General features: G+C 42.7%; 1 protein-coding gene and 2 non-coding genes across 5 annotated transcripts; 2 read left to right on the top strand and 1 right to left on the bottom strand.

The window, feature by feature from the left end:
• The first annotated feature begins 129,825 nt into the window (after positions 1 to 129,825).
• NELL2 (neural EGFL like 2) lies at positions 129,826 to 575,449 on the top strand. Of its 3 annotated transcripts, none has more exons than XM_038740515.1 (20): positions 129,826 to 130,010; positions 130,639 to 130,767; positions 203,641 to 203,791; positions 261,189 to 261,365; positions 261,465 to 261,561; positions 263,731 to 263,803; positions 263,974 to 264,056; positions 265,837 to 265,965; positions 267,104 to 267,206; positions 319,221 to 319,312; positions 326,978 to 327,077; positions 360,107 to 360,235; positions 387,337 to 387,462; positions 466,183 to 466,305; positions 473,549 to 473,644; positions 537,880 to 538,020; positions 561,225 to 561,418; positions 562,746 to 562,922; positions 565,945 to 566,169; positions 574,714 to 575,449. In XM_038740515.1, exons 1-20 carry the CDS (start codon positions 129,953 to 129,955, stop codon positions 574,762 to 574,764), a joined length of 2,454 nt encoding a protein of 817 aa, XP_038596443.1. In that variant the 5' UTR covers positions 129,826 to 129,952; the 3' UTR covers positions 574,765 to 575,449. The 3 variants fall into 3 exon arrangements, with proteins under 3 accessions (XP_038596443.1, XP_038596453.1, XP_038596434.1); XM_038740525.1 differs by having other exon boundaries at positions 261,186 to 261,365; positions 565,948 to 566,169; XM_038740506.1 differs by having other exon boundaries at positions 129,827 to 130,010; positions 261,186 to 261,365.
• On the top strand, positions 214,794 to 214,931 carry LOC119924876. The gene has a single exon (XR_005449556.1). It is a non-coding gene; the product is annotated as a small nucleolar RNA SNORA7 (small nucleolar RNA).
• LOC119924352 lies at positions 433,556 to 433,693 on the bottom strand. The gene has a single exon (XR_005449111.1). It is a non-coding gene; the product is annotated as a small nucleolar RNA SNORA7 (small nucleolar RNA).
• Positions 575,450 to 576,716: the final 1,267 nt, after the last annotated feature.

Raw genomic sequence — 576,716 nt, 5'->3', positions numbered from 1 at the left:
TTATTGCTCCACATCCCTCCTGCCATTCCTCTCCAAACTCCTTGAGTGAGTTGTCTACACCTGCACTCTCAAAGTCCTCTCCACCAATTCTCTCCTTGACCCCTTCCAATCTGGCTTCTGTTCCCTTCACTCCACCGAAACAGCCCTCGCCGAAACGAGTCACCAATGATCTCCTTCTTGCCAAATCTAATAGCCTCAACTCCATTCTAATCCTCCTTCACCTCTCAGCTGCCTTCGACACTGTCGACCACCCCCTTCTCCTGGAACCATTATCCAACCTCAGCTTTACTGACACTGTCCTCTCCTGGTTCTCCTCTTATCTCTCTGGCCACTCATACTCAATCTCTTTTGTGGGCTCTTCCTCTGCCTCCCACCCCCTAACTGTTGATGACCCTCAAGATTCTTCTAGTCTTCTACACTGTGAGCCCACTGTTGGGTAGGGACCATCTCTATGTGTTGCCAACTTGTACTTCCCAAGCACTTAATACAGTGCTTTGCACACAGTAAGCGCTCAATAAATACAATTGATTGATTGATTGATTGATTGATTGATTCAGTTCTGGGTCCCCTTCTATTAACCATTGACACCCACTCCGTTGGAGAACTCATTTATTCCCCATTGCTTCAACTCCCACTTCTATGTGGATGATATCCAGATCTACATCAACAGCCCTCTTCTCTCTCCCTCTCTGCAGCCTCGTATTTTCTCCTGCCTTCAGGACATCTCTACTTGGATGTCTTGGATGCTGGGAAGCAGCATGGCTAAGTGGAAAGAGCCTGGGCTTTGGAATCAGAGGTCATGGGTTCAAATCCCAGCTCCACCAATTATCAGCTGTGTAACTTTGGGCAAGTCACTTAACTTCTCTTTGACTCAGTTACCTAATCTGTAAAATGGGGATTAAGACTGTGAGCCCTCCGTGGGATAGCCTGATCACCTTGTTACCTCCCCAGTGCTTAGAACTGTGCTTTGCACATAGTAAGTGCTTACTAAATGCCATTATTATTATTATTATTATTATTATGTCCTCCCATCACCTAAAGCTTAACGTATCCAAAACGGAACTCCTTATTTTCCCACCCAAACTCTAACCTCTCCCTCACTTTCCCATCACTGTAGATGATACCTCCATTCTTCCTGGCTCACAAGCCTGTAACCTAGGCTCCTCTCCCCAGCATTGAGAACAGTGCTTTGCACATAGCAAGCACTTAATGAATGCCATCATTACTATTATTATTATTCAACCCACGTATTCAATCCATCACTAAATCCTACTGGTTTCATCTTCTCAACGTCACTATGATCCACTCTTTCCTTTCCATCCAAACTGCTATCATGTTAATACAATCACTTCTTCTATCCCACCTTGATTATTGTATCAGCTTCCTTGCCGACCTCCCAGCCTTCTGTCTCTCCCCATTTCAGTCCACACTTCACTTTGCTGCCCGAATCACTTTTCTACAAAAGGTCAGGATGTGTTTCCCCACTCCTCAAGAAACTCCAGTGGTTGCCCATCCATCTCTGCATTAGACAGAAGCTCCTCACCACTGGTTTCAAAGCACTTAATCATCTTGCCCCGTCCTACCACACCTTACTATTCTCCTACTACAACCCAGCCTCTACACACCACTCCTCTAACGCTAGTTCCTCGATCTCATCTGTCTTGCCACCGACTCCTTGCCCATGTCCTGCTTCTGGCCTGGAATTCCTGCCCTCCTCAAATCTGAAAGACAATTACTCTGCCCACCTTCAAAGCCTTATTAAAGGCATATCTCCTCCAAGAGGCCTTTCCTAAGTCCTCCTTTCCTCTTCTCCCACTCCCTTCTGCATCACCCTGACTTGCTCCCTTTATTCATCCCCCTTCCCAGCCCCACAGCACTTATACACATACAGTGCTTAGTGCGTCATACAGTGCCTGGCACATAGTAAGTGCTTAACTAATACCATAATTATTATATCTGCAATTTATTTATATTAATGTCTGTCTTCCCCTCTAGACTGTAAGCTCATTGTGGGTAGGGAATGTGTCTACTTGTTGTTATAGTGTACTCTCCCAAGTGCTTAGTATAGTGCTGTGCACACAGTAAGTGCTCAATAAATCTAATTTAGTGAATGAGTGGTCTGGAAACCTACCTTCTTCCTGTCCCTCACCTGGGAATATATGAAGAGAACCTATAAGCACCTGCTTTAGGGTGAACTGAAAAAGGAGCATGCAAGTCAGGAAGCCAGATTAACCTTCTAAACCTCCCATCAATCCATCAAAAAGTGGTATTCATTGAGCACTTACTATGTGCAGAGCCCTGTACTAAACACTTGGGAAAGTACAATCAATTTATTGAGCACTTACTGTACTCTCCCAAGTACATTTGGGAGATTACAATATAGCAAAGACTACATGTCCTCTGCCACTTGTCTGCCATCTGATCTTGGGCAAGTTAAATCACTTCTCCGTGCCTCAGTTTCCTTATCTGTAAAATGGGGATTAATACTCTGAGTCCCTCTTGGGATGTGGACTGTGTCCAACCTGATTAACTTGTTTCTACCCCAGTGCTTAGTACAGTGCCTGGCACATAGTAAGCACTTGAGTACCAGAAAACAAACAAACAAAAAGCCAAGATTGATGTTCATGATTTGCTCGTTTCAATCACATTTGCAGACATATCTTACAGAGAGTAGCATTATCTTCAAAGATGAAGGGCAGATAGTTGCAAATGACAGTATATAAGCTGCCCAGTCCATTTTGAACCCCAAACATAAGACCCAGGACACAGTACAGTCTCTGGCACATAGTGAACGCTTAACAAATACCATTAAAAAAAGTTTAAAAAGACCTCTCAGGAAAACCCTGGATAAACACTCGGTAAGTGAAAGATTCAAGCCTCTGGCCCATCTCCAACCACAATTGGACAATCCTCTCTTCTAGGAAGAGGCTTGGGTGATGCTAGAAAGGAAATTCATAAAACAACATTCAGCCCCTTTAGAAGTACAGTTCTCTAGATAACAATAATAATAATAATAATATTAATTATGGCATTTGTTAAGTGCTTACTGTATTCCAGACACTGTACTAAGCGCTGGAGAGGATACAAGCAAAGGGGGTTGGACACAGTCCTTATCGATCAATCGTATTTATTGAGTGCTTACTGTGTGCAGAGCATTGTACTAAGCACTTGGGAAGTACAAGTTGGCTAATGATGGCATTTATTAAGCACTTACTATCTGCAGAGCACTGTTCTAAGTGCTGGGAAATTTACAAGGTGATCAGGTTGTCTGTACCATGTGTGGGGCTCACAGTCTTCATCCCCATTTTACAGATGAGGTAACTGAGGCCCAGAGGGCTCACAGTTTCAATTCCCATTTTACAGATGAGGTATCTGAGGCACAGAGAAGTGAAGTGATTTGCCCAAGGTCACATAGCACACTAGTGGCAAAGTTGAGATTAGATCCCATGACCTTCTAACTACCAAACCTGTGAGTTATCCATTACACCATACTGCTTCTCCAGACTGTAAAGTCATTGTGGGCAGGGAATATGTCTACCAAATCTGTCATATTGTACTGTCCCAAGAACTTTTCACAGTGCTCTGCACGCAGTAAGCCTTCAGTAAATATCACTGGTCGCTCAATGGATTGGTAGTCATTTTTGGTTGGATACAACGTTCATCTGGTTTGGCACGATGTATATCTGGTTCACTGCTGCAGCTGGTTCTGGGCTCGGGTGAGTTGGCGCAAGTTTAGTTCAGGGTAAAGTTGAGAATCAACTGGGGCAGGCTGTGAGAGGCTGGTCTAAGATAAGAATTTGGGGCGCATGGAAGATGTACATCTCTGTAATTTATTTATTTATACTAATGTCTGTCTCCCCCTCATGACTGTTAGCTCACTGTGGGCAGGGAATGTGTCTGTTGTATTCTTATATTATTAAGACCGTGAGCCCCATGAGGGACAGGGACTGTGTCCAACCTGGTTTGCTTATATCCATCCCAGTGGATGGATATAGTAAGTGCTTAACAAATACCATCTCTCAAGTGCTTAGTAGAGTGCACTGCATACAGTAAATGCTCAATAAATACGATTGACTGATTGACTTGGCCACCTGGTGCTTGGTACTGCTCAATGTCTGAAATGTTCCTCTGGCAAAGAATCTAAGATAGATAGGCAGAGCCAAGTTCACTAAAAGAAACCTGAAATTATGGTTACATTACATACAAGAGGATTTTTGTAAAATTCCAATGTATTCTTAGCTGTTTGAGCAAATATGCATGATTCACTTTTTTAGGCTGGGGTCCTGGGAACAGAGAGAAAAATGTGATGCCACATTAATGTTATTAAAGTCCTCACATGCAACCCAGATGTTGACCATTTAATCCAAGAAGGTGTTGGCTTATTATACAAATGTGGTGCACATCACAAAATTGGCATTGTTTAATTTATGACTCACCCATGAACGATTGTTTTTGTGATGTAGTTATTTTATGTGATTCATAAAGTAAACAACACCAATTTTTGACATGTACCACATTGTGTAATGAGGAAATACCTTCTGGCACTACATGCTCACCATCTGGGATCCATGTGAGGACTTCTCTTAAAGTTGAAATAATGGCAAGTATTAATAAGAATACTGTGGCCTCCATTTTCATATATTTTCATAGCCCTCAACATACTGGTGTTCAAAGGTACTGTTATGCTGTACTCCAGTTCCTTAGTTGCCTTTTTAGGATAAAACTGTGGTGCGAATGTACATTAGTAGGAACGTTCAATTCTGTTTCAAAAACAATTCCCCTCAAAAAAAAACCCTCCCTCCAAAAAAAACCAACAAACAAAACAAAGCTTATATCGACACTTTTCTGATGGTGGCAAGAGAGAGTAGACATTATTCAAGGTGCAAGTCCACGGAGGGAGACAAATAACATTTTCATAGACTATTTCTGGTGTATTTCCTTTCTAGAAAATAAAAGTGATGATTCCCTTTCCCTTATGAAACAAGAGTAGAGTCTGGGAATCAGAGGACCTAGGTTCTAACCCTGTTCTGCCACTTGTCTTCTCTGTGACCTTGGCAAGTCACAACTTCTCTGTGGCTCAGTTTCCTCAACTGTAAAATAGGGATTCAGTACCTGTTCTCCCTACTATTAGATTGTGAGCCCCATGCAGGACAGGGGCTGTTTGACCTAATTAACTTACACCTACCCAAGTGCTTAGACACATATTAAACCTTAACAAATGCCATAAAATGCCATCCCGCCTCTGCCAGTTGTTAGCTGTGCGGCTTTGGGCAAGTCACTTAACTTCTCTGTGCCTCAGTTACCTCATCTGGAAAATTGGGATTGACTGTGAGCCCCCCGTGGGACAACCTGATCACCTTGTAACCCCCCCAGCGCTTGAGACAGAGCTTGGCACATAGTAAGCACTTAATAAATGCCATCATTTTAATTATTATTATTATAAAAGACCCACATGACTCTTGTTCCTTCACCACTGATGTAAACACACCTACCTTTTTATTTTCACTATGAATGCTTTCTACATTTACTTTGTTATTTATTTATTTGTTCATTTGCTCATTTGTCCATAGGTACTTATAATGTCTGTCCAGGACACCATTACCTTTCTTAAATTGTAAACTTCTAATCTGTCAGAGAAACTGATAGATTATCTTCCCACTCAAACCCTGTCCTCCCCCTGACTTTCCCATCACTGTAGACAGCACTACCATCCTTCCTGTCTCACAAGCCCATAATCTTGGACTTATCCTTGACTCCTCTCTCTCATTCTACCCACATATTCAATCCATCACTAAATCCTATCGATCCTTCCTTCACAACATCGCTAAAATCTGCCCTTTCCTTTCCATCCAAACTGCTACTACACTAATATAATCACTCATCTTATCTCTCCTGGATTACTGTATTAGCCTCCAGGCTGACCTCCCTGCCTCCTGTCTCTCCCCACTCCATTCCATACTACACTCTGCTACCTGGATCATTTTTCTTCAGAAACATTTAGGACACGTTGCCCCACTTCTCAAAAAACTCCAGTGGTTGTCCATCCACCATTGCATCAAACAAAAACTCCTCACTATTGACTTTAAAGCAGTCATTCACCTTGCCCCCTCCTACCTCACCTCGCTAGTCTCCTCCTGCAACCCAGCTCACACACTTTGCTCCTCTAATGATAACTTCACTGTTCCTCAATCTCATCTATCTCACTGCCATCCCTTCTCATCATCATCATCATCATCATCAATCGTATTTATTGAGCGCTTACTGTGTGTAGAGCACTGTACTAAGCGCTTGGGAAGTACAAGTTGGCAACATATAGAGACAGTCCCTACCCAACAGTGGGCTCACAGTCTAAAAGGGGGAGACAGAGAACAAAACCAAATATACTAACAAAATAAAATAAATAGAATAGATATGGACAAGTAAAATAAATAGAGTAACAAATATGTACAAACATATATACATATAAACAGGTGTTGTGGGGAAGGGAAGGAGGTAAGATGGGGGGATGGAGAGGGGGATGAGGGGGAGAGGAAGGAAGGGGCTAAGTCTGGGAAGGCCTCCTGGAGTAGGTGAGCTCTCAGTAGGGCCTTGAAGGGAGGAAGAGAGCTAGCTAGGCAGATGGGCAGAGGGAGGGCGTTCCAGGCCCGGGGGAGGACGTGGGCCGGGCGTCGATGGCGGGACAGGCGAGAACAAGGCACGGTGAGGAGATTAGCGGCAGAGGAGCGGAGGGTGCGGGGTGGGCTGTAGAAGGAGAGAAGGGAGGTGAGGTAGGAGGGGGCGAGGTGATGGACAGCCTTGAAGCCCAGGGTGAGGAGTTTCTGCCTGATGCACAGATTGATTGGTAGCCACTGGAGATTTTTGAGGAGGGGAGTAATATGTCCAGAGCGTTTCTGGACAAAGACAATCCGGGCAGCAGCATGAAGTATGGATTAAAGTGGGGAGAGACACGAGGATGGGAGATCAGAGAGAAGGCTGATGCAGTAGTCCAGACAGGATAGGATGGGAGCTTGAACGAGAAGGGGAGCAGTGTGGATGGAGAGGAAAGGATGGATCTTGGCAATGTTGCGGAGCTGAGACCGGCAGGTTTTGGTGACGGCTTGGATGTGAGGGGTGAACGAGAGAATGGAGTCGAGGATGACACCAAGTTTGCGGGCTTGTGAGACGGGAAGGATGGTAGTGCCGTCAACAGAGATGGGAAAGTCAGGGAGAGGGCAGGGTTTGGGAGGGAAGACAAGGCTCTCTCACATCCTGATCTGGACTGGAATGCCCTCCCTCTTCAATTCTAACAGACAATTACTCACCCTAGCCTTATTGAAGGCACATCTCCTCTGAGGCCTTCCCTTTCCTCTTCTCCCACTCCCTTCTGCATCACCCTGCCTTCCTCCCTTTGTTCTTCCCCCCTGTCAGTCCCACAACAACACTTATGTATATATCTGTGATTAATTAATTTATATTATTTATATATTTACATTAATATTATTATAAACCTGCCTCCCCTCTCTAGACTGTAAACTCATTGTGAGCAGGGAATGTGTTGGTTTATCATTGTATTGTACTAACCCAAGTACCTAATTAGGTGCTCTGCACACAGTAAACAATAAATACATTTGAATGAATGAATCTGTCTGTACTTGTTTTGTGTAGGACTGTCCCACAGTCTCACAGATCCATATGATATCCAATAATTGATTTTAATAATAATGATGATAATGATTTTAATCTCAGTATATAAATCCCCAAAAGGGGAATTTTAACATTAGGATTATTGATATTCTTACCTGCAAAGGCCAAAATCACTTACTAAATTTATGCTTCATCGCTTTTAGGAAAATGGAAGTATTCTGTTAAAGTTCATATGTAGTTATGAATTTTGAGGTGATTTAATATTTTGCTCAAATGAAAGCATCATCAATCAATTTTTAAGAAAATGCATCATAAAATTATATTTATTTACATATACACCTCATTTATTGACTTTTATCTCTCCAGAGAAGCAGAGTGGCTCAGAGGAAAGAGCATGGGCTTTGAAGTCAGTGGTCATGGGTTCAAATCCTGGCTCTGCCAATTGTCAGCTGTTTGACTTTGGGTAAGTCACTAACTACTCTGGGCCTCAGTTCCCTCATCTGTAAAATGGGGACTAAGACTGTGAGCCCCACGTGGGACAACCTGATCACCTTGTGGATCCCCAGTGCTTAGAACAGTTCTTTGCACATAGCAAGCGCTTAACAAATACCATTATTATTATTATTATCTCTCACTGAGTCATGATTGGACTATAATAGAGAAAGTAGAGGGGAAGTCTCCTAGGAAATTATCAACTGATTATGTTCCAAAAATGGAATGAACCAAACTGATAGTATTTTAATTTCAAACAATCGAACTAGAGTATCACATCTAATTGGTTCAAGTGGTTGTAAATTTATAGAAACCAAGAACATATTTTTTAAAAAATATTCTCTTTTCTAAATCTATGGGTGTTTTGAAATAAAATTTAGTACTGATGTTTCTGATTCACTGACAAATGTGTCAAGATGCTTGTGCAGTTAAAGCTTTTTGATGCTAGAGAAGCTTGGTAAGTGTTTAAAAAAATAAGCCTCTAAAGGATCATTTTTCTTAAAAGTAGGAGGTCATACTTTTACGATGAACAAATGTATCAGCAAGAGTTCAAACCTTTTGCAAATGTCAAAAGGTAGGATGTCATCATTCTTATGTCCACTGGCCTTGATTGTGTACAAATATTTGGGGAGTGTTTTATGAGATTGCTAAACAGATCTTCATACTATTTTGTTGCCAATAAAGATTAGGACATAAGCCTATTTAAAATAGTCACGAAGAGCCTTAGGAACTGCTTAAAGTGCTTAGGTAAGCTAATATGTTTAAACATTCATACAAATCTTACTAAATTGTAATTCAACAATTTTCTGTCTGTAAGTCACTGGAATAAGAGACAGGAGGGAAAAGAGAAAACAGTGCTAGGTTCTGCAAACATGAAAAGTAACACAAAACTAAGGACAGCCTTTTTTTGGGTGCTAGTTTTGGATAGGGAACATGCCAGCTAATTCTGTTGTACTGTAGTTTCCCAAGCCCTAAGTACAGTGCTCTGCACATAGTAAGGGTAAGTAAATACAATTGATGATGACGATGATGAGAATGATGATGTATAACTGTGACTGGGCCTGTGGGTTCTGCATTGGTCTTTTCAGTCACGCATGCACTCAGAGATGAATTTCACTACCAGTGATGTCTGCTTCAAATATGAAGAACAATTATATATGTTTTATATATATACATATATATATATATATATAATATATATATATTCAAACATATGTATATGTTCACACACACATATATGATGAATATCAGTTTTGTGAAAATTTTGATAATTTAATATATTCTCTACTTTACTAAGAAAATAAGAATACCTGTGGACAAAGAAAAATGGAACAAAGGGAAATTATTCAATTTTCTGGTTGATAAAATTCCTCAAATGTAAATACTGAATCAGCTATGTGAAATAATAACAATAATAGCTCCCTCCTTCCTCTCCCCCTCCTCCCCCTCTCCATCCCCCCACCTTACCTCCTTCCCCTCCCCACAGCACCTGTATATATGTATATATGTTTGTACATATTTATTACTCTATTTATTTTTTTATTTTATTTGTACATATTTATTCTATTTATTTTATTTTGTTAATATGTTTTGTTTTGTTCTCTATCGCCCCCTTCTAGACTGTGAGCCCACTGTTGGGTAGGGACTGTCTCTATATGTTGCCAACTTGTACTTCCCAAGCACTTAGCACAGTGCTCTGCACACAGTAAGTGCTCAATAAATATGATTGAATGAATGAATGAATAATAATAATAATAATAATGGTATTTCTTAAGTGCTCACTATGTACTAGGCACTGTAATAAGGGCTGGGGTGGATACAAGCAAATAGGGTTGGACAAAGTCTCTGTCCCATTTGGGGCACCCAGTATTAATCCCTTTTCTACTGGTAACTGAGACACAAAGAAGTGAAGTGACTTGTCCAAGGCCACACAGCAAACAGTGGCAGAGCTGGGGTTAGAACCCATGACTTTCTGACTCTCAGACTTGTACTCTATCCAATAGGTCATGCTCTTCTCAGAGTGGGGGAGTGGGAAGGGCATTTCCAGGACTGGGGGACAACTTGTTCAAAATCTGATCTGATGACCATCCTGCCCAAAATTTTAAAAAAATCAATCTAGCCTAATAGTAATTATAATTATGGTAATTATTAAATCTCCTCTCAGGGTCACACCTGGAGGGTTTCCAGTACTCTACCAGTCTCGGTTATGGGCGGGAAAGTCAAGAAGAGGCCTACCCATTCCATTCCTAGTTTGGCCAGTGGTTAGTGAATCTGCTACAAGTTAAAACTCACCTGTGCTGGACAGCAGCAGCATGAGAGAGAGTCAAGGCCAGAGACTCAGGTTTACTGTGAGGAAGGCAGAAATGGTAAACCACTTCTGTATTTTTACCAAGAAAATTCTATGGATATATTACCAGAACGATTGCAGATAAAGAGCGGGACATTCTGGGAGAGATGTGTCCGTGGTGTCGCTATGGTTCGGAAATGACTCAGTGGCATACAAGACAATTATTAAGTGATTACTATATACCAAGCACTGTGCTAAGCACTGGAATAGGTACAAGATAATTTAAGATAGCCTCTTCCTCAATTGATAAAGAGAAAGGCTTCCCTCTTTTCCTTTTACCTTTTCGTGTGGCGGTTTCCATTACTCTTTGATTTAGTTACTCTGGTCTGAATTTCTCAATGAGAGTTAGTAAACATAGATTTCTGTGGGACTGAGGGAGGGTGAATAAAGGGTGAAATCCAAGTGCAAGGGTGAAGAAGAAGGGAGTGGGAGAAGAGGAAATGAGGGCTTAGTCGAGGAAGATCTCATAGAGGAGATGTGCCTTCAATAAGGCTTTGAACGTGGGGAGAGTAATTTCTGTCCGATATGAAGAGGGAAAGAAATCCAGGCCAGAGGAAGGACTTGGAAGAAAGGTCGGCAGTGAGATAGATGGCCTTGAGGTGCAGTGAGTAGGCATTAGAAGAGCGAAGTGTGTAGGCTGGATTATAGTAGAAAATCAGAGAAGTAAGGTAGGAAGGGAAAGGGGATTGATTCCTTTAAAGCCGATGGTAAGGAATTTCTGTTTGATGTGGAGGTGGATGGGCAACCATTGGAGGTTCTTGAGAATTGGGAAAACATGGACTGAACGTTTTTGTAGAAAAAGGATCCCAGCAACAAATGAAGTGTGGACGGGAGTAGGGAGAGACAGGAGGTAGAGGGGTTGTTAAAGAGGATGATGCAGTAATCAAGACCGGTTAGGATAAGTGCTTAGATGCACGTGGTTTGCAGTTTGAATGGAAAGGAAAGGGTGCGTTTTGGAGATGTTGTGAAGATTCAACAAACTGGATTTAGTGACAGGTTGAACTGACAGGATTTAATGACAGATTGAATATGTGGATTGAATGAGAGAGATGAGTCGAGAATAATAATAATAATGATAACAATTACCATATTTGTTAAGCTCTTACTCTATGCCAGGCACTGTACTGAGTGCTGAGGTGGATACAAGTAAAATAACACCAAGGTTGCGAGCTTATGAGATGGGAAGGATGGTGGTGATATCTAAGGTGACAGGAAAGGCAGGTGTCAGAACTGGGATCAGAAATTAAGGAAAGGTTAAACAGAACCAAGTGTCTCAGGTTGGGGTGGACTCTTGCAAACCCTTAGAAACTTAACTAAATCCTTACCTAAGTTGTTTATTCGACCTGATTTTAACCACACACACTGATTAAAATCCCACCCTCCTTGCTGATCTTTCCTTGACAGTGTGGCACACTTTGCACTACAACACATTAATCAGTTTTAATCCTTCAAGATGATCCGTGAAACTAGCAGTTTATATCAGCTCATGGTCCGTCATCTTCATAGCTTAAACTTTGAAGGCCCCGGTTGTTTCAACTGGAGGGTGGTGCCAGGTAAGAGGGAGAAGTGACTTTCTGGGATGATAAGAGGGAAGGGATGCTGGCTGACTGAATTTGGGGTGGTGGCTAGAGCATGGGACTGGGAGTCAGGATGTCATGGATTCTAATCCTGGCTCCACCACTTGCCTGCTGTGTGACCTTGGGCAAGTTACTGCACTTCTCTGGGCCTCAGTTCCCTCATCTGTAAAATGGGAATGGAGACTGTGAACCACATGTGGGACAGGAACTGTGTCCAACCAGATTTGCTTGTATCCACCCTAACGTTTAGTAAAGTGTCTGACACATAGTAAGCACTTAACAAATACCATTATTATTATTATTATTATTATTAGCTGTGTGGATGGAGGTGGCCCTATAGTGAATTGAATGTGGGGTGGATGGAGAAAGGGAAAGCAGGGAAGGATTTAATAACAATAATAATAATGGTATTTGTTATGTGCTTACTAAGTGCCAAGCACTGTTCTAAGAGCTGGGGGAGATACAAGGCAATCAGGTTGTCCCACGTGGGGCTCACAGTCTTCATCCCCATTTTAAAGGTGAGGGAACTGAGGCCCAGAGAAGTGAAGTGATTTGCCCAAAGTCACACAGCTGACAAGTGGCAAAGCCAGGATTAGAACCCATGACCTCTGACTCCCAAACCTGGGCTCTTTCCACTGAGCCACGCTGCAATGCTTGAGTTTTGCTCCTCTCCCATTTTCAATTATTTAGGAATACTATAATTAGAAGCCGTCCTTGTTTTGATGAGGTTTTCATATCCCAATCAATTAATCATATCTATCAAGCACTTACTGAGTTACTGTGTGCAGAGCACTGTGCCAAGTACTTAGGTGAGTACAATGTAACAGAGATCTTACAGTCTAGAGGGGGAAGTAGACATTAATATAAACTAATAAATAATGGATATGTACATATGTGTTATGGAGCTGAGGGTGGGGTGAAAATAGGGTGCAAATCCAAATGCAAAGCAATCCTGAGTCCCTTCCTCTGGAGCTGGTGCCTGTGTTGGGGGTAATAATAATAATGATAATAATAATGATGATGGCATTTGTTAAGTACTTACTATGTACCGAGCACTGTTCTAAGTGCTGAGATCCCCCCCGCCTTACCTCCTTCCCCTCCCCACAGCACCTGTATGTATGTATATATGTTTGTACGTATTTATTACTCCCCAATTATTTATTTTATTTGTACATATTCATTTGATTTATTTTATTTTGTTAATATATTTTGTTTTGTTCTCTGTCTCCCCCGTCTAGACTGTGAGCCCACTGTTGGTAGGGACTGTCTCTATATGTTGCCAAGCTTGTACTTCCCAAGCGCTTAGTACAGTGCTGTGCACACAGTAAACGCTCAATAAATACGATTGAATGAATGAATGAAATTCTGAGGGAGATACAAGGTAATCAGGTTGTTCCATGTGGGGCTCAATGTCTTCATCCCCATTTTACAGATGAGGGAACTGAGGCACAGAGAAGTTAAGTGACTTGCCCAAAGTTACACAGCTGATAAGAGTCAGAGCCGGGATTAGAACCCACCACCTCTGACTCCCAAGCCCAGGCGCTTTCAGGGAGTCACTGGTGGTCAGAAGGATGCTTAGGGGGCAGGCTCCAGGTCGGTGTCAGAGTGTAGATGTCAACTAGAGGGGATGTAGAACCATGTTGGGTCATAGCTCAATCCCTCCTATTAAGAATTGGTAGATTTCATTCATTCAATTGTATTTATTGAGCACTCGCTGTGTGCAGAGCACTGTAATAAGCACTTGGGAGAGTACAACAGCACACAGACACATTCCCTGCCCACAATGAGCTTACAGTCTAGAGATGAGATTTGATAGGTTACCCAACACAATCATAAGCCAATCTAATGCACCTTGTGCAAATCGCACCCGCAGCATGGACCCGTGCTTATATTTATGGTCAAGTTAAGACCAAAGACTTTGAGGGGCCAAATAACATGATGTGAGCCTTCTGCCTAGAATATATTGGTTTTAGGAAGAGATTGAGAAAACTGTAGTGGAAAGAAGAGGATCTCACCCTAAACGTGAACTAGAAACTGGAGAGAAGGTGCTAACCTGAAGTAGCAATATCCAGCTGTGACTCTGATCTCTGGGGGAGGAATTCCTATGTCTGTGAGTTTGATAGGGTGAGATTCTGCAGTGCTGAAGTGGGGCTTCCTGAGGGACCTGTGATACTATTCATTCATTCATTCAATCATTTATTGAGCACTTACTGTGTGCAGAGCACTGTACTAAGCGCTTGGGAAGTACAAGTTGGCAACATATAGAGATGGTCCCTACCCAACAGTGGGCATTACTTCAGAGATCGGTGGAAGGAATGAGGACTGATGCTTCTGGCCAAGGGTGACATCTTCTTCCAGGTCAGTGATCCAGCCTGCCGAACCATCAATGGTTGCAGAGTAATTCTGGGTCTTGAACAGAGACTTGGAGGCTACTGAAGGTCTGTTGTGGTTTAATAATGGTCTGGAATGCTGGAGCAGATCCATAAGCCACCCTAAAATTCAATGATCTGTCATTATCATTATTGTTATTAATAATATCATAATTGTTATTACTAATAACAATAATAATGATGATGATGGTATTTGTTAAGCACTTACTCTGTCCCAAGAACTGTTCAGGTAATCAGTTTGTCCAACATGGGGTTCACAGTTCTTAATCCTCATTTTACAGATGAGGTAACTGAGGCACAGAAATAATAATAATAATAATAATGATGGCATTTGTTAAGCACTTACTATGTGTGAAGCACTGTTCTAAATGCTGGGGGCGGGGATACAAGGTGATCAGGTTGTCACACGTGGGGCTCACAGTCTTAATCCCCATTTTACAGATGAGGTAACTGAGGCTCAGAGAAGTTAAGTGACTTGCCCAAGGTCACACAGCAGACTTGTAGCGGAGCCGGAATTAGAACCCATGACCTCTGACTCCCAATCCCATGCTCTTTCCACTGAGCCATGCTGCTTCTCAGGTGTTTGCAAGCTTGTGAATATGCCCACTGTAGCCAACCCAGTTGGCTTAGTCATGGTTCTGCCCCGTACAGCAATTCAGTTATTAATTGATGTGAATTCCTCTTTAAAAAAAATCCACACACACTGGGCATTTTAATAATGGTACTTGTTAAATGCTTATTATGTGCCAAATGAATACAATCAGATCAGACAGTCCCTGTCACACATGGAGCTTGTAGTCTAAGGGGGAGAGAGGTCAAGTATTTGTATATCCGTAATTTCTTTTCTATATCTGAAACTTTATTTATTTGTATTGATGTCTGTCTCCTTGCCCTCTAGACTGTGAGCTCATTGTGGGCAGGGATTGTCACTGTTCATTGTTGTATTGTTTTTTCTCAGGTGCTTAGAACAGTAAATGCTTAATAAATGAGGTTGAATCAAGGAATGAAGTATTTAATTCCCATTTTGCAGATGAAGAAACTGAAACACAGAGAAGTTAAATAACTCGCTCAAGGTCACTCAGTAAGTAAATTACAGAGCCAGGATTAGAACAAGTTCCTCTTACTCCCAGGCCCAAGCTCTTTCCAGTAGGCCAAGCTATAAATCCAAGTCTCACAGTCATATACATATGAATACATACACATAGACTGTTTGGTCTTTTTCCTCCTTGTTTCATCTTTGTGTCTCTATCTGGACTAATTAGAAGATTTAAGTGCTAGTTTGGGGGGAGTTACTGTTGACAGTAATGACAAAAAGAGAAAGAAATGGAGGAAACTAGATCTCACCACCCAGTGATTGGGAGGGAAAAATGTATGACCTTTAGCTTTGGCTAAAGGCTGATCTGAAGTTCCAAGCACTTTCTGCAATGATGTGGCTAGAGGTGGAGACACACTGTCATTCAGAATCATCTGATTCCTAATAAAGCAAAACAGCTGGAAGACAGCATCCGATCCGTGGAAAGCCTTCTTTTAGGGCTGCTCTTCAGAGTTTATAATAGTATAGGGCCACAAATGAGGAAATATTGAGGAGGAAGGAAGGAAATCATTTTTTTATTTCTCCCCCATAGACAATATCATTTCATTTTGTTTAAAACTTCTCAAACTAATGTCTATAGAATCTCCATTTCATTCTAGTTATAAAAAAAATCACCAATGTTTTGTAGTTTTTAACTATGGAAAAATTTTACAAGTGAGTCCCTGAAGGAAACATTTCCTGGGGAAATTACCAGATGGCAACATTCAATAGCTAAAGTGAAGAATAAAGTCATTTGTTGGTCAAATGAAAGTAATAATTTCCACTAACAATCGAGACGGATGTTCTAACAGGAACGGGAGGAAAATTTTGAATTTCTCCTTCTATCTGTTGGGTCTATGGAATAAATATCTCAATGAAATTATTTCTTCCCATCTGCTACCACATGGAAGTCATCACTGTTATGAGAAAACAGGTTATATTATGCTTTCAATTTCAAAGTGTGGAGCTATTGCTTCTTATATCTTTAGCATGTTCTCTGCTAATTGTAGTCCACCTAACTGTTGGGGCCAGATGTCGTTTGGTATGTAAAGCCAGACTGGCACAATAATATTTTATAGCAAAAATTTCTTGGCCCAGCCTTAGTCCCTTCTTCTGTAGCAGGGGCATGGGAGAAATATTAAGATATAGGTTTTCTATATTTTGTAGCACTTGGAAATTGTATACTTAATGATTTCTTTATATGAATTTTTCTCATTCCAACAGATATTACCAAAATCGTATTTTTACAAAATATTATTTCTTGTTAAAGGTTACAAGAATAAGTTGGTTACACAGTTTGAAGCTCTTAACAGGGAACTATTATAATTCTTTGAACATTCATTGCTTAGTTGCCTAATTGCTACAACTTGGAACTTTAAGCAGGGTTTACCTTGTACCTTAAATGTGTTGGAAGTCTTAAAGACACATTTTCCTACAAAATATATAGTAGAAGTATGGTTGTGGATTGTGGAAATTTCCATATAACTTGGAAGGTGCTTGCCTGAAAATACAGGTGATCACTTTTCTGTTCATCATTATGCCGGAGTTTAACTTGTAACTTAAATGTGTTGGAATTCTTAAAGACACATTTTCCTACAAAATATATAGTAGAAGTATGGTTGTGGATTGTGGATAGTTCCATATAACTTGGAAGGTGCTTGCCTGAAAATACAGGTGATCACTTTTCTGTTCATCATTATGCCGGAGTTTAACTTGTAACTTAAATGTGTTGGAATTCTTAAAGACACATTTTCCTACAAAATATATAGTAGAAGTATGGTTGTGGATTGTGGATAGTTCCATATAATCTGAATGGCGCTTGCCTGAAAATGTGATCACTTTTCTGTTCACCAATATGCCAATTAAATAGTTTCCATAGCTAATTAGTAACATTAACAATTCCTCCCTACAGACTGTAAGTTCCTTGTGGGCAGGGTTCACCTCTTCCAGCTCTATATATTGTACTTTCCCAAATACTTAGTACAGTGCTTTGCACACAGTAAGTGTTCAGTAAGTACTATTGATTGATTTTCTGAGCACCCACTGTATGCAATTCATTGTACTAAGCACTTAGGAAGTACTACATGTCAAGTGACATATTCCCTGTCCACCAATAGCTTATACATTAATTACTGAGAAAGACATAAAATCATATGCAGACTAGTCAAAATGGATAGTGCAAGTAAAGTGGATACATAGAAGAGAAAGATGAGTACATACATAGAAGGGGAAGATGGATAAAAGAAGTTACACAAAGGCTAAAGATACGTGATAATAATGATAATAATAATCATGGCATTTATTAAGCACTTACTATGTGCAAATCACTGTTCTAAGCGCTGGGGAGGTTACAGGGTGATCAGGTTGTCCCACGGGGGGCTCGCAGTCTTAATCCCCTTTTTACAGATGAAGTAACTGAGGCCCAGAGAAGTTAAGTGACTTGCTCAAAGTCACACAGCTGACAATTGGGGGAGGCGGGGTTTGAACACATGACCTCTGACTCCAAAGCCTGTGCTCTTTCCACTGAGCCATGCTGCTGCTGGGAATTAATTAGAGAAGATATGGAGGACTTCATATACAGGTAAGACTATGGTCCTACAGAAGGAAGGGAGTTCCAAGCTGGGAGAGGTTTGTGAGAGGATCAGTCAATCGATCATATTTATTGAGCACTTACTGTGTGCAAAGCTCTGTAGTAAGCACTTGGGGAAGTACAATGTAACAGAGTTGGTAGACACGTCACCTGCCCGCAAAGAGTTTACGGTCTGGAGAGGGAGACAGATTTTAAAATAAATAAATCAATTATGGATATGGACACAAGTACACTGGGGCTGGGGAATGTGTGACAAAGGGGAGCAAATCCAAGTGGAGAGTCTAGAGGCAAGAACAATTAGGAGGTTGGCTTGGTAGAAATCAAGAGATTGGGTTTGCGTGAGACAGAAGTAGCATGGTGTAGTGGATACAGCACAGGCCTGGGAGTATGAAGGCCATGGGTTCTAATCCTGACTCTATCACTTGTCTGCTGGGTGACCTTGAGCAGGCCACTTCACTTCTCTGGGCCTCGGTTACCTCATCTGTAAAGTGGGGATTAAGACTATGAGCCCCATGTGGGACAGGGACTATGTCCAACCCAATTTACTTGTATCCACTCCAGTGCTTAGTACATTGTCTGGCATATCGTAAAGAATTAACAATATTGATGGTATGTGCTAAGCACTTACTATGTGCCAAACACTGTTCTAAGTGCTGGGGGAGATACAGGGTAATCAGGTTGTCCTACGTGGGGCTCACAGTCTTAACCCCCATTTTACAGATGAGGGAACTGAGGCACAGAGAAGTTAAGTGACTTGCCCAAAGTCACACAGCTGACAGGTGGCGGAGCTGGATTAGAACCCTAGACCTCTGACCCCCAATCCCATGCTCTTTCCATTAAGCCACCCTTCTTAACAAATACCATTATTATCATTATTATTATTACAGCAGATTTATAAGTGGGGTGCGGTGAGTTTGTAGGGAGCCTCCGAATCAACTGCGAGGAGTTTTTGTTTGACACAGATGGACACGGGGAGCCAGGAGAATTAGCAATCTCTGATCTCAAAGAGCTTACAGACTATGAAGGAGAACCAAAAGTTAAGCTTATAAAATTATATGTGAAAATGAAAGCCTTTGTAAACTGCAAAGCTCTAACAGAAAAATATTAGGACACACTTTCCTCCCCATTAAGCTTTCCTTGGTTCTGCAGGGACAGGAATGGAGCTAGAGGCGAGTGAGCAGAGACAGGAGTCATAGACTATGCTGTATTCCTTGCTTAGACCAGAAATAAAAAATGTTGAATCTGGAGGAATCAATAAAGATAACTTTGCCTTACCAATAATAGGAATTTTTCAGGGTGGAAATTATCTAGATGGCTCTATCAACTTTCCATTTTGTGTAATCTTTCATGGATTCAGGGAAAGCATTACGTTATTGGTCTGATTAAACTTTTGAAAAACAAGCACATGGTATAAATTATAATTTGGTGTGAGAGGGAGTCCTTTAGAGCAACTGCATATTCATGTTTATTTTATCCCCTTCCCTTCACTTCAAAATGTATAAATTCTTGAACTATTTATCATTTTAGCTATTAACTCTCTTGCTCTGTTGGAATAGTGCACTTATTGTGATAGATAGAAAATTAAAGGTAATAATTGCTTTCAAAAGATGTTCTATAAATGAAAAGGTGATATTTGTGGTAAGGTGTATGCATAAAACACATTAAAAAGCAAGCAATTTCTGCTCTTCCAAATATTGGTCCCATCTGCAAGAGGCAAACATAATGGTAGGTTGGAGGAATTTTATGCCCTTCCTCTGCCCTTTAAAGTCACCTTTTCCAAAAATATGAATCTTGTCTGACAATATTCAGTGTGTGCTCAGTGTCTAGATTCGTCTATGAAAATTGAAGCTCCAAATGGATGGTTTTTAAATCTAACACTTGTCTTCCGAAGACCCTGTTTCTGTGAAATGACTGTCAAAGAAGTCTAAAGGGAGCATACAACAAATTGTGTTGTTTTATGCTGTTACTTTTTTTGAAAAATTCTCAGTTGTTGATATCAACACACTAGGGGTACATCTCTAAACTCAATGCAGATCAAATCCCGAAGTTCTAACTTGCAGCCAGAAAATAATTACTGGAGAGAGGAGTCTTTTTATAAAGAGCTGTTCTGAATCTGTCCCACTGGGAGCTTTTACTCTCCTTAATCCTTTGATAAATTAGTAATTATGGTACTGGGTGCTCAGTCATGAGTTCTAATCCCGACTCCACCACGTCAGCTGTGTGACCTTGGGCAAGTTACTTAACTTCTCTGAGCCTCAGTTACCTCATCTGTAAAATGGGGATGAAGACTGTGAGCCCCACGTGGGACAACCTGATCACCTTGACTCCCTCCCCCCCAGTGCTTAGAACAGTGCTTTTCACATGGTAAGTGCTTAACAAATGCTATTATTATTATTATTATTATTATTATTATTATTATTATGGATACAGTACAGTCCTGGTAGTTGGAAGGACCTGGGTTCTAATCTTGACTTCTCCACTTGTCTGCAGTGTGACCGTAGGCAAATCACTTCACTTGTTTGGGGCTCAGTTAACTCATCTGTAAAATGGGGAATAAGACTCTGAGCCTTATGTGGGACATGGACTACCCCCTCCTACCTCACCTCCCTTCTCTCTTTCTCCAGCACAGATCACACCCTCCACTTTTCTGCTGCCCCTAACTTCCTCAATGTGCCTCGTTCTCGCCAGTCCCGCTGTCGACCCCCAGCCCATGTCCTTCCTCTGGCCTGTACGTATTTATTACTCTATTTATTTTACTTGTACATATCTATTCTATTTATTTTATTTTGTTAATATGTTTGGTTTTGTTCTTTGTCTCCCCCTTCTAAACTGTGAGCCCACTGTTGGGTAGGGACTGTCTCTATATGTTGCCAACTTGTACTTCCCAAGCACTCCGTACAGTGCTCTGCACACAGTAAGTGCTCAATACGATTGATTGATTGATTGAATGCCCTCCCTCCACACATCCGCCAAGCTAGCTCTCTTCCTCCCTTCAAAGCCCGAGAGCTCACCTCTTCCAGGAGGCCTTCCCAGACTGCCCCCCTTTTCTTCTCCTCCTTCCCATTGCCCCCCCACCCTACCTCCTTCTCCTCCCCACAGCACTTGTATATATTTGTACACATGTTTTACTCTATTCATTTTACTTGTACATATTTACTACTCTATTTATTTTATTAATGATGTGCATATAGCTATAATTCTATTTATTCTGACGGTTTTGACACCTGTCTACATGTTCCGTTTTGTTGTCTGTCTCCCTCTTCTAGACTGTGAACCCGTTTTTGGGTAGGGACCGTATCTATATGTTGCCGACTTGTACTTCCCAAGCACTTAGTACAGTGCTCTGCACACAGTAAGCTCTCAATAAATACAACTGAATGAGTGAATGAATAGACTATGTCCAATTTGATTACCTTGTGTCTACCCCAGCACTTAGAACAGTGCCTGACACATACTAAGTCCTTACTAAATGTCGTTAAAAAAAAAGCTACTACTCTAAACACTGAGGTTCACAAAAGATAACCACTTAAGAAAAAATGTCCATCCCACATAGGGTTCAAAATCTAAAAAGTGGGGAAGCAGTGTGGCCTAGTGGAAAGAGCATATGGCCCTGGGAGTCAGGAGACCTGGGTTCTAATCTCAGCTCTGCCATTCGTCAGCTGTGTGACAGTGGGCAAGTCCCTGAATTTCTCTGGGCCTCACTTACTCTGTCTGTAAAATGGGGATTAAATCTTCCTCCATCCTACTTAGACAGTGAGCCCCACGTGGGACAGGGCCTGTGCCCCAACTGATTATCTTGTATCTACCCTGGTGCTTAGTACAATATACAGTGCAGTATAATAATAATAATAATAAGAATAATAATAATCAATAATAATAATGATGGCATTTGTTAAGCGCTTACTGTGTGCAATGCACTGTACTAAGTGCTGGGGGAGATTCAAAGTGATCAGGTTGTCCCACGTGGAGCTCACAGTCTTAATCCCCATTTTACAGATGAGGTAACTGAGGCTCAGAGAATAATAATAGTGATAATAATAATGGTATTTGTTAAGCACTTACTATGTTCAAAGCACTGTTCTAAGCTCTGGGGAAATACAGGGTGATCAGGTTGTCCCACATGGGGCTCACACTCTTAATCCCTATTTTACAGATGAGGGAACTGAGGCCCAGAGAAGTTAAGTGACTTGCCCAAAGTCACACGGCTGACAATTGGCAGAGCTGGGATTTGAACCCATGACCTCTGACTCCACAGCCCGTGCTCTTTCCACTGAGCCATGCTGCTTTTCTAAGAGAAGTTAAGTGACTTACCCAAGGTCACACAGCAGACGTATGGCGGAGCCAGTATTAGAACCCATAACCTCTGACTCCCAAACCCATGCTCTTTCCACTGAGTCACGCTGCTTCTTAAGTGTAATACCAAGGTTATGGGCTTGTGAGCCAGAAAGGATTGTGGTTCTCCCTAGAGTGATGGGAAAGCTAAGGGGACAACAGGGTTTGGGTGGGAAATGAGTTGTTTTCTGGACATGTTAAGTTGGAGGTTTTGGCAGGACATCCCAGGAGATTGAATGTTCTCTGGGACAGAGAGCTGCCTAAGGACACTGAGATCTGCCCCAGCCGACCCAGACCATTAAACATCACCCAGGACAGAGTGCTGCCCATCAACACTGAGATCTCTCTCTGCCGAGAAGCCTCAGCCAGCCCAAACCATTGAACGTGGACGCACATTGCCTACCTTCCGTCCCCCAGGACACCTAGATTTCACTCCTGAACTGCTGCAGCCAAGAAGCTGCCATTCCTTCACCTTCCCTTTCCCTGCAGCCTGGCCTGAATCCACAGTGGAGAACACAGAACAGGTGTGGCTGTCTGACACCCTAGTGACAATCACCTGGATTTTTACATATCAACAGCCGCCTGCCTTTCCACTGCCATGCTCTGTGGAAAGAGCACGGGCTTTGGAGTCAGAGGTCATAGGTTCAAATCCCAACTCTGCTAGTTGTCAGCTGTATGACTCTGGACAAGTCACTTAACTTCTCTGTGCCTCAGTTAACTCTCCTGTAAAATGGGGATTAAAACTGTGAGCCCCCCGTGGGACAACTTGATCACCTTATAACCTCCCCAGTGCTTAGAACAGTTCTTGCGCATAGTAAGTGCTTAATAAATGCCATTATTATTATTATTATCATATCAAACTCTGTTTACCCCTAAACACTAATCTCTTCACATTCAAGGACCCAAGGACCTGCTTTCAATCCATCAATTTAATCAGGAACCACTGGATTAAGCAATTCTTGCTGTTGACCACCTCACCTATAGCCCTTACACTTCTCTAGCCTGACCAAGTCTTCTCAGTCCCCTCCCTCAGCTCATTCCATCTCCTCCCTTCATCCAACCCCTCTCCACCCCTTGCGCCTCCCCCCACTCCACCCTTGTTATCCCATCCCAGCACTGACCCTCATCTGTCTTGGTGGGTGCCAGCCCCCCATCAGCTCACTCCCATCCAACACCTCCTTGACACCCTCAGCCAAGTGCGGTCTATGGAACCCCCACTCTAGTCTGGGAAAGCTTCCCTTCATTATTGACCTCTTCCTGACCAGTCACTGCTCTTCCTTGCCATCACTGAAACCTGGCTCTCCTCAGATGACACGGTCTCTGCTGCTGCTCTCTCTAGAGGGGGCCTCACCTTCTCCCACTCCCCCAGAGTCACTGGGAAAGGGTGAGGAGCTGGCTCCTTCTCACTCCCCATTGCCTCTTTCACAGCATTGCATCTCCCCCATCCGCACATCTGCCAAGCTAGCTCCCTTCAAAGCCCTACTGAGAGCTCACCTCTTCCAGGAGGCCTTCCCAGACTGAGCCCCCTTTTTCCTCTCCTCCTCCCCATCCCCCTAGCTCTGCCTCCTTCCCCTCCCCACAGCACTTGTATATATGTTTATACAGAATTATTACTCTATTTTACATGTACGTATTTACTATTCTATTTATTTTGTTAATGATGTGCATCTAGCTTTATTTCTATTTATTCTGATCACTTGACACCTGTCCACATGTTTTGTTTTGTTGTTTGTCTCCCCCTTCTAGACTGTGAGCCCATTGTTAGGTAGGGACCGTCTCTATATGTTGCCAATTTGTACTTCCCAAGCGCTTAGTACAGTGCTCTGCACACAGTAAGCACTCAATAAATACAATTGAATGAATGAATGAAATCCCTCTCTTTACCTTCCTTTATATCATCTGCATTTACCGCTCACTCCAGATACTAGTCACAGTTTTCTACCACCAGCCATGCCCCAAGGTCAACATTTGGAACCATTTTAATCCCTTCCTGACATCCCTTCTCTCTTTCTCCAGCTATAATAATAATAATAATAATAATTGTATTTAAGTTCTTACTGTTTACCAGGCACTGTACTAAGCACTGGGGTGGATACAAACAAATCAGGTTGGACACAGCCCCTGACTGGCATGGGGCTCCCAATCTTAATCCCCTTTCTACAGGTGAGGTAACTGAGGCTCAGAGAAGAGAAGTGAGTTGCCCAAAATCACACACGGGACAAGCGGCAGAACCGGCATTAGAACCCACTACCTTTTGATTTCCAGGCCCATGCTTTATCCACTTCGCCATCCCTACATTGATCCTTGGGGACTTCAATATCCATGTGGGCATTCCTGATGACTCTTCCGCTGCCTGCTTTATATTACTCCTCAACTCCACTGACCTTCTGCTTTTCCCCCACCTCATCCACTCCTCAACTGGTACACATGCTCCATCTCATCATCTCTAGTCACTGAACAATCTCTACACTCACCAAACAGCACTCACATACATATTTTTAAAATATACATTATAAATTACTTATTCATTCATATTAATGTCTGTCTCCCCCTCTAGACTGTAAGCTAGTTATGGGCAGGGAAAGTTTCTACTAATTCTGTTATATTGTACTCTGCTAAATTCTTAGTACCCTGCTCTGCACATAGTACCCAATAAATATGACTGATTGATTGACTCCCATGCTCATTGCGCTCACCAGTTGTTCCAGATGTTTAACTTCTTCCTCAAACCTGCTGTGCCCCTCCTCCTGGCCTCACCCATCTCTTGCACATAATGACCCAACTCCATCTTTAATTCAGAAAATTGAAAGCATCAGGTGTGATCTCCCTAAAATCTCCCCTGCTTCTCTCCAGTTTCTCCCTCCTCCTGCCCCTTCTTAAACTCTCCCTTCTTTCCCAGTGCTAGCTCAAGAGGACATCTCCTGCCTCCTTTCAAAACCCATCACTTTCACCTGCGCCTCTGACCCCATCCCATCACATCTGATTGAAGTGCTTGCCCCTTCCCTAACTGCCATCTTCAACTGTTCATTCTCCAATGGCTTCTTCCCCACTGCTTTTAAACATTCTCATGTCTCTCCTATCCTAAAACAGAAACAACCCTCCCTTGATCCTATTGCTCCCTCCAGTTACCACCCCAACTCACTCCTACTATTCCTTTCCAAACTTCTTGACTGAGTTGTCTACACCTACTGTCTCCACTTCCTCTCCTTCAATTCTCTCCTTGGCCCCCTCCAATCTGGCTTCAGCCCCTTCATTCGGCAGAAAGTGCTCTCTCAAAGTTCACCAGTGATCCCTTTCTTGCCAAATCCAATGGCCTCTTCTCCATCCTAATCCTCCTTTACCTCTCAGCCTTTGACACCGTCGACCTCCCACTTCTCCGGGAAACATTACCCAACTTGACTTCACTCATGCTTTCTTCTCCTTATTCTCCTCTATTTCTCTGGCCATTCAGTCTCTTTCCTGGGCATCTACTCTGCCTCCCTGCTTCTATCTGTGGGAGTCCCTCCAGGCTCAGTTTTGAGCCCCCTTCTAGTCTCCATCTATGCCCACTCCCTTGTACCATATCTATGCAGGTGACTCCCAAATCTCCAGTCCTGATCTCTCTCCTTCTTTACAGTCTTGGCTTTCCTCCTTCCTTCAGTACATCTCTAATTATCCTGCCGACACCTCAAAATTAACATGCCTAAAACTGAACCAAACAAAACACTGTCCTCCCCATGATTTTCCTGTCACTGTAGATAGTACCACCATCCTCCCTCTCACAAGCCCTTGGCATTATCCTTGACTCATATTTTTCATTCGACCCACATATTCAGTCTGTCACCAAATCCTCGTTGGTTCAACCTCCGCAACTTTGCTAAAATCCTCCCTTTCCTCTCCATCCAAACTGCTACCATGTGAAATCAAGCACTTCGTCTATCTCGCCTTATTCCATCAGCCTCCTTTCTGACCTCCCTACCTCCTGTCTCTCCTCACTCCAGTCCATACTTCACTCTGCTGCCCAGATAGGTTTTCTACAAAACTGTTCTGTTCACATTTCCCTACTTCTCAAGAACCTCCAGTGGTTGCCCACCCACCTCCACATCTAACAGAAACTCCTTACTGTCGGCTTTCGAGCACTCAATTACCTTGCTCCCTCCTACCTTAGCTTCCTGCTATCCAACTATAACCCAATCAGCAGAGTTTACTCCTCTAATGCCAAACTACTCACTGTATCTCTCTCTCACCTATCTCACCACCAACCTCTTGCCCACATCCTGCCTCTGGCCTCTTGCCCTCTACCCTCCCTCTTCATCTTCGACATTCTATCACTCTCCCCACCTTCAAAGCCCTTTGAGAAACAAATCTCCCTGAAGAGGCCTTCCCTCACTAAGCCTTCATTCCCTCTTCTCCTGCTCCCTTGTGTATCACCGTCACCCTTGGATTTGCCTCCTTCATTCACCACTCTCTAATACCATTCACCACCAATTGAATCTCTAGCTATTTGTGTCTGTGTGTCTCCCTCATTAGACTAAAAGCTCTTCAAGGGTGGAACATATGTTTTTACTCTTACTATATGCTCCTCAAGAGCCTTGTACAGGTATGGGCCCCTAGTCATTCAATAAACGTTGTTGAAAACATAGCTACTAGTAGTAAAGGTACTAATTGAGCACCCATCGGATGCCATTCACTGTACTAAACATTAGAAAAGTGCACAGAAGCATGAAATATGTTCCTTAACTTTAAGAAGCTTACACTACACCAGGGAACACAGCCCTAAAACATTTTATAAATGGGGACATCAGAATAAGTGAACAGATGGCACAATTAATCAAACATAAGTACTGATGGAGATTTAAAAAATAGGTAAATGCTGAATGTATCTAATGGGTTGATGTGACGGATTTTGAGGGTTAATCAGGGAAGTCTTCTTGGAGGAGGTGAGATTTTTAGGACCATTTCAAAGGCGGTAAGATGATTTGATTGACATCTTTTTCCAGTGGTAAAAACGAATGCCTGTGAAAATTTTCTTCTTGTAAAATGTCTTCCAAGCATTTAAAAAGGATAAAGACATTTGCAGGCAAAACAAAATATAACTTCTGTCAAATGTTCTACTTGCTAAAAGTTTCTGTATACCCTTCCTTCAATCATTTGTAAAATGAACATGCAGTAGTTAGTTATTTTTGGCAAGAGAAATAATTTCATTTATGCACACAAATTTAACTTCCCAACTTTTCACAAAGCACAGTTATCTCCAATTCCTTGGAGTGGAACGGTATTTGAAAACTAAGCAATAATTGAGTTGCTTGAAATCATTTTGGCTGTGCATTCAACAGTAACTATTACATGTGACACTTCCTAGTTTTCCCCACAACCACTCTTCAAGATTACTTAGGGAGAGTGATAACTGAAGTAAAATTCCAAGTTGATTTCCAGGTCTGAATTTGACTGACAGTTTTGGGAAATAGCAGTGGCAGGAGACTCTTCAAAAAATTCCCCTCCCTTCACTTTTCTTGTCCTTTGCTGGCTATTTTCTGTTCAACTACCATCTGTTGTTGAATTTTGACCTTTATTCAAACTTTGCTCCACCTCTAGGGGTTCTGGAATTCCATTCCAGGGCATTCCTATAGAAAAATATCCTTGCTCCTTATTGAATTCCTATTTTAAAAATCTAGATTTGGGGTGACATTTATATTAACCTGCACTTGTCCTGGAAGAGGACTTGGTAGTGACTGGGTGAAAATTCCACCCCGGGTTGTTCCATAATAATAATAATAATAATAATAATAATAATTATTATTATTATTATTATTATTATTAAGCAGAAGCAGCATGGTGCAGTGGATAGACCTAGGGCCTGGGGTCAGAAGGCCATGGGTTCTAATCCCAGCTCTGCCACTGTCTATTATGTGACCTTGGACAAGTCACTTTACTTCTCTGTGGTTCAGATACCTCATCTCTAAAATGGGGATTGAGACTGTGAACCCCACATGGGACAGGGACTTTTTCCAACCCCATTTGCTTGCATCCACCCTAGCACTTAGTACAGTGCTTGACACATAATAAGTGCTTAACAAATACCACAATTGTTATTATTACTATTGTTATTATTATTATTATTATTACAGTAAGTCAAGCACAGTTCTACATTCTCTGGACTTTAAGTCCCTTGTGGGCAGGGAGTATGTCTACCAACTCTATTATATTATAATCCTCCAAGCACTTAGTACATTTCTCTTCACACAATAAGTACTCAATAAATGCAATTGATTGCTGGGTTAGATTCAGGTTAATTAGGTCCCTTGCCTATAGTGATTTTATTGAAAGCCTCTCTCAGTTGCTCAGTTTCCACATCTGTAAAATGGGGATTAAGACAGTGAACCCCATGCGGGACAGGAACTGTGTCCAAGCTGATTATCTTGTATCTACCCCAGCACTTTGTACAGTACTTGGAACATAGTAAGCACTTAATTACCAAAATTACTACTATTACCCTTTAAAAACTTGATATTTACCCCAACCTCAGCTCCACAGCACTTTTATAAATATCTGCAATTTATTTTAATCTCCCTCACTTAAAAACAAAAGTTCCTTGTGGGCAGGGAACATGTCTATCGTCCCTGTTATATTGTACCCTCCCAAGAACTTACTACAGTGCAAAATAATAATAATAATAATAATAATAACTATGATGTTGAATACTTAATAAGCACCAAGCACTGTACTAACTGCTGGAGTAGATACAAGATAATTGGGTCTCACCTGGAGTTCATAGTCTTAAATAGGCTGGAGAACAGTTATTGAATCCCCATTTTGCAGATGAGGGAACTGAGGCACAGAGAAGCCAAGCAACTTGCCCAAGGTTACACAGCAGGCAAGTGGCGGAGCCAGGATTAGAACCCAGTCCTCTGACATCCAGGCCTGTGCTCCAGTTTGCTGTAGGCAGGGAATGTATCTATGAATTCTGTGCTTAGCACAGTGCTCTGTGCAAAGTAAGTGCTCAATAAATGTAATTGGCTGATTGATTAAATTACAGGTTTGAATAAGATTGAACTGAGGCTGCCTCTATACATTCCTAACGGTGTCTAAATTGTCCAAATGGCCCAGTAGTCATAATTGTAAATATTCAACTTTGAGTCCATTTGTTCCAGATGAATGCCATTGAAAGCATTAGCAATAGATAGTTTTTCAAATGTGAAGTGAAGGTCATCTGGGCATTGTTGTAAGATGAAACAATAACTAGTAGCAGAAAACAGAATCAAGGGGGCCAGTACATCTTGTTAGAGGTGGGTATAAAGAATTTGGTAACAAGCTTCTTACCATGTTGAAGGTCTGTAAAGCTATTGTGTTCAGCTTTCGGTATAACTGTTAAGCAGAGCTTACTACAGCGGACACATACAGCTTCTTGAGAAGTTTTGCCAGCATTGCCAAACAACCAGACTCAATATTCCATGGTAAAATAAGATTATCAACAACAAGGTCCTGAAATGTAATCTGTTCACCAGCATGGAGGTGAGGCTCACAGCAAGATCGCTTTATTGGACAGAACCTGTGAAGAGAAGCAGCATGGCCTAGTTGAAAAAACACAGGCCTGGGAGTTAGAGAACCTGGGTTTTAATTTTGGCTCTGCCACCTGTCTGCTGTGTGACCTTGGGCAAGTCACTTAACTTCTCCGTGCCTCAGTTTACCTCATCTGTAAAATGGGGATTACGACTGCAGGCTCCATATAGGACATATACTGTATCCAAACTGATCAGCTTGTATCTACCCCAGAGCTTAACACAGTGTCTGACACATAGTGAGCCCTTAACAAGTACCACAAAAAATAATTGGTTGAAGGCAGGATACCCATGCAGCTGTTGAGTGATGAACTTTGAAAGAGGTTCAGAGAAGCTGGCAGGCCTATTGAAAAAACTTAGTTAACAGTTTTAAACATGTATAATATAGCAAAGGACAATAGGGAAGATTTTCAATTAATCAATCAATTGTATTTATTGAGTGCTTACTGTGTGCAGAGTGCTTGGGAGAGTTCAATGTAGCTGAGTTGGCAGATATGTTTTCTGCCCACAAGGAGCTAGCAGTCTAGAGGGACGTGTTCTCAGCAAGTAGACAATTCTCAAGATAATAATAATAATGATAGCATTTATTAAGCACTTATAATAACAATAATAATAATAATAATAATGGCATTTATTAAGCACTTACTATGTGCAAAGCACTGTTCTAAGCACAGGGGAGGTTACAAGGTGATCATGCTGTCCCACAGGGGCTCACAGTCTTAATCCCCATTTTACAGATGAGGTAACAGGCACAGAGAAGTTAACAATATGCAGGTGGCTTGCTCTCCTTTAGGGGAGGATTAGTGAAAATGAGGATGTCAGGGTCAGTCTCTTATAATGTGTCTGTTTATTGTTATAATGTACTCTCTCAAACAGTGCAGTGCTCCGCACAGAGTAAGCATTCAATAAATATGATTGCATGAATTGGATGGATATAGTCAGATCCAAAATGGAGAAAATGTACCAGGTTGACAAATGGTGAAATGCTAGATACGGTGTTATGTGGATAAAATTCAAATCAAGGGCTTGTATACATCTCTGAATAGTGTAAATGGACCTTGATAGTAGTATTGGAATGACATTTATTGCATGGCCCACTGGGTACAATAGATCCCACTTGGTCCCACCTTACCCAACATTCCCCAACTCGTCTTTGTTTTCCTCAAGCCAATTTTCTAGCTATGCTTGGTGCTCTTCCATCGCCATATCCTCAGTCACAATGTCCCCCCATTTTGGAGCTCCAACCCCTTCCATTCATCCAACATACCACGAGCTTTCCCCACTTTCGAAGCCCTCCTAACGGTCTACCTCCAAAGGTTTTCCCAGATTCATTTCCCAGAATCCTGATCCATACCATCCCTTTCAGTCATCTCTACCACTTATGAACTTCTTTACCCTAGTCTCCGCACCCATGTATACATATATATATATACCTGTCAAGCTCACTGTGGGCAGGAAATGTGTCTATTCATTCATTCATTCCTTCAATCGTATTTATTGAATGCTTACGCTGTGCAGAGCACTCTACTAAGCACTTGGGAAGTACAAGTTGGCAACATATAACATATATAACATATTGTTATATAGTACTCACCCAAGCACTAAGTGCAGTGTTTTGCATATAGTAAGTGCTCAATAAATTCATTTGAATGAATGAATGAATTCAGGAACAGGGTTATACTCTTTGAGCAGAAGCTTTGGGAAGATTGGGATACCGAGAAACTGTCTCCTATGATGATGGTTGCTGCAAGATATAAATCCAAACTTGTTGTGGGTAGGGAATAAGTCTGTTATATTATGCTATTGTTATATTATCTCTCAAGTGCTTAGTGCAGTGCTTTGTGCACAGTAAGCTCTCAATAAATATGATTGACTGAGAAGCAGCGAGGCTTAGTGGAAAGAGCATGGGCTTGGGAGTCAGAGGTCATGAGTTCTAATCCTGGCTCCACCATTTGTCAGCCGTGTGACTTTGGGCAAGTCACTTAACTTGTCTGTGCCTCAGTTACCTCATCTGTAAAATGGAGATTAAAACTGTGAGCCCCATGTGGGACAACCTGATTACCTTGTATCTACCCCAGTGCTTAGCACAGTGCTTGGAACAGAGTAAGTGCTTAACAAATACGATCATCATCATCAACAGCCCAGCTAGGAACAATTTTTATATGCTCACGGGGCACTATAGGGCATAGGATGGAAAGATGCTCATTTAACAGTAATAGCATCTTTGAAAATCAAATACAGACAGATGGATAATTTCCAAAAGCAAATTTGTTTTTCATTAGTTAGGACTGAACCACTTGCTTATTGGGTGACCTTGGGTAAATCACTTAACTTTTCTGTATCAATGTCCTCATCTGTAAAATGGAGGTTCAATGACTTATTCTTTAGACTCTGAGCCCCACAGGGCATAAGGACTGATTGATCAACTTGGGTCTATTCCAGCCCTTAGTACAGTACTAGACACATAGTAAAAGCTTAACACCATTATTGTTACAATTAATTTTAGCATGAGTTGGGGTATAGTTGAAGTTATATTCACCCGAATTAGATAAACACTTTTTATATGTTTAAAATAATTGTCTTTACGATTACTTGATAAAAAGAAAATGCTAATGGGTTTTTCCTGCTTCTTTCTCTGAAAAAAAAAATTAGGCAGCTCCAGGTTTGCTTCACTCTTTACAAGGAAATGTATTTTCTCAATCTCTTGGAAGTGCTATCTCAAACCTCCCATGGAAATATTCAGGAGAAACATTATTCAAGTGAAATGCCTCAGAATGTCTTTTCTTTATAGCTTATTAGCTGATCTGCTGACAATCTAACTAACAATTTTTGTGCACATACTTCACATGGGCTCTGTTCCCAGGACTGCAAATAAGATATATTTATTTTCTGTCTATGGTTTTTCTAGGGGATGAAAAGTAAGCTGATGTTTCTTTGTGATGTTTCTTTGATGTTTCTCTTTCGAAGAGAAGCAGCGTGGTTCAGTGGAAAGAGTCTGGGCTTTGGAGTCAGAGGTCATGGGTTCAAATCCCGGCTCCGCCAATTGTCAGCTGTGTGACTTTGGGCAAGTCACTTAATCATCTGTAAAATGGAGATTAAGACTGTGAGCCCCCCGTGGGACAACCTGATCACCTTGTAACCTCCCCAGGGACTGTCTTTATATGTTGCCAACTTGTATTTCCCAAGCGCTTAGTACAGTGCTCTGCACACAGTAAGTGCTCAATAATTATGATTGAATGAATGAATGTTTTGCACATAGTAAGTGCTTAATAAATACCATCATTATTATTATTATCATTTGTGGGCAGGGAACGTGTCTACCAATTTTGTTGTATTGTACTCTACCAACCACATTGCTTTGCACACAGTAAGCACTCAATAAATATCTTTAATTGATTGAATGATTTGGTGAGGGTCCTGACCATTATTCTTCTCTGGACTGTAAGCTCCCTATAGGCAGGGAACTTGTCTACCAACTGTTATATTGTCCCCTCCCAAGTGCTTAATTAACACTTTGCTCTGCACACAGTAAGCACTCAATAAATACAAATGATGGATTGATATTCTTCTCATGGTCTGCCCAGAGAAGTTCTGATTGGATTGGTGCCTCATTTTCTGGAGCTGGCTGTGTCTCAGGATCCCATTATTGATAACATTATCTTGCCACTGATGTTGGGCATAGCTCCTTGGCAATTATAATGAAACACACTGAACAATCCCCTGTGCCTTGTGGGGCTTAAGCCATAGAAAATTGGACCCCACCGTAACTTTATAGATCTTCAATTTGAATAGCAGCTTACTTATCAGGCTCTGCCAATCTCCAAACCTACTCTTTATATTCAATGGCTTGGGCAGGGAATGCATCTGTTATATTGTTATATTACAGTCAAAAGGGGGATACAGGCATTAATATAAGCAAATAAATGATGGATAAAGTGTTGTGAGGCTGACAATGGGGTGAATGTCAAATGCCCAAAGAGCATAGATCCAAGTGCATAGATAATACAGAAGGAAGAGGGAGTAGTGGAAAAGAAGCCTAAATCAGAGAAGGCTTCTTGGAGGAGGAGTAATTTTAATAAGTCTTTGAGGGTTGTGGGGTGGTGGTCTGCCTTATATGGAGGAGGAGGGAAATCAAGGTCGGAGCCAGAACCTAAGGTTATTGAGGGCAGGGAACATGTCTATCAACATTGTACTCTCCCGAGTGTGTAATACAGTGCTCTGCACATAGTAGGAACTCAGTGAATACAATTGATAGACATGGGTGAGGAGTCGGTGGTGAAATAGACAGATCGAGGTAAATAAGTTAGCATTAGAAAGTGAAGCATGGGGCTGGGTTGTAGTGGGAAATCAGCAAGATGAGATAATGCAGGTGAGCTGAATGAATGTTTTAAAGCTGAAGGTAAAGAGCTACAGTGCCACACTTTGTTCAGTGCCAGGCACATAGTAAGTACTTACAAATACCATAATCATTATTATTATTCTGTTTTATGTATAGGCAGATAAGCAGCCATTGGAGGTTCTTGAGGAGCGGGGAAATGTGGACTGACTAAACCTATATTTTTTTTAGAAAGATGATTGGACAGCAGAATGAAGCACCGACTGGAGTGGGAAGAGACAGGTGAGAAAGCTGAAGCAGTAGTCAAGGCAGGATATGATAAGTTCTTGGATCAGTACAGCAGTTTAAATGGAGAGGAAAGGATGGATTTAGCAGATGTTCTGAAGGTTGAACTGACAGGATTTGGTGACAGATGGAATATGTGGGTTGAGTGAGAGAGATTGAGTCGAGAATAATGACAAGGTTACAGGCTTGCAAGAGAGGGAGGATAGTGGTGTTGTTTACAGTGGCACGAAAAACAGGGGAAAACAGGATTTGCATGGAAAGATGAATTCTGTTTTGGCACATGGTTATTTTGAGGTGTTGGTAGGACATCCAGGTAAAGATATCCTGAAGGCAAGAGGAAATGAAAGACGGATGGGAAGGAGAAAGCTCAGGACTGGGGAGATTAATTTGGGAATAATAATAAAAACAGCATTTATTAAGTGCTTAATATGTGCAAAGCACTGTTCTAAGCGCTGGGGAGGTTAACAAGGTGATCAGGTTGTCCCATGGGGGACTCACAGTCTTCATCCCCATTTTACAGATGAGGTAACTGAGGCTCAGAGAAGTGAAGTGACTTGCCCAAAGTCACACAGCTGATAGGCGGTAGAGCCGGGATTTGAACCCATGACCTCTGACTCCAAATCCCGGGTTCTTTCCACTGAGCCATGCTGCTTCTCATTAGCATAAAGACAGGACCTTTGCCTTAATACACAGACCTGTACTAAGCCCTTGGGAAAATGCAATATGATAGTTGATAGACATGATCCCTGCCCACCAGGAGCTTATAGTCTAGGTGGGTAGACAGAAATTAAAAGTAAATTACAGATATATACATAGGTGCTGTGCGGGTTGAGGGCGGGGTGAAGAGTACAGATCCAAGTGTATGGGTGACACAGAGGGGAGAAGAAGGGAAATGAGGGCTTAATTGGGGAAAGACTCTTGGAGAAGACAATTAGTCTCTCCACCTTCAAAGCCTTATTGAAGGTACATCTCCTCCAAGAGGCCTCTCTGACTAAAATCTCATTTCCCTTTTTTCCACTCCCTTTTACATCACCCTGATTTTCTCCCTTTATTCACCCCTCCATCAGCCCCACAGAACTTATTTACACATCCATAATCTATTTATTCATATTAAAGTCTGTCTCCCCCTCTAGACTGTGAGCTTCTTGTGGGAAGGGAATGTGTCTATCAACTGCATTACATTGTATTCTCCCAAGCACTGAGTACAGTGATCTGCACAAGAAAGTGCTCAGTAATTATGATTGATCGATTGATTGAAAGACTGATGGCCTGTGCACATGAAGGGGGAGGGAGTTCCAGACCAGAGAGAGGACATGGACAATGTGTTGGCTGTGCAATAAGATGTTTGCACAGATTTATTACTCTATTTACTTTACTTGTACATATTTACTATTCTACTTATTTTGTTAATGATGCGCATTTAACTTTAGTTCTATTTGTTCTGAGACTTGACACCTGTCCACATGTTTTGTTTTCTGTCTCCCCCTTCTAGACTGTGAGCCCGTTGTTGGGTAGCGACCGTCTTCATATGTTGCCAATTTGTACTTCCCAAGTGCTTAGTACAGTGCTCTGCACATAGTAAGCGCTCAATAAATACGATTGATGATGATGATGATGATGATGTTGCCAACTTGTACTTCCCAAGCATTTAGTAAGTGCTCAATAAATACGATTGAATGGATGAATGAATAAGATCAAGATAGAGAGATGAGAAGCAGTGTGGCCTAGTGGAAAGAATATGGGCCTGGGTCCTAATCCCACTCTGCCATTTGTCTGCTGTGTGACTTTGGGCAAGTCGCTTAACTTCTCTCTACCTCGGTTTCCTCATCTGTAAAATGGGTATTAAATCCTACTCCCTCCCCCCCAAGAGGAACAGGGACTGTGACTGACCTAATAACCTTATATCAGCACATAGAAGAGTGATTGGAACATTCATTCATTCAATCATATTTATTGAGCACTTACTGTGTGCAGAGCACTGTACTAAGCGCTTGGAAAGTACAAGTTGGCAACGTATAGAGACGGTCCCTACCCAACAGTGGGCTCACAGTCTAGAAGGCCTCCAGGAGGCCTTCCCAGACTGAGCCCCTTCCTTCCTCTCCCCCTCGTTCCCCTCTCCATCTCTCTCCATCCCCCACATCTTACCTCCTTCCCTTCCCCACAGCACCTGTATATATGTATATATGGTTGTACATATTTATTACTCTATTTATTTATTTATTTATTTTACTTGTACATATCTATCCTATTTATTTTATTTTGTTAGTATGTTTGGTTTTGTTCTCTGTCTCCCCCTTTTAGACTGTGAGCCCACTGTTGGGTAGGGACTGTCTCTATATGTTGCCAACTTGTACTTCCCAAGCGCTTAGTACAGTGCTCTGCACATAGTAAGCGCTCAATAAATACAATTGATGATGATGATGATAGAAAGGGGAGACAGAACAAAACAAAACATATTACAAAACAAAACATATTAAGCACTTAAATATAATAATAAAATATAATCAAGGTACAGTGAGGAGATTAGAGTCGGAAGAATGAAGTGTGGAGGCTGGGTTGTAGTATGAGATTAGTGAGGTCAAGTAAGAGGAGGAGAGCAAATCCCTAAAGGAACCAGAAACTCCTTACCATTGACTTTAAGGCACTGAATCATCTCTCTCCCTCCTACAGCCCCTCACTGATATCCTACACCACAGTACAATGCATTGCATTCAAGTTCTCAAGTACTCAGCAATATTACTAATACTTTCTCCTCTAAATCTCCTTATTTAACACCTCCTTCTGAATTCCCCTTTGTCTCTATCTTTCCCTGGAATTAGAATTAGCTGACCCCAGATGATGTCACCCCTTGAGCCAGGCCAATCTAAGAGTGCTGGGACATGTAAAACAAATTGCTGTGACCTTATTGGATGATCTGTTTATTCCATACGTCCTGCGGCAAGCTTTTCCTGATTAATTTCCCAGTTCCTAGAAAAAGTACAGGCCCGGGAGTTGGACGATCTGGGTTCCAACCATGGCTTCACCATTTGCCTGGGGCGGGACTTTGGACAAGTTGCTTAATTTCTCTCTGCCTTAGTTTCCTTATCCATAAAATGGGGACTCAATGCCTGTTCTCCCCCACTACCCCTTAGATTGTGATCCTCATGTGGGAAAGGAACTGTGTCCAACCTGATTATCTTGTATCTACCTTCTCACTTAGTACTGTGTTTGGCCTATAGCCAAACTTAACCACCACTTGAGAAGCAGTGTAGCCTAGTGAACATAGCATGGGCCTGAGAGTATGAAGGACCTGGGTTCTAATCATGGCTCTGCCACTTGTCTGCTCTGTGTCCTAGGGCAATTCACTTCACTTCTAAATGCCTCAGTTACCTCATCTGTATAATGGGGATAAAGACTGTGAGCCCCATATAGGGCATGGACTGAGTCCAATCTGATTAGCTTGCATCTACCCCAGCACTTAGGACAGTGCCTGGCACATAGTAACTGCTTAAGAAATACCATAAAAAACAAAAAAAAACCCCACATTTTTATAACATTCCTTCAGCCTGCTCTAGCAGTTATGAGCTTATTTCTAAACCCAGCTCCGCCACTTGTCTGCTGTGTGATCTTGGGCACTTTACTTCTCTGTGCCTCAGTTACCTTCTTTGTAATAATAATAATAATAATGATGGCATTTATTAAGCGCTTACTATATGCAAAGCACTGTTCTAAGCACTGGGGAAGTTACAAGGTGATCAGGTTGTACCACAGGGGGCTCACAGTCTTAATCCCCATTTTACAGATGAGGTAACTGAGGCCCAGAGAAGTGAAGTGACTTGCCCAAAGTCACACAGCTGACAAGTGGCAGAGCTGGGATTTGAACCCATGACCTCTGACTCCAAAGCCTGTGCCCTTTCAACTGAGTCATGCTGCTTCTCTATGATTGTAAAATGAGGATTGAGACTGTGAGTCCTACAGGAGAGGGGGACAGTGTCCAACCCTATTTGCTTATATATGGGAAGCAGCATGGTGTAGTGGATAGAGCATGGGCCTGGGAATCAGAAGGTCATGGGTTCTAATCCCCGCTCTGCCATTTGTCTGCTCTGTGGCCTTGGGCAAGTCACTTCACTTCTCTGTGCCTCACTTACCTCATCTGTAAAATGGGGATTAAGACTGTGAGCCCTACACAGGACAGGGCTTTGTCCAATGTGATATGCTTATATCCACCCCAGCCCTTAGTACATAGTAAGCTTTTAATGAATATCATAATTATTAGTATTGCATGTATGCTCAGTTATTTATTTTGACCACTCCAGTTGAAGATATTTTTATGTTTTTCTCTCCTGTTAGAGTTCGAGTTCGATGAGGTAAGGAAATGTGCCACTTTATTTTATACTTCTCAAATACCTAATACAGTTGTAGTAGTAAGAGAAGAGTAAGAGAAGTAGTGTGGCTCAGTGGAAAGAGCCCGGGCTTGAGAGTCAGAGGTCTTGGGTTCTAATCCTAACTCCACCACTTGCCAACTGTGTGACTTTGGGCAAGTCATTTCACTTCTCTGGGCCTCAGTTCCCTCACCTGTAAAATGGGGATTAAGACTGTGAGCCCCCCGTGGGACAACCTGAACAACCTGATCACCTTGTATCCTCCCCAGCGCTTAGAACAGTGCTTTGCAAATAGTAAGTACTTAACAAATACCATCATTATTATTAGGGAAGCAGCGTGGCTCAGTGGAAAAAGCATGGGCTTTGGAGTCAGAGGTCATGGGTTCTAATCCCAGCTCTGCCAATTGTCAGCTGTGTGACTTTGGGCAAGTAACCTCTCTGTGCCTCAGTTACCTCGTCTGTAAAATGGGGATTAAGACTGTGAGCCCCCTGTGGGGCAGCCTGATTACCTTGTAACTTCCCCAGCACTTAGAACAGTGTTTTGCACATAGTAAGTACTTAATAAATGCCATTATTAGTATTAGTAATAGTAGTGATAGTAATAGTAGCAGTAAGAGTATTTATTAAATGCTTACTGTGTTTGGAGCATTGTACTAGAGAAGCAGGGTAGCTTAGTAGATAAAGCACAGCCCTAGGAGTCAGAGGACCTGGGTTCTCAACCCGGCTCCACAATTTACCTGCTGTGTTTCCTTGGGCAAGTCACTTAACTTCTCCATGCCTCAGTCACCTCATTGGTAAAATGGAGATTGAGACTGTGGGCCCTATGTGGACATGGATTGTGTCGATCTGATTATTTTGTATGTACACCAGTGCATAGCATAGTGCCTGACACATAGTAAGCACTTAAATACCACAAGAACCCTGCCCGCCGCCCCCCAAAAATACAAATCTACTAGGAGAGAATACACAGATGGAAATTAGTCATAGTTCCTGACCTTCAGGGGGCTTTACTACATTTTGGGATCCTTTTTCAGAGGAATCTGTTTAGAATCTTGTCCGCAATGAGAAGCAGTGAGATATTCCAACAGTTTCCACGGTCAGTTTTCTGAATGGTTCAGAGTGAGAGACTTATGAGATGGAAAGAGAAGTGCTAGTAATTGTTGTTTTGTGAACATATATCTTTTGCCAGTGAACACGGCTTGCCAAGATGAAGGATCTAGGATTACCAGACCACTCTGCAGATAGAACATTGTAATTTCCCCAGCTCAGTGCTTTTCTTGTCATGCAGTGAAGAATGTAATAGGTCACCTCCCTTCTTTTATTCAAAATCTTGTTCTCTGCAAATTGGTAAATCAGCTTCTGAATTTTTATTTCGTGGTTTGTGGTGTGAATAGCCAACCCCTCATCGGTACTTTCTGCCTTACGGATCAATATGCTCTTTCTTAGCAGGGAACGTGTCTACCAACTCTCCTGAGCACTTAGTACAGTGCTCTGCACACACTAAATGCTCAATAAATGATTGACTAATTGTTGATTAAGGATCCTATGCAGAATTTTGAGCTAATGATTACCTGAATGTCTGAAATATCTAAGGAAATTTGGCTTATGGCAGTACAAAACAATGAAGAATCAGGTTTTACATTTTGTGCTCTGGATACAGTAGCGATAGTAACTATTTCATTGGGTTTTATTTATTGTAGTGGTGATGCTGCCTCTCAAGACATACAATTTTTTTTATTTTTTATTGCTTTTTTTGTAGTCTTTTCTACTGCCTCACTTGTTACTAAAGTAGTGCACGGAATTAATATATATTCCTGGTGACTATTCCTGAAATGCTTTGTCACTGAGTCTCACAGACGAATAACAGCAGTACCTTGAAATGCCACTACATAATAAACCCCTGAGGACAGTGATCGTGTCTACCAACTCTACTGGACTCCCAAGCTCTTAGTACAGTGCCCCACTCATAGTAAGTGTTCAATAAACACTACTGATTGATTCACTAAGTCATATTTATTGAGCACTTACTGTGTGCAGAGCATTGTACTAAGCACTTGGAAAGTACAATTCGGCAACAGATAGAGATAATCCCTACCCAACAATGGGCTCAGAGTCTGGAAAGGGGAGACAGACAGCAAAACAAGTAGACAGGCATCAATGCCATCAAAATAGAATTATAGTTATATACACATCATTAATAAAATAGAATAATAAATATGTACAAATATAGACAAGTGTTGTGGGGCAGGGAGGGGGTAGAACAGAGGGAGGGAGTAGGGGTGATGAGGAGCAGAAGAAAATAAGGGTTCAGTCTGGGAAGGCCTCCTGGAGGCAGTGAGCTCTAAGTCGGGCTTTGAAGGGAGGGAAAAGAGAGCTAGTTTGGCAGATGTGAGGAGGGAGGGCATTCCAGGCCAGAGATAGGATGTGGGCCAGGGGTCGATGGTGGGACAGGGGAGAACGAGGCACAGTGAGAAGGTTAGTAGCAGAGGAGCGGAGGGTGTGGGCTGGGCTGGAGAAGGAGAGAAGGGAGGTGAGGTAGGAGGGGCCAAGGTGATGGAGCGCTCTGAAGCCAATAGTGAGGAGTTTTTGCATCATATGAAGGTTGATAGGCAACCACTGGAGATTTGATGGGGGTGGCGGGGGGGGCGGTGGTGACATGCCCAGAGTGTTTCTGATTAAATTGACTGATCAAAGATATCCTTTATTTTTCCATAGCAATGAACACATTCATTCTCTTCACAACTCTATGAGGTAAGAAGCAGATAAAGTTATTTATTCTTAGTTTCACCGAAGAAGCAGCATGGCCTAGTTGATAGAGCATGGGTCTAGGAATCAGAAGGACTTGGGTTCTAACCCCAGCTCCACCATTTGTCGGCTACGTGACCTTGGGCAAGTCACTTAACTTCTCTCAATCATATTTATTGAGCACTTACTGTGTGCAGAGCACTGTACTAAGTGCTTGGGAGAGTAAACTATAACAGTGCTTTGCACACAGTATGGGCTCAATAAATATGATTGAATGAATATAACAGACACAGACCCTGCTCAAAATAAGCTGACAGTCTAGGGGGAGACGCATACATTAAAACAATGTAAGAGAAGCAGCATGGCTCAATGGAAAGAGAGCGGGCTTGGGAGTCAGAGGTCATGGGTTCGAATCCCTTCTCCGCTGACAAGGTCAGCTGTGTTACCTTGGGCAAGTCACTTAACTTCTCTGGGCCTCAGTTACCTCATCTGTAAAATGGGGCTGAAGACTGTGAGCCCCATGTGGGACAACCTGATCAACTTTTATCCCTCCAATGCTTAGAACAGTGCTTCGCACATAGTAAGCTCTTAACAAATACCAACATTTTAAGAGGAGCAGAGTGGCTCAGTGGACAGAACATGGGCTTGGGAGTCAGAGGTCATGGATTCTAATCCTGACTCCGCCACTTGTCACACTGTGTCAAAGTCAAAGCTGTGTGACTTTGGGCAAGTAACTTCTCTGTGCCTCAGTTACCTCGTCTGTAAAATGGGAATTAAGACTGTGAGCCCCCTGTAGGACAACCTGATCACCTTGTATCCACCCCAGTGCTTCACACATAGTAAGCGCTTGACAAATACCATCATCATTATTATTAAAACAAGTAAATAAAATTACAGATATGTGCATAAATGCTATGGGGTTGGGAAAGGGGATGAACAAAGACAGCAAGTCAAGGTGATGCAGAAGGGAGTTGAAGAAGAGGAAAGGAGAGCTTATTAAGGGAAGGCCTCTTGGAGGAGATATGCCTTCAGTAAGATTTTGAAGCAGGGGAAGGTAATTGTCTGATATGAAGAGGGAGAGCATTCCAAGCCAGAGGCAGGACATAGGCAAGGGGCTGATGGAAAGATAGATGAGATTGTGGTACAGTGAGAAATTTAACATTAAAGGAGTGAAATGTGCAGTTTGGGTTGTAGCAGGAGAGTTGTGAGGTGAGGAAGGAGGGGATTAAAACTGTGAGCCCTATGTGGGAAAGTGCAAAGCCTGCATTTCTCCAATTCTGATCCATTTAAATAGTGTAAATAGCCTGCAGTTGTTGGGGAATGGCTATATTTCCACATGCAGATTTTGTGGCTGAGCTCAGCAGGATGTGGTTGAAGAATCCCTGTGGTTGCAGGCAGGGATTGTCTCTATTGCTGAATTGTACTTTTCAAGCAGTTGAATTCATTCAATCATATTCATTGAGCACTTACTGTGTGCAGAGCACTGTACTAAGCGCTTGAGAAGTACAAGTCGGCAACATATAGAGACTTTCCCTACGCAACAATGGGCACACAGTCTAGAAGGGGGAGACAGACAACAAAACATGTAGACAAGTGTCAAAGTCGTCAGAACAAATAGAATTAAAGCTAAACGCACATCATTAATAAAATTGAATAGTAAATATGTAGAAGTAAAATAAATAGAGTAATAAATCTGTACAAGTATATACACAAGTGCCATGGGGAGGGGAAGGAGGTAGGGTCGGGGGGATGGGGAGGAGGAGAGGAAAAAGGGGGCTCAGTCTAGGAAGGCCTCTTGGAGGAAGTGAGCTTTCAGTAGGGCTTTGAAGGGAGGAAGAGAGCTAGCTTGGCGGATGTGTGGAGGGAGGGCATTCCAGGCCAGGGGAAGGACGTGGGCCCGGGGTCGACGGGGGGACATGCGAGAACGAGGTACAGTGAATCCCAGCCTTATGGAGAGTCACCATTATCGACTCTTGACTCTTTTGAGTTGCCCATGGCTATGCCCTCAGATTCCATGCTTAGTTCCTACACTGATGCCAGTCAGAGCATACGGGGGGGTGGGGGGGTGTTCAGGCTCAACTCAAGGCCCCAATTCCAAGAAGAGGAATTTTCTGGGCTGGAAACCCCTCAGAGGAAGAAAGGGGGACATAGTCAATCAATTACATTTGTTGAGCCTTTCTATCTGCTGAGCACTGTACTAAGTGCTTGGGAGAGTGTAACGTAACAGAGTTGGCAGACACGTTCAAACCCATAATGAGCTTACGGTGTACAGGACATACGTGGCTTTCCTGAACTGGGGGAGACTCAGTGACACGTCATAGAGTAAAACCACACCACCAAGGTTATTGTGGAAAGTTTTTTACTTAGTTTTTACTAACGTGCAAGGGAGTGACATAAATACATTTACTCACTCCACTCCACCAAGGGTCCAATACCAGTCTGTGGTCAAAGGAGGACATTCTCCTTTGCAAATGCTTTTTCTTTCTGCTTCCAAACGCTGCTGCCTTCTGTGGCTTTCCTCAATGCTTGCTTTCTTGCATGCTTCTTCTTACTTCTCCTCTGGGTGGTTCTCCCTCCTGCTTCTGCTCCAGCTGCTTTCTTGCAACTCCAAAAGACCGCCTTTTATCTGCCTTAGGCATTGCAGCCGTGGCTTATCGAGCAGTTATTGATTGGCAGTTATTGATTGATTGCTTCTTCTAGACTGTGAGCCCACTGTTGGGTAGGGACCGTCTCTATATGTTGCCAGCTTGTACTTCCCAAGCGATTAGTACAGTGCTCTGCACACAGTAAGCACTCAATAAATACGATTGAATGAATGAATGAATGGTCCAGGCCCATTACCCTCCATGCTCCGCTCCCACAGGGTAACAATTATCTGTCTCAGGTAGAGTGATCAGTGACTTCTCCAGTCACTAATAAGGCAGCTTGCTGTGGGCTCACCACACTCTGAGGCTTAGGATCCACCACTGAATGGTGCATGAAACATAATGACATGGGATATATTTGTAAATAAATCAAAACACCTTATTTCTTTTTTAGAGAAGCAGCGTGGCTCAGTGGAAAGAGCATGGGCTTTGGAGTCAGAGGCCATCGGTTCAAATCTCGGCTCTGCCACTTGTCAGCTGCTTGACTTTGGGCATGTCACTTAACTTCTCTGTGCCTCTGTTGCCTCATCTATAAAATGGGGATGAAGACTGTGAGCCCCACGTAGGACAACCTGATCACCTTGTAACTGCCCCAGCGCTTAGAACAGTGCTTTGCATATAGTAAGTGCTTAATAAAATAAATGAAATAAATAAAATAAATGCCATTATTATTATCATTATTATTATTATAAGAAGAAAATATGATGTGAGCCTGAAATCTCCCTTGATAAATATGATTATCCTTATTATTATTAATAATAATAATAGCATTTATTAAGTGCTTACTATGTGCAAAACATTGGTCTAAGCACTGGGGAGGTTACAAGGTGATCAGGTTGTCCCTTGTGGGACTCACAGTCTTCATCCCCATATTACAGATGAGGTAACTGAGGCACAGAGAAGTTGTGATTTACCCAAAGTCACACAGCTGACAATTGGCGGAGCCAGGATTTAAACCCATGACCTCTGACTCCAAAGCCAGTGCTTTTCCCACTGAGCCATGCTGCTTCTCCTTGATTTATGAATAATCTGAAATAGATGCCTGTGCATTATCCAGCTAAAAAAATTAATGCCATACCTCTAGGTAAGAGATAGAGTCCAACTGATTGTTTAATAAATTGTATTTATGGAGCACTGATTGTATGCAGGGCACTGTACTAAGAACTTAGTTGTGCACATTCAAGTTGGTAAACATAATCCCTGCCCTCCAGGAGTTTACAGAAGGTGACTGTCACAACTGTGAGAAGTGTCATGGGCTAATGGATAGAGCATGGGCGTGGGAAACAGAAGGACCTGGGTTCTAGTCCTGGCTCCGCCATTTGTGTGCTATGAGACCTTGGGCAAGTCACTTCATTTCACTGCTTACCAGTATGATAAAAACAAAAACAAAACTTACTATCAAGGCTCTGCACGGCCATGGGAGGCTCCTTTAGAATGTTAGATCGTCGGTGTCTAGGATAGTTAATCTAGGATATAAAAATATTATGAATAGGCAATCTTGGCATTAGCCTTAATTCATCTCTCCCATTCAACCAGAGCATCTAAACTTTCATAATAATAATAATAATAATTGTGTTAGTCATTAAGCACTTACTATGTTCCAGGCACTGTACTAAGTGCTGGGATGTACTTCCCAAGCACTTAGTACAGTGTTCTGCACACAGTAAGCATTCAATATATATGATTGAATGAATGAATGAAGCAAATCAGATTGGTCACAGTCCCTGTCCCACCTAGGACTCACAGCCTCAATCCCCATTTTGTAGATGAGGTAACTGAGGCCCAGAGAAGTGAAGTGACTTACCCAGGGTCACAGAGCAGATAGGTGGCAGAGCAGGGATTAGAACCCATGACTATCCACTATGCCAGGCTGCTTCTGAAATCCTGTATTCAGGAAATATAAAATCAATCAATCAATCAATCGTATTTATTGAGCGCTTACTATGTGCAGAGCACTGTACTAAGCGCTTGGGAAGTACAAATTGGCATCACATAGAGACAGTCCCTACCCAACAGTGGGCTCACAGTCTAAAAGGGGGAGACAGAGAACAGAACCAAACATACCAACAAAATAAAATAAGTAGGATAGAAATGTACAAGTAAAATAAATAAATAAATAAATAAATAGAGTAATAAATATGTACAACCATATATACATATATACAGGTGCTGTGGGGAAGGGAAGGAGGTAAGACGGGGGGATGGAGAGGGGGACGAGGGGAGAGGAAAGAAGGGGCTCAGTCTGGGAAGGCCTCCTGGAGGAGGTGAGCTCTCAGCAGGGCCTTGAAGGGAGGAAGAGAGCTGGCTTGGCGGATGGGCAGAGGGAGGGCATTCCAGGCCCGGGGGATGACGTGGGCCGGGGGTCGATGGCGGGACAGGCGAGAGCGAGGTACAGTGAGGAGATTAGTGGTGGAGGAGCGGAGGGTGCGGGCTGGGCTGGAGAAGGAGAGAAGGGAGGTGAGGTAGGAGGGGGCGAGGTGATGGAGAGCCTTGAAGCCCAGGTAAAAGAATTCCAGTTGCTCTCTTAAAAAGAACAAAATATATTACTCCAATGTGAATGCATTATCCTGCATCCCATGGGATTTCTGTTCCAGGATCAGTGCTTACTAAGCACCTATTGGGTGCAGAACTATCAGGTGCTTGGGAGCTTAAGATGAAAGTAGCATGTGTCTGCACATTATATCAAGAATCTGCGCTTTTCTCTCCAGCTAAATTGCCACCATGCTGACTCAAGCACTTATCATATCCTGCCTTGACTACTGCATCAGCCTCCTCACTGATCTCCCTGCCTTCTGTTTCTTCCCTCTCCAGGTCATACTTCTCTCACGCAGTGCCGATACTTTTCCTGCCAAACTTTCAGTTCCAGATCTCCCCACCCCTGAGCAACCTCCAGTGGTTTCCCATCCACTTCTATATCAAACAGAAACTCCTTCTTGTCTGCTTTAAGGTTCTCAATCAGCTCTCTCCCTCCTACCTTACCTCCCTGATTTCCTGCTACAACTCAGTCCACACAATAAACACCTCTAACGCCTACTTTCTTTCCGTACCTGAGCTCCTCTATCCTGCAGCCAACCTCCTGGCCACGTTGTCCCTCGGACTTGGAGACCCCCTTCGTACCTGAAAGACCACCATTCTCCCCACCTTAAAAGCCTTACGTCCTTCCCCTCCCCACAGCACCTTTATATATGTATATATGTTTGTACGTATTTATTACTCTATTTATTTTATTTGTACATATTTATTCTATTTATTTTATTCTGTTAGTATGTTTTGTTTTATTCTCTGTCTCCCTCTTCTAGACTGTGAGCCCACTGTTGGGTAGGGCCAGTCTCTATATGTTGCCAACTTGTACTTCCCAAGCGCTTAGTACAGTGCTCTGCACACAGTAAGCGCTCAATAAATACGATTGAATGAATGAATGAACAATAATAATAATAATTGTGGAATTTAAGCGCTTACTATGTGCCAGGCACTGTACTAAGTGCTGGGGGCGGGGGGGGGGGGGGGGCGAATGCAAGCAAATCAAGTTGGACACAGTCCCTGTTCCACATTCATTCAATCATATTTATTGAGTGCTTACAGTGTGCGGAGCACCGTACTAAGCGCTTAGAAAGAACAATTTGGCAAAAAATGGAAACAATCTCTACCCAACAACGGGAGGCACAGAGAAGTGAAGTGATTTGACCAAGGTCACACAGCAGACAAGTGGTAGAGCCGGGAATACAACCAACGTCCGCTGATTCCCAAGCCCGTGCTCTATCCATTAGGCATGCTGCTCTCTTCAAATCATGTCTCTTGCAAAAGGCCTTCCGTGACTAAGCCTCATTTCTCCTATCCATCATCCCCTTTCAGCGTGGCTCAGCGGAAACACCACGGGCTTTGGAGTCAGAGGTCATGAGTTCAAATCCCGGCTCCACCAATTGTCAGCTGTGTGACTTTGGGCAAGTCACTTAACTTCTCTGTGCCTCAGTTCCCTCATCTGTAAAATAGGGATTAAGACTGCGAGCCCCACGTGGGACAACCTGATCACCCTGTTTCCTCCCAGCGCTTAAAACAGTGCTTTGCACATAGTAAGCGCTTAACAAATACCATTTTCATTATTATTATTATTATCGACTATCCTTGGCTGTGTACCCTTTATACACTTTGGTACTCACTCCAGTCCCACAACATTTACGTTCATAGCCTTATACTCTATTTCCCCATCCATAATTTATTTCACTATCTGTCTCCCCCTGTAAGCTCCTTGTGGACAGGGATTGCATTCTATTTATTTATTTATTCTGATGGTATTGACACCTGTCTACTTGTTTTGTTTTGTTGTCTGTCTCTCCCTTCTAGACTATGAGCCCGTTGTTGGGTAGGGACCATCTCTATATGTTGCCGATTTGTACTTCCCAAACACTTAGTACAATGCTCGGCATACAGTAAGCGCTCAATAAATACAATTGACTGAATTATTGTTGTATTGTACTTTTCCAATCACTTAGTACAGTGCTCTGCACACAGTAAGCGCTCAATAAATACAACTGAATGAATAACTCTACAATCATATTATTTTTTGACAAGTGTTTGGTATGGTTCTTTGAAAAGAAGCGCTCAATAAATACCGTTGATTATTGATTGTTTGATCTGTGAATACTGCCGATTGATTGATTCATTCAATCATATTTATTGAGCACTTACTGTGTGCAGAACACTGTACTAAGCACTTGGAAAGTACAATTCAGCAATAAAAAGAGACAATCCCTGCCCACATCAGGCTTACAGTCCAGATTGATTTTCTGAATACCTTGGAGGCCTTTTGAAGAAATGTTTGCCAAATTTTTGAAGCCTTTCGGAAGAAACATAGCAATGACAAACAATATTTACCTGCCTGAAATGAAACGAAGGTATTATTTACCAGAGTATCTTTATAAAGCGGAGTTGCTCAGTGGAAAGAGAAGGGGCTTGGGAGTCAGAAATCGTGGGTTCTAATTCCGGCTCTGCCTCTTATCAGCTGTGTGATTTTGGGCAAGTCACTTGAGAAGCAGCGTGGCTCAATGGAAAGAGCCCGGGCTTGGGAGTCAGAGGTTGTGGGTTCAAATCCCAGCTCCGCCACCTGTCAGCTATGTGACTTTGGGCAAGTCACTTGACTTCTCTGGGCCTCAGTTACCTCATCTGTAAAATGGGGATTAAGACTGTGAGCCCCATGTGGGACAACCTGATCACCTTGTATCCTCCCCAGCGCTTAAAACAGTACTTTGCACATAGTAAGCGCTTAACAAATACCAACATTATTATTATTATTATTATTCTCTGCACCTCAGTTTGCTCATCTGTAAAACGGGGATTAAGACTGTGAGCCCCATGTGGGACAACCTGATCACCTTGTATCAGGTGATACATCTTGATCACCTTGATCACCTCTCTTCCTCGTCCCCCTCGCCATCCCCCCCCATCTTACCTCCTTCCCTTCCCCACAGCACCTGTATATATGTCTGTACATATTTATTACTCCATTTATTTATTTATTTATTTTACTTGTACATTTCTATTCTATTTATTTCATTTTGCTGGTATGTTTGGTTTTGTTCTCTGTCTCCCCCTTTTAGACTGTGAGCCCACTGTTGGGTAGGGACTGTCTCTATATGTTGCCAACTTGTACTTCCCAAGCGCTTAGTACAGTGCTCTGCACACAGTAAGCGCTCAATAAATACGATTGATTGATTGATTGATTGTATCCTCCCCAGTGCTTAGAACAGTGCTTTGCACGTAGTAAGCACTTAACAAATACCAGCATTATTATTATTATTCTCTGCGCCTCAGTTATCTCATCTGTAAAATGGGGATTAAGACTGTGAGCCCCATGTGGGACAACCTGATTACCTTGTACCCCCCCCCAGCGGTTAGAACAATGCTTGGCACATAGTAAATGCTTAACAAATACCACCACTATTATTACTATTATTATTATTATTATTATTATTATTATTATTATTATTATTAATCATAATATTATAAAGAGCCTGAAATTCTTGAGGGAATAGAAAATTATAAATCTGCTGGTTAGCAGGAATTTGTGTCACTGCTAGCCACAGGATGGCACTGCACTCCTTCAGATTCTTAAAACAACAGGGCGCTGTAGATCCGCTTTCAAAACTCACAAGGGGAACTTTGAAGATTAGCTTCTTCCCACAAAGACTCAAATTTTTAAAGCCATTTTTAGAGTGAGACACAATGCCGAAAGAAAGATTAAAGTACTGTTACACAAATGTATTGAACTGACCTGTGAGGCGCGGGATACAGCAGTTTTTTGAAGCTGGCTTTCAGAGCGGTTCCTTCTCAAGAAGAAATGAAAATTGCTAAATAATCTATCCCACTATAACTAACTGTAGAAAGTGCAGGATGAAGATTAGTTACTTAATTCAAAAAGCTATTATTGATCTAAAAATGTTGGGTAATTTGGCTCTCTATGAGCTAATCAGAGAGCGGTGATAATTCACGTAGAACTCCAGTAAAATCAAGGTCCTTTTCTAGAAATATAAAAGGATACCAGTTGCTCTCTTGAAAAGAGCAAAATATATTACTCTAATAATAATGACATTTATTAAGCGCTTACTATGTGCAAAGCACTGTTCTAAGTGCTGGGGAGGTTACAAGATGATCAGGTTGTCCCACAGGGGGCTCACAGTCTTCATCCCCATTTTACAGATGAGGTAACTGAGACCCAGAGAAGTGAAGTGACTTGCCCAAAGTCACACAGCTGACACTTGGTGGAGCCGGGATTTGAACCTGTGACCTCTGACTCCAAAGCCCGGGCTCTTTCCCACTGAGCCATGCTGCTTCTCTCTAATGTGAATGCATTATCCTGTGTGTGATGCACATGATTTTGGAGGTCCTGTCTCAGTATTAACCACTCCTACGTAGTAGGTACCTACATATTCATTCATTCATTCAATCAATTTATTGAGCGCTTACAGTGTGCAGAGCACTGTAATAAGCGCTTGGGAAGAACAAGTCGGCAACATAGAGAGACGGTCCCTACCCAACAATGGGCTCACAGTCTAGAAGGGGGACAATATGAGAAACAGCATGGCATAGTTGATAGAGCACAGCCCTGCGAGTCAGGAGGTCGTGGGTTCTAATTCCGGCTCTATCACTTGCCTTCTGTGTGACCTTGGGCAAGTAACTTCACTTCTCTGGGCCTCAATTACCTCATCTGTAAAATGGGGATTGAGCCTGTGAGCCCCATGTGGGACAGGGACTGTGACCAACCCAATTTGCACTTATCCACCCCAGCGCTTTGTACAGTGCTTGGCACATAGTAAGAGCTTAACAAATACCATAATTATTATTACCAAACAAGTGCTTAGTAATCTTACAATTAAAATGACATACTGTGGTCCCCTTTCTCTAGGACTTTTTCAATCAGTCAATCAATGGTATTCGTTAAGTGCAAGCAGCGTGGCTCAGTGGAAAGAGTCTGGGCTTTGGAGTCAGAGGTCATGGGTTCAAATTCCAGGTCTGCCAATTGTCAGCTGTGTGACTTTGGGCAAGGCACTTAACTTCTCTGGACCTCAGTTACCTCATCTGTAAAATGGGGATTAAGATTGTGAGCTCCCCTGTGGGACAACCTGATCACCTTGTAACCTCCTCAGCACTTAGAACAGTGCTTTGCAAAAAGTAAGTGCTTAATAAGTGCCATTATTATTATTATTACTGTGTGCAGAACAGTGTACTAAGCATTTGGGAGAGTACAATAGAGTTGATAGGCATGATCCTTGCCCTCAAGGAGTTTACAGTCTACAGTCTTCCCTGGGAGATAGACTTTAAAATAAAAGACAGATTAAGGAAATGGTATAATACAAGGAAATGTACATGAATGCTGTGGAGCTGACGATGGGGTGAGTAACAAATTTCTTAAGAGGTGCAGACCCAAGTTCAGAGGCATGAAAAAGTCGAGGTAAATAGGAAAGGGAAATTCATTCATTCATTCATTTAATCGTATTTATTGAGGGCTTACTGTGTGCAGAGCACAGTACTAAGCGCTTGGGAAGTACAAGTCGGCAACATATAGAGACGGTTCCTACCCAACAAGGGGCTCACAGTCTAGAAGGGGGAGACAGACAACAAAACAGAACATGTGGACCGGTGTCAAAATCATCAGAACAAATAGAATTAAAGGAGTTAGTCCTCCCTTGAGGGCAGGGATCATGTTTACCAACTCTGTTCATTCATTCATTCATTCACTCGTATTTATTGAGCGCTTACTGTGTGCAGAACACTGTACTAAGCGCTTGGGAAGTACAAATTGGCAACATGTAGAGATGGTCCCTACCCAACAATGGGCTCACAGTCTAGAAGGGGGAGACAGATGACAAAACAAAACAAATTAACAAAATAAAATAATTAGAATAGTAAATATGTACAAGTAAAATATAGTGATAAATCTGTACAAACATATATACAGGTGCTGTGGGGAGGAGAAGGAGGTAGAGCGGGAGGGATGGGGAGGGTGAGAGGAAAGAGGGTTCTCTCCCAAGTGCTTAGTACAGTGCTCTGCATATAGTAAGTGCTTGCTAAACATGATTGAATTGTACCTTCTCAGGCCCTTAGTACAGTGCTCTGCACACAGTAAGCATTCAATAAGTAGAACTGTTTCATTGATTGGAAGGCTTTTTGTAGGAGATGGGATTTTAATGGGACTTTGAAAGTGTAGAGGGTGGTGGCTTGTTGGTTCTGAACTCTAGACCGTGAGCTCCTCTCTTGACTGTGAGCTTATTGTGGGCAGGAATGTGTCTGTCTGTTGTTATATTGTACTCTCCCAAGCACTTAGTACAGTTCTTTGCCCACAGTTAGTGCTCAATAAATATGGTTGGGTGAATGAATGCGAACTAGGGAGTTTCAGATCAGAGGGAGGGTGTGGGCAAGGGTCAGAGATAAGATAAAAGAAGATCAAGTAACTTCGAGAAGGTTGGTGTTAGAGGAGTGAAATATACCGTTCGGGTTGTAGTAGGAGTTTAGCAAGGTTAAGAGGAAGAACTCTGAATGCCTTAAAGCTGATGAAAAGGAGTATCCGTTTGATGGAGAGGTGAACGGGTACCTACTAGGGTTTTTGAGGGTTGGGTAGACATGGGCTGAATCTTTTTTTGGAAAAGTGACCTCGGCAGCAGAGTGAAATGTGGACTGGAGAGGAGAGAGACAGGAGGCAAGGTGGTCAGTGAGGAGGCTGATGTAGTAATCGAGGCAGCATATGATAAGAACTTGGATCAGCGTGGTAGCAGTTTGGATGGAGAAGAAAGGGTGCAATCCAGAAATGCTGAGGATAAGAACTTGGATGAGTGTGGTAGCAGATGGGATGGAGTGGGAAGGGTGAATTCCACAGATACTGTGAGAGTCCACAAAGGGGTATGTGATTTGCATGAGAAGCATTTAGTTGATTTACAAAGTTTTCTGGGTGTTCTAGCAATCCACCAATCCTGAGGTGAAGGGGTCAAACTACGGCCCAACACGGTGCGCCTTTTCCCTCCCATCATATGACACAATCTGGCACCAGCCTGGTGACTGCCGCATCCACCCTCCCCATCCTGACTGCTCTCATGGCTCTGTCTCCCCTAGCCAGTCGTGTGACACAATCTGCTGTGTGGCCCCCCGGGGATTCATTTTTCCTTTATTTTTAAATGAAAAGAAAATGAACATGAGGATTCTTGCAGGTGCGTTCCTGCTTTTTCCACTCCAGCCTGACAAGCAGGGAGACAGACCTTGGATTTCTGTAGACTATAAATTCGTTGTGAGCAAAAAACATGTCTTCTAACTCTGTTACACTGTACTTCCTCAAGTGCTCTTAGTACACCTAGTAAGTGCTCGATTGATTGATTAATTGATGAATTGATTTTGGGCAGCATGAATCCTCCTGAAGAGCTCTTAGAGAGCTGCTTTGGTTTGTTCTGCTTTCCTGCTTGGAGGGGAGAGAAAAGGCATCCTCTCCCCCCTGCCCCCCCAACCTATACAGAAGTCTCCATTCACTCACATAGGTTATAGAGCACAGGCCTGAGAATCGGATCTGGGTTCTAATCCTGGTTCTGCCACTTGTCTGCTGTGTGACCTGGGGCAAGAAGCTTCACTTCTCTATGTCTCAGTCTTTAAAATGGGGATTGAGACTGTGAATCCCATGTGGGACAAGGACTGTGTCCAACACATAGTAAACTCTTAACAAATACCACAATTGTTATTATTATTATTACTATTATGTGGGGCAGGGACTGATGTTCAACCCAATTTGTGTGTATCCACCCCAGAGCTTAGTACAGTGATTGACACATAGTAAGTGCTTAACAAATATCATAATTATTATTATTATTATTCTAAGCCTGGCAGTGGTGGTAACACTGGGCACTCTCTGTGCGGTCCGGCTCCTTCCTTTTGCCAGTGCCTTCCATGCTCCTGGCTGAAGATTAGACTGTGAACCCGCTGTTGGGTAGGGACTGTCTCTATGTGTTGCCGACTTGTACTTCCCAAGCGCTTAGTACAGTGCTCTGCACACAATAAGCGCTCAATAAATGCAATTGATTGATTGATTGATTGAAGAGCAGGGCTGGGAGAGCCCTGGATGCTATGGCAAGTCATTTCAATGATCTATACCTCAGTATCCTCATCTGAAAAATGGGGATTCAGTAGCTGTTCTCCCTCCTACTTAGATTGTGAGCCCCACATGGGACCCATCTTGTATCTACCCCAGGATTTACTATGTGCTTAGATACCACAATAATCCTCTAGAAAGTAAGCTCACTGTGGGCAGGGAACGTGTCTACCAAATCTTTTGCACTGTACTCTCCCAAGCGCTTAGTTCAGTTCTGCAACCCAGCCCACACACTTCACTCCTCTAGTGCTAACAATAAATACCGCAATTATTATTATTATCAATCAATCAATCAATCAATCGTATTTATTGAGCGCTTACTATGTGCAGAGCACTGTACTAAGTGCTTGGGAAGTACAAATTGGCATCACATAGAGACAGTCCCTACCCAACAGTGGGCTCACAGTCTAAAAGGGGGAGACAGAGAACAGAACCAAACATACCAACAAAATAGAAATGTACAAGTAAATTAAATAAATAAATAAATAAATAAATAAATAAATAAATAGAGTAATAAATATGTACAACCATATATACATATATACAGGTGCTGTGGGGAAGGGAAGGAGGTAAGATGGGGGGATGGAGAGGGGGACGAGGGGGAGAGGAAAGAAGGGGCTCAGTCTGGGAAGGCCTCCTATCATTATTATTATTATTAATAATAATAATATTATTATTATGTTGAGTCTTGTTCAACCCAATTTACATGTATCCACCCCAGAGCTTAGTACAGTGATTGACACATAGTAAGTGCTTAACAAATATCATAATAATAATTATTATTATTATTCTAAGCCTGGCAGTGGTGGTGACACTGGAAACTCTCTGTGAGGTCCAACTCCTTCCTTTTTCCCAGTGCCTTCCATGCTCCTGGATGAAGAGCAGAGCTGGGAGAGCCCTGGATGCTATGGCAAGTCATTTCAATGATCTTTCCCTCAGTTTCCTCATCTGAAAAATGGGGATTCAGTAGCTGTTCTCCCTCCTACTTAGATTGTGAGCCCCACGTGTGACCCATCTTGTATCTACCCCAGGATTGACTATATGCTTATATACCACAATAATCCTCTAGAAAGTAAGCTCACTGTGGGTAGGGAACGTGTCTACCAACTTCTAGACTGTGAGCCCACTGTTGGGTAGGGACCGTCTCTATATGTTGCCAACTTGTACTTCCCAAGCCCTTAGTACAGTGCTCTGCACGCAGAAAGCGCTCAATAAATACGATTGAATGAATGAATGAACCCTGTTGTATTATACTCTCCCAAGCCCTTAGTACAGTGCTCTGCACGCAGAAAGCGCTCAATAAATACGATTGAATGAATGAATGAACCCTGTTGTATTATACTCTCCCAAGCGCTTAGTTCAGTTCTGCAACCCAGCCCACACACTTCACTCCTGTAGTGCTAACTTTCTCAGTGGGCCTTGATCTCGCCTGTCTCACCCCGACCCCTAGCCCACACCTTGCCTCTGGCCTGGAACACCCTCCCTCCTCAAATCTGACAATCACTCTCCCCTCCCTCAAAGTTTTACTGAAGGCAGATATCCTCCAAGAAGCCTTCCCAGACTAAGCCCCGTCTTTCCGCGTCTCCCATTCCCTTCTCCATCGGCTTGACTTGCTCCCTTTGCTCTTTCCCCTTCCCAGCCTCACATATCCTCTGCTTAGAACAGTGCTTGACACATAGTAAGCACTTAACAAATACCATCATTATTATTATATCTGTAATTTTTTTTTTTGTATTCTTGTCTGTCTTCCCCACTCTAGACTGTAAGCTCATTGTGGGCAGGGAATTTGTTTATTGTTGTATTGTACTTCCCCAAGCGCTTAGTACAGTGCTCTGCACACAGTAAGCACTCAATAGATATGACAGAATGCATGAATCAAAGCTAGGACCTGGGTTTTAATCCCGGCTCAGCCACTTGTCTGCTGTGTGACCTTGAGCAAGTCACTTACCTTAGCTTTTCCCTCATCTGCATAATGGAGATGTCATTCATCCATTCATTCAATTGTATTTATTGAGCGCTTACTGTGTGCAGAGCACTGTACTAAGCACTTGGGAAGTACAAGTTGGCAACATATCGAGACGTTCCCTACCCAACAACAGGCTCACAGTCTAGAAGCGGAGGCGGGGTTTGAACCCATGACCTCTGACTCCCAAGCCTGTGCTCTTTCCACTAGGCCACGCTGCTTCAGTCTTACCCCTCCTTGCCTCATTGCCAAGCTCCTTGCCCCTTTTCTCCCCACTCCAGTCCATACTTGACTCTGCTGCCCAAATCAATTGTCTACAAAAACGTTCAGTTCACATTTCCCCACTCCTCAGACCCAGACTGCACACTTATTTCCAAGAGGCCTTCCCCAAGTCCTTTTTTTTTTCTTTTGTCACTCCCTTCTGCGGCATCCTGACTTTCTCCCTTTATTCATCCCCTCTCCCAACTCCACAGCACTTACATACATCTCTGCAATTTATTCATTTATATTAGTATCTATCTCCCCCTCTAGACTGTAATAATAATGATGGTATTTATTAAGCACTTACTATAGATATTATTGTTACTATAAGCTCATTGTGGGAGGGGAATGTGTCTGTTAAATTGTTATATTCTCCCAAGCGCTATGAACAGTGCTCTGCACACAGTAAGCACTCAATAAATATGATTGATTGCCCACATCCCGCCTCTGGACTGGAATGCCCTCCCTCTTTCATATCCAACAGACAATTACTCTCCCTAAACTCAAAGTCTTATTGAAGATACATCTCCAAGAGGCTTTCCCCAACTAAGCCCTCTTTTTTTTTCTTTTTCCATTCCATTCTGCGTAGCCCTGACTTGCTCCCTTTATTCATCCCCTCTCCCAACTCCACAGCACTTATGTACACAGAGAAGCAGCGTGGCTCAGGGGAAAGAGCACGGGCTTTGGAGTCAGAGATCATGGGTTCAAATCCCGGCTCTGCCAATTGTCAGCTGTGTGTCTTTGGGCAAGTCACTTAACTTCTCTGTGCCTCAGTTACCTCATCTGTAAAATGGGGATTAAGACTGTGAGCCCCCCTGTGGGACAACCTCATCAACTTGTAACCTCCCCAGTGCTTAGAACAGTGCTCTGCACATAGTAAGCGCTTAATAAATGCCATTATTATTATTATTATTATTATTGTTCATTTATATTAGTGTCTACCTCCCCCTCTAACCTGTAATAATAATGATGGTATTTGTTAAGCACTTACTATTAATATTACTGTTACTGTAAGCTCACTGTGGGAGGGGAATGTGTCTGCTAAATTGTTATATTCTCCCAAGTGCTATGAACAGTGCTCTGCACACAGTAAACACTCAATAAATATGATTGATTGATTGATGAAAGGGGAGGATGGAGGGAGGATGTGGGCAACAGCCAGGCAATGAGATAGATGAGATGGAGGTACAGTGAGTAAGTTGGCAGGAGAGGAGACAAGTGTGTGGGCTGGGTTGTAAAAGATCAGCAATGTAAGGGGGAAGGGGGAGAGTTGTTTCATTGAAAATGAATGCATCAATCCTTAACCGTAAAATGTTAATTGTTGGGGGAAGAGAGCATGATGTCTTTTTGGGCATCTTGCAATAATGCATTGATTGCACGGCCGAAGTTGAATGTGGTGCTCATTGGATCACAGCTCCTGGGAAAGCTGTACAGCTGACCCATCAACATCTGCACCATCTATTTCTAAATAAAGCTGCCTCTCCTGTTCAAAATATCTATTGATCTACTCAAAGCTTTCTTCAGCTCCTTGAAAATCTGAGACCCTATGGGCAGAGTTTCCTCCATTCCCCGTCAATTATGTAGTGCTTAATCACAGCACAAATGGGGAAAAGCAGAACAAGATTTACTTAACTGTACTTAATTTACTTAACTGTGACTCTTGGCCTGAAATCAAAGTGATCGGGCTTTGGCCTGGAGTAAGGCTGTATCTTTGGGGTGGTTGTGTTTGGGTGCTCTGCACACAGTGAGCTCTCATAAATATGATTGATTAATTGATTGGTCAAACCTGGGCTAAAATGTCACCCAGAAAGGACTGTATCTGTGGGTGGGGTAGCTATAACCTGGGGTATGACTGCACATATGTCTGTCAGTCAGTCAGTTAAGTTTATTGAGTGCTTACTGTGTGCTTGAGAGAGTACTATATAACAATATAACAGAAACATTCCCTGCCCACAACAAGCTTCCATGTAGATATGAGGGTTTGACCTCTGGTGCTCTATGTTTTTCTGCCTAAGTGAATCTGACCTGGTTATAATAACAATGGCATTTATTAAGTGCTTACTATGTGCAAAGCACTGTTTTAAACACTGAGCACTGTTTTAAGCACTGAGCACTGTTCTAAGCACTGAGCACTGTTCTAAGCGCTGATATCTTGTATCTACCCCAGTGCTTGACTCAGCGCCTGGTACGTAATTAAACATGGCCTAGTGGAAAGAGCCCAGGTCTAGAAGTCAGAGGTCATGAGTTCTAATTCCAGCTCTGGCACCTGTCTGTTATGTGACCTTGGGCAAGTCCGCCAAGCTAGCTCTCTTCCTCCCTTCAAGGCCCTACTGAGAGCTCACCTCCTCCAGGAGGCCTTCCCAGACTGAGCCCCTTCCTTCCTCTCCCCCTCGCCCCCCTCTCCATCCCCCCCATCTTACCTCCTTCCCTTCCCCACAGCACCTGTATATATGTATATATGTTTGTACATATTTATTACTCTATTTTTTTATTTATTTATTTATTTTACTTGTACATATCTATTCTATTTATTTTATTTTGTTAGTATGTTTGGTTTTGTTCTCTGTCTCCCCCTTTTAGACTGTGAGCCCACTGTTGCGTAGGGATTGTCTCTATATGTTGCCAACTTGTACTTCCCAACCACTTAGTACAATGCTCTGCACACAGTAAGCGCTCAATAAATATGATTTATTGATTGATTGATATTTATTACTCTATTTATTTATTTTACTTGTACATATCTATTCTATTTATTTTATTTTGTTAATATTTTTGGTTTTGTTCTCTGTCTCCCCCTTCTAGACTGTGAGCCCACTGTTGGGTGGGGACTGTCTCTATATGTTGCCAATGTGTACTTCCCAAGCACATAGTACAGTGCTCTGCATACAGTAAGCGCTCAATAAATACGATTGATTGATTGATTGATTGATTGATTTAACTTCTCTGGGACTCAGTTTTTTCATCTGAGAAGCAGATGACTCAGTGAGAAGAGCCCAGGCTGGGGAGCCAGAGGTTGTGGGCTCTAATCTCAGCTCTGCCACTTGTCATCTGTGTGACCGTGGGCAAGTCACTTAACCTCTCTGGGCCTCAGTTCCCTCATCTGTAAAATGGGGATGAAGACTGTAAACCCCACATGGGATAACCTGATTACCTTGTATCTACCCCAGCGCTTAGAACAGTGCTTGGTACATGGTAGTGCTTAACAAATGCCAACACTATTATTATTACTATCTCTAAATTGGGGACTAAATATCTGTTCTCCTTCTTACTTAGACTGCAAGCCCTATAAGGGATAGAGACTGTGTCTGACCTGATTATCTTGTATCTACCCTAGTGCTTAGTACAGTGGTTGACATATAGTAAGCACTCAAGGAAAACTATTATTATTGTCATCATTATTATTATCATAATAATTATATTATTAATAATAATAATGCATGCCATTGCATTGTTTTCGCACAGAAAACATTATTATTATTACTATTATTATGTCTTAAACCCTCCCCCATCTGAAATTTGTTTTTTAAAAAATATTCTAAAGGTGTTTTGGTTTCCTTTTTCATTTATTATTTATGCCGCTCAGAACTTATATATTTCTTCATTCATTCAATCGTATTTATTGAGCGCTTACTGTGTGCAGAACACTGTATATATATCTACCCAAAATTTATTTTAATGTCTGACTCCCCTCTCCAGATTGTAAACTCCTTGTAGGCAGGGAATATTTCTACTATCTCTGTTATTTTGTACTCTCCAAAGAGCTTAGTATAGTACTCTGCTTACAGTAAGTGCTCAATAAGTACCACTGATCAATTGATTAATTAATTAATTAATGATGGCATTTATTAAGCGCTTACTATGTGCAAAGCACTGTCCTAAGCACTGGGGAGGTTACAAGGTGATCAGGTTGTCCCACAGGGGGCCCACAGTCTTAATCCCCATTTTACAGATGAGGTAACTGAGGCACAGAGAAGTTAAGTGACTTGACCAAAGTCACACAGCTGACAATTGGCAGAGCGGGATTTGAACTCATGACCTCTGACTCCAAAGCCCGGGCTCTTTCCACTGAGCCATGCTGATCATTTACTGTGTACGCTAACAAGTCCATCCAATCCAGCCCTCTGACTCCAGCAGAAGCAACCAGATGTTTGCAGGAACAGACTAATTTTGCCTTTATTCCAATCACGTCAACTTTTAACCTATGTAGATCTACTGCGCTGGGTCATATGGCTCAGTGGAAAGAGCACGGGCTTTGGAGTCAGAGGTCATGGGTTCGAATCCCGACTCTCCCACATGTCTCTGTAAAATCTGTAAAATGGGGATTAAGATTATGAGCCCCCCGTGGGACAATCTGATCACCTTGTAACCTCCCCCAGTGCTTAGAACAGTGCGTTGCACATAGTAAGCACTTAACAAATGCCATTATTATTATTATATTAATGGAGAGAGCTACTATCTGGATGCCTCTCAGGAACACTGCATTAACTACTGGGGAATGAAATACTACTTTGTATGCTGGAGTGGCTATTTAAACTACCAGGAAAAATAATAATAATACTTATGGTATTTGTTAAGCACTTACTACATGCCAAACACTGTTCTAACCACCGGGGTAGAGACAAGGTAATCAGGTTGTCCCGCGCAGGGCTCACAGTCTTAATACTCATTTTACAGATGAGGTAACTGAGGCTCAGGGAGGTTAAGTGATTTGCCCAAGGCCACGCCCCAGACTTATTTTCTCAAGTAGTCCATTAAAGGTAGTATATTAAAGGTATCACTAAGTGTCCAATTACTCTTCTGCCACAATCTGGAAGTTACTGAATGCAAAATTTGTGACTCCAAGAAATATTACAGTGAAGTAATTAGTGTGCACGATTCTTAATTTTGAATACTCACAGGAGCCATGGTGCTAATTTACATTCATTAACTCAACGAAGCTACACATGGCTAAGGTGACAGTTGGTAATTATGACCTGTACATTTGTAAAGGGTGAACGAGTGAATGTTGTTATTTAAAAGCTCTCAAGAAAGGAATGCACATTTTTTAGTTATGTACATTTTTTTTCTTTTTGGGATTCCATGTAGCCGACTGTTGAAAAGTCAAATGTTTGAATGAATTAATTAATCCATCAACAGTATTTATTGAGCTTTTAACTGATAATTGCTTGAGAGAGTACAATTGGAAGCAAAATTGAAAGGAAGCTAATATATGTGTACTGGTTTTACTTGGCTAAAAGGAAAATAATTTCATTCCATTAAATAATCTGCATCATTTAGGTCAATATCACGTTACCTTCAGTATATTTTATCAATTGAAATTGCCTCAATACCAATTACTGTGGGTGATATCCAACAAGATTTGTTTCCGATCCAGCTGTTCTGATTTCATTTATGGGTGCTTGTAACCTGTATCAGTTTTATGGTGAAAGTAAAACCTTGATATCATTGGAGAAAACACTTTTCAAAGCAAATATTTGCCAAATCAAAAACAGACTCCCATCATCATTCCTACACAGAGCGTGAGTGCCGTGTGGGATAGGGACAGTGTCTGACCTGATCAGCTTGCACCTACTCCATTGCTTAGAATAGTGCATGACACATAGTAAGAGCTTAACAAAGGCCATAATTCTTTATTATTATTATCGTTTTTGAAAGCATTAAACTGTTGGCAGTTTTGAGGTGAAGACTTCTAATCCCAGTCTTATCACTCTTAAATAATACTATAGTAAAATGGGATTCATTTCTCTCTCTCTCTCTCTCTCTCTCTCTCTCTCTCTCTCTCTCTCACACACACACACACACACACACACACACACACTGCTTGAAGAGGGGTGAGAGATTTTTCATGAGGCTGTGAAGTCATCCTGCTGCTTTCTGGGAGTCAATTTATGTCACTGAATAAACCAACTCATTTCCTTACTTCACCAGCTGAAATGATGCATAAACCATTCCACATATTTTTTTTTATCTCTCATGTCAAGGACACCCATAGCCTTCCACTGGGCAGACCTAATGGGACAAGTCAGCCTGTGTCTCCTCTGAATATTTCTGTTCAGGCTAAATTGGTTACAATGAACCTCAAGGGTAGTTGCAGCTTGTAGAGAAAGTAGGGATAGCAACTACTTATCAGTTAAAGTATGCTTAATTCTCATATAATGTGTGTGGGTGGGTGTGTGCAGTAGTTCTAACTTTAAGATGACGTCGCTGACAGAGATTGCTGCCAAGGGACAATCTCCTACACACCGTGCCTAAAAAATATGATAGGGAACCTCCACTGCCCCTATGACATTCAGGGCGGTTATCACAGCCCCAAGTAAGGCTGTTCAGACACCAACAGTGCTGTTGAGTGATACTGATGTCTGTCAGTAAGAGAGTAGACTGAGCTTGGTTGGATTCCGGGAGGAAGTGAACCTTCAGCTATTTATTCTGATTCCACTATTAGTAAATATTTGTTTGCCTGCCTTCCCCTTCAAGAGTGTAGATGGGAAATACATCTAATCCTTGTTTTACTTTCGCTTAGTACAGGGCCTTGCACTCAGGTAATGCTCGATAAAATACCATTACTACTAACCAATCAATCAATCAGTAGTGTTTATTGAGCTCCAATATATACCATTACAACCAATGTATTGATAGTATTTATTGGGCATTTTCTCTGTGCAGAATACAGTACCAAGATCTTGATACAATACAATTAGCAGACATTATCTCTACCCTCAAAGAGCTTACTAACTAGAGATAAACACTAAAATTAGGAAGCAATAAAGTATACAAATATGAACATAAGTTCATTACATTACCCAAGTGTCTGGGTAATGTGGAAGAATTGAACTAAAATTTGAGGGGTTTATAAGAGGGGGGACCTGAGAAATTAATCAGGGAATTGGTAATTTCAAAATGGTTTTGAAGATGGAGAGAGCAGTAGATTGCAGATGTTAAGGAGGAGGGGGTTCTTGGCAGAAGGAAGAGAATGAGCAGGGGAATAGGAGCTAGAGAGACAAGAATAAGGCATAAAAGGTAGGTTGGCTTGAGAGGAATGAAGTGGGTATGCTGGGCTATAGTCTCAGAGGAGCAAGGATGAGGGGGAGAGCTGACAGTGCCTTAAAGTCAAAGTCAGAAGTTTCTGCTTGATGCAAGTGCTGTGGGCAAGTGACATAACCGTGACACTCTAGGTGTATCGTATTGTGTTAAATCATGTGTAATAATAATAATAATGGCATTTATAAAGCACTTACTATGTGCAAAGTACTGTTCTAAGCACTGGGGAGGTTACAAGGTAATCAGGTTGTCCCACAGGGGGCTCACAGTCTTAATAATAATAATTATAATAATAATGGCATTTGTTAAGCGCTTACTATGTGCAGAGCACTGTTCTAAGCACTGGGGGTGGATACAAGGTGATTACGTTGTCCCACGTGGGGCTCACAGTCTTAATCCCCATTTTACAGACGAGGTAACTGAGGCTCAGAGAACTGAAGTGACTTGCCCAAGGTCACACAGCAGACATGTGGTGGAGCTGGGATTCAAACCCATGACCTCTGACTCCAAAGCCTGTGCTCTTTCCACTGAGCCACGCTGCTTCTCTAATCCTCATTTTACAGATGAGGTAACTGAGGTGCAGAGAAGTTAAGTGACTTGCCCAAAGTCACACAGCTGACAATTGGCGGAGACAGGATTTGAACCCCTGACCTCTGACTCCAAAGCCCGTACTCTTTCAAATGAGCCATGCTGCTTCTCATCTGTATCACGCTGTATCATGTGAGGGGTGGCACCTTAAATTCAATCGATCGATCAATTTATTGAGCACTTACTGTGTGCAGAACACTACAAAGCACTCAGAAGCACTTCTTCCAAGTGCTTAGAGTATGATATAACAATATAACAGAGTTATATAACAATATAAATTCATTTCAAAGCATTTGACTACTAAAGATAGACTGCTTTTTCCCATCTTTCCTCTGTGCCTCCATCCCCTTTTCCTTCACCCACTTTCTTTCACCCTTTTTCCCTCTCTCTTCCTCTCCTCCCTTTCCTCCTTTTCCTTTCTTTTTCCTCTTTTCCTTCTCCATGCGTCTTCTCCTTCACCCTGGATCGCTCTCTCTTTATCCTCCCCCTTCAATCCCTATGCCTTGGTGGAGGCAACCCCCAGTCAGTTTTCATTTTCCACTTACCAAGCTACCCGTTCCTTTGCTCTGCTCACTCCTACCCTATCATTCTCATCGCCACCTGGACCAACCCCTCTCACCTAGTAATGGGAGTGGAGGAAGGATTTTAGTTTATGCTTCACTGACAAGATGTCTGATGGTGAAGCAAACAAGGTCATCTCTAGCCCAGAGATACTTCAACATTCATCAGGATGCCTACAGTGTAACTACCTCTTGATGCTAAATAGGGACCTGTCTCAAAGCGACACCTTTACTGCACAAACACTAGCATTGTTAATTCACTTGGTTTAGAGTCAAAAACTAGGTTAAAAGTGATCCAGATTGTTAAACCTCAACCCAGCAAAGCCAGTATTACTTCAAGTCCTCAAAAATCCACAATTACGTGAATCAAATATATTAGATATTCTTATTCCCTAAGCAGAAGTGCCTATTTCTTCCTGTTTCAGAAATAAATGAATGTCAAAAGAAATTGATGGCATAGGGATCATGGAAATGCACCCTGACATTTTTGTACAGACGAAGTGTAGACTGTTGACATATTTTTGCTATAAAGTGACATTTTTAGTGCACATTGTTCTCACATTGGCTAAGCAGGAAAGAACAAAGGGAAAAGAACATATATGATTCTCCACACCCTTGAAATTAACCTTTCAGGCTACAAGAGGGCACACTTACTCCGTGCCTCAGGTAAAATAATTAAATTGGGGCTCTTTGTCACTAATATATTATTCAGGCAATGTAGTTGCATCTACACAAGGCAAACACAATTTCTTGAACGACAAATATTAGAAATTCTCAACTCCACAGGCGTTTTCTGAGTCTTCATGCTCAAAAAAGTCTTCGTATATTGTTTTAAATGCCCTGGGCAATCCTGGTCTACCTGTTACAAACAGGGAGGTAGAAAAGGCTAATTACCAGAGTACTGGCCAGCAGACTTTACAGTGCAGGATCTGGTCTTGTGCCTGATGTTCCTATGAACTAGTAATAATAATAATAATAATAATGGAATTTATTAAGCACTTAAAATGTACAAAGCACTGTTCTAAGCTCTGGGGAGGTTACAAGGAGATCAGGTTGTCCCACGGGGGGCTCACAGTCTTAGTCCCCATTTTACAGATGAGGTAACTGATGCCCAGAGAAGTTAAGTGACTTACCTAAAGTCACACAACTGACAACTGGCGGAGCCGGGATTTGAACCCCTGACCTCTGACTCCAAAGCCCAGGCTCTATCCACTAAGCCACGCTGATTCTCCAAGTTCTTCACAGTTTAGTACCCTAAACTGTGAGCCCCACACAAGAACTTTTCATCAATCACTGAATTATATTTATTGAATGCTTACTGTGTGCAGAACACTGTACTAAGTGCTTGGGAGAGTACAATATAAAAATATAACATTCACAGCCCACACTCAGTATTAGTGCCCAGTCCGGGGCTGATGGGGCAGGCATTCATATACATAAATAAATTTTGGATATATACATAAATGCTGTGGATCTGAGGGAGGGGTGAATAAAGGGTGCAAATCAAGATGAAGCAGAAGGAAGTGGGGGAAAAGGTAATGAGGGATTGGTTAGGGAAGGCCTCTTAAAGGAGATGTGGCTTCAGGGAGGCTTTGAAGTTGGGGAGAGTAATTGTCGAATATAAAGAGGGAGGTTGTTCCAGACCAAAGGCAGGATGTGACCGAGAGGTCAGCAGTGAGATAGACAAGATAGAGGTACAGTGAACAGATTGTTTTTAGAGGATCGAATTGTGCTGTGTGGGTTTTTATAGGAGAGTAACAAAGTGAGGTAGGAGGGGGAAAAGTGAATGAGTGCTTAGGTTAATGTGGTAGCAGTTTGAATGGAAAGGAAAGGGTAAGTTTTAGAGATGTTGTAAAGGTTGAGCCAACAGGATTTAGAGATAGTTTGATTACATGGGTTGAATAGAGACAGGAGTCAAGGATAACACCAAGGTTACGGACTGTGTATGATTTGATCATCTTGTATCTACCTCACCACTTAATATGATTCTTGGCACATTATGATTGTTGTTTTGGCATTCTGTTTTTTCTCCAAGATATATTTCTGAGTATTTTAAATTAATTTTTTTCTTTTATTTTTCTTTATTTGTGCACTCAGATATTTGGGGCTATGCGTATGCTTTTAATAAACCTAAAAATAAATAAAGAAAAAGTGTTACTAAATCTTATCATAGTTATTAACTTATTAAGCATTTGGGTTTTCTAAACATAAATCTATACATTTTTACGACAGAGTTATTTGCTGCATAAAGATTGCAATCAAGTTTCCATAATTATTGCAATATAACACTACTTTTACTGAGTATTTTTGACATGAAATTTCAAATAAATGAAAAGATCTTGAAAAGGATATCAAATAGGCAGATGCAACGATTAATCATTCTTTTAAATATTCTTGAAGGTGTTTTACTCCTCTTCGCAGTATGTTCTACCCAATGCTGGCATGCATTTAAATGTAATAATCCTTTTTTCATCTCCCACCCTATTTTTCCCACCAATTGCCACTCTGGCACTTTTTCATTACCTAAGCAATTGGGTTACACCTACAGCTCCCTGTTTACTGCTGTAGTTAATGGACATATCTTTACATTTTATTTTAGTGTGTGTTTCTGTTGCTTGGGAGTAACCTCTTTGAGGGCAGAGATCATGTCTGCACACTCTATGGTTCTCTCCCAATTTCTTGGCTCAGTGCTCTGCAGCACAGTAAGTGCTCAATACACACTAACTCAATATTTCAGAAATGAAATGTACACTTCCTCCAGAATTATCCACTACCCCAAATACCATGGATGAACTAATGCCTTGAGACATCCTTTTGGAGAAGTCAGGGAGAGAAGTTAGTGAACAGAAAGGAGAAGGGAAAATAGTGAAGGGGGAGAAAAGAATGGAAAAGGGAGGGGAAGGAGGAAGGATATTAGCCCACAGGTACCTCACTGCTTCCAGTCATTCATTCAATTGTGTGTGTGTGTGTGTGTGTGTGTGTGTGTGTGTGTGTGAACCACTCTGCTCTCCACCCTCTCCTCTACTTTCCCATCCTTCCCAGCAGTATCTTCAGATGAGATCTCCTCCCTCCTCTCAAGTGTTACTCCATCCACCTGTGCTTCAGACCCCATTCCCTCTCATCTTATGAAATCCCTCGCCCCATCCCTCCTCCCCTCCTTAACTTCATCTTCAACCGCTCATACGCCACTGGTTCCTTCCCCTCTGCCTTCAGACATGCCCACATCTCCCTGATTCTAAAGAAACTCTCTCTTGACCCCACTGCCCCTTCTAGTTATCACCCTTCTCCCTCCTACCATTCCTTTCCAAACTCCTAGAATGAGACATCTACACTGACTGCCTCGAATTCCTCAACTCCAACTCTCTCCTAGACCCCTTCCAATCTGGCTTCCATCCCCAACACTCCACCCAAACTGCCCTCTCAAAGGTCACCAGTGACCTCCTTCTTGCCAAATCCAAGGGCTCCTACTCTATCCTAATGCTCCTCAACCCCTCAGCTGCCTTCAACACTGTAGACCACCCCCTTCTCCTCAGTACACTATCCAACCATGGCTTCACAGACTCTGTCCTCTCCTGGCTCTCCTCTTATCTCTCTGGCTGTTCATTCTCAGTCTCTTTTGCGGGCTCCTCCTCCCCCTCCCATCCCCTTACTGTAGGGTTTCCTCAAGGGCCAGTTCTTGGTCCCCTTCTGTTCTCTATCTACGCTCACTCCCTCGGTGAACTCATTTGCTCCCATAGCTTCAACTATCATCTCTACGCTGATGACACCCGAATCCACATCTCTGCCCCTGCGCTCTCTCTCTCCCTTCAGGCTCATGTGTCCTCCTGCCTTCAAGACAACTCCATCTGGATGTCTGCCTGCCATCTAAAACTCAGTATGTCCAAGAATGAACTCCTTATCTTCCCTCCCAAACCCTGCCCTCTCCCTGACTTTCCCATCACTTTTGACAGCACTACCATCCTTCCCATCTCACAAGCCCGCAACCTTGGTGTCATCTTCGACTCTGCTCTCTCGTTCATCCCTCACATCCAATCCGTCACCAAAACCTGCCGGTCTCACCTCCGCAACATTGCCAAGATCCGCCCTTTCCTCTCCATCCAAACCACTACCCTGCTCGTTCAGTCTCTCATCCTAACCCGACTGGATTACTGCATCAGCCTCCTCTCTGATCTCCCATCCTCCTGTCTCTCCCTCTTCAGTCTATACTTCATGCTGCTGCCCGGATCATCTTTGTGCAGAAATGCTCTGGGCATGTTACTCCCCTCCTCAAAAATCTCCAGTGGCTACCAATCAACCTACGCATCAGGCAAAAACTTCTCACTCTCAGCTTCAAGGCTCTCCATTAACTCCCTCCCTCCTACATCATCTCCCTTCTTTCCTTCTACAGCCCAGCCTGCACCCTCCGCTCCTCTGCCGCTAACCTCCTCACCGTGCCTCATTCTCACCTGTCCTGCCATCGACCCCCAGCCCACATCCTCCCCCGGGCCTGGAATGCCTTCCTACCACACATCCGCCAAGCTAGCTCTCTTCCTCCCTTCAAAGCCCTACTGAGAGCTCACCTCCTCCAGGAGGCCTTCCCAGACTGAGCCCCCTCCTTCCTCTCCCCCTCTCCATTCCCCCCACCCCACCTCCTTCCCCTCCCCACAACACCTGTATATATGTTTGTTCAGATTTATTACTCTCTTTTACTTGTACATATTTACTATTCTATTTATTTTATTTTGTTAATATGTTTTGTTTTGTTGTCTGTCTATCCCTTCTAGACTGTGAGCCTGCTGTTGGGTAGGGACCGTCTCTATATGTTGCCGACTTGTACTTCCCAAGCGCTTAGTACAGTGCTTTGCACATATTAAGCGCTCAATAAATACAACTGAATGAATGAATCTCAAACTCAACGTGTCCAAGACCGAGCTCCTTATCTTCCCTCCCAAACTCTGTCCTCTCACTGACTTTCCCATCACTGTGCATGGCACTACCATCCTTCCCGTCTCACAAGCCCGCAACCTTGGTGTCATCCTGGACTCTGCTCGCTCATTCACCCCACATCCAATCCATCACCAAAACCTGCTGGTCTCCCTCCACAACATCGCCAAGATCCGCCCTTTCCTCTCCATACAAACCGCTACCTTGGTGGTTCAATCTCTCATCCTATCCCGACTGGATTAATGCATTGGCCTCCTTTCTGATCTCCCATCCACCTGTCTCTCACTGCTTTGGTCTATACTTCACTCTGCTGCCCAGACTATCTTTATACAGAAATGCTCTGGGCATGTCACTGAATTCTTCAAAAATTTCCAGTGGTTGCCTATCAACCTTTGCATGAAGCATAAACTCTTCACTATTGGCTTCAAAGCTCTCTGTCCCTCACCCCCTCCTACCTCAACTCCCTTCTCTCCTTCTACAGCCCAGCCCACACACTCTGCTCCTCTGCTACTAACCTCCTAACTGTGCCTCATTCTCTCCTGTCCCGCCGTCGACCCCTGGCCCATGTCCTACCTCTGGCTTGGAATGCTCTCCCTCCACACATCTACCAAACTAGCTCTCTTCCTCCCTTCAAAGTCCTACTGAGAGCTCACCTCCTCCAAGAGGCCTTCCTAAACTGAGCCCCCCCTTATCCTCTCCTCCTCCTTCCCTCCCCATCACCCCCACTTCCACCCTCTGCCCTACCTCCCTCCCCTCCTCACAGCATTTGTGTATATTTGTTCATTTTTATCACTGATTGATGATGTGTATTTATCTATAATTCTATTTATTTTGATGGTATTGACACTTGTCTACCTGTTCTGTTTTGCTGTTTGTCTCCCGCTTCTAGACTGTGAGCCCACTGTTGGGTAGGGACTGTCTCTATATTCATTCATTCATTCAATTGTATTTATTGAGCACTTACTGTGTGCAGAGCACTGTACTTAGCACTTGGGAAGTACAAGTTGGCAACATATAGAGATGGTCCCTACCCAACAGTGGGCTCACAGTCTAGAATGTTGCCAAATTGTACTTTCCAAGCGCTTAGTACAGTGTTCTGCACACAGTAAGCTCTCAATAAATACAATTGAATGAATGAATGAATGAATGAAAAGTTATGTAGGAAATTCTGTGGGTAGGTATTTGTGATTACCAACCGAGTGACCTAAGATGAATAGGTGAGCTAGGGATGATATGGATGATGATAATTCAGAAGTCAAATATAAGTTTTATGGGCTTTGTCAATTTTGAAAATCCTAGTCATCCAAGTGGGTATGCATTTCACACTCAACTCACATGAAAATAGCTCTATCCTCTTAGATGTAGGTGGCTTATGATACCTGTATTAAATAGCAAAGCCCAGGAAGGACAATCCTCTGGCCCTACCCTACTTCCTGTAGAATCGTGTGAACACCCTCGGAGAAGACTTGTTCCTCTACCAATAGTGAGAGAGTCCTATCCATTCCCCTGGGAGTGAGGACAAGTTCTCCTGAAGATAAACCACAAGGAAAGCAAACAATTGGAGTTTCTTGGCTGTGCTGTATATTCCCCCCTCGCTTTCTAAAATCCATTAGAAGAAGGGTTTCATGTGGTAATAATATTTCTCTTGATTGAAGCTACATACCTAATTAATCAATTAATGATGGCATTTGTTAAGTGCTTATTATGTGCCATGCACTGTTCTAAGTGTTGGGGGGATACAAGGTAATCAGGTTGTCTCACATGAGGCTCACAGTCTTAATCCCCATTTTACAGATGAGGTAACTGAGGCACAGAGAAGTTAAGTGACTTGCCCAAAGTCACACAGCTGACAAGCGGCGGAGTGGGATTCGAACTCATAACCTCTGACTCCCAAGCCCATGCTCGTTCCACTGAGTCACACTGCTTCTCTTCTGAGGTAAAAGTGAAGTTATGGTGAGTTGACTGAGCCCCCTCCTTCCTCTCCCACTCCTCCCCTTCCCCACCCCCCCCGCCTTACCTCCTTCCCCTCCCCACGGCACCTGTATATATGTATATATGTTTGTACGTTTTTATTACTCTATTTTATTTGTACATATTTATTCTATTTATTTTATTTTGTTAATATGTTTCGTTTTGTTCTCTGTCTCCCCCTTCTAGACTGTGAGCCCACTGTTGGGTAGGGACCGTCTCTATATGTTGCCAACTTGTACTTCCCAAGCGCTTAGTACAGTGCTCTGCACACAGTAAGCGCTCAATAAATACGATTGAATGAATGAATGAGTTAAATTAGGAGTTGTCTCAGACGAAAGCTTGTTTCCAGGCACTTTTGCAATGAAGTTCTCAGTCACTTAACTTCTGGGCAAAAATGATGATACAGCAGAGTTGGCAGATATACCACTTGCTCAGTTGGGTCTCAGTTGGTGGCTCATTGGAAAGAGCACGGGCTTTGGAGTCAGAGGTTATGGGTTCAAATCCTGCTCCTCCAATTGTCAGCTGTGTGACTTTGGGCAAGTTACTTCAATTCTCTGGGCCTCAGTTACCTTCATCTGTAAAATGGGGATTAAGACTGTGAACCCCAAGTGGGACAACCTGATCACCTTGTATCCTCCCCAGAGCTTAGAACAGTGCTTTGCACATAGTAAGCGCTAAACAAATGCCATCATTATTATTACTTGCTCACAACAACCTTACAGTCTAGAGGGGGAGACAGTCAGTCAATCGTATTTGTTGAGCATTTGCTTGGGAGAGTACAATATAACAATATGACAGACTCATTCTCTGCCCACAATGATCTAACAATATAGAGGACTAGCTTACAGCCTTGAGACAGACATTAATGTAAATACATAACATACAGTTGTGACTTCAACTTCTGTATTTTGTGCTGGATTGCTCCCATTGCTTGCAACTTTGTTAGACTGGGCACTACAACACTAAATCTTTGGTGGAAGCAGTGTGATCTCTGAACATCAAATCAGACCTCAGATTAGGTGTTCAAGTGAACTGAAAAGAGAGGCAGGTGAAACTACATCTCCCAATAAACAAAGGGGTAAAATTGCCTACACATCCCAGCAGGCTAGTGGGGCTTTTTGGAAAGGAGTTTGCCTTCACTGCCTGACACTGAGCTTACACGCAGCTGTGTCACAAAGCCAAGGCGGGGGAGATCAAGTCCAAGAGGCCTCCTGGGACCTAGCTGTGAGACTTGTATTCTGCTTTTGTGCTCATCCAACCTGGCCTTCCTTGTGGTGAGCTGCCACTTAACGTAATCTGATCTTGTTGGACAGCTAAGCAAGTTATCAATTAATCAGTTAATATTTGAGTGCCTACGGTGTACAGAACATTGTATTAAGTGCTTGGGGGACTACAATACGTTAGAGTCAGTAGACATGTTCCCTGCCCACAGGGAGCTTGTAGTTGAGGGGGAGACAGAAATGAACACGAATAAATTACAGACATTTACAGAGTTACTATGGGGGGAATGCCAAGTTAGTAAGGGTTTGTGTCAAAGTCAGTTGAGGGGGTTGCGGAGGATTAGGATGGAGTAGCGGCTGTTGGATTTGGCAATAAGCAGATCATCTGTGACCTTAGCGGGAGGTTCTGTGAAGTGAAGGATCTGGCAACCAGATTGCAGAGGGTTGAAGAGAGGAACTGGAGACTGTGGGTGTAATAATAATAATAATAATGGCATTTATTAAGCACTTACTATGTGCAAAGCACTGTTCTGAGTGCTGGGGAGGTTACAAGGTGACCAGGTTGTCCCACAGGGGGCTCACAGTTTTAACCCCCATTTTACAGATGAGGTAACTGAGGCCCAGAGAAGTTAAGTGATTTGTCCAAAGTCACACAGCTGACAATTGGCGGAGCCGGGATTTAAACCCATGACCTTTGACTCCAAAGCCCGTGCTCTTTCCACTGAGCCATGCTGCTTCTCAGCTTGCTCAAGGAACTAGGAGAGGAGTGATAGGAGGGAGTTGGAACAAAAACTGGAGGGAGCCATTGGGTCAAGGCGGGGCTTTTTTTAGGCTAGGGGAGATGTGAGCATGTTTGAAAGGAGTGGGGAAAAAGTCATAGGAGAGTGAATACTTGAAGATGGCAGTCAAGGAGCAAAGAAGGGAGGGGACAAGTGCTTTGATAAGGTTTAGAGGGGATGGGGTTGGATACGAATACAATAGGGAGAGTACAGTACAACAGAGTTAGTAATAATGATGGTATTTAAGCACTTACTATGTGCAAAGCACTGTTCTAACTGGTGGAGAATACATTTTTAAAATTTATTTACTCTGTTCTTCCTATGCATCAGCTTCATTCATGGCTTCTCACAGACTAGGAGTTGGCTTCCTCTTAATTAGTTTTAGGGTTTTAGAGAATCAGAGGTACAATGAAGGCAGTACCTAGTTCTCTTTCTGTTTGTTGTGGCAAAAAAAGACTCTTTCTGGCATTAGCGAACAGTAGCAGGGAAGATCTTTCGCCTTCCTGGGTAAGAGGGCCAGTTCTCTTGATTCTTCTCCTGGCTTCCATCTGGTCTCATAATCCTTCAAAAAGAAGCACAGCTGGAAGCTGCCTGTTTTCCTCAGGCTCCAGCTTAAAAGTACTGAGCCCTTTCGAGTTACACTAACCTCTATTTTGGTACTCGAACACTTTGGCATTAAAGACAGGGTGGGTATTGTAAGTTGTTTCTGAAACAGTATAAAGTGACCCCAAATTTTTGGATCTAAGCAGTGTGGGTGATTCAGTAGTGTAGGGTGTAAAATGAAGGAAGGAAGGAAAAATAATAATAATGATGGCATTTGTTAAGGGTTTACTATGTGCAAAACACTGTTCTAAGCATTGGGGAGGATACAAGGTGATCAAGTTGTCCCACATGGGGCTCACAGTCTTAATCCCCAATTACAGTTTAGGTAACTGAGGCACAGAGAAGTTAAGTGACTTGCCCAAAGTCACACAGCTGACAATTGGCAGAGCTGGGATTTGAACCCATGACCCCTGACTCCAAAGCCCGTGCTCTTTCCACTGAGCCATGCTGCTTCTCAATAGCTGCTTCCCCATAGCAGACTAGAAAGCCATAGGTGTAATCTGCTGTTTAATTAGAAGAAACAGTAAAAGAGTAGTACTCTGTACACTGGGGTAGACACGAATTAATCAGGTTAAACACAGTCCATATTCCAAATGGGGCTCACAGTCTTAATCCCTATATGGGCAGGGAATGTGTCTGTTCATTCATTCAATCATATTTATTGAGCACTTGCTGTGTGCAGAGCACTGTACTAAGCACTTGGGAAGTATAAGTCGGCAACATATAGAGGCAGTCCCTACTCAATAATGGGCTCACAGTCTAGAAGGGGGAGACAGACAACAAAACAAAACATGGTGACAGGTGTCAAAATCATCAGAACCAATAGAATTAAAGCTATATGCCCATCATTAACAAAATAAATAGAATAATAAATATGTACAAGTAAAATAGAGAAATAAATTTGTACAAATATATATACAAGTACTGTGGGGAGGGGAAGGAGGTAGGGTTGGGGGGATGGGGAGGAGGAGAGGAAAAAGGGGCTCAGTCTTGGAAGGCCTCCTGGAGGAGATGAGCTCTCAGTAGGGCTTATTGTTGTATTGTACTCACCTAAGAGCTTAGTACAACGCTCTGCACACAGTAAGTGCTCAATAAATACATTGAATAAATTTACAGATGAGGTTACTGAGGCACAGAGACGTTCAATGACTTGTCCAAGGTCACACAGCGGACAAGTGGCAGAGTCGGGATCAGAATGTCAATCCTCAGACTCCCAGGCCGATACTCTATCCACTAGGCCATGCTGCTTCTTTTTTTTTTTTGATGGCATTTATTAAGCGCCTACTATGTGCAAAGCACTGTTCTAATCGTTGGGGAGGTTACAAGGCGATAAGGTTGCCCCACAGGGGGCTCACAGTCTTAATCCCTATTTTACAGATGAGGGAACTGAGGCAGAGAAGTGAAGTGACTTGCCCAAAGTCACACAGCTGGCAATTGGCGGAGCCAGGATTTGAACCCATGACCTCTGACTCCAAAGCCCGTGCTCTTTCCACTAAGCCATGACGCTTCTCTTCTAGTTGTAATAGTATGTGGTTAGCATTATTCTAAGTTCTGGAAAAAAATGCACAGGTGAAAATTAGATAAATTCCCTGGTCCTCAAGGGGCTCACTGATTCAGTGAATCGATAACATTTATTGAGCACTCACTGTGTAAAGAGCACTGTACTGTGTTTATGAATGTACAGTAGAGTTGGTAGGCATGATCCCTGTCCTCAAGGAGCTTACAATTCATTATGGAAACAGACATTAAAATCAATCACCAGGAGGGGAAGCAACAGAATATTAGGAAATTCATTCATTCATGTAATCATATTTATTGAGTGCTTACTGTGTGCAGACCATGGTACAAAGCTCCTGGGAAGTAAAATTCAGCAACAGAGACAATCCCTGCCCTCATGGGCTCACAGTCTAGAAGGGGAGAGACAGACATCAAAACAAGTAAACAAGCATCAGTAGCATTATTATAAATAAAAAGAATTATAGATATATACAATCATCAATTAATAGAATACTAAATACGTACATATATACACAAGTGTATTGGGGGGTGGGTGGAGCCAGGAAGGGAGCGAGTTGCGGTGATGGGGAGGGGAGTGGGAGCAGAGGGAATGGGGCACCTAGTCTGGGAAGGCCTCCTGGAGGAGGTGAGCGCTCAGTAGGGCTTTGAAGGGGAGAAGTGTGCTATTTGAGAAGGATTTGAGGAGGGAGGACGTTTCAGGCCAGAGGTAGATGGTGGACCAGGGGTTGACGGCGGGACAGGTAAGAATGAAGCACAGTGAGAAGGTTAGTGCCAAAGGAGCAGAGTGTGCTCATATGTACCTAAGGCCTGAAGGGGAGGTGGGCTCAGTCAGTCAGTTGTACTTATGGAGTGCTCACTGGGTGCAGATCACTGTACTAAGTGCTTGGGAGAGTGCAATATAACAGACATGTTTCCTGCCCACAACAAGCTTACTGAATAGAGGGGGAGACAGGCATTAATATAAGTAAAGAAAATTACAGATATGTACGTAAGTGCCGTGGAGTTGGTGATGCCATAGGGAGGGAAACAGGACAAGGAAGTGGTTGATAAGGGCTTCCTGAAGGAGATGTGATTTTAGAAAGTCTTTGAAGATGGGGGAGAGTGTCTCAGAATAAAGGGGAGGGAGGGCTGGTGACAGACACACATGGGTGGAACAATAGAAAAATAGTTTTAAGACAATAATCAGTATCACAGGAGTTAACATTTTATGCTTCTTGCCCCCTAGGCAGGCTCTTTTCCAAGAATGACAGTCAGAATGTACAATATTCTGTATGAATATTCTATATTCAGAATGTACAGCCCTCTGAGGGACCTCAATTCCACTGTTAGAAAATTTCAGGAAGCTTCTTACTTCCAAAGCCATCCCTCCCAATCACGGTGGAGAGAGCAGGATGGGGCCCGATAATGAGGAGAACGGTGGATACTGAGTGTTTCCATGTTTCCATTTTCTACTTCCCTTCCTCCATTTCATTTTGCCTCATTGATTCTCTTTCCTATCCCTTTTTCAAATATTTCTCAGTCCCTTCATTTTCTGACTTGAAAATCCTCTGGCAGTCATCACACTGCCAAAGGCAGCCGGTTGAGCCCTGAGTTAGCACTTCCGTCCTGGCTGTCAGGGTTGTATTTTAAATTATTCAGACTTTTCCAGGATTGGACCTTTCATCTTAATTAAAAATAGAGGCAATGTATTTTGGAGCTTAAAAATGCGAAATGATGATATATTGCACTTTGAAAATGGGTACTATGAATATGCATTACGGATGCTTCCAAAGCTTTTAAGTGAAAATGAAGGAAATCATCCTTCTCAGTGTTCATATGAGTTTTAAAGCAAGTTCCAGAGCCTAGAAGAAGTGGATTTATCCCTTTGCCAGGAATGGACATTAAGCTTTCTGCTTCCAGTTAGGTTATTAATTATACAGCATTTAATTATAAAGTTGTTTTATGAGTATATTTATTACATCATGAACTTTAAAAGTTGCACAACTCCTCTTTCCTTTCAGAAAAGGAATCAGTCGTAAGACAGCAGTGACCATAATCACTCACACTTCTCTTTAGCTAGTTTTTACGTTGAGGTATCAACCTTCTCTGGCTGCCATTCACTACTAAAATATAGAAAAAACAAAGAAAAGCACTGTTGCAGATGCACATCAGCAAGGTGGTGCAGTTATAAAAGAAACACTGGAGCATTATTCCCCTTGTGGAAATATGCTGATTTAGTTTGTAAAGCACAAATTGCAATGGAAAACACTATGTAGCCTTGGATTATTAACATAAAAGGGTTCATATGCTTACGTTTTGGTCTGAAAATTACTCTCTTCTCCCCACCCCTGGAAAAAATATACCTCCCACCAGTCTGGGGCCTATTGGAGAAGTCTCCCAGATGAGAGACCATTTAAAAAGTAAAATGGGTTTATGATCTCACCTGTTCAAGGAACACAAATTACCAAATCAGTCAGATGATTGTGGCTATTTTATAATTTCTTTTCTACTCTTTGCATCTGTTTGTTGATGAAGACAAATGCAGGAACTGGAGAGGACAGAGTCTGTGAAAGCATCGTCTGCATTCTAATGGCTGATTCTTTGTAAAATCTGGTCTGACCTTGAGCTCTGCATTCATTTTTTTAAAGAAGCTTCAGAATCGGTTACTAGAAAAATAGTTTATTGGAGGACTACTTCTAATCCCCATTTTTCCCCAGGTACTGTACATGGTTTTCAACTCCCATCTGTTCTCGCCACAGATACCTCTTCTATTAAATGGCTACAGAAGATGAATGGAAGTGCCGGAAAATCACCATAATTATGCTATGCATTGTTCAGTTCTTTATTAATGTTCTGTAGTGTTCTTTTTAAGAGAGTTCGAGAATTTGCAGAATGCAGTGGAAACCATGATCTTGATCTTTTGAGAATGTAAGCTTCCTGTAAAAATGGAAATAGCAAAATGCTCTTACAGAACAAATTTGGGAAATATTTCTTTGTCACGCAGAGGACAAATGATGGAGCTGGGATCAGAACCCGAGTCCTTCTGACTCCAGGCCCATGCTCTATCCATTAGACCTCGATACTTCTCTAGGTGGTTCTCTCCTACTGCCATGTCAATCTCTGTCCCCACATTAAAAAAAATGATATATAAGTGCTTACTATGTGTCAAACATTAGTGTAGACTGTAAGCTTGTCTCTAGTGTGTAAGCTAGTTGTGAGTGGGGAATGTGTCTGTTATACTGTTTTATCGTTCTCACCCAAGTGCTTAGTACAGTGCCGTACACACAGTAAGTGCTCAATAAATACAGTTGATTGAGTGTGTGATACCCCACAACCATATTCTCCCAATGCTTGGTTAATGGTTCCCATTTAGTGCTTACTCTGTGCAGAGTACTGTACTAAACACTCAGAAGAGAACAATACAATTAGGGTTGGTAGACGTAATCCTTGTGCTCCTAATTAGGAAGAAAGACCAAAGGAATTACAGATTGGGGAAGCAGCAGAATGTAAGGCTATGTACTGAAGTGCTGTGAAGCTAGGTTGCCTGTTCCTTCCTTCCCTCTTCTTCCTTTGAATAGCTAATCGTCCAACGGAGACTGGCGGGTGAGTAGCTGCAGTGATTGGTCTGTGGCTGGCAGAAATCACAGCCATCTGGCTACTCAGCCCTCTAAAATAGACCTTTTGGGCTTGGAATAATGGAATGATGGAACGTGGCTCAGTGGAAAAGAGCACGGGCTTTGGAGTCAGAGGTCATGGGTTCAAATCCCAGCTCCACCAATTATCAGCTGTGTACTTTGGGCAACTCACCTAACTTCTCTGTGCCTCATCTGTAAAATGGGGATTGACTGTGAGCCCCCCGAGGGACAACATGATCACCTTGTAACCTCCCCTGCGCTTAGAACAGTGCTTTGCACATAGTAAGCACTTAATAAATGCCATCATTATTATTATTATGATGATGGCTAGATAATATATTCAGCGACACTGGGTGCTACCTTTCCCCGGAGGAGTCTAATGTAGAAAACATGTAGAGAGCAGGTCACGCCAGTCCAAGAAGCTTCATTCCCACTCCCTCCCAGGAGGTCCTAGCATATGTCTGAGTGTCCAGGCGCTGAGCCTGTGTTGCCTTTTACAGTTTTGGGCCATTCACCTAAACACTCCTCCAGTCACACTGGTGCAAGTCCTCAATGGCCTTCCATTGGATGCTGGGCTGTCATTTATTCATTCAATCATATTTATTAAGTGCTTACTGTGTTCAGAGCACTGTACTAAGCGCTTGGGAAGTACAAATCGGCAACATATAGAGATGGTCCCTACCCAACAATGGGCTCGCAGTCTAGAAGGGGGAGACAGACAGAAAAACAAAAAAAAAAGTAGAGAGGTGTCAATACTATCAGAATAAATAGAGAAGCAGCATGGCTCAGTAGAAAGGGCATGGGCTTTGGAGTCAGAGGTCATGGGTTCAAATCCAGGCTCCGCCAACTGTCAGCTGTGTGACTTTGGGCTAGTCACTTAACTTCTCTGTGCCTCAGTTACCTCATCCGTAAAATGGGGATTAAAACTTGAGCCCCCCATGGGACAACCTGATCACCTTGTAACCGCCCCAGCGCTTAGAACCGTGCTTTGCACATAGTAAGCACTTAACAAATACCATTATCATTATTATTATTATATATACACATCATTAATAAAATAAAGTATGGTACAAATAAAATAGAGTATTAAATCTGTTCCAGTAACCAATCAATAGTAATAATAATGATTGTATTTGTTAAGTGCTTACTGTGTGCCAGGCACAGAACTAAGCAGTGGGGTGGATACAAGCAAATCTGGTTGGACACAGTCCCTGTCTCACATGGAGCTCACAATCTTAATCCCAGTATTGTGGTTGAGTTAACTGAGGCCCAGAGAAGTGAAGTGACTTGCCCAGGGTCATGCACAGACAAATGGTGGAGCCAGGGTTAGAACCCAGCCCCGTGCTCTAACCCCACGCTGTTTCTCTGGCTTCTGGTTCTGGTTTCTGGCTTCAGAGTCCAATCTTCTGGGTGTAGCACTCAGGGATCCACCATCCTGGCTTTCCTGCCACCACAAGGCCGGGATCCAGGGCTTCAGTGCTGGGTGGAGGCGAGGCGTCCGAGTAGGATCTCTGCCAGACTCTAGAGCTCAGGGGCTCGGAGTCCAGGTCCTTGCTGATAAGGAGATGGGAAGCCGGAAGGGAAGGAGGTACCCGAAAAGGGAGCGGCTCTATTCCAGAATGGACAGGGCAGGGATAAAGGGGCTGAAGGGGAGCGGGAACCAGAGGTCACCACTGACACAGAGGTCCTCTCCTGGTTCTCCCCCTCCTCTCTCAGTCTTGTTAATAATAATAGTAATAAAATATATATGGTATTTTTAAGCACTTACTATGCATCAAGCACTACTCTAAGCACAGGGGTAGATACGAGGTGATCAGGTTGGAAACAGTCCCTGTCCCACAGTCTGGCATAGTGGATAAAGCACAGGCATGGGAGTCAGAAGGTCATGGGTTCTAATCCCAGCTCCGCCGCTTGTTTGTGGTGTGGCCTTTGGCAAGTCACTTCACTTCTCTGTGCCTCAGTTACCTCATTTGTGAAATGGGGATTAAGCCCCATGTGGGACAGGGGCTGTAACCACCCCAGCTCTTAACACTGTGTCTGGCACATAGTAAGCACTTAAATACCACAATGATTATTATTGGGCTTCACAGTGTTAATCCCCATTTTACAGATGAGGTAACTGAGGCAGAGAGAAGCCAAGTCACTTACTTAAGGTCACACAGCCGGCAAGTAACAGAGCCAGGATTAGAACCCTATTGCAGACTCCTCCTCTGCTTCCCACCCTCTGACAGTTGGGAGGCCCTCAAGGTTCTGTTTGTTCTCCATGTACACTTATTCCCTTGAAGAAGTCTTTGACTTCCATAGTTTAACTACCATCTCTGTGCAGATGATTCCCAAATCTTCATCATCAGCCCTGACCTCTCTCCTTCTCTGCAGTCTTGCATTTCCTCCTGCTTTCAGGAAACCTCTACTTAGCTGTCCCACAGACACCTCAAACGTAACACTTCCAAAACAGAACTCTCCAATTTCCCACGCAAACATCGTCCTCCTCATGTCTTCCCCATTGCTGTAGACAATACCACTATCGTCCCTATTTCACAAGCCCGTAACCTTGGCTTCATCCTTGACTCATCTCTCTTATTTAGCCCATATAATAAATGTCACCAAATCCTGTTGGTTCTACCTTCATAACATTGCTAAAATCCAACTTTTCTTCTCCATCCAAATTGCTACTGTGCTGACATAAGCACTTACCCTATCCCACCTTCGCTACTGCATCTGCCTCCCTGCCTCCTGTCTCTTCCCACTCTAGTCCATACTTCACTCTACTCCCAGGATCATTTTTCTAAAAAACTGCTCAGTCCACATCTCCCCACTCCTCAGGAACCTCCTGTGGTTACTCATGCACCCCTATACCAAACAGAAACTGCTTACTACTGTCTACAAAGCGCTCAATCATCTTGCTCACTCATATTTTACCTCGCTGATTTCCTACAACATAGTAAGTTGACTTTGCTCCTCTAGTGCCAACTTACTCAGTGTACCTGATCTAATTTCTCTGCTGATCTCTCACCCATTTCCTGCCTCTGGCCTGGACCTCCCAATCCTTTCTTATTTGACAAATCATCCACCCCATTTTTTATGGCATTTAAGCACTCACTGTGAGCCAGGCACTCTACTAAGTGTGGCATAGATAAAAGATAATCACATTGGACACAATCCATGTCCCACATGGGACTCACCGTCTTAATCCTGATTTTACAGGTTAGGCAACTGACGCACAGAGAAGTTAAGTGGCTTGCCCAAGATCACATAGCAGGTAAGTAGTGAAGTTGGAATTAGAACCCAGGACCTTCTAGCTCCCAGGCCCGGGCTGTTCCCACTATGCCACATTGCTTCCTCTCTCCCCATCATCAAAGCATTAATAAAATCACATGTCTCCCAGGAGGTCTTCCCCAACTAAGTCCTCATTTTCCCGACTCCGTCTCCTTTCTACATTGTCTGTGCACTTTTGTTTGTACCCTTTGGGCACTTGATATTCACCCCATCCTCAGACCAAAGCCCTTAGTAGATATCAGTAACATATTTATTTATTTTAATGGTACCTCACCCTCTAGACTATAGCTCCTTTTGGCCAGGAACATGTCAACCACCTCTGTTGTATTGTACAATAATAATAATAATAATGGCATTTATTAAGCGCTTACTATGTGCAAAGCACTGTTCTAAGCACTGGGGAGGTTACAAGGTGATCAGGTTGTCCCACGGGGTGCTCAGTCTTCAGCCCCATTTTACAGATGAGGTAACTGAGGCCCAGAGAAGTGAAGTGACTTGCCCAAAGTCACAAAGCTGACAATTGGTGGAGCTGGGATTTGAACCCATGACCCCATGAACTTTTGAGAAGCAGTGTGGCTCAGTGGAAAGAGCCCTGGCTTAGGAGTCAGAGGACATGGGTTTAAATCCTGGTTCTGCCACCTGTCTGCTGTGTGACCTTGGACAAGCCACTTTACTTCTTTGTGCCTCAGTTAGCTCATCTGTAAAATGGGAATTAAGACAGTGAACACCATGTGGGATAACCTGATTACCTTGTATCTACCCCTGAGCTTAGAACAGTGTTTGGCACATAGTAAGCACTTAACAAATACCATAATTATTTTTACTCCCAAGTGCTTAGTACAGTGCTTTGCTCACAGTAAGTGATCAATAAATACCATTTATTGATTGATAGTGGTGGTGGCTTAGGCATCACAACCAGAAGAAAAAAGCTCATATGTTTCAGGCATTCAGTGGTAAGTGACAGGCTTATCCTTTCCTCTTAATAATAATAATAGCATTTGTTAAGTGCTCACTATGTGCCAAGCACTGTTCTAAGTGCTGGGGGTGGGGGGAATACAAGGCAATCAGGTTGGCCCACATGGGGCTCACAGTCTTCATCCCCATTTTACAGATGAGGTCACTGAGGCACAGAGAAGTGAAGTGATTTGCCCAAAGTCACAGAGCTGACAAGTAGCGGAGCTGGGATTAGAACCCATGTCCTCTGATTCCCAAGCCCGTGCTCTTTCCACTGAGCTATGCTGCTTCTCTTCTTCAGCAGTGCCCCCACCATCAACAACACCATTAGCCCCCTACAAACTGTCGCCCCTACCACACCCACTTTGGCCAAGGGATTTCACTGCCCCCACCATGGTCTTTTGATGAGTGACAGCCTATTGTCAGCTAGATTCTCAAATGCCTCAAAATGGTAAAACACACTCAGCCTTGAATAATCTTCTCAGACGATCAGACTTCTAGTTTGGAGATGTACCATTATCTACTTACAATAACAGACACATGGAACTTTTCATCTGTAAAAATCTTTCCAGTGAGCCTAGGAGGTACTTAACTGATAGCCACATTTTTATAGCAGTGCTCATTTTTCTCTGAAATGGAGACAGAGAGTGACTTCCCTGGGTTAGAAAGAAAGGCAGGATCAAAGCTCAGGTCTTTTTGTCTTTGGGCACAGGCCCAGTTCTGCTCCTCATAATGAAATAATAGGCATAGGCAGGCATTTTTTTCAGAACTAATTTGATTTTGGTGACATTTTTGTCTTCTGATCTACATTCCATAGTGGCATTAATGGAATATAGCCAAGTTAACTTTATTTTTAACAGACGTTACTTTTATTCTTTGATATCTTTACTTGCAGTTAAAGCTGCATCAGCATTTATATAGCAAATCTGACATTTGCTGTGGGGTATTTTTTTATAAATGGTTATTTGGGCGAAAATCAATAAACTGTGTAAGGTACTATGAATGATTTATCATCTTGAATATTTAGGGATTAAGGTTTAGAAAAAAAATTCCAGCTTACTAAAAGTTACACCTATGAATATCCTATCATGCATGCAAAGGATGAAATACATTAACACACTCTAACCATAAAATAGTACTCAAATACTCAACCGTCAAGTAGCACTTTACAGTATTTAGTTTTGTTTGGTTTTTAAGCATTTATATTTCAGTTCACTTGAACAATATTTGACTCTTTTTCCATTAACCACTTCTTGCTACCTTCTCTGTGACCACTATTGGAGGCATTCAGAATATTCAAAGCAACTTCTTCATTGGTCTCAATTACTATATTGAATACTTGTATTGGAGAGACCAGAAATGCTGTTTTCCTATTAATAAGCTGTAGCTTCTGGTTGGTAAAGCATGGGCTAACAAATCATCTTCCTATTTAGACTATATATAGTCAGTCATGCTTACTGAATGCTTACTGTGTGCAGAGTGCTGTACTTGGGAGAGTACAGTGTAATAAATTTGGTAGACACTTTTCTTGCCCACAGTGAGTTTACAGTCTAGAGGGGGAGACAGTCATTAGAATTAAATAAATTATGGATATGTAAATTAGTGATGTGGGGCTGAGGGAGGGGTGAATAAAGGATTGAAATCCAAGTGCAAGGGTGATGCAGAAGGAATAGGAGAAGAGGAAATGAGGGCTTAGTTAGGAAAGGTCTTTTGAAAGAGGAATGTTTTTAGTAAAGTTTTGAAGGTGGGGAGAGATATGAAGAGGGAGGGCAATCCATGCCAGCAGCAGGAGGTAGGCGAGAGGTTGGTGGCGAGATATATAATTCTATTTATCTATTTTGTTGATACTGACACCTGTCTACTTGTTTTGTTTCATTGTTTGTCTTCCCCTTCTAGACTGTGAGCCCATTGTTGGGTAAGGACTGCTTCTATCTGTTGTCGAATTGTACTTTCCAAGCACTTAGTACAGTGCTCTGCACACAGTAAGTGCTCAATAAATACAATTGAATTAATGAATGAGATAGTTGACACCAAGGTATAATGAGTAAGTTGGCATTAGAAGAGTTAAATGCATATGCTGTGTTGTAATAGGAAAGCATGGAGGTAAGCTAGGAGGAGGAAAGGTAATTGAGTGCTTTAAAGCCCATAGTAAGAAGTTTCTGTTTAATGTGGAGGTGGTTGAACAGCCACTGGAAGTTCTTGAGGAGTGGGGAAACATGGGCTGAATGTTTTTCTAGAAAAATGATGCGAGCAGCACAGTGAAGTCTGGACTGGACCGGGCAGAGACAGGAGGCAGGGAGGTCAGCGAGGGGGCTGATGAGGTAATCGAGCTGGAATAAGATTAATGTGGCTGCAGTTTGGATGAAGAGGATAGGATGTATTTTAGCAATGCTGTGAAGGTTGAACCAACAGGATTTGGTGGCAGATTGAATTTGTAACCCTAATCATTCAAGGATTCAAAATTTTCTGGGATTATTAAGATAAAGATATCTACACTTAGTTCTATAGTAGTTTCTTCTGATACCATGTTTCTGTTATACGGACAGATAGAACATTCTCTAACACTGGGGTAGATACGAGCGAATCAGGTTGCACACAGTCCTTGTCCAACATGGTGCTTACAGTAATGTTCCTCATTTTGAAGATGAGGTGACTGAGTCACAGGGAAGTTAAATGATTTGGCCAAGATCATTCAGCAGACATGTGGCAGAGCTGGAATTAGAACTCACATTCTTCTGAATTCCAGGCCTCTGCTCTATGCACTAGGCCAAGTTGCTTCTGGCAATATTTTGGCAGAATTGAGCTGGTATTCAAAGATGATGATGATGATGATGATGATGATGATAACTGGGGTAGTTGTGTGCTTGATGCTGCAGAGAGTAGGCATTGAGGTTGGGGTGTCCTATGGCTAGTGCGGGGTATTCAAACTTTATCAATGGGGAATACTTGGAGAAGGGGTTGGAGCTGGTAGTTCCTGGCAATAACACAAAAAAGCAGGTACCACGAGCCACAAAATAATTAATAGAACACAAAAGAAGGATAGGATCAGGGCAGTTACAATGGACAACAGAGGCTACAACAAAGAGTAAGTCATCCCATCACCACCGGGAAAGCTATACATATACAGCCAATAGAGTTGATAGACCCAAATCTATCTCCTCTCATATCTCCTTTTTGAAAAGTCCTTCATTGGTATAAACCAGGATTCTCTGCAAACGTCATATAAAGCAGTCAGGGCAGAAGGCACTATGATCTCAGGCCTGGGGATCAGAGGATCTGGGTTCCAATCCTGCTCCTTCATTTGCCCTTTGAGACCTCTCTGTGCTACACGTTCCTCATATTTAAATGTGTCCAACATGATTATTTTGTGTCCACCCCAGAGCTTAATGTGGTGGTTAGAACAAAGGGAACCTTTAACAAGTACCATAACAATTATAATTATTATCATTTCACCATATGTTTCTAGACAGGGTGTATATAAATAGAGACATGGAAAGGAGATGTGATAATGTGTATTCTGGATTCAGGAAACCTGAACTTTGTCTCACCCTCTTACAGTAAGATTTCATATCTCTGAGTTAGGTAAACTAGGATAATGGAAATGAAGCTAAAGTGATGGGTGAAATAAAACATTGAAGTTAATCACAGGTTTTTGATAGGGTTTTTTTTTTGGCCACGTAGAGAGACACCACTAGAAGAGAAGATAATGAATTAGGAAACATAGTTGGATTAGGTGAAGGTGCAGAATAATGTCTCTTTTACAGGGAGGCAAATTATGTCATTTTCCCCAAAGTATCAAGCTAAGCATCATTTTGATAGTTCATTCATTCATTCAATCATATTTATTGAGTGCTTACTGTGTGCAGAGCACTGTACTAAGCGCTTGGGAAGTACATGTTGGCAACATAGAGAGACGGTCTCTACCCAACAGCGGGCTCACAGTCTGGAAGGGGGAGACAGAGAACAAAACAAAACATATTAATAAAATAAATAGAGTAAATATGTACAAATAAAATAAATAAATAGAGTAATAAATACATACAAACGTGTATACCAACAGTGGGCTCACAGTATAGAAGGGGGAGACAGAGAACAAAACATATTAACAAAGTAAAATAAATAGAATAAATATGTACAAATAAAATAGAGTAATAAATACATACAAACATATATTCCAATAGTGGGCTCACAGTCTAGAAGAGGGAGACAGAACAAAACAAAACATGTTAACAAAATAAAATAAAAGAATAAATATGTACAAAGAAAATAGAGTAATAAATACATACAAACATATAAACCAACAGTGGGCTCACAGTCTAGAAGGGGGAGACAGAGAACAAAACATGTTAACAAAATAAAATAAATAGAATAAATATGTACAAATAAAATAGAGTAATAAATACATACAAACATATATACCAACAGTGGGCTCACAGTCTAGAAGGGGGAGACAGAGAACGAAACAAAACATATTAACAAAGTAAAATAAATATGTACAAATAAAATAAATGAATAAATAGAGTAATAAATACATACAAACATCTATACAGGTGCCGTGGGGAGGGGAAGGAAGTAAGGCGGTGGGGGGATGGAGAGAACACTGCCGCAGGTGCTGCGTTTGGCAGAATCCAACTCCCTAAGGAGGACTGGGACCCGCCCCCGACGGCTCAGCCTTTAATAATAACAATGATGGCATGTATTAATCAATCAATCAATCATATTTATTGAGCGTTTACTGTGTGCAGAGCACTGTACCAAGCGCTTGGGAAGTACAAGTTGGCAACATATAGAGACAGTTCCTACCCAACAGTGGGATCACAGTCTAAAAGAGTGGGCTCACAGTCTAAAAGAATTAAGCACTTACTATGTGCAAAGCACTGTTCTGAGCACTGGGGAGGTTACAAGGTGATCAGGTTGTCCCATGGGGGGCTCACGGGATAGTTCTCACCAGTGAGTAAAACATGGAAAGTTATATAAAAGGAAATATTAGATTTAGTTTCAAAACCTATCGTTTTTAAACCCAGGTCAGCTCTTTAGACTTTTAATGTATTTCTTAATTCAACACTTAAAATTTCCATCATCTCCATATAGTGAATACCTGCTATAGAAATAGGTTGACGTCACCAAATCCTGTGGGTCCCACCTTCATGACATAGCTAAAATCCACCCTTTCCTCTCCATCCAAACTGTTGCCACATGAATACTATCACTTATCCTGTTCTGCCTGGATTATTGCACCAGCCTCCTTGCTCACTTCCCAGCCTTCTGTTTCTCCTCACTCCAATCCATACTTCACTCTGCTGCCCGGATCATTTTTCTACAGAAACCTTCAGGACATTCATTCAATTGTATTTACTGAGTGCTTACTGTGTTCAGAGCACTGTACTAAGGATGTGTCACCCTGTTCCTCAAAAAAAAAAATCCAGTAGTTGCCCCCCCACCTCCTCATCAAACAAAAACTCCTCACCCTTGGCTTTAAGCACTCCACCACCTTGCCCGCTCCTACCTTGCCTCACTACTCTCCTATAACCCAGCCCACACACTTCACTTCTTTAGTGCTAACCTTCTCACTGTGCCTCAATCTAGCCATTCTTGCCGCTGATCCCTGGCCCACATCCTGCCTCTGGCCTGGAACATCCTCCGTCCTCAAATCTGACAGACAATTACTCTCTCTCCCTTCAAAATCTTATTGAAAGCACACCTCCTCCAGGAGGCCTTCCCAGACTAAACCCCCTTTCCTCTTCTCCCGCTCACTTCTGCATCACCCTGACTTGCTCACTTTGCTCTTCCCCACTCCCAGCCCCACAGCACTTTATGTACATATCTCTAATTTATTTATATTGATGCCTGCCTTTTCCCCCCCTAGATGGTAAGCTGCTTGTGGGCGGGGAATGTGTCTACTTATTGTATTGTACTTTCCCACAGTGCTCTGCTCACAGTAACTGCTCAATAAATACGACTGAATGAATAATAATAATAATAATAATGATGGCATTTATTAAGCACTTATTATGTGCAAAGCACTGTTCTAAGCGCTGGGGAGGTTACAAGGTGATCAGGTTGTCCCACGGGGGGCTCACAGTCTTAATCCCCATTTTACAGATGAGGTAACTGAGGCACAGAGAAGTTAAGTGACTTGCCCAAAATCACACAGCTGACAATTGGTGGAGCTGGGATTCGAACCCATGACCTCTGACTCCAAAGCCCATGCTCTTTCCACTGAGCCACACTGCTTCTCTACGTGATGAATGAATACATCCCTTTCTTGAAACACGGTAGTATTTATATACTGTGATCCAGTGAAAATAGAGATAGTGAAATTAGGATATTCATTCATTCAGTCGTATTTATTGAGCGCTTACTGTGTGCAGAGCACTGTACTAAGCGCTTGGGAAGTACAAGTTGGAATTAAAGGAGACAAGAAGTTCAATGGAATGGCTGATCTTATAGATAAACCACTTGAGCTTGTTTAAAAACCTTGTGTTCCATATCACAGTACATGCATCATATCATTAATCTCATCATCTTCATAATGCACAAGAAAATGAAGTTTCCATTAAAAAAGAAAAAAAAACAGGTGTGTAGGGGTGGGAGAAAAGTGAAAGCCAATTGCAAGTATAAAATCTTGAGAGTTAAGCAATTATACCCATTAGCCTAGGTATTACTTAAGCAATTCTCATTATAAGACAGGGTTCTATTAGGTTATGGAGAGGGCAAATGAAGAGGTTAAGAGTATTACAAAAGTGAATAATACAATGAAATAATTTGGTTATCTCAAAACATAATTTTGAAATGCTGTAGAGTTAGGTATTAACTCTTCATCTAGTAATCAAAATTAGAAAGAGTAATTACGCACTTCAGAACACTTATACTGGAAAAAAAATCATTTTGCTGTAAACATATTCAAATTACCAGGGTTCTATAATTGAGAGGAAACTAGAGTAGTAAAAATAATTAGAATGCGTGTTCAGAACAGAGTCAAAAAAGGAGGATTTTTCTTTCCAGAGAGTTGTAAATTTGTTCCTCTTTTACAGAATAAAAAAAGGAAAATGAAATGGCTGCCAAGTAGAGCCAGTTTCTTGCCATATGAATGGTTAATGTATGTGTACATAATTTTCTTCTGGAGAAAACCTGGCAAGAGCTCAACAGTAATGATAGTACTGACTGTAGTCAGCCACAAAATCTCCCTTATCTCTGGAAGAACCATATATCCTGGATCTGCTTCAGAGGTAAATACGATAGTTATCTGTGAGTTAAACCCTCACCGCTCCCATTGGCCACCAGTCAAAACATTCAGCAAAAGGGAGATGGATCATGTACCATCTGGCCAAATTTTTCAATGCCAGAATTGGTTTTGCAGTATGTTTCCCTTGAGGATCTTGCCCAAGATAAATCACCATGCTATGATGCAATTAATGAGAATTCAACCATTGTTCTCAAGTGGCTAAATATGACCAGGATGGTGTACTTTTGCATCCCCAGAACTACTCCATTTATTATTAGGTTTGAAAATCTAAGTGGTATTAATGATTATACTGGAAAGTCAGAGAAAAAAGAACCATGCTTTAACACTAGGATTAATAATCAATCAATCGTATTGAGCGCTTACTGTGTGCAGAGCACTGTACTAAGAGCTTAGACATCAGCAGGGTAGTGGGTAAATCAGCATGACATCGTCAAGGTTTGATCTCATCCCTTTCTCCCATTAGGATTCTTTCAAAAAGGAACCAGTAAAGCTAATTTATTTAAACTTTCTGTGAGAGGAGCACCAGGAGATAGAATTTACCTAGACCTAAGGCTTCTGATTTAAAACAAAACAAAAATCCTTCATACCAGTCTTTTAAGGAAACTAAGGATAACTGTAAGGTGAGTAAAATATGCTCACCACAGGGGTCAAGAGAGGAGGACATTCTATGTTCAAAAGGTTAATATTGGAGTTCCGGACGGTACTGCCATTTTCCCCATTAAATTAATTACCTTACATATAAGGAGGATGAACCAAGAATAGTAGAAAGAGAATGAATTTATAAAGAGCAAAGCCATTCAGACTATACTGGGCTTCATTTTTCCAAACCCAGGAAGAAAATGCCACACCAAAAAATGCTTGACATTAGAGTTATTTGGAGAAGATCACATCACCATGAAGGAAAAATAAAAACCAGTACCTTTGCACTGTGGATAGCAAATGAGACAGGAAGGGCAATAAGGGTCATTCTTTATTCCTTGTTCTGTGAAAGGGAATGTAGTCATACAACTGCCTTATACACACACACACACACACACACACACACACACACACACACAAATCTTACTGTCAGTAGCAAAGCCCAAAGGAATAACAGTATCAAAGGAAGAGAAGGTGAGGAGACAAGCTCTCTGAACTGAGCTTGGACCATGTACCATAAGAATTTATGACTCCACTTTATTTTTATTAACTAAAGAAACCACTGTTATGAGGATGATTCCCAAATCTACATCTCCAGCCCTGATCTTTTCCCTTCTTTGTAGTCTTATATTTCCTCCTGATTTTAGGACATCTGTTATTGGATGTTCCTGCAACAACTCAAGTTTAACATGTCTAAAATAGAACTCATCATCCCACCCATGACCTCCCCATGTCTTTCTCATTGCTGTAGACAACACTACCATCCTTTCTTTGTCACAAGCCTTGGTATCATTCTCAATTTATTTATCTCCTTCATCCCACATATTCATTCTGTCACCAAATCATCTTGGTTCTATCTTCACGACATCATTACAATCTGCCCTTTCATCTCCAGCAAAACTGCTACTATGGTGATCCAGGCACTTATCTTATCTTGCCTTCACTACTGCATCATCCTCCTTATTGACCTCCCTGCCTCCTGACTCTCTCCAATCCATATTTCACTCTGCTGCCTGTGTTTTTCTACCAAATCATTCAGTCCATATTTCCCCACTCCTCAAGAATCCTCCAGTGGTTGCCCATGCACTGCCACATCAAGTAGAAATTCTTTACCTTTGTCTTTAAAGGACTCACCTTGCCCTCTCTCATCCTACTTCCCTGATTTGCTGCTATAACCCATCCTGCATATTTGACTCCTCTAATGCCAACCTACTCACTGCAACTTGATCTTGCCTATCTCTCCACTGATCCCTCTCCCACATCCCACCTCTGGCCTGGAATTCCTTCCTCCTTCATATCCTACAAACCCTCACTCACCCCACCTTTGAAGCCTTATTAAAATCACATCTTCTCCAAGAGAGCTTTTCCAACTTAGTCCTCATTTCCCCTACTCCCTCTCCCTTTTGCAACACCCTTGCACTTGGTTTTGAACTTTTATACACCCCACCCTCTGCCCCTCAGCACTCATTATAATAGCAGTAGTAATAATTGTGGTATTTGTTAAGCACCAGGCATTGTACTAAGCACTGGGATTGATACAAACAAATCAGGTTGGACCCAGTGCCTGTCCCATGTGGGGCTCACGATCTCAATCCCCATTTTACAGATGAGGTAACTGAGGGAGAGCGAAGCAAAGTGACTGGCCCAAGGTCACACAGTAGACAAGTGGTGGAGCCGGGATTAGAACCATATTTCATTTTAATAATAATAATAATAATGTTGGTATTTGTTAAGTGCTTACTATGTGCAAAGCACTGTTCTAAGCATGGGGAGGTTACAGGGTGATCAGGTTGTCCCACAGGAGCCTCACAGTCTTCATCCCCATTTTGCAGATGAGGTAACTGAGGCACAGAGAAGTGAGGTGACTTGCCCAAAGTCACACAGCTGACAGCTGATGGAGCCGGGATTTGAACCCATGACCTTTGACTACAAAGCCCGGGCTCTTTCCATTGAGCCATGCTGCTTCTTTCTTTTAATGCCTGTCTCTCCCTCTACACTCTAATAAGCTCCTTGTAGCAGGAAACATGCCTACCAACTCTTCTATATTGTTCACTCGCACATAGTAAGTGCTTAATAAATGCCATCATTCATTCATTTATTCAATCATATTTATTGAGTGCTTACTGTGTGCAGAGCACTGTACTAAGTGCCTGGGAAGTACAAGTCAGCAACATGTAGAGACGGTCCCTACCCAGCAACAGGCTCACAGTCTAGTCATTATTATTATTATTCATTCCCATCTGCACACTGTATGCACTCAATAAATATGATTGATTAATTGACAGAGGACCTCTCACACACTGTGTCCATGAAAATAGCTGTGCATCTTTTTTTGCCATAAGAGTGAATCAATCAGTCACTCGTATTTATTGAATGATTATGTGTGTAGAGCATTATACTTAGTTCTCAGGAGAGTACAATGCAATAGAGTTGGTAGACTCATTCCCTGCCTTCAAGGAGCTTATTGTCTAGAGGGATGAACATTGCTCTGACACTATGGAGCTCTTAAATGACAGTCTCTCTGTGTCTCTGAGCCAGAGATCAGATGGGAAAGGTATTTCAAGAGGCATGTGGTTCAGGTGTTTTGGCAGTAGTAGTGACGATTTGGGCTGCACTAGTCACACTCTTCTGACTCCCATGCGCACACTGCTCAGTGGAAAGAGCACGGGCTTTGGAGACAGAGGTCATGGGTTCAAATCCCAGCTCTGCCAATTGTCAGCTGTGTGACTTTGGGCAAGTCACTTCACTTCTCTGTGCCTCAGTTACCTCATCTGTAAAATGGGAATTAAGACTGTGAGCCCCCTGTGGGACAACCTGACCACTTTGTAACCTCCCCAGCACTTAGAACAGTGCTTGGCACATAGTAAGTGCTTAATAAATGCCATTACTATTATTATTATTAAGAATGCTGACAGGGATGGAGAGTCTGGCCCATGGAATAGAGAATCACTGATGCATCAATAGTAGCAGATAGCATTTGGCCCAATATCAGAGAGACATGGCTCAGAAGGTGGAGGGGACTAAGGACATTTCTGCTTTCCTGCTTCCCAGGGGTCAGGTGATCCTTTTCTACAGTCCTCCTGGACTCACAGCTTATCTCCAAAGCTCACTGAATTAGCAATTGAAATCTATCCAGCAGGCTCTGTTTGTATGGGAGGATGACCCAGCTATTTGTTTCACTGTGCTTCTTGCAGAAAGTTTACTGCACCTTTCACAGAAACAATTCTCTGTGCCTGTTGCAGAAAGTCAAAATGTCCATGCACTTTGAAAATGCATGAATAACAACCTAAAGAAAAGTAATACAGTTCAAATCAGCATTGATTATTGAGGTTACCATCTCTTTTTATCATAACAAACGATGGTGTCAGCCTGAACTCTGAATTTTTCTTTCTCAATTGTTTCTTCATAAGTTAGCGTGACCACATCATTTCAGATCTGACACCATATACAGCTCTGGTCAGAGGTCACTGTCACGTATAAATTTGATTGCAACAAAGAAATAGGATTAACTAATAAAAATTCTCCCTTCCTCCAGAAAAAATAAATTGTATTGGGCAAATAATTACCTCCATCATTCAATCAATAGAATTTATTTAGCACCTACTTTGTGGAGCGTATTATATTAAGCACCTCTAAGAGTACAATCAAATTAAAAGGCCTTAAAGAGTTTACAATCTAGTCAAAAAGGCACACTGAAAATCACCAATCAAATCATTGGTATTTATTGAGCAGTTGCTCTGCACAGAGGACTGTATTTATTTATTTATTATTATTTGTTTTATTTTGTTAGTATGTTTGGTTTTGTTCTCTGTTACCCCCTTTTAGACTGTGAGCCCACTGTTGGGTAGGGACTGTCTCTATATGTTGCCAATTTGTACTTCCCAAGCGCTTAGTACAGTGCTCTGCACACAGTAAGTGCTCAATAAATACGATTGATGATGATGACTGTACTAAGCGCTTAGAGGAGTATGGTATAATAGAGTTGATAGACACATTCCCTGCCCATAAGGAGCTTACAGTCTCGATGGGGAGACAGACATAAATAAATAAATTATGTATATGTACAGAAGTGTTGTGGGGCATAAAGAGGAATGAATAAAATAATAATAATTGTGGTATTAATCATTTACTATGTGCCAGACACTACACTAAGCACTGGGGTAGATACAAGCTAATTGGGTTGGATATAGTCACTGTCCCATGAGGGGCTCACAGTCTTCATCCCCGTTTTACAGCTGAGGTAACTGAGGTACGGAGATGTGAAGTGACTTGCCCACAGTCACACATCAGACAAGTAGCGGAGTCAGAATTAGAACCCAGGTCCTTGTCATAATATTAATAATGATGATGGTATTTAAGTGCTTACTATGTGCCAAGTACTGTTCTAAGCACTTAAGCAGCATGGCTCAGTGGAAAGAGCATGGGCTTTGGAGTCAGAGGTCAGGAGTTCAAATCCTGACTTTGCCAATTGTCAGCTGTGTGACTTTGGGCAAGTCACTTAACTTCTCTGTGCCTCAGTTACCTCATCTGTAAAATGAGGATTAAGACTGTGAGCCTCCTGTGGGACAACCTGATCACCTTATAACCTCCCCAGTGTTTAGAACAGTGTGTTGCACATATTAAGCACTTAATAAATGCCATTATTATTATTATTATTATTACATTACTATTATTATAATTATAGTGACTCCCAAGCTCATATTCTATCCACTAGACCATGCTGCTTCTCAAGTTGATGATATTTACATGGGCCCTCTGGGAAGTTGAATTTGGGGGCTTAGGTGGTAGAAAAGTACTGATATGACTTTGGGGGGATATAAGGTGGAGAGATTCAAAATGAATCAGGGAATGCCTCCTGGAGGAGGGAGGCAATCTGTCGCACGTGAAAGGTGAGGAAGTTCCAGGGGGTGGGGATATGGCATAAGAAAAAAAGTGGTGGCAGGGGAGACAAGAACCAGGCACAGTGAGGAGGTGGTCTGAGGGAGACAAAAAGTGTGATCTAGGATGTTGTGGATGAGAGGGTAGATAAATAAGAGAGGCACTGATTGCCTTCAAACAATGGTAAAGAGTTTCTGTTTGAGGGGTTGAGGAACAGGCAATTGTTGGAGAATTTTTGAAGTATGGAGAGATGTGTGAAGAACCAAGTATTAGGAAAAAGGTGGTAGCAGCAGAGTGAAAGTATAGACCAGAAAGGGGGTAAGAGGTAGGAAGATAATGATAGTAATAATAATGACGCCATTTATTGAGTGCTTACTATGCACTGTTCTAAGCACGGGGGAGGTTACAAGGTGATGCGGTTGTCCCGCGGGGGGCTCACAGTCTTAATCCCCATTTTACAGATGAGATCACTGAGGCACGGAGAACTTAAGTGACTTGTCCAAAGTCACACAGCTGACAAATGGCGGAGCTGGGATTTGAACCCATGACCTCTGACTCCAAAGCCCGGGCTCTTTTCACTGAGCCACGCTGCTTCCAAGGGTTGATGTCAGCTGAGATGTGACCGCACACCTTACTCCTCTAATGCCAACCTACTCACTGCACCTCAAACTTGTCTGTCTTGCCTTGTCTTTCCACTGAGCAGTGTGGCTCAGTGGAAAGAGCACGGGCTTTGGAGTCAGAGGTCATGGGTTCAAATCCCGGCTCTGCCAATTGTCAGCTCTGTGACTTTGGGCAAGTCACTTCACTTCCCTGTGCTTCAGTTACCTCATCTGTAAAATGGGGATTAAGACTGTGAGCCCCCCGTGGGACAACCTGATCACCTTGTAACTTCCCCAGCACTTAGAACAGTGCTTTGCACATAGTACATGCTTAATAAATGCCATTATTATTATTATTATTGTTGCCACGGACCCCTTGGCTATGTTCTCCCTCGCACCTGTAACTCCTTCCTCCTCCATATCAGACCATCACTCTCCTCATCTTCAAACCCCTATTATCTACTCCATATATACTCCAAGAGGCCTTCTCAGATTAAGCCCTCATTTCTCTTACTCCTCCCTTTTGTGTTCTCTATTCACTCCGGTATGTATCCCTTTAGAGCTTGCTATTCATCCCACCCCCACCCCCAAGGCACTTATGTATTATCTTTATACTCTGCCATTTCTTCTATCTGTAATTTATTTTAATGTTTGCCTACCCGACTTCTGTAAGCTCCAGGGATCATGCCTACCAATTCTTTTGTATTTTTCAGTGCCCTGCACCCAGTAAACATCCAATAAACAATTAACTAGGTTAGTGTGATGGCTGTTGGGAAAGAGGAAGTGACACATTCTGGAAACGCTGTGGAGAAAGAATTTGGTGACAGACTACTGGGGAGTTGGGAGAGAGAGGGGAGTCAAGGATTATGTCAAAGCTTTGGGCTTTAGAAGCAGGGAGGGTTCTGTTATAACCTGTGATGGGAAAGTTAAGTGAAGGAGAGGATTTGGGAAAGATGATAAGGAGTTCAATTTTGGGAATGTTGAGTTTCACTTGCTTGTGGGGCACCTATGCAGAGATATCCTGGAGTCAGGAGGTGATTCAATGTTGCACAGGAGATAATTGTACTCTCCTAAGCACTTCATGCAGTTCTCTGCCCAGAGTAAGCACTCATTAAATATGACTGATTGAGAGTGGTTGGGGCTTGTAAGGCAGATTTGGGAGTCATTTACATAGAGGTACTAGTGTAGCTATCAGAGTGGAAGAGCTTCCCATGGGAGTGAATGAAGATTGGGAATAGTATAATAATAATAATAATGGCATTTGTTAAGTGCTTACTATGTGCTAAACACTGTTCTAAGCACTGGCGTAGAGGCAAGGTAATCAGGTTGGACATAGTCCCTGTCCCACATGAGGCTCACAGTATTGATCCCCATTTTACAAATGAGGTAACTGAGGCACAAAGAAGTTAACTTTTATTCTCAGTCTCTTTTGCAGGCTCCTCCTCCCCCTCCCATCCCCTTACTGTGGGGGTTCCTCAAGGTTCAGTTCTTGGTCCCCTTCTGTTCTCAATCTACACTCACTCCCTTGGTGACCTCATTCGCTCCCACAGCTACAACTATCATCTCTACGCTGATGACACCCAAATCTACATCTCTGCCCCTGCACCCTTCCCATCCCTCCAGGCTCGCATCTCCTCCTGCCTTCAGGACATCTCCATCTGGATGTCTGCCCGCCACCTAAAACTCAACATATCCAAGACTGAACTCCTTGTCTTCCCTCCCAAACCCTGCCCTCTCCCTGACTTTCCCATCACCGTTGACAGAACTACCATCCTTCCCATCTCACAAGCCCGCAACCTTGGTGTCATCCTCGACTCCCCTCTCTCGTTCACCCCTCACATCCAAGCTGTCACCAAAACCTGCCAGTCTCAGCTCCGCAACATTGCCAAGATCTGCCATTTCCTCTCCATCCAAACCGCTACCCTGATCGTTCAAGCTCTCATCCTATCCCGTCTGGACTACTGTATCAGCCTCCTCTCCGATCTCCCATCCTCTTGTCTCTCCATACTTCACGCCGCTGCCTGGATTGTCTTTGTCCAGAAATGCTCTGGGCATGTTACTCCCCCCCTCAAAAATCTCCATTGGCTACCAATCAATCTGCGCATTAGGCAGAAACTCCTCACCCTCGGCTTCAAGGCTGTCCATCACCTCGCCCCCTCCTACCTCACCTCCCTTCTCTCCTTCTCCAGCCCAGCCTGCACCCTCCACTCCTCTGCCGCTAATCTCCTCACTCTGCCTCTTTCTCGCTTGTCCTGCCGTTGACCTCCGGCCCACGTCCTCCCCCTGGCCTGCAATGCCCTCCCTCCCCACATCTGCCAAGCTAGCTCTCTTCCTCCCTTCAAGGCCCTACTGAGAGCTCACCTCCTCCAGGAGGCCTACCAGACTGAGCCCCCTCCTTCCTCTCCCCCTGCTCCCCCTCTCCATCCCCGCTGCCTTACCTCCTTCCCTTCCCCACAGCACCTGTATATATGTATATATGTTTGTATTTATTTATTACTCTATTTATTTATTTATTTTACTTGTACATATCTATTCTATTTATTTTATTTTGTTAATATGTTTTGTTTTGTTCTCTGTCTCCCCCTTCTAGACTGTGAGCCCACTGTTGGGTAAGGACTGTCTCTATATGTTGCCAACTTGTACTTCCCAAGCACTTAGTACAGTGCTTTGCACACAGTAAGCACTCAATAAATGTGATGGATTGATTAACTTGACTAGCACAAGTTGACTTGGGCACAGTGATTTGCCCAAGGTCACACACAGACCTGTGGGAGAGTCAGGATTAGAACCCAGATCCTCTGACTCCCAAGCTTGGGCTCTTTCCAGTAGGCCATTCTGCTTGACCCAGAACTAAGCCTTGATTATATCTGCAGTTAGGGGATGGGAGTCCCAAGAAGAGATTAATAGGGATTGATCAAAGAGGTAGGAGGAGAAACAGATTGGGATTGTGCCAGAAAACTCAAAGTTAGTGCTACCTGGAGAACAGAGGTCACGTTGTCAAAGGCAGTTGAGAGATCAAGGATGATTAAAACAGAGTAAAGTTGGTTAGATTTCATGAGAAGGAGATCATTTGAAGAGTGTGGTCTTAGTGGAGTGGAGAGGGTGAAAGCCAAACTGTAAAATCAGAGAAGCAGCATGGCTCAGTGGAAAGAGCCCGGGCTTGGGAGTCTGAGGTCATGGGTTCTAATCCCAGCTTGCCCACATGTCTGCTGCTGCTGTGTGACCTTGGGCAAGTCACTTAACTTCTCTGAGCCTGTTACCTCATCTGTAAAATGGGGATTAAGCCTGTGAGCCCCACGTGGGACAACGTGATCACCTTGTACCCCCCCCCCCAGTGCTTAGAACAGTGCTTTGCACATAGTAAGCACTTAACAAATGCCATTATTATTATTAGTAGTAGTAGTATTAAAAGGCTCAAGGAGGATGTTGGAGTAGAGGAAGTGGAGGCAGCAGATATAAAAACCCGCTTAAGGAATTTGGACAGGAACAGTAGGAAGAAGATGTGGTAAGAGTTTGATAGTGTGTTGTGATCAAGAAAGGGATTTTTTAAGATAGGGAAGATATGGATGTGATTAAAAGTAAATGGGAATGAGTTATCATAGAGTGAGTGGTTGAAGATGTTGGTCAGAGAGGGAAAAAGATAGGGAACAAATGTTTTATTGGGTCTGAATGGATGGAGCCCGAAGCACAGGTGGAGGGGTTGATTTTGAAAGCAGGCAGGAAAACGTCTTTGACAGCCAAGAAAGTCTTTGGGGGTTTTATCATTCATTTTTAAAAAATTCTAAACAGAAAGCAGGACTAACAAACTCTCGTTTAAACATTTTTGCTGGTTTATTCTAATTACTGCCTGGCTTTCATTTAAATAGAAATGACACTACCAAAGAGGAAAAGAGAATGCATTCAAAGGAGATGAAGGTAGGCAAAAATAAGGAGGAGCTGCTGAATATTTAAGATATTGGTGGCATAATAAAAATATTAATAGTGGTATAAGTGCTTACTCTTTGCCAAGGACTATACCAAGCGCTGGGGTAGATAGAAGAAAATCAGGTTGGACACAATTCTTGTTTCACATAGGGATCACTGTTTAAATGAGAGGGGGAACAGGAATTTAACCTCCATTTTAACCCAAATTTTAGAGATGTAGAAACTGAGGCACAGTGAAGTTAAGTGACTTGCCCAGAGTCATTCAGCAGGCAAGTGATAGAGCCAGGATTAGAACCCAAGTCCTCTGACTCCCAGGCTCACACTTACCACTAGGCAACATTGCTTCGTTTTCCAGTTTAGAATGTGGAGGTGATGATCTAGGAAAAATTTGTAATAATAATGATGGTATTTGTTAAGTGCTTACTATGTGCCAGGCTCTGTACTAAGCACTGCGGTGCATATAAGCAAATCAGGTTGGACACAGTCCCTGTCTCCCGTGGGGTTCACAGTCTTCATCCCCCTTTTACAGATGAGGTAAGTGAGGCCCAGAAAAGTGAAGTGACTTGCCCGAGGTCACACAGTAGACAAGTGATGGAGCCAGAATTAGAATCCATGACCTTCTGATGCCCAGGTCCTGGCTCTATCCACTACGCCACACTGCTTCTCTAACAAAGGCATGGTTGTGTATGAACATGTATGAACACGTGTGTATGAGCATGTAGGAACACAGCCATCTTGAGAGAGAATTCAAGTTACAAGAAAATTAATTTGCAAGAGGAGTACTAAGTATAGACTCAGGTTTTAGGGGTTCCTTGGTACCTGATAGGAGTTCCATAAATGTTGTCAGTGAGGAGAAGGAGGTTAGAGAGGATAATAATGATGGCATTTATTAAGCGCTTATTATGTGCAAAGCACTGTTCTTAGCACTGGAGAGGTTGCAAGGGGATCAGGTTGTCCCATGGAGGGCCCACAGTGTTAAACCCCATTTTACAGATGAGGGAACTGAGGCCCAGAGAAGTTAAATGACGTGCCCAAAGTCACACAGCTGACAACTGGTGGAGCTGGGATTTGAACTCCTGACCTCTGACTCCAAAGCCCGGGCTCTTTCCACTGAGCCATGCTGCTTCCCAGCATGAGGAGAAAACAAAAGGGGAAAGACTTGTTTCTCAGCTATGGTTACCTTGGATTAATTCATTCATTCGTATCTACTGAGCGCTTTCTGTGTGCAGAGCACTGTAGTAAGTGCTTGGGAGAGTACAATTGAAGTTGAAGTTGAGTTGAAGCAGCATGGCTCAGTGGAAAGAGCCCGGGCTTTGGAGCCAGAGGTCATGGGTTCGAATCCCTGCTCCGCCACATGTCTGCTGTGTGACCTTGGGCAAGTCACTTCACTTCTCTGAGCCTCAGTTACCTCATCTGTAAAAGGGGGATTAAGACTGTGAGCCCCACGTGGGACAACTTGATCACCTTGTATCCCCCCCCAGCACTTAGAACAGTGCTCTGCACATAGTAAGCGCTTAACAAATGCCATAATTAAGTATTAAGTATTACAATACAACAATAACACAGAAAATTACACTCCCTTCTGCCCCCTCCCTGCCTTCACAGCCTTATTGAAAGCACATCTCCTCTGAGGCCTTCTCTGACTAAGCCCCCCTTTCCTGTTCTCCCTCTTCCTCCTGCGTCACCCTGACTTGCTCCCCTTGCTGTTTGTGGACAAGGTCTTCATGGACGTGGAATCATCATCATCATCGATTGTATTTATTGAGCGCTTACTGTGTGCAGAGCACTGTACTAAGTGCTTGGGAAGTACAAGTTGGCAACATATAGAGACAGTCCCTACCCAACAGTGGGCTCACAGTCTAAAAGGGGGAGACAGAGAACAAAACCAAACATACTAACGAAATAAATAGAATAGATATGTACAAGTAAAATAAATAAATAGAGTAATAAATATGTACAAACATATATACATATATACAGGTGCTGTGGGGAAGGGAAGGAGGTAAGATGGGGGATGGAGAGGGGGACGAGGGGGAGAGGAAGGAAGGAAGGAATGTGTCTGTTTATTGTTATACAAGTGCTTAGTACAGTGCTCTGCACACAGTAAGTGCTCAATAAATATGATTGGATGAATGATTGAATGTCATGTGAGTAGCCCCTTGTAGCCACAGAGAAACACAGGCAAGCAGAGGCAGTGAGAGATGGTCAAACACAAAGCCTTACTGAAATGAGCAACAAACAAGCAGAGAGTAAAAGGGAGTGTATTAGAAAAAATAACTGTTTCATTGATTTCAGATAACTTTTTATTAGGAGTCTAAATTTTAAGACATGACCTCTTGTACTGGCCACCTATTGGCCCTAGAACAACCTTCTTTGAAACACACTGTGGCAGACATTTTTAACTATACGTGGTTTTAGAAGATAACATTACTGCCCATAAGATCCTACCCAGGCATGTGGGTGTGACTGTAAAGGTGTATGCACAACCATCAATTTCTCTCCCACTGTGCACCCACAAAAAATGCCTTTTGCCAAGCTGATGCGTTTGATTTTTGCAGTATCTGTGGCTTTCTTCTAACTCTCCTGAAAACCTGGAAATTGCAGGAGTTATTTTCCTCCTGACAACCGCCCATCAGGCTGGCCTAGCTTTATCTCTGAATAATCCACTGCTGTATTACATTGTTTGAGACTCAGATTTGCTAGGTTTTTTAAATGTTTATTCGCCTCCCCCCCCCGCCCCCCCCACAATTCGTGCCCCATTTCAGTTCACCACCTAACAACAGCTGCTGGAATATCTTACTATTATCTGTTCTTTTCTCATGTCCTGCTTAGTGAAGCTGTGCACAATATGAGCTTCGGTTGCCTGCTGATGGACTGAACTCGCTCCAGGATTTCATTATTGGTGATACTGTCTTTCCACTTTATAGTAGGATATGGACATGAGTCATACAGTGGGTAGCAACTTTTCACTTTGAGATAATGGCTGATTTGGGCTACGCTTCCCCTGGATTAAGGGCTCCTAGGAGTAAGATACTAGACTTAGAGAAGACAGCCAGAGACCAGAGAGAGAGAAAGAGAGAGAGATACAGGCAGAAGAGAATGACAGTAAGAAGTATGGCCTAGAGCACAGGGCTGGGAGTCAGAAGGACTTATGTTCTTATTCCGGCTCTGCCACTTGTCTGCTGTGTGACCTTGGGCAGGTTACTCAACTTCTCTGTTCCTTAGCTTCCTCATCTATGAAAAATGGGGATTAAGACTGTGAGCTCCACACCAGACAGGGAACCTGATCAGCTTCTATCCTCCACATCAAACAGAAACTCCTTACCATCAGCTTTAAAGCACTCAATCACTTCACTGCACCCTGACCTAACTTTGCTACTCTCGTACTACAACCCAGCCCTCACACTTCAGTCTTCTAATGCCTACTTTCTCACTGAACCTCAATCTTATCTATCTCACCGCCTACCTCTCACCCATATCCTGCCTCTGGCCTGGAACTCCCTCCCTCTCCTCCCCCCTAGCCTGGAATGCCCTCCCTCCATACTTCCGCCAAGCTAACTCTCTTCCTCACTTCAAAGCCCTACTGAGAGCTCACCTCCTCCAGGAGGCCTTCCCACACTGAACCCCCTTTTTCCTCTCCACCTCCCCATCCCCCCCACCCTACCTCATTCCCCTCCCCACAGCACCTGCATATATGTTTGTACAGATTTATTACTCTATTCATTTTACTTGTACATATTTACTATTCTACTTATTTTATTTTGTTAATATGTTTTATTTTGTTGTCTGTCTCCCCCTTCCAGACTGTGAGCCTGCTGTTGGGTAGGGACCGTCTCTATATGTTGCCAACTTGTACTTCCCAAGTGCTTAATCCAGTGTTCTGCACACAGTAAGCGCTCAGTAAATACGATTGAATGAATGAATCTCTGACAATTACTCTCCCTGCCTTCAAAGTCTTATTGAAGGCACATCTCCTCCAAGAGGCCTTCCCTGACTAAGCCCTCTTTTCCTTTTCTTCAACTCCCTTCTGCATCACCCTGGCTCCCACCCTTTCCTCAACCCCCCACCCAACTCCGCAGCAATTATGTACATATCTTTAATTTATTCATATTAATTTCTGATTCGCTCCCACGGCTTCAACTATCATCTCTACGCTGATGACACCCAGATCTACATCTCTGCCCCTGCTCTCTCCCCCTCCCTCCAGGCTCGCATCTCCTCCTGCCTTCAGGACATCTCCATCTGGATGTCCGCCCGCCACCTAAAGCTCAACATGTCGAAGACTGAGCTCCTTGTCTTCCCTCCCAAACCTTGTCCTCTCCCTGACTTTCCCATCTCTGTTGACGGCACTACCATCCTTCCCGTCTCACAAGCCCGCAACCTTGGTGTCATCCTCGACTCCGCTCTCTCATTCACCCCTCACATCCAAGCCGTCACCAAAACCTGCCGGTCTCAGCTGCGCAACATTGCCAAGATCCGCCCTTTCCTCTCCATCCAAACTGCTACCCTGCTCATTCATGCTCTCATCCTATCCCGTCTGGACTACTGCACCAGCCTTCTCTCTGATCTCCCATCCTCGTGTCTCTCTCCACTTCAATCCATACTTCATGCTGCTGCCCGGATTATCTTTGTCCAGAAACGCTCTGGACATATTACTCCCCTCCTCAAAAACCTCCAATGGCTACCGATCAATCTGCGCATCAGGCAGAAATTCCTCACCCTGGGCTTCAAGGCTGTCCATCACCTCGCCCCCTCCTACCTCACCTCCCTTCTCTCCTTCTACTGCCCAGCCCGCACCCTCCGCTCCTCCACCGCTAATCTCCTCACCGTACCTCGCTCTCGCCTGTCCTGCCATCGACCCCCGGCCCACGTCATCCCCCGGGCCTGGAATGCCCTCCCTCTGCCCATCCGCCAAGCTAGCTCTCTTCCTCCCTTCAAGGCCCTGCTGAGAGCTCACCTCCTCCAGGAGGCCTTCCCAGATTGAGCCCCTTCTTTCCTCTCCCCCTCGTCCCCCTCTCCATCCCTCCATCTTACCTCCTTCCCTTCCCCACAGCACCTGTATATATGTATATGTGGTTGTACATATTTATTGCTCTATTTATTTATTTATTTATTTATTTATTTTACTTGTACATTTCTATCCTACTTATTTTATTTTGTTGGTATGTTTGGTTCTGTTCTCTGTCTCCCCCTTTTAGACTATGAGCCCACTGTTGGGTAGGGACTGTCTCTATGTGATGCCAATTTGTACTTCCCAAGCCCTTAGTACAGTGCTCTGCACATAGTAAGCGCTCAATAAATACGATTGATTGATTGATTGATTGATTCTCCCTCTAGACTGTAAGATCGTTGTGGGCAGGGGATGTGTCTGTTATATTGCTATTTGGTCTCTCCCCACTCCAATCCATATTGCACTCTATCATATAAAAAGTTTAGTTCATTCATTCATCTTTTTGAGTGCTTATTGTGTGCAAAGCAATATACAAAGCACTTGGAAGAGTACGTTATAACAACAGGCACATTCCTGCCCACAATTAGCTCACCGTCTAAACGGGGAGACATGTCTTCCCACTCCTCAAGAACTTCCAATGGCTTCCCATCCACCTCCTCATCAAATAGAAACTCCTTACCATTGGTTTCAAGGCACTCAATCAGCTCACCCCATCCTACCTTGCCTCACTAATCTCCTACTACAGGCCAGCCCACACAATCCACTCCTCTGGGGCTCGCTTATTCACAGTGCCCAGATTTCATCTATCTCACCACTGACCCCTTTTTCACATCTTCCCCTTAGCCTGAAATTTCTTCCCCTTCCATATATGCGAGACCACCACTCTCTCCCCCTTCAAAGCCTTATTGAAGGCACATCTCCTCCAAGAGGCCTTCCACGATTAAGCCCTCTTTTCCCCAGTTCACTCTCCTTTCTGCGTCATCTATGCACCTCAATCTGTGACCTTTGGTCACGATATTCACCCCACCCCTTCCCCACAGCACTTATGTGCATATTTTTAAATTATATATTATAAATTACCTATTTATTCATATTAAGTTCTCCATCACCTTGCCCCCTCCTACTTCACCTCCCTTCTGTCCTAAAGCCCAGCCTGCACACTCCACAACTCTGCCGCTAAGCTCCTCACTGTACCTCATTCTCGCCTGTCCCACCGTTAACCCCCGGCCCACGTCCTACCTCTGGCCTGGAATGCCCTCCCTCCACACATCCACCAAACTAGCTCTCTTCCTCCCTTCAAAGCCCTACTGAGAGCTCACCTCCTCCAGGAGGCCTTCCCAGACTGAGCCTCCCCTTATCCTCTGCTCCTCCTCCCCTCCCCATCATCCCCCTTCCCTCCCTCTGCCCTATCCCCTTCCCCTCCCCTCAGCACTTGTGTATATTTGTACATATTTATCACTATATTGATTTTATTAATGATGTGTATATATCTATAATTCTATTTATTCTGATGGTATTGACACCTGTCTACTTGTTTTGCTGTCTGTCTCCCCCTTCTAGACTGTGAGCCTATTGTTGGGTAGGGACTGACTCTATATGTTGCCAATTTGTATTTTCTAAGTGCTTAGTACAGTGCTCTGCATGCAGTAAGCGCTCAATAAATACGACTGAATGAATGAATGTGAATGTTTGTCTCCCACTCTAGACTGTAAGTTTGTTATGGACAAGGAAAGTGTCTGCTAATTCTCTTGTATTGTACTCTCCCAAACAGCACTGTGCACTTGTAAGTGCTCAATAAATTCCACTGATTTATTGATACATTGTACCCTCCCAAGCACTTACTAGAGTAGTCTACCCACAGTTAGCACTCAAATATGATTGATTGAATGATTGACTAATATCCCAGCATTTGGTACAGTGTCTGGTACATAGTTGGCACTTAACAGATCCCATAAAAACAGAAGTCTAGAGTGTGTAACATGAGGAAAGAAAGCAGATAGGCAGGCAGAGTCCTAGAGAAGAAAAACAGCGACAAATATGGAGAGACAAAGACAGAGAGAGACAGACAGGGATCAGACAGGGATTTGACTTAGCTATGCTTCTTTTTGGGTTGAAAATAACTGGACTGAGCTGGAGTTGGGGTTAAGTTATACTTGAGACAATGCTGGCAGCTGGTCTGGCAGACATCTATGATAATGGTAATAATTATAAGAATAAATGTGATATTTACTAAGCTCTCACTATGTGCCAAGCACTGGGGTAGATACAATACAATCAGATCAGACAGTTTCTGTCCCACCTAGGAGAAGTCTAAGGGGAGGAAAATCAGACATCTTCCCTGATTTTACAGATGAGGAAAGTGAGACCCAGAATAGTTAAGTGATACGAGCAGGCAAGAGGAAAATCCATGACTGGAAGTCAGGTTTTCTGATTCCCAATCCTGTGCTATTTCCACTAGGGCATGGTGTTTCCTGCTCTGCCAGGGAAGAGAGGCAAGGTGACATAGCCCTTACCCCAGGACTACAGGGCCATGTGAAAAGCTCCCAGCCCCACACGCAGCCTTGATGATGATGATGATATTTATTTATGGAGTGCTTACTATAAGCCAAGCTCGGAGCTAAGCCCTGAGGTAGACACAAGATAATCAGATTGGCTTTGGTCCCCATTCCACATGGGACTAACAGTCTAAAATGAGAGGAGAACAGAAGTCTTATCCCCATTTTACAGATGAGGAAACTGAGGTACAGAACGTTTAAGTGACTTACCCAAGGTCACAAAGCAGGTAAGTGACAGAGTTGTTTTCCTGACTCTCAATCAATCCATCAGTTTTGTTTATGGAGTACTTACAATATGCAGAGCACTAAACTAAGTGCTTGGGAGAGTATAATACAACAGAATTAGCAGACAGGAAGCAGTGTGGCTCAATGGAAAGAGCACAGGCTTTGGAGTCAAAGGTCATGGGTTCAAATCCCAGCTCCACCACTTGCCAGCTGTGTGACTCTGGGCAAGTCACTTAACTTCTCTGTGCCTCAGTTACCTCATCTGTAAAATGGGGATTAAGATTGTGAGCCCCCTGTGGGACAACCTGACAATCTTGTAACCTCCCCAGTGCTTAGAACAGTGCTTTGCACATAGTAAGTGCTTAATAAATGCCATTACTATTATTATAATGAATTTACAATCTAGAGGAGAACTCTCAGTACCATGCTCTTTCCACTAAACCATCCTGCCTTCTTCATGCATAGTAAAATGTCTTCTTCCCATGGTAAGGGCAAAGAAGCTAACGAGCAAAGCATGGTTTTTAACCGGAGGGTTATAAAAACTTTAGATATAGGAGTTTGACGGAGAGAGAAGAGCTTGAGGGAAAGATGGAAATGAGTTCTTCTGTTTTGTCTTGTTTAAAGAATTTTGAGACAGCCCAAAAGGATAATGTAATCTGTACTTCAGTAGCTAAATCCTTGCCATTGTTAACATGTGTAAATAAAGTAGGTCAACTCCTCCTTGTCCCTTAATCAATCACTCCACCAATCAAAGGTATTTATTGAGCACTTGTTCACACAATTTATGTATTTATGTTATTATTTTTTATTTATTTATTTATTGAGCACGTTATACAATAAATAGATCCAACCTTTACGTACTTCACTCAGCAGGTGAGACAATCATCATAAGGAGCCTGGACTGAGCTCTATTGTAGGGATGGTACACTCATGTTAGAGATCAATAGAAAAGGATTCTACAAGGGGAAGTCTGAATGGATGGGATTGTAACACCTTGGTGAAGCAAGTGGCTTTTATTATTTTGGGTTCCTATCACCTCATCCTTCACTACCACAAATGAAATAATCATGAGGCGCATGAACAATTTGGAATGGAGCGCCTAGAATTCAGACTCCTGTTTAGTAGTCTTCTGAAATAGATGTCGTCCTTACTAAGGTCCTGAAGTTCTCTTCAAATATCATTCTAACAACCTTCTTTACCTAGTCTATGTATTTCCAGTACAGTGCATACCGAATATTGGCACTGATGTTGTTAAAAAAATCTGCAGAGCATTAAGTAGGTCAATGTTGAATCTCCGTACAATTCTTCAACATGGGTGGACATCTTATACTCACCGGTAGGCACACGGAGCTTACAGCAAATAAAATATTCATTTATACCTTTAAAAATAGAATCACTCTTTAGTAAGGGACACACACAGAGTAAGGTTGACATACTTTCAGGAAAATAACTTGCTTTTGATTAGTGCTTGCTTCTATTTTCCAAAGTGCTTTCACATCAATCATCTCATTTCATCTTTACATCTCTCTGTGAGGTAGAGAGAAGCAGGAATTATCCATATTTTATAGATGAGGGAGCTGGAGCACCGAGAAGTTACATGATTTGCCATGGTTGTAGAGCAGGCTAGTGGGACTAGTGAGGCTAGAATCCAGATCTCCTGATTCCCAGTCCAGTTATCTTTCCTGTAGTCCTTACCCTAGTATCTTGCCATCATCTCTCTCTCGTATAACATCCAAATCTGAGTTCCTGATCCTCTTGCACTAATAGCAGCTGTCATAATCCAACTATTGGAAGAATAACCTATATTTTGTAAGTCCTTGAGAGTTGCTTAAATGAATGACTGGAAATCAAGAACTCAGAGCTTTATTGCACAATTTCCATGTTTCCCTAAAAATCCACGATCCTAGGACCACATGCTGAATTTGGCCCCAGATTTCTGTTATGTTGAGATGCCCGGAAAAGGATGGAAAGATTGTGGGTTAATGTCATCATTACCATCATCACCATCATTAACAGCATTTATTGAGTGTGCATTCTATGCAGAACTCTGCACAGGATTGGGCACTTGGGAAAGGCAACATGAGTGAGAAGGGCTGGCACATAGTAAGTGCTCAGCGAATACCACAAAAGAAAAACAACAATAGAAGCATCGTGGCTCAGTGGAAAGAGCAGGGGTCTAGAGTCAGAGGAACTGGGGTCTAATTCTGGCTCTGCCACTTACCTGCTGTGTGACCTAGTGCAAGTCAAAACTTCTCTGTGCCTGTTATCTGTAAAATGGAGATTAAGATGGTGAGTCCTGTGTGGTACAGGGGCTATGTCCAAACTGATTATCTTTAATCTACCACGGCTTTGTACACTGACTGGCAAATAAAAAGTGATTAACAAATACCATAAAAAAGTGACAAAACATGGTTTGTACTCTTGAGAAGCTTGCAACCTCTATCTATGTGTCCCAGTTCCGGTTACCTCTGGAGACAGAAGTGGTAGTAAAACCATACTTAATGGAGGTTCAGAGGTTGGGACTGTATGACTAAGGAAATCTGTTGTTCCCACGGAGGGGTCGTACAGGAGCGATATGACCTTTCACCTTCAGTAATTCACAGCACATTTTTTTGGCTGACTCCTGTTTCAAATGTAAGATGCTGAGATCATCTTAACTCAGGTCTTGGGCCCAAGCCATGAAGACTAGATGGAACCTAGTCCTGGCAAAGCATCAAAGTTCTTGTGATCATTCTTTCTTGGAGAGGTCAGGATGACCTAGGCAGAATAGCTGCATTGATGCAACTGCAAAATCTCGTTGCTTAAAATCCCTCTGGGATCAAAACTGTAAGCTTGAGGACCATAGCTTGGGAATCTTGGCAATCATTTAATTCAAATGCCTGGTAAGGAGATTTCTTCCATACCAGGTGTCTAGCAGTACAAACCTGGGTGAGCGGTTTTGGGAGATTTTGTTGGCTAGATTTCCAACTTGTGATAAAAGATGCTAAGTGCCTGAGAGATCACCAGAGTGAATTTGTATCTGCACTTGGATCTGTGACCTTTGGACATTTGATTTTCACCCCACCCCCAACCCCACAGCTATTGCATAAGTATCTTTAAAGTATATTTTATAAATTATTCATTCAAATTAATGTCTGCTTCCCCTTCTAGACTGTATGCTCATTATGGGCCGGAAATATGTCTGCTAATTCTGTTATATTGTACTCTCCCAAGAGTTTAATACCCTGCTCTTTCATTCAGTCGTGTGAGCCCGTTGTTGGGTAAGGACCATCTCTATATGTTGCCGACTTGTACTTCCCAAGTGCTTAGTACAGTGTTCTGCACACAGTAAGTGCTCAATAAATACAATTGAATGAATGAATGAATTGAGAACTAACTGTGTGCCGAGCACTGTACTAAGTGCTTGGGAAGCTCTGCACATAAGTGCTCAATACATATGATTGATTGGAAAAAACATTTTTCTAAGCCCAGGAGTCGCAACCTTCTAAGTGGTCTGAATATCACGTAGGCAGCAGGGAAGATCTTTATCCCAGTGATGGTTGGCAGAGGTGGGAGGCCCTGACCTAAAGACCCAGTGGCTCTGGTGAATGAGGACCATCAAGCCATACAGATAAGAATTCAGATTAAGCATCAGCATAAGATTTCAGACTCCTGTGGTTTACTACTGACTGATTATTCAAAGAAAACACCACTGATGGTGAAATTCACCTATAAGTCTGTAGTGTCCAAAAAGGCCAGTGTACGACACACAGACTTTGGCCACTTTGGGCACACAAAAAGGAAGACATTGTTTTCTCTCTTACTTCATTCATTCCTTCAATCATATTTATTGAGCACCTACTATGCACAAAGCAGTTCAATAAGTATTTGGAAGTGTACACTATAACCACCATCAGACACATTCCTGCCCATAATGAGCTGCTTGTCGCTTGTTCTCTCAGAGGGTTCCTCTCAGAGCCTCTGCCTTTTTGTCAGCAGTGTGCCAGACTGCTCAGTCTTTAGTACTTGACTTTTTTTGCATCTGGGATGTAGTATTGTCTGAGGTTTTGTCTTACCATGTCTTTAAAACATTTCCTCTGCCCTTATTGCTTTTGGTTTCCCAATTTCAGCTTTCCATATAGCAGCTGTTTGTGTATCCTATTGTTGCTCATTCTTCTTACGTGGCCCACCCAGCATAGCAGTGTTAATAATAATAATAATAATAATAATAATAATAATAATAATAATGTGTGTTATTTGTTAGGTGCTGACTACGTGCCAGGCACTGTACTAAGCGCTGGGTTAGATACAAGCAAAACAGGTTGAGCCTAGTCCCTGTCCCACACGGGTCTCACACTATTAATCCCCATTTTACAGAAGGAACTGAGGCATAGAGAAATGAAGTGACTTGCCCAAGGTCACACAGCAAAAGGTGTCAGAGTTGGGATAAGAACCCAGGTCCTTCTGACTCCTAGGCCCATCTTCTATTCACTAGGCCATGCTGCTTCTCTAAGGTATGCCAACAAAGCTTCAATGCCAGGACACTGACTGACTTTATTTTGTCTTTCCATTCAATTTTGAGTATGGCCCATAAGTGGTACTGACAGCAGGCCACTAAACCTCTCTGTGCTTCAGTTTCCTCATCAGAAAAATGGAGATTCTCATCCTCCCGCTCCCTACCTCCTCCTTAGACCTTGAGCCTTGTGTGTGAGAGGGACTGTGTCCAATCTGATTATCTTATCCACTGGTTATAATAATAATGATAATGGCATTTATTAAGCACTTACTATGTGCAAAGCACTGTTCTAAGTACTGGGGAGGTTACAAGGTGATCAGGTTGTCCCATGGGGGCTCACAGTCTTAATCCCCATTTTACAGATGAGGTAACTGAGGCACAGAAAAATTAAGTGATTTGCCCAAAGTCACACAGCTGACAATTGGCAGAGCCGGGATTTGAACCCATGACCTCTGACTCCAAAGCCCGTGATCTTTCCACTGAGCCATGCTGCTTCTCTTAGCATAGTGCTAGGCTCATAATAGGTACCTAACAAATACCACAATTATAATGATTATTATCACTTTTTATTCATTCAATCGGATTTGAATACTTATTGTGTGCAAAGCACTGTGCTGAACACTTGGGAGAGTGCAATACAACAATAAACAGACACATTCCTTGCCCACAAGGAGCTTAGAGTCTAGAGGCCAGGAAACAGATATTAATATAAAAAATAAATTACAGATATGTACATAGGTGCTGTGAGGCTGGGAGGAGAGAAGAACAGAGGGAGCAAGTCAGGGTGATGCAGAAGGGAGTGGGAGAAGAGGAAAGGGGGGCTTAGTCAGGGAAGGCCTCCTGGAGGAGATGTGCCTTCAATAAGACTTTGAAGTGGGAGAGAGTAACTGTTGGACTTGAGGAGGGCGATGGCTTACAGGCCAAAGGCAGAACATGGACGAGGGGTCGGTGGGGAGGTAGGAGAGATTAAGACACAGTGAGAAGGTTAGCATTAGAGGAGTGAAGTTTGCGGGCTAGGTTGTAATAGGAGAGTAGCGAGGTGAGGTAAGACGGGACAAGGCGATGGAATGTTTTAAAGCCAGTGGTGAGGAGTTTTTGATTGATGCGGAGGTGTATGGGCAACTACTAGAGTTTTTTCAGGTGACAGGGCCTGAATGTTTTTGTAGAAAAATGATCCGGGCAATGGAGTGAAGTATGGACTAGAGTGGGGACAGACAGCAGGATGGAAGGTCAGCGGGGAGGCTGGTGCAGTAATCCAATAATGCTAATACAATCAACATTTTATTTTGTTGCAACTACTCAAGTGTCCAGATCTCACAGCCATAGAGAAGGTTGGACAATGTTACAGTTCTCTGACTTTCTCATACTTGTATAATTGGGCATTAGCCTGAACACAACTCCTTCCACGTTAGCTCACCTGTCAAGCGAACTTTACCATTTCACCCACTGCAACTGCCTTCATAGAATTTCCCACCCTCAAACCTCGCCAAACCATCCTTACCCTCCTTGAAAGTCCTAGAAATCCAACCCTTACAAGAGAAATTCTCCCACTCATCGCTCCACCATCCCAGTCATGCCATTCCAATTCACCTCAGTATCCAAGTATTTATCTATGTATTTATTATGGATTCACTTATTCTCTTGTGTTTAGTATGTCTATCTATTTTTGCCTGCCATCTCTTCTAATAGTTTGGAGCTCTTAGGAGACAGGGATCGCATATTTAATTTCTTTTGTGTGTATCCTATGTGCCCACTGCCATGCTCTGCATGCAATGGAAGCTCAGTAGATACAGCTGATAATGATAAAATAGGTTGCTCTAAATCTTCTCATATCTACAGATTAATTCTCCCCCTGTTTCCTGAAGACTTTCCATACTTCTTTCCCATATTCAACAGTCAACTGGTTTCTTCTTGCATGATTATAGTTCTCTGCATTGCAGCTGGTGTTTAGTAAATATTTTTGAGTGATTGATTTTGATCTCTAAAAGGGGCAAACAATGGCAAGAAAGACAGGACAGTGCTAATATAGTTTTCTAAAAATAGACCCTAAGGTGAAGCAGCAACTTGACCTTAGGTTGTGAAACAGAGAAGCGACGTGATCTAGTGGAAGGGCCTGAGTATCAGAGAACCTGTGTTCTAATCCCAGCTCTATTATATGCCTGCTGTCTTCTGTTGAACAAGTCACTTAACTTCCCTGTACATCAGTGTCCTTATCTGTAAAATGGGAGTTAAATACTTGTTCTTCATCCAGTTAGACTGTGAGCCCCATGTGTGACAGGGACTGAGTCCAACCTGATTATCTTATATCCATCTCAGCACTTAGTATGTTGCTTGGCACAGAGTATGAGCTTAACTAGTTCTACATATTATTATTATTAGTAATAGTAGTATTAGCAATATTATTATCATCATCATTCATTCAATCACATTTAATAAACACTTACTGTATGTAGAGCTCTGTGCTAAGCAATTGGAAGAGTACAATACAATAAACAGACACATTCTCTGCCTACAGTGAGCTTACAGTTTAGCCAGGGGTGGGTGAGGAGGAGACAGACATTAATATAAATAAATAAATTAGAGATCTGTACATAAGTGCTGTGGGGCTGAAAGGGAGGGGTGAAAAAAGGGAGTAAGTCAAGATGATGTAGAGGGGAGTGGGAGAAGATTAAAGAGAGGTTTAGTCAGTGAAGGCCTAGGAGGAAATATGTCTTCAATAAGGCTTTGAAATGGGGAGACTAATTGTATGTTGGATTTGAGCAGGGAGGGTACATCAGGCCAGAGGCAGGATGTGGGCAAGGGATCAGTGGTGAGATAGCTGAGAGTGAGGCACGATGAGAAGGTTAGCCTTAGAGGAGCAAAGTGTGCTGGTTGGGTTATAGTAGGAGAGTAGCAAGAGAGGTAGGAGAAGGCAAGGTGAATGAGTGCTTTATAGCCAATGGTGATGAGTTTTTGAGGAGTTTTGTTTGTTTTTTGATGGAGCTTTTTAAGGACTAGGGAAATGTCCTGAACATTTTTATAGAAAAATATGTGAAGAGTGAAGTATGGCACTGGAGGGCGGAGAGACAGGAAGCAGAGAGATCAGCAAGGAGGCTGATGTGGTAATCCAATGGAATAGGATGAGTGATTATATTAAAGTGGTAGCAGTTTGGATGGAGAGGAAAAGACAGATTTGTGTGACATTGTGAAGGTGGGACCGACAGGATTTAGTGATGGATTGAATATATGGGTTGAATGATAGAGAGGAGTCAAGGATAATGCCAAGGCTTGTGAGACAGGAAGGATGGTGTTGCCATCTAAAGTGATGGGAGAATCAGGGGGAGGACAGGGTTTGGGTGGGAAGATAAGTTCTATTTACCAACTTGTACTTCCCAAGTGCTTAGTACCGTGCTCTGCACACAGTAAGTGCTCAATCAGTATGAATGAATGTTATGAATGACGTTAAACTTGAGGTGTCAGGAGGACATTCAAGCAGAGATGTCTTAAAATCGGGAGGAAATGGGAGATTGTAGAGAGGGAAAGAGATAAGGGATGGAGATGTAAATTTAGGTATCATCCCCTTAGAGGTAGTAGTTGAAGCCATGGGAGTGAATGAGTTTTCCAAGGAACTGGGTGTTAATGGAGAAGAGAAGGGGACCCAGAACTGAACCTTGAGGGGATCCCACAGTTAGGAGGTCCAAGGCAGATGAGGAGCCCGAGAAGAAGACTGAGCATAAATGGCCAAAGAGGAGAGGAGAACCAGGAGAGGACAGTGTCAGTGAAGCCAAGGTTGGATAACATTTCCAGGACAAGGGGGTGGTTGACAGTATCAAAAGCAGCTGAAAGGTTGAGGAGGATTAGGATGCAGTAGAGGCCTTTGGATTTGGCAAGAAGATCACGGATGACCTTTGAGAGGGTGGTTTCTGTGTAGTGAAGGGGACGGAAGCCAGATTGGAGAAGGTCCAGGAGAGAATGGGAGGGGAGGAATTTGAGAAAGCAGATGTAGGCAACTCCCTCAAGGAGTTTGAAAGAGGAATAGTATGAGGGAAATGGGGCCATAGATAACTGGAAGGAGTTATGGTCCACCCTGAGGCTGTGGCAACTGTGGAAGTTGCCTTGAACACTTAATAGGAAGAGGTATTAGTCTGAAAATGAATAATTTGACTTTGAGCTCGAGAAGTGTTCATAAATATTTGAACTGTTTATTAATAATTATGTTAGTCATGGATTCTGTTTAGAGGAAAACACAGCATTGCAGATATGATTTTTGCAACAAGGTAAACACAAAAGCACAAGAAGTCATACCAATGCTTCCAAATGTATTTATAGATACTATTTTCTCAATCCCATAAAATAAAAATTGATACCATTGGTCAACCTGGGTTCTGTCAATTACTGTTTACTTGCCTCTAGACTCTGAACTCATTGTGGACAGGGATAGTCTGTACTTATTACTGTATTATACTTTTCCAAGTGCTTAGTACAGTGCTCTGCACACAGTAAGCATGCAATAAATATGACTGAATAAATGAACGAATGAAATCTGGGTATCCTGAGAAATTCACTGAGAACCTAAAGTGAACTGCAAATAGAGTCAGATAGTTACCTGAAGAGGAATGAATTTAAAGAAGTTGTATCGGTGAATTTCAGAGCTCTAGAAGTTACGGTTTTGATCCCTTTCCCACTTAGCTTCATAAATTTGGTTCCCCTCCCCTCTATCTTGTTTATGTCCTGGCCTGCCGTGCATTTTCCTTAGCTTTCAGCAGTTTGGGGAATTTCCCGTCTTCTTGAAATCCCAACCCCCCTTCTCCCCACACTTCCAGTCGCTCCCACCTCCCTCCACTCCATTTCCACTCCTGTGACTTCCATTTCCCTCTTCACAGCGGCCATGAGAAGGCTTCAGAGTTTATTCCCCGGGAAGCAGGGTGGCCTAATGGATAGAGCACAGGCCTGGGAGTTAGAAGGACCTGGGTTCTAATCCCAGCTCCACCACGTGTCGGCTTGGGCAAGTCACTTAACTTCTCTGTGTCTGTTACCTCATCTGTAAAATGGGGATTAAGACTGTGAGCCCCATGTCGAGCAGGGAGTGTGTACAACCTGATAAGCTAGTATCTAGCTGGTGCTTAGTACAGTACCTGGCAAGTAGTAAGCACTTAACAAATACCATAAAAAAAAAACAACATGATGAACCTCACCTCCACTTCAGGCTTCGCTAACTGGGTCTCCCCTGCAGCTGCCAAGTTGGTGGGCTGAGCCCAGATAGGACCGGCTAGGAGAGTGAGAAGCTAATGGAGGAGGAGAAACAGGTGGGGGAGAAAGCCCCAAACCCAAATTCCCCTGTCCTAATCTGCTACCGCTTCCTACTCTCTCCACCATTCCAGCCTTGGCCCCTGACCCAGAAACCCAAGGATACCAGACTCTCTACCCCAGTCTTTAAAGTAAAGCATAAAGTAAGCACTTAACAAATATGGTTGAAAAAATGATTGCCATCATCCAGCTTTGGAGGTTGAATATTAACCAGCTAGTCAAGCAGCTGCTGAATATTGAATTGAAATGGGACACAGGCACTTCTTCAACAATACAGTTCATCAAACTGTTAAGTGTTGCTGTCTGCTGGGGGGCCTGGCTTACTACCTAGGCCCAGGTGTTAGGTCTGCCACAGTTAAGAGATAAAAGCACCAGACTAGGCTGCTGTGAAAAAAATCAGGAAAAGCTTCAGGAAGATTGAGTCTAAACAGGGATAGATTCTGTAACTGTATGTATTCACTATGAAATGGAATGCTAGCCAAACATAGACCTTTTCAGTGGCAAATGGATAGTCACAAATGGAAAGACTTTCAATGTCATCACAGCTGAACAATGCGGTCGGGTTTCTCCCTCTTTTATCGTCTGTTTCTCTTCTGCTCTCTTTCCTCACTCCTGAAACATCTGCAAAAAACGGGTGTTCACACAATCAGGGTTGCGGGTGAGTGTACTGATTCAACTATCCCTTGGAAAAAGCCTGTCAAAGAGAAACCGGGGTATCACTGACAGTTAACTGGTTGAAGTTTGTTCCATTTTAGAGTGCTCTTTGAAAAGGCAATGCAGTTGGAAGCTAATGATTTCAGATTCACTGACGTTTTTGTTTGACCCACATTTCCTATTCCTGAAATTGTTGCACTGTTCTCTGAGAAGCTTTCTGAGTTTCCTTTCAAATGGAAGGCTGCAGAGGAACAGAGAGTAATAATAATGATAATAATAATAGCATTTATTAAGCGCTTGCTGTGTGCAAAGCACTGTTCTAAGCACTGGGGAGGTTACAAGGTGAGCAGGTTGTCCCACGGGGGGCTCACAGTCTTCATCCCCATTTTACAGATGAGGGAACTGAGGCGCAGAGAAGTAATGTGACTTGCCCAAAGTCACACAGCTGGCAATTGGCAGAGCCGGGATTTGAACCCATGCATGGGTGTGTGTGTGTGTGTGTAAGTGGCATTTTGTTATGGGAAGGCAGAGGGCTGACACAGATTATGTTTGCTAAAATCAAGTTCTCCCTCATCTCCCTTGCCCTCAAATCCCATTGTCTTCTGCCCCGTGGTTAACCTTGCTTGGCGTATCCCAGGATTCTTCTCTCCTATGTGCCTCATTTTATTATTATTATTATATTATTATTACTAATAATAATAATAATAATGGCATTTATTAAGCACTTACTATGTACAAAGCACTGTTCTAAGTGCTGGGGAGGTTACAAGGTGATCAGGTTTTCCCACCGGGGGCTCACAGTCTTAATCCCCATTTTACAGATGGGGTAACTGAGGCACAGAGAAGTGAAGTGACTTGCCCAAAGTCACACAGCTGACACTTGCTGGTGCCAGAATTTGAACCCATGAACTCTGACTCCAAAGTCCATGTTCTTTCCACTGAGCCATGCTGTTTCTCAAATTAATAAAGGGAAACAGCCTTGCTGGAACCCTACTGTCATTTTAAGAACCAGAGGCTGACATTGGCACTGGGCTTGGCTGTTCATTTTTAGTAATAATGATAGCATTTATTAAGCGCTTACTTTGTGCAAAGCACTGGGGAGGTTCCAAGGTGATCAGGTTGTCCCATGGGGGGCTCACAGTCTTAATCCCCATTTTACAGACGAGGTAAATGAGGCCCAGAGAAGTTAAGTGACTTGCCCAAAGTCACACAGCTGACAATTGGCAGTGCTGGGAGTTGAACCCATGACCTCTGACTCCAAAGCCCATGCTCTTTCCACTGAGCCATGCTGCTTTACCTTTCTTCTTGGTCATCAGTGCAAATCCCTTTAGAATGTAAACTCCTTGAAGGCAGTAAATATATTTCATGCTTCTCTTGCAGTTTCCCCAGTAGTAGTATTTAGTGAGTGCTCACTTGGTGCTCAAGAAGTAAAGAATAAAGAAGAGACACAGTATCTGCCCACAAGGAGCTTACACTCTAGAGGGCAAATCAGATGTAAAACTGTTAACAACCAATAATAATAATAATAATGACAATGATAATCATGGTATTTGTTAAGTGCTTACTATATGCCAGGCACTCTTCTAAGTGCTGGGGTGGATAATAATAATAATAATGATGACATTTGCTCAACAGTTACTATGTGCAGAGCACTGTTCTAAGTACTGGGGGGATACAAAGTAATCAGGTTGTCCCACATGGGGCTCAAAGTCTTAATCTCCATTTTACAGATGAGGGAACTGAGGCACAGAGAAGTTAAGTGACTTGCCCAAAATCACACATCTGACAAGTGGCGGAGCCGGGATTAGAACCTCTGACCTCTGACTCCCGAGCCCAGGCTCTTTCCACTGAGCCGTGACAAGCAAATTGTGTTGGACACAGTCCCTGTCCCATGAGAAGCTCACAGTAATCCCCAGAGGAGGAAACTGAAACACAGAGAAGTAAAGTGACTTGTCCAAGGTCACGCAGCAGGCAACTGGCAGCCCGGATTAGAACCTGGGACCTTCTGAATCCCAGGCCTCTGCTCTATCCACTACAAACTAGAGTGGTGAATATAAGCATATTCTATAAGCATAGAATATGTGTATAAGCATTGCTCAGTGCAGTGCATCACACCTTGTAACCTCCCCAGTGCTTAGAACAGTGCTTTGCACATAGTAAGCGCTTAATAAATACCATCATTATTATTATTATTATTCAATAACTACCTTTACTGTAACTATTAGAGCAATAGGGGGAAGGAGACACATTGTTACCATCTGTTCCCTAGCAGCAGGTTTGGGGGGCGGGGGCAATGATTATTCAGTGACCCGTCAGAAAGCATCTACCTTGCAACAACAATAATAGTAACAATAATAATAATAATAATGATAATTATGGTATTTGTTAAGCGCTTACTATGTGCAAAGCACTGTTCTAAGCGCTGAGGGAGATACAAGGTGATCAGATTGTCCCATGTGGGGCTCACATTCTTAATCCCCATTTTACAGATGTGGTGACTGAGGCACAGAGAAGTTAAGTGACTTGCCCAAAGTCACACAGCTGACAAGTGGCAGAGCCAGGATTAGAACCCGTGACCTCTGACTCCCAAGGCCATGCTCCTTCCACTGAGCCATGCTGCTTATTATAGCAACAACAACTATAATAATAGTGGTATTGGTTAAGCACTAACTATGTGCCAGGCACTGTATTAAGCACTAGTGTAGATACAAAGTAATTGGGTTGGACACACTCTCTGTCCCACAAAGGGCTCACAGTCTTAATCCCCATTTTAAAGATGAGGGAACTGAGGCCCAGAGAAGTGAAGTGACCTATAGTCTCCACCACCTCCTGGATCGCATGATCAGAGGTTTTACAAGAAGATGAATTCTGGGGAAGCAACATGGCTTGGTGGAAAGAGCACGGGCTTTGGAGCCATAGGTCAGGGGTTCAAATCCTGGCTCCGCCAATTGTCAGCTGTGTGACTTTGGGCAAGTCACTTAACTTCTCTGTGCCTCAGTTGCCTCATCTGTAAAATGGGGATTAAAACTGTGAGCCCCCTGTGGGAGAACTTGATCACCTTGTAACCTCCACAGTGCTTAGACCAGCCAAATCCAATGACTCCTACTCTATCCTAATCCTCCTCAACCTCTCAGCTGCCTTCGACACTGTGGACCATCCCCTTCTCCTCAACATGCTATCCAACCTTGGCTTCACAGACTCCATCCTCTCCTGGTTCTCCTCTTATTTCTCTGGCTGTTCATCCTCAGTCTCCTCTGTGGGCTCCGCCTCTGCCTCCCATTCCCTTACTGTAGGGGTTCCACAAGAGTCAGTTCTTGGTCCCCTTCTGTTCTCTATCTACACTCACCTCACTGGTGAACTCATTTGCTCCCATGGCTTCAACTATCAACTCTACGCTGATGACACCCAAATTTACATCTCTGCCCCTGCTCTCTCTTCCTCCCTCCCTTGTGTCTCCTCCTGCCTTCAAGACATCTCCAGCTGGATGTCTGCCCACCATCTAAAACTCAATATGTCCAAGACTGAACTCCTTATCTTCCCTCCCAAACCCTGCCCTCTCCCTGACTTTCCCATCACTGTTGATGGCACTACCATCCTTCCCATCTCACAAGCCCACAACCTTGGTGTCGTCCTCAACTCCACTCTCTTGTTCACCCCTCACATCCAATCCGTCACCAAAAACCACTGGTCTCACCTCAGCAACATTGCCAAGATCTGCCCTTTCCTCTCCATCCAAACTGCTACCCTGCTGGTTCAATCCCTCATCCTATCCTGACTGGATTACTGCATCAGCCTCCTCTCTGATCTCCCATCCTCCTGTTTCTCCCCACTTCAATCTATACTTCACGCTGCTGCCCGGATCATCTTTGTGCAGAAACGCTCTGGACATGTTACTCCCCTCCTCAAAAATCTCTAGTGGCTACCAATCAACCTACGCATCAGGCAAAAACTCCTCACTCTCAGCTTCAAGGCTGTCCATCACCTCGCCGCCTCCTACCTCATCTCCCTTCTTTCCTTCTACAACCCAGCCCTCACCCTCCACTCCTCTGCCACTAACCTCCTCACTGTGCCTTGTTCTTGCCTGTCCCTCCGTTGACCCCCGGCCCACGTCCTCCCCCTGGCCTGGAATGCCCTCCCTCCGCACATCCACCAAGCTAGCTCTCTTCCTCCCATCGAAGCCCTACTGAAAACTCACCTCCTCCAGGAGGCCTTCGCAGACTAGCTCCCTCCTTCCTCTTCCCCTCCCCATCCCCCCACCCTACCTTCTTCCCCTCCCCACAACACCTGTATATATCTTTGTACATAGTTATTACTCTATTTTACTTGTACATATTTACTATTCTATTTATTTTATTTTGTTAATATGTTTTGTTTTGTTGTCTGTCTCCCCCTTCTAGACTGTGAGCCCACTGTTGGGTAGGGACCGTCTCTATATGTTGCCAACTTGTACTTCCCAAGTGCTTAGTACAGTGCTCTGCACACAGTAAGCACTCAATAAATATGATTGAATGAATGAATGAACAGTGCTTTGCATATAGTAAGCAGTTAATAAATGCCATCATTATTATTATTATGAATTTGTCTCTGAGAAGGCAAGAAGAGCAGATGTAAATCCCACAGGATATCAGGTCTTGGGCATGAAATGCAGAGACTTTCATAACCAGTTATTTCCTTGGACAACCTCCGCATTATCTAGAAACGAAAAGAACTGTTGAATCTTGGGACATTATGGTGTTCCATAATGACCAGAATAGTTCCTATTTCTCACCATCTGGTTGGTACTTATTAAAGTTTGAAGTTCTAAATGAGTAGATTGTTTTCCCTTGGGCCTTTTTCCTTTCTTCTTTGTGTGGAGTGAGGATGGTGTAGGTTTAGAGTAACTATTTCAAAGCTTCTTCATCTTCTTATAGTGAAGAAAAGTGGGAAGTCCACCCTATCCTAGTTAGCTTATATTTAGCTCAAGTTTTATTATCTTGAAATGAATTTAATCATGAGTTCTATATTTCAAATTATAATTTTTATTTTATCTTTCAAGAAAATAGAAAAGTTTTCATTAATGAAGATTTTTTTTAGGGTGAATTTTCAAATCACTGTTTCTCTTTTCGCAGTATAATGCATAGTGTGAACATGCCTTAAAATCAAAGCACTAATTAGGACCGTCTTCAGTAATAATAGTAGTAATTATCATGGCATTTGTTAAGTGCTTACTATGTGTGAAATATTGTTCTTAGTGTTGGGGAAGATGAAATTATGAGGTTGGACTCTGTCCCTGTTTCACATGGGCCTCAAAGTCTATGTAGGGGAGGTGAACAGATGTTTCATCCCCATTTTACAATTGAGGAAACTGAGGCATAGAAAAGTTAAGTGACTTGCCTGATGTCACACAGGAGGCAAACAACAGAGCTATAATTAGAACCCAAACCCTCTGACACCCAGGCCCACACTCTTTCCCCAAGGCCAGTTTGGCATAAGCAGAAAATATGTAGGAGGATTTTAGGCTAAGGATCTTAGCATTTAGAAACAGTCTAATCATTCATTTCCCCTCTGTACAGTTATAGTCAAGCAGTTGCCTAATAATACTATTGATGAGATTTCCTGTTATGAAGTAGCAGCACCATAGATACGTGAATAAAAGCCTCGATCAGGGATGTAATTCTCAGATTAAGACTTTACCCAGAAAGTTCTTGTAATTTTCCCAAAATGAGGCTTATTGAAGGACTGAAAAAAAATCATGGTGTAGGAAGGTACATGTTAGATCATTTGTCTGCAAGGAAAATAAGACTGCAAGTACAGGGAAAACTCCCTAAAGTTGTTACCTCATTTGATTCTTCTACTGAAGAATTTTTCTTCTTCCACTTTTGCCTATTTCAAAATATTATTTTGTATTTAAGAAGGAAAACTTGAAAGTGTCTAAGAAATGTTCTTTTTGCATATTGCAAAATTATTCTTGTAGCTTCCACCTCCTGTAAACCTTAGCCAAAGGTTTGAGGAAGTGTGAGGAATGTGATCATTTCCCACAAATAAATACTATGTATGTTCTCCACTAGTAGGCTTAGACGTTTCTCATACGATTGATTTAAAACAATTCTTAAGCTATTTTATTTCGAGAAAAACTGTGATTTAGCTTCCCCTGAGACAGTACATGATGATAATCTTTGCCTTTCGTTTACAGAACAATTCACCTCCAAATTTCTCTTGTGCTTTTTTCAGACTTTGAGTTGTTGTTTTGCCAACAAAAAACGAAATGTTTGAAAAGAGACAGGATTTTGCCTCAGTTAGCGCTCTCAAAATTCACAGAAGGAAACGCGAAGATTTAAATGGGAGATTTGATCCAAAACCTGACAAAAATTTAGTAGCTTTTTAAGATTTTGTACTGTAATTGGACCCTTTCCCAGAGTCTGCTTTTTCACATTATCCCCAAAGGACAAGAATAAAGCAGAAGTGTCCCTTGGCTGAGATTTCGAGGTTCTGACAGTTTCCCCCTTTACTTAGTCTAGTTTGGTTACTGTGGGCTGGATGGGTGGGTCAATAAAGAAGACCCACAACCCACTTGTGCCCCTGGAATACAAAGATTTTTTAATAATAACAATAATTGTGGTAGTTGTTAAGTGCTTACTACATGCCAGGTACTGTCCTAAGAGCTGGGGTGGATACAAGCTAATCTGGTTGGATACAGTCCCTGTCTCACATGGGGCTCACAGTCTCAATCCCCATTTTACAGATGAAGTGTAACTGAGGCCCGGAGAAGTGAACTGACTTGCCCAGTCACACAGCAGAAAGTGGTGGAGTCAGGATTAGAACCCAGATCCTTAAGACTTTCAGGCCTGTACTCTATCCATGAGGCCATGCTGCTTCCAAGGTCACCGGCTTAAACCTGCAGGGATGCTCGCAATTCTCTTCCTAGCCAGTGATCTCTAAGGTGCCCTGGAATTCTGGGGTGGAGGGGATTTGGTAAGGCAATTCACCTTGGGAGTTTGGGGGTTGCGGAAAAGGGTGATGGATGGTGCAGGTGTGGGTATGAGCCCCCAAAGGGAGAGAGGAGAGGACCTCAAAAATCTCCAGTGGCTACCAATCAACCTACACATCGAGCAGAAACTCCTCACCCTGGGCTTCAAGGCTGTCCACCACCTCACCCTCTCCTACCTCACCTCCCTTCTCTCCTTCTCCAGCCCAGCCCGCACCCTCCACTCCTCTGTCGCTAATCTCCTCACCGTGCCTCGTTCTCGCCTGTCCCGCCATCGACCCCCGGCCCACGTCATCCCCCTGGCCTGGAATGCCCTCCCTCCACACATCCACCAAGCTAGCTCTCTTCCTCCCTTCAAGGCTCTACTGAGAGCTCACCTCCCCCAGGAGGCCTTCCCAGACTGAGCCCCCTCCTTCCTCTCCCCCTTCTCCCCCTCTCCATCCCCCCTGCCTTACCTGCTTCCCTTCCCCCCAGCACCTGTATATATGTATATAGGTTTGTAAGTATTTATTACTTGATTTATTTATTTATTTTACTTGTACATATCTATTCTATTTATTTTATTTTGTTAATATGTTGTGTTTTGTTCTCTGTCTCCCCCTTCTAGACTGTGAGCCCACTGTTGGGTAGGGACTGTCTATATATGTTGCCAACTTGTACTTCCCAAGCCCTTAGTACAGTGCTCTGCTCACAGTAAGCGCTCAATAAATACTATTGAAGGAATGAATGAATGACCTTGGGTGCCCCTGGCAGTGGTCACTGGGGGCACCCCGGGCCCTGAGGGAGGGGCAGATGGGCTCCTGAATTAGGGGGCTGGTTGTTGGTCTCTAGAGAAAACATCCCCTTGGCTCCTAGGGTCAGGTGGGGATGGGTGAGGGGCGAGGACTCCCCCCAGTAACCCCGGGTGCCCCATGTGCTGGTGTTTTCACTACTCCCTGATCTTCGACCCTGCCCTGAGAGTCAAGGGATCTGCTTCTGGCCCGGCCTCCTTGGCCTCCACACTGGAGCAGCCCAGAGCACACCCCGGTGAGAGCCAGCCTTGTTCTAGGCGATGCCACTTGGGGTGCCTCCCGGCTGGGGTCCATCATCCCAGAGGAGGGGACAACTCTGGGATTAATAATAATAATAGTAATGGTGGTATTTAAGTGCTTACTATGTGCAAAGCACTGTTCTAAGTGCTGGAGGGGGCTACAAGGTGATCAGGTTGTCCCACTTGGGGCTCACAGTCTTAATCCCCATTTTACAGATGAGGTAACTGAGGCACAGAGAAGTTAAATGGCTTGCCCAAGGTCACACAGCTGACAAGTGGTGGAGCGGGATTTGAACCCATGACCTCAGACTCCCAAGCCCTCACTCTTTCCACTGAGCTACGCTGCTTCCCCTGATGAGGGGGGCAACTCTAGGGTCCACCCGTTAGAGGAGGCCCGGGGGTCCCAATGAGGGTGGAGGCCGGGAGGTCTGGTGTCCTACTGCCGGGCGCTCAGTACAGCTGTTTGGAGCCCAAAGCTGCCTGAGAGGAGAAGCATGGCAGGGAACAAGGGTGGCAGGAGAGAAGCAGCTTGGCTTAGGGGCAAGAGCCCAGGCTTGTGAGTCAGAGGACCTGTGTTCTAATCCCATCTCCACCATTTGTCTGCTGCGTGACTTGGGGCAAGTCACTTAGCTTCTCTGTGCCTCAGTGCCCTCATCTGGAAAATGGGGATTGAGACTGTGAGCCCCACGTGGGACAACCTGGTGACCTTGTATCTACCCCAGCTCTTAGAACAGTGCTTGGCCCGTAGTAAGTGCTTAACAAACACCACCCTTATGATGATGATGATGATGATGATGATGATGATGATGATAAGGGTGGAGGGGAAGGGTGGGGGGAAACATGGCTCAGTGGAAAGAACACAGGTTTCGATTCAGATGTCATGGGTTCTAATCCCGGCCGCCGCTTGTCAGCAGTGTGACTTTGGGCAAGTCACTTCACTTCTCTGTGCCTCAGTCACCTCATCTGTAAAATGGGGATTAAGACTGGGATCCTCACAGGGAACAACCTGACGACCTTGTATTTACCCCCCAGCGCTTAGAACAGTGCTTGGCCCGTAGTAAGTGCTTAACAAACGCCATCCTTATGATGATAATGATGATAAGTGCAGCAGGGAAGGGAGAGGGGGAGCATCTCCTCTGAGCCCGTTGTTGGGTAGGAACCCTCTCTATATGTTGCTGACTTGGACTTCCCAAGTGCTTCGTACAGTGCTCTGCACACAGTAAGCGCTCAATAAATACTATTGAATGAATGAATGAATCTCGGTGGAGAGTAGCGATAATAATTATGGTATTTGTTAAGCACTTATTATGTGCCAAGCACTGTTCTAAGCACTGAGCACTGTTCTAAGCACTGATGCCCCGCAACAGAAAAGGACCGGCTTCCAGAAGCAGTTTGGCTCAGTGGAAAGAGCCCAGGCTTGGAAGTCAGAGATCCTGGGTTCTAATCCCGGCTCCCCAACTTGTCAACTGTGTGACTTGGGGCAAGTCACTTCACTTCTCTTGGCCTCATCTGTAAAATGTGGATTAAGACTGTGAACCCCTCGTGGGACAACCTGATTACCTTGTATCTACCCCAGAACTTAGAATAGTGCTTGACACAGAGGGAGCACTTAACAAAATACCATCATTATGATTATTAAGACTGTGAGCCCCACGCGGGACAACCTGATTATCTTGTATCTCCCGCAGCGCTTAGAACAGTGCTTGGCACAAGAGTGAGCGCTTAACAAATGCCATCATTATTTGTATGATTATTATTCCAGACCCGCCCGCCCATCCCTCCGTCATCTCTTCCCTCCTCCTGGCCATCCTCCTGTCCCATCCCCATTGTCTCCGCTCCCCAAGCTGGGATCCATCCCCCATCCCCCAGGGCTCCCGCTTCTCCATCCGCCCTGGTTCTGTTCTCCTCCCGTCCCCGGGGGCTCCTCCCTCCTCCCCCTCTCCTCTCCCCTCCCCTTCCCACTCCCCCATCCCTCCCCTTTCCCTCCTCTTTCCCAGCCGCCGCCGTGTGTGGGAATGATGTGCGCATTGGAGAGCCCAACTTGTCCACGCGCCCGCAGGCTTCCACCTCTTTATTATTAAAGAACCCAAACAATACAACAATTAAACACCCCTCTCCCCACCCCCTGGACCAGAGCCTCCGGAGGGGCCAGGGTCTCTGATTCCCCCCCCCCCCTCATTTGGCCTTTCTTTGGGACCCAGAGAGCTTTTTCGGGCTTGGGGGCTCTTTTCCAAAAAAATCAATTCTGTTCATGGGAAGATGATGGACTGAACATCTCGGCACTATGGAGACGCCCGCCTTGCTGAGCATCTTGTGCTGCTGGGTCTTCTGCCTCCGAGCAGGTGAGAGGTGGCCTGGGGAGGGACGCAAGCCACAGGGCTGGGGGAGCATGGAGAGGGTGGAAACCCAGCTGGTGCTGGACTGGGCTGGGCTGGGCACCCGTGGCAGGCAGGACGGGGTGAGTTTGATTCTTGGTTTGGAGAAATAATAATAATGATGGAATTTGTCAAGCATTTACTATGTGCCAAGCACTGTTTTAAGCGCTACGAGGAAATCAGGTTGTCCCACATGGGGCTCCCAGGCTTAATCCCCATTTTCCAGATGAGCCCAGAGAAGTGAAGTGACTTGCCCAAGTCACACAGCAGACAAGTGGCGGGGCCGGGATTAGAACCCACGTCCTCTGACTCCCAAGGCCGGGCTCCTTAGACTAAGCCAGAAGTGTGGAGGTTCCCTAATGGGTCTTCTCCGGGGTGCAGGGGGATGGCTTAGAAAGTAGGTCAGGGAAAAAGGACCGGGCCCTAGCTCGCCCATCTGCATCCCGCTTGCCAGCTTTTTGCAACCCCACTGTCCAGCATGGGTAGGGCAGGTGCTGGGATGGGGCGTCATCCCTCAGAGTCGAACATCTCTGGAAAGATGACCCCGAGTCACTGGGACACTTTTTGATTTGTTTTTCTTTTTTCCTTTTCCCAGTTTCGGGGTTCGGGGTGGATCCCTCCTTGCAGATCGATGTGTTGACGGAATTACAGGTTGGGGAGTCCACGCCGGGGGTCCGCCAGGTCTCGGGGCTGCACAATGGGAGCAAAGCGTTTCTCTTCCAAGGTAAGGAGGGAGGGAAGGTCAGAGGTCAAGGGGGTCCATCGCTCCCCAGAGGACCTGGCCCACACTCGCCGCCGGACGGTGACCCAACTTTGCCATCCTCTTGCTCTGCGGCCTCCCTTCCCCGAGCTGTGGCTCACGGGGGCCATTTGAGTCCACATCCTGAATGCCCTCTCTTGTGGTCAGCTGTCATGTCCCCTCCTCCCTCTCTCTCCCCGGTTTGGATGGATAGATCCCTAATTAACGTTCAGCGGGCGCTCCGGGCAGATGGGAGATGGAAAAGTCTGCAGGGACAATGGATTATAATACGGATGGCACGGGTGCAGTTTGGAGGCAACATTAGCTGCATTTTTAGTTGTGAAATTAGGCTCTGAAAGTTAGTGAAATCATCATCACCGTCATAATCATAATAATTATGGTATCGGTTAAGTACTCATTGTGTGCCAAGCACTGTTCTAAGCTCTGGGGTAGATACAAAGGTAATCAGGTTGCCCCACGTGGGGCTCACAGTCTTTATCCCCATTTTACAGATGAGGTAACTGAGGCATAGAGCAGTTGAGTGGCTTGCCCAAGGTCACACAGCAGACAAGTGGCAGATCTGGAAAATCGTGTGCTTTTGGAATAGAGCCTGCCTGCGGAAAAGGAATTACTCCATTAATGCGGACAGTTGAAAACAAAAAAATGCATGACTTTACTTATCTTTTATTTACTGTGCGGGGGACAGAATTCATTTCCCCTTGTCAGCATGTGAAAGGAAGCAGGGCTATTCCTGTGAGACCTACTTTTAAAATATATCGCCACATTGATTCTAATATATGAATAAACCTGTGTATCCTAATGACTTCTTAGAAGGTAAAAAGGCATCTTCTTGGGTGGAACTCGATGTCACTGGGCTCCTGGCTTGCACCTGTGTCTTCAAATTAATTGCGCATTTTAAGATTTTAAATATTGCACACACGGGGAATAAATTCAGAGTGGTAAAGCCTCTGTCTTGATTTAAAGGCTATTGTTGATTGCCTGGATAGGATTAAAGTAGGTCTCTTAGCAGAAAGATGCCTCGGAAAGGGCTTTTTAAAGTCCAACTCACTAAGACCAGCGAAACTGGCTGAACCTGTGAAGTAAGAGGAGAGGCCAGGAGAGAAATGGAGTCTATTTGAATTCAACTTGACTCACCAGACCATCGCTGGCATTTTAGAAGCTGTGATTCTTCCTTTAAATATTTTTGGCGCATCAGGCGTAAGGCAGCTCTTAATACAGGGTAAGCCGTTGCAAATGTCAAACATACCTGTTATGATATTACAGATCCAATTCATCATCAGGAAAGTGGCCCGGCCTCGCAGTGTGGAAGATGGAAAGGGTTTCTGAAGTGGTGGCCGTTTTCTGATTTAGCCAGCATGTGTCGCCATGGTCGGTAACACTGAGAAGCAGAGATTAGAGAGAAGGCTGGGGACATGTGCTGCATCTAATTAGAAACAGGCTCATTGTTGAAAGATTTTCCACACATGGGTATCCTATCATTTCCCTTATTCACTCACTTCATAGCTCTTCCTACTAAGATGAACTGCGCAGACTTTCTAAGACTATTTCACTTTGTGTGCATAGCCTAAGGATTTTTTTAAAGTTAGCAATTGAATATATTTATATATATTCTTTCAAAAGCTTACTGGCGATTCTTGGTGATTAGGGTCTCCAGATTCCCTGTTTTGCCACTGATTCTTAATCTCTTAATGCCCATTTTAACTTGGGGACTTCAAATTGCAAAGGTTTCTGCCAAAATTGAAGTTCAGAGTGGTCTAATGCCGTTCACCTGCGTGCTCAGACATTTACCTGTTATGGATGCTTTCCTCAGGTTTTCTGAAGAGCTCCAACTAGTGTAAGTTCAAGTGAATCTTGTTAAATAATAATAATTATTATTATGGTATTTAATCGCTTACTATGTACCAACCACTGTTCTAAGCGCTGGGGTAGATACAAGATCATCAGGTTGTCCCACACGGGGCTCACAGTCTTAATCCCCATTTTACAGATGAGGTAACTGAGGCACAGAGAAGTTAAGTGACTTGCCCAAAGTCACACAGCTGATGTGGCAGAACGTTTGATTACTCTTTTAAAAGTGACTCCAAACATCCTTCAGCTCTTAACCCTTTTTCTTGCTCGGACTTCATTTTGATCTCAAGCACAAAAAGGGAATCTCTGTCCATAATATTCAAACTTTCCTTTTTCTAAGGTTTTTTTTCCCACTCTAGGAACTTCACCACGAACTCAAAACTCATGTCTCATTTTAAAATTACTGTTGTTAACTATGTAGCATAGTTTTTCTTTAAGAGACACAGGGCTCTTGCCCCTTGAATTACAACTTTGGCTTTCCCTGTAAAATGCTGACATTATCTGCTTGCATATGAGGGTTGTTGAAGTTGTTGCTTAGAAGTCCATTTGGATCCCTCCTCTCAAGCCAGAATTAGGAGTTATAATGGACTACTCTTTCCTATATTTTAGATTCTGTTCAAGGAGGTAGGGTGTGTGTAGCAGGTGGTTTGGTATGTATTATGAAAATAGTACTCCTGAAAGAGTTGCACCACATTTTTTTAAATCTATTGATTTGGAGAGATTCTTTGGAAATTCACATAAAATCTATTTGATCTTTTAGTAAGATCCTGCTCTTATTATTTGAAAGAGAGATGCCAAGCTGTGGGTTGCCCCAGCGATAGTGAATCAATCTTTTTTTAGCCTTTTAGGCTTGAATAGTGACAAGATCAAGTACCTGGACAATTCACTTTTTAAGAGTAATTTTTCTACAGTACTTGCTGTAACCGATTTTTTTTTTAACCCTCATGGTTATAGGAATTTGTAAGACTGCAATTATGGTTCCTTCCAGTCACTTTAGTGGTTTAGGAAATTGATTCTTACACTGGATGTTTTGTTTTTCAAAATTGGAATTATTTGATGACAAAAAACTAACCATGAAACTACATTTTTAAATAATTCTTCACGTTTTTTGTACAGATAGCTACCAGGAAATAAAATATTTTCAAAGTTTAAATTTTATTTGAAACTTCTGAGGAAAGTTAAATTATTTAGCAGGATGTCATGAGAAATGTCAATCAATTATACAGTCTGACTCTTGATATATAGGGTACTGGTGCTGGAAACAATTATTTTTAGTGGAAAATAGTATTGAGTAAATATTAATAGTCTTGTTAGAAATGGTAATGCTTTGCGTGTCGTTACTTTTTAAAAATATAATTCACAATCACAAAAAATTATTTTTTTGTTGAAAACTAGAATCCAGATACAGAAAAAAAAATCTATGTAAATAAAAAAGGACTGGACTGAAAAATTTCTACCAAAGAAATGATGGAAACCTTAGAAAAAGGGCTGTTAAAATAGCAAATGAAAATAGTTTTACCATGCCTGAATATTTTCTTAGATGTCTGTTTCTGATGTGTTTGACAGTTAAAATGATGTGGGGAGCAATAGCAGAAATACTGTTTCTGGGTATTATAATTAATAACACTGTTGTTAAAAATAATAATGATACCAATATTTGTTTAGCTTTTTACTCTGTACTGAACACCATACACTGTGAGAGATACAATAATAATCATAATAATGATAATAATAATAGTATTTGTTAAGCACTTACTATGTGTCAAGCACTGTTCTAAGCACTGGGGTAGATACAAGCAGCGTGGCTCAGTGGAAAGAGCACGGGCTTGGGAGTCAGAGGTCATGGGTTCGAATCCCGGCTCTGCCATTTGTCAGCTGTGCGACTATGGACGTCGCCTAACTTCTCTGTGCCTCAGTTTCCTCATCTGTAAAATGGGGATTAAGATTGTGAGTCCCACATGGGACAACCTGATCACCTTGTATCCCCCCAGTGCTTAAAACAGTGCTTTGCACATAGTAAGCTCTTAACAAATACCAACATTGTTATTATTATTATTATTACAAGGCAATCAGGTTGTCCCACGTGGGGCTCACAGTCTTATTCCCCATTTTACAGATGAGGGAACTGAGGCACAGAGAAGTTAAGTGACTTGCCCAAGGTCACACAGCAGACAAGTGGCAGAGGTGGGATTAGAACTCACGACTTCTGTCTCCCAAGCCCATGCTCTTTCCACTAAGCCATGCTGCTAATCAAGTCAGTCAATCTCTGTCCCACATAACGCTCACCGTCTAAGGGGAAGAGAGATTTTTAGTGATGAGAAAATTCAGGCTCAGAGAAGGGAATTGACACATCACTACCTCTTTCTGAATTCTACCCCTCCCATGCCTGAGCTTTTCAGGCTCCTGCTGTGACCTTACCTCTTCCTAACTTTGTTAGGGAAAAGACCTTTACCTCCAAAGCCCTGAAACATCTTGTACCTAGGAAGTCACTTCAAAACCAATTTCAAAAACTCAACATCAGGCTATGCCCTCATGCTTTTTTTCTATTAGTGTTCAGTTCCAAATATGAGACCATAATGTTATTTATAATGGTGCATATCAGCAACTTTATAAATTGTTTTAGGATAGTTGTGTCTAAAATTCCCAAACCCTTCATCATGCAGCTGCCTTAAATAACGATTTGGTAGCTAGGAGCTTCTTTCCTCTAGAGAAGGACAAAGGGAAAAAGAAGAGTTGAGGTCTTTTTGATCTCATTCATTTATTCAGTCGTATTTATTGAGTACTTACTGTGTGCAGAGCACAGTACTAAGATCTCATGTAGACATACTTTTAATAGAAATTGAATGAGGTTTCCAGGGAAAATCATTTCCACTAAAACTACTGTTGTGAGTCTTTTTAATATTTTTCTCCCTCCTTTATGGTACATCTAGGCACTTGGGTCCACACTTCCTAAGCGCACTGATACTCACTCCACCCCAACACTCCCATCACATTTATGCACAGATCCTTATACTCTGTTGTTTCCCTCCCTAATAATACTGTAAATGCCATATAATGATAATATATAATGATATTAAATATTAATGGTAACATCTGCCTGTTACTGTCAGTGGTCAGTAATAAGATTTTCCTGAGTCCATAGTCTCCCATATGGGATCAAATAAATCAGACCACACTTTCCCCAGAGTTGAATACAGTACATGCTCAATGAATACCACTGATTGATTGATTGGTATGGACAGATATACAGATTGCTTAACATAGATCAAAAAACATTTTGGCCATTCAAAGTGTGAACTAAAAAGTTTCAGACTCAAGATAATTTGTCTTGACTGTGAGCCCACTGTTGAGTAGGAACTGTCTCTATAAGTTGCCAACTTGTACTTCCCAAGTGCTTAGTACAGTGTTCTGCACACAGTAAGCGCTCAATAAATATGATTGATTGATTGATTGAATGAATGTCTATTTCCTTCCAAAGCAACAGACCACAGCTCTGTCTACCTTCAATGCTCCCCTGAAATCATATCTCATCCAGAAGGCCTTTTGTGATAAATTTCTACTCTCCCCCAGTTATGTGCCCCTAACTTCCATATCAATCAATTCATTGATCAATCATATTTATTCATTCATTCAGTCATATTCATTGAGTACTTTGTGCAGAGCACTGTACTAAGCGCTTGGAAAGTACAGTACAGCAATAAAGAGAGACAATCCCTGCCCACAATGGGCATATAGTCTAGAAGGGGGTAGATTTATTGAGCACTTACCATGTGCAGAGCACTCTACTATGCTTGGGAGCGTGCAGTAAAGCAGAGTTAGGTAGACATGTTCCCTGCTCACACTCAGCTTACTAAATGCATCAGGCCCTTCTATAACACCTGAGCACTTTCACAACCTCTCACTGCATTTTTGCACATACCATTCAATCAATTCATTCATTCATTCAATCGTATTTATTGAGCGCAAAATGCTTACTGTGTGTAGAGCACTGTACTTCACAATACAATAAAGTCTGTAGACACAATCCCTGTATCTCTGTCCACGTGGAGCTTACAATCTAGAGGAAAAGCTTACTTTACATGTGGCATAACATAAACACTAATTCATATATATATATATGTATAAATATCTCCACTTTTCTTTTTCTGTTTATTGTTTTAGTGTACGTTATTTTCCTGTATTTTTATTATTTTATTGTCTATTTTCCTAGCTAGACTGCAAGGTCTGTGAGAGCAGAGATCATATATACCAATTCTAAACCAACCTCTTCACTCTGCCTCATTTTTGTTTTGTTACTCTTGTTTACAGTCCATTTACCCCTAGAACTCTCTCCCCTTTCAAATCTGGGAGTCCATTTCTCTCCCCCATCTTCAAAACCCTTCTGAAATCACATTGCTTCCAGGAAAAGTTGATTTCTAATCTCCCCAGACTAGCTCATCACCATCATCATCATCATCATCATCATCATCACTAGCGTTTATTGAGTGCTTGCCATGTGCAGAGCACTGTACTATTCATTCATTCATTCAATCATATTTATTGAGCACTTATTATGTGCAGAGCACTGTACTAAGTGCTTGGGAAGTACAAGTTGGCAACATATAGAGATGGTCCCTACCCAACAGTGGGCTCACAGTCTAGAAGGGGGAGACAGACAACAAAACAAAACATACTAACAAAATAAAATAAAAAGAATAGTAAATATGTACAAGTAAAATAAATAAAGTAATAAATATGTACAAAGATACATACAGGTGCTGTGGGGAGGGGGAAGGAGGTAAGGTGGGGGGATGGGGAGTGGGAGGAGGGGGAGAGGAAGGAGGGGCTCAGTCTGGGAAGGCTTCTTGGAGGAGGTGAGCTCTCAGTACGTCTTTGAAGGGAGGAAGAGAGCTAGCTTGGCAGATGTACTGAGGGAGGGCATTCTGGGCCAGGGGGAGGACGTGGGCTGGGGGTCGACGGTGGGACAGGTGAGAACGAGGCACGGTGAGGAGGTTAGTGGCAGAGGAGCAGAGGGTACGGGCTGGGCTGCAGAAGGAGAGAAGGGAGGTGAGGTAGGAGAGGGCGAGGTGATGGAGAGCCTTGAAGCCGAGAGTGAGGATTTTCTGCCTGATGCGTAGGTTGATTGGTAGCAACTGGATATTTTTGAGGAGGGGAGTAACATGCCCAGAGCGTTTCTGCACAAAGACAATCCGGACAGCAGAATGAAGTATAGATTGAAGTGGGGAGAGACACGAGGATGGGAGATCAGAGAGAAGGCTGATGCAGTAGTCCAGACGGGATAGGATGAGAGCTTGAACGAAAAGGGTAGCGGTATGGATGGAGAGGAAAGGGCGGATCTTGGTGATGTTGTGGAGGTGAGACCGGCAGTTTTTGGTGATGGATTGGATATGAGGGGTGAACGAGAGAGCAGAGTCGAGGATAACACCAAGGTTGCGGGCTTGTGAGACGGGAAGGATGGTAGTGCCGTTAACAGTGATGGGAAAGTCAGGGAGAGGGCAGGGTTTGGGAGGGAAGACAAGGAGTTCAGTCCTTGGGACTGAATCACCTGGAGAATCACTTGGGAGAATACAACAGAGTTGGTAGACATGTTCCCTTCCAGCAATGAGCTTACAGCTCCCTATTCTGCCACTTCAACACTTCTGCGTCACCTAAAATTTTGGGCCTTAATTCCTCCTAATGCAGTAAGTGCATTTAGGTTTACTCTATTTCTTCACCTTACTTATAATGTCTTTTAGTATCTGATTACTTTTGGATTGTAAACTCCTTGAGGGCAGGGATTACATCTACCAACTCTGTTGTACTCTCCCGTGTGCTTAATGCAGTGTTCTGCACTATCTTACGTCCCTGATTTCCTACTAAAACCCACCACTTCACTCCTCTAATGGCAACCTACTCACTGTACTTCGATCTCATCAATCTTGCCGCTGACCTCGCTCCCATGTCCTGCCTCTGTCTGAAACCCTTTCCCTCTTCTTTTCCAACAGAAGATCACTCTCCCCACCTTCAAAGCCTTACTGAAAACACATCTCCATCAAGAGGACTTCCCCAACTAAGCCTTTATTTCCTCTTCTCCCATTCCCTACTGAGCCACCCTTGCACTTTGATTTGCACCCTTTATTCACCCCTCCCTCAACACTTCAGTACATATGTGTTATTTATTTCTTTATATTAATGTCAGTATCCCCCTCTAGACTGCGAACTCATTGAGAACAGCGTGGCTCAGTGGAAAAACCACGGGCTTTGTAGTCAGAGGTCATGGGTTCAAATCCTGGCTCTGCCAATTGTCACCTGTGTGACTTTGGGCAAGTCACTTAACTTCTCTGTGCCTCAGTTACCTCATCTGTAAAATGGGGATTAAGACTGTGAGCACCCCTGTGGGACAACCTGATCACCTTGTAACCTCCCCAGAGCTTAGAACGGTGCTTTGCACATAGTAAGTACTTATTAAATGCCATTATTGTTATTATTATTATCATTATTATTATTATTGGCAGGGAATGTGTCTACCAACTATGTTATATTGTACTTTCCTAAATGCTTAGTACAGTGCTCTGCACACAGTCAGCACTCAATAAATATGATTAATGGATTGAATGATGGATCTAGGCACCTAAATCCAAACCCCCTCAGCATTTTGATACTCATTCATTCAATCAGTCATATTTATTGAGTGCTTACTGTGTGCAGAGCACTGTACTGTTTGGGAAGTCCAAGTTGGCAACATATAGAGATGGTCCCTACCCAACAGAGGGCTCACAGTCTAGAAGGGGGAGACAGAGAACAAAACAAAGCATATTAACAAAATAAAATAAATAGAATAAATATGTACAAATAAAATAAATAAATGAATAGAGTAATAATTACATACAAACATATATACATATATGCAGGTGCTGTGGGGAGGGGAAGGAGGTAAGGCGGCAGGGGGGATTCCACTTCCACAGCACTTTTGTACATACCCCCATACTCTGTGGTACCTCCTACCTGTAATTTATTGTAATAATAATAATAATAATAATGGCATTTATTAAGTGCTTACTATTTGCAAAACACTGTTCTAAGCGCTGGGGAGATTACAAGGTGATCAGGTTTTCCCACATTGGGCTCACAGTCTTCATCCCCATTTTTTTACAGATGAAGTAACAGAGACACAGAGATGTTAGTGACTTGCCCAAAGTCACACAGCTGATAAGTGGCAGGGACGGGATTTGAACCCATGACCTCTGACTCCGAAGCCCATGCTCTTTCCACTGAGCCACGCTGCTTTGGCCACCCTGGCTAGATTACAAGATCCTTGTAATTCTGAAATCCTCAGCACATAGAAAGTGCTCAATAAATATCATTGATTGATTGATTGGTCCTCGAGGACACTGAACCTCATATCATACTCTCCCAAGGGCATAATACAGTGTTTGCACAGAGGAAGTGCTCCATAAGTACCACAGGTTTATTGGTAGAGGATCACTGTGGTGCAATGGAAAGAATACTCCCAGTGGGAGTCAGGAAACCTGGGTTCTAATCCTACCTCCACCTCTTTCTTGCTTTGGGACCTTGGACAAATCACAAATCTTCTGGCTACTTGACTACCAATAAAAAATTACATACTCTCCATATTTGCTACTTCTCTCTCCCTCCCAAGCACAGTAAGTGCTCAATAAATACCGTTTATTACAATTATAATCATATTTATTAGAGCAGACACTTCTAAAGTTCCAGATGCTATTCAACTGCCAATGATATATCTGTGAAGAAGACAGTGGTCTCCCCTGGAACCAATTCAAAATGCCACATTGCCAGTCCAAATTAGCATGAAAATAGGGCGTTAAACAAGAGATGTGGTTTCTTATAAGAAATAACAGAAATCCCAGAGATCCAGATTTTCTATGTGGGCATATATGCATATTTAATAACTGAAGTGTTATCTTTCACATCCTATTCAGCACAAGATGTGCTACTCTTATAGCTCTGCTTTTCTCTAATGCTAAATAGAGAACAAACAACTGTTGGAATGGGCTTTGATCTCTCTATTCAAGTCAGACAAGGTAGTTCAAAGATTTTAGGGAAAAGGGAAGAGAAAAAGGAGGGAAGCCTTAGAGCCCTGGAAACTGGACAACCACAGAGTGTCAGTTTCAAGTGAGGGAGCATTGAAATAAATTATTGGCATTAAAATTCATTAGTGCTATCACAACAATAAGACTAGATAAGAATGTCTTTATAGGGAGAGGAGAAGTAATCCCTGTACTCATCCCCGCCTTTAATTCTATGTGCTAACCCTTTCTCCTCTCAGGGTCACACCAGGAGAGTTTCCAGTACTCTACCAGTCTTGACTACAGGAGAGAGAGTCAAACAGAGACATATCCATTCCATTCCTACCTTGGTCAGTGGCTAGCAAGTGGAAGGCAATCATCTATGAGAAGCATAGATGGAAGGCAATCATCAGTGAGAAGGAGCACGGCTTAGTGGAAAGAGCACGGGCTTTGGAGTCAGAGGTCATGGGTTCGAATCCCATCACCGCCACTTGTTGTGTGACTTTGGGCAAGTAACTTCACTTCTCTGGGCCTCAGTTCCCTCATCTGTAAAATGGGGATTAAGATTGTGAGCCCCACGTGGGACAACCTGTTAATCTTGTATCTACCCCAGTGCTTAGAGCAGTGCTTGGCACATAGTAAGCTTAAGAAATACTATTATTATTATTATTATTATTATTATCTACAAGTCAAAACTCACCCATGCTGGGCAGCAGTGGCATGGGACAGACTCATTCATTCATTCAATTATACTTATTGAGCGCTTACTCTGTACAGAGCACTACACTAAGCGCTTGGAAAGTACAAGTTGGCAGCATATAGAGACAGTCCCTACCCAACAACACGCTTACAGTCTAGAAGACAGTTTACAGTCTAGAAGTCAAAGGCAGAGACTTGTTTACTGCACAGAAGGAGGCATTGGTAAACCACTTCCATATTTTTACCAAGACAACTCTATGGACATACTACCAAAACGATTGTAGATGGAGGTGGAGCATTCTGGGAGAGATGTGTCCATGGCATTTCTATGGGTCAGACACGACTTGACAGCATAAGACAACAACAGCAAAACCCTTTCTATAATAACAATAATGATGACATTTATTAAGCGCTTACTATGTGCAAAGCACTGTTCTAAGTGCTGGTGAAGTTACGAGGTGATCAGGTTGTCCCACTGGGGGCTCACAGTCTTAATCCCCATTTTGCAGATGAGGTAACTGAGGCACAGAGAAGTTAAGTGACTTGCCCAAAGTCACACAGCTGGCACTTGGTGGTGCTGGGATTTGAACCCATGACCTCTGACTCCAAAGCCTGTGCTCTTTCCACTGAGCCACGCTGCTTTACCTTTCTTCTTGCTCATCAATGCATATCCCTTTAGAATGTAAACTCCTTGAGGGCAGTAAACATGTGAATTATAGACTACTTTTCTTCGCCTTCAAGGCTTTTTCCTGCTGTTTCCCATTGGACATCTCTTCTCACACCTCTACATTCATTTCTATCAATTCAGTTTTCTGTAGTGCGTAGGTCCCTGGCTATGACTAAGAAGGCCCAGATGACTTTTCTTTTAATAGTATTTTTTAAGCTCTTACTATGTGCCCAGCACTAGTATTACTAAGTGCTGGGGTTGATACTAGCTAATCAGGTTGGACACAGTCCATGTCCCACATGGGACTCATCGTGTGAATCCCTGTTTTACTGATGAGGTAACTAAGGCACAGAGAAGTTACATGATTTGCCCAACATCACACAGCAGACAACAGGCAGATCCCGTATTAAAACACAAGTCCCCTGACTCCAGGCCCCAGCTGATTCCACTAGGTCATGCTACTTCTTAGTGGATGATATTGACCCAGTAGATACTCATTTACTCTTAATTGGTAGTGACAGGGCCTATCATTGTTTTTCCTATTTCTGGTTACAGATGTCTGGTTCAGACCTTTGATTATCCTGGTGGAGTGTTAAATCACGACAATAAATTTAAATCGATTAAGGACACGTGAACGTTTTCATTGGGAGAGAAGCAGTGTGGCTCAGTGGAAAGAGGAGGCCTTCCCAGATTGAGCCCCCTCCTTCCTCTCCCCCTCCCCATCCCCTCCATCTTACCTCCTTCCCCTCCCCACAGCACCTTTATATATGTATATATGTTTGTACGTATTTATTACTCTATTTTATTTGTACATATTTATTCTATTTATTTTATTTTGTTAATATGTTTTGTTTTGTGATCTACACTCACTCCCTTGGTGACCTCATTCGCTCCCATGGCTTCAACTATCATCTCTATGCTGATGACACCCAAATCTACATCTCTGCCCCTGCTCTCTCCCCCTCCCTCCAGGCTCCCATCTCCTCCTGCCCTCAGGACATTTCCATCTGGATGTCTGCACGCCACCTAAAACTCAACATTTCCAAGACTGAACTCCTTGTCTTCCCTCCCAAACCCTGCCCTCTCCCTGACTTTCCCATCACTGTTGATGGCACTACCATCCTTCCCATCTCACAAGCCCGCAAACTTGGTGTCATCCTCGACTCCGATCCCTCGTTCACCCCTCACATCCAAGCCGTCACCAAAACCTGCTGATCTCATCTCCGCAACATTGCCAAGATCCACCCTTTCCTCTCCATCCAAATTGCTACCCTGCTCTTTCAAGCTCTCATCCTGTCCCATCTGGACTACTGTATCAGCCTCCTCTCTGATCTCCCATCCTCTTGTCTCTCCCCACTTCAATCCATACTTCACGCCGCTGCCCGGATTGTCTTTGTCCAGAAACACTCTGGGCATGTTACTCCCCTCCTCAAAAATCTCCAGTGGCTACCAATCAACCTGCTCATCAGGCAGAAACTCCTCACCCTGGGCTTCAAGGCTGTCCATCACCTCGCCCCCTCCTACCTCACCTCCCTTCTCTCCTTCTCCAGCCCAGCCCTCACCCTCCACTCCTCTGCTGCTAATCTCCTCATTGTGCCTCGTTCTCGCTTATCCTGCCGTCGACCCCCGGCCCACATCATCCCCCGGGCCTGGAATGCCCTCCCTCCCAACATCCGCCAAGCTATCCCTCTTCCTCCCTTCAAGGCCCTACTGAGAGCTCACCTCCTCCAGGAGGCCTTCCCACACTGAGCCCCATCCTTCCTTTCCCCCTCTTTCCCCTCTCCATCCCCCCCGCCTTACCTCCTTCCCTTCCCCCCAGCACCTGTATATATGTATATATGTTTGTACGCATTTATTACTCTATTTATTTATTTATTTTACTTGTACATATCTATTCTATTTATTTTATTTTGTTAATATGTTTGGTTTTGTTCTCTGTCTCCCCCTTCTAGACTGTGAGCCCACTGTTGGGTAGGGACCGTCTCTATATGTTGCCATCTTGTACTTCCCAAGTGCTTAGTACAGTGCTCTGCACACAGTAAGCACTCAATAAATATGAGTGATTGATTGATTGATTGATTAATTGTTCTCTGTCTCCCCCTTCTAAACTGTGAGCCCACTGTTGGGTAGGGACCGTCTCTATATGTTGCCAACTTGTACTTCCCAAGCACTTAGTACAGTGCTCTTCACACAGTAAGCGCTCAATAAATACAACTGAAAGAATGAATGAATGAAAGAGCCCCGGCTTGGGAGTCAGAGGTTGTGGGTTCTAATCCCAGCTCTGCCACTTGTCAGCTGTGTGATCTTGGGCAAGTCACTTAACTTCTCTGTGCCTTACTGACCTCATCTGTAAAATGGGGGTTAAGACTGTGAGCCCCGTGTGGAACAACCTGATTACGTTGTATTCCCCCAGTGCTTAGACCAGTGCTTGGCACATAGTAAGCACTTAACAGATGCTATTATTATTATTATTATTATTATTATCATTGTTATTGGGGTTTTGTTTGTGACTATGCTTGAAAGAAAGCAGAGATTTACCTGGAGACTGACAGATTGTAAGTCAGCTCAAAGAAATGGTGCTTACAGTTATCAGTGGGGTGAACAAAAATAAAGTTTCTCAGTAGCTTTATACTAAACTTGGATGAACTTGCAAGTTCCCATGCAGACAGTTGGTCTTGTTTGGAAGTAGAGGAATATTGATCATTAGTATCGTTTACTCAATTTCTGGCCCATTTCAACCCAGGTTTTCTGATTCCCAGGCCTATGCTCTTTCCACCAGGACACACTGCTTCCCTTTCAAACATCTCTCCTCATTTCCCTGGCCAAAGAGGCTATGTCAGCACTTCGCCTGGATCAAATGGGACTTTTGAGGGGGGCCTTTCCAGGGACATTTAAGGAGGCATGAGGGATTTGGGGGAGTACATTGTCAGCTGAAAACCTGCTCGGTTTGCAAGTTAGGGACTGGGCTGATAATGGTGGTAAGAGACAGGATGAGAGGCCGATCTCCTTGGGTGGCTGGGCAGACAGTGGTAAGACAAGGTGTTGGAGTAGTAGTAGCTGGAGAAGTAGCATGGATAAAGAACAGTTCTAGGAGACAGAAGGACCTGGGTTCTAATCCCAGCTCTGACACCTGCCTGTTGTGTGACCTTGGATGGGTCACTTCACTTCTCTGGGCCTCAGTTACCTCATCTGTCAAATGGGGATTAAGACTTTGCGCCCCATGTGGAACAGGGACTGTGACCAACCTGATCACTTTTTTCCTACCCTAGGGCTTAGAACAGCCCCTGGCATGTAGTAAGCGCTTAATAAATACCACAACTATTATTATTACTATTCTTAGAGGAAACAAACCATCATGGTTGCTGTCACCGCCTGAACCTCCTCCTTCCAAGTTGCAACTTCTGATAATGCTTTCCTTTTGTGTGGTTTTCCAGGGGAATACAAGAGTGGTACATAGTGTTTAAAGGGTTCATAAATGGGACTAGCATACAAGTATCGTTATTTACTGAGCACCTGCTGTATATTGTGTGCTGAACTAAGTGCTCAGAAATGTACAAGACAAAGAAGTGACATGTTCCTGCCTGCAAGGAGTTGTAAACTCTGAGCTAACAACTCTATTATACTCTCCATTTCATTAATTCAATCATATTTATTGAGTTCTTACTGTGTGCAGAACGCTATACTAAGTGTTTGGGAGGTACAAATCAGCAACATATAGAGACGGTCCCAACCCAACAATGGGCAAAGTGCTTAGTACAGTGCTCTGCATACAGTATGCACTCAATAAATACCACTGGTTGATTTTTTTTTTTAATGGTATTTGTTAAGCACTTACTATGTGCCCGGAAGCACTGGGGTAGATACAAGCTAATCAGGTTGGATACAATCCCTGTCCACAGCAGACTGGTGATGGGGCAGGGATTAGAAACCAGATCCTTCCAACTCCCAGGCTCTGTCCATTAGGCCAAGCTGCTTCTCTGATTCTACTCGGGCTTTTGGTGATGTGATGGTATTTGTTAAGCGTTTACTATGCGCCAGGCACTGTTCTGAGTGTAGGGGTAGATAGAAGTTGATCAGGTTGGACACAACCCCAGTCCCACATGGGGCTCCCAATCCTAATCCCCATTTTACAGATGAGGTAACTGAGGTCCAGAGAAGTGGCAGAGCCGGGATTAGAACCCAGGTTCTTCTGACTGCCAGCTGTGCCAGAAGGGACTGCCAGGCCCATCCTCTATCGACTAAATCACCATGACCACATGTGGTTTTGAACTGTTTTTGAAAGTTATGAGTTCAGGATTTGCTGGTGGGAGCCCAGTGCTGCCCCCTCCCCCAACCCCCATCACTATGAGGGAATGGTCCCTTAGCAGGTAACTTTGTGAGAATGGCAGTGGGCAAGGGGAAGCTCAGTGGAAAGAGCCCGGGCTTTGGAGTCAGAGGTCATGGGTTCGAATCCCCGCTCCGCCACTTGTCAGCTGTGTAACTTTGGGCAAGTCACTTAACTTCTCTGGGCCTCAGTTCCCTTATCTGTAAAATGGGGATTAAGACTGTGAGCCCCACGGAGGACAATCTGATGACCTTGCATCTCCCCCAGCACTTAGAACAGTGCTTGGCACATAGTAAGTGCTTAACAAATACTATTATTATTATTATGATCACCTCTGAGAATTAAGATTGCAGATCATCATCATCAATCGTATTGAGCGCTTACTGTGTGAAGAGCACTGTACTAAGCACTTGGGAAGTACAAATTGGCAACATATAGAGACAGTCCCTACCCAACAGTGGGCTCACAGTCTAAAAGGGGGAATAATAATAATGGCATTTGTTAAGTGCTTACTATGTGCAGAGCACTGTTCTAAGCGCTGGGGGGATATAAGGTGATCAAGTTGTCCCACGTGGGGCTCACAGTCTCAATCCCCATTTTACAGGTGAGGTAACAGGCTCAGAGAAATTAAGTGACTTGCCCAAGGTCACACAGCAGACATGTGGCAGAGTTGGGATCTATTTAGTTATTTATCCATTCATTTATATTAATGTCTGTCTCCCTCTCTAGTGTGTGAGCTTTTTGTGGACAAGAATGTGTCTGTGTGTTGTTATGTGGTACCCTCCCAAGCACTTAGTACAGAGGTTTGTATACAGTAAGTGCCTAATAAATATGAATGAATGAATGGATGGGAGGAACCATAAAATAGTGGCTTGATTTCTCTCCCTGAGAAGTAGAGAGCCTATCTTCTGCTGCAAACAAGTTGTGTTCCGCCAAGCCATCTCATAGTTGGATGCCCTGACTCCAGATCTCATCTCAGCTCCACTCTGAAGTGGAGATCATTTGGCTTGGCCTCTCTGCCCCTCCATCATCATATTCAAGGGGAAAGAGCAAATTCATTATCATTAGTCCCTACCTTTGCTTCTCTCTCTCTCTCTCTCTCTCTCTCTCTCTCTCTCTCTCTCTCTCTCTTCTTTCTTTACCCCTCACTCCTCTGTGTGTGTGTTTATTCCCCCTGCCCTTGGGTTTCTTTCACCTATACCTCCCCTCTGTTTATATTTCTCATCTCTGCAGCGCTCTCTTTTTCTCCCTCTCCTCTCATTTTCAGGTCTTAGATTTCCATTGTTCCATCTCTCTTCTCTTCTCTTCTCTTCTCTTCTCTTCTCTTCTCTTCTCTTCTCTTCTCTTCTCTTCTCTTCTCTTCTCTTCTCTTCTCTTCTCTTTTCTTCTCTCTTCTCTTCTCTTCTCTTCTCTTCTCTTCTCTTCTCTTCTCTTCTCTTCTCTTCTCTTCTCTTCTCTCTTCTCTTCTCTTCTCTTCTCTTCTCTTCTCTTCTCTTCTCTTCTCTTCTCTTCTCTTCTCTTCTCTTCTCTTCTCTTCTCTTCTCTTCTCTTCTCTTCCTGTGCTCTCGGTGCATTCATTCTTAATTGTGCCTTGAGCACTCTCTCCGGCTGTGGACTTTGGGCATGTCTCTGCCTTGTCTTTCTTTCTGGACATCTCTGACTGCTATCTCTGGGGTTGTCTCTGGCTGTGTTTCTTCTGTGTTTTTGTTATTCTGCTATGGAAGCCCCACCCTTGAAGATCCCACCTCCCCATGATGGAAATGAAAGTTTCCTACTGCAACCCAGAACTTTCATTTTTCTCCTCCAACACCAACCTACTCACTGTAATCTCGGTGTCATCTATCTGGTCACTGAACCTGACCCATGTCCTGACTCTGGCCTGCTTCTGTCCCTCTCCTTTCATATTTGACAGACCATCACTCTCCCCACCTTCAAAGCTTTATGGAAAGCATATCTCCTCCAAAAGGCCTTCCCCGGCTAAGCCCTCATTTCCCCTATTCCCTCTCTCATCTGTGTTGCTTTTGCATTTAGATTTGACCCCACTTTCTGCCCCTCAGTACTTATGTACATAACCATAATTCATTTCAACATTTGTCTCCCTCTAGAAAGCAAGCTTCCTGTGGGTAGGGAAGATATCTAAACAACGCTGTTCATTGTACTCTCCCAACTGCTTAGTGCCACAAGCATGGCTTAGTGGATAGAACATGGGCCTGGGAATCAGAAGGACTTGGGTTCTAATCCCAGCTCCACCACTGGTCTGCTGTGTGACCTTGGGCAATTCACTTCACTTCTCTGGGCCTCACTTACCTCATCTGTAACATGGAGATTAAGACTGTGAGCCCCACTGGGGACAGGGACCGTGTCAACCTGATTACTTGGTATCTACTCCAACACTTAGTGTCTGGCACAGAGTAAATGCTTAACAAATACCAATAAAAAGATACAGTTGATTGATTGATAGATTTAAAGAGGCAGGGGACATTTCCCAAGTCTTTAAGTCATTTGTGAAACCTCTTCCTAAAGGTAAAATGGCTTTTTATCCTGGGTTCCTGTAGCAAAGCAGATTACTGGGAAAAGTTGATCACGGCACTGTTAGACAACTATTTATCAAATGAACATTTAATCTACCTAATACAATTTTGAATAAGAGAAGCAGCATGGCTCAGTGGAAAGAGCCTGGGCTTTGGAGTCAGAGGTCATGGGTTCAAATCCCGACTCCACCAATTGTTAGCTGTGTGAATTTGGCCATGTCACTTAACTTCTCTTTGGCTCTGTTACCTCATCTGTAAAATGGGGATTAAGACTGTGAGCCCCCCGTGGGACAAACTGATCACCTTGTAACCACCCCAGCACTTAGAACAGTGCTTTGCACGTAATAAGTGCTTAATAAATGCCATTATTATTATCATTATTATTATTATTATTATCTGCAGCTGACACAATACTAGATATTTCAAATCCAGAAGTATTTCTTGTCTCCTGCATTTCCTGTCATTTATGGATTTCTCATCAGAGTTGCTAGCTTGGTCTCCAAAAACATTTCAGGATCTTCAAGAGAAGAAGTGAGAGAGAATGCCAAAACCAGCAAAACAGCTAAAGCCCTCTTGTGTAGCGACAAGGAGATGTCCATAACATCACACAAACACACACGTTGGCCCTTGGGGCATGGAGTGTAAAGTGATGTCACAGGCACCATTTTCTGGAAATATTTGCACTCTGCATGATCCTAGAGCATTTTCCAAAGAACCCCTGAACACCCCCCCCTACTTTTTCCAGGGCCTTCGTGTTGTGCCCCAGATCACTGTGAAGTCTGCTGCTGTGAAACTGTCAAAGTCATCGGGAGGTTTGGACTGAAAATGAAAGAATGACTTAAGTATTGGGTTCTGTACTGGGATAGGGTAGTAGAGACCAGCTGAAAACTGGGCTGTTCAGGATAATATCAATCAATCAATCAATCGTATTTATTGAGCTCTTACTGTGTGCAGAGCACTGTACTATGCGCTTGGGAAGTACAAGTTGGCAACATATAGAGAAAGTCCCTACCCAACAGTGGGCTCACAGTCTAGAAGGGGGAGACAGAGAACAAAACCAAACATATTAACAAAATAAAATAAATAGAATAGATATGTACAAGTAAAATAAATAAATAAATAGAGTAATAAATATGTACAAACATATATACAGGTGCTGTGGGGAAGAGAAGGAGGTAAGACGGGGGGGATGGAGGGGGACGAGGGGGAGAGGAAGGAGGGGCTCAGTCTGGGAAGGCCTCCTGGAGGAGGTGAGCTCTCAGTAGGGCCTTGAAGGGAGGAAGAGAGCTAGCTTGGCGGATGGGCAGAGGGAGGGCATTCCAGGCCCGGGGGATGACGTGGGCTGGGGGTCGATGGCGGGACAGGCGAGAACGAGGCACGGTGAGGAGATTAGCGGCAGAGGAGCAGAGGGTGCGGGTTGGGCTGTAGAAGGAGAGAAGGGAGGTGAGGTAGGAGGGGGCGAGGGGATGGACAGCCTTGAAGCCCAGGGTGAGGAGTAATATGAGAAAAAGGGCTCAGCTACCAACAGCCTTTGCCAATTTCACTGAAGTCTAGATAGAGGAGTCACTGCAGAGATGCAAATGGAAAATAATAATAATAATAATAATAATGGTATTTGTTAAGTGCTTACAATGTGCCAGGCACTGTTCTAAGAACTGGGGTAAATACAAGGTAATCAGATTATCCCACGTGGGGCTCACAGTCCTAATCCTCATTTTACAGATTAGTTAACTGAGGCACAGAGAAGTTAATTGGCTTGGCCAAGGTCACACAGCAGAAAAGTGGCCGAGCTGGGATTAGAACCCACGTCCTCTGACTCCCAAGCCCATGCTCTTTCCACTTAACCAAGCTGCTTCTAATGTGTTTATATTTAATAATATGACTGATAATACTTATAATAATTGTGGTATTGAGTGCATACTATGTGCCAGACACTATACTAAGCACTGGAGTGGATACAAATAAGTAGGGCTGGACATGGTCCCACATGGAGCTCATAGTCTTAATCCCAATTTTACAGATGAAGTAACTGAGGCCTAGAGGAGTGAAGTGGTTTGCCCAAGGTATTTCCCTATAAGGGTTGCCTTGCTGTGCCTTGCATGCTCAATCAGTGACTGGGTTTACTGATATTTGTCCCCAAGGGTCAAGGAAAGCTCCCTATAGGCAGAGAATGTGTCTACCAACTCTATTATATAAGACTTAGTGTTTAGTACAATGCTCTGCACACAGTAAGTGTTCAAAAGTATGATTGATTTTTTTAATAGTATTAATTAAGCACTTACTATGTTCCAGGCACTGTATTAAGAGCTGGGGTAGACACAAGCTAATCAAGTTGGACAGGGTTCATGTTCCACGTGAGAGTCGCAGTCTTAATCCTCATTTTATAGATTCATTCATTCAATTGTATTTATTGAGCGCTTACTGTGTGCAGAGCACTGTACTAAGCGCTTGGGAAGTACAAGTTGGCAACATAAACGAAATGGTCCCTACCCAACAGTGGGCATAGATGATGTAACTGAGGCACAGAGAATTTGTGACGTACTCGAGGTCACACAGTAATCATAATAATAATGATGATGGCATTTATTAAACACTTACTATGTGCAAAGCACTGTTCTAAGCACTGGGGAGGTTACAAGGTGATCAGTTTGTCCCACGGGGGACTCACAGTCTTAATCTCCATTTTCACAGTCTTTTAGACTGTGAGCCCACTGTTGGGTAGGGACTGTCTCTATATGTAGCCAACTTGTACTTCCCAAGCACTTAGTACAGTGCTCTGCACACAGTAAGCGCTCAATAAATACGATTGATTGATTGATTGATTTCCAGATGAGATAACTGAGGCACAGAGAAGTTAAGTGATTTGCCCAAAGTCACACAGCTGACAATTGGCGGAACCAGGACTAGAACCCAGGTCCTCCTGACTCCAGGCCCGTGATCTATCCATTAAGCCATACTGCTTTCCTAGTGCGAACCCCAGGAATTACTCATAGGTAGGTTTGTGTGACAGTGTTTGAGCGAGTGAGTGAATATGGAGCCGGGAGTAGACAGTAGACAGCTAACGTAGCTGAGACTAGAACCCAATTCCTTTGATTCCCAGGCTCGTGCTCTTTCCACTAGGCCATGATGCTTCCCATTGATTGATGGGTGGCAAACCCCCAGGACTCTCAGATGTATATTTACCAAAAAAGGAGCTGTGTGACATTGCAAGACCCCGCTTTAATACAGCCAAGGAAGAACAATACAGAGTTTGCGACTGCAGCCCTTGGTTCCGGAAGTGTAAGAGTTTCTCCTCAACCCTCCCTTCCTTCGGCCCTGCATCCAGAGACAAATTCAGAATTGGAAAGAAAGAGAAGTTTCAGGATTCAGTGCCCTGAACTCCTCTTCTGGGATGGATTAAGCCCTGGGCGATAAGGGAAGTCTCCCGGGTCCATATTCACTCACTCGCTCAAACACTGTCACACAAACCTACCCATGAATAATTCCTGGGGTTCACACTGGGAAAGCAGTATGGCTTAAGGGATAGACCACAGGCCTGGGAGTTAGAAGGACCTGGTTTCTAGTCCTGGCTCTGTCACTTGTCTGCTGTGTGACCATGGGCAAATCACTTCACTTCTCTGGGTCTAAGTTACCTCATCCGTAAAATGGGTATTAAGACTGTGAGCCCCACGTGGGTCAGAGACTGTGTCCAACCTCATCGACCTGTAGCTACCCCAGCACTTAGAACAGTGCCTAGCATATAGTAAGCACCTAAGTACCATAATAATAATAATTATCATTATTACATAGATGTGGAAATTGCAGAAGAACATTAAAGGTTGCAGACACTCACACCTCCTTAATGGAACCATTCATTCAATTGCCAGCTGTGTGACTTTGGGCAAGTCACTTCACTTCTCTGTGCCTCATTTCCCTCACCTGTAAAATGGGGATGAAGACTGTGAGCCCCCCCGTGGGACAACCTGATCACCTTGTAACCTACCCAGCGCTTAGAACAGTGCTTTGCACATAGTAAGTGCTTAATAAATGCCATTATTGTTATTATTATTATTATTATTCATTCGATAATATTTATTGAGTGCTTATGGTGTGCAGAGCACTGTACTAAGCGCTTGGAATGTACAAGTTGGCAACATATAGAGACGGTCCCTACCCAACAATGGGCTAACAGTCTAGAAGGGGGAAACAGACAACAAAACAAAACATGTGGACAGGTGTCAAGTCATCAGAGTAAACAGAAATAAATCTAGATGCACATCATTAACAAAATAAATACAGTAGTAAATATGTAAAGTAAAATAGAGTAATAAATCTGTACAAACATATACACAGGTGCTGTGGGGAGAGGAAGGAGGTAGGGTGAGGGGGATGGGGAGGGGGAGAGGAAAAAGGGTCAGTCTGGGAAGGCCTCCTGGAGGAGGTGAGCTCTCAGTAGGGCTTTGAAGGGAGGAAGAGAGCTAGCTTGGTGAATGTGTGGAGGGAGGGCATTCCAGGCCCGGGGGAGGATGTGGGCCGGGGGTCGATGGCGGGACAGGCGAGAACGAGGTACGGTGAGGAGGTTAGCATCAGAGGAGCGGAGGGTGCGGGCTGGGCTGAAGAAGGAGAGAAGGGAGGTGAGGTAGGAGGGTGCGGGGTGATGGACAGCACTGAAACCGATAATGAGGAGTTTTTGCTTCTTGTGAAGGTTGACGGGCAACCACTGGAGATTTTTGAGGAGTGGAGTGACATGCCCAGAACGTTTCTGTACAAAGATAATGTGGGCAGCAGAGTGAAGAATAGACTGAAGCAGGGAGAGACAGGAGAATGGGAGATCAGAAAGGAGGCCTATGCAGTAATCCAGTCGGGATAGGATGAGAGATTCATTCATTCATTCAATCGTATTTATTGAGCACTTACTGTGTGCAGAGCACTGTACTAAGCGCTTGGGAAGTACAAGTTGGCAACATATAAAGACGGTCCTTACCCAACAGCGGGCTCATGGTCTAGAAGATTGAACGAGCAACATAGCGATATGGATCTTGGCGGATCTTGGCAATGTTGTGAAGGTGAGACCAGCAAGTTTTGGTGACAGATTGGATCTGTGAGGTGAATGAGAGAGCAGAGTCATTCAACAAGGTTGTGGGCTTGTGAGATGGGAAGGATGGTAGTGCTATCCACAGTGACAGGAAAGTCAGGGAGAGGACAGGGTTTGGGAGGGAAGATAAGGAGCTCAGTCTTGGACATGTTGAGTTTTAGGTGGCGGGCAGACATCCAGATGGAGAAGTCCTGAAGGCAGGAGGAGATAAGAGCCTGGAGGGAGGTAGAAAGGACAGGGGAAGGGATGTAGATTTAGGTGTCATCTGTGTAGAGATGATAGTTGAAGCCGTGGGAGTGAATGAGTTCACCAAGGCGATGAGGCAGTGAGGAAATAGACACACTTTGGCTGCTGGCAAAGGAAGATGAGGTTGCTCCATTTGCTGAGGAGTTTTAACTCTTAATACAATAGGGGAAGAAGACGTGGGGCTTGGAGCTTTGTTTGGGGGGAAGGGCGAGCAGGGAGTGCAAGCTGTGTATGGTAGGGGGAACTTTGGTGAAACCATTTGAGCAGGAGGGGACTTTCACTGCTGTGAGAATGTACACCTCCATGGCCATAGGGGAGGGGGAGGAGGGAGAGGACCGCCTCTTTTGGCCTTGGGGTTTTAGGCTTAAACCAGAGAAACCAGTAGATAGAAAGAGGCTCTTTTGCTGTGAGGAGGCTTTCACCATGGAGACTTATGCATCTGCCATAGAAACAGTGATGGAGGGTTGGGGGACGGTTGATAGCAATAGAATGATGCTAATAATTATAATAAAAATAATAATGGTATATGTTAAGCACTTCCTATGTGCCAGACACTGTACTAAGCCCTGAGGTGGATACCAGCCAATCGTGTCGGACACAGTCCCTGTCCCATTTGGGGCTCACAGTTTCAATCCCCATTTTGCAGATGAGGTAACTGAGGCACAGAAGAGTGGGTGACTTGCTAAACGTCACACAGCAGACAAGTGGTGAAGCCAGGATTAGATCCCATAACCTTCTGACTACCAGGTGTGCTCTATCCACTACACCATGCTGATAATAATAATAATAATAACAATAACAATAATGGCATTTATTAAGCACTTACTATGTGCAAAGCACTGTTCTAAGCACTGGGGAGGTTACAAGGTGATCAAGTTTTCCCACGGGGGGCTCACAGTCTTAATCCCCATTTTACAGATGGGGTAACTGAGTCACAGAGACTTAAGTGATGGTACGGTAGCACAGGCAGTCCACTGGCCTTCTTTCTTCAGGTTTTAGGGCTGTGCCTGGAAGGACAAAAAGGGGTAAGTGAAGAATTCCATTTTCTCATACCCTCACGACTCAACCCCCTCAGAGATTCACTGCCTGGGCCCTCGTGAGCCAGCCAGAGGTATTTCTGGTGATCCAGAAAGCAATATTCATCCATCCCCTCATCAAACAGAAAATCCTTAATATCATCTTTAAGTCACTCAGCCAGCTCTCCCTCCTCACCCATTACAACCCGGCTCCCACACTTTACTCCTCTGACACCAATCTCCTTACTGTATTTCATTCCTGGTTCACCATCAACACATTGCTCAATTCCTCCCTCTGGCTTGGAACACCCTCCCCTTCAGACCCAGCTCCTCCTATCTTCAAAGCTCTACAAAACTCTAATCTCCTCCAGGAAGTCTTCCCTGAAGAATCACCTATCCCTCCACCCTATTACCCCTCCCTTATACTTTGCCCCCGGATTGAGGTCTTTACCCCATAAATCATTATTGAGCTCTTATTGTGTGCAGAGCACTATGCACTTGGGTGAGTACAATGCAAGATGGTAGATATGGTCTCCGCCAGAGTACTCTGATACTCAACTCTCCCCCAGCCCCACAGCATATACTTATAATAATGATGGCATTTGTTAAGTGCTTACTATGTGCAAAGCACTGTTCAAAGTGCTGGGGTGGATACAAGGTGATCAGGTTATCCCACTTGGGGTTTACAGTCTTAATCCCCATTTTATGGATGAGGTAACTGAGGCACAGAGAAGTTAAGTGACTTGCCCAAGGTCACACAGCTGACAAGCGGCAGAGCTGGGATTAGAATTTATGACCTCTGACTCCCAACCCCGGGTTCTTTCCACTGAGCCATACTGCTTCTCTTATATTCTGCCACTTTCTCCAGCTGTCATTTTAAGATCATCTCCCTCACTAGATTGTAACTTCCTTGAGGGTAGGCATTATGTCTACTAACTCTATTAAAGTATAGTCTCCCAAGTGCTTAGCACAGTACTCTGCTCAGAATAAGCACTCAAGGTTTTGGGGGGTTTTTTTGGTATTAATCCCTTACTATTTGCCAGGCACTGTACTAAACGCTGGGGTAGATGCAAGTCCGGTAACTGGGTGACAGAGAAGTGAAGTGACTTGCTGAAGATCATACAGCAGAAAAGTCACTTGCTGTGTGATCTTGGGCAAGTCACTTCACTTCTCTGTGCTTCTGTCCCCTCATCTCTATAATGGGGATTAGAATGTTCTCCCCCTGTGAGCCTGTTGTTGGGTAGGACTGTCTCTATCTGTTACTGAATTGTACTTTCCAAGCACTTAGTGCAGTGCTCTGCACACAGTAAGCGCTCAATAAATACAATTGAATGAATGAATGAATGCCCCATATAGCAAAGAGACTGTGTCCAACCTGATTTGCTTGTATTCACCCCAGCATTTAGTACAGTGCCTGGCACATAGCAAGCCCTTAACAAATACCACTATTATTACTAACATTATCACTATTATTACTATTATTTTGCAGAACCGGGATTAGAACCCAAGTCCTTCTGACTCCCAGACTTGTGTTGTATCCACTAGGTCACACCGTTTCCCACAAGCATTTAGTACAGTGCTTTGCACACCATAAACACTCAAATGTGATCGAATGAATTAATTGTAGGCTATCTACAATTCTGGGAGCTGAGTTAGGGGGATGGTCTGCAGTCAGAATATTTGGCCTTGCTTTGGCTTTCTTTGAATCAACACATCTTTTCTCTGTTAGGAAAACAACTGTTCTGGTAATTATATTGTTGAATGCAATTGTGGGGGGATAAAGATCTGTTGATCCAGAGACAGAAAAAAAGCTCAAAACAATGTGAGTATGTACTGAAGACATCGGGTGGCTAATGGACACTTTTGTGCTTTTAACAGATGAGGTAGAATGAACTTCATGTAACATAAAATGTATAGAAAAAGGGAAAGCAAAGAAAACAATGGATGTAATAGGAATGCTGCAATTTTGGTGACTGTTAGGAAAGACATTTATTTTTAGTTGGTCTAGCTGGAACAGAGTGTCTTGAAAACAAAGAGTGAATGTTTCTGAAGGGCAAAATCTGTCCTTGTGGTGCAGTAGGTATCGAAAAACACAATACGGCATACAACTCCAAAGAACAGATCTGATCTGTCATTTGGTGATGCATGAAAAGACTTCCGTACTGCTGGCTTCAGAATTGGATCTCTGTGGCACAAACTCCTGCCAGACACTGAAACTGAAATACAGCAGGTCATTTTGCTCATGATGTATCATGGACAGCATGGTATTTATAAATGCTAACTATGCAGTATCGCACCTCTATAGACACGTGAAAATTGTTTGAATTATGTTTGGAAGAGACCTATTGTGTGTTAGAAAAGTAATCTCATTTTTACTAGCAACTATTGTGGAAAATAAACTACATTTGAATATTTGAAGCTAAAGTAAAGCCATAAACATTTGCTGAAGAAATTAAGAGCAGATACAGATTTTGATATATTAAAAAAACTATCTGTTTTCATCAGCTTGTATGTCTTTCTATTTAGAATTAACTTTCCTATGATTTAATTTGATCTGTGTAATATTTATTTGTACAATTGTGTAGCCTATAAGTTCTAATACTATTTAAAAGATACAGAATTAAAATTTGCCAGTTTTGAGCTCAACTGGAGTTTTTGCACAACCTTTATTTTTGCCTCATCCTCAAAGAAAGCTGCTGGAATTTGTATATAAATAAGGGATAAGGAAAAGTTGTAGGATTGGGTCCAAGGTTGATAATCTACCAGTAATTTAGCAATATGTGCACAATTTGGTAGTCTAGAGAGAATAATAATGATGATATTCATTAAGCGCTTACTGTGTGCCAAGCACTGTTCTAAGTGCTAAGCACTGTTCTAAGGGAATATTCTCAGTGGCCTAGCAGTTCTGGCTCTGTGAATAGTTTTAATGAAAGGAGTTGTACTCTATTACAGCTTCTGAGGGCGAATGGAATTCACTTATTTTCTTTGGAAAATGGTTCCTTTTTAAAAAGGAAGGCTAATGCATTGTGTTCCTCCCAACCAGTAACAAAAAGTATACTTTAAAGGATGCTTTAAAGGAAAGAATATTGGGGCGATTAGAAACTTGGATTTACGTTCATTCATTCTCTCCTTTTTTTTTTTTGGATTATAACTTCACTGTTTGGCAGAGAATCGCCAAAGTCAGCAGAAAAGCTAGGTTTGTGACATCTTAAAAGCTTGAAGACGTAGTTCTATAAAGAGAGAGATTTATTAGAAGATTTATGCCCAAAGACCTGATGTTGAAGCATCGCTTTGGAGTGAATATTCAAGACTAATTTTCTACCCTGGGAATAAACCGTCATGTAGAGGGAATTTTAGGCATAGGTGATGCAGAGGTTCCTGAAACCCCAGGAGCTCCACATTACTGAGGTAAGCGATGTTGAGGACTTGGTCATGGTCATTAGTACCTCCCCCATCTCTTCCCTAAGGCCAGCAGTAGGGAGGACTTTACTTTCCAAGTGATCAATTGATGGCATTTATTTATTTGTTTATTTATTTATTTATTTATTTATTTATTTATCAAGCGCTTAATACAGTGCTCTGCACACAGTAAGTGCTCAATAAATACGATTGATGATGATTTATTTAATGGTATTTGTTAAGCACTTACTTTGTGCCAGGCACTGTACTGAACACTGGATTAGAAACAAGGTAATCAGCTTGGACACAGTCCCTATCCCACATGGGGCTCACAGTCTTAATCCCCATTTTCCAGATAAGTTAACTGAGGCACAGAGAAGTTAAACGACTTGCCCGAGGTCACACAGCAGACAACTGGCAAAGCTGGGATTAAAATCTGGGTCATTCTGACTGTCAGGGCTATGCTCTATCCACGGGGCGATGTTGCTTCTCTATTTATTTACTGAACACTTATTGTGAGCAGAGCACTGTACTGAGCACTTTAGAAAATGGAGTATAACAGAGTTGGTTGACCTGATTGCTGCCCACAAGGACCTTACAGTCTAGAAGGGGAGACTGTAAATAAATTTCAGATAGAAGCAAGAGAAGAGCATAGGAATATGGACGTAAGTGCTGTGGGGCTGGGGTGTGTATCAAAGTGCTTAAGGGGTAACAGGGACAAGTGCATAGTCGACACAGAGTCCCCTGAGGATCGGGAAAATGGGGGCTTAGTCAGGGACTGTAGTACAGACATTCAGACTTGGAGCTGCTTTATTCATTCATTCATTCATTCATTCATTCATTCATCCAAGTGTATTTATTGAGCACTTATTGTGTGCAAAGCACTGTACTAAGTGCTCCGGAGACTACAATGCAGCAACAAACAGACACATCCCCTGCCCACAACGAGCTCACAGTCTAGAGGGGATAAAAGATGAAGGACTGTCCTGACTGGAGTGGTAAGGAGCCCAAGGACTGATCTCTTCAGCATATAGTACTGTTGTTTTGCTTGATTTTTTAAAAAATTTATATATATATATAGAGAGAGTGTGAGAGAGAGAGAGAGAGAGAGAGAGAGAGAGAGAGAGAGAGAGAGAGAGAGAGAGAGAGAGAGAGAGAGAGAGAGAGAGAGAGAGAGAAGCAAGCAACGTGGCTAGTGGAAGGAGCTTGGGCTTTGGAATCAGAGGTCATGGGTTCAAATCCCCACTCCACCAATTGTCAGCTGTGTGACTTTGGGCAAGTCACTTCACTTTTCTGGGCCTCAGTTACCTCATCTGTAAAAATGGGGGTTAAGACTATGAGCCCCCGTGGGACAACCTGATCACCTTGTAACCTCCCCAGTGCTTAGAACAGTGCTTTGCACATAGTAAGCAGTTAATAAATGCCATTTTTATTATATAAATGCAATTTATCTATCTATCTCTTTATAGAGATAGATAAATAACATCAGTGGTATTTGTTAAGCTTTCCTTATGGGGTAGTTCCAAGCTAATCAGGTTGCTGGGCTGGGTACAATATAATTGAATCGGTCCCTTTCCACATGGCCTCACAGTCTGAGATAAGGAGAGTAGGTAGCTTATCTTTTTCTCAAAGGTGAGGAAATTGGGGCCCAGAAAGGTTAAATTACTTACCCAGGGTCATGTAGCTGGAACTAGAAGCCAGGTCTTGCTGATCAGTCCACTAGACCATGGTTTTTGTGACAATTTTGTCGTTAAATTGTCACAGCAGTGACCAGACAATTGTCCATGTGCATGTTTGTCAGTTTCTCTACTTCGGTCTTTCCCTTTCTCTTTCTCACCGTCCATCTCCTCCCCGTCTGTCTGTCTTTAAATCTCTCACTCTAACACCATCTCTCTATCAATATGTCTTTCTGGGAAGCTGTTTGGCCTAGTGGAAAAGAACATGGGCCTACAGTCAGAGGACCCAGGATCTAATCCCATCTCTGCTAAATTGCCTGCAGTATGATCTTGGACAAATCAATTAATTTTCTTGGGCTTCTGTTTCCTCATCTGTGATATAGGCATTCTCTCCTATTAGACTGTGAACCCCATTTGGAATAGGAATTATGTAAACCTGATTATCTTATTTTTTTTGAATGGCATTTGTTAACTAATAATAATAATGATGACATTTGTTAAGCATTTACCATGTGCAAAGCACTGTTCTAAGCGTTGGGGAGGATACAAGGTAGGTGATCAGGTTGTCCCATGTGGGACTCACGGTCTTAATCTCCATTTTACAGATGAAGTAACTGAGGCCCAGAGAAATGAATTGACTTGCCCAAAGTCACACAGCTGACAAGTGACAGAGCTGGAATTAGAACCCATGACCTCTGACTCCCAAGCCCGTGCTCTTTCCACTGAGCCACACTGCTTCTCCTGTGTTAAGTGCATATTACGTGCTAGACATGGTATAACATGCTAGGGTAGATACAACATAATCAGGTTGGACGTTGCCCATATCTCACATGGGGTTTACAGTCTTAATCCCCATTTTACAGATGAGGTGACTGAGGCACAGAGAAGTTAAGTGACTTCCTCAGGGTCACACAGCAAAGTGGCGGGGCCGGGATTAGAACTCACCTAGTCAGATTTTCAGGGCCCCGTTCTTTCCACTAGGCCACATTGCAGTATCACCTGCGGTGCTTGGCTTGGTATTAAGTTCTTAACAAGTTCAATAATAATAATAATATTATATTTATTATTATTCTGACTCACTCTTCTTTTTTGTCTTTATTTTCTGTTTCTCTGTCCCTTTCTCCCTCTATCTCTATCAGACTTTGTCTTATTTCACTGTGTCTCAGTCTTTCCCTTTGTATCTGCCTGTACCTCTACCTCTGGTTCTTAGTTCCTTTGTTTGATCCCATCTCCATTACTTTTCCTTTCCTGCCATTCTCCTCTACCCTCCCTACTCTTGGATCATTCTCCCTCTTCTCTGAAAGTCCCCCTCCTCACCCCTTTCCTCAGTTGATAGTTCTGCCCCGGTATGATTTCTTTTCCTTCAGTGAAAAAGTCAGGCACAACTTGTGCAGGAAGGAGATTGGCTTGGTCAGAAGTCTCTGATCCCAGGGTTTCTAAATCAAATTAGCCTAGGGACCCCATCACGCAAGGCTGTGTTTGAAAAGAATGTATGGGGGAAAGCCAAATGGTTGGCAGTGATACAGGTTTCAGGATCTAATCGTTTCGGAACTCTCAGTGTTTAGATTGGTTTTAATTTCAGAAGTAAAATCCTTTGGAAATAGGCAGAAAAGGGCAAGCAAGGGAAAGTGGGTAAATATCACACATTTATGGAGTCAGTCAGTTAACACGTATTTATTGAACATTTATGACCCTCTAAAACCTTGGCCATTTAAAAACAATAGGTCTGGGAAAGCCCAAGATGATTCCACATATTGCTTTGCAGTGGTTCTCATGAATAGCCTTCACTGAATTGTTATAAAAATGTAGTCCATTGTTTGTGTTTATAGATGAAGAGCATAGGCTTGGGAGTCAGAAGACTTGGGTCCTAATTCTGGTTTCTCTTCTTGCCGGCTCTGTGACCTCGGATACCTGACTTAACTTCTCAGTGCTTCAGTTTTCTCGTCTGTAAAATGGGATAAGATTGAGAAGCAGCGTGCCGTAGTGGATTGAGCACGTTCCTGGGAGTCAGAATTCCAGCTCTGCCACTTGTCTGCTGTGTGACTTTGGGAAAGTCACTTCATTTTTCTATGCCTCAGTTACCTCATCTGTAAAATGGGGGTAGAGACCGTGAATCCCTTGTGGGATGAACTGCATCCAACCTAATTTGTTTGTGTCCACCCCGTGATTAGTGATTAGTACTGTGCCTGACACATAATAAGCACTTAACAGAAAAACACAGTTAATATTATTATTATACCTCCTGCCTCCTCCTGTCTTCCTCCTGCCTTGTACTGTGAGCCCCAAGTGGCAAAGGGACTGTCTGATCTGATTGTATTGTATTTTCCCTAGTGCTTGACACAGTGATTGGCACATAGTAAGGGCTTAACTTAAGGGTTTAAGAGAAGCAGTGTGGCTCAGTGGAAAGAGCACGGGCTTTGAAGTCAGAGGTCATGGGCTCAAGCCCCAGCTCCGCCAATTGTCAGCTGTGTGACTTTGTGCAGGTCACAACTTCTCTGTGCCTCAGTGACCTCATCTGTAAAATGAGGATTAAGACTGTGAGCCCTCTGCAGAACAACTTGATCACCTTGTAAACTCCCCAGCGCTTAGAACAGTGCTTTGCACATAGTAAGCGCTTAATAAATGCCTTTATTATTATTATTATTAACAGTTATCCCAATTATTAATTTACTATGGGTCATACGTGAAAGCGAAATAAGAAGAATTCACATTTTTTCTCTTGGAACTCAGCTCCTGTCCTTGTGCAGCTCCATTAAAATGCATCCCATCGCAGTGGCTGCAGCACGTTGCAGTAGCTGCAACACTGACATGACAAATGGTAATGGTTTCCAAGGAGTTGTGCTGATCAATACCTTTAGTGATCCATAAACTGAGGACTCTCTTAGCAGGGCTTGATATGATTAGCCCCTGTGGCTCTGCAGAAGCCATTTCCGGTTTGTATAGTCTGGGATCTTCATCAGGAAGCATTCGCAGGTTGGGCTTGACCCTAAAGACTGCCTCAGGTGTGGGTATAAGTGCTTAATGTAAATGCATCGTTAGTGCTAATGGTTCCAAAGGAGCTTTTGTGGTTTTTTTTGTGGTGGGTGTCAATAATCTCTAAATATACACTTATGCGACAGTGCTTTAGCTTCTCTGAAAGTGCTTTCACAATTATTCAACCATATAAATGTGCCTGATTCCATGATTCTCTGAAACACGTATGCAATCCCATGCACCACACCAACACAACTACCGGAGACTATAAATGTCTCATTCCTTCTCATTCCTACGAGAAGCAGCGTGGCTCAGTGGAAAGAGCACGGGCTTGGGAGTCGGAGGTCATGAGTTCAAGTCCCGGCTCCACCAGTTGTTAGCTGTGTGATTTTGGGCAAGTCACTTCACTTCTCTGTGCCTCAGTTACCTCATCTGGAAAATGAGGATGAAGACTATGAGCCCCACGTGGGACAACCTGATCATCTTGTATCCGCCCCAGTGCTTAGAACAGTGCTTTGCACATAGTAAGGGCTTAATAAATGCCATCATTATTATTCCTTATCCCAGGCAAAGAGGGAATCTTATAGAGATGATGGCAACCAACAGAGAGCCACAGATGGGGATGAAGACTATGAGCCCCACGTGGGACAACCTGATCATCTTGTATCCTCCCCAGTGCTTAGAACAGTGCTTTGCACACAGTAAGTGCTTAATAAATGCCATCATTATTATTCCTTATCCCAGGCAAAGAGGGAATCTTATAGAGATGATGGCAACCAACTGAGAGCCACAGATAGCCTGTGACCCAGTATAATTTCCACCATTTAATAATAATAATAATTATTATTATGGTATTGTTAAGCACTTAACTATGTGCCAAGCACTGTTTTAAGTGCTCGGGTAGGTACAAGTTAATCAGGTTGGACACAGTCCCTGACTCACATGGGGCTCACACTCTTAATCCCCATTTTACAGATGAGGTAGCTGAGGCACAGAAAAGTTAAGTGATTTTCCCAAAGTCATACAGCAGACAAGTGGAAGAGCTGGATTGGATCCCAGGTCCTTCCAACTCCCAGGCCCGTGCTCTGTCCACTCAGCCATACTGCTTCTAAAGATGAACAACTTTTGGTTCTAACATAACATCAAGACTCAGACCAAATTGAACGTCTGTTAAGCAAAATGTAGTATTATACCATGTCGATGGCCAAGCGACCCGCACCTATAACAGGTGTCGCATGTAATTTCTAGAGCAGTTCACCAGTGCCACCATGGCGAGACAGAATCCTAAACAGTGAATTCCTGGAAAGGAGTCAGACCACCAGCACTGAAGCCATGTTGGGAAGCAGCATGGCCTAGTGGATAGGACCCGGGTTCTAATCCCGGTTCAGCCACTCATCTGCTTTGTGACCTTGGGCAATTCACTTCACTTCTCTGGGCCTCAGTTACCTCATCTGTAAAATGGAGATTCAGATTGTGAGCCCCATGTGGGACAGTGACTGTGTCCAACTTAATTAGCTTGTATCTACCCATGCGCTTAGAACAGTGCCTGACACATAGTAAGTGCTTAACAAATACCATTAAAAATGTGCTTGTATCATTAGAGAAGCAGCGTGGCTCAGTGGAAAGAGCATGGGCTTTGGAGTCAGAGGTCGTGGGTTCAAATCCCGGCTCCACCACTTGTCAGCTGTGTGACTTTGGGCAAGTCACTTCACTTCTCTGAGCCTCAGTTACCTCATCTGTAAAATGAGGATGAAGACTGTGAGCCCCACATGGGACAACCTGATCACCTTGTAAATTCCCCAGGGCTTAGAACAGTGCTCTGCACATAGTAAGCGTGTAATAAATGCCATTATTATTATTATTATCCCATCCTGACATGCATGCTCTCAATTGTGAGTTGTAATGGGGAAAGAGCCCCTTGTGGGACAGGGACTGTGTACAACCTGAATGACTTGTATCTACCCCAGCATTTAGAACAATGCTTGGCACAGAGTAAGTGTATAACAAGTACCATAATTATTAATTATCATTATTAAAAGCATAAACAGGAGCCCACCAAGGACACAACAAAGCCAAGGTTTAAATATTATGACAGAGATCTAGACTGTGAGCCCACTGTTCGGTAGGGACCGTCTCTATATGTTGCCAACTTGTACTTCCCAAGCGCTTAGTACAGTGCTCTGTACACAGTAAGCTCTCAATAAATACGATTGAATGAATGAATGAATGAATAATGATAATAACTGTGTCATTTCTTATGCTCTTATCATGTGCCAAGATGACACAACTTTACTAAGTTCTGGGATAGATATAAGATAATCAGGTTGGACTTAAGTGTCCATTCCATATGGGGGTCACAGTCTGGGTTGGAGGGTGAACAACTATCGAATCCCCATTCTACAGATGAGGAAACTGAGGCACAGAGAAGTTAAGCACCTTGCCCAAAGTTGCGCAGCAGACACAGGACAGAGCTGGGAATGGAACTCAGATTCTCTGACTCGAAGGTCCTTGTCACTAGGCCACATTGCTTCTATGCTCTAGACAGGTGGGAGTCTGCTGCAGACAGATCAGCTGTTGCCTACAGCAGTTAGAAGCTGGATCAATCAATTGATTGTATTTATTGAGCAATTACTATGTGCACCACACCACACTAAGAACTTGGGAGAGTGCAGAGTAACAAAAAACCATATAGTCTTAGGACGGAGGCTCCAGGGAGATTTTGACAAAAGGAGAGAGCAATGGAAATGAAGCTAGGCACTGTGAGCTTTGAGCAATCTGTGTGCATATGGTGTGGATGGATAGTCTGTCACATCTCTCTGAACAGCCACACCTGGGTGTCCTCATAAAAATTTCACCTTTGAACTTAGAGTGACCTACTGTCCATTGCCTACTTGGTAAACATTTAAAAAACCCCAAAATAATAAGCCCATGTAATTATTAATCCTCTTTACAGCAATGTCCTAAATGAATTTTGTACTTCACTGTACACATTAACAATGAATCAATTCAATGGCCACAATCCTTCAGAGTGGGCCACCATACTACAGAAATAATCACAATCTACTGTTTCAATCCCAGCGTATATTTATAAGGCAGGCTTATTTTCTGCTTCAAAAGACTCTAAATTTAAGAGTCCTTATAATTAAGCCCGTGAGATTGAATAGAATAATGATAGTAACAGATAAAGCTCAAATAAAAGTAACAACAGGAACACAAGCAGAATTTAATTTTGTCATCGCATATTATTTGTTATTGTTCCTCTAGGGCCACAGTTTTAAACTGTACTCAATAAAATTACATAGGCTCTACCTGTACTTAAATCGGGTCATGGTAAGATTGGTTCTTCTATTTTTCCCCAAATTTCTATGTAAGGATGTATGATTTTTGTCGTTCTGTTTTCTTGGTAGCTCTTTGTTTTTCCTGTGTGTTTTCTAAAATATGATGAATCCCATCCCATAATAGAAAATCAGTCAGTCAGTTGTATTTGAGGCCTGTACTAAGTGCTTAGGAGTGCATAATACAACAATACACAGACACATTACCAGCCCAAAATGAGTTTACAGTGTAGAGGATGAGAGCTTGTGATTGAAGTCAAGGCTATTGATGGTGAAATCCTTCTGAGTTGTTTACGCTTAGGGCTCACCCAACACTGTGCCCTAGGAGTTCTGTCCCCTCCAGGGCCCATTTTTCTCTGTTTTTGAACCTTCTCAGAGGTGGATGGGCAACTCCTGGAGGTTCTTGAGGAGTGGAGAGACATGTACTTCTAGACTGTAAGCCTGTGTGGGCAGGGATTGTATCTATTGCTGAATTTTACTTTCCAAGCAGTACAGTGCTCTGAACATAGTAAGCAACCAATAAACACAATTGAATGAATGAATGAATGAATGGAGTAATTCTGTAGAAAAGTGATCTGGGTAGCTGAGTGAAGTCTAAGCTAGAGTTAGGAGAGACAGGAGACAGGGCGGTCAGCGAAGAGGCTGATGCAATAATCAAGGCGAGGTATGATAAGTGCTTGGATCAGCATAGTTTGGATGGAGGGGAAAGGATGGATTTGTGCAACGTTTTGAAGGTAGAACCAATAGGTTTTGATGACAGACTGATTAGGTGGGTTGAATGAAAGAGATGAGTCAAAGATAATGCCAAGGTATGGGCTTGTGAGATAAGGGAGGATATTGGTGTTGTCTAGAGTAATGGGAGACCAATCAATCCATCAATTAGTTTTATTTATTGAGCACTTACTAGGTGCAGAGTACTGTAACAAGTGCTTGGGAGAGTACAGTGCAACAGAGTTGGCTGGCAAGTTCCCCGTTCCCAACAATCTTTCAGTCTAGAAATAAATTATGAATAAATAATTTATAATATTGAAAGATACCTACAGAAGTGCTGTGGAATTGTGGGTGGGACTAATATTGAATGCCCAAAGGTCGGAGAAGTAAAATGCAAAGGTGATACAGAAGAGAGAAGGAATCAACAAAAAGAGGGCTTAATCAGGGAAGGCGTCGTGGAGGAGATGTAATGTTTATAATGGTTTGAAAGTGGAGAGATCTGATGTATATGGAGGAGGAGGGCATTTCAAGCCAAGGAGAGGACATTGGAAAGAGGTCAAGGGAGAGCTAGACAAGATCAGGGCAGAGTGAATAAGCGGGTGCCAGGGAAACAAAGTGCGTGGGTTGAGCTGTAGTAGGAGATCAATGAGGCGAGGTAGGATGGGGCGAGATGATTGTTCTGCAGCTGATGGAAAATAATAATAATAATGATGGCATTTGTTAAGTGCTTACTATGGGCCAAGCACTGTTCTAAGTGCTGGGGTAGATACAGGGTAATCAGGTTGTCCCACGTGGAGCTCAAATTTTTAGTCCCCATTTTAAAGATGAGGTAACTGAGGCACAGAGAAGTTAAGTGACTTGCCCAAAGTCACACAGCTGATAAGTGGTGGAGCCGGGATTAGAACCCATGACTTCTGCCTCCCAAGCCCGAGTTTTTTCCACTGAGCCATGCTGCTTCTCGGTTTGATGTGGAGGTGACTGGGCAGTCAGTAGAGGTTCTTGAGGAGTAGTTAAACATGGGCTGAATGGATTTTAGATAAATGATCCATGCATCAGAGTGAAGTATGGACTGGACTGGGGAGAGACAGGAAGCAGAGAGATCAGCAAAGAGGCAGATTCAGTAGACAAGGCGGGTTAGGATGAGCACTTGTGTCAGCGTGGTAACATTTTGGATGGAGAGGAAAAGGCAGATTTTAGCAATGCTGTGAAGACAGACAGTATATATGTAAATTGAGTGAGAGAGAAATTGAGGACAGTGCCAAGATTATGGACTTGTGAGAAAGGGAAAATGGTGGAATTAGCTACAGTGATGGGAAAGTCCTATGAAGGATAGGGTTTGTGTGGGAAGATAAGGAGTCCTGATTTGGACATTAGTTTGAGGTGTCAGTGGAACATGCAGCTAGAAATATCCTGAAGGCAGGAGGAAATGCGAGATTGCAGAGGAGAGAGAGCGGTAAATCATTCACATAGAAATGATAGTTGAGGACATGAGAGGGAATGAGTTCTCCAAGGGACTAGATGGATATGGAGGATCGAAGAGACCTAGAACTGAGCCTTGAGGGACCCCACTGTCAGAGGGTGGGAAGCCGAGGAGGAACCAACAAATGAAACTGAGAAGGAGGAGTTAGAAAGATAGAAAGAAAACCAAGAGAGAACATGCCTGTGAAGCCCCAAGAGAGAACATGTCTGTGAAGCCAAGGTTGGATAAAGTTTCAAGGAGAAGGGGGTGGTCTACAGTACTGAAGGTAGCTGAGACATCTAGGAGGTTTAGGAGAGAGTAAAGGCAATTGGATTTGAAAAGGAGATCATTGGTTACCTTCTAGAGGCTTTTACTGTGGAGTGAAGGGGGTGGAAGCATGATTGGAGGGGATCAAGGAGAGAATTGGAGGAGAGGAAATGGAGGCAGTGGGTGCCAAAAATATTCTCAAGAAGTTTGAAGAGGAATGGTAAAAGGGAGATGTTGCAACAACCTGAGGGAACTGTGAGGTCAAGGGAAGATTTTTTTAGGAAAGGAGTTATGTAAGGAAGTTTGAAAGCAGTGGGGAAGAACCTGTTGGACAGTTAATAGTTGAAGATGACAGACAAGGAGGGAAGAAGGGAGGGGGCAGGAGTTCTAAAAAGATATGAAGGGTTAGGGTCAGAAGCACAGGTGGAGGGGGTAGATTTTTAGAGGTGAGAGATCTTTTCTTGAGATACTCCAGGGAATTTAGGACAATTTGAAGAGGGCAGAGGAGGAGGGGATAATTGGAGAGGAGTGGGGAGATTTTAGGGAGATCATGTCTGATTTCAAATTTGTTGTTGAAATATGTGATCAGGTCATTAGGGGAAAAAGATGGTGGAGGCAGGGGAGTGTAGGGGGGCCGACAGGAAGTTTGAGGAGTAAGTTAAATGTCTGTAACAGCTGGCAGGGGCAGGAAAAATCTGGTAAAATCCACCCTTTCCTCACCATCCAAACTGCTACTACATTAACCCAAGCACTTATTCTATCATGCTTCGATTACTGATTCCGCTTCCTTGCTGACCTCCATGCCTCCTGTCTCTTCCCACTCCAGTCCAGTCCCCTTTTATTCTCCATCTAAACTCATTCCCTTGGAGAACTCATTTGCTCCCACGGCTTCAACTATCATCTCTAAGCAGATGATACCCAAATCTACATCTCCTCCCCTGAACTCTCTCCCTGTCTCCTGGCTCACATCTCCTCCTGCCTTCAAGACATTTCTACTTGGATGTCCTCTTGTCACCTCAAACTTAATATGTCCAAAGCTCCTTATCTTCCCACCCAAACCCTGTCCTCTCCTTGACTTTCCCCTCACTGTAGATGGCACTACCATACTTCCCAACACACAAGCCCATAACCCTAACGTTACCCTTGACTCCTCTCACTCATTCAACCCAATATTCAATCTGTCACCCATCCTGTCGGTCCCACCTTCACATCTCAAAAATTCGTCCTTTCCATTCAAACTGCTACCACGTTTGTTAATAAAGTCACTTATCCTATCCCACCTAGATTACTGTATCGGCCTCCTTGTTGACCTTCCAACCTCCTGCCTTTCCTACTCCAGTCCATACTTCACCTGCTGCCTGGACCATCTTTCTACAGAAACATTCAGGATGTCACCCCTCCCCTCAAAAATCTCCAGTGATTACTTATCCACCTCTGTATCAAACAAAAATTCCTCACCATTGGCTTTAAAGCACTCCATCACTTTGTCCCCTCATGTCTCACCTCACTTGTTTCCATCTACAACCCAGTCCGTATACTTCACTCCTCTGGTGCTGACCTTCTCTCTGTGCCTTGATCTCTCCTGTCTCACCACCGAACCCTGGCCCATGTCCTGCCTCTAGCCTGGAATGCCTTCCCTCTTCAAATCTGCCAGACAATTACTCTCCCACCCCTTTCAAACCCTTATTGAAGGCACATTTCCTCCAAGAGGCCTTACCAGACTAAGCCACACTTTTCCTCATCTCCCACTCCCTTCTGCATCACCCTAACTTGCTCCGTTTACTCTTTCCCCACCCCTCAGCCCCACCGCACTTATATATCTGTAATTTTATTTGTATTTATTATTTATTTGTACTGATGTCTGTTTATTATATGGATGTCTATCTCCCCCCTTCTAGACTGTGAGCTACTTATGGGGAGGGATTGTCATTGCTTTATTGCTTTATTGTACTTTTCCAAGCTCTTAGTACAGTACTCTGCACACAGTAAGCGCTTAATAAATACAATTGAAACAATGAATGAATGAATGAACTTCACTGAGCTGCCCGGATCATTCTTCTACAAAAAGCATTCAGTCCATATTTCCCCACTCCTCAAGAACCTCCAGTGGTTGCCCTGTACCTCTGCAACAAAGAGAAACTCCTTACCATCATCTTAAAAGCACTCAATTTGCCCCCTCCTAGCTTCCCTCTATAATTTCTTACCCAGACCACAGACTTTGCTCCTCTAGTGCCAAACTACTCACTGTACCTCGATTTCATCTATTTTGTTGTGGACATCTCTCCCATGTCCTGCCTCTGGTCTAGAGGCCTCTCCTTCTTCATATTCAACAGACTATCACTCTCCCCCCCTTCAAAGCCTTACTGAAGGCACATCTCCCTGAAGAGGCCTAGCCTGACTTTTCTCCTATTTCCTTCTGTGTCTTCCTTGTATTTGGATTTGCACCCTTTATTCACGTCTTCTCAGCCCCACAGAACCTATGTAGATAGCCATAATTTATTTTTATATTAATACCTGTCTCCCCCTCTAGACTGTAAACTCGTTGTGGGCAGGGAAGATGTCTACCAACTCTATTATAATGTACTTTCCCAAGCCCTTAGTAATAACAATAACAATAATAATAATAATAATAATGATGATGGCATTTATTGAGTGCTTACTATGTGCAAAGCACTGTTCTAAACATCGAGGAGGTTAAAAGGTGATCAGGTTGTCCCTCAGGGAGCTCACAGTCTTAATCCCCATTTTACAGATGAGGTAACTGAGGCCCAGAGAAGTTGTGACTTGCCCAAAGTCACATAGCTGACAATTGGTGGAGCCGGGATTTGAACCCCTGACCTCTGACTCCAAAGCCCGTGCTCTTGCCACTGAGCCACGCTGCACAGTGCTTTGCACACAGTAAGCACATAAAAATGTGCTTTGAGTTTTGTTTTGTTGTCTGTCTCCCACTTCTAGACTGTGAGCCTGTTGTTGTGTAGGGACCGTCTCTATATGTTGCCAATTTGTACTTCCCAAGCACTTAGTACAGTGCTCTGCACAAGGTAAGCACTCAATAAATATGATTGAATGAATGAATGAATGAAAAAACACCATTGATTGATTAAAAGATAAGTATTGTTTTGCAGAGGAGAGGGCTGCATTGAAGACAGTCAGAATGAATTTTAGATGGACAATGTCAGAGAGATGTCACATATATACCCTTTATTCATTGTAAAGAGCTTCCTAGACTGGAAACTCTTTGAGGGAAAGAATTACATCAACTCTTTTGTATGGTAGTCTCCCAACTACTTAGTAAAGTGCCCTGCACAAAGTTTTGAGTCTCAAGAAATGACATCGATTGATTGATTGATTATTGATAGGTTTTTTTAGTGAAAAGGAAAATTGTTTCATTTTTCAAGGATCAGTTAAAGTCAAATTCATAGTTTACTTCTTGTAATCAATGTTAAAGTCTGCCGCCCTCCGTAGACATCAAACTCCTTGTGGGCAGAGATCATGTCTACCAACTCTATCATATGGTACTTTCCCAAGCACATAGTACAATTTTTCTCACACAGTAAGCCCTCGACAAATACCACTGAATGATTTGATTTAAAAGGAAACTATTTTCCATATTATTTCCACTTTTAACACGTATTTTACCTTGGTGCAATTATGGAACTCCAATTTTTTCAAAGCCACTGAGATATGGAAAATGATGAGAATTTGCAAGCTAATTTTATCCTTGAAGACATTGCATGCACTAAAAGCTACCCTGTAGAAAGTTGAGAAAAGGTGTATAATGCTGAAACAAAGAATTTGAAAATTCCCTATGGGGGACCTTAGAGAAATGCAGTTATTTCTGGCAGTAGGGGAGATAAGTAAATAATTTGACATCTAAGTCAATTCTTTTGTTCTCTGTCCTTGGTATATTCTGATGATAGAGATTGTTTTCTCATTGCAATTCACATCGCTTACTGAGTTTAGATTGCAGGATTTTAATAAAAAGATGATAAATTTCCCCCATTAAGCCGTTAAGGCATGAAAACTGTTGCTTACAGGAAATTAAAAGTCCACGCTTACTGGCACTGACAGGGTCTTAACTGTTTTTTTTTTTTTTGTATTCCAATACAGAATCAGTAGGTTTCAAAAATATTTTTTTTAGCAGTTTAAAATGTTTCTCTTTCCTTATCAGAGTCAGGGTGATTTACTCTTCTCCCAGTAGAATGAAAAGAAATAGCTGTGGATTCTGCCACACTTCCGATTCCAAACTGGGCAATTTGCATTTGCTCAACTCCATAGGTTTGTAAAGAAGCAGAAAAAGCTTAGCCATGGACCGATGAACAGTATTTTATCTGACATGTTCAGTTTATGTGCTAAATAATGTCCAGCCAAAAGAGACATTCCTTTGCAGTGGAATAACATAGATGGAATAAGATTTCAAGTTTTCATTGATCATCCAGCCACTCAAACTGGAAGAGAGAAGATTATGCCAGGAAGGACCCTCTGTAATAGCTGGGTTTCAAAGAAAACTGTGAAAGAGCTAAGATAGCTTGGCCTATGAATGTAGATATAATTATAATAATAATAATAATGGTATTTGTCAAACACTTACTATGAGCCAAGCACTGTTCTAAGCGCTGGGGTTGATACAAGGTAATGAGGTTGTCCCACGTGGGGCTCACAGTCTTAATTCCTATTTTACAGATGAGGTAACTGAGGCACAGAGAAGTTAAGTGACTTGCCCAAAGTCACACTGCTGCTAAGTGGCGGAGTTGGAATTAAAACCCACGACCTCTGACTCCCAAGCCTTTGCTCTCTCCGCTAAGCCATGCTGTTGCTTTGTTTGAGTTTCCACCCACAATGAATGTCCATCATCTGGAAAACGTTGATGTGATTTAGCTAATTTATTTAGGATTATTTAAAGCAGAAGAAGTCTGGCTAACTTTTAAGAAGGAGTCACATGTTAATCCCTTGAAATAACTTGGAGTATAGTTGAAATACCTTTCCAGATTGAAACAACAAATCTATTTTTATTTTTGTTATAATAATTATTATTATGGTATTTGTTAAGCACTTACTACATGTCAAGCAATGTTCTAAGTGCCACAGGAGATACAAGGTAATCAGGACGTCCCAAGTAGGGCTCACAGTCTTAATCCCCATTTTATAGATGAGGTAACTGAGGTGCAGAAAAGTTAAGTGGCTCGCCCAAGGTCACACAGCAGACAAGCGGCAGGATCGAGATTAGAAACCACATCCTCTGACTCCCAAGTCTGTGGTCTTTCCACCAAGCCATGCTGCTTCTCTGTTATGAAATATCTTTGAGGCCTTATCTTTTTCCCAAGGATTCCTTGTGTATATTTGTAATTTGAAAAGATCATCGCTGTCTTTTAAACTTCAACTTATTATCACTTTCACAAAGCGACCCAGAGATTTTCATGGGGAGTCTTGTTTTTCAAAGGCAACGTGGTGTATTGTTTCAGTTTGTAAATAGCCTCTATTGTGATTGGCCTCTGATGCTGTCTCAGTTAGAATGGTTGTCAAGGCTGCCAAAGAGCCAGTCAAATTATCTTGTAGGGCCTGAATAGTAGGTGGTAAAAGAGAGCTCTGCCCTTCACATACAGTGTGAAGGATTTGTAAAAAAATCTTCCAAAGATTGTAATGAGAACAAGAAGTGGCAAAACATGAATTCTCTTCTATGGCACAGATTGAAGCCCAAGTGAGAAAATAGATAAAATTAAACTCCCCTTGTTATAATTTCAGGACTGTCATCTTGCAATCAACGGCCCTACATCCTCCTCCTCAAATGCGCCTTTGTTCCCAAACCGGTAGAATTAGATTCAGATGGTTCAACACAGTGCCATTTAGATGCTGAATTGATTTACGGATACACCCATTTATACCTGATTATTGGAACATCAAAATGGCTGTTCAGAACCCAATTTATTGAAAAAAATATTCCTTCCATAATTTTTCTAACATGCTAGCTTTGACAGGTACATATTGTGAATTTTAGTTCCAAATGAAAAGCAGTAGATGTGCCGTGTTATCTGGCATGAGGGATTGGCTTTAAGGGACGCCTACCCATTACCTGATAGTGATATTCTTTTTTTTTAAATTGCCAAATCATCCGTTAAAGCCTTTAGTCATTAAACTCAACATTCTGGGTACATTTAACATGCAAATGATCACTTCTCAGGGGCCCTGCATTAGGTAACATTGTGTTACTGGACATGTAACACATGATTCGTAGAAATTACTTTTCTCAAACGCATGCATAGCCAGTAGAAGCAAAGCTTTCCTCACTTTTAGCAAATGGGCAGACTCAGTGATCCATCAGGATTCATCTTTTTAAACATGAGATAGTAAAATATTCTACTTAATTGACCATTTCCCAGGCTTTCTTTTCCTATTTTTTAGAACTCCATGAGGCTTTCTCAGTGGGTACCATTACATTCCTTACATTTAATAAGGAGCATTTCCGTTCTGCAGCTTTTAAATACCCAGAAATAGGTAGCAGAATTGGAAATTTTACTTCTAGGACTTATACTTCCTAGATAAATTGGAAAGCCAGAAGTGATAAGTGCTTTTAGGATGTGATTTGTTATTTAGCTTTTAGAGAGTCCAGCCCTCCCTGAAATGCATATGTAGGAGTTCAGTCAGATAACCCCCCTGGGCAGGTTTGAAAAAGTGGTTTTGCCTTTGGAGCATTCATCTATAAGAACATATTCTCAGGTGGTTAATGCTCCAAGTTCCTGATGTTTTAAGGTTTTAAAATTAAAGCCTCATAATATGTCTTTCCTGCCCTGACTCTCACCTCATCTGTCCTTATTCACACCCTCCCTCCAGCCTGGAACTCCCTCCCACTACATACTCCATGGGCCAGCATGCTCCCAAAAGCAGTGCTAAAATCCTGTCTCCTCCAGGAAGCCTTCCTGGACTAAATCGCTTCCCCATCCTATTTTGCGTTTCTGCTGCCTCTCCAATGAGCTCAGTTCCATCTCCAAGCATTTAAGCACTTACCCTGAACTAAACCCTCAACAGTAGGTATGTACCTATATTTATACCCGGATGCTTCCCTTCCCTAAACTTTATTTGAATGTCTTTCTCCCCCATTGAACTGCAGCGCCTTAAAAGTAGGGACTGTGTCTACCAACTGTGTTTAGTTCAGTACTCCTAACCAAGAGCTCAATCAATACAATTGATGGATTGACTGAGAAATCACGCTAATTGGATTCCTTGACTCCTGGTTAAATTTTCCATTATAGTTTGAGCCCTAAAGTAGTCACAGTAGTGTTTATTGAGATCCCGTTTGGTGCTGATTGATTTGGGAATAATAATAATAATAATGGTATTTGTTAAGCGCTTACTATGCAAAGCACTGTTCTAAGCACTGGGGAGGTTACGAGGTGATCAGGTTGTCCCATGGGGGGCTCACAGTTTAAATCCCCATTTTACAGCTTAGGTAACTGAGGCACAGAGAATTTAAGTGACTTGCCCAAAGTCACACAGCTGACAGTTGGCAGAGCCAGGATCAATCAATTAGTTGTATTTATTGAGCACTTATTCTATACAGAACATGGTGCTAATCACTTGGGAGAGTACAATACAATACAATGAAGTTGGTAGAAAAAAATCCCTCCCCACAACGAGCTTACAGTCTAGAGGGGGAAATGGGCAGTGCAATAAATTGCAACTAGGAGAAATGGAAGAGTTTAAGGATGTTTATACAAATGCTATGAAGTTGAAAGTGGGGTGAATATTATGTGCTTAAGGGATGCAGATCTGAATGCATAGGCAACACGGAAGAAATGAGGGCTTAGTCAAGAAATGCTTCTTGGAGAAAATGTGATTCTAAGAGGGGAATGGTGGTAAATTGTAGGATGTGAGGGGAACGCAGTTCTAGTCCAGAAAGAGGATGTGGACAAGGGATCAGCAATGGGATAGACAAGATCAAGGTACAGTGAGAAGGTGGGCATTAGAGAGAGGATCCAAGTGTGAGGGTGGAGTCATATCAGGTCAGTCAGGTGAGGTAGGAGGTGAGTTAATAGAGACCTCTGAACCAGTGTTTGATGCAGAGGTGGATGGGCAACCATTGGAGGATCTTGAGGATGGGCAAGGAGACTCGAAGAGTTAGGATATGATAAGCGCTGGGATCAGCATGGCATCTGTATGGATGGAGAGGAAAGGGCAGATTCTGGAGATGCTGCGAAGGTAGAACAAACAGTATTGGTAATAGACTGAATACGTGGGTTGAACTAGAGATGAGTCAAAGATAATGCTAAGGTTATGGGCTTGTGAGACAGAGAGGATGGTGGTGTTTATGGGAAATTCATAGAGTGGATAGGGTTTGGGTGGGAAAATGAGGAGTTCTGTTTTGGACATGTTAAATTTAAGGGGTAACTGGGACATCCAACTAGAGATGTCCTGAAGGCAGGAGGAAATGCAAGAGTATAGAGAAAGAGAGAGGTCGACAGTAAGTGCTCAATAAATACGATTGAATGAATGAAGGAATGAATGAAGAGGTCGATTTGGTAGGAGACAGAGGGGACCCTGCAAAAGAGCCTAAGAAGGTGCAGTCAAAGAGATAAGAGGAGAACTAAGAGAGGGGTGTGTCAGTGAATCCAAATTTCAATAATTTTCGCAGGAGAAGGGAGTGGTCCACAGAGTTAAAGGCAACTGAGAAGTAGAGGAGGATTTCGATGGAGAAGAAGGTATTGGATTTGGCAAAGAGAGCATTGGTGACTTTAGAGAGGGCTGTTTCTGTGGAGTGGAGGGGGCAGAAGCCAGATTACAAGAGGTTGAATATTGGAGGGGAGGAAGTGGAGACAACAGGTGTAGACAATTCACTCCATGAGTTCGGAGTAGGAAAATGGGGAAGTAACTGAATGGTGCTGTGGGGTCCAGGGAAGACTTTATTGTATGATAGAGGATATCTACTATCTGCTGTGTGTCCTTAAGCAAGTCACTTAACTTTTCTATGCCTCAGTTACCTCATCTGTAAAATGGGGATTGAGACTGCAAGGCCCACGGGGGACAGGGACTGTGTCCAACCCGCTTTGCTTGTATCCACCCCAGCACTTAGTACAGTAGCTTGCATGTAGTAAGCAGTTAAAAAATACCATAATTACTATTATATGGGCATGTTTGAAAGCAGTGGGGAAAAAGCTATTGGAATGTAAGTGGTTGAAATTGGTAGTCAGAGAGGGAAGAAGGGAGGGGGCAAGTGTTTTAATAAATTGTAGAGATTTGGGGACAGAGGAACCAGAGATGGTGTAGAATTTCAGAGGTGGTGGGGGATCTTTACTTGAGGTACTGCTGGGAAGGAAGAGTTGAAGAAGGAGCAGGAGGAGAAGAGGACTCAAAAGGAACAGGGGAGATTTCAGGAGATTAAATCTAGTGGTTTCAATTTTGTTGATAGAGTATGTGGCACGCTCTTCAGGAACAAGAGATGGGAAGTGGGGGTGATGGGGGATTGAGATGGAAGTTTAAAGACTTAAAGAGCTGTTTCAGGCAATGGGCATAGGAGTCAATAAGAATGGAGAAGATTTTTCCCAAGTGGAGGAGAGGGCAGAGTTAGAGCAAGTGAGGATTAGTTTAAGATGGAAAAGGTCAGCCTGGTGTCTGGATTTCCACCAGAACTCTGCAGGTTGTACACAAGAGTGGAGGAGGCATACTCTGGCAATGATCCAGGCATTGTGTATTAGTGGTATGAGATCAACGGAGTCATAAGCGACCAAGGGGATTGAGTTTAGTCGAGTGGACAGTGTAGAGGATGCACATTTGTTTTTCAAGAGAAGCAGCATGGCTCAATGGAAAGAACATGGGCTTTGGAGTCAGAGGTCATGGGTTCCAATCCTGGCTCCACCAATTGCCAGCTGTGGAACTTTGGGCAAGTCACTTCACTTCTAGGTGCCTCAGTTACCTCATCTGTAAAATGGGGATTAAGACTGTGAGCCCCCCGTAGGACAACCTGATCACCTTGTAACCTCCCCAGTGCTTAGAACAGTGCTTTGCACATGGTAAGTGCTTAACAAATGCCATTATTATTATTATTATTATTATTATTATTATAGGTTTGGTGTGGAGATCAAACGGAGCAGGATTGCATTGGAAAATGGGAGGGTGTCAAAAGATTGTAGATTTTATGGGGAAACAGCACAGGGTTGTGGGAGATAGGTCAGGTCAGGGAAGCAGCGTGGCTCAGTGGAAAGAGCACGGGCTTTGGAGTCAGAGGTCATGGGTTCAAATCCCGACTGCACCACATGTCTGCTGTGTGACCTGGGGCAGGTCACTTAACTTCTCTAAGCCTCAATTACCTCATCTGTAAAATGGGGATTAAGACTGTGAGCCCCACATGGGACAATTTGATCACCTTGTATCTCCCCCAGCATTTAGAACAGTGCTCTGCGCATAGTAAGCGCTTAACAAATGCCAAAAAAAAAGGTCAGGAGTGTGTGGTCGGAAAGTGTAATTTTAGAGTTGGTGAAGTTGAAGATTGTACAGTGATCAGAGGTGATGAGATTGAGCATTTGCCCCAGATATTGAGTGAGTGACGCAAAGTAGAGCAGGAGGTTGATAGAATTGAGGAGTGAAGTGACACATATCTTGCCTGCAAAAGACTTACATTCTAACATGGGTGATGATCATCAATATATTCACAACTAGGGAGGCCCAAAATGAATAAATAAAGCAGACACATCTGCACTTGAGGCCTCAGAAGGGGGTATGTAAGTTCCGAGGTTGATCTTTGACTTGCTTCACAAGCACTATTAGCCCCTTCTGTGGTTTTGTACTAAGGGTCCACTATTCATTCATTCTTTCATTCACTCATATTTATTGCGCACTTACTGTGTGCAGAGCACCGTACTAAGCTCTTAGAAAGTACAGTTCGGCAACATATAGAGACAGTCCCTACCCAACAATGGGCTCACAGTCTAGAAGGGGGAGACAGGCAGCAAAACAAAACAAGTAGACAGGTTCAATACCATCAAAATAAACAGAATTATATATTTACATATAGATAGATAGATATACCACCTCCTCAGACCAACACAAGCCAGGTGGTGTGGTGAGAAGGGGGACAAGTTCTTGGTCCCCTCTGTTCTCTATCTACACACACTCCTTTGGTGAACTCATTCATTCCCACGGCTTCAACTATCATCTCTACGCTGATGACACCCAAATCTACATCTCTGCCCCTGCTCTCTCTGCCGCCCTTCAGGCTCGTGTCTCCTCCTGCCTTCAAGACATCTCCATCTGGATGTCTGCCTGCCATCTAAAACTCTGTATGTCCAAGACTGAACTCCTTATCTTCCCTCCCAAACCCTGCCCTCTCCACGACTTTCCCATCACTGTTGACGGCACTACCATCCTTCCTGTCTCACAAGCCCACAACCTTGGTGTCATCCTTGACTCTGCTCTCTCGTTCACCCCTCACATCCAATCCGTCACCAAAAACTGCCGGTCTCACCTCCGCAACACCGCCAAGATCCGCCCTTTCCTCTGCAACCAAACTGCTACCCTGCTGCTGGTTCAATCTCTCATCCTATCCCAACTGGATTACTGCATCAGCCTCCTCCCTGATCTCCCATCCTCCTGTCTCTCCCCACTTCAATCTATAGTTCACGCTGCTGCCCTGATCATCTTTGTGCAGAAACGCTCTGGGCATGTTACTTACTCCCTTGCTCAAAAATCTCCAGTGGCTACCAATCAACCTACGCATCAGGCAAAAACTCCTCACTCTCGGCTTCAAAGCTCTCCATCACCTCGCCCCCTCCTACCTCTCCTCCCTTCTTTCCTTCTACAGCCCAGCCCGCACCCTCCGCTCCTCTGCCTCTAATCTCCTCACCGTGCCTCGTTCTCGTCTGTCCCACCGTAGACCCCTGGCCCACGTCCTCCCCCTGGCCTGGAATGCCCTCCCTCTGCACATCCGCCAAGCTAGGTCTCTTCCTCCCTTCGAAGCCCTACTGAGAGCTCACCTCCTCCAGGAGGCCTTCCCAGACTGAGCCCCCTTTTTCCTTTGCCCCTCCCCATCCCCCCTGCCCTACCTCCTTCCCCTCCCCACAGCACATGTATATATGTTTGTTCAGATTTATTACTCTATTTTACTTGTACATATTTACTATTCTATTTATTTTATTTTGTTAATATGTTTTGTTTTGTTGTCTGTCTCCCCCTTCTAGACTGTGAGCCCACTGTTGGGTAGGGACCATCTCTATCCTAAGCCCTTAGTACAGTGCTCTGCACACAGTAAGCGCTCAATAAATACAATTGAAAGAATGAATGAATCTCTGGACTTTCAGCCCTGTCTAAGACCTGAACTAAAGTCACTTGAGTTTGGATGGGTGTGGACAGACCCCCAGCTCTGCTTTTCCTCCTCCCTCTCAATTTCAGAAGTTTCAGGTCAGGATGGCTTGATAATTGGTTGGAGGAACCAGAGTGTATGGGTAGAGGAAGGTTCATGTACTTGTAATTAGTCCCTAAACTATGGACACAGAACGTCTAGACTGCTTAGGGTCAGTCATACTCAGGGTGGTCCCAGTAGCTGCCCAGACCCACCTGAGAAGCACTTAGCACAGTGCTCTGCACACAGTAAGCGCTCAATGAATATGATTGAATGAATGAGAACCCTAACCCTAACCCCCATTTAGACTGTAAGCTTCATGTGGGCAGGGAATGTGTCCGTTCATTATTGTATTGTACTCTTCCAAGCACTTAGTCCAGTGCTCTGCACGCAGTAAGTACTCAGTAAATATGACTGACTGACTGAATACCAGTTTAGGAGATGTACTTCACTTGATGTATATATTCATTCATATGAATTAACATCTTCCAGGTATGCAGCAAAACTTGATGATGCCAAAGCGCCATTTTCTTCTTATAATTTCTAAGCACTTAGTATAGTGCTGTGCACACAGTAAGCGCTCAATAAATATGATTGAATGAATTGAATGAATGAATGAACAATAGAGCTTTTCTCAGAGGAAACCCGGAGCCCCCTATTTTTCTGCATTCCTTTGTGTTTCCTTCCTAGGTCAGTGTGAATGAAGTCTGGTGTAAAGTCTGATGACAGAAACCTGACACAGGAACTTGGCACCAAACATTTTTTTTTTTAATGAACTTATGAACATCCGGTTCCATATCAGAACTGGACTAGAGATAAGCCAGCTGAGAACCAGATGGTCCGACAACTGGTTAGCCTAATTGTGCATTTGGGAAAACCAGTAAAAGGGAGTCCAGGTTCCCTTTAGTTTAGCCAAGCTCATTTCTGGTCTGATTCAAACCTTGGATCTCAGAGCTGGGGACAATGTTAGGCCATTTTGGGCCTGGAGAGAGGTGGACAAGGTAGATGTTTTTTGCCTGTTTCTTTTCCTTAACTGCTGTCTCTGGCTTCTTCTTTGGTTACTGTACTCCTCAGTGTACTCTGCACCTAGTAAATGCTTAATAAATAATAATAGTAATGCCATTCATTCATTCAATCTGTCCTTCTTTGTCTTTGTCACACAAGATTCACCTTCAAGATGGGATATAACAATAATAATGATGACATTTATTAAGCGCTTACTATGTGCAAAGTGAAGTGACTTGCCCAAAGTCACACAGCTGACAATTGGCAGAGCTGGGATTTGAACCCATGACCTCTGACTCCAAAGCCCGGGCTCTTTCCACTGAGCCATGCTGATATGTCTTCCTATCTCCTATACTGACTACTATTAGAGAAGCAGCATGGCTCAGTGGAAAGAGCCCAGGCTTGGGAATCAGAGGTCACTGGTTCAAATCCCGGCTCCGCCACTTTTCAGCTGTGTGACTTTGGGCAAGTCACTTAACTTCTCTGGGCCTCAATTCCCTCATCTGGAAAACGGGGATGAAGACTGTGAGCCCCATGTGGGACAACCTGATCACCTTGTATCTCTCCCAGTGCTTAGAACAGTGCTTTGCACATAGTAAGTGCTTAATAAATGCCATTATTATTATTATTACTACTACTGCTACTACTACTACTGTTCATTCATTCATTCAATCAAATTTATTGAGCACTTACTGTGTGCAGAGTACTGTACTAAGTGCTTGGGAAGTACAAGTTGGCAACATATAGAGACGGTCCCTACCCAACAGTTTATGAGAAGTAATAGTGGTGATATTTGCTAAGTGCTTACTATGGTCCAGGGACTTTACTAAGCACTAGGGTAGATACAAAATAATCAGGTCAGATACAGTCCCTGTCCCACATGAGGTTCACAGACTAAGTAGGAAGGAGAGCAGATATTGACTATCTACTTTTACAGATGAGGAAACTGAGGCCTAGAGAAGTTAAGCGACTTGCCCCAGGCCACACAGAAAGACAAGTGGCAGAACTGGAATTAGAACCCAGGTCTTCAGACTCCCAAGCCCATGCCCTTTCCTCTAGGCATGATGTTTTGTTAAATGTCAATTGTTTAATTCCCTTCTGGCAATTCACCAAGACAAAATATAGGCTGTAGTGTGTCAGTTATATAAAAAGAGAAGACAGGAGACAGGTAGCAGATAGAGAGGAGGTGGGATGTGGGGAAAAGAGGGAAAATTCTAAGGGATTTGGTTGTTCTGTGTTCATCCGGGTTTCAGAACGAAATGGTATTAATTGTGTATGCGAAAAAAGCAGAGGAGATCGGATGGGTGAGAATCTGGGACTTGTATAAGAGCCTGGAATTTCTATGCTGATTTTCTCATTTTTGGCCACTTTAATAGGTCCTTATTCATTCAATCATTCAATCGTATTTATTGAGCGCTTACTGTGTGCAGAGCACTATACTAAGCACTAGGGAAGTACAATCAATCAATCATCTTTATTGAGCACTTACTGTGTGCAGAGCACTGTACTAAGCGCTTGGGAAGTACAAGTTGGCAACATATAGAGACAGTCCCTACCCAACAACGGGCTCAAAGTCTAGAAGGGGGAGACAGACAACAAGTGCTTGCAGTCTTTTGTGACTATTTTTGGCATCCATAATAAAATTATTTAGCATCATTTTAGTATTATTAATAACCAGAGAAAACTGGTATGTTGGTATCCTGTCATGCTGAAATAATTATTCATACACCATCATAATAAAAAAAAGGATAAAAGCAGCACAAAGCCCAAACATTGATATTTCAGACAAAATGAACTTATTAGGCTGATGATGAAATTGTGTACATCAGTACTTTAGTTTTTCATAGTTAAGAGGGTATCAACTTTTAAAAAAATGAAATTTATTAAGGACACACTGTGTGCCAAGCACTGTATTTAATGCATGGGCAGATACAAGAAAATCAGGCTGGACCCAATCCCTGTCCCATCTGGGGCTCACAGTCAACACAATCGTGGCTATCCAGTAAAGAATATTGAACTCTGTTCTTGTGTATTGTGTGACTGAACAATTCAGAGGCTGAAACTCCCATTTCTTTTTTTAAAACATTTTTTTCCTAATTCCTGTTTATTCATATGATTAATGAATGAATAACTGTAGTTCATTAGTACAATAAATATTATTATTGAAGAATAAATTATATTGAGCACAAAATGCCCTTTTATTCTCCCTACAGTTTTGTTCAAATAATTAGCACATTCAATGTTGCAAGAGTGAGAAGACTTTTATTCTTCAGTTAATCAATCCATAGCATTTATTGAGTATTTGCTGTGTGCAGCGCACTTTATTAATGCTTGGGGGAGTAGATAACTCAAGGGAACTTACAATTTAGCAGGATGGTAGACATTAAAATAATTTTCTGTGGAAGAAAGAGGGAAAGGGAAGCAGCATGGCTGAGTGGATAAAGCATAGGCCTGGGAGCCAGAGGAAGGGAAGCAGTATGGCTCAGTGGAAAGAGCCCGGGCTTTAGAGTCAGAGGTAATGGGTTCAAATCCCGCCTCCACCAATTGTCAGCTGTGTGACTTTGGGTGAGTCACTTCCCTTCTCTGGACCTCAGTTACCTCATCTGTAAAATAGGGATTAAGAATGTGAGCCCCCCGTGGGACAACCTGATCACCTTGTATCCTCCCCAGTGCTTAGAACAGTGTTTTGCACATAGTAAGCACTTAATAAATGCCATTATTATTATTATTATTATTATGTGGGTTCTAATCCCTGCTCCACCACTTGCCTGCTGTGTGACCTTAGGCTTAACTTCTTAACTTCTCTATGCCTCAGTTTCCTCAACTGCAAAATGGGGATTCAATACTTTCATTCATTCAATCGTATTTATTGAACACTTACTGTGTGCAGAGCACTGTACTAAGCACTTGGGAAATACAAGTTGGCAACGTATAGAGACGGTCCCTACCCACCAGCAGGCTCACAGTCTAGAAAGGGGAGACAGACAACAAAACAAAACATATTAACAAAATAAAATAAATTGAATAGTATTGTTCTCCCTCCCGCTTAAGACTGGGAACTCCATGGAAGACAGGGATTGCATCTGGCCTGATTAACTCATATCTACTCTAGCACTTACAGCAGTGCTTCACACTTAATAAACGCTTAATGAATACCATGAAAAGGGGCTATGGACATAAGTTAGTATCTTAGCAATAGGATTTGTAAGATATGTACATAATTGCAGTGGGAGGTGGTGAGTTCCCATGTGATTAGCTGAGGTGAAAGTGCTCTTGTTGGAGATGAGGGATATAAAATGTAGGAAATGAGAAATCAGTTGGGGAAGACCTCCTGGAAGGGACATGACTTTAGGAGGAAGAGTTGCAGTTTTCAAATTTGAAGGATGAGGTCTGGTGAGCAAGAGGTCAGCTGTGGCGGAGACAAGAATAAAACACAGCAGGCAGACTAGGTTGAAAGGAAGAAAGAGTGCTGGGGTGTAGTGGGAGGAGAGTGGAAAAAAATAGGTGGGAGTGCACAGATCGAGTGCTTATAAACCAAATGTCTGCAGATTCAGCTTGAAATTCCTCCATTTTCTGTCTATCTTGATAGTTCAGTTGAAGCCCACAGTTGGAGATGGTGTCTTCTGTTGTTAATGGATGAACATCATTTCTGTCACTCCGGGCTAGCCCAGGTGGTTGGGCAGTGCTTCCAGCCACCTTGCACCTACCACATTTCTCCTTTGCTATGGGAATGCGCTTCCCCTTAAAGGTGGGAGTATCCAAATGGGTCATCTCACCCTGAGAGAACCTGTTTTGTGTCTCAGGATTTCACTCAAAAATCTTCCTTACCGCTCACTGTGTGCACTGTACTATCCTGAGCACTTGGGAAAGTACAGTACAACAGAGTTGGTAGAGGTGATCCCTGCCCATAAGGAGCTTACAGTCTATAGGGAGAGACAGACATTAAAACAGATTATGTATAGGAGAAGCATTTTGAGGTTGACCTTCAGTACCTCGTAATAGGTTTTCCTCTGCTCCCCTTGGTACTCTGCTCCTGCACAAGCTCTCCCTAAGTGATTGTTTTGAATATCCTTTTTCTGTCCATTTGTACTGGATGACCACACTATTGTGGCTGAGCACTAATCATTTTCACTGCTAACCCCCAGTGGAAGGTGAAAAGGGCTTTGTCAATAAATTTGTCTTCCATGATTTCCTACGTCATAGACATGGCTAACCTCCAGCTTCCAAATAATTGATTTTCCCTATCATCTAGGTGAAAATCCTGGCTGCTTTGTGCTTCTGATGCATCTCCATTCATATAGAACTTCCATGAGAAGCTGCATAGTAGAGTATAGTTCTGAGAGACCAGAGACCTCAATCAATCACTAGTATTTATTGAGCACTGGCAGTGCGTAGAGCACTGTACTAAGCACTTGAGAAAATACAGCAGAGTTGGAAGGCACAATCCCTGCCTACAGGGAGAATCACAAATTAAAATAGATTACAGCTGGTGAAATAGTATAGCATAAGAATATTTACACAGGTATTGTGGAGCTGGGGTGAGTAGCCAAGTGCTTAAGGGATACACAGCCAAGTGAATAGTTTACACACTGGAGAAGGTGGTGGAGGAAATAAGGGGCTTAGCTTGGGATGGCCTCTTGGAGATGTGATTTTAGGAGGGTTTTGAAGGTGGAGAGAGTAGTAGACTGTTGGATACAAAGGGGACGGGAGTTCCAGGCCCAAGGGAGAAAGTGGGCAAGGGGTTGGTGGTGGGATGGATGGGATCGAGATACTCATTCATTCATTCATTCATTCAATCGTATTTATTGAGTGCTTACTGTGTGCAGAGCACTGTACTAAGCACTTGGGAAGTACAAGTTGGCATCATATAGAGATGGTTCCTACCCCTCACAGTCTAGAAAGGGGAGACAGAGGACAAAACAAAACATATTAACAAAATAAAATAAATAGGATAACTATGTACAAATAAAATAAATAATAAATAGAGTAATAACCCAGAGTTGTTTGGTGTTAGAGGAGCAGAGTGTGTGGGTTGAGTATTTTTTTACGGTATTTGTTAAGCTCTTACTATGTGTCAAGTACTGTTCTAAGTACTGGGCAGGTGCAATTTAATCTGGCTGGATTCAATCTCTGTCCTACATGGGGCTTACAGTACTAATAAGAGAAAGAGCAGGCAGTGAACCCCCATTTTGCAGTGGAGAAAAATGAGGCACAGAGAAATTGAGTGACTTGCCCAAGGTCACACAGGAGGTAAGTGGCGGAGCCATGATTAGAACCCAGGTTCTCTGGCTCCCAGGCCCATGCTTTATCCACATGGCCACACTGCTTCCCTAATAAAGTTCTAATAGGATATCCCAAATCTATATCTCCAGGCTGATCTTTCTTCTTCTCTAGTCTCTTATTTCCTCCTGCCTTCAGTACATCTCTACTTGGATATACCATTGACGCCTCAAACTTAACATGTCCAAAACAGAGCTCCTTATCTTCCCACCCAAACCCTGTCCTCCTCCTGACTTTCCTATCACTGTAGACAGAACCACCATCATTCCTGTTGCACAAGCCCATACTCATCTCTTTCAATGAACCCACATATTTAATCTCTCACCAAATCCTCTCAATTCTACCTTCACAACATCATTAAAATCCATCCTTTCCTCTCCACCCAAACTGCTGCCCCGTTGACACAAGGGCTGATTTTATCCTACCTTGACTGCTGCATCAGAGTTCTTGTTGACCTCCCTGCCCTCAATCTCTCCCCAGTCCAGTCCATACTTCACTCTGTCACCCGCATCATTTTTATAAAAAAAAGTTGAGCCCATATGTTCCCACTCCTCAAGAACCTCTAGTGGTTAACCATCCACCTCCACATCAAACGGAAGTTCCTTACCAGAAGCTTGAAAGAACTCAATCAGCTTCATTTATTCATTCATTCATTCAGTCAGTCAGTCAGTCAGTCAGTTGTATTTATTGAGCACTTACCGTGTGCAGAGCACTGTAGTAATCGCTTGGGAGAGGATAATACAACAAAAACCAGACTCATTCTTTGCCCACAATGAGCTTACAATCTAGAGGGGGGGAATCCTGCCCCTTTCTACCTTATCTCAGTAGTCTACTACAGCCCAGACCATACACATTGCTTCTCTAAAACCAGATTACTCACTGTGCTTGGATCGCATCTATCTTTTCACCAATCCATTTCCCACATCCTCTCTCTGGTCTGGAATGTCTCCTCCCTGCCCCCAAATTCCATATTTGCCAGACCACGACTCTCCTCCCCGCCTTTAAAGCCTTATTAATGTCACATCTTTTTTTTATAGTTTTTGATAAGTGCTCACTATGTGTCAGGCACTGTACTGAGCACTGGGTAGATGCAAGCTACTCAGGTCGGACACAGTCCGCGTTCCAAATAGGGGTCACAGTCTTGATTTAATACCTGTTATCTTCCCCCCTTAGATTGTGAGCTCCATGTGCGATGAAGCCTGTGTTTTGTTTGTTGGCTTTGTTCTTGCCCAGCATTTAGCACAGTGCTCGGCACGTAATAAGCCCTTAAGAAATACCACAGTGGTTATTGCTGTTTGACTAGAAATGCCCAATCCCGTTTAGGTAGGAATTTTAAGGCTGGATCCTTTGTTCTGTTGTGACTTTTCTTATGTTGTTGTGGTGCTCTTTTCTGATATCTTTGTTCTCCTGAACCTAGCATCGGGTTGTCCTGGTGGTTTAGAATCTATATTAGTTGTGAAGCCAGTTAGAATCTGGAGCATATCAGAAGAGAAACTGTCCAGCACTTCCTCTTCATGTTTCTGCAGTGATCCTTCTGTCTTTTTGCTCTCTCTCCACTGCACTCTACTATCATTAATAAGGCAATAATGTTTAGTTTCATCAGTTTTGATTTCATAATTTTTTAAACACATAACAGATTCACTGTATGTGGAGGCACGATGCGGAAAACACCAATTGACATTATTAAGAAGGATAGCGGCTAAAGTCATAAATTCTCTACTACATCAAGAGAAGACTAGAATCCTTATAGCTATGGTATGAAAAATTATACTGCACATCGGGTTGGAATACTCAGAGTCTACTCAAAGAAAACTGAGAAAGAACAAATTTTACAATTATATTTGAATAGTATAATTATTCTTATTCCTTTGGTTATGCAGAACAAAAAAATTCTAATTTCTATCTATTGCTGAAAGGATAGAGTGCTGTTAGCGAGAAGAAACAAATATAATTCATGAAAACAATTGTAGTGATTTAGTTAAAGTAGAAAAGGAAAACAATACTTTCTCCCCTCTTTCTGCTGCTGCAAGAAACATTCTTTGGGACTTAAACCATTCAATAAGAAAATATGTTGCCTAAGGAAATTTCCTGTTTGTCCTAGTCATATAAATAGTAAAAGCTCATTAATGTACCCCTTAAGGATTCTAAAGTTTTACACTTGTTATTAATGTCATTTATATTAAGCAAACCACAATATCCAAAATGTAAGCCTCGTGAATTTCTTCAATCGTGAAACAAGGAAATTAGAGCAAAACCCCTTGGACATAACACAACTACACAACCAATGAAAATAAACTAAGAATGAAACTGTCTCTGAGATCTGAGTACACCTGCCTTAAATGAACAATGAAGTTGTTAAATAACAACAATAATAATAATAATGGTATTTGTTAAGCGCCTACCATGTGCGAAGCACTGTGCTGAGCTCTGAGAGGGGGGATACAAGGTGCTCAGGTTGTCCCCCATGGGGCTCACAGTCTTAATCCCCATTTTACAGATGAGGTAACTGAGGCACAGAGAAGTTAAGTGACTTGCCCAAAGTCACACAGCTGGCAAGTGGTGGAGTCAGGATTAGAAACCACAGCCTCTGACTCCCAAGCCCGGGCTCTTTCCACTGAGCCACGCAAAAAGGTCTATGACTTGCTTAGGTCAGAGAAGTAGCATGGCCTAGTGAAAAAAGCCTGGCAATCAGAGGACCTGCGTTCTAATACCATCTCTGTCATTTGTCTGCTGTTTGACCTTGGGCAAATCACTCAATTTATCTGGGCTTCAATTACATCTTCTGCAAAATGGAGCCCTATGTGGGACATGATAAGCTAGATTTGCTTGTACAGTGCTTAGAACAATGCCTGGCACATAGTAAGCACTTAACAAATAACATTAAATATATGAATATATGCATATGTGTATAATTATTACATACGCCCACGTCATCCCCCGGGCCTGGAATGCCCTCCCTCTGCCCATCCGCCAAGCTAGCTCTCTTCCTCCCTTCAAGGCCCTGCTGAGAGCTCACCTCCTCCAGGAGGCCTTCCCAGACTGAGCCCCTTCCTTCCTTTCCCCCTCGTCCCCCTCTCCATTCCCCCATCTTACCTTCTTCCCTTCCCCACAGCACCTGTATATATGTATATATGTTTGTACATATTTATTACTCTATTTATTTATTTTACTTGTCCATATCTATCCTATTTATTTTATTTTGTTAGTATGTTTGGTTTTGTTCTCTGTCTCCCCCTTTTAGACTGTGAGCCCACTGTTGGGTAGGGACTGTCTCTATATGTTGCCAATTTGTACTTCCCAAGCACTTAGTACAGTGCTCTGCACATAGTAAGCGCTCAATAAATACGATTGATGATGATGATGATGATACGCATACATATACACATGTGATAACAATTAATAACTGTGGTATTTTTTAACAGTTTATTATGTGCCAAACACTGTTCTAAGCCCTGGGACAGAAACAAAGTAATCAGGTCAGACACAGACCCTGACCCAGTGGGAGTTCACAATTTTAATCCCCATTTTACAGTTGAGATAACTGAGGCACAAAGAAGTTGTGCCTGAGGTCACTCAGCAGACGTGGTGAAGCTGGGATTAGCACCCATGTCTTCTGATTCCTGGGCCCTTGCTCTTTTCCTTAGGCCACTCTTCTTCCCAGAATATGTATTTTCCACTATAGGCTAATTAGGGTGTTCATTTTTATGGAAAGAGGAATGTTTTCATACTATTTTATTCTTCATTTGATTTGGAAAATATTGTTTATATTCCTAGAAATTGTTAAGGCAGTTACACCAGTTTTTCAAATATGAATCTGTCACTCTTGCTGTGATCCCGTGGCTAGGAATGAACATTTTGATGTAATTGCTTGTGAGTGGCTTCATAATTTATTGATAATTCCATTAAAATACCACTGGTTGACTTCATAGAGGAATTCATCAAGTGATTCACAAATAAAACATTTGTTTTAAGATATATTAAGACTTTTTAAAGCGTCATTTTTTTGAAAATGTGTGCTCTGTCCCCTTGATAGCTTCTTCACAGTTTTATAAAACTAAGCAATGGGTTTAAAGAACCTTGTTTTGACAGCTTATCTTAACCTCATTGAATCTTTGATCCTCTATTGTTCTGTTCCATATTTTCTTTTGACATCAGTTTAATTTCCATTAATAAAATAGCACTCATTTATTATGCATTTCAAAGCACCAAATTGTGTCCCGAGTTTGGATTATATGAATAGTTAGGGTGTAGGAAGTTTATGTAGTGGTTCTTTCCACTTCAACAAAGGAGTTATTCAGTGATGCCTGAATAACAAAGAGATAGTGACAGTCCATTAACTGTCTCAGAGACTTACCTCTGTATTGTATCAGTCAATCAATAGTATTTATTGATTGCCTACTAAATAGAGAACACTGTCCTGTTTGGGAGAGAACAACAACATAATAACAATGATAATAATAATAATGATAATAATTCCTCGTGGGCAGGGATCATGTCTACCAACTCTATTGTATTCTCCCAAGTGCTTAATACTATGCTCTACACACATGTGTTAAATTCATTCATTAATTCATTCAGTCGTATTCATTGAGTGCTTACTGTGTGCAGAGCACTGTACTAAGCACTTGGGAAGTACAAGTTGGCAACATATAGAGATGGTCCCTATCCAGCGATGGGTTCACAGTCTAGAAGGGGGAGACAGAAAACAAAACAAAACATGTAGACAGGTGTCAAAATTGTCAGAACAAATGCCATTGATTGATTGCTAATAATTGGGTATTTATTAAGTGCTTGCTATGTGCTAAGCACTAAGCGTTGAAGTAGATAATCAGGTTGGACACAGTCCCCATCTGTGTTGTGTATTGTGCAGTTACCATGGCTAGAGCACTGTGCTAGATGCTTGGGACAGAACAATACAGTATATTTGATAGGCAAGATTCCTGCCATCATGTAGCTTACAGTCTAGTTGGGGAGACAGATATTAAAATAAATTAGAGGTAGGGGAAGAGGCAGAGTATAATTGCTGTGAAGTGAGGGTGGAGTGAGTATCAAAAAATCAAAGTACTTAAGAGTGATGTGAGGCTGGGGTGGGGAGAGAATCAAAGTGTTTAAGGGATACAAACCTAAGGAGTAATAATAATAATAATAATAATAATAATAATGGTATTTGTTAAGCACTTACTATGTTTCAGGCACTGTACTAAGTGCTGGGGTGAAAATGAGTAAAACAGTTTGGACACAGTCCATGTCCCACATAGGGCTCAGTCTTAACCCCCATTTTACAGTTGAGGTAACTGAGGACTAGAGAAGTGAAGTGACTTGCCCAAGATAACACAACAGACAAGTGGTAGAGGCATGGCACATAATCAATCAATCATATTTATTGAGCGCTTACTGTGTGCAGAGCACTGTACTATTCACTTGGGAAGTACAAGTTGGCAACATATAGAGGCGGTCCCTACCCAACAGTGGGCTCACAGTCTAGAAGGACAGAAGGACAGAGAAGACTCTAAGACTCTAAGAAGGAGGGAGAACAGATTTGGAATCACCATTTTACAGATGAAGAAACCGAGGTACGGAGAAGTGACTTACCCTAAGTCATAAAAAGGGCAAGTGACAGAGCCAGGATTAGACTAAAGAGACATGCTCCCTACCCTCAAGGATTTTAAAGTCTAGCTCCTAGCACTACAAATGAATTACTGATGGAAGTAATAAAATATGAAGTTATTTGTATATGTGCTACAGGGTGGAGAAGAAGGGAGGGTGAGTATTAAATTGCTCAGATGGTGTGGAGTGCTTAGTCTCATGCTTGGCACATAGTAAGCACTTAACAAACACCACTGGAAAAAAATATATATATATATTTATGTGTAAATATATGTACAGTATATACAGTATATACAGGAGTTCTGGCCCGAGTTTGGTCCAAAGATTAGCATTGTGGTCTTTGAATCCCTTAGCTGAGCTTTAGCTCAGTTTCCTAGTGAATAGCCTCTGATTCATTCATTCATTCATTCATTCCTTCATTGAACTGCATTTATTGAGCGCTTACTGTGTGCAGAGCACTGTATTAAGCACTTAGGAAGTAGAAATCAGCCACATATAGAGACGGTTCCTACCCAACAATGGGCTCACAGTCTAGAAGGGGGCTGTCATGGAACACACAAATAAACAGATGTGCTTCTACTGACCTGGGAGTTACAGACTTTTGCTACGTGCATGCATTCAGCATGTTATCCCATGTAGTATGATGACATCATGTGGAAACTTTCTCAGAGATCTGCAGCAATGAGAGCATGATATCTGGTGGTTTAGGGGGCCCCAATCCCCGTCATTCCTCCAGAGGTTGTGGGCCACCCCATCCTATACCCCTGTAAATAGGGGCACCACATCTCAACCACAGGATTTGGGGGCAGGAGCTGAGGCAGAGGGAGTTGGGGGCTTAAGAGAAGCAGCATGGCTCAATGGAAAGAGCATGGGCTTTGGAGTCAGAGGTCATGGGTTCAAATGCCGACTCCGCCAGTTGCCAGCTGTGTGACTTTGGACAAGTCACTTCACTTTTCTGTGCCTCAGTTACCTCATCTGTAAAATGGGGATTAAAACTGTGAGCCCCCCGTTGGACAACCTGATAACCTTGTAACCTCCTCAGCGCTTAGAACAGTGCTTTGCACATAGTAAGCACTTAATAAATACTGTCATTATTATTATTATTATTATTAATAATAATAATAAAATAAAAATGCTATATCTCTACTGTCCCAGGGACAGACCAGCTGAAAACCATATTGAAGGGCCGGATGAAAGGCACCCTATTCCCCAGTGAAAAATGGGATGCACTTAGTACAGTGCTTCTGCACAGTAGGTACCCAGTAAATGCCGTTGATATTAATAATGATAATAATAATAATTACTATTTGTAAGTGCTTACTGTGTGTTTAGCACTGTTTTAAATCCTGGCATAGATGCAAGTTAATTAGGTCAGATACATTCCCTGTCCCATATGAGGCTAATCAATCAATCAATCAATCAATCGTATTTATTGAGCGCTTACTATGTGCAGAGCACTGTACTAAGCGCTTGGGAAGTACAAATTGGCATCACATAGAGACAGTCCCTACCCAACAGTGGGCTCACAGTCTAAAAGGGGGAGACAGAGAACAGAACCAAACATACCAACAAAATAAAATAAGTAGGATAGAAATGTACAAGTAAAATAAATAAATAAATAAATAAATAGAGTAATAAATATGTACAACCATATATACATATATACAGGTGCTGTGGGGAAGGGAAGAAGGTAAGATGGGGGGATGGAGAGGGGGACGAGGGGGAGAGGAAAGAAGGGGCTCAGTCTGGGAAGGCCTCCAGGAGGAGGTGAGCTCTCAGCAGGGCCTTGAAGGGAGGAAGAGAGCTAGCTTGGCGGATGGGCAGAGGGAGGGCATTCCAGGCCCGGGGGATGACGTGGGCCGGGGGTCGATGGCGGGACAGGCGAGAGCGAGGTACAGTGAGGAGATTAGTGGTGGAGGAGCGGAGGGTGCGGGCTGGGCAGTAGAAGGAGAGAAGGGAGGTGAGGTAGGAGGGGGCGAGGGGATGGACAGCCTTGAAGCCCAGGGTGAGGAGTTTCTGCCTGATGCGCAGATTGATCGGTAGCCATTGGAGGTTTTTGAGGAGGGGAGTAATATGTCCAGAGCGTTTCTGGACAAAGATAATCCGGGCAGCAGCATGAAGTATGGATTGAAGTGGAGAGAGACACGAGGATGGGAGATCAGAGAGAAGGCTGGTGCAGTAGTCCAGACGGGATAGGATGAGAGCTTGAATGAGCAGGGTAGCGGTTGGGATGGAGAGGAAAGGGCGGATCTTGGAAATGTTGCGGAGCTGAGACCGGCAGGTTTTGGTGACGGCTTGGATGTGAGGGGTGAATGAGAGAGCGGAGTCGAGGATGACACCAAGGTTGCGGGCTTGTGAGACAGGAAGGATGGTAGTGCCGTCAACAGAGATGGGAAAGTCAGGGAGAGGACAAGGTTTGGGAGGGAAGACAGTCAGGCTCAGTCTTCGACATGTTGAGCTTTAGGTGGCGGGCGGACATCCAGATGGAGATGTCCTGAAGGCAGGAGGAGATGCGAGCCTGGAGGGAGGGGGAGAGAGCAGGGGCAGAGATGTAGATCTGGGTGTCATCAGCGTAGAGATGATAGTTGAAGCCGTGGGAGCGAATGAGGTCACCAAGGGAGTGAGTGTATATTGAGAACAGAAGGGGACCAAGCACTGAACCTTGGGGAACCCCCACAGTAAGAGGATGGGAGGGGGAGGAGGAGCCTGCAAAAGAGACTGAGAAAGAACGACCCTGCTAAGTAAGGCAGGGACTGTGTCTACCAACTCTGTTATATTGCACTCTCCTGGACACTTATTACAGCACTCTTCACACAGTAAACTCTTAATAAAAACAATTGATTAATTAAAAGGAAGAGCAGGTATTGAATCCTCATATTATAGATGGGCAAACTGAGGCACTGAGAACTTAAATGACTTGCCCAAGGTCACACAGCAAGCAAATGACAGAGCCAGGATTAGAACCCTGGTCCTCTTATTCTCAGGCGTGAGATCATAGTGCCTTCCAACTTGTACTTCCCAAGCATTTAGTACAGTGCTCTGCACACAGTAAGCACTCAATAAATACGATTGAATGAATGAATGAATGAATGAATGAAGGCTTTATACACAGTTTGCAGAGAATCCTGGTTAATACCCATGAAGGACTTTTCAAGAAGGAGATATGAGAAGAGATACATTTATAACCTCCTTGAGGGCAGAGATTGTATCTACCAACTCTATTGTATATACTCTCCCAAAAGCTTTGTATAGTGCTCTGCACACAGTGACTGCTCAATAAATACTATTAATTGATTAATTGTTCCAGCTATGAAATTCAGAAGGCATGTTGATTGGATCTAGACTGTAAGCTCCTATGTGCGGGGAATGTGTCTGCCAATTCTGTTATATTGTACTCTCTCAAGAACTTAGTACAGTGCCCTGCACACAGTAAGAGCTCAATGAATATGATTGATTGAAACGCTTGAAATTTTTGGAGGGGTTTCTGATGATCAGCATCTGTTCTACATTGCTCTGCAGACAGTGGTGCTCAATAAATACCATTTGTGTGTTGTACTCTCAGTGGGTCTGTAAAGAGGCCCATGAGAGAGCCACCTTTAAAGATTTTGAGGTAATAGCAAGCGTCATAGACTCCCTAAGGTTGAGTCAATTGCTCAACTTCCTGTTCTTCTCCAAAATCTTCTAGGCTATCTCACTCAGTCTGATTTGCAAATCATCTTGTCCCTTCCATCTTGTCCCTTCCAGAGAAGCAGCGTGGTTTAGTGGAAAGAGCACGGGCTTGGGAGTCAGAGGTTGTGGGTTCTAATCCCGGCTCTGCCACTTGTCAGCTGTGTGACTTTGGGCGAATCACTTCACCACTCTGGTGCCTCAGTTACCTCATCTGTAAAATGGAGATGAAGACTGTGAGCCCCACGTGGGACAACCTGATTACCTTGTATCTACCCCGGCGCTTAGAACAGTGCTAGGCACAGAGTAAGCGCTTAACAAATACCATAATTATTTTTATTTAGACTGTTGCTCATCTTTCTTCCTATACTTTCTTGGGACCCTGAGATATCATAATAATGATAATAATTGTAGTTTTTGTTAAGCACTTACTATGTGCCAGGCACTGTTCTAAGTACTGGGGTAGATACAAGGTAATCAGTTTGGACACTGTTTCTGTGCCACTTGGGGATCACAGTCTTAATCCCCATTGTTCAGATGAGGCAACTGAGGCCCAGAGAAGTTAAGTGACTTGCCTGAGGCCACTTGGCAGCCGAGTGATGGAGCTGGAATTAGAACCCATGACCTTCTGGCTCCCAGGACTGTGCTCTAACCACTGATAACCACCATCATCACCCCCATCATCCATATTTATTGAGCACCTACTTGGTGCAGATTACGATACTAATTTGGTTGTCCTTGTGGAGTTTACAATCTTGGACTCTCTAGCAAAACAACTGGGAGGCTCCGTCCCCTTCCCACAGTGACATCCAGGACCACTGTTCCCGATATGGCCTGGACAGACGGGATCATAGGGATTTAAGGGGTAACAATGTGCAGCTTCTAATAATTATGGCATTTGTTAAACACTTACTGGGTGCCAGGCACCGTACTAAGCTTCTCTGCACATTACAGAACATCAGAAGCTTGTGATGGAACTGGTTTCTCCATTACCTGGATAGAAGCAGTCTGAGGCTACCATACAGGTCCACTTACCACCAGAAATGTTGCACTCTGTACATTCTGTTGTCTTTTACATTAATATGTATTTTCATTTCATCTTTCCTACTGTGCTGGGACCTAGGTCAGTCAATCATTCATATTTATTGAGCACTTACTGTGTGCAGAGCACTGTACTAAATGCTTAGGCTTGTACAATACAAGAATAAATGGACACAGACCCTGCCCACAATGAGCTTACAATCTAGAGGGGGAGACAGACTTTAATATGAATAAATAAATTGCAGATATCTACATAAGTGGCGTGGGGTTGGGAGAGGAGGTGGATAAAGGGAGCAAGTCAGGGTGACACAGAAGGAAGTGGGAGAAGAGGAAAGGAGGGTTTAGTCAGGGAAGACTTCTTGGAGGAGATGTGCCTTCAGTCAGGCTTAGAATGGGAGACAGTAATTCTCTGTCAGATGTGAGGAAGGAGGATGTCCAGGCCAAAGGCAGGAAATGGGAGAAAGGTCAATGGTGAGATAGAGAATAATAATTATAACAATGATGGCATTTATTAAGTGCTTACTATGTGCAAAGCACTGTTCTAAGCACCGGGGAGGTTACAAGGTGATCAGGTTGTCCCACGTGGGGCTTACAGTCTTAATCCCCATTTTACAGGTGAGGTATCTGAGGCACCAAGTGACTTGCCCAAAGTCACACAGCTGACAATTGGCGGAGCTGGGGTTTGAACCCATGACCTCTGACTCCAAAGCACAGGCTCTTTCCACTGAACCACGCTGATGAGATCAAGGTACAGTGAGAAAGTTAGTATTGGAGGATCTGTGTATTTTTTCCCAGAGTTTAGTACAGGGCTTGGCTCATAGGAAGTCTGACTTCATCTAACAGAAATTCATCCTTTTGAGTCAGAGGTCGTGGGTTCTAATCCCGGCTGCCACTGACCAGCTGTGTGACTCTGGGCAAGTCACATGACTTCTCTTTGCCTCAGTTACCTCATCTGTAAAATAGGGTTTAAGACTGTGAGCCCTGCATGGGACAATCTGATTACATTGTAACTACCCCAGTGCTAAGAACAGTGCTTGGCACATAGTAAGTGCTTAACAAATGCCATTATTATTATTATTATTAAAAAATACCAGAATTATTATTACTATTCAGTGTAGCTCAGTGGAAAGAGCATGGGCTTGGGAGTCAGAGGTCATGGGTTCTAATCCCAGCTCCACCACTTGTCAGCTATATGACTTTGGGCAAGTCACATTAACTTCTCTGTGCCTCAGTTACCTCATCTGTAAAATGGGGATTAATAATAATAGTAATGGAATTTATTAAGTGATTACTTAATGTGCAAAGTACTGTTCTAAGCACTGGGGAGATTACAAGATGATCAGGTTGTCCCACAGGGGGCTCACAATCTTAATGCCCATTTTACAGTTGAGGGAACTGAGGCACAGAGAAGTTAAGTAACTGTGAGCCGCATGCGGAACAACCTGATCAGGTTGTATCCCTCCCAGCACTTAGAACAATGCTTTGTACATAGTAAGTGCTTAACAAATACCATTATTATTATTATTATCCTCACCTGCTTTAATACTGCTTTCTCCTCTGCCCGACAACAATAGCTCTCTTTCCTAATTGACTCCCATACCCATTGCCCCTAACAGCTGCTTAAACCCCTCCTCAAGCCTCCTATCTCCCTGTCCCCACCACCTCTTTCCCCGATGACCTAGCAAAATTTTTCATTAACAAAATTGAAATCATTAGGCATGATATCCCTAAAATCTCCCCTACTCCATGCCAGTTACCCGACTCTGCATCCGCTCTCTTCTACTCTCAATATTTCCAGCATTATCTCAAGAAGAGATCTCTTGCCTCCTTTAAAAGTCTACCCCCTCCACCTGCTCCTCTGACCCCATCCCTTCACACCTTATTTAAGCACTTACCCTCTCCTTTCTTTCTTCTCTCGCAGGCATTTCCAACCATTCACTTTCTGATGGCTTCTTCCCCACTGTTTTCAAACATGCTCATATAGTCCCTATCCTAAAAAAACACTCCTTGAACACTCCGGCTCCATCCATCTGTTGCCCCATCTCCCTCCAACTATTCCTCTCCAACATCCTTGAGAGAATCATCTACATCTGCTGTGTCCACTTCCTCACCTCCAACTCTCTCCTTGACCTCCTCCAATCTGGCTTCTGCCTAACTGCTCCACAGAACTGCCCTCTCAGCATTCATTCACTCAATCGTATTTATTGAGCACTTACTGTGTGCAGAGCACTGTACTAAGCGCGTGGGAAGTACAAGTAGGAAACATATAGAGACAGTCCCTACCCAGCAACGGGCTCACAGTCTAGAAGGGGGAGATATTACCAGGTCCTCTGCATGAGCAGAAATTAATCATGAATCCACTGACAAGACCCCATACGTTTGACCTGATCTCTCTTGAACACAAGAGGAAACGCAGATGTAAATGTTCTTTAAAAATGAACTTTTGGGGTTTTGTAGCTTAGCCTTCATTCATTCCTTCATTCATTCAATAGTATCTATTGAGCGCTTACTGTGTGCAGAGGACTGTACTTAGCGCTTGGGAAGTACAAGTTGGCAACCTCCAGGGATGGTCTTCGGAGCCAGAGGTCATGGGTTCCAGTCCCGGCTCCACCATCTGTCAGCTGTGTGACCTTGGGCAAGTCACTTCACTTCTCTGGGCCCCAGTTCCCTCATCTGTTAAATGGGGATGAAGACTCACCTCACCTCTAGACCCTCTCGAAGGTCAACAATGATCTCCTTCTTGCCAAATCCAATGATCTCTACTCCATTCCAATTCCTCTCGACCTCTCAGCTGCCTTTGACACTGTCGACCACCCCTTCTGCTGGAAAGACTAACCAACTTTGGCTTCATTGACACTCTCCTCTTCTGTTCTCTGGCTACTCAATCTCAGTCTTTTTCACAGGTTCCTCCTCTGCCTCCCACCCCCTAATTGTGGGGGTCCCTCAAAGATCAGTTCTCGGTCCCCTCCTTTCTCCATCTACATGCAATCCCTTGGAGAACTCATTCACTCCCATGGCTTCAACTGCTATCTCTATGCAGATGATTTCCAAATCTACATCTCCAGGCCTGATCTTCCTCCTTTTCTGTAGTGTCACATTTCCTTCTTCCTTCAGAATATCTCTCTACCTGGACCAATCAGCTAATCAGTCATATTTATTGATAAGAGCTTGCTGTGTGCAGGGCACCATACTAAGTGCTTGGGAGAGTACAATGTAACAGAGTTGGTAGACATGTTCTCTTCCTGCTACGAGCATATGGTCTCAAGGATGTCCCACCAATCCTTCAAATTCAACCTGACCAAAACAGAACTCCTTATCTTCCCACCCAAACCCTGTCCTTCCCCTGTCTTTCCCATCACCCTTGACAATACCACTATCATCCCTATGTCACAAATTTTGGCAATGTCCTCGACTTATGTCTTTCATTCATGCCACAGATGTCTACCTTCACAGCATCATGAAAATCTGCCCTTTCCTCTCTGTCTAATTTGCTACTATGGCAGACCAAAGCAGTTATCCTCTCCGATTTGACTATTGCATCTTTCTCCTCACTGACCTCCCTGCCTCCTGTCTCTCCCATCCATACTTCAGTCTGCTGCCTTGATCATTTTTCTAAGAAAGAGTTCAGTCCACATCTCCTCAATTCTCAGTGACCTCCAGCACTTCCCCATGCACCTCCACATCAAGCAGAAGCTCTTTACCATAAGCTTTTCGGGCACTCATTCAACTTGCCCCCTTCTATTTCACCTCGCTGATCTCCTACTACAGCCCAGCCCAAACACTTCACTCCACTAGCACCAGCTTGCTCACTGCACCCGATCTCTTCTCAGTGATAATCCCTTTCCCATATTCTCCCTCTAGCCTGGAACTCCCTACCCTTCCATACACACCACACCACCACTCCCACCTTCAAAGCCTTACAAAGCCTTAGTACATCCTCCAAGAGGCCTTCCCTGATTAAGCTCTCTTTTCCCAGATTCCCTCTCCTTTCTGCAACATTGGTGCACTTGGCTCTCTACCCTTTGGACACTTGGTATTCATCCCATCCTCAGACCCACAGTACCTATTTACATATCTATTTATTTAAATTACTTTTTATGGTATTTGTCAAGTGCTTACTATGTGTCAAGTGCTATTCTAAGGGGTGTGGTAGATACAAGATAATTTGGGGCTCACAGTCTTAATGCCTGCTTTATAGATGAGGTAACTGAGGCACAGAGGAGCTAAGTGATTTGCCAAAGGACACATAGCAGACAAATGGCTGAATTGGGATTTCATTCATTCATTCAATCGTATTTATTGAATGCTTACTGTGTGCAGAGCACTGTACTAAGCACTTGGGAAGTACAAGTTGGCAGCATATAGAGACGGTCCCTACCCAACAGTAGGCTCACAGTCTAGAAGGATTTGAATCCAGGTCCTTCTTACTCCCAAACCCATGTTCTATCCATTAGGCCACACTGCTTCTCATGTTATTGTCTGGCTTGCTCTGGACGGGTTAAGTTTCTACCAACTCTGTTGTACTCTCCCAAGCATTTAGTACAATGCTCTGAAAACAGTAAGTGCTCAATATATACCACTGATTGAATGATTAATACCGTTATTCATATTGTTAGGGAAGGCAGACAGACACAAATAGTATATATACAATGGGAATAAAAGGGAAAGCACTTGTATATTCTAATATTCATGGAGGACAGCTTATGTTTTCAAGCTTTTCTGGTTATGACTATGCATTACATTTAACAAATGTGACGATAATTTCATCTTTATATCTTATCAACTGCAAATCCATGTTTTTCATATAAAACTATGAAACACAGAAGGCTGACAGGGAGTAACTGTGGTGATCTTTAAAAATCTATTTATAGCTAGCCTTCTGGCTAAAGGAATGACGATGCAAAGTGGAACAAATTTTTAAATCCCGTTTTCGTCTGTTAGATGTCAGGGAATCTTAGTGGTTATAAAGCTATATTTCAGATATCAGACTAGCATGCAAGCCATCTGTCTTGGATATGCCACTGATATGTGTGAAAGACATGTAGGGAATGGGAAATGAGGAAATGAATGAAAATCTTTTGAAGTCCAAGCCTTTGCATGAAGTACTCTTTTGCAAAATATTCATATGACCTGACAATCTTTTACCTCTTCATTGCATGTTTTAATTTCTAAAGAGAATTTCAGGGTTGTCTAGACTATCATTTGTCTGTTTTCCCTTCTTTTTGGAGTGTTAGCGACTGTGTCCAGCACAGTGATCTTGTACAGTACAGTGCATGTGGGCTTATAGTATGCACTTAGCAAATATTATTATTATTATTATTTACTAATTCCCTATCACATCAACTCCTGGTTCCCCTACTTGTCTGCTCTGTGACCTTGGGCAAGTCACTTAACTTCTTTGGGCCTCAGTTACCTCATCTGTAAAATGGGAAGTGAGACTGTGAGCCCCACATGGGACAGGAACTGTGTCCAATCCTATTAGCTTGCATACACCCCAGCACTTAATACAGTGCCTGGCACTCAGTAAGCACTAAACAAACACCGTTATTATTATTATTAACTCATTATTTTGTAAAATTCTTGAAATGCTATTAAGTGGGAGAGGGCCCCTATGCAATTACATTATAATTTATTCTTAGTGTGTTTCTATTTCTTTTTCAGATACTGCCCGGAGTATAAAAGCATCCCCTGCTACAGCTGAACAATTTTTTCAGAAGCTAAGAAATAAACATGAATTCACTGTGCTGGTGACCCTAAAACAAGCTCATTTAAATTCAGGTGTTATTCTTTCCATTCATCATTTAGATCACAGGTAAGTGTGGCCGCCTTTTTTCTCTGTTTGCTATACATACCTCGTGGACTAACAGACACATTAATTAAATCATCACATTAAGCAGCAGTCAGTCAAACAAGATAGGGAGTTTGGTTTTAAGCTGTTAGAATGTATGGCAACCCACATAATGAAATTTTGTAAAAACTCACAAATCCAAACCTTCTGTCATAATGTGGAACAGCTGTCAGTCTTTTTGTTCTCTTGGTTACTGAGGGCACACCGAAATTCACATTCTCCTGCACACCTTTGATAGGTAAATCTTATCTTACCCATTCAACTGTATTTATTGAGCACTTACAGTTTGCAGAACACTGTAATAAGCGCTTGGGAGAGTACAATTCAACAATAAACAAATGCATTCCCTGCCCGCAATGGACTTATGAGATAGATCCCAAATTTAAAGCCAGGCAATTTTACCCCTGTGTCCAAATGTACTCATTAAAATTCACAGCACTCTACCTTTCCAGATATACAACTGGATTCAGAATTTCAAGTAATTCATTCATTCAGTTGTATTTATTGAGTTCTTACTGTGTGCAGAGCACTGTACTAAGCGCTTTGGGAAGTACAAGTTGGCAACATATAGAGACAGTCCCTACCCAACAATGGGCTCACAGTCTAGTAATCATAATTTATAACCTACACTAGGCTCACCCTTATGGTCCAGGATTTCTGTTTTGGGTGTTTATGTATGTGAACGAATGTATATGTTCTGCACACTTCGCTCCTCTAGTAATAATAATAATGGCATTTTTTAAGCGCTTACTATGTGCCAAGCGTGGTTCTCAGTGGTGGATAATAATGATGGCATTTGTTAAGCGCTTACTATGTGCAAAGCACTGTTCTAAGCATTGGGGAGGATACAAGGTGATCAGGTTGTCCCACTTGTGGGGCTCACGGTCCTAATCCCCATTTTACAGATGAGGTAACTGAGACACAGGGACAACCTGCTTACCTTGTATCTACCCTAACACTTAGAACAGTGCTTGGCACACAGTAAACACTTAACAAATACCATAATAATCATTATTATAATTGTTATTAGTGGAAAGAGCACGGGCTTGGGAGTCAGAGGTTGTGGATTCTAATCCTGGGTCTGCCACTTGTCAGTTATGTGACTTTGGGCAAGTCACTTAACTTCTCTGTGCCTCAGTTCCCTCTTCTGTAAAATGGGGATTAAGACTGTGAGCCTATGTGGGACAACCTGATTACCTACTATCTACTCCAGTGCTTAGAACAGTGCTTGGCACATAGTAAGTGCTTAACAAATACTACCACTATTATTATTATTACTGTGTACATATAACTCTCTTAGTTCCCCTTACCTGAAATTAATTTTGTGTCTGTATCCCCTGCTAAATTCTAAATTCTTTGTGGGCAGTGATCATGTCTATTAACAAGATTATAAGTGTTTAGTGCAGTGCTCAGCACAGAGTAAACACTCAATGAATACTGTTAATGATTGATGGACCATGTGAAATTCTCCTGATTTGAACCCTGACAGTGTAGACAACATGAAGCTCATATCTGAAAAAAATCAGGTCCCCAAAGTCATTTGGAATTTGAATTTCATCTTGTGTCTGCAGGTTTTGGGTGGGTGGAGAAGGAGAGCATACAGAAAGGATTCTAGGGTGAGATGAGTTATCCATCCCTTCCAACACCTTACATCAGGAGGAGGAAGAAAGTGAGAAAAGAAATGGATGCAAAATATAAAAGGAAAGAGCATATGTGTCAGAGAAAATCAATGTGTACAATTATAAAAGTTCCCAGGGGGTTCTAGAAACTTCTCTCCCACTGGTACCCAGGATGAGAAATTCTCACTGTTGCCCCTTTCGTACAAACAAAACCTAGAGGTATTAACTTCTCTAGTTTTCCTTTACCCTGAACTTCTTAAGAACTCTCAGAGGATTCTAGTGTTGACTTAATAGTGAATATTTTCCCCCATTAAGTGAAATTAGTGACCGGACCTCTTAAATGAAAATCAAGGTGGATCACGGCCGGGAGGATAGTAGAGAAAGCCATGGTGGTGGGAGCCACAGTTGGAGATAGCAGCGTGGCTCAGTACAAAAAGCCTGGGCTTTGGAGTCAGAGGTCATGGGTTCGAATCCTGGCTCTGCCACATGTCTGCTGTGTGACCTTGGGCAAGTCACTTAACTTCTCTGAGCCTCAGTTACCTCATCTGTAAAATGGGGATTAAGACCGTGAGTCCCCCCATGGGACAACTTGATCACCTTGTATCCCCCCAGCGCTTAGAACAGTGCTTGGCACATAGTAAGCGCTTAACAAATGCTATCATTATTATTATTATTAGATAGGGTGGGTGAGGACTGCAGTTTCAGGAGAAATTTGGGAAGGGAGTCAAAAGGCTGTTTCTAGTCATCTCTGACAGACCAGCACGCTCTCCATTTTAAAAGCCCTACTAAAACCTTATCTCCTCTAGGAAGATTTCTCTAACCAAACTCTCATCTCTCCACCCTATTTTGCCTCCCTAACGCTTCACCCAGATACTTAATAATAATAACAATAATAATGGTACTTGTTAAGCGCTTACTATTGTGTCAAGCACTGTTCTAGGCCCGGGGGTAGATACAAGGAAGTCAGGTTGGACACAATCCCTGTCCCACATAGGGCTCACAGTCTTAATCCTCATTTTACAGATGAGGGAACTGAGGCCCAGGGAGGTGACGTAACTTGCCCAAGGTCACACCGCTGACACGTGGCGGAACCAGGATTAGAACACATGACCTTCTGACTCCCAAGCCTGGGCTCCTTCCACTAAGAATCTTAGCTACTCATCCCTCCCCAACCCCCCATAGCACTTAATGACATAGAAGCAGCATAGCTTAATGGAAGCAGCCCAGGCTTGGGAGTCAGAGGACATGGGTTCTAATCCCGCCTCTACCACTTGTTTGCTGTGTGACCTTGGGCAAGTCACTTAACTTCTCTATGCCTCAGTTTCCTTATCTGCAAAATGGGGATTAAAAGCGTGAGCCCCTCTGTGGGACAACCTGATTATCTCGTATCTACCCTAGCACTTAAAACAGTGCTTGGCACATAATAAGTACTTAACAAATACTATTATTATTATTATTATTCCTGGAACAAGTTGCTTCCCTTACAGGTAATTTATTTTAATGTCTGCCTCCCCAATTAAACTGTAGCACCTTGAGGGCTGTGTCCATATAAGCTAACCAGATTGCACTCTCCCAAGTGCTTAATACAGGGATCTCCCCAGAGTAAGCTAAAGAAATACCACCAAATGTTTCCTCCTCAGTCCTGGCTCACTCCCTGACCTTCCACTACTCCTTGAAGGATTATGAAAATGCTAACTGGTCAGATTTGCAGAAGTAGGGGGAGGGGATCTCTGATAGTCCAACATCTCTGCTGCATTCATGCGTGAACAAGACTGAAACCTCTAGACTGTACGCTCCTTGAGGGTGGGGAGTGTGTCTTCCAAATCTATTGTGTTGTACTCTCCCAAGTGCTTAGTACAGTGCTTTGTAAGTACTTTGACATTGATTAACTGAATGGTTCATGTAGTGTACAAGTTAATCAGGTCTCTCAGATTTACAAAATCTATTCCAAAGGAGGATGAGCATTTGTACAGATAGAGATATTTGTGGAAATGTGTGCTCTCTGAAAACACTGTTCAATATATAATTTGAAACATTGAATTCTGTGATTTCCTTGAGGTCAGGGATCATGACTCTATTTTACTCTCCCAAATATTTAGTACAGTGCTCCATCATCGTCATCATCATCAATTGTATTTATTGAGCGCTTACTATGTGCAGAGCACTGTACTAAGCGCTTGGGAAGTACAAATTGGCAACATATAGAGACAGTCCCTACCCAACAGTGGGCTCACAGTCTAAAAGGGGAAGACAGAGAACAAAACCAAACATACTAACAAAATAAAATAAATAGAATAGATATGTACAAGTAAAATAAATAAATAAATAAATAGAGTAATAAATATGTACAAACATATATACATATATACAGGTAACACTCTCCACACAGAGTATGGCCTAAATAAATGCTATTGATTGATTCTTCAATTAACACACATCTTTTACTAGTCCTCCAGTAATTTTTACCATCTCCTTCTGTTGATAAATATGACTGTAAGCTCGGTAATTTTTACCGTCTCCTTCTGTTGGTAAATAAGACTGTAAGCTCGGGGTGGGGAGGGAATGTCTCTGTTACATTGTACTCTCCCAAGCACTTAGTACAGTGCTCTGCACATAGTAAGTGCTCAATCAGTGCAACTGAGTGACTGATTGAAGTAAAATTAGGGACCTTTTTTTGTCGCTAAAATTGTTCGTTTTCCTAGGTGAGGCATTGCAGATTGGTTCCTGCAGCCAGTTTGGTTTCACAGTAAATAATCAGGACAATTAAACCAGGCCATGGTTCCTGATTCAGCCAATCCTGCTTTAGAGCATATTTTCGTGCACTTCTTTCATCTAAAATTTAGTTCAAGGAAAAGGAGAAAATACATTCTTGAAAGTGCTGATCCGGTTCATTTCTTCTGGTGGTAGGCAGAGTGGAAACAGGCAGAGAAAATATAGGGTAAATATTGATTCATGCAATTTAATGAGTGATCTCATCTTTGTTTTATTACCTTTCCAAGTGTTTTAGCACTGCAGCGCAGTTCAAGTAGCTACGTATGGACCTTAGTATGTGGTATTTGCATGAACAAATCAAGAAATTGACATTCCTTTCTATCTCTCAGTGTACCTCCCCAACTGGGGCAGGAGGCTTGGTCCTTGGGAACCCTAGCTGCTGGACTGTAAATTTCCAAGGATCATCTCTGATCCCTCTCTGCCCTGCATCTGTCCTGGGTCTGCAGCATAAGCTTTGTCTGTGTCCTGCTCTCCCAGACAAACAGCTCACTAACACTTTGCATCTGAGACACTGCTGAGCACTCTCAGTAGCTTGGAGTTGGTTCCTGGGCAGCGACTGGCTAAGAAAACTGGGAAATGGGACATGGGAAGGGCAGGAGCAGGGAAGAGGAAGAACAGTAGAATAAAGACCTGGGGACTGCAAGCCTGGAGACATCACACATGTCCTTTGTACTCAAAGACTTAATTGATGGTGAAATTACCTATGGTGGGTGTGTGGCTGGATAGGCCAATATGCAGTCATCTTAATAATACCTATGGCATTTTTAAGCACTTATTATGTGCCAGGCACTGTACTAGATGCTGGGGTGGATACAAGCAAATAGGACTGAACATAGTCCCTGTCCCACATAGGGCTCACTGTCTCAATCCCTGTTTTACAGATGAGGTAACTAAGTCATAGAGAAGTGGAGTGACTTGCCGAAGTCCACAGCAGACAAGGCGTGGAGCTGACATTTGAACCCATGACCTTCCAACTCTCAGGCCCCTGCTCTATCCACTATGCCATGCTTTTTTCCACCCTCACTGTGCCCACTGGCCAACAGGATAGCAGGGAAAAGGAGAGTGGTAGACCTGGTCTCGGGAAAGAGAGTCCATTTCTGGAGGAGGGAGCTAGAAAAAGGAGGCCAGGGATAAAGGCATGGAGCCTTGAGTGCTATCTGGGTATTTCTGCTTATATTTTACAAAGGACATTTATCATACTCATGGTTCAATCAAATTTTGAATAAACAAAGTACAACTGTAAGGAATCCATTGCCTCCCTTGGCTTAGCTTCATTTTTCTTATCTCCCTCCCTTTCTCTCACTTTCTGCACCTCTTCTTCCGGCCCAGATGACTGATGTAAAATAAACCAGACTGGAAAGACAAAGAAGCTATTTACCAGGGAATATTAAGAGTTGAATTTCTCTAGCAATAGTACTAATGGTATTTATGGGGGGCATAATTAGAACTTTTCCTGGCTTCCTATTCTTCAGTTGTTTTTAAATAAAAAAACTATTTCCAGGAGCTATTTCCAATCACATTCTTTCTAAGGAAGCAACGCTATTGCAGTTAGTTTAAGGCTCAAGTTGCCATATAAGCATTCTGGCTTTCTAAGGGATCATTGCTTCCATTGTTTCTGGTAGCAATAATCAAGATGATGTCATTTTAAGTTCCTTTGTGCTGAGAATAGAAGTTCTGAGAAAAGGAGTCATGTTTTCTTTGTTTTACTTCTACTTTGACTTCTTCAGCAATCTCACCTATCCTCAGTATTGTTACATATGTATTTCTAGTCTACTGAACAGTTCATTTATTTATTCTGTTTCCACTCCTAGTTAATATCTCGGTGTCTGATTTACCCATTAGAGTGCAAGCTCCCTGTGAATCGGGACTGAGTCTTAACGTTTCTGTTGTACTTTACCAGCGCTGAATACAATGTATTGCATACAAAACTTGATCACTAAATACCATTATTACTAGTACTATTTGTCCTACTTTGGGGACACAAATGATTATATTCCTATTAATAATATTTATAATAATAATAATAATGGTGGCATTTGTTAGAATTTACTATGTGTCTGGCACTGTTCCAAGCGATGGGGTATATACAAGATAATAGTCTTAATCCCCATTTTTCAGTCTTTTCACAGTCTCACAGTCTTAATTCCCATTTTTCAGATGAGGGAACTGAGGCACAGGGAAGTGAAGTGACTTGCCCAAGGTCACACAGCAGACACGTGGTGAAATCAGGATTAGAACCCAAGTCCTTTTGACCCCAAGGCTCATACTCTATCCACTAGGCCACACTGTTTCTAATGTTGTTACCACTGATCCTCTAACAGGGCTGTTTTGCTAGATAATCATTGCGAAAGAGACCCTACTCCAGGATCAGGCTTTACAACAGATCTTTATAAAGTGATCCACTGGCCTCACTTGACAGGCTGTACCATCCCAGCATAATCTGGTAATCCAGCAATCAATCAACTGTATTTATTGAGCACTTACTGGATGCAGAGTACTGTCCTAAGTGTTGGGAGGGTATAGTATAACAGAGTTGATAGACACGTTCACTGCCCACAACAGGTTTACAGTCTCAGGGGGAGACAATCAGAAAATAAATTACAGATGTGTACATAAGTGCTGTGGGGATGAGAGAGGGGTGAATAGAGAGTGCAAATTCAAGTGCAAGGCTGATGAAGAGGTCAGTTGGAGAAGGGGAAATGAGGGCCTAGTTAGGGAAAGCCTCTTGGAGGAGATGTGTCTTCAATAAGACTTTGAAGGAGGGGAGAGTGATTGTCTGCATATATGAAGAGGGAGGGTTTCCCAGGCCAGAGGCAGGACATGGGCGAGATGTCAGTGACCAGACAGAAGAGATCAGGTACAGTAAGTAGGTTCGCATTAGAGGAGCAAAGCCTGCAGTCTATGTTGTAACAGGAGAGCAGTGAGGTAAGCTAGGAGGGGGCGAGATGATCGAATAATTTAAAGCCAGTGATAAGGAATTTCTGTTTTTCTATGGAGGTGGATGGGCAACCACTGGAGATTATCGAGGAGTGGGAAAACATAGGCCGAACGTTTCTGTAGAAAAATGATCCGGGCAGCAGAATGAGCAATGGAACTGGAGCGGGGAGAGACAGGAAACAGGGAGGTCAGAAAGGAGGCTGATATAGTAATCAAGGCAGGATAAGATAAATGCTTGGATTGCCATGGTAGCAGTTTGGATGGAGAGGAAAGGGCGGATTTTAGTGATGCTATGAAGGTTGAACTGACAGGATTTAGTGACAGATTGGATATGTGGGTAGAATATGAATATGTGGTAGATGCAAACCTTTGCAGAAAAGGCTTCTGCTTTTTATAGTCGAAGATCCAAACTTCCAAATGCTTCTCAGACTCCTCCCCTTCTTTCCCAGTCTAACAAAGTCTTCCAGGGTGAAAGAGTTCTTCCTTTCTTTTGCCAACAACATGTGGGAACACCGCTTCTCAGGTAATTTCTTCCCAAAGGCATTTCCTCCAGAAATCTCAAAGGAAATTCCTCTCCTGATGATATAAACAGTGCTTGTTCCTCCCCTTTTTGTTGAAAGCACGCAAGAACACTTTCCTTGATAAATTTTTTTTGATGATAATAAGCTTAAAACTCCCCTCCCCCTTCAGATGCTACAGATTATCACTTTCTCCACCTTCAAAGTCTTATTGAAATCAGTCTCCTCCAAGAGGCGTCCCTTGACTTAAACCACCCTCAGTTCCTCTTCTCTGACTCCCTTCTGTGTCTCCTTGGCACGTGGATTTGCACCCTTTATTAACCCTACCTTCAGTCCCACAGCGCTTATGCACATATCCATCATTTATTTATTTGTATTAGTGTTTGTCTCCTCCTCTAGACTGTGAACAACTTTTGGGCAGAGATTGATGCCTACCAACTCTGTTACAGTGTACCCTTCAAAGAACTTAGTACACTGCTCTGCATGCACTAAACGCTCAATAAATACGATTGATTGATAGATTCTCCTTGAGCAGTTCTTCCCCAGACTGATCCAGGCTCATTGTGGATATCTTGCCATGATTATTCTGCAGGTGGCACACCCTTCTCTGCACATTGTAAGCCCTCAATAAATATGATTGGGTGAATCCTGTGCCCATTGGCCCCCTGGACCACTAGTAATACCTTTCATTCATTCATTCAATAGTATTTATTGGGTGCTTACTGTGTGCAGAGCACTGTACTAAGCGCTTGGGAAGTACAAGTTGGCAACATATAGAGACAGTCCCTACCCAACAGCGGGCTCACAGTCTAGAATACCTCTTTTACTATCTTTAAAGTTGTAGGCAAATGATCCAAATTCAGTATAGGAATGTAATAAAATATTCTCTCCACCTGGGTCCATTCCTTGGTGCTACTTTCTAAATCAAGGACACAACCTGGCAGGAGAAGATTGTTTGCATCAATCAACCAATAGTATTTATTGAGTGCTTATTGGGGACTTAGTACTGTACTTAGTGCTTGGGAGAGAAAGTAGAATCCAAAAGAGTTGGAAGATAGCTTGGTAAAAGAAATCAAAAGCAAAATTTTCCATATAGTATTTCAGGGTCAATACATTGACATTTCTTTTATGCGCGCGCACACACACACACAATCCTCCTTCATATGTGAAGAAGACAATAGTTATGGGATGTACACCAATGAGTGTGTGTGGCTGAGAAGGCGATTGCAGGATCCACAATCCCCTCTACATTGTTCGCACAAAACAACTGAACCTTGCCATGTTGTAAGGGTTTTTATGTGCAATGCCTGGTATTATTTTTCCTTTTCAATCCCTGTTTTTCATTTCTTGGTAGGAAAACAACATGCTAGCGTGCCCTCAGAAACTTACTCTCAGTTTTCAGCTGGGATACAGGATTGTCTGAGTTTTGTCATGCCTTAAAACATTTCTTCTGCACTTCTTGTTTTCAATTTCCCAATTTCATCTCTCCATAGCCAACTTGGGTATACTGTATGAATACCCCATGAAACTGATGCTGGCACCTTTGGTAGTGACCCTCAATGGGCTCTTGATGTTCTCTTCATTGGAAATGGTCTACTGTAACTAAAGAGATTATCTTCAGGTCCCATTGTGGAAGTCTGGCATAAAAATAATATGATAAAGATTTTGGATAATAGGAGTGGAACGATCTTTCAAAACTGAACCCAAGCACTGCTTGGGAGTGATTTTCATGCACTCACTAAGGATAGAGTTTAAACTTGAGTTTTTAAGTTCCTCTATGAGGGTTGTTCTTGGTGAATTGAAAATTTCCATTTTTCAGCCAAAGATATTCCTATTCATTCTGTTCTTGTATACCGCTGCATATGTTATTTTGACAACCACAGTACAGGGCATGTATTTATTTATTCTGCTTCTCTGACAGGTGAAAATCAGTGTCAGCCTTTTCAATTCTATGGCAGATTTTACATGTATTACAGACCCTGAGAAGGGTATGTGATATGTTGATGGCTTGCATATGCATCAAATGATAGGTTTTGGGTGGCCTTTCTTGGTCGGATTCCACAAGTTATAGCATTGCTTTACAAGCCATTCCCTTCCAATTGGTTCCTTTGGGCAGGATCTGATTGTTGGGCAAATCTGCCAATCTGCCTGTTGAGATGCAAACCTTGGATCTGCTGAAGTAAGATGGGGGACTGGGGAGAGGGAGGGTGTGGGGTGTGTGTGTGTGTATAGAGGAGCTAGGAGGGCAGTGGCAGTCATGATGGTAACAATAGGGGCAACATCAGTGGCAAGGTGGGGAGGAGGGAAGAGGGGTCCCCACAGGCTGCAGCAACCACCAAAACCACTACTGCCCTTAATCTTTGTTCTGGTTTTTTCATTCATCCAATCGTATGTATTGAGCACTTACTGTGTGCAGAGCACTGTACTAAGCTCTTGGGAAGTACAAATCGGCAACATATAGAGATGGTCCCTACCCAACAATAGGCTCACAGTCTAGAAGGGGGAGACAGACAACAAAACAAAAAAAGTAGGCAGGTGAGACAACAAAACAAAAAAAGTAGACAGGTGACAATGATGGCATTTGTTATGTGCTTACTATATGCAAAGTACTGTTCTAAGTGCTGGGGGGGGATACAAGGTCATCATGTGGGGCTCACAGTCTTAAAAATCCCCATTTTACAGATGAGGTAACTGAGGCTCAGAGAAATTAAGTGACTTGCCCAAGGTCACACAGAAGACATGTGGCGGAACCGGGATTAGAACGCATGACCTCTGATTTCCAAGCCCATGATCTTTCTACTGAGCCACACAGCTTCTCTGTTTTTCTTTCCTTACTCATAAAGAGTATGGTTGTACATATTTATTATGGTTGTACATATTTATTACTCTATTTATTTATTTATTTATTTATTTTACTTGTACATTTCTATCCTACTTATTTTATTTTGTTGGTATGTTTGGTTCTGTTCTCTGTCTCCCCCTTTTAGACTGTGAGCCCACTGTTGGGTAGGGACTGTCTCTATGTGATGCCAATTTGTACTTCCCAAGCGCTTAGTACAGTGCTCTGCACATAGTAAGCGCTCAATAAATACGATTGATTGATTGATTGATTGATAAAGAGTCCTCTCAGGGTGGCACCTGGAGAGTTTCCAGTACTCTACCAGTTTCAACTACGGGAGAGAGAGTTAAGCAGAGGTCTAGCCATTCCATTCCTAGCTTGGCCAGTGGCTAGCAAGTGGAAGGCAATCTGCTACATGTCAAAACTCACCCATGCTGGGCAGCAGCAGCATGGGAGAGAATCGAGGGTGGAGACTTGAGTTTGCTGCACGGAAGGCAGCAATGGTAAACCACTTCTGGATTTTTTACCAAGAAAACTCTATGGATACACTACTAGAATGATTGCAGATGGAGTGCGGGACGTTCTGGGAGAGGTGTGTCCATGGTGACGCTATGGGTCGGAAATGACTCAATGGCATAAAACAAGACTCATAAAGAACCACCTTACTCTTACATACCCACGCACTCATTTCCAGTTTCTTTTCTAAGCTGTAGCAGGGCCAGGGAGATAGCTGGGAATGTTTAACTGAAGGTGAGTGTCAGGACTTTTGGCATTTTTTGAAGCCTTGCCATTAATTTGTTGGGTGACCTTGGGTCCAGGGTTAGAATCCAGGTCTCACACTTCTCACACTGGTGAGAAGCAGTGGGGATCAATGGGTCTCCCATGGCCCTGGGAGTCAGAGGGTCACGGGTTTTAATCTGCCACTGCCACTTGTCTGTTGTGTGGCCTTGGGCGAGTCACTTCACTTCTCTGGGCCTCAATTACCTCATCTGTAAAATGAGGATTAAGAATGTGAGCCCCACGTGGGACAGGGACTGTGTCCACTCCAATTTGCTTGCATCCATCCTTCCTGTCACATAGTAAGCACTTAACACATGACACAATTATTATTATTACATGAACTGTGTCCAACCTGACTAGCTTGCATAATAATAAATAATAATAATAATAATAATGGCATTTATTAAGTGCTTACTATGTGCAAAGCACTGTTCTAAGCGCTGTGGAGGTTACAAGGTGATCAGGTTGTCCCAAGGGGCTCACAGTCTTAATCCCCATTTTACAGATGAGGTAACTGAGGCCCAGAGAAGTTAAGTGACTTGCCCAAAGTCACACAGCTGACAAGTGGCGGGGCCGGGATTTGAACCCACGACCTCTGACTCCAAAGCCCAGGCTCTTTTCACTGAGCCACGCTGCTTCTGCTGCTGTATCTTCCTCAGCACTAAGAACAGTTCCTGGCACTTAACAAAAACCATAACAAAATAGATCTCCTGACTCTCAGTATGAATTTAATCCCCATTTTACCTATTCATAAACTGAGGCGCACACATATATCCATTCCACACAAAAGCACATGCACATACTCTTTTAATATCTCTCTCTCTTTCTCTCCCCACGACCCCAAACTACAGGCAGCATTTCCCACAGCCTGTGACCAAATCAATAATTAGTATCCGACTTTCTTCACTGCTAGGAAATCGAGATTTATCACAGACACTCTGTCCACCTTCTAGATCAGTTCCACCAGCTTTGCCTACGTACAACATTCACCTCAGATCACCCACTGACACAGGATGACCGTCAGACCATTGGCATTTAAGTTATGCTTAGGTATTCTAAAACATATTGCAAGTAAAATTAAGTACCACTGATAATTTGCTATTTACACTGGTGGAATTAGTGATTTTTCTGAATAAGGGCAAACATGACTGCAATGCATAAAAGTGGTTGAAAAATGAAGTGTGGATTTGGATGGGTGTGCTATGGGAGCAGATCAGAAACTCATCTTTGCATTGTTAAGGGAGTTCTCATCAGATTAGGCTTGCCCGAGATCAGCTTGAGGCGTCAGGTTTGATAGGGCTTGTTATGTTTCTGAGGTCTGTTTTAAAACAAGGCTCCTGGCATCCCAACCTTAGTGAAGCTTTTGCTCAAGAAAAGCATTACTACCCTCCAGCCTTGTCTATCCACTGAAGAGATCTGCAAACACTCCACTACTCTATAATATGGTTGGAGACTGTGCTTCACTATGTTTTTATCATTTAATCAACCAATCAAGATTATTGAGCTTAATGGGTATTTTGCACTGTACTAACCCTTGGAAGACTACAACTGATTTAGTAGGGAGATTGAGTGGCCTAGCGATAAAAGCATAGAAATGGGATTCAGAAGACCTGGTTTCTAATCCCTGCTCTGCCAGTTGCCTGCTTTATGACTTTAGGCAACTCAATTAGTTTATCTGTGCCTCAGTGACCTCATCTGTACAATGGAGAATAAGGACTTCTCCTATGCCCTCATAGTCTAAGTCCCCATGAAAATCAGGGACTGTCTCTTCTCTAATTTTCTTCTTTCTACCCCAGAGTTTAGCACCTAGTAAATGCTTAAAAAAATGCCATAATTATTAATACTGAAGTCCAAATAATGACCAACTTTGTCTATGGCCATCAAAATGCCTGAGAATCCAGATCAGAGCACAGAGATTCATACGTATAAAATTCTACTTTGCCAACAATATTCATATCATTTGCTTTTCTCAACTCACATATATTGATATGCACTGACATTTCCATGTGCTTTTCAAAGATGAATGCTGGTAGAAGGCCGTAATATACTTGAATTCTTTGGCATTAAACAGAACTATTCCTAGCTACTGCTACTCTTAGCAATTCTGATGTAAAGAAGACAGCTCCAAGTGACCCTTCGGGGCAGTGGTCGGGTGCTTGAAATCCATTGCACGTAGCCGTTTGGAATCCTACCAGGAACCATTTTTTTTTTTCTCATGAACTTTCTGTGGCTTATTTATTAGTCCAAGGAAGATAATTTACTTTCCCCTTTTTCAATCATTCTGACATTTTCTTTAGTCCAAATGAAGAACATTCATCCCTTAATATGGATAAATCATCACTGACTCCATTCCTTGTGCTCTTTCTTCTCAGAAAATTGTGATCGGTTCTCCACCAGAACCTTTGAAAGAACCGTCTTCAGCACAGGAATATTTGCTTTTATCTCTCGGAATCTTTCCGGGGGTAAGGAGCGGGAAGGAGAGGAGGAAGGCTCCAGCTTCACTGCTAAGCCTCTTGACTGGAAAGTCCTGATATTCAAGGGGTAGTAATGGTATCTATTAAGTGCTTGTTGTATGAAAAGCACTATTCGACGCTTCTATGCTCTGGGAAAGAACACTTGGGTGAGAAATAGACAGGATCCCTGACCCTCAAGGGGCTCTGAACCTCACTGGACACTATGTTCTCCCCCAGTAGCACCTCACTGGACAGTGAGGTGTCAACCACTGGCACATCACTGGGTACTGTGGTCTCCTACAGTGGCACCTCTGACTCCTTCCTCTGCCCACCATCACCGTGGAAGAGGGGCACCTCTTCCAGAGTCTGGTGAATGAGAAGGGCCTGACCCACCTCTGAATTCAGCTCACTGGACACTGAGGTCTCCCCTGATGTGGGCTCTGGCTCTGCAAGGTTCTCATTCTGCCCCTTCATCTTTGATAACCCCTTCTTTGGGCCCCCAGTGCATGCTTGAGCTCAGGTATCTCAGGGGCTCGGGGTGAGGCCCTTTTTTAACAACTGGTGGGGAGACAACTGAGAAGCAGCCTGGCCTAGTACATAGAACACAGGCCTGAAAGTCAGAAGGACCTGGGTTCTCATCCCGACTCTTTCGTGTGTCTGCTTTGTGACTGTGGGCAAGTCAAAAGAGAAGCAGTGTAGCTCAGTGAAAAGAGCACGGGCTTTGGAGTCAGAGTTCATGGGTTTGAATCCCGGCTCCACCACTTGTCAGCTGTGTGACTTTGGGCAAGTCACTTAAATTCTCTGTGCCTCAGTTCCCTCATCTGTAAAATGGGGATTAAGACTGTGAGCCCCCTGTGGGACAAACTAATTGCCTTGTAACCTCCCCAGTGCTTAGAACAGTGATTTGCACATAGTAAGTGCTTAATAAATGCTATCATTATTATTATTATTTACTTCTCAGTTACCTCATCCATAAAATGGGGATTACTACTACTACTACTACTACTACTTATAATAATGTTAGTATTTGTTAAGCGCTTACTATGGGCCAAGCACTGTTCTAAGTGCTGGGGTAGATACGAGGTAATCAGGTTGTCCCACGTGGGGCTCACAGTCTTCATCCCCATTTTATGGGTGAGGGAACTGAGGCCCACAGAAGTGAAGTGACTAGCCCAAAGTTACACAGTTGACAAGTGGCGGACTACAGAGAAGTAGCTTGGCTTAGTGGAAAGAGCACAGGCTTTAAGTCAGAGGTCATGGGTTCGAATTTCGGCTCCCCCGCATGTCTTCTGTGTGACCTTGGGCAAGTTACTTAACTTCTCTGAGCCTCAGTTCCCTCATCTGTAAAATGGGGATTATTCATTCATTCATTCAATCGTATTTATTGAGTGCTGCCTGTGTGCAGAGCACTGTACTCAGCGCTTGGGAAGTACAAGTTGGCAACATATAGAGACGGTCCCTACCCAACAGTGGGCTCACAGTCTAGAAGGGGGAGACAGAGAACAAAACAAAACATATTAACAGAATAAAATGAATATAATAAATATGTTCAAGAAAAATAAATAAATAAATAGAGTAATAAATATGTACAAACATATATACATACATACAGGTGCCGTGGGGAAGGGAAGGAGGTAAGGCCGGGGGGATGGAGAAGGAGAGGAGGGGGAGAGGAAGGAGGGGGCTCAGTCTGGGAAGGTCTCCTGGAGGAGGTGAGCTCTCAGTAGGGTCTTGAAGGGAGGAAGAGAGCTAGCTTGGCGGATGTGTGGAGGGAGGGCATTCCAGGCCAGGGGGAGGACATGGGCTGGGGGTTGACAGCAGGACAGGCAAGAACGAGGCACAGTGAAGAGATTAGCGGCAGAGGAGTGGAGGGTGTGGGCTGGGCTGGAGAAGGAGAGGAGGGAGGTGAGGTAGGAGGGGGCGAGGTGATGGACAGCCTTGAAGCCCAGGGTGAGGAGTTAAAAGTGTGAGCCCCACGTGGGATAACCTGATCACCCTTGATCCACCCCAGAGCTTAGAACAGTGCTTTGCACATAGTAAGGACTTAACAAATGCCATTATTATTATTATTATTATTATTATTATTAAGCACTTACTAGGTGCAGAGCACTGTACTAAGTGCTTGGGAGAGTAGAACAAAATTAGCAGATGACCACAGCAGACATAGCTGAGGACCAGAGATGGACCAGACAGTGCAGGAAATAGAAGACATCAGACCCAATAGCCAGATTACAGGAAGAGCACAGAGGGCTTGGAAGGTGACTACGGGGAGATCAGAGACAGAGGACATTGTGCTGCAGGGATTCCAATGTGGTCGAGTTTCATGGGAAATGTGCTCTTACTTTACATTTATTCATCTCAACATCCTCCCCCTGGCCTGGAATGCCCTCCCTCCCCACATCCATGTCTACCTGTATATATGTATACCTGTATATATGTATATATGTTTGTACACATTTGTTACTTTATTTATTTATTTATTTATTTATTTATTTATATATTTTACTTGTACATATCCCTTTTATACTGTGAGCCCACTGTTGGGTAGGGACTGTCTCTATGTGTTGCCAATTTGTATTTCCCAAGCGCTTAGTACAGTGCTCTGCACATAGTAAGCGCTCAATAAATACGATTGATGATGATGATGATGATCTCGAGAATTGTTGGAAAAATGTCACAATTGAGGTGAGGTGCTAAGTAAAGATTTAGCAATGGTTTGATTAGAAAAGGTATCTCCACATATTCTCCTTGAGGTGGACAATGTGGGCAGCAGGTTTGTTGAGACAAACTATCCTTCTCTTGAGGAAAAGAAGGGGGAGGTGTGACAGCCAGTATGGCCAGGAGAGTCACTGCCTGTGACATGTCCCTTTCCACACCTACCCTGGTTCTGACCCAAGACTCTGCACCCATTGAAGACAGACAGGGGCAGCAGCCCGTTGCCTCCTCAAAATGCAAAACGTTGGATAGGCATAGGTGCTGTGGTCACTGTGGCTGCAGCTAAGACCCTTGGTCTCTGAATCATGAGGAGTCTGAAACCCTACTGCTCTATGGGATTTATTTTCTTTGTGTACTCATTCCTATCTTCATTTTTTATGTTGATTCTGTGTTCTCACTGTTTCATTTTCCTTACAAGTCTGCTGCCAGTCCCCTCTCAATAAATGATGTTTGCCATGTGCTGTGAGCCCCGTGTGAGACATGGACTGTGTCCAGCCCGATTAGCTTGTATCTACCCCAGTTTTTAGTACAGTGCCTGGCACGTAGTAAGCACTTAACACTGCGGGCACATTGTTGGGTAGGGACCGTCAATATATGTTGCCGACTTGTACTTCCCAAGCACTTAATACAGTGCTCTGCATACAGTAAGCGCTCAATAAATACAATTGAATGAATGACTGAACAAATACCATAAAAACAAAACAAGATTTTTTAAAAAACTGCACCCCAGTTCCTTTGGCCAGAACCAGCCCACCAGAAGCAGCTTGTATTGAACCAGCTGCAGACAATCATTGGCCTTCCATCCGGACTGCCACACATCCTTGCTCTCCCTGGTTCCTCACCTGAACTATAATAATAATAATAATAACAACGGTGTTTGTTAAGTGCTTACTATGTGCCAAGCACTGTTCTAAGTGCTGGGGTAGATACAAGGTTACCAGGTTGCCCTGTGTGAGGCTCACAGTCTTAGTCCCCATTTTACAGAGGAGGCAACTGAGGCACAGAGAAATTAAGTGACTTGTCCAAAGGCACATAGCTGGCAAGTGAGAGTCAGGATTCGAACCCATGACCTCTGACTCCCAAGCCCGTGCTCTTTCCACTAAACCACGCTGCTTCTCCACATCCCATCCCTGAGAGTACAAGTCTTTGGCCCTCATCAGCTTGTGGCTTAGGGGCTGGACAACGGTCCTGGGAGTCAGAGGGGTCTGGGTTCTAATCCCGGCTCTACCACATGCCTGATGTATGACCCTAGGCAAGTCACAACTCCTCTGTGCCTCAGTTACCTCATCGGTAAAATGGGGATAAGGGTGTGAGCCCCATGTGGGACAGGGACTGTGTCCAACCCAATTACCTTGTATCTACCCCAATGCTGTAAGCCCGTTGTTGGGTAGGGACCATATATATATGTTGCCGACTTGCACTTCCCAAGCGCTTAGTACAGTGCTCTGCACACAGTAAGCACTCAATAAATACGATCGAATGAATGAATAGTGCGTGGCACATAATAAACACTTAACAAGTACCATAATAAGAATTATTATTATTATTATCCAACTGCTTATAAGCTACACACATCTTCCTTGATCGAATCAATAGGAATTTGTGTTTTTTCATGCTTCGTGACCACTAGGTCCGGCTGTTGTTTCCAAAGCTGCAACTGGTCTCGCGCTGGCTGTACAATAGCCTGCTGAGCTTACATACAAATGAGGAGCTGCTTCAGTTTATCAACAACTTGCCTTTCAATTGGGATGCCTTCAGTCAAGCAGACATCAATTACATGGTCTCTTGCTACACCAAAATTGGCTCTCTGGGCTTCTAAAATAATCTTGAGATCTGCCATCCTGGCTAACCAAGCCCAAAATCAACTTCAAAAAGCTATGTTACCAAATTAAGTTAAAAAAAAGTTTGCAATCGAAATATTTAAGATTAGAGCACCAGAGAATTGTTTTAGTTTAATCAATCACATTTATTGAGTGCTTACTGTGCGCAGAGCACTGTACTAAGCGCTTGGGAAGTAAAAGTTAGCAACATATAGAGACGGTCCCTACCCAACAGTGGGCTCACAGTCTAGAAGTTTAAGACCCTAGCTCCCAGTAATGATAATAATAATAATAATAATAATAATAATAATAATAATAATAATAATAATAATAATAACTGTGGTATTAAGTGCTTACTATGTGCCAGGCACTGTTCTAAGCACTGAAGTAGATACAAGATAATCGGGTTGGACATAGTCCCTATCCTACATAGGGCTCACAGTCTTAACCTCCATTTAACAGATGGTGGAACTGAGGCACTGAGAAGTTAAGTGAGTTGTCCAAGGTCACACGGCAGACAAGTGGCAGAGCCAGAATTAGAATTCAGGTCCTTCTGATTCCCTGGCCCTTGCTGTATTCACTAGACCATGCTCCTTCCCTGTTGCTGATGCCCAGTGGGACTGATGTCCACAAAGATAAAGGGGTCATCAGGGACTAGCTTATTATCCTCCTCCTTGGGCTTACTGTGAGAAGCATACAGAGAAAGATCTCCTCAGGTCCATTTATCTCCCCAGAACCCAGAGCTTTTCCTCCAGCCCTATTACATTAAGCACCATGATCTCAGTTCTCAATATTTAATGGTTTCTGAACCCTGAAGCAATGCAAATAGAAAGCACCTTTCCCTGGCTCTAATACTCCCCCCTGCCCCACCTACCCTCATAACCCTCTGAACTTTTCTGTAGGGGTGACAAGGAGTGCATTCCTCTAGTCCTTCACCCTCTTCTTTCAGGATGTCCCAGGTTCCAGGCTCACCACCTCTCAGTCCTTTGGAAGTAATAATAATAATAATAATAACAACAATAATAATAATAATAATAATAGTATTTGTTAAGTGCTTACTATATACCAAGCTCTGTTCTAAGCGCTGGGGTAGCTACAAGGCTATACTAATAATAATGATGATAGCATTTATTAAGCACTTACTATGTGCAAAGCACTGTTCTAAGTACTGGGGAGGTTACAAGGTGATCAGGTTGTCCCACGGGGGGCTCACAGTCTTAATCCCCATTTTACAAATGAGGTCACTGAGGCACAGAGAAGTTAAGTGACTTGCCCAAAGTCCCACAGCTGACAAATGGCAGAGCTAGGATTTGAACCCATGACCTCTGACTCCAAAGCCCGGGCTCGTTTCACTGTGCCACGCTGAGGTAATCAGGTTGTCCCACATGGGGCTCACACTCTTCATCCCCATTTTACAGATAAGGTACTGAAGCACAGAGAAGTTAAGTGACTTGCCCAAAGTCCCACAGCTGACAAGTGACAGAGCCTGGATTAGAACCCACCACCTCTGACTCCCAAGCTCTTTCCACTAAGCCACACTGCTTCTCAGCATCCCTTCTCACCCCCAGGTGGAAGAACCTATCTGTTTCGGCCTCCTAACTGTTGGACGTGAACCTCCAGCGTATCCTAACCCTCACCAGTAACCTATCTTGTGTTTCTGTGTCCCTCCAAAGTCAGAGCATGAGCTTTCCTTGTGTTTCGCTCTCCCAGGCAAACACTTGCTATCCCACACCTCAAGATGGGTGAAGGTCTTCCTTTCCAGTTTCTTGGCTCCCTCTTGGCTCTTAATCTGCCCATCCGCCAAGCTAGCTCTCTTCCTCCCTTCAAGGCCCTACTGAGAGCTCACCTCCTCCAGGAGGCCTTCCCAGACTGAGCCCTTTCCCTCCTCTCCCCCTCATCCCCTTCTCCATCCTCCCCATCTTCCCTCCTTCCCTTCCCCACAGCACCTGTATATATGTATATATGTTTGTACATATTTATCACTCTATTCATTTATTTATTTTATTTGTACATATCTATTCTATTTATTTTATTTTGTTAGTATGTTTGGTTTTGTTCTCTGTCTCCCCCTTTTAGACTGTGAGCCCACTGTTGGGCAGGGACTGTCTCTATATGTTGCCAATTTGTACTTCCCAAGCGCTTAGTACAGTGCTCTGCACACAGTAAGCGCTCAATAAATACGATTGACGATTAATGATTAACTGAGCTGAATATTTACCCTTCCCTCAGGGAGGGATATCAGTGAATTATTCTCCTAGCTCCCTCCTTCCCCTCCTCAACGTGGGGGTCAGCCAGACCAGCCATTATAGTAATAAAGACACTAGAACTGAGGGATAGTCTTCCTGCTCCTTGCATGAGTTGCAATCAGAAGAAAAGCACTGCTGACTCCTTCTGTTAGTGAATTATGGTAATTGACTCTGCAGGTGAATATTGCTGCATAAGGGAATGCATCATGAATAAAGACGTTTCCTGCACGGCTTCTTTCTCCTTCCATGCGGTTCTCTGGAGAAAAGCTACGTAGAACATACCCCAAAGTTGTTTCCCAAGCTCAATCCTTTAATAGCACTGGAGACAGAGACTTGAAAATGAAGTAAATGCTGTCCTTTAATTAAACGCCAACCTCTTGCTTTCCGAACTTTCGAGGAAATGGATGCTTAAGCAATTTCAATTAAAGTTGTTATTTAATAATTTATAATGAGCAAAGATCCAGCAAACAGAGTCCCTTGGGCAAGAGGTGCACTGCTGTGTTTAGAAAAGATTTCATCGAAGGCGTCTCTTTTAAATCGAATAACAGTCGGTTAATCAATCAATAGTATTTATTGAGCTGTTGGAAAAGAACACCAACAGGGAAAAGACCAGCTTTCAAGGATATTTGGTGGAATCTTGAATCTTGGCAAGGGGTTTCTGAGAAATAACGTGGCCTAGTGAGTACAGCACAGGCCTGAGAGTCAGAAGGACCTGGGTTCTAATCCAAGTTCTGCCACTTATCTGCTGTGTGACCTTAGGTAAATCACTTAACTTCTCTGTACCTCAATTACCTAATCTGTTAAATGGGTATTAAGGCTGTGAGCCCCATGTGGGACAGGGACTGTCCAACCTGATTAGCTTGTATCTACACCAGTGCTTAGTACAGTGCCTGGTACATAGTAAGCATTTAACAAATACTATTAAAAAAAGTGACTCCCTTAATGATGATGAGTAATTATCCTTTCCAATCAGCAATTAATAGTATTTATTGACAGTTTTGTGTAGAAAACTGGAATAAGCACTTGGGAGTGTATAATACAGTTGTTAGACGTGATCCCTGCTCTCCATGACTTTACTATCGAATGGGAAAGACAAGTGTTACCATGAATTACAGGAAAGGGAAGCAAATGAATATAGGGATATAAGTGCTCTGCGGATGTGAGGAGCATCTAAGTACTTACGGGTGGGACTAAATTCATGGGAGGGAATGTGGTTTGCTTGGAACTTTTTGTTTGTTTGTTTCCTCCACCCAGCAAGGAGGAAAACTAGGGTGGGGCTCTAAGCGCTTCATCTTCGAAGATTTACCAGAGAAGACATGAATTCAGCAGGGTTTTGACTACATGTTTTGTTTTGTTCTCTGTCTCCCCCTTCTAGACTGTGAGCCCGTTGTTGGGTAGGGACCATCTCTATATGTTGCTGACTTGTACTTTCCAAGCGCTTAGTTAAGTGCTCTGCACACAGTAAGCGCTCAATAAATACAATTGAATGAATGAATGAATGATTAAGTGCGGGTGGGGGCTGGGAGTGGGGAAGAGTAAAGGGAACACGTTAGAGTGATGCAGAAGAGGGTGGGAGAAGAGGATAGGTGGGGGATTAGTCTGGGAAGGCCCCTTGGAGGACATGTGCCTTCAATAAGGCTTTGAAAATGAAGAGAGTAATTGTCTCTCGAAAGGTGAGAAATTTCTGCTTGATGTGGAAATGGACAGGCAATCATTGGAGACACTTGAGAAATGTGGGAATATTCAAGAATGATTTTATCTGGATAATAATAATAATAATAATGGCATTTATAAAGTGCTTACTAAATGCAAAGGGTTGTTCTAAGCACTGGGGAGGTTACAAAGTGATTATGGTGTCCCACTGGGGGCTTACAGTCTTAATCCCCATTTTACAGATGAGGTAACTGAGGCACAGAGAAGTTAAGTGACTTGCCCAAAGTCACACAGCTGACAATTGGCAGAGCCGGAATTTGAACCTCTGACCTCTGACTCCAAAGCCTGGGCTCTTTCCACTGAGCCACGCTGCTTCTCATAAGCATAGTGCCATAGTGAAGTGTGGACTGGAGACGGGAGAGGTTGGAGGCGGAGATGTCAATGAGGAAGCCAATGTAGTAGTTGAGACGAGTAACCAAATTCTTCTTTTCAAATACGTTTGAATATTCTGATCTTGTTCATGTACTCTTGACAATCCAGATCATCAGAATGGATCCTTTCTAAAATACCCAGAGTTCTGTAAGGATAACATTTTCAGTGACCAATGACCTTAAACTGTCCTGTTAGTATTTTCAATTCAAAGGACAAATTCTCAAATTAGAAAGGTCAGAGAATGAAATTAACACCTCATCGAGTTTGAGGAAGTGGAAGTGATAATTCCAAAAAGGATTAGTGTCATTTTGAACTTTTCTTGTCTCATGCTGTGGAGTCATTTTCGACCTAAAGTGACTTCATGGACACATCTCTCCCAGAATGCCCCTCCTCTACCTGCAATCGTTCCGGTAGTGTGTCCATAGTGTTTTCTTGGTAAGAATATGGAAGTGATTTATCACTGCCTTCTTCTGTGCATTAAACTTGAGTCCCTGCCCTCCCCTTTCTCCCATGCCGCTGCTGCCCAGCACAGGTGAGTTTTGACTTGTAGCAGATTGCCTCCCACTCAATCAATCAATCAATCGTATTTATTGAGCGCTTACTGTGTGCAGAGTACTGTACTAAGTGCTTGGGAAATACAAGTTGACAACATACTAGTCACCAATCACCATTCATTCATTCATGCAATCGTATTCATTGAGCACTTACTATGTGCAGAGCACTGTACTAAGTGCTTGGAAAGTACAAGTTGGCAACATACCATTCACCACTCACAATTCATTCATTCATGCAATTGCATTTATTGAGCACTTACTATGTGCAGAGTGCTGTACTAAGCGCTTGGAAAGTACAATTCAGCAACAGATAGGGACAATCCCTACCCAACAACGGGCTCACAGTCTAGAAGGGGGAGACAGACCACAAAACAAAACCAGTAGACAGGCATCGATAGCATCAAAATAGATAAATAGAATTATAGATATATGCACATCATTAACAAAATAAATAGAATAATAAATACGTACAAGTATACACAAGTGCCGTGGGGTGGGGAAGTAGAGGCGATGGGGAGGGGAGGAGGAGCAGAGGAAAAGGGGGGCTTCCAAGGGTACCTATGCCGTCACCAGCCACTGCCCAAGCTAGGAATGGAAGGGGTAGGCCTCTGCTTGACTCTCCTTCCCATAGCCGAAGCTGGTAGAGTCCTGGAAACTCTCTAGGCATGATGCTGAGGGGGCCATTATGAACTATAACCCACTTATCAGGTGAAGTCCTTCAAGATGAGCGGATAAGCGACTGCCTTATTTTCGTACTTCCATTCAAGGTCTAATGGAAGGAATAGGTGGTCTAAACTAGAGTCACCAGCCTAACAACAAGGGGCCAGAGCCAAAGAACAAGGAAGTGGGGCATTCTGTGATTCCCCATTCCTGCCTTCCCACAGCAAGTTGGTGTACCTCCTGACCTACTCTCTGTCCCCCGGTGGGGCAGACATTGAGGGGTAGGGTTACTGTGGCAGACACCACATCTCTATGGTGTGAGCCGGCTGAGCGGGCTGCTGCAGCTGCAGCTGCAGGGTGCAGGTGTTACTGCAGGTGCTGCTGCCACTGCTATTACTCTATTTATTTACTTATTATTACTCTATCATTACTCTATTATTACTCTATTTTACTTGTACATATTCTATTTATTTTATTTTGTTGATATGTTTTGTTTGGTTCTCTGTCTCCCCCTTCTAGACTGTGTGCCCACTGTTGGGTAGGGACCATCAATCATCAATCGTATTTATTGAGTGCTTACTATGTGCAGAGCACTGTACTAAGCACTTGTACTAAGACCATCTCTATATGTTGCCTGCTTGGACTTCCCAAGTGCTTAGTACAGTGCTCTGCACACAGTAAGCACTCAATAAATACAATTGAATGAATGAATGAACTGCAGGTGCTGCTGCAGGACCTCCTTCCCCTCCCCACAGCACCTGTATATATGTATATATGTTTGTATGTACTTATTACTCTATTTATTTATTTATTTTATTTGTATCTATTTATTCTATTTATTTTATTTTGTTAATATGTTTTGTTTTGTTCTCTGTCTACCCCTTCTAGACTGTGAGCCCACTGTTGGGTAGGGACCACCTCTATATGTTGCCAACTTGGACTTCCCAAGCGCTTAGTACAGTGCTCTGCACACAGTAAGCGCTCAATAAATATGATTGAATGAATGAATGAACTGCAGTGCTGCTACAGGACCTCTTTCCCCTCCCCACAGAACCTGTATATATGTATGTATGTTTGTATGTATTTATTACTCTATTTATTTATTTATTTATTTTATTTGTACCTATTTATTCTATTTATTTTATTTTGTTAATATGTTTTGTTTTGTTCTCTGTCTCCCCCTTCTAGACTGTGAGCCCACTGTTGGGTAGGGACAATCTCTATATGTTGCCAATTTGGACTTCCCAAGTGCTTAGTACAGAGCTCTTCACACAGTAAACACTCAATAAATACGAATGAATGAATGAATGAACTGCAGATGCTGCTGCAGGGTGGTGCAACTGCAGGACCTCCTTCCCCTCCCCACAGCACCTGTATCTATGTATATATGTTTGTATGTGTTTATTTCTCTATTTGTTCATTTTATTTGTACCTATTTATTCTATTTATTTTATTTTGTTAATATGTTTGGTTTTGTTCTCTGTCTCCGCCTTCTAGACTGTGAGCCCACTGTTGGGTAGGGACCATCTCTATATGTTGCCAACTTGTACTTCCCAAGAGCTTAGTACAGTGCTCTGCACACAGTAAGTGCTCAATAAATACGATTGAATGAATGAATGAATGAATATGATTGGCAGATGTTCCAAACAAACCACATCCCATCTGCAGGATCCAATTAAAGGACACAGCTCATAAACGGGTCATAAATCAGCCCCTTCAATTGGTTGGAGAATGAATGGATGAGACATCCAGGGATGCCCGTAATGAAAACAAAGACACCTTAGGTAATTTACCCTCCTTACTCATTCATTCATTAATTCATTTAATCGCACTAATTGAGCGCTTACTGCGCGCAGAGCAATATACTAAGCACTTGGGAAGTACAAGTCGACAACATATAGAGACGGTCCCTACCCAACAACGGTCTCACAGTGTAGAAGTCTGGTCTCATCTATCTGAAGCAGCTCCATCAATTACTTTTTTTGAAAACTCGAATGAACTGGCCTGTTTTATTTATTTTACTTGTACATATCTATTCTATTTATTTTATTTTGTTAGTATGTTTGGTTTTGTTCTCTGTCTCCCCCTTTTAGACTGTGAGCCCACTGTTGGGTAGGGACTGTCTCTATATGTTGCCAACTTGTACTTCCCGAGCGCTTAGTACAGTGCTCTGCACACAGTAAGTGCTCAATAAATACGATTGATTGATTGATTAGAGTGATGATGATGGAATCTCCACCAGGAACGTTGCTTATTATAGTATCATTCGGGTTGTTTTGACCTCCCTCCCCCCCCGCTGTCTGTACTATTGTGGTGGCATCAGGAGGCTCCAGTAGAAAGTTGGGGCAGCTAATAGCAACAGAATAGAGAAGTCTAATGATAGCGAAGACTTTAACATTTAACAGCATTAGAAAACCCACCTGCCCTGGAGCAAAGAACATAGATCTGTGAATCAGGAGATCTGAAATCTAATCCCAGGTCTGCCATTTGTCTGCTGTGTGACCTTGGACAAGGCAGTTAACTTCTCTGTGCCACAGGTTTCTCATCCATAAAAAGGGGAATAGCTGTCCTCTCTCCTGCTAAGACTGCAAGCCCCATGTGGGTCGGGGACTATGTCTGACATGATAATTTTTGTTCTTTCCCCAGAACTTTGCTAATTATGCTTGGCACATGCTAAGCACTTAAAAAAGCCACAATTACTATTACTTTAAAATAAAGAAATCTAAAAGTTGCCTAACTATGGTGAGCAGATACCCTTTTATTTGGTCCAGTTTTTGTTTTAGGCTATTGCTGGAAATCGCTTCAAAACATCCGGAATGGCCAGGAGTTGTAATCTCATAAACACTCACTTTTACTCAATCAATCAGTCAATCGTATTTATTGAGCGCTTACTGTGTGCAGAGCACTGTACTAAGTGCTTGGGAAGTACAAGGTGGCAACATATAGAGACGGTCCCTACCCAACAGTGGGCTCACAGTCTAGAAGGGGGAGACAGAGAAGAAAACCAAACATATTAACAAAATAAAATAAATAGAATAGATATGTACAAGTAAAATAAATGAATAAATAGAGTAATAAATATGTACAAACATATATACATATATACAGGTGCTGTGGGGAAGGAAGGAACACTCCAGAAGTGTTCAGATTTGTGCACAAAACCAGAAATCCCAGAAACATCTAAAGGCTCCTCTTCCACCTTAGCATTCAAACACCAGGGTGGGAGTGCAGGTTCTTGAAGCAACTTGTAGAAAGGACAAGTGCAAAGAGTTTTGCCCCCAGAAGGGACAGATTTATCTCATTCCCCATTCTTTCTACATTTTAGTCAAAGATTTTTTTCAGATTAGTGTGTTATAATCCTATATGATGATTCCAATGCTCTCCCATGACGATCTTTATCCAATTTTTGACTATTTTGTAAATGTTTTGCTGTAATTGTTTTCCTTGACCCTAGCCTGCTTCAGTTTTAGCATATTCCTCTCTGATGTCCACGTTATCATTTGGTCAAAAATTACCTTCTTTGAGGATCAGTTTTATTTGCTTCCTATTTGCCATTGTTTTGAATCTGCATGGTGTGGCGTAATGAAATTGAAAGAGAGATAAAGTCCCATGCTCGAGGCAGTGGTTCATCAGTGAATTAATGCTGTTGATCTTCCTCGCTGGTGAAATTTTATTTTTCGCTTCCGACTTTAATGTCTATGAGCAAGCTCTCTTCCTCCCTTCAAGGCCCTACTGAGAGCTCACCTCCTCCAGGAGTCCTTCCCAGACTGAGCCCCTTCCTTCCTCTCCCCCTCGTTCCCCTCTCCATCCCCCATCTTACCTCCTTCCCTTCCTCACAGCACCTGTATATATGTATATATGTTTGTACATATTTATTACTCTATTTATTTATTTATTTATTTTACCTGTACATATCTATTCTATTTATTTTATTTTGTTAGTATGTTTGGTTTCGTTCTCTGTCTTCCCCTTTTAGACTGTGAGCTCACTGTTGGGTAGGGACTGTCTCTATATGTCGCCAACTTGTACTTCCCAAGCGCTTATTACAGTGCTCTGCACACAGTAAGCACTCAATACGATTGATTGATTGATTGATTGATTGTCCAGTAATTGCCAAACTTTTTATCCCATTGCAGCAGGAATTGTATGGCATGAAAGTATTTTGATCTTGAAGTAATTCACAGTGTGCGATGGCATGCATAGAGGTCTTGGATATCTTAAGGTGCTCGACATTAGTAAAATCCTTACTAGATTTGGATGACAGTACTTGTTGGCCAAACTGAAACCCACTGAAGATCAACAGTCAATTCAGAGTCAAAAATTAAGTCTGATACGTGAGATGCAAAACACCCTGTCTCAGCTTCCTTTTTTAGTTAACCCATTTTTGATTTATTTCAGTAAATCAATGGTATTTATTAAGTGCTCATCATGTGAGAATAACATTCAACAGAGCTAGTCGCCCTAGCCCTCAAGGAGCTTCTTCGGTCTTAAGACTTTTCGCAAAGGAGCTTCTTTGGTCTTGTTTAAGATCTTTGTAAGGTCCGTTTGATAGAAATGTGACTTGAGCCACTTTTCTCCACCAGCAGATGCAAGTCTAAATTGAGGGTTGGGGGATCCTGACCCTTATTATTATTATTATTATTATTATTATTATTATTATGGCATTTATTAAGCACTTTCTATGTGCGAAGCACTGTCCTAAGCCCTGAGGAGGTTACAAGGTGATCAGGTTGTCCCACGTGGGGCTCACAGTCTTAATCCCCATTTTACAGATGAGGTAACTGAGGCACAGAGAAGTCAAGTGACTTGCCCAAGTCACACAGCTGACAGTTGGTGGACTGTCACAGCCACATGCTCCTTGAGGGGCTGCTCCACCCGACCCCTAGCTCACAACATTTATGCACCTATCTTTATTTCCCTATTTCCCCTACCTGTAATTTATTTTAATGCCTGTCTCTCCCTGTAGATTGTAAATTCCTTGTGGACAGGGATTGTTGTGACCTAGTGGATGGAGCACCCACCTGGGAGTCAAAAGGATGTGGGTTCTAATCCCAGCTCTGTAATTTGTCTACTATGTCACCTTGGGCAAGTCACTTAAGTTCTCTGGGCCTCAGTTACCTCATCCAGAAAACAATAATAATGATAATGATGGTATTTGTTAAGCACTTACTATGTGCTGAGCACTATTCTAAGTGCTGGGATAATAATAATAATAATAATAATAATAATAGCATTTATTAAGCATTTACTATGTGCAAAGCACTGTTCTAAGCACTGGGGAGGTTACAAGGTGATCAGGTTGCCCCACGGGGGGCTCACAGTCTTCATCCCCATTTTACAGATGAGGAAACTGAGGCCCAGAGAAGTTAAGTGACTTGTTCAAAGTCACACAGCTGACAATTGGTGGTCGGGATTTGAACCCATGACCTCTGACTCCAAAGCCCGGGCTCTTTCCACTGAGCCACGCTGCTTCTCTAGGTAGGTACAAGGTAATCAGGTTGTCCCATGTGGGGCTCACAGTCTCAATTTCCATTTTACAGAGTCATTCATTCAGTCATATTTATTGAGCACTTACTGTGTGCAGAGCTGTACTAAGCGCTTGGGAAGTACAAGTTGGCAGCATATAGAGACAGGCCCTACCCAACAACAGATGAGGTAACAGGCACAGAGAAGTTAAGTAACTTTCCCAAGGTCACACAGCGGACAAGAGAAGGAGCTGGGATTAGAACCCATGACCTCTGGCTCCCAAAGGGGATTAAGACTGTGAGTCCTGTGTGGGACAGGGACTGTGTCCAACTCAATTTGCTTGTCTCCACCCCAGTGCTTAGTACAGCGGTTGCCACATAGTAAGTGCTTAACAAATGTCACACATTATTATTATTATTATTATTATTATTATTGTTATTATTATTAATATTATTATTATTACAAACTCCACTCCCCAGTGCTTATTACAGCACTCTGCATGTAGGAAGTGTTCAGTAACTACCACTGATTGATTGATTGATACTTGCTGCTGTCTTGGCTGTGGGGAAGCAAGGTGGCTTAGCAGAAAGACCACAGGCTTGGGAGTCAGAGGATGTGGGTATGTCAGACAGTGCTTAGAACAGTGCTATGCAATTAATCAATCCATCAATCAATCGTATTTATTGAGCGCTTACTGTGTGCAAAGCACTGTACTAAGCGCTTGGGAAGTACAAGTTGGCAACATATAGAGACGGTCCCTACCCAACAGTGGGCTCACAGTCTAGGAGGGGGAGACAGAGAACAAAACCAAACATATTAACAAAATAAAATAAATAGAATAGATATATACAAGTAAAATACAATAAATAGATAAATAGAGTAATAAATATGTACAAACATATATACATATATACAGGTGCTTTGGGGAAGGGAAGAAGGTAAGGCAGGAGGGATGGAGAGGGGCAGGAGGGGGAGAGGAAGGAGGGGGCTCAGTCTGGGAAGGCTTCCTGGAGGAGTTGAGCTCTCAGTAGGGCCTTGAAGGGAGGAAGAGAGCTAGCTTGGCGGATGTGCGGAGGGAGGGCATTCCAGGCCATAGGGATGACATGGGCTGGGGGTTGATGGCAGGACAGGCGAGAACGAGGCACGGTGAGGAGATTAGCAGCAGAGGAGTGGAGGTTGCGGGCTGGGCTGGAGAAGGAGAGAAGGGAGGTGAGGTAGGAGGGGGCGAGGTGATGGACAGCCTTGAAGCCCAGGGTGAGGAGTTTCTGCCTGTTGTGTAGGTTGATTGGTAGCCACTGGAGATTTTTGAGGAGGGGAGTAACATGCCCAGAGCATTTCTGGACAAAGACAATCCGGGCAACAGCGTGAAGTATGGATTGAAGTGGGGAGAGACACGAGGATGGGAGATCAGAGAGAAGGCTGATGCAGTAGTCCAGATGGGATAGGATGACAGCTTGAGTGAGCAGGGTACTGGTTTGGATGGAGAGGAAAGGGCGGATCTTGGCAATGTTGTGGAGCTGAGACCGGCAGGTTTTGGTGACGGTTTGGATATGAGGGGTGAATGAGAGAGCGGAGTCGAGGATGACACCAAGGTTGCGGGCCTGTGAGACGGGAAGGATGGTAGTGCTGTCAACAGTGGTGGGAAAGTCAGGGAGAGGGCAGGGTTTGGGAGGGAAGACAAGGAGTTCAGTCTTGGACATGTTGAGTTTTAGGTGGCGGGCAGACATCCAGATGGAGATGTCCTGAAGACAGGGGAAATGCGAGCCTGGAGTTAGGGGGAGAGAGCAGGGGCAGAGATGTAGATTTGGGTGTCATCAGCATAGAGATGATAGTTGAAGCTATGGGAGTGAATGAGGTCACCAAGGGAGTGAGTGTAGATCGAGAACAGAAGGGGACCAAGAACTGAACCTTGGGGAACCCCCACAGTAAGGGGATGGGAGGGGGAGGAGGAGCCTGCAAAAGAGACTGAGAATGAACGACCAGAGAGATAAGAGGAGAACCAGGAGAGGACGGAGTCTGTGAAGCCAAGGTTGTATAGTAAGTGCTTAATAAATAGTAAGTGCTTAATAAATGCCATTATTATGATTATTATTATTCCTGTAGAGATCTAGCAAGATAGATTCTATCCTATAGGTATTTATATCTAGCTTTGCAGTGTTTATATGCTTTCATGCACAACACCATAACACGTGAAGAATGAAGATGGTTCCTGGTATCACTGGTAGAATGGGAATTGTTTGAGTGATGATGATGATGATAATAATAATAATAATAATAATAATAATAATAATTTTGCTATTTGTTAAGTGCTTACTATGTGCCAAGCACTGTTCTAAACTCTGAGGTAGATACAAGGTAATCAGGTTGTCCCTTTTGAGGCTCACAGGCTTAATCCTCATTTTACAGATGAGGTAACTGAGGCACAGAGAAGTGAAGTGGCTTGCCCAAAGTCACCCAGCAGACAAGTGGCAGAACCGGGATTGATAATAATAATAGTATTTGTTAAGCGCTATGTGCCAAACACTGTTCTAGGCACTGTGGAAGATACAAGATAATCAGGTTGTCCTACATGGGGGCTCACAGTCTTAATCCCCATTTTACAGATGAGAGAACTGAGGCCCAGAGAATTTAAGTGACTTGCCCAAAGTCACACAGCTGACAAGTGGCGGAGCCGGGATTTGAACCCATCTCTGACTCCCAAGCCCATGCTCTTTCCACGAAGACAGGCTGCTTCTGAGTGGTGGCTGTACCATCAATCAGTCAATAATTCAAAAGCAGTAGAAGTGGTAATACTGTTTACTTAGAGCTTACTGTGGGCAGAGCTCTGTCCTAAGTACTGGGAAATAATACGTAAATCAGATTTAGACACAATCTCTTACACTCCGGACTCACAATCTGAAAAAGAAAAAGAGAGTGGGAGCTGGTAACAGGCACTGTACCTCATTCTCGCCTGTCTCGCCATTGACCCCCGACCCACGTCCTCCCCCTGGCCTGGAATGCCCTCCCTTCACACATCCACCAAACTAGCTCTCTTCCTCCCTTCAAAGCCCTACTGAGAGCTCACCTCCTCCAGGAGGCCTTCCCAGACTGAGCCTCCTTTTTTCTCTCCCCCTCCCCATCCCCACCACCCTACCTCCTTCCCCTCCCCACAGCACCTGTATATATGTTTGTACAGATTTATTACTCTATTAATTTTACTTGCACATATTTGCTATTCTATTTATTTTCTTAATGATGTGCTCTTAGCTTTAATTCTATTTGCTCTGATGACTTGACACCTGTCCACATGTTTTGTTTTATTGTCCGTCTCCCTCTTCTAGACTGTGAGCCCGTTTTTGAGCAGGGACCGTCTCTATATGTTGTCAACTTGTACTTCCCAAGCACTTAGTACAGTGCTCTGAACACAGTAAGTGCTCAATAAATATGATGGAATGAATGTATGAATGAATGAATGAATGAATACAAGTCAGCAGCCACCCTTTCTTCCCAATCAATCAATCGTATTTATTGAGCACTTACTGTGTGCAGAGCACTGTAGTAAGCACTTGGGAAGTACAAGTCGGCAACACATAGAGACAGTCCCTACCCAACAGTGGGCTCACAGTCTAGAAGGGGGAGACAGAGAACAAAACCAAACATACTAACAAAATAAAATAAATAAAATAGATATGTACAAGATAAATAAATAAATAAATAGAGTAATAAATATATACAAACATATATACATATATACAGGTGCTGTGGGGAAGGGAAGGCGGTAAGATGGGGGGATGGAGAAGGGGACGAGGGGGAGAGGAAGGAAGGGTCTCAGTCTGGGAAGGCCTCCTTCCCAGGGTTTTGTGGAGGCGGTGTCAGCCTTTGCTTACCTTTCTCTGTCCCACCAGGGTGGCACAAGACAGGTCTGGGCTGAGGGTCCCGGGTGCCGCAGAGTAGAGCGGGTAGGGGTGTCTGGGTGGGACTTGGTGATCCACTGGAGGAGGACACCGAGGGCCTTGAGAGCTGTGATGAGGGGTGGCAGGAACAAAGAAGAGTTACACAATTGTCTATTGGAGACAATAGACAATCAATTGATTGATTGATTGATTGATTGATTGGAGAGAGGCCTAGAGGATGCTCTGCAGTTGCTTAAATCTGTGTTCATTCATTCATTCAATCGTATTTATTGAGCACTTACTGTGTGCAGAGCACTGTACTAAGCACTTGGGAAGTCCTAGTTGGCAACATATAGAGATGGTCCCAACCCAACAAAGGGCTCACAGTCTAGAAGGGGGAGACAGACAACGAAACAAAACATGTGAACAGGTGTCAAGTTGTCAGAACAAATAGAATTAGTTCTCCGGGAATGCTGGGAGCTAGGCCTGGAGGCTGGGAGGTCAGCGAGGAGGCAGATGCAACACAGCTCTTCTACCTCACCTTGCTTCTCTCCTTCTCCATCCTAACCCACCTACTTTGGCCCTCTAATGCTAACCTGCTCACTGTGCCTCCATCTCGCCTGCCTCACCACAGATCCCTGCCTGGCCCAAGTCCTGCCTCTGGCCTGGAGTGCTCTCCCTCCTCAAATCCGATAGACAGTTACTCTCCCCCACCTTCAAAGCCTTATTTGGAAAGAGCACGGGCTTTGGAGTCAGAAGTCATGGGTTCAAATCCTGGCTCCGCCATTTGTCAGCGTGTAACTTTGGGCAAGTCACTTAACTTCTCTGGGCCTCAGTTACCTCATCTGTAAAATGGGGATTAAGACTGTGAGGCCCAAGTGGGACAACCTGATCACCTTGTATCCTCCCCAGCACTTAAAACAGCGCTTTGCACATAGTAAGCGCTTAACAAATGCCATTATTATTATTATTATTATTATTATTATTATTATTATTATTATTATTATTATTAAAAACACATCACTTCTAAGAGGCCTTCCCAGACTAAGCCCCACTTTTCTTCATCTCCCACTCCCTTCTGCATTGCCCTGACTTGCTCCCTTTGTTCTACCCTCCTCCCCCAGCTCCACAACACTTTTGTATATATCTACGATTTTATTTATTGGTATTGATGTCTGTTTCCCTTCCACTATTCATTCATCAATTCATTTAATCGTATTTATTGAGCGTTTACTGTGGGCAGAGCACTGTACTAAGCGCTTGGGAAGTACAAGTTAGCAACATATAGAGACGATCCCTACCCAACAGCGGGGGCACAGTCTAGAAGGGGGAGTCAGACAGCAAAACAAAACATATAAACCAAATAAAATGAATAGAATAAATATGTACAAGTAAAATAAATAAATAGAGTAATCAATCAATCAATCAATCAATCAATCGTATTTATTGAGCGCTTACTGTGTGCAGAGCACTGTACTAAGTGCTTGGGAAGTACAAGTTGGCAACATATAGAGACGGTCCCTACCCAACAGTGGGCTCACAGTCTAGAAGGGGGAGACAGAGAACAAAACCAAACATATTAACAAAATAAAATAAATATAATAGATATGTACAAGTAAAATAAATAGAGTAATAAATATGTACAAACATATATACATATATACAGGTGCTGTGGGAAGGGGAAGGAGGTAAGGTGGGGGGGATGGGGATGGGGAGTAGGGGGAGAGGAAGGAGGGGGCTCATTTGGGGGCTCCTCCCCGACTCACCCCTGTTTAAACAGTCTCAGATGGGAATCCTCACAACACTAGACTGTGAGCTCATTGTAGGCAGGGAATATCACTGTTCATTTTTGTAGTTTACTTTCCCAAGCATTTAGTATAGTGGTCTGCACACAGTAAGCACTTAATAAATACGATTGAATAAAGAATGATAGGATCAGCATGGTCACATTTGAATGGAGAGGAAAGGGTGGATGTAAGCAGTGTTGTGAAGGTAGAACCAACAGGATTTGGTGACAGATTGAATATGTGGATAGAATGAGAGAGATAAGTCTGGAACAGCGCCAAGGTTAGGGTTTGTAAGGTAGGAAGGATAGTGGTGTTGTCTATGGTGATGGGAAACATAGGGGAGGGCAGGGTTTGGGTGGGAAGATAAGGAGTTCATTTTAGGAAATGCTTAATTTGAGGTGTCCACAGGACATCCAGGTAGATTTGCCTTGAAGGCAGGAGGAAATGTGAGATTTCAGGGAAGGAGAGAGGTCAGGGCTGGAGATGTAGAATTTGGGAATCGTTTGCATAGAGACAGTAATTCATTCATTCAATCATATTTATTGAGCCCTTACTGTGTGCAGAGCACTGTACTAAGTGCTTAATTGAATGAGTGATTGAAGTAATTGAAACCATGAGAGCAAATGAGTTCTCCAAGCAAGGAGGGGCAGAGGGAGATGGAAGGGGACCTAAAACTGAGCCTGAGGGACCCCCACTGTCAGACTGTGGGAGTCAGAGGAGGACCAGCAAAAGAGATCGAGAAGGAGGGGTCAGAGGGAAAGGAGGAGAACCAAGAGAGGACAATGTTAGCAAAACCAAAGTTGAATAATGTTTCAAGGATAAGGGGGTGGTCTACAGAGTCATAGGTGACTGAGAGATTGCCAGAATTAGGGTAGAGTAGAGGCCGTCAGAATTAGTGAGAAGATGGTCACTGGTTACCTTAGAGAGGGCTGGTTCTGTAGCATGAAGGGGGCAAAAAGGCAGATTGGAAGCAGATCTTGGAGAGAACTGGAGGAGAGAAAGTGGAGACAGAGGGTGGAAACAACTCTCTCAAGATGTTTGGAGAGAAATGTTAGGAGGGAAATGGGGCAAAAACTGGAGGGAACTGTGGAGATCAAGGGCATTTTTTTTTTAGGATAGGGGCTACATGAGTGCATTAAAAGCATTGAGGAAGAAGTCACTGGAAAGTGAAGAGTTGAAGATAGCAGTCGAAGAGGGAGGAAAGGAGGGGGCATAGTCCCTGTCTAATGTGGGGGCTCAGAGTCTCAATCCCCATTTTACAGATGAGGTAACTGAGACACAGAGAAGTGAAGTGACTTGACCAAGTTCACTCAGCAGACAAGTTGCAGAGGCGAGATTAGAACCCATGACCTTCTGACTCTCAGGCCTGTGCTCTAGCCACCATGTCATGCTGTTCTTTTCTACTTAGACGTGAGCCCCATGACCCTAACCAACCTAATTAACTCATACCTAACCCAGTGCTTGGGGCTGCTTGACACCTAGTAAGTGCTTAACAAATACAATTTACAAAAAACGGAGTCATATGGACATCTGGTGGGGAGAGAGGGCTGGAGTGTGCTCAGTAATAATAATAATGATGGTATTTGTTAAGCGCTTACTAAGTGCCAAGCACTATTTTAGACTCTGGAGTAGATATAAGGAAATCAGGTTGTCCCACGTGGGGTTCACATGGGGAAGCAGCAAGGCTCAGTGGAAAGAGCACAGGGTTTGGAATCAGATGTCATGGGTTCAAATCCCATCTCTGCCACTTGTCAGCTGTGTGACTTTAGGCAAGTGGAAGTGGAAGATAAAAAAACCGCCCTTGATCTCCACAGCTCCCTCCAGTTTTTGCCCCATCTCCCTTCTACCATTTCCCTCCAAACGTCTTGAGAGAGTTGTTTCCACCCTCTGTCTCCACTTTCTCTCCTCCAGTTCTCTCCTAGATCTGCTTCCAATCTAGACTGTGAGCCCACTGTTGGGTAGGGACCATCTCTTTATGTTGCCAACTTGTACTTCCCAAGCACTTAGTACAGTGCTCTGCACACAGTAAGTGTTCAATAAATACGATTGATTGATTGATTGAAGTCACTTAAATTCTCTGGGCCTCAGTTCCCTCATCTGTAAAATGGGGATGAATACTGTGAGCCTCATGTGGGACTACCTGATTACCTTGTATCTATCCCAGCGCTTAGAATAGTGCTTGGCACATAGTAAGCACTTAACAAATACCAACATTATTATTATTATTCCCCATTTTCCAGATGAGTTAACTAAGGCTCAGACAAGTGAAGTGACTCCCCCAAGGTCACACAGCAGACAGGTGGAAGGAGCCCACTGTTGGGTAGGGACTGTCTCTATATGTTGCCAACTTGTACTTCCAATCGCTTAGTACAGTGCTCTGCACACAGTAAGCACTCAATAAATACGATTGATTGATTGATTGATTGATTGATTGGAAGAGCTGGAATTAGAACCCACGTCTTCTGACCCCCAAGCCCGCGCTCTTGACACTAGGCCGTGCTGCTTCTCTAGCAGGGTAGGTGCTCGTGGCCATTTTTCGAACAGTGCTCTGCACACAGTAAATGCTCAATAAATGCCAGTGATCGATTGATTAGCACAGCACACTCCACTAAGCACGTGGAAGAGTACAATAGAATCGGTAGGCATGATCCTAGCTCTCAAAGAGTTTATAATCTAGCAGGGGACACAGATACTAAAATCAATTACAGGTAGGAGGCAGCAATATACTCTAAAGAGATGTATAAGTTTATGGGGTCTGGTACTTCGGTGATGGAGATTGCTAAAGTGGCAGTGGAAGAATGAGAATGTAGGTTTGAAGAATGGGAATGCGGGTTGGGAAGATGAATAACTCCCCTACTACATTAAGGATGAAGTTTTACTTCAGGCTTTTGGAAAATCTGCAGTGAGAAGGGGTGGCCTTTGAAGACATTCCTGCCACAGTTAGGCCTGTGAATATTGGTAAAACCCTGATTCAAAGAGTTCAACTATACTGGACCCATGCCCTTTAAGGGAACCACCCCCGAAGTCTTTAGATCAAATTATTCATTCATGCCCATTATCATGTTGCCCTGATCCTTGCAGATCTAATAATAATAATAATGCTACTAATATCAATCTCTGTGGTGTCTGTGAAACACCTCCTGTGTGCCCAGCACTGTACTAAGCACAAGGGTAGAGACAGGATCAGATACGGTTCTTGTCCCACGTGAGGCTTTAATCTCCATTTTAAAGATGAGAAAACCAAGCTATAGAGAAGTGGTCCAGAGAAATTAAATGATTTGCCCAAGGTCACTGGGCTGGCAAGTGGCGGAGCCGGGGTTAGAATCCAGCCGTGGCCTGTTTTAATAGTAATAATAATAATAATAATGGCATTTATTAAGTGCTTACTATGTGCAAAGCACTGTTCTAAGTGCTGGGGAGGTTACAAGGTGATCAGGTTGTCCCACGTGGGGCTCACAGTCTTCATCCCCATTTTACAGATGAGGGAACTGAGGCACAGAGAAGTTAAGTGACTTGCCCAAAGTCACACAGCTGACAATTGGCAGAGCCGGGATTTGAACTCATGACCTCTGACTCCAAAGCCCAGGCTGTTTCCACTGAGCCACGCTGCTTTTCTTTCCACTAGGCCCTGCTGCTTCTCTAGAGAGCTAATGCCTTAACAGGCGGAAGAGGTCTCCTTAAAACTCAGATAGACTTTCCTTCACACAGGGCATCCTGAAGAAATGCCCCGGGACTTCACAGATCACCACTTTCAATCAAATATGCCTAGGGAAAAGAACACAGGGCCTGGGAATCAGAGGACCTGGGTTCTAATCCTAGCTCCGCTACTTAATAATAATAACAATAATAATAATAATGGCATTTGTTAAGCGCTTACTATGTGCAAAGCACTGTTCTAAGCGCTGGGGGGGGGTACAAAGTGATCAGGTTGTCCCACGTGGGGCTCACAGTCTTAATCCCCATTTTACAGATGAGGTAACTGAGGCTCAGAGAAGTTAAGTGACTTGCCCAGGGTCACACAACAGACATATGGCAGAGCTGGGATTCGAACCCATGACCTCTGACTTCAAAGCCCGTGCTCTTTCCACTGAGCCACGCTGCTTCTACTTGGCTGCTGTGTGACCTTAGACAAGCCATTTAACTTCTCAGTGCCTCAGGTTCTTCACCTGTAAGATGGGGACTCAATACCCAGTCTCCCCGCTTCCCACCATAGGATGGGGATTGTGCCTAACCTGATCACTAGCTTGTATTTACCTGAGCTTTAAGTACAGTGCTGGGCACACTGTAAGTACTTAACTCTGCACACAGTAAATGCTCAATAAATACAATTAAATAAATGAACTTACAAATTGGAGCAGCGTGGCTCAGTGGAAAGATCCCGGGCTTGGGAGTCAGAGGTCAAGGGTTCAAATCCCGGCTCTGCCACTTGTCATCTGTGTGATTTAACTTCTCTGTGCCTCGGTTACCTCATCCATAAAATGGGGATTAAGACTGGGAGCCCCACGTGGGAGAACCTGATCACCTTGCACCCTCCCCAGTGCTTAGAACAGTGCTTGGCACACAGTAAGCACTTAACAAATGCCATCGTCATTATATAGAGAAGCAGCATGGCTCAGTGGAAAGAGCCCGGGCTGGGAGTCAGAGGTCATGGGTTCTAATCCCGATCCACCACTTGTCAGCTGTGTGCTTTTGGGCAAGTCACTTCACTTCTCTGGACCTCAGTTCCCTCATCTTTAAAATGGGGATGAAGACTGTGAGCGCCATGTGGGACAACCTTGATTACCTTGTATCCCCCCCAGTGCTTAGAAAAGTGCTTAACAAATCACATTATTATTATTATTATTATTATTACTATTAATAATAATGACATTGTATGGAATAGATCTTAACTCTAGAAACTATCAAGGTATCTCAACCAGAAGCAAATTCTTTTGAATTATATTGCAGATTTTGAACTACATTTTGGAACAATAGTTTGAAGAAGAATGAGTTCATGAACCAGTCTACATCAGGGAAAGATCCGCATTAGCAGTGCAGAATGGGAAGCTGACTCTGATGGGTTCAGAATTCAAGCTATCTCATTGCCCTCCCCACAGGGTCTGTGTAAATTAATGCTGCTTCCAAAGATGATTGACTTACAAACAGAACACAATTTATAGATTTACTCTTGTTGCAATTATAGTGGGAGATGTAGGTTGTTATGTTCTTCCTCTTTAAAGTAGGAGACCACAATTGACAATATTCAATAATGTCTGGAAACACTCTTATTTTATATTTTATTCAACCTCTCTGATTTTGAGTGATGAACGAGGTCATTATGTGGAATAATGCCCTGCCATTCTTGCCTGATGTCTCTGAAGCCTAATTTTACATTTATTTCTAATCCTTCTAATGCACAATTATTTTTGAACCATGAAGGTGTAAAATATTACAGATGGGAACATTTGTTGCTGATTAAAGTTAACTCTAAATAGGAATATTTGAGTTTATTCATTCAGTCATTCAATCATATTTTTTGAGCACTTACTGTGTGCAGAGCACTGTACTAAGCACTTGGAAAGTACAAGCTGGCAACATATAGAGACGGTCCCTACCCAACAACGGGCTCACAGTCTAGAAGGTGAGACAGACAACGAAACAAAACATGTGAAGTACATGGTCATTCGACAGTAAAAATATGCTTTCAACTGAATATTAAAGCTACTGTGTTGGGATATGGAAGTTCCCAATACCTGAAAAAGGAGCAAGGGTGCCTTGTATAGAGATGCAGTATGGTGTAGTAGTAATTAATAATAACTAGGGCATTTGTTAAGTGCTTACTATGTGCCAGGTGCTGTACTAAGAACTGGGATGGATACGAGCAAAGTGGGTTGGTCACAGTCTCAGTCCCATGTGGGACCTACAGTCTCAATCCCCATTTTACAGATGAGGAAACTGAGGCCCAGAGGAGTTAAGTGACTTGCCCAAAGTCACACAGCTGACAAGTGGCGGAGCTGGGATTTGAACCCATGACCTCTGACTCCCAAGCCCGGGCTCTTTCCACTGAGACACGCTACTTCTTTATGACTTGCCCAAGGTCACACAAATGTTCAGTGGTAGGACTGGAAGTAGAACCTGCCTCTCTTGCCTCCCAATCCGTTGCTATTTCCACTAGGTCACCATGGAATCTTTACCCTAGTTTCCATGAAGATTGGATCTGGGCAAGAAATGACTCAATGCCATCGATGTCATTGTCATCAGTTCAACAAAGGATTATTATCATTTAGAACTATGAGAAGCAGCGTGGCTCAGTGGAAAGATCCCAGGCTTTGGAGTCAGAGGTCATGGGTTCAAATCCTGGCTCTGACAGTTGTCAGCTGTGTGACTTTGGGCAAGTCACTTAGCTCTCTTGACCCCATCCATCTTTCTGAGCGCCTCAAAGCCCACCTCGCCTCCCTCTCCTCTCTACCCAGTCTTGATGATCAGATTACTGCTCTTAACTCTACCCTTTCTACTCAGCTAGACTCACTCACTCCCCTTTCCCTTCGCCGCTCTCGTACCACTAACCCACAGCCCTGGATCCCTGCCACTGTCTGCCTCCTTCGCTCTTATGCTCGAGCTGCCGAACGCTGCTGGCAAGAGTCTAAACACCATGCCAACCTTGTTCACTTCAAGTTTATCCTTTCCTGCCTTAACTCAGCCCTCACCTCTGCCAGACAAAACTATTTCTCCTCCCTTATTGAAACCCATGCCCATCATCCCCATCAGCTCTTCCGTACATTCAACTCCCTTCTCAGGCCCCCGGTTCCTCCCCCTCCTCCTTCCCTCACCCTCAACGATCTGGCCTCCTGCTTCATTAATAAAATTAAATCCATCAGGTCCGACCTCCCCAAAGTCACTCCCCCCCCCCATTCTCAAACCCCCCGGCTTTCAACACTCTCTGCTACTCTCCCATCCTTCCCAGCAGTATCCTCAGAGGACCTCTCCTCCCTCCTCTCAGGTGCAACTTCGGCCACCTGTGCTTCTGACCCCATTCCCTCTCATCTCATGAAATCTCTCGCTCCGTCCCTTCTCCCCTCCTTAACTTCCATCTTCAACTGCTCACTCTCCACTGGTTCCTTCACCTCTGCCTTCAAACATGCCCATGTCTCTCCCATCCCAAAAAATCCCTCCCTTGACCCCACCTCACCTTCTAGTTATCGCCCACATCTCCCTCCTACCATTCCTTTCCAAACTCCTTTAATGAGTCGTCTACACGTGCTGCCTCGAATTCCTCAACACCAACTCTCTCCTCGACCCCCTCCAGTCTGGCTTCCGTCCCCTACATTCCACGGAAACTGCCCTCTCAAAGGTCACCAATGACCTCCTGCGTGCCAAATCCAACGGCTCCTACTCTATCCTAATCCTCCTCTACCTCTCAGCTGCCTTCAACACTGTGGACCACCCCCTTCTCCTGAACACGCTATCCAACCTTGGCTTCACAGACTCCGTCCTCTCCTGGTTCTCCTCTTATCTCTGGTCATTCATTCTCAGTCCCTTTTGCAGGCTCCTCCTCCCCCTCCCATCCCCTTACTGTGGGGGTTCCCCAAGGTTCAGTTCTTAGTCCCCTTCTGTTCTCGATCTACACTCACTCCCTTGGTGACCTCATTCGCTCCCATGGCTACGCTGATGACACCCAAATCTACACCTCTGCCCCTGCTCTCTCCCCCTCCCTCCAGGCTCACATCTCCTCCTGCCTTCAGGACATCTCCATCTGGAAGTCTGCCCGCCACCTAAAACTCAACATGTCCAAGACTGAACTCCTTGTCTTCCCTCCCAAACCCTGCCCTCTCCCTGACTTTCCCAACACGGTGGACGGCACTACCATCCTTCCCGTCTCACAAGCCCACAACCTTGGTGTCATCCTCGACTCCGCTCTCTCATTCACCCCTCACATCCAAGCCATCACCAAAACCTGCCGGTCTCAGCTCCGCAACATTGCCAAGATCCGCCCTTTCCTCTCCATCCAAACCGCTACCCAGCTAGTTCAAGCTCTCATCCTATCCCATCTGGACTACTGTATCAGCCTCCTCTCTGATCTTCCATCCTCGTGTCCCTCCCCACTTCAATCCATACTTCATGCCACTGCCCGGGCCTCCAGGAGGCCTTCCCAGACTGAGCCCCTTCCTTCCTCTCCCCCTCGTCCCCCTCTCCATCCCCCCATCTTACCTCCTTCCCTTCCCCACAGCACCTGTATATATGTATATATGTTTGTATATATTTATTACTCTATTTTACTTGTACATATCTATTCTATTTATTTTATTTTGTTAGTATGTTTGGTTTTGTTCTCTGTCTCCCCCTTTTAGACTGTGAGCCCACTGTTCGATAGGGACTGTCTCTATATGTTGCCAACTTGTACTTCCCAAGCGCTTAGTACAGTGCTTTGCACACAGTAAGTGCTCAATAAATACAATTGATTGATTCATTGATTGATTGCCCAGATTGTCTTTGTCCAGAAACACTCTGGGCATATTACTCCCCCCCTCAAAAATCTCCATTGGCTACCAATCAATCTGCGCATTAGGCAGAAACTCCTCACCCTCGGCTTCAAGGCTGTCCATCACCTCGCCCCCTCCTACCTCAACTCCCTTCTCTCCTTCTACAGCCCAGCCCGCACCCTCTGCTCCTCTGTCGCTAATCTCCTCACCGTTAGGCCTCGTTCTCACCTGTCCCGCCGTCGACCCCAGGCCCACGTCATCCCCCGGGCCTGGAATGCCCTCCCTCTGCCCATCCGCCAAGCTAGCTCTCTTCCTCCCTTCAAGGCCCTACTGAGAGCTCACCTCCCCCAGGAGGTCTTCCCAGACTGAGCCCCCTCCTTCCTCTCCCCCTCGTCCCCCTCTCCATCCCCCCATCTTAGCTCCTTCCCTTCCCCACAGCACCTGTATATGTGTATATATGTTTGTACATATTTATTACTCCATTTATTTATTTTACTTGTACATATCTATTCTATATATTTTATTTTGTTAATATGTTTGGTTTTGTTCTCTGTCTCCCCCTTCTAGACTGTGAGCCCACTGTTGGGTAGGGACTGTCTCTATATGTTGCCAACTTGTACTTCCCAAGCGCTTAATACAGTGCTCTGCACATGGTAAGCGCTCAATAAATATGATTGATTGATTGATTGATTCTCTGTGCCTCAGTTACCTCATCTGTAAAATGGGGATTAAGACTGTGAGCCCCCGTGGGACAGCCTCATCACCTTGTAACCTCCCCAGTGCTTAGAACAGTGCTTTCACATAGTAAGCGCTTAATAAATGCCATTATTATTATTATTATGTTCTGATTAACAGATGAAGTCCTTCAAGATGCCCAGCTAAGTGGACTCATATTTTCACTGCCTCCTTCATTGTCTAGTTGATTTGAACTACATAGTTGCTGACCTATGACAAGGGGTAGAGAAAAGGAAGAGGGAAATGAGGGAGGGACATTCTGCGACCCCCACTTTGTCCCCTCCCACCAAAGTCTGTCCCCCTCTCATCTCCTCTCTACCTTCCAGAGGGAAGGGGGACACGGGGACTGGGGGTAATTGCAGGAGACAGTCCACCCCTCCTCGCCCCAACACACACACACGGAATCAAGACACATCACTATGAGGCTTGTCGGGGTGTGTGACACTTGCAGAAACAGTCCCTCCTCTTTGAGAAGCTGGGAAAACAGGTGTTTTATAGCAAGTAAAAATTGCTGGCCTTAGTTTTTTTTTCCCATCAGCTGTAATGACAAGAAGCAATGAGAGGGGAAGAAATGTGTGAGTGGCAGAGATTCCAATCAATCAAATCACCTCTGCAGGAATCAATCAATCAACGGCATTTGATGAGCACTTGCTGTGTGAAGAGGTTATATTCACACTATACAGAGTGCTTGAGAAAAAGAGAAGCAGAGTGACTCAGTGGAAAGAGCACAGGCTTGGAAGTCAGAGACCATGGATTCAAATCCCAGCCCCGCCACTTAGCTTTGTGACTTTGGGCAAGTCACTTAACTTCTCTGTGCCTCAGTCACCTCATCTGTATAATAGGGATGAAGACTGTGAGCCCCACATGGGACAATCTGATCACCTTGTATCCTCCCCAGCGCTTAAAACAGTGCTTTGCACATAGTAAATACTTAACAAATGCCATTATTATTATTGTTATTATTATTATATAATAGAGCCAGTAGACATGTTCCCTGACTACTAGAAGCTTATGGTCTGCAAGGAAGACAAACACTAAAATAGATTAGGTTAGGGGAAATAGGAATATTTACATAAATATTTTGGGCCCGGGGTAGCTTTCAAAGTGCTTAAGGGATACACAGCCAAATTCATAGTCGTTGCAGGGGGGAAAGTGGTGAGGGGAAATAAGGGACTTGGTCTGAGAGGGCCTCTTTGAGGAGATGTGATTTTATGAGAGTTTTGAAGTTGGGAAGAGTGGCCAACTGTTGGAATTGAAGATGGAGGAATTCCAGGTTTGAGGGAGAATGTGGACCTGGGGTTGTTTGTAGGACAGATAAGATTGAGTTACAGAGAGTAAGTAGGTGTTGGAGAAGCACAGTGTGTAGATTTGTGTTCTCACAGGACCCAGGGTTAGGTAAAAGGCTGATTGAGTGCCTTAAAGCTGATGTTAAGGAAGCTTAGAAACGGTAGATGGGCAACCATTGGAGGTTTTTGAGGAGAGGGGGGATAGGGACTGAGTGGTCTTTCAGAAAAATGATTTGAGCAGGAGAGTGGAGCATAGACTGAAGAGGGGTAGATCCAAGCAGAGGAAGCAGCTCATTAGCACATTGTAAATCAATCCTTTCAACCATGAGGGCAATCAGATATGGACTCCCCTGCTCTGAGGTAATCCAATTGTACAGAAGTTGCACCCATGTCTATTGACTCAATATCATTTTCCAGGACTCAGTTCCATGCTGCTAGGTTTTCTCTGAAAACAATTGTTCGGCATTTTAGTGTGATGGTGGAAAGTGATGGTAAGCCATTGAGACTTTTGGGCAGTGAGACGAATGCCTAGGGATGTTTCAAGAAAAATTGTTTCTTTAAAATGACCTATACAGTTAATCTTAGTGATTTTTATTCACCCTCATGTTTATATTATTTAGTATAACACATATGTTTCTGTATTTACATTATTTTTCTAAATATGAGATACATTTCCAGATATTTGCTTATTACATATAACTATAAGGAAAGAGAATTCTTGGACCTTGCCCATGATCATTTAGAACAGTGTTTTCACATAGTAAGCACTTAACAAATGCCATCATCATCACTTAGTAAATTAGAGGAAATAATTATTTCAAATGCTTTTTAATCCATTTGCATATCAATTTCCTTCTAGACAATAGTTATTTAAAAAATTTTAAAAGGCCAGAAAATACCTCAGGATAAATGGATATGTAGTTTCAAGATTTCTTTTCTTATTTTTTAATCTCACTAAACGATGGCATGATTCGGGAATAAACCCAGAATCTACGGTCTACAAAATATTTTACATACCCCAGGTGTATACTATTTTAAGAACATACTATATAACTCATTTAGAATGCATTGTATTTTTAGTGACTCACCCAGAAAAAATGGGTAATGTGATGGTAGAAATAACGACATTTCTAATAGAATTGTATTGAGTTATATCTTCAAATGTCAAGAGAGATTGGGTAATATCAGTAAAGTTGGTTATTATCTTGAGATCTGACAAATCGGGTAATGGGATTGACATGTTCTCTGAAGTTATTTTAAAAATGTACAAGAAGCATCAAGAAAAAGTAGCTTTTACATTCTAGAAGGATGTAAGTTGGAAAATCGATAGCTTTCCTATGTTAGCTCTTATTGTGATTTCTATGGAGGGTTCTTTGCTTTATTTGAAATTAGTTCCTCTCAAAATCAAGTAAATATTTATCCAGTCAAATGGACTATTTTCTCTCCAAAATTCTCTCTTTAACTTAACTTTTCCATCATGGCTGAAATCACCACCGTCATCAAGATGGTATTCAGCACTTACTATGTGCCAAGCACTCTGCCCACGCTCTCAAGTCCATAATCATGACTTTATCTTTTCTTCAGTCCACCCTCTTTTAACCTCCATCTTCTGTCAGTCACAAAATCCTGTCAATTCTGTCTTTGCAACATCTTCACATAGAGGAGCAGCGTGGCTCAGTGGAAAGAGCCTGGGCTTGGGAGTCAGGGGTCATGGGTTCGAGTCTCAGCTCCGCCACATGTCTGCTGTGTGACCTTGGGCAAGTCACTTAACTTCTCTGAGCCTCAGTTCCCTCATCTGTAAAATGGAGATGAAGACTGTGAGCCCCACGTGAGGCAACCTGATCACCTAGAACCGTGCTTTGCACATAGTAAGCGCTTAACAAATGCCATTATTATTATTATTATTATTATTACTATCTTCAGAATCTCCTCGCTACCTTTCTAGCCAAACTGCCACTGTGTTGGCCCAAGGGCATGTCATCTTCTGTTTTGACTACCTCATCAACCTTCTGGCTCACAACTCTGCTTCCAGGCCCTCCCGTCTCCAGCCCTGACTTCCCTCTGGTTTTGTTCTCTGTCTCCCCCTTTTAGACTGTGAGCCCACTGTTGAGTAGGTACTGTCTCTATATGTTGCCAACTTGTACTTCCCAAGCGCTTAGTACAGTGCTCTGCACAGAATAAGTGCTCAATAAATACGATTGATTGATTGATTGATTGATTGATTTCTAAAAGTAATGATAATAGTACTTTTTAAGTGCTTACTATGTGCCAGGCACTGTATTAAGTGCTGGGGTGAATGCAAGCTAAGTTGGTCATAGTCCCTGTCCCACACCGGGGTTTACAGTCTCAATCCCCATTTTACAGATGAGGTAACTAAGGCTCAGGGGAAAGAGCACGGGCTTTGGAGTCAGAGATCATGGGTTCAAATCCCGGTCCGCCAATTGTCAGCTGTGTGACTTTGGGCAAGTCACTTAGCTTCTCTGGGCCTCAGTTACCTCATCTGTAAAATGGGGATTAAAAACTGTGAGCCCCCGGTGGGACAACCTGATCACCTTGTAACTTCCACAGCTCTTAGAACAGTGCTTTGCACATAGTAAGCGCTTAACAAATACCATTATTATTATTATTATTATAGTAAACACTTGCTAAGCACTATTATTGTTATTATTATCATTTTGAACTGTCTCCCATTCCTCAAAACCTCGAAAGTCTGCCAGTTCCTCCCTACATCGAGCAGAAGCTCTTGAATGTTGACTGCAAGGCCTTCAGCCCGCTCTCTCCTTTCGATTTATCCTCTCTTCTATCACTACACCCCAGCTCAAACTCATCTTTCCCCTAATGCTAACCTACTCAATGTGCCTTGCCTTGATCTCATCTCTTATCTTTCCAGCTACTGACCTATTGATCATGTTCTCCCTCCTCCTTGAAACACCCTGAGAGGCTCCACTGAGCCCTCATTTTCCCTACTCCCCTTCCCTTCTGCATCACCCTTGAACTTGGATTTGTACCCTTTATTCATTCATCCATTCAATCGTATTTTTTGAGCGCTTACTGTATTACTTGAGCGCTTAGAGAAGCAGCGTGGCTCAGTGGAAAGAGCACAGGCTTTGGAGTCAGAGATCATTGGCTCAAATCCCGGCTCTGCCACTTGTCAGCTGTGTGACTTTGGGCAAGTCACTTCACTTCTCTGGGCCTCAGTTCCCTCATCTGTAAAATGGGGATAAAGACTGTGAGCCCCCTGTGGGACAACCTGATCATCTTGTAATCTCTCCAGCGCTTAGAACAGTGCTTTGCACATAGTAAGCGCTTAATAAATGCCATCATCATTATTATTATTATTGTAACCTCTCCAGCGCTTAGAACAGTGCTTTGCACATAGTAAGCGCTTAATAAATGCCATTATTATTATTATTATTACGGTGTGCAGAGCACTGTACTAAGCGCTTGGGAAGTACAAGTCGGCAACACATAGAGACGGTCCCTACCCAACAGTGGGCTCACAGTCTAGAAGGGGGAGACAGACAACAAAACAAAACACCCCACAACTTCAGCATCTTCTTGTCCCCTAAGCACTTGGATATTTACATCCTCCTAGGCACTCAGGTTCACATCTATATACTTACCTTCACCTACCTGTAATAATGATGATGAAGATAATAATGATAATAATAACTGTGGTATTTATTAAGTGCTTACTATGTGCCAGGCACTGTATGAAGTGCTGGGGGTGGATACAAGCAAATCAGATTGGGCACAGTCCCTGTCCCACATGGGGCTTACACTCTCAATCCTCATTTTACCGTTGAGGTAACTGAGGCCCTAGGTCACACCTCAGACATGTGGTGGAGTCAGAATTAGAACCCATGATCTTCTGACTCCCAAGCATTCATATGCCATGCTGCTTCTAACCTGTAACCTATCTTTTAATGTCTGCTTCTCCTACTAAATTGTGTACTCCTTGAGGATAGAGATCTTGTACACTAATTTTATTGTGCTCTTCCAAGGATTCATTCTTTCATTCAATCTTATTTATTGAGCGCTTACTGTGTGCAGAGCACTTTACCAAGAGCTTGGAAAGTACAATTCGGCAACAAATAGAGACAATCCCTACCCAACAACAGGTTCACAGTCTAGAAAGGGGGAGGCAGGCAACAGAACAAAACAAAACAAGTAAACACACATCAATAGCATCAATATAAATAAACATAATTATAGATACATATGTATCATTAATAAAATAAATAGAATAATAAATATGTACATATGAGAAGCAGGGTGGCTCAGAGGAAAGAGCACGGACTTTGGAGTCAGAGGTCATGGGTTCAAATCGCAGCTCCGCCAATTGTCAGCTGTGTGACTTTGGGCAAGTCACTTAACTTCTCTGTGCCTCAGTTACCTCATCTGTAAAATGGGGATGAAGACTGTGAGACCCCCATGGGACAACCTGATCACCTTGTAACCTCCCCAGTGCTTAGAACAGTGCTTTCCACATAGTAAGCGCTCAATAAATGCCATCATTATTATGTACATATATACATATGTGCTGTGGGGCAGGGAAGGGAACAGAGCAGAGGACGGGAATCAGGATGATGGGGAAGGGAGGTGGAGCAGAGGAAAAGGGGGCCTAAAATATCTGTAGAGTGACATATTGGCTCACTGCCCTACTGCCCCAAATAATAGGTGTCTAACCTCGCCTTAAAGGTCTCTAGATAAAATGTTCTACAATGTCATATGTTCAGTGTTAAAACTCCTTGTAGGTGGGGAGTTCATCTACCAGCTTTCCCAATCTCTGCTCACAGTAAGTGCTTAATACATGCTATCAATTGGCTGATTGATTATGTTTTTCTTCCAGAAAGTTCTTGCAACTAATCTAAATCCTTCCTGCTGCTTCTTAGGTTAAGTCTATCTCATCTGGTTCTGGCCTTCAATCAGTCAGTCAATCAATCATATTTATTCAGTCTGGGGGTGGGAGCCCATTCCAGGCCGCACACTAAGCTCCTCTGCCGCTCATCTCTTCACTGTGCCTTGTTCTCGCCTGTCCCGCCATCGACCCCTGGCCCACATCCTACCTCTGGCCTGGAATGAATGCCCTCCTTCCTCACATCCACCAAACTAGCTCTTTTTTCCCATTCAAAGACCTACTGAGAAATCACCTTCTCCAGGAGGCCTTCCAATCAATCAATCAATCAATCATTCGTATTTATTGAGCGCTTACTGTGTGCAGAGCACTGTACTAAGCGCTTGGGAAGTACAAGTCGGCAACACATAGAGACAGTCCCTACCCAACAGTGGGCTCACAGTCTAGAAGGGGGAGAGAGACAACAAAACCAAACATACTATCAAAATAAAATAAATAGAATAGTTATGTACAAGTAAGATAAATAAAGAAATAGAGTAATAAATATTTACAAACATATATACATATATACAGGTGCTGTGGTGAAGGGAAGGAGATAAGATGGGGGATGGAGAGGGGGACGAGGGGGAGCGGAAGGAAGGGGTTCAGTCTGGGAAGGCCTCCTGGAGGAGGTGAGCTCTCAGTAGGGCCTTGAAGGGAGGAAGAAAGCTAGCTTGGCGGATGGGCAGAGGGAGGGCATTCCAGGCCCGGGGGATGACGTGGGCCAGGGGTCGATGGCGGGACAGGTGAGAACGAGGCACGGGGAGGAGATTAGCGGCAGAGGAGCGGAGGGTGCGGGGTGGACTGGAGAAGGAGAGAAGGGAGGTGAGGTAGGAGGGGGCGAGGGGATGGACAGCCTTGAAGCCCAGGGTGAGGAGTTTCTGCCTGATGTGCAGATTGATTGGTAGCCACTGGAGATTTTTGAGGAGGGGAATAACATGCCCAGAGCGTTTCCTGACAAAGACAATCCGGGCAGCAGCATGAAGTATGGATTGAAGTGGGGAGAGACACGAGGATGGGAGATCAGAGAGAAGGCTGATGCAGTAGTCCAGATGGGATAGGATGAGAGCTTGAATGAGCAGGGTAGTGGTTTGGATGGAGAGGAAAGGGCAGATCTTGGCAATGTTGCGGAGCTGAGACCGGCAGGCTTTGGTGATGGCTTGGATGTGAGGGGTGAATGAGAGACCAGAGTCGAGGATGACACCAAGGTTGTGGGCTTGTGAGACGGGAAGGATGGTAGTGCCGTCAACAGAGATGGGAAAGTCAGGGAGAGGGCAGGGTTTGGGAGGAAAGACAAGGAGTTCCATCTTGGACATGTTGAGTTTTAGGTGGTGGGCAGACATCCAGATGGAGATGTCCTGAAGGCAGGAGGAGATGCAAGCCTGGAGAGAGGGGGAGAGAGCAGGGGCAGAGATGTAGATCTGGGTGTCATCAGCGTAGAGATGATAGTTGAAGCCGTGAGAGCGAATGAGTTCACCAAGGGAGTGAGTGTAGATCGAGAACAGAAGGGGACCCAAGCACTGAACCTTGGGGAACCCCCACAGTAAGGGGATGGGAGGGGGAGGAGGAGCCTGCAAAAGAGACTGAGAATGAATGACCGGAGAGATAAGAGGAGAACCAGGAGAGGATGGAGTCTGTGAAGCCATGGTCAGATAGCGTGTTGAGGAGAAGGGGGTGGTCCACAGTATCGAAGGCAGCTGAGAGGTCGAGGAGGATTAGGATAGAGTAGGAGCCATTGGATTTGGCAAGCAGTACTGAGCCCCCCTTTTCCTTTCCTCCTCCTCCCCTCCCCATCACCCTTACTCCCTCCTTCTGCTCTACCCCCTTCTCTGCCCCACAGCACTTGCGTATAATTGTACATATTTATTATTCTATTTATTTTATTAATGATGGGTATATATATCTATAATTCTATTTATCTATTTTTTTATATTACTGATGTTATTGTTTTGTTTTGTTGTCTGTCTCTCCCTTCTAGACTGTGAGCATGTTGTTGGGTAGGGATGGTCTCTATCTGTTGCCGAATTGTACTTTCCAAGCACTAAGTACAGAGCTCTGCACAGAGTAAGTGCTCAGTAAATATGATTGAACAAATGAATGAATGAATTCAGCATTTACTCAGGGCAGAGCACTGTACCAAGTGCTTGGGAGAGTATAATACAACAGAATTTGTCAACATGTTCCCTGCCCATTGTGAACTTACAGTCTAGAAGGGGAGACAGACATTATTAATATTAATAAATAATTTATCATATATAATTTAAAGATATGTATGCAAGTGCTGTGGCACTGGGGGCAGACAAGTACTCACTAATTCACACAAACTTGAAGATAGTAACCAGCTCCCCTTCAGTTTTCTCATAGTCAACTTAAATAGCAGACGCAGAAGCAGCAAGGCTCAGTGGAAAGGACATGGGCTTGGGAGTCAGAGGTCATGGGTTCTAATCCCGGCTTTGCCACATGTCTGCTGTGTGACCTTGGGCAAGTTGCTTAACTTCTCTGAGCCTCTGTTACCTCATCTGTAAAATGGGGATTAAGACTGTGAGCCCCGTTTGGGACAACCTGATCACCTTGCATCCCCACAGTGCTTAGAACAGTGCTTTGCACATAGTAAGCACTTAACAAATGCCACTATTAATTAATTAATTAAATAATTCCCATTCCATTAATAATAATGATGATAATAATTCCCTTCTTTCTTCTTCTTTCTTTCTCCTTCCTCTTCCTCTTCTTCATTCTTCTTCTTCTTCCTCCTCCTCCTCTTCCTCATTTATTGAGCGCTTATTGTGTGCAGAGCACTGGACCAGTTGTTTGGGAAAGTGTGATATATTTGAGTAGACACAGTCCCCACCCACAAGAAGCTTATGGGTAAAACTGAGAGGATTTAGTAACAGACAGAATATGCGGGTTGAATGAGGCGAGACTGTGAGCCCATTGTTGGGTAGGGACTGTCTCTATATGTTGCCAGCTTGTACTTCCCAAGCGCTTAGTACAGTGCTCTGCACACAGTAAGTGCTCAATAAATACGATTGATTGATTGATTGATTGATTAGTCAAGGATACAGGCATGTTCATTCATTCATTCAATCAAATTTATTGAGCACTTACTGTGTGCAGAGCGAGCGCTGTTGATGTCTTCAGCAATGGGAAAATCTGTGAGAGAATTGGATTTGGGTGGGAAGATGAGTTCTGTTTTGACATGTTAAGTTCGAGGCAGGCACTGGCAGGATATTCAAGAAGAAATATCTGAAAGCAGGAGAAAGTGAGAGACTGCCGAAGAAATAGGTCAGGGCTAGAGAGATAGATTTGGGAATCAATCACCTACAGAAAGTAGCTGTAACCACGGGAGTTAATGAGTTCTCCAAGAGAGTGGATGTAGATGGAAAACAGGAGGGGACCCAGAACTGAGCCTTGAGGGGCTCCCACAGTTAGAAGATGGGAGGCAGAAGAGAAGCCGATGAAAGAGACTGAGAAGGAGTGGCTAGAGAGATAGGAGGAAAACCAGAAGAAGACAGTGTCAGTGAAGCTGAGGTTAGCTAGCACTTCCATGAGGGTATTTTTTGAGCATCTACTTTGAACATAGCACTTACTAGGTGCTTGGGACTATCCAAAAATCCTCATCTAAAAGGGACCTTCAGTCTAGGGAATGGAAAGATGAATATAGAAATGACCCACTTTTAAACATCAAAAATAATACAATCCAGAAATGCACAACATCCCAAACATTTAAAAAGTTGCTGTTTCTAATTTATCTGCCCTCCTGACATATGGTCAAGGCTTGGGTACTGCAATGGCGGGGGTAGAAGCATAATCAGCGTAATGAGCATAATGAGAACTATAATGAGAAGCAGTATGGCTCAAGAGTGGTCAAGAGCATGGGCTTGGGAGTCAGAGGTTGTGGGTTCTAATCCCGGCTCCACCACTTGTCTGCTGTGTGACCTTGGGCAAGCCACTTCACTTCACTTCTCGGGGCCTCATTTACCTCATCTGTAAAATGGGGATTAAACGGTGAGCCCCACATGGGACAACCTGATTACCTTGTATCTACCCCAGTTTTTAGAACAGTGCTTAGCACATAGTAAGAGCTTAACAAATACCATCATTATTGTTATTACTATAATCAAGCAGTCAATCCATGAATCACATTTACTGAGCACTTACTATGTGCAGAACATTGTACTATGACTTGGGAGAATACAATACAACAAATTTGGTAGACACATTTCCTGCCCATGAGGAGCTTTCAATCTAGAAGGGAAGACAGACTTCAAAATCATAAGCGCTGTTGGGCTGAGGGTGGGATAATAAAGGTACAAATCCAACTGCAAAGGTGAAGCACTTGGATTTGTGGTCGGAGAGAGGGATTTTATAGCCGGTGAGGTTAGACATTGTATAATGACTAGAGATAATGAGATCAAGCATGTGTCCCAGTTGGTGAGTGGGTGAGGAGGGTGGAGTATAAATGAGGGAATGCCCCTGGAAGAGGGGTCAGAGGCCAAGAGCCCCCCCTGAACCCCAGTCTGTTAGTATTAGGTCAGGGCTCTACTCACTGTTCCCTCCTTGTGACGTTACCTATCATCGATTAATTCATTCATTTAATTGTATTTGCTGAGTACTTACTGTGTGCACAGCACTGTACTAAGTGCTTGGGAAAGTACAAAATAACAATAAACAGTGACATCCCCTGCCCACAATGAGCTTACAGTCTAGAGGGGGGAGACAGACATCAATACAAGTAAATAAAATTACAGATATATACCTAAGTGCTGTGGGGCTGGAAGGGGAGGAAGATTAAAGGGAGCAAGTCAGGGTGATGCAGAAGGGAGTGGGAGAGGAGGAAACGTGGGGCTTAGTCTGGGAAGGCCTCTTGGAGGAGGTTTTTTTCTCAGCCCTAAATACCAACTGAAATAGCCACGAGTCACTTGAGGAGGAGCTGGAACCCTGGGTCATCTTCACCAGGTCCAAAAACCCTCCAGTTCTACCCTTCTTGGAATAGCAGATTTGGAGACTTTCTGTCCAGTGCACCCCAAATCCACACACTCCTATGACTGCTACTATCCCTTGTCTGAAGTCTAGGATTCTCTCCGGAGGTGAGGGCATCATTGAAGGTTAGCCTCCCATACCCCTCCTTGGGCTGGCTACTGGAAGCTCACAAGAAATGAATTTATATTTACTGAGTGCCTACTGTGAACAGATCACTGATATTGGACTCTCCAAAGCACTTAGTAAACTCAGTTGGTAGAGTGAGCTTACAGTCTAGAGAAAGCACTCCCTCCCCATCCCACAGGTAGGCATCAGGAATGGAAATCTCAATAATATTTAGTAATATTCTTAATGCAACAATGATAAAACAATTCTAGTCAACCTTTCTCTAACTCTAATACATTTCCCCACAAGGACCCTATTACTTTCCAATAGACATCCTGAGCTCATGTTCCTTTGGTCCTTTCCCCTCTTCTCTCAGGGCAACTCAAGCTCCAGAATCTCCTTCTTTGGGGGTCTTTCAGTGCCCTTTCTCCCCCCTCAGATGCAGAAGCCCTCTGGAGTCCTAGATGCTGGACCCTAAACGTACAAGATAGCTCTATCTCTCCTCTGAGATGAGCTCTGCTTTGTGTTCATCTAGAGACAGAGCTCTGAGCCTTACCTGTGTTATGTTCTCCCAGAAACACAGCTCACAACTGTCCACCTCCAAGATGGCTGAGGATCTCCTTCCCCAACATCCCTCTCCCCCAAAGTCTTCCATGATCCTTCCCTCCGACTGTCTTGTCTCCAAAAACTGACATATACTGCATTAGTAACACTTCCATAAGGGATGGGCAGAACAGAGTGACTCTCCTGACTTAATAATTGTGGTAGTTGTGAAACACTATGTTCCAGGAGCTGTTCTAAGCGCTGGGGTAAACACAAGATAATTGGGTTGGACACAGCCCCTGTTCCACATGGGGCTCATAATCATCATCTCCATTTTACAGATGAGGGAATTGAGGCACAGAGAGTTAATATGTTTTGTTTTGTTGTCTGTCTCCCCCTTCTAGACTGTGAGCCCGCTGTTGGGTAGGGACCGTCTCTATATGTTGCCAGCTTGTACTTCCCAAGCGCTTAGTACAGTGCTCTGCACACAGTAAGTGCTCAATAAATATGATTGAATGAATGAATGAAGTGAAGTGAAGTGACTTGCCCAGGGTCACACAGCGGACAAGTGGCAGAGCTGGATTTAGAAGCCAGATCCTTCTGGTTCCCAGGCCCATTCTCTATTCACTAGGTCACACTGCTGCAGTGCTTCCTGAGTGTGGATTGACCATAACCTGTACTTCCCAAGCGCTTAGTACAGTGCTCTGAACTCAGTAAGCGCTCAATAAATACAATTGAATGAATGAATAACACCCTTCCCTCCAGTCATTCAATCAGTCAGTCAGTGGTATTTATGGAGTGCTTATTGTATTCAGAGCATTGTACTAAGTGTTTGCAAGGAAATCTACCACCAGACAACTACCTGAAAATGTTTCCTAAAACGTACACTTTCTTTGACTTTTCATAATGATCTTCACAGTTGAGTCACTTCTAAAGGACACTAATAGCCTAGAGTTTCAACTTCAAATCCCCGTGTCCTTAGAAAGCACCCAAGCATTAAGCTCTGTACATAGTAAGTGCTCAATACATACCAATAATTGATTGATTGATTACAGTACAACAGAGTTCATTGACACTTTTCCCTGACCAAAAGGAGTTTACAGTCGAGAGGTGAATCAAGAGCTTGCACTCCAGCGCTTACAGTCAAGTGATCAACACATTAATCACCGTATGAAATGCACTTCATCTGGCAAGAATAGTCTGTAACTCCTCTCTGTGTTTTGGCAGCAGATACCTGGAACTAGAAAGCAGTGGTCATCGAAATGAAGTCAGGTTGCACTATCGCTCATCTGGAAGTCACCGACCTCACACAGAAGTGTTTCCTTATATTTTGGCAGATGATATGTGGCACAGACTGTCCTTAGCCATTAGTGCCTCACACTTGATTTTACACGTTGACTGCAATAAGTAAGTGAAAATGTGTACTTTGTGGTAAGGGAAAACAGAACATTGCAATTCAGGGACAAGTGAAAGCAGTATTTATTTTCCCTTTTTCTTTTCCTTCAGAATTTATGAAAGAATTGTGGAAAAGCCCTCTATGGATTTGCCTGTAGGATCAACTTTCTGGCTGGGCCAAAGGAATAATGCACATGGCTATTTTAAGGTATGAATACCGTGAAAAAGGTCTAATACTATTTTCAGCTGCCTTTTTTTTTTATTTCATTTCTGAGGCATGACGACACTCCTTTTTCTCACTCTCTGAAATTTCAGATTCTCCAAGTGAACCCCCTGAAGTATTAAACTTATGACTTTATCAATTCTGATTGTTTGCTCTCAATTTATGATACTGATCCATCATTAAATCTAGTAATGAATTGTATTTATTAAGCACTTACTGTCTGCAGAGCACTATATTAAGTGCTAGGGGAAGTAAAATCTAACAGAGTTTGTAGACACATTCCCTGCCCACAACGAGTTTACAGTCTAGAGGGGAAGACAGACATTAATATGAATAAATAAATTATGGATATCTAAGTGCTGTGGGGCTGAGGGAAGGGTGAATAAAGACAGCAAATCAGAGTGACACGGGAGGGAATGGGAAAAGAGAAAATGAGGGCTTAGTCAGGGAAGCTCTCTTGGAGAAGATGTGTTTTCAATAAAGCTTTGAAGGTAAAGAGAATAATTATTAACTATGGAGAGGGAGTGCATTCCCGGACAGAGGCAGGACATGGGTGAGAGGCCAGTGGTATTAATAATGATATTTATTAAACATAGTACATACCAAGGTAATAAGCAGACACACTTTGTACATACCAAGATAATAAGATCAGACACAGTCCCTGTATCACAGGGGGCTCACAATCTAAGTATGGAGAATAGGCATATAATCCCCATTGTAGAGATGAGGAAATTTAGACACAGGTTAGTTCAGTGACTTGCCCAAGGTCACCAGGCCAGGTATAGAGCCCGGATCTCTGGACTTCCATTCTTTTATTCTTTCCAGCAGGTCTAACTCCCTCTAAATTTATCAATGGTTTTCAAGCTTACTGAACTAAAGAAGTCATTAGTTGCAAACATGATTAGGAATAATTTTCTCAAATCAAAAATTTTGCATGCAAATCTACCGCAGACCAAATGCATGCAAAGTTTTCCAAAAATGTACACTTTCTTTGACTTTTTATAATGGTTTCTATAATTGAGTCTCTAGTAGAAGAAAAAAGCAACCTAGAGTTTCAGCTTTAAATCCCTGTATCAGAAAGACTTGTCTAGACTTCATGAAACACTTTGGGCAGGTCACTCCAGTAATTGAAATTTTAGTTTCCATGTATTTTCAGAGGGTTAACCTATATTATTGATTATTGATAAAAAGTAAGGCTAGTGAAGGAAGTGGACCATAAAATGGAAAGATCAACTGGAATGTGTCCTGTTGGAGGGGTTCGTTTTTGAGCTCCCTTATGGTCTTTGCTTCAAATAGCCTGAAATACTGGAAGGTAATTACACTTTAATGACTGTAGGCCTGGATACATTTTATCCATTTTATTTTATTTTATTTTGTTAATATGTGTTGTTTTGTTGCCCATTCTAGACTGTGAGCCTGCTATTGGGTAGGGACTGTCTCTATATGTTACCAACTTGTACTTCCCAAGTGCTTAGTACAGTGCTCTGCACACAGTAAGCGCTCAATACAGATGATTGAATGAATGAATGAATAAACCCCTGATCCATCCTTCTGGGTAAAATGGGTAATTTCCAACATGCTACTTTTTAAGCTAAACGTCACACAGTTCTAAAACTGTATCAGTATTTGACTCTGCCTCTGTGTGCCAGACCGGTCTTTTAGATATGGGAAAGTTGTAAGAAAAATCGCAAGAAAACCATGAAATGCCCAGGCAAGTATAGTTTTGGTGCCTGTTTTCTCTTCTTCCTTTTGAAGACTATTGTTCATTTAAAACTTTGAATCAGCTTCAAAGTTAAATATAGTGGAAGCACTTTTCAAGTTGCTTTTTAAAGGTCATTTGAAAACTCACTGCAGTGGCTAACTGAGAATAACAACTCAAAATAACACAAATATTGCCACTTAATTACATCTTGACATTTAATTTTATGCCTCTAAAAATATTGTCAATAAGTGTGTACAAGAATAGCTATCTGTCGTGTTTTTATTCCATTTCCACATTTGGTGTGGCATGAAGTAATGGATTCATAAAAATTCTTTTCTAAGACAGTTTTTCTTGGTGCCCTGTAACATTTTCCATGATGAACCTGGCTGTTGAATATAATTTGGAGAGATAGAATTAATATATCTTTTTCAATTTTTATTTTTCCCATACAGGGTGTAATGCAAGATGTGCAATTACTTGTCATGCCCCAAGGATATATTTCTCAATGCCCGGATCTTAATCGCAGTAAGTACATTAGTTCTTACTCAGTATAATGAAAGTTGTGCTTCTCGCTTAATTTTTGTCATGCAAATTGGCATGAAAAGTCAGTTTCAATGTATTGGTTGCCAGCAGAAAATACTCAAATTGAACTCTTTCTTAATACACTTTATCCATTGTCGTGTTTATATTTTCAGCATGTCCAACTTGCAATGACTTCCATGGACTCGTGCAGAAAATCATGGAGCTGCAAGACATTTTAGCCAAAACGTCCGCTAAGGTAACAATTTTCAGAAATACAGGATAGGGCATACAAAGTTGGGTGCGTTCACTTCACGTCACCTTTGAAAGCTTTCTATTACATGTTTGTGGAGAATTGTAATCTTTATCAGAAATCAAGATCAAAATCCCTGCTAAGGAGCTAAGGAAAAGGCTCATAAATTTTCAAACCAATTATTATTATATTATTATTATGAGTCCTCTATATCAGAAATGATTCAGGAAACTGGGATGATGCAGATTCCCTGGTTTATGTGCTGCTTACAAGAGGATATACTGTTGAACAAAATTTGAGGTTTTTCTCAAAGGTGGGGTTCAAAGAATATCATCACTAGCTTTGTGACCATGTAAAGGCCCTAGGAACCACCAAAAGATTGGGTCCCAAATGTCTAAGATTGGGCCCCAAATGTCTAAGATTGTCTAAGATTGGGCCCCAAATGTTGGCACGCACCATTGCAGAATTCGGAATTTCTGCAGCACTCATGGACATATCTGTAATTTAATTAAATAATAATAATTGTGGTATATGTTAAGCACTTACTACGTACCAGGCACTGTACTAAGTGCCGGGATAGATTCAAGATAATCGGTCTGGACACAGTCCCTGTCCTAAAATGGAGGCTCTCAGTCTCTATCCCCGTTTAACAGATGAGGTAACTGAGGCACAGAGAAGGGAGGTGTCTTGCTCAAAGTCACAGAGCAGACAAGAATGTTTCCCCTCTAGACTGTAAGCTTGTTGTGAGCAGGAAGTGTGTCTACCATCTCTTTTATATTTTACTCTCGCAAGCATTTAATACAGTGGTCTGCACACAGTAAGCGCTCAGTAAATACCACTGATTGATCAATTGCCTTGTTCTCCCATTTTTCTCACTTAGTTACTGAGATCCAGGAAATGATTTGGATATAGAACATTATAAATTAATAATTTTTTGGTTTTTAGAAAAGGGCACAATTCCACAAGTAAACAGATTGTGGAGTACAATATTCATGTTGTTGTGTCAAACATGCTGCAGGGTGCCCTCATAGATAGAACATGGGCTGGGAGTCAGGGTACCTGGATTCTGGTTTGGGTTCTAGAGAAGCAGCACGGCTTAGTGGAAAGAGCCCAGGCTTGGGAGTCAGAGGTTGTGGGTTCTAATCCTGGCTCCTCCACTTGTGAGCTGTGTGACTTTGAGCGAGTTACTTAACTTCTCTGTGCCTCAGTTACCTCATCTGTAAAATGGGGATGAAGACTGTGAGCCCCACGTGGGACAACTTGATTACCTTGTATCTACCCTAGAGGTTGGCACATCGTAAGCGCTTAACAAATGGCATCGTTGTTATTATTATTATTATTATTATTAGTCTCAGGTCTGCCACTAATATGCTGTGAGAGCTGAGGCAAATCATGACTGTGAGCCCGTTGTTGGGTAGGGACCGTCTCTATATGTTGCCAACTTGTACTTTCCAAGCGCTTAGTACAGTGCTCTGCACACAGTAAGCGCTCAATAAATACGATTGAATGAGTGAATGAATCTCTGGGCCTCAGTGTCCTCATCTGTAAAATAGAGCTAATAATACCTGCTTCTAGAGTTGGGACCCTGTATGGCAAGTGAAAAATTTCCTTCTCCTAATGGATGTTTTATTTGGCATTTCACATTCACTGAATGTCTGACATTCAGTCGCCATTGCTACAGATCAGGATACTCTGAGCAAACCAGGGGTTATGGCTGAAGTTCCTTGTGTCGGTTTTCTGTGATAACTAACGGTAAACGATGTGAAGCCCCCTCTTTGTAACCCAGCTGTCCCGAGCGGAGCAACGGATGAACGGGCTGGATCAGTGCTATTGTGAAAGGACCTGCAGCATGAAGGGAACCACCTACCGCGAATTTGAATCCTGGGCAGACGGCTGCAAGAACTGCACGTGCATGGTACGACTGGGCTGCAAGCCCTGAATAAAGAACCCAGACGCCTCCCTTTTAATAATTGATTGCGATATTGTCCTCATGAAATTTTCAGGGCACACTTCCTCAAGATAACCAAACGAAGCACGAGCAAACCTGCATGGAATCTGAAGGGCTGAGATTTGCATTATTAAAAATATTCTTTGCTATTTCTATTTTGGGAAGACTCGCTTAGAGAAAGCTGTCAGAGTTGAGTTTTTCGATGCAGAACCAAAGTTACTGTTGAAAATTAAAATGTCAAAGTACGTGCTAGAACATGATTTAAAACTGTTATTCTTCGTTGGTTGTTAAGATGTCAGCCAAGGCCAAAATGCATCACGCTCCAGGGCACAAGGGTCGGTATTAAATGAGTGAACTTGGAAATACAAAGGGCATTTCCTAATGTTTACGGCTGACATTAGACTTTATTATTGCATTATATTTTTGGAAATATGTTTCTTCCCAAGGAAAATCCCCAAGTATCGAAGCCTTTTAAAGCTTCCATTTTCCCTATTAAGTCATCTGTTTGACAATGATTGAGTGGCAGAAAGTCAGAGTTCCAGTGGATTTTAAAGCGTTTTTCTTTTAGCAACAAAGAAAATCCATTTTGTCAAAGGTAGCACATCATAAATATACAAAAAACCTATTTAGGGAGATAATTAGCAAAATAACAGGGCTCTGTCTGTACAATGAGAAGAGGTAATGGGTTGTGTTTAGGATTTTATTGAATGTAGATGAATACCTTGGCAATTTAGAAACTCAGAAATGCTGGAGGATAAAAAAAACATGTGGTAAAAAACCAAACTCTTAAGCATGAGAAGCAGCATGGCCTAGGGGAAAGAACATGAGCCTGGGAGTTCTAGGACCTGGGTTCTAATCCCAGGTCTCTCACTTGTCTGCTGCGGGATCTTGGGAAAGTCACTTAAATTCTCTGGACCTCAGTCTCTTCCTCTTTAAAATGGAGATGAATACTGTCAGTCCCATGTGGGACCCAGACCATGTCCAACCTGATTATCTTGTATCAATCCCAGCACTTAGTGCAGTGCCTTGCACATAGTAAGTGCTTAACAAATGCCACAATTATTGTTATCATTATTATTAATAAACATTATTTTTTTCTCCTTAGAATGGCACTGTTCAGTGTGAAGCCCTGACATGCCCTCTCCCTGACTGTCCACTCAACTTTGCCCCTGCTTATGTGGATGGCAAGTGCTGTAAGGAATGTCAATGTAAGTATGATCTTCAGGTTGAATGCATTTTCTGGCCAAGGCACGCCAGAGCATAGAGTGGAGATATAGACTCTTCTTGCCAATGAGATGCATTTCATTTGCTGATGAGTATATTGATCACTTGACTACAAGATGTAGTGTGTAGGCTCTTGATTCTCCTCTAGATTGTAAGCTCCTTTAATAATAATAATAATAATGGCATTTATTAAGCACTTACTATGTGCAAAGCACTGTTCTAAGTGCTGGGGAGGTTACAAGGTAATCAGGTTGTCCCACGTGGGGCTCACAATCTTCATCCCCATTTTACAGATGAGGTAACTGAGGCACAGAGAAGTTAAGTGACTTGCCCAAAGTCACACAGTTGACAATTGGCAGAGCCGAGCGAGATTTGAACCTATGACCTCTGACTCCAAAGCCCTTGCTCTTTTCCATTGAGCCACGATGCTCCTTTTGGTCAGGAAATGAGTCTATGGACTGTAATCCCTCCTCCCCTGCCCCCCCCCCCCGCCTTACCTCCTCCCCCTCCCCACAGCACCTGTATATTTGTATATACATTTGTACACATTTATTACTCTATTTATTTATTTATTTATTTTACTTGTACATATCTATTCTATTTATTTTATTTTGTTAGTATGTTTGGTTTTGTTCTCTGTCTCCCCCTTCTAGAGTGTGAGCCCACTGTTGGGTAGGGACTGTCTCTATATGTTGCCAACTTGTACTTCCCAAGCGCTTAGTACAGTGCTTTGCACACAGTAAGCACTTAATAAATACGATTGATTGATTGATTGATACATGTCTGTATGTATTTATTACTCTATTTATTTATTATATTGGTACATATTTATTTTATTTATTTTATTTTGTTAATATGTTTTGTTTTGTTCTCTGTCTCCCCCTTCTAGACTGTGAGCCCACTGTTGGGTAGGGACCGTCTCTATATGTTGCCAACTTGTACTTCCCAAGTGCTTAGTACAGTGCTCTGCACACAGTAAGCGCTCAATAAATATGATTGAATGAATGAATGAATGAATCAGTAGTATTTATTGGGCACTTACTATGTGCAGAGCACTGTACTAAGCACTTGGGTGCTTTCTGAAGACAGAGGGAGTTAAAGTTGAAACTTTAAAGTTTAAAGTTCCATCCTCCTTCCATATGCCATATCCCCTGTTCCTTTCATGTGCCCTTCTTTAATAATAATAACAAAAATAATAAGTATGGAACTTGCTGAGCATTTACTATGTGCCAAGCACTGTTCTAAGTGATGAGGTGGATACAAGACAATAGAGTTGGACACAGTCCCTGTCCCACCTGGGGCTCACAGTCTTAATCCCCATTTGACAGATGAGGTAACCAAGGCCCAGAGAAGTGAAGTGGCTTGCCCAAGGTCACACAACAGACATGTGGCAGAGCTGGGATTAGAACCCACGTCCTTCTGACTCTCAGATTTGTGCTCTAGCCACTAAGCCATGCTGTTTCTCACCAGTCACCCCATCACCTTCATGAATTCCATCCACTTTGGCATGGCCTCTGAATCAGCAATATCCACCACCCTCTGCCCCCTCCCTTTCCCCTCCCCAGCCATGTGTTTGGCCCGTGACTCTCACCATGCTAGAATTTGGATCTCCACTAAATTAGTCACCATGGGTTCAGTGGCCATGGAACATCAGAGAAGCAGCACGGCTCAGTGGAAAGAGCACGGGCTTTGGAGTCAGAGGTCATGGGTTCAAATCCCGGATCCGCCACTTGTCAGCTGTGTGACTTTGGACGTGTCACTTAACTTCTCTGTGCCTGTTACCTCATCTGTAAAATGGGGATGAAGACTGAGAGCTCCCCGTGGTACAACGTGATCACCTTGTAACCTCCCCAACTCTTAGAACAGTGCTTTGCATATAGTAAGTGCTTAATAAAAATGCCATTATTATTATTATTAGCAGAGAAAAGCAGGGCCTCTAGGTCCAGGGCATTTCCAGCAGTTTGAAAGTGAATCTCTGAATATGCAGGATCTGAGAAGTTCAATCAGTCAATCAATGGTGTTTACTGAGCCCGTACTGTTTGCAGGGCACTGTACTAAGTGCTTGGAAGATTACAGTCTAGCAGATTTTATAGACCTGCTCCCTGCCCATAGACAGTTTATAATCTAGGTGTGGAAGCAGACCTTAAGGTAAATTAAAGGAATATATAGAACAGTTGTGGAGGTGAGGGTGGGTTGAATCAAGGGGACAAATATATCTAAGTGCAAGGGAAATGCAGAAGGGAGTGGGAAAAGGGGAAATGAGGGCTCAGTTGGGGAAGGCCTCTTGGAGAAGATATGCTTTTCAGAAGGCTTTGAAGGTGGGAAGAGTGATGGTCTGACAGATATGAAGGGGGAGGGAATCCCAGGCCAGAGGCAGGACGTGGGTGAGAGGTTGGCCATGAGGGAGATGAAATAGAGGTAGAGCGAGTAGGTTGACATTAGAGGAAATATGATAACAATAACCCACTAGGGCCAGAAAAGCCCTGAAGTGATAACAATCCTGAATTCTAGACAACTGATTTCTCTGGCACTTTCATAGGATAGACCAAATTCTAAGACAGAAATGAAATTTGGGCGTGAATGTTTTTATACAATCCAGAACATTTCTTTGTTTTCATAATGCTCATTCTGGGCAGGGAACGTGTCTATCAGTGCTGTTATATTGTGCTCTCCAAGTGCTTAGTACAGTTCTTGTCACAGTAAGTGTTCTGACTGATAATTCATTCACGTCTTTGAGATCGTACCCAGTGAATAGGGTGGCTATACATAGACAAAGTGGACTGTGTTTGCTAGGCATTCAAGGACCTCTGATTTCTGTGTTGTATTCTCAACTGTCAAACCCAGCTGGAAAATGCTGTTTCTCCTGATCAAATGGGAAACATATTTCCTGGAAACAACACCCTTCTATAGGAAGTTGTGGATGGAAGGTCTGGTCTGAAACCAGCTTGTAGATGAAGAATGATAGGTGGGTTAGAGAGAAAGTGAGGGAGACTGTGACCAAGAAGATTGTGTGAGAGCAAGAGTTAGAGGGAGTGAGAGCACAAGGGAAAACAGGAGCGACAGCATGAGTGAGAGGAAGAGAAGATGAGTGAATGTCAGCAAGAGTGAGAGCTAATGACTGAGCAAGAAGCCGATCTCATTTGTTTTTCCTGCATCGACGTAGGTCCCCTGCCTATCTCATTCTTTCCTGAATGGTGAGTAGTGATGTACTGTGGCAAAGAATGACAAGTTATCTGAGAAAAATCAGAAAGACACTTGTAGTCCATTGATCTCATTCCCACAGATGCTCATTTATATTTAATTTTATTAGCTTTCGCACTGAGATCAATCCAGCTGATGAAACATATACGCTTAGTCAAGTGGATTACATTAAATGAGAGAGCTGAATTCAAAAGGATGGTTCCATGACATGAACATTTCTTTGGGAGGATCGTTTCTGGTGAGGAACTTGGTCATGGGATATGAGAGAGTCTCCAAGGGATAGTGACAGTCTTCTGTTCCTGAAGCATCTATCCAACAGTGATATTTACTGAATGCTTACCGTATACAGAGCACTGTACTAAGCCTTTGGGAGAATACAGTACACCAGAGTTGGTAGACACGTTCCCTGCCCACAAGAAGCTTATAGTCTAAAGGGGGAAACAGACATTAATAAAACTAATTTATGGATGTGTACATAAAAACATTACATAATAATATTTTGAAGCCAATTGTGATAGAATAAAATTAATATTTCTTGAGTAATATAGCTTAGTAATAATAATAATAATAATACTAATGACATTTGTTAAGCGCTTAATACGTGTCAAGTAGTGTTTAAATCTCTGGGTAGATACAAGCTAATCAGGTTGGGCACGGTCCCTGTCTCACATGGGGCTCACAGCCTTATTCGCTATTTTACAAATGAGGGAACTGATGCACAGATGAGTTAAGTGACTTGCCTGAGTTCACACCGCAGACAAGTAGTGGAGCTGAGATTGGAACCCAGGTCCTTCTGATTCCCAGATCCAAGCTCTACCCAGTAGGCCATGCTACTTCCTTGCATAGGATGATCACTGACGTATATGGACTTTGAATGAATCAAGCGTTCCTTCAGTTCTGAACCATTCTCTGCTGGCATGGGAGAGGATTCCCTCTTCCAAACCTGGCCCAGGCTTTCTGTTCCATTTCTGTTCCCTAATGGCTTTGGCAGGCATTGGAAATGGAGGTTGCTATTTGGGGAAGAGGCCAGCAGGAGCAAAGTAAGGTAAAAATGAAAATCTAGACGTGCCACGGTGAGGCAGAGAGAAGGGGGAGTGGTACGTAGAGGAATTGTGGAAACTGGGATGGAAATAGGGAACTATGAGGAGCACAGGAGCTGTAGGGAAATGGGGAAACATTTCTCCATGTGATTAAACTGAAAAAAAAAAATAAACCAAATGCAAGTGATGTTAGTCGGCACTATATTCTAGTCAGTTTTTGGTGAAGGCTGTAGATTTTCAAGCAATCCAATCAAAGGTCCTGGTAGAGTTTGCATGGGAGTTGTAGGAGAAGAAAGGACAGAACTACATTGCCCAGTGGACAAAGGTAGCCATTGCTTACATTTCCTGCCATCACTGCGGTTTTCTACGAGCATACTGCCTCCACTCCACGTAATGGAGTCTACACCTACCTCTGGGAAAGCCGAACCTTTAAAATACCCCTTAGAGACACCCACAAATCCCTCGGCTCCAAGCTATCTGTCCTACATATTGCCTGAATGCTTACACTATGCAGAGCGCTGGATTGAGCAGGGGCAGTAGTTAGCAGAAAGCTCCCCACATGGGATGACCATACAGGAAGATAAGAAAAGTGGGAGCATACCTGGATGAGTAACTGCTGAAAAAGCAGAGTGGCTGAGGTGATTTTGGTGGGGCCATCTCAACCCTTCGGCCCCTTTCCCTTGCCTTCCCATTTTCCTTGACCGCTTCACTGGATCCTATGCAAATTGTCAAGCCCAGAGAGAGGGTCAGTTCCTCAGCCCAGGGAGGACAGGCCCTGAGTCCCGTGGCAAGGTGCAGCTCCACATTCCCTCCCATTCCCTCCTGCCTGACTGTCTCCACTTCCCAGGCTGGGGTTGCTTTCTGGAGCAGGGTTACTTTGTCAGCTTGGGGTCTACTCTGCCTTCTGGATCCTTTTCTTGTTTTCTTAGCTGCTCTCTCTCCTGCCCTTTTCTCATCCCCCTGCATTTCTTCTCCTTCCCCACTTTCTCCTTCTCTCCTTCACTTCCATTCTCCCCGTCCCCCAGCCTCTCTTCTCTCTCTCTGTCTTGGTCACCAAGAGCAGAGAGTGGCTATCTAAAATTATTTATTTACTTATATTAATGTCTGTCTCCTCCGCTAGACTGTAAGCTCATCGTGGGCCGGGAATATGTCTGTTTATTGTTACATTGCACTCTCCCAAGTGCTGTACATTGCTTTGCACACAGTAAGCCCTCAACAAATAGAATAGAATAGAATAGAATAGAATAGAATAGAATAGAATAGAATAGAAAACAGAATAGAAGGGGCTGCACAAACCAAAATCCCTCATTTTTCCTACTTACCCTCCCTTCTGCATTACCTGTGCAAATGGATCTTTATAGTCTAAGCACTTGATACTCACCTACCCTCAACCGCATAGTACTTATGTACCTAGCCTTACACTTCCCCATGTCCCTTATTTATTACCTTAATTTATTTTAATTTCTGTCTCTCCCTCAAGAATAAAACCTTCCTGTGGTCAGGGATTGAGTCTACCAACTCATGGGTTCTAATTCCGGCTCTGCCGATTGTCAGCTGTGTGACTTTGGGCAAGTCACTTAACTTCTCTGTGCCTCAGTTACCTCATCTGTAAAATGGGAGTGAAGACTGTGAGCCCCACGTGGGACAATCTGATAACCTTGTATCCTCCCCAGAGCTTAGAACAGTGCTTTGCACATACTAAGCACTCAATAAATGCCATTATTATTATCATTATTATTATTATTACTGTATTGTACTCTCCCAAGCATGCAGTCAGCACTAATTAAATACCATTGATTAACTATGCCTAAATAAAGCAGCATGATGTAGGGGGATATAAAATGGACCTGGGAGCCAGAAGGACTGGGTTCTAATCCCAGCTCTCCCACTTGTCTACTGTGTGACCTTGGGCAAGTCACCTCATTTTTCTGTGCCTCAGGTACCTAATCTGTAAAATGGGGATTAAGACTGTGAGCCCCATGTGGAACAGGGACTGTGTCCAACTTGATAGCCTTGTATCTATCCCAGTGCTTAGTACGGACCTTGGCACATAGTAAGCACTTAAGAAATACCATCATCATTATTATTATTATTGTTAATAAGGTAGAGTCCAGAGCAAAGACAGCTTCATTTTGCCATATGCATTTAAAGTGAGTTGAAACAGAACACTATCTAATAATTATGTAACATAGGATATCAGCAGTATGTTAGTTTAATAAAAACCATGGAAAATTAAATAGTTGATCTTAAAGCCGAAGTAATTCTCTTTCCCCCTCGGTTTCCCTCTCTCAATCTTATTCACATCTATTCTGGTAGACTTGCATGCTTTAGCTGGGTATTGTCCTTAATGGCAATTTCTTATGCGCCATAAGGAGTTCCCAGAAAAGATTTATTTAGCCCTTGTACAGGGGAATCTAATTTCCCTTGGAAGACTCTCTGTTTCTCTTCAGAGAGCCGCCCATCCCTGTTATTGCAGGGATCCTGCTTTCTCTCGGACCTGCAGGCTCTGCAGCCCTTCTTGCAACCAATGGTGTATGTTGCCAACTTGTACTTCCCAAGCGCTTAGTACAGTGCTCTGCACACAGTAAGCACTCAATAAATACGATTGATTGATTGATTGATTGATTGATTGGTTCCTGTAGTGAACAGAGCAGGGTCTCTGCTCCCCAGTGTGAAAAAGAACCAAGTGAGCTCAGAGGTCAAATGGTGCTGGGAGTTGCCATTTCAGCTTGACATGGTAATGAAATTGATGGCGTTTTGCTTTAGTAATGTGTTTATCAATTTTTAATTACCGTGGCAAGAAATATTAATCCATTTTATAAGAACAACTTTCCGAAGGGCATTTACTTGCTTAGTCTTGACAAGGAGTAATACCTTTGCGAATTCTTTTCTTTGTGAAATGCTGAACCGTACCTCTATCAGTCCTCAGTCTCGGCAAGATGTACGATAAAGACGGATTATACATATATAGAGTGAGAGAGAAAGGGTGTTTTAAGTGGAGGCACCTGGGATGAACAAGTTGGCGGTGGAGAAGGGACATCAAAATGAAACAGGAATAATTTACCAATGACAGCTCCTTGGGGCATGTATAGGAATGATTAAAAGGTAAAATAATGTTTAATTTCAGTCATGTTCATAATGTAATTGGCAACAAAGTGAGCATAACTCGTCAACGGTGCAAAGCATGGATATACCAAGGACACGTAAATAAAGATGCTACTTGTGGGGTGGCAATCTATCAATCAATGGTATTTATTGAGAACTTACTCTGTGCAGAGCACTGTACTAAGCACTTGGAAAGTACACTTCGGTAACAGAGACAGTCCCTACCCAACAAAGGGCTCACAGTCTAAAAACATATCATCACACTCAGATGCTCATAGATAAGCTGTTAGACACAGACAAATAGACCCAGGAGCATGCACAGATACTGATGGGAAGGAACAGAGCGGAGTGAGGGAAGACTAAAGAGTGAGCCCGCTGTTGGGTAGGGACCGTCTCTAGATGTTGCCACTAGTACTTCCCAAGTGCTTAGTACAGTGCTCTGCACACAGTAAGTGCTCAATAAATACCACTGATTGATTGATCACCACCCCACAAGAAGCATCTTTATTGAATGGAATGAATGAATGAATGAATGAATGAATGAATGAATGTGCTCTGCACACAGTAAGTGCTCAATAAATGCCATTGATCAACTGATCACCACCCCACAAGAAGCATCTTTATTGAATGGAATGAATGAATGAATGAATGAATGAATGAATGTCAAGACACTGGAAGGAATGTTGTGTGCAATGCATCCCAACCCATGCCCTTCCAGACAACAATAAATTTTCACCTTCACAACCAATGACTCATATGGTGACAACTCTTTGTGTGTGTGTGTGATAATAGATAGATGAATTAGAAGTTCTCAAGCGTGAACCAATTACGAATTAGTTGACATTATAGAAATGAGAAGAGATACATGACTGGAATGCTGAAATGGAGAAAGGAGATCTATGGAACAAATAAATAAAGAGGCAGAGAGACAAAGGAGGTGTTTTCTAAACATTCAAAGAGGCCGAAGGTTTGTCATGTTACTTAGGACATTTTTTTAAATGCGAGATTCATTCATTCATTCATTCAGTTGTATTTATTGAGCACTTACTGTGTGCAGAGCACTGTACTAAGCGCTTGGGAAGTACAAGTTGGCAACATATAGAGACAGTCCCTACCCAACAGTGGGCTCACAGTCTAGAAGATATTACAATGAAGTTCTACCTCCCATTACACCTGCCTTTGGAAAATCTTCCCTTCCTGCAAATGGACAAATATTAATCACAGATATATGAAAACAAGCTTATACCATAAATACAGCAGAAAATTTCTATTTCTGACCATAGAAGTTAGATTTTCATTTGGAGTATAGGACAGAAAGGGCGGAGTTTTTTTAGGAGGAATGAATTGTACTTTCCAAGCGCTTAGTACAGTGCTCTGCACACAGTTAAGTGCTCAATGAATACGATTGAATGAATGAACTGGCCAGGACTTGGTTAGGGCAAGAAGGCTTCAAAGTGTGATTGAGGCAGAGTGACCCAAAGTTGAATCTTTTTCAACTCATGGAGGCTTCACATATTTCTATCCTGCTGAGTTAGGGTTGGAACCCAGGTTGGGCAAGTCTAAGAGTACAATCCCAAATCTTCTGGAGCAAAAATATTGGTTTTGCTCCCACATCTGGAAGTCCATTAGGCCATTCACTCATTCACCTGTATTGCTCCCTTGAGATGGGAACCTATAATCCTGAGAGGGTAGAAACTTGGAAAAAGCAGGTCCTTTAGTGTGGATTTTCATTTGAAAGTCTATTTAAAAAAGTAAAAACAACAAAAAGGCAGGGGAAGTTATGAACATCTAGGAGGTATTTGCAGAAATGGTTTAAATCTGGATAAATTAGAATTCTAAAGCCCTCCTCTTTCTTTTTTTAATAGTATTTGTTAAACACTTATTATCTGCCACACACTGTATCAATTGCTGGGAAAGATATAAGTTAATCAGATGGGACACAGTCCCTATCATACAAAGGGGTCACAGTCTTGATCCCCATTTTGCAGATGAGGGCAGTGAGGCACAGAAAAGTGAAGTGAGTGGCCCAAGGTCACACAGCACACAAGTGACGGAGCAGGGATTAGACCCCATGTCCTTCTCACTCCCAGGCCTGTGCTCTATCCATGACACCGTTCTGTGTCTGTCTTTCTATCTGAGGAATGACCAGGGAAAAGAAATTTAAAATGGAGAATCGCTTTATTGAGACTTACAAGGCGGGGAAAAGAATCCCACTCGCTCAGTTTTGCGGAAAAGTCTGTAGGGGGACTGGATCGGGAAGCAGCGTGGCTTAGTGCTTAGAACAGTGCTTTGCACATAGTAAGCGCTTGACAAATACCATTATTATTATTAGTGACTTCTAGACCTGTATATATGCATATCACCTGTATATATGTATATATGTTTGTACATATTTATTACTCTATTTATTTATTTTACTTGTACATATTTATTCTATTTATTTTATTTTGTTAATATGTTTTGTTTTGTTGTCTGTCTCCCCCTTCTAGACTGTGAGCCCACTGTTGGGTAGGGACCATCTCTATATGTTGCCAGCCTGCACTTCCCAAGCGCTTAGTACAGTGCTCTGCATACAGTAAGTGCTCAATAAATACGATTGAATGAATGAATGAATGAATGAATGAGTAGACTGTGAACCCATTGTTGGGTAGGGACCGTCTCTATAGGTTGCCAACTTGGACTTCCCAAGCACTTAGTCTAGTGCTCTGCACACAGTAAGTGCTCAATAAATATGAATGAATGAATGAATAGTGTCAAGAGCCCGGGCTTGGGAGTCAGAGGTCGTGGGTTCGAATCCTGACCCCGCTGCTTGTCAGCTGTGTGACTTTGGGCAAGTCACCATTTCTGGGCCTCAGTTCCCTCATCTGGAAAATGAGGATGAAGACCATGAGCCCCACGTGGGACAACCTGATTACCCTGATCACTTTGCATCTCCCCTGGCGCTTAGAACAGTGCTTGGCACATAGTAACCCCTTAACAAGTACCACCATCATTATTATTACCTCCGTGGGTGAGTAGCCTCTCTTGGAAGCAGCATGGCTCAGTGGAAAGAGTAAGGGCTTTGGAGTCAGAGGTCATGGGTTCAAATTCCGGCTCTGCCAATTGTCAGCTGTGTGACTTTGGACAAGTCACTTCTCTGCCTTAATTCTATTCTGACGATTTTGACACCCATCTACATGTTTTGTTGTCTGTCTCCCCCTTCCAGACTGAGCCCATTGTTGGGTAGGGACCATCTCTTTATGTTGCCGACTTATACTTCCCAAGTGCTTAGTACAGTGCTGTGCACACAGTAAGCGCTCAATAAATACAATTGAATGAATGAATGAATGACTTTGATAGGACCATTTTTAAGCAACTCTCTCCAGATACTGGCCGTAGCAGTATTTTCCTCAGACCTCTGAATGACTACAAATAGCAAATACCTGTATATTATGTACCAGGTGGTGCTACTGAGATAATAGAATTCCTATGATGTTCCAGAACAGATTGCTTATGTGTATAGTTTGCCACCATGTCCTGCTGTGTTTTCTGGGGATGTTTCTATTTTAGGAGAACAATCTGATGCACAGAAAAAAAAAGAGCCATCACAGAAAAATTCTGACTTCATTGTTCTTGGCGTTCCAGCTGGACTTTGGGAAAAAATGCCTCCTACACCCCGAGTTTTGTTCCACTTGCTACCCAGTCTTTGAGGCTATTTAGAGACAGTGGCTCAAAAGGGAAAGTGTCAGTCCAGGAAAATGTCTTTCTCAACACCTTTCTGCCAAAACAAATTTACTATTGATGGTCCAGTTTGGTCCCTCAGTTCCTTTTTTTACTCAGATTTATTATTGAAACTCGGCAAGGCCTGTTTGCCCAATAATAGTAATGATAATGATGGCATTTGTTAAGCGCTTACTATGTGCAAAGCGGTGTTCTAAGTGCTGGGGGATTCAAGGTGATCAGGTATCCCAAGGTGTCCCATGTGGGGCTCACAGTCTTAATCCCCATTTTACAGATGAGGTAACTGAGGGGCAGAGAAATTAAGAGACTTGCCCAAGATCACAAAGCAGACATGTGGCAGAGCTGGGATTAGAACCCATGACCTCTGACTCCCAAGCCTGTGCTCTCTCCACTGAGCCATGCTCCTTCTCTAATGCACTTGAAGATCCCCTAGGAGCTGATTCTGCCCTCGGGATGGAGGAGAATAAACTGTACTACATCTACTTGAGTTTCAGTGGCTAGAGACTGGGGATTCATTCATTCATTCAATCATATTTATTGAGCGCTTACTGTGTGCAGAGCACTGTACTAAGCGTTTGGGAAGTACAAGTCGGCAACATATAGAGACAGTCCCTATCCAACAACGGGCTCACAATCTCGAAGGGGGGGACTGACGACAAAACAAAACATGTAGATGGGTGTCAAGTCATCAGAACAAATAGAATTAGAGCTAAATGCACATCATTAACAAAATAAATAGAATAGTAAGTATGTACAAGTAAAATAGAGTGATAAATCTATACCAATATATATACATGTGCTGTGGGGAGGGGAAGGAGGTAGGGCCGGGGGGATAGGGAGGAGGAGAGGGGGCTCAGTCTGTGAAGGCCTCCTGGAGGAGGTGAGCTCTCAGTAGGGCTTTGAAGGGAGGAAGAGAGCTAGCTTGGCGGATGTGTGGAGGGAGGGCATTACAGGCCAGGGGGAGGACGTGGGCTGGGGGTCGGCGGCGGGACAGGCGAGAATGAGGCACGGTGAGGAGTTTAGCGGGGGCAGAGGAGTGGAGGGTGCGGGCTGGGCTGGAGAAGGAGAGAAGGGAGGTGAGGTAGGAAGGGGCAAGGTGATGGAGAGCCCAGACTCCAGAAAGGCAGTAGCCCTTGGAATGCTGACATAAGCCCTGAATAATAATAATAATAATCATAATCATAATCATGACATTTGTTAAGTGCTTACTATGTGCAAGCACTGTTCTAAGCACTGGGGGGGATACAAGGTGATGAGGTTGTCCCACGTGGGGCTCACAGTCTTCATCCCCATTTTACAGATGAGGGAACTGAGGCTCAGAGAAGTTAAGTGACTTGCCCAAAGTCACACAGCTGACATGTGGCAGAGCCAGGATTCGAACCCATGACCTCCGACTTCAAAGCCCAAGCTCTTTCCACTGAGCCAAGCTCCAGCCCCCCTACCCCGCCACCACTCTTTATGAGCCAGTTTGGAATCGTCTGTCCAGGGCCTTGGACTAAGCCTGGCACTACCAAATCCAGTCCATAAACCTTTCAGAGTGATGGCGGAAGACACAGAATCCTCGAGGGCCACCTAAGAAGCACCATGATATAGTGGAGACAGCGCAGGCCTAGGGGTCAGAAGGTCACAGGTTCTAATCCCAGCTCTGCCACTAGTCTGCTGGGTGACCTTGGGCAGGTCACTTCACTTCTCTGGGCCTCAGTTACCTCATCTGTGAAAAGGGGATCAATAATAATAATAATGATGGTATTAAGTGCTTACTATGTGCAAAGCAGTGTTCTAAGCGCTGAGCGGGATACAGAGGTGATCAGGTTGTCCGACGGGGGGCTCACAGTCTTAATCCCCATTTTACAGATGAGGTAACTGAGGCCCAGAGAAGTGAAGTGGCTTGCCCAAGGTCACACAGCTGACAAGTGGCAGAGCCGGCATTCAAACCCATGACCTCTGACTCCCAAGCCCACATTCTTTCCACTGAGCCATGCTGCTTCTCTAAGACTGTGAGCCACACGTGGGACAGGGACTGTGTCCAACCCGATTTTCTTGTATCCACCCCAGCGCTAAGTACAGTGCCTAGCCCATAGTAAATCCTAAAAAAATACCACAGTTATTATTATTATTATTATTAGGTGCTGCTGGCCCAAAGTCCCTCAGAACCGAGGCAATTCTCCTCTCTCCCTGCCCCAGGCTGTAAGGCAGTGAATCACATCCCAAATCCACATCCCTTCCCCTGAAACAGCCCCCTGAATCTGGGGTGGCAGCTGCAAACCAGGTTTGAGAACCCATCTGGTAGAAGTGGTAGCTCCAGTGCCCTGTTCTGTCTCCATACGCCACCTTCCCCATTCCAGTTTTCCCAACCTGACCCTGTTTCAGTATTCACCCCACTCACTTGTTGCAGTCCATGCCCCAGAGAGAACAGAATCAACAGGAAGAGAGAATGGAGATGATGCCACACAAACCACTTGCATTACAGAGAATCACTGAGACCTAGTGGAAAGGTCTCAGTGTCCAGAAACGCTCTGGACATATTACTCCCCTCCTCAAAAACCTCCAATGGCTACCGATCAATCTGCGCATCAGGCAGAAACTCCTCACCCTGGGCTTCAAGGCTGTCCATCACCTCGCCCCCTCCTACCTCACCTCCCTTCTCTCCTTCTACTGCCCAGCCCGCACCCTCCGCTCCTCCACCACTAATCTCCTCACTGTACCTCGCTCTCGCCTGTCCCGCCATCGACCCCCGGCCCACGTCATCCCCCGGGCCTGGAATGCCCTCCCTCTGCCCATCCGCCAAGCTAGCTCTCTTCCTCCCTTCAAGGCCCTGCTGAGAGCTCACCTCCTCCAGGAGGCCTTCCCAGACTGAGCCCCTTCTTTCCTCTCCCCCTCGTCCCCCTCTCCATCCCCCCGTCTTACCTCCTTCCCTTCCCCACAGCACCTGTATATATGTATATATGGTTGTACATATTTATTACTCTATTTATTTATTTATTTATTTATTTATTTTACTTGTACATTTCTATCCTACTTATTTTATTTTGTTGGTATGTTTGGTTCTGTTCTCTGTCTCCCCCTTTTAGACTGTGAGCCCACTGTTGGGTAGGGACTGTCTCTATGTGATGCCAATTTGTACTTCCCAAGCGCTTAGTACAGTGCTCTGCACATAGTAAGCGCTCAATAAATATGATTGATTGATTGATTGATTGATTGAAAGAGCATAGGCCTGGGAGCCAGAGGACCTGGGTTCTAATCCTGCTCAGCCACATGCCTGCTGTATGACTGGGGTGAGCCACTTAACTTTCCTGTGCCCCAGTTTCCTCATTTCAACCTGTATATTCATTCCACCACTAAATCCCGTTGGTTCGACCTTCACAACATTGTTCAAATCTGCCCTTTCCTCTCCATCCAAACTGCTACCATTCATTCATTCATTCATTTAATTGTATTTATTGAGCGCTTACTGTGTGCAGAGCACTGTACTAAGCGCTTGGGAAGTACAAGTTGGCAACATATAGAGATGGTCCCTACCCAACAGCGGGCTCACAGTCTAGAAGGGGGAGACAGACAACAAAACAAAATGAATAAACCAAATAAAATGAATAGAATAAATATGTAGAAGTGAAATAAATAGAGTAATAAATACATACAGACATATATACATATATACAGGTGCTGTGGGGAGGGGAAGGAGGTAAGGCAGGGGGGATGGGGAGGGGGAAGAGGGGGAGAAGAAGGAGGGGGCTCAGTCTGGGAAGGCCTCCTGGAGGAGGTGAGCTCTCAGTAGGGCTTTGAAGGGAGGAAGAGAGCTAGCTTGGCAGATGTGGGGTGGGAGGGCATTCCAGGCCAGGGGGAGGATGTGGGCCGGGGATCGATGGTGGGACAGGTGAGAACAAGGCACAGTGAGGAGATTAGTGGCAGATGAGCGGAGGGTGCGGGCTGGGCTGGAGAAGGCGAGAAGGGAGGTGAGGTAGGAGGGGGTGAGGGGATGGACAGCCTTGAAGCCGAGGGTGAGGACTTTCTGCCTGATGCGTACGTTGATTGGTAGCCACTAGAGATTTTTGAGGAGGGGAATAACATGCCCAAAGCGTTTCTGCACAAAGATGATCCAGGCAGCGGCGTGAAGTATGGATTGAAGTGGGGAGAGACAGGAGGATGGGAGATCGGAGAGGAGGCTGATGCAGTGATCCAGTCGGGATAGGATGAGAGATTGAACGAGTAGGGTAGCGGTTTGGATGGAGAGGAAAGGGCGGATCTTGGCGATGTTGCGGAGGTGAGACCGGCAGGATTTGTTGACGGATTGGATGTGAGGGGTGAATCACTTATCCTATTCTGCCTCGATAATGATATCAGTCTCCTTGCTGACCTCCCATCCTCCCATCTCTCCTTACTCCAGTCCCTACTTCCCTCTGCAGTCATGTTTGCCCACTCCCCAGGAAACCCAGCAGTTGCCCATCCACTTCCACATCAAACAGAAACTCCTTACCACCTGCTGTAAAGCACTTAGTCACCATGCTCCTTCTTACTTCACTTCTCTACTCTCCCCTTACAACCCAGCCCTCACGCTATGCTCTTCTAATGCCAACTTTTTCACTGTACCTCAATCTCCTATATCTTGCTGATGACCCCTCTCCCACATCCTGCCTCTGGCCTCTAATGCCCTCCCTCTTCATGTCTGAGAGACGATTAGTCTCCCCCGCTTCAAAGCCTTATAGAAGGCTCATCTCCTCCAAGAGGCTTTCCCAGATTGTCATCATTTCTTCTTCTCCCACTTTCTCCTGTGTCGCTTTGACATTCTCTCTTTATTCATCCCCCCTCCCAGCCCCACAGCACTGATGTACATACCTGTAATTTTGTTTATGTGTATTAATACCTGTCTCCCCCTCTAGCTATAAGCATCTTGTGGGCAGGGAGTTGTCTGCTATATTGTTGTACTGTACTCTCGCAAGCATTTAATACAGTGCTCTGCACACAGTAAGTATTCAATAAATACAATTAATTGACTGACCGACCGACTCTCAGTGTAACCACGTTTTGTTGATCTCTATGTTATTCATTCATTCAATTGTATTTATTGAGTGCTTACTGTGTGGGCAGCACTGTATACTAAGTGCTCATTTGGAGTTCTGCATGGCTCCATTCCATTTCACATGATTCTAAAAACGCAATTCTATGTAGTTAGCTCTAAACGATAAGGCTTGCAATAGGAATTCCCTAAACATCTCTTTGGTAGTCACACTCCCTGGTACGATGGCAAATGGTTGAATTCAAAACAACTGTAGTCAAGCAATTTAAAAGCGCAATGTCTTGAAAACTCCAAGAATCTTTTCTTTTTCCCCACTCTACTCTAGTCACCACATCGTTGGGTCATTTTTCAATTGTTGGAAAGGAGGGCACAGGGGTACAGAGCTAAAGTTGAAAGTTTTTTTTTAAGAAATCGACTGTTCTAAATTTGGTGGCAGAACATGAGCAGAACTCTGTATGTGGGTCATCGGATAAGATCACATGAGGAAACCCACCATAGGATAATGCAGTTAGACCCCACTGCTGAGTCCCTAAAGAAATAGGCTAGGTCTAAAAGAATTCAGAGAGTGGGCATGAAAAACTTTTGAGGTTATGGGTTCAAATCCCAGCTTTGCCACTTGTCAGCTGTGTGACTTTAGGCAAGTCAATTCACTTCTCTGGGCCTCAGTTACCTCATCTGTAAAATGGGGATTAAGACTGTAAGCCCCACATGAGGCAACCTGATCACCCTGTAACCATCCCAGCGCTTAGAACAGTACTTTGCACATAGTAAGCACTTAATAAATGCCATTATTATTATTATTATAATTAATCTCTGCTATTTACTGAGTGTGGTGTCTCACATTATGTTCAGGGTCTGCATGCCTGAAATAGTAGCAGTAATAGCATTTATAAGTACTTACTATGTAAAGAGCACCATACTAAGTGCTGGGAAAGAATACACGGGTCAGAATTAGACAGGGTCCTTCCTTCTTATATGACTCACATTGCTTACAAAGAGTGGGCTATTGATCTATGGATACTTTAATCTATAGAGAATTTACAAATATTTTCACTCTGGCAATGTAATGTTGACAGCTTTTCCCCCCTCGCAGCTTCTTGTCTGAAATTTCAGCTTTTTCTTTTGTTGATTCATTACATCCTCCCTGGGGTGTTGACAAAATATGAAATCCTTGGAGTGATTTCGCTGGTTTTTTTTTTTTTTGCAATTCAGAGGCAGACATCAGAACCTGACCGATTTAACACATTTTGGGGGACCCTCTCAGACTGTGAGCCTTACATGGATCTGGCAGCCTGGCTCAATGGAATGAGCACGGGCTTTGGAGTCAGAGGTCATGGGTTCAAATCCCTGCTCCACCAATTGTCAGCTCTGTGACACTGGGCAAGTCACTTCACTTCTCTGGGCCTCAATTACCTCATCTGTAAATTGGGGATTAAGACTGTGAGCCCCCCGTGGGACAACCTGATCACCTTGTAACCTCCCCAGTGCTTAGAACAGTGCTTTGCTCATAGTAAGTGCTTAATAAATGCTATTTTTATTATTATTATTATTATTATTATTATCATGATGGCAGCAGGAGGTAGCAAGCCTCAGCCCAGGAAAGGTGAGATCTCTGGGAGAAACCACACTGAGGTAAAACTGCAGCTCTTGGTGAGCATTGCTTCTTCGTTATGGGCAGGGAAACGTTTGCCAACGCTCATATGAGACCCCCCTCAAGCTCTTAGAGCAGTGCTCTGTGTGGCTTAGTGAATGCAGCATGATTTAGTGGCAAGAGCACGGGTTTGGGAGTTAGAGGATGTGGGTTCTAATCCCATCCCTGCCATTTTTCTGCTGTGTGACCTTGGGCAACTTCTCTGTGCCTAAATTACCTCATCTGTAAAATGGGGATTAAGATTGTCAGACCCATGTGGGACAACCTGCTTACTTTGTAACTACCCCAGTGCTTAGAACAGTGCTTGGCACATAGTAAGCTCTTAACAAATGACATAATAATAATAATAATAATAATAATTACTATTATTATAGAAGCAGAGAAGCAGTGTGTCTCAGTGGAGAAGAGCCCGGGCTTTGGAGTCAGAGGTCATGGGTTCAAACCCCGGCTCCGCCAATTGTCAGCTGTGTGACTTTGGGCAAGTCACTTCACTTCCCTGGGCCTCAGTTCCCTCATCTGTAAAATGGGGATTGAGACTGTGAGCCCCACGTGGGACAACCTGATCACCTTGTAACCTCCCCAGCTCTTAGAACAGTGCTTTGCACATAGTAAGCGCTTAATAAATGCCATTATTATTATTATTATTATTATTATTATAGCACGGACTGGGAGTCAGAAGGAGCTGGGTTCTAATCCCGGATTTGCCACTTGTCAGCTTCGTGACCTTGGGCAAGTCACTTCACTTCTCTGTGCCTCAGTTACCTCATCTGAAAAATGGAGATTAAGACTGTGAGCTCTATGTGTGACAGGGACTGTGTCCAACCCAATTACCTTGTATCTACCCAAGCTCTTAGTAGAGTGCCTGGCACTAAGTAAGCACTTAATAAATACTATTATTATTATTATTATCATTACTGTTGTAACCAAAGGAATCCTAGGGCTAAGGCACAGTGATAGCAGTAGAGACACCTTCCTCGCTGAACTACCTGCTATGTAGCCCAGAATCCTTAGCTGAGTTGGGGAGGCATCTTGAAATTTGCCACTGAAAAGAATTTCAAAATCACCAAGTGTCAAGATAAGAAACGTTTTGGGGAGTCACAGGGATTTATTTTGATGAAGCATTCAGGCAGGGGCCATCTTCCTTTGCCCATGTGGAGGAAAGGTTTATTGGGTAGGGATAGACTCGTTATACAGGGAACGTGTCTGCTAATTCTGTTGTATTGCACTCTCCCCAACACTTAATACAATGCTCTGCATGTAGTAAGAATTCAATAAATACCATTGATTAATAGATTTGCTTTATTAATAATAATAATAATAATAATAATAATAATAATAATAATGATGGTATTTGTTAAGCACTTACTATGTGCCAAGCACTGGTTTATCAATCAGTCATCCCCACACTGATTGGGTGACCAAGCAGCATGGCTCAGTGGAATGAGCACGGGCTTTGGATTCAGAGGTCATGGGTTCAAATCCCAGTTCCACCAACTGTCAGCTGTGTGACTCTGGGCAAGTCACCTAACTTCTCTGGGCCTCAGTTACCTCATCTGTAAAATGGGGATTAAGACTGTGAGTCCTCCCGGGACAATCTGATCACCTTGTAACCTCCCCAGTGCTTAGAACAGTACTTTGCACACAGTAAGCGCTTAGTAAATTCCATCATCATTATTATCATGTTTTATCCATCAATAGTATTTATTGAGTGTTTACTCTGTGTAATAGGCTCCACTAAGCACTTGGGAGAATATTGAGAAGCAGCATGGCTTAGTGGAAAGAGCATGGGCTTGGGAGTCAGAGGACATGGGTTCTAATCCCGACTCTGCCACTTGTCTGTTGTGTGACCTTGGGCAACTCACTGAACTTCTTTGTGCCTCAGTTACCTCACCTGTAAAATGGGGATTAAAAGTGTGAGCCCCAGGTGGGACAACACGACTACCCTGTGTATACTCCAGTGATTAGAACAGAGTTTGGCACATAATAAGTGTTTAACAAATACCATAATTACTATTATTATTACAATAGACTCCACCCTCAATGAGTTTACAATCTAATAGGGGAGGCAGACAGCACTAAAATAAATTACAGTCAAGTGGAAGCAATAAAAGATAATCTCCCCCATGCAATGCAAAACAATGGGAAGGGTAAATTGACTTTGGGTCTTCAATCACTGAGAACTCTGAGGCAAATACTGTTGTTATTTCTGTATTGTTTCTCTCCTCTACCCTGGTTCTCTGTTTAAGAAATTCCCCAGAGAGACTCTATAAACCCTTGGCTTTCAGCAATACTTGCTCGGAACAACTCCTGGTAAACTGCAGTCTTCCCTGCAGTCACTCCCTGTTGATCTTTGAGCTATTGTCCTGCCAGTTCTGACCGAGTTTCAAAAAACTGGCCTCTTTGGAAACTTTTTTTCCAGTTGAAATGACTAATCTCACCATGGAGGCTTACCCCGAGAGTTTAATGCTAACGTTTCTCTCTGTATCAGAACTCGATTTGTCTTAGTTGGCTGCTGCATTATTCATGAAGTACTGCGAAGGGGACCTTGCTACAATTGCTATAAAGCAAAGTAATATTAGCCTTAATTGTTTTTCTTGTCTTGCTAGCCTATAATATTTTCTCGGGCATTCGGTTTGAGTGCTTGGGATCTCAGTTGGGAAAGTATCTTGATATTCAGGCTGTTTCATGTGGTAAATGGAAGATCTTTCCATTTGCCAAGGTATTGGATTAACAATTAATGCAAAGGAAACAATAAACTGATTGCTAGTGTAATATATTAGCTTGTTTTTCTTCACATTCTGTACACTGTTCTCCCTCCTTCTTGGACTTGTGAGCCCCCTGTAAATCAGGGACTGTGTCTGACCTAATTAACTAGTATCTACCCCAGCACTTAGAATAGTGCTTGACACATAGTAAGCACTTTACAAATACCATTATTACTACTATTATTATTATTACATTTCCACTTCTGCAGTAGCACACAAATTTCAAGCACCTCAGCAGGTTTAATGTTGTATATGTCATTCCTGTGAAAGTTCACTCTTTACTTTAAAGCCCAGGGTTTTGTTGGAGAGCTAAATTTGTCAATATTTCATTTTTGAATTGTTTTGAAGTCTTGTTGAAGGTGATTTGACACTAATAGTAAGCCAAGGTTATATGGAGAAAAGAAGGAGATATACTGACCAAATATTTACCCATGACAGTGCATTTCATTCAAGGAAAATATGAAGAATAAAATGCTGCACAAGGAACGTGAGCAAGTCGATAAAGCTTGCTGACCAGTTGAATAGAATGTTGTATATTCATTATTTCCAAGAAAGCAGAGGATTGCAGGATATCAAGGAAATTCAAAAGGAAAAGGAGGGAGAACCAAGAATTTCTTACTAAAGAAAAATGGTGAGACAAAAGAAATGAAGGCATGCCACATTAAATATAAAAGCACTTTCAGTGCCAAATAGCTCAATTTTCTCTTTCCTGAATCCATTTGAGCAGGAACAAATGTGAAGGAGCTATTTTTATTTGAGAACACATTCGTATGGTTGTCTTTTCTATTCGGAGATAATTCCCCAGATAATACTGACACACCAAATTGCGAGAAGGAGGTTTGCTGGGAAAAACTGATACATACTTTGGGATCAATCAATGGTATTAATTGAGCATTTACTGTATGCAGAGTACTGTATTAAGCGTTTGGGAGAGTATAAACCAACAGAATCGGTAGCTGCAATCTCTGCACAAGGAATGATCCTTTTCATTCCATTTCCCCATGTGATCTGTTCTTTTAAGAGTTTTTCCTTTATGTTTTCAAGGCTGACAACTGTTTGTAGCACTGTGTTTTTTACTTGTAGGGGAATTTTACTAAATATAGATGGGAATCAGTGTGGGCTGGTTGAAAGAACACCAGTTTGGGAGTCAGGGGATCTGGATTCTATTTCCAGCTCTGCACTACCTACACTGTGACATTGGGCAAGTCACTTAACTTCTCAATACTTAGCTTTCCCTTCTGTAAAATAGGGATAATATGCCTATTCTCCTTCCCCCATAGACTTTGTTCAATCTCCCTTTATTTCAGCACTTAGTACAGTGCTTGGCTTATAGAGAAGCAGCATGGCTTAGAGAAGCAGCGTGGTTTAGTGGAAAGAACCCGGGCTTGGGAGTCAGAGGTCATGGGTTCTAATCCTGCCTCTGCCACTTGTCAGCTGTGTGACGTTGGGCAAGTTACTTCACTTCTCTGGGCCTCAGTTCATCTGGAAAATGGGGATGAAGACTGTGAGTCCCCCATGGGACAACCTTATCACCTTGTATCTACCCCCAGTGCTTAGAACAGTGCTTGGCACATAGTAAGTGCTTAACAAATACCAACATTATTATTAAGTACTTGACAAGTAACACATTTGTCTTTAGGGAACTCAAAATGGAATTGCCATGAGAGATCAACTAAATGAATAAAGATCAGTCTTTGGAATTGGTGGAATCTGCTTTTAGCTCATATTCAACTAAATAGTGAATCAATAAGCATTTATTGCATGCCAACAGGATAAACATTTGATTCTGATGGCTTTTTTAACTGAAATTGCTTCATTCATTGTATTCTGTCATCTCCGTAACAGTTCGATGTCTCTGTGGGTTTGATGCTGTAATGGGAACTATACATTAAAGAGCTTTTCTTAACTATTTAAAAATGAGTACCAGGGAGAGGTAGTTGTAGCAAGTATTACATATTTCAAAATCTACAATTTTGTTATATACAATTTATAGTGCATTAAAGCAAGAAGTAAGGTTGGAGGGATCAACAGAAAGAAGGTGTCATGGTTTTATAGTGTGCATTCAAATGAAAAAGTCTCTCACAATGCAGGAAAGGAAGAGCATGTTCAGTGACTAAGTGAAATCTTGGGCCAGTACAGTTATTCACTCTTTTTACACTCTAAAATTTTAATTCAAATTAGGTCAGGAAAGAGAGGAAACATGCATAGGATCAGGAGAGAAATGTTTAGAATAATAATCCATGGAATTGAGTTAATCCGCCTATGATAAAACACCACCAGACTGTAGGCTTATTATGGCCAGATAACTTGCCTACGAATTCTGTTCAATTCATCAAAGAACTTAGTACAGTGCTCTGCACAGAATAAGCACTTAATGAATACCACTGATTGATAAATTGAGAGTGAAATCTGATGAAAAATACTCATGACTTTGAGTAAATAACTGGGCCTTTTATTTTTCATGAAGAAGAAGTGCCCATAACTTTCAATGTATGTCAGGAACCAAATGAAAGGAAAGCAGATCATTTAAAATTAGAATTATGATAGCTTTCATTCATAGAACGAGCATGACCTAGTGGCTAGAGAACGGGCTTGGGAGTTAGAAGGTCATGGGTTCTAATTCTGGGTCTGCCACTGGTCTGCTGTGTGACCCTGGGCAAATCACTTCACTTTACTGGGCCTCAGTTACTTCATCTGAAAAATGGGGATTAAGACTGTGAGCCCTATGTGGGACAGGGACTGTGTCCAACCCTATTATCTTGTATTCACCCCAGCACTTAGAACTGTGCATGGCATATAGTAAGCACTTAACAAGTACCATTATTATTATTATTTTTATTTTTATTCAGTCGCCTTTATTGAGCAAAAATGTTTGCAGAGCACTGTACTAAGTGCTTGGGAAAGTACAATACAACAATAAACAGGCACATTCCCGGCTTACGTCTGGGGATGGAGACAGACATCAATACAAATAAATAAATTACAGATATATACATAAATGCTGTGGGGCTGAGAGGGGGAAGAACAAAAGGAGAGAGTCAGGGCAAGGCAGAAGGGAGTGGGGGAAGAGGAAAGGTGGGTGTAGTCAGGGAAGGCCTCTTGGAGGAGATGTGCCTTCAATAAGGATTTAAAGGGTGGGTGGGCTTTTGGATTTGAGGAGGGAGGCCATTCCAGGCCAGAGGAAGGATGTGGTCTAGGGGTCAGAGGTGAGATAAGCAAGCTCGAGGGACAGCAGTAGAGGAGAGAAGTGTGCAGGTTGGGTCGTAGAAGTAGAGTAATGAGGTGAGGTAGGAGGGAGCAAGGTAATTGAGTGCTTTAAAGCCAACTGTAAGGAGTTTTTGCTTGGTGTGGAGGTGTATGGGCGACCACTGGAGTTTTTTGAGGAGTGGGGTGACATGTCCCGGACGTTTTTATGGAAAAATGATCCGGGCTGCAGAGTGAAGTCTGGACTGGAATCGGGAGAGACAGAAAGGAGGCTGGGAGATCAACAAGGAAGGTGATGCAGTAATCCAGGTGGCTTGGGATGAGTGATTGTTTTAACGTGGTATCAGTTTGGATGGAGGGGAAAGGGCAGATTTTAGCGATGTTGTGAAGGTGAGACCGACAGGATTTAGTGATGGATTGAATATGTAGGTAAAATGAGAGGGAGGAGTCAAGAATAATAATAATGATGGCATTTATTAAGCACTTACTATGTGCAAAACACTGTTCTAAGCACTGGGGAGGTTACAAGGTGATCAGGTTGTCCCACGGGAGGCTCACAGTCTTAATCCCCATTTTACAGATTATGACAGAAGATTTTACAGTCCAAATGATGATGAATATATAGGTATATATATATATATGTATATATATACATATATATACATGTATGTATGTATATATGTATATATGTTTGTACACATTTATTACTCTATTTATTTATTTATTTTACTTGTACATATCTATTCTATTTATTTTATTTTGTTAGTATGTTTGGTTTTGTTCTCTGTCTCCCCCTTTTAAACTGTGAGCCCACTGTTGGGTAGGGACTGTCTCTATATGTTGCCAACTTGTACTTCCCAAGCGCTTAGTACAGTGCTCTGCACACAGTAAGCACTCAATAAATACTATTGATTGATTGATTGATTGATACAGATGAGGAGCTGAGGCACAGAGAAGTTAAGTGACTTGCCCAAGTCACACAGCTGACAATTGGCGGAGCCAGGATTTGAACCCATGCCCTCTGACTCCAAAGCCCGTGCTCTTTTCCACTGAGCCACGCTGCTTCTCTAACGCCAAGATTACTGGCTTGTGAGACAGGAAGGAAGGTGGTGCTGTCTACAGTGATGGAGAAATCAGGGGAAGACACGGTTTGTAGTAATTTCTTTTGGAAAAAGAAATTTTTCACTTGCACTGAGTTCAGCATGAAAACAGTGTAGGAAAGATGCAAAAGAAGCTATGGGCTGTTATGCAATTTTTCTTTCAATTAGGAGAACACTGAGTTGTAAGAGTTGTCACGTTGTTCTGAAGGCAGGCCCTTCCCCAGGTAAAAAAGGCAACAAGTGTTTGAATAGCTGCACACTTTCTTAATGTGATGGGCTGTTGACTATCAACAGAATTTACATTTCTCCACATTGTTTTATCATCCTTGACTTTACTGTGCTCCATTCCTCCATAATTCTGAGTAATGATGTGTGAGATTATGTATGAAGGGTTTAGAATATGACAAAATGTCTGTCTAGAGTGTGTGTAGGGTGGTGGGGAGAGGTAGTTAATAGCAAACCAGGCCATGAAATTTAATAAGAAACTAATTTCGTTTTTAGACGAGTATTTATTGTGTTGAATTTGAATTTTCACATAATTTTAGGGACACATGAGGCCATACTACTGTGAAAAATTATGAAAACGCTTTTTGACGCAACTGAGATAGTGACCATAAATGTCCTGCGAATAAATAGCAGAAACAGAAGACTATATTAAAAGTGATAGGGCTTCCTGAGAAAACAGTGTTGCCTAGTGGATACAGCATGGGTACAGGGGTCAAGAGGACCTGGATTCTCATAGTAGCTCTGCCATTTGTCTGCTGTGTGACCTTGGGCAAGTCACAACTTCTCTGGGCCTCAGTTACCTCATCTGTAAAATGGATTTTAAGACTGTGATCCCCCCGTGGGACAACCTGATCACCTTGTAACCTCCCCAGCGCTTAGAACAGTGCTTTGCACATAGTAAGTGCTTAATAAATTCCATTGTGGTTATTATTATTATTACCCCAGTGCTTAGTAGAGTGCCTGGCACATTGCAAGGGCTTAATGAATACCATTAAAAAAAATTGGAAAAGATATGGGAAGTGATTAACCGATAAGAGCCTATGTACATTGCTAAGTAGGTATTGCAGTAAATCTTAATAAAATTACTTACACTGAAGAATATTATGGTAATAATATTCTCAGGACCACGTTTTTAGCACAATTTCTTGACACTGATTGTGATTCAGATATGTGATTGCTCAGTAGCTGTGTAATTTTTGGAATTACATGTTATATCAAATTATTATCCCCCAAATAAATATGCCCTTGGCTGCTATTACCACAAAAGAAAATTCAGGGAATAAGTTTAATTAATTTTAAAGTCCAAATGATCTTTAATTAACATTGAAAATCATATTTCTTATTGTAAAATTCAAATTAAAATGTATTATCCATACAAATGACTCTGACATTAAAAAGCCTTTTGCAGCTCTTGGGTGATTACCTTTTAAAATATAACTCATTGACATATTCTTTAGAATTTAATTTGCATTTCTAAGTAGTTTAGGGGCATGCTAACTGCTACATTCCAGCACTAAAAAGAGTAAAGTGATAATGGATAAAAATTGAGCATAAAGGCACATTTTTGCAAATTCTAATAAGGTTTCACTTTTCTATTCTCATCCACTTTATTGATGTGTAAAAAAAAGTACAAAAGAGTTCATTTAATTTTCTCTTTGCTCAATACATATTGCTATATAGTAAAAATTAGCTAACTTGGATTTAAGAAAAGTTTGAGGTGTAAAAATAGTCGATGCAACTTCTTCAGTACCTTGGGTTTCTGTCTCCCTGTATAAATCTATGAAATCTGTAGGCCCGGGGGTGTGTTTATCATTGTATCTCAAGGTGCCCGACCTCTTGGATTAGTCTACCACTCGTTAATCCGGAGTGCAGATTTAAACCTTCTTACCTTGGTGTAAAACCAACCTGCCTTAGTTTGGCAGAATCTGAGAGGATAAAGGAAGGAAGGAAATAGCACAAATGCTAGCCAAACTCCTGGGAATTCAAGAGTAGTGTGGGCCAAATTACGCATTTTAGTGTGTGGGCTAAAGCATAATCATGTTGGGCACAGTCCTGGTCCCTCATGGGACTCGCAGTCTCAGTAGGAGGGAGAACAGCTGTTAAATTTTGAATCCCCATTTTACGGATGAGGAAACTGAGGCAAAGATAACTTAGGTGATTTGCCCAAGATCACACAGCAGGCAAGTGGCGGAACAGTTTTAGAATTCAGGTCCTCTGATTACCAGGCTGGACTCTTTCCACTAGGCCATGCTGCTTCGTAGTGGATTTGCGAATGTAGAAATCTGATTTGCTATGAATTTGAGGAGTGATTTCCACCCATCTGACATGGAGCCAGGAAAGGTAGCAGATGAGCGGGGAGAATACTAGCGGGGGAAGGTGAATTTGAAGTGGGAGAATTCAACATGGGGTCTGGATTCCCCCAACAATGCTCAGTCATATGAGTGGAAGAGTGGAAGAGCCTGTGTGTGTGGTGATCAAGGGATGGGGATCAGTGGTGTGCGAATGAGGGAGGCAAGGCACCTGAGTTTGATGGTGAGGGTGGTATCCAGGGTGTGTACTTTTCTTTTGAGGAAAAGAAGAGGCCCCAAACTTCCTCTTGTCTTGTTTTATGCCACCGAGTCCTCTCCGACCCATAGCGACGCTCTGGGATATATCTCTCCCAGAACACCCCACCTCCATCTGCAATCATTCTGGTAGTGTATCTGTAGAGTTTCAGCTAAATCTTCTTAAAATGCCTTCTCCTCACTTTCTTTTTTTAAGAGGGAAAGGCTCACTCTCTGGGTGTTGGGGTAGACTATTAGCAGCTGCAGCCCACACTTCTGTGGTTTCTTCTCCTCCTGCTCCTTTGCATCTCAATCGATCAGTAATATTTATTGAGTGCTTCATAGTGACAAGAACTGTAGTAATCACTCAGGAGAGTCCAATGACAATAAAGTACTTTTTTCCCCCAGCACCCTATACGAGAAGCAGTGTGGCTCAGTGGAAAGAGCACAGCCTTGGGAGCCAGAAGTCATGGGTTCTAATCCTGCCTCTGCCACTTGTCAGCTGTGTGACTTTGGGCAAGTTACTTTACTTCTCTGTGCCTCAGTTACCTCATCTGTAAAATGGGGATTAAGACTGTGAGCCCCACGTGGGACAACCTGATCACCTTGTGTCCCCCAGCGCTTAGAACAGTGCTTTGCACATAGTAAGCGCTTAACAAATGGCATCATTTTTTTCTTCCTCTAGACCATAAGCTTGTAAACTGTAAACTCATTTCTCAACTGTAAACTCATCCCTAGACTCTGTTAGACTCTAGACTGTAAGCTTATTGTAGGCAGGGAATGTGTCCACCAATTCTGTGGTATTGTACTCTCCCAAATACTTAGTGCAGTCCTCCCTACAAAGTAAACATTCAGCAAATACAGTTGATTTATTAATTGATTGATTGATTGAAAACTAGTCTAAAACCTCAATTCTTCCGAGGATTGTCACTAACTTCCACCTGCTCAAATATCAATCAATAATATCTATTGAGCACCTACTCTTTGGGCTGAGTTCTATAGTAAATTAATTCAATCATTCAAGCATATTTATTGAGCACTTAATATGTGCAGAGCACTGTACTAAGCACTTGGGAGAGAACAACACAACAATAAAAAGACACAGGTCCAGGCACAATGTTTGGAGGAGTCCATTTCAGCTAATATACATGATCCCCACTCTCAACGAGTTTACCCTCTGAAGGGGAGACATAGGGTAAAATAAATTACGGATAGGAGGAAACAAGAGAATAAAAAGCAATGTATATAGCTACAAAAGCTACAGCAGAGGGGTGGGGTGGGGAGGAGTGAGTATCTTAGTGTTTAGGTGACAAAGTGCTGTTGAACTAGTAGTTGCTTGGGACATACAGACAAATGTTATTTTAGAGGGACCTTATTTATGTGAAGAGCAGTGGTCTGCCGGATATGAAGGGGAGGGAATTCTGGAGAGAAGGTAACGTTAGAACAAGAGGTCGGCATGGTAGGAGAGACGAGAGATTGTGACAAAGTGAGAGTAGGTTGGCTTGAGGGGAACAAAGTGTGTGAGCCTGGCACATAGTAAGTGCTTAACAAATACCATCATTATACAGGGGGAGAAGCGTAGTGAGTTAAAAGACAAGAACTGATGGAAATAACTTAGAGCAGAGCAGGAAAAACATTCAAAGGCCCCCACTACATCAGCTGGGGCATAGTGGAAGGAGAGTAGTGAGTTAAAAGACAAGAGCTGATGAAAATAACTTAGAACAGAGCAGGAAAAAAATCAATGGCCCCAACTACATCAGCCCTTGGGTACTTGAAAGATTCAGGATGGGAAAATGAACAATTTTTCCCACTTTCAAAGGATCACATTAAAAAGGCAAAAACTTGATTCAGAAATCAGAATTCAGTGTATTTAACATTAATATCACTCAGCCACACCTCTCACTCACTTTTCTTCTCCATCTTTCTAATTTCCTCTCTCCCTTTCTTTCTCCTTCCCCATTTATTTTATTTACATATTTCTGAGTTTTTCAGATGCCTGCAGTTACATTTCTGCAGGTGTTGCCCTTCTCACTCCTCTTTTAGATTTTTAGCTGCCTCCCTCACATCAACTCAACCAGCTTAACATTTGCCTCTTTTCTTTCAAACACCTGCATTCGATTCAGCGGGTAATCAATGGAACCACCAGATTAAGCAGTTATTTCTGCTGACAGTCTCTCCTATAACCCTTAAACTTCTCTAACTTCACCATGTTCTCTCAGCCTCCTGACTCTAATCAGCCCTTCCCCAAATCCTCCCATCTGCTTCTATCCAACCCCGCTCAACCCCTCACACCATCTCCGACCCCCACCCCATCCTCATCACCATCCCAATCCTCCTTTACTTACACGGCCCGTCGTCCACTCCAACAACATCGGTCCCCTCCAACTTACTCCCATCCAACCCCTCCCTACCTCTCGCACCATACCCTCTCTCCTACTCCCCTCCAAAGGTTTCAGCCAAGTGTGGCCTATAGAACCCCACTCCATTATGGAAAAACTTCCCTTCATCTTTGACCTGTTCCTGACCCAGTCGCTGCTTCTCCTTGCTATCACTGAAACCTGGCTCTCCCCAGTTGAAAATGTCTCCCCTCCCGCTCTCTCTAGAGGATGCCTCATCTTCTCCCAGTCCCCAAGACTCACTGGGGAGAGAGAGGAATTGGCTTCCTTCTTGTTCCCCAATGCCATTTTTGCACTATCCCACCTCCCTCTCTTTCCCTTCCTTTGAACTCCATATCATTCACCACTACCACTCATTCCAGTTCCTAGTCACAGTTATTTTCGACCCTTCCCACAATTTTCTGAACAATTTTGATCCCCTTCTTCCTGTTTTTCACCATCCTTGGGGACTTCAATATCCATGTGGATTATCCCGGCAACCCTTCCACTGCCCGCTTCCTCTTACTTAACTCCAATGACATCCTGCCATGCTCAATCTCATCGTCTCTACAATCTCTACCCTAACCAACTCTGAAATTCCACTATCCAGCCCCTATCTCCTCACTGACATCTCTCCCACACACCCACTCCCTCCAAATCTTTCTCTGATGTTTCGCCCTGATTCAATATTGTTCCATTTGGTCTCCATTCCAAGCTACCTTCTCTTGACATACAAATTGAAACCCTCTATACCATCCTCTGCATTCGGGACCTCTGGTCTCTGATGTTGCCATATGAGAAATGAATATTCCATGCTGTAAAGGTGCCCTTATTATTGGAATGACGGTAATGGATGAACCATTAGAAAGTTTGTGGATTATGGACAGGATATTCTGGAGAAAGTATAACCATGGAGTTGCTATGAATCGGAAATGACTCAATGGCCTTAGTAATAATAATAATAACAGTAATAAATAAAAAAACCTCCTCTCCACTGAACTCAAATCTCTCTCTCCCCTGTTCCTCCACTGATCCCCCACCACTGACCCGGAACTCTAGATCCTCTTCACACTATTCTTCCTCTGCCGGAGCTGCAGAGCGCTGCTGGCAGAAATCCAGACATCAGGCCGACCTTGTCCATGTAAATTACATTCTCTCACCTGCTTTAATTCTGCTCTCTCTTCCCCCTAGCAACAATACCTCTCCATCGTTATTAGTATGCCCAGTGCCCATGCCAGCTGTTTCAGATGTTTACCTCCCTCCTCAAAGTTCCTTCCCCCAATCCCCTCCATCTATTGCCCCTAATAACCTGACCATGTACTTTATTGATAAAATTGAAATGATCAGGCATGATCTCCCTAAAATATTCCCACTCTTCTTCAGTCCCTCCCTCCTCCTGTCCCCCTTCAACTGTCCCATCTTTCCAAGTAGTATCTAAAGAGGAAATAAAGCTCCCACCTCTTGTCAATTCTATCCCCTCCACCTGCACCTCTGACTCCATCCCTTCCTATCTTATCAAAGCACATTACCCTCTCCCTTTCTGCTTCCCCATTTCCACTGTTCACTTTCCAGTGAATTCTTCCCCCCTGCTTTCAAACATGCTCGTATTTACACTAGCTTAAAAAAAAATTGGCCCTCAACCCCGTGGCTCTCTCCATTCTCCATAGGGAAGCAGCATGGCTCAAAGGAAAGAGCATGGGCTGGGGAGCCAGAGGTCATGGGTTCAAATCCCAGCTCTGCCAATTGTCAGCTGTGTGACATTGGGCAAGTCACTTAACTTCTCTGGGCCTCAGTTCCCTCATCTGTAAAATGGGGATTAATGTGAGCCCTCCGTGGGACAACCTGATCACCTTGTAACCTCCCCAGTGCTTAGAACAGTGCTTGGCACATAGTAAGCGCTTAGTAAATGGCATCTTTATTGTTATTATTATTCACTGCTCTATCATCTCCCTCCTACCGTTCCTCTCCAAATTCCTTGAGTGAGTGGTCTACACCTGATGCCTTTACCTCCTCTACTGCAACTCTCTCCTTGACTCCCTCCACTCTGGCTTTTGTCCCCTTCACTCCACCAGAAACTGTCCTCTCAGTGGTCACTAGTAACCTCCTTCTTGGACCTCTCATCTGCCTTTGACACTGTGGATCACACGCTTCTCCTTGAAGCCTTGGCTGTATTGACACTGTCCTCTCCTGGTTCTCCTCCTACCTCTCTGGCCACTACTTCTCAGTCTCTTTTGCAGTCTACTCCTCTGCCGCCCTCCTTCTAACAATAACAGACCCTCAAGGCTTAGTTCTGGCTCCCCTTACCGTCTCCATCTACACCCACTCCCACAGAGAATTTATTCACTTCTATGGCTTCAACTATTGCCTCTATGCGATGATTCCCAAAAGCTACCTCTCAGACCTGATCTCTCTCCTCTGTAGTTTCACATTTCCTCCTGCCTTCAGAACATCTCTACTTGGATGTCCTGAGGACACCTCAAATTTAACATGTCCAAGACAGAACTCCTCATCTTCCCACCCAAACACCATCCTCACCTTGTATTTCCCATCACTGTAGACAACACTATTACCAGCGTGGGCCTAGAAGTCAGAAGGACTTGGGTTCTAATCCTGGTTCTGCCTCTTGTCTGCTGTGTGACCTTGGGTAAATCACTTCATTTCCCTGGGCCTCAGTTAACTAATCTGTAGGGTGGGAATGAAGATTATGAGACCCTTGGGGGCAGGGGCTATGCCCAACCTGATTCACTTGTATCTACCCCAGCCCTTAGATCAGTGCTTGACACATAGTAAGTACTTAACAATTACCATCATTGTCATCTCAGAAACCTGTCACCTTGGCACTATCACCTTGTGTCCCACGGGGGGCTCACAGTCTTAATCCCCATTTTACAGATAAGGGAACTGAGGCACAGAGAAGTTAAGTGACTTTCACAAGGTCACACAGCTGACAATTGGCTTGGTATTCACTACACCCCCAGCATCATAGCATTTACATACAGCTCTGTAATTTATTTTAATGTCTGTCTCCCCATGTGGACTATAAGCTCTTTGTGGGAAGGGAATATACCTACGAGCTCTGTTGTACTTTCCCAAGTGCTTAGTACAGTGCTCTGCACTCAGTAAACTCTCAAAAATATCATTTATTCATTTAGTAGACATTCAATTTAATGGACAGGGAATGTGTCTGTTTATTGTTGTGTAGTGCTCTCCCAAGTGCTTAGCACAGTGCTCTGCACACAGTAAGTGCTCAATAAATACGATTGAAATGATGAACATTGTTGACCTACTGAATGAATAGTGCAAAACTAGTAACCTCATTTCAGACTACCTCTTGGATTGCTATTCTTATGGATAAAGAGGAAGTAGTATCAAGAACCTTGAAATCTGATTTCTAGATAGTGGCTTTTGTCTTTTTATCTGCTTCTCAAAATATACAATTGTTCCTTTTCCCACACTCTATCCCTCATGCTCTCTGGCCCAAAGGCTGATCTAGAGGGGGCCTTTGAATTTTCTTTTTTCCCTATTCTGCTGTGAGAGTTATTTTCATCTACCTTTGCCTTTTAACCCCTTTCTGTTGTTAGTTTCATCCTCTTTTGGGGCTTTAACTTAAGCTCTAAAAACAGTGCACCAACTTGAATCACAGCCCCACTGAGAAAGGGCTCTTTAGGTCTTTCAAAGGTCCAAAAGCATTCCATTTAGATCTCCAGTTTCTTCTATAAGCTAGGTTCCCAATCAGTTCATGATATTTTCTTAGAAAAAATATTTGAGTACACTGCCTCCACTTCTCTCCCCGCTCCTGTCACCTCACTGACCAGGCTGGACACGGAAAAGCCAGATGACTCGGCTGGTGGCCCCGGGACTTTGGCCCACTCCACCGTTCAATGGACTAGTTGGGAGTGGTATTTCTGAGTCCAGCTCTGAGGAGGAAGGCCAAAACCAACCCAGAAAGATTGCTTTGAGAGTAATTTTCAAAGGACTCACCTCCTTCCTGTACCTCTTTGCTGCCACTTCTCACTGGACCCCCAAAACTGCTGCTGTTAGATTTCTCTCTCCATTACTATCAATCCACCGATGGTATTTATTGAACGCTTACTATGTGCAGAGCATTGTACTAAATGCTTGAGAAAGGACAATAAAACAGAATTGGCAGACGCATTCCCTGCCTCAAATGTGCTCAGGGTCTAGAGGATTGTTCTTCTTCAATTGCCGTCGAAATGTTTCCTACCCATAGCGACTCCATGGACATACCCTCTTCGAAATGTCCCATCTTCTGGCATAAAGTCGTTCTAGTATGAGTATATGCATAGCATTTTCTTGGTAAAGATATGGAAGTAGTTTACCGTTGCCTTCTTCTGTGCTGTAAAAACTTGAGTCTCTGCCGTTGTCTTTGATCAACATTTTGATAACATGACCATCCGCTTTTGACTTTTTCCCATTTCACTGCTGCCCAGCACAGGTGAACCAACTTTGTCCGTTGCTTTGGCTTAGACCCTTCCATGATGGGTAGCCCCATATTCATTCATTCATTCAATCGAATTTATTGAGCGCTTACTGTGTGCAGAGCACTATACTAAGTGCTTGGAAAGTACAATTTGGCAACAGATAGAGAGAATCCCTACCCAACAATGGGCTCACAGTCTAGAAAGGGGAGACAGAGAACAAAACTAAACAAGCTCCAAGCTTCATCAGAATACACAAGCTCTCCTGCTATGATAAGGTGTAGGTTCATCGGAGAGAGGACTGTTATTATGTGAATTATGCTATTGTTCTTGTACATCTGACAGAACATAAGAACATAAACCCATAACCAGAAATAGGAACAGCAGACCCACCACACCAAGTTTCAAATAAATATAACTCAAGTGGAGGACTTATAACAATAATAATAACTATCATTATTATGGTACTTATTAAGTGTTTACTGTTTGCCAAGCACTGTTCTAAGCACTGGGGTAGATACAAGTTAATCAGGTTGGAGTCAGTCCCAGTTGTATTTATTGAGAGTTTACTGTGTGCAAAGCACTGTACTAAGCTCTTGGGAAGTACAATTCAGCAACAAATAGAGACAATCCATGGCCACAAATGGCTCACAGTCTAGAAGGGGGAGACAGGCATCAAAAAAGTAAACAAGCATCAATGGCAGCAATATAAATAAATAGAATTATAGATATATACACATCAGTAATGTAAATACGCACAAGTGCTGTGGGGGGTAGAGCAAAGGGAGAGAGTCAGGGCGATGGGGAGGGGCATGGGAGCAGAGGTAAAGGGGGGCTTAGTCTGGGAAGGCCTCCTGGAGGAGGTGAGCATTCAGTAGGGCTTTGAAGGGGAGAAGTGTGATTGTTTGGTGGATTTGAGGAAGGAGGGCATTCCAGGCCAGAGGTAGGATGTGGCCCACATTTTGATAGATGAGAACGATGCACAGTGAGAAGTATAGCACCAGAGGAGCGGAGTGTGTGGGCTGGGATGTAGATGGAGAGAAGGGAGGTGAGGTAAGAAGGGGCAAGGTGATGGAGAGCCTGGAAGCCAACAGTGAGGAGTTTTTGTTTGATAAGGAGGTTGATAAGCAACCATTGGAGATTTGTGAGGAGGGGGGTGACATGCCCAGAACGTTTCTGTAGAAAGATAATCCGGGCAACAGATTGCCAACATTGACCCACTGCCCCACATTGTTCTTACCCTCTTAATCCCCATTTTGTAGATGAGGTAACTGAGGCCCAGGGAAGTTAACTGACTTCCCCAAGGTCACACAGCAGACACATGGCAGAGCTGGGATTAGAACCCATGTCCTTCGGACTCTCAGGACTCTGCTCTATCCACTAAACCATGCTACTGTTTGTGAAATTGTAACCACTGACATCAGAACCACGGCCAGCTGACAGGGACACAAAGAACTCAAAGAGAAGTGGTCATTCCCTCATCTTAACCTCTCCCTGTCTCTCACTCTCAGCCAGGGCTGGGTGCACAGTGGGGAAGGCAGAACAGGTGTGGCTGTCTGACACCCTGATGACAAAGGCCCTTTTTTGCATGTTAACAGCTGCAAACCTTCTAGTCAACTCAGCTACCCCTTTGCTCCTTGAACATTTCTCACTTAGCTTTCAGGGATCTGCATTCAAGTCAATAGTCAGTAATAATAATAATAATAACAATAATAATGGTATTTGTTAAGCGCTTACTATGTGCCAAGCACTGTGCTAAGCGCTAGGGAGATACAAGGTAATCAAGGTTGTCCCACGCGGGGCTCACAGTCTTAATCCCCATTTTAAAGATGAGGGAACCAAGGCACAGAGAATAATGATAATAATAATAATAATAATGATAATAAGGATGGTATTTGTTAAGCACTTACTTTGTGCCAAGCACTGCTCTAAGCACTGGGTGGGATACAAGGTAAACAAGGTTGTCCCACATAGTCAACAGAATCACCAAATCTAGCAGTTATTGCTGATGATAACCTCTCCTTTCAATCCTTAACTACTCTTACCTCACCATCGTGGCTCAGTGGAAAGAGCACGGGCTTTGGAGTCAGAGGTTATGGGTTCAAATCCTGCCTCTGCCAACTGTCAGCTGTGTGACTTTGGGCAAGTCACTTCACTTCTCTAGGCCTCAGTTACCTCATTGTAAAATGGGGATTAAGACTGTGAGCCCCCCGTGGGACAACCTGATCACCTTGTTACCTCCCCAGCACTTAGAACAGTGCTTTGCACATAGTAAGTGCTTAATAAATGCCATTGTTATTATTATTATGTCCCCTCAATCCACTCCCTCTAATCAGCCCATCCTTTCTTTCCCAGAAATCCTCCTCATCTATCTCTAACTCCTCCCCACCCCTTGAGCTATCCCTTCCTCTCTGCCCTGCCCCATCCTTGTCCTCACTGCTCCACTCCACTCCTCATCCCCCTCCTGCGATGCTGGTCCTATATACTCACTCCCACTGAACCCCACCCCAGCCCTACAGTCATAACCTTCCCCTCGCTCTCCCTAATAGCCTCAGCTAAGCATAGTCTGTGGAATCACCACTCTATCATGGAAAAGCCTCCCTTCACTTTTGACATTTCCTGATCCAGTCACTGCTCCTCAGTTCCATTATTGAAACCTGGCTTTCCCCAGATGACACAGTCTCCCCTGCTGCTTTTTCCAGAGGGGGCCATATCTTCTCCCACTCCCCAAGACTCACTGGGAAAGAGGGAGAAGTTGGCTTCCTTTTTGCTCCCCATTTCCACTTTGACACCAACCCATGCTCGCAACTCTCTCTTTCCCTTTCCTTGAAGTCCATATCAGCCACCTCTATCATCCACTCCAGTTACTATTCATGGTCATCTACCACCCCAAGAGGCCGTAAATCCAACCTTTTGATCCTTTCTCCCATGTCAGCTATGTGACTCTGGGCAAATCACTTCACTTCTCTGTGCCTCAGTGACCTCATCTATAAAATGGAGATTAAGACTGTGAGTCCCCCGTAGGATAACCCGATCACCTTGTAACCTCTCCAGTGCTTAGAACAGTGCTTTGCACATAGTAAGCCTTAAATGCCATTATTATTATTATTATTATTATTATTATTATTATGTTGATATTTGGGGACTTCAATATCCATGTGGATGCTCTTCTGCTGCCTGCTTCCTCTCGCTCCTCAACACCAGTGACCTCCTGATTCCAACCCACTTCACCCACTCACCGACTTGGACACGAACTCTGTCTCATCATCTGTAGTCATTGTACAATTTCTACCCTCACTGACTCTGAAATTCCTCTATCTGACCACAACCTCCTCACTTGACATCTCTCACACACATCCATTCCCCATAAATCTGTCTTGTACCTCGACAGAGACTGTCGATCTTTTGGCCCCCTCAAATTTTCTGGAGTCAACATGCTCCATTTGGTCCCCATGCCTGACCTATCTTCTCTTAACCAATAAACTGACACCCTCAGCACTGTCCTCTCTACTGAACCCAGCTCAGACATTCCCCTGCCTCTCTGTTCATTCATTCATTCAATCGTATTTATTGAGCACTTACTGTGTGCAGAGTACTGTACTAAGCGCTTGGGAGGTACAAGTTGACAACATATAGAGACAGTCCCTACCCAACAACAGGCTCACCATCTAGAAGGGGGAGACAGACAACAAAACAAAACACGTAGAGCGGTATTTGTTAAGCGCTTATTACGTGCCGGGCACTATACTAAGCGCTAGGGTGGATACAAGCAAATCAAGTTCGACAGAGTCCCTTGTCCCACGTGGAGCTCGCAGTCTCAATCTTCATTTTACAGATGAGGTCACTAAGGCAACAGAGAAGTTAAGTGACTTGCCCAAAGTCACACAGCAGACAAGTGTAAGAGCCGGGATTAAGACCCGGCTCTTACACTTGTCTGCATCTTTTACCACTAACACCCAACCCTGGATTACCTCCACAGTACACTTCCTCCGCTTCTGGGCTCGAACAGCGGAGCACTGCTGTTGAAAATCCAAACAAGAGACCAACATCATCCATCTCAACCTCATTCTCATTTGCTTCTCATTTGCTCTGAGTGAGAATCTCCTCCACTCAGGAACAATATTTATCCTTCCTAATTGACTCCCATACCCAATGTCTAGGCCAGCTGTTTCAGCCATTTAACTCTGTGCTCAAATCCCCTGTGCCCCCTAAGCCCCATCTCTTGCCCTAATGACCAGCCACGTACTTTACTGATAAAATTGAAACCATCAGTCATGATCTCTCTAAAATCTCCCCTGCTCCTCTCCAGCACCTACCTCCTCCTGCCCCCATCGACTCTCCCATCTTTCTCAGGAGTACCTCAAGAGGAGATCTTCTGGCTCCTCTCAAAATCTAACACATTCATCTGAGCCTCCAATCCCATGCCTTTGCAGCTTATGAAAACACTTCCTTCCCTCTCTATCACCTTCAACTATTTGCTTTCCAATGGCTTCTTCTCCGCTCTTTAGGATGTATCCCTTGCTGCCTTTGACACTGTGGACCACCCCTTTCTCCTTGAAACATTATTTAAATTTGGGTTCGCTGACATTGTCCTCTCATATTGGTCCTGTCTCTTTGGCCTCACTTCCTTTCTCAGTCTCTTTCACAGGTTCCTCCTCTGCCTCCCTCCCTCTGATTGTAGAAATCCTGCAAGGCTCAATTTTAGGGTCCTCTACTATTTTCCACCTACACCCACTCTCCTGGAAAACTCATTCTCTCCCACAGCTTCAACTGCCACTTCGACACAGATGATTCCCAAATCTATCTTTCCAACACTGTCCTTTGAAGTCTCCCATTTCCTCCCAACTTCAGGACATCTCTATTTGGTTGTCCTTCTGATGCCTCAAAACTAACATGTCCAAAACAGAATGCCACATCTTCCTACCCAAACAGTGTCTTCCCCTTGTCTTTCTCATCAGTTTAGACAACACCACTATCCTCCCTATCTCAGAAGCTTGAAACCTTGGCATTAAACCCAGCTCATCTCACTCATTCAACACAAATATTCAATCTGTCACCAAATCCTGTCACTGCTGAACCAAGCATTTATCCTACCCTGCCTTGACTACTGCATCAATTTCTTCACTGTCCTCCCTGCCTCCTGTCTCTTCCCACTTGACTTTTCTGCCTGGATCCTTTTCTTAATAAAACCTTCAGTCCATGTCTCCCCACTCCTCCAGAAGCTCCAGTGGTTACCCATCCACCTCCACCTCAAACAGGAATTCCTTACCATTGACTTTATAGCACTCAATCAGCTGTTTCTCTCCTAGTTTAGCTGGCTGCACATTTCTCTCCTCTAACATCCATTTAATCACTGTATCTTGGTCACATCTATTTCACCTCTGAACCCCTCCTTGTCCACATCCTCCCTCTGATATGGAACTTCTTCGCCTTCCATATGCAACAGACCATCACTCACCCCTCCTTCAAAACCTTATTAAAATCACATCTCTTCCAACAGACCTTCCCCGATTGAGCTCACTTTTCCCCTACACCTTCTCCCTTCTTTGTCACCGATGCATTTGGAACTGTACCCTTTAAGCACTTTACATTCACCTCACCCTCAACTCCACAGCCCTTATTTAAATATCAGTAGTTCATTTATTTTAATGTTTGTCACCCCTTCTATACTATAAGGTCCTTGTGTGCAGGAAGTGTGTCTAAGTCTGTCATATTGCATTCTCCCAAAGGGTTAGTTCAGTGCTCTGCACACAATAAGCACTCGATAAATTCTGTTGATTGATAGAAAATAAATCCAGATAAACAGTTGAACTGCTGTTTGTTAAACTGCCTGTTATGTGCACAGCATGAGGATGCAGTCTTCTGTAAAACCTCTAGCCATCAGAATCAATTATATGGGTAAAAGTCCACTGAAAACATTAGGGTTACAACACACATCTGGATGAAAATTAGTATGCATTATTAAAACCAATAAATTGTGACCACCATGTGGATCATGCCTCCATATTGCTCTAACACAGAAAAAAAAATATCAGCTTTTCTGATGCTCAGAGAGAAATGTGGGAAAGAAAAATCTCTCCAAGAGGTAACCATTTTCAGAATCTTGTCTGCACACGAACCTAGAGGATCTGAAATGAAAAAAACAAGACTTGTCTAGAACAGCACACATTCCTGATATACTTACAATTGAGCGGCGGAAAGGGGGAGAAGGATGAATCAGTTAATCACCTTTATTCACCCCTCCCTCAGCCCCACAGTACTTACACATCCATAACTGATTTATTTATATTACCATCTGTTTCCCGCTCTAGACTGTAAGCTCACTGTGGGCAGGGAACGTCCCTGTCTACTCTGTTGTATATTGTATTCTCTCAAGCACTGAGCCTAGTGTTATCCACACAGTTAATGGTCAATAAATATGATTGATTGAATGGTTAATAGTATGTATTAATAATAATAATAATGTTGGTATTTGTTAAGCGCTTACTATGAGCCAAGCACTGTTCTAAGCACTGGGGTAGATACAAGGTAATCAGGTTGCCCCATGTGGGGCTCACAGTCTTCATCCCCATTTTACAGATGAGGGAACTGAGGCCCAGAGAAGTTGTGACTTGTCCAAGGTCACACAGCTGACAAGTGGCAGAGCTGGTATTAAAACCCATGACCTCTGGCTCCTCAGCCCGTGCTCTTTCCACTGAGCCATGCTGCTGTATTGAGGACTTATTCTGTCCAGGACACTGTACTAAGTATTTGGGGGAGTACAATATAGCAGTCATGGTTCCTGGTCGCAAGGAGTTTACATTCTAGTGGGGAAACAGACACTAAAATGAATTACAAGTAGGGAAAGAACAAGAATGAAAAGGTACTCACCCAAATATTATGGGGGTGGGAAATGAGTACCTAAGGGAATAGGTGACGTGGACCTGTTGAAATGACATTCGTTCATTCAATTCACTGTACTAAGCGCTTGAGAAAGTACAATATAACAATAAACATTCACATTCCCTACCCACAATGATCTTACGGTTGTGGGGGGAAAGGGAGACGGGAGGGAGACAAACATCAAGACAAATGAATAAAATAAAATAAATGAAATGACAGTAAAGTGGAGCCATAGGATTAGGAAATGAGAATTCAATCAGGGGAGCCCTCTTTTAGGAGATGGAAATGGAATCCGGGTATTTACAAGGAACCTCTTACCTTGTTTACTGCATCTCACTGCAACAGTACACTACCAACCAAATTCAGTGTAGAGAACATGAGCTCTTTTTCTGTCCATCTTTAGGTGTCACTACCCCTGCTTTTTCTGGCTGTGCAGAAACCCCACACCACCTGCTTTGATTATCCCCCTTTAACCAAGATTCTGTACCAAAATTGCTTTTTTCTCCCACTTAGTGCCTTTCAGCCCCTTCTTTCATTTAGATTTCCTTGCTCTGTTTGTTTTCTTCTGGGGTTAGTCGACCTATTTTTCTTCACATTCTCACTCTTCCCCTCCTAGGACAGTGCCTAGACCATCATATGCCATGTTTCCCTCTTTCTTCTGATTCCTCTCTTGCCCTACCACAACCTCAGAATGAAAAACTCAGAATGAATTAAGCACTTCATTCTCTTACTCTGCACACAGTAAGTGTGCACATTCTCTGCACACAATAAGTGCTCAAAAAATATGATGGAATTGAATGAATTACTATCTTTCTGGCTTGTTTTCTCCATGTCAGTACATTTCTTGAGGTTTGAGGATTTTCATCTCTGCATTCACTGATTCCTCTTTCATTTCTCATCTTTTCTCTCAACCCTCATCCCCATATTTTTTCTCATTGTGGGGATCCACCATTCTCTCCCCCATTCCCTTTGAAAAACAGATTGTCTTAGTGGAAAGAACATGAGCCCGGGAGTTAGAGGATCTGGGTTCTAATCCCAACTCTGCTGCTTACCTGCTTTGTGACCTCGGGCAAGTCACTTAGCTTCTCTGGGCCTCAGTTTCCTCATCTGCAAAATAGGGATTCAATACCTGTCCTCCTTCCTACTTAGACTATGAGCCCCATGTGGGACCCGATTAATTTGTATCTAGCCCAGCACTTAGTACAGTGCTTGGCATAAGCCCTTAACAAATACTACAATTATCATTATTATTATCTTTATTTGCTCTGGTACTCCACGTCTGCCTGATTACCAATCCCCAGATCTCCAAGGATGCTCCAGACTTTCCCCACCAAGGTCATGGGATTCCCTCTAGGAGGTCTTTTGGCATTTCTGGTTTTTCTGCTCACGAGTAATTGACCCAACTTCAGCCCTTATATGAATATCCTTTTTTTCAATTATACTTTCACTTATTTGTTCTGCTATTTGTCAATCATTCATATCTGCCTTCCCTCACTTGAGTATAGAATACTCTTGGTAAGGGAATGTATCCCTTGCTTACTTTGTATTTTCTAATAATGACAATAATAATGATAGCATTTATTAAGCACTTACTACGTGGAAAGCACTGTTCTAAGCGCTGGGGAGGTTACAAGGCGATCAGGTTGTCCCACGGGGGGCTCACAGTCTTAATCCTCATTTTACAGGTGAGGTCACTGAGGCACAGAGAAGTTAAGGGACTTGCCCAAAGTCACACAGCTGACAAGTGGCGGTGCTGGGATTTGAACCCATGACCTCTGACTCCAAAGCCCATGCTCTTTCTACTGAGCCACGCTGTTTCTAAGTGTCTTGCACAATACATTGTGTCCACAAGGTGTTCAATAAATACCATTAAAACTATTATCATTACTACTAGTGGCTCTGCAATCTCTAGCCACAACCCATAATGTCTTTGCATTTGCAGGATTCCATTTTCAGACACACCTTTTCCTTATTTTCTGTCCCTGATGTGCTGAAGTTTGGTCTGTCCCTACCCTTTGGGTGACAGAATAGCAGTCCACCAAATGTTCAGGTTATTTTTGGAATCAATCAGTCAATCCATCTATGGTACTTATTGAGTGCTTACTGTGGGCAGAACACTGTACTAAGAACTGGAGGGAGTACAATAGAGGTGGTAGAGTTGAACTATGAGAGAGTAAAATAGAGTTGGGTAGACATGATCATGGAAAACATTTTTTTTTTAATTAAAAAAAAATAAATGAGCAAAATGTTTTCCCCAATGAAACACCTTGATTAATATCATTAGTTTAGTAATGCAGGTATATAATAACCTAGCAATGAAAATGGAATAATGTAATTTAGAAGAAAATTCTGCCTTTCTTATGTTTTTCATGGAATTCCTGAAGACCCTCTAGAGAACTTAAGAATCTGTCCTAACTCTAATGATTAAACAATCCTAAAACCACTGTCACCTGTTTAACATAATGAATTTTGCCTTGTGTATGTTAAAAAGTATTTTTAAATACAATTAGATGATTTTTCCATTAAAAAATGATTGTGTAATTGATTGGTGTGCTTTCATTAATGACCTTGGAAGTTTTAACCCTTATATTAGTGCTCTGTAAATCAGGAGTTTCAGTGAGGTTGTTCCAAGTAATTTGCTGAGAGGTAATTAGGCATTTAAAGCTTTGTTGTTGGAAAATTCTCAAGGCCTTTCTCTGTATAAAGGTGACATTTCCTGAATTTAAAGTACCATTTCTTCCCCTAAACACTATGACTTTGCTTCACTCTATGGATCAAACAGAGAATGCAATCTCCAAACTTTATTATATGGGTCATGCAGGCAATTACTGCAGTGGATAATGAAGTTGGGTCAACTCTTGGAACAATTCTGGTGGCGTTCTGACATCTGGATTGCAGTGAATAACATTAATGGTGCCTGGCCTGAGGTTAAACAATCAACTGTGAGTGGATTTTGGAGGAATCTCTGCTCACAGTGCGGGTCAGAGTTTTCAAATTATTGAACAGATCCCCAAGGCGATAACCAAAGATGGTGTTGAAATGCGGACACAGCTTCATATAGAACTGGATGACCCAGGTATTGGGTGGTTTGCATCTGATTCTGAAAATTAATGTCCAAAGTGGATTTTATCAGCGTTCGATGATCCACTGCATTACTGCAAGATGTCAGTTGATCAATCAGTGGGATTTATTGAGCGCTTACTGTATGCAGAGACTGTATTAAGCACTTGGGAGAGTACCTTACAATAGAATTAGTAGACCTGTTCTCTGCCCACAGTGGGCTTATGGTCTAGACATGTGTAAAAAGATACGAAGGAAGAATTAAGTTCTCTGCCACTTCTAGACTCTTCTAGACTCTTCTAGACTGTGAGCTCACTGTTGGGTAGGGACCGTCTCTAAATAGTGCCAACTTGTACTTCCCAAGCGCTTAGTACAGTGCTCTGCACACAGGAAGTGCTCAATCAATGCGATTGAATGATTGAATGAATGCCACAAATCAATGATTTGGGATTAAGCATCCTTGCTTTAATTTTCAAAAATGTGGATGAATTTACGCAAATGATTTTAAAAGACAATTCTGACTGATAGAGGATTTAATGGTGGGCAGAGAAGTTTAGGAGCTGGTCTACTATCGGGTACTTTATGAAGACTATCAGAAGGCTGTTGTTAACCTAAATTGGATAAATTTTTCAATAGGGTTGGAAAACCACTACCACAATCATCAGAAAAATTTTCTACTTTTGTAGTGTTCTGTGATGACTCCCGTTCATGTTGCCACTCTTCATTTAGTTAATATTGTGAAGTAAGGCTTTGAATTACTTTGGCAAAGGTTAATAACAGCTTATTGATGCTTAACATTAGAGCACATAGCATGTAGAGGAAATTTATTATTTTTCCAAACACTGAGAAAGAATATTAATTTGTAATGCCCCTTCTAGACTGTGAGCCAGTTGTTAGGTAGGAACCGTCCCTATATGTTGCCGACTTGTACTTCCCAAGCACTTAGTACAGTGCTCTGCACAAAGTAAGTGCTCAATAAATATGACTGAATGAATGAATGAAATATGATTGAATGAATGAATGGAAAAATATATCCCTCCATACAACCACTCACTCTATGACCACATTTTCAAGGAACATTAACTCCACTGGACTTACTTGAGAGTATGCCTGAAATCAAGTAAGTTGTGCATTTGGCAAATGTGCTCTTGAAATATAAAATCCATTCGTTGAAAATTACAGCATATAATCTGTTTATAAAATAAAGTGGGTATAGATAGGTGCGCACAGTATGTACAAGCAATGGTAAACATTCAGCTAACATAAATGAAAAGGGTAATGGGTGTTTTGATAATGTCAGGCATTGCTCTTCAAAACAGTAATAAATGAAAAAGGAATTAGAGAAAAATAATTCAATTATAATTAGCCCACTCATGATTGACATAGGAAACTCGAGGCAACAATACTATAAATGATTGATTCACTCCATTTCAAATGAAACAAAGTACAGAAATAATACAGGATGAGAATTTTTAAAGGGGATCATAGACTTTTTACAAAGCTACCATAGACAAACTTCCACCACCCCTAGACGGTTTTTACAGTTATTGGAACAGTTTAGTGTTACTTAGTTTAACAAAATCACACAGCAGTCATCCAATATCATTAGGCAAAATCACCCACTTAGAACAAACTAGCCTGCCTCCAGTCACAATAAAGTTAGAATTAATTAACCCTCCAAATCTTTTGGGCCTGAGTAATGAAGGCAACCGTCAATTCGAAGGATTGGTTCGGGTTTGCAACTGCTTAAAATCAATTTTCTTTCAGGTGAGCACATTTTCTTGAGGGATTCTGGGAAATGTAGTCCTGACCAATTCTGAGAAGTTATAGATCACTGGATCAATGGAATATATTGAGCGCTTGCTGAAAATACAGTACAATAGAGTTAGTAGCCAAGGTCCCTAACCCCAGTCTCCAGGTGGAAACAGACATGGAAACAAATTACAAACAGGGGAAATGAGGAGGAAAAGGATGTAGAACTTATCCCGGGTCGGGGGGTTTTAATGGTATTTGTTAAGTGCTATACTAAGCACCAGGGTAGATACAAGCTAATCAGGTTGGACGCAGTCCCTGTCCTACGAAGGTCACACAGCAGACAAGTGGCAAAGTCAGAATTAGAACCCACAACCTTCTGACTCCCAGTGCCATGCTCTATCCATTATACCACACTGCTTCCCGTAAATTGGTTAGTGGAATTCTTCACTCTGGACTGGCTTAGTGTTCAGATATTTTTGCCTAAATGAATTTGATTTCTTGAGACTCTGACTGGTAGTAGAACAGGTCTGCTGATTCTCTTGTATTGTGCTCTCCCAAGTGTTTAGTACGGTGTTCTGAACGTAGTAAGAGCTCAGTAAATAAGATTGACTGATTGATAGTGGTAATAGCATTTAATGAGCTTGTACTTCCCAAGTGCTTAGTACAGTGCTCTGCACACAGTAAGCACTCAATAAATACAATTGAATGAATGAATAAATGAATAAGCACTACTAGCTGCAGAGCACTGTAGAAAGCCCTGGGAAAGATTGTGAAGCTGGGAACTAGATAAGGTCCCTGACCTTGAAGGGGCTCAGAATCTGAGATCATCATCATCATCAATCGTATTTATTGAGCACTTACTGTGTGCAGAGCACTGTACTAAGCGCTTGGGAAGTACAAGTTGGCAACATATAGAGAGTCCCTACCCAACGGTGGGCTCACAGTATAAAAGGGGGATATAAAAGAGCAGACACAAAAGGAATGATAAAATAATATAACCCTAAAACAGCACAATAGTCAAGGACAAATACATAGAATAAAAACGAAAACTAATGCAGTGCTATGTCTAGAGAGGAAGAACTTCAAGTTCTGGGAGGCTAAGAGCATAGGGCACGCCCAGAGCCACAACTCTGATTAGAGCAGCCACTAGCTTTCCCAAGGGTTTGCAGAGACACTTCATGCTGTGTAGCTGTTCTTTTTCCCATAAGGGTGGTGAAATGTAAGACAGGTTGGTGTCTCCTCAGTGATGCCGGGGACAGCTGATGCCAATTATCAGGGAAATAGCGGCAATGTCCGATGAGGGAAGAAACCAAGGAAGCAGAGCGGCTGCTTAAATCCTCATGACCTGGTGCGCACAGAACATATTCCCTCAAGACTGTAAGGTTGTTGTTGGGCGGGGGATTTGTCTTTTTATTTTTATAGTGAACTCTCCCAAGCACTTAATACAATGCTTTGCACACAGTAAGCACTCACAAAATACGACTGGATGAATGAATATCAGGAATTCTAGACTGTGAGCCCACTGTTGGGTAGGGACCATCTCTATATGTTGCCAACTTGTACTTCCCAAGTGCTTAGTACAGTGCTCTGCACACAGTAAGTGCTCAATAAATATGATTGATTGATTGATGGAATTGGAGCAGAGGGGAGGAGGCATTTACCAGTTGCATTATTCAATTGATCAATCAATCCTATTTATTGAGCACTTACTGTGTGCAGGTCACTGTGCTATGTGCTTGGGAGACTACAGCACAACAATATAATAGTCATATTCCCTGCCCACAGCAAGCGTACAGGGGAAACCAACCCTAGATAAGTTAACATTTTTCACAGTGCTGTTTTCTTCACTTGAAAGTCCTAGACTTGTTACCAGGCTCATTATCAGAAATACATGGCCTGATGTTCTTATGCCAATCACCACTCCCTTGAATCAAGCAAGAAAAACATCTCTTTTCCCTTGCCCGAAACTCCCTTTCCTCCCCAATTCACTAGACCTCAGCCTTCCTCACCTACAAAGCCCTCCTCAAATCTCCCTTCTTCTCCCAAGCCTTTCCTAGTGATTACCCTGATTTTTATTAATCCTTTGGCAGCTCTTACACGTGCACCTCTTAAATAAAAATTAATGTAATATGACCATCCTTAGTATGTGTACACATATACAAAGTCAATAATTCTATGGGTCACCTTAATTAATGTGTAAGCTTCTTGTGGGCATGTAATGTGTCCTATACTTAGGTTGTACTTCCCAAGTCCTTAGTGGCATGCCATGCACTCAAGAACTCATTAAGTACTGTTAATCAATCAGTCAGTGCTATTTACTGAGTAGTTATGGTATACTGAGCACCGTACTAGTCATCACTACTAATGAGAAGTAGCGTGGCTTCATGGAAAGAGCACAGGCTTGGCAGTCAGAGGTCATGGGTTTGAATCCTGGTTCTAGCACTTGTCAACTGTGTGACTTTGGGCAAGTTACTTAAATTCTTTGGGTCTCAGTTCCCTCATCTGTAAAATGGGGACTAAGACTGTAAACCCATGTAGGACAACGTGTTAACCTTGTATCTACCCCAGTGCTTACAACAGTGCTTGGCACATAGTAAGCACTTAACAAACACCATTAATATTATTATTATTATTATTATTATTATTATTATTATCACTACTATTACTATACCACACCTCTGGACCATGAGCTCGTGTTGGGAAGGGAATGGGGTCTACCAAATCTGTTATATTGTACACTCCAAAGTGCTTAGTACAGTGCTCTGCAAATAGAAGTGTCCAATAAATATGATCGATTGATCGATTTGCTCTAGAGTGAATGGTTCATTGATTACTTGCCCTCATAAAATAGAAATGCTGCATTAAATTCTTAAAGGAATCTCAGGAACCTGCATGTGGGAAAACTGAGCTGAAGCTTTAGTGACTGCTAGACCAATGGGGTTTCATCCAGTTTCTCTCGGTAGCCCAAAGCTGATACATATCGCCACAGGCCAAGTGAAGGCTGGAAAATTGATTAAAATGGTTGGATTCTGAGAAGCAGAAACTCACATAAATTTGTTAAGTCAGACTAATCCCCAAATCAAGTTTTCTGTAGTCACATGAGCCCAAACCCTGGAAAACAGTGCAGCTTTGATTGAGCTTGGAGTTTGTTTACAATTGTTTTGGTGGTAAGGGAGGTGAGAAAGGAAATGAAAAGATAAGAAAATATTAGGGCAAATATTAGCTAGGCTGTAATTTCATTCTAGAATTTCTTGTACCCTACTTACACACTGGATATTGTACCACTTTAATGGGATTGGAAATAATTCCCGTACTTATCTACTTTATCGATAGGAGCATTAGAGTTGTGTTGGTATTTGGTCACTTGAAACCAGGGTTTCTAGTCTTCCTTGCAGTAACATGGGCATTAAACGCTTAGTACAGTGCTCTGCACACAGTAAGTGCTCAATAAATATGATTGAATGAATGAATCCTGGGTTAAGGTTGAGGGATGGATGGGGAGTATCAAGGAGAAAAGCCAGAGGAGGAATTTTGAGGGACTGGGTGAACAAGGGGAAAAAGAGTTAGAGGTGGGAAGGGAATTAAAGAATGGGGAAGGGGTTTGAGTACTGAAGGAAAGCTATAAAGAGAGTGAAAGGGAAGGGAATCAATCGATCCATCAATCAATGGTAATTACTGATCACTGTGGGCAGAGCACTAAACTAAGCACTTGGGAGAGTGCAATACAACAGTTGTTGGTAGAAAACACTCCCTGCCCACCATGAGCTTACATCCTAGGAGGAGGGCAAAGAAAGCAGAGAAAGACCTGGAAAAGGGAGAAGAGGGAAGAAAAATGGGGAAAAGAAGAAGAATATCAATGTACTCTCAGTCAGTTGGTCAGTAAGTTGTATTTATTGAATGCTTACTGTGTGCAGATCACTGTACTAAGCGCTTGGGAGAGTACAGAACAATCATAAACAGACACATTCCCTGACCACAATGAGCTTACAGTCTAGAGAGCTTAAAACAAGCTTACAGTCACTGTCGTGGTTTTTCTTACCCTCATCAGGCTCTGGGGATTCGTGAGATCAAGCCAGTCATCACTCTCACCTTTGTCCGGTCCACGCAGGCAGCACACGGGAATTATTTTGGGGAAAACAGGGGTGAGAATGCCAGAACCATGGTGCTAGTTTATAACCCACAGAGTTGGGCTATCGCTCTGGCTGGGAAGTGGCCCAGAGCTACAGCCTTGAAGGCTTTCATTTATTCACTCAATCATATTTATTGAGGGCTCACTATGTACAGAGCAATGTATTAAGCACTTGGGAGTGTACAATACAATGACAAACTGACACGTTCCTTGCCCACAATGAGCTTACAGTCTAGAGGTGGGGAGACAGACATTAATATAAAAAAATACAAATATGTACATAAATTCCATGCAACTGGTGGGGGAAAAGCGAAGGACGACCCAGAAGGGAGTGGAAGAAGAGGAAAGGGGGGTTTAATCAGGGAAGGCCTCTTGGAAAAGTGCTTAAGTGCTTCAAGAGAAGCGTGGCTTGGTGGAAAGAGCACAGGCTTGAGAGTCAGAGGACATGGGTTCTAATCCCAGCTCCACCACATGTCTCTATGTGTTGCCAACTTGTACTTCCCAATCGCTTAGTACAGTGCTCTGCACACAGTAAGCGCTCAATAAATATGATTGATTGATTGATTGATGTCTGCTATGTGACCTTGGGCAAGTAACTTAACTTCTCTGGGCCTCAGTTATCTCATGCTTAAAATGGGGATTAAAAGTGTGACTCCCACGTGGGACATCCTGATTACCCTGTATCTACCTCAGCACTTAGAACAGTGCTTGGCACATAGTAAGCTCTTAACAAATACCATAATTATTAGTATCATTGTTATTATTATTAGAAGTGCCTTCAATACGGCTTTGAAGGAGGGGAGAGTAATTGTCTGTTGGATTCTAAAAGGGAGGGAGTACCAGGCCAGTGGCAGGATGTGGGCAAGGGGTTGGCAGCAAGCTAAATGAGATAGAGATCCAGTAAAAAGGTAGCACTAGAGGAGCAAAGTGTGTATGCTGGGTTGTAGTAGGGGAATAGTAAGGTGAGGTAAGAGGGAACAAGGTGATTGAGTGCTTTAAAGCCAATGGTGAGGAGTACATATTTGATGCAGAGGTGGATGGGCAACCACTGGAGTTTTCTGAGGAGTGGAGAAACATGTCCTGAATGTTTTTGTAGATAAATGCTCTGGGCAACAGACTGAAGTATGGCCTGGATTGGGGAGAGACAGGAGGCTGGGAGGCCAGTAAGTAGGCTGATGCAATAATCCAGATGGGATATCAGTTTAGATGGAGAGGAAAAGGTGGATTTTAGTGATGGTGTGAAGGTGGGTCTGACAGGATTTGGTGATGGATTGATTATGTGGGTTGAATGAGAGACAGGAATCAAGGATAACACCAAGGTTATGGGCTTGTGAGACAGGAAGGAGGATGGTGCCATCTACAATGATGGGAAAGTCAGGGGGAGGACAGGGTTTGAGTGGCAAGATAAGGAGTTCTGTTTTGGACATGTTAAGCTTGAAGACTGTGAGCCCGTCATGGGCAGGGACTGTCTCCATTTGTTGCTGAATAATACTTCCCAAGTGCTTAGTACAATGTTCTGCACATGGTAAGGGCTCAATAAATACGATTGAATGAATGAATGAAACCAATGCTCTGACCTCTGGAACTCTGACCCCCGGATAGTTGTCCTGGGAGGAAGGAATAAATGGGCTACGTCTTCTAAATCAGAAAACGTGAAAAACTAACTCTCTGAGATTAGCAGGGGTCTGGGAGAGGAAGCCCGAAATCTGACAGCTTGAGAATGTAATATCGATAGCATCCTTCTCTCCCTCCTATTTGAGAGGGTTGTCGTCTCAGCTTCAACTCTGCTCCCCTACAGGATCCAAGACCAGGGCAGGGAAATTTGGGCCTATCTTGCCCAAAGAACTATGGAGGTGAAGTTTGTGACTCTGCCCCTGGACAACAATCCTATGGGCTATTTAGCCCCTATTGCCTCTTGGGTGTCGGTGCCTGTGTTTGAAATGTGCTGTAAAATTATCTGAATAGCTAATAAATGATTATTATTAACTGTTCATCTCTTTATTTCAAAGCTGTATGTCAATTCCAAGAAAGAACCTACTTTGAAGGAGAGAGAAAAGCTATATATTCAACCAGTGGAAATTGCGTTCTCTATGAGTGCCAGGTAAGAAGCTTATGATTCAAAGTTCATAATAATTTAAACACAGAATACTTTTTGTAAAGCACTCATTGATGCAACCTTATGACTTTAGCAGATATATTTGAACAGAAGCATAACATGGAAATTATCATTATTTTCATATATGTAGTTAGTGTCTTTGCTCACCTAACTGCTATTTGTGCCATTTTTCTTGAAAGCTTATAGTAAAATTAATAAAAGTGTATTTCATCCAACTATGTGTGGTGGGATTTTTCATCATTTTGAAAGCCAAACCACAGACATTTTGCTATGAACAGTTCTTGTGAACAGTTGAATGAAACGAGACTAAATCGACCATTAAATATCTCTGCTGCTCATTGTTTTGACAAAATAAAAAAGCCCTTACAGAAAAATGGCATCAAATTTTAATTTTTATTGTCTCTTTAATTATGATTTGAAAATAGCTTCAGGAATTAATGAAGAATGGTTCCTATTTTATTATGATTTTTAATTCACCTCTCTAGCTGGGCCTTTGTTGCTCTCTGTAGATTTTCTCACAAATTATTTAGCTGTATTGCCGGGAAATCTACATGTTATGGATAAAGGTTTTTTCTTCAAAATTTGTGAAACAAGCTTTGAAAATGTCAACCCACTCCCTAAGCTATATATATATTTGATATCCCCAAACTTTCAAAACCTAAGAATGTATTCTTTCTGAAGGATTCACATCTCTGCTCTTCCTCAACTTGCATTCTGATCTTTTCAAATACATTACCAAAGTTTTATGCCGTAATACATTTTTATTTATGCTATTTATTCAGAGTTCCTGTTCCCATATGATGCTTTCAAAAGTTTATTTCTTTCAGCAAATGCCATTCCTACTCAGCGAATGTAAATAGTGTACACTGTCAGATTATAAAACGTAACAATGTCTACTCTTTCAGTTTATCCTCACAAATCAGTTTCTCCATTCATCTACCAATAGATAATTGTGGTATTTGTTCCGTGCTTACTATGTGCCAAGCACCGATACAAGATAACGAGTTCAGACATAGACCCTGGCCAGTTCAGGGCTCACAGTGTAACTAGGAGGGAGAATAAGTATTTAATCCCATTTCACAGATGAGGACACTGAGGCACAGAGAAATTAAATGACTTGCCCCAGTTCACACAGCAGACTGATTGCAGAGTCAGGATTAGAACCCAGGTCTCCTGGACTCCCACGTCTGTGCCCATTCCACAAATCCATGTTGCTTTCCTCAACTGATAATCTTACTTCCTCTGATTATTTTAGTTCCCTTTTCAGGACTAACACTATTAGGTCCTTCCTAAGAATTAGCAGTCTAGTTGTGGATATAGTCTATAATCGATTGTCTAGGTTTGTATACAGTGGCAAAACGCCTATCTTCAGTTTTGTTTTCTATGCCCTCCTGATTATTTCTGGTTATTTTCGACCCTCCAATTGCCTCTGCACATGAGATTTAAAGGACTGTTGATGGGACCTCTTTCCTGAGCCATAGCGGATTGCTTGGAGCCCATCGTCCTGAAATTTTTGCCATGATATCTTGTGATGATGATGATTCATTCATTCATTCATTCAATTGTATTTATTGAGTGCTTACTGTGTGCAGAGCACTGTACTAAGTGCTTGTGAAGTACAAGTTGGCAACATATAGAGACGGTCCCTACCCAACAGCGGGCTCACAGTCTAGAAGAATGTTATTCTCCTGTTAATGTTAATGATCATCATCAATCGTATTTATTGAGCGCTTACTATGTGCAGAGCACTGTACTAAGTGCTTGGGAAGTACGATGGCATTAGTTCATTCATTCATTCAATTGTATTTATTGAGCACTTACTATCTGCAGAGCACTGTACTAAGCACTTGGGAAGTACAAATTGTCAACGTATAGAGACGGTCCCTACCCAATAATGGGCTCACAGTCTAGAAAAGTGTTATTAGTTAATAAAAGTGCTATTAGTTAAGTGCTTACTACATGCAAAACACTGTTCTATGCACTGGGGAGGATACAAGGTGATCAGGTTGTCCCACTGGGGCTCACAGTCTTAATCCCCATTTTACAGATGAGGTAACTGAGGCAAAGAGAAGTGAAGTGACTTGCCCAAAGTCACACAGCTGATGATTGGCGGAGCCGGGATTTGAACCCATGACCTCTGACCCCCAAGTCCATGCTCTTTCCACTGATCTTGCACCTGTTCATGAAGGTGCTCACATATCACTTTTTGGCCCTCACTCATCTTCATGAGGGCTTTTGCAGGTTATCTTCACCTTCCGGTCAATCTACCATCATTGCACTTTGCCAGATAATTCTGGAAAGAGCATGTGCCTGGGAGTCGGGACATGAGTTCTAATCCTAGCTCCACTACATGTGTGCTGTGTGACCTCGGACAAGTCACTTAACTTCTCTGTGCCTCAGTTCCCTCATCTGCAAAATGGGCATTAAAACTGTAAGCCCCCTGTGGGCAGGGACTGAGTCCAACCCAATTATCTTGTATCTACTCCAGCACTTAGAACAGTGCTTGGCACATAGTGCTTATCACAACAACTACCAAAATTATTATTATTATTATTAACAGTAAAATCAATAGGTATTAGCCCAATCCCTCGTACAGGCCTCCTCCTCCTCCTCCTCCTCCTCCTAATAATAATAATAACGATAATAATTGTGGTATTTGTTGAGCACTTACTCTGTGCCAAGCACTGTTCTAAGTGCTGGAGTAGATATAAGGTAATCAGGTTGTCCCACACGGGGCTCACAGCCTTAATCCCCATTTTACAGTTGAGGTTTACTGAGGCACAGAGAAGTTAAGTGACTTACCCAAAGTCACACAGCTGACAAGTGGCGGAGCCAGGATTAGAATCCATGACCTCAGACTCCCAAGCCCGTGCTCTTTCTACTAAGCCATACTGCTTCTCTATTACTACTACTATTATTATTACTACTACTAATAATAAAATTCTAGACTGTGAGCCCACTGTTGGGTAGGGACCGTCTCTATATGTTGCCAACTTGTACTTCCCAAGTGCTTAGCACAGTGCTCTGCACACAGTAAGTGCTCAATAAATACGATTGAATGAATGAATGAATGAATGACATTTGTTATGTATTTACTATGTGCTAAGTCCTGGGCTAAGTGCTGGAGTAGGTATAATATTCAGCCCGAGTCCCTTTCCTACAGGATGCTCATAGTTAAGGGGGAGAAGAGCAAATTACTAAATGCCAGATTATAGAGATAAGCAAACTGAGACTCAGCGTGCTCAAGTGACTTGCCCCAGGTCACCCAACAGGCTAGTTGCAAGAATGGGATTAGAACCCATGTCTTCCGCTCATCAATCAATCAATCAATCAATCAATCGTATTTATTGAGTGCTTACTGTGTGCAGAGCACTGTACTAAGCCCTTGGGAAGTACAAATTGGCAACATATAGAGACAGTCCCTACCCAACAGTGGGCTCACAGTCTAAAAGGGGGAGACAGAGAACAAAACCAAACATACTAACAAAATAAAATAAATAGAATAGATATGTACAAGTAAAATAAATAAATAAATAAATAGAGTAATAAATATGTACAAACATATATCCATATATACAGGTAAATGAGTCACCATTACCTTTCCTTCCAGCCAGTTTTTTCTCCATATCAGAACATCATCGTCATTCCTGTTATTATTCAGGAATGAGGTGACTCACGATAGTAAGAAAAGAAGGAGTTGGGTACTGAGCCCGCCGTTGGGTAGGGACCGTCTCTATATGTTGCCAACTTGTACTTCCCAAGTGCTTAGTACAGTGCTCTGCACACAGTAAGCGCTCAATAAATACAATTGAATAAATGAATGAATGAAAGTATCATGACCAGAAAACCTTAACTCATGAATAATAATAATAATAATTTACTATGTGCCTGCACTGTACTAAGCACTGGAGGAGAAAACAAGATAATTAGGTTGGACACAGCCCCTGTCCCACATAGGGTTCACTGTCTTAATCCCCATTTTCCAGATGAGGGAACTCAGGCACAGAGAAGTGAAGTGACTTGTCCAAGGTCACACAGCAGAGAAGTGTCAGAGCCAGGATTAGAACCCAGGTACCTCTGAGTCCCAGGCACGTGCTCTATCCACTAAGCCACATTTCTTCGCTAACATACTCAAATTACATGGGATGTCAGATACAAGCACTAAGACTAAGACGTCATGCAGAGGTGAAACTTTTTATGGAAGTTCTCTCAATTCTGCTTGAGTTTCCAGCATCTTTCCAGAGTTCCCTGACCCCTCCCAATTGTCCGGAACCATTGTGTTCATCCTCCCAGATGTCACATTTGAACTCAGAGCTCTGCAGCAGAAGTTGTAGCAGTAGGAAGGTTGCTGTTGGGAAGATTAAATCGATATCAAGGTCTCGTGCTGAATCTAATCTGGAAAAGTAACAGAGCAGCTGAAAAACAGATGGTTCCACATAAAACCAGAAGATCAGCTACTCTAGCAATAGCTCAATAAAAGATCATCTTGAAGTTTTCACAACTGGAAGATTGTCAAACCTTGGACTTTAAAGCCATTACCACATTTTGGAAGAGGATTTAATTATGGACTGTGAATATTAGCTTCTTCTCTTTGAATATGTATACATATACAGACAGACTGTAAGTATGTTTATAGGCTGGGAGAAAAAAAGAAAGAAGAGGCAAGGATAGAGAGTGACATATAGAGGAAGAGAAAGGTAAAGAGTGAGTATATCCGAAAGAAAGAGAGAGTTAAGTGCTTGTATCTGATCTGGACTCAAACTTTCAGTTATTCTCAGTTCTTGATTAATTTGTGTCGCCTGACTATGTTTCTATCTTCAAATTGCCCTGTTACTTTTCAGTGTTTTGGAGCAATTCGAATTTCAAAGATAAGACTCTGACACGCTGTCAAGCAAAAATGATTTGTGGAAAATCCCACTTTGAACCATTTTGAGGGAGTACCACAGCACTTTGAACAGTGCTTGACGCATAGTTAGCACTTAACAAATGTCATGTTAGAAGTGCTTCCATCCCAAACCCCAAACATAACGAGATAATCTGAGCAATCATTCTACAAGGATAACACCCTACTGCTACAAAATTAGTTTTATTTTTTGTGTTTCCCACTACAGTACATTGCACATAGGTAAAAATAACAATAATAATGATGGTATTTGTTAAGTGCTTACCATGTGCAAAGCACTGTTCTAAGCACTGGGGAGGTTAGAAGGTGATCAGATTGTCCCATGGGGGGCTCACAGTCTTCATCCCCATTTTACAGATGAGGTAACTGAATAACTGAATAGGTGTGGAATAAAATGTTAATAAACAGAAAAAAGTGATCTCAGAAAAGATCAATCAATCAATGATATTTATTGAATGCTTACTGTGTACTGAGCACAGGACTAAATGCTTGGGAGAGCACAATAAAGTTGATAGACACCCTGGAGATTACAATCAGGTTGATGAAAAATCTTAATAAAATTAATACATCTTAATAAATCTAAAGCATCTGAATAAATCATCCGGAATAAAAGCAATCTTGTAAGATTTTATTTCAAGAAACTTTAGGCTTGTGTAGTTGCTCTTCTAGATTGGAAGAGGATATGACTATGGAATTTATTGATTCATGGGTCCAGGGAGAGGCTATCATTTTATCACAGATGTTTGGGGGTACAGTTTTGGAAGGAATCACTGACTGAGGTTATTATGTTAGAGTCCTCCACCTCTACATTCAGTTTCCTCTGGGACACTTACTAAATCCCTGCCAACTGATTCACTGACTAATGTTTTAGTCAGTGCTAAATGCTTGAGAAGCAGCGTTGCTCAGTGGAAAGAGCACGGGCTTTGGAGTCAGAGGTCATGGGTTCGAATCCCGGCTCTGCCACGTCTGCTGTGTGACCTTGAGCAAGTCAATTAACTTCTCTGAGCCTCAGTTACCTCATCTGTAAAATGGGGATTAAGACTGTGAGCCCCACGTGGGACAACTTGATCACCTTGAATCCCCCCCAGCTCTTAGAACAGTGCTCTGCACATAGTAAGGGCTTAACAAATGCCATTATTATTATTATTATTAATGCTTTAGGTCCTGCTTCTATCCATTCAAGGAATCCCTTGCAATCCACCTCTTTTGCCATCTTTACTCTGTGCTTCTCCTTTCGTCTCCTGCCCCTCAGGACTCTCATGTCACCTCTACAAAACACTGGTGTAGTGCTAGGACAGTGCAATTATACCCTCCATGTGAGTTCAGTGAGAGGAGAGAGAAAAAAACTCTAACTTGGTGCTTAAAATGAGATCACCAGCCTTGGTAGTATTATCAGAGTAAAGCCTAGAATTCCTCTCCCATTCATTTCCTTCTTTGCCCTTCTTCCTCAGCAAACAACACCGCTAAAACAGCTAAGACAAAGTAATTTACTTAAGTGTTTCAGGTCAGATAATGAAATGTTTAGTATCCCTGCAAAAGCAGGGCCAGTAGGAAAGACTTTTGTAGAGAACCTGTGCCAGAAAAACAGAATAAAATGGAAACTCGGGTGCTTTGGGAATAATTTTCATCCACATATCTCTAAGAATCCTCTAGTTAATGTTCCTGGTTCCAGAGGGACTTGAGAGTGAATGTGTAGGTGGCTAATTCTTACTTCTATACTAGTTCTAGTATTGTTATTCGCTATTGTGTTGGATAATGTTGTATTGTGTTAAATTGGGTTTTGTGTTTCTCTTGTGGATCAATCAAATAATTCAGTACTTTTTCCTTTGTTGCTCATGTTTTAATTTATCAGTGGTATTTATTGAGGCCTTACTGTATGCAGAACACTGTACTAAGCACTTGGGAAAGTAAAGTATAACACAGTTGCTTGACGTGATTCCTGCTCATAAGGATCTCCTGCACATAATTTTTTCAGTTTTGCCATTAAAAGCACATATAATAATGATAACATTTATTAAGTGCTTACTATGTGCAAAGCACTGTTCTAAGCACTGGGGGAGATACAAGGTGATCAGGTTGTCCCACATGGGGCTCACAGTCTTAATCCCCATTTTCCAGATGAGGTAACTGAGGCACAGAGAAGTGAAGCGACTTGCCCAAAGTCACACAGCTGATAAGTGGCGGAATCAGGATTAGAACCCACAGCCTCCGACTTCCAAGGCGGAACTCTTTCCACTGAGCCACGCTTGCCATAAACCAAGAGTAAATGAGCAGCCTCTCTCCCTAATCCTACAGAACCCCACCAACCAAATACCCCCAGAATCTTATCTGACCATTTCAAATTCAGGAAGAAAGGTAATTATCTGCCAAGTCTTTGATATTTGTGAAAGATTAATTAAATTAGAGTCTCTACACCCTAAGCACCTTGTAGATAGGAAGCAAGTCTACCTGCTCTGTTTAATTGTACTCTCGGAAACTCTTAGTACAGTGCTTTGCACACAGTAACACAATAAATTACATTGATTGATTGATTCCAATGGACTTAAGGTGCCTCTGTCTCCATTTCGGAGCCTTGTCATTTTGGAGTTTAGTCTGCCATTGGTTTAGCGTGTGTGTACTTCCTTCGGCTTGGGATGCCACTTTACTTTTTATGATGGCCAAGTAGTCATGAACCTAGAATTCTCGAGTAAGTAGGTTAATATGAACAATAATGACAATAATAATGATTAAAACCCAATATTCAACAGGACCAAAAAATGGGTGTGATGCGATCAGGATGTCCAACCTTGAGCTGTCCGGAATCCCTTCAGATTTCCCTGTCTCACAGCTGTTGCAAAGTTTGTAAAGGTAAGATGTTAAAATCTATATGCATGTGTAATCTTCTTGAGGTTGGTGTTGGAGGATAATAATAATAATAATGATGATGGTATTTGTTAAGCGCTTACTATGTGCAAAGCACGGGGGATACAATCAATCAATCAATCAATCATATTTATTGAGCGCTTACTATGTGCAGAGCACTGTACTAAGCGCTTGAGAAGTACAAATTGGCATCACATAGAGACAGTCCCTGCCCAACAGTGGGCTCACAGTCTAAAAGGGGGAGACAGAGAACAGAACCAAACATACCAACAAAATAAAATAAGTAGGCTAGAAATGTACAAGTAAAATAAATAAATAAATAAATAAATAGAGTAATAAATATGTACAACCATATATACATATATACAGGTGCTGTGGGGAAGGGAAGGAGGTAAGATGGGGGGATGGAGAGGGGGACGAGGGGGACAGGAAAGAAGGGGCTCAGTCTGGGAAGGCCTCCTGGCCAGAGGTGTGATCGGGTTTTCCCACGTGGGGCTCACAGTCTTAATCCCCATTTTACAGATGAGGGAACTGAGGCACAGAGAAGTTCAGTGACTTGCCCGAAGTCACGCAACTGACAACTGTCAGAGTAGGGATTTGAACCCATGACCTCTGACTCCAAAGCCCATGATCTTTCCACTGAGCCTCGCTGCTTCTCTCAATATCAAAATGTAGAAAAGGATACATTTGTAATAACATTTCAGGTGAAAATCAAGAATCCCCCTTCTCCAAGGCAGATCCAAAGTGTTAGGAAATCTTGGATAGGTACTGTGAACAGCTCTTGGGAAGCATCTAGAATCCTAGTCCATGTCAATCGATCAATTGTGTTTAGTGAGTGATTACTAATGTGAAAAATTGGGGAATAGGTTAAGTGCTTACTATGTGCACTGAACTAAGCACAGGGTTTGATAAAAGATAATTGGGTCCCACATGGGTCTCGTTGGAGGGATAACAGGTATTGAATGCCCATTTTATAGATGAGGAAACCAAGGCACAGACAAATTAAGTGACTTGCCCGAGGTCATGAAGCAGACAAGTGGCAGAGCCGTGATTAGAACCCAGGGCCTCTGACTCCCAGCCCTGGGCTTTTTCCACTAGGCCCTGCTGCCCCTCTACTGTGTGCAGAGCACTGGACTGAGCTTAGGAGAATACAGTACATTAGAGTTTGTAAACACAATCCCTGGCCTCAAGAAGCTTACGATCTAGCAGTGATTTCAAAGGTTAGAAATTTACAGAAAAAAGAGGAAACTAAGACAAACTTCCAAGAACCCTGTTGACTTGGATGTGTTTCTCCCACAAAAACTACACATTGGTTGAAGAGATCAAAAGGAATACTCACGTATGTGGAGAGGTCGTTTTCCAGTAATGCGCAGAAGGCCTTTCAGCAAATATTCCCCCAAGCATAAGATGATGAGAGGAGCAAGAGAGACCTGCTTTTGAAACTCCCAACTCCAGAATACCTGGATAGGCAGGAAGCATGCAAAAATGCCTTCTGGAAATGCAGTCTTTGAGGCAGATTTTGCTATTTCCAGTGCCTGTGGTTTACTACTACACTACTACACTCCTGTCTATGTCACCCTTGCACTTGGATTTGCGCCTTTTATTCACCCCTCCGTCATCCCCGAAACACTTACGTACAGACCTGTGATTTATTTATTTATTTATTAAATCCCGCTTTAGATTGTAAGTTCATTGTGTGCAGGAAATGTAGCTACCATCACTATTATATAGAGAAGCAGCGTGGCTCAGTGGAAAGATACATATATCAGTGTAAAGATACATATATACATATATGTATATATGTACGCATTTATTACTCTATTTTATTTGTACATATTTATTCTATTTGTACATTGTTCATATGTACATATATACATATATGTATATATGTATATACATATATGTATATATGTTTGTACGTATTTATTACTCTATTTTATTTGTACATATTCTATTTATTTTATTTTGTTACTATGTCTTGTTTTGTTGTCTGTCTCCCGCTTCTGGACTGTGAGCCCGCTGTCGGGTAGGGACTGTCTCTATATGTTGCCAATTTGTACTTCCCAAGTGCTTAGTACAGCGCTCTGCACACAGTAAGCGCTCAATAAATACGATTGAATGAATGAATGAATGAATGAAAGAGCCCGGGTTTAGGAGTCAGAAGTCATGGGTTCTAATCCCGGCTCCACCACTTGTCAGCCGTGCGACCTTGGGCAAATCACTTGACTTCTCTGTGCCTCAGTTACTTCATTTGTAAAATGGGGATTAATAATAGTAATAATAAGAGCATTTGTTAAGCGCTTAGTATGTGCAAAGTACTGTTCTAAGCGCTGGGGAGGTTACAAGGTCATCAGCTTGTCCCACGTAGGGCTCACATTCTTAATCCCTATATTACAGAAGAGGTAACAGTTACAGAGAAGTTAAGTGACTTGCCCAAAGTCACACAGCTGACAATTGGCAGAGCCAGGATTCGAACCCTTGACCCCTGACTCCAAAGCCTGTGTTCTTTCCACTGAGCCACGCTGCTTCTCCATAAAACTTTATAATCTGTATAAGAGATTAAGACTGTGAGCCCCACGTGGAACAACCTGATAATCTTTTATCCTCCCCAGTGCTTTGAACATAGTAAGTGGTTAATAAATGCCATCATTATTATTATTATATTGCACTCTCTCAAGTGCTTAATACAACACTCTGTATGCAGTAAGTGCTCAATAAACACGATTGATTAATTGAATATGATTGATTGATTAAAAGGGACTTCTCCCCACTCCCCACCCTGTTTACCAATTGTCCACAACCAATAGGGTAATAAAGGTTACTAAAGGATATAATGCTCTCTAGGAGCAAGAGAGTTGGAGGCTCTGGAGACTTTGCTTAGCCAGGATGTCCATCATTTGGTTATGAGTGGTTATAAATTTATTTATTGATTGATTTATTTATTTTACTTGTACCTATCTATTCTATTTATTTTATTTTGTCAGTATGTTTGGTTTTGTTCTCTGTCTCCCCCTTCTAGACTGTGAGCCCACTGTTGGGTAGGGACTGTCTCTATATGTTGCCAACTTGTACTTCCCAAGCGCTTAGTACAGTGCTCTGCACACAGTAGGTGCTCAATAAATACGATTGATTGATGAGTGGCTCCCCTCTGTTTTAGCCTTGTTTGCTTTCACAGTTATCTCATGCACCAGGTATCTGTGAGTAACAGCCCAGCAGTAAACATTCCTCAGTTGTAATAGCCCAAGAAAACCCCTACTTGTGAATTTTCCTTCAGTCAAACAATCAATCAATCAGTGTTTGCTTGTTGAACTCCTACTGAGTGTGAAGCACTGATCTAAACACTTGGGAGACTACAATCAATGAGATTTATTGAAAATTGCCACTGTACTAAGCGCTTGGGAGAGTAAGAAACAACAGTTAGACATGTTCCCTAACCACAGCGAGCTTACAGTCTAGAGACAACCTTACAGTCTAGAACAACACACAGTTTTCATGTTTTTTTTACATCTTTCAGGCCATTAGGGCAATGCTTTTCAGCCAATTAATCATTATGTGCACCAGAGATTCCTCCAAGAGTTGATCTAGGTTCAATTTCCAAAGGTGCCCAATGTACACTTTAGGAGGCAAGTGGAAGAAACTGGTTTGAGTGGGGGGTGGAGGGGGGTGGGAAGGGTGGAGAGAGAAAGAGAGACAGAGAAAGAGAGAGAGTGGGATTTTACTGCAGTTGAGATCCTATCCATTCCATCAGATAATAATAATAATAATAATAATAATAATAATGATAATAATGATAATAATAATAACAATAATGGAATTTTTTAAGTGCTTACTATGTGCAAAGCACTGTTCTAAGCACTGGGGGGATACAAGGTGATCAGGTTGTCCCACGTGGGGCTCATTCTCTTAATGCCCATTTTTCAGATGAGGTAACTGAGGCTCAGAGAAATTAAGTGACTTGCCCAAGGTCACACAGCAGACATGTGGTCTGTGTAGAGAAGCAGCGTGGCTCAGTGGAAAAGAGCACGGGCTTTGGAGTCAGAGGTCATGGGTTTAAATCCCCGCTCCACACATTGTCAGCTGTGTGACTTTGGGCAAGTCACTTAACTTCTCTGGTCCTCAGTTCCCTCATCTGTAAAATGGGGATGAAGACTGTGAGCCTCCAATGGGACAACCTGATCACCTTGTAACCTCCCCAGCGTTTAGAACAGTGCTTTGCACATAGTAAGCACGTAATAAATGCCATTATTATTATTATTATTATTATTATTATTATTATTATTATTATTATTATGTGGTGGAGTGGGATTAGAACCCATGACCTATGACTCCCAAGCCTGTGCTCTTTCCACTGAGCCACTCTGCTTCAATGTTGCTGAAAAGAACTAAACAAGACTGATAATCCTTTCCATACAATGTACACTAGTTTTGTTTTTGTGCCATTTGCTACATTTATGATTATAGAGATTGAAACTGGAGGCCTCCCATTTCTCTCTTCACATCCTATGTTCAAGGTCTCTGCTCAAAGAGAGCTGTTCCTTTCTAATTCTCACACGCCCCCCCCCCGCCCCCCGCTTTACCTCCTTCCCTTCCCCACAGCACCTGTATATATGTTTATATGTTTGTACGTATTTATTACTCTATTTATTTATTTATTTTACTTGTACATATTTATTCTATTTATTTTATTTTGTTAATATGTTTGGTTTTGTTCTCTGTCTCCCCCTCCTAGACTGTGAGCCCACTGTTGGGTAGGGACCGTCTCTATATGTTGCCAACTTGTACTTCCCAAGCGCTTAGTACAGTGCTCTGCACACAGTAAGCGCTCAATAAATACGATTGAATGAATGAATGAATGAATGAACACACCACGCTGATTTGCCTTCCACAGTTTTTTTCCTCAGAGATCTCATATTTTTTGAAATCATGCTTCACTGCATGTTTGTTCTGCCCTCCCTGCTAATGTGTACATCCACTTTCCTACCTTGAACTAAGTCCAAGCAGTAGGCATTCTGGGATATTGGTTATTGGTTGGTTGCAATAATAATAATAAAAATAATAGTTGTGGTATTTGATAAGTGCTTAATATGAGTCTAACATTATATTAAGCACTGGGGTAGAAACAAGGCAATCAGCTTGGCCACACATTTTGTCCTACATGAGGCTCACAGGTAGAACAATTAGATAAGGAAAGACTGTGAGCCCACTGTTGGGTAGGGACTGTCTCTATATGTTGCCAATTTGTACTTCCCAAGCGCTTAGTACAGTGCTCTGCACGTCGTAAGCGCTCAATAAATACGATTGATGATAATGATAATGATAATAATAATAATAATAATAGCATTTATTAAGCGCTTACTATGTGCAAGGCACTGTCCTAAGCACTGGGGAGGTGACAAGGTGATCAGGTTGTCCCAAGGGGGCTCACAGTCTTAATCCCCATTTTACAGATGAGGTAACTGAGGCCCAGAGAAGTTAAATGACTTACCCAAAGTCACACAACTGACAAGTGGCAGAGCCGGGATTTGAACCCATGACCTCTGACTCCAATGTCCGTGCTCTTTCCATTGAACCACACTACAATGATAACTGTATTTGCGAAGCACTAACTATTCATTCAATCATATTTATTGAGCACTTACTGTGTGCAGAGCACTGTACTATGGGTCAGGCACTGTACTAAGCTCTTGGGTGGATACATGATAGTAAGGTTGGACACAGTCGCTGTCCCACATAGGGCTCCCAGTCATCATCATCATCATCAATCGTATTTATTGAGCACTTACTATGTGCAGAGCACTGTACTAAGCGCTTGGGAAGTACAAATTGGCAACATATAGAGACAGTCCCTACCCAACAGTGGGCTCACAGTCTCAATCCCCATTTTACAGATGAGGGATATGAGGCAGAGAGAAGCTAGGTGATTCGCCCAAGGTCAAACAGCAGATAAAAGGCAGAGCTGGCTTTAAAACCCAGACCCCCAAGCCCACACTATATCCACTAGGCTGTATTGCTTGTCTAGGTGACTTACCTAGGGTCACACAGCAGTAAAGTGGCCAAGCCTGTTTAGAATCCAGGCCCACTGACTCCCACGTCCCCTGGCTCCGTGGCCTGTGCTATTTCCATTCGACGACCCTGCTTTCAGACAGGCAGCGGTGGCATTCAGTGACACCCTGAGAATCTGAGCAGCCCTATTTAAGATTTCACCTCTCATCTCAATTGTGGTGCGACTTGATAAGGAGACCTAAACATTACCTGCATCACCCAGACAATCCTGTGGTGCAGTAACATAGAAAACCAGTGAATCAAAACTTAATGATTATTGCACCATGGAACATCTAGGTCCTATTTAATGATGATTACTACAGTCTTCATCATCATCATCATCAATCGTATTTATTGAGTGTTTACTGTGTGCAGAGCACTGTACTAAGCGTTTGGGAAGTACAAGTTGGCAACATATAGAGACAGTCCCTTCCCAACAGTGGGCTCACAGTCTAAAAGGGGGAGACAGAGAACAAAACCAAACATACTAACAAAATAAAATAAATAGAATAGATATGTGCAAGTAAAATAAATAAATAGAGTAACAAATATGTACAAACATATATACATATATACAGGTGCTGTGGGGAAGAGAAGGAGGTAAGATGGGGGGATGGAGAGGGGGACGAGGGGGAGAGGAAGGAAGGGGCTCAGTTTGGGAAGGCCTCCTGGAGTAGGTGAGCTCTCAGTAGGGCCTTCCCCACTGGAAGATGGCACTAGTTACTTGTTAAGTAGCACGAGACTAAGTTGGCATCATGACAATTAGTGAGGCTGACAGCCTGATGCAGTACAGCTCACAGAGAAAAGTCCTTGCTATACCTTCTTCTGGACAGGTCTTCCTCCTCCTGAGAAATATCACTGAGATGTTGGATTGGTCAGAAAGTTTCAGGAATTATTGGTGATATCCTTTGTCTTTGTTTTATTTTGACTGCAGAACCAGTAGCTTAAAGCTCTCTAGATGCAGTCATCTGATGAGCCTGTTTAGTGTGAGAGAGCATATTTTTTAGAACATCCTTAATCCCTTTTTTTAACAGTTTTTGTTAGCATTTACTACGGCTGTTCTAAGCACTGGGGTAGATTCAAGTAAATCAGGTTGGACCCAGTCCCTATCTAACACGTCGTGAAGCTTGATTTCAAAAAAAACTTGATATAGTAGAGGTCTCTGAGGCAAAACCTGTAGTAGTAGCAGTTTAAGGAGAAAACTTTAATCCCTATTTTACAGAAGAGATAATGGAGGCATAGAGAAGTTAAGTGACTTGCCCATGGTCACACAGGAGACAAGTGGCAGAGCCAGGATTAGAACCCAAGTCCACTGACTTCTAGACCTGTGGTTATCCATTAGGCCTTGCCGCTTCTCCATTTTGTGGTGAAAAATGTGTTCCTAATTAGAGCTGCTTAGGATCCAATAATGTCGCCATATGCCACTGCAGCCTCCTCAAAATTCAAATGATTAATCCTGAGCTTCCTCACCCGCATGGCATTTTTGTGTAGAGTAAGGCAGAGGGCATGCCACCATCAGCAGGACTATTATGCAAAGGGGTCAGAGCGAAAATTAATTAAGAATCTCCATAATGTTATTTGAGGCCTAGTTAAATTGCTCATTAAACCTTTACAATATGCGTGAACATAATAGAAAAATTAAATAAATGTGTAAGAGCCAACAAAGAACAAAATGCTGAACTGACAAGGAGGCAGTTCGCTCTAATTTAATGTATTAAAGTCACAAATAAGATCTTACCTCTTCTCGCATGGATGGGATTTCATTCATTCAATCATTTTTATTGGGCACGTATCACCGTGTGCAGAGCACTGTATGAAATGCTTGGGAGAGTACAAAATAACAATAAAAAGAGACATTCCCTGCCCACAACGAGCTTACAGTCTTGAGGGGGAGACAGTCTAGAAGGGGAGATTTGGATAAGAATGGGGAATGGAGGCTCTCTAAGATCCAGGGAAAGAAGTAGAATTACAGGTGGCTGATTGGAGTTCGAAGCAGAGTTGGTAATTGTCAGGGTTTGAGTAGGGGAATGGGAGCCTGTGGGAGAATGGACAGAGTGGGGGAAATTCAACAATGTAGGGGAGAGAATGAGGTTGGGAATCCCTAACGCTTAAAACTATTTGGGTCAGAGATATTTGGGGAAAGAGCAAGGTCTAGTAGAGTCTATTCCTCAGCCTTCCAGGAGTGGGGAGATGGTGATTCTGGGATCTCCAGATCCCGAATTCCCCCAATTCTGTTAGCCCCCCGACCGCTGTGACTTCTGCAACCCAGCTCTGCCCATCACTTCCAGCTCCTTCCGCTCCCCGGCCCCAGGTTATTCGAGCCATGTGGAGTGAGGGCCTGGAGTCTGGGTGAGCAAGCAGCAGGGACTAATGACTATGTGCTCTGCACATAGTAAGCGCTCAATAAATACGATTGATTGATTGGAATTTTGGGGCCCAGTACTTGGAGAGCAGAGAGGACTGAAGGGTTAGAGGATTCGCTGGGGAGTGTGGGGACAGAGCTAGGATAAACTACAAAGTCATTGGTGGTAAGAGAAGCAGCATGGCTCAGTGGAAAGAGCCCGGGCTTTGGAGTCAGAGGTCATGGGTTCAAATCCCAGTTCTGCCAATTGTCAGCTGTGTGACTTTGGGCAAGTCACTTCACTTCCCTGGGCCTCAGTTACCTCATCTATAAAATGGGGATTAAGACTGTGAGCCCCCCATGGGACAATCTGATCACCTTGTAACCTCCCCAGCACTTAGAAGAGTGCTTTGCACAGAGCAAGCGCTTAATAAATGCAATCATCATCAATAATAAAATGACAGTGGTATTCGTTAAGCACTTTCTATGTGACAGGCACTGTACTAAGCACTGGGGCAGGTACAAGCAAACTGAGTTGGGCACAGTTCCTGCCCATATGGGCTCACAGTCTCAGTCTCCATTTTACAGATAACTGAGGCACAGAGAAGTGAAGTGACTTTCCCAAAGTCACACAGCAGACAAATGGCAGAGCCAGGATTAGAACCCATGTCCTTCTTGCTCCCAGGCCCGTGCTCTATCCACTCCACCATGCTGCTTCTATTGCTACTACTGCTCCTCACACATGCTGCTACTACTACAACTACTACTAATAATTATAATTGTGGTATCTGTTAAGTGCTTACTGTGTGCTACCCACTGTACTAAACTCAGGGGTGGATTCAAGCAAATTGGGTTAGACATGGTCCCTGTCCCACATCGGACTCACAGTCTCAATCCCCATTTTCCAGATGAGGTAACTGAGGCCCAGAGAATTGAAGTGACTTGCCCGCGGTCACACAGCAGACAAGTGGCAGAGCTGAGATTAGAACCCTTGACCTTCTGACTCTCAGGACGGTGCTCTATCCATGACGCCATGCTGCTTCCCCATTAGTGGCTCCAGTAGTAGTAGAAGAGGTAGTAGTAATATTATTTGTTAAGGCTTATTGTGTTCAGAGCACGTACTAAGCAATGGGAAATAATACACAGCTGAGAATTAGACATGGTTTCTGTCCCCTCAGGGGGCTTCACAATTACAAGTGAAAAGGGCAAGAGATAACTGGTGACATATACCTAAGGAGGGGTGAAAAAAAGCACTAAGACAATATAAAGACAAAAATGCAGGGTATAATAATAATAATAATAATAATAATAATGGCATTTATTAAGCGCTTACTATGTGCAAAACACTGTTCCAAGCTCTGGGGAGGTTACACGGTGATCAGGTTGTCCCTCAGGAGCTCACAGTCAATCCCCATTTTACAGATGAGGTAACTGAGGCATAGAGAAGTGAAGTGACTTGCCCAAAGTCACACAGCTGACAATTGGCAGAGGTGGGATTTGAATCCGTGACCTCATACTCCAAAGCCCGGGCTCTTTCCACTGAGTCACAGTGCTTCTCTAGAAGGTCACTGTTATCTAGAGGAGTCGATTTCAGGCTCCTCAAGATTCAGAGTCCCTACTCACCACTACAGCCCCAGTAAGCAAGCAGCTGCAGCAGCAGAGATCTGATCTTCCCCAGGTTTTAATAATAATAATAATGATGGCATTTATTAAGTGCTTACTATGTGCAAAGCACTGCTCCAAGCACTGGGGAGGTTACAAGGTGGTCAGGTTGTCCCACAGAGGGCTCATAGTCTTCATCCCCATTTTGCAGATGAGGGAACTAAGGCCCAGAGAAGTTAAGTGACTTGCCCAAAGTCACACAGCTGACAGTTGGCAGAGTCGGGATTTGAACCCATGACCTCTGACTCAAAAGCCCGTACTCTTTTCCACTGAGCCACGCTGCTTCGCTAAGCAGCAGCGTTGCCAGGCTGTGGCTGCTTTTTCTCTCCTGCCAAGGTGGCGGAAAGCAGTTGCTTTGGTAATGAGAGAAGGTGCAGAATTGCAGGGAAGCAGCAGGACAGTGCAGTAGAGGAAATCTCAAAAACATATTTATCCTCACAATATCCCTTAGAGGTAGGAAAAGTAGATCAATCAACCAATCATCATGTTTATTGAGTGCTTAATGGGCTGTGCACTGTACTAGGTGGGTTGGAGATTATAATACAACAGGATTAATAGAGATGTTCCCTGCTTACAATGAGCTTGTAGACTAGAGGGGAAGCAGCGTGGCTCAGTGGAAAAAGCCCGGGCTTGGGAGTCAGCTGTCATGGGTTCTAATCCCGGCTCCACCGCTTGTCAGCTGTGTGACTTTGGGCAAGTCACTTAACTTCTCTGTGCCTTGGTTACCTCATCTGTAAAATGGGGATTAAGACTGTGAGCCCCGTGTGGGACAACCTGATCACCTTGTCTCTCCCCAGTGCTCAGCACAGTGCTTTGCACATAGTAAGCGCTTAACAAATGCCATCATTATTATTATACAGTAGGGTCTGTAAATTAATCCGTTTGGAAGTGCTAGAGGTTGTTGTGAGAACACAAGTGCAAAGGTTTTGTTTTTATGTTGCATTTGTTAAGCACTTACTAAATGGCAAGCACTGTACTTAGCACTGGGGTAGATACAAGCGAATCACAGAGGGTTCTGGGAACTGCAGTGGGGAACATGGCAGGCCTGGCAAGAGTCATGCAGACATCTGGTAGAGTCGTCTGGAGCGCAGTCGGTGATGCTGGAAGTCTTCGAGGCTTAAGGTGGTTACTGATGCTAAAGGCTCAGCAGGGCCACCAGCCTGTGGAGAAAAAGTCAGCAAATGGGTTTTTATTTTGGGGGAGATTTGATAAGTTCTTACTAAATGCCAGGCACTATAGTCATTGATTCATTTAATTGCATTTATTGAGCACTTACTGTGTGCAGAACACTGTACCAAGCAATTGGGAGAATACAACGATAATAATAATAATAATAATAATAATGGCATTTATTAAGCACTTGCTGTGTACACAGCACTGTTCTAAGTGCTGGGGAGGTTACAAGGTCATCAGGTTGTCCCACGGGGGGCTCACAGTCTTAATCCCCATTTTACAGATGAGGTAACTGAGGCCCAGAGAAGTTAAGTGGCTTGCCCAAAGTCACACAGCTGACAATTGGCGGAGCCAGGATTTGAACCCATGACCTCCGACTCCAAAGCCCATGCTCTTTCCACTGAGCCACGCTGCTCCTCAGAATACAACAATAAGCAGACCCATTCCCTACTCACAGTGAGCTTAGAGTCTAGAGCAGGGGAGACAGACATTAATATAAATAAATAGACAGATATTCATTCATTCATTCAATTGTATTTATTGAGTGCTTACTGTGTGCAGCGCACTGTACTAAGCGCTTGGGAAGTACAAGTTGGCAACATATAGAGACGGTCCCTACTCAACAACGGGCTCACAGTCTAGAAGATCAGTCAGACTAGAAACAGACCAGAGTTTAAGTACCCTTGAGAGCACCAAGATCACATAATCTGTAGTAATTCTTAAGGAATTCTTAAGGAAAAATTCTTAAGGAAATTCTTAAGGAAAAATGTCCAGGAGTTTAAACCTTCTCCCCTACATCTAAAGTCTACCACACTCGGCTATTACAATAGTAGCTATGAGAATGAAGTTGGCTTAAGCTCTATGTCCATAAGAGCTCTGGAGCTGGGAAGGGGGATGAATAAAAGGAGCAAGTCACGGTGACGCAGAAGGGAATATGGAGAAGAAGAAAGGGGAGCTTAGTCTGGGAAGGCCTCTTGGAACAACTGTGCCCTCAATAAGGTTTTAAAGGAGGGGAGAGTAATTGTATGTCAGATGTGATGATGATGATAATGATGATGGTATTTGTTAAGTGTTCACTATATGCCAAGCACTGTTCTAAGCACTGGGGTAGATACAAGGTCCCATGTGGGTCTCACAGACTTAATCCCCATTTTAAAGTTGGGGTAACCGATGCACAGAAAAGTTAAGTGACTTGCTCAAAGTCACACAGCTGATAAGTGGCAGAACCGGGATTAGAACCCACGACCTGTGACTCCCAAGCACGTGCTCTTTCCACTAAGCCACGTGAGTGGGGAGGGGGTTCCAGGCAGAGGCAGGACAAGGGTGAGGCATCAGCGGTGAAATAGACAAGACGGAGGCTTAGTGAGGTTAGCATTAGAGGAGTGAAGTGTGAGGTCTGGGTTGTAGTAGGAGAGTAGCGAGATGAGGTCGGAGGGAGCGAGGTGATTGAGTGCTTTGAGGCCAGTGGTGCGGAGTTTTTGTTTGATGCAGAGGTGGATGGTCAACCACTGGAGTTTTTTGAGGAAGGGAGGGGATGCGTGTCCTAAACTTTTTTTTTTTTTTAGAAAAATGATCTGGGCAGCAGAGTAAAGTATGGACTGGAGTGGGCAGAGTCAGGAGGCTGGACGGGCAAGAAGGGGGCTGATGCAGTAATCCAGCCGGGATAGGATGAGTGATGGTATTTCCCAGCTCTGCCACTTGTCAACTGTGTGACTTTGGGCAAATCTGGGCCTCAGTTCCTCATCTGTAAAATGGGGATTTAGCCTGTGAGCCCTATGTGGGGCAACCTGTTGACCTTGTATCCTCCCCAGCGCTTAGAACAGTGCTTTGCACATAGTTAGCGCTTAACAAATGCCATCATTATTATTACGTGGTAGCAGTTTGGATGGAGAGGATAGGGCAGGTTTTTATCGATGTCGTGAAGTTGGGACTGTACTTAATGCTGAGGTAGATACAAGATAATCATCATCATCATCATCATCAATCGTATTTATTGAGCGCTTACTATGTGCAGAGCACTGTGCTAAGCGCTTGGGAAGTACAAATCGGCAACATATAGAGACAGTCCCTACCCAACAGTGGGCTCACAGTCTGATGGACACAGTCCATGTCTCACATGTGGCTCACAGTCTTTAATCCTCACTTTACAGATGAGGTAACTGAGGCCCAGAGAAGTTAAGTGGCATGCCCAAGGTCCCATAGAGGAGAAGTGGCAGAGTAGGGATTGAGACCCACATCTTCGTGACTCCAGGGCCCTTTTCATTTTATTTTTTTTTTAATGGCATTTATTAAACGCTTCCTATGCACTTGCTGTATCCACTAGGGCATCCTGCTTCTTAGGAGCTGTTTGAAACACGAAGAACACCCGGGAGTCTGGAGGGCTGTGAGGCCAGAGACCTGGGGAAATGTAATTAGACAGGTGCAGGAAGAAGCAGGGCCTTTAAATATATGTCCAGCTCTCAAGTCGTCTGTCTTCCAGAGGCTGGGAATGCTTAGCTAAGGATATGAACGCTTCCTTTGGTTGGCTATTGTGCAAAGTGGATGTTGGCCAAAGGCCGGTTGACACACCCAGTTGTCACTCGGATAACTATATCTTATAGCCTTAGCAGGAGCAATAGAAAAGAAAAGGATTTATTTATGGTTAAATAAAATGAATAAATAAATAAATGGTGGTATTTGTTAAATGCTTACTATATGCCAGACACTGTACTAAGCACTGGGGAGGATACAAGCAAATTGAGTTGGACACAGCCCCTGTCCCATGAGCGACTCACAGTCTCAAACCCCATTTTCCAGATGAGGTAACAGAGGCCCAGAGAATCAATCAATCAATCAATCGTATTTATTGAGCGCTTACTATGTGCAGAGCACTGTACTAAGTGCTTGGGAAGTACAAATTGGCAACACATAGAGACAGTCCCTACCCAACAGTGGGCTCACAGTCTAAAAGGGGGAGACAGAGAACAGAACCAAACATACCAACAAAATAAAATAAATAGGATAGAAATGTACAAGTAAAATAAATAAATAAATAAATAGAGTAATAGATATGTACAACCATATATACATATATACAGGTGCTGTGGGGAAGGGAAGGAGGTAAGATGGGGGGGGATGGAGAGGGGGACGAGGGGGAGAGGAAGGAAGGGGCTCAGTCTGGGAAGGCCTCCTGGAGGAGGTGAGCTCTCAGCAGGGCCTTGAAGAGAAGCGAAGTGACCTGCCCAAGGGCACACAGCAGACAAGTGGTGGAGCTGGGATTAGAACTCATGACCTTCTGAACCTAAGCCCGTGCTCTATCCACTACGCCATTCCATTTAAACCTCCAGCCTGAAAAGTGAGAGTCCTATTTAACCTATGGGAACTTGGAAGTTCAAAAACAGAATAAGCGTGACCTCGAATACAGCCAAATCATTAAGCGCTCTAAGAATAATATGGAGAGTTGGGAGTGGAGGGTCAAGGAGAGCAGATAATCACTGCTTTCATTTCAACCTCCTTCCCCAGTCAATCTTTTGCCAGAGCAGAACCTTTAAAAAAAGAACGAAATTGAGACATTTGAGCCTTATTCTGTTTTATTTCCCTATCCTGCTCTCTGATTGAAGGTCTGGGAAGTGGGAAAATGGCCAAGTGTCAAATTAGCCAGAGGGAGTGGGAGAAGGTAAAGGTCAGACCGGTCATTCAAATGTACAATTAGCTGCTGAATTATTGAGAATTGACTATGGTGTAAAAATTTAAATATTTATTTAAGCTTTAAATAAGTCATGAAGGAGCAAAATATTATCACCGATACACGGTTTGCAAACAGTAAGCACTGAACAAATACTGTTGACTGATCTTTAGTATGAAGAATAATTATATTACTAGGAACAGAGTTATACCTAACACATACATACTCATTTCAAAAATTGGATATGTTTTACATGCATACAAATTATTATTATTCATAATAATAATAATGGTTATTTCTTAACCTCTTAAAATGTTTGAACACTGTACTAACCTCTGGGGTAGATGCATAATAAACAAGTCAGATTCAGTCATTTTCTCACAGTGGCTCACATTCAGTCTAAGTAGGAGATATTTAGTGGCCATTTTACAGAGAAGCAAATGATTTGCCCAAGGTCACACAACAGGAAAGCGATGGAGCCGTAATTAGAAACCATATTTTCTGGCTTTCAGGCCTTTGTTAATCCCACTCCCATTCGTTTCTGTATCACCCATGCACATGGTTTTGTACCCTTTATTCACCTCTCCCTCAGCCTCACAGCACTTATGTACATATCCGTAATTTATTTATTTTTATTAATTCCTATCTCCCCCTCTAATAATAATAATGATGGCATTTGCTAAGCGCTTACTATGTGCAAAGCACTGTTCTAAGCACTGGGGAGGATACAAGGTGATCAGGTTGTTCCGCATGGGGCTCACAGTCTTCATCCCCATTTTACAGATGAGGTAACCAAGGCACAGAGAAGTTAAGTGACTTGCCCAAAGTCACACAGCTGACAAGCGGTGGAGCCGGGATTAGAACCCATGACAGCTGACTCCCAAGCCCGGGCTCTTTCCACTAAGCCACACTGCTTCCCCTCTAGTCTACAAGCTCACTGTAAGCAGGGAACATCTCTATTAACCCTGTTGTATTATAATCTCCAACCCACCTAGTACAGTGCACAGCAAGTTAAGCACTCAATAAACATGATGATTGGTTGATTGATCTACTTTTCCTACCACTAAGGGATATTGTGAGGGTAAATATGTTTTTGAGAAAGGTCTTTGGAAAAATAAAAATATTACATAAATGCAGGTTGTCACAACTTTTTTCTCACAAATATCTTTTTTAATTTACTTTACTTGTACATATCTATTCTAATTATTTTATTTTGTTAGTGTGTTTGGTTTTGTTCTCTGTCTCCCCCTTTTAGACTGTGAGTCCACGGTTGGGTAGGGACTGTCTCTATATGTTGCCAACTTGTACTTCCCAAGCGCTTAGTACAGTGCTCTGCACACAGTAAGTGCTCAATAAATACGATTGATTGATTGGTTGATTCCTCCACACTGAATGGTATGATTAATGTATTCCAATAATGTTTTTATGCTAATTTCAGTTCTGTCTCAGTGATAGTAAATAAGAAAATAAATGCCACATCAGGTCAGACCAGTGGTCCATCCATCTCAGGATCCCATCTGTGACTGCGGGACTATAGGATGCTTGGTATAAGAGTGTGATGCTTGCCTTCCTTGACCTTCATCCTCATGACCAAGTATGCCCCACCTAACCCCTACATCTAATAATAATAATAATAATGGCATTTATTAAGCACTTACTATGTGCAAAGCTCTATTCTAAGCACTGGGGAGGTTACAAGGTGATCAGGTTGTCCCACGGGGGGCTCAATATTTACATCTGTAACTTTGTCACCCATTTGCTTGTCTGGAAACTACTTCTTTTAAGCATGATTGTTACTTCCCCCTCATCCTATTGCTGTGGGATGTGGTGGTCAATATTTTTTTTGTTTCACGTTCCCAACATTTACCAAGATTTTGTGGATTTGTCTACACTGTTTCTGAGCTTTAGCTTTTCAGTCTAGAGCATCAGAATCTTTTCCATCTGTCCTTGAGTGAATGCTGCTTAATCTTATCAGTCAATCAATGTTATTTACAGAGCGCTTACTATGTGCAGAGCACTGTACTAAGTGCTTGGGAGAGACCATCTCTGAACCTTCTCTAGTTCTATTAAGTCCTTCACAACTGCATGCAATATTTCAGGTGTTGAACCATTGGGTGTATAAAATGATAACTAACACCATTTGATTTGTTTTCCTTCCTGATAATGTTGCATTTTGTAGTTTGTTTTTTCTTCGCTGCCACCTGTTAGATCAGTGATTTGTGAGAACAGGTGACCTTGATAACAATCAATTAATCAATCAATCAGTGGTATTTATTGAGCATTAACTGTGTGCAGAACACTGTACTAAGCACTTGATTCCAACATCTCTTACTTAAACTGTGACTTGTAGGCCAAAATCATTTAATCGTAGTTTGGATTGTTTTTCCTTGTCGGCAAGGGAACATGTCTAATGTCTACCAACTCTGTTATAGTATACTCTCCCAAGCACTTAGTACAGTGATCTGCGCATAGTAAGCACTCAATAAATACCATTGATTGATTTTTCTATTTGTTTTTAAGATTCAGCTGATCTGCCATGTTTTCTGATCATGCATTCAGTATTCTGAGATCTTTCAGGTTCATATTTGTTATGATATCATTCTAACACTCAAAAGACTTTATTAGAATCATCTGCAAACTTGGAGTTTCACTGCAAACTCTCTCTTTCAGATCATTTCAAAAATGTTGACTGCAGTTTTAGGATTGATATCTGTGGGAATCCCATTATTTATACTTCTCTATTCCCTAAAGCAGGTATTTGTTCCTAGCCAGTTCTCTATCCTTTAACCAGTTTTCTTCCTTGCTAGAAAGTGTTCTCCAATTCAACTGTATTTATTCAGTGCTTACTGTGTGCAAAGCACTGTATTAAGCTCTTGGGAGAGTACAATATAACCACAAACAGACACATTCCTGTCCACAATGAGCTCCAATCTTTATGAATGCTTTGTTTTTTTAATAAAGTCTTTGGTCTTGTCAGTGAGCTTTTGGAAATATCAGCGTTTATTTTATAACCACTGCTTATGGGCACTTTCAAAGGAATGCCAATGGATTAGGTAAGCATAATTGTGTCTGTGGAAACATTTAGCCTTTTTTCCAGCGGATCATGCTTTTCAGTCTACATGCACTGATTTCAAACTTCACTGGAGATCTTGTAGTGCACCAGATGTAAAATAAACGTGTCCATGTTCCATTCTGATATTTGCACTATGAGGATAATATCCTTCCCCAAACAATTCCATCCACCTTCAGTTGCTGGCTGTATGTGTCTGGACTTCTGAGCAGTTACCTGAGTTGGCTTGCTCTGAGAGCTAGGTCCTTGGGTTTCCAAATTAGATTAAATGGTATTGCTGGCATCAGACAAAATTGTGTCAATGACGGCCTTCTGACACCAGAAATTTAGTCTCAGGAATCTTTGCAGCAAGGCAGACACTGTTCGCACCCACCTCTGTTTATCATCCCACACACCTGGCTTCTGAATGCACTCTTTTATCCTGAATATTATTAGTATTATATTACACCATATTCTCCTTCTCAGAAGGGAGAACATCTACCAGCTCTGCTGTATTGTATTTTCCCAAGCATTTAATACAGAGCTCTGAGTGCAGTATGCACTCAATAAATGCCATTGATTGATTGATTGATTGATTGATTTGATTGATAGTCACATTTATTAAACAATTTTAGCAGCATGGCACAGTGGCTGGAGCATGGTCATGGATTTTAATCCTGGTTCTGCCACTTGTCTGTTGTATGACCTTGGGCAAGCCACTTCACTTCCCTGTGCCTCAGTTACGTCATCTGTAAAATGGGGATTGAGACTTTGAGCCCCAAATGGGGCAGGGACTGGGTCCAAACCCATTTGCTTGTATCCACCCCAGTGCAGTTCCTGGCACATAGTAAGTGCTTAACAAATACCATAATCATCATATATGCACAGCACTGTGAAACACAGGGCAAAACTCTGTTGTACTGCTCTAATCACATAGTATAGGGCTCTGTACACAGTAAGTGCTTCATAAATACCAGGAATTGATTGATATTATTGCTACTCATATTTACAAGCACGTATCAATCAATCATATTTATTCAGCAGAGCCTTGCATATTTATTCACAGAGCCTTGCATATGGGAATGTTTCTACCAACGGTTATATTGTACTTTCCCAAGTGCTTCATATACTAAGCTTTCCATATATATAGTATATAGCATTACTATACTATACTAAACATAGTATACTAAGCACTTGGGAAAGTACAATATAACAGTTGATAGAAACATTCCCATATGCAAGGCTCTGTGAAATGCAGAACAAAATACAAAAACATCACATTAAGACAAAGTTCCTAACCCATAGGGGGCTCAAGTCCTTAGGGGAAAGGCTAGTGCATTTAGCAGAAGAATAACAAGGAGGAATAAAAAGGTCTAAATAAGACAAGGGAGATTATTGACAGCCATAAAGACATCAACTTAATAATTTTTAGTTAGGAAGCACACACAGTCCTGGTGTTCCTCACTGCTCAGGTGCACTGTTCTTGTTCATAAACAGGGCCAACCAGGTACATCATCAAAGATTGTGTTCACATTCACATTGGCCACAAAGTGGACAGACTGCTCCAGGCAGTGAATGCCCCCTTGTAATTTCTTCAGTTCCTCCAAAAGTCCTTCCCGGACTAAGCTCGCCTTTCTTCTGTGTCACCCTGACTTGCTCCCTTTGATCTTCTTCCCCTCCCAGCCTCACAGCGTTTACGTACATATCTGTGATTTATTTAATTGAATTGATGTCCGTCTCCCCGCCTATAGACTATAAGATCATTGTGGGCAGGGAATGTGTCTGGATTGTTGCATTGTACTCTTCCAAGGGCTTAGTACAGTGCTGTGCACACAGTAAGTGCTCAATAAATACAATTGAGTGAATGAATGAATTTTAATGGCATGGGATTATGCGATTTCTGGCTTTTAACTCCCCTCTGCTCCCCATTCCTAGCCTGTTGGTCCAGGGCTTCAACCCTTGAAACCCTTAAATGCAGAATCATTTAATACCCTTCAGCCTCTTTGAGCTCAGTTTTCATTCACCCACCTCTTCTCCCATCCATTATCTTCTAGAGCCCAGTCTCCTCTTCTCTTCCTATTACAGAGTCCTTCCCAAGTACTGATGAATGTGCAGCAGAGATGAAGCACTGTTGTTGCAAACTCCCCATGACAACCTTAATGCCAACCTCAGAAAGATTAGCTGCTGCTTGAGAGTAAGAAATCACATAAAAATTAGTTTGCTGAGCAATTCAGCAAAGCAGTATAGCACTCTCAGGCCACCCAATGGCTGATGCCCCAGTTAATTTTATTCTAAGCTGACACCTACATATGAGAAGCAGTGTGGCATAATGGATAGAGCATGGGCCTGGGGTCAGAAGATCATTGGTTCAATTCCCGGCTATGCCGCTTTTCTGCTTTGTGACCTTGGGCAAGTCACTTCATTTCTCAAGGCCTCAGTTGAGATTGTGAGCCTAACATGGGACAGGGACTATGTCCACCCCAATTTGCTTGCATCCGTCCCAATGCTTAGTACAGTGCCTGGCAGATAGTGGCATGTGGATATGTACATAAGTGCTATAGGGCTGGTCCGGGACGGGGGGGGGGATAAAAATGTAAACAAGTCAGGGTGACACAGAGGGAGTGGGAGAAGAGGAAAGGGGGGCTTAGTCAGGGAAGGTCTCTTGGAGGAGATGTGTCTTCAATAGGGCTTTGAAGTGAGGGAGAGTAATTGTCTTTCAGGTTTGAGGAGGGAGGGCTTCCATGGCAAAGAAAGAACATAGACGAGGGGTTGGTGGTGGGATAGATGAGACAGAGGTACAAAAAGGAGGTTAGCATTAGAGGAGTGAAGTGTGCAATCTGGATTGTAGAAGAACAGTACTGAGGTGAGGTAGGTGGGGTCAGGCGATTGACTGCTTTAAAGCCAATGGTGGATGGGTAACCTCTGGTTCCTTGAGGAGTGAGGAGACATGTCTTGAATGTTTCTGTAGAAAATTGATCCAGGCAGCAGAGTGAATTATGTACTAGAGAGGGGAAAGAAATGAGGCTGGGAAATCAGCAAGAAGGCTGATACAGTAATCAAGGTGGGAGAGGATAAGTGATTGTATTAACGTAGTGGCAGTTTAGCTGGAGAGGAAAGAATGGATTATAGCGATGTGGTGAAGGTGGAACTGACAGGATTTAGTGCTGGATTGACTATGTGGGTTTAATGAGAGGGAGGAGTCAAGGAGAATGCCAAGATTACAGGCTTGTAGGATGGGAAGGATGGTGGTGCCATTTACAGTGATGGGAAAGTCTGAGAGAGGATGGGGTTTGGATGGGAAGATAAGGAGCTCTGTCTGGACATGTGAAATCTGAGGTGATGGGAGCACATTCATTCATTCATTCAATCATATTTATTGAGCACTTACTGTGTACACAGAACTGTACTAAGTGCTTGGGAAGTACAAGTTGGCAACATATAGAGACAGTCCCTACCCAACAATGGGCTCACAGTCAGTCTAGAAGGGGGAGACAGACAACAAAACAGAACATGTGGGCAGGTGTCAAGTCATCAGAATAAACAGAAATAACGCTAGATGCACATCATTAAGAAAATAAATAGAATAGTAAATATGTACAAGTAAAATAAATAGAGTAATAAATCTGTACAAACATATATACAGGTGCTGTGGGGATGGGAAGGAGGAAGGGTGGGGGAGATGGGGAGGAGGAGAGGAAAAAGGGGGCTCGGTCTGGGGGCTCAGTCACATCCCAGTAGAGATGTCTTGAAGGCAGAAGGAACTGTGAGACTGCAGAGAAGGAGAGAGATCAGGGCTGGAATGTAGATTTGGATGTCATCTGGTAGTAGTTGAAGCCATGAGAGTGAATGAGTTCTCAAAGGGAGTGGGTGCTGATGGAGAATAGAAAGAGACCCAGAACTGAGAAGTAGAAGATGTATTCAAAGAATCCAAAATGAGGGCTTTACACATCTTGTCATTCATTACAACAACTTGTAAATACATTATAGGTACTCTTTCCCCTTGTATCCTGCATCACTCTGAAATTCCCAGTGCATTATTTTACATTTCCTTGCACTTTTGCTACTATAAAAAATGAACTACCTAGATAATCCATCATTATGATATTCTAAATTTAAATATCTTGGTTTCAATCCCATTAGAGTTTTCCTTGATTCATAAAATATCTTGTATCCTCTGGCATATATGTCCTGCAGTAGCACCCAAATAGATGTGCCATATAAGAAACTTATACCGGCAAGGTGAACATAGTTTAACTACTGTATAAAACTATCAGTCTTCTGAAAAGGGTGTTCGGCATTCATGCATTTCATTTAAGCATGGTTGAAAAATGACCGAACCAGGGGCTCAGGCCAAAACGAGATATGATAAGAATTTATACATGATTGCTGTCATTGTTTATAAAATGCTCCATTTTTCTTTCATTTCATAGCAACCATCGAATAGGGTGAAATCCTTTTTATTCACAATTTTTTTGTCCACTTTCCCAGTAGACACATTCTTCCTGACTGATGCTTTTTGGAAAATTAGGCTAGATTAGAAGCATTTTGGTTTTGTAACCTGAAGGTAATCTGCAGGAATACTTGAAGTTTGGAAAATTGTAACACTGCTCATTTCATTCAACTATAATTCAGGCGTCATGCAACCCGACAGACATTTTGCAAGCTTATTCTCTTGCTTGATAACTGCGGAGTACATCCATATCAGAAATCTTCCTCCTTGAATCAAAGAATGTATCATTTCAAACACATAAAGAGTTATATAAAAGATAATGACCATCTATGTTCCATCCCCATCTGAGGCAGAAAGTTGAGCTCAACTGTTGAAGGAGATTTTCGTGTAGGATCCAAAGAAGAGCTTTCTGTTAGAATGGATTGTTAAGAGAAATGAATATTTGGAAAGGGCTGTACATTTCCCTTCTTGGTTTATCTTCCAAAGGCTCCACATTTTTTTAATAGTATTTGATAAGCACTTACTATGTGCCAAGGCACTATACTAAGCACTGCGGTAGATACAAGCCAATCAGATTGGACACAGTCCCTCTCGCACATTGGGTTCACAATCTTTATCACCATTTTACAGATGAGGTAATGGGGCTACAGAGAAGTGAAGTGACTTTCCCAAGGTCACATGGCAAACAAGTGGCAGAGCTGGGATTAGAACCCAGGTCCTTCTGACTCCCAGCCCCATGATCTATCCACTAGGCCAATCTGCTTCTCAATCCACAATTCAGGGATTCCCTGATTCTATAAGAGTGGAACAAAAAACAAGATCTTAACAATAAAATAAAACTCTGAGTGGTCTAAGGCCCGAGGCAGTGGGAAATGTGGTGGAAGTAGAAGCATCGTGGGTGGAAAAGACAGCTGGCTACCTAGGTTCAGTAGTATTTATTGAGGATCTACTGTTCAGAACACTGTATAATTGTTGCTCTCAAAGAGTTTATAATCTAACAAAGAGAGTTGATTCGAGGAAGGTTGTGGCAGGGGAAGCAGTGAAGCAGCAGGGCTTAGTAGAAAGAGCACAGGCCTGGCTCTTTCACATGTCTGCTGTATGAACTTGGGCAAATCACTTACCTTCTCTGGGCCTCAGTTACCTCATCTGTAAAATGGAAATTGAGTGTAAGCCCCATGTGGAACAGAGATTGTGCCCAATTCAATTAACATATCTACTCCAGAGTTTAGAACAGTGCTTGGCACATAGTAAGTGCTTAATAAGTACCATAATAACAGTTATTACTAATTATTAGGAACAGCAGGTTGGCTATTCAGAGATTACTGTGGGGAGGGCACATATCGCAGATATGTATGTAAGTGATGAGGGCTAATGGTAGGGTGAATAAACAGTACTGATGCAAGTGTATGTTCAGTGCAGAAAGGAGAGGGAGTAGGGGAAATAAGGGCTTAATCAGGGAGCCTCTTGAGGGAGGTGTGATTTTAATAAGGCTTTGAAGGAGGGGAGAATGATTGTCCATCGGTTATGAAGGAGAAGGGAGTTCCAGTCCAGAGGTAGGGTGTGGACAACGGGTTGGTGGCAAGACAGATGAGAACAAGGTACAGTGAGGAGGTTGGTGTTAAGAGTGAAGTGAGTGCTCTGGATTATAGTAGGAAGTCTGTGAGGTAAGATTACGAGGGGGCAAGGTGATTAAGTGTGTTAAGGCCAATGGCAACGAGGTTCTGTTTGATGCAGAGGTGGTTGGGGAGCAATTGGAGGTTCTCGAGGAGTAGGGAAACTTGGACCGAATTTTTTTTTTGAAAAGCAGAATGAAGAACGGAATGGAGCGGAGGAGGGGTAGGAGGCAGGGAGATCAACGAGGAGACATGACATGAGAAGTAACATGGCTCAGTGGAAAGAGCATGGGCTTTGGAGTCAGAGGTCATGGGTTCAAATCCCAGCTCCACCAATTGTCACCTCTGTGACTTTGGGCACATCACTTAACTTCTCTGTGCCTCAGTTACCTCATCTGTAAAATGGGGATTAAGACTGTGAGCCCCATGTTGGACAACCTGATCACCTTGTAACCTTCCCAGTGCTTAGAACAGTGCTTTGCACATAGTAAGTGCTTAATAAATGCCAGTATTATTATTATTATTATTATTATTATTATTATTATTATTATTATTATTATTATTATTATTACAGATGCAGTAATCCAGGCCTGATTGTCTTCATTTTAATGGTATTTACTAAGTGCTTACTATATGCCGGGTACTACTAAGCACTGGGGTAAATACAAGCTATTCAAGTTGGATGCAGTCCATGTCCCACATGGGGCTCACAGTACTAACCCCTGTTTTACAGAGGAGGTCACTGAGGCACAGGGAAATAAAGTGACTTGCCCAAGGCAATATAGCAGACAAATGTCAGAGCCAAAATTGGACCCAAATTATTCTGATTCCCAGGCCCATGCTCCTTCCACTGGGCCGTGCTGCTACGTATATAGTAATTACCCCAGTACTTAGTTCAGTATTTGGCATATAGTAAGTACTTAAAATGTACCATTCAAAAAAAAAAGAGGCAGGATAGGATAAGCACTAAAATCAATGTGCTAAAATCAGTTTGGATGGAGAGGAAAGGGTGGACTGTAGTGACACTGTGAAGGTAGAACTGACAGGATTTGGTGACAAATTGACTATGAGGGTTGAATGAAAAAGATATATAGAGGATAATGTCAAGGTTACAGCCTTGTTAGACTGAGAGGATGTTGATGCTGTCTACAGTGATGGGAAAGTCAGGGGGAGGATAGGGTTTGGGAAGGAAGATGAAGAATTCTGTTTTGGACATGTCAAGTTAGAGGTGTCGGCGGGACATCAAGGAGAGATATCATCTTGAAGGCAGGAGGAAATCTGAGCCTGCAGAAAAGTAGAAAGATCAGGGCTGGAGATGTGGATTTGGGAATCATCTTTACAGAGGTGGTAGTTGAAGCTGTGGGAGTGAATGAGTTCTCCAAAGAACTGAGCATAGAGATGGAGAATAGAAGGGGACCCAGAATTGAGCCTTGAGTGACCCATGGTTAGGAGCGGGAGGAAGAGAAGCAGCCTACAAAGGAGTCTGTAAATGAATGGCCAGAGGGATAGGATGGGAACCAGGAGAGGACAGTGTCAGGAAAGTCAAAGTTAGACAAAGGGGTGGTCGATAATGTCGAAGGCAGCTGAGTAGTCGAGGAGGATTGAGACGGAGAGGAGGCGGTTGGATTTGGCAAGAAGGAGAACATCGGTGACCTTTGAGAAGTAGTTTCTGTGGAATGAAGGTGGTGGAAGCCAGATTGGAAAAGGTCAAGGGGAGAATGGAGGAGAGGAAGCAGAGGCAGTGGGTGAAGACAATAGGATGAAGCATAGTAATAATAATAGTAATAATAATAATTGTGGGTTTTAATAGTAATAATGATAATGTCATTTTTATTAAGCACTTACTACGTGCAAAGCACTATTCTAAGAGCTGGGGAGGTTACAAGGTGATAAGGTTGTCCCAAGGGGGCTCATAGTCTTAATCCCCCTGGCCTGGAATGCCCTCCCTCTGCCCATCCTCCAAGCTAGCTCTCTTCCTCCCTTCAAGGCCCTACTGAGAGCTCACCTCCTCCAGGAGGCCTTCCCACACTGAGCCCCCTCCTTCCTCCCCCCCTTCCCCCCGCACCTGCCCCGCCTTACCTTCTTCCCTTCCCCACAGCACCTGTATATATGTATATATGTTTGTACGTATTTATTACTCTATTTATTTTACTTGTACATATCTATTCTATTATTTTATTTTCTTAATATGTTTTGTTTTGTTCTCTGTCTCCCCCTTCTAGACTGTGAGCCCACTGTTGGGTAGGGACCATCTCCATGTGTTGCCAACTTGTACTTCCCAAGTGCTTAGTACAGTGCGCTGCACACAGTAAGAGCTCAATAAATAGGATTGATTGATTGATTGATCCCCATTTTACAGATGAGGTAATTTAGGCCCAGAGAAGTTAAATGACTTGCCCAGAGTCACACAGCATTTGTTAAGCGCTTACTATGTGCCAAGCACTGTTCTCAGCACTGGGGTAGATACAAGGTAATCAGGTTGGACACAGTCCGTTTCCCACAAGGGGCTCCCAGCCTTAATCCCCGTTTTACAGATGAGGTAGCTGAGCCACAGAGAAGTTAAGTGACTTGCCCCAAATCACACAGCAGACAAGTGGCAGAGCCAGGACTAGAGCCCACATCCTCTAACTCCCAAGCCTGTGCTCTCTCCTCTAGGCCACGATTTTCTAAGGATTTACTTTACTATTGCCCTAAAACATTTGCTCTGCCTTTCTTTGCTTTCAGTATCCCAGTTTCTGCTCACTGAACTGCAATTGTTTGGATATCCCGCTGTTGTTTATTCTCTGCATGTGTCCTTCCCACAGTGTTGCAGCTCTGTAGAACAATAATTTTGTGTTTCCTAAAATCAGGCTACTGCTACACTCTGACAGTAACCAGGATGCTTTGGCCTTCTAGATTCAATTTTATACTTCTTTCTCTATAATTGCATCATCAGTCAGTGTACTGCCTAAGACACGAAATTCTGTGACAATGTTTCGCTGACCATATACATCTTCGGTTGTGAGTCCTTATTCCCTTCTGCAAGCTGATATTCCCTTGGGTTTTGTTTATTTTTAAAATATATCAAAGACCAGTAATGCTTGGCTGATTTGGTGAAGGGGTTTACAAACGTTTTCATCCTTGCTGGGGCAGTATGGCATATTGGATAGAGCCCAGGCCTGAGAGTCAGGAGGTCATGGGTTCTAATTCTGCCTCTACCGCTCGTCTGCTGGGTGACCTTGGGGAAGTCACTTCACATCTCTTGGCCTCAGTTACTGCATCTTTAAAATGGGGAATGGTACTGTGAGTCCCACATGGGACAGGGACTGTGTCCAACCCAATTTGCTTGTATCCACCCCAGTGCTTAGTACAGTGCCCAGCACATAGTTAAGCACTTAACAAATACGAGAAGCAGCATGGCTCAGTGGAAAGAGCACGGGTTTTGGAGTCAGAGGTCGTGGGTTCAAATCCAAGCTCTACCACATGCCTGCTGTGTGATGTTGGGCAAGTCACTTCACTTCTCTGAGCCTCAGTTACCTCATCTGTAAAATGGGGATTAAGACTGTGGGCCCCGCGTGGGACAACCTGATCACCTTGTACCCACCCCCAGCGCTTAGAACAGTGCTTTGCACATAGTAAGCGCTTAACAAATGCCATCATTAGTAAATACCATCATTTTAGGGCATAGTCATCTGCATGTACTGATTTTTGAATGACAGTCTCTAAGAATTTGGATGTGCTTTGGCCTCTGCTGAATTAGAAGAGTTTTGGAGAGGTGGGCAGATATATTCTAACCCTCGCATCTGGGACTCTTGTTGTATTCATTCATCCATTCTATCATATTTACTGATCACTTACTGTATGCAGAGCACTTTACTGAGTGCTCGGGAGAGTACAGTGTAACAATAAAAAGACACATCCCTAGCCCTATCTTGCAGCATGGTTGCCTAGAAAAAATCAAACAGGACTTGATTCACTAAAAATTTTTACTTAACTCCACTGGCAAAGGAAATGAGAATTGTAGGCTAGTCATAGTTCTGACTGTCTCGCTATGCTGTCCTGAAGTAGTTACATAATCATTAAATCAATTGATCATATTTATCAAGCACTTATTCAGTGCAGTTGACTCTACTAAGTTCTTGGGAGGGCACAATATGACAGAGTTGGTAGACACATTCCCTACCCATGTGGAGTTTACAGTCTAGAGGGGGAGATGGACTTTAAAATAAATTAGGGATATATATGTAAGTGTTGTGGGGCTGAGGGTGGGATGAATAAAGGGTACAAATCCAAGAACACAACCTTGATGAACTTCCAACAATAGCTACATTATTTAAGGAATTTTTAGGTGTTAAATGCCTTTATAAAGTTTCTGGAAACCAATGTATTGGTGCTGTATCTTGCCCTTTTCGCCTATTTTGTGTACACCACTCTGTATTTGAGACATGTCAAAGTTGCACTGTGATTTCAGGAGCATTAAGTTGACAACATTCTTTAGAAGCAGATTCAGTAGGACTCTGGTAATCATCTTACTGACCCTGAAAAATAACACCATGCCTTAATCTGACCCTTAACCTTTCTTCTTGAAGATGTAATGATGGAGGCATCTTTGAGATTATGTGGCATTTAGTCAGTGATTCATACGCTTATGTAATTGCCTAAACAGGATGTGCTTCCCATGTTCACAGTTATCAGCAGTGGATAGAGCAATGGCCTGGGAGACAAAAGGACTTGGATTCTAATCCCTGCTCCGCCACCTGTCTGCTGTGTGACTTTGGGCAAGTCACTTAACTTCTCTGTGCCTTAGTTACCTCATCTGTAAAATGGGGATTAAGAGTGTGAACCCCATGTGGGACAGGGACTGTCTCTAATCCAATTTGCTTGTTTTCATCCCAGTGCTTAGTACAGTGCTTGGCACATAGTAAGCGTTTAACAAGTACCACAGTTAAACAGAAAAGCAGCGCGGCTCAGTGGAAAAGAGCACGGGCTTTGAAGAGTCAGAGGTCATGGGTTCAAATTTAAGACTATGAGCCCCATGTGGGACAACCTGATCACCTCGTAACCTCCCCAGTGCTTAGAACAGTGTTTTGCACATAGTAAGCGCCTAATAAATGCCATTATTATTATTATTATTATCATTATTATCACAAATATGCCAGCTGACCCAAGCCTGTTTCCATATTCCGTGGCTCTGATTGATCTGGTGATGTCTCTGGTAGTTTGAGCAAGGAAGGACTGTGTCTGCATGCTGGAAGGATTTATGTGTTTTACAAGGCTTTTTCTCCGAGAGTAGAAAGCGTATTTACAGGAGAATACTGAAATGCTCTTGCCTTCTCTTCCGGATTCAATCCTCATTTGTAATGAGATTGGGCTAGTTTTCACCCTTCAGAGATATCCTGAGGGCCATATAATGTCTTTAGAGAAGTGTAGAAGTTTTTGTGTAGCGAAGTGAAGAAAGTTTTGAATTCATGGCAGTCTGCATAGCCCTACATCTCTCTTCTGCTTCAACATGCCACCACCTCTTCCTCAAGTTCCAGAGAAGCAGCGTGACTTAGTGGAAAGAGCACGGACTTGGGAGTCAGAGGTCATGGGTTCTAATCCCGACTGCGCCACTTGTCAGCTGTGTGACTTCGGGCAAGTCACTTAACTTCTCTGTGCCTCAGTTACCTCATCTGTAAAATGGGGATGAAGACTGTGAGCCCCACGTGGGACAACCTTGATTACCTTGCATCTCCCCCAGAGCTTAGAATAGTGCTTGGCACATAGTAAGTGCTTAACAAATACCATCATTAAAGTGCTTAGTACAGTGCTCTGCACACAGTAAGCACTCAATAAATATGATTGAATGAATGAATGTTCCTTAATTTTATCTGTGGATGGTGATATGGGTTCTTGCAAAGTTCATTCATTCATTCATTCAATCATATTTACTGAGTGCTTACTGTGTGCACTGAGCTTGGGAAGTACAAGTTGGCAACATACAGAGATGGTCCCTACCCAACAACGTGTTCACAGTCTAGAAGGGGGAGACAGACAACAAAACAAAACATGTGGACAGGTGTCAAGTCATAAGAATCTCCCCCTTTTAGACTGTGAGCCCACTGTTGGGTAGGGACTGTCTCTATATGTTGCCAATTTGTACTTCCCAAGCGCTTAGTACAGTGCTCTGCACATAGTAAGCGCTCAATAAAAACGATTGATGATGATGATGATGATAAGAATAAATAAAAATAAAGCTAGATGCACATTATTAACAAAATAAATAGAATAGTAAATATGTACAAGTAAAATAAATAGAGTAATGAATCTGTACAAATATATATACAGGGGCTGTGGGGAGGGGAAGGAGGGAGGGCGGGGGTATGGGGAGGAGGAGAGGAAAAAGGGGGCTCAGTCTGGGAAGGCCTTCTGGAGGAGGTGAGCTCTCCTGTGTCAATCAATCAATCAATCAATCGTATTTATTGAGCGCTTACTGTGTGCAGAGCACTGTACTAAGTGCTTGGGAAGCAACTGTTTGAGTTCTCAAGTGCCACTGGCACATTGAATTGTTTTTGTTGCAAATTCTACTTGCAGAGCAAGGAGGAAGGAGGGAGAAATGTGCCTCCCTCCCTTCTTATGAGTACAATTGACAGGAATGAAGGAATAACCAGAAATGGCACCAAAAATAGCCTTCTTAAGGTTACCCAGCTATCTCTAACACTGGTATTTTCATTATACCATTGCTATTTGTGCATTGATACTTTTAGTAACCCTGCAGTGAATATGTCTCTTACTTTTGTGGTATCTTCCAAAGCACTTAGTATAGTGCAAAACACTCAGTGAGTACTCATCAGTCATATTTATTGAGCACATACTATATACAGAGCATTGTATCAATAAATACTAATTAATCAATCAGTGGTATTTATTGAATGCTTACTGAGTACAGAGCACTGTACTGTGAGCTCAGAAAAGTACAATGGAGAGGGTGGATATTGATAATAATAATAATTATAAAAATAGTGGTATTTGTTAAGCATTCACTGTGTGCCAGGCATTGTACTAAGCGCTGGGTAGGTAAGAGCTAATTGGGTTAGACGCAGTCCCTGTTCCACTTGGGGCTCACAGTCTCAATCCCCATTTGACAGAAGAGGTAACTGAGGCCCAGAGAAGTGAGTGACTTGCCCAAGGCCACACAGCAGACAAGTGGCAGAGTCAGGATTAGAATCCAGATCTTTCTGACGCCCAGGCTTGTGTTCTATTCACTAGGCCATTATGCTTCTTATCCCTGCCCTCAAGAGGCTTACAATACCATTACTTCTATTCATTCATTCATTCAATTGTATTTATTGAGCGCTTACTGTATGCAGAGCACTGTACTAAGCATTTGGGAAGTACAAGTTGGCAACATATAGAGACGGTCCCTACCCAACAGCGGGCTCACAGTCTAGAAGGGGGAGACAGATAACAAAACCAAACATATTAACAAAATAAAATAAATAGAATAAATCTGTACAAACAAAATAAATGAATAAATGGAGTAATAAATGCATACAAACATAATATATATATATATACAGGTGCTGTGGGGAGGGGTAGGAGGTAAGGTGGGGGGATGGTGAGGGGGAGGAGGGGGAAAGGAAGGAGGGGGCTCAGTCTGGGAAGGTCTCCTGGAGGAGGTGAGCTCCAAGCGCTTAGTACAGTGCTCTGCACACAGTAAGCACTCAATAAATACGATTGATTGATTGATTTGAAGGGAGGAAGAGAGTTAGCTTGGCGGATGGGCAGAGGGAGGGCATTCCAGGCCCAGGGGATGACGTGGGCCGGGGGCCGATGGCGGGACAGGCGAGAACAAGGCATGGTGAGGAGATTAGCGGTAGAGGAACGGAGGATGTGGGCTGGGCTGGAGAAGGAGAGAAGGGAGGTGAGGTAGGAGGTGGTGAGGTGATGGACAGCCTTGAAGCCGAGGGTGAGAGGTTTTTGTCTGATCGTGGGTTGATTGGTACTACTATAGTGTCCCTTGGAGGATGTATCCATTGCTGCTTAGACACCATGGTAACCCTTACCTTCCCTCCCGCCACTTAGATTCTCCGCTTCTGGCCCGCTTCATGTGCATCAGCCCAGGGATAAAAGCTGCCCCATTTGCTCTCACACTCCTCCATAACTGCTGAGAAAAATCCCGCTGTAACCACCCCTTTCTCTCAAATCATCAAAGGTCCCTGCTCTTGACTTCATTCAATGACTTGCTCGGTGCATGCCAGGGCAGGGATAAAAGCTGCTCCCTCACACTACCAGACTCTTCCATCACCACCAAGAAAATCGCCATGGTAACTCCCGCCTTACCTGCCGTCACCGAGGGTCCCCGCTCCCGGTATATTCCGTGCCTGCCAGGCTGGGGATAAAAGCTACTCCCTCATATTCTTGGACTCATCCATTGCCACTAAGCCTTTGTGTCTATTTTGTCAAATTGTTAATGTCTCATCACTCCTGAGGTGATGTATCTGCCTTTCATCCCTTCTCCCACTTAAACCTTTTAGATCGTAAGCCCCAAGAGGGACAGGGGCAGCATTTAATTACCATCTGTATAGACTCTCCCAGAATTTAGGAATGTGTTCAATATATAGCAACCACTTAATAAAGACTAGTACTACTATTGCTATGTAGCAGATTTGTTATTAAGACTCACTTGTTCGACGTCTTCAACCTCACTTACATTTCATTTTGACAAACTGAAGTGTCAGAATGAATTGTTAGAGAGTTTGAAGTAGCTGATTTCTTCGGAATATGGCAAGGGAAAAATTGCATTTAAGTCTTGGGGCCAATATTTCTACTCCTTGTAACTTGGCGGATTTATGTTTCACATCATAGTGCTAGCCATTTGTTGTTCCACTTTTGAATTAGTAATGAAATATATTAAGTGACTTCAAAATATGTTATTTAGGGAAGAGCATTCCATAGGTGTCCTTGAAATGAATGGAAAAGCATGATCTCATTATAAGCATCTAATTTGCCTCCACAGACTTTCTTCTTTTTAATATTAATTGCTTTCATTCTCCTTGCAGGTCATGACTTTTGTTCCGAAGGACATAAATGCATGGAGAATTCTGTCTGCCAAAATCTGAATGACAGAGCCGTCTGCAGCTGTCGAGATGGCTTCAGAGCTCTTCGAGAGGACAACGCCTACTGTGAAGGTAATCCTAGTCATGATGTGCAGTTCGGCTGGGTGAATTTCCTTGGATTACTGCACGCAGAATTTATTAATTTCATAAGTTGTCAAGTTGACGGGCCCATTAAAAGCAGTGAATTTAATTTGCACCCTGTTAATTAGCTAAAAATAATCTTTCATATTAACGCTTTTCAGATGCGTGCTCTGTGTCAAAGTGATACATTATGTGAGTTCTCAAATTAGCAACAATGCTTCCATCAAGGTATCACCCACTTTTGTTCATAATTAGATGTTCAAATGACAAAAGATTCATATATCGACCTCTGATTATGGCTTTTAGTTAGAATTAGAGTCAGAAACTTTCGGTTGATATGGTGAGCCAGTGGCAGTCAACATGGGGAATAGACAGGCAAATAAAGTACAACTTGTTGCTGGTCTAATGACCTATGGGAAATGCCTGAATTCTGAGCCCATTGTTGGGTAGGGACCGTCTCTATATTTTGCCGATTTGTACTTCCCAAGCGCTTAGTACAGTACACAGTAAGTGCTCAATAAATACGATTGAATGTAAGGTCACTAGGGAATTTAGACAATGCTGGAAATACCGCGACACTCTAAAAAAAAGTGATGGACCCTTTTGTGGGCCAGACTTTGTCCCAAACTGCCTAATTCAGATATAATAATAATAATGATGGCATTTGTTAAGTGCTTATCATGTGCGAAGCACTGTTCTAAGTGCTGGGGGGATACAAGGTGATCAGGTTGTCCCACGTGGGGCTCACAGTCTTAATCCCTGTTTTACAGATGAGGGAACTGAGGCACAGAGAAGTTAAGTGACTTGCCCAAGGCCACACAGCTGACAAGTGGCATAGCCAGGATTCGAACCTATGACCTCAGACTCCCAAGCCCATGATCAGTGGAAAGAGCTGCTTCTCTATGGAACCTAGATATGGAACCTAGCCTCTATGTATATGATAGTGATTTAGATCAAATCAAATGAATATGACCACACTGCACTCTTTGGGGAGGATGGTCACAAATTTGGTGGTTTCTGCTCTCCCCCCTGTCAGTTTTCAACTGGGTGGCACTAAGACTAAGCGCTTAGTACAGTGCTCTGCACACAGTAAGCGCTCAAGAATTACAATTGAACGAAGACAGCCCTTAGTGTTACGATGAGCATTGCTCAAAAGCTGTAGCAGGAAAACAGGGGTTTTACTCTAGCACTTCTGAATTTATTCACGCTCTCCTTAGCACTCATGTGTCCGCATGGCCTAGTGGATAGAGCACAGGCCTAGATTCAGACAGACCTGGGTTCTAATGCCAGCTCAGCCTCTTATCTGCTGTGTGACCTTGGGCAGTTCACTTCACTTCTCTGGGCCTCATTTACATCATCTGTAAAATGGGGATTAAGACTGTGAACCCAATGTGGGACGGAGACTATGTCCAATCCGACATATTTGTATCTACCCCAGAGCTTAGTGCAGTGCCTGGCACATAGTAAGCACTTAACAAGTACCACAATTATTATTATTATTGTTATTATATGCTTCATCTATTTATTTCTAAGTCTTTTCAGGTTTGTTTCCATGTTAGAATGTAAGCTCACTGTGGGCAGGAAATATGTCTACCAACTCTATTATATTGTTCTCCATCAAGTGTTTAGTACAGCACTCTCCATACTTGCACTTCCCAAGCGCTTAGTACAGTGCTCTGCACACAGTAAGTGCTCAATAAATATGATTGAATGAATGAATAGAGTAAGTGTTCAATAAATACAATTGATTGATTGATTGATTGACGACAACTTTTTCCTCCACTCCCTTCCTCAGCAAAAAAAACAGTGATGGCAATTTCTGTTGCCCCTACCTATAGTTGGTAAAGACACTTCCTGTGGGTCTCTGGTACAGTTATTATGTTAAATTCACACCCCATAGGAGGCTTCTGGGATACTCCTGGGTGCATTGACAGGATTCTACTTGACAAGGCAAAATATTTATTTATTCATTCATTCAATCATTTATTCAGTGCTTACTGTGTGCAGAGCAGTGTACTTGGAAAGTACAATTCAGCAATTTATAGAAATAAAAACAAGGTAGGGACACAATGGACATATCGGTGTCAATGGAAACTTTTAATAGGTATCAATATTTGAGGACAGGCCCAAAAGAATACAGGATTATGGAGGATAGAAGGTGAAGAAGGACCTGGAAGTGATGAAAGGACCTTCCGCCCTATTTCTCTCACCTCCTTTTTCCTTTATTTTCCCTCTTCATTCTCCCTCTCCATTCTCCTGGTCCATACAGTGACTTTGTTTCTGTATCTTCTCTTTCTCCCACTCCTTTTTCTCACTTTCCACCACACATATTTACTCTTCCCCCTTCTCTCTCTCCTTCTCCCTCTAACTTTAATACCCATCTCTTCCAGGCCTTTCTTCACCTTTCTTCCTCTCTAATCCTACCTCCTTTTGGGCCTGTCCCCAAATATTGATGCCTATTCAAAGTCTCCATTGACATGGGTATGTCTATTGTGTCCCTACCTCATTTTTATTTCTATAAATCTTTTTTCTTGTCAAGTAGAATTTGCTCTTCCCCAGTCCTCAACTCCGCCTTGTGTACATATCCATAATTTCTTCATTTACATTAATATCTGTCTCTGTCTCTACATTGTAAGCTCCCTTCTGTTTTATACTTCCCCAATTGCTTAGCGCAGTGCTCTCCACACAGTAAACACCCACTAATGATGGAAAATAGAAGGGGATCCAGAACTGAACCTTGGAGGACTTCCATAATTAGTGGGTGGGAGGCCGAGGAGAAGCCCATGAAAAAGACTGAAACTGAGAAGCCAGAGAGATAAGAGAACCAGGAGAAGACAGTGTCAGAGAAACTGAACTGGGTAATGTTTCCAGAGGAGGGTGGTTGACAGTACCAAAGGTAGCCAAAAAGTTCGAAAGGATTAGGATGGAGTGGAGACTGTTGGGTTTGGAAGAAGGAGGTCATTTGTCACCTTCAAAATCATTTGTGACCATGTGTGATCTCCTTCTTTATTTACATGTTGAAAATTGTGGAAATTAAGGTTCTAATAAGAGACCCTGTTCTTGGGGGAAGTTATCTCAGCTGATTTTGTATGTCTTTGTTGTCTGTACTGAATGCATTCTGTTTTTGGAATATCAGGCAATCTGGAAATGTGCCCCCAGGAGAAAGCTACCACTATTCTCTCCCCAGCTCAGACTTTTCATTTGTTCACTCTACTTTTGACAACAGCTCTCCTCCTGTTAGCATTCTGCACTTAGAGGTCTGCTGGAACTGATCCTACCACTCTTCAGTGGTTCAGTTTGGAATCTTTCTAAGAATCAGTTTACCCTTCTCTCCATTAGTGTCTTTGCTTGTCTGCCTAATTTTTAATGGATAGATATTCTAATTAAAAGCTTGATTTCAATTCCTATTAGGTATAAGAAAAATTTATCTTCTACAGAAGTGATCGATATTTTTACGGAAAGGCACAACTGGAGTGTATTAAAAATGCACAGTAGTGGCTATTGGAATGGTGCCAATAGTGTGCCAATAATGTAGAAGCGTAGAAATACAATTAATATACACCTGCCTTGAGAAAGTCCCCGTGCGATGTTAAGCTTTCTTCCAACCACCTCTTCCCTCCCTCCAACCCTCCGGCCACTAAGTCCTCATTTCCCCTTACTTCTGCTCCCTTCTGTGTCACCCTCGCACTTCAATTTGCACTCTTTAAGCCCTTGATATTCACCCCCAGTCCTACAATAATTATTCATTCATTCAATCGTATTTATTGAGCGCTTACTGTGTGCAGAGCACTGAACTAAGTGCTTGGGAAGTACAAGATGGCAACATATAGAGACGGTCCCTACCTGAATAAACTGCAAACTCCTGGTGGACAGGGACTGTGTCCAACCCAATTTGCTTGTATCCACCCCAGTGCTTAGTACAGTGTCTGGCACATAATAAGTGCTTAACAGATACCACAATTATTATTACAATTATTAAGAAGCACTTACTACATGCTAGGCACTCTACTAAGCACTGGAGTAGATACGAGCTAATCAGGTTGGTCGGTCCATATCCCACTTGGGGCTCACAGTCTTAATCCCCATTTTACAAATGAGGTAATTGAGGCACAGAGAAAATAAATCACTTGCCCAAGGTCACACAGCAGACATGTGGCAGAGCCATAATTAGAACACAGGTTCCTCTGACCCTCAGGCCCGTGCTCTATCCAGTAAGCCTTGCTGCTTCTCTAAAGCTCTGTACAAACTCCCTGGAAAGTCGTGATAATAGTAGTAGAAGGACTGTGAGCCCCGTGAGGGTCAACTTGATTACCTTGTATCCCCCCAGAGCTTAGAACAGTGCTTTGCACATAGTAAGAGCTTAACAAATGTCATTATTATTATTATTATTATTAATAAGAAAAATAATAGCATTTGGGGGGAACCACATGGTGCAGTGCTATGTTTTAGGCACTTGGCAAGTACACAATAATGAAATGACATGTCCCCTGCCCACAAAGGGCTTATACTCTATTGGCATCGACAAACATAATAATAGTAATTGTTGTTAATAAGAAATAATACGATTATTATATGGATGAAAAATGAAATAACAATTAATATACTAGTAATTAATAATAATTAATAAGAGAAGCAGCATGGCTCAGTGGAAAGAGCATGGGCTTTGGAGTCAGAGGTCATGGGTTCAAATCCCTGCTCCACCAATTGTCAGCTGTGTGACTTTGGGCACGTCATTTAACTTCTCTGTGCCTCAGTAACCTCATCTGTAAAATGGGGATTAAGACTGTGAGCCCCCCATGGAACAACCTGATCACCTTGTAACCTCCCCAGCAGAAAGAACAGTCCTTTGCACATAGTAAGTGCTTAATAAATGTCATTATTATCATTATTATAATTAATTGATAATAATTATGATATTTGTTAAGCACTACTATGTGCCAAGCACTACTTTAAGCAGTGGGGTAGATACAAAATAATCAGGTTATCCCACGTGGGGCTCACACTCTTAATCCCCATTTTACAGATGCGGGAACTGAGGACCAGAGAAGTTAAGTGGCTTGCCCAAGGTCACAGAGCAGACAAGTGGTGGAGCTGTGATTAGAACCCACGTCCTCTGACTCCCAAACCCATGATCTTTCCACTAAGCCACGATGCTTCTCTACTTAGTCATGCTGCTTCTTTGTATTATGCATTTTAATGTATTGTGTTGTATTGTACTGTAATGTATTGTTATGCATTGTTAACATAGCACTATTTATAACCTTATCAAAATAAATAAATGAAGTGGTCATCTATGCATGATGAGGCTAAGACTAGGCAACTGGAATTCCTTAGCCCCAAATCCCTATTCTGAGCCCATATGATCTTTTCAGCAGAGCTTGCTGTGGGCAAGGAATGTGTCTGCTTATTGTCATATTGTACTCTCCCATTCATTCGTTCATTCAATCGTATTTATTGAGCACTTACTGTGTGCAGAGCACTGTACTAAGCGTTTGGGAAGTACAAGTTGGCAACATATAGAGATGGTCCCTACCCAACAGTGGGCTCACGGTCTAGAAGCATTTACGACAGTGCTTTGCACATAGTAAATGCTCAATACATACAATTGAATTGAACTGAACCAGATTGATTTAAGATAAACTTAAATATAGACTCAATGAAGTCAGTTTAAGGACATTGCCTTGAGAATTTGTGTTTTATAATCTATTTAATTGGAGTGAAATTAATGTACGACCCATAAGGAAGGTCCTTGTCTTAAAGGAAGAAGCAGCGTGTCTTAGTGGAAAGATTATGGGCTTGGGAGCCAGAGGTCGTAGGTTCTAATCCTGGCTCGGCTACTTGTCAGCTGTCTGACTTTGGGCAAGTAACTTAACCTCTCTGTGTCTCAGTTACCTCATCTGTAAAATGGGGATTAATCAATCAATCAATCATATTTATTGAGCTCTTACTGTGTGCAGAACACTGTACTAAGTGCTTGGGAAGTACAAGTTAGCAACATATAGAGACGGTCCCTACCCAACAGTGGGCTCACAGTCTAGAAGGGGGAGACAGAGAACAAAACAAAACATATTAATAAAATAAAATAAATAGAATAGATATGTACAAGTAAAATAAATGAATAAATAGAGTAATAAATATGTACAAACATATATACATATATACAGGTGCTGTGGGGAAGGGAAAGAGATAAGGGGGGGGATGGAGAGGGGGGCGAGGGGGAGAGTAAGGAGGGGGCTCAGTCTGGGAAGGCCTCCTGGAGGAGGTGAGCTCTCAGTAGGGCCTTGAAGGGAGGAAGAGAGCTAGCTTGGCAGATGTGGGTAGGGAGGGCATTCCAGGCCATTGGGATGATGTGGGCCGGGGGTCGACGGTTGGACAGGCAAGAACGAGGCACGGTGAGAAGATTAGTGACAGAAGAGCGGAGGGTGCAGGCTGGGCTGTAGAAGGAGAGAAGGGAGGTGAGTTAGGAGGGGGCGAGGTGATGGACAGCCTTGAAACCGAGGGTGAGGAGTTTCTGCCTGATGCGCAGGTTGATTGGTAGCCACTGGAGATTTTTGAAGAGGGGAGTAACATGCCCAGAGCATTTCTGGACAAAGACAATCCAGGCAGCGGTGTGAAGTATGGATTGAAGTGGGGAGAGACAAGAGGATGGAAGATCGGAGAGGAGGCTGATACAGTAGTCCAGACGGGATAGGATGAGAGCTTGAACGAGCAGGGTAGCAGTTTGGATGGAGAGGATTAAGACTTTGAGCCCCACGTGGGACAACCTGATAACCTTGTATCTATCCCAGTTCTTAGAACAGTGCTTGGCACATAGTAAGCACTTAATAAATACCATCATTATTAAAGGACCTTAGCACTCTCAAAATCTAGTTGCATGAAATGCCAACATCACTGTTCCTACTATTAGTTAGCTGTATCCACTATCCAATATACAGAAAAAATACCCAGTTCGGAGCCGCTAAAGCACTATTTTTAAAGGGCATGTCAAAGTGGTCTTGAGTCACACTAAATGATGGAAACCAGAAGAAGAAGCGTCCAAAACAGAAAAGGCACCCAGAGCATATAAATAATAAAGACATTAAAGTTTCAATCAATCAGAACTGGTGTTACCTCAGACCACTTTGATACTATAAAATCATCAAACTTTATAGATTATTTGCTTAGATCCACACTATACATCTATATAGTTTGATTTTATTATGGATTTTTTGGATGGAAAAATATTTTCACTAGTTAGGAAAGCTAATCTTGATTTTTGAGGCAATCTAGATTCTTATTTGCCATGGTGTAAATTCCTCAATTCCCCTCAGATCTTATGCCTTTAGCTATCCATTTCAAACAGATTGAGACATTGTCATTGTCTCTCTGCCACGTTCCTGCCTCCTACATGCTGATTTCAGGTAGAACATACTTTTTACATACTCTTTCATCTCCATTCCTATCCTTCCTGAGCCCTTACCACATTTCACTGGGTTGTAGATGTGATGCGAAAAAATTAAAACATACCTAGAGTAGTAAGATCATCATCATCATCATCAATTTGCATTTATTGAGCACTTACTGTATGCAGAGCACTGTACTGAGAGTTCGGGAGAGAACATTCCCTGTTTTTCCCTGAATTTTCAGTCTAGAGAGTAATAGTGGTCATATTATTATTATTATTAGTAGTAGTAGTAGTAGTAGTAGTAGTAGTAGTAGTAGTAGTAGTAGTAGAATTTATTGAGTACCTTCTTGATTCAGTATTTTGTCCATGATTTCCCCCTCCTATTTAGAGTGTGAGTCCAAGTGGGACAGGGATTGTAGCAAACCTGATTATCTTTTCTTCACCCCAGTGTTTAGTACAGTGTTTGACACATACTCAGCACTTAAACATTACAATTATTAATTATTATTAATTACTTGGGAAGTGCAGAATACAAGGTGGCATATTCCTGCACTCAAAGAGTTTGCCACTCTGGTAGGGAAAATGAACATAAAACAACCCTTTCAAACAGGTGGCCGCCCCTGGCATTAAAATCAAGCCCTTTCTCTGTGGAATTGTTTCCCCATTACAATTTGTAAAACTTTTCTATAAAACCGAGAAGCTCCACAGTTTAGGAAATGAAAGTATTTCCTTTCAACTGCACCTGTTTTCATTTAACTATTGCATACTTGACCTAATTTTAACATGGGTGAGAAGAAGCAGAGTAGAGATTGTTCCTAGAGGAATAATCAAGATTCAGCATTCTTCACCAATTAACTTGGGTATAAATTTAGATTTTCTCTGAAGTGGAAATAAAATCTTTAGTCCACTCAGAAAGAAGTTGTTTCTTGAGATTCAATAAACTTTAATGAGCTGAGAGTTATATAAATAACCCATTCAGGAAGTCATTTGAAGACAAACATTATTTCCAGCTATTACAGGGATTTACTGTGAAATTACAGATGCTTATTTCTTATCTATCTCATAATTAATTCATTTAATAGGGCATATATGGTAAAACAAGTAATTGCATACCATTAGCTATCAAACGCGAGAGCAACCTGAGACATTCATGAAGAATGGTATTGCTAATATACTTGTTCTTCAGCATGCATATATAAAGAGCAGTGATATAAAGTAAGCCTGAGAGTTTTACTCAATTAGAATGAAGGGTCCCACTAAAGGTAGGAGAAACTCTGTATCAAAAGGGAAATAGAAAGCTAGAACCTTGTACCCTAAGAAATTAATTAATGAATTGTAGTATACTTGGGAGTTGTCCAAATATAGGGTGTAAGAATGCACTGTGATGTTATAAGATTTTCCTAAAACAGCAATAACAATATACCAATGATTATGACATTTGTTAAGTGCTTACTATGTGCTGAGCACTGTTCTCAGGTAATCAGGTTGTCCCACTTGGGGCTCACAGTCTTAATCCACATTTTACAGATGAGGTAACTTAGGCACAGAGAACTTAAGTGGCTTGCCCAAGGTCACACAGCAGACAAGCAGCGAAACCGAGATTAGAACCCATGTCCTCTGACTCTGAAGCCCATGCCCTTTCCACTGAACCACACTGCTTCTCCAAATCAAAACCAAGGTTACAAAGTAGAGTGTCCTTCATAGCATTTCTACCCAGTTTCTAACGGCTTTTGTTGAGTGATCCATCTTTAATCAAATCTGAATGTTTCCATTAAAGTGTATTTATGAATTAAAATGGTATTGATAATCAATCAGGTGTATTTATTGAGCACTTACTGTGTGCAGAGCACTGCATTAAGATCTTGGAGGAGTACAATATAACAATAAAAAGACACATTTCCTGCCCACAACAGAGAAGCAGCATGGCTCAGTGGAAAGAGCCCTGGCTTTGGAGTCAGAGGTCATGCGTTCTAATACGCCAATTGTCAGCTGTGTGACTTTGGGCAAGTCACTTCTCTGGGCCTCAGTTACCTCATCTGTAAATTGGGAATTCAGACTGTGAGCCCCCTGTGGGACAACCTGATCACCTTGTAACCTCCCCAGCGCTTAGAACAGTGCTTTGCATATAGTAAGTGCTTAATTAATGCCATTATTATTATTATTATTATTATTATAGAGGGCGAGGTAGACATTGATATACATAAAGAAAATATAGATATGTACATAAGTGCTATGAGACTGGGAGGGGGGTTGAAAAAAGAGAGCAAGTCAAGGTGACACAGAAAGGAATGGTAGGAAAAAAATAGGGATTGGGCAGGGAAGTCCACTTAGAGGATATGTGACTTCAATAAGGCTTTGAATGGGGGCAGAGTAATTGTCTGTCACATATGACAGACAGATATGTCTGAGTATATGAGTCAGAGGTCATGGGTTCAAATCCTGGCTTCGCCACTTGTCAGCTGTGTGACTTTGGACAAGTCACTTAACTTCTCTGGGCCTCAGTTACCTCATCTGTAAAATGGGGATGAAGACCGTGAGCCCCACGTGGGACAACCTGATCACCTTGTATCCCCCCAACACTTAGAACAGTGCTTTGCACATAGTAAGCGCTTAATAAATGCCATTATTATTATTATTATATGAAGTGGGAGGGCATTCCAGGACAGAGACAGGACATGGGTGAGAGGTCGGCTGCCAGTTAGACAAGATCAAGGTACAGAGGAGTGAAGTGTGCAGTCTGGGATGTAGTAGGTGAGCAGCAAAGTGAGATAGGAGGTGGTAAGGTGATTGAGTGCTTTAAAGCCGATGATAAGAAGTTTCTGTTTGAGTTGGAGGTCAATGGGCAACCACTGGAGTTTCTTGAGGTGTGGGGAAACATGGTCTGTACATTTTTGGAGAAACATGATCTAGGCAGCAGAGTGAAGTATGGACTGGAGTGTGGAAAGACAGAAGACGGAGAGGTCAGCAAAGAGGTTGATACAGTAATCAAGGAGGCTTAGGCTAAATGCTTGGATTAACGAAGCAGTTTGGGTGGAGAGGGAAAGGCAGATTTTAATAACGTTATGAAGATTGAACCGACAGGATTTATTGATAGATGGAATATGTGGGTTGAATGATAGAGCAGAGTGAAGATTAATTCCAAGATTCCGGGCTTGTGAGACAGGAAGGATGGTGGGGCTGTCTACAGGGATGAGAAAGTAAGGGGAAAGGCAGGGTTTGGGTGGGAATATAAGGAGTTCTGTTTCAGAAATGTTAAGCTTGAAGGGATGGCAAGGCAACCAAGTAGAGATGTCTTGAAGGCAGGAGGAGACGCAAAACTGCAGAGAGGGATGTAGATTGGGTAATAATCTGCATAGAGGTGATGGGAGCGATCGAGTTCTCCAAGGGAGTGGGCATAGATGGAGAATAGAAGGGGACCCAGAACTGACCTGAACCTTGAGGGACACCCACAATTAGGGGGTAGGAGGCAAAGGAGGAGCTAGGAAACGGGACTGAGAATGAATGTCCAGAGAGTTAGGAGGAGAACCAAGGAGGGACAGTGTCAATGGAACTGAGGTTGGATAATGCTTCCAAGAGAAGGGGATAGTCAGCAATGTTGAAGGCAGCTGAAAGGTCAAGGAGGATTAGTATGGAGTAGAGGTCAATGGATTTGGCAAGAAGGAGATCATTTGTTACCTTTGAGAGGGCAGTTTCTGTGGAGTGAAGGGGACGGTAACCAGAATGGAGAGGGTTGAGGAGAGAATTGGAGGAGAGGAATTTGAGACAGTGGGTGAATAATTAATTGTTCTAGATCATGTTTTGAGGATTTCTCTCAGCTTTTCAGAATTGGGATACGGAACTGAGACTTCCATGCAATTCATTCATTCATTCATTCATTCATTCAATTGTATTTATTGAGTGCTTACTGTGTGCAGAGCACTGTACTAAGCGCTTGGGAAGTACAAGTTGGCAACATATAGGGACGGTCCCTACCCAACAGCGGGCTCACTGTCTAGAATTCATTTATCCTCCACTGATTTTGTGTGTACAGTATCAAGTTAGGGTTAGAGATCTAAAATGTAGGCCAAGTAACATTTTGATCACCAAACCTGGATTACCAGTTCTTCCATTCTCATTCAACATTGTATGTTATGCCTGCCTTTCAGTCTCACCACCTGAGAAACAATTTTCATTTATATGTGACTAACATGGTATTATATATTGAAATCAGGAGAAAATCATTCATTGAAGCCTACTATCCCTCTGCTCTGTATCTGAGGGAGGGAGTTTGTCACCTGCTGCTTGGGGATGGATTTGAGGATTGGCATAGTGAGAGTGAAAGACCAGAGTCTGAAAGGCTGAACCATGCAAAATTTTATTCTACATGGAGAATTCAACTTCCCTTTGGGAAGAATATACTTATTTTAGGTATTCACACGCAGCAAAGTGAACTTCCCTCTCAGGAGGAATGCACATATGCATTCCTCGCACGTGGCCAATTATCTAGCTCCCACCCACAGATGCTTTCCCCCTTGGTGGGGGAATACATTTATGCTTTCCACACATGTGGAGAAGCATCTAGCTCCCACCCATAAATGCTTCCGAGTCGGGAAGAGTTCACTTATGTTTTACAGTCATGTGATGAAGCATCCTAGCTTCCAGCTCCATGAGCAGGACACTCATGTATCCCATGGCCCCTCACTTGGTGAAGGCAGGGCAGAGATGGCATGCAGCTGGATGCTGCAAATCTCTATCCATTGCCCAGAACATCAGAGGTGGCCGGTATTTGTTACCTATCCTTCCAGGCCATTTGAGCTTCCAGTTTCCACTTGTCCAATCTCCAGACACTAGGATAGGATAGTTTAGGGCAAGGTGATTGAGTGTTTAAAGATGCTGGTAAGGAGTTTCTGTTTGAAGTGTGGTAAATGGTCAACCACAGGAGATTCTTGAGGATTAGGGAAACATGGACTGAACATTGTCATAGAAAAATGATCTGAGCAGCAGAGTGAAGTATTGACTGTGGTGGGAGAGACAGGAGTCAGGTCAGTCGGCAAGGAAACTGATATAGAAATTAAGGTGAGATAGTAGTTCAATGTGATAGCAGTGTGGAAGGAGAGGAAAGGGTGGAATTTAGAAATGTTGTGAAGGTTGAATTTACGGGATTTAGAGATATTTGTGTTGAATGATAGAGAGGAGTCCCAGACTGAGTCCCCTTTTTCCTCTCCTCCTCCCCATCCCCCCCCGCCCTACCTCTTTCCCCTCCCCACAGCACCTGTATATATGTTTGTACAGATTTATTACTCTATTTATTTTACTTGTACATACTGACTATTCTATTTATTTTGTTAATGATGTGCATCTACCTTTCTTTCTATTTATTTTGATGATTTGACATCTGTCCACATGTTTTGTTTTGTTGTCCGTCACCCCCTTCTAGACTGTGAGCCAATTGTTGGGTAGGGACTGTCTCTTTGTGTTGCCAACTTGTACTTCCCAAGCTCTTAGTACAGTGCTCTGCACGCAGTAAGCGCTCGATAAATATGATTGAATGAATGAATGAGTCATGTTTAATGCAAAGGTTATGGACATATGAGACAGGAAAAATGGTGGTGCTGTCTACAGTTAGGGAAAAATCAGGTGGAGGACAGGGTTTGGGTGGGAAGATAAGAAGTTCAGTTTTGGACATGTTATGTTTGAGGTGTTCGTGGGACATTCAAGAAGAGATGTCTTGAAGGCAGGAGGAAATACGAGACTGCAGAGAGGGAGAAAGTTCAGGGCTAGAGTTGTATATTTGGAAATCATCTGCATAGAGGTGGTAGTTGAAGTCATCAGAGTGAATTAGTTCTCCAAGGGAGTGGGTGTAGATGGAGAATAGCTGGGGACTCAGAACTGAACTTCGAGGCACTCCTACAGTTAAGGGGTGGGAGGCAGAGGAAGAGCCCATGAAAGATACTGAGAATGAATGGCCAAAGAGTTAAGAGGAGAACTGGGATGGGACAGTGTCAGTGAAGCCGATGTTGGATAGTGTTTCCAGGAAAAGGAGATGGTTGACAGCATTGAAGAGAAGAAGGGGAGAAAAAGAGAAGGTAGCCGAGAGGTTGAGGGGGATTAGGATGATTTAGAGGTCATTGAATTTGGCAAGAGGAGATCATTTGCAACCTTTGAGAGGCTGGTTTCTGTACAGTAAAGGGGATGGGAGCCATGTTGGAAGGGATGGTGGGAAGAACTGGAACAGAGGAACTTGAGACAGTGGGTGTCGACAACTTGCTCAAGGGAGATGACGGGTGGCGCTGGAATAGGATAACAGGGTTGGGGTCGGGGGAGGTTGGTGGAGGTGGGGAAAGGGGTAGGGAGGGGTTGGATGGAGGGGGAGGAGGAGGGGCCCTGGGGAGGAAGGACAGGAATGGACTGATTCTACGATGGGGATTGAGGGGACACGGTGAGGTCAGAGAAGTTTGAGTGTAGGTGAGGTTATCAAGAGCAATAACTGCTTAGACTGGTGGTTTCCTTTGTAAATTGTTGAATTCTATGCAGGTCCCTGGTCCTCGAGAGTGAAGAGATGAGAGATTGGAAGTAAACTAGAGGCTGAGTTGATGTAAAAGCAGGCAGCTGTTGATATGTAAAAATCCAGGTCCTTGTCACTTGGGTGTCTGGTGGATTCAGTCAGGGCTGCAGGGAGAGGGAAGATGAAGGAATGCCTACTCTTCATCCACAGGAGTTCACCTGAGGCAGCTTGGTGGAGAGATCTCAGTGTCCTTGGGCAGATCTCTATCCCAGATGTTTGGTGTGTTCAAAATATTTTCTTGCCTCCTTTTTTAGGGTCTTAAAATTCTATCCATTTCAAACAGTTCAATATAAATCTTTTGGAGAAAAACGATAAAAACAACAAGCACACCTCTTTTATCTCAGGATGGCCTATATCAAATACATATATTTTCATTATATCTGTATTAAGCAGTGCATCATATAGAGAAAGAGAATGCTTGTTGTTTACTACTATGATCCTCAATTGGTTATTTAAGAAGCATTTATTGATGCCTGCAACATTTATAACACTGTACTGGGGGCTTAGGGATATGTTTTAAAGATTAAACATGGTCCCTGCAGTTAGAGAGCATACAGTTTAATATAGGAAACAAGGTAGAAAAATGTCCAATTAGCATATGCACGTACACACAGATACAATAGCTACGTGAGTGCATGGAGTGGAAGGAGGCGGGTTGGGATTTGACTGGAGGCAATAGAATGCAGCTGGAATTCCAATGGAAGAAAACCTCCTGGATAGGTGCTATCTGGAGTGGTGATTAGGAGAAGAATAATAATTATAAAAATAATACATACTATGTGTCAAGCACCATTCTAAGCATGTGAGTAGATACAAGTTAATCCGGTTGGACATGGCCCCTTTCCCACATGGGGCTCACAGTTTAAGAAAGAGGGTCAACAGGCATTTAATCTCCATTCTACAGATGAGGAAACAGAGGCACAGAGAAGTTAAGTGATTTGCCCAAAGTCACACAGAAGGCAATTGGGAGAGCTGGGATTAAGAGACAGATAGGCCATGAAGGACTAAGGAAGGCTGATCTGTGTTTTGGGAAGCTGCAAACTCCCAACAGGCTGTGAACCAGCTTCTAGACTGTAAGCCCATTGCGGGCAGGGATTGCCTCTATTTGTTACTGAATTGTACTTCCCAAGTGCTTCATACAGTGCTCTGCACACAGTAAGCGATCAATAAATATGACTGAATGAATGAATGGACCATCATATCTTTGAGTGACTGTGCACTATCCATTATACCTGGAGGCCCCTAAGAAAGAAGACGTGATGATCGTGAGACTTTCCAAAATCAATACAGTCTAGTGGGCGGATGATAAATAGGACTTGTCTGCTGTGTGACCTTGGGCAAGTCACTAATTTATCTGTGCCTCAGATCCCTTGTCTGTAAAATGGGGATTAGGACTGGGAGCCTCTTAGTAACTTGTATCCACCATAGTACTTAGTACAGTGCCTGGCACATAGTATGTGCTTAAGAAATATCATTAACAAAAAAGAAATAAATGAAGAAAATTGATGTTAGATGTTAACAACACCTGGGACACTCTTACTCCCAACCAGAGCACCAAAGGGAGCTGGTCATTCTTGTCTCTGAGGTGAAACTGACAGAGTAAGGCCATCTGTGGGCAGGGAATATGTCTGTTATATTGTACTTTTCAAAGTGCCTAGCATAAGTGCTCTGCACCCAGTAAGCATTCAATAAATATAATTGACTGATTGATCGAACCTGAACTCCCCAGGCAGGTGAATGATTATAACTGATCTTGAGAAGCACCATGGCTTAGTGGAAAGAGCACAGGTTTAGGAGTCAGAGGACGTGGTTCTAATCCCAGCTCTGCCAGTTGTCTGCTGTGACCTTGGGCAAGCCACTTAACTTCTCTGGGCCTTAGTTACCTCAACTGTAAAATGGGGATTAAGACTGTGAGCCCCATGTGGGACAACCTGATTACCTTGTACCTACCCTAATGCCTAGAACAGTGCTTGGCACATAGTAAGCGCTTAACAAGTATCATTATCATCATCATTATTATTAAGAAACTGTGAATGTCAGCTGGGATTCATGGAAGCTGAAGTTTGCCAAATGGGAGCTGAATAACAGCTCCTCAGTCCAAATCAGTGGGGCTCACCCTGATTCTCCAGGGAGCTGTGGAACTTCTTCAGCCCCCCAGGACAGGAAGACCCGAGTTTATCCAAATCCTGAGGCAAGGGGTCAGGGCAGTCCTTCTCATTTCCCTTTTGGGAGTGTCTCTCTGCCTCTCACTGGGTCCGTGAGTCTCCTTATTGGTACTGTCTCTCGCTCTTTTTCTTTCCTTAAGAGCCTGTCTGGTTCCCCACTCCTGACTTTTACCCTTAGATTGAGTCTCTTGATCACATCTAATTCTCACCTCTCCATTCCCTCCCAGAACTTAGTATAGTTCTCCTCACACAGTAAATGCTTAACCTACTGTTACTGCAGTTCTCAGGACTGATTCTGTCTCTGTTCGCTGAATCCGTGTTTATTTCTGTCTCTTTCTTATATATTGTGTACTAGCCATGAAGGAACACATGCAGTGGATAAATTATGGGCATAAACATAAGTACTGTGAGGTTGAGGGCGGGGTGACTATCAAGTGCTAAAAGGGTGGACAGATTTTAACAAAGCCTGAGACCAAGAGGGAGCATGTTGCATTTTATTTTGTTAATATGTTTGGTTTTGTTCTCTGTGTCCCCCTTCTAGACTGTGAGCCCACTGTTGGGTAGGGATTGTCTCTATATGTTGCCAACTTGTTCTTCCCAAGCGCTTAGTACAGTGCTCTGCACACAGTAAGTGCTCAATAAATACGATTGATTGATTGATTGACAATCTTTACATGCATGTAGAGTGGTGAGTTGCTTCTTTATCCATAAACTCTTACATATGAATAGAAATACCTACTCCCTTCTCCATCACCCTTGCACTTGGATCTGTATCCTTTAAGCTCTTAATATTCACCCTAGCCCCAGCCCCTAAGGACTTATGTATACATACCTGTAATTTATTTATTTACATCATTGATTGTCTCTCCGTCTAAACTGTAAGCTCATTGTGGGCAGGAAACAGCTCTCCAAACTCTGTTGCATTTTTCCAAATGCTTAGTAAAGTGCTCTTCACAAAATCAACTCTCAAAATTGATTGATTGATTTTTATTTTATGTCTCTTCCTCTAGACTGTAACAATAATAATGTTGGTATTTGTTAAGCGCTTACTATGTGCCAAGCACTGTTCTAAGCACTGGGGGGATACAAGGTAATCAAGGTTGTCCCACGTGGGGCTCACAGTCTTAATCCCCATTTTACAGATGAGAGACCTGAGGCACAGAGAAGTAAAGTGACTTGCCCAAAGTCACACAGCTAACAAGTGGTGGAGCGCCAGGATTAGAACCCATGACCTCTGACTCCCAAGCCCATGCTCTTTCCACTGAGCCATGGTATCAACCCTGTCATATTCTTCCAAGTGCATAACACAGTACTTTTCACTTAATAAGCTCTCAAAAAATTTCACTGATTGATTGATTTTTATAATAATAATAAAAATGGCATTTGTTAAGTGCTTACTACGTGGAAAGCACTGTTCTAAGCACTGGGGTGGATACAAGGTGATCAGGTTGTTCCACGTGGGGCTCACAGTCTTAATCCCCATTTTACAGATGAGGTAACTGAGGCACAGAGAAGTTAAGTGACTTGCCCAAAGTCACACAGCTAACAAGTGGTGGAGGCAGGATTAGAACCCATGACCTCTGACTCCCAAGGCCGTGCTCTTTCTACTGATCCACGCTGCTTCTCTAAGAATAGGTTACTCAGCAGACATAATGTTTTGAAAGAGGAGGAGACTGCTGAGGGTGTGCCCAGGAAAGAAGGAATTTCAGGAGTCCATAAATGAGAGCATCAGAGTCTGGATGAATGATTTAGCGGTAGAGATATGGAGGAATGAGTAGATTAAAATTTTGTTGAAGAGAAGAAATGAGTGGGTTTAGCAATTGACATTTTGAGGAGCAAAAACAGATTTTCCTGAGATTTCTACTCTGACAGGAAGGAGAGTCACGCCTGGGAGGCAAGATGAACAGTGAAGAAAATCTGGGAATTCAGGGTTAGGGTGAGCCATACCCTGTTTGTGGTTTTAATAAATATCCACTTTTTAATATCCACTTTTGACTATCTATATCTACATAAGTACTGAGACTAGGATTAGCTCCAGTGTGTAAAGCTGAAAGATGCTGAAACGGCTATGAACTTCTTAAATATTCGCAAAATAGTTTTACCTGTTAATATATGGTGAGGCATGTGCTACCAGAGAAGATTTTGTAAAGTTTCTGCATTAATAATTGTTTCTATGAATTTAAGGAAGCTGCACCGCGGTTTATGTTTTCTACTTTTGTTTTTGAGCCGAGTCCACTACTTGTATAACCCACACTAAAAATTGACCAGGATTTTCAAGTTTAGAACTACAGTTTTGTCAATTATTTACATGCAAATGAGACAATTCAGGAAATTGTAATGACTCCATAGTTTTTCTGAAAGCCCTAGTGTCACATTAGATAGGCACTAAGAACATTTAGTAAAGTTGGATATTTCGTGATTAGAATCCTGGCCTCTAGTAAAATAAGTATGCATTTTTAGTTTGATTACTTTTCAGTGTTTTGAATGAATATGCAACCTCCCTGGAAAAAAATGGTTTTGACTTAATGAACTTTCAAACCCAACAGGACAGGGCAATGTCTCCAAGTTGGCCAGAAAAGAGAATGGCAAACTCTGTTCCTTAGATACAGGCAATTAAAATTCCACATCCCATTCTTAAATTGGCAGCTTCACAGCAAAAAAAGAGTTCAGTCAGTCCTAGTGTTATCACAGAGGTTGGCTCTCACGCCTTTCTTAACACTTCCCATTGAAAGGCCAGGAAACCCATAGTCGAATTTCCAATGTGCTGTATTCATTACTTCATTATCATTTCATCCTCGAATGTTTGGAAAAGTCAGATGATTGCTCTTTCAAATATTTTCTACGTTAAAGATGCTGGCAAATGGATACAGCCCTTAATAAGGACCGCAAAAGAATTGGTATTAGCATTTGTAAGCTGTTTGGGCTCTGGATCATCCCATTCCCCCACTTTCCTCATTATAATATCTTAATGTGTAATCTATCTAGGAACCAAACATTGAGCTTCAGAAACTATTTGAATCATTCAAACTTGTATTTCAGGCCCAAGAGACTTAGAACTTGGAGCAAAAGAACCTACAACTATAGAAGTGGAGTTCTAGATTTCAGATGCAAAATAAATTGCTTCTTTAACCTCAGAAAAACATACACTTTTCATGAGGAACAATGTGGCCTAATGGAAAGAGCATGGACCTGGGATTCAGAGGAGCCAGGTTCCAATCCCGACTGCCATTCCCCTGCTGTGTGACTTGGGAAAGTTAATTAATTTCTCTTTGCCTCAGTTTCTTCATCTTTAAAATGGAGATCCAATGCCTGTTCTCTCTCTTTAGACTGTGAGTCCCTTTCAGGACAGGGACTGAATCTGACCTGATTATCTTTATTTACCCCTGTACTTTGTGTCGAGCATAAGAATAACTCTATATGTTGCCAACTTGTACTTCCCAAGTGCTTAGTACAGTGCTCTGCACACAGTAAGCACTCAATAAATACGATTGAATGAATGGATAATAATGATGGCATTTGTTAAGTGCTTATTATGTGCCAAGCACTGTTCTAAGCGCTGGGGTAGATACAAGGTTAACAGGTTGTCCCACGTGGGGCTCACAGTCTTAATCCCCATTTTACAGATGAGGTAACTGGGATATCGAGAAATTAAGTGGGCAAATACTGAGAGCTCACCTCCTCCAGGAGGCCTTCCCAGACTGAGCCTCCTCCCTACCCCCCTTCCCTACCTCCTTCCCCTCCCTACAGCACTTGTATATATTCATATGGATTTATTACTCTATTTATTTTACTTGTACATATTTACTATTCTATTTATTTTGTTATTGGTGTGCATATGGCTATAATTCTATTTGTTCTGATGATTTTGACACCTGTCTCCATGTTTTGTTTTGTTGTCTGTCTCCCCCTTCTAGACTGTGAGCCCGTTGTTGGGTAGGGACCGTCTGTATATGTTGCCGACTTGTACTTCCCAAGCACATAGTACAGTGCTCTGCAAACAGTAAGCACTCAATAAATACGACTGAATGAATGAATGAACGTTACTTGCCCAAAGTCACACAGCTGAAAGGTGGCAGGGTCAGGATTAGAACCCATGACCCCTGACTTTCAAGCCCGTGCTCTTTCCACTGAGACACACTACTTCTCTACCATGACAGAGCACGACACATATAGTGATGCTTACCAAACACCACAAGTATCATTAATTATTATTATGGTCCCTTAGCATATAAATGACAAATTGGATTTGACACACAGTAGTATGATTCATTTCCTACCAAAAAACTTAATCGACAAAGAATTCCAAAGCATCTACCAACTGCACTGCACCAGTACAAGGCACCAGTATAAGGCACTGAACCTGTTACTTAGCAGGAGAAACTGAATTCTCAGAGAAAGGATAGTGAATATTTATGTGCCACTGAAATGAGTTAGCAAGGGATATCTATTTTTCCTTAACAATAGCATGGCTCCGATGAGGCACTTTCTTTTCAATAAATTGCATATTTATTTTCATCAGCCATACAAATTGTTTAAGCTGGGTCTCAAAGAAACTAGACGGACACTATGCAAGCATAGAATCTCAGCATCCTAGAATAATGGCCAAGCTGAAACAGAATTATTGCAAAGCATAGCACAGCAGTCCAAGAATCACACAGTCATAAGAATGGAAAGGAGCACGAACATCCTGATGGAATAGATTGAATTTTAAAGACATCCAGAGAAGGTTATTCCACAACTTCCCTCAGAAACCCCTTCTGAATGGCTACTAATGGTCAGGAAACTCTGTTAAAATGCGAACGTTTTGTGGGCAGGAAACATCATATCTTTATATTGTACTTCCCAAGGAGTTAGAGCTTTAGAGAAGCAGCATGATTTAATAATAATAATAATAATAACAATGGCATTTATTAAGTGCTTACTATGTGCAAAGCACTGCTCTAAGTGCTGGGGAGGTTACAAGGTGATAAGGTTGTCCCACGGGGGCTCACGGTCTTAATCCCCATTTTACAGATGAGGTAACTGAGGCACAGAGAACTTAAGTGATTTGCCCAAAGTCACACAGCTGACAAGCGTCGAAGCTGGGATTTGAACCCATGACCTCTGACTCCAAAGCCCATGCTCTTTTCACTGAGCCATGCTGCTTATTTAGTGGATAGAGCATCGGTCTGAGAGTCAGAAGAACCTGCGTTGTAATTCTGGCTCCACCACTTGGGCAAATCACTTAATTCCTCTGTGACTCAGTTATCTCATTTTTAAAATGGGGATTAAGACTGTGAGCCCCAAGTGGGACATGGACCGTGTCCAACCTGACTAACCTGTATCTACCCCAGTGCTTAGTACAATGCCTAGCACACAGTAAGTGCTAAACAAGTATCATTAGAAAAAAACCCAGAAGTTGTCCATAAATACTACTACTACTATTACTGCTACAAAATTCTTCCTTATAGCCACCTTCCTCCTGCTACAGAAGAGAAGCAGCGTGGCTCAGTGGAAAGAGCACAGGCTTGGGAGTTAGAGGTCATGGGTTCTAATCCCGGCTCCCCCACATGTCTGCTGTGTGACCTTGGGCAAGTCACTTAACTTCTCTGAGCCTCAGTTACTTCATCTGTAAAATGGGGATTAAGACTGTGAGTCCCACGTGGGACAACGTGATCACCTGGTATCCCGCTAGCGCTTAGAACAGTGCTTTGCACATAGTAAGCGCTTAACAAATGCCATTATTATTATTATAGATGGAGCCCATTTAGCCCTGTTCAATACTCAGGGGTAAAATGCTCAGTCACCACCATTTTGTAAGAGTTATTATTCCCTAATAATAATCGTGGCATTGCTGTGCCAAGAAATATGCTAAGTGCTGTGTAGATACAAGGAAATCTGATCAGATACAGTCCCTATTCCACATTTGACTCACGGTTTCAGCGGGAGAAGGAATAGATCTGTCTCATTTTACAGATGAAACAGTCGAGGCACAGAGAAGTTAAGTACCTCGTTCAAGGTTACACAGGCAAGTGGCGGAGCCAGGATTGGAACTTGCATCTCTCTCGACTCCCAGTACTGTGCTCTTTCCACTACTCCATGATGAATAATTTCAGTTCCTAGCAGGCTAGCCATCCTCACCACCTCTCCTACGTTTTTTTGGTTCAAGAACGGCCTACTGGCTCAACACAATGAACGTTTCCTAATGATGGCATTTGTTAAGCACTTACTATGTGTCAAGCACTGCGGCTGTTGAAAATATACAATATATTCGGTATAGCTGCTTCATTTGGATAACAGATTCTTGCACATTTCCTTCCAGAGTAGGATTTAGCTGTACTCCATCCTTATTTCTGAAATCCATGCACGTTAACTCTCAAAATACCATTCTTGTTCTTCTCCCTGATCCTCCACTGCATTTACCGGCATTCAACTGTTATCTAGTTCTCTGTGACTTAAGTGCATTGATCTCTGCATCTACAGCAATAGTCTAGTATTTCGAGAAGTAGTCGAGAAGCAGCATGGCTCAATGGAAAGAGTCAGGGCTTTGGAGTCAGAGGTCATGGGTTCAAATCCCGGCTCTGCCAACTGTCTGCTGTGTGACTTTGGGCAAGTCACTTCACTTCTCTGTGCCTCAGTTACCTCATCTGGAAAATGGGGATTAAAACTGTAAGCCCCCCATGGGACAATCTGATCACCTTGTAACCTCCCCAGTGCTTAGAACAGTGCTTTGCACATAGTAAGTGCTTAATAAATGCCATTATTATTATTATTATTATTATTATTATTATTATTATTATTATTTCATTTCACAGAGAGTGGACCAAGAATCAAACCTCAGACTTGAACCCACACTAGAGAAATAGCGTGGCTCAGAAGAAAAAGCATGGGCTTGGGATTCAGAAGACATGGGTTCTAATCCTGGCTCCACCACTTGTCTGCTGTATGACCTTGGACTAGCCACTTAACTTTACTGTGCCTCAGTTACCTCTTCTGTAAAATGGGAATTAAGACTGTGAGCCCCACGTTGGGCAACCTGATTACCTTGTATCTACCCCAGGGCTTAGAACAGTGCATGGCACATAATGATAATAATAATAATAATAATGTTAAGCACTTACTATGTGCAAAGCACTGTACTAAGTGCTGTGGGGATACAAGGTGATCAGGTTGTCCCACGTGGGGCTCACAGTCTTGATCCCCATTTTCCAGATGAGGTAACTGAGACCCAGAGAAGTTAAGTGATTTGCCCAAAGTCACTCAGCAGAAAAGTGTTGGAGATGGGATTCGAACCCATGACCTTAGACTCCCAAGCCCATACTCTTTCCACTGAGCCACACTGCTTAGTAGCACTTAACAAATACCATAATTATTATTATTATTATTAATTAGTGTATATTATTCTCTGGTACACAGAAATATTGGAGGCACTCATTCTCTTTTTGTACTGATTAACATCAAAAACTTTATTGGCTATGCACTAAACCATTAATGTCCATTACTGTGTTAACGGAATTCTCCAACAGCATCAAATTAAGATAAACTCTTTTACTTTCAGAAATACCCCAAGATCTCTGCTCCATCAATCAATTATATTTATTGAGCACTTACTGTGTGCAGAGCCCTGTACTAAGAGCTTGGGAGAGTACAACACAGCAATATAATAGACACATTCTCTGTCTACAGCAAGCTTACAGTCTAAAGGGGCAGTAGTGCCAGAGGTTTAAGATAAGTAAATGTGTTAAATCAGAATTTTAACTCAGACAATAGGATATTGGTGAGCTATACTAATGTTCTCTAATCCTAAAAGAGCCTTTTTTATGGTATGTGTTAAATGCTTACTATGACCTAGGCATTGTTCTGAGCCCTTGGGTGGATACAAGCTAATCAGGTTGGACACAGTCCCTGGCCTATGTGGGGCTCACAGTCTTAATCCCCATTTAACAGATGAGGTAACTGAGGGACAGAGGAAGTGAATTGACTTGCCCAAGGTCATGCAGCAGACAAGTGGCTGAGCCAAGATTAGAACCCAGGTCCTTCTGACTACCAGCCTCCATCTCACTCTATCCATTAGGCCATGTTGCTTCTCAGTTGATTGCTTTGGCAAATAAAAAATGAAACTTATATTATACTGTGTCCTGGGTTGGGAGAAATGGAACATGGGTTATTACCTCCATAATTAAAATCCTGTTTCTCACCACATTTTACATTATTTCATTCATTCATTCAATCGTATTTATTGAGCACTTACTGTGTACAGAGCACTGTACTAAGTGCTTGGGAAGTACAAGTTGGCAACATATAGAGACGGTCCCTACCCAACAACGGGCTCACAGTCTAGAAGGGGGAGACGGACAACAAAACAAAACATGTGGACAGGTGTCAAGTCATCAGAACAAATAGAAATAATGCTAGATGCAAATCATTAACTCACAAAACATCATTCGATCTGGGATCCTCCCCTTCAGCCCCCAGGGGCTCATCCTTCCTTCCCTACCCCACATATGGGAATAACAGGAAGGTCCCTGCAGTGAAAGGACAATGCCCTGTACTGAATCTTCAGTGATACTGTCTCTTCCTGATTAACAAAAATGACAGAACTACCATTAAAGCCCAGTTCTTTTTTTTCATTATTAACATCCACCTGCCTGTGTCTCTTCCTATAATACCCCATCACGGACTCTAAGCTTGTAAGCTTCTTGAAGGCAGGGATACTGTCCATGAACTGCACTATACTACAATAATAATCAATCAATCAATCAATCAATCGTATTTATTGAGCGCTTACTATGTGCAGAGCACTGTACTAAGTGCTTGGGAAGTACAAATTGGCAACACATAGAGACAGTCCCTACCCAACAGTGGGCTCACAGTCTAAAAGGGGGAGACAGAGAACAGAACCAAACATACCAACAAAATAAAATAAATAGGATAGAAATGTACAAGTAAAATAAATAAATAAATAAATAAATAAATAGAGTAATAAATATGTACAACCATATATACATATATACAGGTGCTGTGGGGAAGGGAAGGAGGTAAGATGGGGGGATGGAGAGGGGGACGAGGGGGAGAAGAAGGAAGGGGCTCAGTCTGGGAAGGCCTCCTGGAGGAGGTGAGCTCTCAGCAGGGCCTTGAAGGGAGGAAGAGAGCTAGCTTGGCGGAGGGGCAGAGAGAGGGCATTCCAGGCCAGGGGGATTACGTGGGCCGGGGGTCGACGGCGGGACACGCGAGAGCGAGGTACAGTGAGGAGATTAGCGGTGGAGGAGCGGAGGTGGCGGGCTGGGCAGTAGAAGGAGAGAAGGGAGGTGAGGTAGGAGGGGGCGAGGGGATGGACAGCCTTGAAGCCCAGGGTGAGGAGTTTCTGCCTGATGCGCAGATTGATTGGTAGCCACTGGAGATTTTTGAGGAGGGGAGTAATATGCCCAGAGCGTTTCTGGACAAAGATAATCCGGGCAGCAGCATGAAGTATGGATTGAAGTGGAGAGAGACACGAGGATGGGAGATCAGAGAGAAGGCTGGTGCAGTAGTCCAGATGGGATAGGATGAGAGCTTGAATGAGCAGGGTAGCAGTTTGGATGGAGAGGAAAGGGCGGATAATTAATAATAATAATGATAATATGAGCTCATCGTAGGCAGGAATGTGTCTGTTGTTATATTGTACTCTCCCAAGAGCTTAGTACAGTGCTTTGCACAAGTAAGCACTCAATAAATACGATCAAATGAATTTTATTGATAATGATAATGGTTCTGGTATTTGTTAAGCACTACTTTGTGTGAAGCACTGTACTATGTCCTGGGTAGATACAAGATAATCATATTGCACTCAGTCACAGTCCCACCTCAGGCTCACAGTCTAAGTAGGAGGGAGTAGGATTGTATCCCCAATTCATAGATGAGAAAACAGGCACAGAGAAGTTAAGTAATTAGCCCAAGGTCACACAGAAAATGGCAGAACTCGGATTAAAACCCAGATTCTCTGACTTCTAGGCCTGTACACTTTCCTCTATGCCACACTAATATTATATTCTCCAAAGTGCTTAGTAGAGCATTCTGCACACAGTCAATGTTCAATAAATATCGCTGATTGATTTTTACTGTTGGTACCCCTAAATGGCCCCAATCCTGGGGTGAGTCCTGATACATCCTCCAGAATGGTAGAGGTACAATATTCCTGCTCACTTTTTTTTTTTGATTAGTGATAGGGTAGGTATGTCCCCAACACAGGACTAGGGATCCAGATAAACGTTTGTTCAGTCCCTTTCAGGCTCCAAGAATCTTTTGAAAAATAGAAGGAATGATATTATTTTCAGACTCTCAGATTTCTGGTCCACTCACGGCTTCCTGTTTAGTAGATTCTGAATTCCAAACTAGCTACCAGAGGAACTAAAGCTTGTATGAAAATTGAAACCTTGTTTTTATCAATTTTTCTGCCTTGACACATCTTCACGCGAACCATTTCATCTCCTTAGAACAAGGGTTGACTATATCTGTATTTCTGTTGAGAGTAGACCACCTGTTGTTATCAGAATTTTAAGCATAACATTTTAAGTTCTAGTATTTGTTGAAAACTTATTTCTTCTCACCATATGCTGCTAAATAGAGAGCTAGTGATAATAGCACTAAAGCAATACATGTTAGAGTCAGTGACTGGCAAATTTTTGCTCCCAAGCAGACTGAGGTTACCGTTCTTAAAAACCTTAGAGATGGATTGGTTTCAATCATAGGTATATAAGTCCCAGTATTTCAAAAGAAGTAAAGAATGGTCAATGCTAATGCATTTTTGAAACCCCATCGTAACTGTTTGCAAAAGGCTCATGCTGTTTCTGGTTTTTGAACACATCAGTGTCTGATTTTAAAAAAGAACCTCCAAACACATTTACAATTGCTACATTGTTCAAAAGCACTTTCTCCTAAGGGTATGGAGATCTGCAAAGATGACAAAATGTTGGCCGTTATTACCTGAATCTTGGGATGCTCAACAACTTCCCATCCACTGACCGCACTGATCTTTTCACAGACATCGACGAATGCGCAGAAGGTCGTCACTACTGCCGAGAGAACGCCATGTGTGTGAACACTCCAGGATCTTTCATGTGCATCTGTAAAACAGGATACATTCGAATCGATGATTATTCATGTACAGGTAAGAGCTGGTTACTTCATCAGCATGTCAGTAGGACACTTCAGACGGCAGAAATGGAGACATGTCTTTCAAATACTTGGCTAACTGGTCAGAAATCAAAAATTTGTAGCCTGGATAGTGATCAATAAGCAGAGATAGGCAACTGGAAATCTATCGTCGATGAAACCCGCAACAAGACAGTCCTTGGTGATCCTAACCAAAGTAAAAGGAAAAACTAAATGCATTTATACTTACTATAAGAGTTGGAGAAAGTGTCCTATAAAACAAACTTAGCAGCAATTGAATGAAAAACTTCAAGCCAGTTATAAGCCTATGCATATGTTGTGTAGGAACTGGGGATAGCTTTAGCAACACAACCACGAGCTTGTCGGTGGTAACTCCAACCCTTAGCCCTGAACTGGATTGTGAAGGGATCTTAGTGTTCTTCATTTTGAATGCTGAATACTGATGGTGAGATCTTATCCATGCACGTGAACATGACTGAAATGACTGATGCCGGGTTTGCATTCTCTTCCACATTATGTGTGGGTAAAGTTAGTTCCTTGCTCTGCTGTGCATTTACCTCATCTCTCCCCTTCCTCTTGGCAGAACTTGCTATCATTCCCCGGAGAGACGAGGTCTTGAAACACTCCTACAGCAGCCCCATGCCGGTTCTAGTCCCGATTCTAGTGACTTTATTCTCCCTCCCTCCCTCAAGGGCTCACAACTATGTTCACGGATCCAAATAGCTGCAAATCTGAGTTTTGCTTTTTCCATTTACATATTCTCTCCAGGACAGCCCCACTATGGCCTGTCATTGACTGCTGGATTGGCCTTTGGCTGCAGAAATCAGTCAGTTGTTGCTGCCAGCAGAGTCCCAAACCTCTCTATCCCCCGCTTTTCTGTGGATTCTGCCTGGCACTGTGGCCAACACAGCTTAAATCTATGGTCATTGTCACCTTCCCCACCAGGCAGGGTGTCATCCATGCAGAAACAATCTGCCTAGATTGTTTGCCTATTGCCCTCACACAGCTCCACAAAGCACCTTCTCTCCCAGCTGCTGTTAGTCGGGCTTGTCAGCCTTTTTCGAAGGTCTCCCAGAAATCCACCGCTCTAGCATAAAGACAGCAATTTACTATATCCTAAAACATTTTTCCTCCCTCCCTGTTTTCAGGTCCCCTTCTCACTCCAAATTCATTCTACAGTAGTTACTAGGGTGTCTTGCTAACCATTCTCAATCTATCTATCAATCAGTGGTATTTATTGAGTGCTTACTATGTGCAGAGAAATGTATTAAGTGCTGCAGAGAATACAACAGAGTTGGTAGATCCATTTCCTGCCCTCAAGGAGTTTACAGTTTATAGCTATCTCACCCAAAAGAAGCTCTGTTGATGAGCGTGGGTTGCCTGCAAATAGGGGATTTTATTGCTTTGGTCATTAATATATTCCCTCCCCCACTGTGGCTTAGTGGCTAGAGTACTGATCTGGGGGTAGGAAGGATCTGAATTCTAATCCTGGCTTTGCCACATGTCTGCTGTGTGACCTTGGGTAAGTCACTTCACTTCTCTGTGCCTCATTTACCTTTTAGACTGTGAGCCCACTGTTGGGTAGGGACTGTCTCTATATGATGCCAACTTGTACTTCCCAAGCGCTTAGTACAGTGCTCTGCACACAGTAAGTGCCCAATAAATACGATTGATTGATTGATTGAGTCTCTGGGCCTCAGATACCTCATCTGTAAAATGGGGATTAAGACTATGAGCCCCAAGTGGGACAGGGACTGCATCCAACCTGTGTAGCTTGTATCTACCCCAGCACTTAGAACAGTGCTTGGCATGTAGTAAGCATTTAACAAGTAGCATAATAATTAATAATGATCATTATTATAATTACTAATGCAAATCCTCCATGTCCTGTCATTCATTGCAGGCTTATCAATAATATTAATAATAATTATTATTATGGTGTTTGTTAAGCACTTACTAGGTTCCAGGCACTGGCTCAGGGGAAAGAGCCTGGGCTTTGGAGTCAGAGGTCATGGGTTCAAATCCCGCCTCCGGCAGTTGCCAGCTGTGTGACTTTGGGCAAGTCACTTCACTTCTCTGTGCCTCAGTTACCTCATCTGTAAAACAGGGATTAAGACTGTGAGCCCCCCTTGGGACAACCTGCTCACCTTGTAACCTCCCCAGTGCTTAGAACAGTGCTTTGCACATAGTAAGCGCTTAATAAATGCTATCATCATCATCACTGGGGTAGATACAAAATAATTGGGTTGGACACAGTCCCCGTCCCACATGGGGCTCACAGTTTTAAACCCCATTTTACAGATGAGGGAACTGAGGCACAGAGAAGCTAAGTGACTTTCCCAAGATTGCACAGCAGACAAGTGGCAGAGCCAATATTAGAACCCATGACCTCCTGATGCCCAGGACCATGCTGTATCCATTAGAACATGCATCTTTTAGACTGTGAGCCCACTGTTGGGTAGGGACTGTCTCTATATGTTGTCAATTTGTACTTCCCAAGCACTTAGTACAGTGCTCTGCACATAGTAAGCACTCAATAAATACGATTGATGATGATGATGATGATGCATCTGCTCCCACAGTCAATCAGTGTTCACCAGAGCCTGCTCTTCCTGGAGCGACACACCGGGACAACCCTCCTCCTCCCCTCCAACCCCCATCCTGGGTCCGTTGCCACCATAAGGCAGGTGTCCATAGCTTGAGCACTGGGCGGAGGCAAGTTACTGAAGCCAGATCCCCCCTGGACTCCAGATAATAATAATAATACCCACAATTGAGGCATTTGTTAAGCTCTTACTATGTGCCAGAAACTGTAATAAGCACTGAGGTGGATACAAGCAAATTGTTCATCACAATTTTCCTTTCCCCTATAATAATAATAATGGCATTTGTTAAGCACTTACTATGTGCAGAGCACTGTTCTAAACGCTGGGGGGATACAAGATGATCATGTTGTCCCACGTGGGGCTCACAATCTTAATCCCCATTTTACAGATGAAATAACTGAGGCTCAGAGAAGTTAAGTGACTTTCCCAAGGTCACACAGCTGACATGTGGTGGAGCTGGGATTCGAACCCAAGACCTCTGACTCCAAAGCCAGAGCTCTTTCCACTGAGCCACGCTGCTTCTCAATAATGATGGCATTCATTAAGTGCTTACTGTGTGCAAAGCACTGTTCTAAGCACTGGGGGAGATATAAGGTGATCAGGTTGTCCCATGGGGGGCTCACAGTCTTAATCCCCATTTTACAGATGAGGGAACTGAGGCACAGAGAAGTTAAGTGACTTGCCCAAAGTCACACAACTTTGGGAATCATAGTCCGAATCCCCATTTTACAGAAGAAGCAACTGAAGCACGGAGAAGTCAAGTGACTTACCCAAGATCACATAGCAGACAAGTGCAGAGCCAGGATTAGAACCCAGGTCCTTCTGATTCTCAGGTCTGTGCTCCTTCCTCTAGGCCGTGCTTCTTCTCCAGAGCATAGGGGGTTGGTGTTTGGGCTGCTGCCGGGGCAGGTGTGGGGCTGAGTGTGGCAAGTGGGGTGGGAGGGAAGCAGCCTGGAAGGATCAGGCTGAGCTCCATCACCACTTGATTTCAGAATATAGGGGGTTGGTGAGATGAGGTGATCAGGAGCTGGAACCAGGGCTCCTATCTGAGAAGGAAGTGTGCAGGATACCTCTCCCCTCCTACTGCTGAGACCACCCTCCTATATTCTGGAAACCTTCTAGACTGTGAGCCCACTGTTGGGTAGGGACCGTCTCTATATGTTGCCAACTTGTATTTCCCAAGCGCTTAGTACAGTGCTCTGTACACAGTAAGCACTCAATAAATATGATTGATTGATTGATTGATTGATTGGAAAAGCTGGAACTTCTTACCTATCCTCCCCCAGCCCTCCACACTGTAAGCTCGTTGTAGGCAGTGAATGTGTCTTAGTATCCCAAGTGCTTAGTATAGTGCTCAATCATTACGATGAATGAATGAATCTTCCTCCCTTCATCATCATCATCATCAATCGTATTTATTGAGCGCTTACTGTGTGCAGAGCACTGTACCTAGCGCTTGGGAAGTACAAATTGGCAACATATAGAGCTACAGTCCCTACCCAATGGTGGGCTCACAGTCTAAAAGCAGGCACCACGGGCCCACTACTAGCCAGGATCCTGGAGCCCTCCCATCAGTGGGGTCAGCAACGCTCAGGCCATTGGCCATTGTCACCCTTAACACCGGACAGAGCATTACCCGGGACAGAAACTATCCGCCTCGTTATCACTCTCCTGCCATTAGATGTTGAGTATAGTCCGTAGGTCTGCCAGAGAAACCACTCAAGAAGCTGGACCTGTCTTCTGGAGGAGGTCCAGTCCTTTCAATTTTAAAAGCAGTGGGATGGCACTGTAGCTTTGTAGAACTTCAACTTGATAATCAATGAATCGGTATTATTTAAGAAGCTCGATGTGCCACTCTCACCAATCTTAGTCGGTTTTCCAAAGACATGCTGGCCCTTTTGAATCTGTTTCTTATTTATGTCTGTAACCATGCATCTTCGATGTATTAAACAGGGCCCTGAATTTGGTGTCAGCATAAAGTGTTGCTGGCACTTATTAATGAACATCATCATCAATCGTATTTATTGAGCGCTTACTACGTGCAGAGCACTGTACTAAGCGCTTGGGAAGTACAAATTGGCAACATATAGAGACAGTCCCTACCAAACAGTGGGCTCACAGTCTAAAAGACTGTGAATGAACATCAGGATTATGGGTGACTAGTGGGTTGACCTGGTCAGTGGAGTGAAGATGCGTTGCAAATGAAAATCTTTCGTCCTGAGTCGGTATTTCAGGGGCACAGAGTGGTGACTAGGCTCAGTTTTCTGGAGACTCACTGCCAGTCCTCAAGGTTGCTCCAAATTTGTGCCACTTTTGTGTCTGTGTTCCTGTTTAGTGGTTTAACAAAGGAGGCATCTTTCCTCCATCTTCTGCTACATAGTTTTGACACATCTTTTGTTTTTTTTTTTTAATGGTATTTGTTAAGCACTTACGATGGGACAGGCAATGTACTAAATACTGGGGTAGAGACAAGCGGATCGGGTTGGACACAGTCCGTGTTCCATGCTGGGCTCGCGGTCATAACTCGCACTCGCACTCTAAAAGACGGTGAGCCCGCTGTTGGGTAGGGACCATCTCTATATGTTGCCGACTTGCACTTCCCAAGCACTTTAGTACAATGCTCTGCACATAGTAGGCGATCAATAAATACGATTGAATGAATAAATATGATTGAATGAATAATCACCATTTTTCAGATGAGGTAACTGAGGCATGGAGAATAATAATAATAATAATAATAATGAGAATTGTGGGATTTGTTAAGCACTTACTATGTGCCAGGCACTGTACTAAACTCTGGGTTACATACGAGCAAATAGGATTGGGCACAGTCTCTGTCCCACCTGGGGCTCACAGTCTAAATCCCCATTTTTCAGTTGTGGTAACTGAGCATGGGGAAGTTAAGTGAATTGCCCAAGGTCACACAACAGACAAGACAAGAGAAACAGCATGGCTTAGTGGAAAGAGCATGGGCTTGAAAGTCACAAGTCGTGGGTTCTAATCCCAGCTCCACCACTTATCAGCTGTGTGACTTTGGGCAATTCATTTAACTTCTCTGTGCCTCAGTTCCCTCATCTGTAAAATGGGGATTAAGACTGTGAGCCCCACGTGTGACAACCTGATTACCTTGTCTCTAACCCAGTGCTTAGAACAGTGCTTGGCACATAGTAGATGCTTAACAAATACCATCATCATTATTATTATTATTGTTATTGTTATTAATATTAAGTGGCAGAGTTAGGATTAGAACCCATGTCCTTGGACCCCCAAGCTCTTACCATTACGTCATGCTACAACAATCATAGTACTATTTGCTTTCCACTATGCCACTCTACTTTCATTCATTCATTCATTCAATCGTATTTATTGAGCGCTTACTCCCCATCACTTCTCAAACTTCTTTCTTAAACCAATTTTAACTCAATCAGCCGAATCCCCCACTAGATTTGTAAGCTCCTTGAGGGCAGAGATCATGTCTTAGTACAGTGCCAAGCACTTAGTTCAGTGCTCTGCACACAGTAAGTACTCAATAAATACGATTGAATGAATGAGTGAATGTCTACCGACGCTATCGTATTCTCCCAAGTACTCAGTACAGTGTTCTGCATAAAGTAAATGCTCAATAAATACCACTGATTGATTGATTATGATTCCTGCTCTATTTTGTCATCACTGACCCATTGCATAGCCTTTTCCCCTACTCCTGCTGTAGGATCAGATTGATGACCCGCTCCCACCTTCAGAGCAATTTTCAAAAAAACACTTCCACCAAGAAACATTCCTCAACGGCTCTTCATTCCACTGACCAGGTCAATCCTTTAATCACCAAAAGACCTGATTAAGGAGTCTTAGCACTTATTCACTTTCACTTACTCTGTTTTGGCCAGTTTTTTTTTTAAATGGCATTTATTAAGCTCTTACTTTGTGCAAAGCACTGTTCTAAGCCCTGGGGAGGTTACAAGGTGATCAGGTTGTCCCACGGGGGGCTCACAGTCTTAATCCCCATTTTACAGATGAGTTAACTGAGGTGCACAGAAGTTAAGTGACTTGCCCGAAGTCACACGGCTGACAATTGGCAGTCAGGATTTGAACCCATGACCTCTGACTTCAAAGCCCGTGCTCTTTCCACTGAGCCACGCTGCTTCTTAATTCATATTTATAATTATTTTATTTTGTTAGTATGTTTGGTTTTGTTCTCTGTCTCCCCCTTTTAGACTGTGAGCCCACTGTTGGGTAGGGACTGTCTTTATATGTTGCCAATTTGTACTTCCCAAGCGCTTAGTACAGTGCTCTGCACATAGTAAGCGCTCAATAAATATGATTGATAATGATGATGATAGTTGTAACTATGTTTTTCACCTTGCATTATATGTAACCTCCTTGTGGGCAGAGATCATGTCTACCAACTCTGTTGCATGTACTCTCCTAAGTGCTTAGTAACAGTGCTCTGCACACAGTTAGTGCTCAATAAATATTATAGATTGATTGATGTGTACCCTCTGTGTAGAAGTACTACTAGCAGTAATAGAAGCACTTATTGAGCTCCCCACTAGGTATCTGTTACCAGGTATTTGGTAGCTGTCTGGTTTCCTCATTAGATTGTAAGCTTCTAAAGGGCAGGGGTAACGTCTCCTATGTACATAATGTATGCTCTCAATGAATGCTCTGCAATGAATGAAAAGCAGCATGATCTAGGAGAAAGAGCGTGGGCCTGGGACTCAGAGGACCTATGTTCTAACCGTGGCTCTGCCACTCTTCTGCTGTGTGACCTTGGGCAAGTTACTTACCTTCCCTGTGTCTCAGTTGCCTCATCTGTAAAATGGGGATTGAAGATTGTGACCCACAAGATTGTGGACTGTGTCCAACCTGAGTAGCTGGAATCTACCTCAGTGCTTAGTATAGTGTCTGGCACATAGTAAGAGCTTAACAAATGCCATAAATATGTTCTATGAACAGCAGTTGCTCAGTAATGCTGCTGCTGCTGCTGATAATGATGATGTTGATGATCATCCCTCAAGCAGAACTCAATCTATACCATCTTACCGCATTTTGTGAGAGGGAAGACAAAAATGGTGTTCAATCAATCAATCAGTCAATCATATTCACTGAGCACATACTATATGCAGACCATTGTATTTTAGACTGTGTGCCCACTGTTGGGTAGGGACTGTCTCTATGTGTTGCCAACTTGTACTTCCCAAGCGCTTAGTACAGTGCTTTGCACACAGTAAGCGCTCAATAAATACAATTGTTGATGATGATGATTGTATTAAGTGCTTGGGAGAGTATATTACCACAGGGTTAGCAGGCACATTCCCTGCTCATAACGACCTTACAGTCCAGAGAGGGAGACAGGCATTAATCTGAATAAATGAGTACTCTATAAAATATAATTTAAAGATATGTACCAAAGTTCTGTGGGGTCAGGGGTGGGGAGAATATCAAGTATCCAAAGGTCACAGATTAAGGAGCATAGACAATACAGAAAGGAGAGCTAGCTGGGGAAAATGGGCTTAAGTGGGAAAGGCCTCTTGGAGGAGATGCGACTTCAGTAACACTTTGAATGTGGAGAGAGTTGTGGTCTGGAGTATGTGGAGGGGGAGAGAGTTCCAGGCTAGGAAAATGATGGGGGAATGGGATTGGCATCAAGATAGATGAGATTGAGGACATTTATACGTTATTTTAAAGTGTAATGAGGATACGAGCAAACTTCGGCCTACTCTCTCTGTTTTCATTTATTTATTTATTTTTCCACATGGGGTCATCATCATCATCATCAATCGTATTTATTGAGCACTTACTATGTGCAGAGCACTGTACTAAGCGCTTGGGAAGTACAAATTGGCAACATATAGAGACAGTCCCTACCCAACAGTGGGCTCACAGTCTAAAAGGGGGAGACGGAGAACAAAACCAAACATACTAACAAAATAAAATAAATAGAATAGATATGTACAAGTAAAATAAATAAATAAATAAATAGAGTAATAAATACGTACAAACATATACATATATGCAGGTGCTGTGGGGAAGGGAAGGAGGTAAGATGGGGGGGTGGAGAGGGGGACGAGGGGGAGAGGAAGGAAGGGGCTCAGTCTGGGAAGGCCTCCTGGAGGAGGTGAGCTCTCAGTAGGGCCTTGAAGGGAAGAAGAGAGCTAGCTTTGATAATGCCAAAAACTGTTTATGAAACATACCCTTACAAGGCAGAAAAGAATTTCATTGTTAATGTGGTATATTTCATTACCTCAATCCATTCATTCCTTCAACCATATTTATTGAGCACTTACTGTGTGCATAGCACTGTACTAAGTACTTAGGGGAGTACACTAGAACAATAAACAGACATATTCCCTACCTACAATGAGCTAACAGTCTCAGGGGACTGTGCTAATCTAATTATGGGACACAAATCCTGTTCTGAAAACTCTCTATGAAAAAGGATTCCATAACCATATCTAATAGGAGTGACAATCTCTCACACTTAAGGCATTTTTCCATTTATATCTAGCTCCATTTCAGCTCGCCTTCTCAACTGTGAGATACTAAGTAATATGGTGTGAATAGCATAATGCATATATTTGCATAACCCATAAAGTATTGTAGAAACCCTTTTAAGTAATGCTCTCCTTAATCTCATAGTTAAAAATAAAATGCATCTGTGACAAACATGCAGTCTAACATTTTAGATGAAAAAAGAAATTGCATTTTCAGTCCCACTGGAAATGTCTAGTTTTTACCAAAGTGAAGACAACCGAGAGAATAGCTAAGCTCCAGAGATCTTACAAGTTTCAGCCGGCTAGTCAATTCATTCTATATTGAATCAAATTTCATACTTCACCTTAACAATATTGAAGAATGTTCACAGTATTGGCCCAATTTGCAACCTGTCTTCAGGCAGTACAAAATTTGCTTAGGAAAGGAACACAGAATCACCTAAAGCCTTTACTTCACAGAGACTAGAGAAGCAGCGTGGCTCAGTGGAAAGAGCCCAACCTTGGAGTCAAAGGTCATGGGTTCGAATACCGGCTCCACCACTTCTCAGCTGTGTGAATTTGGGCAAGTCACTTAACTTCTCTGTGCCTCAGTTCCCTCATCTGTAAAATGGGGATGAAGACTGTGAGCCCCGTGTGAGACAATCTTGATTACCTTGTATCCCGAACAGTGCTTGGCACATAGTAAGCACTTAACCAATATCAACATTATTATTATTATTATTATTATTATTTGATAGTGAAATGAAAGTAACATAACAAAAGTGGCTTAACCAATGAATAAGTCCCTAAAAAAGAGACAAACCAAAATTTACTCACACATACGTTATGTCCACTAACCTTCATTCCTGTTTCTCTGTGGCCAGGAAAAGAGCATAGGCTGCTATTTCAAGTGCCACTTGTTAAACACAGTCCTAAATCATCAAAGTAAAGAAAGTCCCAGCACATTTCAAGGAACCAGTCATCTGATTCCTCTACATTAAAGACCTCTATGTATTTTTAGACTTAGTATTCATTTTTTATCTCTTCTTTTATCCTAGGAAGTCTGAGAAATATAGATCTTTCATCATCAATGGCATTTACCGAGTGCTTAGATTGATGTCCCATTACCCCATATTTGGCCAAGAACAGAGTGAGAGCTTTTCAGACAGCATGATGTATTCGAGGAGTCTCTTCGCTCTCCTCCATGCCTAGGCTGTTGGATCTAAATCCAAGAAAAGGAAGAGCTTTGATTCTTCAATGAAAATCTCCTGCTTCCCATATTCATTCATTCATTCAATCATACTTATTGAGCACTTACTGTGTGCAGAGCACTGTACTAAGCACTTTGAAAGTACAGGTCGGCAACATATAGAGATGGTCCCTACCCAACGATAGGCTTACAGTCTAGAAGGGGGAGACAGACAACAAAACATGTAGACAGGTTTCAAAATCATCAGAACAGATAGAATTATAGCTATGTGCACATCATTAACAAAATAAATAGAATAGTACAGTAAATATGGACAAATGAAATAGAGTAATAAATCTGTACAAATATATACAAGTGCTGTGGGGAGGGGAAGGAGGTAGGGTTGGGTGGGAGATGGGGAGGAGGAGAGGAAAAAGTGGGCTCAGTCTGCAGGCTTTACATTACGTTACAGCTTTAGGTGTACAATGGAATCAGTGCACAGTTCCTTGTGCTTTTTGCTTCTTCAGGGCATTCCTCCCTGGAAAGTAAAGCCAATTTTCACCAAAATGAACTTGCCCTCAAGAATAATTCTTAGGGAAGTAGTGTAGCCTTCTCATGAACCTCATCCTCACTCCCTGAGTCAGGGATTCTGGTACCGTGGACATTGTTGGAAGGGCAATACTTTCTATCTGCCTCTCCTATTAAATGTTACGATCCTTGTGTATGGCCTAGTGGATAGAGCATTAGCCTGGGAGTCGGAAAGTCATGGGTTCTAATCCTGGATCTGCCAGTGGTCTGCTGTGTGACCATGGGCAAGTTGCTTCATTTTCTGGCCCTACTTTCTGGCCTTTCAAGGCCCTACTGAGAGCTCACCTCCTCCAGGAGGCCTTCCCAGACTGAGCCCCTTCCTTCCTCTCCCCCTCGTCCCCCTCTCCATCCCCCCCATCTTACCTCCTTCCCTTCCCCACAGCACCTGTATATATGTATATATGTTTGTACATATTTATTACTCTATTTATTTATCTTACTTGTACATATCTATTCTATTTATTTTATTTTGTTAGTATGTTTGGTTTTGTTCTCTGTCTCCCCCTTCTAGACTGTGAGCCCGCTGTTGGGTAGGGACTGTCTCAATGTGTTGCCGACTTGTACTTCCCAAGCGCTTAGTACAGTGCTCTGCACACAGTAAGTGCTCAATAAATACGATTGATTGATTGATTTCTGGGCCTCAGTTACCTCAACTGTAAAATGGGAATTGAGACCGTGAGCCCCATGTGGGACAGGGACTGTGTCCAACCTGATTTGCTTGTATCCACCCCAGCCCTTAGTAGTTAGTGCTTAACAAATACCACAATTATTATTATTATTATTATTATCATTGAGGGTAAAGAAGTCGTACATTGCTACTGTGGCACACCCCCAAGGGTTTAGTACATTTGTAAGCAAGCACTTAGAAGACACTCAATAAAGAAGAAGCAGGGTGGCTTAGTGAAAAGAGCATAGGTTGGGAGTCAGGAGGCCTGGATTTTAATCTTGTCCCTCCCAGTTGCCTGCTGTGGGATTTGGGACAAGTCACTCAACTTCTCTGTATCTCAGTTTCCTCATCTGTAAAACGGAGATTCAGTACCTATTCTCACTCTTCCTTTCATTCATTCATTCATTCAATCGTATTTATTGAGCGCTTACTGTGTGCAGAGCACTGTACTAAGGGCTTGGGAAGTTCAAGTTGGCAACGTATAGAGACAGTCCCTACCCAACAGTGGGCTCACAGTCTAGAAGGGGGAGACAGAGAACAAAACAAAACATATTAACAAAATAAAATAAGTAGAATAAATATGTACAGGTAAAATAAATAAATAAATAGAGTAATAAATACATACAAACATATATACAGGTGCTGTGGGGAAGGGAAGGAGGTAAGGCTGGGGGGATGGAGAGGGGGAGGAGGGGGAGAGGAAGGAGTTCCATGTGGGACAGGGACAGCATCTGATCCAAATTTCATTTATCTACTCCACCACTTAGAACAGTGTTTGACTCATAGAAACTGCTTAATGATTATGATAATAACTACTATCATTATTATTACTACCATTGATTGATTGTTGTCTGAAATTAGACAGCAAGCTTACATCTTCTTGGCCCAAAGAAAGGCAGCGTGATCAGCTCATGTTCTTTAAATGATAAATATTGTATTTTATAGTGTTATTATCATAGTTTCAGATTTCTGGCTGGTTTTGCTGTTCAGGTCATGCATCCCTTGACACCATATCTCTGGGTAGGCTCGGATTGGATGTGATCTATCCAGGAGCCTGCAGGGAAGCTAAATGGTCAATCAATCAATCAAAGGTGTTTATTGAGAGCTTAATAGGTGCAGAACATACAGAGAATGTGTCTACTTATTGTTATGCTGAGAAGCAGCGTGGCTCAGTGGAAAGAGCCCGGGCTTTGGAGTCAGAGATCATGGGTTCAAATCTCTGCTCTGCCAACTATCAGCTGTGTGACTTTGGGCAAGTCACTTCACTTCTCCGTGCCTCAGTTCCCTCATCTGTCAAATGGGGATTAAGACTGTGAGCCCCCCGTGGGACAACCTGATCACCTTGTGACCTCCCCAGTGCTTAGAACAGTGGTTTCTTTTTTCAAGCACTTAGTACAGTGCTCTGCACACAGTAAGCGCTCAATAAATGCAATTGATTGATTGATTATGCTGTTCTCTCCCAAGTACTTAGTGCAGTGCCCTGCACACAGTGAAGGCTCAATAAATATGATTGACTGACTGACTTTTAGACTGTGAGCCCACTGTTGGGTAGGAACTGTCTCTATATGTTGCCAATTTGTACTTCCCAAGCGCTTAGTACAGTGCTCTGCACATAGTAAGCGCTCAATAAATACGATTGATGATGATGATGATGACTAAGTTCTTGGGAGAGTAAAATACAACAAAATTAGCCAACAGGTTCCCCGCCCATAGTGAGGTTAAAGTCTAGGAGGAGAGCCAGACATGAATATGAGTAAAAAATTTATATTATATAATTTAAAGATTTGCAGATAAGTGTTGTGGGGTTGAGGGTGGGGTGAATATGAAATGTCCAAAGGTCACAGACATAAGTGCCTAGACAACTCAGAAGGGAGAGTGAGCCGGGGAAAAGAGGGCTTTATCCGGGGAGGTCTCTTGAAGGAGATGTGACTTCAGTCATGCTTTGAAAGGGGAGGGCATGGTGGTCTGGTGGATTTGGCGGAGGAGGGAGTTCCATGCCAGGGGGAAGACGTGGAAAAGGGGTCAGTGGTGAGATAGATGAGATCGGGTCACAGTCTAGCAGGAGCTAGGAGAGCAGGTTGTGCGGGCTGGGATGTAGTAGATTAGTGAACTGAAGTAGGATGGGGCGAGCTGACTCAGTGCTTTAAAGCCAATGGTGAAGAGTTTCTTCCTCCGGCCCCAGGAATGGCATCTCAAATATAAAATGCAACTGAGTAGCACTGCTCTCTCCTCGTACAGGATATCCTTCTGGGAGTGAAAGGGAATTTCATTTTGCCCAAACCCTACCCTTTCTCCGATCCACTCAGACACACAAGGTTTTCAAAACACCAACCGGTGGAAAATCATAAACTAAATCCTCCAATACCATATCCAGAGGTCTCAAAATTGCATCCACCCCTTTTCATTCATTCAATCGTATTTATTGAATGCTTACTGTGTGCAGAGCACTGTACTAAGCACTTGGGAAGTACAATTCGGCACCATATAGAGACGGTCCCTACCCAACAGCGGGTTCACAGTCTAGAAGGGGGAGACAGACGACAAAACAAAACATATTAACAAAATAAAATAAATAGAATAGATATGTACAAGTAAAATAAATAGATAGAGTAATAAATATGTACAAACATATTTTGAAAGCTAATTACAGAAATTTAAATTTAAAGAAAAATATAAGAGCAGTTCATATTACTTTATAGTCCATTGCTTTTCATTGATAAGATAAGCCCTTTATGAGCCAGTAGTTTGGGCATGGAAGTCCTGGATGTTGGAGAGTAATTGCATTTAATAGTGGGTTGAAGGGATCATTTGTTCTTTCTTATTTTTCGTTGATTTGAAGTTTATTCCATGACTTGTCTAGCTGACTACGGAATGAATGCTGGATACAGGAAAAGAAGTATAACCTTCTAAGCAGATGCGTAACTTGCTAGTTATAATTTTTACAAATTAAACTGCTTTCTGGCTAGAGTATTTTAGGTCATTAACTGTATGTCCAAGAGGGAAATGTTTTTGCCTAAATCCCAGGACAATATTTTTCAATCAGTAGTCAGCAGTGGAAATGGGAATCAATCGCTTCTAGAACAGACTAAATTACTCCTAAATCAGATGCATAATCATTTGCTTAAATTAGGCAAAGGGCTGTCCATTTTTTCGTTTTTAGGCTGCATAAAAATGTTTCCCCATCTTTAGTAGTGTTACCCTTTGATTTCCTTTCTTTCTATTCTTTCTCATTATTCCAAATCCCCATATAATCTTGTGGAAAGTGTGGAGAGAAGGCTGGACCACAAAGCCTATTGTCCGGAGAGTAGCTAACTATCTGAAAAAGTAAAAGGCATTTTTTTAAAAGGGCTGGTTTTGTTTCAATTCAAAAGTGCTTCAGGTGGTCAAAAAGGAATATGCTGAAGGTCTTATCAAAATGGCCTGGTGGACTCATTTCCATCAAGGAATGGAATTTCAGGGCTACTACTTCTACTACTATGACTATTATTTTTTTAAGGTATTTGTTAAGTGCTACTATGTGTGCCGGGCACTTTTCTAAGCACTAGAGTAGATACAAGCTAATCAATTTGGACACAGTCCATGTCTCAAATGGGGCGCACAGTCTTATCCCCGTTTTACAGATGGGGTAACTGAGGCACAGAGAAGTTAAGTGACCTGCCCAAGGTCATGCAGAAGGCATGTGGCAGAGTGAGGATTAGAATCCAGGTCTGCTGACTCACATGCACATGTTCTTTCTACTGGGTCATGTTGTTTCTCTATCGATTTGTCTGTTTTGTGGCTTTTGGACTTTGAGTCCCAAGGAGCCTGAAATTCTACTAATAGGTAGTAGTAGTAGTAATAGTAGTACATATTTACTATTCTATTTATTTTGTTAATGATGTACATCTAGCTTTATTTCTATGCATTCTGATAATAATAATAATGGCATTTATTAAGCGCTTACTATGTGCAAAGCACTGTTCTAAGCCCTGGGGAGGATACAAGGTGATCAGGTTGTCCCACGGGGGGTTCACAGTCTTCATTCCCATTTTGCAGATGAGGTAACTGAGGCGCAGAGAAGTGAAGAGACTTGCCCAAAGTCGCATAGCTGACAAGTGGTGGAGTCGGCATTTGAACCCATGACCTCTGACTCCAAAGCCTGGGCTCTTTCCACTGAGCCACACTGCTTCTCTGTACTTCCCTAGTGCTTAGCACAGTGCTCTGCACACAGTAAGCGCTCAATAAATACGATTGAATGAATGAATGAATAGTCGTAGTAGGGTAAGCTAAGCTCATTGTAGAGCTCATTAGAGAAGCAGCATGGCTCAGTGGAAAGAGCACGGGCTTTGGAGTCAGAGGTCATGGGTTCCAACCCCAGCTCCACCAATTGTCAGCTGTGTGACTTTGGGTAAGTCACTTCACTTCTCTGGGCCCCAGTTATCTCATCTGTAAAATGGGGATTAAGAATGTGAGCCCCCTGTGGGACAACCTGATCACCTTGTAACCTCCCCAGTGCTTAGAACAGTGCTTTGCATATAGTAAGTGCTCAATAAATCCCATCATTATTATCATTGTAGGCAGGGAATATGTCTGTTTATCATTGTATTGTACTCTCCCAAATGCTTAGTGCAGTGCTCTGCACACAGTAAGTGCTTATTAAATACGATTGAATGAATGGTGATGGTGATAGCTGCCTTTTACATCCAAAGCACTGCACTGGAGAAGCAGCATGGCTCAGTGGAAAGAGCATGGGCTTTGGAGTCAGAGGTCATGGGTTCAAATCCTCTCTCCACCAACTGTCAGGCTGTGTGGCTTTGGGAAAGTCACTTAACTTCTCTGTGCCTCAGTTACCTCATCTGCAAAATGGGGAATGAAACTGTGAACCCCCCGTGGAACAACCTGATCACCTTGTAATAATAATAATAATAATAATGGCATTTATTAAGTGCTTACTATGTGCAAAGCACTATTCTAAGCGCTAGGGAGGTTACAAGGTGATCAGATTGTCCTACGGGGGGCTCACAGTCATTTTGCAGATGAGGGAACTAAGGCAGAGAGAAGTGAAGTGACAGCTGACAATTGGCAGAGCTGGGATTTGAACCCACGACCTCTGACTCCAAAGCCCAGGCTCTTTCCATTAAGACACGCTGCTTCTAAGCACTTGTAACTTCCCCAGCGCTTAGAACAGTGCTTTACACATTGTAAGCGCTTAACAAATACCATCATTATTATTATTATTATTATTACTAAGCCTGGGAAAATATGTTCACAGTTGAGACACAGCCAGGGTCCCCGGCCCCCAGCTGCTCAGAGTCAAAGAATAAACTGGGGAAAGTGGGTGGCAAAGACAAAAGAAAAGATGAACCAAAATATGAAAGACAAAGACAATGCTAAACATGAAGGGAGCAACAAGATATCTGACTCTTCACGCTCCTCTAGGCCCAGTACCCTATTTACGTTATCCTATTCATATTTGTCCTTGACTCTTCTGTTGTTTTGGGGTTTGTGCTGTTTCATCTCTCCTTTTGTGTCTGCTATCAATCCCTTATTGCCCCTTTATGCTTAGCTTGTGAACCCCTTGGGGACTGGGGGCCATGTTTAATTCTCACTCATCCATATGTAAATTATAAAAAATAAGGCATAAAATAGAAAGTAGTAGTAGTAGTAGTTGTAACAGTATTTATTTGTAAATGCTCACTGTGTAAACATTAAAAAGGGAAGCAGAGCGACCGGACCTGGGTTCTAATCCCAGATCAGCCACTTGTGTCCTGTGTGACCTTAGGCAAGTCACTTAACTTCTCTGTGCCTCAGTTACCTCATCTGTAAAATGGGGATTAATATTGTGAGCCCTGTGTGGATCATGTACTATGTCATTCATTCATTCAGTCGTATTAATTGAGTGTTTACAGTGTGCCGAGCACTGTACTAAGCACTTGGAAAGTACAATTCAGCAACAAAGAGAGACAGTCCCTGCCCACAACGGTCTCATAGTCTAGAAGGGGGCAGACAGACATTAAAACAAGTAAACGGCATCAATAGCATTGAGAAATAGCATGGCTCAGCGGAAAGAGCACGGGTTTTGGAGTCAGAGGTCATGGGTTCGAATCCCAGCTCCACCACGTGTCTGCTGTGTGGCCTTGGGCAAATCACTTTACTTCTCTGAGCCTCAGTTACCTCATCTTTAAAAATGGGGATTAAGACTGTGAACCCCACGTGGGACAACTTGATCACATTGTATCCCCCCAGTGCTTAGAACAGTGCTTTGCACTTAGTAAGTGCTTAACAAATGCCATTATTATCATTATAAATAGCATTAAAGATGTGTATACATCAAAACAGGCTTGTCTCCCCCCGTGTGGTCTGGGATGTAGCAGGAGAGAAGGGAAGTGAGGTAGGTGGGGGCAAGCGGATGGAGAGCTTTGAAACCAATAGTGAGGAGTTTTTGCTTGATACAGAGAGTGTTAGGCAACAACTGGAGATTTTTTGGGGGGGGGGTGAAATGCCCAGAGTGTTTCTGTAGAAAGATAATTTGGGCAGTAGAGTGAAGTATAGACTAAAATGGGGAGAGACAGGAGGTTGGGAGATCAGAAAGGATGCTGATGCCATAATCCAGTCAGGATAGGATGAGTGATTGTACTAATGTGGTAGCAGTTTTAATTGGAGAGGAAAGGGCAGATCTTGGTGATGTGGTGAAGATGAGACCGGCAGGTTTTGGTGATGGATTCGATGTGTGGGGTGAATGAGAGAGCGGTGTCAAGGATGACCTCAAGATTGCCGGCTTCTGAGATGGCAAGGATGGGAGTGCCGTCCACAGTAACGGAAAGTCAGGGAGAGGACAGGGTTTGGGAGGGAAGATAAGGAGCCCAATCTTGGACATATTGAGTTTCAGGTGGCGGGTAAACATCCAAGTAGAGATGTCCTAAAGGCAGGAGGAGATATGAGCCTGGAGGAAGGGAGAGAGAACAGAGGAAGAGATATAGATTTGGGTATCATCCTCATAGAGATGATCGTTGAAGCTGTGGAAGCGAATGAGTACACCAACGGAGTGAGTATAGATGGAGAATAGAAGGGCACCAAGAACCAACCCTTGAGGAACCCTTATAGTTAGGGGATGTGCGGGGAGCGGGGGGATGAGGATCCCACAAAAGAGACTGAGAATGAATGGCCAGAGAGATAAGAGGAGAACCAGGAGAGGATGGAGTCAGTGAAGCCAAGGTTGGATAATGTGTTTAGGATATGGGAATGGTCCAACCTGATTAGCTTGTATATCCCCCAGGGCTAAATATGAGGCCTGGCTTAGCAAATACAATTAAGAAGAGCCCTCTATTTTACTCTCCTAATCCCTTAGTAGACTGCTCTGCACACAGTAAATTCTCAGTAAGTACCATTTGTTGATCGTTACTTGCCCACTTCTGGGTGTCCTTGGGCAAGTCACTTAATAAATCAGTGCTATTAATTAAATGCTTCCTGTGTGCAGAACACTGTACTAAATGCTTGGGAGTGTACAATACAAGAAAGCTCATAGACCTGTTTCCTGCCCACAAGAAGCTTTTAATGTACAGGGGAGACAGACGTTAAATAAATTTTGGTGGCTTGCCTAAAAAGTTACAAATCCAAATGCAAATGAGTAGAGGATATGAAGGCTTAGGGTAGGCATCTTGAAGGAGGAATGATTTTAATAGGACTTTGAAAGTGGGAAGAGTGATAGTCTGTTGAATATGAAGGGGAAGTGAGATCCAGGTCAAAAGAAGGATGTGCAGAAGTGGTCATTGGTGAGATTAACAAGATTGACATAGTGAGGATGTTGGCGTTAGAGGAGCGAAGTAGGCATGCTTGGTTGTAGGAGGAAATCAGTGGCATAAAGTAAGAGTGCTTTAAAAATCAGTGGTAAGGGGTTTCTGTTTGAGTCTAAGATGGATGGGCAATCACTGGAGTTGCCTGAGGCATGGGGAAACATGGACTGAAAAGTTTGGTAGAAAAACGATCCTGGTAGCAGTGAAGTACGGATTGGAGTGGGGAGAGATAGGAGGCAGAGAGGTCAGCAAGGAGACTGATGTTGTAGTGAAGGTAAGCTATAAGTGCTTGGATCAACAGAGTAGTATTTTGGTTGAGGAGGAATGGACAAATTTTAGTGGCGCTGGGAAGATAAAACTGACAGGATGTGGTGTCAGATTGAATATGTGTTTTGAATGACAGAGATGAGTCCAGATAATGCCTAAGTTATGGGCTTGTGAAACAGGGCTGGTGGCGGTGCTGTCTACAGTGATGGGAAAGTCAGGCAGAGAGCAGGGTTTGAATGGGAAGATGAGGTGTAATGTATTTAGATGTCAGTGGGACATCCAAGAAATATTCTGAAGCAAATGGAAGAAGAGAGGTCAGGCCTGTCAAAGAAGTTTTGGGAATCATTCACATAGAGATCGTAGCTGAAGCTATGAGAGCTATGAATGAGTTCTTCCAAAAATGTAAGTGTGGATGGAGACTAGCTGGTGACCCAGAACTGAGCTTTAGGGTAGACCTATATTTAGGAGGTAGAAGGCAGAGGATGAGCTTCTGAAAGAGACTAAGAATGAGCAGTCCAAGAGATAGGAGAAGCAGGAGAGGACAGTGTCAGTGAAGCCAAGGTTAGATAACCTTTCCAGGAGAAGGGGATGGCCCACATTGTTGAAGACAGCAGAGTGGTCAAGGAGGGTTAGGATGGAGTAGAGGAAATTGGATTTAGCCAGAAAGAGGTCATTAGTGACTTCAGAGGTGGATGTTTCCCTTGAGTCAAGGGGGCAGAAGACAGATTACAGGGGATTGAATGAGAGTGTTTTGAGGGGAGTTGGTTTCCTTTATGGTACTTGTTAAGTGCTTACTACATGCCAGGCACTAAACTGAGCACTGGAGTAGAAACTAGATATTCAGAATGGACACAGACCAAGTTCCACATGAGGCTCACAGTCTTAATCCCCATTTTATATTACGCTGTCGTCGTCTCCTACCCATAGTGATTCCATGGACACGTCTCTCCCAGAATGTACCACCTCCATCTGCAATCATTCCGGTAGTTTATCTAGAGAGTTTTCTTGGTAAAAATAAGGAAGTGGCTTACCACTGCCTTCTTCCACACAATAATCCTGAGTCTAGCGTGGCTCAGTGGAAAGAGCACGGGCTTTGGAGTCAGAGGTCATGGGTTCAAATCCCGGCTCCACCACTTGTCAGCTGTGTGACTTTGGGCAAGTCACTTAACTTCTCTGGGCCTCAGTTAGCTCTTCTGTAAAATGAGGATTAAAACTGAGGGCCCCCCATGGGGCAACGTGATCACCTTGTAACCTCCCCAGTGCTTAGAACAGTGCTTTGCACATAGTAAGCATTTAATAAATGCCATCATTATTATTATTATTACTATCTCCCATGCTGCTGCTGCCCAGCACAGGGGAGTTTTGACTTGTAGCAAATTAACCTTCCACTCACTTGCCACTGTCCAATCTAGGAATGGAGGGAGTATGCCTCTGCTTGAATCTCCCTCCAGGAACCGAGCTGGTAGAGTAGTGGAAACTCCCCGGGTGTGGTCCTGAGAGGGGGATCTCCCTTTTCAAGATGAAGTAATTGAGCCACAGTGAAATTAAGTGATTTGCCCAAGGTCACACTGCAGACAAGTGATGGAGCTGGGATTAGAACCCAGGTCCTCTAACTCCCAAGCCTGTGCTCTTTCCACTAGGCCGGAGTGCTTCTGTAGTTGGAGGAGTTGGAGCAACAGCAGCACATGTAGACAATTGGCTCAAGGAGTTTGGAGAGGAATGGCAGGAGGGAGATGAATCAATAACTGCAGGGTGTTGTGGGGTCAAGGGAGGGTTTTTTCTAGGATAGGATATAACACGTACATGTGTGAAAGCAGTGAGAAAGAAGCCATTGGAAATTGAGCCATTGACGATGCCAATCATGGAAGGAAGCTGAGAAGCAGCTTGGCCTAGTGGATAGGGCACAGGCCCGGGCGTAAGAAGGATCTGGATTCTAACCCTGATTCCACCACTTATCTGTTGTAAGACCTTGGGCAAATCACTTACCTTCTCCGTACCTCAGTTACCTCATCTGTAAAATGGAGATTCAACTCCATTTTAATCAGGAGAAGCAGTGTGGCTCAGTGGAAAGAGCATGGGTTTTGGAATCATAGGCCATGGGTTCAAATCCTGGCTCCACCACTTCTCAGCTGTGTGACTTTGGGCAAGTCACTTAACTTTTCTGTGCCTCAGTTACCTCATCTGTGAAATGGGGATTAAGACTATGAGCCTCAATTTGTACTTCCCAAGCGCTTAGTACAGTGCTCTGCACATAGTAAGCGCTCAATAAATACGATTGATGATGATGACATGGGACAACCTGTTCACCTTGTAACCTCCCCAGCACTTAGAACAATGCTTTGCACATAGTAAGCACTTAATATTTGCTGTTATTATTATTATTATTATTATTATTATCATCATCATCATTATTATAAACTGTTGAGCCCCATGTGGGGCATGGACTGTGTTTAACCTGATTAGCTTGTATCTACCCCAATGCTTAGTACAGTGCCCTGTACACAGTAAGTGCTTAACATATACCATTTAAAAAAAGGAATAAATAAGGTGGGGAAGGAATGGGCTCAGAAGCAGCAGTGGAAGGAGTATGATTTTAGAGGCAGTGAGACATGTTCTCTTGAGATAGTTATGGGATTCATTGGAGAGTTGAAAATGGGTCTGGAGGAGGGAGGGCCTGGGGGGAGCAGGGGAAATTTTAGGGAAACCATGCTTAATGGTTTCAGTTCTATCAACGAAATGTGTGGTAAGTTAATTGGGGAAGAGAAGCTGGGGGTTGGGGAAAAAGGGTTTGAAGGAGATAAAAGTCTGAAATAGCTGATAATAATAATTATTATGGTATTTGTCAAGCACTTAATATGTGCCAGGCACCGTTCTAAGCACTGGGTTAGGTACAAGGTAATCAGGTTGTCCCATATGGGGCTCACAGTCTTAATAACCATCTTACAGATGAGGTAACTGAAACACAGAGAAGTTAAGTGGCTTGCCCAAGGCCGCACAACAGACAAGTGGCGGAACTGGGATTAGAACCCACATCTTCTGACTCCCAAGTCCGTACTCTATGATGTGGGCAATGAGCACGGGAGTCAATAAGGACGGAGAAATATTGTTGCCAGGCAGATGAAAGGACAGAATTAAAGCATTTGATTATGAAATTGAGATGGACGAATGTCAGCCTGGGGTCTGGATTTCCTACTGTCACACTCGGCAGATCATGCCCAGAAGCAGAGGGAGTGCACTCTGTAGGTGATCCAGGACTGTGGGTTGTGGTCACAGGACTGGCTAGAGGACAGGAGAGAGAGGGAATTGATTTCAATTAAGGCAGAGGTGATGAGAGTGTGGCTCAGTGGAAAGAGCCCAGGCTTGGGAGTCAGAGGTCATGGGTTCTAATTCTGGCTCTGCCACTCGTCAGCATTGTGACTTTGGGCAAGTTACTTGACTTCTCTGTGCCTCAGTTACCTCATCTGTAAAATGGGGATTAAGACTGTGAGCCCCATGTAGGATAACCTGATTACCTTGTATCCCCCCAGTGCATATAGTAAGCGCTTAACAAATGCCATCATTATTATTATTATTTATGTGTCAAGAGTAGGTAGGTCGGGTATAGAACCCAGATGTAGCATAATGACTTTAGAAAATTGTAAGGTTCGAAAGATCGGTGGATTTGGTAGGAGAACAGGACTTATGGGAGGGGACTTACGGGAGAGAAAGCAGATCAGGAGGTTGTGTATGGAGAGTGGAATTTCAGCATTGGTGAAGTTGGGAATTATGCAGTAAGTAAGATGATGAGTTTGAGCATTCATTCATTCAATCGTTGATTGCTCACTTACTTGTGCAGAGCACTGTACTAAGGGCTTGGGAGAGGGCAGTACAACAATAAACAGACCCATTCCCTGCCCACAATGAGTTTACAGTCTACAGCGTGTGGTCAGTGTGGTGAGTGGGTGAGGGGAGGCAGAGTAGGAGATTAGTGAGTTGAAGAATATACCTTTTATGGGGCAGTTCACCTATGGGAGCATGTTTGACTGCCCAGGTCATTGCAGAACCCACAATCCCATTGTGTTGTAAAAAAGGTCTATCCTTTGTTGTGTGATCATGTTGGACATTTTAGAGTTTGGCACTATTGCCTCCTTGTCTCTCATTTTTACTAAGCTTTTGTTCAAAAAGAGCAGCCGTTTCATTGATTGCAGTAGGTCTTCCCAGTCTATTCTGGGGAAAGATTACTTACAACAATGTAGAAAAATAAATAATGTATTTTTTTTTTACCAGCAGTTATTACAATTCAGTTGATTTCAGCTGTTATGCTTTGTTAAACAGACTTACCCAAATACCATTCCATCAAGAATTCAAAGTAGTGCTGTTTAAGAATAAAACTGACAGAATGTTGTGCCCCAGTTTGTTTTGTCTATACTTTCAAGAATGATCTAACTAATTAAATCATGACTAGAAATAGAGAAAATGCTAGACTTTTTTTTTATTGTCAGCGGGACTCTGTTTTAAGTAGATTGCACTTGTCGTTAATGCTTTAATATGGTAAATCAGCTTGACATGGCTTTTTGCCATTTGGACCTCAATCAAAGTGTGGCCTAAACAGCCAAAGTGAGACTTTGGCTAATTCACAGTTATTTCAATACCTTGAAATCACCATTACAAAGTAGACCACAGCTATACAAAGATCATTTTCTTTGATTCATTTTCCCTCTCCATTCCACAGACCCAGTTCTCTCTGAGGTCACCGGTGACCTTCTCCTAGCCAAATCTAATGGAATATCCTCCATCTGATACACTATCTACTACATCAGCCTCTTTATTGACCATCTCTCTCCCCTCTCCAGTCCGTATTTCGCTCTGCTGCCTGGATCATTTTTTTTTTTTTTAAACTGTTCAGTCCATTCCTCCTCATTCCTCAAAACCCTCAAATAGTTGCCCATCCATCTCCATGTCAAAGAAAAACTATTTATCACTGAATTTAAGGCATCAATCAGCTCTCTTTCCTATCTTAACCTCACTGGTCTCCTACGACAACCCAAACTTCACACTCCTCTCCTCTAACACCAACTAACTCTCTGTACCTTGTCCATTCTGCCCCCGGACCTCGGTCCATGTATTCCCTCTGGTCTGGAAAACCTTCCTCCCTCCATATCTAGATGTCTACAGCTCTCCCCCACCTTTAAAACCCTCCTAAAATCACATCTCCTCCAAGACGAGTTCCCCTTTTTAAGCCTTTATTTCCCCTATTGGTCATCCCTTCTTTATCAACTTGTGCTTGGGCTGTGTCCCCCTTAAATCCTTTGATATTCACCCTAGCCCCAGGGCATATCTGTATTTTCATTCAATCATATTTATTGAGCACTGACTCTGTGCATTGCACTGTATGAAGTGCTAGGGAGAGTACAACAGAACAACAAACAGACGCAATCCTGCCCAAAACAAGCTCACACAGGGAAAGACAGACATTAATATAAATAAATAAATTACAGCTATATACATATGTGCTGGTGGGATGGGAGAGAGAATGAGTTGAAGGGAGCAAGTCAAGGTGACGCAGAAGGGAGTGGGAAATGAGGAGAAGAGATGTGCCTTCAATAAGGTTTTGAAGTGGGGTAGAGTAATTATCTGTCTGATATGAGGAGGGAGGGCATTCCAGGCCAGAGATGGGATACGGGTGAGAGATCAGCTTTGAGATAGCTGAGATTGAGGTACAGTGAGAAGATTAGCATTAGAGGAACACAGTGTGAAGGCTGGATTGTAGTAGGAGAGTAGGAAGTGAGGTAGGATGGGGCAAGGTGATTATAAGTGCTTTAAAGTCAATAGGGAGGAGTTTTTGTTTGATGTGGAGGTGGATGGGTGACCACTGGAGTTCCTTGAGGAGTGGGGAAACATGGTCTCAATGTTTTTGAAAGAAAGTGATTTGGACAGCAGAGTAGAGTATGGAACAGAATAGGGGAAGACAGGAGCTAGGGAGATCAGGAAGCTGATACAATAATCAAGGGGGGATAGGATAAGTGCTTGCATTAAAGTGGTAGCAGTTTAGATGGAGAGGAAGGGGTCGATACTGACAGAGTTGTGAAGGTAGAACTGACAGGATTTAATGATGGCTTGAATATGTGGGTGGAATGAAAGAGTGGAGTCAAGGATAAATATCTAACTTATTTATTCATTTTTATTTATGTGTTCTAATCTCGGCTTTGCCACTTGTCTGCTGTGTGACCTTGGGCAAGTCACTTAACTTCTCTGTGTCTCAGTTCCCTCATCTGTAAAATGAGGATTAAGACTGTGAGCCCCATGTGGGACAGGGACTGGGTCCTACTTGATTAGCTTGTATCTACCCCAGCATTCAGAACAGTGCTTGACACAATGTAAGCGCTTAACAAACACCATCATTATTATTATTATTATTATTATTATTACAAGGAACAGTATTTTTGTGGGCCCAACGTGCCTTAGACAGTGGGTCTCATGTTGGCCTTTTTAGTCACACATGCACTCATAGATGAACCTCACCCTCAGTGGTGTCATCTTCAAAAACAAAAGAAAACTATACGCGTTAGCTCGTATATGAAATTTCACTGACTGGCATTGATCAGCCATTTAGGAATATGATACCAAACCCTGTAGAAAGTTGAAAGTACATGCAGATTACATAGATAGAGAGACAATTACTCTCCCCCAGTTCAAAGTCTTATTGAAGACTCATATCCTCTAAGAGGCCTTCCCTGACTAAGCCCCCTTTTTCTCTTCTCCCACACCCTTCTACATCCTCTTGACTTGCTCCCTTTATTCATCCCCCCTCCCAACCTCACAGCACTTAAGTACCTATCTGTCATGTATTTATTTCAATTGATGTCTGTCCCCCCAACACTCCCCAGACTGCAAATTCGTTGTGGGCAGGGACTATGTCCATTCATCGTTATATTGTACTCTCCCAAGTGCTAAATGTAGTGCTTTGAGCACAGTAAGCACTTGAAAGATATGATTGAATGAAGGAATAGATTCAGAATAAGAATGTTTTTGGGGAGCAAATGGAGAACATACATACGGACATCTACTAAAAAGAAACAAGGCTTAGAAGGCTTTCGAAGGAATCTTGCTGAGAAAATAAGAAGGTGTCAGTTCAGTTTGTGAACAAGTTAACCTAATGTGCTTGTCTTGCTCTTTTTTTGGTTTGAAACCCGGGCGTGCACATGTGCAATTTAGCAGTCATTGCTCAAAATAGAACAGGTGCACAGAAGCTGGGGGACCGAATAATCTTTTTCAAGATGAAAAGCCTAGAGAGAAATCTGTGCTATCTGTCTCTGTCAGGGAGTAGCAAAATTCAACTGGCTTCAATAGAACCATTTCCAAGGTCTGTCAAAGCCTCCGTCAGGCACTGTTATAGAGATCCTCCACCTGTTTGAAATGCATGAATATAGTACTATATTTTGATTACCAGAGGAGGATAGTGCAATACTGTATCCTCTAAAGCATGCGTTCCTCTGCAACCTTGTCAGTTTGCTTGACATTATGAGCACAGTAATTTAGGGAGAAAAAAATTAGTAACTCTCCTGCATTCACTTTATTCATCGGGCAACCTTTATCTCAGACTTTATGCTTACTTTGAATTTTATAGCTTTTTCACATAGAAAACAGAGAGCTGAAAGACCATGTAAAGCAAAGAATAGGAATGTTTGAAATGTTATAATGGAGTCCAGGTAACCAGTACCTGTAAGACACAAGATTAGTGACATTTAAACTGAACCGATGCCTTTCATTTCCTTTCCAGAGCTTTAGCTTTAACCTTTAGAAGGCATGTAACTTTGGTATTCTGTATTAAACTGCTGTTCTTTTATTAGCAACGGGTAATCCTGTGTAATGAAATCAGTTTTGTTTAAGTTAGCCCATTTGTAGTGCTCTTACAGCTAAAGTTATAATTTGGTGCTATTACCTCTTCATTTTTGTCCTCGGATTGCAGTTTCTTTTTCATTCACACTAACGGTATGATTCAAGTGATAGTTTCTTCACTAAGATAAGAAAATTGGGCTGTCACTCTCAGCGGATTCCTCCTGGAGTGATATGTGTATATATGGCTGCTGTGTGACCTTGGGCAAGCCGCCAAACTACTCTGGGCCTCAGTTACCTCATCTGTAATATGGGGATTAAGACTATGAGCCGTATGTGGGACAACCTGATTGCCTTGTATCTACCCCAGCGCTTAGAACAGTGCTTGGCACATAGTAAGCACTTAACAAATATGATTATTTTTGTTATTATTATTATTGTAGTTGTCTTTTGTATTCGACTATGGGAAGCAGAATGGCTTAGTGGAAAGAGCACAGGCCTGGGATCAGAGGACATGGATTCTAATCCCAGCTGTGACACTTGTCTGCTGTGTGACCTTGGGCAAGTCACTTAACTTCTCCATGCCTCAATCTCTTTAACTGAAAAATGGAGATTCATTACCTGTTCTCCCTCCTACTTAGAGCCCCATATGGGAGAGGAAGTGTGTCACACCTGATTATTTGTATCTGTCACAACACTTAAAATAGTAATTAACACATAATAACAATAATAATAATAATAATAATAATAATAATGGTGTATATTAAGTGCTTACTATGTGTAAATCACTGTTCTAAGCGCTGGGGAAGTTACAAAGTGATCTGGTTGTCCCAGGGGGGGCACATAGTCCTAATCCCCATTTTACAGATGAGGTAACTGAGACCCAGAGAAGTTAAGTGACTTGCCCAAAGTCACACAGCTGACAATTGGCGGAGTCGGGATTTGAACCCATGACCTCTGACTCCAAAGCCCGCGCTCTTTCCACTGAGCCACGCTGCTTCTCCCATAATAAATAAAAATAAACATAATAAACTCTTAACAGCAAGTCAGAGAGTCAGAAAGGCCAGAGTTCGTTCATTCACCCTCATTCACCCTCTCTTGACCCCACCTCACCTTCTAGTTATCGCCCCATATCCCTCCTACCATTCCTTTCCAAACTCCTTGAACGAGTTGTCTACACGCGCTGCCTCGAATTCCTCAACGACAACACTCTCCTCGACCCCCTCCAGTCTGGCTTCCGTCCCCTACATTCCACAGAAACTGCCCTCTCAAAGGTCACCAATGACCTCCTGCTTGCCAAATCCAACGGCTCATACTCTATCTTAATCCTCCTTGACCTCTCAGCTGCCTTCGACACTGTGGACCACCTCCTTCTCCTCAACACGCTATCTGACCTTGGCTTCACAGACTCCGTCCTCTCCTGGTTCTCCTCTTATCTCTCCGGTCGTTCTTTCTCAGTCTCTTTTGCAGGCTCCTCCTCCCCCTCCCATCCCCTTACTGTGGGGGTTCCCCAAGGTTCAGTGCTTGGTCCCCTTCTGTTCTCGATCTACACTCACTCCCTTGGTGACCTCATTCGCTTCCACGGCTTCAACTATCATCTCTACGCTGATGACACCCAGATCTACATCTCTGCCCCTGCTCTCTCCCCCTCTCTCCAGGCTCGCATCTCCTCCTGCCTTCGGGACATCTCCATCGGGATGTCTGCCTGCCACCTAAAACTCAACATGTCCAAGACTGAACTCCTTGTCTTCCCTCCCAAACCCTGCCCTCTCCATGACTTTCCCATCTCTGTTGACGGCACTACCATCCTTCCCGTCTCACAAGCCCGCAAACTTGGTATCATCCTCGACTCCGCTCTCTCATTCACCCCTCACATCCAAGCCGTCACCAGAACCTGCCGGTCTCAGCTCCACAACATTGCCAAGATCCGCCCTTTCCTCTCCATCCACACTGCTACCCTTCTCATTCAAGCTCCCATTCTATCCCGTCTGGACTACTGCATCAACCTTCTCTCTGATCTCCCGTCCTCGTGTCTCTCTCCACTTCAATCCATACTTCATGCTGCTGCCCGGATTATCTTTGTCCAGAAACGCTCTGGGCATATCACTCCCCTCCTCAAAAATCTCCAGTGGCTACCAATCAACCTGCGCATCAGGCAGAAACTCCTCACCCTGGGCTTCAAGGCTGTCCATCACCTCGCCCCCTCCTACCTCACCTCCCTTCTCTCCTTCTACAGCCCACCCTGCACCCTCCGCTCCTCTGCTGCTAATCTCCTCACCGTACCTCGTTTTCGCCTGTCCCACCATCGACCCCCGGCCCACGTCATCCCCCGGGCCTGGAATGCCCTCCCTCTGCCCATCCGCCAAGCTAGCTCTCTTCCTCCCTTCAAGGCCCTACTGAGAGCTCACCTCCTCCAGGGGGCCTTCCCAGACTGAGCCCCTTCCTTCTTTTCCCCCTCGTCCCCCCTCCATTCCCCCCCATCTTACCTCCTTCCCTTCCCCACAGCACCTGTATATATGTTTGTACATATTTGTTACTCTATTTATTTATTTATCTATTTATTTATTTTACTTGTACATATCTATTCTATTTATTTTATTTTGTTAGTATGTTTTGTTTGTTCTCTGTCTCCCCCTTTTAGACTGTGAGCCCACTGTTGGGTAGGGACCGTCTCTATATGTTGCCAACTTGTGCTTCCCAAGCGCTTAGTACAGTGCTCTGCACACAGTAAGCGCTCAATAAATACGATTGATGATGATGATGATGATGATGATTCATTCATTCATTCAATCGTATTTATTGAGCGCTTACTGTGTGCAGAGCACTGTACTAACTGCCTGGGAAGTACAAGTTGGCAACACACAGAGACAGAACCTACCCAACAACGGGCTCACAGTCCCATCTCTGACACTTGTCTGCTGTGTGATCTTGGGCAAGTCACTTCACTTCCCTATGCCTCAGTTTCCTTATTTGTAAACTGGGGATTAAGACCCGTGAGCTCCATTTGGGACATAGACTGTGTCCAACCTGATTAGCTTGTATCTATCCCAGCACTTAGTACAGTGCCTGGCACATAGTAAACGCTTAACAAATATCATGAAAAATATCATTTAAAGATATATACATAAATTATGTGGGGTTGTGGATGGGGCAAGTATCAAATGTCCAAAGTTCAGAGAGCCAAGTGAATAGATGCCACAGAAAGGAGAAAGATCTAAGGAAAAGAGGTCTTAACTGGGCCTCTTGGAGGAGATGTGATTTTACTAATGCTTTGAAGGTGGGGAGATAGATTTCTGACATATAAGGAGGGGAAAGGCTTCCCAGGGTAGGGGATTAGACATGAGAAGCGGGTCAGAGGGTGAGACAGATGAGATCAGGGTACAGTGATTAAGCTGGCACTAGAGAAGTAAAATGTGCAAACTGGACTTTAGTAGTAAATCAGGGAGGTGAGGTAGAGGTGGGAGAGCTGATTGAGTGCTAACCCAATATTAAGGAGTTTCTGTTTGATGCAGAGGTGGATGGGCAACCACTGGAGGTTCTTGAGAAGTGGGGAAACATGGACTGAACTTTTTTTTTAGATAAACCATCAGAATGAAGGAAGTAGGGAGTGTGGGAGCAAGAGGTCCGAGGCAGGAAATTCAAGAACCAGGTACAATAAGGATGTTAGTTTGAGGGGAGGGAAGAGTGCAAAGTGGGAATAATAATAGCATTTATTAAGTGCTCACTGTGTGTACTAAGCAGGGGTAAATCAATCAATCAATCAATCAATCATATTTATTGAGCGCTTACTGTGTGCAGAGTACTGTACTAAGCACTTGGGAAGTACAAGTCGGCAACATATAGAGACAGTCCCTACCCAACAGCGGGCTCACAGTCTAGAAGGGGGAGACAGAGAACAAAACCAAACATACTAACAAAATAAAATAAATAGAATAGATATGTACAAGTAAGATAAATAAATAAATAGAGTAATAAATATGTACAAACATACATACATATATACAGGTGCTGTGGGGAAGGGAAGGAGGTAAGATGGCGGGGATGGAGAGGGGGACAAGGGGGAGAGGAAGGAAGGGGCTCAGTCTGGGAAGGCCTCCTGAAGGAGGTGAGCTCTCAGCAGGGCCTTGAAGGGAGGAAGAGAGCTAGCTTGGCGGATGGGCAGAGGGAGGGCATTCCAGGCCCGGGGGATGATGTGGGCCGGGGGTCGATGGCGGGACAGGCGAGAACGAGGCACGGTGAGGAGATTAGCGGCAGAGGAGTGGAGGGTGCAGGGTGGGCTGTAGAAGGAGAGAAGGGAGGTGAGGTAGGAGGGGGCGAGGGGATGGACAGCCTTGAAGCCCAGGGTGAGGAGTTTCTGCCTGATGCGCAGATTGATTGGTAGCCACTGGAGATTTTTGAGGAGGGGAGTGACATGCCCAGAGCATTTCTGGACAAAGACAATCCGGGCAGCAGCCTGAAGTATGGATTGAAGTGGGGAGAGACACGAGGATGGGAGATCAGAAAGAAGGCTGATGCAGTAGTCCAGACGGGATAGGATGAGAGCTTGAACGAGCAGGGTAGCGGTTTGGATGGAGAGGAAAGGGCGGATCTTGGCAATGTTGCGGAGCTGAGACCAGCAGGTTTTGGTGACGGCTTGGATGTGAGGGGTGAATGAGAGAGCGGAGTCGAGGATGACACCAAGTTTGCGGGCTTGTGAGATGGGAAGGATGGTAGTGCCGTCAACAGAGATGGGAAAGTCATGGAGAGGGCAGGGCTTGGGAGGGAATACAAGGAGTTCAGTCTTGGACATGTAAAGAGTATGCAATTGTGAATAAGACAAAGTTCCTGCGAAGAGGGAGATGCAGTGGTGGATCTGGAAAGCAGGGTGTCATGGGAAGTACTGGCAGTAATGGATGATAGAGGCAAATGATTTGTACGTCAAATGATACCATGGCCAGGTTACAGCAGCCATCCTCAAGGTCGGTGAGAGGGGCTCCCTGAAGTCCTAGAACAGGGGTAAAATCGCTTCTTGGCACTCACAGGTCTGCCTTAATCCGAGGTAGATGGAGATGAGCAGGAAGCTGAGGCACCATTTTAGGAAAATGATGTGGCTGCCCAATAATGCCAGGGCCAAGTTATGGCAGCCATTTTCACAAGGGGTGAGAGAGACTTCCTGAAGTCCCAGAACACAGGTCTGTTGTAATCTCAGTTGAAGGGTGATGAGCTCTGCACACAGTAAACCCTCCATAAATATGATTGAATGAATAAGCAGGAAGCTAAGGTGCCATTTTGGTTAGCTCTAATTTCTCAATTGTCCTATATGGACATTAACTTCAATACCCTGCCTCGCCCCAAAAAGCAGTGGGAGCAAAGCAAATCCTTCACTTTTACATCTTAATGGTCAGCTGAGGAACAATTAAAACCACTGTCCCTTTCTGGGTGTGGGGGTAGGAGGTGTCTTTGATCTTGCCAATCTTTCACTCTAACAAGTGTGATTCCATTGAATTACAAAATAATTCCACAACCTAGCCTCACTACAGGAATTTCACCTGTGGCCCTTCAACTAGACTCTAGGAGCTCAATGAATCCAACTACCAGCAATACAAGAATTAACTTGTACTTGTCTCTCTCAGTGAGTGATAATTTTACCTCAACAGAGTAACAGCTCAAAATGTCAATTGGTGGTTGCTATGATCCCAATTCATTACTTAGCTACATTGCATCTGATTAATCTCAGTAATATTATTTAGAATTATATTCAGTTATAGTATACAGGAATTGAGCTCATCTTTATGTCAGTCTTTCAGACTCCTGATCATTTTTATTGCTCTTCACTAAATTCAATTTAATTTGTCTGCATTTTCCTAGTTCTAAAACAACCAGGGCTGAACACATTATTCAGGGAATGTTTCAACAATCATAGAACAAATCAGTTTATCTTGAAGCCCTGTACTCTTTTTTTTCCAACTGTAGATGATCTCCCCCATTTGCCCTCTCCCCGCTTTCCTCAGCTCTCCCTCCTCTCTGCATCGCCCCAACTCACTCCGTTTTCTCTATCCCCCAGCACTTGCGTATCTATGTACATAACTATAACCCTATTTATTAATATTAATTCCTGTTAAGTTGTTTTGACATGTACATATCTATAATTCTATGTATTTATATTGATGCCTGTTTACTTGTTTTGTTGTCTGTTTTCTCGCTGTGGGCAGGGATTGTCTCTATTGATGAATTGTACTTTCCAACTGCTTAGTATAGTGCTCTGCACATAGTAAGTGCTCACTAAATGCGACTGAATTAATGAATGAATTAATTAATATCAATCCAACTTTTCTTCCGATATGACTTCTGCCCTTCTTGATCTTTCTCCACTCTCCATCATTGCTTGAATATGTTTCCCAGATCAACAAACCAGAATTTTCCCAATGCTTATAAGGAACCATAGACAGGAAGGGACCTAAGTGCTTAGTACAATTTTCTGCACACAGTGAACACTCAATGCAGACCATTGATTGATCGATCAATTGACCTGAGGACAGGGACCATGTCTTGCATTTTTATCATACACTCCCAAATGCCTTGCATTAAGAAAGGTGCTATTTGATAAATGCTTAGTATATTTCAATCACAGTACTGAGTGCTGGGGTTGGTCACAGTCCCTGTACCTCATCAGTTTCAAAGTCCGATAAGGAGGGAGAACAAGGATCGAATCCCCATACTAATCCTTTTAGACCTCTCAGTTGCCTTTGACACTGTCGACCACCCCCTCCTCTTGGAAACATTATCCAACATCAGCTTCACTGACATTGTCCTCTCCTGGTTTTCCTCCTATCTCCTTGGCCGCTCATTCTCAGCCTCTTTCACACGTTCCTCCTCTGCCTCCCACCCCCTAACTTTGGGATGTCCTTCAATGTTCAGTTTCGGGTCCCCTTCTATTCTCCATCTACACCCACTTCCTTGGAGAAGTCATTTGATCCCATGGCTTCAACTACCACCCCTATGCAAGTGATACCCAAATCCCCATCTCCAGCCCTGATCTCCCTCCCTCTCTGCAGTCTCACATTTCTTCCTACCTTCAAGACATCTCTATTGAGATGGCTTCTCTACTGGGAGAAAGAAGCAGTGTGGCTCAGTGGAAAGAGCACAGGCTTGGGAGTCAGAGGTCATGGGTTCTAATTCCGGCTCTGCCACTTGTCTGCTGTGTGACTTTGGGCAAAACTTAACTTCTCTGTGCCTCAGTTCCCTCATCTGTAAAATGGGGATTAAGACTGTGAGCCCTAAGTGGGACAACCTGATGACTTAGTATCTCCCCCAGTGCTTACTTAGAACAGTGCTTGGCACATAGTAACTGCTTAACAAATACCACCATTATTATTTGAATGTCTTCCCATCACCTCAAATTTAACATGTCTAAAACAGAATTTCTTATCTTCCCACCCAAACACTGCCCTCTCCGTGACTTTCCCATCACTGTAGACAGCACCACCATCCTTCCTGTCTCACACTTTGGGAGAGGCCCAATTTTCTAGTGGATTACTAGAGGTAGCAGTAGTAGTAGTAATGGTAGCATTTATGGAGAGCCCACATGGTATGGCTCACTGTACCATGAGTGTGCTTAGGAAATAGAGAATAACAAAATGAAACATCTCCTGCTCACAAGAAGCTTATGGTCTGAAAACGGGAGGCCAACATTGACATATTTACAATTAGTGTGTTCAAAAAAACCTGAACTTATATATTTACAAGTTCTAAGGAGACTGTAAATAAGTTCCTTAGTGCCAGACAAGAAGTCAGTATACCTGTTGTATTTCTCCCTGGCTCAAAGTGTATCATCTCTGGCCCAGCAAAAATGGATATGTAAAGATGTTGCTTATTACCAGTCATTTATAATAATACTAATAATAGCAATGATGGTATTTGTTAAGTGATTACTGTATGCCAAACACTGTACTAAGTGCTGGATGTAATGGGACCTTAGTAAGATCCTTGAGAGTGGAAAGCAGGTGCATTTGCTTTTTTTGCAATGCCACAGTTATTATTATTATTATTTTGTACATTTCCAAGTCCTTGGTACACTGCTTTGAACTCAGGATTTCAATAAATACCATTGATTGTGTGATTGATTGAAAGGAATTCAAGTTTCTAAGCCCCCCCCAAATCATATTCTTGTTTTATTTGTTCCAAAGTTAGGTTCAAAAAATATAAATGGACACAATATTTCACACATTTGTAATGCATTATCTCAGAAAGTTGTGTAGGCAGAAAATATTAGTAGGTTCATGTCAGGAATTTGGATAAATTACTTGTGAAAGGTCCACAATAATAATAATAATGATGGCATTTGTTAAGCACTTACAATGTGCACAGCACTGTTCTAAACGCTGGGAAGGATATAAGGTTCAAGGCTATCCATCCCCTCGCCCCCTCCTACCTCACCTCCCTTCTCTCCTTCTCCAGCCCAGCCTGCACCTTCCGTTCCTCCGCCGCTAATCTCACCGTACCTCGTTCTCACCTGTCCCACCATGGACCCCCGGCCCTCGTCATCCCCCCGGGCCTATAATGCCCTCCCTCTGCCCATCCGCCAAGCTAGCTCTCTTCCTCCCTTCAAGGCCCTATTGAGAGCTCACCTCCTCCAGGAGGGCTTCCCAGACTGAGCCCCTTCCTTCCTCTCCCCCTCATCCCCCTCTCCATCCCCCCTTCTTACCTCCTTCCCTTCCCCACAGCACCTGTATATATGTATATATGTTTGTACATATTTATTACTCTATTTATTTATTTATTTATTTTACTTGTACATATCTATTCTATTTATTTTATTTTGTTAGTATGTTTGGTTTTGTTCTCTGTCTTCCCCTTTTAGACTGTGAGCCCACTGTTGGGTAGGGACTGTCTCTATATGTTGCCAATTTGTACTTCCCAAGCGCTTAGTACAGTGCTCTGCATGTAGTAAGCGCTCAATAAATACGATTGATGATGATGATGATGAAGGTGATCAGGTTGTCCCACGTGGGGCTCACAGTCTTCATCCCCATTATACAGATGAGGTAACTGAGGCACAAAGAAGTTAAGTGGTCTTGCCCAAAGTCACACATCTGGCAATTGGTGGAGCCAGGATTTGAACCCATGACCTCTGACTCCCAAGCCCATGCTCTTTCCATTGAGTCAAGTTGCTTCTCTGCAGCTTTGGGCCTTTAGGAGAAAGATAGAGATGTATGAAAGGTAGGAGACCTAACTGTCATGCTCTGAGCCCTGAATCCCAGCTGACATAGTCCCTGGAGTCACTTTAGGAGCCCTTGGGCCCCTGTTAAATTCTGCTAGATCCTAAAGCCCTCCAGTCCCACCCTTCCCGGGATTGGCAGGGTGAGAAATATTTGGCTAGAGTACCCCAAAATCTACACCCCTGTCACTGCCACCACCCTACATCTGAAGGCCAGGCATCTCCCCGAAGGCTGAGTTAGGATCATGGTGACTAGCCTGCCATATATTCCTAGGGTTGGCTAAGGAAGCTCACAGAGGAAGCGTTCCTTCTCCCACCAACGGCTTCCCAGATCCATGCCTCTCCCTGGCACCCAGAGCTTCTTATCCAGTCTCCTACCATAGTCAAACACAAAGGTCAGACTCTCAAGAACTTTAAAAGTATTCTGGCAGGTTTCCTTACTAAGATAACAATCAAACAGAATTCCAGTTCAAACTGTCTTTCCCTGAATCTTATGTCTTTCCCTCTTAGAACCCTCATTGTCTGAGGGCTTACGTTCCACTGATCTTTTCCCTTCTCTCGGGACCATCCCAGATCTAGTGCCACCCACTCCGAGTCCTTCTAATCAATCGATCAATCAATCAATCAATCAATCAATCGTATTTATTGAGCGCTTACTGTGTGAAGAGCACTGTACCAAGTGCTTGGGAAGTATAAGTTGGAGACATATAGAGACAGTCCCTACCTAACAGTGGGTTCACAGTCTAAAAGGGGGAGACGGAGAACAAACCCAAACATACTAACAAAATAAAATAAATAGAATAGATATGTACAAGTAAAATAAATATATAGAGTAATGAATATGTACAAACATATATACATATAAACAGGTGCTGTGGGGAAGGGAAGGAGGTAAGATGGGGGGGATGGAGAGGGGGGCGAGGGGGAGAGGAAGGAAGGGGCTCAGTCTGGGAAGGCCTCCTGGAGGAGGTGAGCTCTCAGTAGGGCCTTGAAGGGAGGAAGAAAGCTAGCTTGACTTCTCAATATCATTTTTTCCCCTTCAGGGGAAGGAATCCCTCTCTTCTAGATCAATCCCAGATGCCTCTTTCTGCCCTGTGTCTATCCAGATTTATAGCTCCAAGTCTTCCCTATGCCTTCCCTCCATCCCACACTTCCAGATACAGGGCTCTCCAACTGTTGCGTGCAAAATGGCTGAGGGTGTACTCCCCCAACTACCTGGCCCCCCTACTTCCTTCCCAATCCTTCTGATTGGTTACAAGTTAATGCTATTTAAGGCATTATACTTCCCCAAGGGAAGGGTACTTAGAAGTATACTTAGGAGTACCTCGTTCCCGCCTGTCCCACCATTGACCCCTGGCCCACGTCCTCTCCACACCTCCTCCAAGCTAGCTCTCTTCCACCCTTCAAAGCCCTACTGAGAGTTCACCTCTTCCAAGAGGCCTTCCCAGACTGAGCCTCCTTTTTCCTCTCTTCCTCCCCATCCCCCCGCCCTACTTCCTTCCCCTCCCCGCAACACATGTATATATAATAATAATAATGGTAATAATGGCATTTATTAAGCGCTTACTATGTGCAAAACACTGTTCTAAGCGCTGGGGGGTTACAAGGTGATCGGGTTGTCCCACGGGGGGCTCACAGTCTTAATCCTCATTTTACAGATGAGGGAACTGAGGCCCAGAGAAGTTAAGTGACTTTTCCAAAGTCACACAGCTGACTACTGGCGGAGCTGGGATTTGAAACCATGACCCCTGACTCCAAAGCCCATGCTCTTTCCACTGCGCCATGCTGCTTCTCTATATGTTTGTACAGATTTATTACCCTATTTATTTTACTTGTACATATTTACTATTCCATTTATTTTGTTAATGCTATGCATTTAATTATATTTGTTCTGATGACTTGACACCTGTCCACATGTTTTCTTTTGTTGTCTCTCTCCCCCTTCTAGACTGTGAGCCTGTTGTTGGGTACAGACTGTCTCTATATGTTGCCAACTTGTACTTCCCAAACGCTTAGTACAGTGCTCTGCACACAGTAAGCATTCATTAAATACGATTGAATGAATGAATCCTCCTCCTCCCCCTCACTGCCCCATGCATGGGGGCTATTTGGAGCGATTGTCACATTGTGGACATTAATGAGGGCATATCCTATTGCCTCTGCTGGAAGTTGTATGCTGGAATGGATGAGCCATTGATCCGATCCAGTAAATCTTCCTGCGCACAGTAGGAGTCCAGTAAATACACTTGATCAATTGATTCATTCTTTCATTCATTCAGTCGTATTTGTTGAGCACTTACTGTGGGCAGAGCACTGTACTAAGCGCTTATAGTTGAGTCCAACGTTACCTGTCACTGGAATACAAATCACCATTCTACTCACAAGATCCAGAGTCAGATGAAAGTAGGCTTATATTCATGGGCTCATTGTCCTTTAACCTAAAAATCTCACCAACCAAAAGAAATAAGCTGAAGGTAACAACTGATTGTAATCTTGCCGTGGAACAAAATCCTATTGTCATCCATAATTGAGATTGATCATTACAACTACAAAATCTGCCCTATATCTTTAAGAAATACTTCTAATGAAAGTCAGAAACACTCTGTGAGAGTCACGGTGGACTTTAAATATTAGTCTCTCTTTCTGAGGGATCGTCCAGGATTTTCGTCGCTCGACCGGTTACGTCCTCATTTTCACTGTTGATCAGTGGTTCTGCTTCCTTGGAGTCAGCGTGGTTTAGTGATTTCTGCTTTTCTTCTTCCAGCTTCTTTTCCTTTGCCAACATCTTGTAGTTTATAGCATTCCCGATAAACGGCCAAATACTGGCAATTGTCAGAATCATTCCACAGGAGAAATACATATATTTATATTCTCCAGTTTCATCCAACAGTTTACCTGCTAATGGAGGGCCAATGAGAACAGGACAGCACTCTACAATGGTCACCAGACCCACAGCACTGGAAAATCGAGGTACTCCCACAAGGTCCATGAGCATTTAGAAGACAACGCTGCTGACCATCCCAAAGGCAAAGCCGAAAAATACGGCATAGACCACCAGACCGGTGTAGCCTTCTGCCAAAGGGCACAGAAGGTCATCATCATCATCAATCGTATTTATTGAGCACTTACTGTGTGTAGAGCACTGTACTAAGTGCTTGGGAAGTACAAGTTGGCAACATATAGAGACAGTCCCTACCCAACAGTGGGCTCACAGTCTAAAAGGGGGAGACAGGGAACAAAACCAAACATACTAACAAAATAAAATAAATAGAATAGATATGTACAAGTAAAATAAATAAATAGAGTAACAAATATGTACAAACACATATACATATATACAGGTGCTGTGGGGAAGGGAAGGAGGTAAGATGGGGGATGGAGAGGGAGACGAGGGGGAGAGGAAGGAAGGGGCTCAGTCTGGGAAGGCCTCCTGGAGGAGGTGAGCTCTCAGTAGGGCCTTGAAGCTCTCAGTAGGGCCTTGAAGGTGACAAACTCCATTGTACAGGACGGCAAAACTGAAGAAATATTGGATCCGGCGTCGGATCAGTCTGGAGTTTGCTAGCAGCCCTGTAGAAGGCTGGGCAAACATATCCACAAAGGCCAGGATGGAAAGCAAAAAAGCTGCAGAGTACTCATCAGTGCCCTTGTTCTTGGCGTACAAAGACAGAAACACAATTGGGGCAAAAAAGTCCACAAACATAATGACATTTCCTGATAGATAGATGAGGAATCCCCTGTGCTTGAAAAGAGAGAGATCTAAATATCTGTTGATCGTTTGGCAGACATAAGTCTTGTTGTTCTTGTGCAGACTGGCACTCCCAGATGCATTTTCCAAGTCTTTCTTCAGAGCCATGAGAGCTGGTTTATTCTTGTGGTTTATATTATTAGCAACACCAGTGAATTCATCTGAAACTCCTGAGAGCACAGCATTCTGTCTAGAATATGTGAAGGCACAAAGCCACTGCTCTTCAAGCCCTCCAGGGGCAGAGAACCACTCCTCTGTAGACAACTTAGAACAGTGCTTCTCACATAGTAAGCACTTAATAAATGCCATTATAATAATAATAACAACAAACTGTACTCCTGCTTCCCTACTCATCCCTCACTGAAGGAGATGTTGGGATGGGACACACAGGCCTCTCTACCCGGGATGATTTTCTCCCTGGAGCACACTCCACAGAGATTTCCCCCTCTGCAATCCTGGAAAGGGGAGAATTGGAGGGCTTTGTCTTATGTAGCTTCCCTGAGCTTTACAAGGGGAAGGGCCACATATTCCATGGGCTGATCAGAGTCTTTTTTTTCTTTCTTTCTCTCCCTTCAATAAGGGGGCAGAATCCAACTCAACAATAATGCATTCAAAAGCAATCGCATGCATATCGAATACTTCTCATCTTTAACTGATCTTGCTTTCTACCAGTGGTCAACAGATTTTAAGAATGTCTTCACTTTCATTAGCCCTAACACACCCTGAGACAAATTAGAGGACTAATGACAAAATGCTTTGGGAAAATTAAGGTCCTGCATGAATGAAAGGAAACAAGGTGACATGGGACCGAGGGAATGTCATGATTAAAATGACAAATGGTGAAGACTGTGGGAGGTGCATAGAAGACTGACTCTCTTGTCCAAACAGAGAGAGAATGAATCCACTTAGTCAGAGGCCATTGCCAAACATAGAGAGATGGAATAAATGAAATCATCTTCCAAATAACAATGAACCCCAGGTTGGTCAGCGATGGTGTCCAACCTGATTAACTTGTATCTACTCCAGCACTTTAAACAGCACTTGACACACAGTAGGCACTTAGTAAATGTAAAAATTAAAATAATGACAGTAATACTAATAATAAAAGCAGAAGACTGATAAGGAATAGTGGAGCATCAAAAGGAATACCTATTATTGTAGAGATTTGACCAATGTATGAGGTATACAGGGATACATTATAATTGAGGTCTATTTTAAAAAATGAGATCAGATTACAGCTATCCCTGGGTGCCCATATCAGATTGTCCTCCATCCAGTTGAAGGGGTTGAATTTATAATAATAATAATAATAATGACATTTATTAAGTGCTTACTATGTGCAAAGCACTGTTCTAAGCACTGGGGAGGTTACAAGGTGATCAGGTTGTCCCACGGGGGGCTCACAGTCTTAGTCCCCATTTTTTACAGATGACGTAACTGAGGCCTAGAGAAGTGAAGTGACTTGCCCAAAGTCACACAGCTGACAATTGGCGGAGCCAGGATTTGAACCCATGACCTCTGACTCCAAAGCCCGGGCTCTTTCCACTGAGCCACGCTGCTTCCCAGCGTAGATTAGACATTACAATTTCTCCGTGGACTTATGTTATGGCACATTCATAATAATAATAATGATATTTATGATGATGGCATTTGTTAAGCGCTTACTATGTGCAAAGCACTGTTCTAAGCACTGGGGGGATACAAGGTGATCATGTTGTCCCATGTGGGGCTCACAGTCTTAATCCCCATTTTACAGATGAGGTAACTGAGGCTCAGAGAAATTAAGTGACTTACCCAAGGTCACACAGGAGACATGTGGGGGAGCCGGGATTAGAACCCACGACCTCTGACTCCCAAGCCCGTGCTCTTTCCACTGAGCCACGCTGCTTCTCTGAGCTGTGTCCTCTGATTAGTTCTTAGAGACACCATCTGATTGATTGGAAGATCTGCCAATCTTCTGATGCACTTAAATCCTAGTGGGACACAGAGACCAAGAGAGAAAGAGAGAGAGAGAGAGAGACAGAATGTTTCTGAAAAGTAAAGATCTCTTTCCCGGAAGCCGTGTCCTTCCGCAGCCCCATTGCTTTGCCACGCTCATCTCCTCCTGGCTGGGGACAGATTGTTGCTGCTGCTGCTATCTTCACAGCAGCATTGTACTGCATCTTTACAAACACCACAATCGCACTGTCGCCCCGGACAGCAGGAGAGAAACCGAGGCTGCGGTCACCCCAGCTCTTCGGAGGGTTGTTTTGGACCTCCATTCAGAAGCGGAACTGAGAGGCATCTGTAGTAAGGGATAGTAGTGGGCCTCACTGAAATGTCTCACATCCTTCTTTCTCAGCTCCTTAGGGACTTGTGTTTGTGTGGCTGCTTGGCGGGGCCGGTGGGAACAGAGAGGAGGTGGAGAAGGACTCTGGGAAGAGTTGTGTCAGTACCATCAAGGAGAGGGACGGAGAGGAGGTGGAGGTGGATTCTAGGAGGGGTTGTCTTGGTGCCGCCACTCAGGAGGTGGGCAGAGAGGAGTTGGAAGGAGGCTTCTGGAGGAGTTGTGTCAGTGCCACTGAGGAGAGGAACAGAGATGAGGCAGATGAGGGCTCCAGGAGGATTGTGCCTTTGAACTGTTGACTACCCCTTTCTCCTGGAAACATTATCCAACCTTGGCTTCACTGACAGTTTTCTCCTGTTTCTCCTTCCGTCTCTTTGGCATATCATTCTCAGTCTCATTCATGCTTCTCCTCTGCCTCCCACTCCCTAACTGTGGGGGTCCCTCAAGGTTCAATTCTGGTTCCCCTTCTGTTCTCCGTCTATACCCATTCCCTTGGAGAACTCATTTGCTCCCATGGCTTCAACTATCATCTTTATGTGGATGATTCCCAAAGCTATATCTTCATTCAGCTGTATTTATTGAGTGCTTACTGTGTGCAGAGCACTGTCTTCAGCACTTGGGAGAGTACAATATAACAATGAACAGACACATTTGCAGCCCTGTTCTCTCTCCTTCTCTGCAGTCTTCAGGACATCTCTACTTGGATGTCCTGCTGACACCTCAAACTTCGTATGTCCAAAACAGAACTCCTTATCTTCCCACCCCAATCATATCCTCCCCCTGACCTTTCTGTTCCTGTAGACAGTACCACTATCCTCCCTGTCTCATGGGTTCATAACCTTGGCTTCTCTCTCTCATTCAACCCACATACTCAATCTGTCATTAAATCCTGTCGGTTCAACCTTCGCAACATGGCTAAAATCCTCCTTTTCCTCTCAATCCAAACTGCTACCATGTTAATACAAGCACTTATCCTATCCCACCTTGATTACTGCTTCAGCCTCCTTGCTGACCTCCCTGCCTCCTGTCTATCCCCCCTCCAGTCTATACTTCACTCTGTTGCCCCAGACATTTTTTCCATAAAAACGTTCAGTAAATTTTTCCCCACTCCCCAGAACCTCCAGTGGTTACCCATCCACCATGGGATCAAACAGAAACTCCTAACCATCAGTTATAAAGCACTCAATCGCCTTGCCCCCTCCTATATTACCTCTCTGTTCTCCTACTACAACCCAGTTAGCACACCTGGCTCCTCTAATGCCAACCTACTCACTGTACCTCAGTCTCATCTATCTCACTGCCGACCTCTCTTCCACAACCTGCCTCTGGCCTGGAACACTCTCTCGGTTCATATCTGACAGATGATCACTCTTCCCACTTTCAAACCTTTATCAAAGGCACATCTCAACCAAGGAAACTTCCCCCAACTAGGCCCTCATTTCTTCTTCTTCCACTCCCTTCTGCATTGCCTCCCTCAGCCCCACATATCCATAATTTATTCATATTAATGTCTGTCTCCCCTACTAGACAGTAAGCTTGTTGTGTGCAGGGAACATATCTCCTAACTCTATTGTACCCTCCCAAGTGCTTAATTAGTACAGTGCTCTGCATGCAGTTAGTGTTAATAAGTACGATTAACTGTTGGATTAATTGTACCAGTTTCACTGAGAAAAGGGACAGAGCGGAGACGGAGGAAGCTCTGAGATGGTGAGGGGATCCTGTTGGTGTCACCACCTTGGAGGAGGATGAAGAGGAGGTAAAGAGGCATTCCTGGAGGGGTGGTATTGGTGAAGAGGGACAGAGAGGTCGCTCTGGGAGGGGTTGAAGCCGGGTTTACCAGAATAATAATAATAATAATAATGATAATGATAATGATAATAATGATAATAATAATAATAATAATAATAATGGTATATGTTAAGTGCTTACTATGTGCCAAGAATGTCCCACTTCTCATTCCCAGCTCTGCCCCCTTAACAGTAGGCCGACAACTAACATTACTTAAACCATTCTGACAATGGAAGAAGTGGTGAGAAACTGTAGCAGCTTATCCGGTCATCAGGAAGGGCTCGCAAGATAATCGGGTCACTGTTCAAAATGTTGCTAATCTTCCAGGGAACCAGCCTTTCCTGGGAGCATTAGCAAGTAGAAAGTCTTTTTCCAGGAATGACATGATGATCCAAGATTGAGAGAGTTATTATTATTGTGATCTAGCAGCTTTTGAGAGGTGAGAATTGAAAAATGTAACCAGAATTGCCAGCTGCTATTGCCCACACTGCTTAGCACTGACAAAAGATTGTTTTTCTGGTTCTCAACAAGGATAAAACAATGGACAAGAAACCAGTAGGTAAAAATTTAGGAAATTATTAAAAGGATGACTGAAAATCTTGAAATTTACCTATAGATCTGTCAGCTTTCCATATTTTGCTCTGCAAAATAACATCCCCTTTAACCGTGAGTGAAGTATTTACTGAACTATCTGCAGTGAAAGGTCATCCTTAAACATAAGCCATATGTGCACAAGTATTTATACACATATATATTCACATTTGTGACTACTTTGAGCTATTTCTTCTATTTGAACATTTGGTGGCAATTCTAGTGCACTTATCCACTATCTCCTATTCAATAGTAATGTCATTTCGAAGTTTACAGATTTTTACCAAAAAAACCAAGGATATTGAGGAATATGTTTTGGGAGAGTCCTTGTGGACAAAGAGCTAGTATTTACTATGGAGTACTCAAAAGTCCAATTAGAATCCCATTGTAATTAGATCTTGGAAAAGATATATAGGCAGACATGATCTCTGACCTCAAGGAGCTCATAATGTAACAGGGGAGGCTGAAACTAAAATAAATTACAAATAGAATGAAGTCATAGGGAAAGTAGACATGTAGATCAGTACTTTGGGGAACACGTGTTTTGCTACTTGCTACTCTCCCAAATGCTTACTATCAATCAATCAATCAATCGTATTTATTGAGCGCTTACTGTGTGCAGAGCACTGTACTAAGTGTTTGAGAAGTACAAGTCGGCAACATATAGAGATGGTCCCTACCCAACAACAGGCTCACGGTCTAGAAGGGGGAGACAGACAACAAAACAAGATGACACTGACTGATTCGTTTGCCAAATTCTACCTCACTGACTGCCAAGTTCAAATCCGTAAAACTGTGGGGGGATTTCTGTGCATTACCTTTTAGTGAGTAAGAACTTTGTCTTGTCTTATGCTGTCGAGTCATCTCCGACCCATAGGAACACCATGGACACATCTCTCCCAGAAAGCCCCCCTTCCATCTGCAATCATTCTGGTAGCATCTCCATAGGGTTTTCTTGGTAAAAATATAGAAGTGGATTACATTTGCCTCCTTCTACACGGTAAACTTGAGTCTCAGCCTTCGACTCTCTCCTGTGCCACTGCTGCCCAGCACAGGTGAGCTTTGGCTTGTAGGAGATTGCCTTTCACTCGCTAGCCACTGCCCAAGCTAGGAATGGAATGGATATGCTTCTGCTCGGCTCTCCCTCCTATAACCGAGACTGGTAGAGTACTGGAAACTCCCCAGGTGAGACCCTGAGAGGGGTAATAAAAAATTACTGCATGATAAATAGAGTTAATTATCTAAAGATATAATAATGATTCACTGTTTATTAAGAAGTGGAGCCAAGTGCTGTCTTCTTTGGAAGAAGTCCTTAGAAGGGGACAAAACAGAATGGAAAATTTGCTAGAAGATTTTAGCGTTTCCCACCTCTTCACATTCCTGGGGTCTTAGGTTAGGTTAGAAGAAATGCAGTTGCTGCAGAAATATAGGCCAACATCTTCGAGGGGAAGGGACCACTTCGAGGCAGATCATTCTGTGAACAGAGTCTGACTACCAAATCAGGTGTCCTACAGCTAGTCAGAAATCAGGGTACTGATGAGAACCAGTGGAAAGAACACAGGCCCAGGATTCAGAGGAATTGGGTTGTAATCCCGACACTGCCATTTGTCCACTGTGGGACCTTGGAAAAGTCACTTAACTTGTCTGTGCCTCAGTTACCTCATCGGTAAATTGGGGATTCAAAACTGTGAGCTCTGTGTGGGACAGGGACTGTGCCTAAGCTGATTAACTTGTTTTATCCCAGTTCTCAGTACAGTGCCTGGAACAGAATAAGCACTCAAAAATACCATTAAAATAAAGTAGCATTATGTCAGCTAGTAATAAGCTCTGTTAAAGATTTTGAATCAGTGTGCTTTTCGACCTTTGCCACACTGACATCAATTAATCAATCAGCTGAAGCAACTAGTTAATCAGTACTGACTCTCATCCCTACAGGGAAAAAAAATGCAACACTAATGAACCCCTCCCAGCAAGGCATTTAGTTGCTTCTGAAAGCCCAGCTTTCCAGAATATTTGTCATCAGTAAACTATTGGGTCTCTTTTTTAAACATCGAAGTGGTTAAATAATATTCATATGGGGATGAAGCCCTCTCCGATAAGTCTTGATTGGACTGACGCGTTAAGCAGCTCTGAATTACATAAAGCAATCACTTGGGAGACCCCATTGTCACCAGTAGTAATTACGGCAAGTAATTGCACCATTTATGCTGTTACACATCACTGAATTTGAGGAGCACGGGACATTCCAGCTGTCACACCCTGTTAGCTTTGATGTTCTGGGGTTTGGAAAACAGTATAAGGTTTCACAGTTGGTGCATTGAAGAAGAAAAGATGAAGTCTGAGATTAGAAATTCTCAGAGACTTTATAGATATGGTGACTTTTCTAGTGATCAATTTCTGGGAAGAATGAACTCTGTAAAATATATTCCTTCCCTTCTATTTTTTTTTACTTATGTGCTCTATATTTAATAAGGTTGGAATTACTACTGAGAAGGAATGATTGGTTAGAAGATTCACATTCTCCCCATTAGGATTTTTCCAACAGCAATATCTGGTGAATGAAATAGTTCAGAGAACCACATGTACCTTTACATTTAAATATATAAAATTGCACATATGTGCAACAATTTTGGTGATTTACAAATTGAACATATTGCTGCTCTCAGACTTGTTATATCTTGACTTTCAGTATCTTTTCTTGCCACCCACTCTCACTCCCCTAGATCCACCATATTAGAAGTATGTGGCTGGATAATTGCAGAGGACGGGGGAGGGCGGGGGAGATATATAGAACCAGTATATAGAGTGAGGTTGATGGGAACAACTCAGAACTTGAGAAAATGAGGAGGGAAAGATATTCCTCAGAATTCAGGGGGCTAACTTTCTTTTTGGTCTTTTTTCTCAGGCCCACCAGACTTCCCTGATATCTCATTATCACCCTTCCTACCCCTCTGCTCATGTCAAAATTCTCCAGGTGGTTCTGTTTGGCCCTGGGAAGCTGAGGAAGTTTAGATCACAAGGTAAAAGCAGTGTGACCTCGTAGACCATGGGCCTGGGAATCAGAACGACCTACATCCTAATCCTGGCTCTGCCACTTGTCTGCTGTGTGACCTTGATGAAGTCGTTAACTTATCTGTCCCTCAGTTACCTCATCTATAAAATAGGGATTAAAACTGAGCCCCTCGGGAGATATGAATTGCATCAAACAATAATCTTCCATCTACCACAACCCTTAGTACAATGCTTGGAACATAGTAAGTGTCTTAACAAATACCATAAAAAAGGTAGAGGAGCACCAAAGAGTCAGAATGGGTTGATTCTTATATTTCTCTCCCTCAACAGCCATATTTAGTTTTTTACCCTTGTTCAGCAGCAACTGTGTATAAAAACATAGTCATCTGAACAATTTACAATTTATTCTGATTAGTCAAGTTATAAATCTGCACCCTGAACATTGCTAAAATCTGCCCTTTCCTCTCCACCCAAACTGCTACCATGTTAATCCAGTCACTTACCCCGCTTCTACTCGGTTACTGTATCAGCCTCCTTGCTGAACTCTCAGCCTCCTCTCACTCACCACTCCAGTCCATATTTCACTCTGCTGCCCGGGCCATTTTTCTACAGAAACATTCAGGATATGTTTCTCCACTCCTCAATAAACTCCAGTGGTTACCTATCTCCCTCCATATCATCAATCGTATTTATTGAGCGCTTACTATGTGCAGAGCACTGTACTAAGCGCTTGGGAAGTACAAATTGGCAACATATAGAGACAGTCCCTACCCAACAGTGGGCTCACAGTCCTCCATATCAAACAAAAACTCCAAACCATCAGCTTCAAAGCATTCAATCCCCTTGCCCCCTCTAAACTCACCTCGCTACACACATCACTCCCTCCTCTCCCCCTCGTCCCCCTCTCCATCCCCCCATCTTACCTCCTTCCCTTCCCCACAGCACCTGTAAATATGTATATATGGTTGTACATATTTATTACTCTATTTATTCATTTATTTATTTATTTTACTTGTACATTTCTATCCTATTTATTTTATTTTGTTGGTATGTTTGGTTTTGTTCTCTGTCTCCCCCATTTAGACTGTGAGCCCACTGTTGGGTAGGGACTGTCTCTATGTGTTGCCAATTTGTACTTCCCTAGCGCTTAGTACAGTGCTGTGCACATAGTAAGCGCTCAATAAATACGATTGATTGATTGATTGATTGATCACTCCTCTAATGCTAACCTTCTTATGTACCTTGATCACATCTGTCTAACTACTGACCTCTTGTCCATGTCATCATCAATCGTATTTATTGAGCATCCTGCCTCTGGCCAGGAACACCCTCCATCTTCATATCCAAAAGACAATGACTTTCCCTCTCTTCAAAGCCTTATTGCAGGCACATCTCCTCCAAGAGGCCTTCCCTGATTAAAGTCTCTTTTCCTTTCCTTCTGCATCACCCTGACATGCTCCCTTTATCATCCCAATCCCAGCCCCATAGCACTTATGTACATATATGTAATTTATTCATTTATATTGTCTGTCTCCCCTTTAGGACTGTAAGTTAGTGGTGGGGAGGGAATCTAGTGGTCTGTTATATTGTACTCTCCCAAGCTCTTAATTCAACACTCTGCACGCAGTAAGCACTCAATAAATAAGATTGACTGACTGACTATGTTTGTCTGCCCCTTTAGAGTGCAAACTCCTTGAGGGCAGACAACTTGTCTTGGTATCTGTTGTACTTTCCCAAGCAGATAGTGATTGCACCTATGGAATGCTTAATAACTATCCTTACTACTACTACTTCTACTACTACTATTAGTAGAATAGTAGTCTATTAGTAATAGTCTATGGAGAAGCAGCATGGCTCAGTGGAAAGAGTCCGGGCTTTGGAGTCAGAGGTCATGGGTTCAAATCCCGGCTCCGACAACTGTCAGCTGTGTGACTTTGGGCAAGTCACTTAACTTCTCTGTGCCTCAGTTACCTCATCTGAAAAATGGGGATTAAAAACTGTGAGCCCTCCGTGGGACAACCTGATCACCTTGTAACCTCCCCAGCGCTTAGAACAGTGCTTTGCACATAGTAAGCGCTTAACAAATGCCATCATTAATTAAGTATTACCACTGCTACCACTACTACTACCAGTATTACTACCTTTTCTGCATCATCTAAGCCCTTGGATATATCTTTAAATTATATATTATAAATTACTTGTGTAATTTGTATCTGTCTCCCCATCTAGACTGTAAGTTTATCATGGGCAGGGAGCATGCCTGCTCATTCTGGGGTATTGTGCTTTCCAAAGGGCAGTGCTCTACACAGAGTAAGTGCTCAATAAATACAATTGATTGATTGATTATAATAATAATAATAATAATAATAATAATAATAATAATGGTATTTGTTATGTAAGCATTGTTCTAAGCACTGGGGAGGTTACAAGGTGATCAGGTTGTCCTGGGGGAGCTCACATTTTAAATCCCCATTTTACAGATGAGGTAACTGGGGCCAGAGAATTTAAGTGACTTGCCCAAAATCACACAGCTGACAGTTGGCAGAGCCGGGATTTGAACCCATGACCTCTGACTCCAAAGCTCATGCTCTTTCCACTGAGCCACATTGCTTCTTGATTAGCTTCTCAATTTAGCTCTTCAATTCCATAAGGTTCAATGACTTTTTTCATCTTTTAGTAGCACTATCCACCAGTGCTTGAATGTTCCAAAGTTCCAATGCTCATGGCTCACTGGAATTAGCACGGGCTTTGGAGTCAGAGGTCATGGGTTTGAATCCCGGCTCTGCCACATATCTGCTGTGTGACCTTGGGCAAGTCACTTAACTTCTCTGAGCCTCAGTTACCTCATCTGTAAAATGGGGATTAAGATTGTGAGCCCTGCGTGGGACAACCTGATCACCTTGTATGCCCCCCAGTGCTTAGAACAGTACCGCTTAATAAATGTCATTATTATTATTATTAATGCTCTTTCCACTGAGTTACGCTGCAGCCCGTGCTCTTCCATTGAGCCATGCTGCCTCAGCTAGTACTATTTCTTCTACCTCTAGTATTATGATTGCACAAGAATAATGCTCCGGTATTTTTGTTAATGAAGAGGATAAAATCACGAGATAGGTGTCCAGGAAATAGCAATGACCAACAATAGGAAAGATGCACAGAGAAAGAAACTGGAAAACACGAGTTTTTTTTTTAAGAACCAACTTATTCCTGTATCTACTAGTTTCAAGACCAATGTTTTGAGGACTCCTTTTAATACTTCCTTTCCGTCCCTCTCCTTCCAACCTTAGCTTAACATCAAGATTGGATCCAGAAGCCAGATGTTTCCTGGAAACATTTGGGGAGGAGAATTCAATATAACTTTTAGCATTTATTATAGCATTGAATGTAACTTTGATAAGCCCTGCTGTTTTAACGTGACTTTCAAAAGCGTAGCTTTGGAAACCAGTCGACCTAGTTCCCTGTTCAGGTTCCAAAGTAGGGGAATTCCTGCTGGGATGAGGTCATCAGTGGTGAATTTTTCTGACCTAAGAACCAACATAGGATATTCAAAGATCATCAGGCCCAGCAGGACTACTGAAATGTAGCTGGTTAATGGGGGCTGCAAAGATAATTATGATTATTATGATTATTATCACTGTGATTCCCAGGCCCTGTTTCTCCATGCACTGTCTTTATGCTGTCATTTCTGCTATTAAAAAGTCAATCAATTCAACATACGTATTGAGCGCCTATTGTGTGCAATATACTGTTCTAAGTACCTGGGAGAGTACGATATAACAGAGTTCATAGACACGTCCCCTGCCCATAACAAACTTATAGTCTAGAGGGGGATACAGGTATTAATATAAATGCATACATTATGAGAATAAATCAATCATATTTTTTGAGCACTTACTTTGTGTAGATCACAGTACTAAGCAATTTGGAGAGTACAGTACAACAGAATTAGCAGACCTGTGCCCTGCCTGTAATGAGTTTACAGTCTAGAGGGAGAGACAGACATTAATATGAATAAATAAGTAATTTATAAGGTATAATTTAAATATATGTATTGTATGCAAGTGCTGTGGAGTTGAGGGGTAGGGTGAATATCAAGTGGCCAAAGGTCATAGATTCAAGGACATAGATGACTGAGAAGGGAGAGCAAAAAGAGGAAAAGAGAGCTTAATTGGAAAAGTCCTTGGGGAGATATGACCTTCATAATGCTTTGAAGGTGGAGAGAGTGGTAGTCTGGTTTATATGGAGGGGAAGGGAGTTCCAGGTCAGCGGGAGGATGTGGGAAAGGGTTCAGCGGTGAGATAGACGAGATTGAAGAACAGTGAGTAAACTGGCGCTCGAGGAACAGAGTGTGCAGGCTGGGCAGTAGAAGAAGATTAGTGAGACTTGTGAGGTGTGGAAGGATGGAGTGAGCTCATTGAGTGCTTTAAAGCTAATAGTAAGGAGTTTCTGTTTGATGCAGAGGTTGATGGGCAGCCAGTGAGGGTTCTGGGCAAGCCACTTAACTTCTCTGGGCCTCAGTTACCCCATCTGTAAACTGGGGATTAAGAATGTGAGCCCCACGTGGGACAACCTGATTACCCCAGCATTTAGAACAGTGCTTGTCACATAGTAAGTGCTTAACAAATGTCATCATTATCATTATTATTATTCTTGAGGAGTGGGGAGACGTGAACTGAATATTTCTGTTGATAAATGATTCATACAACAAGCAATCAAAAATTGCCAAAACCTGAAATCTTGACCAGTGCGGCATTTTCATTTCACTTCCAATCCCCGGTGACTAGCAAAACTTAGGTCTGCAGTGAATATTTTTCATAATCCCTTCCCTTGTGAGCTTGGTAATATCATACACGCTTGTATGTGAAAGTGAATCATAGCGCTAGTATATATTTGACATTACCGAATCGAGTGACTAGGCGAAGAAACAAATGGATGCGGTGGACTGTGTCCTTACCATCAACAACAGCATTTCTTATGCATTCATGTTGCCGACTTGTATTTCCCAAGCGCTTAGTACAGTGCTGTGCACACAGTGAGCGCTCAATAAAAACGATTGAATGAATGAATTAATTTCTTAAATGCCCACTGTGCAGAGTAACACCTTAGGCACTTGGAAACGTACACTAGACATTAAAAGCTTGTTCCACCTTTGAGGAGCTTACATTCTGGTGGACAGACACAAGTGAATGCAAATGATCAAATATACAATTGGTAAAAGAGTAAGGCCATAAAAGATGCCAAAGAAAAAGTAAGGAATTTAAAAAGCAAACAGAAAATAGTGAAAACTATCATTTTATAGATGGGGAAAATCTTCTATGCTTTTCTTACCATGGCAGTTACACCCCATTGCCCAGGAGCACCTTATTTCTCAGGAGCTTTGGAAAATGGCCCAGTGACGTGAGAATTAGAAAGTACACTCATTCATCCATAACATAGTGGAAAGAGCACAGGCCCGGGAGTCGGAGGATGTGGTTTCTGGTCTGTTGCGTGACTGTGACAAGTCATGTAGCGTCTCTGGGCCTCGGTTTCCTCGTGTGTGGAATGGGGATTCAGAACCTGTTCTCCTTCCTGACTGAGTTGTGGGCCCCATGTGATACAGATGCTGTGTCTGGGTTGCTAATCTTCTTTCGACCCCTAATGCTCAGTACAGTTCCCGAAACATGGCGCTGAACAAGTACCATGAAGGAAAAGGCAATAAGAAACAAAAACGATGAAACGGGCTGTACTCTGCATTTTGGATAGCATCCTATTAGGGGATTAGGGGAACATTCTTCTGACAAAGTGCATGACTCTGGATAGACTGTGATGCCACTTATATATGTAGCCATAAATTATATATCATAAATAATTTATATTCATGTCTGTCTCCCCCTCTAGACTGTAAGCTCGTTTCAGGCAGGGAACGCATCTACCATCTCTGCTGTACTCTCTCAAGTGCTTAGTACAGGGTTCAGCACACAGAAAATGTTCAATAAATACCTTTGATGATGATGATGCTGATGCCTCCGTACCGGAAGAAATATTTGTGTTTCATGCATGGATTGCTATTTACAGTGGAAGTGCTATACCATTCATTCTCCTTTATGCAAAGTTCTGGGAGAACTCAAATGGCTTGTGAGTGTCAGGTACTCGAGAAGGGAGAGTAGGCGGGAGAGAAAAAGTAAGTTTTCTTTGAGTCTGTGTCTCCATTCATCAATGTTATGCCCTGTTTAGGGAGTTTTTAGGGACCTGGAGAATGTGGGAGTTGGTGAGTGGAAGGAAACAGAAGAAAGGTATGAGGAAGAGAGTAAAATCAAGACTGTCACCCCATCCCTAACTCTCAGAACTTGTGTATAGATCTATAATTTATTTATATTAATGACTGTAAGCTCCTTATGGGCAGGGAACATGTCCACCGATTCCGTTGTGTTATATTCTCCCAAGCTTTTAGAACAGTCTTCGCACGGAGTAACTAGTGAATAAATACCACTGTTTGTTATTTTTTTATGGTATTTGTTAGGTGCTTGCTAGATGCCTGGTACTGTACTAAGCACTGGGGTGGATACAAGCTAATCAGGTAGGACCTGACCCACATATGTTTTCACAGTCGTAATTCCCATTTTACAGATGAGGTAAAATGAGACACAGAGAGTTTAGGTGACTTGCCTAAGGTCACACAGCAGCCAAGGGTCAGAGCTGGGATTAGAACCCAGGTGCTTCTGGTTCCCAGGCCTGTGCCCTGTCCATTAGGCCACGCTGCTAATCACAGATTGATAGTCATTTGTCTAAATGCTTTAAAGTTTACATGTTTACATTATGTATGCAGTGACAGTAAATGAAATGAAAATGGGATTGGAACCCTGGCAGATACCTCTGACTTATTTGTCTGCCTAATGCTTATTTCCAGAGAAACACTTAGAAGTTTGCATTCCTTTGGTGTTGAAGGTCCCAAACATTTGAGAAATCAAATGTCTATTTAAATGTATAAGGTTGGGGTTTTTTTGTTGTTGTTGTTTTTAAATACAAAAAGACAAAACTGGAGACAGGTTTAAAATAGTGTATTTCTGTACAGGCTAAAATGTGGGATTTGATTGTAAAGAATGTGTAGTGTCTTTTACAGTGTATTTTTATCTTGCAAAATTTCCCAACCTTTCTCTTAAGGTCCTGCTTTGTAAAAAAAAATAAAGTCCCTTTGAAACTAAGAAGTAAGGGTCAGGGCCGTCAGTAACTTCAGTCAGCTTGCAAATGATAATAGTAATGGTGATATTTGTTAAAGTATTTACTAAGGGCCAAGCAGCGTATTAATCACTGGGGTAGATAGGAGGTAATCAGGTCTGACGTAGTCCCTTTCCCACATGGGTCTCACGGTCTTAACTAGAAGGGAGATCAGGTATTGTCATGGGCAGGGAATGTGTCTGTTTTTCGTTACATTGTACTCTCCCAAGTGCTTAGTACAGTGCTCTTCACAAAGTAAGGGCTCAGTAAATATGACTGACTGACAGATAAGAAAACTGAGGCACGAGAAGTGATGAATCTTGTCCAAGGTCACATGGCAGGCAAGTGGCAGAGGCAGGATTAAAACCCAGGTCCTCTGAGTATCAGGCCCGGGCTCTTTCCATTAGGCCATTCTGCTGTGTTCCTGAAAATGAATCCAACTGTATTCTTTCATATTATCTAGAATTTGGAAGGTTTAATTTGTATTTTTAATTCTGTTCAAACTATGTCTTTATTTTGGGACTTTTGCCAGAGATGTAAAGAAAATTATTTTGTAAAATAACTATTGCTTTTGATGAGATTTAATTTTGATCATATTAAAAATAGAAGATAAATTTCCTTCAGTGCTCTGTTTTTAAAACTTTAGCAAGATTAGGGAGCTTAATATGGCTGGGAAAAAAACTATTGAAAGTAAATGACTTGGATGATTGACAGGAAGTAATTTTCAGTTTTTCAGTTTTAAAAATAACTGGAGGTTTGTGACTATGCAGCCTCATTGCTGGTCTCCATGCCTATTGCCTCTCTGTTTTCCAGTGTCACTCGACCGTTTTGAAGTGTCACTCGACCACTGTCTTTCCTCAAAACTATTCATTAGCTTTCTATTTCATCCTGTGTCAACCAAAAATACACAGTTGGTTTCAGAACTCTTCAGTTCTCCCCATTTTAGAAAACGATGGTTTCTCACGGGAAGCAGCATGGCACAGTGGAAAGAGCCCGGGCTTGGGAGTCAAAGTTCATGGGTTCTAATCCCGACTCCACCGTTTGTCAGCTGTGTGACTTTGGGCAAGTCACTTAAATTCTGTGCCTCAGTTACCTCATCTGTAAAATGAGGATTAACACTGTGAGCCCCCTGTGGGACAACCTGATCACCTTGTATCCTCCCCAGCGCTTAGAACAGTGCTTTGCATGTAGTAAGCGCTTAACAAATGCCATCGTCATCATCATTTTCACCTGCTACTTCCAAACTCCATGGTTTCATTCCTCCCGAGGTAATCTTCAACACCGTACCCTCATTATCAACTTTCCTACTTCTGTTCTCCTGCTCATACTTTCCCCTTGGTCGGGACTCCCTCCCTCCCCAAGTCTGTCAGTTCTCAAGTTCAAAGCTCTTCTAAAATCCCTCCTCCATCAAGCCTTCCCCCCGAGTCTCCAACACCTCAAACTTTTTAAGCACACCAGCTATTTCTAATTTATCTATACTTAGCACTTGTGTGTTCACTTCTACTTGTTACTTATTGTGGACTAGTGGTAAATGTTTTTAATGCCTGCCCTCTCCATTAGAAAGTAAGCTCCTTCTGGGTTCAGTACAGTGCATTGCATCCAGTGGGTGCTCAATAAATATTATTACTACTACTATTTAGATTGTGTGACCATAATGTCACAGGGAAGTCTCGAAGTCTTGGTTTTAGAAACATAAATGATACCCTTTGGCATATGAGTTAATCGGTTAATCATTAATCAATTTATTAGGCACCAATTCAAAATGCTGCTCATTTTATATTCATATATGCCCTTTGTAAATCTAAAGGTATTTGTGGTATTGATCTCTAGTTGATCCACATCATTAAAATGCGTTCTTAATATAATTGGAGAAGCAGCATGGCTCAGTGGAAAAGAGCACAGACTTTGGAGTCAGAGATCATGGGTTCAAGTCCCGGATCCTCCAATTGTCAGCTGTGTGACTTTGGGTAAGTCACTTAAATTCTCTGTGCCTCAGTTACCTCACCTGCAAAATGGGGTTTAAGACTGTGACCCCCCGTGGGACAACCTGATTCACCTTGTAACCTCCCCAGCGCTTAGAACAGTGCTTTGCACATAGTAAGCGCTTAACAAATACCATCATCATCATTACAACAAAGAGCAGTATGAATTGTAGTGGGGAGAGACAGAAGTCCATCTGTTTAGCGAGAAGGGAGATGCAGTAATCAAGATGGAATTGGATACATGTTCGGATTGACATGGTAGTTGTTTGGATGGTGAGGAAAGGACAGATTTTAGCAATGTTAAATGATATGTGCATAAGTCCTGAGGGAGAGCTAAATAGAGGATGCAAACCCAAGCTCAAAGGTGATACAGAAGTGATGGGAGGAGAAGAAATGAAGGGCTATTTGGGGAAGATCTCTTGGGGGCGATTGAAGAATCAGGCTTTGAAAGTAGGGAGAGTAGTTGTGTGTCGGATATGAAGAGGGAGTATGTTCGATACCAGAGGCAAGACGTGGGTGAAAGACGAGAAAGACGAGGAGTAGGTTGAGCAGATTGGGTAGTAGTAGTGAGTAGGTTACAGATCCTGAGTTGCCCTGCTCTTTATCTGGTGGTGCCTTCAACCGACAAGGTACTGGTTTAGGTGTGACTTCCTCCTAGTGTGGAGATTCATTCATTCAATCGTATTTACTGAGCGCTTACTGTGCGCAGAGCACTGTACTAAGCGCTTGGGAAGTAGAAGTTGGCAACATATAGAGACGGTCCCTACCCAACAACGGGCTCACAGTCTAGAAGGGGGAGACAGACAACAAAGCAAAACATGTGGACAGGTGTCAAGTCATTAGAATAAATAGAAGTAAAGCTAGATACACATCATTAACAAAATAAATAGAATAGTAAATATGTACAAGTAAAATAGAGTAATAAATCTGTGCAAACATATATACAGGTTCTGTGGGGAGGGGAAGGAGATAGGGCGGGGGGGGTTAGGTAGACTGTAGACTGTGAGCCCACTGTTGGGTAGGGACCATCTCTATATGTTGCCAACTTCTACTTCCCAAGTGCTTAGTACAGTGCTCTGCACACAGTAACCGCTCAATAAATACGATTGAATGAATGAATGAATGGGGAGGGGGAGAGGAAAGAGGGGGCTCAGTCTGGGAAGGCCTCCTGGAGGAGGCGAGCTCTCAGTAGGTCTTTGAAGGAAGAATATGCCTGCTATGTGACCCTGGGCAACCTGCTCAACTTTTCAGTTCCTCAGCTTCCTTATCTGTAAAATGGGGGTTCAGTAGCTTCCCCTTCCCCCTTAAAGTCTAAGCCCCATGTGGGATAAGAACTGGATCCCACTGGAGTATCTTGTATCTACCTTCCAATAATATTTTGTTAAGCACTTACTAAGTGCCAGGAACTATACTAAGCGATGGGATAGATATAAGAATTAGATGGGACACCGTCCATGTCTTACTCCCCATCTTATAGATGAGGTAACTGAGGCAAAGAGAAGTTAAAGTGACTTGCCCAAGGTCACACAGCAGACAGGTGGCAGAGCTGTATTTACAACCTGGGCCCTCTGACTTCCCAGGCCCATGCTCTTTCCATTAGGGCCATTCTGTTTAGTACAGTGCTTGGCACAGGCTAACCGCTTATCAAATGCCACAATTTCTTGGCAGCAGGAGAACAACACAAGCAAAAGCAGACTATCATTAGGACGGGGAACACATTTTCTAATTCTGTTGCACTCTACCAAGCACAGAATACAGTTCTCGCCACACTGTAGGTGCTCTACAAATATTATTGACTTAGCCGGGAAACAGACATGCCCTCCCTTCTCTGCCACACTCTCATCTCACCAGAACAACACAACAAGAGTGTTGTCAACCTCCCCTTTGGGCTGGAAAAAATAATTTTTTATTTTACTGTGATGAAAACTTTAAATAACAACTCCCAAGTGAGGAGATTTGGTAACAAACAACATTTTTTTTTATAAAGCCTCTAGGGGAAAAGACTAATACCCCACTCTTGCCCAGCAGTCGGGTTCATTTAAATCATGGTGTGCAGTCCATTTTATTTGCGCTAGGAAATTCACTATCGAATTTAGAGGGCAGTCTGGAAATATCCCGAGAGCTGTTTAAAATGCATTGAAAAGCACTCTGTCCAGGAGCCCTCTGATGTGGATTTTCCTAGTCTTTATATTTTAGAAGTTACCTTTACCGATTACATTTTGTTTTCAGATACTTCTTTCAGGTTTAGTTGATTGAAGAGACACTCTAATCTTTGGCGGTATTAGAGTGAGCCTGGCTTTGGAGCTTTCAGTACTCTAAGTGAGGATAGATCGCTGGGGTTAGCTATGGGTGATCATTTTTTGGAGTAAAGATTTTTCACTCACCTAATAAAAGCCAGAGGATTTTACCTCACTTCAAAGAAAAGAGACCAGTAAAAGATGTCTTCTTCTAGTTCTACACAAACGTGGGGACTGGCATTTGAATGAAATCATGGAGTGAAGAAGGGAATAGATTTGAAAGGTTGCCTCAGATGGGTACAAACCAGAGTACCTTGGACAAAAGACAAAAATCAAATTAAATATAAGAATGCAGAAACCAGTACCGTAGATTCATCTTTTTTCTTAGGATGACCCGTGGTTTCTTCTCTCATACTTCATATGTTCGATAGTCTTTTAGACTGTGAGCCCACTGTTGGGTAGGGACTGTCTCTATATGTTGCCAACTTGTACTTCCCAAGCGCTTAGTACAGTGCTCTGCACACAGTAAGCGCTCAATAAATATGACTGATTGATACGATGAAGCTAATCCATCTTTATGGCGGCAATTCTCTTAATTGTGATAACTGTGATATTTGTTAAACGCTTATTATGGCAAAGCATGGCACTAAGCAAAGGGGTAGATATAATAAAATCATGTCAGAAAGAGTCCCTGTCTCACCCGACCCTCTGTCTAGTAGTATAGACAGCGTGGCTCAGTGGAAAGGGCACGGGCTTTGGAGTCAGAGGTCATGGGTTCAAATCCCGGCTCCGCCACTTGTCAGCTGGGTGACTTTGGGCAAGTCACTTCACTTCTCTTCATAGAGAAGCAGCATGGCTCAGCAGAAAGAGCACGGGCTTTGGAGTCGGGGTCATGTGTTCGAATCCCGGCTCTGCCAATTGTCAGCTCTGTGACTTTGGGCAAGTCACTTAACTTCTCTGTGCCTCAGTTCCCTCATCTGTAAAATGGGGATTGCCTGTGAGCCCCCGTGGGACAACCTGATCTCCTTGTAACCTCCCCAGCGCTTAGAACAGTGCTTTGCACATAGTAAGTGCTTAATAAATGCTATTATTATTATTATTATTATTATTATTATTCTCTGTGCCTCAGTTCCCTCACCTGTAAAATGAGGGTGAAGACTGTGAGCCCCACGTGGGACAACCTGACCACCTTGTAACTTCCCCAGCGCTTAGAACAGTGCTTTGCACATAGTAAGCGCTTAATAAATGCCATTATTATTATTATTATTACAGTAGTTATTAAATGTTCATTTCAATATCCTGGGCTTGAGCCCTCAAAGGACCCACCATGACCACTGAACATCACTGCTGCTGGCTCTATCCCCAGCTTGTTCTTACACTGCTCCAAAAGGCAGTAGAGAGAGAAGAGGCCCCCCACCTTTTCCTCTGCTCCCCCTCCACTCCCCATCACCCTAACTAGCTCCCCTTGCTCTCTCCACCTCCCCACCCTACAGCACTTGTGAAGCAGTGTGGCTCAGTGGAAAGAGCCCGGGCTTCGGAGTCAGAGGTCTTGGGTTCATCATCATCAATCGTATTTATTGAGCGCTTACTGTGTGCAGAGCACTGTACTAAGCGCTTGGGAAGTACTAGTTTGCAACATATGGAGACAGTCCCTACCCAAAAGTGGGCTCACAGTCTAAAAGGGGGAGACAGAGAACAAAACCAAACATAACCAAACAAAACCGAACAAAACCAAACATACTAACAAAATAAAATAAATAGAATAGATTCTAATAGGTTCGAATCCCGGCTCCTCCAGTTGTCAGCTGTGTCACTTTGGGTGAGTCACTTGACTTCTCTGGACCTCAGGTCCCTCATCTGTAAAATGGGGATGAAGACTGTGAGCTCCCCGTGGGACAGCTGATCACCTTGTAACCTCCCCAGTGCTTAGAACCGTGCTTTCCACATAGTAAGCACTTAGTAAATGGCATCATTATTATTATTATATGTAAATACTTATAATTCTATTTCTTCATGTTAATGATGTGTATATAGCCATAATTCTATTTATTTATATTGCTGCTATTGATGCCTGGTTAGTTATTTCAATGTCTGCCTCCTCCCTTCTACACTGTGAGCCTGCTGTGGGCAGGGGCTGTCTCTATTTGTTGCTAAATTGTACTTTCCAAGTGATTAATACAGTGTTCTGCACATAGTAAGCACTCAATAAATACATTTGAATGAATGAATGAATGAATGAATGAATGAATGAACAAAAAGCAGCGTGGCCTAATGGAAAAAGCACAAGCCTGAGGTAGGTTCTAGTCCCGGCTCCACCACTTGTCTGCTGTGTGACCTTAGGCAAGTCACTTCACTTCTCTGTGTCTCAGTTACCTCATCTGCAAAATAGAGATTAAGACTGTGAGCCCCATGTGGGACAACTGGGTTACCTTGTACCTATCCCAGGGCTTAGAAAAGTGCTTGGCACATAGTGAGCGCTTAACAAATACCATCATTATTACTGAAATGGGAATTACGACTGTGACAGGGACAGGAACTTTGCCCAACCTGATGACGCTGTGGCTAGAGCACGGGCCTGGGAATCATGATGTCATGGGTTCTAATCCCGGCTTTGCCACTTGACTCTTGTGTGACCGTGGGCAAGTCAGCTCATTTCTCTGCACCTCGGTTTTCTCATCGGTAAAATGGGAATTGAGACTGTGAGCCCCATGTGGGACAGGGACCGTGTCCAACCCAATTTGCTTGTATCAACCCCAGTGCTTAGTACAGTGCCTGGCACATAATAAGCACTTAATAAATATCATAAAAATTGTTATTATTGTATCCACCCCAATGCTTAGTACCGTGCCTGGTATATAGCAGAGACTTGATAAATACCACAATTGTTATTATTATTTATTCAGTCGTATTTAATGAGAGCTTACTCTGTGCAAAACATTGTACTAAGCACTTATTATTATTATTACTATCATTATTATGTGGGACAGGGATTGTGTCCAACCCTCTTACCTTGTATCTACCTCAGTGCTTCATTCATTCATTCACTCAATCGTATTTATTGAGCGCTTACTGTGTGCAGAGCACTGTACTAAGCGCTTGGTTAGTACAAGTTGGCAACATATAGAGATGGTCCCTACCCAACAGCGGGCTCACAGTCTAGAAGGGGGAGACAGAGAACAAAACAAAACATATTAACAAAATAAAATAAATAGAATAAATATGTACAAATAAAATAGATTAGTACAGTGTCTGGCACATGCATAATAAACACTGAAATACCATAAAAAAAATCCCTAGCCAAACTTGGGGAATGTGCAGAACCTCCTCTTTTTCCATATCCTGGACTGGTTGCCAGCGTAGGTTTGAAGAGTCCAGTCTGGACGGGGTTCCCGAGCAGAGCTTTAGGAATCTAGCTGGACTGCACTCTAGAACAGGGATAATAATAGTATTTGTTAAGCACTTATTATGTGCCAGGCACTGTAATAAGCACTGGGGTGGATACAAGCAAATCGGGTTGGACACAGTCCCAATCCCACATGGGGCTTACAGTCTCAATCCCCATTTTACAGTTGAGGTAACCGAGGCACAGAGAAGTAAAGTGACTTGCCCAAGGTCACACAGCAGAGAAGTGGCAGAGCCGAGATTCATTCATTCATTCATTCAATCATATTTATTGAGCGCTTACTGTGTGCAGAGCACTGTACTAAGCACTTGGGAAGTACAAGTTGGCAACATATAGAGACGGTCCCTACCCAACAGTGGGCTCACAGTCTAGAAGGGGGAGAGAGAGAACAAAACAAAACATAGTAACAAAATAAAATAAATAGAATAAATATGTACAAGTAAAATAAATAGAGTGATAAATATTTACAAACATATATAGGTGCTGTGGGGAGGGGAAGGAGGTAAGGTGGGGAGGAGGGGGAGAGGAAGGAGGGGGCTCAGTCTGGGAAGGCCTCCTGGAGGAGGTGAGCTCTCAGTAGGGCCTTGAAGGGAGGAAGAGAGATTAGAACTCCTGACTTTGTGACTCCCAAGCCCCTGCTCTACCCACAATGCCATGCTGTGTCTAGGACCCCAGGTGGGTTGGGGGCTAGAGACTAGCCCCCTACTTCAATCCATATCTCATGCTGCTGCCTGGATTGTCTTTGTCCAGAAATGCTCTGGGCATGTTATTCCCCTCCTCAAAAATCTCCAGTGGCTCCCAATCAATCTGCGCATCAGGCAGAAACTCCTCACCCTGGGCTTCAAAGCTGTCCATCCCCTTGCCCCCTCCTACCTCACCTCCCTTCTCTCCTTCTCCAGCCCAGCCCGCACCCTCCACTCCTCTACCACTAACCTCCTCACTGTGCCTCGTTCTCACCTGTCCTGCCATCGACCCCTGGCCCACATCCTCCCCCTGGCCTGGAATGCCCTCCCTCCCCACATCCGCCAAGCTAGCTCTCTTCCTCCCTTCAAGGCCCTACTGAGAGCTCACCTCCTCCAGGAGGCCTTCCCAGACTGAGCCCCTTCCTTCCTCTCCCCCTCGTCCCCCTCTCCATCACCCCCATCTTACCTCCTTCCCTTCCCCACAGCACCTGTATATATGTATATATATTTGTACATATTTATTACTCTAATTAGTTATTTTACTTGTACGTAACTATTCTATTTATTTTATTTTGTTAGTATGTTTGGTTTTGTTCTCTGTTTCCCCCTTCTAGACTGTGAGCCCACTGTTGGGTAGGGACTGTCTCTATATGTTGCCAACTTGTACTTCCCAAGCGCTTGTGCAGTGCTCTGCCCACAGTAAGTGCTCAATAAATACGATTGATTGATTGATTGATCTGGGAATCCAACAAGACTGGGATTGAGAGTGGGACTGCAGGAATCTAGCCTGGGTTAGCCTCCACAGTGGGCCTACCGGAATTTAGCCTGGTCTGGAGCAGCCTGTGGGGGCAGAGCCTTATGTTCAAGCTTCCCCGTGGTATCCCACTAAAAATCCCTGAGAAACAGTTTCAAAGTCACTGATGAATCTAAGCAGGCAAGATCGCTGCCCTTCTAGGGAGGCTCTGAAATCAACGAGGCAGTTCCTTTTGGGCAGGTGTTAACTGACGGGTGCAAAATTGAAACCTCTCTAGCACATGCCTTAAAATTCAACAGTTGGGCCCTCACGGTTCAACACACCTGTTCCTCTCCATACCCATGGTAATCTATAAAGAAAGAAGGTACCAGATCCCTAGAAATATGATTAGTTAACATTTACTGAGCATCAACGTGCTAGGTGCTAAGCAGAACATCATTAGGCAGTGTCCCTGGCCAGTGGACTTTACTTGCACATATTTACTATTCTATTTATTGTGTTACCGACGAGCGGGCATCCACCTCGGTGCTCAGTACAGTGCCCAGCACAGAGTGAACGTTTAACAAATGCCATCAGTAAATAAATAACCGAGCGGGCCCCCATGCCCTCTTTGCCACGAGGCTGACCAGTCTCTCTGCAGTTGAAAGTGATGTGGCAGTCAATCAATCGTATTTATTGAGCACTTACGGAATGCAGAGCACTGTCCTAAGCGCTTGGGAGAGTACAGTTTGACGAGACATGCTTTCTGCCCACAACGAGCTTACAGTCTAGGGGTCAGGGCGGGGATCCTGCTTGGCTGACAAGCAGCTGCCACAGGGGCCACTCCTTCGGGGATCGTACTTCTTCCTTCCATCTGAGGTGACTTAAAAATGAAAATAGAAGCGACAGTAAGAACTGTGGTATTCATGTGCTCAGCACCGTACTAAGTGCTGGTGCAGACTGTAGATCATAAGTTCCTTCCTGTAGACTGTAAGCTTGTTGTGGGCAGTGAATGTGGCCACCAACTCTGTTGTATCTCATCATCATCATCATCAATCGTATTTATTGAGCGCTTACCGTGTGCAGAGCACTGTACTAAGCGCTTGGGAAGTACAAGTTGGCAACATATAGAGGCAGTCCCTACCCAACAGTGGGCTCACAGTCTAAAAGGGGAGACAGAGAACTAAACCAAACATACTAACAAAATAAAATCAATAGAATAGATATGTACAATTAAAATAAATAAATAAATAAATAAATAGAGTAACAAATATGTACAAACATTGCTCTGCACACAGTGAGCGCTCACTAAATACCTCTGATTAATTGTAGACTGTAAGCTTCCTGTGGGCAGGGATCACATCTCCTAACTCTATTATGTCATATTTTTTGATGCAGTTTAGTACTATTCTACTCCAACCCAACGTGCACACTCTGCTCCTCTAACACCAGCTTACTCTCCCTCCATCTCGTCTATTGCGCCACTGATACTTTGCCCACGTTCTCCCTCCTTGTCCATATCAGACAGTCCACCCTTCTCCCCACCTTCAAAACCCTCCTAAAACCACATGTCGCTTTTTTAAAAATATGTTAAGTACTTACTATGTGCCAGGCACTGTTCTAAGCATGGTGATAGCCACAAGTTAGTCAGGTTGGACACAGTCTCCTGCCCCACATGGGGCTCTCAGTCTCAATCCCCATTTTGCAGATGAGGTAATTGAGGCCCAGAGAAGTGAAGTGATTTGCCCCAGGTCACCCAGCAGACAGAGCTGGGATTAGAACCCAAGTCCTTCTGATCTCCAGGCCACTGGTTTATCCAGTACGCCATGCTACTTCATTTTGACACCTGTCTCCATGTTTTGTTTTGTTGTCTGTCTCCCCCTTCCAGAGTGTGAGCCCGTTGTTGGGTAGGGACCTTCTCTATATGTTGCCAATTTGTACTTCCCAAGTGCTCTGTACAGTGCTCTGCACACGGTAAGTGCTCAATAAATGCGATTCAAGGAATGAATAATGCTATTTGTTCTGATGATTTTGACACCTGTCTTCATGTTTTGTTTTGTTGTCTGTCTCCCCCTTCTAGACTGTGAGCCCGTTGTTGGGTAGGGACCATCTCTATATGTTGCCGACCTGGGCTTCCCAAGCGCTTAGTACAGTGCTCTGCACACAGTAAGTGAACAAATATGACTGAATGAATGAATAAAGTGTAATTATAAAAAGTGCCTGGTAAGGGACAGAAACGGCCCAAATCAATCAACAGCTGTCTTTGGAGAGTCCAAGGCTGTCCAGAAAGAGGTTTATGGATTAAACTCCACACACTGAATTATACTAGGAAGAAAATTGGCAGCCACTTCGAACTGTAGAGAACAGTTTCATATGCACTAGCTAAACAGAAGCCCTAAAACAGGTGGAATCCAGATTTTGGCTTTCCATTGGAACGCTGAATTGGTCTCCAAGACAGTCTTAACATTTATAGAGCACGGTTATGGTTTTCATTTTCCAAACTATATGAAATCTAATGTTAGTTGAACAATTGCATTGACTAGATGGTAGCTAATATAGATTCAGTTTTGTACAATTGTACAATTACGAACAATGTATACTGTGGATTTGCCAAATAATACCGGTCACTTTGACAATTTTATAACTTTAGCGTCTGAACTGGCTTTTCACTCCAAAAGGTTAATGGAGGTACTTTTCTTCTGAGAATTCAATTTTAAGAATTTAGGAAGAAAAAAACAACTTGGTACCACAAAAATGCAGGGCATAAATGATTACTGAAGGACGAAAGCCTGACAAACATTTTGGTTGCCTTTTAACATAGAGTTTGTTAAATGTTCCTGTGGCCAAGAGCGTGAGCTTGGGAGACAGAGTGCCTGCTTATGAATCCCATCTCTGCCACTTGCCTGCTATGTGACTTTGGACTAGTAACTCAGTTTCTCTGTTTCCAACCTCACGGTCCCGTATCTACTCCAGCACTTGTGATTGGTGCCTAGTAAGTGTTTAACAAACAATAAGGTAGATACAAGATAATCAGACTGAACATGTAACCTCCCCAGCGCTTAGAACAGTGCTTTGCATTCATTCATTCATTCAATCGTATTTATTGAGTGCTTAATGTGTGCAGAGCACTGTACTAAGTGCTTGGGAACTACAAGTTGGCAACATCTAGAGACGGACCCTACCTAACAGCAGGCTCACAGTCTAGAAGGGGGAGACAGACAACAAAACAAAACATATAAACAAAATAAAATAAATAGAATAAATATGTACAAATAAAATAGAGTAATAAATACGTACAAACATATATACATATATACAGGTGCTGTGGGGAGGGGAAGGAGGTAAGGCGGGGAGGGGATGGGGAGGAGGGGCTCAGTCTGGGAAGGCCTCCTGGAAGAGGTGAGCTCCCACCGCCGCCTGCCTGTCCTTCCCCTGACATCCCCTCCCTCACATAGTAAGCGCGTAATAAATGCCATTATTATTATTATTATAACACAGACCCTGTCCATTGGCCTTTGCCAATCCAGAGGGAGTTAGCTGTATGTTGCATTCCTGGCAGTATGGATGTAACACAGCATACGCATCATACACAACTTCTAGACTGTGAGCCCATTGTTGGGTAGGGACCATCTCTAGATGTTGCCAACTTGTACTTCCCAAGCGCTTAGTAAATAGGATTCAATGAATAAATGAATGACCCCTAGAATAGGACACCAAAGGGGCCCCCGGCCTTGCCTTTACTCCAGAACCTTTCTTTTCTCCCCCCAGGCTACTGTAAACTTGCTTCAGAGTCACGGAACTGATGGGCAACGTCACAGTCAGTGGGAACTTGGGCGCTGAGAATAAAAACACGAGTTAAACAGTATGGTGTGCTCAGGGAGGGATGATGTGGCTTCCACTGTTACCAGTTTCCTATAAAGTTTGAAGCTCCAGGGATATCCCCGATTTGACGTTAGCTCCATCTTTGACTAACCAGTGCCTCCAGACTGTGTGCTTGTTGTGGGCAGGGAATGTTTCTGTTATATTCATTCATTCATTTAATCGTATTTATTGAGCGCTTACTGTGTGCAGAGCACTGTACGAAGCGCTTGAGCGGTACAAATCGGCAACATATAGAGACGATCCCTACTCCACAACGGGCTCACAGTCTAGAAGGGGGAGACGGCCAACAAAACACAGAGAAGCAGCATGGCTCAGTGGAAAGAGCCTGGGCTATGGAGTCAGAGGGCATGGGTTCAAATCCCGGCTCCGCCAATTGTCAGCTGTGTGACTTTGGACAAGTCACTTAACTTTTCTGTGCCTCAGTTATCTCATTTGTAAAATGGGGATTGAGACTGTGAGCCCCCCGTGGGACAATCTGATCACCTTGTAACCTCGCCAGTGCTTAGAACAGTGCTTTGTACATAGTAAGCGCTTAATAAATGCCATTATTATTATTATTATTATTATTAAGTGGACAGGTGTCAATACCCTCAGAATAAATATGATTAAAGCTATATACACATCATTAATAAAATAGAGTGATAAATATGTACAAATATACACGAGTGCTCTGGGGACCGGAAGGCGTAGAGCAGAGGGAGGGACTGGGGGTGATACGGAGGGGAGGAGGAGGAGAGGAAAAGGAGGGGCTCAGTCTGGGAGGAAAAGGGGGGCTCATATTGTTATATTGTACTCTCCCAGGCACTTAGTAAGGTGCTCTGCACACAATAAGCTCATTCTGGACAGGGAATGTGTGCATTTATTGTTTTATTGTAGTCTCCCAAGTGCTTAGTACTGTGTTCTGCACACTGTAAGCGCTCAATAAATACGATTGACTGACTGAAATACGATTGACTGACATCAATGGCTCAATAAATAAGATTGACGGACTGATTGACTCCCTGCCCCTTCCCCTCTATATGCCAGATAAAGCTCTTTCTAAAGATCAATCATTTCCTAAGTAACTGACGTCTCTACCTTTGCACCCACATTTCTGTGTGTCCCTTCGGTGTATTAATGTCACATTCCCGGTGTACTGTCCATATTTTCCTACAGGCCGGGACCTAAGCAGTAATGCGATCTAAAATAATTTCCTCCAGCCCTCACAGGAATGAATCAGGTGTTACATTTCCAACTTAAACAGTTTCCTGGGCGCCTGCCTAATGGGCCTCGGTGTCACTGGATGGAACATCCTGTTTTCTTAAGGAAAACATGTACTTCATCTTCCCCTGAATCTTTCTATGAAAAATGAAAAAGGAATTAAATTGCATTTAAGAAATATGAAAATGATTACACTACTGAACCGAGTCATTTGCCAAAGGGCATCTAATCTCATAACAGGATTGATACTTACGTCTTTAATTGCGTAATTCTGCCTTTCTGGTGTTTCATTTGTAAAATGCACCTACAGCCATAGCTTCTGGGTGGTTATTTGCAATGAAAATGATTTATAAATAAGTCATACTAGAAACAAAAGAGGGTTCAGCTACCATGCAAAGCAAATTCAGAAGCACTTCTAAAATCCTAGTTCTCCCTGCTCGAGGTAGTCTCCGATTCAGGAAGAATTATTATGTCTCCTGGGAAGAAGCACGCTTAGAGAGTCAGAGATGATTTAGGAAAGGCGAATGATTTGTTATCTCATAATAACATTTAGAGTAATTATGAATGGAAAGATAAAGGGTGGCAATATCTCGACCCCAGTCATAATCTAATTGCCAGGGGTTTTAGGAAGAGTTATTTTACCCAGGTGGAATTTGTGTATTTGGTCAACTGCAATAAAGGAATTATTTTTAATTTTCTGAAGTAAAAATGACTGGTCATTCCTGCATACTGGATAATAGATGTGCGATGATAAATCACAGTGTTCATTGGAAGGAGGCATTGAGATGCTGTGATTGAAACAATACACTACATTATCCAAAGGTGAGTGATATATAAGAGTAGTAGTAGAGATGATAGTCACACTAGTTATTCTGCACCAACTCTGTGCAAATTGCTGTTACTTGTTTTGATGTCTGTCTCCCCCTTTTAGACTGTGAGCCCACTGTGGGCAGGGATTGCCTCTATTTGTGGCTGAATTGTACTTTCCAAGCAGATAGTACAGTGCTCTGCACACAGTAAAATACATAGATGTCAATGGAACAAGGTCCTTACCCCTTAAGGGACACACAGTCTATGAATAAGTGGGTGGAGGGGGTTAGAACGGACACAGAGGAAAAGATCGTGCTTAGTGGATAAAAAACAGGCTTGGGAGTCAGAAGGATGTGGGTTCTAATCCTGGCTCTGCTACTTTGCTGTGTGACTTTGAGCAAGTCACTGATGCTATTGATGCCTGCTAACTTGTTTTGATGTCTGTCTCCCCTTCTAGACTGTGAGCCCATTGTGGGCAGGGATTGCCTCTATTTGTTGCTGAATTGTACTTTCCAAGCACTTAGTACAGTGCTCTGCACACAGTATGCGCTCAATCAATATGCTTGAAGCAATGAATGAACTTTACTTCTCTGTGCCTCAGCTACCTCATCTGTAAAATGGGGATTAAGAATGTGAGACTTATAAGGGACAGGGACTGTATCTGTGTTGAGCCCACAGCAAACTGCCTTTCTAATGACTGTTTGTGATCCCACAAATAACTACAAGGGAGGGATTTTATGAAGGCACTGATGGGTTTTACTTGAGGGCAGGTGATTGCCAGCCTGTGGGGAAGGTAGACTGTGAGCCCGTTGTTGGGTTGGGACTGTCTCTAATATGTTGCCAACTTGTACTTCCCAAGCGCTTAGTACAGTGCTCTGCACACAGTAAGCGCTCAATAAATACGATTGAATGAATCCCACAAATAACTACAAGGGAGAGATTTTATGAAGGCACTGATGGGTTTTACTTGAGGGCAGGTGATTGTCAGCCTGTGGAGAAGGAAGACTGTGAGCTCGTTGTTGGGTAGGGACCGTCTCTATATGTTGCCAACTTGTACTTCCCAAGCGCTTAGTACAGTGCTCTGCATACAGTAAGTGCTCAATAAATACGATTGAATGAATGAATGAATGAATGAATGAGGTAGGCGTGGTTTTCTCTCCCTGTTCTAACAGGTAAAAGGCCTGGATGAATCAATGACTACCATTTAAAGCCCCAGCTGCAACACCTAAGACAGATAAAAGGTGGCCCTTTTGAATCACAAAGGGGCTCACCTGAGGGGCACTTGGAGGGGTATTAAGGAGGCAGCACAGAGAGGGCAGAAGCATGCAGAGAGCAGCACATGGAAGAAGAAAGAAGAAGCATTGACAAAATGGGCTTCCTTGTCCACAGGCTGGTATTGGACCCTTGGTGGAGTGAGTGAGTGTGTATATGTCTCACTCCCTTGCACGCTGGTAAAACTAAGTAAAAAACTTTTTATAGTAACCTTGCTGATCAGAGGTGTGGTTTGGCTTCTACTGCATGTCACTGAGGTTTCCCCTGATCCAGGAAAGTCCTGCTTGGTACGAACCTAGGGCTCGTGAGAGTGTGCAACCTGATTAACTTGTATCATCATCATCAATCGTATTTATTGAGTGCTTACTATGTGCAGAGCACTGTATTAAGTGCTTGGGGAAGTACAAATTGCCAACATATAGAGACAGTCCCTACCCAACAGTGGGTATCAATCTCATTGCTTAGAATGATGCTTGGCACTTAGCACTTAATAAGTACCCTAAATATTGCTGGATAAGACAATCACATATAAACAATACCAAAGACAAGGGCAATCATAAATGCAAGAAATATTGGGCACTGGGATTCTGATCTCAACTTGCCAGGACAGTCCTCTGTGATTTCTGGAAGTTATCTAATAGGTTTACATTTTAATTCCCTTTCCCAAATAATAGTGATAACCAACAAATGGAGTAGTATTAATAAGAGCAATTAATGGATCCATTTAATTGATCCTTCAATCACGCAGTTAGTGGTATTTATGGAGCACTTACTGTGGGTAAAGCACTGTCCTCAGTGATCCATAGAGTATAATAATAATACTAACGGCATTTATTAAGAGCTTACTATGTTCTAGACTGTGAGCCCACTGTTGGGTAGGGACCGTCTCTATATTTTGCCACTTAGTACAGTGCTCTGCACACAGTAAGTGCTCAATAAATATGATTGACTGCTTGATTGCAAAGCACTGTTCTAAGTGCTGGGGAGGTTACGGGGTGATCAGGTTGTCCTATGGGGGGCTCACAATCTTAATCCCCATTTTACTGATGAGGTAACTGAGGCTCAGAGAAGTTAAGTGACTTGCCCCAAATCACACAGCTGATAATTGGCAGAATCAGGATTTGAACCCATGACCTCTGACTCCCAAGCCTGTGCTCTTTCCACTGAGCCACACTACTTCTCTATAATACAATAGAGTTCGTAGACTGATCCCTGCCTTTAGGGATCTTACAATCTAGTATAAATTACAGGTAGAGGAAGCAGCAGAATATAAGGTTATACACACAAATGCTGTGTGGTTGGGGGTAATGTACACAAGACAATGTGATTTTGGAATTATACCTCTACATTAATGTGAAAATATATAAACACAATCCAAATCAAGGCTCTTTCCATACCTCAGTGAAATGATAAAGGAAATCTGGAATAAAAAAATAAAGGGCATTTAAAGGTAAGTCCATGGAGAAATTGTAATGTTCTAATGCACGCTGGAAAGCAGCGTGGCTCAGTGGAAAGAGCCTGGGCTTTGGAGTCAGAGGTCATAGGTTCAAATCCCAGTTCTGCCAATTGTCAGCTGTGTAACTTTGGGCAAGTCACTTCACTTCTCTGGGCCTCAGTTACCTCATCTGTAAAATGGGGATTAAGACTGTGAGCCCCCCGTGGGACAACCTGATCACCTTGTAACCTCCCCAGTGCTTAGAACAGTGCTTTGCACATAGTAAGCGCTTAATAAATGCCATTATTATTATCATTAAAACAACTTGATCTGAGAACTACATTAATTTATGTGGCACCAGGAAATGGAAAGACTCCATACTGTTAAAAAGAAAACACCCACAATTCACAGAGGCACTTTACCTTCAGTAAGTGTTTGGATGATGAAACAGAACCTTGAAAAATGTGGCCTTCCTGTACAATTTGAGATAACAATAATAACGATAATTGTGGTATTTTTTACGCACCTACTCAGTGTCAAGCCCTGCACTAATGCTGAGGTAGATAGAAGATAATCATATCCCACATGGGGCTCGCGGTCTAAGTAGGAGGGAGAACAGATATTGAATCTTCACTTGGCCGGTGAGGGAACTGGTGATTGCCCAAAGTCACACAGCAGACAACAGGCACTGAAAGGAGGAGACCCCAGGTCCTCTGATTCCCAGGCCCATGCTCTTTCCACTAGGCCATGTTGCTTCTCTGGTCAGTGCACAGAGGAAGGACCCTCCCTCTTCCTTACCATTTTCCCAAGTTTATGAAGTAAATCCTGGAAATTTTGTACCTCTCTGCCAACATGGTAGCTGCTTGTCCCTTGTTAGGCTCAAATTAGATGGGACAGGGGTCATGGCATGGCCATTTGATTGCCATTGGGAGGAGCCTGGAGCAAAAATGGGAATAACCTGAAACTCTCTTCCCAAAGGGCTTCCCCTCTTTGACAGTTTCCCTGGGGGCTCTTGGTACATTCAACAGCTTCCCGGGCAAATAAACACATCAGGGCATTGCCCTTCAGAAGAGTTCTCGACCACAACCGCCTCTTCCCAGGAGCATTACAGATCCACAGCAATCGATCCATCAGTAGTATTTATTGAGCATCTGCTGAGGGCAGAACACTTAACTGCTTGGGAGAGTACAGTGGAATTAGTAGACGGGATCCTCGCTAAAGAGACTTGCAATCTAGCAGGGGTGACATACAGTAAAACCCCTTACATATAAGAGAAAAAAGTAGTGATGGGTACAAAGATGGGACATGGTGGGGTGAGTGTATCTAAGTGCTGAAATGGCAGTTGTGGGATTTGGAAAAGTTAATCAGGGAGGGCTTCCTGAAAGAGATGCCCTTTATCCCTGAGCACTTTTAGGTATTCACCACACACTCTCTTTCCACAGCACATATGTGCATACCCTTACAGACTGTTGCTTCCCCTACCTGTAACTTATTTTAGTGTCTGTCTCCGCTTCATGGAAAATTCTTTGAGGGCAAGGATTGTGTTGACGAATTGTAGTGTACTCTCCCGTGCACTTAGGGCACAGCTCTGCACAGAGCAAATACTCCACAAATATTATTGAGTGAATGATATAGGGGCTTTAAAAATGGGACTATATTGGTCTCCTGGATATGAAGGTGGAGGAAGGTCCAGACAGGAAGGAAGACATGAGCAAGAAGTCAACGATGGGAAAGATAAGTGCAAAACACAGGGAATGAAGAATGAAAGTTAGGAAATAGTGGAAGAAGATAGTAGCTAAGGTATGAAAAAGAGAACTGATTTAGTATTTTAAAGCCATGGTCACAAATTGTTGCTTGATGGGGAGAATTTATTTTATTAATGATGCGTATGTATCTATAATTCTATTTACTTATATTGATTCTATTAATGCCTGGCTATTTGTTTTGTTTTGTTGTTTGTCTCCTCCCTTCTAGACTGTGAGCCTGTTGTTGGGTAGGGATGGTCTCTGTTGCCAAATTGTACTTTCCAAGGGCTTAGTACAGTGCTCTGCACACAGTAAGCACTCAATAAATATGACTGAATGAATGAAAGAATGGGGAATGATTGGAGATTTTTGAGGAGTGGGGCAGCATAGGTATAATGATGTTTTGGAAAAATGATCTAAGGCGCTGAGTGAAGTATCAACTGGAGAGAGGAGAAACACAAAGCCAAGGAATCTGATCAGTACTCAAGAAGGGATTTGGTAGTCAAACAGTGATCAGTGGTATTTACTGAGCTTTTGCTGTGTGTGGAACATCATCATCAATCGTATTTATTGAGCGCTTACTATGTGCAGAGCACTGTACTAAGCGCTTGGGAAGTACAAATTGGCAACATATAGAGACAGTCCCTACCCAACAGTGGGCTCACAGTCTAAAAGGGGGAGACAGAGAACAAAACCAAACATACTAACAAAATAAAATAAATAGAATAGATATGTACAAGTAAAATAAATAAATAAATAGAGTAATAAATATGTACAAACATATATACATATATACAGAACATACTACTAAGCACTTGAGAGCCCTGTACAATATAGATGATTCCTGCCCACAAAGAGTTTACAGATAAGAAGGGGAGGGAGACATTAAAAATATCACAGGTGGAAATATACATGTGTTGTAGGGCTAGGGAAGGGGTGGATATCAAATAATAATAATAATGGCATTTATTAAGTGCTTACTATGTGCAAAGCACTGTTCTAAGCTCTGGGGAGGTTATAAGGTGATCAGGTTGTCCCATGGGGGGCTCACAGTCTTAATTCCCATTTTCCAGATGAGTTAACTGAGGCCCAGAGAAGTTAAGTGACTTGCCCAAAGTCCCACAGCTGACAATTGGCGGAGCTGGGATTTGAACTCACGACCTCTGACTCCAAAGCCCGGGCTCTTTCCACTGAGCCATGCTGCTTCAGGGAACATAGTAACAACAGAAGTAGGCCCTTCTGAGAAGTATTTAGTCCAACGCATTCAGCTGTTTGCAGATTTTTGATTTAAATTTCTTCAAAAGTTTCTAACACTTTCATTTACTAGTGTGGCTCAGTGGAAGGAGCACAGGCTTGGGAGTCAGAGGTCATGGGTGCAAATTCTGGCTCCACCATTTATCAGCTGTGGGACTTTGGGCAAGTCATTTAATAAATAATAATAATAATGGCATTTATTAAGCTCTTACTATGTGCAAAGCACTGTTCTAAGCACTGGGGAGGTTACAAGGTGATCAGGTTAAGGTGATCAGGTTGTCCTACAGAGGACTTACAGTCTTCATCCCCATTTTACAGATGAGGGAACTGAGGCAGAGAGAAGTGAAGCGAGTTGCCCAAAGTCATACAGCTGACTATTGGTGGACACAGAATTTGAACCCATGACTTCCGACTCCAAAGCCCATGCTCTTTCCACTAAGCCACGCTGCTTCTCAGTTACCTTATCTGTAAAATGGGGATTAAGACTGTGAGCCCCATGTGGTACAACCTGATCACCTTGTATCCTCCCCAGTGCATAGAACAATGCTTTGCACTTTGTAAGCACTCAACAAATGCCATTATTATTATTATTGTTATTATTATCTACCACACTAGTGGTATATTATTCTATCTAGACAGTAAAATTTGGGGGAAGAAAACAGAATAGGAAAGCCTATCCTTTCTTTTGCCAACTTAAAGTATAATGGCAATGGGATTATGTTTGGTTTTGTTCTCTGTCTCCCCCTTTTAGACTGTGAGCCCACTGTTGGGTAGGGACTGTCCCTATATGTTGCCAACTTTTACTTCCCAAGTGCTTAGTACAGTGCTCTGCACACAGTAAGTGCTCAATAAATACGATTGATTGATTGATTCAATCGTATTTATTGAGCACTTACTGTGTGCTGAGCACTGTTCTAAGCACTTGGGAGAATATAACAATAAGCAGGCACATGCCCTGCTCAAAATGAGCTTGCAGTCCAGTGAAACTAATGAAACATCTATACAGCTGGTTGACTGTGAGCTCACTGTGGGCAAGGATTGTCTCTCTTTATTGCTACATTGTGCTTTCCCTGGCACTTAGTACTGTGCTGTTCACACAGTAAGTGCTCAATAAATGGGACTGAATGAATCAGGCTGTTTTAGCCTTCTATCTGGCTTTAAGACCTGCCTATATAATAGACGACCTATTCTGCTTCCTGAATTATTTCACAGCATCACCTAGCTTGGCCTAATGGATAGAGAACAGGCCTAGGAGTCAGAAGGTCATGGGTTCTAATCCCAGCTCCACCACTTGTCTGCTGTGTGACCTTGGACAAGTCACTTCATTTCTCTATGCCTGTTACCTCATCTGTAAAATGGGGTTAAGACTGTAAGCCCCATCTGAGACAACGAATGTGTCCAACCTGATTATCTTGTATCTACCCTAGTACTAAGGACAGTCCCAGGGACATAGAAAGTACTTAACATATACCATAAAAAAAAAAAGCTACAAATAGGGTCCTGGAGTGCAGTGAACTGATAAGCATCAAAGCAGTGCTCACAATAGCACAGTCTTGTGGGGAGGGATGTGTAACAAGAATGATTCAGAGAAGCAGAGTGGTTCAGTGGAAAGAGCCCGGGCTTTGGAATCAGAGGTCATGGGTTCAAATCCCAGCTCCGCCAACTGTCAGCTATGTGACTTTGGGCAAGTCACTTCACTTCTCTGTGCCTCAGTTACCTCATCTGTAAAATGGGAATTAAGACTATGAGCCCCCCCATGGGACAACCTGATCTCCTTGTAACCTCCCCAGCACTTATAACAGTGTTTTGCACATAGTAAGTGCTTAATTAATGCCATTATTATTCTTATTCCGAGCAGGAGGCCCAGTCATTTGCTCTGTGGCAGTCTGAAAGGGGACACCCACAATAAATGAATTAATTGATTTAAAGACATAGTGAAGCACAGGCTCAGACAATGTGACAGATACTGGGAAACCATGGATGGGCTGGCTTCAGAAGAAAAACTTATTTGTTTGAGCAAAAGGCTTTGCAAAAATCAGAATATCAAGAGTCACATTCAGAAGCAGAGACAGACCCCGTTTGGAGCAAAATTATGTATTTAGTAAGGATCTACCTGAACTTGAAAGTTATGTATTTACAAACCATCTTTATATACCAACTGGTTACATATGAGCCTTTTTCAGCCACAGTAGTCCTTTTTAAGGAAGCAGCACAACTTACTGGAAAAAGCACTGTCCCAGGAGTCAGAAGATCTGAGTACTAATCCTGACTTTGCCAATTGCTTGTTGTGTGACCTTGGGAAGTCACTTCATTTCAGTGTGCCTCAGTTACTTCATCTGTAAAATGGAGATTGAATCCTCTTCCCTCCAAGCTGGAATGTAAACCCCATATGGGACATGGAATGCATCTACCCCAGTAGACATGTATCTCTCCAAGCACTTAGAACAGTGAGCACTGAACAAAATACCAATTTTAAAAACAAAAGTAGTAAAAAGTTTGTGAGCCCTAGAGGGCCAGAGATCATCTGATTCTTATCCATGTACTTTGCACTGTGCTTTTCAAGTACAGGCATTTAATAAGTACAATTACTACTACAGTTTAATATGATTGCATTTTATCTACCCCAGCACTTAGCATATGATAAGCACTTAGCACATTTCACAAGTATCATTACTAGTAGTCCAGCCATTAAGTATATTAGATTTTGACAATCAGGACTCTCCTTAAGCATATTTTACAAAATACATATCTCATAGTGAGGATGAAAAAGATAATGGATAAATGATTTTTGCTAAGCCTGCCTTTCAAGCCACTCTTTAAGTAACATCAGATTATTATTGACAATTTCAGAGCATGATGAATGTGTCACAAATCAGCACAGTTGTGATGAAAATGCCCTGTGTTTCAACACTGTGGGAGGACACAACTGCATCTGCAAGCCTGGATTCACAGGAAACGGCACCACCTGCAAAGGTAAGCATCACAAACATGAAAATTGTTCAAGTTGGTTCATTTTGGGTTGTTGTCATGGAGGTAGGGACCCCTTGCCGTACATTTTAGCTGTTCCTCCACCCACATTTCACTATAATGTAAGTATCTAGCATGAATATTAAGTCCCAAAATATATAGTGAATCATGAATCTGGCTATAATGTTTAGGATGATATACAATGTGTCTTTACACCACACAGTCATATTTAAAATGAGCCCACCTCTATGAAATGTAACTGTATGACTCCAGATTCATTTTCCAATGCACAGTTGGATTTGTGGGGTTTACCAGATCTCTGCCTGAAAAGGTTGCTCTTTGAAAAGAGTCTCAGAGGCCTAACCTTCCAAGTCTCGGATTAGATGAATCTGTTCATTAGTGTAGGAAAGCGCTAAACTGATGTCTCAATCAATTAATTGGTGGTATTTGTTGAGGGTTTACTGTGTCCAGAGCACTGAACTAAGCACTTGGGCGAGTAGAGTTAGTAATACTAATAACAATAACAATGTTGGTATTTGTTAAGTGCTTATTATGTGCAAAGCACTGTTCTAAGCGCTGGGGTAGATACAAGGTAATCAGGTTGTCCCACGTGGGGCTCACAGTCTTCATCCCCATTTTACAGATGAGGGAACTGAGGCCCAGGGAAGTTAAGTGGATTGCCCACAGTCACACAGCTAACAAGTGGCGGGGCTGGGATTTGAACCCACAACCTCTGACTCCAAAGCCCGTGCTCTTTCCCCTGAGCCACGCTGTAGTAGATATCAAGGAGTTGAAACTTAGTTGGGGAACTTATTATTTAGCATCAGGCTTAGAGGTTGTATTTCCTTATGAAGGAGTTAACCGCAACTCCCTGCTACAAAGAATATTTTCTTTCTTCTAGGAATTTTCAACCCTATGAGATGAAAACCATCCTTTTTATAACGCTCTTCTTTCAGCCTCTTTACATGGTAGTAATATAACACTTTCTTTTCACTATTCCTTCTGGTATTACTTGCGATGATCTTTCACTTTGCAGCCTAGTTTACTATGGCTTAAGCACCTCCCTTCTCCTTTGCGATGTTGAAGATTTTGATTGACTTGCAGAGTGATTACTATCAAATAAATGTTCAGTAATGGCAGATATTATCTATTTATGTATTATTAACTCTCTAGCATATATGATAACAACTCTTTACTTTCCGTCCCCTTTATAATGCACTTCTTTAAGGCCTTTTACGTGATAGCACTGTCAAATTTTCTTCTTGGTATTCCTTTCAGTGTTACTTGTAGTGATCTTTCACTTTGCTGCGAAGTTTACTATGGCTTAAATACCTGACTTTTCCTTTGCAGTGCTGAAGTATTTTTTACTGACTTGCAAAGAATCATCAATATCAAGTTCATATTCAATAACAGATTACTATTTATCCACTATTAACTCTCTAGCATATATAGCACTCTTCACTTTGTTAGCATAATATACATTTTCAATAATCAGTCAATCAATCAATCAATCGTATTTATTGAGCGCTTACTATGTGCAGAGCACTGTACTAAGCGCTTGGGAAGTACAAATTGGCAACACATAGAGACAGTCCCTACCCAACAGTGGGCTCACAGTATAAAAGGGGGAGACAGAGAACAGAACCAAACATACCAACAAAATAAAATAAATAGGATAGAAATGTACAAGTAAAATAAATAAATAAATAAATAAATAGAGTAATAAATATGTACAGCCATATATACATATATACAGGTGCTGTGGGGAAGGGAAGGAGGTAAGATGGGGGGATGGAGAGGGGGACGAGGGGGAGAGGAAGGAAGGGGCTCAGTCTGGGAAGGCCTCCTGGAGGAGGTGAGCTCTCAGCAGGGCCTTGAAGTGGGGAAGAGAGCTAGCTTGGCAGAGGGGCAGAGGGAGGGCATTCCAGGCCCGGGGGATGCCGTGGGCCGGGGGTCGATGGCGGGACAGGCGAGAGCGAGGTTCAGTGAGGAGATTAGCGGTGGAGGAGCGGAGGTTGCGGGCTGGGCAGTAGAAGGAGAGAAGGGAGGTGAGGTAGGAGGGGGCGAGGTGATGGACAGCCTTGAAGCCCAGGGTGAGGAGTTTCTGCCTGATGCGCAGATTGATTGGTAGCCACTGGAGATTTTTGAGGAGGGGAGTAATATGCCCAGAGCGTTTCTGGACAAAGATAATCCGGGCAGCAGCATGAAGTATGGATTGAAGTGGAGAGAGACACGAGGATGGGAGATCAGAGAGAAGGCTGGTGCAGTAGTCCAGACGGGATAGGATGAGAGCTTGAATGAGCAGGGTAGCAGTTTGGATGGAGAGGAAAGGGCGGATCTTGGCAATGTTGCGGAGCTGAGACCGGCAGGTTTTGGTGATGGCTTGGATGTGAGGGGTGAATGAGAGAGCGGAATCGAGGATGACACCAAGTTTGCGGGCTTGTGAGACGGGAAGGATGGTAGTGCCGTCAACAGAGATGGGAAAGTCAGGTAGAGGACAAGGTTTGGGAGGGAAGACAAGGAGCTCAGTCTTCGACATGTTGAGCTTTAGGTGGTGGGCGGACATCCAGATGGAGATGTCCTGAAGGCAGGAGGAGAGGTGAGCCTGGAGGGAGGGGGAGAGAGCAGGGGATAATGATAATGATATCTATCTACTATTAACTATATAGCATACATAATAACAGACTGTGAGCCCGTTGTTAGGTAGGGACCGTCTCTATATGTTGCCAACTTGTACTTCCCAAGCGCTTAGTACAGTGCTCTGCATACAGTAAGTGCTCAGTAAATATGATTGAATGAATAAATGAATGAATAACAGCTCTTTATTTTGTTAGCATAATATACCTTTTTTGAATAAGAGGAGAAAGCCAAAATTAACTGCTTACATGTGATGACAAGTAAAAATATCTAATTCAAGCACTTAGAACAGTGCTTGGCACATAGTAAGCGCTTAGCAAATGTCATCCTTATTATTATCATTATTATTATTATTTTGGTGCATATTTCCATTACTTGATCATGGAATCACTTAATGCATTTTTTTATCCATTTTGTAAATATATTTATATTTTAGCTCTCCCATTCCGACTACAACCCACTCCACCCACTTTGCGCCTCCAAAACCAACCTACTTACCATATCTCAATCTATTTGTCTTCCATCAATTCCATGCTCATGTCTTCTCTCTAGCCTGGATTTTATTCCACATTATTTTACAAGCCAAGACTTTCTTCGCCTTCAAAGCTCAACTAAAATCTTATCTCATCCAAGAAGCCCATCCCTACCTCAGCACTTAGATCCTTGTACTGTACCTGCTTCCCCTATTTGTAATTTATTTTAACATCTGTGTCCACAAATCAGTTGAGACCTCTTTGAGGGCAAGAGTCATGTGTTCCAACTCTATTGCATTCTGCTCTTCCATGTATTCAGTACAGTTCTCAGCACCCAATTGATAAATTGATTGATTTGTTGATTTTTTTTATGGTATTGGTTATGCGCTTACTACATGCCAACAACTGTAATAAGTGCTGGGGTAAATAAAAGCTAATCAGTGTGGACACAGTCCCTGTCCCACGTGGGGCTCACAGTATTGAGGCAAATAAGAGCATCGGGATAGGGTTAAAATAATAAACTTTAGTAGTGATCATCAACATCAATGGTATTTATTGAGAGCTTATTGTGTGCAGGGCACTGTATTAAACACTCGGGAAAGTATAATGCAATTGAAGTGGTAGACATATTCCCTGCCCATGTGAGCAGTAAATAATTATATTTATATAACTGCATATTGTTATAATTTATAGTTATAGTGCTTTTCGTCTTCAAAGTGATTTGAAAATCTTGACTAATTTTCCTAGCATCCCAGTAAGTTACATAATTAAATGTCATTTTGAGGATGAAGAAACAGTGGAAGAGAGGGTGTGGTTTATTATAGGGTGGCATCATATCATAGAGAAGCAGCGTGGCTCAGTGGAAAAGAGCCCGGGCTTTGGAGTCAGAGGTCATGGGTTCAAATCCCGGCTCCGCCAATTGTCAGCTGTGTGACTTTGGGCAAGTCACTTAACTTCTCCGGGCCTCAGTTACCTCATCTGTAAAATGGGGATGAAGGCTGTGAGCCCCATGTGGGACAACCTAATCACCTTGTATCCGCCCCAGCGCTTAGAACAGTGCTTTGCAAATAGTAAGCGCTTAATAAATGCCATCATCATCATCATCATCATATCTTTCTACTTAGTCCGGGGTTTATCACAGACTAAAGCACACAGAGCGTGCTTTCGAAGTTGCAGTTTTGTTTTGCTTTCCTATTTATGACATTGGGCCCGGAATGTGCATCCTGGAATAGCCGCAGAAAGAAAGCAGCAGGCCCGGCATCTGAAGTGCAGTCAGTCAGCTGATCAGGGGTATAAATTGAAAGTTTATTGTAAACAGGGCACTGTGCTCAGTGCTTGGGAGAGCACTACCCCTTACCCCTTACAAAATTGCTCCCGAGGAAAGCAGCGTCTGTCAGGTGTCAATGAAAGTCGGATCCCTTATTTTAATAGCAAACAATCAATGGCATTAATTGAACCCTTATCGTGTGCAATGCACTGTTCTAAACAACTGGGTGTGCACAGTATATGCTTATGAGAAACAACATGTTGTATTGGATAGAGCAAGGGCCTGGAAGCCAAAAGGTCATGGGTACAAATCCCCGCTCTGCCACTTGTCTGCTGTGTGACCATGGACAAGTCACTTCACTTCTCCGTGCCTCTGTTAGCTCATATGTAAAAATGGGGATTGAGACTGCGAGCCCCACGTGGGACAGGGACTTTGTCCAACCTAATTATCTTGTATCCACCCCAGTGCTTAATGCAGTGCCTGGTACAAAATAAGTGCTTAATAAATACTTTAATTATTATTATAAAGTATTATTGCAGTAATATAAGTAGACAAAATCCCTGCCTGCAAGGATGATGCAGAAATAGTGAGCCCGCTGTTGGGTAGGGACCGTCTCTATATGTTGCCAGCTTGTACTTCCCAAGCGCCTAGTACAGTGCTCTTCACACAGTAAGCACTCAATAAATATGATTGAATGAATGAAATAGTGCTCATCTATAAAATCTATAAAATGGGGATTAAGACTGTGAGCCCCATGTAGGACAGGGACTGTGTCCAACCCAGTTTGCTTGTACCCACCCCAGTATTTAGTACGGTGTCTTCTAGACTGTGAGCCCACTGGGTAGGGACTGTCTCTATATGTTGCCAGCTTGTACTTCCCAAGCGCTTAGTACAGTGCTCTGCACACAGTAAGCGCTCATTAAATGCGATTGATTGATTGGCACATAGTATGCGCTTAACAAATGCCAGTTATTAATAATGATGGTATTTGTTAAGCACTTACTATGTGCAAAGCACTGTCCTAAGCGCTGTGGGAGATACAAGGTGATCAGGTTGTCCCATGTGGGGCTCACAGTTTTAATCCCCATTATACAGATGAGGTATCTGAGGCCCAGAGAAGTTGAATGACTTGCCCAAAGTCACATAGCTGACAAGTGGCGGAGCCAGGATTAGTACAGTGCTAAGTGCTTAGTACAGTGCTCTGCACACAGTAAGCACATCCTCCTGTCTCTCCCCACTTCAATCCATACTTAACGCCGCTGCCCGGATTGTCTTTGTCCAGAAACGCTCTGGACATGTTACTCCCCTCCTCAAGAATCTCTAGTGGCTACCAATCAACCTACGCATCAGGCAAAAACTTCAAGGCTGTCCATCACCTTGCCCCCTCCTACCTCACCTCCCTTCTCTCCTTCTCCAGCCCAGCCCGCATCCTCCACTCCTCTGCCGCTAATCTCCTCACCGTGCCTCATTCTCACCTGTCCCACCGTCGACTCCTGGCCCACATCATCCCCCTGGCCTGGAATGCCCTTCCTCCGCACATCCGCGGCCAAGCTAGCTCTCTTCCTCCCATCAAGGCCCTACTGAGAGCTCACCTCCTCCAGGAGGCCTTCCCCGACTGAGCCCCCTCCTTCCTCTCCCCCACCCCCACCTTACCTCCTTCCCCTCTCCACAACACCTGCATATATGTATATATGTTTGTGCATATTTATTGCTCTATTTATTTATTTATTTTATTTGTATGTGTTTATTCTATTTATTTTATTTTGTTAATATGTTTTGTTTTGTTCTCTGTCTCCCCCTTCTAGACTGTGAGCCCACTGTTATGTAGGGACCATCTCCATATGTTGCCAACTTGTACTTCCCAAGCACTTAGTACAGTGCTCTGCACACAGTAAGCGCTCAATAAATACGACTGAATGAATGAATGAATAAATAAGACTGAATGAAAGAATGAACCCATGACCTCTGACTCCCAAGCCCATGCTCTTTCCATTGAGTCACGCTGCTTCTCTAATTATTAGTATTAGTAGTAGTAGTGTTAATAGTTTAGTAACCTTCTGCTCTTTGAAATCCCTAAATGCCTGCTCCCACCAGATGTCTAAATTCCCAGTTAGGTTTAGTAGTCTTGGAGTGATTTTGGATTGCCTGTGTGCATGATGGCTGTATAAGAGGGGTTTTTTTGATGGCATTTATTAAGCACTTACTATGTGCAAAGCAATGTTCTAAGCGCTGGGGGGATACAAGGTCATAAGTTTGTCCCAAGTGGGGCTCACAGTCTTCATCCCCATTTTCCAGATGAGGGAACTCAGGCCCAGAGAAGTGAAGTGACTTGCCCAAAGTCACACAGCTGACAAGTGGCGGAGCGGGGATTTGAACCCATGACCTCTGACTCCAAAGCCCATGCTCTTTTCCACCGAGCCACGCTGCTTCTCCACTCCAGAGTTAAGTTGAATCATTTGAGGTCAGCTGGGTCTTTGACTGGGCTGCTCCTCTGCCTCTTCCTCCTAATTTTCTCTGACTGGTCTGATCTATTGGACCCAATAGTATTTTTGTCCCAAGGTTCATTGTGACAATAAATGGTTGGTATTAGGGTGACCTTTCTACGCCTAATTAGGATGATTCTATGGAGCTAAAATGTGCCCTCATTTTAGGTGCCTCACAGGTGATTTCACTGAATCTCCTGGGGAAAACAAGTGCGATATAAGCTGCATCTGCTATTTTGTAGCAGTTGTCAACGAAAGGTCAATATGAAACCTGATCGGCCGTGAATATTTTGATGTCTTCATTACTAAGTGACAACAAGAAGGTGGATCCGGAGCACCTCCGGCTCGTTGCAAGCTGGTAAAACTTCTTTCTTTTTAAACTCTTCCAGCATTTTGCAAAGATGGCTGTAGGAACGGAGGAGCCTGCATCGCTTCAAACGTGTGTGCCTGCCCACAAGGCTTCACAGGACCCAGTTGTGAGACGGGTAAGAAGATCGTTTTGTCTTTTAGAAATACATTTTTATGTCAATGCATAAAGTAATCCAGGAGAAAAATAGCATTTCAGTTTTCAAGTAGACTCCCAAGGCTATTAATAAGGAAATGCAAAGAACGAGGAGAAGGGAGCTTCGAGTTATTCATATTCTTCAGATGATTTCTCAAAGTCATTGTTAGGACGGTATGTAGCAAGTATAACTAAAAACACATTGACTTTTTGCAGTAAAATGGGAATTGTGCCCTTTAATTTTGCCCCCTCATATCTCTTTTATTTTCCAGAGTGTGTTGTATTTCTTTTAAAACTACTGCTTTTTGTACATGAGTTATAGTTAATATCAGAACTTCCCTAACACCTAAGAACTTGGGTATTCATGCCCCTCCCATCCAGCAGATATGTACCCGTCTTTCTACTCTATATTTCCTCTTATCTGTTATTTATTTTAGTTCTGCCTCTCCCTGCTTTACTGTAACCTCCCTAAGAGAAGGGATCACTTTTACTAATTCTATTTTACTCAATCAATTAGTACACAGGAGGCATTCAGGAAATATTATTTATGGATGGAGAATATCAGTGGTCAATTAGATTATAAAGAAGTGTTTTCTTTATCAGCTTTGAAGTAAAATGTTTGACTCATAAAGTGCTCCATTTTTGTCTCCACTTAAGAAGTATTTCCAGGCTCCTACTTACATCTGTACCCTCTAAGCATGTGATATTCATACCACCCTTCACCCCACAGCAATTAGATAAATATCTGTAATTAAGTTTAATGTCCATCTCCCCATCTAGACTGTAACCTTCTTGAGGGCAAGGAACATATTTAACAACTCTGTTGTATACTCTGAAGGGCTTAATACAGGGGTCTGCACACAGTAAGTGCTTAGTAAAAATCACCGATTGATGGAGTGATCCCCATTTTACAGATGAGGTAATTGAGGCACAGGGAAGTGAAGTGACTTGCCCAAAGTCACACAGCTGACAGTTGGCGGAGCTGGTATTTGAACCCATGACCTCTGACTCCAATACCCGGGGCTCTTTCCACTGAGCCACGCTGCTTCTCCAAGAGACAAGTGATGGAGCCAGGATTAGAACCCAAGTCCTTCTGACTCCCAGGACTGTGCTCTAGCCACTAGGCCATGCTACTTTTTTGTTGGATTCCATGTTTTTTTTTCCCCATCCCCATCATCAGTTCTACCTAATGAGCAGCATGGTTACAGGAAAAAGTGCTGGCCTGGAGTCAGAGGATATGGGTTCTCATCTCAGGTCTGCCAGTTGCCTGCTGTGTGACCATGAGCAAGTCACTTAACTTTTCTGTGCCCCAGTTTCCTCATCTGTAAAATGGGAACTCAATGCTTGTTCTCTCCCCTACTTATGATGTGAGTCCCCTGTGGTAGAGGGACTGTGTCCAATTGGGTTAGTGTGTGTCAACTGCACCTGAGTGATTGAAACATAGTAAGAGTATAACAAATTCCATAATAATAATAGTAAAAATAATTATAATGGTATTTGTTAAGTGCTTACTATGTACCCAGCACTGTTCTAAGTGCTGGGGTAGATACAAGGTCATCAGGTTATCCCACATGGAGCTCACAATCTTATTCCCCATTTTACAGGTTAGGTAACTGAGGCCCAGGGAAGTGAAGTGACTTGTCCAAAGTCAAACAGCTGACAAGTGTTGAGAAACTTGAGAAGCAGCGTGGCTCAGTGGAAAGAGCACGGGCTTTGGAGTCAGAGGTCATGGGTTTGAATCCCGATTCCGCCACGTGTCTGCTGTGTGACCTTGGGCAAGTCACTTAACTTCTTTGAGCCTCAGTTACCTCATCTGTAAAATGGGGATCAAGACTGTGAACCCCACATGGGACAACCTGATCACTTTGTATCCCCCCCCAGCACTTAGAACAGTGCTTTGCACATAGTAAGCGCTTAACAAATGCCAACATTATTATTATTATTATTAAGTGGTGGAGCCGGGATTAGAACCCATGACCTATGACTCCCAAGCCCGGGCTCTTTCCACTGAGCCACGCTGCTTCTCATGTACCAAGCACTGTTCTAAATTCTGGGGTAGATACAGGGTAATCAGGTTGTCCCACGTGGGGCTCACACTTTTAATCCCTATTTTACAGATGAGGTAACTGAGGCACAGAGAAGTGAAGTGACTTGCCCAACGTCACCTAGCAGACGAGTGGTGGAGGTGGAATTAGAACCCATGCCCTCAACATCATCACTTCCCCATTCTTGGTGAACAACCATAGGTAGCATGGCTGAGTGGAAACAGCACAGGCTTGGGAGTCAGTGGTCATGGGTTCTAATCCCCGCTCCACCACTTGTCAGCTGTGTGACTTTGGACAAGTCACTTAACTTCTCTGTGCCTCAGTTACCTCATCTGTAAAATAGAGATTAAGACTGTGAGCCCCATGTGGGACAACCTGATTACCTTGTATCTACCCCAGTGCTTAGAACAGTGCTTGGCATGTAGTAAGTGCTTAAAACGTACCATTATTATTATTATAGTAGAAGCCTCAAATATGTCTTTCTAGGTGACAGGCTTCATTCATCTCTTTGCCCAGGGTGAAGGACATTTGCATGTTATAACATACTGAGAACCAAAATACTGTCTATTTTCTGCCAATTAAAATAAATAATTTCAATATTTGCTATTTTTGCTCAAATGAGTTCTACAGCTAAATGACCCTGGGGGAAGTTCTGTGGGATTAATTTTTTTTAATGGCATTTATTAAGCACTTACTATGTGCAAAGCACTGTTCTAAGCGCTGGGGTGGTTACAAGGTGATCAGGTTGTCCCACGGGGGGCTCACGGCCTTAATCCCCATTTTACAGATGAGGTCACTGAGGCACAGAGAAGCTGAGTTGCCCAAAGTCACATAGCTGACAGTTGGCGGAGCAGGGATTTGAACCCCTGACCTCTGACTCCAAAGCCCGGGCTCTTTCCACTGAGCCATGCTGCTTCTCCTGCGTTCATTAATTGAGTTCACTCCCCCTAATAGAAGGCCAGCCTGACACCTGTGATTGACTGAGGTTGCCTTTCTATATTGCTTTCAATAAATCTTCTCACTGGTGTTGATGACGTTTTAGCACAGCCTCCATTCTACTTGAAAATTCATCTGGCTTAATTAAAGAAATGATCTCAATTTTCTACATAAGATGTTGTAGACCATTAGAGGGATGAAAAGTTCTTTATCATCTTTTGTCAATTTGGACAGAGCAGATATCTTTGTTCAATGCAGGAGTTGTGCTCTGCAGTGGGCAAGGGGGTATCTTTGCAGAGAACCTGCAAGGAGCGTTTGTCAAACTTGGGACCTATTATATTTTAGACTGTGTTTTTTTAAATATAAACACATAAAATAAAATATAAAATATTTTATGTGTATTTATATTTTATAATTAATATCTTATATTAATTATTTTATATTATATTAATTATATTATAAATTATATATTGTATTATTTTATATTAATTAATATTTTATATGTATTTTATGTGTGAAATATATTTTATTTTAGACTATTTTATATTTTAATGTTTTAGACTGAGAGCCCACTGTTGGGTAGGGACTGTCTCTATATGTTGCCAATTTGTACTTCCCAAGCACTTAGTACAGTGCTCTGCACATAGTAAGCTCTCAATAAATACGATTGATGATGATGATTATATTCATCAGAAAGAAATGATACTCTAGGCTTTTAAGGGAAAAATACCCAGCAACGGTGTCCAAAGAATAGAGTTCTGTATTCTGTGTTCTGTAGAGAAGCAGCGTGGCTCAGGGGAAAGAGCACGGGCTTTGGAGTCAGAGGTCATGGGTTCGAATCCCGACTCCGCCACACGTCTGTTGTGTGACCTTGGGCAAGTCACTTCACTTCTCTGAGCCTCAGTGACCTCATCTGTAAAATGGGGATTATGACTGTGAGCCCCACATGGGACAACTTGATCACCTTGTATCTCCCCCCAGCGCTTAGAACAGTGCTCTGCACATAGTAAGCGCTTGACAAATGCCATTATTATTATTATTATTATTATTATTATTATTCTAGTAGTTTGGGCATAAATGACGTTTGTTACTTGGAAGTTTTTGCCGGTGGCGTATGCGGTCTTTAGGTAAAATGATAGCTTCTGACGTGCACTGTGGCAGTCTCTCAAGCTATTAATTTTTTTTTAAGTTACTCTGGGCTTTTAGCTTTTAACATGCTAGTTGAGTGCTGAAACAAATGGATAAACCCTGTTAGATGGGTTGCGGCTGGAGTATTTCAGAGGCAGCCCCTGTTGAAACTGAATTTCTCTGACTCCGAATGCACCGAGGCGCTCAAACTGTCCTGTTTCATCCAACAATGTGGACAGGCTGGTCTTTACAGGGAAGTAGGCTCTACTAATTTCACCTCTTCCAGAGCCTTTGGAAGAGGCTCCAGAAGCAGCGTGGCTCAGTGGAAAGAGCACGGGCTTTGGAGTCAGAGGTCCTGGGTTCAAATCCCCGCTCCACCAATTGTCAGCTGTATGACTTTGGGCAAGTCACTTAACTGCTCTCTGCCTCAGTGACCTCATCTGTAAAATGAGGATTAATACTGTGAGCCCCCCATGGGACAACCTGATCACCTTGTAACCTCCTAAGTGCTTAGTGCTTTGCACATATTAGGTGCTTAATAAATGCCATCATTGTGATTATTATTATTGCATTCCGATCGAATATAATCCTAGTAGGTTATACTGCATAAACCTGATTTACATATTTAAAGTTAGGGCTTGTTTATGGTGGTATGCAAATGTAGGTAAAGGTATATTCATATTTATGCACAACCACGTGCAAAAAGGTATTCTTGGATTTACAGAGAAAAAAAAAAATCTAATGATTTTATGGTAATCTCCCCTGGGAATGTCAAGGAATAGAAGAAGCGTGGTAGTGACCAGAAGATAAATTTAGTTTTGAAAAATTGACATTTTAGGTCTAAAAGGTGGGATAATTCTGTTTTTAGCATTTTGCTTGTTATCCCTTTACTTTCAACGTGACGGGAGCAAGCTCTAAGCCATACCCAGCAGAACAGGATAAGTCAGCGCTCATCATTCTATATGAATGAATATTCTATGAATATTCATTCATTCATTCAATCATATTTATTGAGCGCTTACTGTGTGCTGAGCACTATACTAAGCGCTTGGGAAGTACAAGTTGGCAACATATAGAGACGGTCCCTACCCATCAACGTGCTCACAGTCTAGAAGGGGGAGACAGACAACAAAACAAAATGCGTAGACAGGTGTCAAAGTCATCAGAACAAATAGAATTAAAGCCAAGTGCACATCATTAACAAAATAGAATAGTGAATATGTACAAGTAAAATAAATGGAGTAATAAATCTGTACAAATATATATACAAGTGCTGTGGGGAGGGGAAGGAAGTAGGGCTGAGGGGATGGGGAGGAGGAGAGGAAAAAGGGGGCTCAGTCTGGGAAGGCCTATGGGGAGTCAAGCAGAGGCCTACCCATTCCATTCCTAGCTTGGGCAATGGCTGTTGAGTGGCAGGCAATCTGCTACAAGTCAAAACTCACCTGTGCCGGGCAGCAGCAGCACGGGAGAGACTTGAGAGCAGAGGCTCTTTCACTGCGCGGAAGGAGGTAATGGTAAACCACTTCTGGATTTTGACCAAGAAAACTCTCTGGATACACTACTGGAACGACTGCAGATGGAAGTGAGGCATTCTGGGAGAGATTAATTAATTTATTCATTCATTCAATCATATTTATTGAGCGCTTACTGTGTGCAGAGCACTGTACTAAGCGCTTGGGAAGTACAAGTTGGCAACATATAGAAACGGTCCCTACCCAACAGTGGGCTCACAGGCTAGAAGGGGGAGACAGAGAACGAAACAAAGCATATTAACAAAATAAAATGAATAGAATAAATATGTACAAATAAAATAGAGTAATAAATATGTACAAACATATATACATATATACAGGTGCTGTGGGGAGGGGAAGGAGGTAAGAAGGGGGATGGGGAGGGGGACGAGGGGGAGAGGAAGGAGGGGGCTCAGTCTGGGAAGGCCTCCTGGAGGATGTGAGCTCTCAGTAGGGCTTTGAAGGGAGGAAGAAAGCTAGCTTGGTGGATGTGCAGAGGGAGGGCATTCCAGGACAGGGGAAGGACGTGGGCCGGGGGTCGATGGCAGGGCAGGCGAGAATAAGGCACAGTGAGGAGATTAGCGGCAGAGGAGCGGAGGGTGCCGGCTGGGCTGGAGAAGGAGAGAAGGGAGGTGAGGTAGGAGGAGGCGAGGTGATGGACAGCCTTGAAGCTGAGGGTGAGGAGTCTTTGCCTGATGCGTAGATGAGAGATGTATCCATGGCGTCGCTATAGGTCAGACATGACTCGACAGCTTAAGACAACAACAGATAAAGAACCAGGGTTTGCTGACGATGGAATCAGAAGTAATATATCCTACCGTTATTAAATAATTGTAGTATTTAGGAAGTGCTTACTACATATGGAAGGGAGGCACCTAGGAGAAAGAGCATGACACTGGGAGTCAGGAGACCTGGGGCTCTATGCCCAATTTGCCACTTGCTTGCTGTGGAACTTGGGGAAAATCACTTAAATTCTCTATACCTCTCAATTGCCTCATGTATGAAATGGGGATAAAATGCACGCTCCTGCTAAGACCATGAGCTGTGTGACAGGATGGTTTTTCATTCATTCAGTCGTAATTATTGAATGCTTACTGTGTGCAGAGCACTTTACTAGGCACTTGGGAAGTACCAGTTGGCAACATATAGAGACGGATGGTTTTTGATCTGATTATCTTGTAGGTATCCAAGCACTTGTCACTTGAGAACTTTATTGGTGTCACCATTGTTATGTAATAATTGTGGAAATTTTCAAGCACATATTGTGTGCCAAGCTTTGTACTAAGCACTATGGTAGATATACGATATTCAGTTCCCAAATGGGGCTCACATTCTAAGTAGGAGGGAGAAGCAGCACGGTCTAGTGGAAACAGCACCAGCCTGAGAGTCAGAGGACTCAATTCAATTGCTTGTTGTGTGATCTTGAGCAAGTCACTTAACGTCTCTGTGCCTCAGTTGCCTCAACTGTTAAATGAGGATTAAATACCTGTTGTCCCTCCTACTTGGACTGTGAACTCCATGAGAGACAGCAACTGTGTCTGACCTAATTAAGATGTACCTATCCCTGCACTTAGAAGGGTAAGTTTAACAAATGCCACAAAAAAACCAAACATGTACTGCATCTCCTTTTTTCAGATGAAGGAACTGACTCATAGTGAAGTTGTGACTTGCCCAAAGTCACACAGCAGATAGGTGGAGGATTAGAACCCAGGTCCTCTGGCTCCCGGGCCCATATATCATGTGCCAAGTTCTGAGCTAAAGGATAATAACATCAGAAACAGATCAAAGACCCCATCCACCCATGCAGCTCGTAGGCTAAGAATTGCGAGTAGGCTGTCATTTTCCCTACCCCCAGCACTGTAGCTGCTGGATTTTCCACTCCCCTCCATTTTCCTACTAAAGTTAAAGAAGAGCTGTGCCAATTTATATCCAATCAGGAAGGACACTTAACGAAGTACTAGGAACAGAATGATTTTTTAAGTAGAGCTATTATTTCCTCATTCCTTCTCTACCTCCGACCCTCCTGTGAGCTTCAATGCAAAAATCACCTAAATGAGCAGGCTAATACAGTTTTAATCATGCATCCTAAATACGTTCTTTCAAGTGCTAAACTTGAATTTCATAGGATGGGAGTCCTGGAACAATTGAATAAAAAGTATTAGAAATCTATGTACTGAAGTTTAACAGCCCCATCACTGTCACCCTGTTTTTATTACATAATTGCTAAACCTCAGGGAACGTTTGCCTAAAAATCTAATTAATATGCAGATCTGTCTTATACTAAACGTAAATCTTTGACATGATTGAAGTTCAAGTTGAGCCATTATAAGCAAATATTCACTTAAATTAGCAAGATTACAACATAAATAAAATCCTCCAAAACTAGAAAAAAGTCAGTTAAAAGCATTGAGGAGTAACATTAAAGGAAGATATAACACTGAGATCATAAATATCTTTTTGGCCTATGCAAATGCTACTTTTTTTCCACAAGACCTAGAAACATTATATGAAATTAACTGAGTTGTTGAGTGTAGAAAGTCGAGGCTTTAAATCATTTTCTAACTTTTTAATCTGAAAGTACAAGAATTGAAATGCAACATAAACCAGTGATTGTCTTAAGTAATTATTTTGGTTAGATATCTCCAGAGTCATGTGCCAGTTTCTATATTTTAAAAAATCTGCTATATCATCATCAATCATATTTATTGAGTGTTTACTGTGTGCAGAGCACTGTACTAAGCGCTTGGGAAGTACAAATTGGCAACATATAGAGACAGTCCCTACCCAACAGTGGGCTCAAATGTTGTGCTTTACTTCAGCTTCAAATCAATTTGTTCAGGTTGATTGACCAGGCTAATAAAAATTTTTCATATTACTCCTTACCGGGATTGGTTGTGAAAATCCTTTAATTCAGGTGTTCATTCTTATTGGGAAATGATTTGACCATTATGCAGAATAGACTTCATTGTCAAAGCTAATACAAAACCCATTAGGTTTCCCAGTAGTGCTTAAGTTGGTGCCATATTTTAGTACTTTTCACATCATAAAGGGATTGCATTTATTTAATCTTCTGAATCTTTAATATTCAGCTAACGGACAGGGCCTTGATATGATTCTTGAAGTTTAAGCGTGTTAGATTCCTTCAGAAAGAATCAAAGCCATTAGAATTATGCTTGGTGGAGACTGAATCTTGTAGCATGTTTCTTGACATGGGACAGTTTTAGAGGCCCGAAAGCAAATGTAAATTTACACACTCTCGGTGGGAGAGTGTAAGTTTGCTTTCTGAAATTCTTAACTAGGAAATGAATGTCTCAAAAGTACATGGTATGGTCTCTCCTCTAAAACAGAAGAGTTTACTGAAAAATTTAGGAATCTCTAAGGGTGAGAAAATATCAGATGACCTTTTAGGCTTAATTAGAGGGTCATGGTTTTGTCTGCTGTGTTTATAAGGCAGTGGTCATGTCTGCCCCTTGGGAGTGGCAAAAGAGGCATGGGTAACTTGTGAGGGCAAGTCCTCCGGCTTTCTCCTAGTCACCTCCACCCTCCGTAGCCTCCTGTTCTCCCTCGCCTCCCACCCCAGTTCCTACCCCACAAGAGGGACATTGATTTGGATGGTCTGAGAGCCTTTTTCTTCATTTTTTTTTTAATTTGAGAGATCTGAGAGGATGGAGGTCTCCTGGACAGTGATGACCCTTTAGGCGATAGTCGTAGATAGGTTTCAGCAAGGTTTATTCTCCAGCTAATGAGCCTTATGTTTAGGAAAGAAGGAGGTTACCGTGTGGGTGGCCTTTTCGTCAGACATCCAAACCAAACCTTTGGACATTTGGTATTCTCCCCACCCACAACCCTACAGTACCCATGTACATATCTGGACTATCTCCCTTTACATTGTAAGCTCCTTGTAGGCAGGGAATGCACCTGTTTATTTTTCTACTGTACTCTCCCAAGTATTTGGTACACTACACAGCACACAGTAAGCGCTCAATAAATACAATCAACTGACATATTTGAAAATTATATATTACGAATTATTTATATTAATGTCTGTCTCCCCCTCTAGAGTATAAGCACAGTAAGGGCAGAGAACTTGCCTGCTAATTCTGTTGTACTTTCCAAGTGCTCTGCACATAGTAAATGATCATTGAGAAGCAGCATGGCTCAGTGGAAAGAGCACGGGCTTGGGAGTCAGAGGTCATGGGTTCTAATCCCAGCTCTGCCACATGTCTGCTGTGTGACCTTGGGCAAGTCACTTAACTTCTCTGAGCCTCAGTTCCCTCAACTATAATATGGGGATGAAGACCGTGAGCCCCACGTGGGACAACCTGATCACCTTGTGTCCCCCCCCAGCACTTAGAACAGTGCTTTGCACATAGTAAGCACTTATCAAATGCCATCATTATTATTATTATTATTATTATTATTATTATCAATAAATACCATTGATTGAAACAGCAGTACCAAGAGAAGGGCAGAGCCAAGAGCAAGTGGGCCCTCTCTCCTTTGTTCTCTCAACTCTAAGCTCACTGTGGGCAGGGAAGCTCACTGTTTATTGTTGTATTGTACTTTCCCAAGCCCAGTAAGCACTCAATAAATACAATTGAATGAGTGCACTCAACCTCTTCCCTCTACCCCTCATGATCTCAGGTGTTGATGGATTCCCAGCATTAGTTCCTTGCTATCCCTGTTGAGTCTTGCACACTCTGGAAGCATCATGGCTTATTGGAAAGAACATGGGCCTGGGTGTTAGGGGACCTGGGTTCTAATTCTGACATGCACTGGACTGCTATGTAGTAATAATAATAATAATGATATTTGCTAAGCGCTTACCATGTGCAAAGCACTGTTCTAAGCACTGGGGAGGTTACAAGGTGATCAGGTTGTCCCACATGGGGTCTCACACTTTTAATCCCCATTTTACAGATGAGGTAACTGAGGCACAGAGAAGTGAAGTGACTTGCCCAAATTCACACAGGTGACAGTTGGCGGAGCCAGGATTTGAACCCATGACCTCTGACTCCAAAGCTCATACTCTTTCCACTGAACCATGCTGCTTACACAGGCAAATCATTACACTTTTCTGTATGTTGGTTTCCTCACCTTTAAAATGCAGGTAAAATACCTGTTCTTCCTCAACTTATACAGTAAACTCCATAGATTGGGTCTGGTCTGGTTTTGCTGTATCTACCCCAGTGCATAGAACATTCATTCAATCAATCATATTTATTGAGTGCTTACTGTGTACAGAGCACTGTACTAAGCACTTGGAATGTACAATTCGGTGTTGGCCCCAGTGTAAGCAACTTGGCAAATATCACAACTAATGTTATTAGTGATACCTCTATCTCCTCGGCTGGAGATAAATAGTTGTGGGATTTCTGACTGCAATCTTGTCGGAGATGGTGTGAGGGGTGGATGGGTGTGTGTGTGTGAGTGTGTTTTGTGGGGGTGAGGGGTGGTCTTCAGTGTCCCAAAGCAAAGATGAGCTCTCCCAGAGCTCCTTCCTAGAATTCAGGATTGGCCTGTGAAGGCATGTATCAAGTGTTAATAACGGGGGCTTTTCTTTTTTCATTCCTCTAATTCTAATCTTCTCAACTGTAGCTCAAACCCATCTGTCTCACCACCAACCTCTTGCCCACATCCTGCCTCTAACCCGGAATGCCTTCCCTCCTTATATCAAACAGATAATTTCTCTCCCCCATTTCAAAACCTTATTGCAAGCACATCTCCTGCAAGAAGCCTTCCCTGGCTAAGCCCTTCTCTCCTCTTCTTCCACTCCCTTCTGCGTCGCTTTTATTTGCTCTTTCATTCAACCTCCCTCCCATCCCCATGGCACATATGCATGTATCTGTGTATATCTGTTATTTATTTATTCATTTGTCTATTTATTTATTTATGTTATTGTCTGTCTCCCGCTATAGCTTGCTGTGCGCGGGAATGTGTCTGTTGCACTGTACTCTCTCAAGCGCACAGTACAGTTCTTTGCACACAGTAAGCACTCAATAAATACGATTGAATTAATGCATTTTCTGGGATCAGCTGCCAGTGGGTTATTTCCTTTGGACAATCCACACAAACCATCACTCACACAGCTATCCTCCATGGGGTTAACCAACAGGGTGGGAGGGAATCCTAGCAGTATTCAGGGAGTCTGTAGCTCTAAAAAGTCGAAGGGCACTGCTTCATTTGCTACACAAATATTGTTTTCTTTGTGTTTCTTAAATCATATACTCTCCCAACTGCTTAGTGCAATGCTCTACACATAGTAAGCACTCAATAAATATGATTGATTTATTGATAAAGCTGCAATGAATTAAACAGATTAAACAGAAGAAGCAGCGTGGCTCAGTGGAAAAAACATGGGCTTTGGAGTCAGAGGTCATGGGTTCAAATCCTGGCTCTGCCACTTGTCAGCTGTGTGACTTTGGGCAAATCACTTCACTTCTCTGTGCCTGTTACCTCATCTGTAAAATGGGGATGAAAATTATGAGCCCTCCATGGGACAACCTGATCAATTTGTATCTCCCAGCCCTTAGAACAGTGCTTTGCACATAGTAAGTGCTTAACAAATACCATCATTATTATTATTATTATTATTATTATTATGTTAGCCTTCACACTAGGACACCATTCTTTGGAAAAATTACTATTCTGGGGTGAAGAGATTTCTAGGTGTGAAGCAAGTTGTGGGATGGTTTTTGAAATATTGTCTACTTTGCATCAACTATTAGAAGCAGCATGGCTTAATGGATAGAGCACGGGCCTGGGCGTCAGAAGGATCTGGGTTCTAATTCTAGCTTCGCCATGTGTCTACTATGTGACCGTGGGCAACTCACTTCACTCCTCAGTTCCCTCATCTGTATAATGGGGATTAAGATTGGGAACCCCATGTGAGATAGGGACCGTGTCCAACCCCATTTGCACATATCCACTCCAGCGCTCAGAACAGTGCCTGGTACATAGAAAGTGCTTAAGAAATTCATTGTCATTATTAACTGTGGTAGCTATGCAAATTTCAACTCTACTGACTCCTTTTCAAATGAAAGGTATATTGTTAACACTCTGATTCTGATTTGCATCAGGCTGCAAAGTCTTCTCAGTGAAGATTTATATATGTATATATATATACATATATATATGTATGTATGTATATATGTGTATATATATACATATATTTATATATATATATACCTGTATATATGTATATATGTTTGTACATATTTTTTACTCTATTTATTTTATTTGTACATATCTATTCTATTTATTTTATTTTGTTGGTATGTTTGGTTTTGTTCTCTGTCTCCCCCTTTTAGACTGTGAGCCCACTGTTGGGTAGGGACTGTCTCTATGTGTTGCCAATTTGTACTTCCCAAGCGCTTAGTACAGTGCTCTGCACATAGTAAGCGCTCAATAAATACGATTGATGATGATGATGATGATGATGAAGATTTGCTTTTTCTCAAGTTTCAGGACCCCCCTCCGACTTCCCAGTTAATGATCTTTTCTTCATCCCTCACCACCTCATCTAACAATGCTAATGGAATGTTTTCAGTAAAGTATTTCCTCCAAATCCCACTTTCCTCTCTGTTGCAAGCTAAAGGGAAATATCAATAGAAAGAACAAGAATGATAAAGGGAGTGGAATTGATACACCAGAGTGAAATATTGAATAAATAATTGAACGGAGAAATGAAAGTGCATATACATGTATATGCACATAGAGGCCAAGGGGCCTTCCCTGATTTAAGTCCTCTTTTTCCTTGTCATTTGCCCTTCAGCTTCATCTGTATAGTTGGATCTGTGTCCTTTGGGCATTTGATATTTTTCCCACCCTCAGCCCCACAGCACTCTATAAAATATTTATATTAATGTCTATCTCCCCCTCTCGACTGTAAGCTCATTTTTGACAAGGAACTGGCCTATTCAGTCAGTCGTGTTTATGGAGTGCTTATTATCATCAATCGTATTTATTGAGTGCTTACTATGTGCAGAGCACTGTACTAAGCGCTTGGGAAGTACAAATTGGCAACATATACAGTCCCTACCCAACAGTGGGCTCACAGTCTAAAAGGGGGAAACAGAGAACAAAACCAAACATACTAACAAAATAAAATGAATAGAATAGATATGTACAAGTAAAATAAATAAATAAATAGAGTAATAAATATGTACAAACATATATACTTATATACAGCTTACTATTTGCCGAGCACTATACTAAGTGCTTGGGAGAGTGCAGTACAGCAACAAAGAGAGACAATCCCTGCCCACAATGAGCTCACAGTCTAAAGTGGGGGAAGACAGATATCAATACAAGTTAACGGACATCAATATAAATAAATAAAATTACAGTTATAAATAAATAAGATTACAGATATAAATAAATAAAATTACAGAGAACAATAAATTAAATTAAAGATAGACTTGGTCTACCAACTCTATTGGATTGTACTCTCCCAGGTGCTTAGTAAAATGCTCCAGAAACAGTAAGCGCTCAGTAGAGGCCATTGATTGATTGACTTGCTGTACATATAAATTCCGAGGATAAGCATACATGCATAAGGGCTAGGGCTAACCTCCGGGTTATTACAACTTAGGTTAACAATTGATATATTTGTTACATACTTACCATGTCCTGAGCAATGGACTACACACTGAGGTAAATACAATATAGGCAGATCAGACCCTGTCCCACCTGGGGTTCACAGTCTATGCGACAAGAACAGATATCTCATGCCCATTTTTAGCAGATGAGAAAACTGAAGCACAGAGAAGCTAAGTTACCTGCCCAAGGTCACCCAGCAAGTAGGCGGAGGAGCAGGATTAAAACTCAGGTCTCCTGATTTTTAGCCCTGTGGTCTCTCCAATAGACTACTCTTCTTCTCCAAGTAGCAGTGCAAGGAATTAAAGTGCTGAAGGTAGTGGGATTTTAGGAGGGCTTGAAAGATGGGGAGAGTTTAGATGCGGCAGATTTCGCTGTGGTGAGAGTTCTGAAGTGGATGAGCAAGGGTGTGTCCATCTGTGTTACCTTGGGCAAGTCATTTAACACCCCTATGCCCTCATTTCCTCATTGGAAAAATGGGAATTCAATACCTATTTTCTTCCCCCTTAAACTGTGAGCCCAATTTGGGACAGGGACTATGTCTAGCCTGAATATGTCCCAGCATTTAGTAGGCATATATAAGCTGTGAACAAATGTCATTATTATTTTGATGATGATGATTGTTTTCATTATTTCTATACTGCAACTATTGAAGGCTCTTTAGGAGTGGAGAAGCGTGTGCTGAGCCAATCTCTGTTTTACATTATATTTGTACCATCATCAAAGGTATTTATTGAGGACTTATTATGCGTAGGACACTGTACTAAGAGTTTGGGAGAGTACAATGCCAACAGTGTTTGCAGACATGTTTCTTGCCCACAACAAGCTCACAGTCTAGAGGAGGAGACAGACATGAATGTAAATAAATAATTTATAATGTATAATTAAAAGATAAGTGCTGTGGGGTTGAGATTCGTGAGCTGTCAATCAATCGCTTATTCAAGCAATCGTATTGAGTGCTTACTTTGTGCAGAGCATTGTACTAAGCACTTGGGAGAGTACAATATAACAGACACATTTCCTCCCCACAACAAGGGGAGCTTTGTCTGCTTCCTTTGTCCCAAGATGCATTCCCAGTTAGAAGAAAGCCAGAGTTCAGGTTTAATAGCCTATTTCATTTATCACTTTGAACTAATTTCTCATTTATTCTTTAGTTTCATTAACATGCATCACTTGAAGTGTTAATGAACCCATAAATCTGAACCTTTATTTGGGCCAAAATGCCTGAAAGTATCTTCTACTTCAGCATCTTCCAGGTCTTAGAAATTAATTAGGAAAAATCGTTGGCCAGGCTATCTAAGCAGCGTGGCTCAGTAGAAAGAGTACGGGCTTGAGAGTCAGAGGTCCTGAGTTCTAATCCTGGCACCCCCACATGTCTGCTGTGTGACCTTGGGCAAGTTACAACTTCTCTGAGCCTCAGTTACCTCATCTGTAAAATGGGGATTAAGACTGTGAGCCCCACATGGGACAATGTGATCACCTTGTAGCCTCCCTGTGCTTAGAACAGTGCTTTGCACATAGTGAGAGCTTAACAAATGCCAACGTTATTATTATTATTATCTGTGCTGTATATAGTGTATAAACATGATTTAGTGCTGCTAATTAATTAGTTTTGTTCCATAGTTAATTTTGTAGAAAAATTAACATTGAACTGGGAACAGTCAGTGGAATAAAATTGAGGCCATTACAAGGTGGACAGAAAACAACTTTGGGGACAGTTTTTCAAAATCAGTCAAAATATCCAAACTTTTTTGGGAAAATTCAGACAGATTTCCCACTTTGTCCAAATTATTCTGGTTATTTAGATGTGAAGATCAGCTCTTCGTTCCAGGAGCTGGTTAATATATTACTGCTAAAATATTCAATATTGGGAAGTCAGCGTGGTGCAAGAGCTTCAACCCTGGAAGGAGGAGGTCCTGGGTTCGAGTTCCAGTCCTGACACCTGTCTACTGTGTCAGTCATATTTATTGAGTGCTTACTGTGTGCAGAGCACTGTACTGAGGGCTTGGGAGAGCGTAATATAACAATATTACCGATACATTCCCTGCCCACGATGGGTCTAGAGGGGGAGACAGGGATTAATATAAATAAATTACAGCTGTGTACATAAATGTTGTGGTACTGGGATGGGGGTCCCTAAAAGGAGCAAGTCAGAGTGACACGGAAAAGAGGAAAGGAGGGCTTAGTCAGGGAAGGCCTCTTGGAGGAGATGTGTCTGTTCAGTAAGTCACTTGCTGTATGGCATGTCCCTGGCAGGACACAGCAAGTATGGAGGAGAGAATGAGAAAGGAACTGGGCAAACCACCTCCATTAAAAGCAATTCCATCATGTAGTCAATCCAACTCAAAGTCTTTATAACGGGTCTTAGCCACGTCCATCATTTTTGTCGGAAATCCCATCATCCAAATCATAAGGATCGGCAACATGCGTTAATGTAGCACTTAGTTTGTAACAAAGACAACGGCAACTGAAGGGTTTGGTCTGCCTTGCCAAGCATGAAGAAATCCATGTTGCCATATATTGCCAGTTGGCAATATATGTTGTCAATTTGTACTTCCCAAGCACTTAGTACAGTGCTCTGCACATAGTAAGCACTCAATAAATACGATTGATGATGATGATGATGATGAAATCCAGTTTATAAATTTCTGGCAGAGCTAACTTCCAAAGTCCTTGAACAAAAGCATTATGTTTTTCTATCACATTTACCCTCCACCCCTTACCCCTGAAACATCTTCTTTCGAGGTCACTGGGCACTCCAAAAATGTTGTTGGGAAATGGTCATGTTGAAAACTGTGAGGGTGGACCTCAGCTAAAATTGAACTTAGCTTGATGGATTGTAGCTTAATTGATTTCTGATGTTTATTAATCCAGCTCTACTTCTCACCCCAGGCAGGATGCAAAATTATCTGAGTAATAGTAGCCCAGTTTCTTCTGAATTATAATTAAATTTACGTGATTTATAGGAGAAAACTCTTCTCACAATTCACTGAGCAAAAATATTGGTAAAGTCTAATCTGGGCCCTGTTTACTTGAGCCTGCTTGTAGTTAAGGGTATATGTTTTTTTTTTTTCATTTATGCATTTCCATTTGTTCCTGAAAGTTGGGCCTGTTATTCATTCATTCAATCGTATTCACTGCATGCTTACTGTGTGCAGAGCAATGTACTATGTGCTTGGAATGATAGTTGCTGTAGAATTGCTGTTCTGATAGAGTACACTTAGTATCAGCTAACTCATAGGAAGAAAAGCTGCAATTCAATGTCAGGACTTACCCTGATTTAGACGTTTTAAAGAAATAGTGATCAAAACCAGAGATAATTTTAAAGCTTCCACTTCATAAAGGACAGAGGACTAGAGAAAGATGCTTTTTGAAAATGGGAAAAATGCTTGAGTGAGAGAGCAATTTATATTTTATAGATTGCACAAAGCCCACGAAAAACATTTCAGTCAGGAAGGCCGAGAGAGATTTTTCTAAATCTTCTTATAAGAGGTTCATAGAACAAGAGAGTTTCTTTAAATTGCTTTTGGTTACAGTTTTTGATTAAACCTGAGTTCATATTTATTCATAACTTATAATTAGTTTCAGACACATATACTGAATTAGGGGATAGAGAAGACACTCCCACCCCTAAACCACCACCCAACCCAAAATCTGCTAACTTTCTTTTCATCCTTTTCGTGAATTTGTTCTTTTGTCTATCTGTTCTATTCCAGTATTATAAATCACATCATAAAGGCTTCCACTGCAAACTAAAACTGCTATAGTTCTAAAATACATTTTTCTTGTTTTTAGAGCTCTGTACCGTACAAGATTAATAGAAACTCCGACCCCTTCCTTCACCTCTAAACAGCTAAAATCCCGTGTGATTACCTAATAGTATTAGTAATAGTACTAATTAAGCACTTACTATATGCAGCCCACTGTACTAAGTGTTTGGAAAGTATCACAAGGTGGGAATTAGGCATGGTTCCTTGCACTCAAGGGATTCACAGCCTAAGAATACAAGGGGAATCTGGGGATTGAGAGCCGATATATAAGGAGTGATGTGACAAAAAAACTCTAAAATAACATAAAAGACAAGATATCATCATCATCATCAATCGTATTTATTGAGCACTTACTATGTGCAGAGCACTGTACTAAGCGCTTGGGAAGTACAAACTGGCAACACATAGAGACAGTCCCTACCCAACAGTGGGCTCACAGTCTAAAAGGGGGAGACAGAGAACAAAACCAAACATACCAACAAAATAAAATAAATAGGATAGATATGTACAAGTAAAATAAATAAATAGAGTAATAAATACATACAATAATAATAATAATGATGATGGTATTTGTTAAGCGCTTACTATGTGCCAGGCACTGAACTAAGCACTGGGGTGGATACAAGCAAATCAAATTGAACCCTATCTTGGTCTCATGGGGGAAACAGTCTCAATCCCCATTTTACAGATGAGGTAACTGAGGCACAGAGAAGTGAAGTAACTTGCCCAAGGTCACACAGCAGACAAGTGGCAGAGCCGGGAGTAGAAGCCATGCCTTTCTGACTCCCAAGCCTTTGCTCTAACCTTTACACCATTCTGATTCTCACAAGAAATGAAAATACAAATCAGCAGGATGCTGTGGCTAGAGGAGCAGAATTTCAGGCCCCTCGGGCCTTTGAGTCCAAGGTGCCCTTGTAGCCATGGCAGCCAGTCCAGAAGCCACAAGTGTTCCCAGTGGTCTGTTTTCTTTCCTGCCCAGGTGATGGAAGACAGGATGGGATAGAATGGCATTGAGGAGGGGAGCTGGTCCCAGGAGGTCGTGTGGCCGGAGGGCAGAGTATGTTGGGCCCTGGGTGATGGGAAGGGAAAGCAGTCCTCTCAGCCGTGATGGAGATGGGGGCCAAGCGTGCACAGGGAGATAAGACAGTGCTGGTTCCCTTGGAGGTAGCATGGCTGTCCAGTGGTGGGGTAACCATGGATGTTCTGCTACCCTTTTAATCCCCATCCATATGCACAGAGCCACTGAGACAAAGGCCCTGTGTAACACAGAATAGAGGTGGCACGCACTTGTTGCTTTGCTCAGCCATAGTAGAGAGGGGAGAATTAACCTCCTCCCTGTGCTTCGTTCTCTCCTGTCCCACCTTCGCCCCCTGGCTCACGTCCTACCCCTGGCCTGGATAATAATAACAATAATAATGATAATGATGGCATTTATTAAGTGCTTACTATGTGCCAAGCACTGTTCTAAGCACTGGGGAGGTTACAAGGTGATCAGGTTGTCCCACGGGGGGCTCACAGTCTTAATCCCCATTTTACAGATGAGGTAACTGAGGCACAGAGAAGTGAAGTGACTTGCTCAAAGTCACACAGCTGACAGTTGGTGGAGTCGGGATTTGAACCCATGACCTCTGACTCCAAAGCCCGGGCTCTTTCTACTGAGCCATGCTGCTTCTCAGCAATGCCCTCCCTCCTTTCATCCATCAGACTAGCTTTTTTCCTCCCTTCAAAGCCCTACTGAGCACTCACCTCTTCCTGGAGGCCTTCCCAGACTGAGCCCCCCCTTTTCCTCTGCTCCTCCTCCCCTCCCCATCACCCCCACTCCCTCCCTCTGCCCTACCCCCTTCTCCTCCCCAAAGCACTTGTGTATTTTTGTACATATTCATTTCGCTATTTATTTTATTAATGGTATGTATACAGCTATAATTCTATTTATTCTGATAAAGACACCTGTCTACTTGTTTTGTTTTGCTGTTTGTCTCCCGCTTCTAGACTGTGAGCCTGTTGTTGGGTAGGGACCATCTCTATATGTTGCTGATTTGTACTGTCCAAGCATTTAGTACAGTGCTCTGCACACAGTAAGTGCTCAATAAATACGATTGAATGAAAGAAAGGGAGAGGTGGGGAAGCTATCGTGGAAGTGTTCTGTATTTTAGACTGTAAAATATGAGGGATTTTCTTTTGTAACTCAATCTCTTCTATCTTGCCACCGACCCCTGGCCTATGTTTTTCTTTGGGCTTAGAACTCCCTCCCTCTTCAAATCTGGCAGTACAGCTCACTCTGCACTTTAAAAACCCTCTTAAAACCACATCTTCTCCAAGAGGTCTTCCCAGACTAATCCCTTTGTTTTCCTTACCCACCATCCCCTCATTGTCAACTATGCACTTGTCTGTGTATTCCTTAAGCACTGTGATACTCAATCTAGCACCATAATGCTTATGGAAATATTCTTACAATTTATTATTTCCCCAATCCCTGATCTTTTTTAATGTGTGACTTCTCCTATGCACTGTAAACTCCCTGTGAGAAGGGATTATGTCTACCAACTCTGTTGTATTTTTCTTTCCTAAGCACTTAGTACAGTTCTCTGCACACAGTAAGCACTCAATAAATACCATTAATTGATTTTATTAGGATTTATTTTGCACACATATTACCATTTTAAAAAACATGTGATTCATTTACTCGCTTAAATAATTTGGAGAGGAATGGTGAGAATGAGATGGGATGATAAATGGAAGGAGCCATAGGGTCAGGGGAGGATATTTTTAGGATGGGGAAACATAAGCATGTTTGAAAGCAGTGGAGAAGAAGCCATTGGAGAGTCAGAGAGTCAGCAGTTGAAGATGGCAGTCAGAGAGGAAAGAGGGGAGGGGGCAAGTGTTTCAATTCATTCAATCACATTTATTGAGAATTTACTGTGTGCAAAGCACTATACTAAGGTGTGAAGGGATGGTGTCAGAGGCGTAGGTGGAGGGATGGATTTTGAGAGGAGGCTGGAGAACTCTTCTTGAGATACCACTGGAAAAAGATAAGAGAACTGAAGAAGGGGCAGGAGGAGGGAAGGCCTGGAGCAAAACACTGGAGAGTATAGGGAGACCATGTCTGAGGGTTTGTTTTCTCAAGAAAGTACATGGCCTGGTCATCAGGGACAAGAGGTAGCGAACATGGGGGACTGTGGTCAAAGTAAAATATTTGCGTGATTAAAGGGTTGTGCTACTGGGGACAAACACCACTCATTTGGGAAAGCTTCAAGGGCAAGGTGAGGTAACAGAATTTCTAGGATGCTATAAATGCAGTCCAATTTAGTGTCTAGAGGGAGAGACGGACGTTAAATATATTATGAATGCATATATAATTGCTGTGGGGTTAAGAGTAGGTTGACTATCAATTGCTTTAAGAGTACAAATCCAGGTGCATAGTGATGTAGACAGGAGAGGGAGTAGAGGAAATGAAGACTTATTCAAGGAAGGCCTCTTGGAGGAGTTGTGATTCAAATAACACTTGGAAGATGGGGAGAGTAGTGGTCTGTCTTACAAGTAGGAGGAGGGAGTTACAGGCTAAAAAGACGATGTGGGAAAAAGCTGGTGGCAGGATCTAGGATGCTAAAAATGAAGTCTGACAGGAGGCAAACAATACTGTCAATCACTACTTAATAATAATAATAATATTTATTAAGCATATACTCCATGCCAAGCACTATTCTAAGCATTGGGGTCAATACGAGATGATCAAGTTGGACACAGTCCCTGTCCCACCTGGGGCTCCCAGTCTCAATCCCCATTTTACAGACAAGGTAACTGAGGCTCAGAGAAGTTAAGTGACTTGCCCAAGAAGGTCACGCAGCAGACTAGTGGCTTATGAGGTCACTTCCCACCATATGTTTCCGTGAGCCACACAATTGAATAACAAGTGCTTTGAGAGAACAGATCCAAGTGCATATGTGATGCAGAAGGAAGAGGGAGTGAGGGAGATGAAGACAAATCCAGGAAAGACTCTTGGAGGAGATCTGATTTGAAGACAGCTTGGAAGATGGGGAGAGTGGCGGTCTGTCGTACTTGAAGGGGAAACTGAGGATGTGGGCAAAGTGTGGTGGCAAGATCTAGGATGATGTAAATGTAGTCTGACTGCATTCTTCCCCCCTCCATCCCCCTTCCCCCCTCCATCCCCCCATCTTACCTCCTTCCCTTCCCCACAGCACCTGTATACATGTATATATGTTTGTACATATTTATTACTCTATTTATTTATCTTGTACATATCTATTCTATTTTATTTTGTTAGTATGTTTGGTTTTGTTCTCTGTCTCCCCCTTCTAGACTGTGAGCCCGCTGCTGGGTAGGGACTGTCTCTATGTGTTGCTGACTTGTACTTCCCAAGCGCTTAGTACAGTGCTCTGCACACAGTATGCGCTCAATAAATACGATTGATTGATTGGAGGCAATCGACTCTCTGAGGTCCCTTCCCACTTCATGATTCTGTGAGTCATAGGTTACACCAGCATCTGCATTCTCAAGTAGTGCTTATGAGCCACAGTGCTGTAAGCATGTCTCTAACTCCATCAAAGAATTGCTTTACCACTGACTGATGGGTTTGTGTAGATCATTGGGAGGGAACGCTGAGAGGAATAGAATAAATAAAAATGGTAGCCAATGCGTATTAACCACGCTCTAGCCTCACCTTATCATGTTGAGCATTTAAATCTTACCCTAAATCTTCTCCCCCTTCTAGACTGTGAGCCCACTGTTGGGTAGGGACCGTCTCTATATGTTACCGACTTGTACTTCTCAAGCATTTAGTAAGCGCTCAATAAATACGATTGAATGAATGAATGAACAAAAGGTTTCTATTTCAAATTGGAAATCACTTCAAATTCGTGTCACTCAGCACCTTATATCTTATTCAGATGCTGTTGTATATGCACATCATATACGTTATCAATACACTTGCCAGATCTTTTTCATAAAATAACAATGGGCCATCCTCAAATGTCTGTAAACCCATTTAAAATAAATGAGCTCAGGAGCAGCAACTATAAAATGCTCTAAAAGCACGTAAGGACTTTTTTGAAAAAATTTATTTCTGAAATGTTTCAGGGGGAAAGTGGAAATTATGGCGCTATTCTTCAAAATATATTTCTCTGGAAATGTTAGCTTCTTGATATATCCCCATTTATACACATATAAAATGTATGTATTGATGTACCTAAAATTTGAATTTCTCAGTCCCCAGTGCAATCAGGAACAAAGTTTGACTGAAAATAAATTCAAAATAAGTAACACTGTGCATTCCTCATTCCTGCCGAGACTCCAGAGAGAACCTTGACATTCCTCATCTATCAAGTCACAACTCCAGAATGTTTCCGGACATAATAATGACATTAAAGTCATTATTAAAAAGTGCAGCCAGGCTAGAGTAGGGGTTGCTCTTCCTAATGGTGCTGCCATCCTGGCAATATCAAGAGAAAATAACCTCCATAGAAATTATTTGCCCATATTATGCCAGACCCATTTTCTTGAACATTATTGTATTATTCCTGCTCTGTTCCTATGCTGCATGGCATCACCCACCCTCAGTTAGCTGGCCTGCGGCTGATGTGGTGGCAGGTGTCCCTAAGATTTACAATTACTTTCGTTTTCTCAAAATTGAGGAGGGGAAAAAAAGAGATCACCAATGTTCCACTGAAGAAATGAATTTTGAGAATGAAAACTTTGCTGAGGATGGAATAATTCAGCCGTGGAAAACATTCTAAGGAAGCAGTGTGGCATAATGGATAGAGCACCAGCCCAGGAGTCAGAAAGACATGAGGTTTAATCCCAGCTCCACCACTTGTCTGTTGTGTGACCTTAGGCAAGTCACTTCACTTCTCTGTACCTCAGTTATCTCATCTGTAAAATGGGGATTAAGACTATAAGCCCCATGTGGGAAAAGAACTGCAACCCACCTGATAAATTTGTATCTGCCCTAGCACTTAGAACAGTGTTTGGCACATAGTAAGCACTTAACAAATACTATCATTATTATTATTATTATTATTATTATTATTATTACGAATGTAACTCCATCAGTTCTCCCATCAAAGGATGGTGCTGCATCTACTCTTTTGAAAAACATTGTAATGTACTGATTATCACTATATGGAAAGCAGCCTAGCCAGGTGGAAAAAGCAAGGGCCTCAGAGTCAGAGGACCTGGGTTCTAATCCCAGCTCAGCCATTAGTCTGCAGTGTGACCTTGGTTACGTGACTGTGCCTCAGTTTCATCACCTGTAAAATGGAGAGTCAATGTCTGTTCTCCCTTCTACTTAGACAGTGAAGTTCATCTGAGCCCCCAGACTGAGCTCCCTCTTCCTCTACCCCTCCTCCCCCTCCCCATCTCCCCTACCTTCCCCTCCCCACAACACCTGTATATATGTATATATGTTTGTATGTATTTATTCCTCTATTTTATTTGTACATATTTATTCTATTCATTTTATTTTGTTAATATGTGTTGTTTTGTCGTCTGTCTCCCCCTTCTAGACTGTGAGCCCATTGGTGGATAGGCACCATCTCTATATGTTGCCAACTTGTACTTCCCAAGTGCAGTACGGTGCTCTGCACACAGTAAGCACTCAATAAATACGATTGAATGAATGAATGAATGAATCTGGGCCCGAGACTTTATTCATTCATTCATTCAATCGTATTTATTGAGTGCTTACTGTGTGCAGAGCACTGTACTAAGCGCTTGGGAAGTACAAGGCAACATATCTGACCTGATAAACTTGTATTTCTCCCAGGACTTTGAACAGTGCTTGGAACACTTGAAGCACTTAACAAATATATTACACTGCTCTGCACATAGTAAGAACTCAATAAATATGATTAATTGTAATAATAATAATAAGGTGTCACTTTAACCCACCAATTTGACAATCAGTGAAAAAAAGCGTATTGAATGCTTACTGTTTGCAAAACACTGCATTAAACGCTTAGAAGAGTACAATATAACCGAATTGGTAGACACATTCTTGGCCCAAAATGAACTTACAGTCCAGAGGAAGAGACTGACATTAAGATAAACTAATAATTTAAGGACACATCCATAAGTGTGAAGGGGCTGAGAGCAGGTTGAATATCAAGGGCTTGAAAAGCACAAATCCAAGTGCATATATAATGCAGAAGGGAAAGGTAGAAGGGGAAATGAAAGCTTAATCAAGGAAGGCCTTTTGGAGGAGATGTGATTTGAATAAGACTTGGAAGATGGGGAGCTTAGGGATCTTTTTGTCTATGAACGGGAAGGGAATTCCAAGCCGAGGAACAGTGTGTAAGTTAGTGTTAGAGGAATGAAGTGTGAAGGCAGCACATAATGGGAAATCCGTAAGATAAGACAGGATGGGATGAGCTGATTGAGTGCTTTAAAGCCTAATGGTAAGGACATTCTATTTGATGTGGAGATGGATGGGCAACCACTGGAGGTTGTTGAGGAGTGTGGAGCTGTAGCCCAAATGCTTTATTTGAAAAATGATCTGGGCAGCAGACTGAAGTAAGGACTGGAGTGGTGAGAAACAGAAAGCAGGGAGATCAGTGGAGAAGCTGAAGCAGTAGTCAAGGCAGGATGTGATAAGTGCTTGCATCACTTCTCTTCATTATTATATCATAATAATAATAGTGATGATGGCATTTATTAAGTGCTTACTATGTGCAAAGCACTATTCTAAGCACTGGGGAGGTTACAAGGTGATCAGATTGTTCCACGGGGGGCTCACAGTCTGCAGTGTGGCTTAGTGGAAAGAGCATGGGCTTTAGATTCAGAGGTCATGGGTTCGAATCCCGGCTCCACCACTTGTCAGCTGTGTGACTTTGGGGAAGTCAATTAACTTCTCTGTGCCTCAGTTACCTCATCTGTAAAAATGGGGACTAAGGCTGTGAGCCCCACATGGGACAACCTGATCACCTTGTATCTACCCCAGTGCTTAGAACAGTGCTTTGCACATATTAAGCACTTAACAAATACCATCATTATTATTATTATTACTATTATTATTAATCCCCATTTTACAGATGAGGTGACTGTGGCACAGAGAAGTTAAGTGACTTGCCCGAAGTCACACAGCTGACAATTGGTGGAGCCAGGATCGTACGCTCCCAAGAGCTTAGTACAGTGTTCTGCACACAGTAAGCACTCAATCAATATGATTGAATGGATGAATCAGCATAGTAGCAGTTTGGATGAAAAGGAAAGGGCAAATTTTAGCAATCTGTAACATTTCACCTTTGGGTTTAGGTGGAGATTCCTATTTGAGATCTTTTCATAGCAACAAAACTGAGGAGGCAGGATTCCTGGAGAACTTATTAGGATTATTCACTTTCTTGATCCTGCCTCATTGTTGTCATTATCACCATTCTTCCTCTTTCAACATCATAAGACGATCGGACACTGAATAGGGAGAGAAGGTCAGAAGCAGAATTGAATATTTTGCTGGAATAGGAGTACTAGGTCCCGTTCTGCATAATGAGAAATGAAGTGACTTGCCCAAGGTCACACAGCAGACAAGTTGCAGATTGGGAATTACAATCCATGACCTTCTGACTCTCAGGCCTGTGTGCTTTCCACTATGCAATGTTGTCTTCCTCCTACCAAGCTTCTTCACTAAATTGCAGCTTGACTAGGTGTCTGATGAGGATGAAATGAAGTGTAGAGCATCTCTTTGTAATCTGAATGGAAATAAATTGGTAGTCAAAAAAACAATCTCTTCTATTCTCCTTCCCTTTCCATCCCCTTCATTTTCCACTTCACCCTCAGCCCCAACACACAGAGATGATATTCAGCTGAAATGCTGATATCCGTTAGGCATATGTTTAAGGTATTTCATTTCTTCAGCAGGTGGTGTTTGCCTTCTTTGGAAAACAAATCTGTGCAGTATCATTGTCACCGTTGACCTACCGAAGATTGAAATATTGTAGTCTAGACCCTCAAGGAGTTATCTCCTTACCACCAGTTCCACAGCAAGAGGCATTTATCGTATTTATTAGTTGAGTTAAAATAATCTTCTCTATATCAACAGCAAAACACCCTTGGGATTATTCATGATGATATCTGATTTTAGGTTAACATTAGTTCAATAGCATGTTTTATCGGAAGACAGTGAATTCCAATTTTTATTATGTCATGACTACAGGTAGAAATTAGGTCAAATATCATTTGACAAGAAAGAAAATGAATTGGGGGGACTACTGACTATCTTGAAGCAATTTTGTCTCTCTTTCAAAGGTATTTCTTACCCTGACCAATTCATATTCCCATTGATTTTCTTTATTTACCTTAAAGTCCGTTTGAATTTGGAATTTCTTTTCCATTCTCTGCTCTAAGCTGATAAAGCCAAGAGTGAAGTAAGTCAGTTTAAGCTACCTGGTTTGGTTTTGTGTCTGGCTTTTTTTTTTCCTTTGACACAAGCTCATGAATACACCTGTATGCATACCTTAATAGTTGCACATTATAATAATAATACTTGTGATGCTTATTATTATTATTACATCATTACTACTAACAATAATAATTAGTATTATTAGGTACTTGTTAAGTGCTTCCTATGTGCCAGGCACTGTGCTAAGCACTGGGGTTGATGTTAGACACAATCCCTGTTCCACATGGGTCTCCCCCTTCCAGACTGTGAGCCCACTGTTGGGTAGGGACCGTCTCTATATGTTGCCAACTTGTACTTTCCAAGCTCTTCATACAGTGCTCTGAACACAGTAAGCGCTCAATAAATACAATTGAATGAATGAATGAATGGGTCTAACAGTCTTAATCCCCATTTTACAGATGAGGTAACTGAGGCACAGGTAACTTAAGTGACTGGCCCAAGGTCGCATAGAAGACATTATGGCATAGTGAGTAGAGCGTGGGCCTGGGAGTTAGAAGGCCATGGGTTGTAATCCCCGATCTGCCACCTGTCTGCTGTGTGACCTTGGGCAAGTCACTTAACTTCTCTGTGCCTCAGTTACCTCATCTGTAAAATGGGGATTAAAGACTGTGAGCCCCACGTGGGACAACCTGATCACCTTGTATCTCCCCCAGCACTTAGAACAGCGCATGGCACATAGTAAGTGCTTAACAAATACCCAAATTATTAATATTATATGCTCCAAGCCCGGCTTGGCTCCCGGCGGGACACAGGACATGTTGGGGTCGTTCCAAGTTTGGGTTAGGGTGAAGCCGGCCACCACTCCCGCTGCCCTAGCCCCTTTGGCCAGCAGGTATAGCCCACTATCCCATTTTGTTCTGGACCTGGGAAGAACTACAGTGTCCCACTCCCCACTCTCTCTGCTTCTCCCACCTTCAACCTCTTCCATAGCTCCCCTTGTACTCACCAGTAGCTGCAATCCCCCTGTTTGAAGTTTATTTTGTGACCCCTTTAGCCTAAGGCCCTATTGCCTCATTGCTGTTGAACAACCCCCTACAAATTGTAGTAATAGTAGTAGTAGCAGCAGCATTTATTGAGTGCCATATAATCATCATCATCAGTCGTGGTTATTGAGTGCTTACTGTGTGCAGAGCACTGTACTAAGCACTTGGGAAGTACAAATTGGCAACATATAGAGACAGTCCCTACCCAACAGTGGGCTCACAGTCTAAAAGGGGGAGACAGAGAACAAAACCAAACATAGTAATAAAATAAATAGAATAGATATGTACAAGTAAAATAAATAAATAGAGTAATAAATATGTACAAACATATATACATGTATACAGGTGCTGTGGGGAAGGGAAGGAGGTAAGATGGGGGGATGGAGAGGAGGATGAAGGGGAGAGGAAGGAAGGGGCTCAGTCTATATAATGATAATGACAGCATTTATTAAGTGATTACTATGTGCAAAGCACTGTTCTAAGCACTGGGGAGGTTACAAGGAGATCAGGTTGTCCCACGGGGGGGCTCACAGTCTTATTCCCCATTTTACAGATGAGGGAACTGAGACACAGAGAAGTTAAGTGACTTGCCCAAAGTCACACAGCTGACAATTGGCAGAGCTGGGTTTCAAACCCATGACCCCTGACTCCAAAGCCCGTGCTCGTTCCACTGAGCCACGCTGCTTCTCTATGTGGTGTTGTTTAATGTACTAGGAAGTTGAGAAGTACAGAATAATGAAGTGACACATTACCTTTCCACAAGGATCTGACGCTCTAATGGTGGAGACAAATCTAAAAATATTGCCTTCTAGAACAGTCAAAATGAATGCATTGAGCTCTTATAGACACGTGAGTCCCCACAATCCAACCTATATCCAGCATGCCAGCCCTCCTCCTGAGTTCATTTAATCATGTTTATTGAGTGCTTGCTGTGTGCAAAGCACTGTACTAAGCACTTAAGGACTATACTAAGTGCTTTGAAAGGAAAAATAATTAAAACCAGATTGGCTGCTCTAGGACCAGGTTCCAGATGGTTCTGACTTTCTTTCACCTCTGCTGTGCAATCTGGGATCTGGAGAACAGGCAAAGTTCTAACTTATTTGCCTAAATTGTTTCAGTTGAATTTGTTTCCTCAGAAAATAGTTAAATGATGACTGGTGTCTACTCCGCTGCTTGGTCTTTGAGCCCCCATTGTGAATGGAAAGAGAGAATCGTGTTTATGGAGTTGTCATGTTATTATTTCGCCAGCCAAAAATGAAAAGGTCTGGATTTCCTCTGTTACTCTGCCTGACACTCTTAATCAGGTTTAGGAAAATAAAAAGGAAAGCAAAAGAGTATGAAACAAAATATATTTTTCCATAGGAAATGATGCAAGGTGAAAATTCTTGATCAAAGAAATGCACATATATTAAAAGCAATGATTTAATAAAATCACAGTATCTAGAGTTGCTGGGGTCATATACCAACAATGAAAGATTTTGCATTAGAATTTTGGGTGTCTATAAGTAAATATCTTACACATTATATATTGAAGGAGCAAGGTTTAGTGGATAGAGCCACAGGCCTTGGAATCAGAAGATCATGGGTTCTAATCCTGCTTATGCCACTTGTCTTCTTAGGCAAGTCACTTAACTTCTCTGTGCCTCGGTTCATTCATCTGTAAAATGGGGATTAAGACTGTAAATCCTATGTGGGACAGGGACTGTGTCCAATCTGATTATCTTGTATCTACCCCAGTGCTCAGAACGGTGCCTGGCATTTAGTAAGCGCTTAACAAATGCCATCATTTTTATATTCACCAAAATGACATCTTGTGCCAACAGTTGTCATAAAACATTCATTCAGTCAGTCATATTTATTAAGCGCTTACTGTGTGCAGAGCACTGTAGTAAGCACTTGGCAAACTCTGCTAAATAGATGTCATTTCCCATGCTAAATAGATGTCATTACCCATATTAATTTGAGAAATATTATTATTCTCTCAAGTAGCAATAATAGCAATGACATTTACTTAGTACTTACTCTATGCCAAGCGCTGTGCTAAATGCTGGGTCGGTTACAAGATAATCAGATCACTCAAAGGAAGGAAAGGGAAAGGTTTATGTAATAGTACTATCAAAATGTGGTATAACTGTAGGAATTTGTTACTGCTGAAGGAGCAGTGTCTGTCAGGGACACCCTAGATATTTGAGCAGTTTTATTTAGGAAAGTCCTGTCACTCTGAAGGAGCTAGAATATGTGCCCTAAAATTGTTTCCAAAAATTCAAAACTGGATCACAGGAGGATTTGACCTGTTGAATGGTAATCTTGCAGTAAGAAGAAGAAACCATGGCACCATGGACTGTCAGGTTTTTAAGTGATAATGATAGCAACAGACAGCCCCAAAGTATGATGACACTTATTGCTCATGACCTGGAAAGACATAGACAAGACATTACGCCTTGAATGAAACTAAATGGAAAGTGTTCAGTCAGGGGTTGAGGACTCTTGCTTCCAGACTTGCCTCCCTTCTTCAGAGTGATGTTGAACTGGCAATCTTAGTTTCTGGCCCAAATTGCCCCAAAGAAATAAATGATCCTGTGACTTTCTCCGAAGTCAAAGTGCTTTGCTACTATTGTTGGCACATAAGTCAAATTTGGCACATAGCACGTACACACATAAAGATGCAGCGTGGCTCAGTGGAAAATGCACGGGCTTTGGAGTCAGAGGTCATGGGTTCCAACCCCGGCTCCGCCAATTGTCAGCTGTGTGACTTTGGGCAAGTCACTTCACTTCTCTGGGCCTCAGTTACCTCATCTGCAAAATGGGGATTAAGACTGTGAGCCCCCCGAGGGACAACCTGATCACCTTGTAACCTCCCAACGCTTGGAACAGTGCTTTGCACATAGTAAGTGCTTAATGAGTGCCATTATTATTATTATTATTATTAAAGTCCCAATAATGACAGGTAGCAACAAAGAGAAAGAAATATTCTCTAAGGTTCTGTGCAGGCTCCCCACACTGAATGAAAAACCTGGGAGATTTCAGTACAAATATGGGAATTGACTCCATATTGTGGAAAAAAATACAGGGAAGCTCTGTCTCAAACTAAGCATCGTTGTAGTGGACAACTGAATAAATTTTAGCAGACAGGGGCAGCCTGCTGGTCAACTCAATGCAGAGGTTGCTTGATGCAGAAGGCAGCATTGAAAATAGAGACAGATGCTGTTTGTCATAAATTCATTCATTCAGTCATATTTATTGAGCGCTTACTGTGTGCAGAGCACTGTACTAAGCATTTGGAAAGTACAGTTTGGCAACAAATAAAGACAATCCCTAGCCAACAGCGGGCTCACAGTCTAGAAGGGGGGAGTCCGACAACAAAACGCAACAAGTAGACAGACATCAATAGCATCAATATAAATTAATAAATACATCATTAATAAAACAAATAGAATAATAAATATGTACATACAAGTGCTGTGGGGCAGGGAGGAGGGTGGAGCAGAGGAAGGGAGTCAGGGCAATGAGAGGGGAGGAGGAGCAGAGGAAAAGGGGGCCTCAGTCTTGGAAGGCTTCCTGGAGGAGGTGAGCTTTCAGTAGGGCTTTGAAGAGGGGAAGTGGGCTAGTTTGGCGGATGTCAGGAGGGATGGCATTCCAGGCCAAAGGTAGGATGTGGGCCAGGGGTCGACGGCGGGACAGGCGATAACGAGGCCCAGTGAGGAGGTTAGCGGCAGAGGAGTGGAGGGTGCAGGCTGGGCTGGAGAAGGAGAGAAGGGAGGTGAGGTAAGAGGGAGCAAAGGGATGGAGAGTGTTGAAGCCAATAGTGAGGACTTTCACCCCAGCCCCACTGCACATACGTAAAAATTCCCTAGACTGTAAGCTCACTGTTAGCAGGGAACGTGTCTACCAACTCTATTGTATTGTCTGATTGATTGAAGGGAATGTCAGTCAGTAATCAATCAGTTACATTCGTTGAGAACTTTCGATGTGCAGAGCACTGTACTAAGCGCTTGGGAGAGTACAATACAACAAAATGAGCAGAGACGTTCCTTGCCCATAATGAGCTTACAGTCTGCGGGGGGGGGGGGGGGGGGGAGTCAGACATTAATATGAATAATTTATAATATATAATTTAAAGATATGTACATAAGTGTTGGGTTGGAGAAGCAGCATGGCTTAGTGGAAAGAGCACTGGCCTGGGAGAGGTCATGGATTCTAATTTTGGCTCTGCCACATGTCTGCTGTGTGACCTTGGGTAAATCACTTAACTTCTCTGTGCCTCAGTTACCTCATCTGTAAAATGGGGATTGAGATTGTGAGCCCTATGAGGGACATGAATTGTGTCTAGCCTACCTTGTATCTATCCCAGCACTTAGAACACTGCTTGGCATATAGTAAGCGCTTACCAAATACCATTGTTATTTTTTTTAGAATCAGCATGGCTTAGTGGAAAGAGCACGGGCTTGGGAATCAGAGGCTGGGGGTTCAAATCCCGGCTCTGCAACTCGTCAGCTTTGAGACCTTGGGCAGGTCACTTAACTTCTCTGTGCCTCAGTTACCTCATCTGTCAAATGGGGATTAAGATAGTGAGCCGAACTTGGGACATCCCGATAAACTTGTATCTTCCCCACCGCTTAGAACAGTGCTTGGCACAGAGTAAGCGTTCAACAAATATCATCATCACCATCATCATCATTAGAGGTAGGGTGAATATTAAATGTCCAAAGGTCACAGATCCAAGAGCATAGATGATGCGAAGGGTGGGCTAGTGGGGAAAAGAGGGATTAATCGGGAAAGATATCTTGAAGGAGCTGTGACCTTACTAATGTTTAGAAGGTGGAGACAGTGGTGATCTGGTGTAAAGCGAGGGTGAGGGAAATCCAGGCTCGGGGGAAGGTATAGGAAAGGGGTTAATGGTGAGATAGATGAGATGGCTTCAATCTATACTTCACTGTGCTGCCTGGATTATCTTTGTACAGAAACACTCTAGCCATGTCACTCCCCTCCTCCAAAATCTCCAGTGGCTGCCTGTCAACCTACGCATCAAGCAAAAACTCCTCACTCTCAGCCTCAAGGCTGTCCATCCCCTCGCCCCCTCCTACCTCACCTCCCTTCTCTCCTTCTCCAGCCCAGCCCGCACCCTCCGCTCCTCTGCCACCGCTAATCTCCTCACCATACCTCGTTCTCGCCTGTCCCACCATCAACCCCCGGCCCACGTCATCCCCCGGGCCTGGAATGCCCTCCCTCTGCCCACCGGCCAAGCTAGCTCTCTTCCTCCCTTCAAGGCCCTGCTGAGAGCTCACCTCCTCCAGGAGGCCTTCCCAGACTGAGCCCCTTCCTTCCTCTCCCCCCTCCATCCCCCCCATCTTACCTCCTTCCCTTCCCCACAGCACCTGTATATATGTATATATGTTTGTATATATTTATTACTCTATTTATTTTACTTGTACATAGCTATCCTATTTATTTTATTTTGTTAGTATGTTTGGTTTTGTTCTCTGTCTTCCCCCTTTTAGACTGTGAGCCCACTGTTGGGTAGGGACTGTCTGTATATGTTGCCAATTTGTACTTCCCAAGCGCTTAGTACAGTGCTCTTCACATAGTAAGCACTCAATAAACATGATTGATGATGATGATGTGCCTCATTCTTCCTGTCCTGCTGTCGACCCCCAGTCCACATCCTCCCCCTGGCCTGGAATGCCCTCCGTCTGCACATCTGCCAAGCTAGCTCTCTTCCTCCCTTCAAAGCCCTACTGAGAGCTCACCTCCTCCAGGAGGCCTTCCCAGACTGAGCCCCTTTTTTCCTCTCTTCCTCCCCATCGCTCCCCCCACCCTACCTCCTTCCCCTCCCCACAGCACTTGTATATATTTGTAGATATTTATTATTCTATTTATTTTACTTGTACATATTTACTACTCTTTTATTAATGATGTGCATATAGCTATAATTCTATTTATTCTAATGGTTTTGACACCTGTCTACATGTTTTGTTTTGTTGTCTGCCTCCCCCTTCTAGACTGTGAGCCCGTTGTTGGGTAGGGACTGTCTCTATATGTTGCCGACTTATACTTCCCAATTGCTTAGTACAGTGCTCTGTTCACAGTAAGTGCTCAGTAAATATGATTGAATGAATGAATGAATGAATGAATTGGGGCACAGGCAGCTATAGGAGCAAATGTGTAGGCTGGGGTGTAGCAGGAGACCATTGAGGTGAGATAGGATGGGCGAGCTGATTGAGTGCTCTAAAACTGATGGCATGGAGTTTCCATTTGATGGGGAGGTAGACTCTTGGAGGGTCTTGAGGAGTGGGGAGATGTGGAATGAATATTTTTGTTGTAAAATGATCCTTGCAACAGAGTGAAGTGCAGACTGGAGTGGGCAGAGAGAGGAGGCCAGGAGGTCAATGAGGAGGCATATGCAATAATCAAGGCCTATAGGATAATTCATTCAATTGTATTTATTTAGCACTTACTCTGTGCAGAACACTTAGGATATGTGTTTGCATCAGCATGGTAGCTCTTTGGATGGATTGGAAAAGGCAGATTTTAAAAATGTTGTAGTGGTAGGACTGGTAGGATTTGGTGACATTTGGATATGTGGGTGTAATGAGAGAGATGAGTCAAGGACAAAGCCAAGGTTACGGGTTTGTGATCTAGGGAGGTTAGTGGTGTTGTCTACAGTGATGGGAAAGACTGGGGCAGGGCATGGTTTGGGTGGGAAGACAAGGAGTTCAGTTTTGGACATGTTTAGTTTGAGGTGTTGGTGGAACATCCAAGGAGAGATATCCTGAAGGCAGAAGGAAATGTGAGGTTAATAATGATGATGGCATTTGTTAAGCGCTTACTATGTGCAGAGCACTGTTCTAAGCTCTGGGGGCATACAAGGTGATCAGGTTGTCCCATGTGGGGCTCACAGTCTTAATCCCCGTTCTACAGTTATTAATGATGTGTATATAGCTATAATTCTATTTATTCTGATGGTATTGACACCTACTTGTTTTGTTTTTTTGTCTGTCTCCCCCCTTCTAGACTGTGAGCCCACTGTTGGGTAGGGACCGTCTCTATATGTTGCCAACTTGTCCTTCCCAAGCGCTTAGTACAGTGCTCTGCACACAGTAAGCGCTCAATAAATACAAATGATTGATTGACTGTCTCTATATGTTGCTGATTTCTACTTCCCAAGCGCTTAGTACAGTGCTCTGCACACAGTAAGCGCTCAATAAATACGATTGAATGAATGAATGAATACATATATACATATATACACACACATATATACATATACGTATATACACACATATATACATACACACATATATGTATACATACACACATGTATACACACACACATATATATGTGTGTGTGTATGTTTGTACATATTTATTACTCTATTGTACTTGTCCATATTTATTCTATTTATTTTTTTTTTGTTACTATGTTTTGTTTTGTTGTCTGTCTCCCCCTTCTAGACTGTGAGCCCACTGTTGGGTAGGGACCGTCTCCATATGTTGCCAACTTGCACTTCCCAAGGGCTTCGTACAGTGCTCTGCACACAGTAAGCACTCAATAAACACCATTGAATGAATGAATGAATAAATACAATGGAATGAATGAATGAATGGTAATGTCTCCATAGAGTTTTCTTGGTAAAAATGCGGAATTGGTTTACTGTTGCCTCCATCCGCGCAGTAAACTTCAGTCTTTGTCCTTGCCTCTCTCCCACACCATAGCTGCCCAGCACAGGGGAGCTTTGACTTGTATAGCAGATGGCCTTCCAATCAATCAATCGTATTTATTGAGCGCTTACTGTGTGCAGAGCACTGTACTAAGCGCTTGGGAAGTACAAGTTGGCACTGCCCAGGCTAGGAATGGAATGGGTAGGCCTCTCCTTGACTCTTCCTCTCATAGACGAGACTGGTAGAGTACTGGAAACTCTCCAGGCGCGACCCTGAGAGGGGCTAGGAGGATTAGGATAGAGTAATTATGATGTATTTTACATAGTAAGTGCTCAATAAACATCCTAATTGATTGATTTATTGAGGCTGTCAAGTTTGGCAAGAAAAAAGTCATTGGTTATCTTAGAGAGGGCTGTGAAGTGAAAACGGTGGAAGCCATATTGGAGGTTGTCTAGGACTGAATTGAAGGAAAGGAAGTAGAGACAATGGGTGTAAACGGATTCATTCATTCATTCAATCAATCGTATTTATTGAGCGCTTACTGTGTGCAGAACACTAAGCACTTGGAAAGTACAGTTCGGCAACAGATAGAGACAATCCTTACCCAACATCGGGCGGGTCTCTTGAGACGTTTGGAGAGAAGTCATAGGACTGTGAGCCCACTGTTGGGTAGGGGCCGTCTCTATATGTTGCCAACTTGTACTTCCCAAGCGCTTAGTACAGTGCTCTGCACACAGTAAGCGCTCAATAAATACGATTGATTGATTGAGGGAGATGGACTCTAAACTGTGAGCTCATTAAGGATTATCTCCATTGCTGAATTATCCTTTCCCCAAGCGCTTAATACAGTGCTCTGCACACAGTAAGCGCTCAATAAATACGATTGAATGAATGAATGATAGGATAGTCATTCATAGGTTTTTGCAGCCAAATCTGCATGCATATATGAATACCAGCTTTCAGTGAGAATGCACACCTCTACACGAGCAATATAGCAAAGTTAATACTATATAATGTATATTTATGTATATATAGTATTAACTTTATGCTAAATCAGGGAACGATTTGCTGATATAGCTGTTTCCTATGATTCTATTGAAATTTATCTTCTAAGTATAAAGGACTTATTCAATTTGGCTTGTTGGTATAATGTGGTAAACAGTGTTTTCTTCTTGATTGTTTGCAAGGAGAATTTAGTACTAGCAGTTAAAGTTGGAGGGCATTATCTGACCTCTGCAAAACCAAAAGAGATTTTCCGTACCTTGAAAACTACCTTTTTACTGTTTGCATAAAATATATCTCCTGCCTAGTTCTGTAGACCAGTGCTTAGAACCCCTCACACTTGGATAGTATCTCACCACTGTATGAATTTATAAAGCAGAATATATGAATATATACGAATGCATATATGAATTCATATGTATATATGAATTCATATGTATATATGAATGTATAGTTGTGCTTCACAGTCGAAGACATCATGGATGGTGAAGTTTATCCATGAGTGTGACTGAAAAGGTCAATAGAAAATCCAAGGACTGACCCCAATGTGCATCTAAAAAGCCCATGGTTTGTTGTGTTTTTACAATAAATGAATATATATTTGCACACATATACATATAAAACTGACCTGCTGACAGTGGGATGGCATCTTTACATGCAAGTGTCTGAAGGGCAGTCTCTTCCACACTATATGCTGGAAGTACATTTTCTAATCATCATCATCATCATCAATCGTGTTTATTGAGCGCTTACTATGTGCAGAGCACTGCACTAAGCGCTTGGGAAGTACAAATTGGCAACATATAGAGACAGTCCCTACCCAACAGTGGGCTCACAGTCTAAAAGGGGAAGACAGAGAACAAAACCAAACATACTAACAAAATAAAATAAATAGGATAAATGAATAAATAAATATCCTAATCCTAAGCTTCGTTTTGGAAATCATTGTATCACTTAGTGGAATTGCTTGGACACCAGGGAATGCTCTACTGACTTTCTGACTCTGTAGCTAATTAATCAGTCATATTTATTGAGCACTTGCTACGTGCAACACACTGAACTAAGTGTTTGGGAGAGTAAGGCACCAACATATTTTTGATACATCACCTACGTATATTACCGTCATGGACAGTATGCTCAGAAAATACTAATAGTGTCCTGAACCTATGCAATATATGCGAACTTGCATATGTTTGGAAGGAAAAGGTTTTCCCAGTTTCTCTCTGTGAAAAAAAATCTTTAAATTATTTGAAGATGAGTACCTCTTGGATGAAAGCATGAAATTAGTTTTTAAAGAAGATTAATTTACAAAAGGGTTTAGAAAAGCAGAAATCTTATTTCTTTAATGGCGTTCAAGAATTGTAGCCCGGTTATGTTCCATCACTTAGACTCCAATTTTAATGGGCACCGACATGCAACGGCTCAGACACCAGTAGAAAAATACAATGCAGAAGGGTTTTTTTTGTTTTTTTTTTTAGTTATTGAAGCATGCATCCAATTCATCATGCCTAATTAAGTGTTCTGAATTATCATCTTCAATTGTTACAAGTGTCGTATCCTATGATAGTACTGGCCACATAATAGGAAACTGTCACAGTTGCAGTTGTCTGTAGGTCTGTGATTGATCAATTTTTGACAACACAGAAATGTTAACAACCCTTCATGGTGAGGCAGTCACTGGAAAAATCCCTTTTCTAATGTTTCCATCTTATTGTGGAGCCCCCCGCCCTCTGCCCCACCACTGTACACATGATATAACAACGTGATTAAATTTCCTTTTTCTGGCATTTAGCAGGACCTATGGGGGTGTACGGAAATCAATGGGGGATCAGGAGTCTGGAAAATTGCATACTTGAAGAATTAATGAGCTATAATTCTGGATTACATCCTCAATCACATTTTGCTTCCTTTTCGTTAATGGAACCGAATTGGTTTTCCATGGACAGGGTACTTAAAAAATGCAATCATGCTTGTGGTGGGGTACAAAGAAAAGCACCTAATCTAAGGGTAGGTCTGCTATTTCATGCAACATGTCAGGGAAATTTATCGGCAAAAATGTGTCCGCTGTATATATTCAACTTGTTGAAGTGGTTTTGAAATTGAGTTTCTCTCTTACTGGTAATAAATCAGGGGGAGAAATTCTAATGACTTTTCTTTTTTTATGAAAATAAAGAGTTTATGAGAGGTAGCACCTTTTTCTTCTGACCAAGCAATAGTATTTATTGGGCACTTGTTCTGTACTGTATATGGGACAATGCAATGGAATAGACTATTTTAATTAAGTAATTCCTAAAGGTTGCTGTAGCACGGATTATCCTGCTCTGGAAGCTAGATTGTCAAACAGTCAATCTGTCAATCATTTATTGAGCGCTTACTGTGTGCAGAGCACTTAAGTACTTAAGAGACTACAATAGAACAAACACACTCCCTGCCCACAAGGAGCTTACGGTCTAAAGATTGGTTGGTGGGTGTCATGTTGGTAAAAGGACAAAAATAAATTCCAGAGGGTGGAAGCTCAAAATAGTCATCTGAGAACAAACTGATCAAATCCAGTGCATTGAACAGACTGATCATTCATTTTAGTGTCTTGTCCTGCCACTTGAAAAGCCTCAAGTGGGATGCTAGATTGCAAGCTCGTTATTTGCAGGATAAGCAGCGCAGCTTAACGGAAAGAGCCCGGGCTTGGGAGTCGGAGGACATGGGTTCTAATCCTGGCTCCACCACTTGTCTGCTGTGTAACCTCGAGCTGGTCACTTAACTTCTCTGTGCCTCAGTCACCTCATCTGTAAAATGGGGATTAAAAGCTTGAGCCCCATGTGGGTCAACCTGGTACCTACCCCAGTGCTTAGAACAGTGCTTAGCACATAGTAAGTGCTTAACAAATATCATCATTATTCTCCTTAATATTTTTATGACTGCCAGTCCAATCCCCGAGGGCAGGGACTGTAGAGGAGAAGGAACAGGGTGGGAGTTCTGGGTTCTGATCCTGCCTCTGTGGTATGACCCTGGGCAAGTCACTTACCCTCTCCAGGCTGCAGTTTCTTTGTAAAATGGGGTTAGTAGTGCCAGAAGAAACAAGATGAGTGATGGTATTGACACCTGTCTACTTGTTTTGTTCCCCCTACTAGACTGTGAGCCTGTTGTTGGGTAGGGACTGTATCTGTTGCCGAATTGTATTTTCCAAGGGCTTAGTACAGTGTGCTGCACACAGTAAGTGCTCAGTGTGGCTTAGTGGAAAGAGCACGGGCTTTGGAGTCAGAGGTCGTGAGTTCTAATCCTGGCTCTGCCACTTGTCAGCTGTGTGACTTTGGGCAAGTTGCTTAACTTCTCTCTGCCTCAGTTACCTCATCTGTAAAGTGGGGATTAAGACTGTGACCCCCATGTGGGGCAACCCAATTACCTAGTATCTACCCTGGTGCTTAGAACAGTGCATGGCACATAGCACTTAACAAATACCAGCATTACCATTATTATCATTATTATTATTATTATTGTCATTATTATTATACTCTCCCAAGGGCTTAGCACAGTGCTGTACACCCAGTAAGTGCTCAAGACATATGACTGATAAATGTAGTGTGACTTAATGGATAGAGCAGAGGGGTTTGGGAGTCAGAGGGACCTGCTTGACCTAGTGGAAAGAGCATGGGCCTGGTCAGAAGGTCATGGGTTCTAATCCCAGCTCTGCCACCTGTCCTCTGTGTGACCTTGGTCAAGTCACTTCACTTCTCTGGGCCTCAGTTGCCTCATCTGTAAAATGGGGGTTGAGACTGTGAGCCCCATGTGGGACAGGGACCGTGTCCAATCCAATTAGCTTATATCTACTCAAGTGCTCAATACAGTGCCTGTCCCGTAGTAAGCACTTAACAAATACCACAATCGTTTTATTATTGTTGCTGTTATTGTTATATTCATTCATTCAATCATATTTATTGAGCGCTTACTGTGTGCAGAGCACTGTACTAAGCGCTTGGGAAGTACAAGTTGGCAACATATAGAGACAGTCCCTACCCAACAGCGGGCTCACAGTCTAGAAGGGGGACAACAAAACAAAACATATTAACAAAATAAAATAAATAGAATGAATATGTACAAATAAAATAAATAAATAGAGTAATAAATATGTACAAACATATATACATATATACAGGTGCTGTGCGGAGGGGAAGGAGGTAAGGTTGGGGGGATGGGGGGGGTAAGAGGGGGAGAGGAAGGAGGGGGCTCAGTATATCCCAATTACTGCCAGTATGCTAGTAGGGGACACGGTAGCTAAAGGGAAAGGAGGGGTGGACAGGAGAAGAAAAAGCTGCCTAGCCATCCCCTGCTGCTTCCCTTCCTCCTCTTCAGCATCTGCACTGAGCCTTGTCACTTCCGTGTCCCTTTCACGGAGATCTTTGGCATGGCCACTCTGAGGTTTTTGTCATGGAGATAGAAGCTTCTGGAATACAACTCAGGGGAGTGAGGACTTTGGTCCAAGTTGCTCAGCTACACAGAAGATTGGGAATGCACACTTTCCTCTCCATAGAAGAGGAATCCGTCCAAACCACCACCACATTATTACAATCACTCACCCTCAGCCTCCTTTCTGACCACCCAAAGAACAGTGCTTTGCACATAGTAAGCGCTTAATAAATGCTATCATTATCATTATTATTATTATTCTGCCTCTCCCCACTCCAGTCCACTTTGCTGCCCAGATTAACTTTCTACAGAAATGCTCAGGGCATGTCATTCCCTTCCTCAAAAATCTCCATTGGTTGCCTATTCTACCTCAATATCAAACAAAAACTACTCACCACTGGCTTTAAAGCTCTCCATCACCTTGCCCCCTCCTACCTCACCTCTCTTCTCTCCTTCTACAACCCACCTCTCACACTTCACTTCTGTAGTGCTAAACTTCTCACTGTGCCTTGATCCCACCTGTCTCGCCACCGACCCCCGGCCCATGTCCTACCTCTGTCCTGGAATGCCTTCTCTCCTCAAATCTGCCAGACAAGTACTCTTCCCGACTTCAGAGCCTTACTGAAGACACATCTCCTCCCAGAGGAGTTCTCAGACTAACTCCTGCTTTTCCTCATCTCCCACTCTCTTCCACGACACCCTGATTCACTCACTTGGCTCTCCCTCCCTCTCCCCTGCCCCGCAACACTTATGTATATGTCTATAATTTCATTTATTTATATTGATACCTATTTACTTGTATTGATGACTGACTGTCTCCCCTTGCTCTAGATTATGAGCTTGTTGTGGGCAGGGATTTCTCTCTTTATTACTGCATTGTACTTTCCCAAGTGCTTAGTACAGTGCTCTACACACAGTCAGAGCTTAATAAATAAGATTGAATGAGTGAATAAATTGGGTTCTTCAATGTAGAGGTTCAGTTCAGTCTAAAACTTGATGCTATTTCAGTCTTCCACTGGTCAGGCGGCCTACCTCCTTCCCCTCCCCACAGCACTTATCTATATTTGTACAGATTTATTAACTCTATTTTACTTGTACATATTTACTATTCTATTTATTTTGTTAATGATGTGCATATAGCTATAATTCTATTTGTTCTGATGATCTTGACACCTGTCTACATGTTTTGTTTTGTTGTCTGTCTCCCCCTTCTTGACTGTGAGCCCGTTGTTGGGCAGGGACCATCTCTATATGCTGTCAACTTGTACTTCCCAAGTGCTTAGTACAGTGTTCTGCACACAGTAAGCGCTCAATAAATACGATCAAATGAGTGAATGAATGAATATCTTGATTGAACTATTTAATATCCTTGTATCATTGTTATTTGGACAATAGGCTAACTGGGAGAGAAATTCAGTGATGGGATTCCTCTGGGTCACGAATGGTGCTCCTCGTTGATGTGTTAAGGATTGACAATGATTGGCCTGGTGTATTATTCTAAACCTTTGTGGATGGTTACGGCATATCGTTTTGCCGGTGCTGAAGAGGGTCACAGTGATCTGCAGCCCTTTGTGTGTTTGTGTGTGTGTGTATGTGCTTCTACAGCCCAGTCACTACCCCAAACCCATCTCAAGGACTTTAAATAATGATCTTATTCTTTTGAGTTGCAAAAGCTTTCTGGGAGGAGCAGGATGACGTTGTCCAAATACTCCAGGTCTCCGCCACTTGTCTGCTGTGTGACTTTGGGCAAGTCACTTCACTTCTCTATGCCTCAGTTACCTCATCTGGAAAATGGGGGTTAAGACTGTGAGCCCTACGTGGGACAATCTAACCACCTTGTATCCCCCCCAGCGCTTAGAACAGTGCTTCACACATAGTAAACGTTTAACAAATGCCATCATTTGGGGAAGCAGCGTGGCTCAGTGGAAAGGGCTTGGGAGTCAGAGGTCATGGGTTCAAATCCCGGCTCCACCACTTAGCTGTGTGACCTTGGGCAAGCCGCTTAACTTCTCTGTGCCTCAGTTCCCTCATCTGTAAAATGGCGATGACTGTGAGCCCCAAATGGGACAACCTGATTACCTTGTATCCCCCCAGCACATAGAACAGTGCTTTGCACATAGTAAGCACTTAACAAATACCACCATTATTATTATTATTATTATTATCATCATCATCATCATCATCATTATTATTATTCTTGCATCCTCAAAAGTGATGGTCTAGAATACATTGACCGGACCGAACCTGATACAAATATACCCATGCTGGTTTACTCCATTAGTAATGAATAGAGGGCCGGTTCTGGCCTGACCCACCGTTTTATCGTGGTGGAACCTGGGGATCTTAGATAAATACGATTGAATGAATGAATAGTGAACATTTCAGAGCAGCCACAGGTTTGTGGTGATGTTCCCTTGATGGTCTTTGATACATTCATTCATTCATTCATTCAATCAATCGTATTTATTGAGCGCTTACTGTGTGCAGAGCACTGTACTAAGCTCTTGGGAAGTACAAGTTGGCAACATACGATGATTCTGTCCACAAACATCATAAAAAGGAATTTATAGTGTTCTTGCACTTCCAAGTCATTTACATATGGCAGATTTCACAGACACTCCCCAACCCCTGCCTTACCTACCAATTATTTAGGAGAAAATTCAGAGTGTTCAATTTAGAACTGGCAATCCCGGGAAGTTTGGGCTCTGGGTAACTCACTTCCCTTGGCTCCTTTCTTCCAACAGTTGAAGACCACCTGAGATGATGTTGGTTAGATTCTTCCAATTTGAATTTGATGAAAGTGGAAACACAAACTATTTGCTTATTCTGGGAGAGTCTTTCCCATCTGGGTCCCATGACGTTATTTTCTGAGCAGTGTTGTCAAATCTCTTCTTTTGGTTTATTTTAATCAGTTGAGCAAGAGCTGCTCATTAAACTGAGTTTGTATTCTCTGGTCAATTTTTTTTTCATTTTCTCTTACTGATTAATTTTTAATACATGAGCCTAGAGATTATGTGGCATGGGTCTATTCATAAGATTGAAAAACAAATTTGGCCAATTCATTTAGGAAGCTCTGGGATATTTTAGCAGGAGTGCCCAGCTTTAGTAATGCAACCATTCAGGGGTTATTAATGTCTTCAAATGGAATAATTCCCCTCCGCCCCCCCAAAAAATTGGCTTTTAGGACAAAACATTGGCTCAAGCTAAGAAGAGTTGTCTTCAGACATTTCACTGCCATGAAGCAGGTAACGTTTGGTTACTCCCTCTAGTTCTGTGCCATTTCACTGGATGACACTGCATGAACATGTGGTAATTGCTTAGTACAGTGCTTTGCACACAATAAGCACTCAATAAATAGGATTGAACAGAAGAATGAATGAATGGTATTCTGTATGGTGTCATTACATATCCACATTATTCCACATGACATTATCATGTTGCACTGAGTGTGCAGTTGTAACACAAAGATGTTATGCAGAAATCCATTATAACCCCTGAACCCACAGTGTTTTGCTCTGCTTCCTCCAAAGGCATGGAACCCGTAACCCCGGGGGTTGCTTTTGATGAGCCATGTATCTCGCTGGTCAATCATGCTCACTCTTAGACAGGAATTGTCTCCAACCCAATTTGCTTGTATCCACCCCGGCACTTAGTACAGTGCCTCACACATAGTAAGTGCTTAACAAATACCATCATTATTATTATTATTATCTCTTTTGCAAACTCCCCCTCTGCCTCCCACCCTCTAACTGTGGGAGCCCCTCAAGGCTCAGTTCTGCTTCCCCTTCTATTCTCCATTCTCCAACTACTCCCTTGGAGAACTGATTTGTTCCCATGACTTCAATTACCATCTCTATGTAGATGGTTCTCAATTCTACATCCCCAGTCCTGCTCTGTCTCTTTCTCTGCAGCTTGCATTTAGTCCTGCCTTCAGGATATCTTTATTGGCTATCCTGTTGACACCTCAAAACAGCATACCCAAAACAGAACTCCTAATCTTTCTATTCAAACTCTGTCCTCTCCCTGACTTCCCCATTACTGTAGACATTACCCCCATCCTCCCTGTCCCACAAACCTGTAAACCTTGGCTTTATAGTTGTCTCATCTCTCTCATCCAAACCACATATTCAGTGTTACCAAAGCAAATCAGTTCTACCTTAATGTATCTAAAATCCACCCAATCCTCTTCATCCAAACTGCTACTAGGCTGATCCAAGCACATATGCTATACTACCTTGATTTCTGCATCAGCCTCCTTGCTTCCTGTCTCATCCCATTCCAGACTTTATTCTGCTGCCAGTATCATTTTTTTCTGAAAATGGTTGCCAATCCTCATCTGCATCAAACAAGATGTCCTCATAATCTGTTTTAAAGCACTTGTTCACCCTGCCCCCTCATATCCTACCTAGCTGATTCCCTACTACAAACCAGCATGTTCACTTCACTCCTCTAATGGCAACCTACTTACTGTACATCAACCTCTTCTATCTCACTGTTGACCCCTCGCCAACATACTACCTGTGGTCTGGAACTCTCTCCCCCTTCACATCCGACATATCATCACTCTCCAACCTTCAAGGCCTTACTGGAGGCACATCTTCTGCAAGAGGCCTTCTCCGACTAAGCCCTTATTTCATCTTCTCCCAGGCCCTTCTGCATCATGTTTGTACTTGGATTTGTACCCCTTATACATCTCACCCTCAGTCCTAAAACACTTAGGCACATATCAATGACGTATTTATTCATATTAAAGTCTGTCTCCCGTTCTAGACTGTATGCTCCTTGTGGGCAGGGAACTTGTCTAACAATTCTGTTCTACTGTACTCTCCCAAGTGTTAGTACAGTGCTCTGCACATGGTAAGCACTCAATAAATACAGTTGACTGATTGATTGATTAGGGCACGGTTGCTATAAATCACCAAGATTTTAGCACTGTCTCCTGCCATTCCCCTCCCACACCAGTCTCACCAACACCCATCTTAAGAACCATCCAAAGCTGGTCCTGCCTAGGAATCAGAGCAGGAGAACAAGGAATGACCCTCATTCCACAAATCCCAAAACTAGTGGATAAGATAATAAGCATCCACTAGACAAAACCTGAAAAAACAAGAATCCCTAAAGAAAGGTCAAATTTTCCAGGACAGCTGGAATTCCTGGTGTCTGGTAAAATCCTATTGAAAACCACGATAATAACTTTAAAGCAGTTTAGGGAACAGAATCATTATTACTGCAGGAATGAACTTTTTGGAAATTTGGAATTTTTCTCAAAATACAAATATAAATATTTGGTTCTCTCTTCTTTTTGGTTTTCTTGACACCTTGTACCAGAAGTGTTACAGTGTGGCTTAGTGGAAATAACATAGGCTTAGTGGTCAGAGGGCTCGGGTTCTAATCCCAGCTCCACCACTTGTCTGCTGTGTGACCTTGGGCAAGCCACTTAACTTATCTGTGCCTCAATTACCTCACCTGTAATGTAATGGGGATCTCTAATGGGAATTAAGACTGTGAGATACATATGGGACAATCTAATTTCCTTGTATCTACCCCAGCACTTAGAACAGTGCCGGGCACATAGTAAGCACTTAACAAATACCATAATAATAATAATAATAATAATAATAATAATAATAATAATAATTAGATAAATAACAGCTAATGTGAAAATGTCACATGCACAAACTCAAAGTCTCATAGCTGTTTTAATCATAAAGTGTTAAGTGTAGGTATTGTCATCTTAATGGAAAACAACATATTCATGTTCTGCTCTGCTGCTTTGAGATTCAGGCAACATTTCCAAAAGAAAGAACAAAGTTTTTGCCTAACAAGAAAAAAGAACCATTCTTTCATGGAAACTGTTCGTTGGACTTTTCCCTCAAGACACAGGAGATGGGCACTCCATCATAATAGAAACGTGTGATAAAAACTGATTCCAATATTAATTGTTTACAATGTGCTAGACTATGAGCCTACTGTGAGCCAACTGTGAGTTGGGTAGGGACCTTCTTTATATGTTGCCAACTTGTACTTCCCAAGTGCTTAGTACAGTGTTCTGCACACAGTAAACACTCAATGAATACGATTGAATGAATGCTAAATACTGTCGTAGATACAAGATGACTAGATTGAACCCAGTCCCTATCCACCTTGCGACTCACAACATTTCATATCCCCATTTTGAAGATGAAGATATAACAATCTATTTATCCTAATCACCACAGAAAATGTACAAGAGAAGCAGGGTGGCCTAGGGGAAAGTGTGTCATCCTAGAAGTCAGAGGAACTTGGACTTGCTTTGTGTGACCTTGGACAAGTCACTCAACTTCTCTCAGCTTCTTCATCTGCAAAATGGTGGTGAATTTAGCTGGTTGAGGGCAGGGAATGTGTCTCAGTTTCTTCAGCTGTAAAATGAGGATGAATTTAGCTTGTTGTGGGCAGGAAATGTGTCTGTTATATTGCTGTATTTACTCTTCCAAGTGCTTAGTACAATGCTTTCCACACATTAAGCGCTCAATAAATTGATAAACTAATGAAATAAATAAATAAAATAAATAATTAAATAAATTATGTTGCCAACTTGTACTTATGTTGCCAACCTGTACTTCCCAAGCACTTAGTACAGTGCTCTGCACACAGTAAGTGCTCAATAAATATGATTGAATGAATGAATGAATAAATGATTGATTGATTGATTGATTGAAATGCCTTTTCTCCCTCCTCCCAGCCCCATGAGGAAAACAGGCCATGTCAGATCTGATTATCTTATATCCATCCCAGGGATTACAAAGTGCTAGACACATAATAAACACTTAACAAATACCACAATTATTATCTTAACAACCGTAGCTCCAAGGAGAAATTTTCTCTCATGGAGGAGATCATTTAAATTCAGGTGTTAAAATTACTTCATGCTAGAAAATGTTAATTAAATGTCCTTTCTGCTCTACCTTCCAAGCAGTGCGGTCTCATTGCTAGGCAAAATTTCTGACTGCATTTTATACTTCCTTTTGAAGTTCAGGATTATCCCCCTTTCTAGAAAAATGGATGATTAAATATCCTCCTCTCTCCAGGTCTTACTGATTATACGAATGCCCCCTAAAATGAACAAGGACATATCACCCTTATACCTCAGTGGAGATTTTCCTCACCTCAGGTTATGAAAGATGTGCTCTATTCTTCTGTTCTTGGCAATGGATTGAAGAGAGAAATGTGGCATCAAAGTGTAGCATTTGGATCAGCCTCAAAGTGAACTTCCCTGAGGCCCGTTGAGAACTATGTAGACAAGCAACCCCCAGCCAGGCCAGGCTCCTCTGATTTAGCAGCTGAAAGATGATTCATTGGGAAAAGCTTTGTCCAGTCCAAAAATAACGTTTTAGTTCTAGGACCTTTCAGACTATTGTTCACGCTCCTGGATCTCGAAGAAGATAGGAGCAGATATAAAAATTCAAGAAAATGTTTTATAAAATGCATCACCCAATAAATCAGGCAAGGTCCCAAGACAATTCCTTTCCTCTCGGTTCAGTTTTTCACTGGCCAAGTTCAAAAGCCATTATTCCAGTCAGTCTGAGTAATTGAGAGGTGTTTAGAGGACAGCTGAAATGTAAACCCCATAGCCAAGCAGCTTGAGAGCACTTTCATTTAAAGTAACCATTTTTATGGGAGAAAGGTTGTGGGGTGTAGGGAAGGGAGCTTAATGTGGTATATTTTATCAAAGACTAGATGGAAATGGAAATGTTAGATTTCTTTTGCTGTCCAGCAATCTACTTGAAAAATAATGGATTATTCAGCAGAGGTGGAAGCAACGATTACGATGTAATCATTTGATGGCAAACTATCAGTCTAGAACATGGTATTTCCTAAGCACCAATGGAATCTTTCCATCAGAACACTTTATGGTTATATTCCCACATAACTCCATTTAACAACTTCTTACTTAGCTCTATGGAACCTGGGACGATGTATTTCTTTGATTTTTGGCAGCTTCAAAAGCATTTCATTCAAAGTAATATTTTTGGGGATATAGGCTTGTCACTTAGTTTACAAATAAATTCTAAATAGCTACTTTGGAGTTTGCAAATAGTTCTAGAATAACTTTGGCTGTCAGTTTACAATAGTCACCTGCCACTCAAATCTTCTTCTTTCTTAATAATCCATAAATGAATTCATCAATATGCACAGAACCCATCTTTAATGCCAAAAGAATAATTAAAATTGCATAATATGTTGTTGTAGAAAGGAGCATGGGCTAGTTTTTAATTCTTATTCAGTTATTTAAATGAAATCATTCTTTCATATCATTCCCTTTTAGCCATAATTTCTTTAATATATAATAATGTCTATCTCCACCTCTAGAGTGTAAGCTTATTTTGGGCAAGGAACATGTCTACTGACTCTGTTGTATTCTTCCAGGTGTAGTATAGTGCTCAGCATAGAGTAAGAACTTAATAATAATAATTGTGGAATTTGTTAAGCGCTTACTATGTACCAAGCACTGTACTAAGTGCTGAGGTGGATACAAGCAAATGGGGTTGGACACAGTCCCTGTCCCATGTGGGGCTCACAGTCTCAATCTCCATTTTACAGATGAGGTAACTGAGGCAAACAGAAATGAAGGGACTTGCCCAAGATCACACAGCAGACAAGTGGTGGAGCTGGAATTAGAACCCATGACCTTCTGAATCCCAGGCCCATGTTCTATCCACTGTGCTGTACGCTTAATAAATACCACTGATTGATTAATTGATTGATTGGTTCCCTTTAATTCCCAACCTTCTAGAATTGTTGAGTATGAATTCTTTGTGGTCAGAGAATGTGCCTCATGCTTCTGTTTTACGTTCCAAGCACTTAATACAGTGCACTGGACACAGTCCATGGTCAAAAAATGCCGGTAATTCTAATATAACTATCATTTGAAATCTGAATAATCTGGAATTCATATTTTAACAGATGGATGTGTAAACTATAGGAATCACTATTGGTGATAGTTCTGCCTTGCATTACAGAGTGGTCAAAGAAATAGGAGAACCAGGAGAGGACAGTGTCAATGAAGCCAAGGTTGGATTATGTTTCCAGGAGGAGTTGGTCCATAATGTTGAAGGCAGCTGAGAGGTTGAGGAGGATTAGTATGGAATGGATTTGTCCAAAAGAAGGTCAATGGCAACCTTAGAGAGGGCAGTGTCCATGGAGTGAAGGGGGCAGAATCCAGATTGGAGGGGATCTACGAGAGAATTGGAGGAGAGGAAGTAAAGGCAGCGAATGTCGACAACTTGCTCAAGGAGCTTGGAGAGGAATGGTAGAAGGAGATGAGGTAGTAATTAGAGGGAACTATTAGGTTAAGGGAAAGGGTTTTTTGTGAGTGGAGGGGGTAGGGGATTAATGAGCATGTTTCAAAGCAGTGGGGAAGAACCCACTGGAAAGTGAGTGGTTGAAGATGGCATAGAGGAGGGAAAAATGGATAGTGCAATTTTTTTGGTAAGGTGGGAAGGAATGGAATCAGAAGCACAGTTGGAGGGTATAGATTTTGTGAGGAGGCAGGAGGTCTCTTCTTGCTATGCTCTCTGGAAAGATGGGAGAGTTGAAGAAGAAGCAGGAAGAGAGAGGGACTGTTGAGGAGCAAGGGATATTTTAGGGAGATCATAGCTGATCATTTCAATTTTATCTTAGAGTACTTGGCCTGGTCATTAGAGGAAAGATGGGGGTGCTTGTGGACAAGGGGTTTGAGGAGGAAGTTAAACATCTGGAATAGCCACCCTGGGCAATAGGTATGGCAGGTAATAAGGATGGAGAAGTATGGTTGTTGGGTGTAAAATTTAAAATTTAAATTAAATTTGAAATGAAGTCGGGCATGTGTCCTGATTTCAATGAGCAGTATTCCATAGATCAAGCCCAGGATCAGAGGAAACATACTGTGAAGGTGTATAGATATTCCATTTTACCAACTTTTCCTTAGATACTGTAGTTCTGCTTGCTCATATTGGTGCTCAATTCCAGTTCTTATTTTGAACCAGGAGTTATATATTCATAAAGCTTTATCAGTGAGTGATGAGAATTTATCTGAAACACCGTTCTTCCATTTAGAATGCTTTTCAGATGTGCGAGGTAACAGCTGTAATAGTTTTTGCAATGGCAGAAATGGTAGAAATTGTACTAGAGCCTTCTATTGCCTTCAGGGTGCCATGGGATTCATTCATTCATTCAATTCAATCGTATTTATTGAGCGCTTACTGTGTGCAGAGCACTGTACTAAGCGCTTGGGAAGTACAAGTTGGCAACATATAGAGACGGTCCCTACCCAACAGCGGGCTCACAGTCTAGAAGACTTCTTTGTGCCTCAATTCCCTAATCAGAAAAATGATGATGATGATAGCATTTAGGAGGCCTTCCCAGACTGAGCCCCCTCCTTCCTCTCCTCACCCTCTCCATTCCCCCCTGCCTTATCTCCTTCCCTTCCCCACAGTACCTGTGTGTATATATACATATATATATATATATATATATGTTTTTACGTGTTTATTGCTCTGTTTATTTATTTATTTTACTTGTACATATCCATTCTATTTATTTCATTTTGTTAATATGTTTTGTTTTGTTCTCTGTCTCCCCCTTCTAGACTGTGAGCCCACTGTTGGGTAGGGACCGTCTCTATGTGTTGCCAACTTGTACTTCCCAAGCGCTTTGTACAGTGCTCTGCACACAGTGAACACTCAATAACTGATATTAATTGATTGATTTGTTAATCGCTTACTGTGTGCCAAGCACTGTTCTAAGCACTGAACACTGTTGAGAATTCAATACCTGTTCTCCCTCCTACTTAGACTGTGAGTCCCAAGTGGGATCTGATTATCGTGTATCAGCACAGTGCTTGACACATCAGCGTGGCTCAGTGGAAAGAGCATGGGCTTTGGAGTCAGAGGTCATAGGTTCAAATCCCGGCTCTACCACTTTCATTCATTCAATCGTTTTTATTGAGCACTTACTGTGTGCAGAGCACTGTACTAAGCACTTGGGAAGTACAAGTTGGCAACTTTGTCTTGCCAAGGACGACTCTATTATAAATAGGACCAGGTGCTTTTTGGGAGAAATAGATTTGATCATTATTAATCATCTGTTTGACTATGATTCATTGAGAAGGGAACTGTGCTAAGTTTTAAAGGATTAAGAACTCTTAGCTCTGACTAGTTACGCTCCCCACTATTCTTCACTACCTGTGCCTCTCGTGGGTGGCAGGATTAGGCTACAGGATTCCAGTGCCTGTCTACTGTCTTCCATGATTATTATGATATTAGTTGTGGTATTGGTTCAGTGCTTACTATGTTTCAAGCCACCATTCAATCAATCACATTTATTGAGGGCTTTCTGTGTGCAGTGAACTATATTAAGTAGTTGGGAAAGTATGATATACAGAGTTGGCAGACACGTTCTCCACCCACAAGAGGTTTACAGTCGAGAGGAGCAGACAGATTTTGAAATAAATTATGAATAATAGTAATAATAATAATAATGGCATTTATTAAGCACTTACTATGTGCAAAGCACTGTTGTAAGTGCTGGGGAGGTTACAAGGTGATCAGGTTGTCCCACGGGGGGCTCACAATCTTAATACCCATTTTACACATGAGGTACCTGTAAGTGATTTCCTCACCCTCCCGGGCTTTTGACCTTATTCATTCATTCATTCAATCATATTTATTGAGCGCTTAGTGTGTGCAGAGTACTGTACTAAGCGCTTTGGATGTCATGTTCGGTTTAGGGGTGCAGTTGGTAGTGACGGGAGAGAATAACTCTGTGCACTTCCCTCCCCACCTTAGCAACAGGGGGTTGTTTTGCAGGAAACTGTTGAGGGAGCGATCGGTCGTATTTGGAAAGTACAGTTTGGCTACGGATAGGCTATAGCCTGTTTAGGCTATAACCTGGTGATGAGCAGGAAAGCGTGGCTCAATAGAAAGAGCACGGGCTTTGGAGTCAGAGATCATGGGTTCAAATCCCGCCTCCACCAATTGTCAGCTGTGTGACCTAGGGCAAGTCACTTAGCTTCTCTGTGCCACAGTTACCTCATCTGTAAAATGGGGATTAAGACTGTGAGCCCCACATGGGACAACCTGATCACCTTGTATCCCTCTCCAGCACTTAGAACAGTGCTTTGCACATAGTAATTGCTTAACAAATGCCATTATTATTATTATTATTATTATTGTTATTATTATTATTATTATGTGACTTGCCCAAAGTCACACAGCGGACAATTGGTGGAGCCGGTATTTTAACACAAGACTTCTGACTCCAAAGCCCGTGCTCTTTCCACTGAGCCACACCTCTTCTCTTTGGGTGTGTACATAACTGCTGTGGGGCTGAGGAAGGGTTGAAAAAGGGGTAGAAATGCAAGAACAAAGGATGATGCAGAAAGGAGAGAGAGTAGGGGAAATGAGGACTTAGTCAGGGAAGGCCTCTTGGAGGAGATGGGATTTTTATAAGGTTCTGAAGGTGGGGAGGGTGAGAGTGGTCTGGCAGATATGAAGAGGGAGAGAGTTCCAGGCCCGAGGTGGGTTGTGGGTGAGGGGTTGGTGGTGGGATAATGGAGACTGAGGTCCAGTGAGTGGGTTGGAATTAGAAGAGTGAGTTCTGGGCAGAATGAAAGAGCTTAGCAGTCTTGCAGGAACACAGAGGGCTAGTAAAGGAAGGACCCTTGTGAGGAACAGGGGATGAGTCTGATCTGATTGACTTGTAGCTACCCTAGAGCATAACATACTGTCTGGCACAGAATGAGTGCTTATCATTCTTCTTCTTTCTTGTTCTTTCTTGTCCTTTCTTCTTCTTCTTCTTTCTTCTTTCTTCTTTCTTCTTCTTTCTTCTTTCTTCTTCTTTCTTCTTCTCTTCCTCCTCCTCCTCTTCCTCCTCTTCCTTCTTCCTTTTTCTTCCTTTTTCTTCCTTCTTCTTCCTTCTTCTTCCTTCTTCTTCCTTCTTCTTCCGTCTTCTTCCTTCTTCTTCCTTCTTCTTCCTTCTTCTTCCTTCTTCTTCCTTCTTCTTTCTTCTTTCTCCTTCCTTCTCCTTCTCCTTCTTCTTCCTTCTTCCTTCCTTCTTCTTTCTTCTTTCTTCTTTCTTCTTCCTTCTTCTTCTTTCTTCTTCTTTCTTCTTTTTTCTTCTCTTCCTCCTCTTCCTCCTCTTCCTCCTCTTCCTCCTCTTCCTCCTCCTCCCTTCTTTTTCTTCTTTTTCTTCCTTTTCCTCTTTTTCTTCCTTTTCTTCTTTTTCTTCCTTTTCTTCCTTTTCTTCTTTTTCTTCCTTTCCTTCTTTTTCTTCCTTTTCTTCTTTTTCTTCTTTTTCTTCTTCTTTTTCTTCTTCTTCTTTTTCTTCTTCTTCTTTTTCTTCTTCTCTATTTACAGAGATAGATACAAGCCTATCAGGTTGGACACAGTCCCTGACCCACATAATAATAATAATAATAATGATGATAGCATTTGTTAAGTGCTTACTATTTGCAAAGCACTGTTCTAAACACTGGGGGAATACAAGGCGATCACGTTGACCCACGTGGGGCTCACCATCTTAATCCCCATTTTACAGATGAGGTAACTGAGGCTCAGAGAAGTTAAGTGGCTTGCCCAATGTCACAAAGCAGACATGTGGCAGCTAGGATTCAAACTCATGACTTCTGACTCCAAAGTCCATGCTCTTTCCACTGAGACTTGCCCAAGGTCACAGAGCAGGCACGTGGTGGGGCCAAGATTAGAACTCACGACCTCTGAGCCCCAAGCCTGCACTCTTGGCACTTGGCCATGCTGTTTCTCTAGCATTATTATTAGGATGGACAGGAAGGAGTTAATGCTTTAGGGAATTCACTGAAGGGAAGATCCAAAATTAAGTTGCCTCTGGGTGACGTGATTTCTATCTAGCAGCGGATCACTGGGTGTGGGGAAAAAGGTGGGGCACATTGTACTTTGAGGTGGTTCTAGGTCTTCGTAGCTCAACAGGAAGGGTCAGACCTATAATTTCTGAAATACCTAAGGAAGCAAAATTCTCTCCTCTAAGGGTGAACCATTTGTATCCCAAGACCAGGATCCTGCCCAGAGTATGTGTTTAATAACTAGTACTGATTGATTAATTGATTTACATGTACAGTGGACATCCCGGAAAAATTTCTAAGGGGAGAGTATTATTTGAAACTTTCTCCCAATTTTGATCTTTATTCTGTCAATGGTAAAACTATCATTTTAGGTATTAATAAAGTAGTCATTAAATTATGAAAGCCCTTTAGTAAAACAAAAGGTCAGAATTCAACTTTGTGAAATGAAGTGATGGGAAATTATTTTTGTTTCACAAGTTGAAATAAGATGCACCCAGTGGGTTTAGAAGACCTCTGAGCATAAAAAAAATACTTCAAAAATTAACTTCACAGAATGTAATTCCACAGTTATATTTCACTCATTTTGTGGAGATAGAGAAACCTGTCTTTAATAATCTTTTGTCTCCTTATCCTTGTACTTGATTGCTCACTCCCTAAGTTTTTTAGTACTGACCCCACATCCCATCAGCACTTATGTACATATTTCCACAACCTGTAATTTCTTCTGTCTGTCTGTCACTAGACTGTAAGATCCAACTCCCTGTCCCTTCCGCGTCATCTATGCACTTAGATCCGTAGATTTCAGGCACATTCACTCCACCCTCAATCCCACAACACTCTGCCAAGCTAGCTCTCTTCCTCCCTTCAAAGTCCTACTGAGAGCTCACCTCCTCCAGGAGGCCTGCTCAGACTGAGCCCCCTTTTTCCTCTCCTCCTCCCCATCTCCCCCGCCTTACCTCCTTCCCCTCCCCACAGCACTTCTATATATTTGTACAGATTTATTACTCTATTTATTTTAATTTTACATATTTACTATTCTATTTATTTTGTTAATAATGTGCATGTAGCTTTAATTCTATTTGTTCTGACAATTTTGACACCTGTCTACATGTTTCGTTTTGTTTTCTGTCTCCCCCTTCTAGACTGTGAGCCCGCTGTTGGGTAAGGACCGTCTCTATATGCTGCCAACTTGTACTTCCCAAGCGCTTAGTACAGTGCTCTGCACACAGTAAGCACTCAATAAATACGATTGAATGAATAGGGACCATCTCTATATGTTGCCGAATTGTACTTCCCAAGCACTTAGTACAGTGCTCTGCACATAGGAAGGCTCAATAAATACAATTGAATGAATGAATGTACATGTCTGCAGTTTATATATATGTATGCATATATATACATATATATACACATATGTACGTATGTGTATTTATATATATGTATGCATATATATACATATGTATACACATATGTATGTATGTATGTGTATGTGTATATATATATATATATATACATACATATATACATATACATATATATGTGTATATATATATTGCTGTCTGTCTCCCCCTCTAGTCTGTAACCTGGTTCATTCTTTCAACCATATTTATTGAGCACTTACTGTGTGCAGAGCATTGTACTAAGCACTTGAGAGAGTACAATACAACAATAAGCAGACATATTTGCATTCTCTGGTGACAGCGAACTTACAGTCTAGAGGTGGGGAGGTAGATATTAATATAAATATTTGAATTACAGTTGCGTACATAAGTGCTGTGGGGCTGGGTGGGGGGTTGAACAATGGGAGCAATGAGGGTGAGGCAGAAGGGAGTGGGAGAAGAGGAAAGGGGGGCTTAGGGAAGGCCTCTTGGAGGAGATGTGCCTTCATTAAGGCTTTGAAGGAGGGGCGAGAGTAATTGTCTGTAAGATTTGAGGAGGGAGGGTGTTCCAGGACAGAGGCAGGACGTAGGTGAGAGTTCGAGGGTGATATAAAGAGACAGAAGCACAGCAAGAAGGTTAGCAGGCTGTGGGCAGGGAACATGTCTACAAACTCCATTGTATACTACTCCCCCAAGGGCTTAGTACAGGGCTCTGCACACAGTAAGTGCTCGAAAAATACATCGATTGATCTATGTGTACCGTATTTTCTCTGTTGTATTTTCCCAAGCACTTAGTACAATGCCCTGCATACAGTGAGTGCTCAGCAAATACAACCGGCTTGATTGAGAAGCAAATAAAGCAGGAAATTATGCATCTTGTTCTGAAAGTCAATACAGTTCTGTCACACTAAGAAAGGAAAGGAACGGCAAATATGGAAAGCTTTCCTGGGAAACTTGATTCTTCAATTTTGAAATCTTAAATTCCTGTCATTACTCTTCCAGTGATATCGATTATGATGAGGGTTGGGGAAAGGGGATGATCCTTGATACTATTTAATCTTTTAACCTTAAACCTGTCTCTTTATTGATGAAATCTGCAAATAGTTTACTAATAAGGCAATCCGTAAGACTGAGAGACTAGGAACTGAATCACTTAAATCTTCTGTTTAACAGTACACTGATGTTCTGGAAAAGGTACCACAAGGTCCCTAGTTCACCTTAGGATAGGGTGAACACTGATTTGTTACTTTGCAGGACCCCACAAAAGAATTAAGGTGTACTCATTGAAGTTTGAAGGTAGTAGCATATATGAACCTCTTAAATTCATAGTGTTTTATTCAATTACTTATTCAGCTATTTCATCTCAACACATTTATAATAGCTTCTGTTATATCCTTGCTCTTCCTTCTCTTCTCACTTTTTTCCATCTTTCCCTTTACTTTTTTCTGCCCACCCCATTAGACTGTAAGATCCTAGAGAGCAGTTATAATAATAATGACAATAAGAATATCATATAGTAATAATACATAATAATAAAAAGAAGAATGATGGTAGTTATTGTCTGTCTTGTCTCTGTTGTGTTCTCCTGAATATTGAAAACTATTTTTTGCACTCAGAAGGCATTAGATTCCATTGTTGTTGATGATGGTGATAAATGATTAGATCTGTATATATCTGTAACTTATTTATTTATTTATCTATTTATTTATTTATATTAATGTCTGTCTCCCCCTCTAGACTGTGAGTGTGTTACGGGCAGGGATGTGTCCATTTGTTGTTATAAATATGATTCCAAGTGCTTAGTACAGTGCTTTGCGCACAGTAAGCAAATACGATTGAATGAATAATGATGAAAGATTAAAAATAAACCAATCAATCGTATTTACTGAGCATTTACTTTGTTCAGAGCACAAAGCAGTTGGAAAGTACAAGATAACTTGTACACATAGTACAGAGAAGCAGAGAAGCTCAGTGGAAAGAGCATGGGCTTGGGAGTCAGAGGTCATGGGTTTTAATCCTGCTCCACCACATGTCTGCTGTGTGACCTTGGACAAGTCACTTAATGTCTCTGAGTCTCAGTTACCTCATCTTTAAAATGGGGATTAAGACTGTGAGCCCCACGTGAGACAACCTGACCACCTTGTATCCCCCCAGCGCTTAGAACAGTGCTTTGCTCATAGTTAGTGCTTAACAAATGTCATTATTATTACAATACAGCAATAAAGAGAGACAGTCCCTGCCCACAACTTCTCAGTGTCTTGGTTTCCTCATCTATAAAATATGGATTCACTACCTTTCATCCTCCCCCGTAGACTGTGAGTACCAATGCAGGATAGGACTATGAAGAATCTAATTGCTTAGTAAATGCTTGGCATATAGTAACCATTTAATAAATAATATTACCATTATTATCATGATCATTATCATCATGATTAGCTAGCAGGATTTGGAAGGAAAAATTAGGTTGTTATATGGCATGCGTCAAATGGGTAGGGACTGTCTCTGTATGTTGCCAATTTGTACTTCCCAAGCGCTTAGTACAGTGCTCTGCACACAGTAAGCGCTCAATAAATACGATTGATGATGATGATCTGAAGGAAGACAACTATAATCCATTTCCTCAAGAGACAGAATATCTGACTGAATGGACAATTGGAGAGGCTCAAGAATGACATTTCTTAAGGTCTTGTTCCAAACAGTAGTACTTTATTGAGCTCTGTATTAAGCACTTGGGAGATTATCACAAAGTTAGTAGATAAATTACCTGCCCACAAAGAGTTTACAGTCTAACATGGGAGGCAGTCACTGAAAGAAAGAAATTACAGGTAGAGGAAACAAATGAGTATATAAGTAGTGCTAGCAGGAAGAAGGAGAGATTAACTACCCAAGTGCTTAGGGTAGGGGGATAGAACATACGGAGAAAGGGAGGGGAGGGATTAGCCAGAAAAAGACTCCTGCTTTAATAATAATTATTATTATGGTATTTGTTAAGCACTTTCTGTTCCAAGCACCATTTTAGACACTTGTATATGTACAATGTAATTAGGCTGGATATGGTCCCTGTCCCACATGGGGCTCATAGTCTAAGGGTGAAAGAGAACAGGTATTGCATTCCCATTTTACAGGCAAAGAAAATGAAGCCTAGAGCAGTTAAGTGACTTACCCATGGTCACACAGAAGGTCAGTGGCAGAGCTGGAATAATAACGATGACATTTGTTAAGCGCTTACTATGTGCCAGAATCAAAACCTAGGTTCTCTGACTCCCAAGCCTGGTTTCTTTCCCCTAGGCCACGCAGCTGAAAATTAAATTTGGAAACAGGCGAATCGTGGGTAACGTGAAAAGATGCACCAAAGAGAAAATTGTTACAATCTACTAATTTCATAAAAGTGTGGGATATGGTTCTCCTAAAACAAAACACTCCTTGAAATTTCACTCAGTTCAAAGACAAAATGAAACATGGCCAATTAGGAGGCCCTCAGTAGATGGACTTTAAACTGCTGTTACCACAGTCTCTACCTGCTTCTCCCTCCCAATAGGCCTTTGTGGCTTCCAACCTGTTTGCTTCTGTCTCTGCTCCTCATTCTGTCAAGAAGTGGGATAATCAATTTTCTGCCTCATTTAGGTCAGTTGGAAAGCACGGTGATGCCACTGCTTGATTTGTAACAGGAGCTTCGTCAGTAAGGCAGGAAATACAATGTGTTGTCCAGTAAAAATGTCTAGGAACCAGAAATGAGGCCTTATGAAAATAATTTCAGTGAAGAGGGTCTAGCTATGATAGAGTATGATTATTGTGGTAGCAGGAATTAATGATATTTGCTCTCAAGGAAGTAGGATAAAAACCTGACATCACGTATATGTGCATATTTTTACATATACTTGAACATCAAATTCTTTATTCAACTATTTTACCTGTTGCGTTTGGACTATTTTCTGCTATATTTTTCTTCCTCTTTATCCCAAAGCTGGTAAATAATTTTCAACTAATGGTTCACCTCATTAGACTGAAAGATGCTAGAAGGGAGGGATCGTGTCTTGCTTCCACTGTATTTTTCTGCATTAAATAGATAAATATCGCTGATGATAAGGGTGATGATGCTTTGGCATGAAATATTTCTGCCTTTTTCTGTTGTTTAAAATGAAAGAAAATTTCTGGATGTGACATTCACCACGGCAGGAATCCATCACTATTTCCATCCTCCCCAGTCTATACAATACATTGCAAGGGTCACCTTTCTAAGCAGCACTCAGCCCAGCCCTCTCCTCTCAAAACCTTCCACTGCTTCCCTGTGTCTCTCTGCATCAAACAAAAACTGCTCACAATCAGCTCTAAGGCTCTCCACCCTTTGTCCTCACCTTACCTATCGGTCATACCCCAGCTCTCTTTGTTCCTCCCAATCGATCAATGGTATTTATTGAACACTCACTGTGTACAGAGCACACTACTGAGTGCTTGGGAGAGTACAGAACAATAATTTGTTAGGCACAGTCCCAGCCCTAAAGGGTTTTGTAGTCTCCAGACATTAAAATAATTTACAGATAGGGAAGCAACAAAATATAAATATGTGTACAAAGTGCTGTGGGGCTTGAAATTGGATGAATGTCAAAGTACTTACAGACTCGGGTGCATTAAGAGACATAGAAGGGAGGGAAAATAAGATGGGGAAATAAGGAGTTAGTTAGGTAAGGTTCTTGAGCAGAACAAGCCTGGGAGTCAGAAGATCATGGGTTCTAATCATGGCTTGGCCACTTGTCTGCTATCTGCTATGTGGCCTCGGACAAGTCACTCCACTTCTCTGGGCCTCAATTCCCTCATCTGTAAAATGGGATTGAGACTGTAAACCCCATGTGGGACAGGGACTGTGTCCAACCCGATTTGCTTGTATCCACCCCAGTGCTCATTACAGTGCCTGGCACATAGTAAGCACTTAACAAATACCACTATTATCATTACTGTAACTCACTTTCAATTCCATCCCCCACATATCCTGTACCCCGGATTGGGACTCCCTTCCTCTCCACACCAGATACACTTTATTCATTCATTCATTCAATTGTATTTATTGAGTGCTTACTGTGTGCAGAGCACTGTACTAAGCACTCAGAAGTACAAGTTGGCAACATATAGAGACAGTCCCTACCCAACAAGGGGCTCACTGTCTAGAAGGGGGAGACAGACAACAAAACAAACATGTAGACAGGTGTCAAGTCGTCAGAACAAATAGAATTAAACCTAAATGCACATCATTAACAAAATTCATAGAATAGTAAATATGTACAATTAAAATAAATAGAGTGATAAATCTGTACAAACATATATATAGGTGCTGTGGGGAGGGGAAGGAGGTAGGGCAGAGGGGATGGGAGGAGGAGAGGAAAAAGTGGGCTTAGTCTGGGAAGGCCTCTTGGAGGAGGTGAACTCTCAGTAGGGCTTTGGAGGGAGGAAGAGAGCTAGCTTGGCAGATCATCATCATCAATCATATTTATTGAGCGCTTACTATGTGCAGAGCACTGTACTAAGCGCTTGGGAAGTACAAATTGGCAACATATAGAGACAGTCCCTACCCAACAGTGGGCTCACAGTCTAAAAGGAGGAGACAGAGAACAAAACCAAACATACTAACAAAATAAAATAAATAGAATAGATATGTACAAATAAAATAAATAAATATGTGTGGAGATGTGTGGAGATGTGTGGAGGGAAGGCCATGGGGAGGACGTGGGTCGGGGGTTGACAGCAGGTCAGGCGAGAACGAGGTACAGTGAGGAGGTTAGTGGCAGAGGAGCGGAGGGTGCGGGCTCGGCTGGAGAAGGAGAGAAATGAGGTGTGGTAGGAGGGGGCGAGGTGATGGACAACCTTGAGGCCGAGAGTGAGGAGTTTTTGCTTGATGCGTAGGTTGACCTTATCCCTCCCACATTTAAAACACTCCTAAAATCCCCCTCTTCCAACAAGCTTTCTCCAGTTAATTTCTGAGCCATATCACCCCTTGAACCAATTCTAGCATGTAACGGCTTAATTACATCTTCCTTGGCCTTCATATATATTATCATATCATTCATTTATTTTGACCCCCCGTTGTAAATATTTTTGTTTGCTCTCCCATTAGAATTTAAGTTCCTTATGGGCAAAGAATATATTACTACTTTATTCTTTATCCACAGCACTGTGCCAAATTGACATTCAAAACCACTACTGCTACCACTACTGCTACTACTATCATCATCATCATCATCAATCGTATTTATTGAGCGCTTACTGTGTGCAGAGCACTGTACTAAGCACTTGGGAAGTACAAGTTGGTAACATATAGAGACAGTCCCTACCCAGCAGTGGGCTCACAGTCTAAAAGGGGGAGACAGAGAACAAAACCAAACATACTAACAAAATAAAATAAATAGAATAGATATGTACAAGTAAAATAAATAAATAAATAAATAGAGTATTAAATATGTACAAACATATATACATATATACAGGTGCTGTGGGGAAGGGAAGGAGGTAAGATGGGGGGGATGGAGAGGGGGACGAGGGGGAGAGGAAGGAAGGGGCTCAGTCTGGGAAGGCCTCCTCCTACTACTACTTACATTCATTCAATCATATTTGTTGATCACTTACTGTATATAAAGCACTGTACTGAGCACTTGGCAGAGTACAATATTACTCGAGCTTCCAGTCTAGAGGGGGAGACAGACAGTAATATAAAAAAACTAGAGAAATAAATAAATTACAGGTATTCTGTAATTCTGTAATACTTCTACTGCTACAATTACTACCAGTTCCATTAGGGGATTGAAGTGCATAACTTGCCTGGGAGCCTTTTCTCTGGGTACCTGTTGGCATTTGAGGATGACAAACTATTTCTGACCGACTGCAGTAAAATGAATTAATATCTGATAAAGCAGTGGAAAAGACTGTTTGATGCTCTTCCCCATTTTTGTTCATTAGCCTTCTACCGCAGCATGGCTCAGTAGAAAGAGCCCGGGCTTGGGAGCCAGAGGTCATGGGTTCTAATCCCGGCTCCGCCACTTGTCTGCTGTGTGATTTTGGCAAGTCACTTCACTTCTCTGTGCCTCGGTTACCTCATCTGTCAAATGGGGATTAAGACTGTGAGCCCCACGTGGGACAACCTGATTACCTTGTACCACCCCAGTACTTAGAACAGTGCTTTGTACATAGTAAGTGCTTAATAAATGTCATTATTATTATTACCGTTGCACATAGCAAGCACTTAATAAATGCCATTATTATTATTATTATTATTATTATTATATTATTACCCTATTCAGCAGTTTCTGCCAGCAGTTTTCATTCATTCATTCAATTGTATTTATGAAGAGCTTACTGTGTGCATAGCACGACACTCTACGCTTGGGAAAGTAAAATACGGCAAGAAAGAGTGACAGTCCCTGCCCACTTGTCTGAGGAAAATTCATATGGCTTTTATTGTGTTTCATTTCCAAGGTGTAATCTTATTATTCAGAAACTGAGAAAGAGAGCGGATCATCTCTCTTCAGAAAGAAAAACTAGCGGTGTGTAACGTGCTGTATGTGTCTTTTTTTTTGCCAGACATTGATGAATGCTCGGATGGCTTTGTTCAGTGTGACAGCCGTGCTAATTGCATTAACTTGCCCGGCTGGTATCACTGTGAGTGCAGGGATGGTTACCACGACAATGGGATGTTTTCGCCGGGCGGAGAATCATGTGAAGGTCAGTACCAGCATGGGGGCTCTGGGTGCGGGAGCGGTGGTGGATTCAAGATGGGGGTAACACCCCTACACTCCAGAACCCTAGTAGGGTCTCAACTGGTGATGATTGATTGATTTTTGGTATTTGTTAAGCGCTTACTATGTGCCAAGCACTGTTCTAAGCGCTGGGGGGAGATACAAGATGATCAGGTTGTCCCACATGGGGCTCACAGTCTTAATCCCCATTTTACAAATGAGGGAACTAAGGCACAGAGAAGTTAAGTGACTTGCCCAAAGTTACACAGCTGACGATTGGCGGAGCCGGGATTTGAACCCATGACCTCTGACTCCAAAGCCCGGGCTTTTTCCACTGAGCCATGATGCTGATTCTTGGTGGGGAATCAGGAGGTGGAGAGCACTTGAAAATGTCATTAGGAAGGTCAGAAGAAGCAGTGTGGCTTAGTGGATAGAGCATGAGACTGGAAGATAGACGTATTCATTCACTCACATTTATGGAGTGCTCACTGTGTACAGAGCACTGTACTAAGTGCTTGGGGGAGTACAAGAGAACAATAAATTTAAACATCCCCTGCCCACAACAAGCTCACAGTCTAGAAGGGGAGGCAGACATGAATATGCATACATACAAAAAATATATAAATTAAATATATATCTACTGGGTGAACTTGGGCTAATCACTTAACTTATCTGTGCCTCAGTTACCTCATTTGTAAAATGGGAATAAAGCCAGAGAGTCCATGCATCTATCTCACCACTTACTACAATGCTTAGCACATAGTAAGTACTTAACAAATACCATATTTTTTTTAAAGGTCAAATTTATTGCATTTTGATCTATGACCTTTGGGTATTTGGCAGAGAATGTGTCTGCCAACTCTGTTGCATTGTACTCTCCCAAGTGCTTAGTACAGGGTTCTGCAAAGAGTAAGCAATAAATAGCATTGATGATAAGATTGGGATATATCAGTGGTATTTCTTGAGCATCTACCATATATGAAGCACTCTAATAAGCATTTCAATCAATCAGTCGAAGTTGTTAAGTGCTTACTATGTGCAAAGCACTGAAGTAAGCATTTGGGAAAGTACAGTATAATCAGTGCTTAGAACAGTGCTTAGTGCTTAGAATACTGCTTTGCACATAGTAAGGGCTTAATAAATGCCATCATTATTATTATTATTAATCAATCAATCAATCAATCGTATTTATTGAGCACTTACTGTGTGCAGAGCACTGTACTAAGTGCTTGGGAAGTACAAGTTGGCAACATATAGAGACAGTCCCTACCCAACAGTGGGCTCACAGTCTAAAACGGTTATTATAGAGTTATAATATTATAGTGTTGTTAGGCATTATCCCTACCTTGAACAAGCATAGTCAAATAATTGAGGTGTTTATTAACTGCTTAATATGTGTCAAAAACTCTACTAAGCACTAGAGTAGACTGAGCCCCCTCCTTCCTCTCCCCCTCACCCTCCCTCCATACCCCCGTCTTACCTCCTTCCCTTCCCCACAGCACCTGTATATATGTATATATGTTTGTACATATTTATTACTCTATTTATTTTACTTGTACATATCTATTCTAATTTATTTTGTTAATATGTTTGGTTTGTTCTCTGTCTCCCCCTTCTAGACTGTGAGCCCACTGTTGGGTAGGGACCGTCTCTATATGTTGCCAACTTGTACTTCCCAAGCGCTTAGTACAGTGCTCTGCACACAGTAAGCGCTCAATAAATACGATTGATTGATTGATTGGTAGAGTAGACACAAGATAATCAGGTCCCATAAGGGGCTCACATTCTGATTAGGACAGAGAACAGGCATTGAATCCCCATTATGCAGATGAGGGAACTGAGACTCAGAGAAGTTAAATGACTTACCCAAGGTCGCACTTTCTTCTCTGCAGTCTAGCAGGGAAGACAAGACACTAAAATGAATTATGAATAAAAGGAAGAAATAGAATTTAGAAAGATTATATAGCTGATGCTCTGGGGAGGATATGGGCCTTCCACAGTTTAGGTGGCACGGAATTGCTGAAATAGAAGTTGAGAATATAGACCGGGGAGATTAAAAATCAATCGGAGAAGGGACACAAAGGGATGTCCAGCTTCTTACACAGTCTTGACTCCTTCTGGAAGCAGAAGAGCTGTGTGTCAAGGCAAAATTTGCTCTCTCCTGAAATCTGCAATCCCAACTGGCACCTGGTTGGTCTGTGCTGAAAATCAGTTTGTGAGTTCATTCGGAGCTGGTGGAATGAGGATTATTTTAGTATCATCTGAGCAAAGAAGGAATCTAGAGTCAGCTCCATTGGGTAGGGACCTCAATTTCGAATTTATGCCCTGTATGTTATTTTTTAATTATTAAACATTATTTTAATGCATTGAGGTGTTCTACTATTAGCATTCACAGAATTTTCTCTCCCCAGCCAATCCCCCTTTGGTAATAACAATCAGAGGCTATTATGGGTCAAGAACTGTGCTAAGCTCTGGAGTAGTTTCAAGATAATTAGGTTGCTCTCTTCCTCCCTTCAAAGCCCTACTGAGAGCTCACCTCCTCCAGAAGGCCTTCCCAGACTGAGCCCCCTCCTTCCTCTCCCCCACATCCCCCTCCCCATCCCCCCCGCCATACCTCATTATCAATCATATTTATTGAGCTTTTACTATGTGCAGAGCACTGTACTAAGAGCTTAGCACTGTACCTCCTTCCCCTCCCCACACCACCTGCATATATGTATATATGTTTGTACATATTTATTACCCTTTTTATTTATTTCTTTTACTTGTACATATTTATTCTATTTATTTTTTGTTGTTAATATGCTTTGTTTTGTTGTCTGTCTCCCCCTTCTAGACTGTGAGCCTGCTGTTGGGTAGGGACAGTCTCTATATGTTGCCAACTTGTATTTCCCAAGTGCTTAGTACAGTGCTCTGCACACAGTAAGCGCTCAATAAATACGATTGAATGAATGAATGAATGAACACAGCCCCTGTCCCACATGGAGCTCACAATCTAAGTAGTAGAGAGTCCAGTGCTCTCCTCTTCCCAGCTAAACCCAGGTCTTCTAATCTCCCTCTCTTCTTCTACTGTACATTTCCTGCTCCCTCTAACCATCCCTAGTCTGTCTCCATAATAGTAATAATAATTTTTATGCTGTTTGTTAAGCACTTACTATAGGCCAGGAACTAAACTAATCGCTGGGGTGGATACAGGCAAATCGGGTTGGACACAGTCTCTGTCCCACTTGGGGTTCACAATCTCAATCCCCCTGTTACAGATGAGGAAACTGAGAAACAGAGAAGTGAAGTGACTTGCCCAAGGTTGCACAGCAGACAAGTGGCAGAGCTAGGATTAGAACTCATGTCCTTCTGAATCCCAGGTCCATGCTCTATGCAGAAGTAGCGTGGCTTAGTGGAAGGAGCACAGGCTTGGGAGTCAGAGGTCATGGGTTCTAATTCCGGCTCCGCCACTCGTCTGCTACGTGACCTTGGGCAAGTCGCTCAACTTCTCTGGGCCCCTGTTACCTCATCTGTAAAATGGGGATTAAGACTGTGAGCCCCACGTGGGACAACCTGATTACCTTGTAACTACCCCAGTGCTTAGAACAGTACTTGGGACATATTAAGCGCCATCATCATCATCATTTCTCCTTATCCCTTCTCTCCCCTGCCTCTCACTGCTCTGTCTCACTTTACTTACCATCCCTAGGCCTATCCTTCTTGCCTCTTCCAACTCCACGGAACCTTTGCTGCTCTCCTGATCCACTGTACTGCACAATCTAATGAAAAGGCCCCAGGTCTTGGAGTCAGAGGACCTGAGTTCCAATCTCATCTCTGTCACTGGTCTGCCGTACGATGTCACTTCCCCTCCGTACCTGTTTCCTAACCTGTAAAATGGAAATTCAATAATAATAATCATAATAACAATGATACGTATCATCATCATCATCAATCATATTTATTGAGCGCTTACTCTGTGCAGAGCACTGTACTAAGTGCTTGGGAAGTACAAGTTGGCAACATATAGAGACAGTCCTTACCCAACAGTGGGCTCACAGTCTAAAAGGGGGAGACAGAGAACAAAACCAAACACACTAACAAAATAAAATAAATAGAATAGATATGTACAAGTAAAATAAATAAATAAATAAATAGAGTAACAAATATGTACAAACATATATACATATATACAGGTGCTGCGGGGAAGGGAAGGAGGTATAATCATTATAATAATTGAATTGAATAATTGAATTAGAAATTCAATAATAATAATCATAATAACAATGATAAGTATAATAATTATGGTATTTGTTAAGTGCTTACTATGTACCAAGCACTGTTCTAAATGCTGAGGTAGATAGAAGAAGTTAATCAGGTCAGACACAGTCTCTGTCTCAAATGGGGTTCACAGCCTTATCCCCATTTTGACAGATGAGGTAACCAAAGCACAGAGAAGTTATGTGACTTGCCAAAGGTCACACAGCAGACATGTGGTGGACCCACAATTAGAACCCAAGTCCTTCTGACTTTCAGGCTCTCTCCACTAAGCCACACTGCTTCTCCCTAACTCTCCCCCGATACTTGGACTGTGAGCCCCATGTGGTTCGGGAACGGTGACCAACCTGAATATCTTGCATATGCTTTTTAGTATCAATATCAGTCAATGATATTTATTTAACACTTTCTGTGTGTCCAGCCCTGAACTAAGTACTTAGGAGGGAACAATACAATGGAATTGTCGACATGATCCATCTTTGCATCAGACAGAAACTCTTAACCATAGGCTTTAAAGCACTCAATCAGTTTGCCCCCTTCAACCTCATTCCCTGCTGTCTTTAGGTGTAAACTCATTATGGGCAAGGAACGTTTCTGCTAATTCTGTTGTATTGTACTGTCCCAAGTACCTAAATATAGTGCTCTGCATATTGTAAGCACTCAATAAATACCATTAATAGATGGATTGATTATTTTTACCTAACTGGATCTCTTATTACAGCCCAGCCCACACACTTTACTCCTCTAGTGCTAGTACGTTCGCTGTGCCCCAGTGTCGTCTATCTCACTGCCGACCCCTTTCCCACTTCCTCTCTCTGACCTGGAACTCCCTCCCTCTCCATATATTCCAGACCACCATTCACTCATGCATTCAATCATATTTATTGAGCGCTTACTGTGTGCAGAGCACTGAACTAAGCACTTGGGAAGTACAAGTCGGCAACATATAGAGACGGTCCCTACCCAACAACGGGCTCACGGTCTAGAAGGGGGAGACAGACAAGGAAACACCACTCTCCCCACCTTCAAAGCCTTACTAATAACTATGATCCTTAACAAGCCTTATTTCCAGTCCTCTAGACTGTAGCTCATCTTCTAGGCTGTAAGATAGATGTGGGCAGGGAGTGTGTCTGCTCATTGTTATATTGTACTTTCCCAAGAACTGATTACAGTGCTCTGCACACAATAAGCACTTGAAAAATACAATTGACTGACTTATCAGGTCACATTTCCTTCAAGAGGCTTTCCCCGATTAAACCCGATTTTCCCCAGCTCTCTCTCTCCCTTATTTCTTGGGCTTTGGAGTCAGAGGTCATGGGTTCAAATCCCAGTTCCACCACTTGTCAGCTGTGTGACTTTGGGCAAGTCACTTAACTTCTCTGTGCCTCAGTTACCTCATCTGTAAAATCATCATCAACCATCAATCGTATTTATTGAGCGCTTACTGTGTGCAGAGCACTGTACTAAGAGCTTGGGAAGTACAAGTTGGCAACATATAGAGACAGTCCCTACCCAACAGTGGGCTCACAGTCTAAAAGGGGGAGACAGAGAACAAAACCAAACATACTAACAAAATAAAATAAATAGAATAGATAGGTACAAGTAAAATAAATAAATAAATAAATAGAGTAATAAATATGTACAACATATATACATATATACAAGTAAAATGGGGATGAAGACTGTGAGCCCTCCGTAGGACAACACCTTGTAACCTCCCTAGCACTTAGAACAGTGCTTTGCACATAGTACGCATTTAATAAAATGCTATCAGTATTATTATTATTATTATTACTTCTGATTCATAAGCTGCTTGAATGAGTAGGCTGTGTACTTGGATCTGGGAATTTGGGCATTTGTTATTTACCCTCCCCTCAGCCCCATAGCACTTAAGTACATATCTATAAGTCATTTTATTATAAATACTTTCTATGGTTGTCCTCCCACCTAAACTGTAAGCTCACTGTGGGCAGGGATCGCGCTTACCAACCCTGCACACAGTAAGCACTCAATGAATGCCATTGACTGATTGATTGATGATCCTTTTCTCAAGGAGCTTATGATCTAGTCTGGGAGACCAACATCAAAATATACCTTAGATGGGGGAAATGGCAGAGTATACGGAGGTGTACATAAGTGCTGGGGGGTGGTGAGCTGAGTATCGAAGTGCTTAATGGGAACAGACCCAAGTGCGTAGGAGATAAATGATGTGGGGTGAATAGGATGGGAAAAAGAGAAATTAGTCAGGGAAGGGTTTTTATGGGAGATATAGTTTTAGAAGCACTTTAAAACTTGGGGGAGGGGTGTTAAGTCAGATAGCAATGATTAGGACAGATTAAGTGAATGAGAATTTTGTAAAAATACCTAGAATCTTATTTCCCCAGCTTTCATACCCAGCCTCTTCCATTTGTTTTCCACCACCTGTCCGCTTTGCACTCACTGCCTCCATGTCCCCTTTCTTAATAATAATAATAATAATTACAGGCTTTGTTAAGCACTTATTATGTGCCAGGCACTGTACTTAGTGCTGGGTAGATACAAGCTAATCGAAGTGGACATAGTCCCTGTCCCACGTGGGGCTCACAGTCTCATTCCCTGGAGGAGAGCTCACCTCCTCCAGGAGGCCTTCCCAGACTGAGCCCCCTCCTTCTTCTCCCCCTCCTGCCCCTGTCCATCCCCCTGCCTTACCTCTTTCCCTTCCCCACAGCACCTCTATATATGTATATATGCTTGTACGTATTTATTACTCTATTTATTTTACTTGTACATATTTATTCTACTTATTTTATTTTGTTAATATGTTTTGTTTTGTTCTCTGTCTCCCCCTTCTAGACTGTGAGCCCACTGTTGGGTAGGGACCGACTCTATATGTTGCCAACTTGTACTTCCCAAGTGCTTAGTACAGTGCTCTGCACACACCAAGTGCTCAATAAATACGATTGAATGAATGAATGAATTCCCCATTTTACAGATAAGGGAGGCACAGAGAAGTAAAGTGACTTGTCCAAGGTCACAGCAGACAAGTGGCAGAGCTGGGATTAGGGTTAATTTCCTGAAAATTCATAGATGACCCATCACTTCACTTTCCTCTAGCCCTAGTCTTTGTCCCAGTTCCCAGATTCCGGGGTCCTGCTTCTGTTCCAATTCTTCCCAGGTGATACCATCCCCCAGGACGGTTATTCAGGTCATAGTTTCCTGAATTATGATGGGAAAAGCCTTCTCACTGAAGCAACTGATGAGCAGAAGTGATGGCAAAGAAATAAAACAACAAAACAGGAGCCAAGAAGGCATTTTTACGTGCTGTGTTGACATCTTTTTAATATGGCGACAGTCTGTCAGAATTCCGTTGCTGAGATGACATTGGTTTCAAATGCCTTCCAGAGTCACACTCTGTCCTTAAATCATGTCTTCTTTTCTTGACCTGAGGGAGACTTATAGAAACATAATATCTCCATTTAACAAGTAGGAAAAGCAAAAAGCCATTTTGTGGCTCATATAAGATCAAACAGGGTATCACCTGTTATCGTAGTTAGAGTCGCAGACTGCTAAGTTCTTAACACAGGAATCTTGATCACAATTCATCTCCTGCAGTGGGGATTTTGTTTTCATCCCACAGGCTGTACATCATGTTTTGAAAATAACTGTTCCTCAAGGGGCTAAAACTGCATCCAGTGGAAAAGTGCTTTGTGATAGCAGGATAAAGAAGGATAAAGAATATGTTTGTACATATTTATTACTCTATTTATTTTACTTGTACATATCTATTCTATTTATTTTATTTTGTTAGTATGTTTGGTTTTGTTCTCTGTCTCCCCCTTTTAGACTGTGAGCCCACTGTTGGGTAGGGACTGTCTCTATATGTTGCCAATTTGTACTTCCCAAGCGCTTAGTACAGTGCTCTGCACATAGTAAGCGCTCAATAAATACGATTGATGATGATGATAAAGAAGAGCAGTGTCAAGGGCCTCTAGTTGAAAGAGGAAATAATTACGGTATTTCTTTGTTCATTCATTCATTCAATTAATCATATTTATTGAGCGTTTACTGTACTAAGTGCTTGGGAAGTACAATCCAGCCATAAGGAGAGACAATCCCTGCCCACACCGGGCTTACAGTCGAGAAAGGGACAGACATCAAAACAAGTAAACAGGTAAGTACTATGCGCCAGGCACTGTACTAAGTACTGAATTAATCAAGCACTGTACTAAGCACTTTGTAGAGTACAATACAACAGAATTAGCAATCACGTTCCCTGCCCATAATGAGCTTACCTCTGCCTACATCCCTGATCAGGGGTCTTACTGGTTTCCCTTGGCTACTGGGCAAACAGTTGGGCGAATCTGAGATCTAGAGTGTAAAATCTGAGAATAGGCACCAAGTCTTTTGGGGGTTCATCGTTCATGTTTAGCACTCTGTAAAGATTTAATAAACATAGGTCAAGAAAAAGATTTAATGTTCTTTAAATACTTATAATTTGGGGTTTATACATTTTACATTATACACTTTGCAGATGAGACAGATACAGAGAAATCAGGTGAATTGCCCAGTCATACAAACAATTGACAGAACTGAGCGTTAGAATCCAAAATGCTTATAGTTTGGAGATTTTTATGGTATTTGTTAAGCGCTTACTCTGTTCTAGGCACTGTACTAAGCACTGGGATAGATCCAAAGTAATCAGGTGGGACACAGTCCATGTCCCATATGGGGCTTCACAGTCTTAATCCCAATTTTACAGGTGAGGTGGCTGAGGCACAGAGAAGTTGAGTGACTTACCCAAGGTCACACAGCAGACAAGTGGCAGGGCTGGACTTATAACTCAGGTCCTTCAGCCTCCCTGGTTTGTGCTGTTTCCATTAGGCCATGCTGCTTCTCAGGAAATAAGAATCATCACAAAACTCTTATTCTGAGTCTCACGTGAATTCATTTACTCACTCCCCTTCTACACTGTGAGTCCGCTGTTGGGCAGGGACCATCTCTATATGTTGCCAACTTGTACTTCCCAAGCGCTTAGTACAGTGCTCTGCACACAGTAAGTGCTCAATAAATGCGATTGAATGAATGAAAAGGTATTGCACTTGGCCATGAATGCATTTTCCTGATACTCTTGTACTTACCCTAGCCCTTAGTAAAGTTCTTGACACTTAGTAAGAGCTAACAAATGCCACTATTATTATTGTGTTGGAAAGATTGTCAGTAGAAATTCATCCTATTTTTTTATATATTTACATTTCCATTGTTTTACTGATTAAGTCAATATAGTCTTCTGTTTTATAAGAAAGGAACAGCATGGTTTCATAATAACAATTGTAATAATTGTGGTGTATAAGTCTTTATGATGTGTGCAGAACTGTGCTAAGCACTGGGGTAGATACAATACAATCAAATCAGTCAGTCCTTGTCTCATATGGGGTTTACAGTCTAAAGGAGTGGGAAAACAGGTATTTAATCCCCATTTTACATATGAGGAAACAGATACAGAGAAATCAGGTGAATTGCCCAGTTACACAAACAATTGACAGAACTGAACTTTAGAACCCAAGTCTCCCAACTCTATCTTATGATTATTTTTCTTTTTACTAGGCCACCATGATTCTCTTGGTGGTAGAGAATCAGGAATCAGAATTAGGAATAGGAATCAGATATTCCAGATTCCAAACCCAGGGCACACGTTGTTTTAGAAATTATAGCCTTAGTTAAACATTTGCTCAATCTCAGGTCTATGGGAGTAATACTAATATTATTTGGCATCATCCTCAATTCACCTCTCAGTCAACCTGTATATTCAGTCTGTCACTAAATTCTGTCACTTCTACCTTCACAACCTCTCTAGAATCTGCCCCTTCCTCCTAAACTGCTACTATCCTGATCGAAGCCCTTTTCTTATCCCACCTTGGCTACTGCATCGGCCTCAGTGGTTCCATAATCAGGAACTGGATTTGCATCAGACAGTCCTTAGCCTCTAATCTCCCAAATGTGCCAGCATTAAATGAATGACTAATAACCCTACACCCACTTCCAAAGTAAAAGCTCTACTCTCATTAATTCATCTTTTCAACAATGGCTGCAAAGAAAAGAATATAAAATATTCTATAATGGTATATTATAGAATAATATGCAGTGTGATATTATCTCTAAGGATCTGATTCACTGCAGTGGTAGCAGAGTGAAAAGGTGATTTCATTGGAACTTTCAAGCACTGGTGGATAGTGCTACTAAAAGATGAAAAAAGTAAGTGAACCTTATGGAATTGAAGAGCTAAATTGAGAAGCTAATTGAGAAGCAGTGGAAAGAGCCCGGGCTCTGGAGTCAGAGGTCATGGGTTCAAATCCTAGTTCTGCCAACTGTCAACTGTGTGACTTTGGGCAAGTCACTTAACTTCTCTGTGCCTCAGTTACCTCATCTGTAAAATGGGGATTAAAAGTGTGAGCCCCCCATGGGACAAACTAATCAACTTGTAACCTCCCCAGACCTTAGAACGGTGCTTTGTACATAGTAAGCGCTTAACAAATAGCATCATTATTATTATTATCATTAAATAGCAAAGTATGACTGTTCAGCTAGGGTCCCCATCATCAACACATAATCACTAACATTCTCCTTAGCATCCCCAAGTGGGAGAAATCAATCCAGAAGGCACCTAAGATCTTGACCAAATATTGACCAAATATGCAAGACATATGAAGATGCCATCATAATCACTGTTGCCACAAAGAGATGATGAAAACCATTCGTGAAAGCCCCTGACTCACTCCTTTATTCTTTCCACCTTCCCCCACCCAATAACATTTATGTATATATGTACATATCTATGATTCTATTTACTTATAGTGATGTTTGTTTACTTGTATTGATATCTGTCTCTCCGGCTCTGCCCGTTGTGGGCAAGGATGGTCTCTCTTTATTTGCTTCATTGTCCTTTCCAAGCATGTAGTACAGTGCTCTGTACACAGTAAGTGCTCAATAAATACCATTGAATGAATGAATGAACACAGACTATGCCCTGTCTGCCCTGTGACTTTGGACAAGTCACTTCATTCCTCTGGGCCTCATTTACCTCATCTGTACAATGGAGATTAAGACTGTGAGCCCCATGTGGAACAGGGACTATGTCCAACCTGATTAGCTTGTATCGAACCGAGAGCTTAATACTGTGACTAGCACATAGTAAACACTTAACAAAAGCCATTTGACTATAATAATAAAAATCAACACTGTGTGTTTCTGTGTATGGGAACCATGGCGGGTGGGCGGGGAAGAAAAGGTTGTGTGAATTTCTGTTATATCTGCCTTTCTTCCTTTCTCTCAATCGTCATGGTAATTGTTAAGCCCTACTATATGACAAGTGCTTTACTAAGCCCTGGGATAGGTACAAGATAATCAGGTGCCACATTGGGCTCACAGTGTAAGTAGGAAGGAGCACAGGCATTGAATCCCCATTTTGCAAAAGAGAGAACTGAGGCACGTCGATGTTAAGTGAATTGTCCAAGGTAACACAGTAGGTATTTGGCGGAGCTGGAATTAGAACCCAGGTCCTCTTGATCCCAGGCCCGTTCTCTTTTTACTAGGCCCTACTCAATCAATCATTAATATTTCTTGAGTCCTTACCTTGTGTGCAGAGGAATATATTAAATGCTTGGTAGAATACAATCAAGTTGGTAAACAGTATCCCTGCCCACAAGAGTTTACAATCTGTGGGAGAAGACAGTCATAAAAGTAAATTAGAGATAGGAGAAGCAGCAGAGCATAATGGTATGTGCCTATATGTGTCTTAGGGGTGGGATGGGTGTGAAAGTGCTTAGGGGGTATGGACACAGTTGCAGTAGGTGATACATATAGGATGGGCAGGTGAAGGGTTTGTCAGGGATGGCTCCCTGGAAGAAACATGATTTCAGTAGTGCTTTGCACATTGGGAAAGTGGTAGTCTATCGAAAATGAAGGGAAAGGATGTGCCAAGCCAAGAGGAAGATGTAAGCAAGGGGTTGGCAGTGAGAGAGGTGAGATTGAGGCATAGTAAGTAGGTTGGTCGGTGCTACAGAAGGAATGTGCAAGCCTATGTATAGTGGGAGAGGAATGAGGCTACGTAGGAGGGAGAGAGATCTAGTAGCTGATTGAGTAATGATGATAAGGAATTTCTGTTGTATTATGTAGAGGGACATTTGAAGTATAGACTGGAGTGGCGAGAGGCTGGAGGCAGGGAGGTCAGTGAGGAGGCTGATCTGGTCCTTTATAACAGTAGTTCTGTCTCCTACTTTTGGAGAGAGACAATGCATTCATAATGATGGTATTTGTTAAGCACTTACTAACTGCCAGGCACCGTACTAAGCACTGGGGTGAATGCAAGCAAATTGGATTGGACCCAATCCCTGTCCCACATGGGGCTCACTGTCTTCATCCCCATTTTACAGATGAGGTAACTGAGGCCCAGAGAAATGAAGTGACTTGGCCAAGGTCACCCAGCAGACAGGTGGTGGAGATGGGATTAGAACCCAGGTCCTTCTGACTCACAGGCCCACTAAGCCAGCTGCTTCAACTTTGTTCTCATGGGATTGTATCTCCAAATGGCCCATAGGAACAAGCGTACATCCATAAATGTCCTGCTCATGCATGAGCCCAGAAGATGGGTCCTCTGATGTCCACCGATTGATCCATTGATGGTCTTTAGTGAATTATTCATTTGTGCAGAGCACTGGACTAAACACTTGTGCAAGTCCAATAATCATAATAATAGTAATCATAATAATTGTGGCATTTGTTAAGCACTTGCTAAGGTGCCAAGCACTATACTAAGCGCCAGGGTGGATTCATGCAAATCGGTCATTCATTCATTCAATCGTATTTATTGAGCACTTACTGTGTGCAGAGCACTGTACTGACTGTGTCAGACACAGTCCCTGTCCCACATGGGGCTCACCGTCTTAATTCCCATTTTACAGATGAAGGAACTGAGGCCCAGAGATGATAATAATAATAATAATGGCATTTATTAAGTGCTCACTATGTGCAAAGCATGGTTCCAAGCGCTGGGGAGGTTACAAGGTGATCAGGTTGTCCCACGGGGGGCTCGCAGTCTTAATCGCCATTTTACAGATGAGGTAACTGAGGCCCAGAGAAGTAAAGTGACTTGCCCAAAGTCACACAGCTGACAATTGGCAGAGCCGGGATTTGAACTCATGAGCTCTGATTCCAGAGCCCGGGCTCTTTCCACTGAGCCATGCTGCTTCTCACAGATGTGAAGTGACTTACCCAAGGTGACACAGCTGACAATTGGCAGAGCCAGGTTTAGTACACAGGTCATCAGGACTCCCAGATCCAAGCTCTATTCACTAGACCTTGAGAATCGCTTTCCTATGTAAAGAGCTTCAAAATAGTTGTGATGATTCCGGCTCTTTTTATTTATAAACCTCCAACTCAGTAGAGATGATCTGAAACTTGATCAGGCAGAAAGAATCTGAAGAGGGTAAAGAAGCTGTTCAGGGGAGATTCTCCCCTAAACCATTGCCTGAAAGATTTATTTTTAATGATTAAATTTTATGGCATGGAGACCCCGATCTCTTTAGATCACATATTGCTACGTATTTATTCATCACATATTAATGGTCGAGTTGCTTCTTTTTTAAAAGTTCATAAAATAATCTGATTGATCATCAGTTAGTTGAAATAATTCTAGTTATTAAGAGACTTTATACCGGATGTAAATAAATGTAATAAACCCAAATCCATACAAAAACATCAAGTCCGTTTAATGTCTTGTTTAATTTTATTTTAGATACTTTGGAGTATTCATTCAGTCGCATTTATCGAGCTCTTACTGTGTGCAGAGCACTGGACTAAGGGCTTGGGAGAGTTCAGTACGCTACTTGGGAAGCAGCGTGGCTCAGTGGAAAAGAGCATGCGTTTAGGAGTCACAGGTTGTGGGTTCTAATCCTGGCTCTGCCACTTGTCAGCTGTGTGACTTTGGGCAAGTCACTTCACTTCTCTGTGCCTCAGTTCCCTCATCTGTAAATGGGGATTAAGACTGTGAGCCCCACGTGGGACAACCTTGATTACCTTGTATCCCCCCAGCGCTTAGAACAGTGCTTGGCACATAGTAAGCGCTTAACAAATACCAACATTATCATTATTATTATTACAGTATAACAACCCAATGTTGTTGGGTAGGGACGGTCTCTATATGTTGCCGATTTGTACTTTCCAAGCACTTCGTACAGTGCTCTGCCCACAGTAAGCGCTCTATAAGTATGACTGAATGAATAGGCAGATAAATTCCCTAGTGTCGGAGTATAACAATTTTACCAGAAAGAGATTATTTTGGAAGGAAGGGGCCCATGATTTGCATTCCGTAGATAATGGCTTCTTAATCTATAAAAAGTGGTTTTTGGGGCCTGTTTCCTGATGGCACCAACCTGTTGTGATCTCAGCTACATAAATGCCTACTAAAGGAGGCATCCAACTCTCTCACACGATACTTAGCTGCCGTACATTCCCGGCAGGATTTATATTTCATGGTAGGTCAGGATATTACTCCATTTATTCATTTATTTATTTAACTTGGACATATCTATTCTATTTATTTTATTTTGTTAATATGTTTGGTTTTGTCTCCCCTTCTAGACTGTGAGCCCACTGTTAGGTAGGGACCGTCTCTGTATGTTGCCAACTTGTACTTCCCAAGCGCTTAGTACAGTGCTCTGCACACAGTAAGCGCTCAATAAATATGATTGATTGATTGATAGGCCATGCTTCTTCCCCAATACAGCAGAGTTGGTAAACAAATTCCTTTATCTCAGGGAGCTTACCTTCTAGTGAATGCAAACACCTGAGGCTCAATACTGTTGGCAACTAACTCTAACCCCAAAGTGCCCAATTTGGAGCTATGCTGGTAAAAAAAAAAATGGAATTTGGGAATGCACATGAGAGATAACTCAGGATCCAGCATTGGGTAGGGTTTGGTAAGAAATGTAAATAGCGGAGAAAAATGAGTATTGAAACTGTATTTGCATTAGTCAAATGAATTCATTTGGGGGGAAGAAACTTCTAAATATGGTTTGCCCCACAGATATTTTTCACTGAGGATGTTTTTCACCAAGGAAGCAACAAAGTTGGTAACAAATTACTTAGTGGAAAAGGAAAGTACTGAGTTTTTGGTTGATAAATGATCTGGCCTCAATGCCATTAATCAACTTTTATTACACGGAGAAACCTGTTTATAAAGAAACACTATAAAGGAAGATATAGTACGTGTCCTTAGTGAATATTGTAGGAAATCCCACACGATGTAGAACGTTTTGTAGTTTCCCTTAAGTCAACAGAGATTTATATTTCATTTTGGGTTTGCCTTGAACAATCTTCTCTTCCATGCACCATGTTGGTGACATCAATGTGGATGACTGTAATTCAGTGCAAATCATCACCGCTACCGCAGAAACAGCTCAAATGCATCTCTTATTGTTGGCAGTTGGACATAGTTTTTCCCTCTTAGCCATCTGTATTTAAGCAACGAGCACCCAAATGCCAGGAAAGATGTGCTACTCTATGTTCACGGACAAAGTGTCCAAGCGGTTCTCTTTCGAAAGCATCCACGCTTGTGAATGCAAACAAGCCGGTCTGGGCTACAGAGTGACTGCTGGTTCCTAGACGAGCTGGAGGATAACTCTGCTATTGTGGTGATCAGGTCAGAGGCCAAAATCAAACAGCCTTTGTTGATTTTTACTGACTATGGATAATTTGGGGCTTAAGCACTCTTCAGATTGTGCTTGAAACTTGAAGTCCTTGGATAACGCATGTGAATTTCACATGACATCATCTGCTAGGACTAGAGTGTAGCATACCTTTCCCGATCAACAAAACAAGTCTTTGATAATTTTCCTAGCAAACTGTACATTTTTTTTTAAGAAAAGAGAACTCTTTTTTTAAAATGTGCTCATCTCTGGTAAATATTCGAAAGGTGATATCCCTAACTCAAGGCTCAGTTCTGGGACCCCTTCTATTCTTCAGTGAACAATAATGATAATAATTGTGGTATTCGTTAAGTGTTTACTATGTGCCAAGCACTGTACTAAAAGTGCTTGTGGTGGATACAAGCAAATCATAATAATAATAATACTAATAATTGGCATTTGTTAAGCGCTTACTATGTGCAAAGCACTGTTCTAAGCGCTGGGGAGGATACAAGGTGATCAGGTTGTCCCACGTGGGGCTCACAGCCTTAATCCCCATTTTACAGATGAGGTAACTGAGGCCCAGAGAAGTTAAGTGACTTGCCCAAGATCACACAGCAGACATGTGGTAGAGTCTGGATTCGAACCCATGACCTCTGACTCCAAAGCCCGGGCTCTTTCCACTGAGCCATGCTGCATCATGTTAGATGCAGTCTCACGTGGGGCTCACAGACACAATCCCCACGTTGCAGATGAGGTAACTGAGGCACAAAGAATTGACTTGCCCAAGGCCTCATAGGAAGACAAGTGGTGGAGCTGGTTTAGAACCCATGACTTTCTGATTCCCAGCCCCATGCTCTATCCCCATAGATGCTGCTTCTTATACCCCAGTGCACACACTTCACTCTTCTAACTCTATTACTCTTTTTATTTGTTTATTTTATCATCATCATCATCAATCATATTTATTGAGTGCTTACTATTTGCAGAGCACTGTACTAAGCGCTTGGGAAGTACAAATTGGCAACATATAGAGACAGTCCCTACCCAACAGTGGGCTCACAGTCTAAAAGGTGGGCTCACAGTCTAAATATTTGTACATATTTATTCTATTTATTTTATTTTGTTAATATGTTTTGTTTTGTTTCTGTCTCCCCCTTCTAGACTGTGAGCCCACTGTTGGGTAGGGACTGTCTCTATATGTTGCCTACTTGTACTTCCCAAGCGCTTAGTACAGTGCTCTGCACATAGTAAGCGCTCAATAAATACGATTGAATGAATGAATGAATGAATAACGCCAACCTGCTCATTATACTTCAATGTTGTCTGTCTTTCTGGCTTATTTTTGCCCTCCCTCCATCATGGAACAACCTCCCTCTTTATGTCTGACAGACCACCACTCTCCCCATCTTTCAAGCCCTAATGAAAATCACTTTTCCTCCAAGCGGTCTTCCCTGGGTAGCCTCATATTTCCTCAATTATTTCCCCTCCCCTCCATAATAATAATAATAATAATAATGATTGCATTTGTTAAGCGCTTACTATGGGCAAAGCACTGTTCTAAGCACTGGGGGGGATACAAGGTGATCAGGTTGTCCTACATGGAGCTCACAATTTTAATCTCCATTTTTCAGATGAGGTAACAGAGGTCCAGAGAAGTTAAGTGACTTGCCCAAAGTCACACAGCTTGCAAGTGGCGGAGCCGGGATTAGAACCCATGGCCTCTGGCTCCCAAGCCCGGGTTCTTTCCACTGAGCCACCTTGTTTCTCTATGTTCTCAGTGCTTCTCCATGTCTCCTGTATGTGTGGGTCTGTACTCCTGCAAACATTTTGATTCTCACTACACCCCCAGGCCCACAGGACTTATATTTATACTCTGCAGTTTCCCCTGTCTGTAATTTATTTCAATCCCTGTCTCTTCCATTAGACCGTATGTTTCTTGAGGCTGGAAATCATGTCTACCAAAACTTATTGTGATTGTAATCTCCCAAGCACTCAGTATAGTCCTGTAGACATAATAGGCACTCCCTACATACCACTGATGGACTGATTGATTGATTTATAAAGGTACAGGTAAAGGAGACCTCATGCCCCAGTCTCCTGGTGAAAATCACTGCCATTGTTTTATTTAAATTTTCTCTGAAAAATGACAGTAATAGTCAAACTGCAGTTTGTTCAGCATTTACTATGTGCCAAGCATGGCAGGAAGTGCTGGAGTATATATAAAATAATCCTGTCAGACCCAGTGTCTGTCCCACATAGGACACGCAGTCTAAAGGGGTGGCAGAATAGGCATTGGATCTCCACTTTAGAGATGAAGAAATCGAAGCAAAGAGAAGTTAAATGGTTTGCCCAAGTTTCCACAGCAGGCAGATGGTGGGGCTGGGATTAGAATCTAGGTATTCTTTCATTCAGTCATACTTATTGAGTGCTCACTGTGTGCAGGGCACTGTACTAAGCACTTGGGAAGTACAAGTTGGCAACATATAGAGACGGTCCCTACCCAACAATGGGCTCCCAGTCTAGGTCCTCTGACTTGTAGACCAATGGCTCTTCCCACTAGATCATGTTGCTTCCCATTACAGTGGGCTGAGAAGCTTTGGGTTTTCAGAATATTTGCCATGCAAGTATTTTGAAGGTCTCTCCAAATCAATCAATCAATCAACCAATCAATCATATTTATTGAGCACTTACTGTGTGCAGATCACTGTACTAAGCGCTTGGGAAGTACAAGTTGGCAACGTATAGAGACAGTCTCTACCCAACAGTGGGCTCACAGTCTAGAAGGTGATGATGATGATGATGACATTTGTTAAGCGCTTACTATGTGCGAAGCACTGTTCTAAGCACTGGGGTAGATACAAGGTGATCGGGTTGTCCCACGTGGGGCTCACAGTTTTAATCCCCATTTAACAGATGAGGTAACTGAGGCCCAGAGAAGTTAAGTGACTTGCCCAAAGTCACACAGTCGGCAATTGGTGGAGCCAGGATTTGAACCCACGACCTCTGACTCCCAAGCCCGTGCTCTTTCCACTGAACCATGCTGCTTCTCTAATGGCTTCTCCATTGCAAATGGAGAAACTGAGGTATAAATGGATGAATGAATGATTGGTGAAAGGCAAAAAGAAAATCAGAAATAGTTTAAATTCCCAGTTCAATTCATTCATTCATTTAATCGTATTTATTCAGTGCTCACTGTGTGCAGATCACTGTACTAAGTGCTTGGGAAGTACAAATCGGCAACACATAGAGACGGTCCCTACCCAACAACGGGCTCACAGTCTAGAAAAACCCAAATTTTCAACGTTCAGTTCTCATCATTAAGACCACAGTCTTTCACTGTTCATTGAATTTTGCTGTACCTTTCCTAGCACAACCCAGTCCACACACTTTGTTCCTCTAATGCTAACCTATTCACTGTACCTTGATCACATTTGTCTCCTCGTTGACCTCTCACTCAGATCCTCTTTGCATACACCATGTTGGTGACATCAATGTGGAAGACTAAGTGCAAATCATCGCCGGTACCGCAGAAACAGCTCAAGTGCATCTTTTATTGTTTGCAGTTGGACATAGTTTTTCCCTCTTAGCCATTAGTATTTAAGCAACGAGCACCCAAACGCCAGGAAAGATGCGCTACTGTATGTTCACGGACAAAGTGAACATACGCCCTCCCTCTTCATATCTATACTTCACGCTGCTGCCCAGATCACCTTTGTGCAGAAATGCTCTGGGCATGTTACTCCCCTCCTCAAAAATCTCCAGTGGCTACCAGTCAACCTACACATCAGGCAAAATCTCCTCACTCTGGGCTTCAAGGCTGTCCATCACCTCACCCCCCTCCTACCTCAACTCCCTTCTTTCCTTCTCCAGCCCAGCCCGCACCCTCCACTTCTCTTCCGCTAACCTCCTCACTGGGCCTCGTTCTCGCATGTCCCGCCATCGACCCCCGGCCCACGTCCTTCCCCTGGCCTGGAATACCCTCCCTCCGCACATCCGCCAAGCTAGCTCTCTTCCTCCCTTCAAAGCCCTACTGAGAGCTTACCTCATCCAGGAGGCCTTCCCAGACTGAGCCCCCCCCCCTTTTTTTTTGTCTCCTCCTCCCCATCCCCCCCCGCCCTACCTCCTTCCCCTCCCCACAGCACCTGTATATATGTTTGTACAGATTTATTACTCTATTTATTTTACTTGTACATATTTACTATTCTATTTATTTTGCTAATGATGTGTATTCAATCAATCAATCATATTTATTGAGCACTTACTGTGTGCAGAGCACTGTACTAAGTGCTTGGGAAGTACAAGTTGGCAACATATAGAGACAGTCCCTACCCAACAGTGGGCTCACAGTCTAAAAGAGGAAGACAAAGAACAAAACCAAACATACTAACAAAATAAAATAAATAGAATAGATATGTATGAGTACAATAAATAAATAAATAGAGTAGTAAATATGTACAAACATATATACATATATACAGGTGCTGTGGGGAAGGGAAGGAGGTAAGATGGGGGGGATGGAGAGGGGGACGAGGGGGAGAGGAAGGAAGGGGCTCAGTCTGGGAAGGCCTCCTGGAGGAGGTGAGCTCTCAGTAGGGCCCTGAAGGGTGCTTCAAGGCCCTTGCATCTTGCATCTAGCTTTACTTCTATTTATTTATTTATTTATTTATTCTATTTATTCTGACGGTTTTGACACCTGTCTACTTGTTTTATTTAGTTGTCTTTTTCCCCCCTTCTAGACTGTGAGCCCGTTGTTGGGTAGGGACCGTTTCTGTATGTTGCCAACTTGTACTTCCCAAGCACTTAGTACAGTGCTTTGCCTTCCTCAACTAAGCCCTCATTTGCTCTTCTCCCACTCTCTTCTGAGTCACCCTTACACTTGGATTTACATCCTTTATAGTAATAATAATAATAATGGCATTTGTTAAGTGCTTACTATGTTCCAAGCACTGTTCTAAATTCCGGGGTAGACACAAGGTAATCAGGTTGTCCCGCGTGGGGCTCACAGTCTTCATCCCCATTTTGCAGATGAGGTAACTGAAGCACAGGAAAGTCAAGTGACCTGCCCAAGGTCACACAGCTGACAAGTGGCGGAGATGGGATTAGAACTCATGACCTCTGACTCCCAAGCCCACGCTTTTTCCAGTAAGCCACGCTGCTTCTCTCAGCCCCACAGAACACATGTCCATTAAGTGTAATTTATTTATATAGAAATGTCTGTCTTCCCCTCTAGACTGTAAGCTCACTGTGAGCAGGGAAAGTTCTACTGATTTGGTTATAGTGTGCTCTCCCAAGAGCTTAGTACAGTGCTCTGAACACAATGAACACTCAATAAATTTGATTGATTAATGTTTATTACTGAAGTTGGCACCTAACGAGATTTTGTTGTGGTATTTGTTTAGCACTTACTATGTGCTAGGCACTATTAGAGAAGCAGCGTGGCTCAGTGGAAAGAGCACGGGCTTTGGAGTCAGAGGTCATGGGTTCAAATCCCGACCACCACATGTCTGCTGTGTGATCTTGGGCAAGTCACTTAACTTCTCTGGGCCTCAGTTACCTCATCTGTAAAATGGGGATTCAGACTGTGAGCCCCACATGGGACAACCTGATCACTCTGTATCCTCCCCAGCACTTAGAACAGTGCTTTGCACATAGCAAGCGCTTAACAAATGCCAATTATTATTATTATTATTTTATTATTATTATTATTACTAAATACTGGAGTAGATGCAAGTTAATCAGGTTGGACATAGTTCCTGTCCCACTGAGGTTCACGTAGTTCCCTCACTGAGGTGCAGAGAAGTTAAGTGACTTGCCCAAGGTCACACAGCAGACATGTGTTGGAGCTGGATTAGAACCCAGATCCTTTTTACTACCATGCCTGGGCTCTATTCATGAGGCCAAGCTGATTCTCAGAGAGAAGTATGATTTCAAACAGAAAATAATGACCACCCAGAGACCAACTCTGCTGAGATAAGGCCGGACTCAATGGAGATTGATAAATAAAGGAGAGGCAAAGGGTGGATCTTGAAATGTTAATTTTATCTTTGGTGAGTTCCAGAAATGCCATCACCTATATAAAGAATTCCTGACTGTAACAACTTTTCAAGACAGGAGAAGGAAATATTTTGGAAATCCAGTTAATTGTATTGTTTTGCATCCATTGCTGAATTTCTGCTTAAAATAAATGTAAGATTCTGAGGATCAAATGATCAGTTTAGCCAACTGGCCTAGTTGCCAACTTGGGCCACATTGTGTGCTTTTCAAATTAGGATAAGTCTTCTGACCTGAATATATATATATATATATATATATATATGTGTGTGTGTGTGTGTGTATATATATATAAATATGTATATGTGTGTGTGTATGTATATATATGTGTGTGTGTATGTATAGATATATATATATGTATATGTATATATATGTGTGTGTGTGTATGTATATATATATACACACATATACACATATACATATGTATACACATACACACACACACACACATATATATATATATATACACACACACACATATATATACATATATATATATATATATATATTCAGGTCAGAAGACTTATCCTAATTTGAAAAACACACAATGTGGCCACAAGTTGGCCAATATATATGAGAGAAGCAGCATGGCTCAGTGGAAAGAGCACAGGCTTTGGAGGCAGAGGTCATATGTTCAAATCCCGACTCCTCCAATTGTCAGCTGTGTAACTTTGGGCAAGTCACTTAACTTCTCTGTGCCTCAGTTCCCTCATCTGTAAAATGGGGATGAAGACTGTGAGCCCCCCATGGGACAACCTGATCACTTTGTAACCTCCCCAGCGCTTAGAACAGTGCTTTGCACATAGTAAGCGCTTAATAAATGTCATTATTATTATTATAATATAATGCCAACCCCCCCCACCCCCAAACCCAAGCACAATTAACATGACATTGTTTCATTTTAGACTGTGAGCCCACTGTTGGGTAGCGACTGTCTCTATATGTTGCCAATTTGTACTTCCCAAGCGCTTAGTACAGTGCTCTGCACATAGTAAGCGCTCAATAAATACGATTGTTGATGATGACGATGATTTCAGCAATGAAGGATTGCCCCAAAATTGCATTTCAGCATTTCAACTATTCATTCTTCTTTTCTGGGAACTACAAGTTAACTTACAGCTGAATTCTTTGTGGTGGAAAATTCGTTTGTCCTGGTTGCGATTGGGCTATTCTCGTTCAAGTGATGGGTGCTGAAACCTGATGCTTGTATTCCCCGCAGACATCGATGAATGCAGGACGGGAAGGCACAGCTGTGCCAATGACACCATTTGCTTTAACTTGGATGGTGGCTATGACTGCCGCTGCCCTCATGGGAAGAACTGCACTGGGGACTGCGTCCACGATGGTAAAATCAAACATAACGGCCAGATATGGGTGTTGGACAATGACAGGTGTTCCGTGTGCTCTTGTCAGGTTGGTATCCACAAAAACTGCTTCCACAGAAACAGGGCGGTGAAAAAGATGAGTTTGTGGAAAAGGTTGGAAAGGAAATGGTACTGTCCCAAGCGCTTAGTACAGTGCTCTGCACACAGTAAGCGCTCAATAAAGATGATTGAATGAATGAATGAATACTTGAAAAGAACAAATATGGCAGTTATCACAAACCTTTATTCTGTGAGCTGCTTGCATTCGGTAGGACTTCTTAAAGCTTCTTAAAGGTAATCCTGGGCTGGGTTGTGAAATACAGAGATCTATGCCTATATCAGGTGTTCAAAAATCGCTTCTCCAAATAGCGGGTAGTCCTCTAGGCTTGTAAGCCCATTGTGGGCAGGTAAGGTATTTATCCAACTCTATTGAACTGTACATTCCCAAGCACCTAGTACAGCGTTCTTTACATGGTAAGCACTCAGTAAATACCATTAATGATGATGATCACCATATGGTTCATGGTCCCCTTTAATTTGTTCTGGCTTCATCTACTTATTAGCTCTCGTGAATTTTAACATTATCAAGGAGGCCCCTTTCTAGTGGAGTTAAAAATAAGAAGAGTCGTCTGTGACTGTAATACCTACAGTCTTGTAAGTGAACCTTAAAATAGCAGAACAACCTGTTAAGGAAAGCCAATCCCTAATTTACATTTAAATTGGTGTATGTATTTGCTAAGTACTTTCTCCTTGGTAAGCACTAGGGTAGATATAAGGTAATCAGGTTGGACGCAGTCCTTGTCCCATATAGGGCTCACAGTCTAAATTGAAGGGAAGGTAATTTAATCCTCATTGAGCAGATGAGGTAACTGAGGCATAGAAAAGCAGCGTGGCTCAGTGGACAGAGCACGGGCTTTGGAGTCAGAGGTCATGGGTTCAAATCCCAGCTCCACCAATTGTCAGCTTTGTGACTTTGGGCAAGTCACTTAACTTCTCTGTGCCTCAGTTACCTCATCTGTAAAATGGGGATTAAGATTGTGAGCCCTCCCATGGGACAACCTGATCACCTTGTAACTTCCCCAGCACTTGGAACAGTGCTTTGCACATAGTAAGCAATTAATAAATGCCATTATTATTATTATCATTGTTATAGACAAGTTAAGTGACTTGTCCAGGGTCACACAGCGGACAAGGGGAAGAGCCAGGATTAGAATCCAGGTCCTCTGACTGCCAGGCCTGTTCTCTCTCCCCTAGGCCACCCGGCTTCTCATTTTATTGAATTAATTTATTGAATTAAGGGCTCCCTGATTCGGCCCGGTGAACTTTCTAACGGGGGAGAGTTCCGCTAACCCGGCCGTCTCCGTTTCTGATCACAGAATGGATTCGTGATGTGTCGGCGAATGGTCTGTGACTGCGAGAATCCCACGGTCGACCTGTTCTGCTGTCCGGAGTGTGACCCGAGAATGAGTAGCCAGTGTCTCCATCAGAACGGGGAGCTTGTGTACAACAGCGGAGACACCTGGGTGCAGAACTGCCAACAGTGCCGGTGCTTGGTACGTTTTCACTGGGCAACTGCTGGTGGAAGGGCTGGGAATCCAAGGAGCTCTGGAACTCCCCTCTCCTACCCACAAAACCCAGAGTATCTGTCTTGAATAAACATAGGTAGGGTGGAAGTAGTGCCAACAGTGGGTGAGAATATTGGTCCCTGTTTACAGTATGTTTTAGAGATGCTCTACCATGTTACTAGGGTTTGTCAGCCCCAAATCTTAGCCCAAGGGGTCCGCAGAGGTACTTTAGGACTGTTCCAGACCCCGGTCTGTATCTGCTGCATCCTAAGGACGTTCTTCTAATGCCAGTTTGGAGACCTTTGCCCCCCCCACCCCCAACTTATTGCTGTTACCACCGATTGAATCCAAGGTGTCTCCCCAAGAGGGGAGGGGTGATCGGCTACCAGTCTCCCACCCTCCTCCCGGGACTGGTTACAGGAATCTCACAGACAAAGCATTCCTTCCTGTTCCCCAGTGCTGGAGCTTCTCCCCCAGCCTCGACTACAGGCAGACACCAAGATCAGAAATCTCCACAGTATTTAATAGCTTCTTATCTTGGTAGCAATGGAAACAAATCCAGTTCAAACAGCATTTTCCTGGATCTAACAGTTTTGTCCCCAAGGACCCCCCTGTAGTTCTCTGAGGACATCCAGGGCTCCTACTTCTCTGATCCTTCCCCGACTTCTCTCAGAATGGCTTAGGTTCCAGTTTCACCCTCTCCTTCATCTACAGGGTCTCTCAGCTTCCCTCCTCCCCATTCAAAGTGGGATCATTGCTCCTCCACTCTGGACCCCCAACCTCCCCCGGAATCATCTCTGATCCTTCCTCATGCCCTGTGTCCATGCACAAACTTTCTCCTAGACACCCAGCTCTAAATCTCTCATCTCTGAGGTGGCTGTAGATTATCTTTGTCCAGCTCCCTGCCTCAATTCCTCCCTAATGCTTCTCTCAGATTGGCTCATTCATTCAGTCATTCAATCGTATTTATTGAGCGCTTACTGGCTTGGCTATGTATTTACACTTCACTCAGGGAGGGGCCCCATGGACTGACTCTCCTGGCTCTCTTGCCTAAGTGTAAGGGCCAGGAAGCTGGTCATCATGCACTTGTAAGCTGCCAAAATCAGCTGACACAGATGGGCTCAAGTATTTGTGAGAAAGTCTGCACTTATGCTTAAGGAAAAAAAAGGAAAAGAAGGGAATCCTCTTCTGGTGGTTGTGCTGAGTTTGTCTTTAAAGTTCCCTTGTTTTCTGCTATTACTAAACCACCTCATTCTAGTATTTCTCCAGAAAGCTGATAGCTAATACACTTAGTCTGACAGGCCTCAGCCATGGGCCTCTGATGTCCCTAGATGGCTTTGAGGTCAGGATCTGAAGGTGGAGTATTGAAAGCAAAGATAAAAAATGCTTCTGCTCATGTTCCCACCAGAAGGCTGATAAAAGCGGGGGCTGTTGATGAAGGCTACATGTATTTAAACAACATCCTTTAGGATGGGCTGTCTGACTTATGAGTAGGAGCCTAATACCCCTGGGTTTAGGTATTGATTAAAATATGTCCATTCTCATACGACAGTTTGCAGTTCCTTCTGGCCCAGGCCCCTGTGAAAATCATCAACAACGTAGCTTTCTGAAATTTATAGTTAGAAATAATAGACCTAAAGCATCTTACATAAATTAAGCTACCCCCCAGGCAGCTGGTAGTTCAACCTTGCTTTAAAGGTTTCTAGACATTGTTCTTGGCTAGTTTCAATTTTCCCAATTAGGGAGTCACTTCCTACTAAGATTCAAAGCCAGGATTGGAGTAAATGTCCTCCCTGATCTTATTTCTAGACTGTGAGCCCATTGTTGGGTAGGGACCATCTCTATATGTTTCACATATGTAGTTCCTAAGCGCTTAATGCAGTGTTCTGCACACAGTAAGTGCTCAATGAATATGATTGAATGAATGAATGAATTTCAGAAGACCAGATTTCTTCAGTGTCATTTTTTTAAGAGCCAAGGAAAATTGTTGCCTAGTTGCCCCTAGCAGATACTTTCCACTCATAAAATCAGAGATAGCTTTCTTTCCATTATAATGGGGATGTTTTAGGCCATTTCTTTTTAGTTGATTTTTTTTTTTTTTTTACTTTCAATGGGAAAATCAATTTGAAAAAGCAAGGCAAGTTACAGTACCTGAAAACGCCTTTCATCTCAAGCTCCAAAAGCTTTGAAAGTGCAAGGAAAATGGGAAAAGGTAGAAACTACATAAAAAGGGCATTTGCTTTCCTAAGGGGGACAGTAGAAATCAATTCCTAGATATCTTTCCAGCACTACTTGGAAAAAGTCATAAATTAACCCTGGTGGAAATGCTGTACTTGATTCCCTCATTCCATCCTTTGCACAAAATTTGGCATTCTCGTGAATGACCATCTTTCCTTATTCAGAGATGACCAAATGAGAAGCTAGAATGAAAGGGAAAAAGAAAAGAAGTTGTTCACATAGAAAAACAGAATCGCCTACTCCCACAGGTTATACCGTTCCAGGGTGAAAAATAGAATGAAAGTTCTAGGTTTCAGGTAGACCAGCTCAAGGTGAGTAGACTTCCCCTGTGGACCCCACCTTCTTCCTCTGTCTCTGCTGCTCTACCCCTTCCTCTTCCCATTTACCTTTTTTCTCCTCCCCCTCTTTATCTTCTCTTCCTTTCTTCCCTTTCCCTCTTATTCCCCCACTTTTTTCACTCCTGCTTCCCCTGCTTCCCAACCTCTTTCCTGTCTCCCCTTAACCCTTTGGTCTTCTTCCTCCTCCTTTCTTCTCCTCTATCTATCACCCACCTTCCTCCTTCTTTCCTTCTCCCTCCCTCTTTCACTTCATCTTGATGCCAGTAGCCCTCCCCTCTTCCTCTCTCGCCTTCCTCCTCCAATTCATCTCCTTGTTCCACCAATGCGAGTTTGGAACAAATTCTGCAGGTGACAACTCTAGGAGAGGCAGAGTAGAAACCAGACCGATAGACCTATTTACATTTTCTTTACTTAAAAATGTGTTTTCTTACTAGCAGGGAGAAGTCGATTGCTGGCCCCTGTCTTGCCCAGACATGGAGTGTGAATTCAGTGTCCTCGCTGAGAGCGAGTGCTGCCCTCGCTGTGTCACTGACCCGTGTCAGGCTGATACCATCCGCAATGACATCACCAAGACTTGCCTGGATGAAACTAATGTCGTTCGATTCACCGGGTCTTCTTGGATTAAGCATGGCACTGAGTGTACCCTCTGTCAATGCAAGGTAAAGACAACCTTATTGATAATAATAATGATAACAATAATTGTGGTATTTCTTAAGAACTTACTATGAGCCAGTCACTGCTCTGAGCTCTGCGGTAGATACAAGATAATCAGGTCACCCAATTGTTCATTCATTCATTCAATACTATTTATTGAGTGCTTACTAAGTGCACAGCACTGAAGTGAGCACTTGGACGAAACTTTCTGATTTCCCAACCTCCCGCTTCTCCCCACTTCGGTCTATACTTCACTCTGCTGCCCAGATTATCTTTCTATAGAAACACTCTGGGCAAGTTACCCTCCTCCTCAAAAATCTTCAGCGGTTGCTTATCAACCTTCGTATCAAGCAAAAACTCCTCATTACTGGCTTCAGAGCTCTCCATCACCTCGCCCCCTCCTACCCCATCTCCCTTCTCTCCTTCTACAGCCCAGCCCACTCACTCTGCTCCACTGCCGTTAACCTCCTCACTGGGCCTCGTTCTCGCCTGTCCTGCCATCGACCCCTGGCCCATGTCCTACCTCTGGCCTGGAATGTCCTCCCTCCTCAAATCCGCCAAACTAGCCCACTTCCCCCCTTCAAAGCCCTACTGAATGCTGACCTCCTCCATGAGGCCTTTCCAGACTGAGCCCCCCTTTTCCTCTGTTCCTTCTCCCCTCCCCATCGACCCTACTCCCTCCCTCTGCTCTATCCCCCTCCTCACCCCACAGCACTTGAGTATATATGTACATATTTATTATTCTATTTATTTTATTGTATATATCTAGACTGCGAGCCGGTTGGTGGATAGGGATTTTCTCTGTTGCCGAATTGTACTTTACAAGCGCTTAGTACAGTGCTCTGCACACAGTGAGTGCTCAATATATACGATTGAATGAATGAATACAATGCACAGTGTAGAGTTAGGGAGACAGACATCAATGCAAATAAATAGGTAAGACACAGGTCCCTGCCCTAACTAGGAGAGAGAACAGGTGGGGAAACTGAAGCACAGAGACAAAAAGCGACTTGCCTAGGGTCACCCAGCATGCAGGTAGAGAAGCCGCATGGGCTAATGGATAGAAAAAAGGCTTGGGATTCAGAAGAACTTGGGTTATAATCCTGGCTCCTCCACTTGGCCTATCTGTGACCTTGGGCAAGTCACTTCACTTCTCCAGGCCTCAGTTCCCTCAGCTGGGGATTGCAGTGGAAAGAGCCCGGGCTTGGGTGTCAGAGGTCATGGGTTCTAATCCTGGCTCCACCACTTGTCCGTTGTGTGACTTTGGGCAAGTCACTTCACTTCTCTGGGCCAGTTCCCTCATCTGTAAAATGGGGATTAAGACTGTGAGCCCCATGTGGGACAACCTGATTACCTTGTATCCCCCCAGCACTTAGAAAAGTGCTTGGCACATAGTAAGCACTTAACAAATGCCATCCTTATTATTATTATTAAGACTGTGAGCCCCACATGGAACAGGGAATGTGTCCAACCTGATTATCTTGTTTATACCCCAGTGCTTAGAACAGTGCCTGGCACACAATAAAGGCTTAACAAACATTATAGTTATTGTTATTAGGTAGCAGAGGTGGGATTAGAATCCAGGTCCTTTGACTGCTAGGCCCAGGCTCATTCCACTAAGCCACACTGTTTCTCATTCACATCTTGCCCGGGCTGAATCTGCGGCTTCTCAATAGTCATGTATTTATTTGGACAGCAGGAAGCCAGTTTCTCCACTTACTGCAGAGGTTGCAGTGTGACACGTTCAGTTCCATTAGCTTCAGCCTCTCCTACAAGTAAGGGGAATTTCAGGCTTGAGAGAAATCGTTCAGCTGCTCCAGCAGGACACAAACCTAGAACTAACACCTGAGATGTATCAAGCTGGCCGAATCTGAAATAACTCATCCGTGCTTCATTCCTGATGAGTGATCCTAATGTTATTTTACCCTTGGCTCCTTTGCCTGGGTAATTTTATTTCCTTCCTTATTTTTGCAAATGGATTCGTGGTTTTTTATTTATTCTACTTCCCACTTACCATCAGGGGAAAGTGGACAGCTAGTGGAAGGTGTAAATGAACTGTGCTTCTTCCAGAGGAAAAGAAAATGTTAGCAGCCACTGTAGTGAACACATTTGTCCCACCTTCAAATGAAACTAATTTTAAGACAGTTTTTTAGACTACTGTTAAAAGAAGTAAGGAATGTTTTTCTCAGTACCATAGGGATACCTGCTGCAACTTCCTCAGGCAAGCCAGTGAATATTTGCATTAAAGGCATTGTTTTTCAAGGATTTACTTTCACGTACCTCCACATACACCTGTATGCATAACTGAAGATGTCATTTTCTCCCATTCCCTTCCGCATCACCCTGACTTGCTCCCATTATTAATCCCCTCGCCCATCCTCACAATACTTACTGTATACATCTGTGATTTTATTTATATTAAAGTCTGTCTCCCCATCTAGACTATAGATTCATTGTAAGCAGGGAATGAGTCTGTTTTATTGTTAGACTGTAACCTCCTAAAGTGCTTAGTACAGTGCTCTGCACACAGTAAGTGCTCTATAAATACCATTGATTGACAGAATGACAGTACAGTCAGACAGTAGGTAAAGGCTTGTTGAGGAGAGAGGAAGATTGGGTAGCGACTGTATCTGTTACCAAATTGTACTTTCCAAGCGCTTAGTACAGTGCGCTGCACACAGTAAGTGCTCAATAAATATGATTGAATGAACAAATGAAGATTTATGAGCTGCACTTGAAGGTAGGCTGCAAGCTGGGCAGGAGAAAAGAAAGCCAAGTACATGCCACATGGAGGAGTTTTTTAATTTTTGAACAATTTAGATATGCCCAGGCTGCTTCAGTCATTTGTCACTTGTGCCATCAATGTCAATACCAGATTCAGAAGATCACACTTTTATATCTATTAAGTAATGATATTTACTTTCAATTTTCAGAGCATCTTACTAAGCGCTTAGGAGAGTATAATATGATAGAGTTGGAAGACAAGTTCCCTCCCCACAGGGAGTTTACAGTGTAGAGGGGAAGGCAGACATTAAAAAAATTACAGAAAAGGGAAATGGCAGAGTATAAGGGTATGTACATTAAGTACCCTAGAGCCCCCTTAACTGTAATATAAATAGAGCTAGTGAATTTAACTACACATTGTCCTGTAATTCATCACTGAGGACCACAAAAGCATTTTCTATTCATAAGTAATGGTGAAATCAAAATTCCTCACACTCTTAATTGAACTGAAAAGTTCATTATTTATATTTATTACCACCTGTGGAAGTTTAAATTGTTCCCCTTTTAATGAGTCAAAAATTTGGGCCCTGGGAACGCATTTTATCAAGTGAATTTATTGAACACACACTGTATTCAGAGCACTGTATTAAGCTTGTGGGAGAATAGAATATAACAAAATTGGTAGATGCGGTCCCTGCTCACAACAAGCTTACAGCCTAGAAGGGGAGAGAGACATTAATAAAAATGAATAAATTATGGACATGTGAATAAGTGCTGCGGGGCTGAGGGTGGAATGAATAGAGGGTGTAAATCCAAATGCAAGGATGACAGGATAGGGAAGGGATGAGGATAAAAGGAAATATGGGCTTAGGAGGAGAAGGCCTCTTGGAGGAAATGTGCTTTTAATAAGGCTTTGAAAGTGGGGAGAATGATCACCTGAGGGATCAGATGGGGAGGGGCATTCCATGCCAGAGGCAAGTAGTGTTTCAGAGGTTGGCAGTGAGGTAGATGAGATTGAGGTACAGTGAGTAGGTTGGCATTATTCATTCATTCATTCAATCGTATTTATTGAGCGCTTACTGTGTGCAGAGCACTGTACTAAGTGCTTGGGAAGTACAACTTGGCAACATATAGATACAGTCCCTACCCAACAGCATGCACACAGTATAGAAGGAGGAGACAGACAACAAAACAAAACATATTAACAAATTAAAATAAATAGAATAGTAAATATGTACAAGTAAAATAAATAGCATAATAAATATGTACAAATATACAGATGCTGTGGGGGGGGGAAGGAGGTAAGGTGGGGAGAAGAGGGGGAGAGGAAGCGGGGGGCTCAGTCTGCGAAGGTTGTAATAGGAAATAAGGGTGGTAAGTTAAGTTGGTAGGGGTAAGGTGATTGAGTGCTTTACAACCAATGGTAAGGAGTTTCTGTTTTGATGAGGATGAGCAACCACTGGAGGTTCATGAGGACCCAGGATATATGGACTAAATGGTTTCCTAGGAAAATGATCCAGGCAAGCAGAGTGTAGTATTGACTGGAATGGGGAGATGCAAGAGTAAGAAAGTCAGCAGGGAGGCTGATGCAGTAATCAAGGCAGGATAGGATAAGTGCTTGGATGAACATAGCATCCGTTTCAATGGAGAGGAAAAGGCAGATTTTAGCAATGTAGTGGAAGTTGAACTGACTGGAATTGTTGACATTTGAGTATGTGGATTGATTGAGAGAGACAAGAATAATGCCAGAGTTCTGGGTTTGTGAGATAAAGCGGATGCTGACGCTGACTACATTTGGGGGAAGACAGGGTTTGGGTGGGAAAATGAGGTGTTCTGTTTTGGACATGTTAAGTTTGAGGTGGCAGCAGGATATTCAAGCAGAGTTATCCTGAAGAAAGGAGGAAATGTGAGACTGCAGAGAAGGAGAGAGAACAGGGATGGAAGAGTAAATTTGGGAATCCTCATGATAAGGATGGTAGTTGAAGGCATGGGAGTGAAGGAGTGGATCTAAGATGGAGAATAGAAGGGGACGCAGAACATAGCCTTGAAGGACTCCCGCAGTTAGAGGGTGGGAGGCAGATAAGAAGCCTGGGAAAGAGACTGAGAATGAGCGGCTGGAGATATAGGAGGAAAACCAGGAGAGGACAGTGTCCGTGAAGCCGAAGTTGGATGTTCCAGGAGAAAGAAATGGTCGACAATGTTGAAGTCAGTTGAGAGGTCATGGAAAATTAGGATGGCTGTTGGATTTGGGAAGAAGGAGATGATTGGAGACCTTTGAGAGGGAAAGGTTGAGGAGTGAAGGGGGCTTAGTAATTTATACTACTATATGTATTATAGTAGTATATATATATACACATATACATAATTATTACAGTAGTATATAGTACTCTACACTTGGAAGAGTATATTAGCATTAATAGGGATTATCACTACCCTAAGCAGTATGTAAATAATAAAATACCATACATTGGGATTAATAGTTTAACAGAGTGATTAGAGTGCATTTTAAGAAGCATAAACATTCAAGGGAACTAAACACCAAACTCTTTCCTTGACATGGATTCTGAATTTTAATCTTCAGGCCAGGGGTCTTAATAGTGTTCTTGTACAAAAGCTTCTCAGTGTAATAAAGGCTACTTTCAATACATATGGAATACTCAAAATTTTAAGGAAACTAAAGACCCAATTGAATGCCAACAAGAAGTTTTGCTTCCCTTACTGTTTTTTGGGTTCTGTTCTGCGTGTTGTGTTACACTGAATTACCAATCCAAAGTACAATCAAATAAATGTTAACATCTGTTCAAATAATAGGGCTGGGATCATTAAAATATGATGATGCAGAAATGTAATGTCACATTAAATTACTACACTATGCAATTTCTGCAGTGACACCAAAGGATGTAAGATGAATTCTGAAAGAAAGAAACTACAGCCAAGAGCTTTTTTTGTTTGTTTTTCCTATTTTTGTTTTGTAACTTGCCAACAACAAAAAACTCCATCCTTTATTTGGTCAGACTTTTTTTTGACCATGATGGTGATGGTTCCAAGTAGCGGGACCAAGTTTCTGAGAAACCACTTTCTAATAGCTTCGAATTGGCAGGATTCCTTATTTTGAAATTGGATGATTTTGATAGACACTGTTTTAGTAGGATCTTTTTCCAAACAAAATGTTGACACCATTCTAAGGAACTGATTCCCACCAAGGCTTGTGTAGAAAGAATCTTGCCTTCTGCACCCAATTATGTCATGTAACCGGAGGCATTCCTGGAAGGCCCTATCAAAAATTCAGAAAAGAGCGGCTATTATAAATGACAGAGCACCCTTACTAATTGCGGGGTTTTCTTAAGATCACATTTCTATTTACAGAAAAATTGTGTCAAAGTTGTTTTTTGTTATACAGCTCATTGTGGACAGGGAACATGTCTGTACTGTATTCTCCCAAGCTCTTAGTAAAGTATTCTCCACATAGTAAACACTCAATAAATACCGTTGGTTGACTGTTTATACAGAGGCACATAATTTTTTGTCTTATAGAGTAGCAGTGAGGCTTCGTGGAAAGAGCCCGGGCTTGGGAGTCAGAGGACGTGGGTTCTAATCCCGGCTCCGCCACTTGTCAGCTGTGTGACCTTGGGCAAGCCACTTAACTTCTCTGTGCCTCAGTTACCTCATCTGTAAAATGGGGATTAAGACTGTGAGTCCCATGGGGGACAACCTGATTACCTTGTATCTACCCCAGCGCTTAGAACAGTGCTCGACATGTAGTAACAAATAACATAATGATTATTATTATTATTATTCTATACACAAAAGCTGGTTGATCATCTTTTTTGGGGAGACTTCAACATAAGTCAAGGTAAATATAGATAGACAGATAGATAGATAGATAGAGATATTTGAATGCATTATTACTAACCCGCAGTGTATTTTCTCCCCACTATCTTTTAGATGCTTTTGAGTTCATTCATTCAGTCATTCAATTGTATTCATTGAGTGCTTACTGGGTGCAGAGCACTGTACTAAGCGCTTGGGAAGTACAAGTTGGCAACATCTAGAGACGGTCCCTACCCAACAACGGGCTCACATTCTAGAAGGGGGAGACAGACAACAAAACATGTGGACAGGTGTCAGAACAAAATAGAATTAAAGCTAAGTGCACATCATTAACAAAATAAATAGAATAGTAAATATGCACAAGTAAAATAGAGTAATAAATCTGCACAAACATATATACAGGTGCTGTGTGGAGGGGAAGGAGGTAAGGCGGGGGTGATGGGGAGGAGGAGAGGAAAAAGGGGGTTCAGTCTACTGAATGAAAAAAAAAAAGTAAAACTTTTTAGTCCAACTGAAAATATACGCAGATCGTTCTAATAATAGAATACCAATTTTTAAAAGGGAAAAGCACCAGGTATCAAGCACTTAAAATGATCCCTTTGTGCCTCATTTGCACTCTAAGCTCTTGTAGTCAGTGGAAGGCTGAGTGTGTGGGTTAAGCCTTTCTATCTAAGCAAGAGCGAAAGAGGTTTATGCCAGATCCTTTGAGAATTCAGAAATCCAGACCTCAGCCTCGAGTGGCCTATCCACAAAACCTGTTCTCCCTCCTATTTAGACTGAGTGTGACCTGGTTTTTTGTTGTTGTTGTTACCATTAAAAATAAAAAAGACATTTGTTAAGCACTGAGGTAGATCTAAGATAACCAGGCTGTACACAGTCCCTGTCCCACATGGGGCTCACAGACGTAAAGCCCTACTGAGATCTCACCTCCTCCAGGAGGCCTTCCCAGACTGAGTTCCCTTTTCCTTTCCTACTCCCCATCCCCCCCACCATGCCTCCTTCCCCTCCCCTCAGCACTTATATATATTTGTACAGTTGTATTACTCTATTCATTTTACTTGTATATATTTACTATTCTATTTATATTGTTAATGATGTGCATATCACTATAATTCTATTTGTTCTGATGATTTTGACACCTGTCCACATGTTTTGTTTTGTTGTCTGTCTCCCCCTTCTAGACTGTGAGCCCGTTGTTGGGTAGGGACCGTCTCTATATGTTGCCGACTTGTACTTCCCAAGCGCTTAGTACAGTGCTCTGCACACAGTAAGCACTCAATATATATGATTGAATGAATGGACTTAATTCCCATTTTACAGGTGTAGTAATTGAGGCAAAGAGAAGTGACTTACCCAAGGTCACACAGCAGAGAGGTAGTGGAGCAGGATTAGAACCCAGATCCTTCTGACTCCTAGGCCATAGCCTATCCACTAGGCCATTCTGATTGTTAGATGCTTGTCTCCCTTGTTGGAGTGTTAGCTTCTTGTGGGCAGGAAATGTGTCACTGCATTAGTCCGTATATCCCAATCACTTAGAAAGCAGCATGACTCAGTGGAAAGAACATGGGCTTTGGAGTCAGAGGTCATGGGTTCAAATTCCAGCTCCGCCAAATGTCACCTGTGTGACTTTGGGAAAGTCACTTAACTTCTCTGGACCTCAGTTACCTCCTCTGTAAAATGGGGATCAAGACTGTGAGCCCCCTGGGACAACCTGATCACCTTGAAACATCCCCAGCGCTTAGAACGGTGCTTTGCACATCGTAAGCACTTAATAAATATCATCATCATCATTAGAACACTGCACTAATGGTCGTTTGATAAACGCTACTGATAATCTTTTAAAACTGATATATTCTTCTCATTGATCAATAAACACATTTGTTTCATGGTGGGATAAAATTATCACATAAATCTTTGAATTCGTTTTGGCATATATTTTCATATTTACTAACTTCTTTTTCTAAATCTGCGTCTTCCTGCCTTCTCCCCTCTAGAATGGTCACATCTGTTGCTCAGTGGATCCGCAGTGCCTTCAGGAACTGTGAAGTTAACAGCTATGTCTCCAGGGAGGTTTCGGGTTAAAGAAAGTTCCTTCACAAAGACCAAAAATTGTATAAAGTCCAAACTGAAACTGGATCAGTTTTTCTATGGCTAAAGCGCCACAGTGTCATGAGCAAAGAGTGCTTTCAATTGTCCTAGTAGAAATGGAATTTGTGAGCTTGAGGAAGTTCAGAAAGGAAAACCTTGGGTAAAGCCAGATTTCCCTTCTGGCCTTTTCATTTCTGACATCAGTGAGCATGAGATCCGATGTATAACGTGCGCAACGCTGTCATGACTCAGAAACAGCTAGAAGTAGATACTGACCTTAATGGATCTTTGAACACCAAAATTTCCCTAGGTGTGGAACAGTTTATCTAAAATTAAAGCCTTCACTGATCTATTTGGTGGAAGAAAAGAATGGAACAAGCTACGTCAGTGACAATGGAGGAAGTCTTTGGAAGTAATCAGTAAGAGCTACAGTGTGTTATATGTACAGTACATGCTCTGAAAAAGAATCTGATACAAGTTATTGTAAAAAAAGTAATGCACAGGCATGGCTACTTAATGTTTTCTGATGGGGAAAATCATCTCTATTTCTTTGTTTTACTGCACTTATTATGACTTAGTTGAATTTGTTCAGTATAAGCTCGTTCTTGTGCAAAATTTAAATAAATATTTCTCTTTACCTTATGGTATTGGTGTCTTTTCAAGTGTCCACATTCAAGATGGTTATGATTCAAGATCTTTTTCCTCAGGTGATTCAGATCGATTTGAGATTAGATTCTTCAAGGGGGGTGGGTGGGATCCTTCTGGGGTATCCCAGCTTCTGGAGGATCAATATCAGACACTTTAATTCTCTCTTCTTCTCTGCTGAGCAACAGTACTACTCCATTCTTGTTGCCAACTTGTACTTCCCAAGCGCTTAGTACAGTGCTCTGCACACAGTAAGCCCTCAATAAATATGATTGATTGATTGATTCTTATTGATTTTCATACCTATTGCCCACTCCCTCCTCAAAACCCCTGTTCCCCGCCCCCCATTACTTTTTCCTCTAGACTGTAAACTTGTTATGGGCAGGGAATGTGCCTACTAATTCTGTTGTATTGTACTCTCCCAAGCACTTAGTACAGTGCTATGCACTCTATATGTTGCCAATTTGTACTTCCCAAGCGCTTAGTACAGTGCTCTGCACATAGTAAGCGCTCAATAAATACGATTGATGATAGCGTTTAATAAATACCATTGATTGACTGATGACCTGGCTATGTAATTTATTGATAAACTTGAAACAAACAAGCATAATCTCCCGAAGATTTCCCTGCTTCTCTCCAGTCTTTTCCTCATCCTGCCCCCTTTCCCATCTTTCCCAGAATTCATTCATTCATACATTCAATCATATTTATTGAGTGCTTACTGTGTGCAGAGCGCTGTACTAAGCTCTTGGGAAGTACAAGTTGGCAACGTATAGAGATGGTCCCTACCCAACAGTGGGCTCACAGTCTAGAAGGGGGAGACAGAGAACAGAACAAAACATATTAACAAAATAAAATAAATAGAATAAATATGTACAAATAAAATAGAGTAATAAATACGTACAAACATATATACAGTTGCTGTGGGGAGGGGAAGAACGTAAGGCGGAGGGATGGGGAGGGGGAGGAGGGGGAGAAGAAGGAGGGGGCTCAGTCTGGGAATAATGATGGCATTATTAAGCGCTAGGTGCAAAGCACTGTTCTAAGCACTGGGGAAGTTACAAGGTGATCAGGTTGTCCCACGGGGTGCTCACAGTCTTAATGCCCATTTTACAGATGACATAACTGAGGCACAGAGAAGCTAAGTGACTTGCCCAAAGTCACACAGCTGACAATTGGTGGAGCGGGGATTTGAACCCGTGACCCTTGACTCCAAAGCCCAGGCTCTTTCCACTGAGCCACGCTGCTTCTCTGCAAGCATCTC

The sequence above is a fragment of the Tachyglossus aculeatus genome, chromosome 2 (assembly GCF_015852505.1).
Source record: "Tachyglossus aculeatus isolate mTacAcu1 chromosome 2, mTacAcu1.pri, whole genome shotgun sequence".
In the NCBI taxonomy this organism is placed as follows: Eukaryota; Metazoa; Chordata; class Mammalia; order Monotremata; family Tachyglossidae; genus Tachyglossus; species Tachyglossus aculeatus.
Note: the sequence above shows the minus strand (reverse complement) of the source record. Positions and strands in the feature narration are given on the sequence as shown.

Coding starts and splice junctions, on each gene's coding strand:
- NELL2 (XM_038740506.1), top strand. CDS start 129,953: ATGGAGACGCCCGCCTTGCTGAGCATCTTGTGCTGCTGGGTCTTCTGC. Junction 130,011..130,638: donor GGTCTTCTGCCTCCGAGCAG/GTGAGAGGTGGC, acceptor TCCTTTTCCCAG/TTTCGGGGTTCGGGGTGGAT. Junction 130,768..203,640: donor CAAAGCGTTTCTCTTCCAAG/GTAAGGAGGGAG, acceptor TTTCTTTTTCAG/ATACTGCCCGGAGTATAAAA.